Here is a 527,500-nt window from a genome sequence, read left to right as displayed (position 1 = left end):
CTCGGCCATGGAAACCCATTCCATTCCATGACTGACTCTGCAGGAAGTTGCCGACCTCTGTGCACTATGGGCCTCAGCATCCACTGACCCCACTCCGTCTTTTTACGTACCTACCACTTTGTGGCTGAGTTGCTGTCGTTCCCAATCAGTTCACTTGTTATAATACCACTGACAGCTGACTGTGGGATATTTAGGAGCGAGGAATTTTCACGACTGTGCTTGTTGCACAGGTGGCATCCTGTCACAGTACCATACTGGAATTAACTGAGCCCCACTGAGCGACCCATTCTTTCACAAATGTTTGTTGAAACAGTCTGCATCCTAGGTGCTTCCTTTTTTACACATGTTGACATGGAAGTGATTCACCTGATTTCAATTATTTGGATGGGTGAGTGAATACTTTTGGCAATATAATGTATGTTGGATTGGGTTTAAGTGTGTTGCTCCATGCATCTCCCATAGACTTCAATACAGCTCACACCACAGTCTGGCACCAAAGCAAGATGTGGTGACATAATAACCCCTCGTTTTCAGGCTCTTTGACATTAGTGAAGTGTAATAATGTTGGTATAGGCGTGTAGGAATTCAAGACAGAGCGTACCGTGGAGAACATTTCTACAGTAGCTGTAATGCTGGCCAGTGTGACGTCAGTTCAGTAGATGGGAAAACATTCCAAACCCACTCCAAATCTTTGATGGGTCAAGAATGAATCGTAGCATTGTACTGTTAAATGGAAGGGTCCATCTTGAGTGATTTTTGTTTGGCATTTTTTGAAGTTAGTCCTCCACTCAAAAATCTGTTTTTCTTCTACCAACTTCACTTGGATGTTTGACCTTCGCTATGCAGAATGAGGTATGTGAAGAGTTTGTTGACACATTGTTCTGCTGAAGGACGGTCGTTTCTCTGTGCTCATGTTAAATCTGAGGTGGGCATGTGCGAGCATGATTTCCACAAAACTAGTTTGGAAAGCCATTTTTCTGGTTGAATATGAAGCACACATAAGTGGCGTGAGGATGGTTGAAGCCTCAGTGAGAAGGGATTTTTCTTTTTGTTGAAGGTGAAACATTGACGATGATCAAAAATATATTAATTGATGAGTAAATAATAAGACATGAAAAAAAAAAAAAAACTATTTACGGTTTTCAGCTGAGGTGCAGAGGATGAATTCAGGTGTCTCACAGCCTGAGCAAAGAAACAAACAATATTTGCTTATTCAGATATTCTGGAGGAGAAGATGCGCTTATTAAAAGTTGTGAACTCATTAATTGAACTTAGAGCAAACAACACAGTTGTTATTCAATGCAAAGAAATTCCAAAGACCTCAAAAAAGTCTAAAGAGGATCTTTAATAAACTGAAACAGGTGAAAGGTTGAGTGAAACCTATTTCATTTATTGATTTTTATCACAATGTTTTATGCTCTTGCACAGCTGATAGAAGCAGCAACTGCAAACAACAGCAGCTCTGCTCAGCTGCTCTTCAGCTCTTCTATGTTTAGGACAGAGATATTCCAAGAGGAAGAGTCACAGCTGTAAGAGTACAGTGATCAAAGAGTGTAGTCATCTGGAGAATCTATCATTTCTGCATTTGGCATGCTTTTTCTGTAGGTGATTTACATGGTACATTCATTTTTCTTTTTTTTTATTGCCCTAACAAACTTTGCAGTCCGCTCTGCTACAATAAACAGTACAGCAGAAAGCTCGACTTTGTGTTTGTGCATCCTGATGAAGACATTAAGTCGCAGACAGTCACATTTGTTCAAGATGTGAAAGAGTTCTATTATTTTCTGCCCGCTGGTGGTTTTGCTGAGGTAGAATTGCTTTGAATCTATTTTCAGTGAAAGCACAATTCACTGGGTACAGTTTGACCAGTTCACCTTTGTCCAGCTGCAGCAACAGCAGTGCTTCTTTATCTGACTGCCTCCTAAGGTAATGAGTGACAAGAGCTTTTGTTACTGTGTGTGGTGCTCTGAGCCCATTATTTTCTGCCCTCATTTCCACTCACAAAACAGCCCAGATGCCTGACGCAGATGTCAGGTTGTTTTACCCTCCACGGCCATTGGGTGGCAACACAAACCCAGAAATCACGCTCCACCACCCAACCTCCCCCTGTCCTCTCTTCTCCCTCTCTGCCTGTCACTAACTTATGATTAATTTTTATTTTAGCAATACCCAATACACTGCATTGGCCTGTTTAGAATAACAAGTTTTTATCATTGCAGCATCTGCATCACACCAGAATGCACATTATTAAAATCGAACAGACACTAAATTCAGCAACGGAAATAAAATATGTCAGGGACGACCACGGTTCATATGACAGAAAGAATCTAACTTAAAACTACACATTTACAAATTGTTGGGATTCTTAAACATATTTATCATCAGTTTTATTTATGATAAGACAAAACATGTACTTGACTTTTGTGGCATCAGAAACAACATCTCCAGAGATTCAGATTGAAGAATATGAAATGCTGCATTTGGCTCCTACTGGTGACAACACTTCAGTGTTAAGCTGCGTTCAACCAACTGTACCTTTCTTTGGAGCCACTTGCTAAGATATCTTGCCCTCTCAGTATAGCAGCAGGGAGTCTGTGGCAGCACTGCACTCGGCCTATTAAGTGTCTCTGTCGAGCACCTCCGACGACAAGCATGCACCGTATGAAAACTGCACTGAAGACATCTAAATGGCACAGACTTCTAAACCGACATCTTTTGTTTCATTGGAATCTGTATTTTAAGTGCTTATTTTTCACCGCCTGCAGCTGTAATCTCAGTATCAAAATTTGAGGAATATTTTGATTGACAACTCTTGAGTGAATTACGCCTGCACAGTCCCACGCGCGATTTGCAAACACTCACACCTGACAAACCAAATCGGCATTATTCAGAGTCACACGCAGGCTGAATGAAAGGTAACTTCCACCTCAGGCAGCTTTGAATTATTAGGCAGAATTAACGTCTTGTATGACAGTAAACTAACCTGGACATGAAACAGGGATGTGCTTTACCAAGCTAGACGTGTTCTTGTATTCCATGGCAATGATAGAAGGCATTAGAGTTAACATCAAAAGGACTTAATGAGATAATTCAACAGGAGAGGCTCCTGCAAAAGACTGAAATAAAATTAATGTGGAATTTCACGCTTTATCTGTGTTGACAAGGTTTCAGTATTTTTTGCTGGTAGGATATTGGGGGGAAGGGATGGGAGCTGGAGTCGACTGCCTGAATGGAGCTACTCAGCATCAGTGGCATGTAGAGATTTTAGGGCAAATGGGCAATTGTTTTGAATTATGTTTCACACAGTCTGACTTGCATTCCAGCCAAAATTTGATGACAGAAAGTTGACATTTTCAACTTTTAACCTCCAAATGTTTCAGGTGCATGATGATGCCAAAAATAAAAAACAAACAAACAAACAAACAATAACTTAGCTGACTGTTTTCTTTTAACCGTCAAATTTGGCACATTGGCAAACGAGTGCAGCAACCTTACAGATATAAATGAACACATAGGGAGAAACGACACACGAGGTAACATATAGATGCATTTGTCCAGAGTTTACAAGTAGGAATTAAACTGGTTGTAGAGAAATCCTCTTCTGATGGACCACCATGGGATCTTATTCCAGAAATACATATGGCAGTGAATGAAGAGTCATATCATTCTTTGATCCCATTTAGATGCTGCCATGAATTAGACATATGATGTTTGAGTATGAAACAGTTATATTTTAAGTCACATTAAGCTGTTTGTCAGAAGAAATAAGGAAATATATGATTAAAAATAGATAAATGCGCAATTAGAAAAGCCAAAACCAAAACTCTTTAGAGTTGGTACTGTATATTAGCAAGCTGACTCTCCTATCACACGACTACAGCTGTCAACATGGCCGAATTTATTGTGATTTATACATTTTGTAATGCTTTTTCTGCCAACAGCCATGTTGGCGTCAGGGACGTACACTGAGCGAGGTGATGTAGTTCACTGAGTGGCTTAATCAATGTATCAATGTATTTGACTATCTTGTGATTTTGATTTGTAAAATGAGCTTTAAAATTAAAAATAAGTCATGAGTCATGGTATAATACAAACAGGATCAGACATAGATGTGTTTCTCCCCTTCTGACTATTGTACATATGTCTAAAATAAGGGCCCATGTGGCCACACCAGAAGGGACAGGACTACTTTCTGCTATCTCTGTATTACCGTTTTCGAAATCCCCTCTGCTCCAGAAAACAACGACAACAAACTCCGAGCTAGCAACCTACTCTCTGGAAAAGTCAAGTTACCCAAACTTACAACACTAACGGTATAAACTTAAGAAAGCTGCCTGCTGTTACACCTTCTCTTTTGTGGAGATTTAGCCATCGTAACGCTCAGCTCCCCACATGCAAAACAAGTTCCCCTTGCATTATTCTGCAGGTACAGCCTCACTGCATCCTGGGCTTCGCGCCTCCAAGGGGGATTGTGATTGCTTTAAAGACATAAAAACAAGAGCGTTTTCTTTCCTCTATACCAGCATGAAAATAGGTGCAGCCAGACCTAACAAGATGCCGTGCAAGGATGTATGGATATGCAAAACTATGATTTACAGTTAATGGATAGCTGCTGAATCAGAGCCAGGAGTCCACTAAGACTTGTTTCAGAGGGCACAAACTCCAATTTCAGTAAAAGACACGACACAACGTGGCTGTAAACCACTAGCTTGTTCGCTCTTTACTTTGGGCGTCCTTTGCTGCGGTCTTCCTTTATATTCAAGATGCTCTGGGGGACTCCACACTACCCTGCTCTGCTCCAACTGTGCCCACAAACACATGATCACCCCCGACAGGTGTGTTCACTTCATTTGCCTGATTAGTCTTCTCAGGACTGTCTCTCCTGGCACAGTTCTACCCAACTTTAATTTGAGCAGAGGTCTAATCAGGCAAAATAACTGTAAACACCTGTGTGGCTGTGCAGGGCCTGTAAAACCACACACTTAACCAGCGCAGACATGTGCTCAGCGATACTTTTGTCATTGAGACGTAACAGCGAAAGCACAGGTGTGACTGGTGGCGCTACTCCATTTGAGTGTGTCCCATTAAGCCAGTGTTTTTCAATCCCGGTCCCTGTGGCCGACTGCCATGCGTGTTTTAGACATTTCCCTGCCCGACGCGCCTGACTCAGAAGAACGGGTCTTTATCAGGGTTCAGCAGAGCTTGATGACAAAGATTTGAATCAGGTGTGTTGGAGCAGGGAACCATCTGGAACATGCATGGCAGAGGGCCACAGGGACCAGGGCTGAAATACACCGCATTAAGACGTACCAGTGAGCCAGGATGTACCACAACAGGGCCCAAGAACTAGAACACTTGAATGGGCTGCAACTATTATTCACGTTATTATATACACCTGTACTTTTACTGCTGTACTGCCGAGACAAAAGTGTCTGGTGTTGAGCTGTTTGTACAACAAACTACACAGATGAACTCCACACACAAGCAAAAAAACTGCTTGTGTGGACAAACACATACCGAATGTCGACATTCATAATCAAAATTGGATCCCAGTATTGAGCCATGAAGTACAATAGACAGAAAGTTGTGAAACAGGAACACCTGAGCAAACTGGAGCCATCATTAATGCTTCTGCTCATGTCATTTTAAACAGACTTAGAATAGTCAAAATTTTCCTGCCTTAGCAGGTGCAACAAAACCAGCATGAGCTGTAAAATATCTGTCAATCGATCACAAGTACACATCGCTCCCACAGTACACATCCAGTACTCTGCCCTGAAGACTAATCAGTCCAAAAAAAGTCAAAACACCTGTGAAGGTGCATGGTGGCCTGTACTGGTATGTAAGTAAAGCATATGCTGCAATCCATTGCAAGTTGGAAGTTGACATTTCTGAGTCGCTACTCTCGACTTCCAATTTAAATGCATCCCAGTGCATTTGCTTTGGAAAAAGGATGCCCGCAGCAAGCGGATGTTTGTGTGGCAAGTCTGTGAACTTCACAAGCAACTACAGCAGCTGATTTAACAGATTCAGGCACTAACAAGAAGACGAGCAGAAGAGGAGCAGGCTCATACTGCAAATTTGCAAAGACCTTCATCAAGTGTAAATCAACTAAATGAAAACGGAAGCCACACAGTAATTGTAACTGCAGTTTTTACAATGCAACATGAGGTTAAATGTGAGGAAAAGATAAAATGCAATTATTTACTTAGTGCACCTCGATACTGCTGTGATGTCATCTGTGAAGTCAGACTTGGTATTCTGACTTGGATGACTGAGTTCATTGCACTTTTTTGTGTGAGTGAGTTCTTTTCTTTTCTTTTCTTTTCTTTTCTTTTCTTTTCTTTTTTGTTTCAAATTCTTACAGTGGATTGCAGCAATATTATTAGGTGCTGACATTCGGGATTATCATAACGCATAATAACTTTTAGTTCTTTATACAAGAAAAACCAAGCTCTTTGATCAGCGAGGAAATGATGCATCTCCAACTATGCAGCTTCCAAGGCTGAACGCTTGTAATAATAAGTCTTAAAAAAAAGAGGTCGCCCCTGTTTGAAATGTTACATCTAACATTCAGAATAAAGGGAGAAAAAAACAAACACCACAGGATGTGCGGGGGAGGAGCAGTGGTGTAAAGTTGTGCGTCACCTCTCCATGCCTTTGCATGGTAGGACAGGTAAGACATATTTTCACTTACATGTACCAGCACCATTGTTACCAATCATGTACCCCAATCCCCGGCAGGGTGGCTTTTAATGAAGCTCACGGGTTCAGTGTTGTTACTTAACAAGCGCGCTAAAAGGCACATATTGAACTGTGCTGTGGGGAGGCATCCATAATGCTGTGGTTTTCACACTGTCAATAATATGGTCAATACACTGAAGCCCTATTATCACATTGCTTCCCCGGCTGTTTAATTAATCACTGAGACAAAAGAGCAGCCATGACTGCAGAGGTATCGAGACTGCAGTATACAGTATCATAGGTGTTCTCAGCTGACGCTAACAGAAGATGTTTAACACTAATTATGACTCTTATGTGCTATTCAATGTCCCAGAGAGACTAAACAGTGTGACAGTGAGCCAGCCAACACAGTAAGAGGCAGTGGTTGGAGAAGTGTTCAGATTGTGCTGTCGGACAAATGTACCGGAGTAAAGAGTACGATATTTCCCTCTGAGAAGTAGAGATGTATGATTATGAAGTTGCATGAAATTAAAATTCCAACACTGATGCCGGGTCCCTGAAACTGAAGCAGCTAAATGGGTTTCACCTGTAACCCATTTTATTGTCTACGCCAGTGCATCATCTAATGTGACATATCAAAATGTCTCCTATGAAAATTCAAACTTTTGTCATAAGAAGTTAAACAACATTTACTTTGCACTACATTAAATCACTATTTTCAATTTACAGTACATTGTGTTTTCACACTGCTGTTTAATAACAGTAACGGTATGTAACTAAGTACATTTACTTTAGTGTTTTTTTCAGGCACTTGCAATCAGTTTTGACTTTGTTTCTGTAGTTGCTAATTACTCTGCAGATTGGATGCATTAGAGCCAAAGTAGCCCATTTTTCACCTGTTAATATCATCAGCATTCAACCTTGAAAACCAAAAGCAGCTAGGAGGACAAAACAAAATATCTATTCTTATAATTGTACCGGCCAAAAATTGATGGATCCATACTATACGGTCCATACATACATGTAAATATATCTCTATATATATACTTTTACTTAAATAGGTTCATCAGCAGAAAATGACTTTAAGATACCTAATTACATTTGAGATCAGATACTTTAAGACTTTTTCTCACATGCTACTTGTATGAGTGGCATTCACTTCTACCAAAGTAATATTTCTTTTAATATCTTCACGTTTACTTCATGTTTGACATGTGGGTGCCTTTGATAACCTTTTTTTTTTTTTCCAACCGAAGTGTTGTACAGGTCGACATGACATCAGTTGTTGGATCTCGGTACTAAGTCTCTTGTCAGAAATGTTTCATGAAAAGCTGCAAAATGAGTGAGAAAGTGAGTGTGTGTGTCCCTCTCTCTCTCTCTCTCTGTTAACAATATTCATATGCAGTAAGTGTGTGCTTACATGCACCTGTAACTGTGCAAAAGATTGCTCTGTTTTTACATCTCTGGGGGCTGTTTTCATATAAACAGGCTCTTAATGCCTCACCAAACTCTGAGGCTGATAAAATGAGTGAACATGATAGTAGTCTATGTTTCCCTGTGTGTGTGTGACTGTGTGCAATGTAGTCTCGTTATCGCACTTTTGAAAAGAAAAACAAACTTTGAGACAATTTTGTTCGGTGGTTATCAAGCTGAAAACAATCCCCTTTATAAGAGCTCCTCGCTCTTGTGTTTGTTTGCACTCAACCATTTGAGAGCTTTCATATGTTCACATTTATATTATGTGTGTGCATGTGTGCAATTCTGGATCACTGTTACAAAGAGTCCACATTCGTCTGTGTCTGTGAGCTGTAGCACTGTATGTGTCAGAATGAAGACAGGTTTATTTGTTTTTTTGTCAGTAGATGGGGCACCAATTATTTCCATGTTGCATTGCAAGTGTGTTCTTAAGTGAATAATTTACGCTTGTTGTTCGTACTTTAAGTGAATACATGCTTGTGTGCTGTCATGCGAGTGTGCGTGAACAGAGCGCAGGGAACAAGAGAGACGAACAGAAAATGGGAGAGTGAGATGCAGAAGGATAAAAATGACAAGTGCCAAATGTCTTCATTAAATTCTCATTTCTGGATTGTTTCATTCTGTCAGCCTCTCTAAACTTTTAATAGCACTCGATGAGTCTCTGTATCTGTTTCTCTGTGTCAGCCTCTCTCATGTTCCCCATCTGTGCCTCCACTCACTTTCCCGACTGCTTTTGAACTTTGTGTCTTTTTGCGTAATTTTGTGGTCACACTGAGATGCAGCCAGTGATATTTTTCCACATTTGTTTTATTTTGTCACTTCAACAAAATAACCAAGCGGAAAAAGATTTCAGATTTTGGATTGGGCAAAAAAATAAATGTTTCAGTTACCAAGCAACCTATCCAAGGATGTTGGTTTAGTATTCACAAAATAGCAGTGGAAGGCCTAACCTAAACACTATCATCTGAATAAAATTGCAGTCTGCATATTTCTGTCCCATGGGTATCTATGCACATAGGATCTGCCCAACACACTCTCACTTCCAACTCCTCAAATATGACTTTTGTCTTGGTCAGTGGCCTTAAGATTTAAACTATGACGCTCCACTTGCTATGATACTCGACCTGATGTTTTAGCTTCAGTTTTGGACATGAGGGGCTCCATGGTCAAGTGAGCAGTAAATGCATAGTTCAGATAGTTCACACATTGTGGCATGTTATGACTTTTGGACTTCTAGTCACAGTTTGATTAGGTTTAGGCACAAAAAGAATATGTTGTTAGATTTAGGAAAAGATCATTATTTGGGGCAAATTAACTATTTTCAGTCTCATAACTTTGAGTGATGTGACGCATGTCACGTAACGCAATTTGCAGTGAGATGTAATTTGATTGTAATTCATTTGAACATTTGTCTGTGGCTTATGTGACGACTCAACATTTTAGGCAATATTCTGTTATCAAATATTTAGTCAGAGCTTACAGAAAAATCTAAGTACAAGTCAAAACTTGGAAATAAATAACCTCCAACGTGACCTGAACGTGAAATTCATTTGGAAAATTATTACAGAAATCCTGGATAGAGGGAATGGGACTGCCATTGTCCAGAGTTGTTATTTCAGCTTACAAAGATCATCATTTTGGCAAACTTCAGGATAAGGTGGAGCTGCCACCTGACTGGCATTTACGCTAACTAGGACTTATGTGACAAATCACAGGAATCAACTTGAATCGCAGTTTTTACTATTCTCACTTTATTTGCTTGTGGCAACAACAGTGTGGTTGAGGTTAGGGAAATATCATGGTTAAATACAGGATGTTGAACGCATGACTAGTGTTGGTTACGGTTGGGAAACAATTGCGGTTATGAATAATAGTACACAAACTTCTAGTAAATCTTGAGAAATGCAATATGGATAGAATATATATATATATATATATATATATATATATATATATATATATATATATATATATATATATATATATATATATATATATATATATACATACATATATATCCACAGGATTTCATCTCTGCTTTTCGCAGATGATGTTGTTTTGTTGGACCTCCAGGACCTCCAGCATGTACTGGGGCGGTTTGCAGCGTGCAGAGTGTGAAGCAGCAATCCTGATTTACAGAAATCCTGGATAGAGGGAATGGGACTGCCATTGTCCAGAGTTGTTATTTCAGCTTACAAAGATCATCATTTTGGCAAACTTCAGGATAAGGTGGAGCTGCCACCTGACTGGCATTTACGCTAACTAGGACTTATGTGACAAATCACAGGAATCAACTTGCGGCCAATCCAAGAACAGACTGACGCCTGACACATGTCGGCATTATCAAGGAAAAGCAACTCAACACAAGTCAAAACATATGTGGTATATTTCACAAAATCCCATAACCACTGCATGAGCAAATGATCCCTGGCCTCAGCCCTGAGGCGCATTTAGGTTGTGACAGGATTCTGCTGACAGGCTGACAGACAAAGTAAACAACAGTGATGAGACATGAACTCTTTGACTACCATAACAAACGAGCCGTGTTTCTCCAAAACAGAGCTAGATTTATTTAATAGGAATGTATATTACTGATCCAGATCCAGGCTAACTGAGTTATCAAGTCCGAGCAGACTGTCAGAGGCTGTCAGTCATTTTATATCTGCAACAGCTAAAAGCATAGCTAAATAGAGAAAGGCAGGCTGAGAGGGAAAAGAAAGCTAATGTGAAATATTCTCACCTCCCACCCATAGATCCAATCCAAGCGTGTATTTTAAGGCTGAGCAAAAAATCTAAGCATATATTTAAGCAGTATGCCACCCAATCTTGTGTTGCACAGTGATTTAAGGAGAGCTCAGACGTATTATTGAAGAGCACACAGAATAAAACTGTGAAAGCTTGGCTATGAATGGCTTATTGCTCTTTAAAAGGCAGTAAAACGCCACGGTTTGAAAACAGAGAGAACATAAATTTTGAATACATGTTTTATTTTTTAATGAACAATATCAAAAATGGTCACCAGGCAACGCAGACTGACATTGCCAGAACGATTCCAGAATATATGCGTCCCGATTCTGTCTTTGCCCTTTTCTCTTTCTATTTTTCTTTGCTTCTTCGAAAAAATGTGAAAAATAAAACATCACACTCTGAAATACACCAGCGGTGATGCTCATTCTCAATTATTTTCAACTTTTAAGTTTTCCTTTTGAACCTGTCTTTCCCTGCAAGGGTGTTAGGTGCTCGAACTCACTGAATATCACAGATATCTGAGAAGTGTCTGATATCTTTGTGTCTACAGTCCTCTGGTTCAAGTGAATAAAGAGACCGAGGAGAGAGAACTTAGGGGCAGGAGCAGTTTTGATGTCAGCAAACACTACCACCAGAAAGGAAAGTTGGTGTTGAAAAACTCTGGGTTATACTCAGTGGAAATTATTATCTCATCATAAAATCGCAGTTTTTACTATTCTCACTTTATTTGCTTGTGGCAACAACAGTGTGGTTGAGGTTAGGGAAACATCATGGTTAAATACAGGATGTTGAACGCATGACTAGTGTTGGTTACGGTTGGGAAACAATTGCGGTTATGAATAATAGTACACAAACTTCTAGTAAATCTTGAGAAATGCAATATGGATAGAATATATATATATATATATATATATATATATATATATATATATATATATATATATATATATATATATATCTATATATATATATATATATATATATATATCCACAGGATTTCATCTCTGCTTTTCGCAGATGATGTTGTTTTGTTGGACCTCCAGGACCTCCAGCATGTACTGGGGCGGTTTGCAGCGTGCAGAGTGTGAAGCAGCTGGGAAGAGAATCAGCAGCTCCAAGTCTGAAGCCATGGTACTCGACCAGAAAAAGGTGTCTTGCTCCCTCCGGGTTGGGGGAGAGCTCCTGCCTCAAGTGGAGGAGTTCAAGTATCTTGGGGTCTTGTTCACGAGTGAGCGAAGGATGGAGCACGAGATTGACTGGCAGACCGGTGCAGCTGCAGCCGTTGTATCGGTCTGTCGCGGCTCATCTCTCAATTTACCAGTTAATCTACACTCCTACCCTCACCTATGGTCATGAACTTTGGGTCATGACCGAAAGAATAAGATCCAGATCCAAGCGGCCGAAATGAGTTTCCTCCGCAGGGTGGCGGGGCGCTGCCTTAGAGATAGGGTGAGGAGCTCTGTTGCCTGGGAGGAGCTCGGAGTTGAGCCGCTGCTCCTCCACATCGAGAGGAGCAAGCTGAGATGGCTCGGGCATCTATATCGGATGCCCCCTGGACGCCTTCTCTGGGAGGTGTTCCTGGCCCCACCGGGAGGAGACCCCACGGCAGACCCAGGACACGCTGGAGTGACTATGTCACTCGGCTGGCCTGGGAATAACTTGGGATCCTCCCGGAGCTAGAGGAAATGTCCGGGGAGAGGAAAGTCTGGATGTCCCTGCTCAGACAGCTGCCCCTGCGACCCGGCCCCGGATAAGCAGAAGAAAATGGATGGATGGATGGTTATGTGATTCAGAGTTAGACAAGGGGTGGTATTATTTATCTTAATGGCATCTATTTATAGAGAATTCAAAGTATATCTATTGAAGTACAATAGTCAGCGTGCCACAGGGCTTGTTTATCATACATTTACATTCAGCAGCAACAGAGCCAGCTGAGCTGCGTAGTAGTATTGAATTCTACAAAGAGCAAAGTGACAAAACATTTTCCCACATCTAGCCTACAATTTTTTTCATTCACTTCATTCAGTATCTTGGCCAAGGACACTTTAACATGCAGACCAGGGGAATTGAACCAGTGACCTTCCAAAGACAAGATGCTGGCTCTTCCCCTGAGCCACAGCCACCCTAGCTAAAACATTAATGACAGTAATGATGGTATTGTAAGATCCATTTTGCAGTGACATGTATATACTACACATACTATATAATATGAAAATACTCCATTATAAATTCACTCAACCCCAAATTGATATCAACTGTTTATATGTGTGTGTGTCTGACTGGGTGAATTAGAGGTGAACTGCAAAACACTGTTGGAAAAAAACAACCCAATAAAAAGTTGGTCCATTTAAGCAGCTCCTGAGTGAGAGTTTTCTGTTTTCTGAGTTATATTTGAATCTTATTTCCAGTTTTTGCTGCAGTATTCAGTAAATCCACACTCACCTACACACGCATCACACATATTAGTGCGGACACAATGAACTCACCAAACTATTTCCAGGAATTTCTGGGTCCCTGCATTGAAACTGCATCCTCTATTCTATTTTCTTTTCTTTTTTATGCAAGTCAAATGCAAGTTGCTTATTAGATGTTGCCCCTTCTGCATAGACAAACAGGCAAAAAGCAAACACCTACACACACAGTCTCGTTGATTGACAGAAGCATAGTGACAGACACACACAACCGCCTCTGTCAGCGATCAATACACTAAATTAAACAGCATTCCAAGGGATTAGATGCTGCATGTAGGAAGAAGGGGAGATGAGAAGGGCACACACACACACACACACACACACACACACATATACACGCAGCAAAGATTTCCACACAGCAAAAAAACCTTTGAACAATTTGTAACTCCTACTCTCTCCTGCTCACACTGACACACACACACACGACACACACACACACGCTCACACACATCTGCATACATGTGTGCATGATTAACACCGTTAGTATTTTGTCCATCTAAGGCAGGAGGTGATGCAACAACCAGGGGAGACCATAAGGTTTTTAAACCGCACAGTTTTCTCTTTTACAGCTGCAAGCAAACATACACGCAGCACAAATGCACACGCACACAACCACAAGCACACAAAGATGGAATAAGATGCCTGTCTCCACAGACAGACACGGCTCTGTACAGTTTTGCTTCCCCTGTCTTTCAGGGGCTAACACGCATGCACACACACACACACACACACACACACACACACACACACACACACACACACACACACACACACACACACACACCCTAATGACCTAGTTTCAAACTGCTGAATTAAGGACTTCAGTGACTTATGGTCTCTTTGTGTTTTCTGAGAGACAGCTCTGGTGGGAGAACAGACAATCATCATTCTTCACCTGATCTAGCTGGTATTATTCTCCTGCTGCATGAAGACTGTGGAAGGCGGTGGATATGGCATCCTCTTCAGATCTGTTGGTTCTGAATGCGTACTGGTGGGGGTCTGGACGGAGGAGATGTTGCCTTAGTGCTGAAGAACCACTTTCTCAAAGCACTTCATCAGAATGGGGGTGAGTGCCACAGAGCAATAGTTGTTAATTTATTTTAGCGTTGAAAATGATTACAGTTGTTTCCTATTGCTAAAACACAATTTTGCAAACTAGGCTGGTTTTATCAAAATACTTAACACAATTCACAAAACCACACACCCAAACTGCAAATACCTCATATATTCTGCAAAATGAAGCACTGCAACCAAAACTACATGTAGCATTATCAAAATCAAACTTTTGCACCCAATGGCACACACTTCATTCGTATTACCAGATTTTTGTCTAACCAGCTACGCACTGTTGGGAATAATGAAAAGCACTCTCATCTTTAGTATGCTTTGCCATAATACTAAAATAGTTCAACTTGTGGAGAATTCTTCAGGTTGTTCATATGAACAGAAATATTTGCAGATATACAGACGTGCTGTTTGAAGCATTTATTTTTTTTAATTTTCACCAAACAAGTCAGTGCAACATATTTCACAGCAGAAGTATTTACATTAGAGTGAATAAAAATATGCTCACAAAACAGCAAACTGAAAAAGAAAATTGCAGAAAAAACATGTGACAACGCGACAATGCGAGAGGCTGCGCTCTCTGTCCAGCCTCTGTCGCAGTGTCAGCCTACGGTTGATGACATGATCAACTAAGGTTGCTCTGATTTCATTTGAAAGTTGTTGTCTTCTTTGGCCATGACCTCCTCTACCAGCTCTGCCTCTCACTCTTCCTCCCCCTCTCATTCTCCTCCTCCCTCTTCCTCTTCCTCTCTCTGCAACATCTTCCATTGTTGTTGGAAAGAAAGGTGCTCACCTGTGGTCTTTTAGTGCTCACTTTCTGATTGAATTGGTAACAATTATACTAACAATTGTTTGGCCATGTGGCGCATACAGCAGCCAATTAGCTCATGTAGTGTAATTTTGAATTGCAGTGTTCTGAAATGGCAAACATGTGACTTTATGTCAGATGAGTGTGTTTTATGCAGAGAACCACTTTTAGTGCATGTAAAAAGCGTCATTTTGAATTGCAAAATGTGTGTAAAGCAGAAAATGTGTAAAGTTTTAGGGGATATTTTGTTCTGTGTGTGTCAGTTTAAATATTTGTGCTATGCATGTCATTTTAGTGTGTTAGCAACTGGAAAAAACTGTAAGAGCATCGTGTCTACACGATTGCCATTTCTGCTATCTCTGCCTCTGTGAATCATCTTGTATATCTCCAGCTTTGTTGTTTGTTTGCATGTGCCTTGTATTCCTGCAGGCCTTAAGGTAGTGGGTTTTTAAAAGAGAGTGCTTTTAAGGGGTAAATGATGCCATTATGACTGGTCGTTTCTCTGAAAATTATCCATGACAGGTCGGGCATGCTGTTTTCCTGAGAGTAATATTTCTGAGGCTTCCTTCTCTTGTAGTGCACCTAAGTGCTTTATTCAGATATGGGTGGTTTCACTCTGCCAGTTTAGTTTGTTTGCGCAGATGCTACAGGTAAATGAGGCGCCGAATCAAAATACATAAAGGAAGATTTTCACATGTACAATCCAGTAAATGGACCAGACCTAAAAGATTTAAATTTCATACCATTTTAACAGCTTTGTTTATCAGACTGAGCCCACTGCTGCCCCAGCAGGTGATTTTGGATAACGTGTCATCATCGAGGAAGCAAAAGAGGCATGGCATGTAGCACAACAGCACGAGTAACACGCATCCTGTCCTGCTGTCTCATCCCACTGGCACAGATGGTAATTCGGCCCTGCATCTGCCTCTATAGTCGGCTTAAAGGCAGAACAACGATGCCGCTTTTATTCCATCTTCTGTATAACTTTTAAACACAATGATGAGGCGGAATAACAAGGCATCATACGTGCCTTGAACAAGCTGTGTAAAAAGGGCTAAAGAGAAGATGTGATTTCATCCGATCATTTTGCAAACCGGCAGCCATCCTCTTCACCGTTTCCCCCGTTTGATGCATATTCTTTGACAGGGGGCAGCCAGCAGCAAACGACCCTCTCAGCCTTTCAAATGACACTCTACAGTGTAACCCTGAAGGAGGCAGAGCCATCAAAGACTGTGACTGATGATGGGAAAGAGCTCTCTGTGATGGATCTGGATCAGGATCTGTTGTGACACACTGTGCAGGGCAGCTGACACAGGAGTCCCATTTCTTGACGCACACACATTTGTGACATACACCCGCTTGTATACATGGATACACACAACAAGGATGACAGAATCGTTTCATCTCTCTCTCTCTCTCTCTCTCTCTCTCTCTCTCTGGCTGCGCTTTTGCAAGTGTGTCTGCAAATGTGTGTGTGTGTGTGTGTGTGTGTGTGTGTGTGTTTCTCTACACATATATGTGCACACCTGCAAGCTTGCATGTGTCTCCTGTGTCCAATCTCACGCCATCAGGTTGTAACACCATCACCCACTTTAGGGAACACAACTGTCAGCTTCACAATAAAAGCCCCCTTCTGCCTTTTTGATTTGTTTGGATACCGCCTGAGCCTGTTATATAAAGCTCTCCTGGCGTTCTTTCTTTTCAGCCTCTGTCTTTTCACTCCCGCCTGCAGGTATTTTCTGAAGGAGTTTCCTCAAACAGAGAACAATGCTGAATGTAGAGGGAATAACCACTTCAGAAAGCTTTTGTTTCTGTTTCTTTAAGCAAAAGAAAACGAAAAAGGAAAAGGAAGTGAAAGGAAAAAAAACAACTTTGGGGGAGGTTTGCTTGATCTACCTTGTCATCTACATTGGGGAGGAGTGGAACAACCCCAAGGGTAACCCCCTCTCTTAGGTGAGAAAAATTAAGCACACCTTCGTTCGTCGCTGAAAACCAGTAAAACGTGTTTCAAGCTGAGCTTTCTGAATGTGTCAGATTTCCTTTTTTTTTTTATGTATGAATGTTTGGAATGTCATTTTTTTACAAAATAAGACTGGAAATTATTTTTCATTGGTAATGAATCCAGAGCAGAGACCAAATCCAACAATGAATCAATCCTATTCAAAAGTGTGTAGCCGAAACCTGATACAACATATTCCTCTGTTGCCACAGACCTTGATTGTAGTCTTAAAATGAAACAATTACATTTAATTAAAACATCAATGAGCCACACTGGTTTGATGTGTCCCTTGATTACCATGAGCTGTTATTCATGTTGAGTCATTCCCATAGACACTAGAATACAAAATGGTGCTGCTCTGCCACCCAAAATAGTCTCAAATAAATGTACTATTTACCCCTGTTCGTGTAAAAATACAGCAGCTTTCTTAAATTATTGACAAAATACAGAAACAAACAACCATCTATAAATCCTTTAAGAGATGTATTTTTCCAGTTGAAAGCAGTGTTTTGAGGGCTGAGTGCCACAGACATGGTTATGAAATCAGAAAGTGTTGAGATATGGACAGCCTTGGGATTTGTTAACAACAACAAGAAAGAGAAATAATGCCAGGTTTATTCGGACAGCTGAACCACAGAGTAAAAACACGGTTACGTATTTCCAGACATTTAATTTCCCACCTACTGTAATGTCACTGGCCCCTGTGTACAAACACAGAAAAATAGAGGAGGAGAAGAAATTACATGAAAAGAAAAGTATTTTCTCTAAGTATTTTGTGGACAGTTTAGTCACACCGTTCTCTCTTACAGTACTCTTCTCATCTGTTGAGTGTCTCATATCTGAAAACAAAACCGCAAGGCTGCGACTACAAGCAGTTTTTATCATAGCTGGGTTTTTCACTGGGCTCTGAAAATATTCTGGATGAATCTACGTCTTAACTCACTGCGTGTGTCATGCTGCCAACTCCCTGTGAAGTAGGTGTTCCAAATGAAACAGTGGGAGCTTCGAGATGAGATGAAACATTAATGATCCCCTCGGGCAAAGAACATGATACAGGCGAAAAACTGAGCAAATGGAGGGCTGCAGTTAAAGCAACAAGTTATTACAACACCAGGGTGTATCGATAATCAATAAAGACTGATTGTCTTTGTTAACAGATTTAAAGGTCGACATGGACTGACCAGTGTACAGCTTGCAATGTATGTGCAGGTTTTGAAAGTGAGCAATGGTGCTTCACATATGTGGGAGGATATGGACAGAAATGTGTCCACGTGCAAATGTATCTATCATCATCAGGCCACGTGCTGCCGCCTTGGTGGCCTCAAACAGGATAAACCACGTTAGCTGCAAATGTTCTCAGAAAAAAAGGTTTGAGAAATACCACTGTCCAATATACCATGTAATACTGTCATAAAAATATTTTATTTTCCCATCATTACACAGTCAAAATGTCTCAGGTACACTACTTCATTTAGAGTCATAAAAATTCCTTTCATCAGAGATTTGCAAAAGGACTGCACAGAGAATGATCGTAACCTTGGTCTTACAAGTCAAAAATCAATCCCACACAAGGAGATGTAATTTACCGGTGGTGTGCAACACAAACACAAATTAACGACGCAACAAAGACGAGCGCATTGCAACGCCTGTTTTTTGTGAGACAAGTCGGAGATCCGCAATAAGCAGCAAACTGGATAATGACATGGAGATAAAATCTTTTCTTAACAGAAAATTATCACTCTGCTGGAACCTTTGCCCCACGATATTCATTGCCTGTCTCAGCCTCGGTCAGACTTGCTAACTGCTGGTTTATTATTCCACAAAAAACTAAATGATGACTGTTGTGCACACAGTGTGCAATATCTTGTACAAGATTTAGATAAAACAGATCATACCAATGTATTGAACTCTTATTAGTATGTGTTTGCGTTAAGTCATTACAGCTGGCACCCTAGTATATCTTTCTACCTGTTCTCAGCAGCAGCACTTGCACTGTTTTGACATACTGTCACTCTGAGTGCACCCTTCAAGTTCACGGGGTTCAGGAAGTAGTGAGATATATGGTATAATTCAACCCTGACTTTGAAAAAAAAAAAAAAAAAATCAAGTTATGCGTTTACATACTTCTCATTTGTGATGGCAAATACATTTTTGTAAAAATAGTAACGCCGCCCAGATTTTTGTTAACAGAATCAGGAAACATATTTATTGGACATATACTGTGTCACAAGTTGCAAAACTTTGACACTGAACTGTGGAAAAGGTACATAAATAACATTCATTCATGTCCCCTACAGTTTCTGCATAAAAAACTGATGGCTACTCTATATGGTTATGTTTTGGCACTCACGGCACCTGGTTAAAGTATCATTATATCACTTTTTTACTTTACTTTTACTTTACTTTTTTATACCTTGAAAATAATTATTAAGTTACACCAACATGTAATAGGATTATTAAAGTCTCTTATTAACGTTTCAGTCACTTAATCTGAACAATTTTGGACAATGCCACTTCGGAGAATGTGTAGGGTCAAAGTACGTGAGACTTTGCAGCCGGATGTCACACACAGCACAAAATGTCACTGATTTTGTTGAACCTGGATCATTATTACTGAGAAAAAGTCTGTGAGTTCCCTAAAAGCAACCTTTAACTTCTGCGACCTGTAGTGCAAGTTAGCTCTCTTAACCATACAGCTAGCTGACTCTGTTATCAAAGGAGCTTTGGACCACTGGGAGGAGGACATTTTCAGGCCGGAGGCGGAGGAGGAAAAGGTGCCAGAAAGGGCAGAGCTGGCCAAGTGGGTCACAGAACTGGGCTTAGCAGCCTTTACCCATGTCATGACAGAGACAAAGACAGTAAGGGGATGCTGACAGAGGAAGCTAAGCATAAAAAAAGAGACACTGACTGAGCAAGAGGTTGGACAAAAAGTACATTTCAGTCTAGATTTAAATCGTTGACGACAGCATTGCTAAAGAAAAGTAAGTAACTGGGCTAATACTAGCAGGCTTTTTGGGTAATGAGTTGTGATTTTGTACTTGCTTTATCTATGGCTTTGTGCTGTCATTATTCTTTGACCCATAACAGACAAACTAAACACTATGTTAAAGGGGCACTTTGTAGTTTTGGAGAAGTAATTCAACTTTGAGTAAAAAAGCTGTTCTCAGAGGAAAATACAGTCCCCAGAACACTGTTTGAAGCTAGAAAGGTGGTGGATTCAGCCAAATATAAACAAAGTAAACAGTATGAAAATGTGTTGTCCTTTACGGTCAGTTTGCTAGTTATTTAGTCAATATGTCATGAAACTATGAAATGAGTCAGTGAAGATCTTTCTCTTCTGATTAAAATTCTTACTTCAAGGTTAGAGGAAGATTGCTGTCTTGGTTAATTATTGAAACGTGAATTGAAGCTCTGCTGGCTTGGAGGAGGTTTAAATTAATGAGTGCTTAAATCTTGTATTTTCTCTGGTTTAATATCAGAGGGTAGCAGGCAGGTGTGTGGAAAAAAAACTATTCTTTCATAGACACATCTAACCTAAGATAATAATATGTGTGAGATGCACCAATTGTACCATGGTAAGACAAGTTCTGCAGTTACAGCCATAGGACCTAATGTTTTCTTCCGCGGATTACCAAAGGATCCAGAACAGTGAACGTTTCAGTATCAGGGTGCAATTAGTGTCAAGAAATAGAGATTAGTGTCCTCAGCCATTGCTTGTATTAATTTCTGCTAACTCTGTTATGAGAAATTCTTTTAAATAAACCAAGGGCATTAAAATCCTCTAATCACATTACAGTGACAAAACTATTTGGCTTTCAGAATAGAAGCCATGCTCATGGATTCTCTTTTTATGTCTTCAATCAATTTCAAGTGCTTAGAGCAACTGTTAAGCGTTAGTGCCTTTAAAAGTCTGCCATGATCCATGGACAAGGACGATGCAGCAATGTCTCTTACCATTTATTATACTCATGTATTACACACGCACTCTGTTTGTGGATTCAAATGCCAAAATGCTGTCCTTCTGTCCTTATGCATGTCTGGCCTCTCGTCCGTTGTTTGCAAATAAAGCCGAAAGTTGCTTTTTGCGTGTCTGTGTTTACTCCAGTGCAAACGGGAAGTGTGTGTTTGTTTCCTAATCTTTACTGCCTGCAAACAATGTTTAGTGTGTGTGTGTGTGTGTGTGTGTGTGTGTGTGTGTGCGCGTGTGTGTACAAGGTTGTAATTAAAACCAAATCCACTGCGTTACTGTGGGGAGGGATTTGTGTCCGCAAAGGAGCCGCTTACACCTCATCCTTCAGTCAATTTTGATTTGAAAGATATGTTTATCCATTTTTTGCCATAAATTCCACATGATACATCCCTGGTGCTGGCACAAATGAAAACTGTAATTAAAAAGGACGCAGCAGGTTGACTACTCATGAAGCCGTCCTTGTGCATTTTGTTTCTCATACACCACCTGAGTCATAGATGACAATGGAAAAGAGAGGTCCTTGACACAGGCGAGACTCATTACAACAAGTATCTTACTTCTAAGCCTCTGATCTGTATGCATGGCTCAGACACATTATCATATTTACCTTGAAATAGGTTGCAACAGTGACATACAGGTTGAGACACTAATTAAAAAAAAGTATCAGCACTAACAGTTACAAGTACTGTGCACAAAACTGTAACAATGAAGTGAACAAGTCATTGTAGTCAGCAGAAAAGTGTTGATCAGATTTCATTTCCAGTTATCATATAATAAGGAAATTTAGTTACAGTAAATAATTAAGACCACCTCCCTGTGACTCCCTGGGTTTATAGTTCTAATTCCATTCAAAATTTTTATCTGAAATTGAAAATATGTCATAATCATGGCAAATTTCAATTTCAACACATTCCTTTAGTGCTTTTAAAAAAAAGACGACAGGAGTTGATTTGGTACCAAAACTAAGAAAGAGCTCCACATGAAACAAAAAAAAACAAAAACAAAAAAAACTCTCTGCTGACAGCAATGATACATTTTCTCGGGCAGTAACACAACTATGAATTACCTGAGGACATTTTTGTTACAGTTCAGCTGACACACTTGTTCTACATTCCAACACCAGCAAAACAAGTTGTTCTACCAAACTTTTCCGCAACTCTCCACGGTGGGTCGTCTAGACGTGAGGACAAAGGTCATTATTGTTATTAGTAGTCTGAACAGTAGTTAAAGTAGTAATATTAGTATAGGCTTGCTTCCCGCAACTCATCTCCATCATACTTATAGACAGCACGGTGGTGTACTGCTGTTTATTGAATTTCACCATCTGCCTAAATCCCCCCATGGCAATGCATTTGTGAACACTGTGGTCCTCTGCCATAATCCATCTTTAAAACTGTTCTCATCCATCTTATTTACAGCGTGATGCAACATCTCTTCAAAAAAAAAAAAGAAAAAATACCCATGCGGAGAAGAGAAAACAAAAACTGTGAAGTCAGAATGTATCTCTAACTCAGAGCGCTGTTGCAACTGTTGTGTTTTCTGGAGTACATCTCTTATTATTCATCTGTGCTACTGCTGTAATCTATCCTTGTTATGTCTGCCCGTGGTACTATGAAAAACAATATGCCAGATGCTCCTGCTCTCTGGTTCAGTCCTGAAATGTAAACCTTAAGCATTGCAACCAAAAGGGAAAAATGGGAAGAAAGAAAAGGAAAACCCCAGCAAAGAAATCATTTAGAAAACAGGCAAGTTCCAAACCTTAATAAGAAAGATTTCAGTGGCAGCAGCAAACGGAAGGTTATTCTTCATTCGCACTATTGATTATTGCTTTTCTTCCCCTTTAAGGTGACAAAGTAACTCCAGTTTGCTTTTCTTGTGCTAAATGGAGAGAAAAGACAGCAACATGGAGAACAAGTCAAGGTTGCGTTATCATTCCATTTGAAAGACGTGACTGGAAGCACTGACCTGTCGAGGTGACGGAAAGAAATGTGGTCTTGAAAATGCCTCTGAATGTGAGGATAAAGAGAGAAACGCCTACCTGGGTCTTGGAGGAGTCTGTTTGCCTTGCTGCTATTGTACACTGATGGCAGCCTATAGTAACGCTATGGTTTCCATAATTTGTACTCTTGCTTGCCTTTAAATGGACAAGCTACCACTGTTGATGTACACAGAACGGAATTCAGGGGAACGGGCAGTGTTTCATCTGAATATCTGCAGAGGGGAACATTTGCATTTCAAAGCAGATGAGGCCAAGGAATGACTCAGTACATTTACATGCACAGCTTAGTCGGATAACAGCCATAGTTTAGTGGCCGAAGCATGTCATACTTTGGTATGATAGGTGGAGCTGTACCCATTTCAACTGGCGGTAAGAGAGCCACCTGTGGCTGACCTCTTTACTTTGCCAGCAACAACCCTAACCCTTCTACTTCTGGCTCACAGCGCCAGGAAAAAAATCTCGAGCCTGCGCAGAACCCAAGATCCGATTCAATCTGATAGAATGTATACATGCATGAGTAATGAGACTATCAATCAAATAATCTAGGTGTTTTAATCCGATTATGAGAAATAAGATCTGGTCCGATTTTAGTCAGACTAAGGTGCATGCATCTTAAAAATCTGATCATAGTTGGACTAACCCAGTAATTCGGTTTTCCCGAGTGTCATGTAAACACACTGAGTGACAGATCGAGGAAAGCGCAACAGATTCAGATGACGAGTGGCAGCACAGACTAACATGGTGACGAAGATAATTGGCACATGTAGAAAAAGCTATTACTTTTAATGAATGGCCAGGGGATGAGCAAAGTAGCAAATTACATTGTAATCGGGGTAAGAACAGAAGATCTTCAAAATGAAGAGAGAGTTCTGCCTGCAACTGAAACAATAGACAGAGTTAACCAGGACTAAAGCCAATCTCCAAAACCAAAATTTAAACACCCTCCCTCCGAAGAAAAACATCAGCAGATCAAGAGCATGTATGCCAAAAAAGAGATTTCAGCCATCACTCAGCAGAACTCCTGCTGCTTGGCCCACTGGCACCTGTCTGAACTTCTATTTGGGTCTTAAAACGTCCAAGCCTAAATAGTGGGGGGGATCAGGTGTGAGCCATCACTCAGACACACACAGAGCTATGGCCCTAGCAGACACAATGTAACTTCACTGCATTGGTGAGATAAACACAACACATCACTGACTTTTGGTTTTTCACATTGGACACAACCAGCAGTTGAATTTAAGTATGTGCTTGTTAAACCAGAACACCAACCCCCAACCTCCTCCCTATGTGGAATTTTCGCTCTTCCTTTACTTCCTCCTTTACAGCTATGATATTGGCTACTGACATTAATCCAATCCTTTTTTCCCCAAGATTTGTTTTGGCCTCAGCGAAAGAGAGGGGCACAGCATGCAACAAAGGTCATAAGCTCCAAGACACCGAAAGATATTGCTATTCTAATAAATAATGGATCTGTAAGGTTAGTATGTCCTGGTTTGTATTATTGGTTTGGTCATTTCCTGTTTTATTTTGTAATTTACATTCTCATGTGTTTTGTTTTACTTTCCACATCCTGTCTTTGTCTGTTTTCCCACCCTTTTTCTGTATACACCTGTGTACCATTGGTTACTCATTCCTGTGTATTTAAGCCTATGTTTTACTCTTTGTTGTTTTGTCTGTGTGTCCTGGTTTGATCCTCGGTCCTCCTGTTTATTAGTTTTTTCTGGTATGTCCTCAGTTTTTGTATTTTTCTTAATTTTTTTCTTTGGACTTTTCTTTGCCTGTCCTCTTTTCACTTTTCTGAGTGTCTACCATTTGAGGGTCCCTTTTTACATAAACTGTAACACAGCATTTCTTATCACACACGTTTCAGCAATATTCAGCCGACACCCATCTACAGAACCCTCTACACTGTGTTTGAAATGACAAATGTACACAGGTGAGACTTGAGATAAGATAAGATGTTCCTTTATTGAGGCACCTTGAGAGAAATTTGCAGATAACACACAGTGTGAGAAGCACAAGTTAGTAAACAATTTACTACAAATGGAAAAAAAAAGAGACAATGAATAAAAATGATTTTTTGATTAAAGCTTATCTTTGACATGATTTGAAATGTTAAATCAAAATGCAACAGAATGACACTAAAGCTGTGGTGACATAAGTTCAATTATATGTCCAAACATACACACATGCTCTTATGAGAAACAGAACAAAACATGCACCTTGACGTGGATTTCATGCTTCCCGATTTCATTCATGCCCCTCAAATGGATTTTCTATGAACCGGTCAAAGCGGAGGGCCTCCTACGGTCTGAGATCAAGGGCTCAAGTATCTGTTGGCAGTTTACAAAGAGAAAAAAAAAACAGCACAGCAATTAGTCATAGAGTCAGGAGGCAGGAGGGCTGAACAGATCAAACTGGAGACGAGCAAAGGAGCACATGTAATCCTGCAACCTCTTCTCCTGTGAATGAGCCAGAAGAATCAGGATTATGACGCAACTGTCTGCCCGAAGCAATGAATCATACTGAGCATAAATCACATGTACAGTGAATAGCACATGGCTCAATAAAGGTACACACTGAGGTTTGAGTCTTTTTTGTCTTATATTCAATATGACTGTCAGTGACATCTCTTTCTATCGCGTGTTTTGTGCATTTTCAGGTATAAAACCCGTGTGGAAAAGTCCAAACGTATTTAAACTGAAATTACTGGAATGGCACTAAAAAGAAAATTCAGCAAGGGCAAAGGGATGTTTTTTTTTTCTCCAAAATAGATACCGATTCTGCTTCACCTGCCCTGCTTCTACCGCAGACAAATATCCCAATGTGTTGCAGCCACCCGCCGTCTGCCCAGGAAACACTTTATAAAAAGAGTTTAGGCATGAAAAAACACACGGTTTTCAGGATGTATAGAGTGCATAACCACTGTTTTCCGATTGCAGCCGTGGATGCTTGTCAGGTATCAGTCCCTTCTTTATCCCCCCAGCAGCTGATAAAAAACACCACACTGTATTTTTTCAAAGTTTTACAACCGTGATAAACAACAACTGCCAGCACTGGTGCAGCAGTCCACGTAGGAGACGGGGCGGTGAAGGAGAAAGAAAAAGTATGGACAAAAAAATGAAGACAGCGAGAAAGAGAGATGGTAAGAGTGAGAAGTGGGTCTTATCATCCTCTTCCAGCAGCTGACTGTCAATCATCTTCACTGATAATGAGTTCAGGTATATACACACACCAAATACACACAAATACACACATCCTCAACACAGATAGTGTCAATAAGAGACAGACAATATGGAAATTTTGTTATACCATACTTGCAGTATCTCTGCACATTCCCTTGCTGATGCGCGGCTCTGTCTTCAGTTCTTCACTTTCTGGACCTTCAGCAAAACTTGGAGGATAATTGTTTGCCCAACCCGTAGGGATATAATAGGGAGAGCTTTAAAGACAGGATGAGACGGTAACTTGTGGAATTTTTTAAATTCAATTCATGTCTGTAAAACTGTAAAAATGTCACATTCTACAAATAGAGTACACAGTTATTAATATAGGCTACTTTCGTCAGAATTGTTGCATTAGGAAAATGAATTAACTTTGTGAAACTTTGTCTATGATAAATTCTTAGTTATTCGGGCCCTCCTGTAAAATTGGCATATATTATACATTGAGTTATTATATTTCTGTGTAAAAAACAGTTAGTCTTTTTCTGTGTTTTAATTCAGGGGCTGCATCCCTCGGAAGCTGCATTTGAAGGTCAATTACATCACCATTAGAAAATGGTGACATCGCGTGGTGTAGATTGTCACTTTTGCACGCCTGGGCGGCAGAAATCGTGACGTAAGGTTAAAACATCTGGTGACGCAACCAGGAAATGCTCCAAAGGCTAGACGTCCCGTTTAACAACGGTTGACGCGGTTAACAAGGTCTCTTGAAAGGACTTGCCTTCAAATACCACAAAGGCTGGGTCCTTCGAAGGATGAAGACCCTGAATTGAGACACAGAAAATTTCTCCCATATAGGTTTTTATTTGCATATAGTGCAGGAAAGCGAGATCTGATCACTCGAGATGCATATCGAGTCACATTTTAATACCAGGTGTATAGTGTAAATGTGTGTCTGAATATTTTTGGATTTGTTCCATTTCCAGTCCCATACATCGATTTCCATTTAATTCATGTCCTCCAGAGCGATATCAGGCCACTGTAATTGAAAGGCTCTTCGTCAATACTCCGTCTCTGCGTCTCCTCCACTGAGAACTCTTCCTCTTACCTCGTTTTCTCCTGCCACCAGTTCTTCCTCCTTCTCTTCCACTCATTTGCTGTCTCTCACCTTACGTAACTCCGTCAAAAGACAGAGGGAGATGTGTGAATAAATCATGCATACAAGTGAACCTCACTATCAGCATGGGTCTGATTACAATTTACATTATTTAACACTCACTGAATCTTTTTGCGTACTGTCTGTGGATATATGTGTGTGTGTGGTTGTGTGTGTGTTTGTCAATCACAGCTGGGTCCCCTGATGCAGAGATTGCTTCCATAGAGTTAGAAGATGGTGACATCACATCCTTTATAACAAGACCTGTCATGCATGTCCTGCATTACAAAGTAGGAAAGTTGTATTTATCTGCTACTTGAATTGTTTGGGGTTTTTTTTGCCAAATTATACCTTTTTCCATGGTGGCACATACATCTAATCTCTGAGGTATACAGTGGTTAACCCATCTCAAGTTTGGTTGATATCATAGAAAGCATTGTGTTTCCCCCATTGGCATTCAACAAAGGCCCACCCTCTCTGCCTCTGGTTGGTTAATGTTCATTGCCTTTGTTGGCTTGGTTGGTTTGGGTTAGTCAATTAGAGGCAAAGTAGGGGTGGGTCAAGTCTTACCACTCAGCAGCCATCTTGAGCAGGATATGTGTCACTCAACCACCATCGCTGGTGCTACAGACTTTTCTGTTCAACATACCTTAAGCGGTCTGTATCTGTCTTACATTGTCTCTCATCTACACAGAACATGGGTTGGGAAAACAATTCAATGGAGACAGCTGTTATTGAATATTTGACACTAACAAGCCAGCTGTTTCATATCTAGCTATCTAGAAAGCCAGAAAGATACAACCCTGATTCCACGAAAGATGGGAAGCTGTGTTTTTAATCGCTTTGCATATTGCAAGAATTAAAAGTAATGGGTATATATTTCCAAAAAAAAAAAAAAAAGGTTTATCAGTGGCAGTTTATTGGTCAAAACTTAGAAAAAGATGACAGTGCACTAAATTGAAGTTGAATTGGCCAAATAAATAATATATTTGGGGATAAATGTACAAACTGCTGTGCTGTGTGACCATAGAAATCACAATAACTCGCAGGATTTAAACCAGTGCTTTCACAGCCCCTGCTGACAGTGTTAGGGAATGTTAACAGAGGATTATGGGAGTTCGAAGTATGCCGACATTGGGGAAATTGGTGCGTGACGAGGCCAAATTCTCTGCTGCCGTTGTTTGTTTATGCCATTTGCCAACACATATAAAAAAGATACGCTGGCACACACTCTTACGCACACAGGATACACTGTAATTCTCTCTCTCTCTCTCACACACATACACACACACACACACATTAACACAATGACACATATAAATGTGTACAAAAATGCTCTCTCACAGTGACAAAACACACACTCAAAGACAAACCCAAAGAGAGTCAACTTAGCAAGGTAAACATACACTCATCATTGCACATGCAGCTTGAAATGCACACACACCCACAGCCACAGCCACAGCCACACACACACACACACACACACACACACACACACACACACACACACACACACACACACACACACACACACACACACACACACACACACACACACACACACACACACACACACACACACATATACACATACACACACACACATACACACACACTGTCCCTCCACAGCCCCAAATCCTCTCTGGCTTGTTTAGAAAAACCCACTGCTTTCCAGTAAATCCTGAATATGATAATCCCAGAACATCAACAAATGCAATTTTCAGCTTAGCACGAACATATGCAAACTGAAGGCAACCTGTCTTCGCCCCTTAATATGAGAATGTGTGTGAGCATGTGGACGTGTGGGTTTAATAACTCTACAGGTGCAGTCAGGTAGAAATGAAGGAGTGTAGATGAGGAGGTGGATGGGGTTAAGGAGGTCATTCGTGTCAGTTTCAGAACTTGGAAAACTACCCTGGTGGAGAAAAACACAGTGCCAAGTTTAAATGGAAAATGACGAGTGTTCTCACTGTGTGTTGAAGGGTCCACGCTTCTCAAGCAGGTGGATGCTGCGGTGTGAATACAAAGAACATTTCCTTTTGAGGAAAATTTCAAGAGGTAGTGCAACAAAAAGCCTTAACAGCCAATAACTGGGGGCTGAATTAGAAACACCGACAGGTTGTTTCAGATGATTTGCTCACTGACTGCACTCCATATAAAAGAATAATATTCCTCTGGACCATCTAGTTTAACCTTTGTTGGAAATACCAGACTAAGCCCCTGATTCGATGCACCTCCATGCCATTCATTTATTAATTATCATCACACATGAATTCCTTTTCAAACTACCAAGGATGTATTGGATCCCTTCCCAGCACACAGTACATTCATGAGAAAGAAGCCTTGACACACTGCCAGTCATCACATAACTTAACAGTCGCAGTCCCATTCCCAAGTACAGGCTAATTAGAGTCTCTTGTCCGCCTCTTTAGTGTGTGTGAGGTGAAGGCAGGAACAAAAAGCAAACTCTGTACAGGAAACAAAGTGTGCCTGCTGGCTGTGGAGAATGTGATGAGGTGCCGGTACATAATGTGCAGGATAAACAAACTCCTGCAGTGGCTGCTGGTATAATCAAAGGTATTTCAAAATGTGGCGAATAACCCCTGACTTCTCCTTCGACAATGCGTTCTCGCCAGCAGTGCATCAACAGAAGAATGGCTCAGTACGACGGGGTTTTTGCATTTTTGTCCCCACAGTTTGGAGTCAGCATTTCACAAACTGAATGAAAGCACATTTCATGTGGGCTCGCTCGGCGCTGCAGGTGAAAGGGAATTCTTTGTGCATTTGTGTTCCTGAACACGTGCCTGTTCCAGGCGCTGAGGTTCAATGTCTGCTCGGGTTACATCTGCGTGTGCGTTCATACTTGCTGTGTGTGATAAACATTAATCATTAGCCTCACCATATGGTGTCCACGTTGATCCCCCAGACGGGCAGGGTGACTTACCTGGGAAAGAGGACACACACATCCGGGTGAGAGCGTGCACGTACACACACACACACACACACACACACACACACACACACACAGACACACAGGTGAAATCACACAATCCTAGAGCCCAACAGGAAAACTCAATCTGTAACACAAATTCCCCGTACTGCCACCTTTGGGTTAGAATTTGTCTGCACAGCTGCTGTTTCTGTTGCCAACACTTGTGAACAAGAGAGGAGACAAACCAGAGTTGATTATTCTTTTTCCTCACCGAGAACACTGTTTTTTTTTCTGCAGCACTCCCTCTCAAGGACTAATGCTAATAAAACAAAATAGTTTGAAAAGAAATAAAGAATAAGTAGCCAGGGTGAGAAATTTCAACATTATTCTCAAAAGTCATCCTCCAGTGAAAAATGTGTTTTTATTCTTCTTCCTACAGTCTGATGTTCGACCTTCACTCTGCAGAATTGAAAATGTGCAGAGTTTGACACGAAAAGGTTTTTTTTCACATCCTTCTGCTGAAAGTGTTAATTTTCTCTGTAGGTATTGAAAATGAGACGGGGTTATGTGCATGACATGTGACATCACATCTATTTGGAAGCCAATCCTGGTCCAGTGTTCGTCATACTCAGGTGCAATGTGGAAACTTTAAGGCCCCTAGCGCGTGTACACTATTAAAGGACTTCAAGTTGGAGCCATCTTGTGTCCAGCTGTTCAACTCGGAAAGGAACAAATACTCACATAATCAATTATTCTGTAGTTTTTGATGTCGTCTAGGAGTCGATACCATTTTAAGACACGCATTAAATAATTGTTATACATGCTTCAATAAATGTGTGGAGGGGAGCTTTTAGCAGGAACATATAATTGATAATATGATATGATATAAATGGTACAACCTATGATATAATACATTTGGATACCGGCCCTAATGCAATTTATAATAGTACTATAAATGTGTGCTACTGTATGCTGAAGATCCAAATTGACGGTATTTCCTTTGTTGCACACACATTTTCCTGTATTTAGAGCAGCAGTGCGGCTCCTTTTGTTCTGTCAGGCACGCAGATTATACATACGTATACAAATACAAGCACATGGAACTGGAAGCACACATTTTCACAGAGGGAATACTTTACCTTTAAGGCAACCATTTCACATATACAGCATGGAACAGACACATAAAAAAACAACAATAGATGACAATCACTCTCGTTCAGCCACATCACTGAAAGCCGAGCCACACAGTTGCAACTACATGTAAAAACCTCCCTCCTCTTTTCGACTCAACAGCATCACAAAATATGTCATCCAGGAACATCAACCGCCACTGACACTTATGTCTCTAAAGCCTGCTTTTATGTGTGTGTGTGTGTCTGTTGGTGTGTGTACTATTTTACACTGTGCTGAATAAATATGAGTGGATAGTTGATACTTTACATTTTTTGTTTTCTTATACTGAAAAAGTCTTCCTCCTGTGACACTCAAATGCTATTTTTCAGTTTCTTTACTCTCATGCTGTCAATAATAGCTTTGTGTATATATAATACTCGTAAGTGTCATGACAGTGTATTTTATGTGAGAAGCTCAATCAAAAGGCTGAAAATAAACCTGCTTTCAACAACGCGTTTGGCTGCACATATCGGCTGGCTCACATATCCTAAGTCGTTTGTTTCAGTCCCCAGAAAGTAATCAATTCTCTGCTATTAGCTTTATCATAATAAACACTGCTGGTGTTAAATAAAGTCTGAGTCAACTATTGTGTCCGTCCCGTATTTATCATGGCCGGAAAGCCGGGTTACGACAGGCCAGGTTCACAGGCGACAGCAGGTACGACAACTGAACAAAAAGCTATCGGTATCCTCTGTGTAGCACACAGGTAATTATGTGAACAACTACAATCACCGTGCAGCTTGTCCGTCTGCCTGAACTTGTGGTTCAATAGACAGTACATCTCCAGCCTCAGTCAGATGTGGCAGACATGGGTGTTAAATGCAAATCTGCGTATTATTGTCTCTGTCATATTCATAACCCAGCACTGCCTGATAACGAAACTAAATGAATTAGCTTGTATTTATTTGACAAGACGCTTGGGTCACAAGGGTGAGTTTGTCCTCCGAACTAGTTTGAAAACAATACATTGCTTCATTAAGTTAATTAGACTAATGCGGCAGAAGTTGTATTTGTGTTGTATGTGACTGACTGACTCAGCTGTAGGTGTTAAAGTTCTGATTAAGAGTGAACTTATTTCATTTGGATGAATGCTTCTTTATGCAAATACTGTGGATAATGCATTGTTAAAATAGGTAAGAAATAATGGATAATCTGACGATGTAGACGATGTAGAGGAAGTCACAGATTCACTCTAGCTGATAAATTAAAGATCAGAAAATTAATTAATGACCTGTTACTCTTTCATTTTGAAAAATGCTTTGCCATAAGCTTTTCCCATTCTTTTAAAAGAACAGAAAATCTAATTAAATGCTCACTGCTGGCAGGCTGTTTTTACATACACGTGTGCCAATGCATTTGTGTGATATTAAATGTATCTTTATCCAAATAAATATGCGTGTGTGTGTGCATGTGTGTTGGGCTTGTGCGTGTGTGTGAGGTTGACCCGGTCTGTGCCCGGACCTAGTTAAACAGAAATAGCAACAAGAGCAATAACATCCCCAGCTAAGCGGCAAGGGATTCAATTCCCAAGTCATTTTACAAAAGCGTGGTGTGATTGAGTCGGCCTGCCCATTGAATTCAGTATTTAATTTCCTCAAGGTCCCAAGAGCCGTGTCTCTGTTTCCAATTTCTCCTCCTCATGAGATCAGGATGAGGGACTAAATGAAGGGCTTTCTCTTTCTTTTCTTCCTTTTTTTTCAGCCCATCGTTTTGCTTCATCGTAAAATGCTGAATGCCCAGGCTTGGATAGGAGGGGACAGGTTAATGAGTGCTCTTGGTTTAGCAACGCTTTCCATTACCATCATTTCTCTATCACTTCCTGCCTCTGTTACAGCTTTTACCACCTTGGATCCCTTTTTCTCTTTGTCCTGTCATCTTGTGCTGTCACTCTTCTGTCACACCTTTCCAAAGAATCCTGATCTGCATTTGTATTTTTATTATCAGTTTTATTTATATCAATACATTCAATTTAACAGTCAGTTGAAAGAAACTTAATACAATATATTATATATTATAATATATATTTTAAAAACTGATTTGCTTGGTTTAATTTAGACAGATTTTTGGAGTCATCGGGTTTTGGACTGTAGGTTGGACAATGTGGCAATCAAAGACAGCAGAAACAAGACAATATTGACCTTTTAAGATGATATGGCAAACATGCAACCAATGGTTGCTTATTCACACATGTAGCAGTCTGTCCACCTTGGAAACAACGACTCTCCTTTCCCTCTGTGTTGGGGCTCTGGCTCTTTAGCAGCTATTTCTTCATGTTTTAGAGCTGTCTGCAGACAATAGTTGCTTTCTGCAGCCAAAAATGCTAAGAGAGTGGTAAAAGTGAACCAAAACACCCATGATGCAGGTCAGAAAGGTACAAACAAATGATAATAATGTAATGCATTCTTATTCTTAAAAATTCACAGTGGCAGTTTCAAAAAGGCCAGTGGATTTCCCTTCACACATCAAAACAAAAAAGAAAGAATAGGTGTAGGAAGAAAGGTGAGAGGCAGGTAAAACTCGACATGATTATGAAACGATAGCAGTGCAATACATATGTAAGACCAAAAACATTTAAAGGAAACTGCACTTTTAACTCACCACAGAATTAAAGTGATTCATCCAAACACCTGCAGCAGAATAAAAAACAACTTTAATCACCCCTCTCTCAATGAAAAATCTGGAGACTTTCGAGAGCAAGAAGTGTTTTAAAACCTGAACAGGCAAGATTTCCCATCTACGTAATTACCAAAACAGAAGATTAGCACTCATAAAATTACTCAAGCACATCAAGTGCATCTGAAAAAAAAAAAAACACTGGAACATTTGCTCAACTGCAGTGCCTAAAGTAGCTGTGACTATCCAGAATTGCATGCCGCTTTCTGGTTCAGGAATGTTGTCGCTGCCAAAAATGTAATCTGGATTTGAAATTCAGAGCAACAAATCTGAATGATTGAACACATTTTCAGGCATTCTCAAAACAAATAAATGAATAAAACACAAACATTCACTCATTTATTGTCCAGCAGAGACAAACAATGCTGGTGGACACAGCAGCTTGCATTTAAAATAATCCAACAGAGTTTTTTTTAGTGATAAGAACTCTTTCGACTGAAGCATGCCTTACAGGATTAAGGATGCACACGGATAAAGGCAAACATTTTCGTCTTTATTGGAGAGGATGTTCTCTGTGTGCCTCTGGTCGATAGTATTGACCGAAAGCAAGATGACTGCTAATGAAGCAAAGATGAAAACACAAATGGCTATTCAATCACCAGAGGATGTACTTGAAATGCATCACAAACCCTTTTACAGAGCCAACAAAATTGATTTAAACTCCACAGGATATACCTTAAAGTCATTACGCATCCATACGCGTGCTCACATAATTGGTATTCAATTGCAATAGGTAGTAAGTGAGTTTCAAGTGCCATGGAGCCAATTATAACTGCATTAAAGCCCATGAACAGAGGAACAAACAAACCCCATGGAAGGTGAGTAATTGAATAAGAAGAAACGGTTTTAATATCACCTTTTTTTCCGCTGCTGTGATACCTCAGACAAAGGAATGAAACTCCCACTAAAAGCAGGCACCCTGGGTGCTGTTTGCTTAACCAACAATCCTTATTTTGTCTTTTATGTGACCTCCCGGCGAGAGAAACGATGAAAGGGGGAAAAGTGAAGGTTGGTGTCATGATTTAACTTGTGACCCCTGGTGTGAGTCACGGGGCGAGCCCAGCACCGAGTCTGCGGATTGGAAAATGAAAGTGGCAGTACAGTGGAAGAGTGGACAGGTAATTCAATTTTCCAACCAAAATGACATTTTACCAGAGGGGTTAATGGTTTTAACTGGCTAAATTAGAAGAACACAACAGAGAATCAAAGCAAAAGGAAGCAGGACACGGCCCCCATGAGCCATGATCTGTTGTGTCGATTTATTTCTGTTTGCCTTTTCGTATTTCCAGCTGGGAAATATCAGTTTTAATACAAAAGAGCATATAGATCCAGAACAACATCCATGATGTAGTTGTCTTATGCTGGATAAAAAGAACTTCCGTGTGAATTTTATCATTTGTTGCACAGACTAAAACCAGCGTGACTAGTAACCGAGTAGATTAATCTAACAAATGACTGGAGTAACAGGATTTATTCATTCATTAAATAAGAATTAATGACAGGACCTTATGTGGCTTTTAACTTGAAGATATGGGGTGAATGGATACAAAGTGCTTATTAGTTAGGTCTTCATCTTCATCATCTGCAGGCTTCAAAAGCACAAAATTACATTGTATTTCTTTATTTTTGTTTTCAATCAGGGGAGACTTCCTGTTTTATAATGACAGTCTTTGTCGATTAGGCTCCATCGTGACGTCCTTTACATCTTAAGAGGGAGATGGAGCCCGGATAAGTGGCACATTGAAGGTCACTTACGTAAATGTACTCATGTGAACTTCTCTCCTTACTACCTGTATTCAAAGCCTATCACTTCTGTGCCAGCAAAATGTCCTCATCTGGCAGAGGATTGTGGGTCTGCAAAATGACACCAGATATAGTAGGACGCTGTGGCATTTGTGGCATACGGCATTTGAAATACTACAGCCTGCATTGTGCCATAATACATGTCTGCCCTATTAGATAGTATTGTGGTGTGGGTACTGTAATGCAGCAAGTGAGACAGGAGACACGAGGAAAGTGGGAAACATCGAGGAGCGTGGAAGGAATAACTGTAACTGCCACTGGTGGTCTACCCGCGCTCTTCATGCCTCCACATCGGCATTGCCACTAGCTTCTGATTGCATTTATTGACGTCATTTGATGGTGAAATTATAATTTCTTATCACATTTCACTCTAAAGCAACCTTGGATAAAATGTATAAAGGTAAATAAATCTCATGCCGTATGAGCAATGTCAATTCGCCCCAGGTAATTTCAGGCGAAGGTTTCTTTGGCAGTCGAGGTGTTAATGGAGTGTAACAACAGCTGTACATGCAAACATCTACATGGAGAACATCAGGCAGGATTTCATTTGTCAAAGTCTGGTAATGTCTTGGCTGATGTCGAATGCACTGAATGTTATATGCAAATGCACCTGAAGTTATCATATTAAAGCCGCCTTTGTATTTCTCTGTTGCTGTAGCATTAGTCCTTTATCTCAGCACAGCTTGTGTTGTGGGGATAATTCATTACTGCAAACAACACGTACAATTAAGAGGCAACAGTCCAAGTCATTAAAATGTAACTAACGCTCCATGAGTCTCGCATCCGTTATTGATCAATCCGTTCACAGTCACAGCAGGGTGCTGACAACATCGGCTGTTCACACAGTTTTTCTCACTTTTAGCATATACAGGCGGCTACTGAGCTTATTAGTTTTAGGGTTTGTGATTTTCTGCCTTTACCCTCTAGTCTGCCAGATATATGAACAGAAATATATGTAAAAGACAAACATCATTCACAAACACTTCAGCACTGCCTTCTCTCTCGAGTGCATTTATTTGGTATCCAAGCTTTAGAGGAACCCCTGCTGTTTCCTCTGATATCTCAGTACTTCTTCTGTCAGCATTTTTTTTTTCTTTTTTATATAGAAGCTTTTCTGGGAGTCATCACTTCAGAAACAGCCACAGATGAGCTGAAGAGGTAACTACTGACTTGTAAAAAAAAATTCTGTTCTGACAGTGATAAAGTAAAACACACTCATTTACCAATGACAGTTGTTAAGTGCATACTTTCCCTTGTCAGTAATAGCCAAGCACCAGAAAGTACATACTTATATATCATCTAAGGTCGGAAACAAGTACATATCACCAGCAATTATCTCTCCTCACTGGACAAATCTCTGTCTCAGCCACTCCGCCCTCATGTCACTTGTTTCTGCACTTTGTAACTTCAGTAGGAGGGTAGATCACAGAGTTTGAAGAGTGAAGAAGAGTACCGTAGATGAGTAACACGTTTTTCAACATGTAACATAGTTATGACATAATGAGTTTTGTATATAGTAATATGTTACGTCCGGCAGCTTGTTATAGACCTGGCATTTTTGACAGTGGTGTTGCACCCAGAAACAAAATGCCAATTTCACCATAGTTTAACCATGGTTTATCTGATATGTAATCTGACATGCACTGATGTGTCTGAACATGTTCATGTTGTGTCTTCAATTTTTAGTAGATATGTGTCATTTTTCAAGTCTTTTGTGACCAATTGCCTTTTGGTAACTGTCCCTGAACTTCAGTACGTCAATGTTTAAAAGGTCCCTATTTTTTTTTTTTTTTTGTTAATCAATATAGTGAACCAAAGTGGCCATTTGACAAAATGGACGTTGTTTGATTTTGAACACTTGCAGAATTGTCCATTGAAAACCTATACGCATGCCTTTGTCTTTTTGACCTGCTGCGCTGAACTCGCGCCAATCCATGACTCCTAAACTTCGGTACAAACCAAAAAGTGATTTCTCTGCACCACAACAACTTTAGTTTTAGGCATTTCACAAAGGTCATGGTATCACACACTTAGTTTGATGGTGGGTCAATGGCTCCAACACAGACACAAGTAACCTCAGTCTCTGAAACTCTCCCCATTGCTAATCCAGACACCTGAAAGCTTATGCAGCGCTGCGAGCAGCCATCTCTAGGTTATCATTATCTTGCTCCAGTGGAGGTGAGTAAGTGCCATATTATCATGAGAGAGTGCTGCACAGGGGCAGCTGTCGCCTCGGCTTGAGTTGGAGGGAACCACATTTGGGCTTTGATAGCGGCTAATAATAGGGTTTGGACTTCTGAAAAAAGACTGAGGGAGTGACATGTTTTCATGATGTCAATTCACAGATCCTGGCATTGTGCTAGTGCGTGTCAGAGAAACCCATTGTGTGGGATGTGTAATTGGCTAATGGGTCCACGGAATCCAGGGTGGCAAGGGAAGGTAATTGGATGATATAACTTTGAAAGTAGCCGTAATTGGCTAACATCAGAAGTGCAACCCAGGGCGACAGGATTGTAATTGTTAGCTTTGACTTTAGAGGCATGGGCAGGGGGTAAAAACTAATTAGCTTAAGGCACTTTAGAACCCTAGGTGTGCTCGTAACCTGGTCAATTTGATTTCCGAATAGAAATTGGAAAGGTTTTTAATTGGTTAAATTCCTATTCCATTGAAAGTATGCTACAATGGTATTGAGTATTCCTTTGTGATTAATGTAGATAGGAACCTTTCTGGTTCGTTATTAGCTCTATAGTGTGTCTCATTAGACTCAGCACAGTTGGCAATCCGACACAATCTTAGCTTCAGAGGAGGGTTTGCCTGTAATTTGCCCTAATTCTGTTACATGCAAATGTTGACTAAAATACACAAATGGCAGCATTATAGCTCGCAGAATGATAAAAGTAAAGATCTTACTGTACTTTCACTGATTAAAGGGAAAGTGTATCTCCTAAAGTTGACTGTTGTAAAGTCAGGTAGTCTGGCTTTGTCTCTTTTAAAAGCAAAATAAAGACTTTAAGTAAAGTGTTTATTTTTTGAGAAATAAAATTAATTTACTGAAGAAAAATTCAGACAGTCCTGCGGGTTACACAGTAAGTTATTTACTGAGAGTTCTGAACAGGACAACATTGCGGAATTATGTTCAACAGGGAAAGAAACACATGTAGTCAGACAGATGTGTGGGTTGTACGCACATCTGAACCGTATATTTATCTAAACCACTTTAACTGGAAAGTGAGCACACTTTTACATCAGTTTAAATGAAGAATAATGGAAGTGTTAACTACCAGCTGCGGTTGCATCACACATGCCTAATTGCTAATTGCTGCCTTGTCTATGCACTGTATTATGAAATCTCATTTTGTACTGACTGCTGCTATGTTGATGTGATGTTGTTGCTGTCTTTACGTGCCCTTGATATTTGGCCCTGTCTCACCTTTGTCTTAATTGTAAAAGAGCTTTTAACCTCAAAGTCACTTCTTAGTTAAATAAAGGTAATATATAAAGGCTCATAATGTTTCCCAAACGGCGTTATTGCGCTGGAAGACAGCGAATGTGCACAAACGGTTAGGGTTAAAGTATGGAGTTGAACTAGGCTGTGTGACGGATTGCTACTACGGATAGATTCGGTAATAAGTTTATCTAATATCATAAATTGGATTGTTAGGCTGCTCAGTCACAAACGTGTTGAAATATTCAACAACTGTGAGGACAATATTATCATGAGCAACAGCACAGATAGCTGGAGCAACCTAATTTTTTTTTTTTTTTGAAGTGACATTTTAATGTATTCAGGGATAATTTTAAACAATATAATTGGCAGATGCATACAGTTTGCAGTGTGGTTATATTTAGTCACCTCTTTTTTAGCATAGTAGCATATTTCAGCAGAATCTCATGAGCGAAGGATGGTAAGATCTGTCTGCCTCTGGGTTTGCCATTGATATTGACACACACTACTGATATAAAATCCTCACTCTCTCTTCTCATGGAAAGATGGAAAATCACAGTAACATTCAATAGCTGCCATGAGGTGGGGCTAAAGAACACTTTATACTTACAAATATAGATTATGGATTAATCCAATCGATATTACTAGTTATGAGGTAATAACATCACGCAAATGTCAAATGATTTTCTTCACTAGTGCCTGTGAGCCTGTGAGCTTTACATTTGATGCTACTACCAGAGCTCAGCACAAACACTGCAAGTTCTTGTCCAGTCTGTGATTATCTTAATGAAGCAAGCAGGAGTGCATCTCCCAGAATTCTGTATATAGCTTTCAACTTCAGGAGATATTTTCATCTTGTCACCAGTATGAAAACTTACTTTATATTACAAGACAGAGAGATTTGAAGAAAGGAAAATGCTTACAGAAACACGTGGATTTTAAGGTGCTTTTAAAAAAAACATGCTGACTTAAGACTGTGAGTTAAGCAGTTCCAAAGTTGAAGAGCAACGAGGGCAAAGTCAAGATCGCCCTTGGATTACAGTTTGGATCTCGAAGCAGCTAATAGCCTCTGCGGTGAGCACTGTGGAATAGTTGAGGTTGCAAATTAACAGAGAAAATCTTCTCCTGGTATATCCCTTATACCTCGTTACACAGAGGTCTTTGCATCCCCATTCCCAGAGGTCTAAGTAGCTAATGAACAGACATGTCAATCACGCATCAAACGCACCACTCAGGGAACAGCAATATTTCATTTGCAGTGTGGAGAAATTGACCACCTGCCACCAGCGTTTAAGCTGTTCAGACTTTAGAGCTGACTTTGAACCGCAGTGTCAACAAGTCTACCAATGTGGTGAGAAATGATGGTATGAAGTGTTGAAAATTTGAGACTATCCTCCATCCATCATTTGAAAAGGCTGAAGGGACGCAAAAATCCATTAAATCCTGTACACACCCACACAAGAGTTGTCACATATGTTGCCTGATTAGACCCTTTCTATCTGAGCTTGAACACACTGCACTTTATAGCCACCTCTCACACTCAACAGTTAATTCTGTTGCACTCATTAGGGCAGAAAACTTAAACCTTTAAGATTTGTATTAGATCCAGTTACTCTGGATATTCCCAGCATATACCTGATATGATATGATATGATATGATATGATATGATATGATATGATATGATATGATATGACATGATATGACATGATATGACATGATATGACATGATATGATATGATATGATATGATATGATATGACATGATATGGCATGATGTGACATGATGTGATATGATGTGATATGATGTGATATGACGTGATATGACGTGATATGACGTGATATGACATGATATGACATGATATGACATGATATGATATGATATGATATGATATGATATGACATGATATGACATGATATGATATGATATGATATGATATGATATGACATGATATGATATGATATGATATGATATGATATGATATGATATGATATGATATGATATGATATGATATGACGGAATTGTGGAACTACCTGTGTATACGTGTGTGTGCACATTCTGATCTGAGACCAGTACACAATAATACTGTTTGTCCACAAGCTGTCTCCATCTCTCTCTGTCCATCATTTGTCAGCTTTCCCATGTACTTCATACTACCTCTACGCTTTCTAGAAACTTTCTGCAAAACCAGTGCAGTGAAAGTATTTGTGTGAGTGCATGCGTGTGTGCATGCATGCGTGCGTGCGTGTGTGTGTGTGTGTGTGTGTGTGTGTGCGTGTGTGTGTGTGTGAGAGAGAGAGGGAGCGAGAGGGGGCTAGAGCGAGTTGGCTAATCCTTTTCACTTAGCAGCAGAGTGTCATTGACTGTCATTGACAACAGAGCAGATACCCCAGGCCTCTGCACTCTTCCCCTGGTGGCCGATGTACACTACAACAGTAACAACAATAACAACGGCATCAAGCTGCTCCCGCTCTCTGAGCCTGATGAGAACAGCGACTGGAGGGCATTCCCGCTGCCAAGGTGACTTCTGCTGTGTGTGTGTGTGTGTGTGTGCGTGTGTGTGTGTGACATATTGAATAGAGAGGATGCGGAACGAGAAAGTGAAAACGATATCATCAGAAAATGACAACAAAAATGTAATCACTTGCTCATTGCCTCCTTGTGTAGTAACACCACCAATTACTAATGTGATGACTAACGACACAGTGGGCCTTTTATTCTCTGAGTGAATGCTGGTGCTCTTACTCAGTAGAAATATATCATGAATATGCGATATTCTTATAGAAAAAAAAATGTGTCAGACGTCTGCTCTCTAACTACTTTTATTACCTTTTACGTGACCTTCCCATATTACATGTAATGCAATACAACATTATCAAAAGAGATTAAATTTAGCTTCTTCTTCAAGCAAATTTTGACTGAAACAATATGGAAGTGAATGCAACATCCAAATTTTATATTAACAAAATAGAATAGCAGCTTGTTGGGTTCCTAGACATAAACAACTGCTGGCACCAATTATGCAGTCAGATGGAAACAATGTAGATTCTGATGAAAATATGACATTTCTATTTGGTTCATGTTATTGACTGAATAATGTCACATATTTCACGGACATCATTATTTATTTGCCAAGTCCGTGTCCTTTGCACATTGCTGCATTCTGCTTTTGTCAAAAGACTAACTTTTCTACTACTGCCAGGCTCTGACTGAAATACATATTCAGTCCTTCTAACGTTCCACTCAGGCATTTTGCATGTAAATTTACAATGAGCATCAAGCATGTGGACAGAAATGTACCTAATGTCTTTGAATCTTTCTCTGACATTTTTTTTCTACTGATAATCCACCAGACACATTTCACCAGACCCATTTTAAGACTTCATAAAACTAGAAATGATGACAGGTTCTCTTTCAATGCTTAAATGAATTGTTATTTAGGGTTGCGATTGTGCCAATGATGACAAAAAGCATCACAGAATACATCAGGAAAGGTAGCTTGGCATAAGAAAGCATGTGATGAGCCTGTCTCCCTTGAACAACATTTTTGTTGACCAAGACAGTCCACAAACCATGACCAAAATATTTGCCTAAACCTAAGAAGTTGGACCAAAGTTACATTTTTAACCCAAGGTCAACATGCTGGACATTTTCCAGAGCCTTCGTCCAGATTCCCTGGCCTTCACAGATGGCATATGCTCAGTTTTTATGGAAATCATTCCGTTGTTGCATCATCCCAGCTGTAATTAGGTCATATGAAACAGGTGGTCATATTATTTAAATGTCAACAGATGGCAACAAATAGAAACATTTTGGACTAAACTAAAGGCAGCTTCACTTGCCAAAAGCGTTAGTACTCAGTTTTCATGAAATGTCTTCATGTCCGGAGCATGAACAACTATAAGATATCAGCTTTTCTGAGGAGTTATGATAACTGGCTGTGAGGCTGAAGGCTGCAACAGCTTACACAGCCATGATAGCATAGCAGGAGCATTCTGCTCCACACCGAGGCAAAGGAGAGTTTGATTTTCCCTGTCCAATAAGTATAAAATGTAAATCTTCGAAGTCAATATCCAACTTCACACTGAGTTAAATTGAGTTTGCCACAAAGCTAGGAAACCAGTAATGTATACTGCAAAAATAGCAAATGATGATATTAAATGCTAAAAGCTCACTGTGATTGGAATCACACAATTACACATGTAGTGGTAATGTTCACTCAGGTAAAAATATGACCTAGACAGACCTAAAAAAAATAATCAAGTAGATGTCCTCTATTCACCGAGAGCTCAGACTGGCAAATGTAGAGCTGCTCTTCTTCCTGCCAATACAGCATCTCCCTCAAAAACATTTACAAAAATGCATTAATATGCACCATATTCGTTGGAAACACTGTTGTGATGAAATGTTCTGTCTTCTGAGTCCACGATCCTTCATATTAGCTTGAGTCTCCTTGTTCTAGTTTTTTTCAACTCTCGGCTCTTCAGCTCTTTACACCCAAGGAAAATACTCTAAAGTAAACTGAGCTGGGCATGCTCTTTGATTTTTTTATACTACTACTACGACTACTGGCTGCTACTCAGGGTCTGTTTGTTTACCATCTATGAGAGATGTAGAGCATCCCCGTGAGAACAGACAAGTTACACTAAAACTCTACTATAAAAAAACTAAACTATGAAAGGAACCACATGTGTGGCAAACCCCACAAACCAGCAGAAATGAGTATCGTCAACGAAGTGCATTTCAGGAAGCTGGTTGCACTTTCAGTATTACTTTTACCATTTCCTGTCACAAACTCTCAGATATATGAGAGTGGCATCAATGTTCTCATCCAACCCTCTACAAGAAGTGTAGAATTAATGCAGGGAATTTACACTGAATTCTTTTTCATTTATTACAAACTGTAGGCCTCACTGATGTGCACAATGTGGATGATACAGAACATGACAGTGAGATCACAGCGCCCAGCTCAGATCGCTCTCAGATTTAATAAACGTTCGACCCAAATGAAAATTTTCATCAAGTATATAGATATATATGTTAAAAATGTTTAATATTCTTTGAAACAGTTATTTGATAAGTTTGTTTGTGTAGCACCTGTCATACAGAGATACAAACTACAGTTTCACAAACAGAGATTATAAAACAAAAGATGCAAAGAATCACTTTTAATTCCACATGTTTATGAACAAGAGTAACAGGTCACGTAGTCATAGTTGCAGCTCTCAGGGGATGCCAAAATAACTGTATCACGTGAACAAATCATGAAATAAAAAGACACCAGTTTAAGAAAGGGCCAACTCTTTTATGAGTAAAAGTTCATAGCAATACACAAACCTTTAAATGTACGTTAGAATACATCTTAGATACTGAAAAATCCGGTGCAACTCGTGAACATAGAACAGTTGTGGTCTGCACAGTGGCTCTTTGGGGAAGCAGGTCTGAGTGGTCTGATATGAAAGAAGCTCAGTCTGATCTACTTGATGCATGGTAGCCGAGGCAGAGAAACCACCTGAACGAGTGGTGGCAAGCTTTGTGTGTGTGTGTGTGTGTGTGTGTGTGTGTGTGTGTGTGTGTGTGTGTGTGTGTGTGTGTGTGTGTGTGTGTGTGTGTGTGTGTGTGTGTGTGTGTGTTTGGGCAAGCAATAGCAGCAGAGGGCACATTTAAGGAAGTAAACTGAAAAGAAGCTGTGCTGCTGTGTATAATTTGCTGAGGATGTACAGTAAAGTACTAGAAGAATAAGATTCAAAAAATAATATTCCAAGGACAAGTGCATAAGATGTTTCATTTTATAAAACACTATAAACTACTGTATTTTTCTCACAGCTTTATACAACAGACTGTATCACCGGCAGGGTCACGAGCAGATTTCAGCCTGTTAACTGAGATCATGGACAGTAAGAATGACTCTTTGTGCACTCTCTGTATGTCTGCAGCTAACATGATGCTAGTTTCACAATGCCATAGTGTCACAAAGCAAGCAATGGAAATAGCTGACGTCCTTTTAATCTAATGCCTCGTCTTTGTCTTTCCCAAAGATGCTTTGACAGACAGGCCTCAAATTTATGTCAGTAAGTTTCATACAGTAACAGGATTTTTACTAAGAAGCCATTTTGCTGAATCCTCTCTATACATTAAAATTAACCATAGAGGATGTGAGAGCATCTTATTTCCTTTTCAGGGTTTCAGCTTGTGAGATGACAGGAAACAGGGTGAGAGAGAGGGCAGATGACCCTCAGCAAAGGTCTGCAAGGTTAGACTCGAAGATTTTTTTGCTTAACTACACTGGTTACAATACTGTGTACTCATTCACAGCACAGTCCTCTATCAGTGAACGAGTGAGAGGGCCTGTTCAGTTCATAGAGCAAGTCATTTTATATTACCTTACATCTCTACATTTCCATTAAAATTAAATCAGTATGATCAAGAAAGTTCCTTTTCATCCATTTCGATCACAGCAGCCAAATTCAGCTTGCCTGTGGTAGCTGCGCCATGGAATAGAGACAGTCATTTTCATTGCTTTGATTTGATTCAGATTGCCCAGTGGGTTCAATTTGCTTGTTGGGTAGTTGAGCAACAGAGTACACCAAGTCACACTGGGGATCTGTGACTCTGCTCTCTGCACATGCCCCACGCTCAGCTGCTAACTCACTGACTTGATGGTAGTAATAATTAGCATAGACACTTTCTGCTTCTATAGAGTCGAAGAGGGTAGAGACCCCTGCAGGTCGGTTCCCAGTTTGTTGGTGTTCAGGTCTGATTTCATCATATTCAACATCCTGCAAATATATATATATATATATATATATATATATATATATATATATATATATATATATATATATATATATATATATATATATATATATATATATATATATATTAAACAGAGAGAAAAAAAATTGTAAGTTGAGAGTTAAACAGAATAGAAATAAGACAACAAAGGACATTAAAAAGATTTAAACATTATTATTGTATTTCATTTTTGTGGATGTTTTTCAAAATTCTGTTTAGTAAGTTATTGTTTGCTATGTTTACATGCATGCTTTCATATTTTGGATTTTTTTTTTACATGCATGATTTTACATACATTTATTTTTTATTATTTTTGTGATTGATTATTGCTGTGTTTTGTGTGGTTTTACTTTCTGCCTCGAGATTGCAACAGATTAATCCCAAATTACCTGCAGCTACAGAACCCTGCTTTCATTAACAGATGTTGTGTCCAACCAGTAAAAGAGGACCACAAGTGTCACAGAAATATTAATGAAGATTTTAACTAACTGTACAATGAATACAAGCAGAATTCAAATTCAATTTATGAATTCATTAATGTGTTTTTAAATGATGTACTTAACTATTTATTGATGGATTAATATTACACTTTTGAATTATATTCATATTCATATTTAAAATTCCATTAAAATATCAAATAATGAATTATTTTGTAAAGTATTTGTAAAGTAATCTATTAATGCCTATTTTTATTATTTTATGTATTAATCAGTTAAATGCTTTATTAGTATTTCTGTATTTTCATGAACAGCAGAGTGTGAACATTACACACGCTACAGGAATGTATTTGTTTGCACTTCATGTATGTAGTTGAGAGCCAACAGAAACCAAAACCCCTCCACATGGTTTCAGACCTAAATAAAAGGCGACTCACCTCTCGTGCGTCTTCTACTTCTAAAACATGCAAGAGGAACAACTGTCAGTAGGTCAAGAGGAGACTATTGATGTTGCAATAGTGTATATATGCAATGTGTGTGGTTGTTTGTATGTCTTACTCAGATGTTTCTTTCTCATCTTCCTCATGAGCATCAGTAGGAGCATCAGTATGGTCAGTGTAACAGTGGCACCGGTAATCAAATATGGCACACTTCCTGGCATGAAAAGGAGAAAAACAGTTAAATTGTGTCTTTTAGTAATCTGAAACTTGCTTTTCACAGAATCTGCAAAGACCATCCTCACTGATGCTCATATTTGTCGGCCCTGTTCTTATCTTTACTATGAACTACACGTTGAATTACAATATATCGTTGCTGTCCAGTCAAGTCACTCTCCTAAATGTCAACTTTTCATGAGCTAAGAACATGTTTTCAGCTTTGTGGCAACGCATGTTTCAGGTAATGAAATGACTTTGTAAATGGTTTGTTTGGCTTATAAAATAGGAGAATTGTCTTAACTCATATAGACATATTCCCTCCTTCCATTTTATATGAAAAAAAAAAAATGTACACCAAATTTGGATGTACATGGTTTAGACTGGACAGCAACGAAAATACATCAACATATCAGCACCATCTAGTTTTAAACTTAAGCTGAGTGCACATCATACCAGCTCCTTGTGTTGCTGATGTAGTAGTCATAGTAGAATGGATGGTGTACGGCACAGGCGTATCAGTAATAACATCTGAGCCGTCTGAAGACATAGTCGAGCTGTTTGTAACAGCAAATGACTGCGTCGAGTGAATGATGATTGTTTTTGCCGTTGTCTTGGGACCAGAAGACTCGGCTGAGAATAACAGACAGATTATCAATTTAGTCCATCAAGTTTTTTACGTTTGGAAAGGGAATTGTTTTTTATATTTTATTTTTTATGAAAGGCATTTACTTACCATCTGTAACTTTAAGATTCACCTTTATGAATGAATCAAGGCCAATTTTCTCAGCTCCACAATAATATATACCAGAGTCTGATTTTTGGAGATTAGTGAAGTTCACAAATAAACCGTCTGCAATGTTAATTAACTGTATTTGACCAGTAGAATTACTCTTTTCATATGCTGCTTTGATGATGACGTGTTTGTCTTCTGTGCATGGACTCTTACAGAGGTACTTATCATTATACTTTACATTAGACCAACGGCCCCACTCTGAGCATCTGACTTCCACACTTTCCCCAACACGTCCTCTTACGTTGAGAGGCTTCATCTCCACAATACTCAGAGCTGCAAGTGGAAATAAGGGAAACAGCGCTTGTCATTGTCATAATGTAACAAGTGTGTAATGTAATGCATGAACAAATACAAACATTTAAAAAAAAAGATCTTTTCTATTTGTGACGGCAAGAATTCCCTTTTTTCAAAAAGTACGAGACTAAATGACTCGAAGAAACTTTCTAACAGCAACAACATTTATAAATAAGCTACAGTGAGTAAAATTACAGAGAATTTAAAAATGACAGACCTACCTGAGAGAAGAGAAGTGTACACGTAGATTTTAATCATAGTTACAATGTGAGGCAAAGGACAAAATTGTAAGTGTAGAATTATCAGGTCAATCCAGTCACAGTCTTTACAGTCTATCTAACTTCCCCTTCCTCCTACTCTTTTAAAGGCTGAAGCTCCTCCTTTACTTTGAACACACACACACAGGCACACGCACACGTTACTTTTGGGGATTTATTATTCAGGCTTATTCAGAAATTATTTTCTGGAGACCTAACCTTTACCCTAGCCTGAACCACTGACCCTGAAATAAGTTTTTAAGTTGTGGACACATCAAGTCATTAACTGGTCTTGAGTGGGAAATGTTTCCTTTATGCCAATGCCATAAACACACACACGCACATGCACACATGCACACACACACAGCATACGGCATCATGTGCAAATCTCTATTGGTGCATACAAAATGACAAATCAAACACATTATATGGGAAGAGATTGTTTATTCTTATTTCAAACAGATTACAAAGCAAACCCTAATATATGATCAGAGACGACAAAGTGTGGGCGTGAACTTGTGAAACCACAACAGTACAACAACCCCGTGTGCTTCACTACATGCAACTGAAGTCTGTTACTGTAGCTTGTCTAGCATGCACCAACTTTATAAAATAAAATAAAATGCAGTCGCAGCTTAAAAAAATGTCACACTTGACTTCTTCTTCAAACTGAAAGCAAAATAATTTTTTTTGCTGCAGTTTTTTCAAATATTACAGGATTTTTAGAGTAAAACTAAACACAAGCAAGGATTAGATTGAAATTAATCTGACCAACCTTAATACTAAAACAATATGCTTTTAATGTTAAAATGTAATCAATTACATTTTTTGGCACCAACTGTCAGATAAGCCTCATAATTCCACTGTTTTGAATGTTTTTTGTCCTACAACATGAATTCAAATACATGAAATGAATCCATACTTATGAGTCTCTGCTTGTATCCACAGACATCAACTCCTTTTAATGTTATGAAATATACCGAGAATATTATGTATCGGATAAACATTCAGTGGCGATCATCAGATCAATATTTAATCGAATAATGTTGGATAGTTTAGACTAATCAAAGTAATCAGATAAATTGATCAAAGCTGCAGCACAGCTCTGGAGATTGGGGGAAGTGTTTCATACACTCCTCCAAGACTCGCTCTGTTAGGGCAAAACATTTGCTATATTTTAACAGGCAAGTATCAAATCGATTTTGTTTTTTTTGTTTTTTTGCATTTAGTTTTTGCCAAAATTGGTACTGGGGATATTAGCTGCAGCCAGAGAGGAAAATATATGATGATTTTCAATTCAGTAAAATGAGACAATAGCTTAAGTAATTTTTCATTGATGAACTTTTCAGCGTTCCTTTTTCTGATCATGGTACAATAGCGCCTGCTCCAGTGATCATTTGAAGTTGTGACATAGCTGTGTGGAGGGTTTCACCCTTCAGGCGGGTTTGAGAGTGTCGTAACCTTGGTTGTCATCCTTCATAAGTGGAGTGAGGGGTTGGTAGACTCCATCAGGAGTAGCACTCTGTGAGGACACTTTTTGTAAAAACACATGTACACAACATACTGTATATACAAAGTGGCCACAACCCTCTGTTAATAGAACCAAAAGTGTTAAGTTTAGTAGCTGCAGACCACAGTGAAATAAAGACATCATTTTCCATTTGGTGCAATAAAGCCATAAGGTTATGTCTTTTAACCATTCAAGTATTATTTCACATGGTTGTGTTACAGTAGCTCTTGCAGCAGTGATCATTTAAAGTTATAACAAAGCTGTGTGGAGTGATGTACCCTCCTGGTGGTTTCGAGAGTGCTGTAGACTTGTTCTTCATCCATTGTCAATGGGTGGAGCGATTGGTAGACTCCATCGGGATCTGCAGGGTTCTGTGGGGACATGTTTGATTTAGGTTATTTTACTTGTGCCAGATAAAACTGGGTAAAAGAAAATACATTCCAAGACAGTGCATCAGTTCAACATATATACAAAGGCTCCACATTTTCAAAGTGACCTGAATTGGCAGTAGGCTAATAGCTGGTGTGATGCAAAGGGAGACAAATGTCAAGGCTGATAGGGACTGAAAAGTAATTTAGGACACACATATTATGAGCGCTGTCGCAGGCCTAAGTTGTTTCCTCCAAAGTGGTTCAGTGCGAGCCCCAGCGTGAAAGCTTCAGCGTCAACAGGAACACATGTGGCTTTTTTTCCCCTCTGCAGAATTCAACATATCAGTGACTATAAATACTGCAAGCTGGTTAGAAACCTGCTATTCCTCCAGCCAGACAGCACAATCCAGTTGTAATTTAAAAAAAAACTAAATTGTTTACTCATTGAAGTTGTGCAGTGTGAATCTATTATATAAAGTTATACCAATTCTTGGTACAAAGGGTCAGGATTTTCAATATACACCAACACGCCACACTGCACTTCACAATTAACAGTTAATAATGATGATTTAGTTTACTTGTTTTACTTGAGACCTTCTCAGATACGACCTGGCTCCAGAAAATCCATGGTATAATAAAACTGCTGTGTCAGGTCACCATTTTTGCAGTTATAAATCAAATCTTTTTTAAGTCTTGGCGGTCTTGTCTGGACGACTGTTGTGTCCATAGGGGCATACATAGCTACATAGATTTTCTGGGCATCATATTCAATCATTATCTTACAGAAGGGGAACAGTGATGTTGTTTTTGTGCACCAAAAATCATTTTGAATGTGTGTGGTTTCAGACCTAGTTGAAAAGCAACTCACCTCTTGTATGTCTTCTTCTGCTCCTAAAACATATAGGAGAAACAATTTTTCGTAAGTCAAGTGGAGACTTTTGATGTTGCAATAGTGTATATATGAAATGTGTGTGGTGGCTTGTGTGTCTTACTCAGATGTTTCCTCCTCATTTTCCTCATGAGCATCAGTAGGACCATCAGTGAGGTCGGTATAACAATAACACCAGTAATCAAATACGGCACACTTCCTGGCAAGGAGAGCAGAAAGACAGATGAAAAAAGTGACATCACACTTTTATCCTCTGTGCTATAAATTGAACTTTTAGAAACCTGAAAACTGAAACTTGATGTGAACGCTGGATGCAAACGGAATTGAAGACAATGTCAAGAGTCTAAAAAAGCTTCAGGTGGCAGGAATGAAGCTGGTAAATGTAATACGAAAACTGGCTGTTTATCTGAACATACGTTTGTTGTATTAATATTAACCAATTTACGTGAATGATTTTTATATTCTTTCAAAATCTGAAGCTGTCTCTGCAGTTTGTAAGTTGAATATACTCATTCATCAACCTAACATTCACTGGTTTTAATCATATTCTATTTCAACACGACACTGATGTTACTGCTAAGCCCTTGACTCATTCATATGATGCACTGCAACTTGAATTGCCATTGCAGTGTATATTTGAACATGTGAGTAAAACATGCCGTATCTAGGTTAAGCTGAGTGCACATCATACCAGCTCCTTGTGTTGCTGATGTAGTAGTCATAGTAGAATGGATGGTGTACGGCACAGGCGTATCAGTAATAACATCTGAGCCGTCTGAAGACATAGTCAAGCTGTTTGTAACAGCAAATGACTGCGTTGAGTGAATGATGATTGTTTTTGCCGTTGTCTTGGGACCAGAAGACTCGGCTGAGAATAACAGACAGATTATCAATTTAGTCCATCAAGTTTTTTACGTTTGGAAAGGGAATTGTGTTTTATATTTTATTTTTTATGAAAGGCATTTACTTACCATCTGTAACTTTAAGATTCACCTCTATGAATGAATCAAGGCCAATCTCCTCAGCTCCACAATAATATATACCAGAGTCTGATTTTTGGAGATTAGTGAAGGTCACAAATAAACCTTCTGCAATGTTAAACAACTGTATTCGACCCTTATGAATATACTTTCTAAATGCTGCTTTGATGATGACGTGTTTGTCTTCTGTGCATGGACTCTTACAGAGGTACTTATCATTATACTTTACATTAGACCAACTGTCCCAGTCTGAGCATTTGACTTCCACACTTTCCCCAACACGTCCATTTATGTTGAGAGGCTTCATCTCCACAATACTCAGAGCTGCAAGTAGAGATAAGTGAAACATTGTTTGTCATTGTCATAATGTAATAAGGATGTAATGTAATGCATGAACACACACTAAAGAAAGTATTGATCTTTTTTATTTTGTTACGGCAAAAATGCCCCCCCCCCCCTTTTTTTTTTTTTACAAAGTATGAGACTAAATGACTCGAAGAAACTTTCTCGCAGCAACAACATTTGATAAACAACCTACAGTGAGTAAAAATAGCGAGAATTTAAAAATGACAGACTTACCTGAGAGAAGAGAAGAGTACACGTAGATCTGAATCATAGTGACAATGTGAGGCAAAGGACAAAAATGTAAGTGTAGAATTATCAGGTCATTTAAGCAACAGTCTTTACTTTGTAACTTCCCCTTCCTCTCACTCTTTTAAAGACTGAAGCCCCTCCTTTCCTTTGACCACACACACACACACACACACACACACACACACACAAACTCTTGTTAGATTATCAGACCTTTAAAAACAATAATGAGATTTCATTGTTGATAATAGCATTACAAAAACATTTATTGAACTCACTCATTATGTTGCTACATACAGTCATGGAAAAAATTATTAGACCACCCTTGTTTTCTTCAATTTCTTGTTCATTTTAATACCTGGTACCACTAAAGGTATAATACAATGAACATGACAAAAAATGCAGCTGATCACATAATACTTTATGTCCTATTTGACATTCTTAAGCTTAATTGTATTCCCAGGGTATATAAGAGGCCATTTCATGTCATAAGCAGCACTGCACATGCAAAGGCTTAGAGTGGTTTCCTGCTTACATTCAAGCCATAGCACAACTCAGAAGTTGTCAGCTCTCACATAATGCCTAAAACAAAAGAATTATGTGAAGCCACAAAGGCAGCCATCTTGGCACTGCTGGAAATTGGCATGAGTGAGAGACAGGTAGCAAAAAAACTAAAGATCTCCAAGACAGCTGTTCATTACAACAAGAAAAAAACAAGCCGAACACGGCACTACCAAATTGCTACCTGGCCGCGGCAGGAAACGTCTCTCTACCCCACGAGATGACCGTGCACTCGTCCGTTCCTGTGTCAGGAATCGTCGTCAGACCTCCAGGGACCTTCAAAATGAGTGGGCACTGTCGAGAAATGTGACTTGTTCGGCAAGGACAGTTCGAAACCGACTTGTTGAAGCTGGTCTGAAGTCACACAGAGCACGGAAGAAGCCCTTCATCAACGAAAGGCACAGGAAGGCCCGGTTACTCTCTGCTAGGGATCACAAGGATTGGACTGTTGATGATTGGGCTAAGGTTCTCTTCAGTGATGAATCCAATTTTGAGTTGATGCCCACTCCAGCTAACTTACTGGTTAGGAGGAGGCCTGGAGAAGCCTACAAACCAGACTGTCTTGCCCCTACAGTAAAACATGGGGGTGGATCAGTGATGATCTGGGGTTGTTTCAGTATGAGTGGAACAGGGCAAATGCAATTGTGTGAAGGGCGAATGAACCAGGTCATGTACAGGGCTACTCTTGAAAACAGTCTTCTTCCATCAGCTGGAAAACTCTTTCCTGCCTCGAATGACTGGATTTTCCAACAAGACAATGCCCCTTGCCACACAGCAAGGTCAGTTAAAGCCTGGATGGAGAACCACAACATTCGCACCATGCCTTGGCCTGCTCAATCACCAGATCTGAATCCAGTTGAAAACCTATGGAAAATCATCAAACTCAAAATGGAGAACCACAAGCCCAAAAACAAAGCAAATTTGTTTGAATTTGTGCAACAGGAATGGGCTGCTGTGACAGCAGAACAATGTCAGAAGCTGGTGGAGAGCATGCCAAGACGCATGGCTTCAGTCATCAAAAACAATGGTTACGCAATCAAGTACTAACTCCTGTGTGTATCATGTGTTTAAAGCAAACAGAAAAGAAAACATGGAATACTTAAAAGCAGTGTTTTTGGCAGTACAGTGCCATAGCTATCGATGTAAGAACTTAAGTGATTTTGGTTACTATCAAGAAAACCATGGAAAATGGCTAGATATCAGCTCTTAAATTAAACTCTTACGAGCTATTTTTGTTGTTATCATTATATTTGTCCAAACAAATGTACCTTTAGTTGAACCAGGCATTAAAATGAACAAGAAATTGAAGAAAACAAGGGTGGTCTAATAATTTTTTCCATGACTGTATTTTGCTGCTTTATTGAGATTAAGATACTGTATAACATATTTATTAGCAGTTAACTATGCCACTGTAACTAAAGCAAAAACAATGCCTTTGTGAGTTTTTCATATCTTTCATTGTGCATTCATCAACATTTAACTGCCTCTACCAGATTCAAAGCTTTTCAAATGAGTCAGTCGTAGTGGGCAGTGCCTTAAGATCTTTTACTGAAAAACTTTCCTGCCCAGATTCTTTCAGCTATTCCATGGAATCTAAACAATGTGATCCTCTAAAGCCTCTGTGTGGTCCATGTCCTTCCAGGAACCTGGAATTAGCAAGACATCAAACTCCATTTTACCATTGCTACATCTGTCAACATGACATATTCAACATATCTGGTGTCTGACCGTCCATCCAATCACTGAGTGTTACATGTGGTACAGATTGTCAAATAAAGGCTTTGATTTGTGATTTTGGGCTACAAATTGAGACTTTAAATTTACATGAACACCATCCTGTCTGTTCTGAGACTTGCTTGAAGACTGATGATTAAAGGCTTTGAGTTGCTATTCAACACCTGCATTACTTGGGACCACGTGCAGAACATGTGTGTTATCTTTGGATACCCTGCTGATAGTGAAGCAGTAACACATAAAAAGAAGAAGTAGGACAAAGAGTGATTTCACTGACTTGAGGTCTGCTCATGGACTTCCTGTGGGCATGGCAGTTGACTGTGTTTTCTTTATTTTCTCAGTCAGTGGGTACGAACAGATTCTACACAGTTTAGAGAGTTTATGGACTGCACGTCAGCAGTGAGTACAAGACCACGACTGTAACATCCCGGGGTTGTAGTAATAGATCACACAGATCACCAGGCCATTTTAAACTTTTATTTCCTCTCCACATCGCCGAACTCCCTCAGGACCGCCACACTTCACTCTCTACCATCTTCATCTCCGAGTTCAGGTTTCTGAAGCCACGACTAGATTTGATTTTTCATAACCAAAACTCAGATTTCCATCATTTTCTAGATCCTATCCGGTCATGTTAACAGTGTTATTTTGGAGGGTTAGGGTCAAACACAAAACTTAAACAAATAACTACCATGAGCCGAAACGTGACTAAGGCAGAGCAGCTGATGGATGTAGAGGACATGGCATAAATGCTTTTGTAAACCCCCCCGAAGAGTTTTCACTTTTAAAGGAACATAAGCAGGCCTACGACCCGGATCGCATCGGAGCAATATTTCCTCTACCTTTATATATCAAGTCAGCCGCTTATGCTAGGGCTATGGCAGGTAGGTATATTTATGAAGGCCGAGAGAAACTGATTGAAGCGGCCGTGACTGACGCCAGCCCTCACAACACCAACGGATAATTCAGTCCTCCCACCTCAACCCATTTCACAATTGTGCCTCTGGTTATGAAATGACCAAAATGTGTCGGCCATTCATGGAGACAGGGCGCCTTATCTCGCTTCCACCTCTCCACCGTCATTCCACCTCTTTCCATTTCATCCCCCTCTCTGCCCTCCTTTCTTCCCCCGTTCATTGTGATTAACCGAACCATTCTGCTCTCCTCGGTAATGTGTCTCAACGTGCGAGGAGGAAATGAGGGAATATTATCTCTGTCCTCTGCCGGCTTTGACAGTGCTTGTCGTTCAAATACACACTTTCATCATCCACTGACAATGCAGGGGCCTCTTCTTTGAATTTTGTGTGTGTCCAAGTGCAGTGGTGTCTTAGATAAAGCGACGTTTGTCAGGGCAGCTCAGATTTACTGCTGCCACTTGACACAGCAAGACAGTAAGTCAACCACTGTCACAATTTCATAGTAAAGTGGACAGTGTGTCTGATTGTAATGTTTCATTTATGTTGTATATACTGTTGTTCACAGTAAGAAAAGTGAAGGTGATAAGGGACCTGAGGGGCATATTTTCTGATAAGGCTCAGTGGCCAGGTAAACCCCTTGGTTGGCCAATCAGAGCTCTTTGCTTCCTTATTTATCTACTGATGTAATTTCATGAGCAGTAATTTTACCTTGCAAATGGAAAATAGATGAGAACTTAATTATAAGCACCAAAAATCATTGTGTTTCCATTTTAATCACCATCCCCCTGATCTTAACTGTTGATTGTTTAATCTCAGGGGAAGAAATCCATTTCATAGTGACGGTTGAGGAAGGCTTCACTCCAGCTCATCTTTTAGCTCTCACTTACTTGTTATGCCAAAGTCTGTCCCTGACTGAGTGATGCAATTACATCATTGGTCCATTGATTTTTGGAGTTTTAGGCTCGGGCAGTCCTCAATTATATCCTCAGGAGGCTTTTGAGCTTTGTGTAAGCTGGAGCGGGACATCACTGTGCATAAACAAAGTTTTACAACGACTTACGTAATTATGTTAATTATATCCTCGGGAGCACATTGAACCATATACCAGGGTTTGTTTCCTACACCTGTATATTACTATTGTAATATCTGATGGCTGTCAGCATTATAGCATAACGCTCTTCATATGAGAATATTTTATTAAGAATATGTGTTTTCTCCTCTTCAAGGCACAGTGTGTCGGATTTAGTTTCATCTAGAAGTGAAGTAGCAGATTGCAACCAACTGAATACCCCTCACCTTAACCTCTTTTTCCAAACATGTAGTAGAAGCAAAGCCCTTATAGACAGGCCTTGCCATTGGGCAGCTGTCTTGGCAACCCTTACGAAATTAAAACTACCCTTTTCCCTCAAGCTATGCTGCTGCTACTGAGCCTGCACATGGTTTTCAAGACACCAACTTCTTTTTAGAGCTCAATACAGAGTGTCGCCACATGATGTTGTCAGCTCATTCCACCAGAGGTTTAAACAAATGGCCACTAAAAATATGAAAGGCCTTCTTTAAAGACATTGTTGTGTTTGGCCATTCTGGGCTAGCGTAGAAAAGTGGCAGATGCTGTGGAAGACGATTTGCTTCCTGGGTTGATATTAAAGGTTCATTTTAAGGTAACGGAAGTTGTTATTTCAAGGTTATTATACACTAATGTAAACATAATCATGATCTTTTTTTGAACTAATGCTCTCCACTGTGCTGTCTTTCCGTTCAACTGTCCTATTTCAAATCAGATTTTGTGCTCAGGCTCGATTTCCTATATATTGCTCCTTTCCTGACACATCCATCTCCTCCATATTACTACCTGTTTCACTATCTTGTATTATTCACTGGGATGCTCTCTAAACGCACAGCCTGTTGCTCACATTGCTGGATTCCACTGACAAAAAGTGAAGTGAAAGTGAAGATGTTGATGGTGGCTGCTATATCTTCCAGTCAGAAGACTTGAGAGTTGAGTGTGGTGAGTGTCAAGGTTTTATCATATTGCTGTTCTGTATCACAACCAGTCTGTTTCCAACCTTCTGTACCACTTGAGATAGTATTACATAGTTGAAAAGTGTTTTTCACGAAAAATCAAGAATATGCTTCAGGTAGTCAATAAATATAACATGTAAAACTGGTAATTTGACATACAGCATTAATGTGTACAACTATCTTAACAGGGCATAAGAGCAGATAGACTTATTGATCTGATATGGCTATACAGGTTATCATTTATAATGTTATTTCTCCCAAATGAATATGTATAATGTTTGACATTAGGAAGTAACAGTTACTTTTGTTTAATATTTTCAGGTTTTAGTTCTCTGAGGTTTCTGCTTCCACCTCCTTACAATCAGCATGGTCCCAACATGGCCTGAGAAATAGGAAATAATAAACTTTTACCAATAAAAACTCAGGACAATACTATAAATACACAGCAGTCCTTCAATAAGCCATCCCACTTTTTCTGCAAATTCTCGTTAGCTACCTCTTTACCGTAAACCTTCCTGCCGCTCAAGTGGCTCTTAAGGGTTTGGAGTTTTTCTCCTGCATGTTAATATCATTACAGCCTCACGGTCCATCTTGCTAACTAAGAAATTAGACTGCATCATTGCAAAGTCACACAAGAGGCTGACAGATGAGCTCTCTATGGATTTTGCAGTAAAAACCTTTAAGATATTATAAATGGATGCTGTGTTTCTTATCCAATTTGCCAATTCATTGGTTTCAAAATTTGCAAGATTGAATGTGCAAATTAGAAGGTCCATATTCTCAGTGTTCTCTAGTTGCAATGGGAAATTTAATAGGTTTTACTTTATTATATGTGAGTAGAAGAGACTGGTCAGGTCAGTATCAGAATGAACGTGGCAGGCTCACACCAGAGTTTTATTTATGCTTATTCTCTCACACCTTTTGTGTTTGGGACACAAGGTGACCCTGGTGAAAAGTGATCCACACTCGAACAAAACAAACATTAGGATATTGTTTGTCACACAGAATGGCTTTAGCTGTGCATATTTTGTAGTTTTGATAAACAGTGCTCTATATCAGTCAGACTTTTTTCACAGGTGCACCTCAAAAGTAAACTGTACTAAACTCTTTCTGTAGATGAAGAGATCACTGTCGGCAAACTGCAGGAACTTGGAAGAAAAATGAGTTAGAACACTGAAAAAATAAAATGATGTGAAATTAAATAAGGACAAGTGCTGAGCACAGAGAAAGTTCACATGCTACAGCAAAGGGAGGAAATACAGCTGGTGCTCACTTTTATAAAGTTATCCCATTACTGTCAACGGGCTTCTGGGTCAATAGGCACATTTGAAATGACAATAAATAAAATGCTGGCTCCTGTGTGCTGCGCAGTACCCTTATGGGAAAGTATATGCACAATGGGTATTTTGGTCTGTCCCTTTGTGTGTGTGTGTGTGTGTTTATAAAGATGTTCCATTTCATGGCTAGTTACTGACCTTGCAAAGCTTCAACACTTCACTTCAAAACTAGTAAGAGGGGAAAATGTCAGCAGTGAGAGGAGATGGACAAGGAAATAAATGGCAGCATTTGTCACAGAAGCAAGAGGAGTAAAAGATAGGCAGGAAGAGAAAAACGGGAGAATGAAAAGTGGCTAAATCAACATAAACAGTGTTCAAAAGAGAGACTGATTAATACCAATTTAAACTCTTCCTCTAGAAGAAAAGGTATTGATTGTAATAGCAAATATGTCAATGTATTATCACCAGTAGAAGGAGAATAGAGAGTGCTGAAATGTGATGAAGATCCAAAGTCACGAGAAAGGAGAAACAGTGATGGGAAGGCAGCAGGAGGTTTTTGTGATGTGGTGAATCATCACGGATTCTTTTCCATCAGGTCAAATCTGCAGCAGACAACATCACTAGAGGCTGAGCTGAAACCTGTTATTAAGAATGCCTTGATGAGAGTAAAGCATTCTGATTCAGAGAGCAATAAAATAGGGGAGTTTCATAACATTGTATAATCCAAATAAAACTCTTGTACCACTCCTTCATACTATTTTCTATTTGGTAAATACTTATGTATGCTTGTCTTTAGTCATCCACCTGCTAAAGTCAAAGTTGTTTCATCTCTCCTCTCTATGGCCAGGGGTGATCTGTCATGCCAATCAATGCATGCATTCTGTGGTCTTTAGGGCAGATTTTTGTTAAGGTTAATGTTGCCGGCAGCGTTGCGATTATGGGGCAGCACATAGAGCTGATGTAGTTGGGTACATATCACTGAAACTGTACAGGAAGCAGTCACAGAAAAGCATCAGGGGCTAATAGTGACTGGTAAATGAATCAAAGGGAACTTGAAGGACTGACATTCCTGGCTCTGTCAACCACCCCTCTCACCCTGAAGTCATGTTTTTCAATATCATTATAATGTTCTGAAAGATGCACAATCCTTTATTTTCCACTTACCAAAAGGTCTTTTGACATCATATGCCATCAAAGAGGGCAATACAACACTGACATATGTCAAAATGCAAGACTGTAATGAAAAAATCAGCAATGTCAATGTAACTAGCTAGATAGCTATTTAGCTCAGAAAACTAGTAGTGATTGTTACATGCCGTTAGAAACATTAAAGTGATAGTTACAAAGACTCCGAAGATTATCTTTAAAAACAATATTATTTTATTTTGTATTTGATAGGTATTGTTATATACATGGCATAATTTGTGCTTTTTTATTATCAAGAATAAAACCATAGGGAACACATCAGAAAAATTAAACTTTAAACCAGGATTGAATTGTTCTTTTTTTTTCAGCTGGATATACTGAGAGTTCTACAAAACCAGGAGAGAGGGGGAGGAAAAAGACAGGAAACTAAATAGATAGATAGGTAGATTGATAAATACATAGTTTTTTCCAGAGACACTTGCAGATGGTCCACTGAGGGTAGTGTGAACGTTCAGACTGTGATGTGCTTTTACCAACAGCAGCAAAGGCACCTGTGTATCACTTTGTTTTAAAAAAGAAAGTACGCCTCAGGGCCTTTATCCAGTTGAGTCCATACACATATAACCAAAATCCATTCATCATTTTCCACCAGGGGGATCTCTGCCACGCAAATTTGCTGTTTTCCTATTATTTCCAGCCATGGCAGAGGTTGGGCGCTAGGTTAGCCAAGTGGAGGCCATTCACACTGATCCCCCCATCTGAGACTGATTGAATACATAAAAGACAACCCCCAAAATAATATTCTGGACTCTTTACTTTTCAGATGTAGGTTCCATGACTTTTGAAAGGGGGTATAGTGTGAGACTGAGGGAACATTTTTTCCTGATATTTGACTTTAGGATGGCCAAAGGAGATTAAAGAGTGAAGGTAAAACAAATAAGATGTCAACAGCTTTTGGTGAGTGATGGGTATGTGATGAAGCACAAGATAACAAAATAAGAAATGTTTAGAATTTTAACTATAGATAGATTATAGAGAGTGCTGAGCAGGCTGAGTAAGATATAATGAAAGTAAAAGTACTGCAGCAAAGAAGGTAGAATAAGGAGAGTGATAGCAAAGAGCAGAATCTTCTCTCAATGAAGGTCACACAAGAAAGGCTGCACAAAAAAAGTGACAAAGAAGAGTGACGACAGGGAACACAAGATAAGCATACATAATACTCCATAACAAGACCACATTTGGTCTGGCCATCATCTGAATGCGGCCTCTGCCTGGTTGAAGGTTTGGCTCTGTGTGTTTGCTATAGCACCCACCTGAACCCTCACTTATCTGAAAGACTTAACTCGCTGTTCTCTTCTTTTTTCTTATCTCACTTTCTTCTGTCTCTGACAAAATAAGGATCATATGCTGGGAAATAATGACCCCTGAAAAAAAAAAAGAAGAAAAGATGGACACCAAAAGGTGTGAGAACAGATGGTGAGAGATGCTGCGTCTGGTTCAGCTGTGATAGTTAGTAAAAGAGATTAAGAAAAAAAAAAAGGCCAGTGTTTTTTGAAACCAGACTGGTGGAAAGAGTGAATAGGCAGAGTAACCTTGTTGTTACCAGTCCAGTGTACGTAGATGCGCATACGGAACAAAATAATTAAATCATAAAGAAAAGATAAAGCTGCAAATTACAGACAGATACAGGTTTTCAGAGATGTTTAAATGAAAAACAACAAGATACCAGGAGATAACATGCAAAACATTTGATCTGAACTAAAATAAAATAAAAGCAGTTGTAAAAAATAAATGGGGAAAAAGATTGTGAATGCAAGGTGTTAGCACAATTATTTGCATTAGTCATCCTATGAAAAGTGGGGTCAGAGGGCATTTTCTCTATCAGGTGTAGATTAATGTGGGTCACATGTCAACGTTTGGGTTGAGAGACTAGAGGGGGAGGAGGGGGAAGGCCTTTCTGGTATAGATTGGTCCGTTAGCTAGCCTCAGCTTCCCATTAGACTAAACCATTGTCTGATTTACTTGCTAGTGACCCAAAGGGCAAAACCAGGGTGCACATTGATGTCTGTTAGCCAACTGACAGGTTAACCAGGGGTTCCTGCCTGTCTCCTTGCTGGGAGTCTGTAGTCCATGACCGTATCTGTTTATCCTAACAAAAGCAGAAGTATGTCTTCCAGGATATCTCGCTCATACAGTGAATACACAACCCACTTTTTTATTGTAAATGCGTTTGCTGTTCTCAGGACATCCCAAAATTAAATCCTTGTGACTTTCAGAAACCATCATGGCAGCAATTCAACAATGGCAAAGACAGCCAACGAGAGCCTCAGAGTGAGACTGTCCTTCGATGTTCATGAGCGGCCATAGCATCGTACCCACCAGCTAACCTTTGTCAGGCTTTTGCTTCCAAGTCATTCATCCTTTTGACTAGCATTGGCTACTGACCAATCCATATTAATTTGGTTGGTGAGCTGGCAATAGCTCTTTACCAAGCTGCGGTCCATGTTGAGTTGGTCCTTTAGCTGGCATTAGCCTCACACCAAGCCACAGTCCATGTTGATTTGGTCCGTTAGCAAGCACTAGCTTCCTGCCAGGCTGTAATCCATATGATACGATTGGTTAACAGACAAGAACTTCGTGCCATGCTACAATCCATGTTGTTTCGGTCTGTTAGCTGGCATTAGCTTTCCACAGAGCCATAATCGATGTTGATTCAGTATGTTGGCTAGCATTAGCTTCAAACTCTAGTAGTCCATATGTCCTGGGTGTTTGTCTGTCTCCCAATTTCAGCTCCAGAGACAAAAGTTACTGGTGGTTTGGCAGGTAGAGCCTTTCTCAGCCGGGGAAAGGTAGAGTTTGCCGTTAGCACAGGCACAAAGCTCGTACACAGTCTGTTTGGTGTAGGTGGTGCCTGCTGGTGCACCCTCCAGGGGGTCCACAGCACTGCCAAGGGGAATGTTACCCAGCCTGATGGTGTTGGCGTCTAGAAAGATCTGTGAACATAAAAGAGATATGATTTAGAAAACTTTGATTTGAGATCAATGGATGGAGAACAGAGGAGAGAACAAATAAGAAGAAAGGCAAGAGCAAAGACAATAAAACAATGCAATTTGACAGAAGACATGAAATTGGATACACATGGAGTGGATGCTAAAGCTGTAGGGGACTGAGCTCATATGGATTGTCTTGGCGCCTAAAATAACAGAAAAAAAAAAGGGGAGAAAGTTGTGTCTCAAAAAATGAGAAGAAACTGGGGTCGTGGATACAAAGAAAGAGAGAGTACACCGCCGTAGGGGATGAATATACACTCTGTGGTCGACTGGGGTTGTCATCAAGAAAGATCTACAGAGACAGAGTGGGAATTTCTATTTAGAACGGGTCTCCTTTGATGAAGAGGCAGAGTGGGAGTGAATGAGGCAGAGGGCAAGATAGGTGAGGAGAGAAGCAAGGGAGTCAGTGGGAGAGGAGTGAGGGGAAGACAAAGAGGCAGGGAACGACACAAGGGAAAGCAGGCAGACAGAAGAAGATTCACTGCAAACAAGTCTTACTCACCAACTAATTCAATGCAATATCATATTTGTTATCATGTTCTCAAACAACTGAAAAATCAGCCAACCAACTGAACTCACTCAAAGCTCTTACAAAGATTTTGGATAATTTCCTAGAAACAAGAGGCTTTATTTAAGAAGAAGGAGAAAATAAGACTTCATCCTCGAGATACAATCAAGCAGCTCATTAAGATAAAATGAGTACAAAGATAGAAATAACACTATTTATAAGACTTTATCTGCGCATACGCTTCGGTAATTTTGCAGTGCTCTGACTTCAATGTATGAGTGTACTTTTCACTGACTCGATGTTGCAATATTGGAGGAAACCTTCTGAAATGATTTCTGAAGCAACTAGACCTTTACGGCACTTAAACAGATTCTCAATCGGTTTGGGCGGACGGAGGGTCAAAGAGTTTGCTTTTTGATGGCGACCAATATATTTAACAGATCATCTGCCGAGTCAAGTTTATCACAAAAACAAAAGGTCATCCACTGAAGAAGATACACTCATTACCTTTATAAGAATAAGGACATATTGGAGGATGCAAGGCTAGATAAACAATGAGTGTGCAAGATTTACTTGATCTGTGTCAAATAATGTTCTTAAAACATTTATAATTTAATTTAACACTGCTCTTAACAGGGAGATTGATTTGTGTTTACATTAGCACCAAATTTAGATAACTTGATATGTTGCAAACCTGGGGCTGGATAGTATTCCATTATCGTGACACTGATCAATGCTGAGTTAAATATAACTTTGTGTACTGTACTTGATAGGCAAACAAAGGCAACAAAAAGTAATGATATTTATCAAAATGGCAAGTTGGGTTATTCCAGCCGTGGGAAGATGGAAAGCATTTAGAGAAGAGCAAACAAGAGAGAAGCTGAAACAGAAACAGTAGTAAACAACAACTTAACGTTGAGACAACTATCACTGACAATGAGGGAGTGTCCTGTAAAACATAGATTAAAGAGAGAGATGCGGAAAGATATGGACAGAAACCCTCTGAGACCGAAGGATTTTCTTGTTCTTCAAAGACAGGCAACTTCTATTTTCCTCTCACTCTCAATCTTCTCTCCTCCTTACCCCACATTCCTACCCCTCTTCAATCCCTCCTGACACTTACAGGACTTCTCCATGCATTCCTTCAGTCCACCCATCTCATCTTCAGACTGATACAAGCTCAGTATCAAGTGAGAATCATTACACAATCTTGCTTTCTTGCTTTCGATTGACTGCTCCGCCTGCTTACTTATTTGCTCCTCCGTCCTCAGTGTTCAAGAAAGCACCGCTCTCTTACTCTCCCTCTCTCCTCTCACACTTACAGTCACCCACACACCCCAAGGCCGGATGATAATCTCAGCAGACATCTGGATCCCCATTATTCATGCTCTTCATTTTAGAAACGAGGAGAGGACGTGAAAAAGTGTGTGGAAAATAGCTATGAGTGCAAAAGACTGAGGAGAAAGAGAGGGAGTCAGATGAAAGGATAAGAGAAGGACGAGAGAGAGAAAATGTCAAATCAGAAGTGGTTGGAGGAGACGTAAAGAGAGGGAGATAAGAAGAACGAAAGAAAAAAAGGAGAAGAGAGGAATGAGGGATTTATATACCCCAACAGCGAGGAACCAATTAGTATAACTAATGATATCACATTGGCTGACGGGGCACATCTCCATCTGTATAAACAATATCTTCTCTCTCTCTCTCTCTCTCTCTCTCTCTCTCTCTCTCTCTCTCTCTCTCTCTCTCTCTCTCTCTCTCTCTCTCTCTCTCTCTCTCTCTCTCTCTCTCTCTCTCTCTCTCTCTCTGCATGATGGAGCAGAGCAGAGGTGTGCTCATGTTACCATTAAATATCTGTGCAGGTAAAAGCAGTCCTTCTTATACAAATTAACCTGAAGGCAGAGAGGCAGGTAACCAGAGCAGTGAGAATTGACTGATGTATCCTTAAAGATGGTGTCATCCCTAATAGCTCAGAGGTTTTGACACAGTGAGATAGTCAAACTCAACAAACTCTCCTGTACTATTATTTTCCATTCTCATGTCTAGAGGTTCTTGACAGTTTTAGATATATTAGTGACCAGAGATTATGTCAATTAATTGATTGGCTTATTGATGGAAATTCACTGATATAGTTTTGATGTTTTTGATGGTTTTGACTTCATAATTATCATTAAATACGCTCTCCAGCGGAGATTAACGTCATCAGATGAGGATGGAGTGTTGAAATCACTGATTCTCTCCTCAGGAAATTGTTTCGATCCCAGTTTTTCATATTCTCTTGTTTCCTGTTTTGTTTTGAAATTGTGCCCTCATGTGTCGGGTCTTGCTCTCAGTTCATCCTTCTAGTGTTTTTCTGTTCCTTTTTCTCCCTCGTCCTCGTCCCTCATGTCTTTGTCAATTTGTTATATCTTCCTGCCTGATGTCATCCTGTGTCTCCCTGTTGGTATGTTTAAGATTTTTGTTCCTTGTGTTTTCATTGAGTTGTACTTTGCTTTTGTTGCACTTTGTTTAAGCTTTTTTTATTTGGTACTTTTTCTTTTGTCCTTGTGACTCACTTTTGTTTTTTTTTAGACCTCTTGGTTTTTGTATGTTTCAGCTTTGTTTAAATAAAGTTTGCCTTATGCTCCCCTATCCTGCATCCTGCATCCCGTGTGTTGTTTGCATTTAGATCCACACCTTGTTTGCCAGTTTGTAACAGGAATAAATCCTATTCACAGCGTCACCTTTGTCTTGAAAGGCACATTACATAACTTTTGTCCCTCGTGGTAAAAAAAGACAACTATCACCTCATGTCTTAATTGATAATTTTGGTGAATATTATAGTGGTGTTATGTGACAAGTCAGCACAACCAAGAGTCAGTTTAGCCAGCCACACTTGAGAATATGACAAAGTTGAACAACACTAGAATTTTCCTTTAAGCAAATCATAATATATTCGTCTGCCATATGTCTTAACCTACAAATTAATGATTCCTTCCAGACAAAAAAAAAAAAAAGAGATAATCCTTCAGTCCCTATAGGAATATTTTAATGATTATGGAGCTGCTCACTGATTAGTATAAATCCCACACAGCTCTTGTAACTACAAATATAAAACAGCTTGTGCGTTATGTTCATAACTGTCCTGTTCCTACATAAGACTCAGACACTAGAAGGTTTAGTTGAGGTTCTTCCATTATCAAAAAATAAATAGATTAAATCATCCAAACAAAAACAACAATAACAATCAAAAGCATGGTGAGCCTCCTTGAAACTAACTTGCATGGCTATCTCATTAGCCCACCGTGCACATGGCTTTTTTAATAAGGCGGACAGAAGTAATATTGACAACAAGACACTTACAGAGGTGCTAAAAAAGGAATATGTCTCACTTCTCACCCCCATGTGCTGGCCGAAGGAAAATACCACGCTACATCTCTAAATGTCAAGGTATGCCCTTAACAGGTCCCTGGTGCACACCTGTCATCTTCCCTTTGGCTCCCCAATAAAAGCTGCCAGGGTTCAGTTACAACCTTACAGAGGAAAGGACTCAGTCACGGTTGGCAACATACCCCCAATCTAATTCCAACAGCGGGCTTGCCATAGCAACGGGAAACCTAAAATGAACTTGGGCATGGCAATGGGATGGGAACATGAGGCGAGGTTAGAGCATGTTTATGTGAGGCAATGCCAATGAAATTACAGGTTTCTCTTCCACAACGCTGGAAACATCACTGCAGAGGGAGGAGCGGAGAGAATAACAATGGCGGCGGAGAGTTGGGATGGAGACAAACATGGAGGGAGGGAGAGGATGCTGATTATGAGATTAAAAACAGCAGCAGGAAGAGATGGTGATTTACAAGGAGGCATGGAGTGAGTAGGAGATTGATAGAAAGGAGCTGAGAGATGACAGGAAGGAGGATGAAAAGCGATAGAAATGGATGGACGCTCGGCAGCAGGCAGGGTGAAGTGAGGGAAAGTAGAGGAGAGGTGGATGGACTGAGGGAAGGGAAATAGAGGAAAGGGAGTGGAAGTCATTTGTTGTAGCTTAAGGTCGGATTAGTGCTGACATTCATCCCAAATTAAAGTGTCTGCGAGTATTAGGTCGGCCTGTTGTTATCGGCATGTGAGGGTCTCCACACATGTGAGTGTGTTTTCAAGAGTGACTCTGTGTGGAAGGACATGTGACATATGAATATACTGTATGTTGGAGAGGAAGTGCATTTGTGAAGAAGTGAATTGTATCTACACTTACCCAGCAGCATGCCTGCATTGTGTGTGTGTGTGTGTGCGCGTGTCTGCATGTGTTTGCATGATTCCCCTGTGACATGTCTTCTCCTCACTGTGTTAGGTAGGAAAGAGAAGCCTCTGATCTTACCTTTACATTACGTCTCACGGACGGGACAATGTATTGATGTTTTATTCATGTTACTTGCCGACTTCCTTCCCAGCTCTGATATATCATGTGGTGTTTTCTGTGTGAAGGCAGGCGATCAAAGATGTTTGCTTATATTTTAAAAATCAGTTTCCATCTTTCCTCCGATTGTAACTTGTAGCACTATCAAACAGTATTGTTAGCTAGGATGTGGTTGAATGCTAATTTAGCTGCCATCTTACTGTTAGAAATGGGTCATCAAATATGTTTTTTTCCCTTGAAATATGGCCTGATGGATTTTGACAAGCCATAATCTTTCCATTTGCTTTCTATGTTTGCATCACTGCTTCCCATCCTGAGCCTGACGTCACAGAAAAATGACTGCTGTGTGAATAAGGTCTATTGTATCTGTTATACTGCAATATGATATACTTTATTGTCCACATAGGGAAATTGATCTTTGACCCAAATGCTGTGCACATAAATGCCTCCGAGTTACAGTAAAATAAACTACAGAAAACAAACCAGCACCAGCTGTGTCAGTCAAAATGATAAATTGCACATCACAAATACTGCACCCACCCCCTGGCAAAACACATTGTACATAACATATGTGGCACACAAACCCATCACACCATTAAACCATTGCACTAGCCCTTCAGCCTCAAGCAGCTTTGTTTAAAAGTTTGATAGAGGTAGGCACAAATGAATGTTTAAAACGACTGAGTTTACAGTCAGGGACTGTATCGTCTGCAACTGGGCAAGAGCTCATATTCTGTGTAGAGTGTCAGGTTGGGGTAAAAAAGGGGAAAACTATGGAAGGGGAAGGAAACTATGGAAGGGGAAGGTAGACCTAAACGCAGTACACTTGAGGCAGAGATGGGGATGAACAAAAGGTGAGCTTTAATTATAGCCGTTACAAAAAACCAATAGCAGACAAAATCAGGGCAAAAAAGCAAAGTAACAACTTAAAGGGCAAGACAAAGTAGCAACAGAAAACAGCCAGACAAAGTACAAACCAAAAATTCAAAGTTCAACTTAAACATGGGAAAATCAAAATCAAAACATACCAAAACGGGACAGAAGCATGAACAGGATCAGGAGCAATGATCAGGAACATGGAACAAGGGAATTCGAGGACAGAAACAATGACCGGACAAAGAGTGAGGGGAAACACAGAGACTAAATACACAGACACTAATGACATGACGAGGAACAGGTGAGGAGAGAGGAGGAAGGAAGCCAGGTGAGATAATGAGGGGGGAGGAGCACAGAGGAACAGACCAGGAGGGAACAAGACAACAGACAGAGGGAGCCAGAGGGGAGAACATGAGAGAAACTTAAAGGACACATGAGGGCAAGGAAAATCAAACACATGACACACAAGACATGGAAAAAACACAACACAAGACATGATATCAAAACCAAAAACCAAAAACCAGATACAAGAACAAACAGAAACAAGAGTCATGACATAGAGGACATGTTACTATAAATGTGTATACAAATGCAGCAACGTGTTGATTTACAAATACTGTATAACAGGATCACCTGACAATATGATTATTGCAAACTCAAAAATGATTGTTCTGAATGAATTGATGAAATGAGTCCCAAGAGACTTGGATGTGTTCATATTGATTTGACCAAGCCCTGCATACATATGATGAGGATATCTGTGTGTCTGCCTGTGTCATATATGTCTGTCTCTGTGTGTCAATAATACATTTGTAGAAAAATTGTACAGGTCTGGGTGGGTGGCTGGGTGTGTGCATGCAGTATGAGGGCACGTGCGTCCGAGCCCATCCCCCTCTCACATCAGTATAGCAAGCACCTGGCTCAAGGAGATGGGAAACATGCGGGGAGCGGCAATTATGGAGGGTCAAAACATTTTTCATGGATGATTTCCTTTGGCACAGCTGAGGAACAGGCGAAAACGAGATGTGAGAGAGGAGGGGAAGGAAGATGGCGATGAAAGGACAAGCTTTTCCTGGGATGAAAGGAGGAGGGAGGTGGAGGAAAAAAGACAGCAGAGGAGATAAGAGGGTTAAAGTGTCTTTGGGGGGAGATCAAGAGGAAGAACAAGTGTTGTGGAGTGTGTTGAGAAGTAGTTTAGCAGGGGAACGGAGTGGATGAATGTGTTTAGGAGGAGCCCGGGAGGAGGAGGGAGTGTAGTCTGGGAGGACATGAGAGGAAGAGAGGTGAGCATGAAGGATAACGGGGGAGCAGGAATGCAGGTGGAAAAGTAAAAATGGTGCAGTTTCATTCTCAGCATTTTCACCGCAAGTATGGGGATCCAACTTTTTAGCCATATCCTATTAGTGAAAAATTATCCAGCAGACATTTTAGCTGTAGCTTTAACATAGATTTTCCACTACAATCCAACAAGATAAACTGACAATCACACATGCTGCACATGAGTATCAGCTACTGCCAAGGGGAAGGAGGTTTAGAGAACCATGCGTTTGCAACTGACTTGTATTTGGTGATATTAAGAGCTGTTTAAAAGGTGTGTATCTTTCTTTGCTTATTTTTGTATAATTGTCTTCATTAGATTATGTTTAAATATGTCTTACCCGATCATTTATGTAGACTGTTTCATTGCCAAGAGCCAACCTCGGCTGAAAAATAAAGCCATTGCAGAAATACCAGAAACAAGTTCCTCTGAGTGCCACTTGAGCCAGGCTCCAGGTAATCACCATGGGCCTTTTTTCACCATCACTTTTGGTCATGCTGAGTCAAACCAAGCCACGCTGATTTGCCCAGTTTTACTGAGCCACGTCTGCTGTGGACCTGCTCCAAAGTAGAGCCAAGCTGAACCTGTCCAACGATGGGTTTCATCAGGCTGGCTCTGTCAACTATTTTTTGAGTCACAGGGGGAAGGCCAGTCCAAGTTTCCTACAATGTAGGGCAATAAAGTTTCGCTAACTCTCAGCAGCTGATCCGGAAACAAAGTGAACTAACGAGTGTCAACTCTAAAGTCCCCGTCTGAGAAGAAGGAGGAGTAGCAAAGTGATGGGAGAGAGGCGTGAGAAAGGTTGAGAGGACAATAGCAGTACAATTTCACCGGTGCACGTACACACACTCTAACACAGAGCATTGTGCACACACGGACCACAGACACACACACAGTTCAACCTCATTGTTCACCCATTCCTCCCATTCCCCTTTTCTTTCCCTCTCTTGCTCCTTCTGCACACACACGCGCGCGCGCGCGCGCACACACACACACACACACACACACACACACACACACACACACACTCAACAACAATAGGTGGGAGGTTGTGAAGCTATCTGAGTGTATTACACAGACCATTAGGCATGTTGAATGGACAGACGCTGGAATGGGAGCTGACAATGGACTAAATGATAGAGACTGGAGAGATAGAGAGAGGGAGAGGGAGGGAGAGAGAGTAGTAACCCAGTTATACCAGGGACATAAAGCCATATCAGTCTGCTCTACTGTACCATATATTTACACACACACACACATGCACACACACAGACAGACAGACAGACACACACACACACACACACACACACACACACACACACACACACACACACACACACACACACACACAGACAAATGCATTCACACAAACAAGCATAGATAGACAGGAATAGATTCTCCCACAGCAACGCACTCATACACACCAACAACACACGGACAGAGTATACAAACACATGCTGTGACAGCTGTAACACAAATAAGAAAGAGAGACCAACAAACAAAACTCCCACACACATCGAAAGACTGAGACAGAGTTACATCAGACTGACAGCATGACAAACACACTCACACACACACAGATCTGTGATGATTGTCGAGGCAGTGTGAAGTGAAGGCTAATGAATTTTCAGACATTAATCACGCCTTTTGAAAGATATCCACTCAATCCTGCTATTGGCAGATATCTGTTAAACTGTTATCTCTCATTTATAAACACAGACACACACACGCATGCACGCACACACGCACGCACCCACACACACACACACACACACACACACACACACACACGCACGCACACACACACACACACACACACACACATCGATGGAGTTTCCCAAAGAATGAGATGATCTAGACACTGAGGGGAGGAGGGGACAGTGAAATAAGTGAATATACAAGTGTTTTTTCATGTGTCTGTGTTCTTTTGTTGTTGTTTGACTAGTGTATGCATGGGGCCAGACGCTTCATGTGTGTATTTACATCAATTGTGTGATGAGGTGAGTCAGTGCTGAAGTGTTGCATGTATGTGAGAGTCTGCATCTATATTACAGTACTTATTTACTTGTGTTTCCCTGTATATATGTGTGTGTGTGTGTGTGTGTGTATTTTATAGGCCTCCACAGCAGCAGCAGTGTGTACGACAGGGAGTTACCCCCTGCCAGCATTCTAATTCACTCACCATTCTGCATTACCTGCAGGTAAAACAACAAGCAGCGAAAAAAGGAGACAAAAAGCGGGTCCCAGTATATCAGCCCAATAACACCTCCAGGCAACAGCGTCTTAATAAACCCCAGCATTGTGTCAACAAACAATAACACTCCATGGTAACCCAACTTTGTTAAAAGTTTCTGTATTTAACCTCGTTTCACCTCCCAGCACTCAGCCCCACAGTTAAGTGAACTGTCATTATCACTTTTGTGCATAACATGAACAAATAGATTTAAAAGCACCATGTGGGGCCCTCAAGACTTCTTTAAATGTCTGAAAAGCATGTCTGAAATAAACATGACACTTTCCCATACAAGTCATAGGTTTTCGCCATGATGCTATTTGTATTTTCAGCTCGTGAATTACCATTGTTTACTTGCCAGATTTGCAACAAGAGCATTCCCTCTCACCAAGTTTAACATGTTTCCCTATTCGAAGCAAATACCTTACTTACTTCTTAATATGATGTCTGTTGTCTGCTTTGTTTAGTCTAAGTTGGCATATGCATGACTGTCTCCCTGGTTTTGACCCTTGCTCATGACACCTCTAACCAAAGTTGCTGTGAACTTCTAACTTATCTTGTGTTGGGCTTTTGGGTTCATGTTTGTCCATTTCTGTGCATGCAGCTTATCCCCAATCTATGAGCATGAGAAACTCTGTCCAACGTGCAAAGTTTTCTGTGAGCGATGATCATTCGTGAAATGTGACATTTACAATCTGCACATAAGCAGTGCTCACCATTTGCCTTTGTAAAACAATCTCAAAACGGTCAACGCAGGTTTCTGCAAAATATTTATATGTAGAATCTTTACAATTATTTATGTTGAAACTTTAATTTTGGTTTAGGTTATGGCGTGGTAGGTTTAGGCACAAAAAACACTTGATTAGGGTTTTGAAAATGTTTTTTTTTCTTAAAATATCAGTTTTTGTCACCACAAACATGGCTGGGGATGTCCCTTGGTCCACACATCCACCACCATCCCCTCCACCTCAAAATACAAAAGACAGGACATAAACATGTAATGAGTGACAAAAGTGACACTTGTTGAAGTGTCAATATTGTATCTAACCAATGACACGTACTAATGTCAAAGTACCAGTGGTTTGCCAAAATATCAGCTGCCAAAATGTTATCCTAGTTACTGGGCTTTTAAATGAAAACAAAACAACAAATCACATAAAAAACAAACAACAAAACAAAACATTTACAGTGGGAGAACACACTTGATAAAAGTAAATAAAGCCCTGAAATGTTCTTTGACTGGAAGCACCACCTTTAGTCTCAACTACAACATTTTGACGACGACTCTCCAGCCATGTACTGTCATCCTAAAAGGGAATGAATCATGTCTGGCCTGCATAAAAACTCCACAAACTACTACACATACTAACTTGTGACTAACATGTCTCCTCTCCAAGTGCATTAAGACAGAAGTATTTGCTTAATGTGTTGTAGTATCGCTTCCTGTGCTGTCTGCTTCTCAACAAACAGCAAACAAAGATAAAAACATGACCATTTGGCACACTAATTGGTGCTCTAGTGTGTCCCAGTGCACTGGACCTTTCCACTTGACTGCAAATGTAGCCTGTAAGTGTAATATGGAGGAGCATACGTATTTGACCAGTAACTCTATGACAGGAATTCTGTTTAATATCAAGGCCGTAATCCAACACATATTCTGAACTGTCAGTGGAAATAAAAGTTCACTTCAGTGATTTAGTCAGCCAACTTACAAACTTCCCTGTTTTGCTTCATCTGACAACTGGCGGTGAAAGAAAACCCGACCGATCTCAGCAAATGTAGGTTCCATGTTTCAGTTTGTGAAGAGTCTATTCTCTGAGGACTTGTCTGTTAAAATGAGTGGAGAGTGAGGTGAAACGACTCCTCCAAGATGAAGACAGAAAGAGGATATGAGTGAGTGATGCACAAAAGTTGCTGAAAAGAATGTTGGGCGCATAAAGTGTGTGTGATGAGACGAGCAGAGGAAGAGATTGATGAAAAGTTTAAGGAAAAAAGAATCAACAAATACAGATAACCCGAACATTACAAACAGGAGACAATGGACATTAAAGAAAGAGTGAATGAATGCAGGATAGAAAGAGAGATGGAAAGTGAGAAAGCGAGAGATAGAGAAAGGTAGTCTATAAAAAAAAAGGCCAGGAGGACTGCAGGAATCCTGAGAGGATCTGTCAGCTCTAGTTGGCTTTGATTTTAATGGAAGCCAGCGCTCCCCTACCTCTAACCCATTTGGCCCTAATTCCAGCGCTGCTTTCCAAACTTTTTAAACTTTAATGGCCCCTTCTTAAGTGCCAGCTGCTGACAACATTGATTTGGCTTTAAGCCTCGCTGTCCTGCACGCCTTTATTTTCTCCTGCAAAATCGACAGAAACATCTATTTTCTGCCATCCTCCCCCACCTCCTACTCATCCGATCCTCCCTCTATCCCCCTTTCATCCGCTCTTCTCCGTTCATTTGACGGTGTCAGCGGTCAGGGAAAGCTCGCATGAGAATGGATGAAAAGCAATGCTATTTGGATAAGCTGTTCTTTTTCGGTGAAGTATGTAGGTATTTATTTGGCTGGGTTGGCAGACAGAGAGGTGATACTTCCCTTGCAGACTGTGGGTGAGATGTTTTCAGTGATGTGCTGAACATAAATGTAATGGCATTGTGTTGCAGTGCTGCTGCCTGACATTAAACAACAAGAGAATGTAAGAAAAGTTGTAAAGGAAGGAGCAGTATTGTTCCATCTGCAGTCTGTCACGTCTTTAATTTCAGATTACCCAATAGTTAACAACTATAAGATACAAAAAAACACAAAGATACTTTGTTCAGAAGGTTATTGAAGTGTTAAAGGGTAGATATTTTGCACTTCTAAGTGACCTATACAGCATTTGGGTATTTGAAAAGTCAGAACACGCAACCCTGCTCGCTGTGTCTTTTAACGGGACAGTCCAACAGTTCTGAGGGGACTAACATGCACAACACAGAGAGAAGGTGTGACATGTGTGACTCTACCATATCTTTACATAGTAAAACGCTATTTCCTGACATCTAGTGAGGCCAAATGTTGTATGGACCTTTAAGGTGTTTATTACCAATCAGTTCAGCACAGTAATTGTCCTGCTTACTGAAAAGTGTAACCCTTCAGAGCAGACATTGTAGTTCCCCCTTTTGAGAAACCAAAACCTCAGTATTTTTGGCTACTTTTAACAAGGCAGTAATTTAAAAATCAACAGAAACCATCAGATGTCCTAGGCAATAAATAAATGTTCTGCAAATCGGCGAAAACAGCAATAGCTTCACAGTTAACAGCAGGATGCAGCTGATCGACAAAGACAAGCACCACTTGACAGTCCCTGTCGGCCCCGGGATCATCGTCTTGGACAACAGTCACACCAGACACTATAAATAATCCACTTGAGCTGTACAGGTAAGCAGGAGGATACTCTAGGCTGTATGATGTTCAATCAAGCGGGAAAAATTATTTTGGATCACAGATAGTCCCGCTGGAAAAATATTGTCTTTGAAAATGTGAACAGAGCTCTCATACAGCTTGAAACACGATGAAAAAAGTGTGTTCGTTATATAGATTTGATTTTATTGCGCTTTAGAAAAGATAACAAACACTTCAGTGAAATGTGCTGTGAAGTCAAAGTGACTAGCAAACTAAACTAACTACAGTGGGTTCATTTCTCTCGCTATTCAAGTTACAGTCAAGGCAAATCTTCACATTTGTCGAGGTCAGCTGAGCTGGACGGGTTTGACAGAGGGGACAGCTGCAGGAGGGGATGCAAAGCTTCCTTGAACTGTCTGCAATGATTCACCCATGCGTTATATCAAGCAGTAAGAGGGTATCAAAATTATATGTACACATTTATATGGAAATGTCACAGATTATTATAATCATTTTCATAAATGTCATAAGAGTTGCCGCAGAGTTGGATCTGTCAGCTCAGTGGCAATCAAATGTGTGCCTCTGAGCTCAAGGATAAAACATGTCCTCACATAAAATGGACCCTTATAAAATGGATTGCCTGGTCGTGCGGGACATTGCGTCATTGGGTACCACTGTCATAAAATGGTTTACAGATGTAGTGTGATCTCTAGAAGAGGAGCCAGAACAGGACATGCAGACAGATGGGACGAAACAAAAACATTATACGATAGTTATGATGTCCCATAGTATATCTGGCCATTGTGCGGACTCTTTTGACTATACAACAGTTTATATTTATTAAACTGATTTATCCGCCCTTCATGTTACTTGTCTCTTTACCTGTCTGACTGTCTCTGTCCAGTCTTCATACAGGATGTTTAAAAATGTTCCCTCTGATGGTTGAACTGTGTAGTTGTATAATTATAAGGCGAACATTTTTAGGACAGATGTACACAGTACATAATCATGGATACACCTTCATTCACACAAATATGTGTGATCACAACATAAAAAAACAAGGGCAAATTCATTAACATTGCAAATATAACATTATGTCTAAAAAAAAAGGCTCATTTAAGTCAAACGGTGCACAAGTTTTGAATAGTGAGGTAACCAACTTCAGTGATTAACAACTAAAGTTTTCTAAATTGAACTGAAGTGGGGTCAAACAAAGCCACATTATGTATTTGAGAATGTTTGTCTTTTTATTGGATGTTGCAGTTTGACAGAGCTCTCTCACTCTTTGCTGTTTAGAAGCCAGTTTCACAAAGGCTTTAATTTAATTTGACATTTTGAATATATTTAACTGATGTTAACTTGACATGTATCAAAAGCTGACACAGTATGTCTCTGTCTGTGCCAACCTGTCTGTCAATTCGTCTCAAGCTTACCCTGCAGGCAGACACACATTTCTTTTGCTCCTCTCTACAGGAAGGTCAGAGATCAAGGTCACTGCTGAGCTGATAGAGCTTCATTATAATTAAAAAATAATACGTACAGAGCGCTGCTGAAAGACAGACAGAGAATTGATTTATCATCATTATTTATTTATTCATTCACTTGTTTTTTCCTCTTAATAACTACAAGTGGAAAACTATTCTTAATTTTCTTATGGGGAGTAAGTGACTTAACTAAATCTACATCTACAAACATGTACTCTGATTAGAAGGAATAGGAAAGTTTAATGGGGAACTTCACTATCTTGGTGAAGTTGCAAATCAGCCTACAGACCTCATGAAGCTAATTTTTGTCATTCATCATAATTTTGAACTGGATGACAAAGAGTGATAAGCGAATGCCTGGGTTAGTCAAAGATAATTTTCTACTCTAGGGAAGAATTCTCTGTCGGGGGCTCTGTATTTCATATGCTATTTTATTTGGTATCAGTGCCTGAAGGACTTATACATGTGATTAGTAATTATTCCTAGCTAAACATATCTTTTGCCCTCAACCCTTTCCCTCCACTTCAACATGACACACGCTTTTCCATTCGGACACTGGAATCATTTGGTAAATTCCTTTCTGAACACATGCTGGTTCTGGTTGGGCTTAAGATGCTGTACCTGAGTGAACAGTTTTTTTTTTGTTTTTTTTTCATATGTCTGGCAAACTGCTGGTGCAGTGAACGATGACAAGGTTGGTCCGTTATTTTTTCAAGCCAAAGGCCCCAAACCACGATTCTTGTTGCACGCTTCTTCACGCTATTGTTCAGCATCAAAAGGGAGACATCTATTTATGCAGGGATGACAGTGAGAGAGAGACAGAGAGAGATAATGGATGAACAAAGAACAGAAAGAGACAAAAGAATACATGAAACACAGAGAGAGAGAGGGAGAGAGAGAGAGAGAGAGAGAGAGAGAGAGAGAGAGAGAGAGAGAGAGAGAGAGAGAGAGAATGAGATGACAGAAAAGAAGGTAAAAATTATAATCCCCCTCCCTTTCCCCAGAAAGTGACAGCCCCAGTGATGTATAACCCAGGCAGTGGAAAGTTAATTAGATAGGCTGGGTTACTTAGAGATGAAGGACTGAGAGGCTGAGAAGGAGAGGAGGAGGAGGAGGAGGAGGAGGAGAAGATGTAGAAGAGGAAAGGAAAAAAGAAAACAAAAACCAAAAGGGAATAATGGAGGGAGGATGGTGAGTGAGACAGGAGCAGAGGAGAGATACGTGACTGTGAAAAGACAAGAGGTAATAAGGAAACTGCGAGAGTAGGATGGAAGGGGTTGAGGAGAGGTTTAAATAATAGGGGAAAGGGCCTTGTTAAAATAATTTTTTGCTTTTACACTCAATTCAACTGTAAAATTATACGGCCATAAAACTATGATAGATGAAAGCTACATGGTGTAAGAAGGGTACCGCGGGTACAATCAACAATTAATTATTGCAACCGCCTCAGTCTCACTCTGGCACCCACTGTGCTTGGCTCAAGGACACTTTAACATGTCATGTGCACTGCTGGGCAGCTGATTGGATGTCTGCCCTCTGTCAGAGAAGTGCATGATACAGATCGCGAGAACAGGATCTGCACACACCTGCAACTAAAATGTCCCCAAAATGTTACACTGCAAGACCTATGCACTGGAACAAGCTAGCCCTGGGAATTCACCTCCTCCCACTGCTGCCACAGAGCCTGGAGGTGTCAGGGGCAAATCTCCCTGAAAAAGTAATCTGTTCCTTTAAATTATAAAGTTGCAGTAGCCATGAGCAAGAGTCTATACCAGCGTGCACGAGGTTAGAGGCAGGTCATAAATCTATCGCAGGGCAAATACAAATACCCACACGACACAGAGAACTCTGCAGACAAAGAACACAACATCATCCCTCAAATTACAAAGCTGTGCGCTCATATAGTGAGTAAATGATCTCCTACATATGCATCTCAAATTAATATTTCTTGTCTTTGTCACTGCCTCTGTCAAGAGGTTTTGACAAATTGCTTGGGGTGCAGGTACATTTTTTGATCTTAAACTGGAATATGCTCAAGAACTTTAACCTCTTGACAGTCTTTTACGTAAGTGCTGAGGGGGTTTTTTTCGTCAGACATTAAGGTTGATCATAAGGTGCCTTTTGTAAATCCTCATTTGGATAAACATGTTTTCTGTGCGGGGGATCAACATGTGGAATTCCTCACCTGCAGTGCTCAAACTGGGTCCTGACTGCGATCATTTAAAATCAGCTGGAAAAGTCTGAAACCAACTGACCAGGCTGCTGTTTTTCACATGAGGAGAGTGTAACTGTCAAACAATGATGTGTAATAATTTTATTTAGTATAACTACCTACACTGTATGCCACACTGCTTGGCTAAGAATATTAATGGTACATTTGAAAAGCCCACCATCTATTGTAAAGCTGACAATCTCCCTCATTAATTTGTTGCAAATATGCCAAAGCTGTCTCAAGAGTCTGATGACCTCTGTGTGCTTAATTCAACTCAAACTTTCTAGTGTCTGGTCACATCGATAACGCTTCCCGTTACTCAAAAGTAAGTCCATAAAGAAGATAAGGAAATAACAGAGCCATGAAGGGAGGAGAAAAGAGAAGCAGAAAGAGAAGAAAAAGGATCGTAGGAGAGGAAATGAGAAATGAGTTTAGAAGAAGAGCATCAAACTTTCACTGTTGTTTTCACAGACTTCTGTTATCTGTGTGTCGCTGTGTGTGTTTGTGTGGGATTGCTGGTGTATGAGGATGTGAGAGTGTGTGTATTTGTAATAGAAGACAGTGTGAAAGTGTGAGTGCATGTGTGTGTGTGTGTGAGACTGACAATGACAGTGAGTGCGACGAACGAGAGGGGGGCATTCTTCTGTTAATTACTGAGTTAATGACACACTATGCTCCAGCGGACATGTAACATGGCAGACTCTTGCAAACACTCACATACACCACACACACACACACACACACACACACACACACACACACACACACACACACACACACACACACACACACACACACACACACACACACACACACACACAAACGCACCCACACACAAACATGGATAATGGCTAAGTCTGCTTCGGTGCTCACGCATCGTGGCAGACTGCTATGCAAAGAGCTTGACAGTGAGATAGCAGGCTAACAATGATACACACACAGACAAAAACACACACATAGCAGCGGCATCTGACAGGGAACCTCATCAAACCAGCTTTAATGAAGTCACTTCTCTCAAATAGAAGAGGGGAAGAAAGGAGGGATGAGAAGAGGAGGGGAGAAAAGGAGGACAAGGTCGCCTGGATTGATGACGCTCATTAGCCTAATAAGGTACTTTAATGAAGCGGGCCCAACACTATAGAGTGCCACAGCACAGAGTCTAACACACACACACACACACACACACACACACACACACACACACACACACACACACACACACACACACACACACACTTGCATTCTCATATGAACTTAGCTATTTCTGTCAGTTTCTCTTCTATCTATTTTTCTCACAAACAAATAACCCCACCACACTCTCACACACACACACACACACACACACACACACACACACACACACACACACACACTGCAACACAAACACAAACACACATACATACTGATGCTTCATCCTCAATGCCATTTTCCCATACACACACAAATAAAGCAACAAATGGAAATACACTCACCTCTCCTTCTGAGGACTGCAGGAGAAGGTCTTTCCTACAGGATGCTGTAAAGTCTCCCACTCCAGCATTGACCTCCACCCCTCTGGGGGCCTCCAGTGTCAGGGTCCGAGTTGGCGACTCCAGCCTGAGAATCATACAGACAATTAAGTCACAAACATGGAGTAGAATCACACATCTGCAAAGACACTTAGTGTGAACCGACAGGGCAGTTTGAGCCTGATGCCTAAGCTCTTATTAGACAACAACTTCAGGATCAATAATGAGTTGACTGTGAACAAGGTTTTCAATCCCCCGCATGCTTGATCTAAAGCAGCAGAAAGCTGTGGTTGTACTGGTAAAGCTGATACAACAAACAGAAACTTAGCCAACACTTATTTCATGTTTAGGCTTGACTAAAGACCTCAGTGGAGTACAAATCCCCAAAGTTGAACATGCCATGGATACATAACATAAAAATTAAGAATAAATTGACTTGTTCTGTGTTTCCCTTGTTAAATCATACATTTAGTACACATACTACCTCAGTCCTGCTGGTTTTGGTTGGGTTATGTCAATATTACTGAAGCTTCTACAATGATCAGACCTCTTAAAATGACATATGCATTATTGTGCAATTACAATTTTAAAGAGATCCCCTGCAATATATCACCACTGACAGGCTTTTAACAAAGTGTTGGTCTTTTTGTTGTAGTTGCTGAAATTGAACTTATTCATACATGCCCAAATAATCAGATTATTTGGGCATTTATTGATAAGTTCAATTTACCTAAGGTTCTCAGTGACACCTATTTCTGTGTTCTGGGAATCAATATGTTGAACAACATGTCTAAGTATAAAGTAATGGGAGCATATGATTTGTAAGATAGTTGATTATTGAGTCTTGTTCCCATGCTGTTAAACACCAACTTTTTGGGTTGGTGGCCAGACCAGTGAACCCAAAGCATCAGTATTCGATGACCTGGGAATGAGACTCTATAATTAACTATCTACATATCACCTATGCTATTGTATAATATTAATTTCTATGTGTTGTATCGATCGTTCTATAAATGAAAGGGTATCATGAACAAGGTTTGTTGGCAATGGTCCATGCTATGAACTTGTCCCTTGTTAAAAAAAAAAAGAAAAAAAAGCATAATAAACTGTGATGGCCGGAGTATAGGACTGTGGTAGTAAAGTAAAGTTCTGAGGTGTACTTTGTTGGTTTTTGATGAAGCTATTTTTTGATTATATTTTACACATGAGGGTTCGGTTGCCATGGAGTGACCAAAGACATTTCTCCACTTTTTTAAAGAGTTGCTGAATGTTGGTGTAATTTGGACTCATCTTACTTTATAATAACTCTTTCATTTGTCTTTCAGAGAACCTATGAGAATGAATATGAAGAATGAAGAATTGTGTTACAGCACTTATTTAAAGTGCTCTAGCCATGGTTGGTGTCACTCCCCTTGTAGTGTGAAGGGTCAGTAGCAAAATCTGTGACTCAAAGTTGAAAGCAATATGAGATGATTAAACAGCTTGGTGGTGTTAGATAAGCCCAGTGCTTCGCTCAAGGGCATGTTAGCAAGTGAAATTAAATAACGAACGCTTTCGGCAAAGCTGACAGAATTACAATTTATGAAAAGGGAGTTTAACAAATTAAACAACATGCACACAACAAAGATCAAGTAAGAAATAAAATGCTTTGCAATAAGGGCACCTCTCCAGACAGGCTCTGCTCAAGGACACTTCAGAAGGTTGGTTTCCAAATCCCTACTGAGAGGTTGAAAGAATAAAGCATTCAAGCCAAGGGGTAGATTAACTGAACTCATGACGTGCGTCCAGTCTGTGGCCAAACACCAGAGAGGCGTAAACAAGCATCAGTGCCTTGGCCAAAGGCACTTTGGCTGGGAGTGATCGTACAGAGTTTCCTTTGTTAATGTCCTTTCCTTCACTAGAGTACCCTGGATGGAGAAAATTTAGCTTCTCCTCACAGGCCCTTTGGTGAGGAATAATTCTGCATTTCAGAGTTGCAATCTGAATAACTAAACATTAGCAGACGGGGAAAAGCTCTCTCAGCAGTGGTTTTTCATGTTTGGTTGCACACGAGTAATGAAAGCGCACTTTAAAAGATATTTCTGTTTCAACATTGCTTCTCTTCTGCTGCTTTTACTTTCAGGGTATTTAAGCTTTATTATTTGACCATTTAGTCTTAGTGGTCTACCTTGAGTGAAATACGCCTTTTTAGACAAAATAAAAAGATCAGCTAACTGAGGTAATTTCTACTTATTTCAAGTGGAGATTCAATGGATCCAGGCTTTTTTTCTTGATTAAGTTGTAATAAGCTGAAGTAGAACGGATCAGTGGTGTCAAGATAATGTCACTTGATTTAAGAAAATGCTTAAAGCTGACTGGTTTGCATCAGAGTTCAGTCATCTCGAGCCACTAAATTGATACTCTTGTTTTAATGGAAATTGGAGTTTATGAGTCTGAATCAGACTAAATGACTTGCTATGTGCTGCATGCTTTGTTCTGTGAAAAAGGAAAACTACATTAGAGGCACCTGCCTGTGTTTTAACATTTCCTTTGTTGTTTCAGTTTGATCAGGCTGTAACTGGCACCTAAAAACTCTTTCAGTGTGCCTCATAAAGAAGAACTCCAGCCTTTTATCTTTAACTTTGCATTTTTTAAAGACCTCTGCAAATCATGTCGGATTACGCTGTTTGTCAGCGCTAACTGTGGTATTTATTCTGGGTTGAAGGTAAAAGGACTGGAGATGTAGAGGAGTTGTGAGGTGGATTAAAGGCGAGGGAGGGTTTGCCGCTGTGCAGTGCTGAGCATCCAAGTGATATAATAAGTGTTGGAAGCAAACACTTCACATTGGGCCTGACTTATTGATCTGTAAAAAAACAGAGAGCATGCCGCAGTGCACAGAGGTTAAAAACAAGAAAAACAAAGAGAGAGACTGACAGACATCTAAACATACAGTTGTGTAGGAGATTAAAAGAGAGTTTGAGGGAGTGGCAATGAAAAAAAAAACATATCCTAAAGTTTTGCATGTGCAATGGAGAGCGAGAGACAGAGAGACAGAGAGCTCGCGGGTCTAGTCAACAGCAGTGACATGAGGATCTTTGGCGGGTTTGACAGTCGAGGCAATTACAGTGACGCTGCAGCAGGCTTAAACCAGCCCTGATGGGCAGGCACACACATACATACTGACTATCTATCACTCTTTGTCTCTGGACCCTGTCTCTCCGTCTCAACACAGCCCTCACTGTTCGCCATCGAGTCTGTTTTAACTCACCTGTCCGTTTCCTTCACCCACATGCCATCTATCCTTTTCTTCACTTCGTTTTTTCCACCATTTTTAAATTCCCCATAATGAGATGAAGAGTGGCATATCTGCACATTTTCCATGTGTAAGACTCGCACCCTCCAGGATGTCAACTCCTCAGCCACACAATTTGACCAACCAAACCCTTAAAAGATTTCATTTGGCATTAAATGGCATAATGTTGTTTACACTCGAGGGGCAAGCAGCATGTGGAGCCTGAGGGAAATGGAGGAGTGTCCGAGTGGAAAATAATCTAACTTGTATGATAATGTCTTGAATTCCTAAACTGCCATCAGGAGTTGGCAGCAAAAAAAAAAAAAAAATCCCAGAAAAAGCTGCTATGTGATGCATCATCATGAGTATGCCCAGGATGGATGGGCTTCACAATAAAATTGCCATGAACATCAATTAAGAGCTAAAAAATTGGGTTTGAGGCCTCATACAAGTCTCAACTTGATTAACTTTGGCTAATTTATGTGGTAGAGGATAGTCTAGAGGCCAGTGTTAGTGCTGTGTGTTTTATTGCTGTTCTCTGACTGATGATGTTCTTAATTTATGAATGTGTCTAGAGCTCATGTACTTGAGATTTCAGCAATCTCATATGATCTTTGGAAATACCCGTTAAGTTGGGAATTTGAGGAAAATAATGACTTTAAAACGTTATGATAAAGAATAGATGGTCATTTTTTTCAGAAATTTGCCTGGCTCCCCCGTCCCTCTCTTCATTCAAGAATCAATAATGATGACAAGCCTATGATGGAAATTTCTGTTCATACTACAGCAGATATAAAATTCAGCCTCTGCTGTACTTTCTGTTAAGTTTTAACAGTTTAGCACATATTGGAAGGCTAATGCACACACATCTAAGATGTGAACAAAGTAAACATAATTCCGGCTAAACACTTGCACTTTTGTCATTTTAGCATGCTCACTCTATTATTCTGCTCAAAGCATCACTGTGTCAATTAACAGCCTCACTTCAACACAGCTTTGTTACCACCAAAGTACTTTGGTATAATAACCTTTGAACCTGTACCTTAAATGTGATAAAAATAGCTAAATGCAGGATTTGTTTTTGTTCTAGTGTGGACAGTACTCTTTTACTGAGTGGGGTTGTTAACAGCCGAGCTTTGGAAGGTATCCCTTTCATTGGGAAACAACAGGGGAGCACTGAGAAGCTGCTTCATCTATTAACTGACAGACTGTGACCTGTACTGCAAGTCACCACACGACTGACAACATATACAAACAATCTCTTTTCTGCAACTCTCTGTCTTTTTACAACCAAGAAACAGACTTTGAGTGAGAAGATGCTGGACGCAGCAAAACAAAAGACTGTTGGCGACACTGATTGTCCCGACTGACTGATCAGTGGGGTGCTGTTGCTATGGATGGGGTGCAGACAAAATATATCATCGAAAGTCCCCTCTCTTCGTCTTTGTCTACACCTGAATGAGTTTAGTTGTTCTAACATGCTCTTCCCCAGTAAATACCAATGTTTATCCAAATAAATTCATTGGAATCAGAGACAACATAAGATGTGTAAGTTTTTCAATGAATGACGCCTAAAGCAATTTTTCTTAGCTATGCTGGTGGCATGGCTCAAGGGAAGGTTGAGTCTACCACTTCAGTTTAGATTGAAATATCTCAAAGGTTTTTGGAAAAACTGTCACGGAAATGTATACATTAAAAAAGAAATGAAATCCATCGTCCACAGGGAATGAATCATGGTTAACCTGGTGATGCCTTAACTTTTCCAATCTGGGTCACACTTTTGTTTTCAGAATGACAGTATATTGACACTCTCCTTCATTCATAGCACTGAACTGAGGATTATATCATGTCACTACTGACCATTAAACAAACACACATGATTCATCGCTGAAATAAACAGCCTGCTAATACTCTGCAGTCTAAGGCACTCCCACAGAAATCCACATAAAGTTTCTGGTCAGGCTGCTGTGAGGTTGTGTTTTTTCATGGTGCAGATAGCAGGAGTCTGCAGTCAAGCCGTTATCTCTGTAATTCATTATTATTAGAGAAAACTGTCTTCTCTCCCTCTCTGCTTGCATTTTTTACATTATTCCCTCCTTTCTCTCTCGCTCACTCACGCCAACAATCCCCTTGGTCTGTCTCATAGATCTGTTTTGACCTTCAGCTGCGACAAGGCCATTTTATACAGCGTCCATATTTGTCCAACCTGACAAGATAAGCAGGACAGAAATACATCAACATGGAATGGTTTTTATCTTAATTCATTTCTAGGGAAAAACAGAGGAACAAAGGAAGAGGGTGATCTAACATATTCAAAAAGTAACAGAAGAATAAAGGACAAAGACAAATGTTTGTACATTTTTAAGAATCATGATACTGAAGAATCCTCAGAAATATGAATAGAAATATGAAGAGTTTTATCGAAGCATTATCAACCGACATATTTGTATATTTCCATTTTAACATTTTTCTTTATAGTAGTTTGATCTTCACCTTCAATGATTTTGTCCCTTTTGCTACTCCCTGTATTCACTGACTATATACCTAATTTTCATTCTGCTTAAATACTGTGTGTCATACCATTTTGGGTCAGTTTGTAGAGCTCAAATAATTGCAGTGTTCAGACACTTGTGTCAAAAACTTGTGGAAGCCCTGAAATTGGCCTTAATCTTATCTAATCTTAAGAAAAAGCCTACCTAAATTTCACTCACTGGTTGCCTCAGCACAGAGCCAGCCCTAGGTATAGGCTGTACAGGCAAAAGCTAAGGGCACCATCATCCACGGGGGGCACTGCAAATAATAAAAAAATATATAATAATAAAATTAATACTATTACTATTACTACTATTATTTCCAAATATTATATATGCCCACAGCAACATAATTTCAGAGCAAAGCCTATTAGATAATGGAGAGGCCTTTTTTCTGGGTTCCTGACTCGTTGCACTGTAGCGTTATCACAGACTGAAGACTGAAACCATCTGGCGCCCAGTGACAGAAAAGAAGGAAAGAAGAGGGAGAAAAAACATGAAGAGAATAGAGGTACAGTAACGTCAATGTGATGGAGTGAAATTAATAGTTTTGGGAGCACGGTGTGAGCTTGTTTGCTTACTTTGGACAATAGTCCATCCAGTGTCTATAACTGCTTTATCCCTTTTATGGGGTCGCTGGGGTTTTTGCTGGAGCCAATACCAGCTGTCTCTGGGTGAAGGCAGGGTACACCCTGGACAAGTCGCCAGCTCATCGCAGGCCCGCAATTTGGGGTTCAGCATCTTGTTCAAGGACACTTGCTGGGATTTGAATTAGCAACCTTTGTCTATATTAGACTTATGTACAGCACACATCAACAGCATCAGGACTAAAGGCTGCACCAATAGACCTGCTGACTGTCCATCTCTTCTAACTGACAAAGTGAGATGAGAGCTAGTTCACAGAGGATCGTCTCAAATAAGAAAGCAGTTACACATTTCCCAGAAACAAAGATGGGACATGACTTTTGTAACAGAGTCTTAGTCAGTGGGGAAAAAAATCAAAAGAAGGTGGCTGATGTACTCAAACAAGAATGATAGCTTGTACTGCTTCTGCTGCTAAATATTTTCTCCAAAAGAATACAGACATAATAAGGAAGGACTACAGGACTGGAAAAATGCACTTGCTGAAGGTTCATGAGGATAGCCAGGAGCACAATACCCACATGGCAACATGGAAGGAGTTGGAGGTCATTTCGCAAAGCGGCTGATAAGTGAGAGATGTCACTTGCTGAGGCTGAGAGATAATATGTTTGTGCAATTACTTAATTATATTCTTTTTTTATCACTTTTTTCTTTCTTCAGTTTTTATTTGGTGTGATATTTTTGACTTAAAAGAAATAAAATTGATTGTCAAATTGACCGCGATGCTAGGGGGCGCCAGCTTAAATCTTGCCTAGGGCACCAAATTGCTCAGGGCCTACACTGCCTCAGCATGAGCATGATTTGTCAATATTTTTCAATTTTACAAGTTAATGTGAGAGGATTGCTAAAAATAAAAATATTGGCATGGATAGCAACAGCAGTCACTCAAATATGAGATTCATTTACTGCCACTAGACAACTGCTAAACTTTCCGTATGCTCCAATCACCAACAACGCTCAACCACACACTCCTTACACACTCTCCTATTTGTTAAAGAAGCCACGCTACTCTTTTAACACCATATACACTTGAGCCAATTGTTCACATTTTGGGAGACACTGATTGTGGCTCTACAGCTTCTCAAATTATCTTCTCAGTGTGCCTGTGCATGGTCGGAGGATGAAGTATGACTTCAAGACTCTACTATAGTCACTCATAATTGTTTTATTTCAGCAACAGCTTTAATCTTTTAGGTTTAAGAAAAGAATCAAGTTATTTGTCAAAATAACTTAATTTTTGGTGAACACTGTGGCTAATCACTATTGTATGGAAAGGCCTCACAGGAATATCATAAATGGTTGGGTTTATGAAAATATCATGGCTTTAAATGACTACATCCTTAAACAGCCACAACTGAGTTTTTCACTGGGGATTCGGACGCTGGGCTACCGGGTGAAAGTCCTGCTTGTACTTCACCTTTGCACACGCTGGTACTTTTTGCACTGAGGCCAGACAAACTTACATGTTATCCTTTAGTGGATCAGTGGGTCTACCATTTTCTTTGGCGTGACCCTGGGCTGGTTATAAAAATGTCATGTCTAGAGTTAAGTTCAACCAGCATAGAATAATCACAGAACCAGTTGTATAAACTGACCAGTATGGGTCTTTTTCATGGCAGACATTTTACTTTTCATGGTAAAGGTGTTAGGAATAACATTGGCTTTGTTCAATTCAAGTCTCCAGTAAGTCAAAGAAGTGATTTTTTTGTCATCCTGAATGATTAAGACTAGATTTTGAATAGAGGTTTAGAGAGAAACCATAACCATAATTGCACAAAAGCATACAAGAAGAACATTTACAGATTCTACATTTTTCTGTCTTATTGTATGTGGCAACCTGCATTATAGTTTGATACCGCCATCCACTGTGACAAAAAACAGTCAAGATTTAAAAGGTGATGTATTATTCACACATTATTATTGCATGTATCAATACAATATTGATATTATAACCTAAAACCAACTATTCAATAGAGAAATGCTAATGAATCAAATGAATCAAACAAACTATTGGTAAACATTTCATTTGAGTGTGAAGGCTCACTACTGGCTACAAGCTTGGTCATCATGCTTTGGGATGAAGCTACATTCTTTCAAGAGAAATTGTTTCTTTTGGCATATTTTTGAAAGCAGTGTGGGAAGTTATGCAGAAAATCTTGCTGAAAAATGTTCAGATTGGGTCTTTTTAGTGTGATTTATATTTCTCAGAAGACTTGGCTGACATTCATCCTGCCCTTTCCCTCCTCAGAACCACTGAAAGCCACACCACCTTATCGCCACCTTGCCATTTGGGACGCAAACCTTTAACCTTTTCACGCTAAATGCTCCATCATCTGCCTCAGTGCCCCTGCCACCAGCACGGTCCAACCCAACCCAGGAAAAGCTAAAAAACGTTATAAATTTTAAAAAGTGGAGCTGAGTGATGCACTGAGACAAGACAAAAGTGACAGCCTTTGACTTTAAGAGAGTTAAATCGAGACAGAATGCAGAGTTGTGGCATTTCTAAAGCCTTCTGACTTTTGCAGTGAGTCTGTGCCTGGGTGAGGGCGGGTGGTGCAGCGTCTTTAATTTGCCTCATGAATCCTGCAGGTGTAAAAAAAAAAAAAAAAAAAAGGTGAAAAGAGAAAGCCTTGGGCTGTTTTAAAAAGTTGTAAAAGTCCCCACTGAGTTACTGAGGTGGGACAGGAGAGAGTCAAGGTACATTAGAGGTTTGTCTTTGTGGAAAGAATGGGTGTATGTTTGAGTAAGTATGTTTGTGTGTGTCAGAAAGAAAAAGAGACAGAAATATTTGTGTTCGTGTGTGTGTGTGTGTGTGTGTGTGTGTGTGCGTGTGTGTGTGTGTGCACTCGTGTCCATGCAGGCGTTGGTATAAAAGAGGAGGTTAAGTCGGCTGGAGAGTAAATGTTGTACTTTAGCAACTCTGGGTCCTGAAATTTGAATTTCAATTAGGCTTGTGTGTGTGTGTGTGTGTGTGCTTGTGTGCGTATGTGTGTGATGTTCATGATGTTCAATGTCCTGTAGATCTGTCCACCTTTACACAATGCACTGCTTGACAAATCCTTAAGTTACTCCAAAACGACTTTCAGAGGCTCTTGCTGTCCTCCTTGCTGTGAAATGTAGCTGAGGAAATGGCTAATGGCAGAGTGCGTAAGGAGAAAAAATGTCAAGCAATTTCATGCCTTTGTGCCTCTGATGGGGCACCAAGCTGATAATTTAATCAGTAGTGAAAGACTAGCTTCACTCCTCCGCAAATTCAGCCATTCCATCCATTGTTCATTGACTTGTTTTTGCTGGAAAAGAAACAGAGTTGGAGACAAAAAGTTTGATAGCAAAAACAAAAGTATGAGAAAATGGAAGGTAGAGAATGGGTGGATGAGAGGAAAATAAGATAAGAAAATTGTGTCTAGAACGAAGGTGAATAACTTCACCTCCATCTGACCAGCAGATCCAATCACAAAGTAACCAGCTTGATCTGTTGTCTGTCACTCTTACGGCAATATTACAGCAACTTCTATTTCCTTCACTGCTCAGTAAAGATGTGACAGAAAATAGCATTTCAAGGGTACATCACTAGAAGCAAAGATGAGTTTTGATAATGTTATTTCTGACTGACTGATTTAATACCTCTGTATTAGTATCAACAACCCTGAGACCACACAAATGTAATTCTGCACAAAAGGAAAAATAAAACAAGACATGATCATTTGATAATCTCTTGGTAAATGATGTCATGAGCTATTTACTGAAATGTACTGAATGCGAAACATCAGGGGGAAAATAAATAAAAACTAAAGTGTCTCCATATAACTCTGTCTGTGCAGTGAAGTCGTTCCAATGTCCATCTCACTCTGAAAAAACTTTTAACAACTGAAGCTGGAAACATACTTTCCCTAACTGTCGCAGGATATCTACATCTTTTGAAGGCCATAAAATAATTTGCTCCTTGTGGAAAAGCGTTACTTGCTACTGAACTATTTCAACAGAGATGCTTTCTACTTTCAAAGAGAAGAAAAGACAGACTAGGAGTCTAGGAAAAAAAAAAAAAATCAAAACAAAATCTTGTTTTTCTTGATGCTTAAACACATGAACAAACACAGACAAACAAAGAAATGTATATATATATATTTTCTTTGCCACCAATTGTAGATGCGGGTCAGAAAAACAGCGGGACAATCTATGCTTCGGTTCATTAGCACCGTCTCAGTACTCCATACAGCAGAGCCCGACAGGAAACAGAGCCGAGGAACATTAGGGCTCCCTCTCCAAAGGCAATGAAAGTCCAATCCAACTCCAGTGCATTTTATTCTGTGCAGTGTGTGCATTGTCTTTACCGTTTTCCATTCATGCCTTCTGTAATCTAGCAGCTTTTTTGATGATGTAATCAGGAGTTAGCAGCGCCTCAGAAAGCTGAAAAACTCACCTTTTTCAGGCGTAAGTAGATATTCATTTGATAGAAATAATATTCAGCAAACGCAAAAGTACGCTTTTGAACAATTTCAGTTACGATCACTCCTGTTGGCGGCAAAGAGAGCTTAAGAGGCAGTTACAGAGCCTTGTTGCATTCCTTGTTATTTAATATGCCTGGCAAATGGTGTTGTATCCTGTATTTCTCTAAAGATTGGATGAAACTTTAATGATCCCTGTGGGGAAGTCGGGTGTTTGCCGCAGAATAGAGAAGGATATAGATAAGGAAAGCACAAATACACGGTACTGAAGATCGTTTGATAAGTAATTGCCACAGCAGAACATATTGGGATTAGAAAGAAGAAAAAAAAATGTACAGGTTAGAGGCATATCTGCAAATGTGCAACGTTAGCTGCTCACATTATTGGTTATACAGATGGAAGAACATATGTTGAGATTGTGAATGTCACTCTGCTCCCATAAAAACTGATAAAGTGCCCCTGGCAAAGGCACCGTTTCACTTTAATGTACAGGATTCACTGCTTTGCATCATTTTGTGCTGATAATGTCAAAAAAGTGGCACAAAGTTCAAACAAAAATTAAATAAAACATCTACACGCTGTAAATCAACAATATGAGATACCTTACATTCAGTGATCGTAAAAAAAAACAAACAAACAAACAAACAAAAAAAATTGCAACCGAGATTTGTGTTGAAAACTAATTTTAAGTCTGTTAAGATTTTTACTTTTTGAAGGGTGAAACATGCACATGAATAAATCTGTGATTTTTAGGGACAAGTGAGCACTGGCCCAAGTCTAATTAATGAGGAGAAAGTGTGTTTGAGGAAAGTGAAACTTCATCTTCTAAATCTTTCAAGAGGTGCAGAGAGACGTGACTATATATGCGACTGTAATTTTTAATTCTGAGCTTTGACTTCGGTGAATTTGAGAGGAAAGATGCATCATTCTTTTAGGTTTTATTCAGACCTGATCAAAGAAAGATACTGTGTGTGATGAAGAAATTAATGATTGTAAAAAAAAAAATAGAGCAGGAGAGGAAGGAAACAGTAGTCAAAAGAAAGTTCTCGAAGCGTGAGAAGGAAGAACAACACTAGACACATAGATGTAGGTAGATAAAACAGTGTGGGTCATACCCTCCCCCTAGTGGACAGGAAGAGAAGGGAAGAGAAAGAACATGGCAAAGAGAAAAGTTAGGAAGCAGAATGAGGGTGTGAAAAGAAAGCCTTAGCTCTTTTTCTCTGCCTCAATGCCTTAGTCATCACATCAGTGTGTCTTCCTCCTCCTCGCCTTGAGGCAGGATTCTCTCTATCTTTACTCTCTCACTCTGTAATCACATCCCTACAAAAATATGACCTTTGACAAGGTAACTTGGATCACTGAGCTGCAGAAAATTCTAACATGAACTCATACAATCTGCCAAAAAAATGTAATATGAATTGATCAAAACTAAAATGAGCCTTTTCAAATGATAAAAAATGAAAGAATAATATTGAAATGGGCAATGGGAAAGTCTTAGTAGGTCAGTAATTTTACTACATTTCTGTGGCTGGACTTGTGTTAATACTCTAGTCAGTTAATACAAGTTACAGTTGAGATTACAGTTGCCCTTAAGTGCAATTCAATCAAATGAAATGAACAAACAGAAAACAAAACAACAAATAGGATAGCACAACAGCAAATTATAAAACACAACAACAACTTACAGCACAACAGCAAACTGGAAATCAAATTAACAAAAAGAACAAGAGGAATACAAATTGGAAACTGTGATGATGGACAGCTGGAGCAGTTCACACTGTCAGAAATAAAGCAAGTTGGAGTCAAATCCACATAAACACACTGAGATCCAACGGAAAACACTGTCAGTTTGTCTTGGCGTAACATCCCATTGCATTGTTCATTGATTTTCATCATGTCTTCCAAAGAGCATCTAACCATCAAAACACATCCTCTCTGTGCACTTGTCACTGGTAACATCTTTAATTCCAATACTGGTCTTAAACCGGTGTCAGAAATATGGATATTTTCCATTGAACCATTGTTATTTTAATCTTTTTCATAATTAATCCCCTGATTATGATTTTGAGTTCATCCACATCACTACAGGGTATCCAGCAGGTCAAAACACTCAGGTGTCTTTACCTTATTCTGAGTCATTTGTTGTTTTTCTGAAGATTTAATTTGAAGCTTGTTTGATAAAAAAACAAAAAAAAAACAAAACAAAACAAAATGAAAGAATAACTAATTCAATAGTTACAATGCACACTGTTGCTCAAACTACAGAATTTCCTCAGGCCAGCAGGTGTATATACATTGCTCTGATGAACAACGCCATCCCTTAATCATTATTAGACAGACTAGCAACACAGAATATTAGAAATGTATTACCAAAAAAAGTTTTGGTGCATATTTGAATATTTGTACAGCTACCGGTCAGATGGAACTTACAGTTTCCAAATGTAGTTGACAGAGTGGTGCTGACTTTTTCGAGCAGAGAGCCAAAAGCCGTCCTTTGTCAGTGTGCTTTACTGCATATTCTCTATCTTTTCACTTTCCTGCCTTAAATTTATCCCACAGAGTCAGATTTTCTGCAGCACAATACCGCTGCGTGTTGCTTTGTGTGGATGAGGAGCGAGTGTGTGGATGCATACAAGGTGTTTGAATATCAGCGAGCATATGTGAGTGTGTGTATTCATGTGTATGTGAGTTTGGCGTTTTCTAACATTATTTATCTGCTGCGATTTCGGTGTCTAGCCAAAACAGCCTCCAGCCATTTGTAATAGTCTTTATCCACAGTGGAACATTTGGCTCTGTCGCAAAATCTGATATTAACAGCCGTCTATCTTTGCAACCCACACATGGAAATGCACAAGAGCTGAGCTTACGCGTATACACACACACACACTCATACACGCACAGACTCACACACACTGAAACCGACACAAGGAACAGATGCGTGGCAATATGGTGAGACTGTTGAATATTTAGTGGGCGTTGTTGTTTTCACATATTCCCCCTCAAGATGTGTACAACAGCATCCGGAGATAAACAGTAGTTGACAAACAATAACCAACAAAGATAAACAACAATCAACAAAGACAAACAACGACAGAACAACAACGTCTACAGTTTACTGAGGCGCTGCTCCATAGCTCTGTCAACTATTTAAATAAACAAAAATCACTCTTATAAGAAGCAATGACTTGTGGGAGCAGTTCGTTACATAGAAGAGGAGACGTCCACAGTCACATGATGAGTGCTGCACATGCTGACAACAGTGAGCGTTCTGCACTACAGCCCACTGACTTCAGTTAAAGTTAATACATTTTAGACCTCTGGCTGACGTCAATCCTCAAATCAAATTACACCTGAGAGGAACATGCATTAGGATCTCAAGGAAAATGTAACTTGTTTGTTGATTCTCATCCCAAGATCTTCCAGGACTATCCCCCCTTGTTACCACTAACATCTTCGCGACCTCATGTGTGCAGCACTGTTTTGTTCCGTCCTCCATGCGGCTACCTGCCTGGCTCCATCTGCTCTGCGCAGCTCGACACGGCTGCCGTCCGCTTCTGTCAAAAATAGACTCAGCATGTCTTCTCCGCGAGGCGGAGTGGAGAGTTGATTCTGGATCATAAACCTCGTGGAGAGCTCGGCACGTCTGCGTTGCGTTACGGCTGACGTGGCCGGACACTGCCGTCAGAGCCGATCGCAGCCGCAATGTGAGGCAGACGTGCTCCGTGGAAGCAGCCGGTGATGCTTTGGTTTGGAGTCTGACCCGAGCTGCTGATGTCAGTATTTGATGATCTGAGGATGAGACTCAACGATCGACCGTCTTTCTCCAGGGAGTTGCATTTTGTTGCTTCAAAAAATAGAAAAAGTCAACATGACATAAAAGCAAGAGCCAGGATGTGTTGGTGTTCAGTCAACACCATAATCCATTCAAGAGCTTAACTCAAGGTGCAAATCCTGATCTCCAAGCAAGTGGCCAACGGCAGATATCTCATTACACTTTTCATACAGATCTTTTCCAGATCATACACGTTAATATAAGGAGAACAAAACTTCCCCCAGGAGCAAGCACTTGGCAACAGAGGCGAGGAAAGAGGCGATCTGCCATCACCAGGTGAGTTATAGAATCAATGCACTGTGCTTTGTAAGCCCACCATCGACCTTAATCACCTACATATGACTTCCTTGTGTGTACAAAAAAGGTAGCATTTCCTGCTCAAGAAAAAAAAAAAAAAGTCTCATCAGGTAACGACTACGTTTCCCTCAAAGCATTCATTCATAAAACAAATCAGTAGTCCTTTTGACCGCTTCAACAATGTGTGGCTTTATGTTTTTGATTACAATCCAAAACTGAACTCTCTAACTAAAGTGCTCATTTGTAATACAATTGTAGTCCTTGGTGGTTTCTGATGTTCTTTGTCTAAGACACAGTCAGTTTGCCCCTTGCAGTGTTTCAAACTGAACTCTTTACAAACTTTTCCTGACAATCAACTGTTAAAAAAAAACAAAAAACTGAGAAGCAGGCAGTCATGTAGATATTAAATTGTCGAGGGTATCTAAACTCATTTGGATTGGATTTAATAATTTGTACCCCAGCTATGTAGAGCACAGCTGTATTTTATAGAAAAATATAGGTATCATATTGGGATGCTCAGGACATCCCCACAAGTCACATCATTATCATATCAGCTCGTCTCCCTAAAATCCAACGCACTTAATATCCAATGTCCACAGCTGGGAAAAAGCACTGCTTCCATTTGTAGAACATGACACTCTAACAAATACACAAAACACACACAGAAAGTCAGATACATTATGGATCGTTCCCATAACTGTGCTCGCTTGTTATTCGGCTTGCCATCCCTCTCTCTCTTTGTTCTCACTGATTTCCCTGTGTGTCTAATCAATAAGAGACAGAGCAGAGCAGGGCAGGGTCTGATTGTCCTTGTTGTACCAAGGAAAAGAGAGGTGTTGGATGCCTCCAAAAACCAATTGCAGGACAGCAAATTATAGAAAAGTGTATGAGCTTTGGTTTACCTGATGTCTGACAATTTCATTGTGTGATAGAAAATCACGGTCGACAAATAGCACTCTCCACATTTTCTTTAGAGATGGCACTGCCTGTGGTGATCACTGCTCAAAAACATGAAAGGTGTGAAGAGAGGCACACACAAGACAAAAACAGGTATTTATTCTGTCAAACTTGCAATCAATTCCTGTATCATTTCAAGTTGACCCTAAGCATAAAAACACAGGCATTGTTCAAGTGAACTGTGATTCTTTAATGGGAAATCTAGTGTGAAGACGAGCTCTTCCCGAAGGCACAGTTCAAAGAGATTGTGGCTCATTCTAAATTTTAATGATTTCCAATTACTTTGACACAAACCCCAACTTTTTAATCAAAAAACAGCTAGGGGCGGGCTCACTCTCTGCATTTTTTTCTTCTTCTTTTTAGCTAATTAGGTGGTGTACTTTGCTATCCCACGCCAGGCTCCTCCATCCGGCTGCTCGCACGAAAACCCAGTTAAATCAACTCCGCTCTGAGACTCTAAATTTTGCGTAGGAAGTGGGCCTAATTCAGATCACATTGTTGTTTCTACGAGGCATTTGAGGATTGTAACCTCAATTAAAATGTAAGTGTCAAGTGTACTCCTCTAAAACGAGGTTCAAGACACTGTGAGTTATTTGTTAAACCTCTGACTTTGGGTCATTTAAGTATTCAAGATAATGAGCATACCATGTGCTTAGAATCACTTATTATTATTTTTTTTTTTACTCGTCTTTGTCTGTGCCCACTGGTTTGTAGTCTGTTTAAGCGGAAATGCCGTGAAAATATTTTTTTCACGACAAGAAAATTAAGTAATTAAAGCTATTTTCTGACCTCAATGTCAACCCAAGTTGTTTCAAAAACTTGTTCAGAGTTGAGCAAACTGTTGGATGTGTGGGTGACAGAGGGGTGGGAGACAGGGGCCACAGGGTGAATCATTTCCCCAATCCTTACTTCAAGGACTCGTAAAATTTTACACTCTGTAATTGGGTTAAATTGCAAGTACCCCAAGGACTAAGGGCCATTAAGTCCCATTAGTGCTCTTGTCATTTATAACTGTACTACAGAAAAACACGTAAAACAACTTTTGGTCCCAACTTAAAATCATAAAACTACAGCTGCTCATTCATTATATAACAGGGCAGGAAGAAGAAGACAATGTACAGCAAGCTGGATGAAATGAATGGATCGTAGGCCAAATAAGAGCACAGTTCTCTTGGAAAGCTTTAATGTACACATAGAGGTCAGTCTTTTACTTGTTCGTATAAAGAGATAAATAGTAGGAATGAGGGCAGAGCAGATTGTCCTTTATTTTGTTTTAAGAAGTAGCTCTCTCTAAGTGTTGGCTCAATTCTGACAACTCAGTAAGTTGCTGTATGGAGACACCAGGTAAATGAGATTAATCAATTAATTACCTGCCAACTAACAAAAACCAGCTGCCTCCCTGAGGATAGGATTAAAACCCACCAGATTAGACAACTGTAGAGTGTGAGGCAGACAAAGTACAAATTCACCTTTGACTTTGTGAGGTTTTGAACTCCCTATGCAAAAGGTCTTGAGCACAGACAGTAAGAAAAAGCAGAGGGAAAAAAAACAAAACAAAACCAAAGCCATAAAAGTGAAATAAAAACACATTCTCATTAACAGAAACACCCTTGGGGAGCAGTTGTTGTGGAGAGGGAGGGTTAAACACTTTCTCAGCCTTATAAATTACTCTCATTGCTCTGCATTGGGTGTTTTCCACTTGGGAAAGGATGGATGGATAGAGCAGATCTCCCTAGCCAGTTATGGGGTTTGATCTAGTGTTTCTGAGGTAAACGGCAGTTTAGGGCCCATCAGCTGAAGCACTCCCTTTACCCCACTTTCACTTATAATGAAACTAAAACAGGTTTGCTAAAAGTACCCTGCATGATACACTGTGTAGTTGACAGGTTAAACAAGTCAGTATTTAATTAGACATATCTTTTTTATGACTACCTGTGGTTTACATCTTATGCAATGGCTGTGATGGGGAAACTCATATATTGGAAATATCAATGGCAGCAAACAACACCAAAACAAAAAATGGAAATCAACAATCTTTCATGGTGATGCTCAGAGAAGAACTTGCTGCTCAATGTACAAAAAAAATAAAGGTGCTTATGTTGATTTTGGGAAAAAAAGACACACACCTACAACTGTCTAGTTAAGTGAAGAAGTTTTTAGATCCTGGAAATCAACAAGGAGGAGGAGGTAGATCTGAAAATGCCTCACGTAACTTTAGACATATTTGCGATACTACTACTACTACTACTACTACTACTACTACAACTACAACTAATAATAATAATAATATTTGTTCTTGTTATTATTATAGTAACATCACAGAAATGTTCCTGCACTAAATTTTGACAATAAAATCCATTGTTCCATATCTTACTGTCCTTACTGTTAACCCAAGCCCACTTTTTTATCTGACTGTATTCTACCCTTTCAAGATAAAATCCTTTCCCATGCCCCTGAGTCTGACAGGGCTCTGTTCCTCTGCAGTCCCCTTTAACTTTCTCGGATGGAAGGATAGATACATGGAAATAGACCGAGGGCCAGGGGGAAGGGGCACAGAGCACAAATCCCTCTCCGATGCCCTTGCCTGTGTTAGGGCTGACTATCCCCGGGGAGCCTTCTCATGACCCCAGGACTTGGATAGAGGAGAAGAAGTCACAGTGGGAGGGATAAAAGGATGAAAGAGTGGACTGAAACGGGGAGATATTGACCGTGCAGCAGCTTGTTTCTCTCTGCTGTCGAGCCAAACATCAGATGAAGTTAGAGACCCGAGGTAACCCAATGTCCACTAGCATCAGTGTGGTGTTGCTGTGTCAGACTCCTCAAACTTTTTTGGTCAGTTAATTGTTGATTGATTTTTGTGACTCTGTCAAAATATTGCTTTCCCTTGCAGTTGTGTTTGGTAGCAGCACTTGGTAGCACCCTTAAGGCACAGACCACTTGCCTTGGATTATGCTGAATTATGCATGTCGTGGTCAAGGTGACTGCTATACTTTAACAGGAAAAAAGTAATGTGGACACACATGACTTGTTCCCTTTGACCTTTACATTTTCTTTTGGTGACCTAAGCATACAGTATGAGCATATGCATGAGATGACCTTCAGTCATACCTGTGTTGAAAAATATGAAAGTTACCAACTCAAACGGGAAGGAAAAAAGGATATACACATCATAAAAGGTCTATATATCTTGGGGTGTTCATAATAACTTTTTTGAACCCATGTAGCCACATCCTTTATACACCCATGTATTTCTCAAAGTGTTAAACCTTCAAAAAAGGATGAGTAAATTATTACATTTGGTTGTATTTATGTTTGACACAACAAACAACTTCATTAGGAGAAATATACTGCTCAGTCGCTCAATTCTCAGCAAACACAGTGCCAAAACACTAAATATGAGCAAAAGGAACAACTTTGGCGATTAAAACACTGACAGAACTGAAATGTGATTTATATTAAAGAATGCAGATTGCAGCACCATCAAGGCTGGTTCACTGCTCTAACTTTCCCTTTTGCTGTCAGTGTTTAATGAGTGATTTCAGGATTCATGTCACAAATTTTCCCACAAACACTGTAAATTCTAAACCATAACACATCCTCATTCCCTTTCAGTAGACTATCCCCCCCCCCCCAACACTCTTTTCTCAAAATGTGGGGACAAATAAAGACATCTGCCTAAACAAAAATGATATGATGTCAAACAGCAACAAAGACAGTTTTACTTTATCATCTCCATGGAATAGTCACATCCAAGTGAGAAGTTGTCAGAAAATCAAATCTAAGGATATGAAACCAACAAACGAATAAAAAAAGGTAGAGGTGCAAGCAATTTCAGTTAAATAATACTCTCAATCAAGGAGCAAATACAAGAAACAACTCAAATCAAAGTTTCTACATTATAAACATTGAGTCACAAAACTCACACACACACATACACACATGCACGCACACGCACACACACACACAATAATGGAAGTACTCAACAATCACAGGTTGGGATGCACCTCAAAGATAACTGCCATTTCTGACAGCGTCTTTAAGGCTCACTTTGCCTCTGATTTAGTCACAACATGGTCTTGATCTTCACTGATGTCACTCAGGACTGAGTGATGGTTTGATTAAGTCTGAGATCAGACCAACAATAACACAGCATGGAAAAACACTGGCAGCTCATTTATTTCATACAGCAAACTGCTTTGGCACAGCTCAAGCTTTATAATCCTACTTCATATGAGTAGAAACTACTGTGCGGTGTATTTGTACCAGCAGACCTTAAACACTGAAACTTGTCTGTTTAGTTTTGATCCTTCACCAGTATGCTGATGCCTGTTGTGTTGTTTTGCTGCCTGTTCTTTATCTACATGCAAAATAATTAACTGGTAATGAGATACAGATGTCACTGACGTGAGATACATGGTACAGAGAGGAAGAAATATGGCCCGCTTCATTTACTTGTTTACCAACTGCTATAATCACATTTTGAGCCAAGGCACTGGTTAACGGGCCACATAATCTGTGTGCTGAGTTTTGCAGATATCTGCTGTAAAGATTTCTGTCCTCTCTCCAATAAAATGAAAGTTGATTGCACTTAGCTTGTGGCGTTCAAATCACCCCAAAAGAAAATAGATATTCATTAATCAACCGATAGATAAACTAACAGAATGTTGATGTCTGGGTTTTTGCCAGTTCACAGTCATATCGTCCAAACCTAACTGAGACTGAAAATGAGGTAAAGTAATCTTCCTGGACAATCTGTATCCTGTTTTTGCATTTTATATGTCTGGTAAATATTGTGCTCTTTGCATTTCTCGTCTACCTAATGCTGCACTCAAACTCTTGTGGTTTTTGTAGTTAAAATGCTGCCTCAGCTGCATCGTGTGCTGATAGTAAAAAGGTGTTTTGTTATCACAGTGACTTGCTTCTTCTATCAGTAAACGGTACAAGCTACAACTAAGAAAAAAATTAAGAAACTCACGGCTTATGGGCTTCACAAACATCCACCACCAACTTTTCTACAGCTACTTCCTCCATTTTCCCTCTGTTTGTTGTGGTTGTTGTCGGCTGCCTATGTATCGTCAATCCCCGCTTCTTTTTTTCATGTGATTTTGTCAGCGACTGTCATGAATGCCTCTCTAAGATGTTGAACTGTGCCGTTCAAAAAGATGCCAGGCACAGCACTTTTTTTTTTCTTCCTCCAAAGCGACTGCTTTCTGTCTGCCTCCCGGCCGCTATCCGTACGCTTTAAAGTGGAAAAGCAGTTTGAAAACGGTAGAATAGTGTGAACACGGCTTACAGTGGCATCACACCAGCGGCTTTGAAAAGGCACAGTGTAACGTTCCTGGAGTGTTCTCTGGAAAGTAGACTGCTGAGCATTTTATTTCTGTGCTACTAGCATAACCCAGATTTAGCACCGTGTGTTGTGCATTCATGTCTCTTTAGCTTCAGTCACGTCTGCTATCCAGGACGAGACTCGTGAAGAATATTAAATGATACTGATAGAAATCTCAGCTGCACCCCACTGTGGTCACTGTGACTGACACATAACATGACTTCAAGACTGCTTATAGTTATTTCTACTTCGGCCCAGCCACACAGAGGGAATGCAAATAAAGATGCTGTCATATTTAATTGGGCTGAAGTTGGTAGTGCAGTACTCTTATTTTGATAGAGCTGAACAACAGAAATGTTTGATCCTCAAACTTGTCAGTTTAGTTTTGTTCCCCACATTGTTCATTTATGTCCAAAGTAAAAAATGAAGTCAAATGACTTACTACTGAAAATAAAATGTGAAGAAACAACTTTATTTTTATCATATTGTTTATATATTGTAGTGTATATGTGAGATGCAGATTGACCAGTGCAGTATCTTTCGTGACACGAATCTCTTGACCCGTCCTTTATCATGTAATGTGTGTACCATCTATCTCTCTTTGTTTCCCTCTTTTCCTCTCTCCCTCACTCACTGTTAGACTGTAAGATAGATCATTAGCTTTAAATGGACTTCAATCCGCTCATTACATGTCCCATTTACCTTCACTGCATAACGCTCTACTTTTCATAACGAGACGGAAAAAAGAGGGGGGAGACGGGGGCAGAGGGAAGGAATGCACATGCGGGAAGGTCTAGACAGAATGAGAACGAGAAAAGACGAAAAGCACGAGTGTGAATCGGTGCATTAGTCAGCGAGAGAGAGTTGGGAAGTGGAGAGATGGGGACAAAGATATCACGAGAAAAAAAGACAATACAACGATACAACTCGAAACTAGATTTAAATCTAGGGTGAAACAAGCGCATAATAACTTGCTTTTTCTTTTGATTTTGATACAATCCCTACTAGCAACGTGAAATATGTATTCATATTGAATATACCTCAATTGAAAACTAAAAAAAAAAAAAAAATAAAAAAAATCATTCTGATGATGACTACGCTTCAGTTTCTTTCCCTACCATTTAACAGCTAATGACTGATGACAGAGAGGGGGAAGTATTTCAAGCATGTAATCGCCTTTTTATCAGTGTTATTTTTCTATGGTTTTCATTAACCCTGCAGTCTGTGATGCAGTGGAGACATCAGTGCAATGTGTGTGATGGCTCCACTTTATGTGTGTCTCCTCCTGTTCGTGATATATTCGCACTGTTGCACGGACAATGTCGTGTGAGGATAAGTGGTCTCACTTCATGCATGCCATAAATTTGTGTTTTAATGTGCTTTTTAATACATAAGCTCTTTGTGTGTGTAATTGTGGGCACTCCAATGATGGAGATTTACCTAATGAGTGCTTGAAGTGTCTGTACTTTTATGCTATGTTTCACAGCTATGTTTAATTATACATGAATGCATGTGTTTATAGATGTATGATGTTTACATGGATGTATTTTCTGATGGTTGTTTATATTAATGTGAATATCAATTCTCTCTGCATTTTCATGTTGTTAAGAGGTGAATGTCTTGTTCGTGTCAGCAGGGTCAATTCAGGCGAAGTGATGCATGAAGTGGTTTTTAAACAGCAATAATTTGTTTGATTCCACTCCACAAACATGTGGTTAATTTTAAAATCTGTTAAAATGATGAACAAGTAATGAAGCAGGGTAATTTGAATTTGCTGTGTTGAATTTTTCAACAGTCACTGAGGTGCTTTTTCTGCTTCTCCTTAGGCCTTCACCACAGGTTTCATCGCCTTGCTTATCTGCACTGACCCGTCCATTGACCCAATGTTCTTACTCCTCCTACTCTCCGTATCTCTTCTTCCCAACCTAACCCCACGCCTCCCTCTATCATTTTGCACTTTCCTTCAACTAACTCTTTCCAGTTCACCCCACTCCTCAGTGTGCCTCCCCCCTCTTGTCTCCTTTGATCCCTCAGCATGCTATTCGTTTTTCCCTATACTCCTCACCTACTACTCATATTTGCTTTGCTGTCTTTTGTCTCTCTGTGTCCAAGTTACTTCGTTTTCTCCCAGTTTCTGAACCTCTTTTTTATGTCTGACACATTTTTTTCTTTTCGATTTCTTCAAAGGTGATTGCTTGGAATTATGAAGCCAGAAGAGAAAGGGATTATTGGGAAAGAGAGAATTGGACATTTGACAAAGACCCCACACGGTATTCAAACCCAGGATTTGGAGATCAATTTTTTGACAATCTAGGATCACTGAGCAACTGGGGCACCCCTCAGTCTTTCCCTTTTGAACTCATTGAACTGGCTCAATATATATATATATATATATATATATAAAAAAGGGGTAAAATGGATAAAATCAAAGATAATGTGAACTCAAGGAAACTGACAAAAAGGCATGTTTTGAAGAAGAGAGCCTCGGTTCAGACAATCCTAACTTAGACAAACAGCCACTTGAATGAGCTAAATTTCTGCATCAACTACAGCAAGCAATTTACTTACTGCAACAGAGGGAAAAGGATATTAGCTTCACAAGACTCTATTAAGGTGTCTGTGAATGCTTTAGAGAAAAAGAAGCCACCGATGGTGCAGCTGCCAAGCTTTAATGCAGAATGATTCAATTATTGAATGAAGAAATTAAAGGCTTAAGAAGAGCATTAAGCCCCCAGTATTGTTTTACAATGCCTCAGATTTAAAAAATTGATCATGGCTAGCATGCCGTGAGGCATCGTCAGCCTACCAAACATTATCTGACCACATTCACTGCTTCATTTTTAAGAAATAGTGCAACTTTTTGAGTTAAAGAAGTTTTTTCTCTGCCAGAAATATGGCCCTTGGATATAACTGGTCTGTCTATGCTGCAGAAAATAGAGGAAAAGGGCAGGGGTGTGTTTTACAGTTTGATTGGAGTTTGACGAGATGTTCATAACTCAATACTAGAGACACAGAGAGTACTGACTCTGTCTCAATCTAACTATACCCTTTGTGTCCATAGATGCATGTATATAAAATGAGAAACAACAATCTGCAGTTGATACAACAGCCCTAAAATCCGGCAGATGACACATTTTGTGACAGATGACACGTCTCATGTCATCCGTCAGATGTGGGGGAGCTGTGTGTGCCGGCTAAATGGAGAGAAGTTTACCATTTCCCATTTGCATATATAGCAAAACTATAGTGATACAAAGCTGGTTTTGGAAATTGGTAAAGTTCCACTTTAACAAATGGCCCTAAAGTTTTGTTCGATTTCTTGGACTTCATATTTTACAGTTGCCTCAATAGAAAGGAACATTAGCTATTTGCACACCCTGAGTGCATTCATATTTTTGGTGTGTGCTATTATCTGCTGCTGCTACAACTCAATCTCCCTGTAGGAGCCATTTCGATTTAATCTATTCGTATATACGCCAACTTCCGTCCCCTCCTCCTGAACATTTCCCCCCTGTCACCCTTCTCTGCCCCCTGTCTTCTTTTTTCTTCTGTCTTCTGATTGTCCTCATCATCACCCTTACCTCAGCCTTGCTTCTTCTCTCTCTATTCAGTCAGTTATATCAGTTTCTGTCTTCTCTACTTTTTCTCTTGTACAGAGCATTCCACACATCATGGTTTCCACCATGCCTCATCTCTTCTTCCACCCCCCCTCTGTTTCTCTCTCCAGCTCCATCTCATCCCCGTCATTCCTCTCTGCTTGTGTGCTCCTCCCTGGCCAAATGCCACTTCAGCTAAACACTGTCTGATAATCCCCAAATGAGGCTGAGGCATTAGTATGGCATATGTGCCTTCAGCAGAGGGGATGAGGAGAAGACATTTAGCGAGTGTGGTCCATCACTATCGGTGCCATTTATACATAGGGGTTTTCACTGCGAGAAATGTGTGTAGCCTGGTGTTAGATGACGTCATGTGTGTGAGGAGACTCTCTGCATGTTCCAACTGAGTTTGAGTGCAACTTTGCAGGAAGGGACAGATTAAATAGTCTCAACTTTTCAGCACAAAGCATAGTCACACCGCTTTTTCCATTAATTACATTCAACTGTCTGGCTGTGCACGCACTCCACAGGCACACCAAGCGGGTTTGTCCAAGCAGCTTTATCGCGGGTAGAGTAGATCTTCTAGGACTACAGCTTCCAGCCATAAACAGGGGATCTCTGATTATAACTTCAGCATGTCTTGTACCTGGAAACCACCCTTTAAGACTGAACAAACTCTGCTGTGAATAATGCAGGATGACACTGCAGTAATATTGCATGAAAACAGACATTTTTTCCTCCTCCTTTCTTCTCCAGACACTTCATAGCTGACTAAAGTACTCTCAGCACTTTTCTGTAACGTGCTGGTACTTCTCCCAAAATGCTACTCCCCAACTTCCCACAACAATGTGCTTGACTATATCATACATGAGGCTATCTACAAGGTTCAGCTTCTAATGCACAGATTCAGAGCATCAACCTGTGTGCTTCAACATTAATTCTTTAAATCAAGAATAATAATTAAGTATACTATATGCTTTAATAAACTAAGCTCTATCCTGGCCTGTACAGAACAGCCACATTTTACCACAGTGTTTCAAGATGAGTGAGGCGTCAAACACAGAGACGCTGCCAACATCCATCCTAATGCAGTAACAGGAGGATCAGCAGCCTGTGTGGCCACTTGACCACTTGGTCTGATGCAAACTGTCTCCTCATAGAATTCAAGTACATCCAAATGTAAATAGGAGAAACGGAGCAAACCTCCTGCACTACATGTGTTCCAACGCATGTGTCAGTGGTAACAGCGTCACCCTTGTACACTGTAGCTCAGAGGGGGCTTGTTCTCTAAGTTAGGCCTGTCCGGCAGCGTACATCTGTCTGTGGCGAACTGCACACTGTACCACAGGCCCAGCTAGTCAGCAAAGTCAGCAGCTTAAAGTTTTACATAACACGTTTTTCCCAAAATTGTTATTTGTGGTGTTACTGTCTTAGTAATTATTCACAAGAACACACACATCATAAATATTCTACCACAACTAAAATATTAACAAAAAATGGGAAGTTTTCGGGTGACAGGCGGCTGGGCTGCTTGTTCGATACACACACACACACACACACACACGCCAACACCAAATAATTTAGAGGACTTACTTTAGGTCCTGAAAAGGCTCTGCCCTCACATGTGAAGTCTCTACAGAATGGCTGAACACCACGCCTTCGTTCCCTGCAGAGGTGGATAAAAAGTAAGAACAGAAAACACTTTTTGTGTGAAAGCCTGCCAGCTCAGGCAAACACTTAAATTGCATAAAGCAGTGCTCAGATCTTCCATGTGTCATACAAATTATGATCAAAATCAACATTATTTCCAGTAGCCATATACATTTACTGTTAACATGTTGGGAGTAGTAGGAAAATGGGGAGGATGGGGAGCTGGGTTGTGTAAATGTTCAAAGGCGATATCTTCAAGTCACTTCAAGTAGTTGTGCTGATTCCTTATGTTCAGTGTCTGTTCCTGATACGTTCATAAAAATGTCACCCAGGTGGCAATACATTGCCCCGACACCATATGTTACTATGCAACATAGTTTACATAGAATTTAGAGCATAACTGTGCTATAGAAAATGTTGGCTCTGATTTAATGCTGTCTTTAACCCCCTGTAAACAGCAAGCACTTCCGCTTTAGCCTGCAGCCCCGAACAGATGCTTGGGGAAAGTGCTGGTCATGGCTCTAGCTGAGACTGAATAAAGCATGATGGAAGGTCAGAACTGCTGCAAATTTAATACTGCGCAAGGCAATTTTTCCCACTGGCAGGCCCAAAGATAACAAACAGCTAATTAAATCGTTGGAAACTGAAGCAGCACATGCCAAGTATGGGATGACCTGGGGGAGGATGAAGACTGTCTCTCCAAAAACAACACAATCTTCAGAATAAATGCTAGCTTTGTATGTTTCTAAAGAAACACAGATAAGTTCAATCTAAACATTTTGTTATATTGCAACTTTATGTCTGTCTATTTCTCTCTTGTCACAACACTGTGTTTATGCACTGTCTAGGTTTAGGCATAAAAGCTTGTAAGGGGAAGGAAAACATCATGGTTTGGCTTAAAATACCATGTTTTAGGGATTGAAATTGCTTGGATTCCTGTGAAAAATTGCAAGTGGTTGGGAATTTCCGCAGGTTTCATTAAAAATAAGGCTCAAAATATCTCCAGGTGTCCTTATCAACTAATATCTACTGGTGTGACCTTGGTGGCATGTAATACCGCCACCACCTCCCTGTCCACCTCCTGATGGGACAGCCAGCTATTTAGTATTTGATGTGAACACAAGATGCCACATTTGCGGTACAAATGTTGGACTTTATCTGCAGTTTAAAGATACCACAACTGCTAACATTATATCCTGGCAACTGGGCTGCCAGAAGGGTGCAAAACTTAAAGTTGGTTTATTCCATGGTCTTCTGAGCACTGCACATACCTGTGTCTGGGCAACTGCACTAAAGAAAAAATCTTCAAGTTCTGTCATCAGTGGTGAAGACGGCAGTATGTGATTGCAACGCTATACAATAATGTTCTCACTTTGGCAACACAGAGGCCATGTTTGCACCAGCTTCTGAATACTTTTGGTTTCATCTCTATAATTGCAGTGGTCTGTGTTAGTCTCACGAGTACTCTGCTGCGCATACTAAAAATGTTCATCAGCTTGTCAACTTGTTGGGTGGCACTTGTCGTGGTTCATAATACCCATGAAGTGTTTTCAAAACAGAGCCAGGACATTGGAACCAGCATAATTCACACCGGGTTTATATTTTCAGACATGGAAATCAAGCCGTCTAGTATCACCTCACTTGCTGCCATGGCACCGGCTGCCATTGGCTGATTCTCATAAACAGCACGCTCACATGCAAACTGCCACATTAGCTATCCAGTCTTTGCTGTACATGTCTCGCTACTGCAAAGGGCAGCAAATGTGTGAAGAGACTGTTTGTCCTAAATTAAAAAAATAACCCTGAAAAATTGACACAAGTATGGCACGACTCCACTGATTGTCAGTGCATGAGCTGAAGTGATTATGTTGCATTCTTTGCACTGTTCAGCCACTCGTCTGTCACCTCTGTCAAACACTTACTGATGGCAACATTCCCTCAGAGTGCCTCTAATGGGCACATCAATTATCCAGGCCTGTGTGTGTGTGTGTTTTACCTACAAAGTTGAAATTGTGTGTTTGTGTAAATGCACATTTTGTGTGTTTCTAAAAAATAAAATATCAGAGCCACTGACTTATTTATACAAGCAAATGGGATGCACACACACGCAGACACATGCACGCGCACACCGCCACTTGATTTTCTCTCTCTCATTTAATGAGACAGAATGAATAAATGCGCGAGAGAAATACAGTTCACCAAAGGATAATTTTCCCATCTCGCGCCTTCGTTTTTCTTCTTATTTCTTTGAAATTGCTTCTGCCTTTTTTCTCTGCAGTTACACTCACCTGGCTTTGCTCAGGCCACTCATTGATCAGTGTCTTTTTGCCCTTTCTTTGATACTGCCCTTTTAATTACAATTCAGGCAGAAACAAGTCAGGAAAATGTCAGTGTCATAATTATAGTATGTCAGATATGTGGACGCAAAATTAATTTCAGTTTAGGGCAGTATTCTGGGTATCAGACAATGAAGCTGTCACTCTTTGTCTTATGGTGCTCCTAATAAATTAATCTGGACTGGAAAAAAGGAGATTTATTAAACTTACTTAACATTAAAGGAGTCTTGTGGAGTTTTCTTGTGGACAAAGTTATATCTAAATGCAATATTCCTCACCAAAACACATTGAGTGTATCTTTGAGCTGTCATAAATATGTTGAATGTGTACTCGTAAAACATCTGCAATTATTTTAAATACACTATTTTAAATCTAGGATTGTTTATAAAAAATCACTTGTCTTTTTTCCTTCAACCTGTAGAGAAATGGAACAGTGTAATGTAAAGGATAAACAAAACGAGAACCCATTCATACAAAACCTGCCTCACAGAGGCTACTAAATGTTTAAAACTCCCACACAACCTGTGAAAACAGTGGAGAAAAAAAACAAAAAACAAAACATATTGGTGATTCTGTGTTAGCATACAGTATGTGTTATACTGTGTGTGCTGTACCTGTGACTCGGAGTTTCTCGGTGCCAATGCTGATCTCCTCTTCATCTGCAGAAAACAGAACTCTTTCTCCATCCGCACTCCTCACTTCAAACCTCTGACACTGAGCCTCGACCATTTCTGACCCTGAGAGATTTTGTGTGAGAGAAAGAGAGAAAAAGAGACACACGGTTAACGATTTCACCAGAACCTCAAATGTCACATCTGGTAGATTATTTTATCCAGAGCACCTTTCAGCTTCATCACTGCATAGAGGTTTAGCTTCAACTAACATTTAGATGTGAACTCTCTACCCCGACATCTGTACGCTTTGTCTTTTGACACCAGTGCAAAATCAGCACAGATATTTGAACAAGTCAGATGATGCGAGATAACATGTCAGCAGTAGGAACACATGCCAATATGAAAACCGTTGACAATGGGCTCTGTGGATTAGCCAACATATGGGAGCGACTGTTTCTGGAAAGAGATGACGCTGTGACATTGTTCAAATAAAGTGCTTCTTAACACTTTATGTGTTAAGTCCATTTGCTTCCTACATGTCAGAGGAAAGATTTAAAAAAAAGCCTTTTGCACAAAACATATTCTGCAGGGCTGCATGCTGCTAGCAGTGAGACAAGTGTTAACTAATCCTTTTGTAAAATAGTGTGTGGGCACGTTGTGAGCCCACATCATGACAGTAAAGATGAATAGTAAGCAGGGACCTCTGAGGTAAAATGTTACAAACACAAGAAAACAGTCAGACAGGACTGCCTTGTGTTTGGAGTTTGTAAAGTCTGTGTAAAACGTTTCCCTCTGTGACTATGCCTCCAGGACACAAATATCCTTTGCAGAGAAATGTAGAGTGTGACAAAGCAAATGTGGAACATGTTGAAGACTGTTGAAGACATGTATTTACACACACATATTGAACAATCTGTGTGCAGAGGAACAATAGACAGGGGAGAGAAAATGATTATTTCAAACTCCTTCCTGCTTGAAAAAAGTTGAGATGAGCTGCTTACAGTGACCGATGCATCAAGGTTACATTTCCACAAGGTAAAGTGCTCAGGTACCCTGCAGTATCACTGTAAAAAAAGAACATGGAGGATCTATGATTGTGGAATATCTTTTTTGCCCTATTTAAAGGTGCAGTGGGTGATTTTGGAGAAAGACAATTGATTGAGTTTCATTCCCAGCCCAACCCAAGCGTTAATATTTGACTACCTGCGAATGAGATTTACAATCAACTATCTTGTATCCAGTATCACCTACCGCAGCTACCTTAGAATTTGCTTTGATCTTTCTCTGGAACTAGTGTGCCATCCAACTAGAGCTATGTTTCATGTTGTCCTCACTGCAACTACAACGAGAACATGTTAAAACAATTTCTGGTCAACTGGTCGATATCCCCATCCTTTTGGTGGAGATATGTGGCTATTGACCACAGTTTATCGTGGCAACACACAAGATTTAGAAAATCTCAGTAGATTTGTTGTAGACCTTTTCAAGAGAAGGTCTGCAGAGAGGTCTGAAAAGTTGATCAATCTACTGACAAACTTGACAAATCACCGGCAGCGGTTTCAATGTCAGTTTGCCCTCAGTTCATTCTGTTCAACAATGTTTCCCTTCATTTTGTCATTTGGACTGTGATGTGCTGCTATTCCAACCCTGCTGAGCCTAAAGAAAAGCCTCTCTCCCTCTCTGCCTACCCCCTTACTTCACTGTCTGGGCTCCCAGGCTATTACAAGTGTCAATTAGAAACCCAGAGTGCCTTGTCAGTAATAATCAAACTTTATTAGCAGCCATCAATCTGGGATTAAGTTCTTTTTCTCATCTCTCCTTCTCTGTCTTTATCCTGTCTATCTCTCCCTCCTTAAGCCTCTCAGTCCTCAACCAACTACGTGAAAAAGCAATTGAGATTTGTGTTGTGAAAGGCTCACCCTAAAGCAAGGTGTGTGTACGTGTGGCACAAATGCATGCAAAGACTTAAGAGATGGAGGGGAGGTGGGGAGGGAGGGCTGACAGATACGGGAGAAGTTTGGTGAGAGGGAGATGAAAGAACAGAGAAGGAGAGGTTCACGCTTGAGAAGGAGGGATAAAGAGGAGGTGAAGCTGAAGTGAAGTTTCTGTCTCAGACATCTAGCTAGTCGTTTTTGGCTGTTCGGGTCTCGTCCTATAACACAGCCCGTAGTGTGGATTTCCAACATGGGTGCAAGTCAGTGCATTTCCGAAGATTAGTGTTTTATTCGCCGAGAAATGTCTTCTTGTCTTCTCAGGAGGAGCGTACAAAAGATTCTGAAACAGCAGGAGATCGGCGGATTCAATTCAACAGAGAGAACTATATAAAAAAAAATTTAAAAAAAAAAACTTAAGAGAAGTTCTTGTATAACACACACATTTCAAACAAACTGGAGAGGAGCAGTAGAATCAGACAATGATGTAATCTGTTGTCTGTTTTCAGCTATTGACAAATACCTCAACCAGTGTCAGGCTTGTCTGAAAATAACACAGAGGTATGACGGATTATTTTGTAAGGATCCGGTCTTTAGCTATCGTGTCACGACTCAGTCTTCTTTTTTTGCGCTGGAGCTGTAAAATGTAATTTCACAATAAATCTGCCTTAAAACAAAGCAATACGACATACAACATGAGACAAAATGGACAGAAGTTATTAGTCTGAAGTGATCGCGTTGAGAAAAGGCTGGCCGGTGGAAACATCTCCGCCAAGCTTTTTTACTTTATGCAAATGAACGGCGGTGGGGGTGTTGCAACAGGGAATTAAAGGTTTGATGCGTTCACTTTCTTTTTTTATGCTGTGAAACTTCTTTTGAGTTGCGTTCTAATTGATGTGTCAGTCAGTAATCCTCTAAACCGCGAAATGGAAGAAAGGCTTAATATAGCAATAGTCACTTGTGAAATGTTTGTTCTGGATGTCTGTTAACACCGACAGTCGTCAAAAGAATAAAGCTCAAAAAGCATGGAATATCAAGACTCTCCGCAGCGACGCTAATAAAATTTAGAGGCTTTGAAATTACATAACATCATTGTGTTAAATGTCTCTTGTCACTGTACACATTAGACACCATTGGGTGTTGAGAATGTGAGGGGTGGCTTGTCCAATAATACAGATCTGGTCCTTTTGTTTCATCTTGTTAGTGATCTACAGGTAGTTAATTTTAAATCTGATGTTTAAATTAAGTGCTTTTGGTCAATTAATTTGTGCCTGTAAATGTCTCTCCTACTGGTTACAACAAAGTAATTCTGCTGTCACCAATAACAACAGGACTCCTCGTTAGGCAGACATGTTAATTGATGCGCTGACTTAAATAACCACTTCCTGACAGGATCTCCTCTGTTGTCACGAGTGAATCCCTCAGCAGGAAACTTCAGTAATAATAAAGCTTTTGAAATAACCCACTGATGATGAGAGGAGCAGGAGAAGTAACTATGACAAAGAGAAGCACTACAGTACACTGCATGTGACTGAGGTCCTGAGTCAGATCTGAACTTTTCAACATCCTCACATCAGCTTCAGTCTGCTGAGCCATCAGGGTGCCTTACAGCCATTTTAATGTTTTAACCATGCTGCTAGAGCCCTGCGTTCAGTTTATTACCACTTAAAAACACTGCATTCAATTTAGGATAATGCATGCACGCTCAACTAAGTTTTGCCTATTCATGCCAGCCTGCTGTTACATGTTCATTTCTGGCTGTCACACAAAATCCCTGATGGCAAATGTAGTTCCAAATGTAAATTGGTATACAAACAAAATCCTTTCAGTATCACAGTTAATAATGAATGAAAACTTCTCTTTCCCACCTAAAACCAAAAATTTAATGTGGTGGTTGTGATTTTTAAGTCCCCTTTCCCTTTCTCCTTTCCCTTAACTGTACAAAGGGCCCTCAGAGATCCCAATGCCTCCTACAGCATTGTTTAATTATCCAACTTCTGTTTCTAATAATTAATTAATTAATTAATTAATTAATTAATGGTGTGTTAGGCAGTGTAATGTGGTGTGAGAAACACCTATCGGACAGTCAGGTGACTCCATGTAAGGTCACCCATAGTCATAGTGAACAGAAGTATCACCCAGCTCTGCAGTTTCCTTCAGTGCCTCAGAAGCTTTTTGTTTTGGCGTCACAGGCCACAACTGCACTATGTGATTCAATGTCACTGCTTCCATCCACTTTGTTTCAGATGCAGGTGAAATAGTTTTGCATTCACATTTAGGGCATTTAGCAGATGCCTTTGTACAAAGCCGCTCACAATAAATCATACATACATTCCTACACTGATGGCGGTGGCTGCTATGCAAGGTGCCACCCAGCACATCAGGAGCAATTTGGGGTTCAGTATCTTGCCCAACGATACTATAACATGCAGACCAAGGGACTCGAACCAGCGACCTAAGAAGACACTGGCTCTGCCCCTGATCCACCGCATGCTACCTGCCCATTTAGCAGCAAGACAAACATTTCTGTCACATATTTGCCCCAAGTCTTATTTGAGAGAGAATATTCTCGATATACATGTATACTAGTCAGTGCTTCGATGACTTGATGGAAAATAAATGACTTGAGACTCAACTTTGACTTGCGACTTGTAACTTGACCTGCTACATTGTAACTCAAAAAACTTGTCTGTTTCAGTTTTGTTTAATAGGTTTTTAGGTCTGGCTGTCAGTATTTCACCGTTTAAAAGTGATGAGGAGATGACTGAGAAGAAAACAAGAAATAAAAAAGCTTTTACAAAGTTATTTGTCATTTGTTTGATTACATTTGTTTCACTGAATAACACACACTATTCATTGCGACACTTTTTGAGCAGATTAGATAAACTGTGTGTATAAACTGTGAATGTGTAAACAGTTGATCTGGTGCATTCACACAGCAAAGGTTCTGCTATTACGCTCTTCTTCTGTTGAGGCTGTCAAAGTTGTCAAAACAACAGGGTTTTTATCACCAGTTCAAGGGCACATCAACAACACTCGGGACACTAAGGCTGGAGATGGTGCTCCAAAGTGACTCACTGTTACACTACAGAAGCATGGCTCCCTAAACTAGCTAGCGCCTGATGGTCAATTTTAAGCATTTATAGGTTCCTTTAATCACAACTTTAAATGAACTCTGCCTCTGTTAAAGAGGCCCTCCTCTTTTCCTTGCAACTCAAGTTCTGAACAGGGTAAAAATTAAATAAAGAATTTATTAAACTTTCCACATACTTCAATGGAATTCTTAGTTCTCCAATTTGTGTTCTGTAATTAATGAGCGGACATTAAAATGGTCCCTGTGTAACTTTTTTTACAGCAGCACATTAAAGCATTGAGGCCATAATAAAGTTATATGGGTTGGCTATCCTGGATTTTTAATTCAAGGCTTTAAATTAGGGCTTCTAGCAATGATGGGATGTGACGCAAGAGGACACTGTAAAAGGATTGCGGGATAGGTACAAAGGAGAGTGTGGATAAGCCAAGTAAACACTCTATGCATGGTTGATTTTCCCAAACAGGTCAAGATGAATTTTTAATTAAAGTCAGCTTCAATGTGCTTCGTGATTACGCCTCCCTACCACCCTCACCTCCCTTTCCCTCAGTATCCTTCTCTCACGCTCTTGCAGATTAGAGATCGCAGGAGTGCGTGAAACAGTATGTGACATTCATGTAATTATTTGTTCTCTAAGTGTGTGTGTCTGGTCTTGAATAGTTTTTGCATATATCCCTGTCGAAGCATATTTGCATACATGAATGCTAATACATTCTCCAGCCAAGGGAACACTTCTAAAATTAGGCAATATGTGTCCCTTGGCTTGTAGAGAAAGTCTGGTCTTGTTTAAATGACACTATAGTTTTTCTTAGGTCAAAATTCTGGCAATATGCTAAATGCAGCATTATGGCTCTTAAGTAAAAGATGAGGTTATATAACTCAAGCTTTAGTGTCCTTGCATTGGTTCAATGTGGATTTTATGACTGTTTTTAAGATTCCTCTGGCTGCTTTCAGTGCTTGGCTGGGTCTGGCCATTGGCTAAATCATTTTTCACCTTTTATGAATTAAAGTACAACGGATCTCCAGGCAGGGCCCATTCAACAGCTCCACAGTCTAGACTCTAAGGTTAGGGGGACTTCAGGCCTCTTCTGCAGGAGTATCAGAAAAATTGACTTTCTGGAGACATAATGGCTGACCTGAAATAATCTGTCTGATAATAGAAGGTGTAAGGGAATTTCTACGACTTCATCTTTACCTCTAAAAATAATTTGTGCCAGTGACATACTACACTGTCCCCTGGTTATGCACATTATGTTGCTTGTCCAGTGTTTCCACAAAAGGAAAACTAAAAGGCAATGTTTTTTCACTGTGTGCATACGTGTCATCAATTTGTAAAAATCAGGTCAATCAGGTCACGAACAGGTGCAATTACAGACATTTTAGCTCTGTGGAGCTTCTCTGTCTTGACGCACTCATGCACAAACCAAAAAGTGTCCTGACACCAAATCCACCAACTGAGACTTTGAGCAGGAACCAATCTACATTTGTCTCCTGGAAAAAAAATGAATAAATAAATTTAAAAAATACTGACAGTGTCTTGGACATTTTTGTCAACTCAACAGGAGCAGCAATCTCGCCCTAAGATTACATTGGCATTAAGCCTCCCATTGGCTATGCTCCAATGATCATCAACCCACGCATACATATGCAAACACACTTGCCAAATGTACTCACCCTCTAAGTGATGTGACCACAAGGCAGGTTTCTTATTCATGTATGCAAACTATTGTATGTCTATGTGCATATCCGTGTGTTTATTAATAATCATGCAAACAAAGAGCAATGAACCAGAGCAAACAGGACTGTGTGCTGTACAAGATGCAGGGATTGATGGATAACAAGCGGCCATGCTGCATCCTTCTTGCCAACAGTTTTATGAAGTAGTAAACGTAAATAGTGATACAACAACATGGACAGTGTGAACAGCAGAGACCCATTTTATTCTTTTGTGCTATATCTCCAGTTAAAAGTTACTAACAACACAAAATAACTTTCCCTGTCAGGTGAATCATTTTGGCTTTGACTGGATTTTACCCACTAAACTTCCTGATTAGTTATTCAAACATTGCAACGCTTATCGTGGATTAAGATGAGCATTCTGTTGAGTGAGTCGGGCTGATATGCTTGTCAGTTCCCCTCCTGTCTAGAATGTCAAATTTAATGAATATTCAAAAGCCCAATGGGCTCTTTTGTGTGTTCTGCGAGGGGAAATGTTCCTGAGGGGGGATTTGTGCAAACCACATTACGCAACGCATGGCACATATGTGGAAATACTTAATCAAATGTTGAGTGAAATGTTTCTCCATCTTCTTTGTGAAAATAATAACGCTTCGTTCCCACGAAGGAAATTACTTGATGCGTTTGGTTCCACATTATCAAATAAGCCCTCGTGGTTCTGAGCAAGGAGATGGACTGAATCTGCAGTTGAATGGCCATCAGAGCTGGTTAGGAAACACTCGAACCATGTCAGGAAGGACCACTTAATGTGTACAAAATTAATCTATTTCGGTTCACTCCTTTGAAAGCTTTCCCTTTTTGCTTGATGCACAAATGCACTTTGTGACTTTTGTGTTGCTTTACTTGTTATGGGCCCCTAGTTGCAAATATACTATAAAAAAAATAAAAAAAAAAAGAAGAGGAAAAAAGAAAAGAAAATTATATATTGTAATAGCTTTCAACCTCGTATGGTTCAGACAATAAAAGTTTGGATTTTGGATTTTTTGGTTAAACATAAAACCTTTCTTATTCATCATTTCCTTGCTGACTAATAATGGAGGTTTTTACACTTATAATCCTGACAGAATATTGTATTGTTGATGATCATCTGCCTTTTTTGCCTTTATTTTATACTGCATAGCACAAAACTGTAAACACACAAAGCAGTCACCCTGCTCAACTACAGTACTCATCACAAGATGATCTTCTATAAATGCTGGTATTAGTTTGCTTAGCTGTAGGACTCATTTTATACTCCAGAGATCACTTGATGAGCCATACTGCAGTTCCCTTAAAGTGTCTTTGCTTGCATTTGTTGTCACTTAAGTTAGGTTTGATTGAATATTACTATCACATCATCTCTCTCTTCTTAATGACCTGCAAAATGTCTGCCTTTTACCCCTGCACAAGGTACAAGGTTTAAAATGTTCAGTTGTGCTGAAAGCTGTTGTTACCAGGCACAGCAGCATTGGCTGGTAACGTTTTCACCATGTGAGTCTTTGTGTGTCTGTGTGTGTCATTATGGCAAAGGATGGAGACACCAACCACGTGTGATTGAGATCGAAGTTCGGTGCTCACGGCAAGTGAGACTGTTGACGGATGTCATGACTGGTGTGATTTCCTCTCTCATTCAGGCAGTAGGTGGTAGTGGTGCTGTGCTGAATTGTATCATACAAAGAAGTGTTTCTGTGATTCTTTGCCCTTAGATGTGTTGTAACGTCCGCCAATGTAATAATGTCCACGGACATTACATGTGTAATATAATGCAATAATTACCATACATTTTAATTTGGCTGCATAAGTTCTCATATCATATCATATCATATCACAGAGACCACCCACAGTCCTTAGCCACCGAAACTGCTTAAATGAAACACTTCAAACAGTCAGGAGTCAAGTTGTAAGCCAACTTGGTGCAAAATGAGTTGACTGAAGTTTACAAAGAGCTCTGTACTGTAAGTTAAGTGCTACATCGCACCAAAGTGAATGAATACAAGAGGGAAAGAAGAAGGGAACAGAGAAAGCAACTGTGTTATTTTGACCCTCGGAAAGTAAACATCATGCAACGCGGCCATGATGCAACAGTGGGAAAGAAGCTGGTCACCACATCATTGTGTTTCTAACACTCAAAGAGAGAGACAGGCCCTCTGCTGCACCACAGCACACCTTTAATCTCCTCAAGGTGTCTCTCAACAGAAACAGACAAAGATAAATGAGGACAAAGATCAGAAAGGGAGTAGAGGGAAATACTGGGGTGAAAGGAAAAAACTGCCTTGCAAAGCACTTTTTAATCCAACTTTTGAATTTTGCCACAGGTGGGAGGGAGAGATTCATGCACTGAGGGACACAAATTATTTATTTAGAGTTGATTACAGTCATTAATATAGTAAGGGAGGAGAGAAAGAGACAGAGGGAGAGATAAACGAGTGCCGTTTGTCATCTGCATTAATCAACCTGATCTCTGGAGCGGGGCTGTGGGATGGAGGGAAGATGAAATGGTTGAAGGTGCAGATGAAAAGACAGGCGAAGATTTTACCAAGCAGCTACATATTTCTATGGAGTTTAGGTCCCCAAACACAACCCAGCAACTACTGTATCTGTTAACACAATTAATGATATTGCTAGCCTGGGGCCTATACTTGAAATGAAAACAGGAAACCTTATTCAGTAGACTAAATTTGATTTCATTTAATTATCCTTCCCTTCCCTGAATTGAAGATTCTTCATAGAGTAGTTGATGTAAGTTAAATAAGTCATTTTTTGTGCACCCCATGTATAATTCCTCATTAAATCTTACACCATTCTTTTTCCCTTCCTTGTCTTTTTGATGTATTCTTCCTTTGTCTAGACAACAGAAATGTGACATACCCACAATGTTGAGTATGTCTGGAGGCAGACTACTGTTGGGGTTCTGATCAGGTTTTTGGAGTAATCTCTGTATATGTTTGCTCAAGAAATCCTGATGACTGAAACCAGCTAAATCCTTGACCATAGTTTTGAAACTATTTTGGGACAGGGTGTTTTATAATGGAGGGTTTGAAAAGCAGAGCTTAAATATTTTTCAAGACTTAATTAAGCAGACTGAAGCAGGTTTATCAGACAACTTAGGAGTGATTAGATCAAATTAAGTAACTATCTGATCTACCAATTCACAATAAGGTAGGCAAGAACATTAAGAGAGAGATAAGATGTTCATGAGTACAGAGCAGGACAAATTGAATATCTGGTATAGCAGTGGTGGCAGAAGTATTCAGATGCTTTACTTAAGTGAAAGCACTAATACTCCACTACAAGTATAATCAGCAAAATGTACACAATGTATCAAAAGTTGAAGCGCTCATCGTTCAGTAAAATGGTCCCAGCCAGCATTCTCTGCTTTGGGACTATGTGTTTCCTGGCTAATCCAGGAGGGTTTTCAAAAAGTTGATTTAGAGATTTTATTTTCAATGCATAAAAAAATGCTTCGTCATTCAGCGTATCAAGATTGATATTTAAAACATCTGCAGATACATGCACTTAAGTGAATGTACTCTTTCTGACGCTGCAGTACAGAATGAAGCGCAAGTCAGCTAAACGTAAGCTAAAGAGAAGCTTTGGCACATGTGTATCTATAGGAAGGGGTGCTCGCCATGCTGCTAAACTCAGAGGGAAATAGCTGCAGCCAGTGTCACACTATTTTGAATTGCTGTAGTTGTGTACTTTGCAGTGAACAAATTTGAAAGACTACTAAAAGGAAACTTAGCAAAAATGTTGCATTATGTTGCCAGGTTGTTACACTAACAAGCTAAGTTTAGGGTGATGCTAAACCTGAAACCAAACCTGAGTAGCATCAGGCTTGGAGGGGTGCATGCTAACTTCATGGTTAAACTCATGAAACATGCTTTATCTAAGAGATTTTTAAGTGAGAGAACTATCTAAATATTTTTATTTTATTATAAATTTGAAAGGAATACACCTCAGCCAACTAGCTATATCACAAATACAGGTATTGACACATTTGAATGGGAAAACAAACCTTATTTGCTCAATTCATTGTTAACTTATGTGCTGTGTGCAAAGGTGTGTCTTTGCAGGAGCACAGTAATTCTTTGGAAAAAAGGCAACAATCTGATGAAAAATATCACACACTATATGTATGTGTCGGCTTGAAACAACAACGTGCAAAAGTAGCTGTGCCGCCTGTCACTTTTGTCATCCATTACTTCAAACAAAAATTAAATATCGTAATGGATGAATGAGGGGAACAGCTGCTGGGCTTGAAACTTTTTTAAAGTTTTCATGCCAAGTTTGGATTTGACCAAAAACTTGGAGCAGGTTCAAATGTTTCTCGCTTTCTTTCCCGGTCAATGTGTGTGCCTTTCAAACCTGTAGACAAGCCCCAGGCCCAGACCCAAACTTATCACAAGACCTCAGAACAAGACATAAAAAATAGCAATAGTTTCCCATTTGCACGCTCCCCCTGTTGAAGTTGAAGAACTTGTGGCTCTGGGTAGATCTGATTTTACAGCTTTCTACTGACTTGACATGACTGTGTGAACATAATTACATTAATATCCTGATGTCATGGCAAATGCAAGCTGCAAGAGATAATAATCTTGCATTTAAATATGAGTTAGTGAGCCTTAACTGAGACATTTTATTAATTGACCTTTTAAATTTGCAATAAAAGCCTAGTGCCAACTTACAGTACCTACTTTTAGGCAGCGTGGTGCTTACATTAAATGGTTTTTGCAGAGAGTAGTTGGCATCTGACTTAATTCATATCAATGTTCTTTGCACTCTTTTATTACTCTGCAACACGCAGTTAGAAAGATTTATTCAACATCTTGCAGTTATTAAAATTCCACCTGGATAACAGTGCCAGTTTAGTGCTTAAAATGTAAACATGGCAATAGTGCCTAAGGGGATGTAGTGGTGTTCAAAATTGAACGTAAGTCTGGAAGGCAGCTTGGGCGATTTAGACTTTGATTCATAATAGGCAGAGTTATGAAATGTTTGCTTTCCAAACATGCCTAAAGGAATACGGAGTCATTGCTCTGACCTTGTGGCAGATTTTTCAAGCATGGAGCGTATTGCATTATTCATGTTTAAGCACAGACAATGCAGACAAAGACAATGCAGTTCCACATTATTAGTGTGGCCCACAGAACACATTTTGTCAGCTTGCACCATTGTTGGTTGTAAAACAAGCAGTTTTTTATCAGATGGTTGCAAATTTATGAATTACATGGAATTACATTGATGGCTTTACTGTCAGCTTTTCTACCTGACGAGGTGATTTTATGCAGATGTGCAGCTGGATTACTAAGAGAGACTGAAGGTACACTGTTGCTTTATGGCAAACAATTTCCTGCTGTCCTTGCAATAAACATTGCATGCTCATAAACACACATAAAGTCTTCTTTATTGCGCTAAGACGACAGAATTCTTTCTTGACTTGCGTCATGGAGCAGCATTTTTCTGATGTTTTAATTTCCTTTTATTAAACACGGAAAAAAAGCAGATGGTTATTGTTCACGGCCATATAACTCTTTCCAGTGTATAAACAGTAAAATAATGTTGTGGCTTTTACAATGCTCCGCTCAATACTTTAACCATAGATAAAACATTTCCCAGGTCCTATTATGTGATGAAGCTGCAAACTCTAGACAAAATAAACTACCACATCAAATAGGACTGCAAAATTGATTCAGTGCGTCTCAGATAAGGTCTAAAGACAAAGAAAAAAAAATCTTTACAAGCTTTCTGAAGGATTTATTCAAACATATTAAAGTGCACTCTATTGTCATAGCATTACTTTGTCTATGACTCCAGCCTGTTTCATCAAGTGTATGAAAAAGAGTAATGGAGTGTGTGAGATATCATTAAGGAACTTTCAGTGATGGACATTTGTGAGGCAGTTCAGTGTGTTTTGATCAGTAAGCTGCTTTATTAAAAGTAAAAAGAAAAAACAGTAACCACCATTTTATAAAACCTTCACGGCCTATTCCAAACATTCTTTTGCGACATATGCTTGCAATACCTGGGATGAGCAGAGCACTCTCATGCTTGAAGCACTATATATCTATCATTTCATTATTGTGTCCAACCACCAGCAACAGTATGAAGCCTATAGTTCACTGGTGCAGAAGGATGACCTCGTATGGTCCATTAAATCTGTTCCTTACGGCAAACAAAGCCACACATATGAACAAGTCGTGAAAACAATATTTGCCATATTGCAGCCAAAACAATACGCAGACAATTAGCCTTTGTGCAATTAAAGTGCAATCATAAGGATAAATGGCAACAGCGGCAATAAATCCATGTCTTTATTGAGTCCTTGATGGCCCTTTAAGTGTATTCCAGTTTGTTAATGCTTAGCTCTATGTATTTTTAATTGCCTCATTAGAACCATTGATTTGATCATAGAGAGGAAGTATAAAATGAGGAAGACGTGCTGTCTGAACTTGGCTGATTGGATGGGGGGGGGGGGGATAAAATTAGACTACTCAGTATCTCTGCGTTTCTCCGCCAGCAAAATCAAGCTGGAGAGATCTCACTGTAGCTGAAAATGTGATCACTGCAAAATATGATTGTTATGTACATCATTTGTTTCTCAGAGGGGGATTTGAAAAGATGTAGAGTCATAATTAGACTGTGTGTAATGGAACAATTGAATTTTATGCAAGGCTTTGCAAGTGCTCACTCCGCACACTAATCAGAAACCAATTTCAACTGACTTTCAAACTGCTCAAGCAATGGCATGTGTCTGAAAATAAGTGAAAACATAATCAATTTTATGTGTTCTTATATGACTACACTTAAAACTGTAGATCAACTCATTAGAGTCATAAGAACAGCAACACATGACAGAGTTCGGCAACACCTTCTGTTAGGGTAGCAACCATTAACTTGTTTATTAGCCTGCATATTAGTAGAATTTTGGCTCCCCATTGGCTCCCCATGCTGTCATCTAAAGCCCTATGACCGAGTCCCTATCAGGCTTTTTCGTAGCTGGATACAATTTGTTGCTTTTCAAAATATGAATGAGCATACGGATAGAGAAAAGGTCTGCATGCAAGTGAGTGGTTGAGCAAGTGGGAGAGAGAAATGGGCAGTGAATACTAGCGGAGCAAAGAAGAAATAGTAACACTGAAAATGTTTGCTTTTAAGGCTCGTGTCATACAGTCATGGCTGGTATTGTGTTAAGTCTTGCAATTTAGTGTTTTGTTACATAAGGACAGATGTTATCTATACTGTGTGGTAAGTGAAGGAAAATTACTTTTCTGTGGTGCTGCAGGCTTGTACAGCCGACACTGAGCAAAGTTTATAAAGATCACAGTTCATGTACAGCAACTTATTACTAACAATCAATAAGCAGTAATTATGAGGAACATTGCAGGGGAAAACAGTGGGAGTTAGCCCGTCTTAGCTTGACACAAGAGGGCTGATGGTGTCACATTTGATTCAGTTTGTCAAGATGCCAGTGGCTGACACACCAGACGATGGTCAGTCGGCATTGTCGAGGCTGTCAGTGAGCGTCTGTGGCTCTAGTTTGTTTTGGCAATGAACGACCCCTGTCAGCAGCTTTTTGTGCAATAGAGCATGTAGAATCAGTGCACACTTAGTGAGAGAAATCACTCTTAATGGCTGTTCATGTGCGCCCTCTACAGGTTTGTAAATCACACAGAGGTACTTCCACCCAGGCAGGGGCAGAATGTACTATGTTCTTTGCAGTAGGGGTGGGAGAAATAATCAATTCTTTGATGCATCGCGATACAGATGTGGACGATTTTGAATCAATTCAGAAATGTCAAAAATCAATTTTCTAAATGTTAATTGACAACGTGATGTCGATGGAACGCAAGAAGAGGAACTTGGAAGCGCGAAAGTGCAGCGCCTGGACAGCCGATGGCGTGTGTGGTTTCTGGGCTCTCTTCCACGAAAGGTGTCAGCGTGTAGTTTGATGATTAAAAAAAAAAATAATAATAAAAATTCTGCGGAGGCAAGGCTGGGTGGAATGATAGAGCAGTCTTTATTGAAACAGAACTCAAGCCAGCGTCCGAATCAGAATCGGCCACATTCTGATGTTCTCAAATCTACGGCAAAAGCAAGGCCAAAATGCTTCACCCTCTGCCCTATCAGAACTCCTATTGAGCCTTCGATCTTATGAGATCTACCAAGTGCCACCCACCTTTCTCCGGTGTGGGGGCCTTTTTTAAAGTCTATTTTCCATACCCACCTACTTCTCCTAATTGGTCACATTGATAGATTAAAGGTACATCTATCCAATGGGAGAAAGAAAGAAGGGTCTGCCTCACACCCCCTATGAAATAACTCTTGCGTGTGTTACTTAACTTTGCTGATGTCAGCTAAAGTGGACAGGATGGTCTCTCTATATTCAGATGACAATGTATACGTTGAGTCAGCTCCTTGAGTCAGCTCCAAACCTCTGGTGTGGGCCCCTTCCTGTAGCTTATCTCTGATGCCCACCTCAGAGCTGTTCAAGGCTCCTGGTCATGGGCACCTTTGCCCTCTCGCATTCCCACAGGGAGGCATCTGGTCCTGTCCCATCCTGTCTTCCCAGAATGTGTAAGAAAAACACAGACACTACACGTGCACACAACAAAAAAACACAAGTTGGCTGAGCGCATCATTCAACCAGCACCCTCTGCTTTAAAAGCAAGCGTGTGGAAGCATTTTGGCTTCTATGATATTGAAGGGAGAAAGGACCTGGACAAGAGCCACACAACATGCAAGTTGTGTCGAACTAAACCAAAATATTTTGGAAACATGAGAAACCACATTACACGTTTCCACCCAGAGGAGGAAGAAAAACAGTTGGTTGTAGTTGCTTCCAACCAGAGGACCATCGAGTAAGCGATATTAAATCTTCCACCCAACTCAGAAAGAGTGAAGCAAATTACAAACTCTATTGCAACTTGGTATTCAGCCATCAAGAACCCGGGCTTCCATGCTATGTTTGTGCATTTTGGAGCCGAGATACAACGTCCCATCTTGAAGGTATTTTACTGACACTGAGAACAAGACCAAAATCAAAGTCATGGAATATGATTAATCAATACCATTTAATTAAGGCCTTTTTCATATTCTTTGTATCAGAGCTGCTTTTTGTATTTTCTAGCTGTGACATAAATAAGCTGTAAACAGATTTGCAGGGTAACCGTGAGTCTGAGGTTTACTGTCCTGCCCTCCACAGGGTCTATCAGGTTTGACTTTCCTTTCTGCAGATGTTTAAGTGCCTTTTTTGTATGAAAACTGTTTTTGAATGTAGTATACAGCAAAATGTTTGTTTTTTGGTCTGAGGGATTCTATGCTCAGGATTTTGTTTATAGTGAGAAGTATTGGACTTTATGTTGTTAGTTATTTAGAAAATGTTGAAGTCCACAAACACTATTTTTGTGTTAGAGCTGCTTGTACAGGATTCTATATTTTTGAATGAAAAGTGATTTGGGTAGCAAATTGTTGTTTTTTTTGTCTGAATAATGATATTGCCCACTGGACATAACAGGAGGATTTGTTGGTTAGAGGTCAATTATTTTTTATGTTAGTGATTCAGAATATGCTGAAGCTGTATCAATTCACTACCTGTATGTTGCTACAGTCACACAGTGAGAAAAAAAAACAAAACAAAAAACGATGAATCAAGATGCATTAATAATCGCTTTATCGTCGTAGCCCTCAGAATCATAATCAAATTGAAGCGTGAGGTGCCTAGAGATTCCCACCCTTGAGAGTCAAATCTATCTGTGACAAAGAAAAGCCTTTTCGTTTAATAAAACATTAGAGAAAGTAATTAAGTGGTTGATTTTCTTTAATGATCATCACAAAAGTAGGAAGTGATGGGCAAACTCTGAGTAGCAAACTCGGATTTAATATTTATTTTATTTTTTTGAAATCATGAATGGAAATGTGGACAAAAAAAAATTGTTGCATTGAGATGCATAGAGATGCATCAATAATTGGTTTAGAATCGAATCACTGACCTCTGAATCAAAATCAGATTGAATCGTGAGGTGCCTAGAGATCCCCACCCCTACTTTGCACTGCAGCTTTTTAGCAGAAACACAAGAGACGTCAGGCAAAGCAAGAATTGGCCTTTGTCGCGGCCAGTTCTTCAATGTCAGTTTGGTGTTATCTGTTTCACTAGCTAATCAGTGCCACATGGCAAAGATAGCTGGTTAAGTCAGCTAAAAATTGTCCCCTGGTCAACATGGCGGTTTTAGCCGGAGGAATGAGAAAAGTACTTCATCAATTTATTAGAGTAACTTAACATGGCAGACATCACAGAGAGATGTTGCTATGAAAATGTCTTGTTGCATTGGTGTGGCAGGATTTTAGAACATTACAGGCCCACACATTGCAAGATTTAACTTATCTTGTGTCGATCTTTGGTCTGAACAGGGCTTTAAATAACGGCCATGTGGCTGTCGAATATGGTCATTCAGCATAAAATATAAATACCTGTTCTATAATGACTGATAAAGAGCTCATATGCATTCCAATAAGCAATAATAAGCAGTTAATGGTTAAGATGCCCAAACAGAAAAGTGTTGCTCAGAGTTTGACTTTCTCTTGGGAAATTCACCCCACGTTTACCACAAATATCTTTTTTTCTCTTTGTGGTCTTGGCCGTTCAGTCCACTTATTTCACTGCTTTGATAATCCACTTTTTAAGATATATCAGCGGAACGCCTAAGAATCGAGGTGTTCCCACCTAGATAAAAGAGAACATAATTAGTGTAAGAGGGTAAAGATAATGAAGAGATAAATGTAAGCCTGAGTTAAGGATAAGGTAACAAGGTCAGCGGGGAATTCATTTGTTTAATAAAAGATTAGGTCCATGCATGATTAAAAAAAAGGAGGGGAGTGAAAGGTAAAAGTGACAAAACAGAAAAGATGAAAAGAGGATGAGAAAGGTTGCAATGAGCAACGGAGGAAGGGAAGGGAAAAGACAAGGGGAAATGTGTGAGGTTGTAGAATGTAGGATGGAAAAGTGAGAGAGGGAAAACTTTAGTGCTGAAAGTCACTTTTAAAGTTTGTTTTTATGGCGGGCACTGTGAGATTGAATGACCGTCCCACTGTCCTAAGCGCAGTCACAAAAACACACACTCTCACTTCGCAAATTGAACTTTCCGAAACACACATGCAGATACACCCACAGATGTTTGTCCTTACTCCTCCAACGATACATTTGGCTTCCGTCGCAACACTTAAAAAATAAAAAATGCCCCGATAAAATCACGCACGCACGCATGCACCCACCCACACACACACACACACACACATACACACACAAGGGTAATGAGTGCTACCAAATAACTCTCCCGCTTGGGGAGAAAAAGCCTTCATTATCAGCAGCATGCACTTAGAAAAATGAAAAGTCAATAAGACAGCTGGAACATAAACACACAGCTCACACGGGCTGTAATGACAGCAAGCTTTGCCAAAAGGCAGACACACAGGTAAAGAGACTGGATATGGAAAGTAAATGGTAAATAATAGTGGAGCTGACCAGCTGAAGTCTTTAAATAGTCTGTTATTAGTACTGTGCATTTGCTTCCTTTACTAGAGGGCATTTGAGGATTTTCTCTGTGGATTTCTTGTACACAGCCACTGGTGTGTGCCGGGGCTCAGAATATGTGCTCCCGCAACTTCAGGCAAGGATATATAATAGTACTGCTTAGTCCTTTATTCCAACTTTTTCCAGTCATTCTGTTCATTCCTATCACCACAAATGTGATGTTTAAATGGCCACAAGCTGGATTTTGGTGGCACTGATTCCCACACTGGGGCCAAACATTATTTCTGATATCAGCCCCAAACCCCTAGAGGTATTTTTTTGCGGCACTGCTCCTGTGATTAAAAGATTCATGTCATTTTATATCAGTATTTAACATTTCAGAGACTCTTTCCGATGCTTTCATAGATGACAGTCCCACCGCCTGCTGTACTTTCATTCAGCGGAGGCCGTTGCGACAGAACTGCACTGCCTCTAATGCTGAGACATCATCACCTAGGCGGGTGAAAGGGTATGGCTTCAAAACTCCCAAGTTCACTCATCATCTTTATGGCGGGCTATTCAGAAGACAAAGATGACAGGTTCTCACTCACATTAACGAGCTGACAGTGACGGGGAGGATGGAAGAGGAAGAGTCGGGATGGGGGGATGACGGAAGGAGAGAGAGGGAGCAATAAAAACTGAGATGGGAAGCCCAAGGCCAACACATGTACTCAAACCCTCTCTATCGAAAGATGAGCTCTCAGGTGGGACACAAGGTAAATGTAGAGGAGTGTGTGTATGTCCCTCTTGGGATATTCAGTCGAGTATGGCGAGGATTGAGCACTCCTTAAACAAGTCGTTTTTATCATGACAATGGAGAGCAGAAGTTCTGGCAAATCAGCTACTCCTCTGGGTCTTTTTTTGAAAAGACTCCACTGACTGACCAGGCTTGAAAGTTTGATATTAATCTGAGTGGTTTCCTAACATTACCCTGCAGGATTTCTGGTGATCAAAAGATGAAAGACTCAACGTTGCATAAGAAATGTCAAGCATCTAACAAACTAGACCAACACTTAAGCTGATATTTTGGTGAAATAAATCTAATAACTTGACCTTCTACTAAACTTTAACAAAATATCAAATCAGCTGTTTATTCATTCTCTCTCCAGATACAGTGATTTACACACAGAATATAGAGTATTTCTCTTCTTCCTCCATTCTATTTTTGTGCAGCTCAAATTAGTACCTATTTTACCATCCAGTATGTAATAAGGTGTCAGTACACCTGTGACTCCGTATTTGATGTTAATGTTCTAGTCCAAATGACTGTGGGCATTTCACCTCTTCGTACCACTGACCATGATGATCCTGTCCCTTTTGTACAAGCTAGAGCGAGCTGTTCCTCTGCGAGTCTCAGTGATGAATACTAATGAGGAGTTTACTGAGGTGGAACTTTTCTGCTGCCACTGTTAAAGGGTCTGGCGAGGAGAAGTTACGATTGTACTTTCAGGATTTCTGGGTATCCCCGGGAGGATACAGAAGAAAGAGAGAGGGGAAGAGTGTGTGTTTTTTTGTTAGTGTGTGCTAAATATTTTGCTGAGTCAGCACAGAGGCAACAGGAGGCGGTGGCAGGAGGAGACCAGGGGATTTCCGGAGCCCAATAGAAGAAGCTCCTTGAGGGGATTCATTCTGTCCCATTGCATCCGATCAGCCAGCCACTGAGGTCTTTAGCGTGTGTGTGTGTGTGTGTGTGTGTGTGTGTGTGTGTGTGTGTGTTTGTATGTGACAAAGTGGATATTGATGGAACTTGTACTTGCTTGGCACGTTTCCCTGTGCCTGGGGAATCTCAGCCCAAAGTTGTGGCTGCTGCGTGGGTGAGTGAGAATGTGTGACCGAAAGTAAGAGTTTTTCGTGTAATTTGTGTTTCTGTGTGCGTGAGTGTGACAGACAGAGCATATCAGCATGATAATTCATCATTTATGTGCAAGTGTAAGTTCAAAAACAGTACAAGTAAGGTTAGATAGCAGTCTTTTTGTCACTCTGTAGCAGTTTGATGAAGTTAGCTTCGGCAGGCTGTCTGGCCGTCTTGTTTTAAAACAGACTGGTTTCACTGACTGCAAAGATAGCCACACTCACTCAGACATGCAGAAGCATTAAGGTGCTTTTCTTGGTGGGGAAAGCAGCTTTAGGGAGTTTTAACAGCAGGGGTTGAGCTGTCAGGGATCCCAAACCTTCCAAGTATCAGAAAAGAAAAGTCTGTGCATGTGCGTACAAAGACACTAGACCTTCCTGGCCAGCCTGCAGGAGATTAATATCTATATGCTGTGTTCACATCAAAGAGAGAGACAGTGCAGAGGAGCCTTCTGCCTGGAAATATCATTCACCTCACCTGTCACACTGTAAATGCTACTCAGCAATGATCCTATCTCTGAAACTTCCTAAATTCTAATATCAGCACCAAATACTTAGTCAGGTCTATGAGATGGTAGTTATTGTATTCAAGGATTTAGGTGGGAAGCAAATAAATAAATAATTCTGAATGTGCAAATGTTTTCAGGGATAAAGTAGCAAAAGGCTGAGATCCACTGAGAGGGAATGTTTAATGTTTAATGTTTAATTTAGGCAATTGTATTTTTAGTAGTACTAGTACTGATTTTTAGTCACAGAAGTTAAGATAGGTGGTAAGGTCAACTTGTTCAGAGAAAAAAATATTTTTGAATTATTTTATTTCAAAAGTTTATTTCCAGTGGGCAAAGAGTCAGAACAGAACACACTTTGTGGATTTACTTTGCGGTTAACTTTAGGGGTGGGAATCTCTAGGCACCCCACAATTTGATTAGATTCCGATTCAGAGGTCAATGATTTTATTCTAAACCGATTATTGATGCATCTTGATGCAACATTTTTTTTGTGTACATTTCCATGCATGATTTAAAACATAAATAAATACATATCAAATCTGTGTTTGCTACTCAGAGTCTGCTCATCACTTCCTATTTTTGAGATGATCATTAAAGAAAATCAACAGCTTAATTATCTCCTCTAATGTTTTATTAAAAGGCTTTTCTTTCTGGGGGGGAATCTCTAGGCACCTCAAGCTTCGATTCGATTATGATTCTGAGGGCTGCGATGCGATGATAAAATGCCAGATGCCAGCAAACATCCCAGCTTTGCAAAGAACCAACAGGAAAAGAAAAGTGTGACTGTAGCAGCATACATGTAGTGAATTAATACAGCTTCAGCTTATTCGGAATTACTTACATAAAAAACAATAGATGTCTAACCAACATATCCTCCTGTTATGTGCAATGAGCAATATCATTTTTCAGATAAAAAACCCCAAACAATTTGCTGTAAAAATCACAGCTTTCATTCGAGAATATAGAATCCTGTACGAGCAGCTTTAATACAAACATGATATTTGTGGAATTCAGCATTTTCTAAATAACTAACAACATAAAAAAGCTGCCCTTGTTCACAAATAAATAATAAAGAGTCCAATACTTCTCACTATAAACAGAATCCTGAGCACAGAATCCCTTAGACCAAAAAACAAACATTTTGCTGTATACCACATTCAAAAACAGTTTTCATACAAAAAAAGGTCTTAGGCACAACACAGGCACAACATCTGCAGAAAGGAAAGTCAAACCTGATAGACTCTGTGGAGGGCAGTACAGTAAACCTACTGAAGACTAAGGGTTACCCTGCAGATCTGTTTACAGCATATTTATGTCACAGCTAGACAATACAAAAAGCAGCTCTCATACAAAAAATATGAAAACGGCCTCAATTAAATGATGTAGATTAATCATATTCCATTCTGGTTTTGGGCTTGTTCTCTGTGTCAGTAAAACACGTTCGAGATTGGACGTTGCATCTCGGTTCCAAAGTGCACAACATAGCATGAAAGCCCTGGTTCTTGATGACTGAATACGGATGCAAGTCCTTGGCAATAGCGTTGCAATAGAGTTTGTAATTCTCTTCGCCCTTTTCAAGTTGGGTGGAAAATTTGATATCACTTACTTGATGGTCCTCTGGTTGAAGGCATCTACAACCAACTGTTTTTCTTCCTCCTTTGGGTGGAAATGTGTAACGTGGTTTATCATGTGTGTCATGTTTCCAAAATATTTTAGTTTAGTTTGACACAACTTGCATGTTGTGTGGCTCTTGTCCAGGTCCTTTTTCCCGTCAACATCATAGAAGCCAAAATGCTTCCACACGCTTGCTTTTAAAGCAGAGGGTGCCGGTTGAATGATGCGCTCAGCCATCTTGTGTTTTTTGTTTCGTTGCATGCCATTGACTGTCCAGACGCTGCATTTCCGCACTTACAAGTTCTGCCTCTTGCGTTCCACCAACATTACTTGTCAATTAACATTAAGAAAATTGATTTTTGACATTTGTGAATCAATTCAGAATCGTCCACATCTGCATCGCGATGCATCTAAGAATTGATTATTTCTCCCACCCCTAGTTAACATTACAGTGCTTGGTATGCTTGAAGTCTGATATTCTTAATACTATTTATTTTTACTCATCATCACCAAGCAAAGGTGTATGTAATGACATGACAGTGTTCCCATATCATGGGCACAGCAAAAATCCATAGTTCAAACAACTTACATCTCTAGAGTACAAATCCAATACGTGACACTCTTACTCACACTTACTGCTGCTATCACTCTGCCAAATGACAGACTGGCTCCGAGATGTCCAGAAGTGTTAATTAAAGTGCAGCGTGACTACTACGAGGTCCTTATTGTGATACTTGGCACCTAAAAAAATCATTGTGTCTCCTTGCACTCCAACTCTGAGTAAATGTTCATGGGGCCTTTTAGTGATGCCCGGTGGCTTTTGAATTTATGTAATGAAGAGACTAAAGAAGAGACAATATTAAATCCCAACAAGACAGGAACAAAGGTTTACAGCTAAATTTATTTCATATTTAACCTGCTCTGAACTCCAGTTATAGCCATCGTAATCTCCTGTCCGGAGTCCTTTGTCTTAGCAACTTAATTCACTGAGGGGCACCGATGATACTGTCCATCACTTTTGCCAAAGATGCTACATACACACACTGATAAGAACCAATTAGGAAGCAAACATAGTTGTCTGCATCATTATTTCCAAAAATCTCTGTTTCTACCCACTCAGACATAAACACAGAGTTTCTAAATATCTCCACTCTGGAAGGATTTTTCCAAAGGTCTATTTTCAGAAACCTAAAATGCTGTTGATGCCGGTACAGAAGGCCAAAATACACAAATATCTGTGCTCGTGTGGACAGGGCCGGAGTCTCATAATCAGCTCGACCATTAAGACTGCGCTTTACTACCTCTACACTGTAACCAGGCCAGCCATTACTTACTTACTTACTCTTTCCCAATGCCTAAAATTCTTACACCCACTTACACTTATTGCTACTATTGCTACTGTGATCATAAACATAAAAAATATACCCACTGATTGTGGGTACCTGTAGCTTATTTATCAAAAACTATTTCATTCATGCTCTTGGACTTTTCTTAATTTATCGAGTCCCATAAGAATATGTCAGAAAACATATCATATGTCCTCTAAATGACATCCTCTATAGGACACTGGGCCCTCACTAATCAAATAAGAGCAGGGGAAAATGATTTACTTGAGAAAACAGCACGGCTGTCAGCCTCAGTGAGATACACTAATGGAAACAGATAGCATTTAGTTTGGTAAACAGAGGGAGGTAAATTCATTTAGGAATTCAAGCAAAAACAAAACAATAAAACTGACTGTCTTGGAGAAATGATCCGGTTTGAAGGTTTTTTTTCCTTTCGAGAAAGGAAATGTTTACAGTCAATGTGGTCTGTGTGGTATTTGTGTGTCTTACCCACGGTTAGCTGACCAGTCAGTTGTCCCTGATCATTTCGAGCATTGACCGTCACATTTCTGTCTGACTGGAGGATCAACGGACTGTCCTGAAGAGGAAGAGAGAGGGAGAAAGGCGATTAAGACAACAGCAATTTGTATTTCTTGCAAACCAATCAATCCATACGGATATACCTTCAGTTTCCATACTCACACACTCTTCATCTCCCCAGTAGCCCTTGCCCTCACCCTTGTAGCTATAGTCAATACTGCATTAACCTGTATAACCAATACTGCCTAAGCCTGTATCAAGCATCTCAGTTCACACTTGATTGCCTCTCTTCTGCCAGTCTGACACACTGCATTCAATTTGCATAGTGAAAACAGCATACTGTCTGTGAGTGTGTCTGCTTGTTTTCCACAGTGTGTCTCTGTGCGTGGATGCTCGCAAAAAGGCAATTATTTTCAACCTAAATGAGCTAAATGCAACCATGACCCTGACCTCTGCTCCCCTCTTCAGAGTCTGATTAAGCCACACACTACACATATTAGTTGATGTGTGTTGCAATGAATGCAAAACTCCATGTCTGCCATTTTCATTAAGTTCTGAACTCCCACGCTCTCTCTAACTCCCCTGGCCCCCCATCTATCTCTTTTTTTTCTACTGTGTAAATCAGTCTGAGAAATCATCCTGTTCTAAAACAACACTTCCTTCTGTTCGCCTTCTTTCATTATATCTCTGCACTTAACATAATTTCCTTTTTTATTCTCTTTCCCTTCACTTCTCTCCCTTTCTCTCCTTCAAATTGCTTATTTGTTTTGGCGGCGTGAAATGAATAGCTCACAGGTGACCCAATTTCTCTGTTGATTTCCCCAAATTAATATCTTGCTGCATTCCTGTCTGAATTCCAAATGAGAATTGTGTTAAAATTGGAAAGTCGTTGATCCGTTGAAATGGAAAAATCCTCTTTTTTCCCCCTCTCTTTCCTTCCTCTTCACTCTCAATCTCCCTCTCTCACCCCTCTACCTCTCTGTTTTCCCATTTGATATGGATGGATATTCATTGTTTTGTGGTCTGCTTATGCGAGTCGGAACCAAATTTCTAATATGTCACCCCTGTCTGTGCTCTATTTTGGAGCGGCCAGAGACTCCCAGGATGAGCTGATCACGAACACAAACAACCGCACAAGCGTGAGGGACAAACACATAGTTATAGAACAAAGTGCGTTCACAAAGCAGTTGCAAACAGGACCGTATGGCAACATGTGGGTATGCACTATAGAGATTCTCCATGTGAACCATGGCACACAAACTTACATCCACATGAATGCTCAGGTGGAAGTTTACACACACCCCACCTCCATGCACGCACACACAGACACACACCACCCAATCATACAGAGTCAGGTAGCAAATTTGCCAAACAACAAATGAGCGATACACACGGTTTATTGTGCATTGCTTCTCTCATCTGTTTCCCAACGCATGTGTGCTGGATTAATTATTTTCAACGGGGCGTGTGATAGGCTTCACTATATTATCTTTCCACTCTGTTTAAGGCGATGGGCGCTTTGTAAAGCATGACAGATGTAATGTGCTTTGAATCATTCCAGCTCAATGGGCAGTGTGCATGAACAGGCCTGATCCCATTCACTTAGCGCAGGACTCTGTCAGAAGTGCGACCACAGATGGAAAATCTTATTCGATGAAGCACTCATATGCAAATGCATGGAAATACAGGCTATACATAATTGCTGCATATTAAACAGCTGCTAATGTCTATTTACACAACAGCTGATTGGAGCCAAACAATCTGATCGGCCATGCTTATGTGAAACGCAGGAGCAGGTAACAATAAGGGCTAGTCCTTACCGTTAGCCTGCCAACTATAACCACCATTCACAGCACCAATTGAGAATCAAATGGTTATAATTACCTTTGTTACCACTCAGATAATATAATGTATTCAGAGAATCATCACACAAAACTGTTGAATGGGTAGTTGCTGCACTTGTTTACGCTCACGTTGCCATGCAATATCCTGAAACCAGTCAGATGTTGCTCATATTTTTGGTAACTTGGTTGTAAAATAAATATTGCTCAAGTGAGCAGTCTTCAAAACTACTGTGGTAAACAAAGTGATGCGGAGTGTTTTTATGATACATTCTTTGGGCCAATTAACAGACACTGTGAACAAATCATGTCCTAATCACGTAGCTGGGTGCTATGGGATTAATTGATGAAGTTCACACAGTTTGCAAAATGCACATTTATCCCAACAGAAAGGCTTTTTTATTTAGTTTAGTTAAATGCGGTTATATTGCTAAAAATTGCTAAAAGTTACATAAACAACATTACTAAGGCGCTGATTAACTGACCACAATAAACTGCTGTGTCCCTTCACACACAATGTGTTGAGAACACACAGTAGGTGCTGGATGAAGCTGCAGATATATATGATGTTAATTTTATGATCAGGCCATCCAGAATATCCAGTGGATCTAACTGTGATGAGCACATTGCTTTATATGAGTAATAGTCTAGAGCAGTAAAATTAGGTAAGGCAAACCTTCATTATCTGCCGGCTCTGGTTGAGAACCACTTCAGCTAGCTTTCAGTGACATTAAAGGTTCACTTCTCTCCACGACAGTCATTCTTCAAAGCTCTGATCTCAAGGTTTTCATGATGTTTGATGATGGTTTGATGTGTTCTAATCTTAATGTTAGTTTGATGTTGGAGTTATAATGAGAAAGGTTTGTGCACTACAGAATTGTAATCTTTCCATTTCTTAGATATCAATCCATTGGGCGATGCATACATCATCTTCACATTGTTTGATGTTAGAAAACTAATCTGTGTTTGGGAGGTTTCCACTTGTGTGTATGGGCAAAGTTTATACAATGTGTCTAGTTTTCTTGCTGCTTGCAATGAGATTTACATATTCTGCTGTCAATAGACACGTGTTTACACCATCTGAAGACAGCAGCTGTCTTACATGGCAGGATGAACTCTTACAGATACACATTCACAAACTTGCCAGCAAATCTTGCTGTGGCAAATATTTAATAACCTCACAACGATTACAGATGAGTCAACCTCAGATAAGACTCAACACTGTGCAAAACCACATTTACACACAATAATTATTCAAGCACACTGATTAAACAACACAATATGAAAGTGCCCTACAGCATTTCCACTTATAACACATCACACATTTCTACATCAGCTACCCTGTGTTATATGCATTATAAAAATACAATTCAAGTCTACAGAGAGAAGATTCCTGGGGCAGTCACAGGGAGAAAAGCGTGCAGCATCACATATTTAAAAAAAGTTCATTTTGAAAGAAAACAATGTTCAATAATGACATCATGGTGTACAAGTCTAAGCTACATATATATATATATATATATATATATATATATATATATATATATATATATATATATATATATATATATATATATATATATATATATAACACCCAAACACTTTGTGTATATATACACACAGTATAACAGAGAGTTAATAATGCAATTAGATGTGAAAGCTTGTGAAGGCGTTTCTTTCTTAACATGTACCCCAAGAAGAATAGCTATTAAATTCTAACAGCTGATGGGGATCCAAATTATCATTATATAATATTTCAACACACATGATGAAAAATAAAAACCCCTAGGATGTTAATATATTCGATTTGATAGACATTGATATATCATATCATTGATAAAATATTTCCATTTCATAATGAATGGAAGGGGTATAGAGACAACAACAAATATGTCTGCAACTGTTCTGAAAGGCCACACACACATATCCAGGGTGAAAAGCTGGCTGTAATATATATGAAACTATTACCTATGAGGGCAACAGCTTAAACGGTTGTACATACATGACATGTAACAGGAATGGCTATACAAACCATGTTACAGCAGATCTCAAGAAGTAAGTTCAAACCGTGACTCTCCAGAGAAATCAATGATTTAACACACAGAGAAATCAATGATAAAAGCACAGGTAGCAGTGTCTCTTATGAACCATACATCATTTGTGATGTTTACTTTATGCTCAGTTCACTTCTCTGTTTATCTCCCTCTGCCGTTCTCGGCATTGTCCCTCTGGCTTTTGTGTTTAGTGTCTCGCTCATAAATCTCCCCTCATCGTGTGAAATGTGCACAGCAGCACAAATAACGGGACACACATAACACTCTCTCTTGTGAGCTGACACAACATATACCACAGCGCCATTAATTCAGTTAATAGTTTAATTTCACTTTGATTATAAATACAGGCGGAGGGATGCCAGCCTGAGGTAGCCCATGTAATTAGTCAGGTAATAATAAGCTGTGGCTCGTCATCACAGCCTCCAGCCACAAGTAAAGATGGATCCTAATAACAGCTTTCAGCCTGCCTGTCGCACTGACGGTCTCACTCCTATAACTGACTGCCTGTCTGACTGTCAGCCTAAACATGTCTGGACTGGAGGTTCATGAGTGATGTGATTGGTTATTTTTGTTGAATCATTGCTCTAACAGCTTTCAGCTCTCCTGTCTGTCTCCGACGGTCTGTCTCACTGCCTTCATACAGGATCCAGCTCAACAGCAATGTACTCAAGCCTCATGGAAGATACATTTGTTTGAGTCATCTTTGCCATCAGCCTAATAACAGCTTTTAGCTCTCCTGACTTTATCTCTGTGATTGTCTGTCTCACTGACTGTCTTGGAAAAAAAAAATGTATTTGTCAATCAAATAAAAAAGCTTTCAGCTCTTCCATCTCTGGTCTGTCTGATTCTCTTCCCGTCTCTCTGACTGTCAAAAATCTTGGCATCTCTTCAGCTAGTCAACCTGTCTGTTGGCCACTTAGTCGAATTTTGTGGGTATAGTTACATTTCTAGCAACTGAATAGGACAAAGCAGTTCAGAAGAAGAAGTGTCTCTCCATGTACAGTTATGGCAGGTGTGGCGGTAAGTACTGCCAAACTTTTGTACTTCCAAACCAATAGAATGTATTTTAAATTATGTAATAAACACATTTTTTAAAATTCTCTAAGGCACCTGAGTTTTCAAAATGCTCCTTGTTTTCAGGTCTATTACTTTTGCAGTATGTCTGAAAAATGAAGTTAAATAAGAAATAAAGGTGTTTAAAAGTTCTCAGTGATTGATTATCCAACTCTTTGCTCGAGTTTTGAACCTGTAATAGTTTTCTCTGGCCACTTGGAGGCAGTCTCTAAAGTTGATAAGCCAAACTTGCTTGCAGTTGTTTATTCCCAACAATCCAATATTCACTCTCTATTCATGTCTAAACAATTTGTATGTTAAGTTTTAAGACCTGTTTTATCGAGAACAACTGCCTGCTATGGTCAAAAACAACATTATGGAAGAGGTGAAAGTGAACTAAAATGGTAAAGATGCACAGCTATGTAATGAGCAGAAACTTCCTATAAACCTGCTCTGTAAAGCTAAGGAGAGCAGATTCAGATTCAGCACTGCAAGTGGCACCTTTTTATATCAGAAAATCTTGTTTGTAGACACTTTAAATCTACAGATTAACAGTCTACAGATCAACAATACCTAAGTGAAGAAAAAACATGGTCAACCTGGAAATAGGGAACTGTAGACTGTGTTGTCTTTAGCTTGCTGTTTATCTGCAAACAGACTTAAAACCTACAAGGCAAATATTGAGACTCAGCAAGACTGAGTGAGACAGGATTCAAATCCCAGCTTAAGAACAGTAGACAGTTGGACACTTAGAGTATGTTCATTCATGAAGAGCCCATTGTTATTTATTTAATTAGCCTGCCATTAGCTCAAAGAACACAACGGAGCGATAGTTATCAAAGATGTTGCAGGGAAAGTGGTGAATTAAATAAAAAATTCAAGACAGACAGAGGCAGTAAATTGTTAGGCTGTTTAAATGTATCAGTAAAGACAAGTACAAAGTATATAATCAAAGCTAAACTAGACTACCAATCAAACAGTGTGTGATAAAGTGCCTGCAGTGTCACCCCATTCCTCTTTCAACTTTAATTCAACTAATTAGCAGGGACTATTAAATAAGTGATGTGTTTGTTGGTGTGTGGTGCTAATTTGTTGTGTTCAGTCCCCACGGCCATGTAACAACAAAAAATAAACCAGGGTTGCTCACAAGCTTTCGCTCTGGGTACTTGGGTTTAATATGTTCAAGGGTCGTCACGTGCATTCGGGAGCCTTATCATTTATTTACCGTGTCATCAGTGTCCTGTACAAGCTTTGTGTTAAAAGCTCTGACATCAGTTTAACTAACATCTCAATCTGGCAGCTAGCAAGAGAATGGGCCAGTCAAGACCACTGATGGGAATATCAGCATTATAATAAATGGTGAGATTGTAAACCAATCAAAGGCAGTGTCAGTCTACACACAAACAACACACACACACAGCAGCCTCACTCACACAAACTAGCAGAGGTAAGCTTTAGCAATAGCGAGTCCGGAGGGAAAGTTTGCGTTTTCAAAGTGGAAGTAAAAGAATGTACATGTGAAGTGTTCATTATCTCTCAACGGCACACGCTTCTACAAAACTGGTGGCTGAAAACACAGTTGTTGACACTGTTGGTGATGATGACAGCAGACCAGGTGTGGCTAACGTGAGCTCCGCTGACAAAGAAGGACACAGAGCCGTCCAAGAGCTAAAGCTGGATGTTTCTGCTCCAGCTTCACAAAAACTTGTGACACAGTCTGAACTGATTGCAATGATAGGCAGGTATGTTGTTGAGAACATGCTCCCATTATCAACAGGTGACTCAGACTCCTTCAGAGCCCTCACTGGCAAAATACCAGGGAGAGCAGGTGCTGGTCTGCCATGCAGAAAACATTTTTCTAAATATATTGATGCCGAGTGGGCTAAAAAAAAATTCTGAGCTCAAAAGAGGGAAGAAAAAGAAAGTAAGTAACACAATAGTTAATTTCCCTGGTAATTAGTTACTTTTATATTGGAGTAATTTGGTTACAAACTCTTAGCCAGGGCAGCAAGCCACCAATTTCCCCGTCCTTTTGGTGACTCGGTCTGCGGTTTTAGACAGAGGGCAGCAAATTGGGGGTCTATTTCGGTCCGCTGTTTTGCCGCCTCAGAGAGTACACTTATTTCCACCTCACCTGCTGTCTAAATCCGAGGTGTCAATGTGCCGGCCCCTGCGTGAGATGGGCGTAGGTGTCAGTGACCTGCACTGTTGTGCGACCCATAGCCCACAGTTTTAAAACCAAGAAACAGCTGATCACAGCAGTCAGTCCATCACTTCATCCGCAGACATTAAGATGACCAACTGGGTAGCTGCTGAGATCCTGGAGATGCAGCGTCTCCTCGGTCTCTGTGGCTGTTTGGTTGTGTCCGCTTGTTGCTGGAGCGGCAAGCTAGGAACGGTCTCTACTTTCAAATTAAAAGCCCCCCGCTAAGAAACCAGTTCAATGTAAAGCTCTTAGTTTAAAGACAAATTCGTTGTCACTGTTCACAGCCCAACTGCGAGCTGCACATCACGTCACATGTTTACGTCTACCTCAGAGGTGGCTTTTGGAAAAGGAGGAATATTACACCTCCATTGCCGCCCTTTTGTGCTAACTGTTGTATCTAAAAAGGGCTCCAGTTACTTTTTGGGAAGGTTAGGTAACTAGCAACTATAGCTAATTACTTTTTAAAAGTAACATGTCCAACACTGGTCGTGACATGTTTGATCAGTGTGTCTGCATATGTCTGTGTGTGTGCGTGTGTGTGTGTGTGTGTGTCTCTTAACTTGCACTAACATTGGATTAAAGACAAATTAAACACCGCTCATGGTGATGCTTGATCAATTTTCTGACTAAAGTCCATTCATAGACTCTTTACAAAATCATTTGAAATGGATTTGTTCGGCGCTGTTAAATCATGTAATTAATATCCTGATTTAAAAGCGAGCTGAACAGCAAAATTACAATTAGTATTCCATGATCAAAATGTACAACATTGCTGTCTCCAAAGAATCACTGAGAGTAAAACCTTATCTAAAATTGAATTAATTAATCTATTTGAGCTGCACTGGCTCCCATTAGCTTATCTCAAGGCTTCTGCTGGAAACTGTGGTCACAACTCTGTAACTGAGGGCGGCTCTGGCTAGTTGGTGGAAAAAAAAAGAACGAGCTGAGACTGCTAATTTGGAGGCCCTTGTACAGTGGGGGCCCCTCCAGGACTGCAGGGTTAAAGATTTCGGGTGCCTGTTGGCTTCTCATCCTCTTGCCCAATTATGAGTTTGTGTCTCACATGTCCTTTTCTGGTTTTGGTGGGGCTCTGTTGGGTTCATTTGGGGATGCATAACAGATAGAGTAGACCTGATTTCACTTTGAATCAGACAGCTCGGTTGTGATGAAGGAATGCAAAGAAACATGGAAAAAAAAGGTGTGATGAAGCTAGACATGTTCATCACTCTTCTGATTAACTTGTCTTCAGGCATATTCAAGGTCAATTGAGTAGTTGCAGTTTTCAGTTATGTAGGAAGGTAAATGTAACAAAGTGGATCAAGCACATAAAATAATTACACATTGCTTTTTATATGGAAAACAGCACATTAGGCTATTACTTCACCACAACAAGCACAGAAGCATGCAAATCAACAGACAATAGCCTAAAACAATAGAAACTATTAATCCTTAAATATAAATTGCTTTCTTTTCACAAGCTTCAGGCAATGGCTTCATAATTTAAGATTCATAGCCTTGCACTGTAGCATTGGTAAAATCCTGCCAAAACCTGCTATCTCAAATGTTTTGTTTTATTGTAATTGATGGCACTTTTTACCAAAGAAAACAGCAGACCCCTTAAATAACGTATGTCATGTTAAGTTTTGATTGATTGATAGGATAAAATATTGCTGTAGTTCCTAATCCTGAAAGGTTTACTGAGTCAAGATGCAGGTTATTGGTTCGACACTGACAAATCTTTCAGTGGGTGTTCTAGCAGAGTTTTTGGGGGTTACAGGCTTCACTGTGCCACCAAGCCCCATTGCTCTTTCTGCCAGAGCGATTCCAAAAGAATGAAATGTTCTTTACCAGAGGGGGAGGAAGGTGAAAATGGATACAGAAAAATAGAATGGATGAGAGAGATGGATAGGCAGAGAAAGATGGATGAGCTGGGAGTGGTGGGCTTGGGGTAAAAAGAGGAGGAGTGAGGGGAAGGATGTGGGGGAAATGGGGGCACAAAAAAAAAAAAAAAAAGGAGGAGAGTTGGAGGGTGGGGAAGGAGAAGTCGGGGTAAGCAGGGACCTCCCGGCTTCAGGCTTGCAGGGCGATAAATCTTGAAATGAGGAGAGCGAAAAAAGGAGGGAGAGCAAGATAGAGATGGAAGGCAGAGGAGGGTAAACCGCAGAGCATTTGTTTTGGAGATAGACACACCAAATAGATCTATAAACAGAAGGCGCTACGTCAGCCCTCTTCTTGCTGCCTTTCCACGATAATGTATGGAGCTTAAGGGACCAGTCAAAAAAGTCACACAGCTCGAGGAAAAAATGCCAGCTGGAGAGAAAAACTGGTGGAGAGGGAGGCTAGATGAGCCACCATTGTGTGATAAAAAATTACAGTATATAGTATGTAGTCATTTTAATACTAGTATACATAATATTTATTTTAACAATGTGTAATTCCAACACATTCTCAACTCAGGTGGTCAACCACTGATGCACCTCTGCATCTTAGACAGTCACACAAGGTACTGTTCCCCTTAGCGTCCACGTGGCATGTGGTTAATATGAGACCGTGGTTACGTTTAGGTGCCAAAATAACTGTCAGGTTTAGAAAAATCTTACGATCTTCTCTGTATTCTATATTGGCTGCAGCAGCTGATGCTCTGATGGTATCATATTGCCGCGGATGGGTTTACAATGTTAGTTAGTATAAAGCCTGGAGCATCTCATACAGAGACTGAATGGTTTATTTCTGAATATATCTATGGTATATAAATAAGTTCTTTAAATACATTTATCTGTGGTAAAAGGCGTACAATGCTGCTCTGAGTTTCTACCCATGTATTTCGAAATCCACAAATTTGCAAAAACTATCCCGCAAGCAAGGTTCCACAAGGCAACTTCCAACCTGAGGGCTTCGAGATCGAGAACACATCTGAGGGATTTAAACATATTATTTCAGAGTAGAGCTGCAACACATTTTCATAATGGATCTTAAGCTCACCATGCGAGGATACCGTTAGTCCTGTTGTGGCAACATTTCAAGATATGATGGGGAAAAAGTGACCAAAAAAGGAGAGCGAATGAACTTTGCTATGAACTGCATACAACTCTCTTTACTTCTCGGCTGGTTGCCATTTCTCCTGCAGTGTCTGACTCATTCATTAAAGGATATTAACGACCTAATCTTGAATGTTTAGCAATTTTAAAATAAAAAAAGTTATATTACCAGAGACAAATATATTGTATGTTACAAACCTTGACATAAATCCATCCATCCATTTATGTTCCATATCCTCTCACTCGATGTACAGGAGAAGGCAGTTATATACTGTAACCTTGACAAGTCGACACTCCATCACAAGGTTAAAGCATAACACACTCACATTGAAAACTGTTAATGGCAGCTGTGGACCCGGAAGACACCCACACAAACACTGCAATATGCAGTCACACTTCGCACAGAAGGGATCCAGCCAGCAGGTTCAAACCTTTAGCAACTTTTTGGTGCTTACCACGGTGCCACTCACCCACCATGCTGACAACAAATTCAGCCCAGTCAAGAAAAAAAACCTGATGGCAGCTTACGTTTCTGCAAACCACTGACACCTTAACGTTTGTACCAAATTTACATCTCTACAACATGTGTGATACAGAGTTCACATTGTATGTTTGTGACCTGACTTGAGGTCATGGTGGTGGTGTTAAGTGACAAGTGAAAGAAGTTATTAGTGTGAAACCACGTGATATTTAAAGAAGCTATGGGGCTACATTCGTGATTAGGAAAATAGATACTATTGATGGGAAGATGGGAGAATCCAATGCTGAGTTTGTGGTGACCAAATCAGATATTCTAAGCCAAAACTCGATCTTCGCCTCGCCCTCAACAAGTCATTATTTTCCTGAAACAATCCAAACCAATTTATAACATATCTGTGGGTTACAGAAATTTACATTGCTAACATTAATTCTGGTGATTTGATTGATGCGTTAAACTAAAACAAAGTAACGTCATTGTTTACTCAGGCAGCCAAGACCAACTTCAATGCTCGTATAAGCAGACTTCTCAGGCGCTGATTGCATCCTTTGCTAAAGCCCATAATTTCTATTCACACAGAACAAATCCAGCAGTGAAAAATGTCAACAACACATGTATGTGACTCACTGTGTACACAGTAAATGTACACCATTAGCGTCATGTAGCTATGTGTTCTTTGTCTTTTTTCAACCTGCACGGAGGCAAATTGACATAATCTTTGTTGTTATGGCAGTGAGATGTTCACTCGTGATTCTGCTCTGTGGGACAACAGTACAAAGCAGCACGTATACCATACAATAAAACACATGTTTACACTGATACCGAGTATAACACATTCACTGGTGTGCATAGCACTCACACTTACTCAAGGTCATTATACTGTACTTGAACATACATCATTATTAAGTATGCAGCTTGTGCTCAAACACCCACCTTCGGGAAGTGGATACAGAAGTCTCATTAAGTGAACACACACAGAGCAACTAAATTGACATGGACACATGTCTGTGGCAACACATTTGTCTCTATAGAAGCAAATTTTCCCTCAAGTCCTGTGTCCTGTGGCATGCTTGAGGAGGGGAGAAGAGACAAGATAAGTGGAGAGGACAGAGGAGGGGAGCAGAGCAGAGCAGATAAAGTTGCAGTGCTCCATTTGCCATGAAATATTCCCCTGTGGTACAAATACTTTAGGTGAAAGAGGAATAAGTTAACTCGGGAGAAGTTTGTGTGTGTGTGTGTGTGTGTTAGTGTTTGTGTGCATGTGTGTGTGTGAAGAGATAGATGAACGATAGAGTTTTCATGTGGAAAGAGACTGCAGTGACTGTAATATGCTGTATGTGTGTATAACGATAGCTGTCCTTGTTCACCTGTGTGTCTAAATGCACGTGCTTTAGTGTGTGTGTGTGTGTGTGTACGTATTTATGCCTGCCCATGCGATCATGTCTTACTGCTAATAGATTATTGATCAGAGTCAGTTTCCGAGACCTGGACTGGCTGACACTCCCACACACACATGCATACGCATGCGCACATGCACGCACACAAACACAGACCTGCAGCCTACTGAATACTATAATTGAAAACAACTTGCGACAACTACTCCAAAAACTCTGTTCTTCTTTACATTTGCTCTAACCTGACTGGCACACTGGCAGGTGCTGCCGAGTCATGGTTTCCAGATAGCCATCTTTGGAACGATTTCAGGTATTTCAAAATTCTTTTAACATCTGATACCATTCCTTAGATATGTCTTATTGCTCTGGTAGCACTCTTTTCTTCCTGTAGTTCCCTTGCCGTCTGAGTTCCATTCAATTCCCCAGGGGATCACACACGATCCTTTTTCATTTGTACTGAACCCGTGGGTATATGGGTGCTTGTGTGTACGTGTGTGTGTGTGTTTAAAGCCCAGTTTTTTTCCATTAATGGCTACACAGACTCTTCTCTTTAACCCTGTCACCTCTACAATGTCGGGACTATCCATTCCATCAAAGCGACACAGATCAGATAGCTTTCATAGCTAGTAGATGCCACTTACATTACTGGTCTGTTACCAGCCTAAAGGCTGCCGGGTCCAATGCTAATCTATATCGCAGTTATCATTGCTGGTAATGGTGATGCACTCACATATCCTCCTCGAGGTCATCGGTTTCAAGCATGATCTAGAACACAAACAGTGTAAGTTGTACTTAAAAGAAGTGAAACAACCCAAACAGAAAGAGAGATGGAAATATAACCAGATTTAAAAACAATCTAGCTTTTAACACAAGCAGTTTTTGTTGTACCGGTTATTGATGTACAGAAGCTAGCGAGTATGACATGATGAGAACCTAAATGCATCAACATGCGTTGTGTTCCTAGGTGTCAATTAAATCTCGCTCTCTCTCCTCTCGACACTTACTCATGTGTCTTTTATCCAGCTCAACCTCACCAGCTCGTTATCCCATAGTCATAGCTGTTGAATAATGCATGCCAGGCCCTCTCTCTTCCCCCAAAGGAGCACTGTTGGAAGGGATGTGGCTGCTTCAAACTGAATACCCTGATTCACTGGGGGCTTCAGGCTGACGGGAGTTTTCATGTTCTTATTTTTCTATAAAGACCCAATCCTGTTAAATAGTACAAGAAAAAAAAAAAAAAAGTGCTGTGCAATTCTTTGTCTGCTAAGAAACACTTTGAAGAGCGAATTGGGCAGATTTTTCACAACTTGTAGACAGACTAAAAGTTTTAGAGTGTCTAACTGGATTCATGAGACTCTATGCCATGTTAAGAACCAATCAAGTGTAACAATTAGCTCTTTTGGAGACAAACTGTGACATTTGTGTCACTCTTTGCATCTGACAATCAAGGAAGGAAAAATTATCATCATTATTTCTTTTTACCTCATCTCTAACATTCCTTACTAGGACAACCTTTGTGTTTGCATTTGCTTTCTGAATTGAGTCTTTAATCACATCTCCTTGAGGCTTTTTGGCTCATTTTCGAGGAGTTCAATATGTCTTGAGGTTTGTTAGTGTCTCATTGCTGTGACAGGGATTTCCTGATGTTGGCATCTCTACAGAGCTCTCAGCCATGTGATGAAATCCCCAGCCGAGTAGCTGCTCCCATAATTACTGGGAATGGTTTACAAGGGTGGGACATGAGAGAGATGAAATGGATTCTCTTGATGGCAAAACACTGCATAAAATGGGACATGGGAATGGTTGATGATAAGATGAGAGTCTAAGAGGGACAACTGGGAATTTGTCTGAAGGATAAGACGTAACGAATACAAGGGACAGAGAACGGTTCCAACCCATAAAGCTAAATTAACCTGTTGGAATACAATCTTTCTCCATAATATGCAGTGAACATGGTGTCATTACTCGCCTGCGTGAAAAGATCGGTTGTGACTTAATTTATTCTCTGCATCGAACATCAGCAACCAAGGGACCAGAGGGATGAGAGAGATGACTGTGTCACCATCAGTCCACAATGACAGGTCATTATGAATGATGAAATGATATATACCAGGATCTGAGTGTGCATACACACATCACAAAATTACAATAGTGGGGATTTTCAAGACTTTCATTTTATCTGAAAAGACAAGGTAAAACCTAATACATTCTTTAAATAGTACATGAGACGCAGAAGACAAAAAGGGGGCAAGAGACAGAAGATTGAGGATGGATATCAGGGATAGGACAAAAGAGTAGGCCGACTTAAAGCATGAAAAAGAACACATCTTGGAAATCACTTTCAATAAAAAGATGAAATAAACTGATGGTATCTGAACTCGGAACAGCACGCTGCAGACCAGAGCTACATAAAATAGTTCACTTACTTATTCTCTTCCACTTTCTCCAAAGGACAATGCAAAGACTTTAAAACTGATCACACATGACCTTTAACCTGTGTTGGGCTGCATTTTTCGGGTCATCTGGGAGCAGTGGAAACAAGTTGTACAGAACACTGACATATTACCATTGTTTTCTTCGGTACGGTGAACTTATTGGCAAACAGTTGCTTAGTACACAATCCAGCAGTCATGGAGCAAGATTATAATTCATTAGGGGTCATACGGAAAATGTCAGTCCAATATTTACTCTCCTTTTAGCTTTGGTCTGTACCAACCCCTGAGGGAAATACCTGGCTCATTAGCTGGTAAATGCTCCACTACATTCATCAGCTAGTCACAAACTGTGTGTCTGCTGTTTGATGCTGACAAGGTATGACCAAAAATAGGTCACACATCAAGTTGTTAACTGACACAAACATCCAGATGTCTCACATATGCTACCATAAGGAGCAAATAAACAATAACAGTGAAGTGCAAGTACTGAAGCAGATAGCTGTTCACTCACTATACTGTTTCTCCAGTGTCAAAATAGTTCACTCAAGATATAAAAGTATTGCTAAAACATAAGATTCAAGCAGAGACTTCTTTCAGGCGGTGCTGAAGGCGAGGGCATATAAAACAACTAAAGAGTAGAGCGCACTATGGTATTAGTGACTGGTGCCCAGTGTTGGAACAAGGAAGAAATGGATGCATTGATAAAAAAGTAGAAGAAGAGCAGAAACATTACTCAAGATGAGGCTGTAAAAAAAAAGAAAGAAAAAAGCAATACACCAGCTTTACAAAAAGTAAAGAATGGGAATAAGGTGGAACAAGAAAAAGATTGTGGACACCAGACTTTTCAAAGGATAAATCACACTTCTTTCATGTCTCTTTTCTGTCTTTTTCCCCTTGATCTCTCATTCAACTGTCTCCTCTTCAATTAATTTTCAACGCTCAGTGTTCCAGGCAACTGAAGACCCTCAGCTTATTTACATTCTTGTTATATCTGGCTTTGATCTCCATCTAGTGCCTTGTCCTTAATCTTAGTTCCCTCTGCTGTTACTTACTTTCTTGCACCTTCTTGTACATACAAGTGCTCCCTCTGAAAGATGTGCGTGGGACAGACATTCAGTCATTTTTATATGATGATTTCAAACAACTCTCATCTCAAAGCAACGTCTGGATGGTGAATATTTGTACGAATTTAGTATTGTTTAGTACTCCTCAATGTGCCTTTCGTTTAGTGTGAGTTCTAACTCTGCAACAAGTTGCATTAGCTGTTAAAAGTTGGACTTGGGATTCCTTGTTTTCTTTCTCGCTATTTCTCACTTTCTCTGTTCTCAGTTTTGGTTTGTGGTCCCTGTCTGTGTTTCATCCACTCCACTTTGATCTGGGTCTTAATCCTCCTGGAAACCAAGCTGGTGTGTGTTCTGTCTTTGTTTCTCTGTCTTGTTTTTACAACGTTTGTTGTTAATGAGGAACTGTAGCACCCACATGCAGAATGATATATCACTGAGTTTGCCTCTTATATGTAGTGTATGTTTCTCCCCCTGCCAGGCCTGTGTTATAGAGATGGTTTTGATGTCATAGTCATACAGACCCCCTCCAGCATGGATGCTATTTTATTGAACCAGATTCTTCACTCCACTGACTTTTATACCTGCAGCTTAATATCTGTAACATTTTGCAGTAATAGGTATATTACTTTTTAATTTCTCAAAGAAGTCCTTGGTTGAAAATTCGTATTCAATCACTTTATAGTTTTTCTATTCTATAAATTTAAAGTTTTTGGTTGTTGGTTGTACTTCTTTGTCTTTAGATGAATACACTTCTGTTCATTGTTCTAGGTTTTTCAAATGTATTTGTTCTAACAGAGGGTCCTGTATGCTATGAATATTTTGTAGTTCCCTGGAACAGACTTGTGATTTGGAGCTACATGAATGAACTTGATTGACTTGGCTAAGTTTGGATATCCCAGATGTACCTAGTACCTAATTATTAATACAAAGACCAGTCATCAGTCAATTCAAATATGCTTCCTGCCTTCTGGTTTTGACAGGACACATTTGGCTATCAAGGGTTGTCATATTTATGGCTTTAAAGTTTGAGGGAGTCACTTTTCAGTCTCATGTGTAGTAAGTACACAGTAAGTAAGGCCACATCTTCCCAGTTTCATCTCTTGGCTGAGAGCAAAGCACCACAAAGGCTGCCCATTGTTATTTGTTTTTTATTTTTTTCATTTTTACGATAGCTGTCTTTTCTGTTCTAAAGTTGTGCCAGGCTCCAACATCTTAAGTGAGTAGAGGATCTTCAGTTATCACCTCAGCTGTGCCAAGGCTGACATCGGAGCCCAGTGCCAGGATTCTCTCAGTGGCAGATCTATTGTTATGTCACTGTGCCGTCCCTGGTGACTGTGGACCTATGTCAGGGCAACCATAGTCCTTCATAATTTTACCAGGAAGAATACCATGTGACATCAAGAAGGAACACATGTCAGAATGCTGCTGCTGTTGGCGCTTTACAGGAGGAAGGAGGGAGAGGCTTTGCAAGTGCTAGAGGCATTTTCCTTATATAGTACCTCCGTTTAAATGATGCCATACCCTGACAACAACAAGTGTTAAAGTCCTGTCTGCCAAATTGTATCTTCTATTAACAGCCATCCATTAGGAAGGGAAAGTCACCCACTTCACTTGAATATAAAACCAAGTTCCTAACTTAATTTAACACACTCAAAACCACCTAATCAGCAAACACTCCTAAAAAATATTTAAGGTGTTATACTGGAATTAATAATAAGAGCTAAAAAGTAGCTAAAGGTACTCACTACCACACTTTGTGTTTATAATGAAGCAAAGCAAATTCTTGAGTTCTGGAAAAACACATTATGAAATTCACCCTCATCAAGAGCACTGAAGCTGACAGGAAGGAAGAGGAAGACTGTAGCCAATCAAGAGAGCCTCGCTCAAAATCAGACATGTCTGCTTGGCCCATCCTTTCCCCATCCAACACTCAGCTCACTTTTATTTAACTATTTTTTGGAATTTCTTCTGATACAAGTAAAACACTGTTATAGTTGAATTAATCAAGGCTTAAGGTTAGATTTGTGTCAAGTTCACCCATCTGAAAGACTACGAGCTGAGCTGCTCACACTGCCTCATCTGCCAGCTGTAAGTACAGAAAGAAATTGGCTAAAACCAAACACTCCCGACACCGCAGTTCCACTGTTTTGGCAGATTCAGTGGAAAGAAGCCACATGTAAGCCAGAGTGGCAGAGTGTGCTACATAATCAACAAATCTGTGTGCTACTTAATCTCCCTGATGTCACACTACTTTCCTCAAATTATTCACCAGACTTGGAGTGCTTAACCAGGAGGTGTTGTCCCTCAAATTTACCTCAGGAGTTCTGCATTTATAATGCAGATTATAAATGAGTGAGGATGCTCAACCTGAGGCTGTTTTCAGAGGACTTGCAGCCTGTAATTCAAACGAGGCCTTGGCAAAATATGTCAACCACCTCCTGTCTCAGTTCTTAGTCTTTGTAATGAAAGATTGGACCACTGATTTTTAACAACTAAAAGGGTCTTTTGTTCATTTTGGCACTGTGGTGTGACCATGTGTTTCTTTTCTATTTGACTCTATACAATTATTATTTTTTTTTAGCACCACATATGGACATTAGGTTATAGTTAGATTGAACGATGGGTTGATTAGTTTTTACATACATTTTAATACTTTCCTTGCTGTGAAACCGGTTTTCAGGGGCCGTGTATCAGAGCTGCTGCTGTCTCCAGCAAACAACAAGCTTTTCAGTGCCAGTCTACAGGGTGAGCATTTTAAACTCAAAACGCAGGTGTTATGTAGAATCTCCCTTAAGGGAATTTGTGAGTGTCAGTAGAGACAAGTATTGCAACTGTGAAAGCTCTCCTTTCCAGCTGAGTTCGCATAAGACGTAATGCTTCACCCGAGCAGCAGAAAATGGAACATGCTTACTTTGCACTCACGTTCATGTAACTGAAATGCTACTGATCTACTTACTATTTTTTCTCTTACTGGCAATTCCTCTCATACACACACGCATAGAGAGGAAGAGTACAATATGTAATTAAGGCTGAACCACATTGTACCGATGATCTGCACACTGGTAATTAAATCTAATCTGTGTGTGTCTCCTCACTGCACGCATGTGTGTCTCTGCCAGCATGTGCGTATGAGCCAGAGTGTGTGTTTAATGTCATAAGGCCAGAGCAGTGTAATGCCATACTCCCGTCCAGTTAATTAATTCAAATGTCCACCCTTAATTAATTTCACACAGTGGATTGTGACCGTTCCCCTGGAAACAACCTGTGAATACATAATGCCAGCAGGGACAAGGTGTGTGCCGGGGTGGTTGTAAATGGACTGTCGATGTGTATTCTGGGGTGTAAGTGAGTGACTTTTCAGCTTGAGTTAGTCAGATTTCAAATCTCGTGTATGGATGTCAAACAAATATCTAAAGCGTATTTGTTTACACAGTATTTCTGTGTAATTGTGTTTAAGAAAGAGACAGAATCCACTGTACTCAAGATTTTTTTTTTTTGTGAATTTCACCTTGTTAAAGCATGACTGACTTTATGTTTACATTAACACAGAGATATTTATTAGATTATTACACATATCATGTTGCATTGTCAATTTAAGTGTTGGGTGTACAATTATATGAATAGTTAAATAGTCTATCCTCTGCCACGACTGCACTACACAAATTGTAGTAAAGTAATAAAACTGGCTAGGGAATTCAATGAATTGGCACCAAGCAAACTCTACAAAGAAGAGTTAAAATGTGGTATGAGCACCGATCATATTTGGAAGAATAATACATAATCTGATTTAAGTGTTTTTTTACCGGTCCTTTATTGTTTATGTGACATTTCTGTGTATGTAAAAGGTCTGCCAAGTCAAAAAGCTCAAAATCCATGCCAAAGGGAATTGCTCTCTCCTACAAAAAACACTGCTCCTTCACTGCCTGAGAAACCTGGTTTGGAGGGGAACCTTTACATTTGTAAATGATGTGCTTCATGATGTAACAGGTGTTATATAAATATAGAATTATTATTATTATATATCTACTATATAATATATACACTCCAGTCAGTCAGCATACATACAGTTGCTACTGCTATAGCAACGGTATTTTAGATCACACTACCTTGCTCAGCATGACCCGCCTTACTCTGCCTCCGACTGGCTACATCCTGCCCATTAAGTAATGTGCAACTCTCACCGAAGACTGAACCAAGGCAAGATTTCTATAACTAAAACAAGTGTTCAAGACACAGTGTGAAAAGTATCTTAACCTATTCTGCTTGGACCCCCACATAAAAGTATAAACCTGAAAGACTGAACTAGCATTAATATGACCTTTTTAAGAAAAAGTTGTAATATTATGAGAATTGATATGTCATATTTCTCAAATGAAGCTGAAAATGTTGAAGAGGAAGTCATTATTGTTTCAGATTGAGATTTGATTGAGATTATTTATGAACAGCTATTTCAAAGCAGCCACTATAGAAAAGCAAACAACTGTGACAAAAGTGCAGTCATGACATTTGAATGTCATTCAAGCTCAAGACGCTTCATAAAAATAATATGAAAAGCAGAATATACCTGTCATCTGACACTCACCTTGCCTGATCTGATCTTTTCAGAGGTGGAGAAGTTGATAATGTATTTGACAAACCCATCACTATGCCCACATCCTTGTAGCCTCTTGTCTCCTGAAACCATAACAAACTGTATGAAAGCAATTCTAATGTAGTATACATGTTGATATTGTTCATGTAATTATAACTGATAACTCGCCTTGTGTGTTGTCTTAGTTAATGTCAAGACACCTTCATGTTCAAGACCGATGATATTTAATGATAATGCTGGTGTCATATCAATCCCCCTCCCCCCCTACACAATAAAGCTTCACTCAGTGACAAATAAATCTCAATTAGATTACTAGAAAAGACTGTATGGTACAATACTGAGGCAGTAGGAGGGGTGTACCCAAATTAGGGTTTATTCTAACCAGCATAGGTAACATGAATCCCTTTCATGTTAGAGCATACATTCTGTGCACCTAATTTGACATGGTGATTACACTGAACAAATGCTTTAACACACTTCAGTAAATGTACAGTTCTGGCTGTGGAATGAAACATCTCTGTCTTTACTGTCCCATTACCTAATATAGGCCCCTCATTTTCCCACTGATGCTATCATTGAAACTAGCTGTGGGCTAAAAGATAAATTTGTCTGTACAAAGCTATCTGCTTGCCTGATCATTATGCCAATTACTGCACAGAAACCAGGATTGGAGGGGGGTTATTCAAACTTCAATATACAAAGGAAGTTTTGCCCTATATGCCTTAAAGCAAAGCGTCACGATACTTTTTGCTTTAAATTGTGGCGGTCATTTCAGAGTTGAAGCCATGGTTGTTACAGAGGGAGAGGACAAACACAGTGTTATGTAGAGCAAAAAGAATAAAGTAACTTTGAGTTTTGGTAATAAAGTCTAAAAATAAAATTGCACTCAAGAAGAAACCCAGCCAACTACCAATGACCCTGAGTGTGTGAGGTTCACTGAATCAAATGTTAAATGGAGTGCTGGCACACAGCTGATGGCCTTGTGCTCAATGGTTACTACTGTCTCTATGCCAGCAATGCAGCATTTATGGATGTGGAGGGATATGCTCCACAGAGCCAGGATTCATTACAAGGAAGGGAAAGCATTCAATTGCAGGCCATTTTTATTTATTTTTTTACAATTAATTTATTAAAGGAGGCATGTCATCCCATTGAGGTGGTGTAAGAACATAGGAGAAAAGGTCTTAAAAAAAAATCGTTACACCTTTTTTTTTCTGAGCACAGGTTTGAATAATAGAAGCTGAAGAGTGCAAAGCAAAGAAAACTCATTATTAAAGTGTTAAGTAATAAATCATGTCTTTTCTCTGACATGAAATTCATCCTGACAGCCTCTGTGGTTGAGAAAACAGCCCCAGTATAACATATTACCTCCTGTTCGAAGAGAGAGCTGTGTGCCGCACTTAGGAAACTTCTACGCTACGCTGCATCAACAACAAGGGGAATGAAGGGGTTTAATTTATTCTAATGATATTTTCACATCACATCTGCCATGCTCGTCAATGCATGTAGTATGTTCACATACAACAGGGAATTTTTATTGCTGTTTTGGTATTTCTATATTCAAGAAAACCTAAGAAATCAATTTCAGAGAAACACCTGTCAACATCTGGTTTGAATTTTCAGTGAGCAAAGATGCAATCAACATTCATTCCCAGTCCCATTTTATTGGCTCCAGCTCCGACTGCCTGCAATGGAAACATGACACATAGGTAGACATAAAAAATGTGCCCCTATGTTATGATGCTCACTGAAGTTCTTAAGGTTGGGATGTAACAGTTTTCATTCTGTCTTAATTTAAGCAATGCTTGGACATTATTCTGTCTGTGTTGAGTTGAAAAGAGAAACTGAAGTAAAAGATACCCAAACCAAGCCACTGTTAACATTTTCCTCCATACAGCGTTCCACTGTTCCCTCTTTTCCATTGTTTTTAAGATGTAAAAGAACAAGAAAAACAAAAACAAAAACAAAAACAAAAAAACAAAACAAAAACAGAATAAGGCAGAAAGGCAAACTTCACTAGCAATGGGAAACAGATCAATTGCCTATTGTAGCAGGTTTGTCTGCATTAAAGTATGTAAAGTATGGAGACACATTAAGAGGTCCTCTCTACGCTGGTGATTAAATACTTGGTTTTTAAGTATAGTGCCTGAAACTCTCAAAGGCTCCATGCAATTTAGTTCGATAAGGAAGCAACAAGAAAGCACATTTTGATGGAAGTTTGGTAGAGCAAAACCCATTTTAATGACAGAATCATCAAGATGCTTTACATGGTGCCTCATGATGTGCCCTTTTTCTTCAGTCAAGTTTTGTGATGAGGGGATTTGTTGTGGCTTTTTGATGACGTGACCTCTGAGACAGAAGCTGGAGGGATGAATGGAATGATCTTTCAGAGCAAGGGATTAATATTCCTATTCATTTTGTCTAGTTTCGTCTGTCCCCTCCGGTGCCAATGTGACTTTCATTCTCCTGACATTCTGAAAGATGCTGTTAAATGTTAATGGAGACTATTTTTACATGGGTCGTGACCATGTCTGGCACACACGTACATGCAGGACATTCACACCGGACACATGGGGATTTTGTACATTTGCCCATGCAGGTAGACAAATATGCAGACAGACGCACACCCACATAGACACTCAACTACATACCATCCTGAGTTTTGTCTTAAATAAAAAGAAAATAAACTATATTATACTCCTGCTTTTAGAAAATGTATCAAATGATCAAATGATCCCCACTCCCCCTGGCAGCACTAACCTCTTCAAACCTCTCTCAGTCAAAATTTTCTTTCTTCTTTCTTCTATTATCTTTAATTTAACTTCAGTGGCAGCATGGATGTCTTATTTAATATCTTTTTTAATGTTGTGGGGGACAGGAAAAAAAGCTTAGACATCTGACAAGAATGCTGCTGGTGGAGCTCTCATTTGGTGACGTCGACACTTATTATCACAGACAAGTCAAGAAATTCCTCTTTTTGCAGGCTGAGGGCAGGAGAAATCCTCATCTAACTAGCGCCACCCGCTACAGGTGACACGCTGTGTAAATCAAAAACACATTACATTTGTTGGACTTTGGAGATGCCACACATTGGGTGCTCAGTTATGATGGACTGGTTTGTTCACTTTTTATGGGACATAATGCAATTTAGTGAAAGAAAGTAGCAGCTCATTTTGTTTTAAAGCATTTAGAGCTGGTGAATGGACACTGGGTGAGATCATGTAATATGCATTATAAGTTAAGGAATACTTTCTCTTAAAAATGCATCAACATTTTAAAATATCAGCACTTTAGTTATTTTACTTATCTATCAAGTGCAGCTATGTCATGTTCTAGCTAAAAAAAAAGGGCATTACTCATGACCAGTGTGCCATAGAGCAAGCCAAATATTCCCCCCTACGTTGCATCATTTGTAATTAGCACAGTGGTGGAAAGACCCACTGGATTACAGTACAAGCATCAGTAAAGTACAGTGCAAGAAACATTCCCTACATCTTCAAAGCATTGTGTCAAATGCGTTACCATCAGTGCTCTGTTCTTGTTTTGGACAAACATTATTGATAATAATCAGGAAAAGTGCCACCAAATATACTAAACATGCACCAGTCATCTCAGTAGCACAACATTGTTGTTCTCCCTTAACTCACCACCCAAACTGGCATATTGACAGTATCTAATATCACTTAAATTGCTCTTGAGACAGACACCAGTAGAGACTTGCATTTGTCATATCACACCAGCTGAGGATGACATGCAATTTCAATCAAATGTTCCTGGCCCCTGGACTTCCTGTTGAGTGTCTGAATGATTGTTTGAGATTCAGATTGTTTCTACATGAAAGGCATCACTTTCAAAAAAGACAAAGACTGCTGTGGACATAAACAAAAACATGCCACTCTATCCAAGACAAAAGAAATAATACAACAAAAGCTATTATATTGAGAAGAAACTCGCATCATGCACCCCAAGTGACACACAATTAAAATCAAATGTGCTTGACGGTTGGACTCTGTGGCATCCATTTCTTTGTCACAAACACAAGGCATGAATAGATAGCCAAACAAACAAAAAAAGACGCTATTATTCTTCAGAGGAAGTTGCAGGCGCAGGCCACCCCCAGTAACATGCTATTAAAGTCAAACAAAATCACACTGTTACAGTTCCACTTGCCAGGGCGCAACAGTTCCACAGCAATGGTCCTAGAATTATAGCCTATACCAAGGTCTGCATCCGTTCAGTTACATTTACCCCGAATTGTTTACAATGCTGCAAAGTCAAAATCAATAGGGCCTGCCAAGACGGGAACAGCCTAATGTTCCATTAGAAGTCTCTGCTATTCAATTACTGCTCCAGAGTTGGAGAAGTTTCAGCTAGCTCAGGTCCCCAGAGGAGAACCACAGACAGAGTATGAGGCAGAGAGAAGGAGTAATAAATCTAAAACTGACAAACAGCAAAAATAAAGTTATGGCGTCCTCCCACCTTCACCTACCCCCCATATTCTTCAGTCTTCCTTGTAGCTGCAGTACAGGATATGGATGAGAGAACCGCTTCAATTATTGTTGCTTTCAACTTTTTCATTTTATTTCATGCGATCATTATTGTTTCTCACTTTTTTTTTTTGCAGCTTTAATTATCGTTTCACTGGGGTTCATTTCTTCTTTCATACTAACCGCCCTCCCTCTCTTTACCTGAATTCATATACACTAGCTCCACTGTCTGTGTGAGATTTTTTTTTTTTTTTTTCTCCCCAGGAAGCAAACCCCTTATCCAGGCAGTCTGCACATAACTAGGTCTGTCCCTGGAGAGCCAGTAGCACTACAGGGGTGGGAGAGGAAGACCGACATGGAGAGAAAGCAATAGAGAGAGGGAAAGAAATGTCACAGACAGGGGGTAGAGGAAGAAAAGGCCTAATAACAGGGAAAAGAGCCACATAAGAGGAAAAGTCAAATCATAAAGATAGAGGGGGATAGCAGGAGAGCAGTATAAATGAAGTTTTCTTTGTATCTCCTGTGGTGGTGATAGGTCTTCATGGGGTCCCTATGGGGACAATTATAGGGCCCGGTGGCAAGCGTCAGTGTTTGTGTGTGTATGTGGGCATGTGTGTGACACTAAAGACAGGCCTTTGTGGGGCTAGACTCAGAGGGAACACTGCATCTACTGTGTGCCTCTTAAAATACACCAACACACCTTGAAATACCCTACAAAACCTGCTGCTCTGTAGATAATCCCACTGCCAGTGGCTAACACTGACGCCATCTTCCGAGTAAAGGCATACTATTACATACAGTGCACTATCTATACTTTGTAAATACCCCATATATGCAAATGAATAAATAAGATCTCGCAACCATGCCTTCCCACCAGGTGGCATTCAGTTCTCCCTCCTTATTGAAAATCATCATCAACCATCTGATTACAAAGCAAATCTGCTGATTCTGTAATATTTACTCCATACCAATGCCAGCATCATCTTTCAGACAAATGCTGTATGTATATGCTCCATGAAGATATTTAAAGTTGGACAACGTGTGTCTGGTTCCTTCCACCATGCAAAAATGTAACGTAAAATGTCCTGGATACAGAGTCTGCACGGCAGTGAGCAGAGCTCAGCTGTCAAGTTTTCTCCCTTTTCATTTCATTAAATAAGTGATTTAAACAAATCAGAAAAAGTCTGGCTCATGTCCCATCTGCAAGCACAGAGGGGGAGGAGTTAATGACCTATATACCACAGCCTGCCACCAGGGGCATTTGAGATGTTGGATCCACTTTTGAGAAGCTATGACGTTGTCCATCACTATTAAAATTCAGTGGTATGTTCAGGTGAAAAAGCCTTCTGATGGTCATAGTCCACCAAAAAGACAGCTGCTCGATAGAGTATCGACTTTTTTACTTTCTAACTTTGTAGATGATCAGCCCTTGTTTTCCCAACTCTTCCTACCAACCAGGTGTCAGTATTTGACAGGTTGGGAATGAGCCTCAACAGTCAGCATTTTTTAATTCGATTTTCCAATCTAAAAACTACCTGTTCCCAAGCGTTTCCTGTTATTCATGCTGCCCTGTTATTTCCTTTTCCCTTCCTGAAACCTGTTCTGAATGCCTTCAACTTATCCTCCACTGTATGTTTGATTATCTTATTCAGACCTGCCTGCCTATTGATCAACCAGCCTGTCAGATCAATCAGTGAAGTATCTTTTGGACGTCAATTACGTCTGTGTCTACATCTTTCTGTTGATGCCCACCACATTTGTTACACTGATCTGTCCACAATGCGTACTATGGATTTTCCACAGTGAATGTGGCTGAGCTGTGCTGCACCATGTTGCTCTACACGTATTGTCAGAACGCATACAGTGTGCTGTGTGTGGTGTCTTCCAAGCGCTGGCTTGTGATGTTGCTCCCAGGGCTGGCAGAGATTTTGGCTGCTTACCAGCTTTATTCTGTGGCCACACAGTCACTGCTCCAGGTCCTGTGTCTCTCGCAGCTTCCCTGGTGCCTCCAAATTCCTGACAAGTACTTTTCTGTGCTTCTCCAGAGCCTTCCCATTCCTGCCTGCTGCCTTGCAGCATTTCCTTGCCAGACTGAGTGTGCTGCACTACTACCTGTTATGTGTTGGCTTAATGCATGCCTGCAACATGCCTTCCCATTTTTACAAGACATATCCAAATATGATCATATTCATTTTTGCACTAGTTTCTTCTGTTGCTTGGTTTTACTTGATAGATCTGACATGAAGTAAGCAGGGAAATGTTCACTGCCTTTTAAGAGCACTGAGATGGTCCATGGATGGTGCCAGATTTGCTGTGATTGTTAAACTACACATTTTATGAAAAACAAAAAAAAAAAAAGTATTTTTTGTTCAGTGTTCACTTTTTTAAATTTAATTCAATTTAATTTTCTTTATGTATCCATCAGCTATACCTTCTGAAAAAAGAAAGAGACCAATCAATTCTTTTGATTAAAATCTGCAAGCAACTACACACACAGCTAGGACGCATCGCCAAACGATACATCTCTGAGCACAGTATCAGAACTTGGTTCACAAAACAAAGGTTTATTTTGAGGTATTTGAACCCACTCTTAAACTGCACAGTAACATATATTATGATAAAACAAAACAAAACAATGACAGAATAAAACCATTTAATCTTTCCAGCAAATATGGAAATAAAGGCCACAAAGGAACATTATACTGACTCTAAGAAAATAAACACACCAAAATTTGCAGTATAAGTTGGACTGTTAAGTCTGCTGTTCCACCAATTAGTTTCTCTTCGTCTCTGTCTACCATCCCTCTTTGGTATTTATACCTTTTCTTCCACCCTCCTACATTTCTTTGCTTCCCTCTGATTTCTTACTTCCTTCTAACCTCCTTCTCCTTTTCTCTTCAGTTATCCTTTTTCCCTCCCACCCAGCCAATCTAATTTCTCAGTGTCGCTGTTAATGTGTGGTTTGTATGCAGTGTTCTGTATTTAGCTCTCTCTGGGAGTCACAATGTTCCTGTTACCTTTCCCACAATGCACTGATGTGGGATGGCCTCGATTATGCAAAATGTGTGCATATGGGGTTTTTGTACAAGGAATAATACAGCTGTGTGGGAGGGGTGCCATCTTCATCTTCATCTCTATCTACATGTCTTTACATCCTAGAATATATTTTCTCAAGAACCGTCAAGGCATACTATGTATAATCTGTCGATTGTTGTTTGTGAACATTTTAACAGGTTAACAGTGGTTGGTTGTTTAGTCTCATTCGCTTTGGGTTGGCGAAAGCATCAGTATTTGACAAGCTGCTGTGGGACACAACATCCAGCTATCTTCCCCAAGAATCACCGGTTCCCAGAAATACAACATACTAAGGGACACAAAAAAATAAAAAATAAAAAAATAAAAAAAACTATATAGGCAGAGGGCAGGGTATCTGCAGATAAAAACACTACCACCCCTTCTAATGGGTCATTAGTGAGTGATAATTTTGTAAAATCCCACATAGTATATCTTTGAATCTTTTCTACAACTCTGAGGTTTCCAGTTTGAATAAGTGCAAAAAACAAAGGCAACAAAATAAGTCAGGCCCAAAGTGCTGTGCATGCCCATAATGACGCCTCAAATGTGCATTAACATGATGTCAGCTGCCATTCCTCCTCTCTCTGTTCATTCATGTTTTTTGTCTCTCGCTTCCTGCCTTCCTTGGTTTCATTATTTTCTGTAACTATCTGTATTTCTACTTCAATATCACTCTCCATGCTCAAGTACTCTTATCTTATCCAGTTACCCAAACCCCAAGGGATCCTCTTTAGTTTGTGTCCCTCTGATTTTAGCATCGTCTCAGCTTATGACATTGTATCATTTCAATGAGGGGTTCTTGGTGTGTGTGGCCATGAAACTATCCTATATTTACTGGAGCAAACACAGCAAACTGTTTTGTTTTCTCTTGTGATATTATGCCTGAATGTGTGTACATCACTGCATGTGTTGTTTGAATAAGGGTGTTGGATGAGTTCAAACTAATGGCAAACCTGCGTAGTGTAATGTGTAAAAACATGACTTGCACTAACGTTAATGGGGTGCTTAAATGAAACCTAATAGTAAGGGATGAACGAGGACAACATTATCTGTAGCTGTAAATATTCCACAAAATAATCCATATCCGCATCTGTGTTTGAGTAGGTGGGACTTAACTCAAATGTGGATGGCGCTCAACCAGAAATGTTTGACAAGCTGTTGTTAATTCAACCCTGACAATGCTAAAGGTTGATCAGAATTTGCTTTATCTATTTTATGAATATGGATCTAACTTTATAAACTTAAATCGTAGTCAGCTACCTAATGAGGATTTTTCTTCCTCACAAGTACATATAATTAGGAATGTCCCGATCAGGTTTTTTTTACTCCGATCTGAGTCCTTTAATATTTAGTATCTGCAGATACTGAGTCCCAGTCCGATACTTAGCCTTAACTAATATTTTCCTGGATAATGCAGCTGCATTAACAAAAAAAGGACCTGCATCCTTAATAGTTTATATATATATATATATATATATATATATATATATATATATATATATATATATATATATATATATATATATATATATATATATATATATACATTTTAAAACAAAATATATACTTTCATATCACTCTTTCTTATTCTGCATATGCTAGTGCAACATTGGCCTGCCACCTTCCTTGTGTTAGCAGGTGAGTCTGTGATGCTGCACTGTGACAGCAGACTCTCATGTACAGCCAGCTGAAGTTTGTGCGAGACGCAGCCTACTGCTATTTTTCACATTCCTACGTTGTCACGTAAATTGACGTGAACGTGTTGCTTGTCTATTTCACACGTTCAGCATCTCCTCGATTGTTTTACATGATCTGCTGTATGAGTCCTGTAACTCGAAAGTAGAATCAATGTAATATAATGCTGAGATGGTAGGGATGTTTCTTATTCCTTTTGAGAGTCTGCGAGTGTTTGCTGCTTCGGTGCCTTTGCCCGTATTGCTTGAGTGAACTTGTTAACTCTGAGTGTTTTTGTTTTTTCATATGCTGTATCAAATGTGTAGTATTACATGCAGCGCTTTTGTTGGCCGTCTGTGCAGCACACCTCCGCAATGTTACATGTCGCCGTTGGACTGCTTTCACTTTCTAAATTAACCAGTTTCCACAATCAGACATTTTATCCACAGGTTTGCCAGAGTAACGTTACGTGCACATCTGCACTCTGCCACAAATTGTGCTCTGACGTAAAAATATAAAAAAAAAAACTAAAAAAAGGCCTTGGGTTCAAAATTGCCGATCCCCGATCAGTGGAAAAATGTCCATATCGGGCCTGATCCCAATTCTGCAGATAGGATCGAGATATCCCTACATATAATGCCATATTTTCCTCAAGGATAAAATGTGCATTATCTGTTCCATGTAATTCAGCCATCTACTTGCTTGACCCTATTAACAGAGCTAATTTAAAATCCAAGAAGATAAATATGATTCTTTGATTTGTAGTCTGGATTGTTAGGCAGCAGCTTTGCAGCAAAGGATCTCTGTCCTGAACTGTGAGTATCGCTCTCTCCCTCTGTCTTTTGTCTCCCCATCTCTCCACAGTTTGCCTCTTCACAAACCCAGCAGAAGACTGTTGTGTCCCCACAGAGCTTAGCGGATACTTTTGATTCAACAAGCTCCCCCAGTGCAACCACACTTCACTGTAAAAGCGTACTGACTGACAATACCAAAATAAGAGCGTTCCTGCGGTTTAGAAAATGTGAGGGTGACCTGCTGTTTGCTTTTATGTAAGAAGATAAGCTCAGCCTCAAACACACACTCAAATACACACATATAGTTGCACATACACATATGCACTGGCTGCCTCACAAAAGTAAAACAAAAAATAAATAAATACAGCTTTGAGTGTAAAAATTTCGATAGCTACTCAGAGGTGCATGCAACCATCACACACACATTGCACATTATCACACAGGCTTGCAAATATAACGGTTGACAATCATACACAGCTACAGGACAGAGAAAGACACACAGACACACACAGACAGGCTCTTATCACAGAGTGTAAAGATTCAAAGGAAACAAAACCATAGTGTATATACCCATTTCTTTATCTGCTTGTGTTGGCTTGCATATTTTTGTTTATATTGATGACTTAGAGAGATCTAGTACTATTCCAAAAATGGCGGGATGCTGTATAAAACAAATAAAGAAATGTGATCAATTGTGAATCTTTTTTTCTGACATTATGCTTATATACATCTGCTCCTTTTGATTTTATTTACATTTTACACAGTGCCCAATTTTTTATTTTTTATTTATATTTATTTTTATCTTTTATTTTATATTTATTTCTTGTTTTCACATAACTACAAAAAGGATATGTTTTGTGGTCATTTATAACTGCTACTAGAAATTATAAATACAGTACCTACAGGGCGTTCCTATTAGCATATTTAAAAAGACGGCATCTGTAATATTTTCGTACTGTAATTGATTCAAGCATTGGTTTTGAAGTGCACTAAAGTTTTTGAAGACAACGTGTGATATTCTGACATGCATGCACACAATCCCACCAATATGTCACACTGTTCTCAAATAAATCATTCCAAGGTTCAAAGTCATGCAGCAGTATATTACTCACTGCCATCTTGGAGGCAACAGACTGGGATGTAGCTGACTCATGTTGAATCATGTTGATGTGAACGTGATTCTGCATTCTACATGTCCCGTGGGCAATAACCTGTATAGTGAGAGCTGCATCCTACATGAAAATGCCATTAATGTCAGCTTTCAGATAATAAAGGGCTAGCAGAAGAGGATGGACTCCAATTTTTTTACCATATCTAAAAATGTGTTCTAGCACGTCTTGAAAAGGTTTCAATGACTGGAAATAGAGTTAATGATTTTCATACCATTATTAATTTTTTTTCAATCATCACTGTGCTCATTTCAAGTGCAATTTACGGACTGCTTATTAGATTTCAATTCATGTATTAAAGTTGCATTGGTTTAGGGTTGAGTGTGGTACAGATTGTAAAAAAAAAAAAAAAAAAAAACACCTTTCAGAAACAAATTTCAATGTGTGATTTTAAGTTGTATGATAAAAAAAACAGCAACAGCAATTCAGATTAAATGACATGTTGTAATTCCATGTCCACAAAACTTAAGGACATGTGTAGGACTGTCAATCAAATCCTTCAAATCAAATCAGACTTTCAAAACTAAAGCAACACATTTTACTTTTATTTCCCCTTACAGCTGTACCGTTATTTACTTGTGATTACTGAAGCTGACTTGTTATCTTCAATGTGAAGAAAATAACAAAGCACCCACAGCTGAAGTACCAAAAATCTGATTCATGAAGCACTTGAAAAGCACTTATCGTATTTCTGCTCTGCACAAGTGGTCTTGATAGCCCTCAAGGTTATCTTGCCATGTATTTGCAAGAGTCTTGGTAAAACGACTGCTAAAGACCTTTTGTGACATTCCGGCCTCTTCCTTTCTGTCCAGTTAAAAAGAGACATCAAATGAAAGCAACATTTTCAGAGAGTTGGAGGCAGATTTTTTTTCATCCATCTATTCCCCTCATAACCGTGTCAACACAAGCATTTGTTGATACTCATTTCATCTCTTCTTAAAACCTTCTCCTCTCGCCTCTCTTCGCTTCGCTAATTACTTTTCGCCACAGTCGTCCTCGCCTTCACTCGCTCTCCAGCACTTCTCGTCTCAGTTCATTCAATCTCCTCAGCATCATTCTTCACTTTTGATCAACTCCCTCCACTCTTACAATTATTTCCCTCATCCGTTTTGCTTTATTTTGACTTCTTTATTTTTAGCCTCAACATCTCCCTGTTCTTCACTTTAGTATATTCTTGCAGCGTTTGTCAGTCACATGTAGATATTAGTACATCTTTCATCTGAGCACCTCTATTCATCTTGGTAGCGTGACTTATCTTTTGTTTTTTAACTATTTCTTCTAGTTTTTTGTAGCTTTCTGTGTTTCCCTTCCTACAGCCATAAACCACATATCATGTACAGCATACCTTGTCACTATAGTACATAATATATATAATGCACTATGATCACTAGGTATACTGTACATGATATGTGTATACTGTATATGTTTTTTGCTTTAAGTGGAATACTCTGATTCCAACGTCTACTGTTAATATCTGTTAACAATATTGGTAATATTTGTTCATATTTTGTGGTTTCTTTATACCTCATTGCAACGTTGAGTGAATATCTTTGGGTTGTTGAGTCATTTGAGGGTGTCATCTTGTGCTTTGAGTGAATACAGGCATTTTTAAAAATCATTTTCAGCGATTTTATGCATCAAACAACTTATCAATTAACCAAAAATAATCAACATAAAAACCCAAAAATGAAAATCAGTTCCACCCCAATTATATTAAAGGAGTTTTTACATGACATTCATTCAATCGTGTTAAAACAATTTACGAGATTACGTCATAACTAAGCAACTTCCACTGGGAGAATACACGGTCCTTGACAAGCAAAATAAACAATAAACATTTCAAACTTACTTAAAGCCCTCAACAAGCTCAAGCTCAAAGTGTTTTTGTGCACACCTCTCAAGGATCATATCATGACATCAAATATCATGAACATCATTAGAATTACTAATAGAATAGAACTGCTTTAAGCTATGCCGGATGTTCATATAAGACACATTTACCTTCACAAACGTTTAGTTTTACAGTAATGAAGAACACCACAACCGTGTGGAGCATTACATCTTTCATACATTTCCTGCCTATCAATTGTCCTATATCTTTCTATCTGGCTCTATCACACCATAAATCACCTGCTCCGCTCCTCTCATCTACACACACACACACATACACACACACACACACACACACACACACACACACACACACACACACACACACACACACACACACACACAAACACTCACATATGTCTGTGACAGCATGCCACTATTGAAGTCAATCCTGCTGCTTACTATTCATATACATGAACACGCACACACGCTTGAGCACACATACACACAGTGTCACAATGATTGCCCTATATAGAGTGACATAGTGTTCATGTTGCCTCAGCTGATGGGATCGATGATGATACTGTGTGTGATGAATGGAGATATTGGAAAAGTGCTGGATCATATACAGTGCTATAATATGTCAAATGCATGACAAATAGACCCAGACTGCTGGGAACAGCATCTGATTTCTGTTCATTATCGGGGTGGAATGTGCACACACATTCACACACACGTACACCCCGACCACATAAATAAACATAGGACTGATTCTGTAAAAAATTCAGTGCAACATACACTGCAAAATATATCAAACTAATTGAACCTGAAAATATATTTGACTACATTTACACCAAAACACATGAAAGCACACACACTCACAGTTAAAAAAAAAAAATGCATAAAGTTTTGTCGTTGTACTCGTCTTACCCTGCGAGACTGGATCTCTTTGACGTATAAAGGCAATAAGAATTCGGAGACTCCCTCCAATCGGACGCCTTCCTTGGTCACCCGCAGATTCCCCATACCATCCTAAAAAGCCACAGATACATGCAGAGAGAGATAGAGAGAGGTTCAGTGGTTATTCAGAGAGCAAGTGACACGTCAATTTAAAATAACCTCAGTTCATATGCACACAATTTCCTCACAACCACGGAGTGATTTACTCTGCTCAGCCACACTCTGATGGGTGTTCCTTTAGTCATATATATATATATATAATGCAGGGATTTATCACTTAATAAGTCCCATTATGTTTTACATGGCGATACACAGGGACAAAGCAGAGAACAATGGTAAGACATTTTTTTTAAGCCAATGAATTATTCAAACAAGTAAAACGCGTAAGGTTAATTGGACTGGGGATATGTTATAGAAAAAGTTACATCTGTCTCGTTTGGTTACATTCCTCGAGTTTCAATTTCCACATCTACTGCTGTGTATCTGTGTTAAATGCCCAGACATCCCTATCAACTATAATAATAGTTATAATAATAACTATAAAGTTCCGTTTTAGGGGCAGAAGATTTATTCAGAAGATTTATTCAACATCAAAGAGCATCATACAATTACATCGCAAAAAACAGAAAGTAATGAGTTGCATAGTAAGAACAACATGTACATTCTATGTTCTCATTCAGCAACAATAGATCCCAGGAGTCTAAGTCTGTGGCACAATGAAAGCCACAGTTGTGAGCTAACACAATTGTTGTTTTATATTTGTCAAAATGACAAGGTGCAAAAGGTTTAGATCACGCTTTAGCTTACAGACACAAAAACCCCAGGAACATATTTCAGCATGTCAGAAAGACAGATGAAAGAAACCCCTGGTGAGAAAACCCATCGAGGTATGGAAGAGAGTGGAGGGGGAGAGGGAAGGACTTTGGCTCTCTTTGGGAAGTCTCTTCAAACAAAGGTCAACACACTAAACTCACAAATTACACATTTTGAGCTAAAGCTAAAGCCTGCTTATACCAGAATGATGACTTTAGACCTTTATCTTTACTTTGCAGTGACTCTAAACAATTAACACATAACATTAATTTTCATCCAAATTCTAGACATCCCATCCTCATGTGTAATAAAATTATCACAAGATTGCTGCATATACAAATACAGGCTCCATTACTTTTTGTTGTTGTTGTTGTTGTTGTTGTTTTGAAACACATTAAAGTTGTATGCTTTTCACAGCATCATTCCTGATTAGCTGACTGCCTCTTCGTGATAAAAATGGCTTTGTGCTTTGTGTGGGTTTATGATCAGTCATGCTGCATTTTACAGACTCTACACGTGTGAATGCTTAAAAGATTGTTGGATGAGACTTACATGGTAAGATTAAATTCCATTCACACAGTCGTGCAAGCTGTTAGGACAGCATGGGGCTGTTACAGAGTGAAAAGGCAGCGACTGTATCATGTCAAATCAGTGCACATTCTTATAAAAAAAACATCAATAGTAACAAGTGATGAGTATTAGAAGTTATTCTGAATCAACGTTTAACAGGGAAACATTTCCAGGCCTAAAAAGTTGTTGTCAGTTAAAAATAAAGCCCTTGTGAGGTTAAAATCCAAAACAAACAATGCAGATTGTACCAATTCAGCCTTCAATTTGAATCATTCTCTCACAGAACGTGTTGCTCGATGACAAACTAGTTTTGCTTCCCTGGTTCCCAGCTCCGTTTCTTGTTCACAAATATTGATGAAACTGTCCTTGAACACGGGAACTCTGTTCGGAGTACTGGAGCAAATTATCATTAATTGTTAGGTGCAACAAACCAACAAAGCCTTTCAAATCACAACTGCACTCGACAGAGAGAGAGGAGACAGTGGGGAGTAAATTAGGAGGATAGATAATGAGGAAAACAGGAGAGGAAATGGAAGTACAGCAGGGGGGGGAAAAAAAAAAAAAAAAACTTAAAGAGGAATCAATCACAAAGAAACAGAAAATATGGAATCAGTGTTATCTTTTCATGGACTTAATGGCTGCAGTACAGTAAATGCTGTCATTTTCTACACTTACCAGACTGTTCTATTGTTCTACCACCTAGTCATTACAGCCCGATTAATGAAGATAATTCTCAATGTCATTACATGTTAGTATTTCATGAAAGTACCAGTAGTAACCCAAATATTGTTGCAAAAGTAGGTCGAAGTAGGGCACATTTAATCAAAAATGTTTTTGTTTGATGCCATCGCCCAGTCTTCATATTTATGACATGCTTTTGAGAAGATTTAGATATGTGGGGGATCTCGTATATCGTACTGTGCCATATGGCCTAAAAATATTGTGATATTATATTAAGGCCATACCTCCCAGTCATAGGTTATGGCATGAACAACAATAAACGACACAAACCCTTGCCTTTGCTGGGAAAGTCCTTCATATGACCTGTCCAACTTTGTGCTAACTTGTGCAGTTGGCACTCTTTGTACGTCTGAAACACAGGGACGCCTCCAGATGTAATGCTGGAGAGGCACAGCGACAGACCAAGCTGCTGTATCTGATGTGTAGTGACAACGGGCTCGATACACATGTCTCCTCAACTCTTATGCCTCCCCTTTTTACCAGAAAACATATCATCTCGAGTAAACAGTTTAACATGAAAAAACAGGAACAAGTTTAATAACATTCTAAAAAAATGAGGTCCAGCATTTTCCTTCTGATCTCTGTGGATATTACATTGCACTTCGCAATATGATTAGTGTTGATTACACTTTTGTTTTTCTCCCTCTTTTATTGGAGGAAAAAAAAACTCCACCACATATATAATATACTTTTATTTTCAGGTTTCTCAAACAAACATCATCACGTCAGAGCCGTGGGACCTTCACAGTTGCAATTTTCAGCAAAGGATCACACACACATACATTCTTACAAATGGGAGAACAGAAAAAACGATAAGATTGTGTCTGATCGATAAGCTAAACCAGCCAGAGGTTTTCAGTGTTGTTCTTAGATCTATAGTCATTATGCTGAATATACAGTGGAGCATGGAGCTTATTCAATAAGCCATAACACAACAGGCCTGGGGAATCACAAACCTACTCTCTGGAAAACACACACACACACACACACACACACACACACACACACACACACACACACACACACACACACACACACACACACACAGAAGGAGATTGAACACACGTACAGAATTAGCTCAGTTTGAACAAATTCACACTCACAACATCCCCTGCATTGCCTCTCTAATCCTCCCTCTCTCTCAGTCACACTCTCTGTCTCTCAATTCCAAAAACATGAGGACGATGATGTTAAAATTAATCAGGTAGTTTTATTCCACCTCATCGCTCCACTGTCCAAGCCTCATCCTGATTGAACATGACAGCTCTCCCTCTTTCTCTGTGTCTCACACACTGCCCGTTTTTGTTTCATTTTCAATCCAGTATGCATCGTTGGCATGAATGGTACATGAACAATATTGCCAAAGCCCCCAATACAATGGGAATTCATCAACAAACAGAAGAAAATGAATAAATCTCTCCATTCATTCATTGTTTAGCTCCCTCTCTCTTACCCAAATCTGTTTGTGGAGGCTTTTCTTTGTCCAACTACTCTACCCCTCTCTTCGTCTGTCTCTCTGGTTCGGTGTTATGTTAATGTTAAATGATTTTGGAAAACAGATCATGGATTGTTGTTCACCTTTTAGCAGGGCTTTTTGAGTTAAAAGCACACTCTGGTAATCATGTGGAAAGGTATTTATAATTGAGCAAAAATTAGTTATAATCCTTTTAACCGTTGTTAAATTAAAAGTTACAAACTGACCTGAAGTTGCTTCATCCACCTCAACCCCATGGTAATTAAGGAAAAAAACACCTTGAATTAAAGTGTATTTTAAATACTTTCAATTTGCTAATGTGGTGACTACAACCTTTTTAATACTACCTTGTATGTTATTCCGCAAAAGACTTGACATAGACTTCTTGGGACACAGATTCCTCTGTAGTTTTATGGGGTTAAAACATGTCCATCCGTCCGTCCGTCCATCCATCCATCCATCCATCCATCCATCAGCTATACTGCCTGTCTTTTGGAGTGTCACAGTAGGCACTGATGCCAATCCCAGCTGACATGGGTTGAGAGGCGATGTACACCCTGGATATCCAACCAGTCAGTCACAGGGCTGACATATGACAGAGAATCATTCCTACTCACATTCACACCTACAGGCGATTCAGAGATGCCAATTAACCTAATGTGCAAGTCTTTGGACTGTATGAGGACACTGTAGCACCTGAACTGAACCAGTGTAGGCAACTAACCCAATGTCAGTGTTAAAATATTGTCTTGTCTAATGCCTAAAAGATGTAAATATCTACCTCATGTTTTAATTACATAAATATAATCTGGTCCATTTTCATATCTAATTTGAAGTTATTTAATTACATTGCTCATATATTTGCTGAGAGAGCAGAGACCTTGACAGTATTTCTACTTTTGTCTGTGCTTCTTAAGATCTTTTTAATTTTGATTTTGGTTCTTAAATCGTAGACTTACTGTCTCACACTCCATCTGGACTTCTCACTTTAAAATGTCAGCAGATGTTTTATCTAACTACACTCACTAACACCTCTGCACATGACTGCAGCCTAGTGGCCTTGAGGTCAGTCCCCATCTGTGCTCACATAAGGCTGGGGCTGCTAGGTTTGTTGCTGTGACGAGCTGTCTCACCTCATCTCATTCCCCTTGCACACTGAACAAAACAACAACTAACACTAACATCCTTTCTTCAGTGAGAAATAAGTGGGTGTTTATCAGTTACTGCACAAATCGCCAGTGAAGGAAACATGACACCCGATTGCACATGCACCTTTACAGGAGCGATGCAATGACTTGTGTCTCAGTTAAGGATGATGGTGAATAAATGGTGAATAAATTATTTCCCCTCTATCTACCTTTTTGAGCAGCACAACCATCAGTCTTGATCCTCTATTAACATTAAGATTAGGCTTTGATTTAGAGATGTTCACAGTCATAGAGGTATAGAACATACTTGTACTTTTATACACTGGTGATCTGGCAGCTCTTAAAAAATCCAGAGCTTTATTTGTCATATTAGCATGTGCTGTTATTGCACCTCCACTAATATTTTGTGTTTGATATTTCTTCAGTCTCCGATGACATCTGTCTTATCTTTGCTGGTGACTCCAAATTGTAAAATCATAATTGGCCTATTCCCAAATGTCATCCCTGTCTGAATTCTTGAATCCTTCTTATGTAAGCAAGCAAAAGCATTTTATGCTGTCGATACTCTTAATTTCCTTTCTGCTCCTACATAAATGAAGGCTCTCTCCCCGCTTTGTCATGTCTTTAACACTTAACTAACAATTTACTTTTTTTTTTTTTTTTTGATTTCTTGTACATGAGAAGTACATCCATATTGAACATGACCGCTCTCTTTATTTTCAGCCTTAAATCAACTTTTTATTCAAGAAACATCACTTGCACCACTATACCACTATGCAGCATTACTAGACATGTGAAACAAACACCACCAGAAGGAGACCCATTCAAACAATGTGCTCCTTTGGGCCTTTCTTTTTGCTTTACATAGCACTAAAAAGATGAAATACAAAAATTAGAATACAGGAATACACAAAGAGACCATCTTTCTCTTTTTCTGGGCCTTCACTCTTTTGGTTTGGCTTTGTTGGCATTGACGACTTATGTTTGGCAATACAGAAATACCAACAAATACAAATAATCAACATGGTGGCAGGAGAATCAGTCAGTCTGGCAACATTTACAGCACCTAATCAGAGAACAAACTATCCCCTGCTTGGCTCTGTTGGTATGTCTGTTTCTCTTTCTGGAGGCTTTATTGGTTTAAAATGTACAAGTGTTTGTTTGCCAAAGAAAAATCAACAACTCCCAGCACAATGATAATGACTGTAGACACAATAGTTCCCTTATCAAACAATAAACTGCATTCCCTTGCTCATTCTCTTTTCTCCTCTTGAATCAGTATAAAGGCATGGGTTTACATGCAGCACATTTTTGCCCGTCTTTTTAACCGTATAACTCTCTTTTTGGGCCCATGCGTGAAGATTGTCATGTTAAAATGATCAACAATACGCACTATTTTAACCCGTCCATGTCAGGTCCTCATCATGTAAAAACCCTGTGTCGTTTTATGCAATATATTTTTCACAAGAACAACACAATTAAAAAAGTGAGAAAAAATTCCCACATCTGTCCCTTTATATCCAGATCTCCACCAAAAGTCGATGGGGTCTCCTCTGGGCCGACAGCATCTATCCAACATTTGAGGAAATCTGGCCAGTAGTTATTGCATTATCTTGCAAACAAACTACCAACAAATTGACATGGGTGAAAACATCGCCTTCCTGGGAGATGTAATAATAGTGTTCATCTATACCACTCATGGAAACTACAAGACTGGTGTACAAGCTGCTCTATATGGGCTTGCACAAAAGTGCACAGTAACATATGAATTCCCATTTACAGTGGAATGGTCCATCATACACGTACAAACACTCGCAGTCCTGTTTTAGATACTGCATATAGCTGTCGAAGAATATTATTGACCAGAACTACTTCCATATGGTCTCAATTATAGACAATGTTCCTTGTTTCTTCGTACTGTAGGAGGTGGTCTTTTTCTTGATTCCTAATTTCTTCCTTATCATTGTATTCTGGGTAACACACCCATATCTCTTGGCACATTATCAAAAGCACCCAAGGTTAAGTTTGAAAGGATGGAGGGTAAAAGAAATACGACCACAGATAAAAACCCTTTCTGATAAATGTAAACACACTCTTTCTTGACAGTGCATTAGCTGTGTAATAAAGTCTCTTGTGAAATGCAAACACTCATGGAAAACTGGTTGCCTGGTAGCAATAACATTGCCTTTAATAATGAAAATACCATTTTGTTGGTCAGAAAAGAGAGTATGATTCCAATTTCTCATTATGGAAAAAAAAAATGTTAGTGAACAGCATTTGGTGTGTAGCAGTCAAAGCACTGAAAGCGTATTCAAATATTCCAGCCAATTTCCCCTGTGCTGCAAACTGCAAAATGTTGAGTGAAATACCATTTAAGCCATGCCCACTGTAAAATGAACACAGCTCCATCATATCTAGATCACAGTTATGACAAAGGGCCGAGTTTTGTATGTGCAAGGTGAACAGAGTGCGTGAGTTTGTGAACGTCCTTTTAGATGCAATAGTTGTGAAGATAATGATGGATTCTCTCATCATGGAGAGGTTAACTGGCTAACTGTCCCATTAGGTGAAAGCATACCATATGCAAGGTTATACACACAGAACATCCACACCAATCATGAACAGCATGGATGGCAGGTTGCTCGCCATGACTTTTAGGTGTCCATACACACATGCATACACACACACACACACACACACACGATAAACCCATGTGTCCCTGTGGTGATGGATTGGCTGGGAAAGTATTTCGCAGGCACTTCTAATATTCAGGACTGTTGTAATTTTTCATACAACCTTTTATGTCAGCAAGAGAGAGAGTAAGACAGAGAGAGAGAGAGAGAGAGAGAGAGAGAGAGAGAGTCACCTTTGCTTAGGGAAAACAGCTGAGTAAATGGCTGAAGGGGTGAACAAATTAGGAAACTCTGAAAGTGCTTTGGTCATCCTTTTTGATTATTTAGAGACGGTATCTGAGGGTCCTGGTTGAAATAAATGACCCTGTGTAGCTTTATTGGTGATGTTTCCTAAAGCTCATGCAGTAAACCTGGTCCCTGACAGAGCTTTCATCTTGGATTATTAGCTGATGATTTAAATGCAATTAACAACCCTTCTATCAGATAAAAAAAAAAAAAAAAAAAAAAAAAAAAAAATGTTTGAACTTGGAAAGGCTCCATGTAACCAAACCACACCTGCTGACATTAGAATAATTTGACAAAACATGAAGTAATTTGGAAATGAAGGACTTTTTAATTACAGGATCATTTTTGAAATAAATAGAACATGTTAAATTCCCATTCTAAGCGCTGTATAGTGGGCAACTCGTCTTGTATCAGTTTCCTGAAGACATTTCACCTCTCATCCAAGAGGCTTCTTCAGATCTAACTAACTAGAAAAGGAGTTGGCTGGCTTTTAAACTCTGTGTGGGAGTGTCCTTTCAGAGTTGTTAAGGTCATGTGTGAACTCTCAGTTTCAGAGTCATTAGGACCACTTGTGGGTCACTGATCCAACTGGCCTTCAGGTGTGTCGCTAAGCCTTAGCAACCCACACGAAGGCCAGCTGAAACAAGTCCAGTTGCCTATGATATAGCACTTACATTTACCATGACCCAGATGACTGAAAACCAACATAACTTTCCAGTACTTAAAAAATGGTGATATGGTATGATACATACTGTACATTGAAATGTTTGCTGCATCCCTGTTATTTTAGGCACATGTAGGTTGGGGAGTCACTCCAAGTACCACATTCGTGAAATTTCAACGTCATACTGCAAGTCCCCCGAAACTATTTCAGAGGCAACCACCTTATTGACAGCTTCACAGGAAGCAGAAAGTCAAGCTACCTTAACAGCTCCCTCAGGGCAGTGTGCCAACAGCCAGTGCATGCATAGCATCTTTTTCTTTATCTTTCTCCTCTCCTCTTTACCTCGCTGCTTCTTCCACTACACTTCTTATCTTTCGTCCTTCTACTTTCCTCAAATTGCACAACTTCCTCGATCTCCCAGTGCTCTGGCATGGCACTAACGCTGCCAGAGTTGGATTAAGGGAAGGATTCAGACCCCGTTAAACCATGTTTAAAATTGAAACAGGCATGGTATGCTGTGGCATGTCAGGTAGCCAAAGTCATTTCCTGTACCGAGAGTTTGAGGTGGGTTTAAAAAGTCGATTTCTGAGCTCAGATTAAGCAAGAGTAAAGCTGTTAACCTAAATTCTCAAATACCACCCAAGTAGAGAATAGGGTCTTGTATTAAAGTTTTGCTGGTTTTAGAGGTAGGTGTTGATCTGTTACAAAATGCTATCATAATTCTATGTTCCTGCCTTTTGCTGATAAGGCAAATGAGCTCCTCCTCCATCTGTTTAACACTAAAACACTTCTAGCAGTTCAGGGTGGGAGAATTCCTTCACCTGTCTAGAAGTTATTTTTTTTGTGAAACATCAAGAGGAAGTTTTCAGTTATATTAAAATAAGTATGACAGCAATGGAGACTAATACATCTGTTAAAAAAAAAAAGAAAAAAAAAAAACTTGACTCATTTGAGTTGGTAAACACTGACTATTTTCTAAATCTTTTCTTCATTCATTTAGAAATTTTCAGAAGTAAAAGTGAGAACAGCAATATACGTCTTACCCATTTAACACACACACACACACACACGCACACACACACACACACACACACACACACACACACACACACACACACACACACACACACACACACACACACACACACACACTACAACCTCTGTGGTTTCTCTTACATTATAATGCCTCAAAATAGGTGTATCAGCAGGGCTCCAACAGCTAGTAAAGAGAAGCAGGTACAGCATATGTTTTTGTAGCTACCTTTGAATTCTGGATGCATTTTATTCAATTAATCACCGCAGTGTGTAGGGTTAGGGTGAGGAAGAGAACTGACATAGAGTATAAGTATAACTGATGAGTTCAGCTGAACATATGAGAGAGTTTGAGAGGAGTGGGCAGGATGTCTTTGAGGCAAAAGGATAGAATGCTGGACTGAAAATGCAGTGGGAAAAAAACAAACAAACAAACAAAAAAAACACCAAAAACATACTTAATGTGAGAGCTACTGATCTTTCACCTAGACAGTACATGGAAGAGAAAGTTTTGCATTCAAGCTCCAGGCTCCAGATCAATACTCAATAGCATTTAAACTAATAGTGCTTGCATTTTGAGGCTTTACAGATATGAAGAGCTCAAAAAAGCAAATGTACCTGAGTTTTGCTGTCAAATAATAATAGAGCAAAAGACAGCAATAAGGGCTATATGCCAATTGATATGCTACAGCTTTTGTGTCTATATTTCATTTAGGATTTCTGAGTATTTTAGCCATAGCCAAGTGTTCATTCAACTTCTGCCTACAACTGAAATGGCAGGGAAAGATTATTTCAGCGATATCTCTATTTGTAAGTGAAGCTACAGGGGAGACACTACATGATGTGTCAGCTATCCCAGGAGGGTGGATATTAACCTTTCTAAAGTACTGGGCTGCGCTTTGTGTTTGACCGCAGCTATACACGGACAGACAGCCGTTAGCGTCCACAAAAACGGAGCACTCACTTGTCTCCGATGTGCGAGCCAGCAGCTGTGTCCTGAATCACCTCTGACTGACAAATGACAGCAGAGCGTTTCCTGCTGCTTCGCCCGCGCCACACAAACCGCTCACCCACAGAAATCGCACACAAAATCACAAAGGAACGACTTGACAAGTGCAGTTAACATCACCTTGCTTTCACCAACAGCTGTGTCCCAGTTCACCTCTGCAGCCTCCGAGACGGTCTGAGTGACAAATGACAGCAAAGGTCTAATGCCTCTTCACACATGCGTTGGTCTGCCTGCCTCACCGCTGCTGCACCCGCTCACATATTGTCATATCAGAAATCAAAATAAATCTGAAATGTTAGGTCAATGGGGAGAGACACACTCAGGGTTTTAGTGCTGATTCAGATTGATTTCATCATTTGATGCATTTTTGTATCATTCATCTTAATCCCTAATGTTTTACTAACTTAGAACTTAGAATGTGGATGTCCTCTGTGTATCTGTGTTGTAACTGAATGTAAAAGTGACTTGACAGCTTTAAGGATATAGTGACAGGTTTTCTGTCAGTACCTCTCTGTGTACTCGCTTCAGTGCTTCCTTTTCAGCCCCTATGAGCTGCGAAACATGCTCTAAGACACAGTCAGAAACAGGTTGAAATGCTGGCGTGTGATGGAGAAACAGGACATTTTTTATGCCTGTTGGGTCAAACTGTGCCCAGAAATACTTTGAAAATAGGGGTACGTTATCCTGCTTGAGCTGCTTATATAAGTAATACATCAGAAACAATGTTTGAAAATTGACAAAGTTGTGGATGGTAAGAACTGAAGCTCAACAACTATGATGTAAACATGAATGAAGTTTAGAACAAGATGTGTAGAGGAAGAGTGCACTTTTCAATTAGAGATAATCATACTGTGAGACAGATTTGAGTTGCACAAGCTGAATGATGCCAAAATGAAAAGAATAAGCTTACTATGTGTTAGTTTGTATTCAAAGTAATGCCCTGATATTTAAAGCACTCAAGTCGAGGAGTGTATTGACAGCTGACTGACAGTGTCATTGATTCCCACCATCATTTCGGCAGTGCTGTTTTGTTACCAAGTTTTAGCAAATTCAAATTTGAGTCCGTTTTATTCCCATTGATTTAGTTTCATAGTAAACACTTGGGGGGGGCGTGTCCACAATCTGGCAGCCTGAGAGAAATAATATGCTGAAGAAATGGCAGAAGCACGAACTGTTAGACGCCACAGAGAGTCGTCTACAGTTCCAAGGGTATACATTATGAAAGCAACGCACAACTCTCAACAGTAATTCAGCCCACACATTCGTATTCTGCATTAGCTAAACGGTATGAGCAGGGACACTTTAAGTGGTGACAAGTGAGAGTGCTAATATTGACATGCTGATATCCACTACAGCTGCACGCACTTATTTGCCCTCTCGACACAAAGATCACATGTAATCCATAATGCATTTGTGTTGCTGAGATCGTCTGCGTTTAATGTGCTTCATAAAGATTCTAAAGCATATGGATATTAATGATCAACGCACATGAAACATTTTTTATAGTTTCACAACATAAAATTTGACTCAGGTCAAATGTTTCCACCACACAAATATCAACCTTCAAATACCAAGATGAAATTATGTATGCAATGGACTATCACTGCAACCCATATTTAAATGTATACCACATACTCCTGTGCAAATCAATACATCAGCAACAAAATAATATATAAAGGCAATTTTATTGAACAAATTACTTTCCTCCTTGAACAATATATTCGCTGTGAACCAGTCCTAGCAGCGAGACATCTCTGACTTTTATTCAACAATCTTGAGGACCTAAATTAACTATAGTAACAGGTTTCTGGCACTGCCTACAAATAGCCCCTAAGTGATACATAAACCATTTTCAAACTGTGCTGAGAGAGCAAGGGTCTTTCTTTCTTAATTGCTTTCTTTTTGTCTCCCATTTCTTAAAACCAAACAACTGGATACTTATCTCCTCTTAGTGTTAGTCAAGGGTGCAATCTACAATGATGGGGTCAGGCAGGGGTGACGTCTACTCCTGGAATCTGCTGCCATGACCTCAATCCCTCACCACAGTCACCTGCAGAGACTAGTAATATTTTCAGCAGAGTTTTCCTAGGAGAAAATGCCTTCAGGCCAAAACACTGAAGGGAATACTTTTCAAAGACCCAAAATGAACAACATTAGGGCTTATGGTTTGAGCGCATCATATAACAGTGCAAACTACAGGCCTGTCTATAGCAGAGTAAATTCTCATGCAAAATCTTTTCTTTCAGACACTGTGTCAACATAAACTGGCACCAAAACCCTCAGTGGTACAGATGAGTCAAACCTATACACTACTGTAGATCAAGTTGTTTCATCTTATATCATCTGTATAAACACAAGGAAAATATTCATGTTACAGTTACAGTAGTGACTGACATAGGGAAACAGATAATGGATAACAGATGTATGGGCCTAACAGCTAATGACATTTCTCTTTTACAAACAACAAAAGTATGGCTTACATCTGGCCCATTCTCATTTGCAATGTTTCAAAGCATAGTATAAAGTGCAAAAATAAAGTCAGTGTCAGGGAGTGGTTGGGTGGAACAGTGACAAGACTTCACCTTATGTAAATTACACAATGTAAGTAACGTAAGTAACATGACCAAATGGCTGTTATTTTCACACAAAGCAGGGTGTTTTCTCAAAGTAGTTTTGTTTATCTTTTCCGACAAAGCCGGCAACGATATCAAATGTTTGATGCCTTGAAATATGTGCTGGGACCCTGTTTGTAATGTTGCTGAAGTTTGGTGCTGTTCTGAGCATTATTTGTGGCTTTTTGATGGTGATTTATACTTGGATCCATTTGCTGCATTGTATTGTTGTTGTGCGGTCGTTACTGAGGATGCTAAAACTACCTAAGCTAGCGGTCCGCAAACTTCATCTCTTGGGGAGGGGGGGTCATACTCGGTGTCAAGGTGTGTTAGACCACGTATTGAACTTACACCGGAATATCCCTTTAATTGGTGAGAAGCATTGCTAGCACACGACCACCACTGAGCAGACTATAAACGGAACAAAATATAATGTTGAAGCTTGAACTCACAACATAACTTTAATCAATTCAATCAATTCAACCACATTGTATTGCAAATGTAGTACTAAAACAAGAGCTGCATTATCTGCCCACCACCTTGAATGCATCATTAGAATCTGATATGTCATATGATACTTACATATCCAGATCCAGTCTGTCTGCATGGCTCATGCACAGAGCAGAAAAAATAAACCAGGTGACCCAGCATCCTCTCTATCCCTGCTACCTGTTATGAGACTGCTATAATGGGTTGTGGGTGACAGATCATCATTGCTGGATCCCGTGGCCACTAGCTCCCCTGTCTGCCAATCACTTGCCTCTGAGGAGAAGCCACACAGAGAGTATGTCTTCTTCTACTGTTGGGATTGTGTCTGAGTGACAAGCATAACAAAAATACATCTGCTTTCATCCATAGGGTCTTTATTGATCCATTGTTGGCAAACAGGCAGATAATAAAGGAATAAAGTTAACTTTTTTGAGGTATCTGTGAAGCCTCAGATTTTTGAGTGACACACTGAGTGAACATGTATGGCTTCATCCAACATGTATTTTTTTAAATTTCTGTCTCTGATTTCTGCTCACTGTTTCAAACTGCACAAATATGTATTTTTTCGTGTATAATAGAAGTTAAAACTGCACACTGTCACTGTTCTCCCTGATGTTATAGGTGATGAAAAATTGGATGAACAAGTGTGTGTGTTGTATAATTTTTAATTTTTTTCCGACAAATGTTTAGTAGAAATGTGTCCATAAAATGCTCCTGCTCTTAACTTAAAACCAATACATGATAACACAAATGTAATGTGACAGTGGCTTTCTTGAGGGAAAAGGGAGTGCTTATGTGGTTTAAAATCCCATGACAACCACTTGGTCACTTGTCTGTCTGGAACTGATATGACCTGAATACCAAACAGAGTGGAAAATATCATGACTGGCTACACAGCTGACGGACAAGTTAAGGTTGATGTTTTTGCGTGCCTGTCCATGTTAATATTAGGATGCATAATTTTTCTACGCACATGTCCTTCATCTTGTGTTATGGACAGATGAGAACCTGCCTGAAGTGACAACATTTTGTGGATGTGCTTGGTCAGGGATAAATATGTGGTCAAGATGGCCGATCCTATCCCCAAGAAACTGCCCTCATATACAAAATGCAAGAATAATTATGTTTTGAAGAAAACATAATCCTGTAAATATCTGTATTTGCAATATGATACATGCTTGTAGTTAATACAGCATTATAAAACCTTTGTATGGTTATGTTAAAGCACTTGAGGAAAGATCAAGGTCTCGCTGAAAAGTCAATTAATTGAAACACAAATTGTCAACTGACATCACACAAAGACCCCTCCGTCTTCCCTTCACCTTGGAAGGGTGTTCTAGTATTCACAACCTCGGCCTTGTAGTATTGGTGTGTAAATTATTCGTACTTATTAAAAGTTTTTAAACTGGCTGAGTAGATCACATCTTAAATTAAACCCCCTAAAAGTCCTTGTTTTCGCCACTGACAAGATGAGGTTGTTATATATAAGTGTCTGCCTCCAAATTGAATAGTCAAACTCTTTCTAGGCAGCAAGTTCATTTGTCACCACTGCAGAACAAACTTTAAGATGTCACTACTGTTAGTATGTGTAATTTGTTCTTCTTGTCATGGCAATTACTGGTAACAAAAGACAAATGATGAAATTGCCATCATCAGTTACTTTAAAAATCTTACTGTAATCTGACAGAATTAATTTAAGATTTTGATTGTATAACTTCAGATTAGATCTTCTGGCCAACATGTATTGTATCACAAGGTGGTTGGGCTGTCGTTTTTGAATGAGCAATGTTCAGATATCTGGTGCCAGAAAAAGAAAAAATAAATAAATAAATACGATGACCTTCGAAAGCAAGTTAAGCCTTGGAACAAGATAAGCTGAGTCGTTCAACATGCAGTACAAATGGTTAACAATGCAAGGCAGACAAGCAGCTGAAATGGAATTTCTCTATGATGCGTAATCTCTCTAAGTGTAATAAAGGAGTGCGCGCGCGTGTGTGTATGTGTGAATGAGCTTGCATGTTGAGCACTGAGTGACATCAGGTGATGAGGTTATCAGATCCATGTCTATCCATCAGCACAAGTGTATGTGGCAGCCCTATGTGCAGATAGGAAAAGTGTGTGTTTGTGTGTGTACCTGTCTGAATACAAAGTGTTTATGTGACTTATTCATGAGTCTCTTTTAGGTATTTTGTGGTCGTGTGTTTGTTTTTACGTTCGTGAATGCCTCTGGCCAATCCATCAGTGCACTGTGTCCATGGCAGCATACACACAAATGGGTAAATGTGTTTGTCTGTGTGTGGACGAGCTTTTGGCAATGCAAAGCACTGATGTGGTGTACTCTGCATGTGAACATAAGTGTCTGTGTGTGCATGTTTCCTATATAATCATCTTTGTAAGTGAGACTAAGTGAGATTGTGTGTGTGTGTGTGTGTGTGTGTGTGTGTGTGTGTGTGTGTGTGTGTGTGTGTGTGTGTGCGCCTCTGGCCTACAACCCAAGAGTCTTGTTTGTATGCTGTCAGTCACCACAGACTGCCATTGGCTAAACAACACAAGAGAGAGGAATTGAGAATGATGGAGAATGAAGTGGTAGGAAGGAAGAAGAGATGAAAGAAAATGGGGTGATGCACACATGGGACAGAGAGGGAAGAAAAAAATTAGACAAAGGAAGTTGGAGACAGATAGAGAGAGCTTCGGGGAGAGAGAAAGAAAGGGCAACAATGGCAAAGAACGAACTGAGAGAGAGGGAGGGAGAGAGAGAGGAAGAGACGGGGGGGGTGGAGTTCTCAAGGGTGCACGCTCCTTACATTATGAAGGATGAGTCAGACTATTGAAGGCGCATGCACATACAAACACATATATAGAGTCACCTTGGTGCTATAAGCCTCTTTCCCCAAGGTCTACATGTCTCTTTACACGAGGTGTGCTGCAGTGTAAAGCTGTCAGAAAAGCTGGTACAAGTCAGCCAGTAACTGAGAAAATAGAGCACCAAAGTCAAGGCTTGTGCACCTATATAGTATGAAAAGATAATCTAAGCCATCTAAACAGACCTTATGAATATAAAGAGGTCATGAAGTTTAATTGATTTCAGAGAGATTGGAATGCTCTTGAGTGTTTCCACTTCAAAACAAAAAGGTCAAAGAAATTCATGGACATATTTCATTCTGATACCTGATCGGCAGAAGAAGTAGTCAATTCAACCACATTGTTGAAGTATGCTTGAATTGCATACGTACGTACATCACATACTCTGCGTAACATTGAACAAAAAGTTAATACAACCTTCACATTCACAATTTTGTCGTGTTTTCTCATGGGCCAAGTTTGGCTTGCTTTAGCTGTGAAGACACCGCTGCCTCACAGCCGAGGACAGCCATGCCTGTGTGGCCTGGTAAGGTAAGAGGGCAAAGAAACCATGTGTCTGTTTCAGAGAAAGATCTGTCATGTAGCTCCAGCCCAATTCTCTGTGGATTGGTTTTACTGCTGTGTTCCTGTTTATACTTTCATATATCAGTCTCATATTGCAGTAAACTGAGAGCTTTCAGCTGTATTGCTCCCGTGTTAAGTTACTGCTGATGCAAACTGAATCTTTTGAGGAGTGGATGCTTCCCATCAAAAGCTTCCCACAGCCAAAGTGGTGGGATGCTTTCAGTATAAAGACGTTATAGGAAATGCAATGTGTTTGTCACCAGAGTTAGCAGAGCTTCATTAACTGTGCAACTGTTCAATAAAAACACCTCTTATCAACCAGATGTGAACAAATCCTGCACCATTCAGTCAGCGGATCCGTTTTAAACATTGGAGGGCTAAATAGTACAAACAGAAAGAGCCACAGCAGAGTTGTAGGCGACTGCTGTGCTGTGCAGTAGAAAACCAGAGCAGCTTGACTGCTAGTGGTCTAATGGCATGACTGCACCCCTCACTATGGAAAAAGCTGTTGAGCATCTAGAAACTACAGTAATTTTAGGGCAGATGATGATTTCAGTGCATTTTAGTACTTTTCTGAATCTAACTGGCACATGGAGCCTTAAATGGACCTGAAACACGCCTGATCCCTGCACTTTATAAGCACGAGCAGCAGAGAGGTCAAAGAATTCTCGACCAAAGCGATATCACTGCCAGGCCATCGCTAATGCGGTTGCTCTTCCTTCATGTGTAGAGTTGTCATGTTATCTCGCACGCCAGTTGCTGGCTTTATATTTGAAGTTGATATCCAAGACAGACCAACATTGGACATGTTTTTTTTTTCTACTAGAGCAACAGCTTCAGAAAAAAGGGAGTCATTTAACTGAAATACTTTAAATATTTCTCTGTATCATCAAAAAACACAGAAATGGCATATCAGACATAATATTACCTCCCTCAACAGCACTGACATTGTTGTTCTCCACGCCTGCTTGCTGACACCAAAAATCAATTACATTACTTGTCACAGAGAAAACAAAAGTCATCTTTTTCACCAGTAGACACAGATGGCAATAAAATGAATACTGTAGAATGAGTAAATCTATTGGAACAAACAGTCTTGTGGACAAAGAGATTCCTCTGACAGATGGAAAACAATTGGAGGATGGTATTACATGTCTAGCTATATCTATTTTGTCCCTCAGTGTGATTGTAAAACAAAACAGCGGCGGCATGTAATTTTGCTTATGGAGGCGGTGGGTGGTGTAATCCAGCCTTGAGTCTTTTCCAGAGACAATGAACCAACAAAACAACCAGGAAGACCTTTACTGCAATAATGAGTAGGTTGTTCATGGAGGAAGCGAGACATGCCACATTATCTCTCTACATCTCTTTCATTCACACACATGCAAGCTTACATACACATGCAGATTGAGCGCTGGCTGTAATCAGCATGCTTTGATCACAGGTATGAGTTTCGCCTGACCTGAACATGTTCAATTAACTTGCAGTAATCCCTCTAGACTGATGGAAGTGGCTGAAGGCCAGTTATCTATTATTATAAATGGAGAGGTTACCATGGCTGTCTGTCTATATTTTTGTGATTGGTGATTGTGATAGCCAGTGTTATTTTTTGTACTTAGACATCACTTCTTAGCAAAGCTTTTCTGACTGGAGCATATGATTTTAGCTGGCAAATCAGGTACCATTCACAGCTGTTGTACTAAAATATATATTTCCAGAGCCCCATCTCAGATTTACCCAACTGATAACTCCATTAACTAAAACAATAAAAATGACTGCAGCTGCCTAATTCAAGGAAATAATGTTGACATAATAAATGTGTCGCCTTCGGATAAGTCTGACGATTGCAAACAAGTATGAAATAAATATATAGAATCGATGCATTACTGGTTAAAATGCATGCTGTGTAAAAATGTGCAGCCTTGCAGGCCCAGCAGAATGTGCTGCCAGACTGAGCAAGATGGCTTTTTTTTTCCAATTCAGCTGCTGTGTCTTCCCTAAAAGGCACATAATACAGATTGATGACACCAAAGTTTATAAAGCGGCTCATGACTTCAGCAGCATAACATCCCTCCTTTCCTACTTTTCCTGTCACTCTTCAGTGGCTACTGAAGAATGGTTGTGAAAATAAAATGATACCAAGAAGATTCAGATTCAAACCCTACATAAAGAACTATGTGTGGCCGATGGAGATATCTAGTCTCTCATTTTGTCGGCCCAAAAATGGCTTTTGCTTTCTTTTTTTCCATGGGAATTCCTGCCCTTTGTATTTAAATGAGAATCTACTGCTTGTTTTCTGAAGGGATTCTCTCCAAGGTACTGATGGTATTAAACTGTGACTGCCCACACAGGAAGACAACAGGTGTCTGACATATAAATACCAAACAGAAGGTGTCAGTAACGCAGGTGTTCAGAACACCAGCCACCATCAAGGGACAGGGAAAATGGCAATATGTTCTACACCTGAACAGAAAGAAAAGTATCCAACTCATGCAGAGCAACAGCTGATTATTTACCAAAATTTTTGGACAGTAGTTTGTTTCCGCAACACTAACAGTATATGCAGTTTACTTGATGAGCAGGCTGTATTTAAGATACAGTGCCACAGATGTGTCGATAACTGTCTTTTCTTTCATCCATATCTTCTACCAAACTCTTACTATGTAGTCGGTATCCCTGTCTGACATAAAAGAAGGTAAATACGATGCCAGCTGGTGTCAAGAGGGATCATCCTTCCTCTCTTTCTCTCTCGCTCTGTCTGAAACGGTATGAAATTGGAATCCATTGGAACCCTGCTGGGTGTCAAAGGGGAATATTTTTATCATCTGTATCCGTCAAGTGTACATGCCTGGTCTCCAAGGTCCTTTCCAAATAGTGAATATGCTGCTTACCTTATATTGTATTGTTTTGCAGCAAAGTCAGACCAGTAGAGAGCACTTTAAAAGAAGGAACAGCTCAAAGACTTTACCCGCTGGATACTGCCATATTGGAGAATCCTGTCACAATGGGGCTGGGATGCTGTGACATGAAAAGGTAAGGCCCATGTCCATATAAGTTTTGTTTTATTTTTGTTTTGTTTTAAGTTTTCACGATTGAGGACTGAGTGTATACACCTTGACATAAGTCATAGCATCCAGTCTGCAACTATAAGAAAGACAGGAGAAAACAGGGCTAGGCAAGTTATACTACACAAGCAAGACAAGCAGGCCTCTTTTCTAAGACAGAACTAAAGAGAACCTGGTCTCCACAGATTTAGCAGGATCCTTTCTTTTTTTTTTTTGCCCAGTTATATGTAATAACTAGGCAACAGAAATGTGTCTGTCCGATGTGTAAGAACAGGGCTGTAGCCAAAAGAGCCAGACAGGTGTCACTTGAGGACACAGCTAACAAACCCCAAAAGAACAAAAGAAGATGAAAAGACTGGCTCCATTTCCATTAGGTAATCAAGAAGGGCTCATCTTTTCCCAATACAGGACAATACAAGAGCAGATCAGTCCCCAATATCAGATCAAAAATAAAGACTACTGATTAGGCTGGTTTATATTTCCCATTTCCATTTCAAAGAAGGCCATTTGGCCTCATTAGCCTGATTTTTCTGGTACTGACTCTAAAGTGCTTTCAGAGTCTGCTGTACAAAGTTTGCATTGTAATGGTTAGAGCGATTGTCCTTCTGAAATGTACCATGTAGCCTCTGTGAAAATTAGAGACACAGAGAGAAATTCCCCAGTTGGTGACATGAGCAGCTCCCCTCTAAACAGCCATCTTTAAACAGCATTCAGTATCACTTAAGACAGATGTGTCACCACACACTTGTGTTGTACTTGTGTTACACAACAGGTGGTTCCACCAAAGCCATTTGATTAGTGATAGTCATGCTCCAGTAACACTTCATGCATGGGTTGCTGTTTGCTGCTTGCTATGCCATGACACACATGAGATACTGTATGTGCTACATCACGTCCATACCCATAAACTTAGGTTGCACAATACTCTCTGCTGCAGTGTGATTAAGCTCACCCAAGATGAGTAACAGTAATGTCATTGTGACTCATTAAATGACTTCAATGCTCTAGTTATGTAAGGAACTGTGTGGAACACGTCCTATTAAATAAAAACTTTGATATGAAGGATTGGAGACTGGGTATTACCTGAAATGGAATAAATAAGGTTGGAAGACTGATGTGTTTGAATATGGTCCATGGGGCATAACCTCCCTCTCTCTTTATGTTGCAGCGACTGTGATTGAATACAGCTTCGCAACAAATGAAGGGAATCCCCATTAGATAGCAATACACAATAAAATGTCAACCTCCTATACGAAAAGACAAAAGAAGAGGAGAAATTCCCAATGATAACACCATCTTTCATTGTCTGTCATCAGTATCTAGACATCCTCTGTCTTCTGCATTTACACTGCTATTCTTTTGTCATACTCTCAAATGTCGTGTAGCATGGCTGGCTAAGTTGGAAGGGTGGTTCGTTCACAGGACTTTCATCCAGGAGACCAGAATTTTTATGTGAAGCCAACAGTCGATGGTGACTGCGTGCAAGGTGCTGTATGTGAGATTTTTACAGCAAAACAGTTTTGACGTTATAAAATCCTGAGGTTAGCATGTTGGCCAGCTATCAACAGCTCCTTCGCTAGCAGTGTCCATCTCCCAGTGCTCCACGATTACCGTTCAGGAACTAACTGAGCAAACTAGCTAATGACAGGCACAATTAGGATCACTAAATGGTTCCTCTTGTGATATGCTGCCTCCTATTTGTTTTCAGTATAAATTCTACAAGTGGCCAATTCTTAAATGTCTCACACATCTTAAAGGTAGAAGTTATTTTAGTTAGCTTTGTTAGTTTCTGTATTGTTTCCATGGGCAGGTGAGGGCAAACAGAACAGTGACATGGTGGACTGAAGGGTCTATTACATGGTTTGATGTAAAACTGGATAATTACAAACATAACATCCTGACTGGAAAAGCCTAAAGCACAAGTCTCTGCACAACATCTTCAACCTTCATCTTAAAATCCCTATACATTCCCCTCTCTTATATTTCTCTCTGCTATCTCCGTCTGGATCTTGTTTTGCCTCGCTTAAACACAATAATGTGAGAGACTGTTTGCAGTAGCCCCAATTATCAAAACTAGGGAAGGGTATGGTAACAGGAGGGATCTAAAAATAATGAAAATTAAAAATTAAAGTGCCAACATTTGAAGTGCAGGTCAGTGTTTGCGTCTGCTTTGGCAAGTGTCTGTAAGCTTATGTGTCTGAACTTGACAATTTTCCCAGTGATCTTTTAGCCTTTTTTTGAAAACGCTTTGAATTCTCTCCACCTTGAACAAAGCCTTAAAAAGTCTTGGCAATTTGATCAATTATTTATTAGAATAACACAGTGGCCCATACAGAACTTCCTTTTTAAAACTACTATCACACAATGTGGGAAATGCATGATAGCAATAACATGGTGCTGATCAGCAGTGCATGTGTGTGCGTGTGTGTGTTTTGTGAAGAAAACAAAGGAAGCACAGAGGAAATTGCTTACAGAGTCAGTTGAAATCAAATGCTTTGTTATCTTCTCACCAGGTTTGTTCCATTGATACAATAGATGCAATCAGATCATCACTTTTTATAACTTTTTTTCCTATTCCCTCATCAGTTCATCTTACATGTCTCTCTTTTTCATCTCCTCATCCACCAATTATCATTTGTTCTGTTCACTTCCTTGATTGTCTATTTTTTTTTTTCTGTATCACATTTCGCTGCCTTTAGTCCTCTCTTTCCTGTCTGTCTCATCTACCCTTCAATCATGTCATCTCTCTGATTCTTCATTTTCTGCCCTCACTCCTGTCATCCTGGTTCTATAATACTGCTCCTTTCTCAGTCACTTCTTTCCCCCGCATACATCTCCCCATTGCTTATATCGCCTCAGCTTCCAGTCTTCTCCTCCACCAGAAGAGGGCATATTGCAGGGAAACACTCACCTCTCCCTGCATAGAGAACAGAGAAACAGAGAAACTGATCTATTCTGATCCCCCCTGTTTTCAGGCAGGAAGTCTGGCAATCTACCCCATAACAAACACACAAAAAAAATACACACACACAAACGGAGGGTTTCCTCAGAGGAGGGGTAGCCTCCAAAGACAAGAATTTTAGTGAAGAGAAAAAGAAGAGGGATGAGCGATAAAAGACAAGACAAAGATTAAGTATGAAAGCAGAGGAGGGGAATCTGCCATAGGGGCCCTGGAAGGATGGAGGAAGTACGGGAAGAAGAGAAAGAGGGAAGAGAAGGGGAGGAAAGAGAGGAGGAGCGAAGAAAGGAAGAGAAGGGGGTGAGATGAGGCAAAAGAGCTGGGGGAGCAAAATTGTCGGGTGAGAGAGGAGCCATGAAGAATGCAATGGGAAGATAAAAGAGACAACAGACGGTGAAAGAATACAGTATAATTAAACTCAATATAAAATGATCATGACTGAAGCAGATGCTGTTGTCTTCCACAAGGAAGGGAAACACATCTTGGTCTCAGTTCTTCGCAGTGTTTTTTGTATATACTTTCATGTAAATATAAATTAAACAATGGTTGTTATCCCACGCATGGCAACAGCCTACGTTCTTTCCAATGTGATACGCCACAACAGTAATGTCAAGGCTGACCTCCATTGTGCAGAGCTAGATCAACTATTGTGTGCACTGAGTTTAGAATCAGTACAGTGTATCTTTACATCCATGTCACCCACAGCCATGCCTCTAATTATATTCTGTCAGCCAGCGCTTCTCGAGAACACAAGTCTTTAGTGTTGCTGACAGTATGTTCCCGCAATCTGTTTTGTTTTCTGAGATATTAAACTCAGAGTCCCTCAGTGAGAAATATGACCATATGGTGTGTACATCTTTGTCTTATTCTTGAAGGACCCAGCAAAAAATGCTAAAACAAGCTTTGTTAACATGGATGAGCACTGAATATTTGAGGGCATGTAAACAAAACCTGCCATCCTATTCACCTTAAATGTGTGTGTAAATCTTACGATGTTCCTTCAAAGTACAGATATTAACTTCAATAAACATTTTGTACAGGGCTGCGATTACAGATTTTTTTTTGTTTGTTTTGTATCAACACATTAGATGACTGAAGCCCATCACATTTTCCGAGAGTGCAAGATGAATTTTAAATTGATTTCACTAAATATATTAAATGTACTCTAATAAAAGAGCAACACCCAATATTCAATTTGAGAAGGTGATACAGCCACTTTTAGCATTCATGACAAACAAATTAACATGACATTATTAACAGCTGAGACATTATGTTAGCATCATATTATATCATTTTCTGTCTTGAGGGTTAGGGTTAGGGTTAGGGTTTCTTTGAAATTACTTTTTGGAAAATGAAATGACCCGCCTGGATGAAATACAACATACCAATACATGAATATATTTTTAAAACACGTAAAGATGGCTGAACTCAGAACACACACACACACATACACACACACCTCGGTGGGCCATTTGTGTGTCTGCAAGACATATACTCAGGCAGATGAACGTGCACATACTATATACAAGCATGAGCACATTTATATACACTTCTTTGTGCCGTCTTTGAAACGGCACAAGTCAGTGTTCATGCATCCACATGAACACAAACCCAACAACCCAGTGCCCTCTCCTCAAACACATTTCAGAGCAGTGAGCCGTGACTCAAAACCAGTTGAGATCATCAGGCCTGAGACTGAACTGGACCGACAGGCCATCGCTCATAAACACCACTGCTCTGTGGGTTTCACAAATATCAGTGCACTGTGAATGCTTGACATCAATGGGTGACCCTGTCCCCCGAGCCTGTTGCTGTAGTATCCATGATTTCACCCATTTAGTGAGGTTTCTCCTAACTATTTGCCTTTGCCTCTTCGCCAAGCCACCAAAGTTTATTCACATAGATATGATGTTGAATGCAAGCCAATCAATTACATTATTGTCATTATATGCAACTGTATCATGGTGTTATCTCCTGATGTATTTTTTATATAATCTGTTAACATAATTGTATTCTTATTCAAAATGCCTCTTCTTTGCTGTGACTTCATGGATTTGGTCATAGTGAATTTTTAATCATTATTCAGAGATAAGCGTACATGGGATAATTAAATATGATCTGAAATCTACCTCAATAGCACAACAATACAATAGAAATACATATTGTCTGCTTGTATAACCTCCAAAGTCATCATAAAACTTCACTGAAAGCTATTATGATTTCTAAAACTTCCTGCATTTAAATAAACAAGTCCTTTAAAAACACAGCAGACGCATCTCAAAGGTGCACTATTACTATGACTAACAGCACTACTGGGTATATCTGTTTATATCTATAGGCTGGCTCCACACATTTTCTACAGTTGGCCTTCATGTATCACAGCATTACAGTTTGACGCCAGCCAAGGTAAATAGGAGCCATCTTCTTCTCTTCCTTGAAAAAAATCACAGAGATTGGGACACAAAGGAATTAGCTAAGTGCAGAAGCTAGAAAGTGCTACAACTACAAATGCAGAAATCACATGCAAGTATATCACAGTACATTAAATAGAATAAACAAGGTTTCTAGACTATATGACAGAATATCAAATATCACTGATGACAATCCTCCCTCCGAGCACTGTTTCCATGTTTTGCTTGTATGGGCTTCAGGGTGAACAAATAATTCTATCAGCCTATTTTTATAAACAAGCTTTTCAGACTATAAGTAATAAGCTAACAACTCAACTTGATGGACTAATGAACATGGGAAATATTATATTTACAATAATCTTGTGGGAGAATGCAACTTCGGAAACTGACGTAACGTTATCAGCTAGAGAGAAGTACTGAAGCACAGACAGAGGCAGGGCTTGTGATGACATCTGTTGCACACAATTGTGTTTCCCATAGCGCACCTCTCCATGGGGTTAGGTCTTGGGGAGGTCATGGTTCAGAGGTAATCTGCTGGGGTTAGATTTAACATCCCATTAAATGACTGATCGGGGTGCAGCCTTGGACATGAAACTGGCTTGCAGAAACCACATAAAAACAGAAAAGTTTAATTGTAAAGAATGTATATATATATATATATATATATATATATATATATATATATATATATATATATATATATATATATATATATATATAGAGAGAGAGAGAGAGAGAGAGAGAGAGAGATCAGAGGATTCAGGATCAGCTCAGGACATCTCTTTTCTGTAGTAACCACATCTGATCTGAAAACATTAAAGAGTGCTCTCTCTCATCCATACAAATAAATCAACCACGCATGCACACATTCAAACCTGCACAACGTAATCTACATATTACTGAATGTCTTGGTCAGTCAGAAGTTAGATCCATGACATACACATCTTCTTTACTGGTAGTATGCAGTCTTAACATGTCACTGAAATTGAAACTGGTTTCACATTCAGAGCTTTGCACATAAAAACAATTACACCACACTATGCAGGCATCAGTGTTTCTGCTGTATAATGCACAATGACTAAGTGTGTAACATGACATCTGGAATGGCCACCTCTGGGCCCATACACTACTTCAACACCACCATTAGAGGACATGCAATTTTTATAGTATAGCAGCAATTCAGTGCACCAGATGACGGCTATTACAGTGAATGAGAACTGATTTGTAACAGTAAAGCTTGGTCCATCACTTCTGAATGAATGAATTATTTCATCGGTTAACTCCTAAATTCACATTATAATTATTCTGCAAAAAATATCATTCTTTCTTTTTTTCAGCAACTGGATATATATATATGTTTTTTTAATAGTGTATTCATGTTACACTCACCCAAGCCATCCTGTAATTCATATATTACTATACATATGACTGCGCTGAATATGCTGTAGTGTTATAATTGTCTGCTTTGTTATTGTTGAGATCACCTCATTTGCTCTGTTCTTATTTATAACCTGGTCTTTTCCATTGCTCTATCTTATTTGCCACTGCAGCTATCCAATTTCCCCACGGGGATCATTAGAGTTTCATCTCCTTTAGAAATCATTTAATGCACAATAGAACAGGGAATGCATCTTTTAACTCTTCGTGGAATAGACCGTGTAGGATCTGTAAAAGACTTGAGCTGACTGCAGGTTTCAGCGGGCTTACTCTCAAGCTGTAGAGACTTTATATATCTATAGTGTTTATGTACTGCATATTCTTAAAAAAAGACATGCAATGTTGGAATGGACTAGAGTTTAAAGAGCTCATTCTAGACAACAGGGTGCCAGAGTATACTGAGGAGGAAGTGGTGCTTGGGTGAGTAGAGCGAGAGGGCAAGAAGAGCGGACAGTGCCGGTACATCATCAGATATGAAGCGGACTTACAGTTGAATGCTTTGAAATAAGGATCATCACAAAGTGGCTATTTGAAAATGAGTTAGGTAGCTTTTCTCTTTAGTCAGTAGGTCAACACAGTGTGCATGTATCTGTCTGTTCAGACATGCCCGGCCTTCACTGCAATTACAATACACAGAGACATTTTCAGTGTGAGGGAGAAAAGAGAAAATCACCTCATCCTACTTTCTGTTCTCCAACACTCCAATGATTACAAAATAAGCACGTAAATGTGATATGTTTTACCTATTTACCATACATATTCTATGTATGAAAAACAGATATTTATGCAAACATGTTAAAATGTACTGTAAATGTGACTAACCATGCAACAAGATGCCCACACAGCAGGGATTGTGTTATTAGTAATTTAGCTTACTTTACGGCATTTTTTTTCTAATGAAACACACACACACACACACACACACACACACACACACACACACACACACACACACACACACACACACACACAAGTAAGCCTGTCAGCATAAAAGCAGCAGTATACCCCCACATGCCTCAAGACATTCACGTAAACAAATCTTCCATTGGATTGTCTAAACACACAGTATATAGTCTCTCATACGGCGGGTACACACACACACACACACACACACACACACACACACACACACACACACAGACTCCATTAAGATGAGTGTGTACATTATTTATCATTGTTTATATCTTTGATAGAGTGCCAGTGGAGATAACAAGGCTAAAACTGCTGACTGATGGATATTTTGCCTTCACATATATAGACGCATTTACACACTAAATGGAACACCCCATGCTAGACACACACACACACACACACACACACACACACACACACACACACAGCCACACACACACACACACACACACACACACACACACACACACACACCAGTGTGAACTTTTAAAGCTGTACAAGCATGGGGGTGACCTGTTTGTGTTTGTGTGTATACACCCAGACCCTTCTTGGTTGTCTCTCTCACACACACACACACACACACACACACACAACCCCCACACACACACTCCCACACACACAAATACCCTTGGGTCGATGCATAGACATACATATCAAAGTGATTTAATGTTACAGTTCTTGCCTCTCTCAGTGAGTTTTAACTGAAAATGTTGCTGACCTGAGAAAAAGCCATCTTTGTTTTGTGCAGACGCATATTTAAAGTGGTAATCACACCAACATCTCTTCATCTTTTCCCTCCTGTTTTATTATCTTTTGTTGTCGGGGACATACTGTACATTCATTATCATGGCATTTTTGGTGTGTATTCCTCCAAGATCCTCTGTCAGTCAGACAGTGTGGGTCGTGCTGTGATGTCTTGTTTGAATTTTAAGTTCGAGTGACACCCTTTGTCTGTTCTGCCTGATAGCTTGCCATAACTGCAAATGTAATCTCATTACTTGCATTTCACCAGGACATATAGAGAGCCTTTTATAAACGTTGTGCTTCTTTTATTTGACAGTAGCTGGAGATTAGGACAAGAATGGGGGGGGGGGGGGGGGGGTGTATGCAGATAGGGGCCGAGATAACATAATAGATTTCTAATTTTATGATTGATTTAATCATCATAGAATTAAAAGGAAAGCCTTACTGAAATCCCTAATGCCTTGTATTTGTTCAGTGGAGTGTGGTGTGGCTAACATTTGACCAGTCTCTAACGCCATTGAAAAAAAGGTGATTATTGCAGCCACAGCAGGATATGAACTGAGGAAGCTATAGATTCAAATGGTTGCTCGAGCTGTAATACAATTTACATTATATACATACATCCAGTATGAGGCAAATGAAACCTCACTGAGCTCAGTAGCTTACAGTAATGTGTGGAAAAAGGTGCTTTAAAGTGAAACTTACAATGACTTATGACGACTGGGAGCGGAACAAGCAACTGCCAAGGTGAGTTATTCAAAAACGTTCTTTTTAGCAAACTGTGTGTCCACAAACAATGTTCTCAATGCTCGTGTTCATGTGTAGAGACCCTGGTGATACTACAAGCAAAGTTTCATGTTGTGTCGAGCCTTCTTGGTGTTTTAAAAAGTGCGCCCCAAGCACTCCAGTGAAAATGACCTGAAAACGAAAATATTGTAAATCTTAAAAGCATCTCTTTCGTCGAAATGATGCTTTTACACGAAGGTTTGACTCATATACATTCACAAAAAAAGCATAGGTTGCATTTTGGCAAGAGTTTCACTTTAAGTAGGAATTCAGTGCTCCCACGAGTATCATAAACCATACTGTATGTTCTTATTGGAACATGATCAATTACTGTACCATATAATGATAATAATATCATAATTATGAACATGACAGTTTAGCAATAACTTACAACTGTGGCTTGGTATATAATAGAGTATCTGTTCCGGACCATGATATGGTCAACCCCATTAGGGAATAGTTGACATTTAATTGAAATATAAGCTGCTTAAGATACTTGTTACATGTTGAATCACTTACAGAATCTGATACTTCTTATCATCTGTTAACATATAACATATGGATTAGCCTATAAAAGGACTACTTAATGAACAGAGTTTTGTGTTTTGTCATGTTTTACAGCTCTCTATCAGTGAGAAAATACAACGTGACCACTGAATGGCTTAAATACGAAACATGTCTATTGTTCTTGTATTGTTCTGTTATTCTACATTTAATTTTCTGTGTGTGTGTGTGTGTGTACTGACCACTCAAGCGATTAACATCAGGCGTGTCAGCGCTCTAAGTCTGATGGATACGTCACATTAACCCCTCTCGACTGTGCGTGCATGGTTGTGTGTGTGTGCGTGTGCAGTTCTATGCATGTGGGTATGTGTGTTTGTGCGATTGTGTGTGTGATACAGGAGGACAGAGTATTTCACGCTGGAATCTCCCATTACCTGAGGTCAGCACTGTTACTGACAAAGTGAGAAAAATGTGTGTGTGTGTGTGTGTGTGTGTGTGTGTGTGTGTGTGTGTGTGAGAGCGATAAATTACACAGTGCAGGTGTGAACAGCCATAATGATGGTGGCTGGTCTAGACGACGAGCTGAGTACAGCAGGTTTGGGAGCTTATACTGCCTTCAACAGCACATCTGTCTCTCTCTCTCTCTCCCCCTCTCTCTCTCTCTCTCTCTCTCTCTCTCTCTCTCTCTAACACACACATACACACTTGACACAAGTCATGTGGACAAGCATAACATAATAGACATACACACTCACACATTATGACACTCATGGCCTTTAACCTCATGCAATGTAGTGGTAACATATTTGGTTTTGTTATGAAGCGATTCCCTTGTCACACAGTTATTGAGTTATGATTGTAATTATTATACTGGGTGAACCATTTTATGATACTTATATTACACTATGGACATTTAAATTACAACAGCTTTTTTCTGGCACTACTGCCCTCATATTAATCATTGACCTCACATCAAGTACAATGTGACGTAGAATACATAACTCCCTGTAGTATACATTAATTTAACATATGTTAAATGCCAAAAATGCCATATTTGTATTGCATGGGCTATATAGTTTCCATGTTTGTATTAATTTATGTCATTTATGGCACTGATGACAAGACTTTTAAAGTTGCAGAAGTCCTACTCTGTATCTTCCTGTGTAGTTTCTCTTGGTTGTTATGTTATGTTATGTTATGTTATGTTATGTTATGTTATGTTATGTTATGTTATGTTATGTTATGTTATTTAAACATTAATGAAGCCATGCAGACACACATCTACAACATCCACTCACACGCCTCAGGTGTGAAGGGGACCCTGAACTAGAAGATATTAGTGATACTAGATGGTGACAGTACCTTGATGAACCCAGTGTTGATAACACACACAAACACACGTCAAACTCCACACTCTGCCTGCTTCTGCTAGCCCATCATCCACTCACTTCCACTCCATAAGGCAGTGAAACAGACACCTCCCCAAGGACCCCAGAGGCAGAGGACAGGAGGGAGAAGCTCAGCTTAGATGATGGGACACTCTATTTAAACAGCACACACACACACACACACACACACACACACACACACACACACACACGCACACACACACACACACACATTTGCGTTCACCAGTCCCTCTCCCTCCCTTTTTCCTATCTGTCTTCTTCCTTGCATCATTTGCCATCCTCCCTGCTCGCCTCCCTCTCTCTGTTTTCTGTCTCTTTACCAAACTGATCTCAGATGAGTTTATTTGTAAAGAAACTTAAAGCTACACTGGGCAAGGTGTTTATGGAAAAATACACAGATCTCTTCAACATAAATCACAACAGCAGCTGTGACAGCGAAGAGCACTCTATCGGCTAATTGAGATCATGTACCTTTGTACCTTATTTGCCTGAAGGAAATGACAAATTCAAATCGACTGATAAACAGCAGTGACTAAATGGGGTCTTAGTATCTTTATTTACAGTTCAGTGAAGGACTTTTCTTTCCATCAGGAAACATTAAAATAATAACGAGTCTACTACCTTGACATTTTTATTTGATAACCGTAGGTTGCAGAGTAAAACATTTATTTCACATTATTTGTTTAGGCGTTCTCATCCTCATTACTAGCTGTATGTCCATTTCAAAAATTCATGTGGATTTCTGGATTGAAGAGCAACATTAAACTATTGTTTATTTGTATGGGACGGGCTTCACCTGAACCCTTGTTGTGGTGACACTGACCCACAGTATATTGTCATGAACGCTATGTCTGGCTCTCTTGCCTCAGTTTTATGAGCTGCTCATAAGCTAGACTTGTTTTTCTTGCTTTATTCCTGTTGCATTTCCCTGTTGTAACCTTATTTTATGCAGCCATAACACCATTCCTAATTAATGTTGGCTATTTTATTGATTTTCCAATTGTTGTTTCATCGGCTTTAAATCACCCTGTTAATCTGATCTGAAAAGTACCACAAGAATAAAGTTTTATTGTATGCCCCCACTGGTTGGCACTGAATCAGCATTTCAAAATAAAAAGGCACACTTCACGCACAGCCAGTAAATGTTTATCATCGCCATCTATGTGTAAGAATGCTGAAAGGAATTGCAGACAACTGGCAGTTTTATTGTTATTCTTCTACCATTAATCACTTTGATGTGGTATTTATAAATTTGATGTGGTCAAGGATTAAAAGTGCACAAAGTTGCTGCACAAAGTTAAACACATGAGTGACAGAGACAAAGAGTCTTTCTATAAACAGGCATACTGCTGTTACCATAAGCACAGAGGAATGCTTGGCACTCAGATTGTGTTAGTGGAGACAGAATTCATTATAGCTTAATGCAATTCTGAATATTGATGAATCACATTTGTTGTATGACTTCAGTGTGCAAGAGGGGCAGAATATGTATGCATGCACATATTGTATGAGGTCAGCACACTACAAACTATGTTATGAAGAGACAAAACATTATGGATTGAGCAGGTATTGATATGATACACACACACACACACACACACACACACACACACACACACACACACACACACACACACACACACACACACACACACACACACACACACACTCACACACACCATAGTGCCCTCCAGACCAAGAATTAGGCAGGCTGATTGGTGAGTGACAACTGAAATTGAATTTCTCTGCAGTGAAAGCCCAAAGGACTCAGAGAAGGACACACAAACACACGCACACACAATTGTCTGTATAGATGCACACAAGCATGAAAAGGCACACACACACCCACATCAGCATGAACTATTGCTGAATAATTGCTGGCACACACACCTATACTCTCTCTCTCTCTTTCTCTCTCTCTCTCTCTCTCACACACACACACATTCAGACACACACACACACACACACACACACACACACACACACACACACACACACACACACACACACACACACACACACACAAACTCTTTTTCCAACAAGTCCCTCCTCTCCAATTTATTGCCAAACCCGTCTCTTCAAAAGCAAATTTCTTTTTCTCCCCACACCATCACATCACGCATCTGGCAACTCCAAATAAAACAAAGTTTTAGAAAGGCCTCCATTATATGGCAGCTGGTTAGACGTGATTTGAATGGCGACAGTGAAAATGACAATCATAGAGCCATTGATGCAGCGCCTCCCTATAGACAGGTCTGAAATGAGAAATTATGATGAAAGGAAGTATAGCTCTGAATTTATGTTTGTGTGTATGATAGTTAACAATGAGCTCTTTGGAGTTTTCAAATATGTAACTGCACAGATTTGAAACTGTGAAGGTGCAAAGTGTCAAAAAAAAAACAAAAAACTGGCAACAATGGTAAATTGAGAAAAAAAAGAAAAGACTTTGAACTTTATGCAATGTTGCACTCAAGAGTAACACCTCAGATTAAACAATGGTGTGTTGTTATTTACATGTTAGTATGCTTCCAGGATCAACTGTGTTTAGATAACCTTGCTAGCATCAGAGCACACTGGTGGAACTAATGAAAATTAATGTTAGCTCTGTTCCAGCAATTCAATGCTGCAATTAATAATGTTTTAAGTTACACCGTGTTTCACGGGTCAAAAATGTCTGCTATAAAAAAGGTCCACACAACCAGTTGCACACCACATTGCCCCTCCTCGGTCCTGCATGCTCATTGCAATACGTTTAAGAGCTTTAAAATGTCTCTTCAAGAGGAAACATAACAGCTCCCTGCAAGCCCCTCAGATACCAAAATAAATTAATCTAGTAGCTGAGTGATATATTTGGAATTTGTCAATTGACATAAAGGTTATGTTTGTTTAAAAAAATGTTCCCATCACCAACACCCCTATCATGTAAACTGCTGATAACGAACACAACACTTTCACTAGGAAAAATCACTATTCTCACTTGCGATCTTCACAAGTCCATTTGACAGCTTAATGCAGTCAAACACAGCTGTCAACATTCTCTGAAATGCTAATTTGGTCTCTATTTGACATTTTTGATGAAACTTCACCCACAAACCAAGTGGGTGTAACGAGAATGCGCTGCACAGTCGTGTGACAAGTGCAAATGCCAGTGTTGGGTCACAGTGGGTTCAAAAGACAACAACATCAATTTAAACTGGCAATTGATGTATTGTTTAAGTTTAACATAATGGCTTTCGAACAATTAAATCATTATCAGTGTTTTTATTGGTTCCCAATTTCTGTCTGGCTTAAAATTCTGTTAGGAAAATGAAGGCTGACTGGCAATCCAGTCAAACTGACAGTATGGCACCATTTCCATCTGCTTTCTCATCCCCGTTATAGACTAAATTAATTAACAAACTCGCGTTTTTTTTTGTCTGTTTTTTTTGTTCTCCATCAAGGTTGTCTGTTTCCATTTTAAGCCTAAATAACCACTTGCTTCCATTTATCATTTGACACAATAGTTACAGTAATAGGGTTTAATATTGTTATATGAACGTTGGGATTTTATGAAACTGTGAGCTAGACAGGGATATTGTTTCCTTTGTGAATATGCTCATGCCCCTGTTGCCCTCTCCAACAGTATTCAGGTATAGGATTGGTCTCCAAGGATTCAGTGTCTGCCAGATTGAATAATAATGAACACTATGGTTTCTTTCTAAAATTAAACCAACCACCAAAGTGTTGTCTCTGTTAATCTTAACTGATCAAATACAAAACAGCTCATCCTCTGAGCTCTAACAGCTATAGTGGATGTATCTCCAGACTATCTCTGTCAGGTCATCATCCACTGTCTCTGTCAGGCAGTGGCACAGACAGCTCTCTAGGTCTTAAAGGACTCCGGAGGCACAGGACAGGAGATGGGGTGTGAGTGTTGGTGACACTATAGTTACTGTCAACCACATGTAGACAGATACTTGCTCAACCCTATCGTCCCTATGAATATTTTCATCATTCTCTTCTTCCACCCAACCTTCCCACTTCATGTCCTTCCTTCCTCCAGGCCTCAATAATAATCCAATTGTTCTCTGCCCGTCTCACTACTTTCTTTGTCTGGTTTTGTTTTCCCCTACCTTGCCAGTCATTCTGATCTCTACTCTGCCAGCAACCCTCTGTCAAACTCCACTCAATTTATAGCTGAAGGGGCGCTGATGCAGGATAACACACAGGACATTAATCTGCACAATATTTACCTCAAGATCAGTCTAAAGTCTGCCAGCAGATGGAAAACAGGACCCAAAAGTGAGGTCATGTGTGATTCTGAAATGTTTTTTTATTGCAGCATCACCATGTTTTCTACAGTATTGTTGTCTCTGAAAATAAAACAAAAAGCAATGTCTTTATTAAACTTCTATACTTCTCTTCCTGCGCTTCCATCTATTTTTAACTCACTCCCTGACTTTAAAACTCCTCCTGTCCTCCCTGGTCTCTTATACCATCTCTGTTTTTCACAAAATAGTGTACTGTAGCGTATGAAATATCTACTGCTCTTTCATGCTGCGTGCTGGCTGCCTTGCCTCAGGCATATTTAGCTGTATTTCTCCCCATCTTTCTTATATTTGAAGTCGTTTATTGAAACAAAAGGCATGATGTGGGCAGGCTTTAGCAGAGGTCTGCAGGGATCAAATTCTACCTCATTTACATATATACTATCACAGTGAAGTTCCTTAAGCCTCAAGGCAATAATGGGACATTAGATGTATGGAGGCTGTTACCCATTGATGACATGTTCAAAAAGTCTAGGTTGAAATAAGTCGAGAGGCAAGTATTTTACTAGCGATGTATGTTTGTATGTATGTGTGTGTGTGTGTGTGTGTGTGTGTGTGTGTGTGTGTGTGTGTGTGTGTGTGTGTGTATATATCGAGGTCATTTTATACCACATCTGCCATATTTTCTTTAATATAACCAAGAAGTAGTGGAGCATAATACTGTCAGTAGAAAACAGTAAGGGACTTCTTCACTCCAAATTTTGAAGCTGTACATCTGGTTTTTGTTTTTTGTTTTTTTTGGCTTTTGGAAGAAATTACATTGTTTTCCTGTCTGAAATAAATGTGCTGTAAAGCAGCAGGATGTGAGAGGAGGAGGGGAGAATGCCATGTTGCTTGACGTGTCTGAAAGCCAGGTGGGGCACATCCTCCATATGGGAGGATACAGAAATAGAGATAAGATGACATTTTACTGTCCCATCTAAAACATCAGAATGTCACTGTCCTGGGAAAGACAGGATACACCCAAACATCAAAGTGTCACTCTTATGGAAAGAAAAGGATTTATGTCTGTAGTAAATAAAGGAAACCTCCTCTGTTTCTGTACTTAAGTGGTAACATTTTAGAGGACGAGAGAGAACGCTTTTGCCTGCCTTCCATGCTGCATGTTATTAAAGACATCTGATTCATACACTGAAGTCTGAAGTTCTTTGGAATGAAGACCATCAGCAGAGCAAAGTGATCTGTCAGTATGAACAATGTGCAACATCCCTTTGTTAATAAAATAACTTTTGAGAGATATAATCATGTCATGCAAGTTTTAACTTAGACAAGACTCAAAATATCAAAGTTTTAACCATTCATAATTTAGAAATTACCAGTGTTTTCTTTGGTAACGCAGACTGACTGGGTGCACAAAAACCCCTCCAAAAGATTAATAACATGAAGAAGGACAATGTAGGCGAGAGACTCATAGCATTACATATTTGTGAACATACACACTGCTCAACAAAGATTTTATTTATCTTAATTAATTTACTCATCACTTATTTAAATCATTTCACTAACCAGTGAAGTGACAACTTTACAAATGATGACGACGTAGTATGAGTAGGACTGTTAAAACACACACACACACACACACACACACACACACACACACACACACACACACACACACACACACACACACACAAACACACACAAACACTTTCACGACCACACCCCTGTTGAATCCCCTTTGATTTTTATCATCCCTTTCATGTTGCGTTACATTACAGCGAAACCTGTTAAACCACAGCTTTCTCACATAAACTCCCACATAAACACAACACCATATAACACCCTGGCATTTTAATGACATCAACACATGCGGCTCTTACCGGAGTGAAGTTCATGACTTTGAGGATCCAGATGGTCAGCGCCAGGTTGACAATCATGGTGACGAGGAGGAGGAGGATGAAGAAGTACAAGCATCTCTTCCTCCAGCCGTAGATTCCCACTGCTGGGTAAACCTGTGCGCCACACACTGACGCCCCCCGCTGATGGAGCGGGTTGGGCTGCGCTGCGAGAATATACTGCTCCTGGGTCATCTGAGAGGGACACAAATATGAAAAGTATATAAGAATAAAAATCACTTATCTTTATGAAACATTTCTTTTAATGTATTTATATTTAAGGGAGGAAATATCTCTCTGTGCTCTGCACTGTAGAGCAACGTTTTAAAACCCAACACAGAGGCTATCTGTCACTATGTGAAACGCACCAAAAATATGTGTATGTACTTTCATAACCCTTATATCTATGTGAGTAAAACAATGCCTTTGTAATCTTGTAAACAGTAATCTTGAACATGCCTGTAATCAGGGTAAACAGACAAGTTGTAACTATAGTAACAACTGCCTAACAGGGAAACACAAACGCAGCGTTTCAGCCAGCATTAACTGCGTTGGATTGGGATTTAAAATAACAGCATGCCTGTTGAGTTTGGGTCAGGCTCACTTCTTAGTCTCTCCGATCGAAAAAATGCATCCCACCCTGAGATTTTGTGGTAATACCTAAAAGATTTTATCATTAATTCATGAGACAGAGGCCGATGTCACTAAAAATGCTGCCATTTGTCAGCTAAAGTTTCTTGTTTCATCAATTTAACATTTCTTTCTTTTTTTTTTTTTTAAGCTTAGTTTAATTTTTAGTTAGTTAATTAGTTTGTTTGAATTCTTGAGTGACAAGCTGCACCTCCTCAGCTCTGCACAAATGCTTGACAAGCATCTTCAGGAAAGGATAGTGAATTTGGGGGGTTTGGTTCCTTGTTGTGGGGAGGATGGAAACAGGGAAAAATAAAGAGATAAAACAGAACAACATAGAAAGGAAGAGCGGAAGATAGAGGCCCAGCGTGATAAAAATGAGATAGAGGTGGAGCAGTGAAGTGGAGAGATAGAATGGCATCGAGTAGTAAGAGATAGAAAGTAGCGAGGGAAAGAAAGAGAGAGAGAGGGGCCAGATAAGACAGCAGAGGAGGACAGAGTCCATTAGTTGTAGTGCAGCAGCAGAAGTCATTGGTGGCAAGAGATATGGACACTGGCTGCAAGGCAGTACTATCTCTGTCCATCTCTGACTCTCTAACTCTCTCTCATTCTCTTTACACTGCTCTCTCTACCTCAAATCCCCCCTCTCTCTCTCCCCTCTCGCTCCCTAATTCACTTCCTATCTCACTTCGGCACCTCTTTCTCCCTTTATCAGTCTCTCGCTCACACACACATTATGTCTTTATTTGCTGAGGCTGCATGACCTTAACACCTCACCGACTTGATTTCCTTCCCCCCTGCAATGCTTTTTCTCCATATAGTCTCACACGATGATACCAACAAGCCTTGATGCGAAACAAAAAATGCTGACTTTTGCTTTGCCTGCAGGAAGAATGAAAATGCAGACTTGGCCTGTTCAAGTTTTCTGGGGTGTTTTGGTTGAAAAGTCTGACAAGCAAATATCAACCTGTAATCTGTGGCTCCACATGGGTCCTGGTTCTCAGACACAACAAATTAAAGTTCAGTGTTTTACTGTTGTTTGCTCAATGAGTTATTGATGTTGCAACAACAAATAAACATCTTCTAAACTTACAAAACTGAAGTTTTGCTCAAAGTTTTGAGAACGTCTTATGGATATTGTGGGACTATATCATCTGACCACAGGTGTGCATATGTTCTCCAATCCTGATAAATGATTAAAAAAATGTACTGATGGTGATCAGTTTATGAGTCTCCTATCTTTCTGAAAAGCTTCACTACCTTTTCTTATATCGACAACATCTCATAGAAAATTGTAATAGACAAAATTAGGGTAAGCGATTTCATTTCCCTGTGAAAAGCCTAGGATGATAAACCAACAACACCAGTCTGACCAGTCTTGCACTGTGCTGTAATGCTATAAAAATCTGATGTGTTTTCCTTTACACTCGAGGAGCCATTTTCCACCTGAATTAACAGAGATACGAGGTGACTGAACTGTGATAAGACAGAGCAAAAACACATCAAATCCAGGCGGAAGTGCACCCAAGACGCAATGAAGACCCAATCAACCAAAACGTCCCAGGAGGTGCACAGAAATGTGTTTGGCTGCATCGACAACGGAGTCTGAGTCTATGAGAACAATGACTGAAATTTACACAGAGCAATATATATTTGTTAATATGGAGAACAAGAAAACGGCAGCATTTAACATCAGATTTAAAGGCGGCAATATTATATATATATATATATATATATATATATATATATATATATATATATATATATATATATATATATATATATATATATATATATATATATATATACACACACACACACACACACACACACACACACACACACACACATAGGACATATATCAGTCTCACAATACATTTTATTGGCAAATGTAAGATGAAGCTGATTTTGTGTGTTTTGAGTGCACCAAATATGCATGTCATTTTTGGTCTTAATGCAATCCATTTAATCTATATAAAAGGAGAGATATGAGACATATTAATGCAAGTGGAAAGGGCTTGATGTTTGTCAAGTGGGCTAATGAAATAATGATGATTTCCATCTTTACTGTGAAGAAATGATCCTGCAAAAATCTCAGCTGGTTCATCTATTTTGCTCTTTTAGTGCATCTGTTCAGCCTGTGCCGACACAATGCATACAATCAGTTGTGGGGTATTGCGGTGGAATAAGGCTTTGGAATGGGCTGCTGATCGTTTCATCTCAGTATTCAGCATCTACACAGAATCAGTGGCAGGGTGTGTACCTGTTTGCTCTTGTGTTTGCTGTGTGTGTATGTGCTAATATATGTATTTGTTTTTTCTTGCATGTATGAAGAGCAGGAATCAATAGGTGCACACATACTGTACATCTCTGTGTGTGTGTATGTGTCAGTTTATGCATGAGTGTTTCTAAAGGGCAAGAATGAATGAAGAAGAAGAATGAGCCAATAAACTAAATCGTTTCTTGACCCACTTTCCAATTCACAAGTGACATTGAGTTACACAACTTGGTGTCACTTCTGGATTGTGTGTGGTCAGTTTTCGTGACTTACTCATCCTCTGGGTGATTAGCTGAAGACTTCTGCACTTACATTCCGTCACTGACTCGCTCATTGTCTCGTGTGTGTATTTCTGCCTCACTTCTGTCACAGCTGTGCAGTAATCAAACCAACTCCTTTTCTCCTCCCCCATAGTTGCCAAATTTCAATAATGATATTTGTCATAGTTTTTCCACACAGCCTTCAGTCACTCCCTGCCCTTTGCAATTTGTTTTGTCCCTTGGCCCTCTCTCTTTTTTTTATATGTCATTCCCTACATTCTTCTTTCCCTCCAACTTTTCCAGTGATATCTCAAACTTACAGTTTGATTCCTTCCTTCTTAACCCTGAGATAAAGGTTATTTCTATCCTTGCCTAACTCTCTCTATTTTCCACCACTTTCTCCTCTCGCCTTCAACACTCACTGCATTTCTTTCTTCCTTTCTCCTCTCTGTTCTTGACCAATCCATTTGGTTCTCATCCTTTTCCTCCCCCCTTCTTCTGTCCTAACCTTATCCCTCCCTCCCTCCTTCCCTCACTCTTCCAGTGCATTTCTTAGATTGAACTGACAACAGAGTCATCAATCAATCCCATGGTGCACCAAAGCCCGGAGGCCCTGCACAGCATGACCTAACTTTATTAACATCATAATGTCCTGACAGCCATAAAAACAACACTTACTGGAGCCACGTCACCATGGTTACCATAACAGCATACCATCAAACATGATCTAACAGTGATCTCAGCAGAGCCAATACAGAGCCAATTAGATATGGACAGCAGGATTTTTTTTTTCTTTCATTTCTGATGATGTGGTAGCTCAAACAGAGGTAGTAGCTCCACAAAAGACATGTCTTACATGCTTCCAAAATTTTTGCAACGTTTTTTATGGTTATACCTCCAGCTAAAATTATCGGTTCAAGGTAACACATAACATATCAATATGATGAGGTGGTAAAAGGTCCAGGCCGTCTACACACACCTGTATTAAAAACCAAGATAAGAAGACACTAAAACACACTCCAACACTCTATCCCCACATGACACCAGAGTGAAGCTCAGCTCCTTACTTTGAGTGCTACTAGCAGATGAAGAGACGGGACAACAGGGACAACATTATAACAGAATGTAGAGAAAAATATGATCATGTTCCATATATGTGACTTATTAAAACGACTTTCAAGCAACTCCAATTCACACAAAAGAGGACACTCCAAATTCATCAGGACAAACAGGCAATCTCAATGTTTCCCTGATATAACAAGCCACAGGGGTTCTTTGCAGTGGATAAGACCTCATGGTTTGGTTCACGCTTGAAGCTATATGACTCAGGATTTCATTATAACGATGGCATATATTTGTCAATGGAGAACTTGATCATAAATTTTGTTTCAGTCTCCTGCCGTGATTGTACTTCCATGGATATTTCCTTTTCTGATGTAAAACGGAGCTTCTCAGCATGTCCGGTAGGAGACACTTCTGATGAAAAAGGAAACTCATGCAGAGTGTCATCCTCTCTCATTATGTACCTAAATGAATGTTAATGCGTGTGGGATGTGAAGTATGTGTCAAGTCAGATTCAGCTTGGTGGACGATGCAAATGAAGGCGAAGAGTGGGAGCAGATTCACACGTGTGCTGCCTGACAATGTATGTGAAAGCTAGATAAATTGACAGATGGGTGGATGTGGATGGATTCGCCATAGACACACAGGTGGATAATGAATGGAAGATGGACTGGGGGACTTGTAGACAGACAGTCAGACAGCTCAGGATCTGCTTTCATAGCTTGAATCCATATCAAAGTGTAATTAGTATGCGTAAATGGCCGACTGGTGCTGTTGCTATATGTGAAGTGCTGAGGGCGATCCAATGTATCTGTCAGCCTGCATCACACAGCCCGGCTCTCCTCTCATCTGCTTATACGCAATCAATACTGCTGCTTCAATATCACTCCACTTCTGATGGCCTTGACATTCTCTCTCTGTTTCTCTTTCTTCTAGTCTTTTTAATGCAAGCTTCCAAGGAGAGCATACTTAGGTGAGTGGTAAATATCAACTACTGTGTTTTGTTTCTTTTTAAGAGGGAACATGATATTTGTTGGAATTTGCACTGATGACCAATACTGTTTATTCAAATTCACCTTCTTCTATCATATAATAGTAAATGCAGGTACTGCTATGCTGTAATCATAGAATCCTACAGTTTTATTCATTCCTATGATTACGTGACACTACTTCAACATGTTGCAGACAGAATGCAGACAGCTATTGGCAAATTATTGTCAAAATGGTGTGAAAAATTACTTAAGCGGGTGTTCTGGTTATTAATAGCAACAACATCGCAATAACAATAGCAACAACAACATTTCAGTCCTCAATTCTAAACATATTAACTGGTTAGAAATAGTTTGCCTGAAAAAAAAAAATACACAGGCTTTATAAATTGCTCACATTTAGTTTAACTCTGTGTGTGATGACTAAAGGGCCCAATGATAAAGCAATAGATAAGCAATAAATAAATACATTATTTAAAAGGTCACAAATTCTCATCAGTTCATCACTGACCCTTGGCAATCTTTACAGATTGGTGGCATTAGCTACAAATGCTAACAACAAGTATTGTGTAGAATAATATTTGATTAAAGTGGTATCTATGTGGATTTGATGTTTCTGTTCTTAGCGCAAAATTATAATGTCCTAAAGATGCTAAAAGGACCAACTCTGGAGGAAGTTAGCTGATTGTTTAGTCTCATTCCCTGGTTGCAAAATACTAGAACTTGAGGTTGGTAGGTCTGGCTGCCCACCAACCTAAAGCGTATTTTGAAAAACAGGGACAGAGACTCAATAATCAGCTATCTCACAAATTGCACCTTTCAAGTCAACAGTTGCATTTGAGCATGATGGAGATCAGTTAAAATTTACTGAGGCTACAGGTTGTGTTTCTGTCTCTTTGTGTTGTTTTTGATAAATTATGTCAATCTCATCTGTGTCTCACACTTTCCATAGCCGTGTTCAAGTTTTTGTTTTTACCTCAGTCTGGTTTGCTTTATGTTTTGTTCTATTTCCTCAAATTGTTTGTATTCTTTGCTTTCACAAATATCTCTCAGATAAATACATAGTCCATCACTGTCACGTATCTATCCCTTTATATACTATTGTCTTTGCAAAAAAATCTGTAAGATTTTTCTAATAATAATTTGGGAAATTCCACAATCAAATCTAAGATGTTTTCACATTTCTACATGTAGAAGCAGGTTCTCTGGGGCTACTAAATGGTAAAATATGCTAATATAAACGGTTGTAACACGGCTGGGTTGCAGGTGTGTGAGCAGAAACTCAACAAGGGATTTCACGTCAAATACATGTGCATGCAACAAACTGTAGTTTTCATGCATGTACATTTGTTTGTCATGTGTGTGCGTTTGAGCCAGTGTGATAAAACACTAAGCCAACGGAATTGGGAGCGCTCTGTGTTGGCTGTAGGTTGTTGGTTTGGACAGGCTGCCATCCCTCTCTGTCACTGGGGGCACTCAGGTGTTCAGCTAGTGGATGGATCACACACGCTCTCACACACACACATAACCACACAACGGCACACCCAAACCGAGACAACTCGCACGCACACAAAAAGTCCACACAAACAACAAGCAAACACACGTATAGACAGACAAAATCACACTGCAGCTGCATGCACCGGCAAACACACAGGAACATGGGCAAACAAACCATGCGTACACACTTGAACACACACACACAGACGCACACACACACACAAACACAGCTCCTGTGCAGTGGGGCGTTCACTATTCCAACAGATTTACGAGGTTCTGCTGCAGGCCTAGTGTAAAAAGAGAAGACTTAAAAGGACAACTCTTGCTCTCTCTCTTTCTCCCTCTCGCTCTCGCTCACATACACACAAACGAAAGATAGAACTGAGCCAAAAGCACAACAGCTGTTGCCATATAAACAGCCTGTGACAGACAGAGGACAAAGGTATTACAGCATTAGAGAGAAGGACAGAAACTAAAAAAGAAAGAAGTAGAAAAAGTACAGGGAGGTTCGATACTGTAATAGATCTGTGGCAGATGGTGAAGTTAAGTTTATGACCCAGAGAGGCAATCACAAATAACTCACAATATCACACTATCATGGAATGCTGCCCATGATAATAGTGGTATCATGATACAGATGTTCTCTTAATCTGCTTGATACAATGCTGAACAAACATCTATGATACATTGTGATGTATAACTGGAGAGGTAGTACATACTTGGTTATGTTATACTAGGTTATAAATAATCTGACAAGTGACATGAAAGAATGTACAATAAACTGCACAGTCTTATAGCCTATAGCCTCTTTTACACAAACACACACACACTGACTGCAATATGTCCATGTCCATGTGTGCCTTGTGCTATTATTCTAATGCAGAATAGCCGTGAACTGGCTGACTTGTTAGAAGGCAGAACAGCTCTGAAGTTGCCTCACTAAAATCTGAGAAAGTTCACTCTGCTGTGTGTGAATGAAGTTTCCAGAAGTTTACATCACAAGGAGTCATGAAGAAGGGACTCTGGTGGGTAAAATTGTGAATATAAATATAAGATATAATGTAAATATTAATGTATTATCAAAAAAGAAAAGGAAGACAACAATAACATAGCATAAGCATTTGGATTTGGGTAAGGAAATGATCTTGTGTGTTTACTTGATGATGGTCAGAGTTATAATACACTGCAACTTTATGTTTCAGGAAACCGAGTTGACTGTGGGTCAGAGGCAGGATAGGACCCTTGGTCTCCCTCTCCCTCTCCTCCATGATATTAGTTCCACACTGTGGCACAACACTCTTTGTTTTAAGCTGTTCCAACAAACAAGCTGCACTGTGGTTGTTCTGAAGACTACAGTCTCCTTCATCAGTGTGTTCTCTGCTTCATGTGATGTTGCTATTTGTTGTAGCTCTCCTTTGGTGCTAAAGTGGCTGCTTTCTACTACCATCTCTATTTATAGAGGCTCCGGAGCGAAAAGTTGTTCTCATTTATCTCTGTCTGGATTTATCTCCATCCAATGATGTTTTTTTGTCTGGACCCATGAGACTAATTAGTGCATGATGGAAATGGAGAGGGAAAATGAGAGAGAGGCCGTGTGAGGAGCGATACAGTATAAAGAGAGGGAGGAAAAGAGGTAAAGCAAAGGAAAAGAGATGCTGATGTTGTTTGATTGGCAGGTTCACTGCACACACTGGTCCCCAGCCTGGTCAGTAGGGAAGTTTCCCCGCTATGGACCAGCTGTCATCTCCTGGAGATATCCAGTCACATCCTGCCTTTAAGGATATCTGGCTTGGCGAGTAAAGGATAAGGATTTATTAAATTGCTTTGTTACAAATTGATGGTTGAAAACTGTTATCCTTTGCCACTTCCCAACAGTATACTGGCTATCAGAGAAAGAAAAAAAAGTTGAGCAACAACACAGTAGAGCAGTGTTTTAGATTCAATTCATTACACAGCTAGGCAGGAAAACTGCAATCACATCTGGCAAATCTATGTGAGATTTGAGATATGATGTTCCAAAAATCAAAGCTAAGGTACCCACTAACTGAAAAGATACAAATGACGTCATACTTGGTGATATCATTACACCTACAGCCTAACAATCTGAGTTTATACAGTCACCTCAACAGTATCTGCTGTCACCTGCCTGTGAATTACTAAGCAATGACAGTTCTGTAATGCTAGCAGGAACAAAGTGAGACTGATGGCTGGACTCAGCAGCTGCACTACCTGGACGGGCTGTGGCTATGAATTCTACTTTAGCAGGCTTGACATTCATCATGCTTGTCTCTTGTTCATTTGTGTCTGGTAAAGACTCTGTGGTATTCCTACACACTCAAGAGAAGAAGTACAAATGTCATGGCATGTCATGATGAATATGCCTCCTTGAGTATTCATAAGAATATTTTTCTAGTATCTCCTTCTATTTCTGTAACCACCCCACAGTATAGTGCCAGGAAGAAAGCTATTGCATGGTGGCGTATTTAAAAAACAAAACAAATAAAAACACACTAAAACGACTATGTCCCATCTGAGAAGTTGAAATATTCATTGTGGTTACTCAGATTGCTTCCAAGAGTATTTATTTGTAGCATTTGTTGTTGAACAGTCCCAGAGATAAATGCTGTACAAAATAGCTAATGCTGGTTAAAGGCAGTATTTCAGCACCATGGACAGCTCCACAGTATACCAGTGCTGAACAAGAAGCTCTCAATAGTGCTGAAGCAGCATCTTCTGTTCTAACATTGTGAGGATCTGGTGGTTAACACCTTCCTGAACGTTAACAAATGGACAGGCCTGTGCAACGTAACTTGTTTATATGTGTCTTTAACGCTCAGGGCTGTATTGCACTTAGACCTATGTTGTATAGCATCTTTGTTGTTAGCCATGATCAAACCTGAGTCAGACTCCTGTTGCTGCTGAATGCTCTATTATAAATACTGATGACTTTCTAAATCTCTCTTCTGTCTCCCTCCAGTTGTCTGCCTTGTAAGAGTGCCAGCATGAAGAGGGCAGTTAGAGTTGGCTGGCTACACCTGCTACACACACTTACCACACACTCAACCAAGCATGAGCCTCACCAGTGATACCAACAATTCGTATGATTCATTGGTGTTGTGTTTGGTTTAATGAGTACTTGTTGTCCCCTTTCAGGTATATGTGGATTCTCTCATTTGAGCCAGATTTGCAACAAATGGGCAATCATCTTGGATCTGACCCAGGGACCTCTCTCACTACAAACTTGGCTAAAACTAGACTAAATGAAAGTCCAAACATAACTGAAAGGGGACATAAAGTGTTTATTAAACTAAACAACATGAACAAATTAAAAATGGAAAAACATGAATGGTTGAGTCTGTAGAAGAAGCTAAGAAACTAACCTAAAAACCAAACTAGCCTAAGGTGTAGGCCAAGATGGAGGCTGCTGTGAGCAGACCTAGGGAGTTAGCCCTCAAATCACTTTTGACCTCACCTTCTCTAGATGTAGTCAACCACCCATAATGGCGCTCTTCATGCGGGTACTCCTAGAAGACAGACAACTAAAGTGTTCCAGGACATAGTAACAATAAGCAAAACACACATAGAAACGAACACCACATACTGTTGTATTGGCACAATATCCACAGGGTGACATATGTTCCTACACATGCAGTGCAGTGTGATTCTGCAGTATAAAAGAACATTATGAGGTTGCCGTTCACTGCTGCCTCATACAGATGTAGAACCTTCCTGGGGTAAGCATTTCTTTCTCTTTCTGTTTCTCCCACTGTCATTATGTTTGTCTGTCTCACTCGCCTTGATTTCTCTTTCAGCCTCATTCTTGTTCTTCCAATATTGTTGACTTCTTTTTCTCAGCCTCCCTTCCTGCCTTTCCCTCTATCTGGCATGCTGCCTCCCGCTGAGTCAGTATCTGTCAATCAAAAAAGCACCACTGCTAAACAGCGGCAACAACAACAACAGGCTTAAGCTCTGGTTTTTCCTCCTCCTGAAGAGATAGATGGAAGGAGTCATGGGAAGAGAGTTTGCCTTTTACTCCTCTTTGAAACTCCCAACAAATGCTGATGAGTGACTGTGCCGTTTCCGGGGGTGGCGTGTCGGGAGATACCGCATGAAATTAGACAACATAAAGCTGGAGGTTCTACAGAAGGACGTGTCAATTGTGTACGATATATTAAAATTGTATTATTTCATAGAACTAAATCATGCTCAATTTCACAATCAAACATGCTGGATTCATTAACCAATCAGAAGTGTGCATGTTCATGTTTCACTGAGCATGTGATTAGTCACAATTACTGTAAATGGGAAAATAGGAAGTGTTAACGTCATTATCACTGTGAGATCTCAGTTATCACTGATTAGCATAATTGTACCTCCAATTAAAGGCCATAACACTCAATACCATGATGCTAAAGATAAAGAACAGCTTTGAAGGAACCTATAAAACAACTACACACACATAAATACGTGCATAAATCTCTTGAATAATCAGGCATGCCACCATTTCTGCTGTTCTGCATTCAAGACATGTAACCTGCTGGGCAATTTCCTTGAGAAAAATACAGGCCTTTTTATGCAACCCATTTCCAACCACAGAAACATGTCAACTCATGTCTCCACTGCCGCATACAATTAACTCTTATATTGAAAAGCCTATTACAAAACATTTGGCGCATAGAGGAAGTCTTTGCTCTGCTAAATCACTGCGTAAATAAAGTAAACAAATGTTAACGTCATCCTTGAGTTACAGTTTGGGATCATGATGATTGGCAGAAAGTGAGAGCGAGGACAGAAGTTGTACTGAGGATTTTGTGCATGTGGTTTGTTACTGTAGTGAAGATAAGCATCGTGACTTTGAGAAAAGGACGAGAAAATAAGTGTTTCTCTCTCCCACTGTTTTGTTTCTTAGGGGGTAGAACAATGGTATAGTCGGGTCCGTGTGTGTGTTTACGTGTGTGTTTGCGATAGTGACACTTAAGAGGGGGAACTACAGGGAGGAATCACGAGGAGAGGGGGGACACAGACAACTTCCAAGGGCAGGCAAGCTGTGAGAGATGTGATGGACGCCTGATGTAAGTGCGTCACATGATGGGAGTGTGTGTATGTGTGTGTGTGCGAGTGTGAGTAAATCTTAACTGGTGACAGAATCAGCACACAGGCTTTATGACCCTGCTCAGTGAGCTGGCCTCCTCCATCATCACCACCACCCTACAGCACCCAACACACACACACACACACACACACACACACACACACACACACACACACACACACACACACACACACACACACACACACACATTGTATGAGCCTTATTTTCCTTATTTTCATGCTTTCTCTCTTTCACTGTCTTTCAAGTAAATTCATGTGTGCTGTCAGCTTCACTATGTCCTTTTTTAATACCAAACAGAACATAAATAGTGGTTATTTTATCTGATTTCCAAACTATTACTTAACACTGAGAGTTAAAATAACTGGTAGTGGTTAAGAAAATCATAAAAATGCAGTGTCCCAGTCTTGTTGTATGTCATGGTTTTCTCCCTCCTCCAAAGTAGACTTACAAAAAATAAAAATAAAAACAAATAAATAAATCACAATGGAAAATGACTGCATGTGTTAAAAAATCTTGCAGCTGCATGCTACAAATGATCAGTCACCAAAAAACAAACAAACACTCTGGACATTGGCGCACATGCCACGCCACATTACCCTAGATTTTTTTATTATGATTATTTTTTGTTGCTCCTGGTTCATTTCATTGTCTTCTTTCTGCCCAAAACTCCTCTAATTATCCTCTTGTTTCATCTGAGCCCCCTCTAAAGAGTTTAAAGACATTAAACTGCTAAAAGCCAAGTTGGTGTGAAATATGTTCAATATGACGCCAGGCTGTTGACACTAAAATTTACACAAATGTCCATACTGACCATAGGCACATTTAAAGTCAGTGCAAAATGTGAATGAATCAATTGTGAGCCACAGTCACTAAGCAAACATATCAATCACCACAGTGTATGCTTGAGTAAAAGCAGGAATCATCATCCATCCAACCTTTTAGCTCTACTTTATCTTTGTCTTTAGCATTACCTACTCCCCTCCCCTTCCTCACACTCACTTTCCCCACCCCCTCCTCCATCCTCCTATCTCTGTTGCCATCGCTCACTCTCCTTACATTTCTTTCTGACTTCCATCCTAATTGAGTTGTGCATTGTCAGTCCAGCAGCCACTCTCAAAGCTCCCTTTCATGGCTTTGACCAAAGAGTGTATGTGTGAGTGATGTGTGTGATGTATGTCCAGCAGTCACTCATGTCCAAGTCCCCCTATGGAGCACTCATATATCAGCCACCAAGCCCTGCACAATATAATTGAATGAGCAGAGAGACTGGCTGACAAAGTGAGGGTTGAAAGAAAGAGAAAAATGCTGGGAGATGCCAAAATTAGCAACACAGGGACGCATTCAATTGACTGCATGTGACTAAAGGTATTTACACCTCCCACTCTTATCTCTTTATCTTTCTGTCATTGTAATCTTCAATATTCCACTAAAAAAATGCCCTGTTCTCTGTGAAATGATGTTGCTTTAGCTTTGCTGTCCTTGATCTACTCTTCAAAATACTATGAACCAGTGAAATATCATATACTATTTGTCATTACTCATTTTCTTTTTTTGACCCAGTGTCATTCTCTTTTCAGAAAATTTTTCTCTGTTTCTCTGTTCTGGGCTTACAGATAAACCCAGTGAATATAAAATAAGTTCCAGAGCTTGTCTCAGTCACTTAAGACACCTTATTCATTTTTGTTTTCTCAGAGAAAAACCTACACATACTATAAACTAACTCATATAACCTTAAGAATGAATTCCATGAATTCAAGGTGTAACATATACCAAATGGCAAGAATTTAATCGATATCTGCTGCTCACAGCAGTTAAGCTGTAGCAACAAGCTGCTGTTAGCAAGTAGCTCAGTTAGCCATGGAGCTAAGTGGCCAAACTAGCTGACAGTCAGTCTGCCTGCTCAGCAATCACAAATCACATGGGAGTAACTGCAACTGTCAAAGGCGCTCAGCTCAACTGGGCTCAGTAGCCCCCTCCTGTGAGAACAGCTGGACACCAGACTGTGAAATCAGCTTCTGCCAGTTTGAAGACAGGGGATTAACTACAGAGGTGATTTACAGCAGCTCTGATCAGGACTATGACTTTGGGAAAGAGAAAACATAGAAGGTTGGGGCATGGGCGCATGAAGTGGCAGAGGAGCATAACGTCGGGTGAGTTACGATGAATTTATGAAGCAATTCAGCTCATTTTACTTTAGTAAAAGAGAGAAACATGAATTCAGACAGTTTTATTTTTGCAAGAAGAAAAACACTTTTGGACATTTTGTGACATTTTGTACATTTAATTTGTTTACCTAGTGGACTAATTTGTGGAGTTGCTGCTTTTACATCCCCCAGCTGAAACTATGGAGGCTATCAAGTAGGTTACAAGAGAGGACGGACTGGGGTTAGTTGACTAGCATGCTAGCTCTCCAAATAAATATATTTGCTTTTAGCAGAGTAATGTACCACACAAAATCAAAATACTGAACCTACCACTAAAATGCAACATTTCACTTTACACAACCTTCGACATAACCTTTGAGCAAAAGCAAATAAAATGTAAGTGTAAATGCAGAAATATTTAAATACATGCATCTTTTAGAATGTCTGTGTTGCTACTCTCTCCGCATCTCTCATTTCCATTTTCCATCTGCTCAGTCAGTGTTGAGAAGCTGAAAAACTACCAGATCTTCTATGTTTTCTTTCTTCCTTCCTTCCTCTGTTTATTTGTTGGTTTGTTGTTGTCAATAAGTTAACAAACCGTTTTGCTGTGGCAGAGCTTGTGTGAAGCTTTGAGGATGTGTTTCATTGTGTTTTGGGTTTTTTACTGACAACATGTGTTTACACAGTGTGTCTGACACACACTATACAGTCTCCTTCAAGGACACCCTGGCTGTTCTGGGTTACTGGGTACTTTGAAAAGTGAAAAGCTTTTTTCACTGGATCCTGCATACTGACCGTACATGGGAAATGTACATCAGGTTGGAAGGACATAGATGTTAAATGAACACACACACACACACACACACACACACACACACACACACACACTGATGAATGGCATTGCTGAAAACTGATGCACTCATTACATGGGTTGCTAGTGTGTGCGTGTCAGCAAAGCAGTCAGAGCTGAGTTGCTAGTTTAAAAGCTGACGTGGGGCTATGGCCAGATGGATGGAAATAAATTAGCTAAAACAGAGGTCAGGAGAAGCCGAGTGTGGAGGGACGCTCGTTTACTGTGCCATCACCTTCAAACCTAAAGTTTTACACAGACAGACATAATAAGACACACAGCTAACTAAACCAAATGATTCAGAAATAATTTCACTTAAAACAACATTAAATGTCGAGATCACTGATCATCAGGTAAGTGGCTGATAGATACTGTAGATTGTTTTACAATATTTCATTTCATGTAGGAACAAAGGTCTACAGAAAGCAACTAATTGAACGTTTATACTGTACTGTATACAGTTTAGATTTGGCAAAGCTGAAAACACAAAGACCTCATTAACTCAATTTAATGGACATAGCTATACCAGATTTATGTAAGATGCACATCCACTTTGCAGCTTTATGCATCTGCTACTCAGTAATTAGCTGTGCTGACTCTCATCAACAGCTGCCCTTAAAATACTTCGCTGTTAAGATTTAAAATTAATCACTTATCACTTAGCTTCAAGGCTGCAATAACTTTGAACAATGGCAGTGCTTACTGTAGTAAGAGCTGCAACAAACAATTGTTTTCATAATCCATTAATCTGACAATAATTTGTTCAATTTATCCAAACATCAGATACCATCCATCAGTTTCCCAGTGCCTAAGTTGATGTTATTAAGTGTTTTGCTTGCCAGGCCAACAGTTAGAAACTCAAAGATACTCAGTTTACATTGATGTTAAGATAATAATAACAAATAATAATGTATTAAAAATGTTGCTCATAATAAAGCATACTGTGATTTATCCAAACTCGTATTATGAGCAGTTGGCTCGTAGCACTGGGCCCAATAATTGACAGAGAAATGTGTTTGTTTTGATATGAAACAAAACTTGACCTAAACTAAAGAAAATATTCCCAAATACACACACACACACACACACACACACGCACACACACACCTGTATTTAAAAACAACAAACAGATGCTTCTTTCCCAGCATGCAGCATTGACCTGTACCTGCTGTTACCGTGGTGATATGATTTATTAATCAGTCTGCTGTTTGATTGGCTTGATAAGGACAAATCTAATGAGGCACCTTTAGATAAGAGAGGTGGAAGTGATCTATCACTAACATTGCTTGCACAAAAATGTGTGCCTGCAGACATAGACACACATACACACACACACACACACATACACACACACACACACACACACACACACACCGTCACACATGCAATGCTGAGTTAAAATTCCCGTCCAACCATGCTGACCCTGAACATGGCCAAGGTGTTCCTGTTTCAGCTGTGGGGTCGCAGCAGGCGCCCCAGGTCTGTATCTACAACATGATCTGGCCCAGCCAGGGCAACGGTTTAGAATTATTAAACAGCAATGCTTGACTGAGGAAGACAGTGACCTGCATGGTATCAATACGATAAAACCCATTCATGAAGAACTTGCAAAAGATGACTTTCTTTCAAGCATTGCAGCCTGAATTCTGTTCAAAACTGTTCCACTGCACTGTATGATCACCGTGCTGTGATTCATTTTACTCCACATTTGCAATTTTTAATATTAAAATCAAGAATACTTTAATCCCATCAGTGTCATATAAAAGCACTGGAAAATACATAATCAGCTGATTTCATTTTCGAAGAAGCTGAAATAGGTCCACTCACAATAAGATCATATCATCTTTATGTGATATTCTACAAAAAGTATAACAATAATGATAATAATAATAATAATAATAATAATAATAATAATAATAATAATAATAATAATAATAATAATAATAATAATAATAGTACATTATCAATATTGTTTACTGGATTGGTACACTGACATAAAAAGAAATAAATGCAGAGATTGCAGATGAAAAATCTTTTCAATTTCTATTTCATTTTTGTGTTTGATTACAGAGTTTCAGGTCAATAAGGGTCAGTGGTGACTTTCAAACCACGTTACATTCTCCCTCATTGCCTTTTCTACTTGCCTCTTTGTAGTCTATCCACTTCTCCCTGTTTGAGATCACCAAACAGCAAAAGGGAAAAAAAAAACCCTCCATGCCACTCCTCATTCCGCTTTCTCTTACTTCTTTCTCACATACATAGGAGACATTCTCTCTGCCTCACACACATGCATAATACATACAGATACATTCACACACACAGCGGTACATGGATACACAAGCATACAAAGTGAATCCCCGTGCTGCCCTTTGAGTATCAAAAAGCCTGGGCAAAATGCTGATTTCAGCAAATGGCTGTTGAATCTTAATGTTTTGGGGGTTTTCTTCTCTCTTCTCCAGCGGCCAGAGAGACATGTTGGGATTTGACACAAATAAAAATAAAAACTAACCCATGACATGGTTTTGTTCACTCTCAGCCTCCCACTGCGGTTTGTGAGTGTGAATACATTCTTTGTTCCAGCCATTGACCAGCGAATTTTGGATGCATGTTTGTACACGTGCATCTCTCTATGTGACTTTACTGTGGGGGGTAAACGTGTGTGTGAGAGCATCATGTCTGTCTGGGATTTATTGTCAGTTCTTTTTCAAACTGGTCCCCAATTGAGAGGAGAAACACAGGAGGAGGAAGAGAGAAGACGAGAACAGCAGAGGACACATGAAAGGGCAGAAAGGAAACAGATACAAGGAAGAAAGAGAAGGAGGAAGCCAGGGAAGAGGGCAAAAAGAAACTGTGACATGCTGGAAAGTGACAGACAGACGGGTAAAGAAAGGGAGAAGGCAAGTGGCAGGTAGGGGGTGAACTGAAAGGGGGCAAAGGAAAAATATATATGGAGAGGAGAGGAGAGGAGAGGAGAGGAGAGGAGAGGAGAGGAGAGGAGGGGAGAGGAAGGAAAGGAAAGGAAAGGAAAGGAAAGGAAAGGAAAGGAAAGGAAAGGAAAGGAAAGGAAAGGAAAGGAAAGGAAAGTTAAAGAGCTGGAAGAGAAAACAAAACGGGGAAGAGACAAAAAACAAGATTGAGGACTGGAAAACAGAGTGCAGAATGAAAGATGAGTACAAACTTCAGCTCTGCTCCAGCACTGTCAGGACAGAAACTGTGTGTGTGTGTGTGTGTGTGTGTGTGTGTGTGTGTGTGTGTGTGTGTGTGTGTGTGTGTGTGTGTGTGTGTGTGACTGCCATGTGATCTAAGGTCTTCAATGTCACTACACTGCCTGTGCTGTGATAGCAACCCATTCATCATCTGAGCATCTGGTGCCCTTGCAACAACACACACACATGCACACACGCACACAATCGTGCATGCACGCAGACATACACACAAACATCAAGTACGTCCTGAATTTGTTATTTTTGCCTCTTTCATGGCCTCTATCCCCGCAACCTTTGTCTTGATCTATGTTTTTTTTTCTTTTTTTTTCTCTTCTTGTCTCTGCTTTTATTCTCTAATTTTTTAAGCTGTCCACACTCTTTTTCTACATCAAGCTCAACCTGTCCAAAATTGCCCATCCAGCCTTTCACTTCACCTCGCCTGCCTGCCTCTCACCTTCTCTTCATCAATAACCTTATGCAGAAAATGCGTTACCAGATAAATACATTCACACACCCTGACACAGATGCACACCTTCACCACGTAAATGTTGCACATTGGGAATAAGGAAAACCATTCAGCATGTTTGTTAAGCTGCTGGGAAATACAATACAAATACATATGTTTGGTTGACAAACATTGAATATAAACATTATCAAGCAAGATGGCCAAACCACAAGTGAGCATGATACCAGAAGTGAAACTCAGGAAAGTCCACACTGTTACAGACCACTAACAACGTGTGCTCAACTAAGCGGCACTAACTGACACATGCACCAATCTATGAATGAACTGAGAGAGAGTCATAAGACGTGAGCAAAAGGAGCCCTCAGTTGGTTCCACTGGGTTTGTTCTGATACCTCTACTGAGACTCCACTCCACTCCACTGAAAGTGACAGGCTGATTACTAAGTGTCAGCCCTGAGATGATGTAGCCACTTGCAGGAGGGCAAAACTGCATTCAGCCATTAACCAGCATGGCTTGATCCTACTATGGAAAGCATTATTATTATTATTATTATCATTATTATCATTATTATTATTATTATTATTATTATTATTATTATTATTATTATTATTATTATTATTATTATTATTATTATTTTATGGTGATTATTAATCTATAGAGCAATACAACTACATGACCAATACATATCATTTGGATTTTGAAATGATCACGTTGCATGGAATTACCCATTGTATTGTAGGAATGTGCTGCAGAACACCTAAATATATTTAATAGTGAACAGTGTTGTGTTTTGTTAAATAGGTGTGAAAGTCATTTGTCTTATTTAAAGATAAATATGAACACTGCAATAGAAATAAAGCATCTTTGCCTTTGCAGACTTGTTAGTGCTAGAATAAATAGGTTTTTAAGTAGATTCTCTCCTGTGTGTAGGTCAAAACCAAACACTCATTATACAATGCTAAGCATTCTTAATAAACCAGAGCCCCTTTCAAAACATTTAAGGCAAGTAAAACACTGGAGTGAACTTCTGAACCCAATGAAACAACTATAACACTTTTCTCATTCCTGCAAAATGTTTCTTCTTGAAGTATAAAATGTGTAGGAGATTAATAATGGAAATGGAAATTCATTGGTCTGTGTATGATTAAGGATGCAGCAACCCTACAATTTTAAAGACCTTTGAGCACCACCAATTGGAATGGAATAATTACATGCTCCTAATGTGCCATGTGGATGTATATAACAGCCACCTCTGTCCTTGTGCTAACCTGGTTTTATAGAAACACAATTCTATGAACAATTGTAACGGTTATGTCAGTTGTAGTATTGGTTACGTGGTTTTTACCACATGTTATTGATGACTGATGCAAGCATACAAACATGGACAGTACTGTTTATCACACCATGATACCTGCATTTTTTAACACAGTTTTATGAATTATTGGTATCACAATAATTATACTCACTTCATGTTCTAATGAAAACCGAATGTTACAACTTTAATCACAAATGAAAAATCCAGTAGGTTGGCACACTATCATATTTTAATTACACCATTAATTAAATGACATTTTTTTTTGAGTGGCAGTGAAAGAAGAATTTGTTGGGGTTACTTACTAATGTTTCTTTTGGAGATGAATTGGCATTGAATCATGGCAGAAAACATAGAAAGCCAGAGAGAAAAGACATTCTAAGACATTCCACCTATCAATGGAAAGTGAGACAGAGAAGATGTAGGCTGTCTTTCTTAAAACCACAGTTTTAAAGAAGAACAGAACCTCTTCAAAGACATATTTAGAAGGGTCCCTTCAGCCGGCAAGCCACTGAAGGGTTCAGCCTGCTGAACATGTTTGACTGACAGCAGAGCCAGCAGGGGTGTGGAGATACAACATAGAGAAACTCGCTCCAGTAAGTGTGGTATACATGACAAGCACAGACAGTGTAATGTAAGTAGTACTAAAGAAAAGACCACACCATTTTGCATCACATCTGTGTCATCTTGACATTTGCAGGCGAGTTAAGCTCTTCACCACCACAGACTGTGTTGACTTGCAAACTGGCCTGCAACATGACATCAGCTGGTGCTCTTACCCTCCTAAGTCAGTTCAATGTGCCGCGACAGGGGATATGTGTCCATGCGTACGGTTTTGGCCTTTTTGTGTGTGTCTGCCTGTCAGACTGTCAGTATGCAAAGAAGATGTCACGTCGATGTTAAAACAGTAGCATTTACAGCTTTATGCAAAGACAGAGGAAAAGTGTGTACAAGCAAATCTCCCTCTCTCCAGCTAGGAAGCTGGATACCTGCGTTGCACCCACATTTGCATAAGCTCAGACAGGGGGCACAGATCAAAGCAACGTTTTCTGCTTTTTGTTTACATATTGGAATCATGCATTGCATCTGGGTTAAACTCCACATTCAGCTCTCCCTCTTCTAGTCTGAATATCAAGGGGACTTGTCATGTGAGTTTCCTTCTCATAAATTAATCTCAAGATGAGTCACAGTGATTTCCTCCGATTAAAAGAAAGATGAAGGTTATAAGTTCAGTTGCCTTATAATTCAAGTCAGCAGGGGTTATCCTTGTTATGCACTCATTTATTAGGGATATTGATGTTAAAGTGCCTGACACTTAAAATTATGACAGCTAATGTATGTAATTGCTAGAAATATTGGTGAAGTTTGGAGGCTAAATGTAGCATGGCAAGCTCCATGAGACACCTTTACTGAAGGGACAGGTTTACTTAAAAGTTTGTAATATGCATGGCCTTGAATCCTGCAGCCAGAAGGCTATAATCATCCAAGTTATTGGCTTAATTAACATGGGTAAGATTGCGGTAATGAAAATCATTGTCTCTGCCAGTCCCTGGGATCAGTGAAGTGCCGAACTAATTCTGAAGAGCGTCTGAGCGTGCAAGGCAATACCAAACAGTTTGCATTCATTGTATGAATCCTTATCATCAGTCACTGTCAACAGAGCATCTCTCTCTGGTGATTAAAGTCCTCGATCTGGGATTTTTCTTACGCTGGAAGACAGGACTTCATAATCCCCAATATTAACAAACATGGTCGCATGAAAGAGGCTCTGCTTCGACAATCTGTACATGAGACAGAGCAAAGCTATTTTTTTTTTTCTTGAGCAGCATGTTTAAACCTAACATAATACAAACAGCTACTAGGTTGTGTTGCAATATTGTAGATAAGCCCTGCTTGGAGATACTTGACTAAACAGAAATACCCTCATTTAAATGATCAAACAAAAAGGTTTCTTGGCTGTAAATAAAAAAGATAATGTCCAGTCCCACTGCCCAAGTGCCCTGCTCCACATAAACTTTGTAATTAATGAGGCCAAACATGGTGCCATTGTAACAGTTTCTATCTGCCTGTGAAAAAACACCCTCTCTTTAAAACCCAAATGAATTATCAGTTTGGAGGAATAATGGCTGTATTCCAAACAAAGTGATGTGCTGGAGGATGCGTGAGCAGGTTATAGCTGGTCTCTGGTCAGATACAAGCATGGCAGAGGGACGCTGCTTTGAAATATGTGAGAATGTAAAATGAAAGCAGCGAGGGGAAGGGATGACGGCTGGCTCAGGACAGAGATGTAGAATGTGTGGCGCACACACACGCAGAGCAGTCCAATGTTCCAGCTCATTTCAGCACAACATCATCCGACAACAGAGAGGCTTCAGAAGTGTCTGGTCTCACACTGGTTTCACAGCCATGGGAAACAAAATCAAAAAGCCAATTTTCTTGCAACTCTGGCCCAAAACACAAACTTTTCTCTCTATGAGGGAGGCAAAGAGACAGCTAGGCCGTAATCAAAGCAATGACCTTGTACCAGGTCAGCAGAGACATGCACAGTCCATCAGCTCTAATTTGCTCCTAATGGTTTTTTTTGTGTATGTATACAATTTGTACACAACATTTCATGGATGCTTTTATACAAAGAAACTCCATGAGGGCCCATTTTCAACGAGGGTAGCTCCATTAGGGACAGCATCTGCACCCCTGGCTGTGTTGTTAAAGCTACAACATTTTGGGTGCAGGGTGAATTTGCTTGCTTACTTCAATAGTGTGCATTTTGGATACCTCAAAGCACCTGGCACCTATCTCCCAGGATTAGTCTAATTTCTGAACCTTACTCTCATTTCTCAGTTCCCTAATTTCATCAAACCAGTTCATGAAAGCGGCAGCTCAGAATCACGAATCACTAAAAAACTAACTTCAGACCCCTTTCTTCAGTTAAAGATGTCTGTCTGGTCTGGTCCAGTCTTAGCTTGTATTTGAGAAGTAAATTGTCCTTTGGGCTGCGTAGTTTCTCAGTTTTGAAGGTCAAATATAGTTTCTGCAACATTGTACTGTCAGTAAACTATTATGCTGTGGCATTAAGTTATTGTCCAAAAGCTAAAACATTTTAATGCCAAGATTTTTGAGAAAGTTAGATGCCACTGCCTGCAAATGCAGCCTCCTGCTGTAACTGCTTCAGTAAACTCACAAAAACAACATTTTTGGTAAAAATATATTTATATAATGATGCAGCATTTCACTTTCACTTATATTGCCTGCTAAAGTCTTCTTCTTATCTAACTTACAAAATAAATTGAATGTTTGTTTTGTACGGAATTAAAATGACTAAAAGGAAAAGGAGAGGTAATTGCTGCTTGCTTGTTAGGGTTTGTACCCTTAGTGACCAGCTTACAGTCAGGGTAACTTCAGGGTGTAGGTTGATAGCTTGGAGGCTGTTGTCATCTCTCCATAGAGACGGGTAGCACGGTAACACACTGATAGCAAAAGGGGAATGCCAACTGAAACCGTGGCCCATTGGCAGGCTTATACCAACAATCTTCATCCAGTGAGTCAGATTATCTGCAATGCAAAACTGACAATCTGGCAGTCTGTCAGCTGGTGTCAATCACACAGATTCACCCCTCCGGGCAGCTGAGACCAAGAGGAAGATTTCTCTTTCTCTTTAATAACAATATTTACAATACATTTAAAATATATGAGTACTAAAAGCATGAATAAATCTATTGAAAGTCTAAAATAAAACTAATATTCCAGTTGGAGCACTGCTCCATCCAGTGTTCAGATGTTGTCACAGAAGTATCCAGTGTCCCCAAATTGAAATGTAATCTCTGATTTATTTGCCTCCTCTCCCTTTTCAGCCATGCCTCATCTCTTCCTGCCCTTCCATCTCTCAATAGAAAAAAAAGAGCCAAAGCCTGGCAAAGAGGAGAGGAGGTAGGGCTGCAGGGGTCGCAGCTGGTACCCTGGATGAGGACCTGGCACAAGACAAAAAAGAGCAGAGAAAAGAGGAGATTGAGAAAGAACGGAAAATAGGAGATGGACAGATGGAGGGCAGAATGAAATAGAGGGCTGGAGGGACGGAGAGAAAGGGATAATGATGATGAGACTTCAGCTGGGCAGAATAGAGCTATTGGATGGATAGAAGTGAAACTGATTGGGCTGAGAGAGTTATGGAGGGTGAAAAGAGGTAGAGAGAAAGAGAGATGGATAAAGGGGATGGGCAGCAGATGGGTACACCCCTGGTACTCTCTGCTGACCACTCGTTTTTCATCAAAGAAGGATTCTTAGGCACAAAAGAGGCGCAGGGCTCCACAAAGTAAGGTGGAGGTGGCAGGAGGCAAGAATCTTGCACCTTCCTTTGTTGTTTGTCTCTTTCTTCATTTTGCTGGAGAAGCCCGAGAAGCCATCCAAACCTCTGCTATTCCTCATCCTTTCTGTATTCTCCTTTGTCTAGAGTTCAGTGCTCAGTAAACAACTACCAGTCATTTAAAAAAATAAAATAAAATCAGGCTCAAATTGGTCAAAAAACAGAATGCAATCATTTGAAAATGAACTTCGTGAACATTCTGAATAAAGTGTCCTGATGCCCGTGAAGTAATCCTTTTCATCATGATGAACCTCTCCCCATCTGAAATTTTGAGAATGCCAATTTCATACAGGGTGTATGAATGAATGACTGCCGAGCAGCATATCTGCAGTGCAATCGTGCTGTAAGACTGCTACTGAAAAGTGGAAGACTTCTGAAAGTCTTCTTTAGCTTTGTTAATGTTCTTTTCACCCAACAAACTCCAGGCATTAGGAGAGCACGAGCAGCCAATCACAACCTCCAACACACACACGCACGCATGCACGCATGCACGCACGCACACACACACACACACACACACACACACACACACACACACACACACCCAAGGACTTACGCACACTCTCTCCTATCAGATGTACATAGTTGGCAGTCTTCCTGGACATCTGTCTTTCTGTGGTCAAAATGTGCCAGACTGGACCAGCTCAGCCCAGTCCAGGGTCAGCAACATACAATACATCACAAACCTCTCTCGATCTCTCTCTCTCTGTGCTGTATCAGCCCTCGCTCTCCCTCCATCTGTCTTTCCCAGCCGCTGTCTCCTCCTTTCTGTATCTCTGACTACAAATGCAGCCAAGCTCAGGGTCAGCTGCGCGCTCTACATCTCTGCCTCGATCTCTCGCTTCATTCACGCTCCCAATCTTTACTCTTTAGTTTTTCTACCTTGCACCATCATCTCTTTTGGTTTGCCGTGTGTTTCTTGCCCTCTTGTTCTTTTCCTCACTCTACCTGAATTGGTTTCCCTCTCCCGTTCGCTTGTTTTGTTCCATCGCTCTCTCTCCCTCTCCTTCTGTTCTGTCTACTCGCCAGCAGAGCCCCAGGGTTAAAACATGCTGGCATCCACTAGCCTGGCAGGTGTGTGTGTGCGTGTATGAGTGTGTGTGTCATGTGGAGGAGGTTGCTTCATTACACGGCCAACATCCGTAATATATGTGTGTGCAATTCAGTCAGTTTCATATAAAATGTCCACGAGAGGTGCGAGCTAAGCAGCTCTATGCCCTTTGTATGGTAAGAAAACTGTTGGAACGTGGATGTAACCAATTAAGGTAATAAATGAATAAACTACTTCAGACTTTATGAATGTAAACTCTAAAGACTTGCCTTTCAGAAGAAACTGTGACTGTGACTGTAATCAAAAGGGTTCAGGAACAGAAATGATCATATTTGAGATGTGTCATTTTTCAGGCTTGTGCATTAAAAAGAGGGTGTTTGAAGCACAAATACTCATCAATCTTAAATGATACTGTTTATATGGTTTCAATGCATGGACTGTGGTTAGAGCAGTACAAGATGCACGAGCCGCATTCGATTTCTGGGTCTGCATGAGTGTGTTTGTGGGCTTAAGTAAATAAAAAAGGCTTAAACAAAGTACTGTGTGCGTGGTCTGTACAAGCAGAACTCACGGTAGCCCGGAAAGGGCTACAGCCTACTAGTGGTAGAGCAGGGTAAAATGTGTAGTTGGCTGATAGTTTTACTTCACCCACCAGCCTAAAGACACAACTGTAATATATCAGTTGTGGCAGGTAAATTCGAGAATTGCAACTGAACAATAAAGTCCATTTGCACCCTTGGTTCATTATATGTAAGCAACAAGGTAAGTAAATGTGTGCCGCAGGGTTTTTATGACCATCAACGGCCCATTTGTGCAACATTCACTTGCACTCTGTCACCCTTCAGCCTGCATGTCATACAAAACTATGTGGCTTATTTAGCTTGTTCTTCCAGGTCTTTCTGGGCTCTGCTGGGTTAGGGTTATGACAATCATCATAATGGATCACACATACTTTCACTGTCAAGGGGGCCATAAAATCCAGACACAATCAAACACACATTAAACTACTTATTGGATAATGGATTAGCTGTATTATATTAGACTCTAAACAACATAATGCAGCTGTTAAAACTGTCAGTCTCACTGCAGGTTTGTTATCAGAACGACTGCCTGCTAAAATGCCATTGTATGGGTTTATGGTCAAAGGCAGACACACGCAACCGCACAAACAATTAAAAGGAGATATAAAGATCACATCTTTTACAATCGCCATCCCGCCCTCTTCAACTGTTAACAGCTCTGTAGGTGCGGTTACTGGTGAAAAGGGATTCGGTTATGTCTTAAATGAAAACAACATAAAACCAAGTCCTGACACACAAACAGATGCTCTTAATTAGACTTTGTACCAAGGTAGACAGACACACACACACACACACACACACACACACACACACACACACACACACACACACACACACACACACACACACATACAGATACCAAGATGCTTTGGGCACACACTTGTACTTCTGACACAGTTTCACTCACTCACACACACACACACACACACACACACACACACACACACACACACCGTGATTAAAGACCAAGGCCATCTGGCGCTGTAAAGAGAGCGAGGGGAAAGCACCCTCATGGATGCTGATGCAAGCCTTGAGACATGTCCTTTATACCCTCCTTTCCTTCCTTAGTTCTTTGCTTCCTGTTTGCTTATTCGCATCCTCTATTCTTTGCCTCCTTCCTCCCTTTCCCCTGTATCTGTCTTCCCTCGCTCGCCCTTCACCAATTAAACGGCATATTAAAAAACAAATTGTCCATATTTCCTCATCTTTTGAAATGGATGTGGGAGAGAACCTGTGTACCCACCAGGTTCCTCTTTTCGGCCAGCAGCACTAAACAGATGCTGGGAGAAATTGCTGGTAGCAGCTCCTGCTGTTGCTATGAGACTAATGAAAATGTGTGTGAATCACAACAGTCTCTCACTTAAAGTTAGAGTATTATTCATACAAAACACTAAACACTGTTGGGATGTTACATTTAAAACCAGATGGAAAAGAAAGTCTAGGCAGAAAAGACAGGTTCCCAGTAGGAAAATATAAGGGTGTGTAAGAATCAGTCTTTACAGGCTAATATTATTAATATTAATTGTTATATCTGGTAATTGTCAGCATTTCAATGCTTTCAGCATTCAGTTCACTAGGTTTGGTAGGTTCCTCCACATCTTCTCTAGAGGTGGTTTTTAAAGGTCTGTGAATAGCTTTTTGCATTGCATTACATTCATAAAAACTACTTCAGCTTTGGACCTTGAGTGCTGTGTGAGGAAAATCAATGACTAGCTGTGCCAAACTATCTCTTTCGCCATTTAAACAAGACCAAGCTGAGAAACTGTTTTTGTTTGGAATAAAAAGGGGTTGAAAGTCATCCCTCAACTCAGTTCCCAAGGCCTGAGGAGATGAATAAAAATACCAACTAAAAATGTTGAAAATTAATAGTATATAGCATAAAAAGACAGACATTTAACCCAAAATAAATGCAAATAAATAAGCTAACATAAAGCTGTCAGTTAACACTGTCGAACACTGTCCATAAAGCCAAACCATAAAGTTTTACTTACTCATACTGTAAATAATCTATTTTTTGGTGCAGATGTATAGGTATTCATCAGCACTCCATGAGCAATCATTGTGTTACTTTTGTTACATACTCTAACCCTTTCAAAGTAAAAAAAATCTGTGTAAGGGAGAAATCTCTCCCTATAACCAAATGGCCTTGATCCACTGTTAACACCGCTCTACATGTTTTCAGAAGGAAAATACTGTATGAAGGCCATAGCAATCTACAGTTTGTTGCTGACAATGGTTATATGCACATGATAACCTCCCAACCAAATGTTTTAGTAAAGCATCAACACCATGAATGAAGAGGTAAAGAGAGGAAAATACCCAGCCACCTATAGATGTATGGTAGCTTTATTCTGTCTGAAGAGGGACACAGACTTTGTTATGAGTGTCTCGCACTGCATAATAGCAAAGCAACTGAATGACAGAATCTCTCTTTAGTTGACAGCACAGACAAAGTGCAAATTGTTGAGAGATTCCTTTGGTGAGCCTTTTTTTTTTGGATGTTGTTCTTACAAAACTGATGACATGAAACCACATAAAACATGCAGGCTAGACAATGAATATGTCAAGTTGAATGAAGAGAAAGGTAAAAGAAAAATCTGCCATTATGCATTGCTCGTATCTTCTATCTTTCTAGTTGGAAAGAAAAATAAAAATTAATTGAAAAATAAAGGGAATCCTATTTATCATAATTGCAGGATGCATTTAGGACCTTTTTCACTCAACTTTGAAGAATTATGTTAAGTTGTTCAAAATGTTATGCGTTAAATCATTATGAAGGCAGTGTCTCCTTGCCATATGTTCACTTCCATATGTTAACAGTTTGGAAGGAAACTCACTTTAGGCCAGAAAAGAAAAAGTGTGCAGTCAAAATATTTGGAATTTGTGCATGTTTTTTTTTTAGCAAAATTTTTGCTCATAACCATGCTTGTCATATATTGCATAACAAGTTGTATTTACATTTTTAATTAGTACTCTGCATGCAACCTTTGCGTCTCCAGCCCATGTCACGCTCCCGCATTGATACTCTTACTAGTCATACCTTTCTCGCCTGAGGTGAAAACACCACTGCAGAATTAAACCAACCTATGCTTGACTAATCTAGGGTACACTGTATTTTAATTTGCCAAGCTATATGCTAATCACAAGAAATGTGAGGCTGAACACCTTCTTAAATGCAAACATAGGACCTGCCATCTGTCCCCGGGGTGCGAGAAGAGGAGGTAATTTACATGATTAATTACCTATACCTAACAGCTCCGGCAGTGTTCAGGGCCTACAGGGCTACTCACATAGCATGTTGATGTGTGTGCCTGTGTGTGCCTGTGTGTGTGTGTGTGTGTGTGTGTGTGTGTGTGTGTGTGTGTGTGTGTGTGTGTGTGTAGTTCTACTGCAGACGGTCATAGTCTAGTCAGGTAATGATCTACAATTAATGACGCTGTCTGATTTTACAGTCTTATCATTCTTAGGTATAGCAAAAGTCGATTGCAATTTAATTTGAGCACATTGACTGAACTCCGCAGCTTAAACAGTACATGACAACCTACGGGGCAACACATAAATAACTCCCACCCTTTTCCTTTTTACTTTGACACAAGTGTTTCTAAAATTTGTTGTTTCATTTTCTGTAAACGTTAAACCATGTATTTTACCAGGTATGAAATGGAAATTTCTGGCAATTTAAAGTTTTGGGTTTCTTTGTTCGCAGGTGGTTGCTTGCCTAAACACTGAACTTTACAGCTAACCCACCCACTTGTTTTAGTAACCTCTGCATCACTTTGATATGCTGCAGATGCTCTTTGATGTAATTGCTGGTTTGAAGTCAAAGTCGGTGGAAAGCACGTAGCTGAGAGACCAAAGCCACTCACGTCAAATTGAGAAAAAAGCATGAGATTTAGCTCATCAGCTTTGAATGTGTGAGGAGGCAGCATTTGTCCAATAGTCCATGTGTATTTACTGCCCTGCAGACAGGAAATGCCTATATTATCACAGGAATTTGATGCATAGGATTAAAAAATGTAGTTAATTCAGAAAGTAGAAAAAGTAGCATAGCCTCGACCGAGCGACAGTAATGCTGCAGTGTAGCTCTCTTGCTCTCTGTTTATGTAACTCTCTCACTTTGAAACTGACTGGAGACATATGGACTGGTTCATTACCTGTAATATGGCATAATAACAGCTTCCACATGAGGCATATGTGTGTGGGCAAGTGCAGGACTGGGCAGGGTTGTCTGTGTCCAAGAGCATACAGCTGTGTATGAACGTGTGTGTGTCAGTGCCCATGTGTGCATAAGAGTGTGTTTCCATGTTTTGTCCATCAGCATGTCTTGTGTGTGTGTGCGTGTGTGTTTGTGTGTGTAACAGGCTGAGCCACAATGCCAGTGTTGTGATTAGGCAGCAATCAGAAGCTAACAAGCTTTAGATAGCAGACATCAACACACACACACGCACACACACACACACACACACACACACACACACACACACACACACACACACACACACACACACACACACACGCACACACACACACACACACACACACACACACTAACATGTATGCATGTACGCAGTGGATTCAATCTCAGTGTCCACAAAGTCAAGCAAAATAATGACCACATGCAGACACACTCAAGCATATCGGAAATGAACAGCAGTGTCTAGTCAGTGAATGGAAATCAGTTCTAACTAATTCATTTACTGAGGACTGTTGGGAAAGCAGAAACACCTTGATCCATGTTTAGACACATTACAACAGCGGCAATGATAATTTCAGGAGGTTTGGCAATGACTCAAACTGCACCCATGCTGCCTTAAAATGACAGATTAACATATTCAATGATTAGAACAATGACACTTTAAATCAAACACATGTCTCTGGTGAAATCAATGCCCGCTTTGATTCAGTTTAGGGGTGTTGTGATATACTGATTTGGATGATAACCTTGATGTTCAAGAGATGAAATATTCATACTGTGTTAATAATCGACATCGTAAGTAATCTTGAATGTTGTTTGTCATTTCATTCCTTTCATACCACTATTTGACACTAAGACACATACTGTACCAATGTGGATGTTCAGCCATATGCGTCTTTCTGAATCCTCGGGATCTACTGCATGAGGAGGAAACTTGAGCACTTCTTCAAAATCCTTCATAGCATATGTTGAAACACAACCTTTAAATTGCCTGCATATACACTATATTGCTAAATGTATTCACTCACCTGCCTTGACTCGCATATGACATCCCATTCTTAATCCGTGGGGTTTAACATGACATTGTTCCACCCTTTGCATTTTTAACAATCACCTCTTTTGGGAGGGCTTTCCACAAAGTTTAGGAGTGTTTTTAAGGGAATTTTTGACCAATGTTCCAGAGGCGCATTTGTGAGGTCACACACTGATGTTGGAGAGGAAGGCCTGGTTCTCAGCCTCCGCTCTAATTCATCCCAAAGGTATTCTATCAGGTTGAGGTCAGGACTCTGTACAGGCCAGTCAAGTTCATCCACACCAAACTCTCTCATCCATGTCCTTATGGACCTTGCTTTGTGCACCAGTACACAGTCATGTTGGAACAAGAAAGGGCCATCCCCAATCTGTTCCCTCAAAGTTGGGAGCGTGGAATTATCCAACATCTCTCGGTATGCTGAAGGATTCAGAGTTCCTTTCACTGGAAATAAGGGGCCAAGCCCAGCTCCTGAAAAACAACCCCACACCATAATCCCCCCTCCACCAAACTTTACACTTGGCACAATGCAGTCAGCCAAGCCCACTCGACTACACACCCGAGTGCTCTCACTGTAATCGCGGGTGACTTCAACCATGTCTCCATTAAAAAGACACTTCCAAAATGTGACCTGTAAAACCAGGGAGGAGAAACCCTGGACCTGCCAAATGCTAATGTAAAGGACGCATACACCTCCACGTCCCTTCCCCCACAGGGAAGATCAGATCACAACTTTGTGCTTCTCACCCCCTGCTATGTGCCTCTAGTGAAGAGGCTGCCTGTGACCACAAAGACAGTGAGGACATGGTCAGAGGACTGTTATGAGGCACTGCAGGGCTGTTTTGAGGTTACTGACAGGAATCTCAGTAACCTAACCCCCCCTCCCCCCATTCCTCCTGATAGCATCTCATCTCACACCTCCTCTGACTCCCATGCTACCTGCCCCCCTCTCACTATGGACTCCAACTCTCCCCCTCCTCAACCTTCACAGTTTACACCACTTCCTTACCCACTGGTATGTCTTCAACATGAGCCTGTGACAAACAGCTCTGTGGAGTGCTTCATCATGTCTTCACCATCGGCCTGACCCTCCAGAGGGTCCCTGTCATATGGAAGACACCGCACCCGAATGGTTTCTCGGACTACTGACCAGTGGCACCGACGTCACATATCATGAAGACCCTGAGAGACTTGTCCTGGAGCAGCTCAGGCCTATGGGCCGGCCGCACCTGGATCCTCTCCAGTTCGCCTACCAGCCCTGGATTGGAGTAGAAGATACCATCATTTACCTGCTGAACCGTGTCTTCACCCACCTGGACAAGCCGGGAGCACTGTAAGGGTCACGTTCTTTGACTTCCCCAGTGCTTTCAATACCATCAGGCCTGCTCTACTGTGTGACAAGCTGACGGCTATGCTGGTGGATTCCCCCCCTTGTGTCCTGGATAGTGGATTACCTCACTGGCCGACCACAGTACGTGCACTTGCAGCACTGTGTCAGCAGTGTCAGACAGGAGGATGCTGTCAAAGTTGCAGGCAGTACTGCAGTATGGCTCTCACCCTCTCCACAACGCTCTCGTCATACAGAGGAGCACCTTCAGCCAGAGACTAATTGCTTCTAAATGCACCACTGAGCACCACAGGAAATCATTCTTACCTGTGGCCATTAAACTGTACCACTCCTCCCTCTGACTATTGGACTCAAAGGGCTATTTATAAAAAAACAAAACAAACTATAATTACTTATTCTCATTAAATCTATAACACTAACTATTTCACTGTATACTGTATTTCCAGATTGTCTAATTTATTATTGTATCATTTTATTGTATATTTTATTTCATTTCATTGTATTGTCTATTTTACTGTTTTATTCATATCTTTAGCTCTTGTTTCCACTCACGCTGTATTTCTAGCCTACTTTTCACGGAGCATCTGGAACAAAAACAATTTCCCCTCATGGATTAATAAAGTATTCTGATTCGTATTCTGATTCTTGAGCTAATCTGAAGGCCACATGAAGTTCAGAGGTCTGTAGCAATTGACTCTTTGACTATTTAGGAGCGAGGAAATTTCACGACTGGACTTGTTGCACAATGTGGCATCCTATCACAGTACCACGCAGGAATGCACTGAGCTCCTGAGAGCAACCCATTCTTTCACAAATGTTTGTAGGAACAGTCTGCATGCCTAGGTGCTTTCTTTTATACACCTGTGGCCATGGAAGTGATTGCAACACACTTTGGATGGGTGAGTGAATACGTTTGGCAATACAGTGTCTATGCATAATTCATCCTAAGATTCACCTTCGAACGACTAATGAACCAAGAAGCTTTCATTGGAAGTACTTGGGGAAATTGAAAGGATATCCAAAGGAATATGTATTTGTCATTAAGTCAAAGAGTCATTAATAGCATCTGGTCTATTTGATGGTATTTAAAAATATCGGAAGCGACAGGCTGTTTGGAATAAACTATTAACTTCTGCTTACTAAAATGTCAGTCTTTTTTCTCAGTGCTTGCAACAATGTTACAGATCCAAACACTCGACCTACATGGTAGTGAAAAGTGTTCAGACTCTAATCACACCACTTCTGAGAAACTCACATGATATGACTAAGGACATCCTCACATTTCAACTGACAGACAACAATTGAACCTCCTACTCATTGTGCCATTTCAACAACCAGCATAATAATCACTCAAGGGCCAAACAACAAATACAATGTGCTGTTGTCCAGCCACCTTCGGAGCGCATGCCATGATTATTTTCTCTATGAATCATACACGACTGATACTGTAATCAAGTCATCTCTCAATGTTTCACTACTATAAAAAGGCAATGGCAGAGAGAGAGAGAGAGAGAGAGAGAGAGAGAGAGAGAGAGAGAGAGAGAGAGAGAGAGAGAGAGAATAAATAGGAGTCTCAAGTTGTTGTGTGGGAGTGTGCGCAGAGGAGATTGGAGCCATACATCATAGAAAATGCACAGGTAAGACAAACCTAATGCTGTCCCGATTCTACAAGGAGATTTATAGTCATTCTCTCTCTTCTCAGTCTAACTGAATATACAAACAGGAACACCAACCAATAACTTGGGCATGGTGAAAATTTGGAATTAAAAGTCTGAAGAATAAAGACAACATAATCTAAAATACAAAAGCCACTAAGATGTAACCAGCAGTAAGGAAGGGGTGTGTGTGGGCACGGCTCTGCCAGTGCAAGTGGATTTAAGAGCGTGCACTAAGGTGTGTTTATGTTTGCAAGTGGGCATTTTAGAAAACAGGGCGAGAAATGGTGCACCAATGATAGCGTGTAAATCAGTGTGTATTTGTGTTCTTTAAGAGGATGGTGAGTGCTTGGTACAGATTTCTCGAGCCCTGCCAACTGTTAAACCTTGTTTTTCTGCCAGTGCCTGCTGTCAGCTCCACCTGTGCCATGAAAAGACACACACAGCTTTGCAGCTGTCTCACCTCAGTGCAAACGCAGGTGGAGAGGACACGCTTCAGGAGATGAGATTCTTAAAAGATGACCAAGTTGAGCAAGTACAATATAGGTAAGAAGGTAACTTTGGAGATAAAGGGACTGGGTGTAAAATTAGAGTGTAGCTAAATGAATTGTTGGATGGTAGCTATAAGGAGGTTCAGGAGGATGGTAGAAACTTTTAGATTAAGGTCTTTAAAGCAAACTCTCCAAGCTTGTTGCTGTTGTTGAAAAGGACAAAATAACGTATTTGGATCACTTTTAAATCCACACTGCCCTCTCTTATCTCCCTCTGTCCTGCTTTCTGTCTTGTCACCATCTGCCTTAGTCTATTTTTCTTTCCCTGTAAGGAGCCCAGATATGCAGATATGTTTGAGTAACTGTGAAACCGTAGCAAAGAAAATGTACAAGTCTGAACATTTTTCAGCACTATCACTCCTTACTTAGTGACCCTATGTCTCACCCCATGCCTCTTCATTTCTCTTCTCCACCACAGCACTTATATTTGTCCTTAAATATTCCACCTCTTTATATCATGTAGATATGAATGAAGGTGAGCTGGCATTAAATACAAATATCCAGCAGAACAATCCATTAAATGGCACTGAATCTTAAAAGGATACATTGTTGCTGTTGTCCAGAAGTGAATTTGTGACTGTCATGTCACAATCTACTTCTAAAACTAATTGGTCAACTAAATTAGCCTATAATGAATTGTAGGAAGGATTAATCTTACATTGCCTCTGCCCCGCTTTGCAGCTTGTGTTGTGTCTCCCGGTAGTCAACAGTTCGGCTCATGGATTCATAGAAATAGGATTTGAGAGATGTAACTTGCACCACAAAAAATAAGTTTAACTTCTGGCAAGTTAACGACAGACCTTTGACTTGCAGGGAAAGTACTCTCACCTAAGATGCTCTTGAAATTATGAAAAGTGCCTTCAGTCACTTTTTTACATTAAAGAAAACAGGAAGATTCCCCAGAACCTGCACGGGCAGAAACTACAAATTACTGTGTCCATCTGTGTGCATGTAACTACGTATTTCTAGCACAAGTTGAGCTCTTGTGTGTTTGCATTCCCTCTTACTGTCAGTGCTGGTTTCAGAAAACTGTGTAAAAACATAAAAATAAAAACTTTGCCCTTAAAAGTATCCTCTGTGATTGGTTGTTGTTAGGAAACTGCAATCAAATTCATTACCATGATGATTCATTAGCTGAATCAGGACTGTAGACCAAACAAGCTACAGCAAAAGGTTACATAAAGAACTGTTCGGGAAGAACAACATGGAGGGACACAACCGAGGGAGACAGACAGAGAAATACCATATGTCTTTACATGTGGGTGGGTGGATATCTGTTTGCGTGTGTGTGTAAGTAGGCGAGAATCTGGAACAGACTTGATGAATAATAGTGTCCATTCCCTGGAGATGTTGAGTCAAGATGGCTGACTACAGCTGACCTGTTTTGGGGTTCACAAGAGTTTAACATGCCAGCAGAGAGAGTAGATCCCTTGGGAGGGGGAGAGAATAAGCACTGGCCTGGTTTTCATTGTAATGTTATGACTGTAAGAAAACAAACAAAACATAAAAATGTGTATTTCATATGTGTGAATGACTTTTCTGACTAATGCTTGACTGCTGTTGTGACACAAGTTTCATTAGGTTTGATACAAGATAATATACAGCGGTGTGTTAAATCCACTATGTTTGCTACAGTATATGCTTCTCAACCACAATGCTACACAGTATTATGGGGAATCTTTGTCAAAGGTATCATGTCTATTAGATATAAGTTAGTACACGCTGTACTTCACCTTGGTAACAAGAAGATTTCTGCAGTTACTTTTGCCAAGACAACAGAAACAAAAAATAGATCATTACTGCTCACAGCAGGAGATCATTAAATCATCTTTTAAATGTTTCTTGGCAACAAGCAGCTATTACGAGAAAACTCTGGGGACGTCTTGGACTGTGCTGAAGACAAGGGTTTGACTATAAGTTTACCACAGTATGGTTCCATTTTAGTCTAGTATGTTGTATGTTGTGGAGAGGCCACAGCCAATAAATCATTATAGCTCAGCCAAATCAGAATTTGTGATTACAATGTAGGAAGTTGAAGATACTAGCTCAGTTTGAGTTTTCTTCTAGCATTATTTGAAGGCACCTCATAGATTGTGCTACATTTTCAGTTTTGTCTCCACTGGTACGGTAAAACTAAATCAAAAGTTGCAATTACAAACTTGCAAAACTTCCAACTTGTATTTGCAAAAAAGTAACCAAACTACAGAGCAGTATCAGGAAAAAGTTCTTAAACGGAAACAGACTCTAGCTGTGCTATGTATCTCACAGGACAACATGAAAACATTATATTGAAAAAGAAGTGGTTCACTGAGTTAGAGGAAAGGAATCAACAGCCTAAGCAGAAAGGAAAGGAGACAGAAAGAAGAAAAGAGGTAGCCAAGACAGCTGGTATTTGGCCACATGCTTCTTTGTACTTGATGCTGTCTGTCAACATTATGAAGATCTATGCACACACTTAATGTGGCAGCAGGAGGTAAAGACGAATGAGAAAAGTTTTGAAGCATCTTGAAGATTGCTTTTCAAAGTTGCATAAACTTTCACACAAGCTTCTGGAGGGAAGACTTTTGAGTTGGATCTGATTTTCATTTGTGAACATGTTCAAAACACCAACTGGCAAAAATGCTGAACCCATTTTTCACTACACTGGAAGAGGCATTGTGTGAGAAGGAAGTAGTTTGTCTCAAGGTACCCCTGCTGAAGACTGCTTTCAACAGACACCACGTTTGAATTCTGACTGAGTTTTTATGCTTCCTAAGCGATTTAAGAAAATAAAGTTGCTAGGGCAGAAAGCAGGGACGCTCTCTAATATCTCCACAGCTTTCATGTGATGTCACACCTGAGTCATCCTGCTGTTTCCACACCAACAGTGTGGATATATTTATTCACAGTTTATTGATGAAAACACAACAAATACTTATATCCCCTTGGCTGGGAGTGCAGCGTAAAAATACCTAGGAGGGTGCTTTGATCTACTTGGATCAGGTAATAAGGGGATTGATATAATGGGTTGTGTGGTTAAAGCAAAAAACAACAAATACACTAATTAGGATTGGAGACAGACACTTTACTTGCCACAATTCTGATTGCTGTATGGAAACAGCTAACTGCACCCACTTGCATACTTACAGTTTCAAAGAAATGCTAAGAAGTAGGATGTTTGGTCCACACATGGCAGAGTCAGGCAGTTAATCCATCTGATGCTGGCAACTAGTAGAGTGGCAGGAAACAAGTGAAGGTGCAGAGAAATCTGAAAAACTGGGCGCTTGCTGATGATTATAAAATCATCAGCAATCTTTTCTGAATTACTGCAGTGGTACAGAAACCCTGTGTTGACAAAGTCTGGTTATTTACCTCCATATCTGACCATGTGGTACATGCTGCCATCAGACACATTGCTACACATCGACACTCATAAACATAAAGAAATAAAATAATTTTTGATATCATTTAGCTTTGCCTAGGACTTGTCACCTTGCCTACACTACCACAATTGACTTAAAATGTTTCAGATGATTTGTTGCATGTTTTAACTCACTTCCACTGAATCATTGATTGTCTCAACCAACCTCAAACATAGTCCAGGTTCTGCAGACTGCATCCAAATGATCGCACCTAAAAACAAAACTTTAAAGGGATAGTTCATGTTTGTTGAAGTGGGGTCATATAAAGTACATATCTATAGTCAGTCTGTTCCCTACGTAATCACCGAGCTTTGTACTGTGGTGAACAGGTTCCACGGTCTGTGTCTGGGTCTGAAATTGTTAAGTTTCGTTTTTATCGAACGTAAACGTCTCGTCCAGCAGCTGGGCCTCGCACTGTATTTTGCCACTTGCAGATCACCTGTTGCCCAGCTGCACTAATGTGTAGAGATACGGAGGTTCTACAGTTGATAAATGTGTGCCAAAAGAAAGGGCGGTCTGACGGCAATGTAAAGCGGTGTGAACTTTCCCTATACAATGTACACTTGAACTGTTATAGATTTTTTAGGTGAGCCTTGTTTTAGGTGCTTAAATTTCGCTTTTCCTCTGGACCCCGTTCACTGCAGTACAAAGCTGAGCATCTGGGCTGGAGCGGCTCTCTACTTCTCCAGACTGAGGTTGCGCTGACCGGTGATTATGGTAGGGAACAGATTGACTATAGATATGTAATTTATATGACCCCACTTCAAAAAACACAAACTATCCCTTTAAGGTTAAGTTTGCCTTACACCGTCAACAAATTGTTCCTCGCACAAGTTAAGGATATTAGGGTGGATCATGGCTGAAATATAAAGCTGACCATTGAGACAAACCACATCTGATAGTTTTCTGACTTTAACACATACACCTCTGTTCTTTCTCCCTAATATACATAACTACACATCTCTTACATGCCCATTCAGTAAAGCATGTTGTTGTTAACTTTCATTGGCAGCTACATATATATTTGTACTAATGTCTTTTTCATTTTAACAGTTCATTAAACTTGAAGGCACATTGAGATTCTCGATAACATTAAACAGAGATAAAACAACTTCACTTATTTGATTAAGGCAAATGGGGTCATCTATACCTCAGCATCATTGTTTACTTCCTGAATCCTGTGACCTTCAGGGAAAACTGTACAAGATGGTGGCAGCCTTTGGAAAACTGGACCAATAATAGAGTACATTGAAATGACTGAACAAAGTTAGAGTGAAGAGCATCTGATTTTATATTGGTGTCATCTCAAAATTCAAAACTTGATATAATCAAAAAGACTCCAAAAGATCCATGAATACCATATTTATAGAGTTTGACCTCATTGTTAAGCTGCGTAGCCCAGATCTTTACTATTTACTTCACACTCACCACTCTTGAAGCTACGTTCAGCATAAAAGCCTTAAAAACTGTAAATTACCTGTTCAGCGCCAAATGGCAGAGAGACACAGTTAGAGACTGATTGGGGCATTGAGCAGCTGACCAAAGAGAGAAAATATTAGCCCTACATTCATCATAGGCCACAAACAAAGATTCTAAATGGACAATATTTGTGCTCTGTCACTGCTGGATGTGTATTTGAGATGTTTTCCATCTACTTAAAACCAGTTTAACCTCAAATTCCTCACAATTCAGCATAGCATACCTTACGTGGGAGACTATAAAACAAATTGAGTCACTTTTAGAACAGCGATATTTGATTGTGTGGAATGAGCTGACAATGACGTATCTCATTGTTAACTTGAGAGGCTTTTCCATACTGACAGAGCAGAAGTCTCATGCTTAGAGTGGGAAAATGGATGATGTAGACATCATCATGACACTACAGAGAAATCATATGTCAGATGTTTCCTTTTCAAGAGCTTTTCTTTGGTTGTGCTCTACTCATTTCAAAGATTTAATGACTAAGTTCAATTAAGGAGAGCAGCAAGGAAAACGGGAAAGGAAAGGAAAAGAACGGTAATGTTTTTGTTTCACAACATTATACAGTGAACTTAAAGACACTCACATTGTGTACCATCTTAGCATGGATGAGAGAAAGCCAGACTCTTATCACCATGGTAACTGCTGGCTGCTGTAGTTGCCATCCTCCATCCTTCCTCTGGCTAACTTCACACTAACACTGTGCTTAAAGGGGCATTTCATTTACAACCGAATTTACATTCATCACTGTCCCCGAATGTCTCACTCTACTTTTTCAGTAGCAAACAGAAAATGCCCCCATATAAAGCAATCCGTTCCTGTCACATCCAAGTAATAATACTTGTCTCATAAAATTAAACATCCAGAGAAAGGAATCTCTCTACAATTGTAGTTGTTTTATTAGGAAAACACACAGTCCCGTTGTGATTGCCTTTCACTGTGATGTGATTTATATTTGCCAGTGCAGCAGCCTTGAATTTAGTGAGTTGCGCACCAATGTCCAGCATGATTTTGAAGGTCTGTACATTTTATTCTCACATCAAACAGCATCTTGGGTTGGCATAAAGCAATGGGCTGTGCCTGGTTAACTGACAGCACCTCAAAGAATATCTTGGCAATGAACTTAGCAAATCACATTGAATTCATTGTTCACTGACATCTATGGCCACTGCATAGAGCAGCTGTAATGTTTGCCTTATTGTGAGAGAAGGTGACGGATCTTTGAATGTTCCAGTTGAATACCTCCGGTTATAAAGGACATTTCCAATACTTATAATGTCTGCCATTTTTTCAAAAACCGATTCAAATACAAAGGGTCATTTCTACCACAGCACATGAATAAAAATGAATACATCGACACAAAGACAGAACACAGTTTTTTTGTTTACTACTCTCATCAGCTGAATTTTATACTAAATGTCCTATTAATCTGAAGCCTCCACTTCTTCGTTATTATCCATGGCCATTCCTGCCGATGCTAGATGATAATTCTCCCCTCTCAAAAGTGCTGATTACAGTCAGGGACTTCACAGGACATCTCATCAACCATAAATGGAGGCCCTATTTTTAGGCTAATGTCATGCTTTTTTGTAGCCTTTTTTGTATTATTCAATTGTAGCCCTTTTGTTCAGGCAGTTTCTGACAATGGGGTAACCCAGCTTGGGGCACAGGGTAATTAGACAGAAAGGGAGGAGGAAGACAGCAGGGTAGAAAGGGATAGGAGGGTCGGGATGAAAACATGCAGAGCTGAGAAGAAGAGAATACAAATAAATCTAACCCATGTGGAGGAAATGTTCAACATTTAGCTGGAAAGAATGGAGTCAAATAACCAATAAACACTCATGCAGGCACTCACACAGTCAGAGGATGTAATAACTGGGCACAAGTTCAACATGTAGAAACGTAACACACACACACACACACACACACACACACACACACACACACACACACACACACACACACATACACACACAAACACACACATAAAATCCCACCTGTGTCCCTGGCCTCAATCCACCACACCTATTTGTCAGATGATTATTGAAACCCCCTCGGTGAGAGTTAATCTGGTCAGAGAGAGGAAGAAAGATGGAGGGAGAGAAAACGAGCAAGAGAGGATTAATGGCAACTCCCTATTGCTAACTTGCTCTTTATCTCCTTCTATTGTTGCTTTGAGTGGCACTCAAGCTAGTAGACATATAACACACACATATACTAGCTAACACACATCCACTCACATACACACCTGTCAAACGAGACGATTCAGAAGGTAAGTGAGTCGGCTGCTGCCAAAATGGCTGCCTTTTGTTTACAAATCTCATTATCCTCTTCAGTTCACGGTGAGCACGATGAGTAATTACTCCACCAGTGTACAAGTCACATGGCTGGTGTAAAATTCACACTCTAGTAGGGTGGGTAATAGCTCTTGGTAAATACACACCGCTTGCTTCATGACTAGGCCATCGCTCACAACAGAAAGTAATATGGGTGTTGGGATCCATAATATTCAACTGAATGCATACAGTATGCTAAGAATGTGACAGCCACAATTCATGTCACTTTGTGATAACATCTTGCAATTAAACAAACTTAACACAGCAACGTTCAAAGTACAAGACACAATAAATACATATTGGGAATATTAATGTACTAGGAGAGCCCTGAATCATACACACACTGTTACACACATCTACAGTGGACATTCAGTACGCTCTTCAACAGCTGGTTGGATATAATTTCCAGCACCTGAAAAGATAAATTCAAGATGCGAGACTGATAGTCATTAATTTTCTCAAAATGTTTTTTTTTTTCCCAGCTGGCCTGAAGTCTCAAACTAGAAACTTTGTACAGCCGTAACCCTGTTCATTTATTGTATTGTCATTTGTATTCTAATAAATCATATATTTCAATATAGGTGGCTCCCAGCGGAAACTGACCTGCTTACACAGGCAGTGCTAATTCCTTGCTTTACTCAGAACAATCAATTTGCACAGAGAATATGAAATAGGATGTATTCACACTAGTTCATCTCCTGTTTGCAGAGTGATGATTCATAATGGACGTGGAGTCCTCAGTAAACATACGCCAGCCGATGGAAATGCTCTAGCTTTAACCCTAACCTTTACAGCAAGGCATAATAAAGTGTGTGTGTCAATTACACAGTATCTGTACCAGAAATAAATTACAATACGTGTAAAGCTGTGTCAGAAACATTAACCAAAGTCATGTGTCAGTGTTAGTCAGTGTGACAGAATAAATGACTGCCTCGAGGTGTAACGACAGGGTGTCACAGGTTGTGTGGTGTGGATAACAAAGGCAATGTGACAGTTTGTGTGGGATGTGTGTGTGTCATCAGAAAAGTATATCAGCATATGTTAGAATAATATTTACAGCACAATCAGCTCATTTTTACACTCAGGTAGAGGCATAAAATGACTCTCGATGGATGTTTCAGTGTATAATGTAATGATTTCCTTGTGTGCTGAAACTCATGCATACAGTATCTTAGTTACATCTGAGCATGTGCAGTTTTTATTACTTTTTTAACTTCCCACAGTAACTGTGTGCCTGTAATAGGTGAGAAAGGGTTTGTCAAGCTTTTAAGACGTCAAACCTGTGCGTCTGAAAGAACCACGCTCAAATTATGCCTTTTCAAGTGAGCTGGCATTATCTCATACATTATAAAAGATGTCTGATGATCATGAAAACCAAACCAGATTAGCGATTGCCAATTCTACACTCTGCTGTGTATTGAACATACATAAATGGTTAATGTGAAGTTCCAATCTCATAACTACCTTGACACAAACAAGAAGACTGCAACTTTGACAACTTCAGAGACACACAGAGAGAGCATACAAAACAGGTTTTATCTGGAGGTGGTGTGAGGAAAAGTGAAAAGCAAAAGAAATGATTGACAGAATAAAGAGGCCTCTCTGGATTTTGATTCAGGGCACTTTCTCTACTATCAGATGGAAATCTCACTTCTCTAAAGAATCCGTTTGAGGGGAACAAGGAACAGCTCTCATCTCAAGCCATGTAGCATGCATTTTTAATTATCACTGTAAAGTTTTAATGGAGTGAAGTGGTCATGGAAAGTGTGATTTACACACAGAGAAGTGAGCATGAACAAATTTGTTTGACCTTAACATCACTTTCATTTTGTCTGATCCAAAACATCAGTAAAGCACAGAGTCTGCGTAGATCCAACTTTGAATAGTATTTTAGCCACATTGGTGGTGGTGTGAGATGGGAGTGTCTGTCAGTCAGCCTCTGCACAACTTCGGTCCAGACGGAATGAGCTGAACTTGTGTTGGCTGGGCTCCCACAGAATTTTGTACAAATAATCGCAATGAAAGAGGATGATGGTGATCTTTTACTGTAGCGCCACCAGCAGGTCAAAATGTTTATGTCTCCAATACTTTGGTTTATGAACAAATACCTGCAAAGTCATGGTATTTCCGTTAGCCTTGTCTAAAGACTGGGTTAAGTTCTATTAATAAAATTTTGGTAAGCTAATATGCTAAACTGCAGTGGTTGACATAGTGACCATCACATGCTGTACATCAGTATTAGCATAGTAATATAGGTACCATACTAATATTAGCATCATCAGCAACATCATACTTATGAAAGAAGCATTAGACTCTTAAGTCTTACATGAGCACAGAGCGTTTATGTTTTGTGATTCTTATGTACAGCCTGCGTGTACAAATGTCAATGTTGTGGACTTCCTTTTATTTTGTCCTTCATGTTTGCTCAGTTCACCTATGTACAACATATAGTCATACATGTGCACAGGGATCAAATACATTGTCCTCGGTATATATATTCATCCATATAACAATGAAGACTTCTACCAACTACCTGGTTAGTTCCTGGTGAACGTTCTGCCTCTTTCACTTGATTCTGGTCCACACTTGTTAGTTAGCTTTTCTGACTATGGTCCCAAGACCAAAATATTCACTACTATTTAATGTTTTTCTAGGCTTGATCCAAATGCTACGAAGACTTCAAGCTTCCACTGTCGCCACGGTAATCGACATCCAAATTAATTTGAAAATAAGGAAAGTTACTTTGGCTGCACCCAAAAAAAGTGGCTAAACATGATAAAGAGAGAGAATTGAATATCCTCTGTGGTGTTTGAATAGAACCCACACATAAAAAACAGTGAGGGAGCATTACTGCTTTGCTTGCACAAATGTGCTTCCACAAGCAAAAAGCTGTGACTAGTGTGAGCTCGACCCTCCCTGCTCAACACTCCTGAAAAACACTGACGCTTTTCAAGTTGACCTTTGCGACTTTGGAGGCAGGGTCAGTGGCTGATGTACTTGTAATGACCACAAGTTTGACAGCCTAAAACAAGACGACTGTGAATATGTTCCAACCGCCGATAAATAAGTAAATGAAGACATAATTATAAAGAAGCCAAGTGTGGAAATGAACTGAGGTGAATTTGTGACTGACGACACTGAATATAAGAGGCAGCTGAGGCAACTGATAGAATCTACATGTCGTATTGTCAAGCTGTCAGGGGAAGTAATTAAAAAAGTGGCTGCCATCGATTCGGAGATGAGCTGGAAGGAAGGGAGCAGAAGAAGAGGAGAGAAAAGAGTGAAAGATAGTATGGAAGTGACCGAGTAGAAGGGCATTATTATGCACACATGTATTTGAAACGTACATTAATGCGCTACACATACTAAGTAAGTGTGTGTAATTTAATCTCATTATGTTTCATATACAGTGTGTGTACATGTGTGTGCATGAATCTATCTGTGTGAGTCTGTGTGTGCTTGTGTGTGTGTGTCTCTGCATGTTCCCCATGGGTGCATTCACCAACTCCCTATACTGGGTTGCATTATTGTATTGATTAATTGTCATTGATAACTGATGGCTGCAATGACTTGTTTTCTTGTTCTGTGTAGCGAGTGGAGATCTACTAGAAAATGAAATATGCCTTCAGTAATTGGTTTTAAATGGAAACGCTGACTTGGGGGGTTTGAGAAGTTTACTGCATTAGTGTCGAGGTTATTGTGTGTGCAGATGTTCCTGTGTGTCTGTGATTAGTGTGTGCGTGTGCGTCTGCACTTGTTTGTGTGTATGTGTGTGTTCTGTATTTCTCCATCTTAGGTGGAGTTAAGACACTCATTAATTGCCTGAGGACTCCATTAACCAGGCTGATTACCCCTGCATCAAACTGACAGGTTACGAGCACGCACGTAACCCGTCAGCACACGCACACATTTCGACACAAACACAAATACACACCCACACGTGGCAATCCAATGGGTAAAAATAACATCACAGAAAGCTGCTTGAGTTCTGATTGAAAGCCAAATTAAATGCACTGGGATTCAACCATATGCACTGCACCTGGCGGTTCATACAAAAACGATAAATTAGTTCTGGGAGCTGCCAGAACTTGATACAATCAAAAAGTTCAACTGTTCCCACAGGCACCCATGAAATGCTGAGAATGTCATTAATATCATTATTGTCTACATATGGACAGTGCCAGCTCAAGTGAAAAAGAAAGATGTGAGGAAGAATCAGTTCAACACTCCAGCTCCCAGAAAGGCTGCCAATAATTCCATCGAAGTTCGCACTGTCCATCAGGACCACCTGAATCTCCCTTGTCTGTGCTTTTCCTTCCCTCCCACCTCTTCACCCACTATTCCCCCTGAGCTGGACTTCAGGGGCTCCTTTTCACTCCCCTCTTGCACCTTCCTCGTCTTAAGGAGGACAGTTCTCTGTTCACAAAAGACAGAAAAGTGTTTGGGGTTGGAATGTTGAGACATGTTGGTAGATTGTGGCAGAAAATGGCAGAGAAGGCCACACAGAAGCAAAGGCGGATGGAGGCAGGGTTCAGAGAAAGAGCAGATATATAGAAACTGATAGATTTAAAGAGTAAGACATAAAGAGTACTGCCAGTGAGATATAAAGGATTGTCCTGGTCTTACTTTTTAAGGGGAGTAGCAGCAATTTTATGTGTCAGTGATCCAGTCAGAGGATCTTACATCAAACAAGAATGATTCACTTCTTGGTCATTTCTTAATCACCATCTCTGTAAGGCCTGGTCTGTCTAGTTCATTGATTTACTGTTTTCTCCTTTTTACACTTTCTATGGTGGCATTATATTTCAGGACCACTTAGTTTTCAAAGAACACCTCATAATCCAGCAAACAGGACTAATTTACTAAATAGTAATTTCAAGACCAAAGATGTCTTTTATTCTGCCTGTCCTCATGAGAACAAAAACATCCACATAGGCAGGCTCTGCAAGCAGCCTGTTAGGACCCATATTTACAGTTACTTATAGGCAGCAACCTCTAGTGGCCAGTGTAATAATCATGGCAGCAATGGAGGTCTGCATAGGGAAGAGGATGGCAGGACAGATAAAGAACACAAGACTTTCACCCAGAGGATTGCTGTTTGTGTACTTCAAGAAACCAAAATTCAACATTTCTAGCTATATAGATCACAACAATAGCATATAATGGTCATACATATGTTAAGTTATAAGTGACCTAACCAAGTAGTTTTGTTGCCTAACCAATCTGTGAAAGTATGCCAAAGGTCCGGTACACCGGTCAGTGGAACGCTACAACTGTCATTATGACAGCTATAAAAAATTATAAAATAATGAGAAGCCAGACTTTTGTGACCTCAATTTAGCATGACTTTGAGGAACATCAGTGGGGCAGGTTATGTAACTAGTAGGTTTATGATTGTCTGAGCATGTTGCTCACTTGCACACAAGTGATTGACAGCAGACTGATGGGTCACCTAGCAGCAGGATGCTTTGGGATGAGAGATACAAGGAACATGAGCAGAGAATGTGTCTCATTATTCCTTTAAGAGCACATGCACTGCACACTCAGCTCACCTGCCCACATCAACTACTGCTACAGCATCTCCATCTCATCTCATGAATGTCCTCATGAATGTCCTCCAACGTCCTTCTAACTTCACTATTCACATTGTAGCTACTAAGGTACAATGTGAATGGTGAATAGTGAATACTAGTACAAAAAGTACAAAAATGTACTTAAGGAATAAATAAGTCAAACTCATTGTTCAGCCTTCAACGAGCAACTGCCTTGACATGGCCTTTTTATAGCTATCATTAATAATTTAGTTATAAAAAAGCATATATTTTTCTGCTGCTAACGTGATGCTGTTTATTCAATAGTCAGTGGAATCCCAGAATTGACTCACAAATAGCCTGTTGCCTGTTTTTCAGAGGTCTGTCAATGAGGTCTGCCGAGAAGCAGAGTGTCTGCTGAGCATCAAAGTCTGCTCCCTCTGTATAAGAGAATGAGTCATGAAAAATTCTATCAGCAGGTGTATAAGCAGTTCACTAAAAAAGTGAAACTGTGATTAGGGAAGCATAAACAGAAGCCAGGTGGAACATCTTTCCCAACAGTGCCAGTCGATCCATTCATCCCTCCACCTTCAAAGTAAAGAGAATTCAGAGCAGCTGCAATTTCCTTCTATCTTTGTTTACCCATCTGTTTCTGAAAGAAAGACGGAGTGGAAGTCTTGGTTAGCTTCCTGACCCCCTCCTGCCCTTTGGAGGAAACCCTCCCTCAGTCTTCTACAGAGGAGAGAAAGAAGAAGATACTGAGAGCTGAAGATCATTAACTGCATGCTAATTAGCCACTAGATACAGCCTGAGAAATGACAGCCAATCAGCCTGAAACTGCACTGACACTAGCTGCTCATATGTGATGTGTGTGTGCTAACATTATATACATACACCATATTTATAAGTACATTTTATAATATTACATATAAAGGGAGACACATGAATGAACGAATGCATGAATGAATGGATGAATGTTGCAGTGTGTATGACTGTGAGGATGACAGACACATGAGGAGTGTGACGATCATCAGGACTGTTCGTGTGTGTGTGTGTGTGTGTGTGTGTGTGTGTGTGTGTGTGTGTGTGTGTGTGTGTGTGTGTGTGTCCATCTGCCAGCTACTAGCTCTGTATGGCCCATCAGGGATCAGCATCAATCATTCAGATACAGAGCCAGAGCCGTCTGTCTGTCTGTCTCTCTCTCTCTCTTCCTCCAGTGACTCTTAACTTTTCCCTCCTGTGCCACCTCTCTTTCTCTCTCTCCACAGGAGTTCATCAACTGCTAATAGGCAGTGTCAGCGCGACGGCCAGTGTGTGTGTGCCTGGTGGCACTGACCCAAGAGACCAACTCACCTGTGGAGCTATTAAGCACTAGCCTGGGCACTTTACATGTGAGAGAGTATCTGTGTGTGTGGCACATTCATGCCTAACACTCTATGCAGTGGTGGCTTCTGATTCTTTGTCACATGTGTGTACAGAGCTGGGACAAAGCAAGAACTTTATGTGACGCTCTTTGAAGTAAGCTTTTAGGTTATATTGGAATAGATGCTATATATCTTAATATTTTTAAATCTCTTCAAAAGCATGTGATAAATGTTACGACTGTGCGACAAAAACATATGTGAATATAATGATGTTTTTAATCAAATATCTTAATATCTATATTGCAAAACTATTGCAGCGTTGACTCTTGGTGCATCCCTGAAATATTAGCGCAGTATGATATTTGATCGACGATGATATGTAATATGGATATCATGACGGGAAAAAATAAGTATTAGAACAAGTACAACAAGTTTAGAAAATGACAGCGAAAATCTAAGATGTACAGTCGCATATCATGATAACAATATCATATTCATATATTGTCCAGCCCTACTAGAGTGTAGCTTAATGATATATATTTGCCTCAAGAGGCTTTTACAAGCTGGCATATTTACAGCAACCTACATTCCTAGATGCTCAGGCAATGCCTTCTCATGGAAAGACCTGCTTATAAATCAATTCAAGAAAATTTATATAAGGGCTGTATGATATTGTCAAAACAGAAACAACCTGTCATTGTCTTGAGAAGGTCTCTTCAGGACCACTTTTTGCCATGATGCCACATGTGCAGATTCTCAAAGAGAAAACATAATTTGCCAATGCTGTCACAGCTGGTACTGAAAGGACAAATGTGAGATGAGAGGTGGATTTCACCTTAAATGGTGACATTGAGGGTCATGGACAGGGAATCTACAGAATCAGCCTTTAATCATTCCAACCATTGTTGAACTGAAACTGTAAAATCCATTTATCCTTCAACCTACTCATACATGTGCTTACTATATAAAGTAAAGGCTAATTACGCTCAAATGTGAACATAACGCAGATGATTGCAGAATACATTTGTGTTTCTATAACGATGATGATACAAAGCTGAACTTTTCTTTAAAATTTCTAACTTTGTTTTCTTTGATGTCAGTGTTTGTTGGGCTCAAGTTTTTTTCTAATTAACTGCATCCACTTTAAAACCAAATCACCAGACCACAAAAGCATTCTTCTAAATCTGACTATAATAATTACTCATAACAACACATCCTTATTCGTTTCACTGGGTCTAATTTGATTTTTTTTTTTTTTAAGGAGAACAACAACAATCCACTGGTGAGTAGTCAAATCCACTGCAAGACCCACCTTGATCCTCGTTCAATCATTGCATCGTCTGAAAGTGCAAAGGCAATCAAAACACGCACAGACTCCAAATGCAATGAAAGCAGATAGATTGCATTGAGGTCATTTAAGCTACCCCACAGCCGCTGTAACTGCAACCTCAGACTGGGGATTTGTTGGAGCAACACAACTGCTTTTTTCGATTTTATTATCTCTGGACCTCGGCCACTCACCTCCTCTGAAATGAAGTGAAATGAAGACCCGTTTTGTTATGCGAGGTGTAAGACAAGTCACCCGATATATGAATATGAAGAGCAGCGGCATCTCATATCTTGTCCTTCAAAAGCAAACAGGCTCTGCTCCACCTTTGTTCATCCAGTGTTTTTAAAGCACAGTTTATAAAGCAGCACTTTGTTGAGATGTCATCTTGTATCCATCAGACTATTGAGAACATAACAAGACATCAGTGCCCAAAATCTTGTACAGCCATTAGTTTGGACGCCAGAAACAGTGGGAGAACACACTGTAACACAAGATCAGTGTAGCTGATGGATACAAAGAATGACAAGAGGAGAAAAGAGTCAAGGAAAGGCAGGGAGGGCAGAAGAGAAAGTTGAAAGAACTGCAAATGCCTTAAGGCAAGGCTGCAATTAGTAGGTTAAGTTCTTCATTTTTTTTTTATTCTGAGACCTGACTCTAATTAACACACACACACACACACATGTGCACACACACGCACACACACACACACACACACACACACACACACACACACACACACACACACACACACACACACACACACACACACACAGTATGAGCAGAAATTCACTCTTCTCCCTTTGATACTGTAAAACACCAGCACACAGGAGCATCCTGCTGCACTGCTGTCTAATTAATACTATCTTCAACCGGATACTGTACATGCTGATCTAGCTAACTAAAATATGTGCGCAATAGATGGATTCATGTTTTATCAATCCTTCTGTGCGTGTGCTTGCGTCCATACATGTGTGTGTGTGTGTGTGTGTGTGTGTGTGTGTGTGTGTAGCGACAAGTATTATGTTTTATTCATTGATGCACAAGAGGTGCTGAAGAGCAGTGACATTCCCTCAGTCCCCCAGTTACTGCAATCTATCTAACCATCCATGTGTGCCAGCATGGATAACCAATGCATGTCATCCCGTCTTACGCATATTTTATATATAGGTAATGTGTGTGTGGGTGTGTATGCATCTGTGATTGCAGTAGGTGAGCTTTGAAAAAATGGATGAGGAAACATATTTAGAATAATGTGAACTGTAAATTTAATAATTCACATTAGTAAAAGAGCATTATGTTAAAACATTAATCCCTCTCTAACTGCTGTGGGTGTGCATACATATATGCATATGGCTTTGAATTACTGTGATCGTTGAATTACTGGGATCTGTTTAAGCCTTCTCATTGAAGGTTTTAATGGAAGGTCTTTTATTTAAGATACGGGCATATTTTCATTAAAATTAAGTTTCAGATTCAGGGTTAGAGACATTACAGTAGTGTAGGTCCAAGCTTCAGATGGGCTCAATTCGTCAGCAATACCATGTGATTTTCTTTCATGAAGATTTTTGGGGAGGTTTTTGCCTCAGCATAAATGTTTTAGATTATTTTTAATAATTCAAAGGAACAAACACGAGCCACTGCTCTCATTAGCTGGCTGTAGTGGATGGTCCAGGGCCCTTATCAATAGCATCGTGAGTTCAGTGAGAGAGCAATCATCTACATATTGGATTTCAGAGATGGACAAATGTACTGGAAAAGTACCAGTTAATTTGTTGACATTGAAACCAAATTTAAATGACTTGTAGTTTGGTTATTTTCTGCATGTGTTTGTTGTGAAGTGATAACAATGATTTGTCAAATACTGCTGAGTGGGCAGTTAAGATTTAGTATGCACCTTTAAGCATTTGAATAGCAAATTAAAAGAATGAAATGATTGCCCCAGCAAATGTGTGCACGTTCATGCATTATGTAGACATGTGTACCACAGTACTGTGCCATGAATGACTGTGGAAAACTGAATATTCTGGAAAGATGCACAAATCATTAAAACAAAGCAGTTCCTCTGAGAAATCCCCCTCCAATTCTGTACCCGAGCCAAATCCCCAAAATACTTCAAACACTCACTAACTTTTTCTCTGTCTCTTTATGGCGCTGTTTCAGGCAATAGAGAAAATGTTTTGGAATATATTTATGCTAATTTCCCACAGCTGGAGTCACAAGAATTACGATCAATAGGAATATGTGAGAAACCTGATGGAGAACAAGCGGGCTCATCCTGATTTTAGGCACCACTGCCAACTATCTTGCTAAAGAATTGGACTGACAAAGCACTGTGCCAAAGGGTCGGAAGAGGAAGTTTAACTGTGTGGACCCATACTGATGAGGACTGGTCATGGGGTGATTTGTTCCAGTTTAACAAGGATAAAGCTGTTTGCCCTGCTTGTTAAAGCAAAGGCTACAGCATAAGAAGCTCTTTGCCTTCGACGACAACTTATATCGAGCAGGTGTGCGGACTAAAGCTGGGTGATGTAATAACATAATATCATTATCATCAAGTGTTGTTTTTTCCTGGTTTTAAAGGTTGCATTACAGTAACATGGTGTAATTTCCTTAACCCTCAGGACAGTTCCACTTATTCTAATACTTACCTTAGCCTATAGTGATTACATCCACATTACTGATAGTTATTCATCAAAAATGTCACTGAGTTAATATTTCATGAAAGTACCTACAGTGATCCCTACAATGTGGTCACAATATCGATATTTGAGGTTCGCCCAGTCTTAGCAGCAGAGGACGGTTAGCTCAACTCCCAGAGCCTTGTGCTGAATCACTGGAAACTGATTTAGGGACTGTCATTAAATTACTTAGCATAAATATATGAATACAAAATAATTGCAGTTTTTGCAAAATCTTCTATGTCATGTGGCCCAGTGACTCCAAATCAGCAGCAAATTGTATAAGTAAATTGGACGAACGAGACACAGCTCTTTTTATTGCACTTTAGCGCTTCCTCTATTTACTATGAATATTAATATGCAGAAATTATGATTTTTTCTCAATAATTTCCATGTCATGTGACCCAGTGACTCCAGACCAGCAGCAGATTGTATTACTATTGTGGAGAAATGAGACACACCATTTTTTATTGTACTTTAGTGCTTCCTCTATTTTCATGAATATTAATATGCATAAATTATGATTTTTTTTCTCAATAGTTTCCATGTCATGTGGCCCACTGAATTCTGAAACTGATATCACAAAGTCTGCCCGCCCTAATATAATTTCAATTCAATTCAGTTCAGTTCAATTCAGTTTAATTCAATTCAGTTTAATTCAATTCAATTCAATTCAATTCAATTCAGGTGCCTGCAATCAATGTGAAACCATATCATCAGCCTATTCAGCACTATTAGCCACAGAAATAGCTGCCACGTCTTCATTTCTGCTTTTGGGCATTAAAGGATAAAACAAACACATTAATAACTGTAAATAATTGTAACTGGCAGTTTACTTTAAACTCCACTGAACACAGAAAACATGGCTTAGTAACGAAAACACTCATCTAAAGCATAAACTGCAGATAAAAAAACAACTTTCTGTTGCCCTGAAATTTTCAAGATAGAAGCTGTCTTAAAGATGACGATATGGATTTGATGCTTTCACTCTGCATTCATGTATAGGATCCCTGATCTGTTATCAATACATTGAGTGTATGCATTGGTTTTAAATAGCAGTGCGTGGTAGCAATATCAGATGGGATATGCAGTAGTGTCATTCATGACTTTTGGACTTTCGGAGATCGTATATTCATTACGATGCAGTAATGTATTATTCTGCCAGCTGGTTTTAGACTGGCTCTGCAAATAACAACAGATCCTGGCAATGTTTACTTCGCAACAAGAGTGACAATCACTTGTAGCCAAATATTGGTACGAGTTGACCGGTAGGCTAAATTTGTTTTCTCCAACCACTAATTAAGAAAGACATCTGCTGTTTTGGAGGTGATCTCTGGGTTTACCAGTCATGATGCTCAGTTGCAGAGAATCAGACAGGCACTAATTATTTTCAGTGGCATTACTTTGCCCTAAAGTTTAAGACTGAGTGAATCAGAAATGACTAGACAAAAAGGAATGATTGCCTATCCAGTTATCAGCCCAGTTTACTAAAAAGACTTGCTGATAGCTTAGAGTGACATTCTGAGAAATTGTCAGAGAAGTGTGAGATGCCAGTGAAGACAGCTGGTAAAGGAGACTGGCATATTTCAGAGAGTTTAAACAGCTTCACAGTGTGAGCTCTACAAGTAAAGCTAATATTTTACGCCTCGTAAAATGCCTTGTAGTGCTTGTGTGTGTGTGTGTGTGTGTGTGTGTGTGTGTGTGTGTGTGTGTGTGTGTGTGTGTGTGTGTGTGTGTGTGTCTGTGCATGAGTATGAGTGAAAGTGTGAGTGGCTTGTCAAATTGGCAAAGGAGGAGTTGTAAACATGTAAACACTACATTTGTTTGTACACATATGTTAGTGGGAAAATAGTACGTGGATCACTCGGCAGTCTATCTGTGAACAGTGGCTTCAAGGTTACATGGTAAATAATTATATGTATCATGAATGGTTAGAAAGCATGTTATTACTATGAAAGCTGTGAAATACACACGGGGACACTGGAGGGAATGGCAAATATGTTAAAATATAGATATAAAAATTGACCTACAGAAATATAAAAGTAACAACTATGTTCATATGCATTACTGTCTTTTAAGTGCTCTTCTTATTGAAAAAGTATTCATTATCAGATATCTGGCAAGTGTAATAAAGAAATTAAACGGGTAGATGCTCCAATAAAGCAAGAAAGACCTATACCTTATTTAGACGGCCTATTTCAATGCATGTGTCTGTGCCCATATTGGTAGTTAAATGGCAGATAATCTTGGTTGCAAAGTGCAGCGCGCAGTGCAAATTCAATTTTAGAATTCTATTTATCTAAATAAATTGTATTTATTCATTTAGTGAATTAGTCATGGGTGTGTTTTGGACAGAATATAAACGAAATCAATCCGAGTCTCATCTCACATTCCCTTTAAGAGCCAGAATAATGAGATAGCTTCGAGACTTTGGATTTTTCCTCTAAGAGTCATTATTGGTGTGGACTCTAAAGTGTCGGTTAACACCTGAAATAATAATGATCTCATAATGTTTCCTTATATCCTTGTTATCTCCTTATCATTATGTTAATCAAATGCTCCCTCTCAACAACAGATGGATACATACTTCAGAGAGCATTGTAACATGTACTGTAAATGGAGACTTACAAATCTGTAAACACTTACAATCTTTTGCCCTCAGTGTTTTATCCACCACTATTCAAAACTGGATAATGTTGGTAAAGGAATTCATCTGAGAACCCAACGAGACCTACAAATGAAATGCCTCAGGTTAAAGACAAGTAAGGCTGCTGCTTCAGCCACAGTTGAGGTAAAAGCCTGCAAATAAATGAAGTGAATCCTGTGTCTCTCTCACTCTGTCTCTTAATCCTGTTGCAGCCAAATGAACGTGTTTTAACTTATAACTGACAGCACAATTTCAAAAACAAATTGCATCGCAAATATTCCATTCATTCCCCTCTCCCTCCTTCCCCTCTTTTCCCATCAGCATCTCAACAATTGTAAAATCAATAACTTAAGGAATGGGAGCATGGCTCGGCTGCTTTCACTGCTGTGTTAAACTTATGATAAAGATACGTTTACAGGTGTGTAAAAATCTGTTCACTGATCCGTCTGTGTGCTCTCTTACGCAATCAGCTGTAAGTAAAGTAGTAAACAGTAACTGAACAACACTTTGAGCTAATCTTTTTCAAAGTTAAGGTGGGAGGAGTCATATTTCTTGCTGGTTAGCATATACATTATTTCTGTGGGTGTATGTGCGTGCAGGGGTGTGTGTGCGTGAATGCGTGTGTGCGTGTGTGTGCGTGTGTATCTCACTTACAATGCCAGGTATCCAGCCTCGGAGACATGATACATTAATCTATTGTGCACTGTGCATCCTTTCATTTTATCCCCCAAAGGATCAAAATCCTCCTTTTTTTTGTTTATTCATCTTTGTAACGCTCCTCAGTATTTATTTCTTTCATACACTGTACCCTGCTGCAATGTTTCATCATGATTTAAAAGCCTTTAAATTCATCTTTCCTTATTTCCTTCCCTTTTATTAATCTTTCACCTCCGTTCTCCATCAATTCTTCCATTCCTTTCCTTCGTTTGTCTAAATGAATGTGGGAGCAGTCTGTAGACCCTTTCTCCCTAAGATGACATTTCTGACATTTCTTACTATGACAGTACAAATACTGGCAATGGTATAACAGCTATACTACGGTAAACACTTTCATCTTAATCAATAGAACAACAATGCATTCTGAAATGACCTCTGTTACATTAAAATAAGATTGAGAGTTTAAACTGCTGCTATTATTTTGTCCGCCACCTGTAAACGGCACAGTGCATTCATTAAGTACCATCCGTGCCGTATTGGCTGAGACCAACTGCTGCGGCTGTGATTCATTTTCACATTTTCACACTGACAGTCACACTGTATCACTTCATGTCGACACTTTGATAACAAATGCATCTGTGTTTTGACATTGCCGTCCCACTGTGCGGCTGCGCCTGCTTAGACGGGACAAATGATGCTCTGTCTAGATTTTGCTGGTAGGAGTGGAGGTTCAACAAACAACTCAATATGTTCCAAGCCTCTTTTTAAGTTACAATCCTATTCTGCAAACTGCCTGCCTGCAATGTTGTCATGTTGCATAATCACACATAAACCCACTGTGGGCTGCAGTCTTTCTAGTTCTTTGTATCGATATGTGATGTTTAAATGCGTTGAGATTTTGAGATTGTAGTGAACTTTACTTCCTTCATTCTTTACGATCATGGACATTTTTTTTTTAAGTTATTTATTCAAACCAGGGGGGCATTATTTAGTTCTAGTTGTTCTGGAGTATATCTAAACCACAGGACATCATATCATCCCTTTGTTTCAGAAAGGATACAGGGGTAACGTGCGGCTCCCCTCTGAAGGTTCAGCAGGAATATGAACCAATTTAACCCTTGTAGTGTGAAATACTGTTTTATTGCTGCTGCTGTTACTTTTAAAGTCATGATCCCCTAAATCTTGGTGCGGAGCTGCAGTGAAAGATAGATAGTATAGTCGCATGCTTTGCACCTCTGCAACACAATGACTGAAAAGCCCTCACTTTTGTCTTCCGTGAGTGAAATCCCATGAGATTTTTCAGTGGTCTAACTGGCAAACTGAGTATAGAAATATATCAAGAGATTACAATGTTTATTGCAACTTGGCTGCCTACTGCTTTTGACATGAATCCAATCAGATAGTGCTCTTGGCGGAACACTAAGTTAAAGTAGGGTTAGGTAGGTTTCCGGTTTGATTTCATGAAATTAGCTCAGTGCCACTCCCTATGTATGTTTGGATGTACTAGAGGTGAGAGTTGAGCACGCAGCATTGTTAAACTACCCTCACCAACAACCACAAGAAATAACTGATCGAGGGTGATATTTCTGCTGTTGCAAATGTTACAATACTTTAGTATGAAGCCTCGTTTTGATCTGCTTATAGTTGCTCTGTTAATACTACTGCATGGCATTGTTATTGCAAACTCAACCCTTTCTGTCCATTTCAAATTCAGTATTACTGTCTAATCTGGTAATTGGCTTAATATTAGACCATTTTGTTTTAAATTGGCCAAGCCCTACTACAGAGTTGTCACTACAATCAGAATGAGGCAGCTACTATAGGACCCAAGTGGTGCATCTTTTTCTTCATTTTCTTGAATCCTTGAATCAAAACCATAAAACGATTCAAACCGTGATTTTTTTGTGATCCGTTGCACCCGTAATTCTACATCACTCTGACACCATTCCAAGCAATACGCTGAGCGATGCAGTGTCTTTTTGTCCAGTCAAACACTTGGATTTTATGACATCTCAGCATATTCCCAACCTCTCTCACGTCGAATAGTCATAATATTCACTATGTGCCTCCAGCGAGTTAATAATGTATGCTCCGTCTTTGGCAGCCACCGCTGTAGCTTTCACGCACCGATTGATTTTAAATGTACAGTACATTAAATAGTACAATCATCTGCCCCACTGATGCTCATGTGGTTTTGTCAGTGTCTGTGGCTGGTATCTTATCACATGATTCTATACATGTCAGCCAGTGTCTGCCATCAAATACAATTTAAAAACACAAGACAGCAAATCCAAAATTGTATTTTGAGTCAGGATACTGACAATGCAGGAATAAGCTGTCATAGACTTATCATACACACACACACATATATATACATACATATATATTGAGTTACTTAGGCAGGGAAAGTTACATTTCAATGTTCGACCAGCATTTGTCATTTAGTTCATCACTTCATAGTGTCTTCAAAAGAACATTCTCTGGCTTTTCAGTGTGTTAGCACATCACTTAATATCACTGTCACTATATCTAGAGAAATCCCTCAACACAGATATGTGGTTCCGCAGATCTGTCTATCTGCACAACTATCCGTCCTGTTCAAACAGACAACCCATCCAGATGAACAGTTCAATATTTTATCACAACGCTGTCATATCAAGAATGTACTGTTTTGTGAAATTCTACAGAGAACTCGATGCATAAAAAAGTCAGCAGCTGCCCATACTTGTCAGTCCTCATGAAAAATAGATTTCAACATTTCATCACTTTGTTGCTCTCTGTATAGTCGATGTAGATTTATCTTACTTTTTACATAGCTCATGTGACATTATCCATACAGTAGTCATCCAAAGAGATATACAGTAGTAATTCAAAGGCATTATTTACAGTCTTTTGGTTCAAGTGAAGGATATACAGAATTTATGTTTTATGATCATGCAGATTACTTGAAATGTATTCACACAGGCTTCAACTTACATGCTTTCGGTATACAAATGTGTAAAACAGACTTCATAAATAGCCTTTATACATATTACGTTACAGGTCAGATATCATCGCAGCATTGCCTGTGTGTATCTGTTCAGATGGGCACGTCTTCACTGATGTAGAGACAGAAAGAGATAACTAATAGAAGAAGTACTGCTAGTGATGTCATATGCTGTAAGTAAACTTTCTTAAACAATTTTTTAACAGCAGGAACTGTAGTAGTTGGGTTGGACGACAATGTTCCTGCTAAACAAATGTTGTGTGCGCTAAGTTCAGCATTCCAGTGTTGGGATGACTTAGCTGACTTCGTGGACAGGACAGTTATACTTTACTGTGCCAGTTGCGATGGACAAAGAACCTTTCCTATTAGTGATATTATCACAAACATGAATGCATTTGGAATATAAATAGAATTAAACTTATGAGTGTGGGGACCAAAAGCCAACCTATGGAATAAAAGGAACGGGTTAAAATTGTGTTTATTATCTGGACTGATATGTTAGAGAATGACTCTTAGCTGGTGTACCTTTTTTGGCATACAAACCAGAGTGTTTGAAAACCATGGCCGTATAGTGTATGGCTGTACTGAACCTTTGGAGGATTGTGGAGGATACACTGTGTCTTTGTTTGTCTGTTATCTGCTGGAAAACAAAGCACCACCAGTGCTAATATAATTTATGTAACAGCAGAGTGAGAGAAAGACAAGACAGGTGAAAGCACAAACAGAGACAGACAGGCACTGACTCTGAGGCAGAGCAACGTCCTATTAAAATTAAGTTGGAGAAGCAAAAAATTAAAAGAGAACGGAGAAACAAAACAGTGCCCCCAGAAATCAAACGATAAACATGATAATTTTTGTCGCCATCTCCATTTCTAAAGCATCATTAATAAATCTCATTAATTGGGTTGTTCATCTTACACTGTCTTTTGAGCTCTTTTTTACATAATCTGTCGCCATTCGGGTGTGTATTTAGATCAAAAAGGGAACAAGGCACCAGCACACATTATGCATATACGCCCACACAAAGTGCAACTCCAGCTTATTATTTGGCAGCTTGTTGTTCTGTAGGATGAAGCTTTAACACAACTTATGTAACAACAGAATATGTTGTCCTGCATTATGATTTACTTATCAAGCTCAAACTATGAGCAAGTTCTAGAAGATTCTACAAACATACTGTACACAAAGTTGTTGACACAATGCAAGATAGGCTGGAAAATGTATGAGTGTACACCAAGTCTTTCATACAGACAAATAAACAGACCACTGCATCTTATAGCTGCAATGTGGGAATATGTATGAATGTGAAGCAGCTGCAAGAACTACTTGAAAAAGAAGTTCACCCAGTTGACTTTCCCTGGATAACCTTAAAGTTTAACAAGCATCACCTACTTCAACCTCAAAGGAATATTTCAAGAATATCAATTTTTCATCACCTTACACAAACAAGAAAAGGATCCAAGACAAACCCAGTGAAGACCAGCAATGGATTCAGTACTCCAGCTGTATCATTAAAGCTCTCAGACCTCATACCGCAGCCCCATAAAGTATCCGGGGCAATTACAGGGAGCTATTATTTCACGCCTATGCAGTGTAAAGTGGCAAGTGCTTCATCTAGACTTTTTTGGGACCCCCTCCAGCTTTTCATTACAGCCTCTCTCGCCACTAATGGCTACCCTGGGAGCGTTTCCCAGCTGAAGTCAAAAGTTAAGGAATTGGGACAGTGAGCTCAACTTAGTTTCTCTGGTTGACTCACTGGGCTGTGCCTGTAACAAGTGAATATGAACAAGAACATGTTGAGTTATATATTGTCCTCCGTGTTGAGTGATGATAAATATTTATATCAACAGGGCACATAAACTTCACCTCACTGATCCCAGACATGCTAACTGGGAATACTCTGGTCTGCTGAAGCAACACTGGAAATACAATGTAATATGCATGATTTAAATGTAAGGAATGACAGACTTATACCGTCTGGATCGGTTTCAAGGTTACAAACTGGGTCAGAAGTGAAGCATGCCTCATCACACACACACACATACACACACACACACACACACACACACACACACACACAGACACACACACGCACGCTGTATGTACCGTCAAGGTAGGACAAGGGCTGCATCCAGGGGAGACATATTTAAGTCGCCACACAGCACTCTCTGGTTATCTTTAGTGTTTAATTAGTGCATGATTGAGAGAAGAGGAAATTTCATTAACTGCACTCAGAGTAATCAGTAGCAGTAGGAGCCATTTCCACCCTCACACACAAAAAGGCATGCATTAATATATTTGCAAACACACACATATACAGTATATTACAATATGCTATAAATCTATATACAGAAAATGGCACGAGAGAGAGAGAGAGAGAGAGAGAGAGACATAGAGAGAGAGAGAGAGAGAGAGAGAGAGAGAGAGAGAGAGAGAGAGAGAGAGAGAGAGAGAGAGAGAGAGAGATATTTATGATGTGCCCTCTTCCTCCTGGCACTTGGATTAAAATTTGATATTGTGTGTGTGTGTGTGTGTGTGTGTGTGTGTGTGTGTGTGTGTGTGTGTGTGTGTGTGTGTGTGTGTGTGTGTGTGTGTGTGTGTGTGCGTGCGTGTGTGCGTGTGTGTGCATGCATGTGTGTGTCTTTGTACTGTAAGCACGTGTGTCTCCTAATCAGTGTAGCCCCATAAACCTCTCAGTGTCTCAGTGGGTGTATTCTAACACCAGATGTGCTTCCCTCTTCCATATCCCATCAACCATTCTGTCCCTCCCCCAGTGAACTCTGGGATATTACCCGTCGATCCTTTGTTGAAATTTAATAAGGAGGACAGGGAGGAGGTTAATTATCATTTCTGAATGCATTTTGGCTTAGACGGTCTAGAGTTAACAAGGAGCTTTATGTCTTTTTGGGGGGGGGTTATTTCTTTTATACTGAAAGGGATGCCATTCCCCACATGCTCTAAATCATTCACAGCAGTAGATAAAAGTTGTTTCTCTCCTCAAGTTCTTAATATTCATTCACGATGGCAATAACTCTCTTGGCTTGAAAATTAGCGTCAAGTGCTGTTAACAGTGGAGGCTTTGCTGGAATACAGTACAGCAAAAGTCTCTTAAATGTTTTCAATTAATTGCCAGTAAGACCTATGTATGCACATATAGAGAGGTCACAAATCAAAGGAAAGCTCGACGGGTTTCGAGTGGTCCCTGAATGGTTGGTTGAAAATGACATGGATCCCATGCTGCGGGTTAACCCCGAGATTCCACCAGATGCATGTCCACTGCATTACGGCTCCGATCCAGTTTTGCTCCGCCGTCCGACAAGCCCCACCGGTTGCGTGTTGAGTCCACCACGGCGTATACAGTCAACAGCTGGTGTCATGAGACAGAGGAGTTCCTGAGATAATCGCAAAATCGCTTGTGACTGCAGTTATAGGTATGTGTTATAAAAACAACAACACGAAATGTTCCCTACTGAAGGATTAGTAGAAGAGCTTGTGTTTGTCTCTTTTTAGAGATGTGTGTGCTGGTGTCAACACAGAGGGTTTTATTTTGAAAAGTAACCAGATGTTACATTGTTTCAATGCATGACTTCCTGTCTGCTCTTGCTAAATTCAGCGGATTGCTGCATCATGCTCCAGCATCCACCAGAAACAGAAGTCCTGCGTATCTATTCCAGACGGCTCCGGACTGCCAGAGCTGGGATGGAGCAGATACACAGCGCACAGGACTTGGTGGAAGTTAACACATAGACTGAAGTGAAACCTATCAGCTCCGCTGGTGTGGTGGAGACGTAATGCAGTGGACACATATCTGGTGGAATCTAGGGGTAAGAGATTAAAACGACATGTTAGACAGTGCTCTCTACCATCCTCAACACCAAATGACATGATAGATTCTGTGAAATTGATGTTGTTGCCTCGAGTAGAGTATAAAACACTTTTTGCTCAACAGATGTGAGCTATTCTTGAGGTACCAAATCTCAAACTCTAAATCACTGACTAGAACTCTAATCTGTAACTCACCTACATCTAAATTATTGTCAAACACAAACTTCTTATTCTTACGTCTAGAAAAACTGCTTCTGTACCACTCAAGATTTACTACTGCAAGCCACTGATGTACTTACAACAAATAGTGGCGGGAAAGACTGTTGGGCTAGAACTCACACAATTGCTTTCAAGTCCAAGGGATCAACAAATATATTTTCCCATAAATCCTGTTACATATCCTCATACCGTCACACCCCAAACGCTTCAGAATTTTCAATTCACCACCACCATCTGTCATCAACAACATCTTAAAAAACCTAAATGATATTTTTCCTTTTCTGTGCCCTAAAATAATCTCTATTTTGACCGTTAAGAAACCTTACAAGGAAGTATTATTACTTATTATTACTATTACTGTTGCCGTTAATTACTGTTTTCCACCTTACACAAATGCACATACACAAATGTCCGAAACAAGGAATGTTTTTTTAATTTGCACAGCAGTTGGCCTTTAATGCTGAATCTAGTGGACTGGCAGCTGTTCTATCACTTCATCAAATGGTAAGATTGGCTTACAGTACTGTGAAATATTACCCTGAGTCTGTGGTCTGGATTTCACTTACTTGAATAGATTTCATGACTGACAATACCAAACTGCAAAAATATGAATCAACACATGAAAATAATAATAAAATTACCAGAAGTAATTCATGAATTCAGTTTCTTTACTTAGTCAGGATACCAAGGATTGGGGGTGTATCCAAGAATGCACTGATGCGAAGTCACCCAGGAGGGGTCACCTGGCACCTGTCACTGCTAACACAAATGGACAGAAAAGGGCTTACACTCCTGGTTCACCTATAGGCAATTCATTTCCTTCAACCCACCTGACTTTCATGTCTTTGGATAGTGTGAGGAATCTCGATCACCCACAGGAAACTGCTGTGAACATGGACAGAATATAGAAACTCACTGAATCACAAGCCTTGTAGCTACAGTGGGAAGTGAGCCACAAGAGCCAAATTATTTTGTTAGAAAGCCAAATGTGGAGCCACTAGTGCACAGAACAAGATTAGCAATGAAACAGTCAGTTAAATTTGCTCAAGATCCCAAGGAGCCGCATTTTTCGTTGAATTGGGATCTGAATGCACATACAGACTTCAAACAGATGGCAGCTATAACATTCAAACTAGACTCCCACCACTGAATTAGTGGTCTGGAAGGACATAAGACACTGTATGTTGCCCAGGGCTTAGCTAATCCAGAGCCATGTGTACAAACACAGATGAGATGATGGCAAAAAAACCTCACACTCTGTGGACACTTACTCTTCATCCCTCTCTCCTGTCATCCTCTTCTTGCTCTTTAACCACCAGTGATGAAGAGGCCTAAGTACAGTCATCAGGGCAGACAGAGGAGAGGTTTGAGGCCATACAGTCGGTCCCAGATCTCTATTTGCACATTAAACGCACACAGGAGCCCAGTTATACTAAGGTAAACTGAGGAATAGGGATGTGTACTGAGGATATAGTGTGGCACTGATGAATCTTTATGCATTTGTATATTTGCATCAATGAAAATATGTTTATTATCTACATTTTGTGTTGTTGCATTGTATCTGCCTGTGTGTTGCTGTGCTTTATCATCTCCCATTATGGTTCCTAAGCTGCTCTGAGCCTGGTGTTTATTACAACTGAAAACCAAGTGTAATGGATTACTGCACTACTGTCAACTGTTTGTCTGGAGTCATGTATGCATTACGTCCCAAGGCTCATAACTTGGAAACAAACATCCATTTACATGAAAAGCAGAGGCACACTGTCACACTGTTGTGGGCACCAGCAAGGGCTGTGAAAAGCATAGGACCCGTGGACAAGCATGAACACACACACACAACAGGAAAAAATTAACAATTTACACCACACTTGTTTCCAATAATGGACACAATGTTGTTTAGACATTCAGCCACACATGAACAAACTTTGATTCCTGGAATAATTAATATACACATGCAAACAATCACACTGAATGACAACTTACAAAAGGTAAACATACAAACAAAAACACACTATAGGGCTCACATATGTGTTTCTCTGCTCCCTCTACACAGACACACACGCTCACACACACTCACACACACACACACCATCTGTGTTCAGCCCCTAACCAGCTCTTAAGTATCCGTGTCTTTCGAGGAGCACAACCCATTAGTTTCCGGAGAGACACAGCTTTAATGTGTAAATGTGTGATAGAGTGTGCGTGTGTTGTGAGAGTGTGAATAAGCAAGAGAGAGAATTAGCACTGTTACAGCGATAATGGCATTGTGTTACGGCCATAACGGTGCCTCGGTTGCATATAGTCATGCTATGTGCCAGCCACTGTTGGAAACTGTATTTAGTTCTGGGACATGAGGGGAGAAGCCATTACCGAATCCCCTTAGTCAAATATGGACAAGAAGCAGTACAGCAGAATGGCAGAAAGCGCCCCCAAGGCTCAATTTATTGTCTCTGACACATTCAGGAATTGGTTGAAAATAAGTTGAAGCTTAAAAAACAGCTCAGAGAAATAGACTGAAATAGAGCGAGTCCATATATTTAAGAATGTACCTTGTGGCTTTGGATTAAAATGTGTAATGCAAGTGTTGAATTGGATTTCAATGATTTCTGGCTCTGAGGTGCAAAGGCTCCCAGCGCCAAAATGAAAATGTTAAAGTTGCAGTTCCATTTTTATTTTATTTATTTTTTTCATCTGTTGCAAGCATCATATTGTTGTTTACTGCACTTAGGCAGACACATCTGTTTGATCAAAGAAAAATAAGAAGCTGTATGAATGTGCATGTAATCTGATTGTGTTACATAATTTATTTAAGTCTACTCAGTTTTTAACCTGTCAGTCATTCACTCCATTCTCACCTGTCTAATGAGGTACAATGACAGTCATCCTGTCAAACTAACTCAAATGCCATCCTCTTCGGACATGTCATCAAATGTCAGTGCACTCTTTCTCTGCCCTCAGACTTTTTCCAGCTGTCTCCTGTTGAACTCTTGCTGAGTCTGTTTGTCTCTCCGGGCTTGCTGCCTCCAGACACTCGCACCTTTCCTCCTGGCATATAGAAAACGTCTAAAAGTGATTTCTCTTTCCATTATGTTGACATACAGACCTCAGACAATAGCAGCGATGACAAAAAATGACACACACAAAGCCAAATTCCACATTTCCACCTTGCAAACTCATTGGGGGATTTGGAGGTATTTGGAGAACCACAGAAAAAGAAATATGATATTGTTTGACAAAGTTAGAGGTAACAGATAACAAATGTGTCCCAAGACTGCGGCCAGGGCAAAACATATATAGGCTGCACAAAGGATGGGGACCACAAAGCTAATATTTCTTACTCACTGTTCCTGCATTGGCCTGTCTGTTGTCGTTTATTTAAGTGTGTGTGGCTGTGTTGATATGACAGAGAGACAAAGTGAAAGAGAATGAAATGTTTACCCGCTTCCTAACCACTTTTTGTGCTATGTCCGAATATGGGTTAGATGGATTAAGGTGACCTAAGCAAGTAGTCTGGCTAAAAGGTATGGCACAAAAAACTAATACTTATTCTGCCTGCTTTTCAATGTATGTATTGTAGTAAAGTACAATATATTATATATATATATATATATATATATATATATATGTGTGTGTGTGTGTATATATATATATATATATGTGTGTGTGTGTGTGTGTGTGTGTGTGTATATATATATATATATATATATATATATATATATATATATATATATACACACACACACACACACACACACACACACACACACACACACACACACACACACACACACACATATATATGATACTTGCTCAAGGGTGACTATTAACTGCACTCAGCTATACATGTACACACAAACTCTGGAATCCTCTGATCTTGTATTAAACTTTTCAGCCTTGACTGTCCACAGCTTAATTGCTCAAAATGTGGCAATTAGCTGTAAGGTTTAAAGTAAAAGTGAGCTGGAAAGTGCATTTGTATCCGTCCTTTGCCTCTCTGATCTCTTCAATCACTATGAGATGTGAGGGACAGCTTGTCATATTTTTCTTTCTTCCGCTCTTTGATTATGTTTCACCTTTTTTTGTTCCCACTCCCTTCATCTTTTCTCTGTTTAGACAGGTCTTATGTGGCGGGTTTAATCAACTGGAGCTGATTTAAATAACGTGCGTGTGTGTGTATATGTGTGTGCTGCTTCATTAAAAGAAAGTGCGTGACTGAATATATATTACCTTGATGAAACTTTAATACGTGTAAGACTGAGTGATTTGTGTGATTCCTAATTTGTCTGCATGTGTATGTGTGTAAGAGCATTTCATTAGAATGACAGGAATGTGTTTGAGTTTTTGTGCATTTGTATCACTTGATGTATATGTATGCAGCATGCGTGTGCTTGTGTTGATTTGTATGCACAGGCTTATGAGGTGTATATGCAAGATATTTTCAGCTCAGCTGTTTGTGTAGTTTCAATCTGTATAACAGCAAACACACAACTGGTATTCATGTGGGTGCCACTTGACATTCACCACCCATCCCAATACTGTTGCTGACCAAGAGGTCGTATGACTCCGCCTCAACGGGTCAGAGAGGCTGCACAAGGGGAATCTGCACAATATTAGGCAGGTGGTTTTAAAGTTGTGTATGATCCGTTTATGTAGATCTTTGGTTTGTAGATGATCAAACAAAAGAAAGTATTGAAACCTAGTTCATTCAACATAGAATTCCAAAAATGGCCCAGAAAATATTACTGTTTTAGAAGTTGCAAGAAATACCTGGATTTCAAGCTGCTGAAATCCAGTTAGAACTCAAAAGTTATAATGGTTAAGTAACAGTTAGTACTTATTCTGCTGTTGTGTGTCACAGTTAGTGTATTAAAAAAAAAAATCTGAAGGCTACAAGTCCATCTACAGAGAACTTGATGTTTCTGTGAATGCCCTCCTTAACATTATCAAGAAATGTAAGGCCCTTGGGACTGTAGCCAACCTCCCTAAAAGAGGCAAAAGTTAACCCAAGACTGTACTGACGGATTCAACAGTGGAGAAAGGACCTTTCACAGGCAAAACAGACTAAAGCTGACCTTCAGACTCACTAAAAGGGGGCTCTAGAGGGTAGCACTCTGTGTTTACTGGAAAAGTAAACTGTATCAGAAAGTGTAAGAAAATAGCACCATACCAACAGTCACATGGAGGAGGTTAACCGTTGGTTTGGGGTTGCTTTGCTGCACCTGGTTGTTGGTACCTTGAAAATGTGCTTGGCATCATGAAATCAAAGATTGCCAAGGTGTCACAATCTCCATCAAAGATCATGGCCATGATCTTTTGACTCAATACACACATCATCAAGCACCCAGAATGGTTCAAAAGAAAACACTTGACTGAGTGGCCAGCATTGAGCACAAATGTAAATCTCATTGAAAACCTGTGTAGTGTGAAGAGATTTGAAAACAGCAGTTGAAAGAAAGCACACTCAAATCTGAGAGGACTGGAACAGCATCCAAAAGAAGAGTGGACCAAAGAGCCAGTAGAGAGGTGTGGGAATCTCATCGAGCACCTGACAGCAACTATTTTTCCACAGGTTGTGCTTCCAGTTATTATATCTGTAACTGTAATATTATCAGTGAAAAAAACAAAACATGGAGACAGAAACACAATTGTGAATTTGTCTTTAAATATGCAAAGGGGACAATGTATTTGGCCACGACTGCAGATTTCCATTGTGTTTTTTTGTGATTATTTCTTTGTAACAAGGATGAAGGATGACTGTTTTTTTTATCCCTAAAAGTTTTAAGCAACTGTAACAATCCATGTCTTTCAAATGTTTTCTAAGACTACAGGGCAATGCGTTTTTTTGATGCTCTGATCCTATATGTCTGTTAAATGTAAGGGTTAAAAAACAAATATAAAAGCCTTTGTCCTGTCCTGATGTGTGATGATAGTATAGCTGCGGGCACATTTTGTCCCAAAAAAATTAAAATACATAAAAACTGTACAATGAAGAGGATGAAGTGTGTAGATTTGTGTCTGTATATGGAGTTGTACTGTACTTGGTAGTTCAATATACAAAAAATACAACAATTTTCCCTCAATGTGTTGTCACAGAAAACAATGTCTAGTCAACAAAACAATCCCAACAGCCGAACATTTCCACAATCCTCCAATATAGAGAATGAGAAAGAATTCTATTAAAGTTCCACTATAGTTTGTGTTTTTAATAAAAGAAACATGGATTAGCAACTATTTTGACAATGTCTTATCTTGTTTCATCTTCTCAAAGGTGAGAATTTGCTGCATTCCCTCGTTTTACATAACAGTACCATGAATACCTCTGGGTTTTGGACGTATTTTAAAACACAAACAAGACACTTTTTGGCATCACCAAGAGCTCCAGATAGTGTTGAAGGGCATTTGGCTCCATAATATTCAAGAAAATAACTAGCAGATTAAGATCATAAGTTGAAGCCCTAAAGATATGAGTTTATTTTAACATCATATTAAGTCTAACAGCGCATCAGAGTCTTTGCAAGAAGGGGGATAGTTTAGGTCAGTAAACTGCCCAAGGTTCTATTATGACAAGTTAAACTGAAAAATATTAAAACACTCGACACTCAACAAGCACAAATGAGAAAATAGAATTATTTGTCAAAGGCCAAATTGGTCAAATCTATATACAAGACAAGTTTTGCCACCAGTCTCCGAACAGAAGATTAAGTCATTCTCCAGTCCATTTGGTGATAGTTGACGCATGACCAGAATATTTATCTCTGTATTACTGGATAAAAGGTTTGTGTAGTGACTCATCTATTATGAGTTAAAAGTCAAAACAAAAGTTTCTACAGTAAAGTCAGTAACATGGGTGAGGGGACACAAAACAGAGTGACACCCTCCTAACATTACAATGTACAGCCTGAAACAGAGAACAGAGACAAGGCAGCTAACAAAATGGGAACATATTGGAGAGGTAGAGAAAATTCAGGGAAAGAAAGAATTCAAACCCTGACATTAACCTCACCTAACCAGCAGGTTGCCACACAGGTATGGTATGTTATTGTCCTATTAAAAATGCTGTCTGTAGACTCTCCTCATTCATGAATCACTGTAAAAATGACAATGAGTGACACAATAAAGCAAAGGAAAACTGTTTACAGCGCTAGCCCTGAAGATCATTGGTGGATTCTTTGAGTTTCACTTTCACTATTCACTATTAAACATAGCCCTACTGTTGTATTTTTACGATTTGATTTCACAAAACGTTTGAGTGATCGCCGATCACGATCAGTTTTGTCAGACCACATTTCTTCCTCAAAGATGATGGTTCCCCACTATCCTTCCAGTTTTCAGTTATGCTTTGGACAGTTCTTAACCCAATTTTAGTAGTTTCCGCAATCTCTTTAGATTTTTTTTCTCTACTTGATGCATGCCAATGATTTGACCCTTCTCAAACAGACATCTTTTCCACAGCCACAGGATGTGTCTTAGGACATGGTTGTTTAAGAAGTGAGAAGCTACTTATTGCATCAGTCGGGGTTAAATAACTTGTTACAAGCTGAAAGATCATTACCCATGCAAAAATTATCCAATAGGAGGCTCTTACCTATTTGGTTAGTTAAAGCCAGGTGGCGACTTTTTTTTGGCCAGGCAGTATATATATATATATATATATATATATATATATATATATATATATATATATATATATATATATATATATATATATATATATATATATATGCATTTTGTTTTGTGTATGTGTGTGTATATATATATATATATATATATATATATATATATATACACACACATACACAAAACAAAATGCAAAATGTCCTTTTCATTCAAAACAAAATAGTTGAATAAAACAAAGTTTCTAAGTGAGCACTCTGTTATTTTTTGTTGTTGTGTCATAGATGTGACAAGAATCCTGCTTGCAGCTTGATATGACAATTTCAGTGCATTATTTTTTGTTGTTCTCTGAATTTTGAGGAAATGTCTCTTCAAAATTCCTATTAATGTCGTTTCAAATTGGAAATCTTCATCACAGCTATCGTCTCCTGGCATATTAAGCACGTGGGTCTTGTGCTGGTTGGAGGGAGAATGAATGCATATTTTTCAGACCATTCTTCTTCGAATTTCCACTGTCCACTTTTCTTTTAGCAGTGAACTTGGAATACAGCATTTTCATGCAATCTTGGCTCCCACAGCCATCAAAATGTCAACATGCGAACTGCTCAAAAAAACAAAAGTGAAAGTTAAAAATTGCGCTCGCAGCAGTGAGTGGTCCAGTAACACGTTGTCTGTGTATCGTTGGCACAGAGACACGTCCCGGTATACACGTGCCGACCCCACCAAAACACACGGTGAAGGAATAATAGTTCGGGGGCCACAAATAGGCAGCCGGCGGGCCAGATGCGGCCCAGGGGCCGCCTACTAAGGACCACTGGTGTAGAGGAAGAGACGTTAATCCCTGTTGATGGATTCAAACCTGCACATAATCCTCCATATTGTAAGGGCGAGTAGCCACAACTATGAGAGTAGTATCCTGTCACATAAACACACAACAATCAGATGATAAGAGCACATGAATATGAAAGGAAAGGATGAAAATGTCAAACAGGAGAAAAGCAACAGCGGTGAAAGTGGAAGTTAATTCTAGGAGATGGAGCTAAAGCCATATATTAGCCTTTCTAGTGGAAGGGTGAGTGAGCAGTGACAGGCGATGAATAGGAATCACAATAATTGTGCAATTGTGTTAGTACATATGAACTGAGAGATGCACTCGGAGCAAGGATGAGTAATAGGAGGAAGAAAGAGGTGGCTGGTGACTGTGTCAGAGGTTTAGTTATACAAACACTAATCTAAGGCAAAGCTGCGTCAAGGGCAACCAAAATCTTATGGTAGCATACGGCAGCAAGATGGGTTCATCCAAATTCATACAAAGCAAAAGCTATAGATCTTAGTGTTTTTGACTGCTTACCTGATAAAACAAGCAATTTGGATAAATCACCTTGTGCCCGTGGAATTTGTGACATTTTACAGACACTATCCACTTTGAGCCATTTTACTATTTTTTTATACAGGCTAAAATGTGATGCAGAAAATTGCTGCCCTTTTGTCATCATCTTAAGAGAGAGACACAGAGAGAAGAGAGTGCTGAGATGAAACACTTTATTTCTAGTGGAGTTGTTGGAATAACCAGCAAACAGGAGGTCAAAGGAGCTGCAGCGCAATGAATTATTTTGAATGCAGCTCATTTTCTGCATCAAGAGGCATTTTCAAATTAGGGTGTAGAGGAAGACTTCAGGCAGAGTAGTTTGCAAGATGGTAAGTTGTTTTCAAATGCAAACAAAAGGTCGGAGGAGAGGGCAGGTTTTTAATAAAAGTACCCGTGTCGACATCGATCATAACTTCACAAACAGGAACTGTCCACTCAGAGATATGGGGAAAAAATGAAAAGGGGAAGGAAACAACATAAAGTGCCATTGTTGTGTGAAAGAGATAAAACACAGCAAATGATTTAGGCAGCAGAAAAGAGATAGACAGGAGTGTGTGTGTGTGTGTGTGTGTATGTGTGTGTGTGTGTGTGTGTGTGTGTGTGTGTGTGTGTGTGTGTGTGTGTGTGTGTGTGTGTGTGTGTGTGTGTTGAGGTGGAGGGTGTGTAGAAGGAATTTGATGAGGGGATCAAATAAATAGCTGGAGAGAAAATTTCTGGTCAGCTGCTGTCATGAGATGCGGTCTAAAAGGGATTATAGGAAGTTTGACAACAAAGTGTGCATTAAGGCGTGTAGGAAACGAACACAGGCACTTAATTGGGCAGACAGACAGCAAGCAAGGCAGAGAGATACACATATTCATCTTAAATATACATTCACACACACACACATGCTCATAGCACCCTAGTATGCAGCAAATGCTGCTGTTCAAGCCTTTTTTCTCCATTCATTTAAAACATAAAAACATTAAGCTGACATCCAGCTGACTTTTCAGTAAAAGACACTGACAGGGGCTGTGAAAACACTAAGCACATTAATTTAGAAAACTAAACATCTAACTTAAAGGCGATGCAGCAGCATATTAAGTATCAGTCACACAAGCACATTACTTTCTTACCTTGAAGAAATACATCTAGTCTAAAGATTCTTGAATATAGTGACTCAGACACTCCATCAATCTATGAATAAAAAAACAATGGATTCTTAATAATGAAAGGAGGACAAGGTGTTCTTTGTGATTTGAAGTGATCAATAGTATTCTCCTTCGGCCGACTGATAAAAGCAAAGACAATTCATTCTATCAAGTGATTGCTGCTTGTTGTGACACCATTTATTTCTTTCTTTTTTGTCCCACGTGTTCCCCCTCTTCATATCATCCCTCCTGCTGTCCAACAGCATTCTGCCCCCCCCCCCTCTAGAGTTCAAGTACCCCAGGACCCCCAACTGTCTCATAAATAATAATAATAATAATAATAATAATAATGATAATAATAATAATAATAATAATAATAATAATAATAATAATAATAATAATAATAATAATAATAATAATAATAACCTGGCAACAGTAGAACAGTGGAAAATCAGTGTGTCTGTACAGTGATACCTACTGTATCAGCAGATCCATTAAAGACTTTTTTCTAACTTTTGCTTTCTTTTTGGGAGCAAAGACATGCAGTGCTCCTGAACTGCCCTGCCCACCTCAGTTACTGTTGCTAGGTCAAACTAGCTTGGCAGTAAGAAACATGGCGATGCTAGCTGCAGCAGTGTTAGAAAGTTTCTGGGGATGTGTTAATGAAGGTTCTCAGTCATCCAGGCCGTTGTAGTTCTAAGTGCTATAGTTCTGAAGAACTCAAGAAGCCTCTTGGATGAGGGGTAGAAAGGTCTTCAGGATACTGAAACAAGTCCAGTTGCCCCGGACATAGCACTTAGAATTTCTGGGCATTGATACAGATTTAAAAATTCAACAGTTACATTATTGTTATGAGCATGGCAAAACAATGCACATTGAGGCCAAGTCATTCTGAGCACAAGGAAAAAGAGAAGCCCAACATACTGCCGTAAGGGTCGAGGATGGTGTGATGATCCGTCAACATTGCTCTTGCACTGCTGGCTATGTCCCCTTTTCACCATCATGAAGTCCAGAAATTCCTTTATGCAATTAATAAAGTACCCTAAGTATTTACATGTAAACATACCTAGCCAGCAACTACGAGTACTACCATTTTCCGTGAGGGTCTTGGCATTAGTGCACTGGGACTGCACATTGTAATGTTGCCCTTCAACAAACAAGAGGTCTGAAACAAGCTTCTGATCCAATGATTGAACATTGGGGTCTGTGTTCTGGTTTGACTGAGTTATTCCACATAATTGCATTCTCCAGAAATACAATCTGAAGTAGAAATGTTCAAATGAAACACTGAAGCCACTCAATGCTATCTAATAAAAGAACATGTGTTATGTCTGTGTCTAAATGACCCGGTCAGTCCTCTTGCTTATCAGGTGATCAGTTTGTTATTGCAGTCAAATGACATTCCAGCAGGATACTGCAGACATCCTCCCTTTGGACTTCTTCCCTCATAACTCCCCATTTCTGTCTGAACCCATCCTCTTCATCATACTGATTAACCAGCCTGTCTTTGTCTCTTATGTTCTTCCATTTTTCTCCTTATTTGTGAACATCTTCCCTCCATCTTCCCCAGCCACACATTCTGGCAGAGCAGTGCAGGGTTCTTAGATGTTATACGCACTTATATAAGACTGCAGCTCAAACTGACTCATGCATACTGTACAACTTCTAGTGTGCAACTCATGTGCAACAGCTGATTTGATTATAGACACTAAAGCAACAACCGAACAGTTATAATTCTATCCTTTCAAGAACGAGGCCAGAAGGCTTAGGTTCATAATGTATGATTAATATCTGTGGCAGACATTTTTTAACAGTGATTCAATGTCTGTGCAATATGAAATTGCCTTTCTATATAATAGTTTCATTGGTACTTTGCCTGCCTTTTTCAGAGTTTCACCGGAACTAATACATAATTAGACATAATATATAAGACAACATGCAGTTCCAGGTATTGGAGAAGGGAAACATTGCTGTTGCCATATGTCTCCTTTCCATAGGAATTACTTGTATAGTGTTTATTTCTATATAGTGTACTGACTTGTACTTGCTATTTAGGTGTGATTAAATGATACATCTTGTTACTCAGTCTGTTTGTTTTCAATTATTAAAAATACTTCCAAACAGACAGGAAGTTGAATTTCACTTATTTAAACTGCCCAGTTGTCTACAAATTTATCTGAGAGAGAACATGAAAATACAACTCTGAAATTATGCTCGTAGAACAGTTACATCCTTCGCTGGAGTTAATGATTGGCTATGAGTCATAATCATGACTATCGATACTACCACCTAAAGAGCAGTTTTCCTGTTTCTCATCCAACCTGGCAGCACACAGAATTCAAAGGTTCCACCAACGCTGTGGTGCCAGACACCACCTGCCAGCCTGCCAAGTCCGACCCACTTTCTCCATGGATTAGACTTGTTCTGCCACGTTCCCCAAATGCTCAATCAGACTGAGATCAGGGGAATTTGGAGGCCTGATTGACAACTTGAAGACATCATATTCATCAAGCCATAAGGGAAGTGCAGTTGCAATGATATTACTTGGTCTGCAATGGTGTGTCGTGTCAAAAGATGTCCAGATGAATGCTAGCAGAGCATTCCGTTGTCACAAGATGATCAGTTATTCATTTTACCTTTTAGACTTTTAATGCTGTGGCTGATCTGTGTATGTCCAAGATTACCACTTAATTGGGAACTAACAGGGAAATAAAGTTTAGGAGGAACTCTGTGTCTGCTTGATCTAAAGTCCCATTCAGAGCTACCTCAAATTAGTGCCAAAATAAACCAGAGTCTGCCCTTTTTCATCCTTTGCAAAGGCATTAGCGTAGAGTAGTGTTGTATCTAAAACACACATACTGTATAGATCACCAGATAGCATCTGGGATCAGTATCATACTGCACGTACAACTGTTGTGGCCAAGACTGAGCATTGAAATGAGAACAGGAGAGAGATTGTCTTATTGAAAAAGTCAGTTCAGAGAATGTGGGCTATCTGTTGCATAATATGCTGCAGTAAAATCTGAAAATGGTTCACTTGAGGCAAGGCTTAAAGACACGCTCACAAAAACAGAAAAAAATTGAAGTTATGGTGTAGTTACTGTCAGACAGGCTTGTTAGGCGACTGAAGTGGTGAAGTCTTTGTATAAGCTCTAACAAAATACACATGAAATGATACTAAGCAATAAATTAGTAAAGAGACACATCAAGAAAAGTGTATGCAAGTACATCTACACATTTATGTCATTTTATGTTAATTCCAGCGCTTTAGTGAATATTTGATGATAAGCTGTGTTAGAAGTCAGGAGTTTGCTGCCTGAGTGCAGCAGCAAGTGGGAGATCAAGTGAACACAGTAAGAAGGAATAATCATTCTGAACGCAGCTCACATCCACACAGATCATGACATGGCACGCATTAATGATTCAGAGGCAGAGGGATGAAAAGAGTAAAGGAGAAAGATGCCAGGTGGGAGGGAAAGGAGGAGACAATGATGGGGTGAAAAGAGAAACTGGGGTATAGATGGAGAGAGTGGAGACAAGCAAGAGAACGAAGAATAAGCAGAGGGTGAACGGCTGATGGGGAATAAAGTAGCAGAGGAAAAGAGGAAGCCTCAGAGAATTTTTTTTTTCGTCTTCTTAGCTCAGAGCCATTTTGGATGGCTGTGCTATATTTTAGGAAACCGTGACAAGACAGAATGTGAGAGCAGAGAAAATGCAGTTTGACATTACCAGCTCCGGCATTTAACACATAATCTCCAATAGTTTCTGCTGCTGTGCCTTTTTTCTTTTCTTTTTTTTTTTTTTTTAAGGAATTTTGAGCAATTGTGGTCATTTCTACTGTACGAGTGCTGAAATCACTCAAAGCAGATGACTGCTCAATAGTAAAGTAAACTGAGGTGTGCCTACAGACAGAAAGACAGACAGACAGATAGATAGACAGATTGATTGATTGATTGATTGATTGATTGATTGATTGATTGATTGATTGATTGATTGATTGATTGATTGATTGATTGATAAACTAGCGCGCATATCAAGCTCAGATTTATCAAATGCAGCTTGAAAATAATCCAGTGGAAAAGGCTGAACCACACTGGCATACAGACAAGATGGCAAGGGCCTGCTGCCAGCCCTGTCAACCCGATTACACACACACACACTACACTTACACACATAGACACAGACAAACACACACACTTCTGATGTTTTTCCTAGTCTAGAGGGCACACAAGCACACACACTGGCACAGCATCAAGGTGGCATGGCAAGGCACCGCTAGTGGCCTTGTCAACTCAAGTAACCTCCCACAGGAAACACACAGACACACAGCCCCAAAAGCGCAAATCATATGCAAGACAGAGAAAGGAAGGGGGCCAAGTAAATTTTTAGGAAAAGATAGAGAGGAAGTAAAAGAGGAGGAGTAAAGGAGACAAGAGAGACAGAGACAATAAAGTGTGAGGCTGAACAAAAGCAAAGGACTGCAAAAAGATTGGTAGAGTGAGCAATAAAGCAACAGATGGACAAAGAGAGGAATCAGGAGAGAAAGAAAGACAAGAAAGAGATTGGTGGAGTGAGCAACAGAGAGCCATAGTGAGAGAGAGAGAGAGAGAGATAGAGAGAGAGAGAGAGAGAGAGAGAGAGAGAGAGAGAGAGAGAGAGAGAGATATGGTGGACCAAAAAGACCATCTGCTATCATTGGGAGACTCCAGGCAAACCTTTGTATGATGCTGCGTATGTGTGCATGTGTGGGTGGGTGAATCAGTGTCTCACTGTCTCTGCATGTGCATGTGTGGGTGTACTGTGTGCTAACAATCATATGTTTGTCACTGTCTCTCTATGAGACTCAACAGAAACCATGAATCCAGGCAGGCTCTTGACATTAGGGCTGCTCAAATACGGCAAAAATCTTAATCATGATTATTCTGGTCAATACTGAGATCAGGAGTATTTAAAACGATTAATCACCGACTTTGGGAGCACTTTGCATTTATTAAAATTGTTTTATTATCAGTGGATTTCCTTGAATACATACATCATAATTATATTACAATAATGTTAAACAAAATGTATAGATGTATTTAACATATGATGTGTTATACTGTCATCTTATTTGGCACAGATAGTGCTGTTTCTAGTCCAAGAAACAATGCTGTAACAGCAAGGATAAATAAGCATCAAAAATGGAAGAAAAGGGAAAGGAAATGTTGTAACGGTAAGGTATACATTAGATTTATAACACAAGGAAATAAGACAGCATCACTGCGAAACAGAGGGTGGCACAGTAATGATAAACTTGTTCACATAATTGTTGAAAAAGAAAATCGTAATTCAAAATGAAATTTAATTAATCATCCAGCCCTACGTGACATACATCAATACTTGTATGATCAAAATTTCCATTTGCTTCTCTCTAAACTATTAGACTGTCTGACCTTGATAATAATGAGTCTGACCTGTCTGACCCAATCTGTTTATTCTGACTGGCCCGAAACATCCCTTTCTGAACAGTATTTTATTGAAGGCCAGTAAATGGTCTCATAATGTCTGATATGGTGCATGGAAGAGTAGTACCCAAAACCTTCCTCACCCTCTCTGTATTTATCATTGGTGAGACTGTGAGACTAACACTTTTCATCCGACAACTTGTTTGAAAATCACCTGTACTTTGATTGATTCTATGACATTTGTTTGAGAACCAGAAATGACAGGAGAACTTAATTGCTTTACAACACAATGAAGGAACAGAGTGCTTTCCTCAAGGCACAAGCAGTGCTACAGTTTGTAAATGGCAGATGGCTGCATGAGTGCAAGATGTTGATGCGATGAGACGCCTCCTAAATAAAGCCAAAGATAAAAGCAAATAGACATACATTCATGAGACAAGCCAAAAGAATGCAACACAGGTTGTGGAAATATCTCCACTAACAACAGAACATTACACTTGTTTTTATTTTACATTAGTTTTTGTCTCACTTCAATCTGTGATGTTTTTGTTGGAGAACAGATTATTGCTGGCATTCCAGGTATGCTGCTGCCTATTACTGGCTTCCCTAGACCCAATAACAAAACATGTTAGAGGTACTATTCTGGGAAGAATGTAACTTCAATAAAAAATGTATCCAGATTTATGTTCACTTTGTCAGACTGCAACAATAAAGCAAGAGATGACTTCAAACTGAACAGAAATAAATGGAAACCAATTGATGCCTGCAACAGTATTAAATTTGTGATTTGGAAAAAATGTTGACACATGCAAAACTATTGGTATGGTTCCTTAATTTAAAGGAGAAGACAAGGAGAATTTAATGATAGATATAACCTTCATGCTGATGAGCTAAAAGGCTTTGAGGTGCAAACAACCTTACTGTTCTAATGCTGTTACTGTTACTAATAATTCTAGTTCTAATGCTATGAAGATGCCTCAGAAATGGCTGACTGTATGTTACTGGAGAAAAGAGCAATGTCATCAGAGTAAATTGCTGTTTTTTGTAATGATCATTGATGATCACAGTGATATGTTTATATCTTAAAGCATCTAGCAACTGTAGGTCCCATCCCTACATTTAAACATCATTACTTCTTTAAATATTCCCTGGTCAGTAATAGGAACACTGAACTATGACCTTCCCCATGAGGGGTCATTGATTTTAACCAGTGGACTTTAATTGCCACAGTCATTACTTAACCACACGCCAGGTAGATATCACACCTCCATGCTCATTGAATATAATCAATACAGTATAATCAGAAATAGTCAACGTTGTCAAGTTGCATACTTGTAGTTGGTAGCAGTTCACCGTGGGCTGCATCCACTCAAACACTCGAGGTCCCTGAAGAGCTCATAAACTATATTGACCACAGTCATTACTGAACATCTGAACATTGCAACAGAAATGCACAGCTAACATGCTCCTGTTTAAAACAGTCAAATGTCAGTATATGAATTCAGCACTTTGACTATCTGAAGTCAGTCTGCAGGTCCAACTGACCAACTTACCAATAAAAAACAAAAGCTTCTTAAGCTTTAATGTGCAGTCATGTTCTAAAAATAGGTACCCAAAGTTCTCACATTAATGATACGGACAAGACCTTTAGAGTGCTAGATTGCTCTGTAAGCTCCATTGATCTGGCTTTATTGGCTATTGATTAGCAGTGCTGCACCCACACATCTGAATTGTTGAAGAAGCCATAATGGCTTACGCAGGAGGATCTTAAGTCATTCCCAGGGGAACAACTTAAGGGAGACTTTATCAATAAGGAATGCTGTCTAACCAGCGATTAAGAAGTCACTGTTGACTATCAGACTGGTTTTTGTCCCCTGAAAAAGGTGCCTTATAATGTGCTTTTTGACACCACTGAACGACAAAATAAGAAGCTGGATTGGAGGTTTTTTCATTTCCAAAAGCACACTGCAGTTCAAAACATCATCGTCATCAAAACATTTTAAATTGCCTGCCTGCCTCCCTCTGTTATCAAATTCAGCATGTAGTTTCTCAGTGTATTAGAACCAAAATGAGCACAGGCTTTTTTTTCTGATGGGTACCCACTTGGGGACAAAGGTATTAGCATGATTTAAAGTGTGCGGGTCTCGGGAGAGGATTAATTTACTCAATTCCATTCCCTAGGCTGAAAAAAGAGAAAGTTTTAAGCGCTCCAGTTCAAATGTAGAATGAGATTAAATTCCTTGTGATGGTGACTTATTTGGTTTTTGTTATTTCTTTCTATGATATGACATAGCAAGGGGCACTTTTCCAAAGAGGAAAATAAAGTAAAATTCTCTTGATCTGACTTGAGTCAAGGAATTTGTGTTAATGTCTGAGGTCTGTAACACAATACAGTATTAGAACATTAACATAACCAAAATACTGGTTGAATTTGTGGTCATGGGAGGTTTATTACCAGATTACAGGAGGTATGTTGTTTTCATTGGTTATTCTCTAAAGACTCAAGAAAAAAAATAATTGATTTGAAAGGAGTTGCAGATCAAAACAGCAGAGTAAGTCCACAACTAGCACTACAGTGCAAGTCATCGTGAGTGATCATAAGTCACATTTCAACCTAGACCATTTAGGACCAGGTATGGATACTCCTGCAACTAATTCATCTGATGCTTATGCACAAATTTGAAAAATAATAAAAGAAAAAACAAAACAAAACACTAAGAACACAGTCAGAATTGAGCACAGTTTAACTGATAAGATTAAACTTTGTAAAAAACAATAGTGTATGTTACATGATCAGTTAACTGCCATTGTTAAAGCCTGGAGGGATGCCTGTTGTTTTTAAAGCAAAACTATTTGACTACAAAGACATTATGGTGAAAGTTATTTCAATACATAACTTAATGGGCTCATAAAATAATAGGACTGACTAACTAGTGTTTCTGGTGTAGACTACTGAAAGTAGCAAGATTTAAGTGACTAGTCAAATAACCATTAATTCGTCTCAGGAGCAATTATTCGAGAAAATAAAAGGTCATGTCAGCTTGTTTTCGTCAGTGTTTCCACCATGGGCTAAAGACGTGTGAAGAAAATTTCTGTTTTTACACATCATGAACAATAACAAACAGATTTGCTGCTGCAAATGTTTTAAAACTGTGGCAGAAGTAAAATGCTGCAGATACTTGAGCAGTAAGAAATCTTCAGCGCTGGATATCTCAATCAAGAAGTTGCTTTTATGTTGGAAAGTTACCCCATATCAGAGACTCTTTGGTCACCAGACATCCCAATTGCTACTCTAAATGTTGGCTATGTACGTTTCAACAAAGCACTGACAGTGTTAAGGCTTGACTTTTTTCATGTTGCAATTTTACTTTTCGGATGAATTTTAAATGTTATCTTGTTACAACACTGTGCTAAAGCTCTTGTTAGGTTCAAACACAAAAATCACTTGGTTAGTGCTAGGAAGACATTATTTTTGGCTTAAAATACCTGTTTTCATCACCACAAATATGGCTAATTAAAACACTATGGTTGGACATTGTCCCAAGCTCCTTAACAAAATCCAGTTGTGTCAGGCTTGCATTTGGTAAAACACAGTCTCAAACTGCAGTTGTTTGCTTGGAAGCCTCCTCAACTGTAACGCTAAGCACTCTGTAACCAAAATATATTCATGGTGTTGATGCTATTGTCATGGATATTTTCAAAAAATTAGAGGGTTAAGGCAAAAAGGATCAAAACTACAAAAATCTTGAGACAGAGAGAAAAAATAGGCATTATGAAACATCAGCGTTAAGAAAGCAAAAGCAAAACAGAGGCCATCTTACAGAACAAAAACACCAACAACAATATAAAACTAGTCAATCAAGTATATTCAATCAATTATGTGACATACACACTGCAGAATACCTCTAACCCTTGATTTCTTAAATGCACTGTAAATGCTGCAAACAAAGGCATAAATTCTCAAACCATAGAAACACTGTTGAGTATTAACTGCACTTAAGTAAATGAACAGCTGACAGACTGTAGAAAAACTTTTTTCACCCAAGATTGCACTTTAACACACCAAAGAGACACATCTAGGTCCCACGTGATGGTTACAACACTCCTTGTTTAGAGATTAAATCAGGTGCCGACAGGTTAAGAATTGTGCCTTTTAGAAGTGATTTTGCTGTCAGAGAAAAGTAGATATTACAGAGGAGCTGCAAAATACACAAATATAAGTGTTCATTTAGAGACCAAGATGTCTTTTAGTACAGAAGGTCAGAAGCACTAATGCTGTATCTGACACCAGGTGAAATGACAGGTCAATTGAGCAATTGTCACTTTTGAATAATGTACAACATTATTGATTCTTGTCAGAGTCAGCTTCACAGTGTAAGGAATCCGTTTTTGATCAAATACACTTCCGGACTGCGGAAAAGTCTGTAAGCAAATGATCTAAGTCTTAAGGAAAATATGGGTGCTTCATCAAGTTGTGCCTCTTTATCTGTTGGCTAAATCATAATCTAATATAATTTGTTAGCATTACATTTAGTTTTAGGCTTATGTGACATTCCATAATGGCCCAATTTATCTCTAGTCCATCAGTCTAGTCTGATGTGCTTTCACTGCTTCCCACACCAATGTAGGAGAGAACTGTAGAAGCACTGATGTGCATTTTAAATCATAAACAATGTATACTCTTAACCACAGGGGGAAATTATTTTTGCAAGGCCACAATTTGATCTCCATCTAGACAATTCCTAAGCATAAACTGAGTCATGCCAACATAGAAAAGATTTAATTCCCAACTGATGCAGAAATAGTAACTTTAAGTTTGTATATAAGGACCTCATAAATTCTACTCAAAACTTGAGCTGAAAAAATCATGTAGTCTTGAACAGTAGTCTCCATACTTGAGAATGACATCAGACCTAGGTCAATGCAAAAATCATTACTAACATGGACTGATCTCTTGGAATTACAAGAAGGCCAGCTTCTGTCTAATTCATCATCTGGCACCTGATTAAAATCTCCACTAGCGACTATGGGGCAGTTGTCAACATCTGCCACTTCCTGCAGTCTGTACTCCAAATTCAGTAAAGAAAGATGAATCATCTATATGAGGTGCACTGTATATTACCCAGGATTAAAGGAAATCCCTGAATATCAGGACAAATAATTAACAATCTGCTGCAGGGATCTTTAAATAGTTTATAAACCTTGAATATTGCAAGTGCCAATGTACCAAGATGACAACACCGTATTACGAGAATATGAAGAAACAAAAACGTGACTTTCCATGTCATGCCAAATTCAGAGACATCATTAACAGTGAGGGTGGTCTAGATATACCACATCTAATGTTTTTGAGCTGACCTCTTGGCAAGCAACAACCCCTCCACAAGACTTTTCCTATCAAAGTTCAGCGAATCTCCATCTTCCTGGCCTTGTGTTACCTTAAACTAGTTTACAAAAAGAGAATGAATAGAAAGAATAAGAAAGAATAGAGAAAGATTTCAAGTCAGTAATACGTATCCTGTGCGGTTACAGGGAGGAAGTAAAAAGCATTTCTTCTCCATGAGGATTTCCAGAACAGCAGGATAACCCACAGAACACCGGATTCCCCATTTGTGAAGATCGATGTTGCACTCTTTAAACTTTTGATGCTTCATCTCCATGGCCTCCTTAAATATATGTATATATGATGCTCTTTCAGGAGAAGCACCGTCTTTTCTGTGGCTGCATCCATGTCAAACAACATAGAACTCAAGAAAAGAGGTAATTATAGATCTTGGAGTGAGCTCTTCTCCCATCTAAGTCCAACCATGTGCACCTATGGAAACTACAGTGCGTTGCCTCCTAGCAGGGCCTCTGGGAATCCCCTGAAGCACAAGTTGTTCCTTAGCTTCTCTCCAGCTCAACCAGTTTGGCTCATCCAGGATCCAGCCCATCCAGGATTCACTTTTAGCATCTTCAGCACTATGTTCCAGAAAACTGTTACCTCAAACATTTAGATCAGCAGAAAGAAGGAAAGAGAAAAGCCCTTTGAGAGAGAAAAGGAATGAAACCTGAAAGACCCTGAAAATAACACAGTCAGATCAAACAGTTGATGGCGAGTCCTTTTTCTTTTGTCTAGTAAAATAGAAACTTTATGTTTTATCACCACAATCTGTCCTGGAATGTCAGTACCTTTGACTTCTCTGAATTTTTCATCCTTCCATGTGATATATGCATTCCCAGGGGATTGAGCTCTATCTTATTCAAAGAAGGAAACAACTGAGCCAACAAGCTGTGAGCCAGACGAATCAACCACCCTCCTCAGCAAAAAAAATGTGTATTCAAACCACAAGATTCAGCTTTTCATCATAGAAACCACCAACGATTCTCACTTAATTTCTGCTTAAATGTGAACATGTGGGTGATGTTCACTTATTCCAACTTGTCCATGTTGCCTGTAGCCAGACAGAGATTTCAACAGAGAAAGATGAGGTATTATTAACTTGACAATGATAATCATGTTTTCACACACCTCATTCACACACAAATACAGTACAGATGTTAAGCTATGGATGCAAAATCTCATCTTATCTTTCTGTTTTTCCACTCAACATATTGCTCTCCCGGTCTCTTTCACTCTCACTCTCTCCTGATCAGCCTGTAGGTCTACAAATTCACTCGTCTGCGTTTAACCTATTGAAATAAAATAGAGCACACACACAGATGCACCACATACATTTTAATCTTGTTTCACAACATTGGCATGCCAGTGATAAGGTAGCGAGGCATAACATTCAGAACTCTGACACACAGTGTCTTGGTAACGCCTCTGCAACGTTTAAAGCAGCATTCGCAAACCCTCATACATATGCATTCTCTGATTACCACTTCTGCTTTAGGTAAACATGCAGCCCCACAGTCAGAGACTGACACACTGCAGATGCAGATACACTCATCCATACACAAAAAACCTTGATGAAAAGAGAAGAAGCCAGGCATACACCTTTGCACATGCATTTTTAAATGTTGTTGAAAAGCTGCTTCTGTAAAAAGATAAGTTGCCTAAATGCTGCACGACTCAGTGTAGTGAATCATAGTGATAAATGTTGTCTGATGAAGCATAAATTTGGTCCTCCACGAAAGAATGCCTAAACAAATTAATAAATAAATCAATAATTAATGGTCCTGGTACAGGAAATATGTCTTGTCAACATTTAACAAGTGATAAATCTCTAGAACACCCAACTGACAAGAACACCTTTCTCCTTTGCCCTCCAGCCTCTGAACTCAATATTGATTAAGGTCTAACATCATCAAGGATGTTCAAATCTGCTAAATATATTTCATAGGAGACACAGTAAGTTTGGAGTAAGACATAACTGTGCAGACATCTTCCACAAAAAAACTTCAATAAAATATTTTGAAAATAAATAATATAATTTCAGAAAATCTTACTTTGCCAGTGTCATCAGATTTATACAGCTGGCACCTTTAACCTAACTTTATGATTTTGTATAAGCTGGGTTTAATACTAACTACAAATTGGTTATTATTCACCTACTTCTTTGCCACTTTAGATCTATGGCACACTGTTTATGCAACTGTTTTTCTTAACTCAACAGAAATATAAAAGCAACACCTTTGTTTTTACTCCAAATATTCACAAGTTAAAATAAAACCTCTTAGACTTTGTGCACACAAAAACATATTTCTTCAAAATTTTGAGGACAAATTTGTTAAAATATGTTAGTAAGCGCTTCTCTTTTGCCAAAGTAATCCATCCACCTGACAGGTGTGGCATATCACGATTTAACAACATTCCATTAACGGGCAACGGCGCTGGTGAATATTCCTGCAGTCAGCAGACCTATTGCATGCCCCTTCAAAAGATGCAACTGTGCCTGGCACAGTGATAAACCTGCACCTTGTAGAGTGGCCTTTTATTGTGGCCAGTGCTAAGCACACCTGTACACTAATCATGCTGTATAATCAGCATCCTGACACGCAGCAACTGTCAGGTGGATGGGATAATTTAGCGATAGGAGAGATCTTTACTAATGTGGATTTCAACAAATGTGTCCTCTAATTTTGGTAGAGTGATGGTGTGCACAGAGCAGGCTCAAATCTCAAATTTCAACTTGTAAGAAGTGGGAGAAAAAACACAATTGTTATGTTTATAATTTGTTTTGTTTATAATTTAAAAAGAACAACATGCATTATGTTCACATCTTACTTTTATACACACACTAGAACATGAATGAACCTGACTGAATCTGCTACTTGCAATCACTCTGTTACTCTTACATCCCAGCTGTCTGCAAGTGAGGGAAGCAAAGAAGTGGTTGCAGGGGTACAAACTTTACTGCTACTGCTTCATGCTCATCTGCACACAATCTTTTCAATTTTAAAGTTTTGCAAAGCCACACACACATATATAAACAAAGATATAATCTTCGACACACACAACTGCACCTAACTGCGCAAACATACAAACAAATAAAGCCACCTTCTGTTTCCCATACACACAAAGAGCCTAACCTCCATTCATATGCAGACAGAAACCACCATCATCCCCCGCTGTTATTTTCGGGTAAGTTTACAGGGCTCATAAACAGGTTTTATATAGTCAATATGGCTGACTGCGTCTGGTACACTGTGTCCTCTACTCACAACTCCAGATTGTCAATATGACAGTAAAAATCTCTGTAAACACCCTCTCCTCATACCAATCTGAATCAAGTTTAACTGCTGACTACACTTTAGGAGTTTCTTTCCAAGGTTAGGGTTGGCAATGACAGATAAACAAGCTAAGTCTTTAAAAATGCAGGAGATTATTTTTAGAATAATCCATGTTTGGTTTTAGGCATTCATGTTGTGATTTTTTTGACTAAAAGATATTAAATATTAAATAAATATAAAGATCACCACCCTTATCCTTTAATGCATACTAACTTCATCTCTCTTTCTCCTCCCAGACTTCATCTTAAACAATAGTCCTGAATAGGAACTTTTAACTTATAATTGCCTCAGCTGCCCCTTCCAGATACTACAGACCAAGACCCACACAAACACTAACACACGCGCAGCTCCCCATGCTGGTCTTTGAGTGGTCCCTAAGGAGAATCGAATGTTAGCAGATAATTCGTTTCCAACCTTCACAATTCTACTGTTCCTTCCCTCCCATTCCCATCTCTCTGGTAGTCTGGCAGTTTTAGCCTCCTTCTTATATCTTAGGCTGCATTTTATAGCAGATACGCTAATTGTATGCATTGGGGGTTTGTACATGTGTAAACAGAGACATAAAACATCACTTTACCACAGTTTACGGCTGTATAAGCCCACAGGTTATTCAGTTTTACAACTTTAACAGTATTTACCTGCTTTGGCATTAGAACTCATCCAACATTAATGCTAATAAAGGAGAGCGACTTCAGGAAAAGAGAGTGAGAGCCTTGACGGTCCATCTGTTCTGCCCCTGTAGCCCTGGCCCAGTTTCTGCACTGTCTTAACAGCATGATGGTGGGAAAGGGAGCTTCAGCAGAGCTACGGTTCATTTTCAGTCCTTCAGACCCAAAAAAGTGCATTGCGTTAAACTGATACCAAAATACAAAGATGTCAGCAAACTCAGGTGCATGTATAATTGAACACACACACACAAAACCAGGAGTTACTCATCGGTACCATCAATTACTCAGTCACCTGCTACAGCAGGCAAAAGTGTCTGGCTTGCACCTCTAAATATGGCATCTAGCTTCAAACATCCCATATGGGTCAGTTACCATGACAACCACTGCATGCCTGTCCAAGCAGCCTAATATTTACTCAGCAGATACATGTTTGCTGTCTGCCTCTGCAGTGGGCAGTGATACAGGCCAACCTGGTGTTTTCTATTTAACAGTCTCCATCTATAATATATGAACTAAATCCTCTCCTTCGCAGTATTCAGCTTGTGCAGCTGGTGTGACTGATTTTACATGTCAACTTTTTCTTTTCTTTTTCCATCATATTTTTAATCATCCTCACTCTGACATAGAGGTAAATATAAAAAAAAAGTTGTAGTAGACTGCAGCATACTGCATCTTAGCTGTTGTATGCCTCCTTAAAAATTAAACAAACTACTGTGTTATGGTGGGTCCAAGATGCCATTTTGGATCACAAAAACTGGTCAGTTGGCTGCTTGTGTGGTTCACTTCGAGATATCTACATTTATTTAGGTGATTATTACTTTGATTTTGATGTTCAGTGATTCAGATTTAATCATTGATTTATCTGTTCCTTGATTTAGATGATGGAACAAGGTAAGTATGCCACCTGAAGAGAATAATCCCATATTTAAAAATTAAACATGTAGGACCATCCCACCTATGTAAACACATTGTTACTGCGAGGAATATAATAACAGAATGATGGCCTGATAAAGTATGCTACAAATGTCTGGTGTTGTGGTGGGGCTGTTTTGGTGTTTACCTTTAAATCAGAACCCATCCTATAGGTACAATTTAAAGAACACTTCTATTGACTCTGCCATAAATCATGTGCATAAACACCGATGAATTTACATTTACAGAAGCTAACCTACTACATGTACACTACATATATGAGAAGGAAAAGACAAACATGTTTTTGTCACATTAGTGCTCAATTAAAAGTCAGTGAAGAAGGTATGAAGATAAAACTACAAAAATATGCCTGCATTTCAAAATGATAAGCATTTATATTTCATATGAGTTCATTCATGCATGCTTGCGCGCTCCCAGAACTCCCATTCCCCACGCTGGCTTACTTTCATTTTTAAAAATTGCAAATTTCCGTCTAATTTTCCTTCGGGTGCAGGTTGGGCGTTGGTAACAATATATAGCAGATTTGTGTTACTGTCAGAAAACGGGTCGGATTCTCTAGCTAATTATCAAACTAAATATCCAACATGCTAGTTAATGTCAAGGACAGCGGTGGAAGACGATGGTAAAATATGTCCTTTCTCTAACACTGGGTTTATTGATGCCAACGTTTTTACATGAAATCGGATTTTTTGTGAATATACAATAACAAACTAGATGTTTCTGACACTTTTCAACCCACCATAACAGTCAGTCATAGGCAACATTTTTGTCATTTTCTAACTAATTCATGGCTGCTTCGGAGCAACACACAGACCCACCATCTGTCACCGTGTGTGTGCGCGCGAGTGGACGAGCCTCCGAGGTCGTGAAGCACACTGCTCCAGGTTCGAAAACAGCTTCATATTATTATTTTTTTACTAATACAGCCCTGAATTAGCAGTACTGAAGTCATTAAAAGTAATGCAAACAAAAGAGACTGACTGAAACGTTGATATGCATTGGAAAGGCGGAAATATTTTTTTACATTCCATAATTACACTATGGCATGGCAAATTAGACTATGGCGGGCTGCCACAGTCTCGTCAATGTATGGGAAACACTGTACACACACCCAAGCAGACCACTACATAAGGCCTTCAATCATGTTCAAACCATTTGTGATGTCTAGACCGCGAAATGCAACAGGGAAGGCTGTTATCTGCTTCCCTCTCTGCCCTACTCCAACGCCCCCGCCACAACCCACCATGTCCCAAGTGTGTGTTGGCCTATTGGCGCCGTAGCATGAAGCAACTGAGGCGAGCAACACAGGCGCTCTGTGTCTAACATTAGCCCCTGTTGCCAGCTCACTCTCTCATTTGGGACAGCTCACCATGCTGGGCATTGTCTGTTTAGCCAAATGCGGCACACACACACTGTATACAGGGATTCACACATAGACTGCACAGCTAAATGCTGGCATAGTAGCACAGAAACAGGCAACAATGCACAAACAAGAGTAGGCAGGCAAAAATGAACTGACACATTCACAGTGTCTGTTGATATTGCTATACCTCAGGTTGGCCTCTAGGATATAGTATGGTTAACTGAGTTACTAAATGATTGAATGATTGAATAACTGAATGAATAAATCAGTAAATGAATTAATATATTCTGTCTTCATCATCTGTGACCAAGCAAACACTTAAGAGCATCTTTTGTCTACTCCCCAAATCATCTCATTGAATAATGCATGGCTTTTGATGGAGATGCTTGATCTGGTGATTCTAAATTATGAGTGATGCAGGGCTATTGAGCTTAATATGGGATTAGGTTTCATTGAATTAAACACAACTGTTGGGCCTCGGTTCAGGTGTGCACTCTACTGAGTGCCATTGTTGTTTTAAGTGTATTTCTATCCGTTCTAGATCCTTAATCAAATCTATGAAATGTTAAGCTTAAGTAGAGCTGCAACTAATCACTATTTGCATTAAGGAATGATGCAGATCATTTTCACAATCTATTTACTTTTTCATCTACAAAATACTTTTTTAAAAAGTGCTCACCTGATTTTACCAGAGCGAATTCAAATTCCCTCCTTTGTCTAACCAGCAGACCAAACCCAAAGACCTATTTACTATCATATATGACAAAGAAAGGCAGCAAATCCTAACATTTAAGAAGCTAGAACTACCATCAGTCTTTTTTAAGTCTTTTTTGATCGACTGATCATCTGATTGTCTAACTGTTGCAGCTCTGAGCCTAATATGACAGCAAGACATTTTGTCCAGTTCCATGAACTAAAAGAGATGCACTGAACACAAGCCCTGCTCTGATGAAACTGAATATTAAACCACTCAGCAACTGTGGCTGGAATTGTAATCCGAACTGTAAAGCGACTGAAATTGACATACTGATCCAGTAGATAAAAGACAATGTACAGAAACACAAGAGATACACAAGAGTAAGATCAAGGATCAGCGCTAAATTGCTATAGTTACAGTTGACTGTATTGGATTACTGTAGTCACCATCTCCATCAAAGACCTAATGTCATGGGAACCCAAGGATAAAAAACAGTACTGATGCATCACAGAGGAAATGCAGCGTGTGTGTGTGTGTGTGTGTGTGTGTGTGTGTGTGTGTGTGTGTGTGTGTGTGTGTGTGTGTGTGTGTGTGTGGGTGTGTGGGTGTGTGTAAATTCGAATGGATAGAAGCAGAAGGAGAGAGAGAAAGAGAGAGATATTGATAGATTGAATGAGAGAGAGGAAGAGGACAGAGAGAGAGGAGAGAGGGTAAGAAGAGGAACATCTAGTCATTAAGAAGAAGCTATACCAAGAAGCTTGAGGTCAATAGGCCAACACTTAGCTGCAAGTGTCAAGCAGTAGGCCATCACCACCTGCACCTTCACGGTAATTGTTCTGTGGTGTGTGTGTGTGTGTGTGTGTGTGTGTGTGTGTGTGTGTGTGTGTGTGTGTGTGTGTGGGTGTGTGTGTGTGTACATTGCAATTCATTCCTCCGCCATATGTTTTAAAGGGCTGCTGAGGATATTTAGCTAGTGCACATCCAGCAGTTGATAAACACATACTTCATAACCTCGATTGTGAAAGAAAGAGGACAAGGTGAGAGGGAGACATGGACAGGTAAGAGGGGAAGAAGGGTGAGAGAAGCAGGGATGGACAAAATGAAAGAGAGGGAGAGAACGTTTTGACGCTTTTAGAGCCCACATTTAAGTCCATCATATGACAACTATTGATTTTCCATTGACTCTAATGGACATTAGGATCCCTATATATTCATCGATAGCCATTAAACCATTAGCTACTCGACAACCTACACACACGCAGCATATAAACTTACCTCAATAAGGAGTGGAGTAACTTGAAACTTACTTTTAGTAAAAGGGAAAAAAAAGAAGATTTTATGATTGTCTATTGTGTGTGTGTGTGTGTGTGTGTGTGTGTGTGTGTGTGTGTGCGTGTGTGTGGGTGTATATCTCTGTAATTGAATATGTCTATATTGCATCTCTGTCAGTGTGTATGTATTATGAGTATGTTTGCAGCTACAAGGACAGCAAACGCAAATTCATTCTGTTCTTGTCAAGTGTAATAGAAGACATGGGGGAAAGACAACAGGATAATAGGATTATTATTCTCCACTAATCTCCATGAGTCAGCACTGCACAATTTGTGTATGTATGAGTGGTGTGTATCGGTCCTTGCTGTGTGTGTATCTATGTTTAACCAGTGTTTGTGTCTGTTTCTGTTCAAAACCCGCTGGTTTATTTAGTAATTATAATTTTGTTTCACCTTGAAATAACTGAAACAAAGAGAAAATAAATAATGATAGTGTTGTTTTGTGAATAATGAACACTTATAATAAGGTAATATGCATTTGTCAACAGGACACTGCAATGACTGACAATCGCATGGTCATTTTAATGAATGGGCGAATTCAGTCAAATTTTAAAAAACTGTGTGAGATTATATAGAGTTTTACAGTAGTTGTATGACATCTTTCCCAAGTATTTAGTTGTTACATTATTGATGAACTGGATGCTTCAAACAGTCCCTGTGCAAAATACATTATCAATTATGACTTTATTTATTCTATTGCTTGGCTTTGAGTTGTCAAAAATCAGTGCCCACTACATTCAACAAAATGACAGATCTCTTTAGGCTAAGGGACTACTGATATCTTAATGAAGAAGTACCATTTAGTTGAGGAAATAATATTTATGGCCAGGGAAACACTCAAGTCTAAACAAATTAGTCCTATTTTATCATGAAGAAACTCTAGCTAGGGGACTACTGAAGTCCTAATGAGATGCACTATTTCATCTCGAGAAGAACCAAGATTTATTTGACCAATGGACTGCTGAACACAAATTAGCACTACTGTGAGAAAACCCAGGTTTACTTTACCCAAGCGACTACTTACTTCCTGATTAATCAGTCTCAATTTAATTGGAAAGAGCCACACTGCCTATAATCTGAGGGACAATTGCACAAGGTCAAAAGAAGTTACTAATATTTGAGAGTGAGAAACAACTTGTGCTGGTGGAGAATGATATGTATGAGTCAGCATTTCAGAGTTGGCGTTAGAATGAGTCACAATGGATAATACTTTTATTAATAGAGCAGGTGTAGGAGGCGGCTGGTCACATACATATTCACACACATGCATATACAGTGATGCATACACGATTCAAAAATATCCAATTGCTAAATCACGCTCAGTGTTGTTAGTAATTCTGTATATTTCATATAACTCTGTACTTCTATGAATTCCCCTGCTGCATACAGAAGAGCACTGAGAGAACACTGCAGTGGCCATGATAACCTATCTAAACACTACACAGAGGATGAGAAGAGACAATGAAATTGATGTACAGATGTCATTCAAAGAAGTATGCAACAGAGCCAACAACCTGCCATGATGTGCATGACACCAACACCGAATGCTGCTTCTGCTTTTTGCTCAAGAACAAATTGACATTTAACCAGGACATACTGTACTTCACACTAATGGTCTATCATCAAGGTTGGAAAAAAACATGGCTATGGGATCTTTCGAGCAGTGATGAATAGAGCAGAAGGTAAGAAGCCAAGGGTTGTTCATGCCACTAGCCTGGAGAGGACATAGAGAGGACATATGTAATAGACCGCCCAGGAACTGTTAATTGTACCCCTTATAAAAGTCTGTGGACAAATTACATTTCATCCTTGTGGAGTTGGGCAAGGTACAGTTTGACATTTTCTACAATACTAATGCTGAAACACCAACTAAGGTGCAAGATCTACATACATGTGTTTTCACTAATATAAGGTCCTATTTGTAGGAGAAGTTCATTTTGAGTCTTACTTCCAACTCATCAAAAACACTTGGGATTGACCTGACTACAATCCCAAAGCGCCAGTGTTTCACTAGTTGGGAATGATACTCAAAAATCAACTTTTCTTAAATAGGACCTGTAACAACAAAAAAAAAATCCTTACAGGGCTCATCAATATAAATTGCCTGGGGCAAGTAAAATGCTACATCAGGCATTTAACAGCGACTCAGCTGAAAAGCAGTTGCTAGTTTTCAATTCTGGGTACAATGCTGTCAGCAGAGCAGAGAGGGTATTATTAAGATTTGTAGTTGGATGGTTCCATTTGGTTTTTAGATCCAAAGAATCTGAGACAGTCTGTGCTTTCCATCACTCACTCACTCACAGCTAACTAGTCTATTGTTGGGGAGAATGAAGAGGGTTTGTTATATGATTTTTCAATAGGAAAACCTTGTTCTGATTCATTAATTGAGGAAGTAGCTTTTGAATAACTTGCCTGACTGGGCACATGAACAAAAAAATCAAAGCAGCAAAAACTTTCTTGTAAATTGTTTTTTGAATTGTATGTGAGTATACTTAGAGTAACTTAAAACAGGAGTCAAACTGCCTAAATGTGTCCACATACTTGGCCAATAAAGCCAAGTCTGAATATGACATCATGGTATATCTGTGTAAAATCAGAAGAGGGCCCATTTAAATTTGATCAGCCAAATAATAACCGTGAATCAGACCACTCATTCACTACTAGCTTTTGGTATTCAACACTTTTTGATAGAAACTGCTATGGGCACTTTTCTGTTGGACACCCAGTCCTGCTACGTTCCCCTTTTGATGTTCATGAGAGTTCCCCAGAATATACATACACTTAACAAACCATACAAACATTAGATTTCTATCTGTGCCTTTCCTTCAGCAAATGAACAAATGTAGGACACACTCAGCAGCACATCAGTTTGCCTGTCTCTCTAGCTATTATTTGGGTATCTTGTCTATTATTCAGACCTTCTCGGTTTCATTCCTCAATCTCTCATCCTCTCTCACACTCTAGCTACAACCTCACTCACTGCTCTCTGCATTTCTCTCTCTCTCTCTCTCTCTCTCTCTCTCTCTCTCTCTCTCTCTCTCTCTCTCTCTCACACACACACACACACACACACACACACTCCATATCTCTTCGTCTTTTTTTCCTATCGCTCGCTCCCATTCTCTCTCTTGTGTGCTCGTCGTTATCTTCTGTAAAGTAGATAAGCATCGGTTTCCAGCAGCGGGCTGAGGGGGAGAATAATACACAACATGTTCATGAGAGGTGGAGGGTAGCAGCCAAAGTCAAGGTCGAACTGCGTGTGGTGTCAGTGCGTGTGTATATGTGCTAGTGTGTGGTTTGATTTACTACCCCATCTCCCCTGTCTTTATCTGTATCCTTATCCAAACCTTGGCACCATTTCCTCAGAGAGCAGACACAATATAAAGTGTTCGCACACTCTCACAAACACACACAAACACACACACACACACACTTGTCTCAGGCAGTGGTAGATCATGAGCTGGTGAATACAGGATGATGCAGAGCAGCCCGACTGACATGAATCACAGTCACTCTTTTCTTAGCTATTCCCTCTCGTTTATCTTCCTTCTTCCACTCCTGTCTTCCTGCTTATCACTGTCCTCCTCCTGTTCCCATCTTCCTCTTCTTCTGTCCTCCCCTTTACTATACTCTGCTTTCCTATTCCGTTATTCCACTCATTTCCACTCCCCAACCCTCTTCCTTATTCTTTCCTTTTGTTGTTTATCTTTATTCACTCTCCCCCATCTATATAGCTATTATGGTTCCTCTCGTCCTCAGTACTGACTAATAACTTCCTTTTACCCATTTAATAATTTTCCAAACACACTTTAATTAATTCAAAATAATCTTACACGCTGGATCATTTTACTAAATAACCAAGCAAATACATGGCACTATTATATAGGCCATCCTACAAGTTTATGTTGCCAACTTAACAGATGCATGCAACAGAATTGCATGCAATGTAGCAGAGTCCCTGCTCCATCAGTCTATCTTAGGGCTCTGGCTGCCACTTCCAGCCCCCGCTTCCTCTCTATCCACCATGCGACCTGATGTCAAAACTATAATATAATCCAAACCCTTATTTCTTCATTAGTTGTTTCACACTTATTTAAACAACATCTCCATATACAATTGCTCCATATACATATATATATACTCCATATACAACATTCTCCATTTGTTATCAGTGGCTCAATTTCAAATATTTCAGGAAGAAGTTTGAAGTAAAGTAATTGGTGTAACTAGTCTTACATAGACAAATTGCTGTTTGCACTTTTGTATAATCATGTTGAAAATGGAAATACAAAAAAATACATTTTTTGATTGCCAACAGTCACCCCACGATAACCTCAATGTCAGACCAGTGTCAGGTCTATCTGCTTATGGCCTTATGACGCCCCTGCCTTAAAGCATCTACACAACCTACATGACAACAGTATGCAAGTGACACAAAATCACTGTTATTGTTAAACAATAGAAATAATAATAATAAAAAATACATTTAGCTGCAATATTGACATTTTTTTAAAAAGTCTGCCTTTACTCACAACCGTCGCAAAGGTAAAACACACACATACACTCACACACAAGGAGGAACACTCACTCAGGCTATGTGACAGCCACTGCTTCAGTGGCATCAACCACAGATTAAGCACATATACCTGTTGTGTGCTAAGACAACCTGGAGACCACACACAAAGCCTGTGTGAAATGCATGCTGTTAAAAAGAAAAAGAAAACACAAATACTGTATATCTAGTCTGCTGCACGAAAGCACAAAGCTCCTGATACCACCTGTACGTTCACCTGTATGCTAACCAAGTTAAATTAGCTGCAGCTGTGGCATCGAAGGAGACCTGCTCTATATCCTCAGTCACAACACGTTTGTCAGATAACTCATGACAAAATACGGGTTTTGTCTATCCAAATTCATCAGTTTACCACCTGCACTCACACCAGAGTTAGCTAGCTAGGTCAGGCAGATTGCAACACTTGTTTAACCACATCTCATGCTATACATAAACGGATGTAGTTCTTACTGTATGTTAACACTTTAATTTTGCTAATGCTACACATTGATGATTCAGTGCTGCAAACGTCTTCAAAGCTAATTAAACGAGCTAAAACGTTAACTATATAGACAAGATAATACAGTGAGAGGTCTTACCTTAAATGAAGTGTGGCTCTGTAGTCTGTTGAGTTCCTCCATGCTGAAAAAGCTTTCATCCCTTTATATATATTGGTAGCACGGGAATGTATAGCTAGATAAGTTTGTATCCTCTAAAGCTGTCCCTGCATTTTAACCCTCCTCTTCAGTGCTGTCCCTTTACTAGTCGGTTTTGTTATTTTTCTTCTGCTTTAAAATAAACTTGTCCGTAGCTTGCTTCCACCAAACGCAAATTCAGTTAGCAAACAGTCATCTGAGATCTGCAGCATACAGTAAGGGTGGTGGCTAGCTAACTGTTCCAATTACTGCACCTGTGACAACACAACAAGTATGGGCATGTGGCTCTAATGATAAAGTCACCTCTAGTCAGTGTTGTTAAAAAAAAGAAAGAAAGAAAAAACTACCCTGAATACTACATACTGTGTGCCTCTGGTCAAATTTTTTTTTTTTTTTTTTACAGTGATAAAAGTGAAAGTCACCCATACAAGATGTACTTTAGTTAAAGTAAAAGTGTCTGATATAAAATGTACTGAAGTATCAAGTTAAAGTAATACTGTATATCCGATGGTTGAATTGGAATAAATAAATGGCTCTCATGCAGCATGCAGTCTGAAAAGTAACCAGTAATGATCAAATATGTGTAGCAGAGTGGAAGTATAAAGTAGCAGAAAATCGAAATACTCAAGTAAAGTACAAATACCTCAAAATTGTTGTTCCATTGCTGCCGACATACATAAAACCAATATTTATGATTTTTAAAAACTAAAGTAAAGGCTACTAAATGTGTATGTAGCATTCTCCTTTATCCCACATGTAAGCCTCTCATCTTAAATAAGACAAATGGAGTTTTTTTTTTTTTTTTTTGGGTTGGGCCCATATGTTAGAGATTACATCTACATACTGTGATCATTCTGTTGCCCTACTTGTGCATGCACTGTAGACTACATGCAGAGTAACTATGTGCAGAGGAACGCTTCAGTCTTAGGATGGTAGAGGTACTAGCTCTCCATTGCTTATATTTCTTCACCTTTATGGAAAAGAGGAAAAATCTGTGTTTTTTTGACCACATCTCATACAATGTAGTGAAACTGGTGCTCTCCATTTAACCCAGCCTGAGGCAGCAATGGGCAGTGTGTACGCACCAAGGGACCAACTCTGGATCTTACCGCACCGCCTAATGTGCCCCGATGTGCCTGATGTGCATGTTTTGACCAACCAGAGTATCCAGTGGGAACACACGCAAGCATGGTGGAGAACATGCAAACTCTACATAGGAAGGTCCATTAGGAAGAAGGAGACATCCGGCAACTGTAGTCAAAGGATGCACCATGGCTGTTCTAATACCTTATCCAACTATTATTTCATGTCAATATATTATTTCTGTTAAACTGCTTTATAATAGTGTTTAGGTGAGTACTTTATGATAGTGGACCATTTGTCTTAAAATCACTGTTTGGATTTCCAACCAGCCAGTCATATCACATTCACGAGGTCACATTTAAGTGTGTTTGAACAGAAAGATTGAATGTAAAAGCTTAGGGTTAAAACTCAGCCATGCAACATTATCTCATGATTACTCGACTTTTATTCCGACCATGGAAATTCCAATAAATGTCACTCATAAAGCATTAATCCCCTCAAGTGTTTAATCTTATATGTACTTGAGTAGACAAATATACTGCACTTGTGACAGCGAGACTTCAAACTCTTAATATTCAGACAAATGTATCTATAAATGTCAGCCAACTGAGAGCAAACTGTACTGTTTTCTCCCTCTTTGCACCTATGGTTCCGTTCATTACTTCTAACCACCAGGTTGCTCCGTGAAAGTGCTCTATTCGGTTTTATGGGAAAATCAGCGCACCAACATCACAATAGGTGAAAACAAGGGAGACACTTTTTATCTCTTTGTTGCAGGTGTGCATTGTGGAGTTGATGACCCAAATCCAAGTCCCCACCGTTCAGAGGCATTGCGTGTGTTTGTCAGGTGAACACAGCGCTTTAAAACTGAGGGGGAGAAAATTACGTTTTGCACAAAGAGAAAAAAAGGAAAAAAAAAAAAAAAAAGGTAATGAGCGTGCACGTGTGTTTTGTGGGTGTGTGCATGTGACTACAAACATCCGTGCCTGTATGTGTCAGTGTACCATGACTAACCACGCCACAAACCTGTGCATGTGCGGGCATCTGTGGTGTGTAGAAACCTCCCTGCGTGTTTTAGTACTTTCTTATGCAGCTGTGTGACTTTGACCAGGCACACACACACACACACACACACACACACACACAGTATCGGGGAACTACTTATTCAGTGATAAAAGGCAAGCCAGAGGGAACCCAGTAATTGAACTCCAGTAAGCGAAGCTTGGAAGCACCGTGCCGTATCCAGCGTAATAAGAAAAAAGTTATTATTCACCTCAAAGACACACACATACAAACACACACACACACACACACACACACACACACACACACACACACACACACACACACACACACACACACACTCACATGTACACACATGCATACAAAAAGACACAAGAACAACAACATACCATTCACACAACAAAACTCATGGGCCCACAGTCTGTAAGTTAATACTTTCCCACTGAGCCAAGTTTGAAGGATGATGAAGATCAGAGTATGGAGCTGTTGCATAAGCAAATAAACTTTGAAATTATTGACTTTCACAGGCTCTACCTCCTGCTGTTCCGCTGAATAAATCGCTGCTCTCCCTCGCTCTCTTCGGAGGTATTCATACGTTCGCAGGAAGAAATTCACAATGTGTTCAGCTATCTGTTGGGCTGCAGTACTGCAGTGCACCCACACACACTCAAACACACACACTGGCGGGAACACGCACAAAGTAAAACAGTATATAAGGGCTTGCTCAGGCTCAGCATGTGTAGAATGTAAAGACATTTAAATTCCAAATGTACAGTAATTATTGATTTCCTGTTCATACAGATGGAGCATTCGTCTGTTACTTCTCTCCTGAAGGTCAGGGTGCTGCCTTCACATCCCCATGCAAATATCTGTACTGACGTCCACATAAAGTGACGGAGAGGGGTCAGCGGATGCTGAAGCGCATAGTGCAAAGAGGTCGCCGACTTTCTGCACAGTCAATTGCTAGAGAGCTACAAACTTCATGTGACCTTCAGATTAGCCCAAGTACAGTACGCAGAGAGCTTCATGGAATGGGTTTCCATGGCCGAGCAGCTGCAGCCAAGCCACACATCACCAAGTGCAATGCAAGGCGTCGGATGCAATGGTGTAAAGCACGCCGTCACTGGCCTCTAGAGCAGTGGAGACGCGTTCTCTGGAGTGATGAATCACGCTTTTCCATCTGGCAATCTGATGGACGAGTCTGGGTTTGGAGGTTGCCAGGAGAACGGTACATTTCAGATTGCATTGTGCCAACTGTGAAATTTGGTGGAGGAGGAATTATGGTATGGGGTTGTTTTTCAGGAGCTGGGCTTGGCCCCTTAGTTCCAGTGAAAGGAACATTGAATGCTTCAGGATACCAAAAAATTTTGGACAATTCCATCACCAATGCAAATATCTGTACTGACGTATGTGCACACTTAGAGGGCCCTTCATTGTCACGACAACAGGTTGAACAACGTCCATTAAATCATTTTTTGGACTCCAAGCCAAGGGTTTTTGAGCTGTGACATTCTTATACTATAAAGAAATGAGTTGGACTTTGTGTATTCTTCTTTGTTAGTTATTATGTTTTTTAATTATTATTCAGTTTTTTGTTTAAGTGAGAAGTTTAGAAGTTTAAGTGAAGGTGGAGAAAGAAGGGAAGAAGTTTGTTTTTTAATCTACAGTGTCTCAGCTCTCCTGCCTTCCCATGAGCCCCTGTAGCACAGACACATGCACTTTAACACACACTGACATGTAACATGCCAATCGGGCAGAAATATAATCTTCGTCCCAAAATGCAATCACCCATAGGCCTATTTAATCTCAGTCCGACCTCACACACCGATACATAACCACCTCAGCTGTGATTATCTGTAGACTTATCGACCCTCTGATACAGAAACCTCCAAGATCTATTCCCTAAGATTGGTTGTCTGTGTGTGTGTGTGTGTGTGTGTGTGTGTGTGTGTGTGTGTGTGTGTGTGTGTGTGTGTGTGTGTCTGTGTGTGTTTGAGTCTGTGTTTGTGTCTGTGTCTGTGTCTGTGTGTGCGTCAGCAAAATAATAAAAGCGAGGCAGGTATCTGTACACATTCCCTGCTGTGTATGTTGACTTTCATCATGGAAGGCCTCACAAACCCTCATCAATGCACTGTGTGCTGTCCTTATGAATCAAAGCATACTGCATGAAAGGTCAACAAGTACAGGCCCCAACCCCCCACCACCACCACCCCTGTCTCACTCTCTCCATCCATTATGAGTCATGTCTCATGTCTGTTGGTTCCAGGACATGTACAGTTTTATCAACATGAACTGTTAAACGGCTTTCTAATCACACCAGATACCTGAACACTCTCTCTCTCTCCCATCTCCCTCTCGTTCTCTCTCACACACACACACACACATCCATGAACACACACAAATTCACACACATAATCATGCACACACCCATTCATTCAGGTCAGGGAGGATACAGATGGCATGGTCATATATCAGTAGAAAACAAAGACTCTAATTAATTGTGTGTGTGTGTGTGTGTGTGTGTGTGTGTGTTTATGAGAGTGAGAGAATATCACTGAGTGAAGGCACTCTTGATTAGGATTCAGAGGGTAACAGGTTCTCAATCAATATGCAGTGGGACACTTGATATGGAGGGAGCTGGAGGTGTGACATCACTTGTTGCTTAAATGTCAGCAAAAGCAGCATCAAACAATCTAATTATGGGCTGTGATAATGGTGTTGTGAGGCTCATCGTGAGCTTAAGGGCAGAGCTAACATTGGTGTGAATGTGCTGAAGCAGAATGTGTTCAAACAATCATCTCCAGTTCCAATTATATTAAAGACTTGTTCCACATCCATCCACCTCCTCTGATAACCAAGACAACAAGAACGTGACGTGATATTCTGTTGCCTGTAGCTCCTTCCTGTCACATCAAGGATGTTAGGAGATTGGCTTACCACTGAGTTATAATTAAGTCGATATTAGATTGCAATTTGAAACCAATTCTTAATCATTTTCAGTGTTCTTTATAGGCTGAGAAGTCTATTTAACATGTTTTGAAATGCAATATAAGACACTGTGGTTTTTTTGAAGAGCAGCAAGCCAGCCTTGAACAGGACCCAGAATATTTTCTGAATGTTGGATTTCGAGTGGCCAGGGCACCAGCACGCAAACAATACAACGTTGTTTCCAGGGTCAATGTGTATTTCTGCTCTTTTGGTGGGACTAGCTTCCTAACCAATCGCCATCACCCACCTCCAGTCACCGCTCTGTGCACAAGGTTGTATTTTGTCATCAGAAGCATATTACACATTCTGAGGTCACGATTGGGTTGGGAACCCAAAGCTGAGCTATTGAAAAAAAAATGAGGCAAAACAAAAGTGATACAAAATTTAAGTACGGTAACTGCTTTTGGCTCTGGAATGTCCACAAAATGCTTTGAAAATGTATTTCAGCATGTTTCACATCACAAATTCATGAATACCCTAACAGTGTGTGCTTTAACTGTACTCTGTTCATAATGCCATTAGCAAATTAAAGTCTGTGCATGTACTGCACAAAGTTTTCTGGTACAGGTCTCCAGGTGGCTCATTAATTATAGTAATATATATGTGGGAGTATATTAATGAGGTAATGCTGCACACTGAGACTGGATGAGCACACTGGATGTTTTAGATGGAACACCTGGAATAAAAATTACTCTTTACGGGAGTTAATATGCTTTCTTTCATTAAAGGGTAAAATGTCAAAGTCCAGGGATTGATGTCCTTGAACACGAATCACGTAGAAACAATCTCCCTAATCACTGGGCCCCCCAACGTCTTGTAGAGAACAGGGAAATCAAATCCCATTTAACACCAAAGATCTAATTTAATTCTATTCAGATTTAATTAAAACTGCTTAAAATGATATTTTCCTCAATTTCAGCCTTATCCATCAACCCTTTGTGTTTGCCGGCCCTCTTGGGTGATCCCACAGGGTTTTTTCTTCTCTATTTTTCTGTGACATTTCAGAGCAATTAAAAATTTGGCTTGCCTCAGAATTTTTTACGACTTACCATATTGTCACTGCTGTGAGCACATCAGAAAAAGTTGAGTATGGCTGTGAATAATGCGAGTCTGAACAGTGAGGTCTTCGATTTAAAAGTGGAAAGTCATCTAAACTGGAGTGAAATGACTGCATGTACCTGAATAGATGCGAATGGAGACTAAGACTGACTTGTTATTGACTGTGAGTTAAAGGCTGAAATTTTAAATGTATAGATGTTGAATTCTCTCCATCAGTGAAAACACCAGAGAAAGGCTATGCAAGTTACAGTGTCCATAGCCAAATCAATAGAAGAGAGCTCAATGCTGACAGCACAAAATGACAGAGACATTAAGAGGGCCAGGCATAAAAATGGATGAGCTGAAAATGAAATCAATGTTTAGATTTTTGGATGGGTGGCTGGATGATTGGAGGGCTTCGCAAGCAGAGAGACAAACTGACGGAAAGATTGAACAGGACATCGCTGATGTGGGTAACATAACAAGATTGAGCTATTTGTAGAAACAGGGATTTGGAAGTATTTGTTGTGCCTGGATACTGATGGAAAATGCTACCAGCAGCTGTTTTAACTCGCTTTTTTAGCGGCTATAGAGAGGATACATGTTCTGGATAAAGCCATGATATCACCCAGGCACTGATGGAGACAAATAGAGATGGATTAAATGATGGAAATATTACAGCCATATGTTGATACTTTGCTTTAGGTCTGCTGTCGGTTGATGCAACTGGTTGGAGAAGTGCTACACATTAATCCATCCTGTTGCTTAACCAAGATCTGTGTTCTGTTAACTGACATCCTGATTCCAGTGGATACAATGTGATGTGTATGCCCATGAATAGTGTTGTGTATCTGTACGATTCACCTTTCCAGAACGTGATTGGCCAAAAATACAAAGTTGTATATATACACTACCAGTCAAAAGTTTTGACACACCTTTTCATTTAATGTTTTTTTCTTTATTTTCATGTCTATTTACATGGTAGATTCTTACTGAAGGCATCAAAACTATGAATGAACACATATGGAACTATGTAGTAAACAAAAAGTGTGAAATAACATTCATATTTTAGATACCTCAAAGTAGTCACCATTTGCTTTGTTGACAGCACTGCAAACCCTTGACCTTCTCTCAATGACCTTCATGATGTAGTCACCTGAAATGGTTTTCACTTCACAGGTGTGCCTTGGAAGGGGTTCATTTGTGGAATTTCTTGCCTTCTTAATGGGGTTGGGACCATCCGTTGTGTTGTGCAGAAGTCAGGTTGGTACACAACTGACAGCCCTATTTGACAACTGTTAGAATTCATATTATGGCAAGAACCGATCAGCTAAGTAAAGAGAAATGACAGTCCATCATTACTTTAAGAACTGAAGGTCACTCAGTCTGGAAAATTGCTAAAACTTTGAATGTGTCCCCAAGTGCAGTCGCAAAAACCATCAAGCGCTAAGAAGGAAAGGAAGACCAAGAGTCACCTCTGCTGCTGAGGATAAGTTCATCCAAGTCACCAGCCTCAGGAATTGCAAGTTAACAGCACCTCAGATTAGAGCCCAGATGAATGCCACACAGAGTTCTAGTAGGAGACACACCTCTACATTTACTGTTCAAAGGAGACTGCGCAATTCAGGCCTTTATGGTCAAATAGCTGCTAAAAAACACAAAGGACAAGCAATAAGCAGAAGAGATTTAGACATTAGACCAGTGGAAATCTGTGCTTTGGTCTGATGAGTCCAAATTTGAGATCTTTGGTTCTACCTGCTGTGTCTTTGTGTGACGCAGAAAAGGTGAACGGATGGTCTCTACATGCATGGTTCCCACTGTGAAGCATGGAGGAGGAGGTTTGATGGTGTGGGGCTGCTTTGCTGGTGACACTGTTGGGAATTTATTAAAAACTGAAGGCACACTGAACCAGCATGGCTACCACAGCATCCTGCAGCAACATGCCAACCCATCCGGTTTGTGTTTAGTTGGACCATCATTTATTTTTCAATAGGACAATGACCCCAAACACACCTCCAGGCTGTTTAAGGGCTATTTGACCAAGAAGGAGAATAATGGAGTGCTGCGCCAGATGACCTGGCCTCCACAGTCACCTGACCTAAACCCAATGGAGATGGTTTGGGATGAGATGGACCACAGAGTGAAGGCAAAAGGGCCAACAAGTGCTAAGCATCTCTGGGAATTCCTTCAAGACTATTGGAAAACCATTTCAGGTGATGACCTCATGAAGCTCATCGAGAGAATGCCAAGAGTGTGCAAAGCAGTAATCCAAGGGTGGCTGCTTTGAAGAATCTAAAATATAAAACGTGTTTTGAGTTATTTCACACTTTTTGTTTACTACATAATTCCATATGTGTTCATTCATAGTTTTGTTGCCTCCAGTGAGAATCTACAATGTAAATAGTCATGAAAATAAAGAAAATCTGTTAAATGAGAAGGTGTATCAAAACTTTTGACGGGTAGTATATATAGATAGATAGATATATATATGTCATCTTCTTGTATCATATCATATTGTATCATATCATATCATCTTGTATTGTTTTGTATCATACCATATCATACCTTATCATGTCCTATTGTCCTGTACAATGCTGTATTGTATCCTATCATCATGTTGTCCTGTGGCATGTCCTACTACACTATATCTTATCTTCTCTTATCATATTGTAAAGTATTGTAATGTATTGTATCATTCCGTACTGTATAGGGGCCTCCCAAAATTGTATCCTATAGAGTTGAATGATATAGAATAAGTGCTCCATCACAGTAACAAGACAAAAAATATTTAATTGCATTGAGGCAAAAACCATGTACAAATCCAGTATTGCCGAAAATCAACTCAGTACCCCGAATAACTCGGGGTACAGTCTGTCTCACACTTCCCCAAGTTGTCTAATCTTGTCAACTTTGTTTGACTTTCCCCAAAAGCTGCCACATGCTGATAGTGCAAAAAGCACAGGCTTAATTCTTCTTTTCCTTTGTTCTTTACCTCCTCCACTTCTAGGCACTCATCCCCAGTGAAAGAAGTCTTAAGTAGTCATCTGAATACAAAGACTGTGGTTTCCACAGTGTAGCTCTAAGGTGTGACTCGTCATGTAACATGGAGTAGGTTACACTTATATGAAAAAGGAGCAATACTTACATGAAAAGGGAGCAGTAATAGTCAACACAATTTGGATGAGTACAGCACAGATTACAAAGATGAGGACACATTCCTGAAATTGTGCTCATACTATACACAAAAGGCTCTGTCTGGCTGTCCACAGCGATCCACTCTACCATCATCCTTTGATCTCTCCTCATCTCAGTGAGATGAGTCAGAGAGGATACATGAATCTGTGGCCACGGTGTACACAGAACAGAGACTGTGTGTCAGCTGAGGTCATATCCTATCTAAATGGTAAATGGCTCCATTTACAGTTCTATATGTAGCTTTTGCCCAGCGCCCTTAGTGATGAATAGGAATGCCTCACATCCACCCATTCACACATTAACCTACAATAGGATCAGTAGGACCAATTTTGGGGTTTAGTGTCTTGCCCGAAGTCACTTCAAGATGAGGAGGGCTTCGAACCTTGTGACCACAGCGAGGTCAAGCAGTTAAAGAAGTTAAAAAGGAAAAGAAAAAAAAGGATTTCGCAGCTTTAGCAAAGAAAAGCTTTAGTTGCCATTCATCAGCAAGTAGAACTGACTGAGGCTGTCAGCACTGAGAAAGTGCAGAAAAAAAGATAGTCCATATGGTCAGTTTCAAAAAGCAGTGCTCCAAGCAAAATAAAATGGACTGTAAAGTCACCTTCGAAAAGTACTTCTAAAAGAAGTCAAGTGCATAATGTGAAAAGTACTGTGTGTGTGCGTATCTTGACATCTCTTGCTGTGTCAGGGGCCTCTGCTCTGATCCCTCTCCTCCTCCTTCGAGGGAGTGAGGGATGGATCACTCCTTCTTCAAAGTCCCTCTTTCATCTCTACCCCATCACACCATCCTCTGGGGGGAGGGCGAGGGGGAGCGGCACAAGGAGACAGGACTGGCTTTTTATACATCCATCTCCTCCCTTGTTCCTCTCCTCCTCCTCATTCCCGTTTCCTCTGCATGTTTCCGGGGCACTGTTAGCCCTCTTTGACCTAAAACCTTATTTATTTATTTATTTTTTTTAATTTACTCCAGTTTTCTATGTTCTTCCCAAACTTTATACATTTACATTAACTGTGTTCTCCTGTCATTACTTCCCAGGTGCTTTTTCTTTAATTTCCCTCTCATTTCATCTAATAGTCTTGTAGAGAATAGACGCAGTCCTGTGCTTCAGGGACAAAAGGTACAATGTCTATTACTTATGCGCTGTATCATTTTCAACGTGGCTGGTCACCATAATTACTTTCATTATCCTCAGCAGCCATTTAGCATTCCTACCAGGAATGCATTGCTTTTCATTATTTATCATCTTCGACAGTATTTTAAGCAACAGCACTTATTTTGTTCATCAAGTTGTGGACCAGAAGACAATTTTGCATTGAAAAGACATCAATTAGCCATCTACACTGTATGTATAGTACACCTGACATCAAACACAGATACCTTAGAGCTGTCAATGAAAGTTGTAGTAGATGTCTATCCATAACACAGTTATAGTCAATCAGTGGGCTGCTTAATGACAACATATGCAGCATTAAGCCTCAGTTTCATTTTTTCAGCTCATTCACCTCACTGTACAAAGCTTCTACAGCATGTGCATGTGTTCGACAGTAAATGTATAGAATTGCTTGCATTACGATGTCCTGGAAGCTTCTTGTTGGCGGCACACAGCCTCCTTATTTGTATATTTCTTTATTTTTCCACCTACAATTTAAAAAATCATCAAAATGATTTCACTGATTTGTGTTTCATGACATGTTGACGTTGTAAACCGCATTATAACTGGTTGAAAGGAAGGGGAAAACTGGTCTAAGATGTTCTGTTTTCAGCTAGCCAATGAGCTATGGACGGTACATCTGGCTGCTAAATTGGTGCTTGAAACAAATTAAAATAATCACTTTGACCCTGCTTTCATGATGGAATATCAAACATCTCCCAGGCTAAGCTAAATCTAACCAATATTAAGATAATTTTGTCTGGAAGTGGGTTACACATTAGCCAGGCTAAATGTGAGCTACATCTGGCCAAGATGTGGTAATGACGTCTAATGCTTGCTGGGGGGGATGTTGACGTAAGCACCTATACTATGTTTTCATAAATTCCCACTCTGGATTAAATTACAGGTATTTTACACCACTTCTGTCTCAAGCCAACAGAGACAATGAAGGCACCCTGTTTCTAAAATGGCACAGTTTGGACTACAAAGTGTGGGTGGCAGGCTATTTTCTAGTGTCTCCTCACTTCAGAATTGAGCTATATGCTTTCAGAGGCTCACTAACCCCCGCCACATGCTCCTCCCTCCCTCACTTTCCTGCCTCTCCATCCCTGGGGGCAGACTAAATTTACTGCTTTTGGTTCCCAGGAGTTTGTGAAACACTGTTCCAACAGACTAACACAACCTCGGGGATGGTTAACACTCAACTCTGGGATTTACATCCTGCATGATCACTTTGCCACTTTATTCCACACAGACACACGCACACACACGCACGCATGCACACACACAGACGCACACGCACACATGGCTGTGTGATGGTGCCAGTCTCATTGCTTTCCAAAGGGATTTGACTGGGATTAGTGTGTTAAAGCCAGTATCCACTTGATAATGGTATATGCTTGTTTACGGGTATAGTCCTCTTAGTGTGTGTGTGTGTGTGTGTGTGTGTGTAAGAGAGTATGTGTGTGTGCCTTTGAGGCCCTTTTTATTTTGGCCACTGGTCAAAGAGGGCACTTCATTATCTGCAAGCTGCCTTTCATCCCATAGCAATCTCATTTAAATCTCTCTTTGACTCTCTCTACTTGAAGATATTGATGGTTTTTTTTTTTCCTTTCTTAGAAAAACTAACTGTAGTATTTTCTCTCTATATGGTTCTCATTCAAACCCAGACCTGGTTTCCCCCTCGGTTTCTCCACTGTCGGCTGAACGTGCAGAAGACCATTAGATTCAAAAGGGTGAGACATTGCTCTTTCTTTGAAATAATTAAAGAGTGAGTCACATATTAAGTCAAATATTTTCTATGAAATTCCAGGTCAGTCAAAGTTGTTAATGCATTTCTCCGTAACTTACATTACTCGGAGCACTTGGAACACTTTTTTCGACAAATCACCTCCAACATCAAACTAATTAAAGGCAGTAAAAGTTGAGCGATTGAAGAATCTTAATTTTTACATTTTCAAACCCTAACTGAAAAATTCACCCTCTCCAGCAATCCTCTCGCGGAATCTATTCAGCAAGAACTATAAACTGTCAACGTTAATGTAGCATGAGCCGAGTTTTTTGCTGGAGAGCCATTTGTCAGAGAGAGAAATTATGTCATTTCCAGAGTTATATCTCAATGGGTAGAACCATAGAAGACACATTAGTGCCTGCCCAACTCACTTACATACTGGAAAAAAATACAATTGTAAAAGAGAATTGCTGATATGTTACATATTCATGCTGTTGCCACTAACTACCCAGAAATAGTCTACGGGCTTTGGCTGTGCACATCATCTTGGTTGTCCGGTTAACCTGGGTGGACCTCGAGAAGAAAATCTTAGGCTCTGACTGACCGGTGAATTAGTTCAAAGGAGCTAGTGGATGTGCGGCAGCCCCTCCATCTTCAGCTACAGAGAATTTGTGCTGGAGGTTACCCGGGAGCTGATGAAAGCTGTAAAACAAACAGACCAGACTTTTCATCCTCCTCATTGTATATTCTGGCGTCCCCTTTGAGCGTCTCTCAGTGGCTTCCAACAACGACAGACTGGTTGCACAGGTCTTAAGTATCTAAGGTGAATACTGAATGTGAAAACCTCCACTCGCAAGCAGTTGCATCTCACTAATGGCCTCCCTCTGCAGTAGCACGCAGCTTCATTAAGCGGGGTGTACTGACGCTCAGTTGTTTGCCAAATATACACACATAGAGCTTTTATTACTTGAGTCCATTGCCCCCAAAAAATGTGTCTTTCACCAAAGATGTGTTGGTTTAGATGCAGTGTGCAGACGAAGTGTTTGATAGACTCAATTACTTGAGTTCCAGTTGTTAGATACGAGGGAAGCCTGTGGTAGGAACGGCTTCTCAGTGTTAATTCTGTATGCTCAGACGCAGCTGTTGTTAATAAACATGTCTTCTCAGTTTTACACACTTATCCTCTAAACCTCCCAGGAAAAATGTCAGGATGAGGTGTACATGGCTGTGGTATTTGCTTTGTTTCAGACATTCAGACGCAGCCAAAAAAGCACAGCAGCACAGTGATGACAAACCTGTACATCGCCGAACTGGATACAAGAGTCGATTGAAGCAAAATCAAACATATTTCTGCAAGTGCAACACACGGGACACAGGGGAAACAAATACTGAATACAAGGTGATTTGAAAGCCAACAACTAGCTGTGATTGAAATTGCTGGTAAAGGCTGTGCACAGTGTCACAGACCCCATGCAGCCACATAATCATGAGAGCACATTAAATGATCTGTTAGTCTCTTCATTAACAGAACTAGTCACAGCGTGCTTTTTTTTTTCTTTTCTTTTTTCCTTTGGCAACAAATTGGCCACTAGAATCAAGCCATGAATTTACAGATTTCCCTTCCATTCAACAAAACAGGGCTGCATATAACACACATTTTCATTATCGATGTATTCTTCTCCGATTATTTCCATTATCATTTATTTACTTGAAAATAAATAAATGTGAAAAATCCCATTTATCATCATAAATGACAAGAAAAGCAGAAGATCCTTACATTTGAGAAAGGGGAGTTTCCCAGCATGAGGGCAGGACTTCAAAATAAAATGGGAAATAAAAGAACCATAATAAGGAATATTGGCATTTTTGCTTAAAAAAACTAGTCAAGCGATTAAGTGGTTATCATAATAGTTGCCCTTTAACATTCTTCCAGTTGACTACTCAAATAATCAACTAACTATCGCAGCACATTTTGATAAATTCATCGCACTTTATTCTTCCCTGATTCTGCCTTACCAATGTGCCCCTACATCAGTCAAAAAATACAATGACTTCTTCACTGTTGCCTTTCATTGTGTGTTTGACAGATGATATTGTCTCACACATAAAGCCAGATCTCATTGTAAACTGTCAAAACACACACACATGCTGTTGATGCAGAAGTGAACCAGATATTGTGCATTCTAACCAAGCTGTCACTTTCCAAGATTCCAGGTTTCCGCAGGACGTCACTGAAAAGCAAATCTCATTCATTCCTCAGAGCACCTTGCAATGGAGAAAGGCTGCCTTTTATGAAACCTGCCAATTTACCCTCACACTACCACAAGTTATTTTCATTTCCGCTATGATGTCTTGCCAAGGCACATAGTGCCTGTCTGCCTCTTTCATCGTCTGGGATTGTGCTTTCCACAGGTATGCCAAAGCCAAGGGCCGTGCTTTAAATTCATTATCAGCTGTCTTAAAGATGAGAAGCCAATCTGTCTGAGAGGTGTCTGGAAGGCTCCGCAACGCCGTCATGACAGAATGAGCTGTAGTGAAATGCCAACACACTCCCCAGAGTGCGCTCTGTTTGTGTGTGTGTGTGTGTGTGTGTGTGTGTGTGTGTGTGTGTGTGTGTGTGTGTTTGAGTACAAGACAAGAGACAGCGGTATGAATAAGAGGGCAAGTGCTTATTGTGTGACAGTGCTTGTGTGTGTGTGTGTGTGTGTGTGTGTGTGTGTGTGTGTGTGTGTATGTGTGTGTGTAAGATGGGGTTTTAATGCCAATGTTATGGCTTTAACAATGCAGAGGAAAGCAATATTTTGGCTGCCAATAAACAATAAAATTGAATAAAACGAGGTAGCTAAGCACTAGATTACAGCAATTGTACTTCCTGTTATATACACACACTCGTTAATATGCAGGCTGGAAATGAAAAAGGCCTCCCCATTATGCTTTGGGAAAGTGTTTGCATTTGGAAAACAACCAAACCATAATAAGTGATTTATTGGAAATTGGATGTTAGCCCTTTACCTCTCATAGGATGGAGGCTCTCTGTTTGTTACACTAAAGAGTGGCTATGATGAGTAATTCCACATGATCAGTCTCATGACTGTTTGTATGTAAAATGGTTGTCTCCTGATCTGGACTTCTAGCGTGTGGGGTTTTGGTTGTTTCGCTGCAGTTTTTTTGTGTTGCTGTGGCTGCGGCTCTCTCTGATGGCTGGAGCAGCTCCCTCTCACACACCTGCAGCGTGTTTGGCAATCGGCACCTGCTCAAATACTCTGGTCTTCTCTACTCGCTGCCGGATTATTGTGATTTGGTAGATGGCATGAGAGCTGAAAGCATTTCCTGGTGTCGTCAAGGTTTTCTCGCGACTCAAGCAACTTTGCTTTTCTTCGGCTTCTCCAGCGGTCACCGCCTTAGCGTCCAGCTCTGTGGAGCTGCGGAAAAGTAGAGGGATAACAAGTGGCCGTGCGTGGAGAGAAGATCGCAGCCCCTCTCATTGAGGTTGGCGTTGGACGTGAGCGGCCTCCTTGATGTTCCTCTGGCCTTGTGCTGACTCCTTAATATAATCAACTGAAACCTGTGATGTGCTTTGAACTTATGCTTGTCTGCTACTTTTCCAGATTGATCTCAGCAGGAAATTGTATATTCAGTACGTTAGCATGGTGACTTTTAGTAACTCAATATGAATGCTAATGTCCATCAATGCAAAATACTGTATACTAGCCAAGCCCCACCGATGCTTTTGTGTCAAATTTTAACCATTGCTCTTTTTATTTTCACTCACTGTTTCACTTCAGGCACGACCCCGCCTTCCTTTCCCTGCTCACAGCTCACCTCCGCTTACCCTCCTTCTCTCGTTTTAGCCTTCCATCGCTCTGCATGCAGTCACTCATTAGTCCTTCAGCGGGGTAGCAACAAGAGAAAGAGGCTGAGGGAGGGAGGCAGAAGGCAAAATGACAACTGGCTGACAAAATGACATTCGCCGGGGACAAAGGGAGAGAGAGATAGAGGAGGACTGAGATGAGTAGAGAATGACAGGCAGGGTGTAATACGAGATTGACAGGACACAGAGGGTGGAGAGGAGCATTCGTTAAAATAGTAAGCGCTCGAGAGAAAGAGGGAGAGAAACAGAGGCAGAGTCTTGTCACCTAAGTAGTGCTGTATTTTGCTGTGTGTGTGCAGGGATACAAACAGCATTATGACACAGTAACAGCGTCCTGACAAAGGCCCTGCACAGCATGATAGCTGTGTGTCTGCTTCATACTGTGCCTGTGTGTGTGTATTTCAGGCTAGTTGCGTGATCCTGCTTCTCTCACTTACATGCCTATTCACTGAAAAGACACTTTTAGTACCATTATTGTACTTTTTTTTTGTGGAAGACGCCAGCCTGCAGGGGTGCTTCTGTTCGTGCGTGTGCGTCGCAGTGTGCATCCACTTCCTACAGTATATTTTGAGGGAGAAGGAGAGACTGTTACTATGGGAAGGATGAGTAATTATGAACTGCTATAGTCTGATTACTAAAATTAGAAGTACAAATCCCAACACCTTTAAACCGTCACCCTGTTTTCCATTAGCCTATTTCTCTGAAATTTTAATTAAGTGAGTGTACATCAGTGTGCCTGTAAAATGAAGAGGGTACGCTAAAATTAGAATCCAGAAGACTGTAATCAGATTAGACAAATTCATGATAATGAGATTAGTCAAGAAGACTCATCTTGCCAATAGAGCTGCAAAGAGGGAGGAGCTATTTTGGGTGTCCCTGGTTTAGGAAGTAAGAGTCCCATTCATTTTTCCCATTGACAAGGTGACTCACAGTTCAAGCACTTGTACAGATTGGACCAGTATGAAACTCTGCCATTTAAAGCAGACCTATTCTGCTTTTTGTTTCATCCCCCCCCTCAGTGTTTTATAGGTTCTTGTGCTCGTAAAAGATCTTGAAAGTTAAAAAGGTTAATGTCCACACCAACAGAAGCTCCTCTCTCCCTCAGAAACACTTCGTCAGTAATCCCGCCTTTAATTCAGTGACTTTGTGACATCACACTACGTCACCATGTCACACATTTGCATCATTTATGCCTGCATGATTTAGCACAACTGCTCTGTTGTTGCCAGCAGTGCCGGGTCAGGCATGTTCGGGCTGACCAATCCGAGGAGACAGCAATTACTTTTCTGTTGAAAATATTAACAATTGAGTTAAAACATATCAAGACAGATTTCTGGTAATAATCAACAGGAACAATCAACAATCAATCAAACAACAATCATTTTGCTTTAACTGGCAATCATTATGAAGTAAACACTGATTGCACAGTGTAATGAATATAGAATAATAAAACCATCAGCATTTGCACTGGGTCCCTTTAACCTTGCTTTCACTATAAATTCTTGCCTGCAAAGAAGCATGTGGTCACCCAGGAAAAGGAAGGTTCACAAATTGATTAATTGATCAGTTTCTACTAGACACTTAAAAAAAGAATAAACCTACGCTTTGTCCTGTGTCACTGTTATTTGCAACTCTGAGGAACACTGAAACGATCCAGTCTGTCTCTGCAAACAAATCGACAAATCTTTAATGTCAAAATGGTCAATTGTGATTAAGCACAGTGACTATGGTGCCCTGTTCTGTTAACAATTGCGATGAATCTGTTAACAAGAGCTATGAATTTGCTACCGTTCAGATCCCTGCGCTTGACAGTCATCTTTTCCATGGGATGACAATTGGTTGGTGATCATTAAATACAACTATTTGATCATAACATTATCTGGGAGAGACCTGTGTTTAGGTGTTAAGTAAAGCTGAGGACATTGTTGAAAGAAAAAAAAATCAAATTGTCATACAGAAGAGATAAAATCACTTATCAAACGTATTTTTAAGACATATTTAAATAGATGTGTGTGAGCCTGATGAAGTAACAATCCTACGAGACTTGCAACACTGAAACATGTGCTTATTACCTTAACCGGACTGGTCTCATCATGCAACATATTGCACATTAGGTGAAAAAAACATCATTATTGGATTGGGATTTATCCCTGGCAGATTATCAAACACTCTCTTAATACTCTACATTTAACTGAGCTTTTCTGCAAGGCCAAAACCTGCAACTTTATACTTGTTATATCTTTGATCAGTGGACTGGACGCCTCCTGCTGCCTGCTCACGCTGAGCATGGAACCCCCAGCCGGGTTTTGTTCGGTAACCAGGAAGTGTTATTTTATTCAATTCTACAATGAAAAGAGACAAAGAAGAAAAAAGGAAAATATGGAGCCTCATGTGGGCGGATGTGCAAAAAACATGGTGTCAGTTCTGCAGTAAAAATTCCATTTTACACCATCAGAAACCAGACAGTGGCCCTACTTAAACCTCAAGACAGCCAAGCGTGCCAGAAATCCATCCTATTGTCCAAAAGCCTGATTGTTGATCATCCATGTAATTAATCAGGCATTGTGATCAAAAGACAGCTAATCTGACAGAAGCGTGTCACGATTATGAAATTTCAGGGGCTGAAATCAGGCTTAATCTTTTCTTTTGGCTTGACAGTCATACATAAATCCACATCTGACTCACTGTCCTTTATTTTGCGTCTACTGCGCCACACATGATATCCTGGGAGTGTTTTTGTTTTTGAATGACGAATAAACACTTTGCCCAGCTTGTGCTTTATACCTAGCATAACAATGTGCCTTAATGAAGGCCACCTCTGTATTCACATTGAGGCCCGTGTTTAACCCACACCCATTATATTATGACACTTAATTGCCTTGTAGGGAAATTCCTTTTACCTCGTTCGCAAGGAGGTCAGAGGTCAGTTTCATTTCCAGAGCAGCTGGCAGCGAGTCAATGTCATACTTAAGGACATTTAGGAGAGCTGGACGGACGCTGCGCCGGGGGACTTGAAGCTGTCTTCTGTGGCGAAGAGGCGATTCCTTCATAACTGCACCAAGAGACAGTTCTCTAAAGGTTTCATATCAGGGACCTTTGATTTGTGATTCAAAACAAATAACCTCCTTAGCCGCTGCTAATGAAGCACCACTGCGGCTGCACTTTCAGCTCTTCAGAGCAATTCTCTGTTCTGTTGCATATGCTATCTTGTATTTATCTTGTCCAACTGATATAAAAGCCCCAGTGCACTGAGCAATTACTATAATAATGAGGAGCTGTTTACAAATGTCTGGTTCACTCTATTGTTAAGGAATTTCAAGGTTACTTGTTTTTTGGGTAGTGATTGCCTCTCACGCACTCTCAAGGTTAGGAGGCATTTTTTTCCAGTTAGTAACCCAAATTTCCTTGAATTTCAGCGAGCCTCCGCAGTCATGATGCCGGACAATCGGAGATGGAGCCCGATGGAATAATAAAGACACTGATAACACGTATTTAGACACGGCTGCGACACTTACTGAAGAGAACATCCACATGTACATACCAGACTTACGCGTCCTCTACTTTTCCAAATGCAGGGTGTGATACTGAAGGAGAAAGTGTACACCTCAGTCTCTTTCACCCTAAGGTGGAGGGGACACACTTATTCATACCTCCGCTTAGCTTCTCGTTCGCTAACGTACACACAAACACATGCACACACACGGGGTAGCCACACTTAAGGCTTAAAATGGAGCGAGAGGAGAGTCGAGAGAGACCCTGTAATGTCAGGTTTCTTTGCTGAGAAGATGAAAGAGGGAAGATCAAACAAGCGGTGGTATGTGATACAGGAAATGTCACCCCTCCCCAGACACACACGCACGCACGCATGCACGCACACACACATACACACACAATAAGAAAATGATGATGGTGAATGTGTGGATCCACTAGAGAGCAAACACGTGCAAGTGCCAGCATGTTTGCATGTTTGTGTGTGTGTGTGTGTGTGTGTGTGTGTGTGTGTGTGGTGGAGTGTGTAGTTTACACACCGGGTATAATGCCATCCATGTTGTCTTTGGCGTAATTAATCGCCAGCAGCTCAGAGCCGAAAAACAGCACGGCATCAGCAGTCTCATCATTTTTTAATGTACATATCAACCACCAGTCTGCACTGGGACTCAAAACAAGGTCACAGCAATATTGAAATGAGTTCCTTCATTATAGAGAACATCCATAATGAAAGTGAACCACTGCGACCTTTAGAAAATTTGACCCACTCTAATGCATAGTATAAATACAAGCCGCTGTAGTATATATTTAGATTCGATATGATCCTATTTGGCCCACTTTGCCTTTCAAATCGTGGATCGACACAGCAGTAGCCACTTCTGCCACAGAGGGGCTCAAGTGCGAGCAGTTTCATACAGATGTTGAACAGGTGTAAATGCAACCGTCGCAAGACACAGTGTGATTATGTAAGCAGTCTGTGAAACTAGCCACAGGCCAACAGGGTCTGTCCCATGTGATTACAGCTGCTCATATAACACTGACATTAGCCCTCAAATAATCCCTGTCTGTGTTGTGACCAAACACAATTTGTATTCCTCCTCGTGTTGCAGGTGCATTACCACCTACCCATTAGGCTGGAGTGCAGTATCACCCATCACGAAATCACTCAAATGTTTGAATAATTCATAAACAAATCATTAACACAAACTGCACCCACCAGGGACAGAAGAAAAATAATATTTAAGCTCTTTGAAATGCAGATATAACGGAACAGAATTATCCTCAAGTTTTTATGTTACTTTTGCTCCTCGTCAGCTGAGAGTTTGTCATCCCCTGCACATCAGATGGTGGTCTGATCCTACTGCACTTTGCCTGAATGGCCATTGCATTCTCTTAGTTAATCGCAGCCTAATTTATTGCAACGTACCGAACTGGCAATCTCTGTCATCTGCCATTGAACAATCACTAATTGGGATAAACAAATGAAAATTTCCCTTGTGATTTAGAAAACGGTTGCTGGGACACCTGGCATTTTGATTTGGCCCATGGAACCATAACTCGAGTAGGTAGCTTGGGGTAACCAAGACAGATTGCATGCAGATTTGTGTCGCCGAGACACACACAGTTTGTGAACCTGTAAACCTGAGCTTACTCTCATCAGCATCTTATATACTGGATACTTTAAACAACAGTGTAAATTGGTTCTATGCATGTTCCTGATAAACAACGTCCAGCCCCTGATGTTTGGCCAACACAACACAACCTTCCTTTTTTTAAATAAATGTAGCATACCTGTCTCATTTAGTGAATATAACCCGCCCATCCTGTTGCTGCATCATACCCAAAGGCTTTGTTAAGTGAATGTCACCCGCCTACTTTATTTGATGAGTGGATCGCATCTGCTTTGTTTCTCAAATGTTACCCGCCTGCTTTGTTTGGCGAATGTCTGAATCTAGACGGGCCCGTCACCATGTAATGTCCACTGGGTAATCACAAGATCACACTCAGGAATCTGTGATGAATGGCTCGGGTTGGGAGTGGGGGCAGGAGGGGAGTCCGGGGTGCTACATTTGAGCCCCCATAATCCTCTTTAATCTGATTCTGCACATCAACATAACTACTAAGGTAACACAGAGACATCACTCAACAGAATCCAGGCACTCTCTCAAGGTCAGAGACACTCACTGCTCAATATAGATCTTCCATTCGGTGTGTGTCAGTTGTGTGTGTGTGTGTGTGTGTGTGTGTGTGTGTGTGTGTGTGTGTGTGTGTGTGTGTGTGTGTGCCAATGGGTTGGTGTGTGCGTGCACAAATTGGATTGGCCTGACAGGACTCCATTTACAGGGTCAAGCAAACCCATTCAGCATATTCAATTTGTTTTCCCTGCTGACAGAGAGAGAGAGAGAGAGAGAGAGAGAGAGAGAGAGAGAGAGAGAGAGAGAGAGAGAGATGGCAGTCAAGAGCTGGAGAGTCTAGACTTTATCTTTCATCTGGTATCACTGTGGTGTGGCCAAGAATTGGTAGAATTTTCCAATTTGCCGTGAGACATTTTCTTTGGAACTGCATTCTACTGAAGAAAAAGGCCCTTTTAAAAACAGTGTCTTTTGTGGATGACCTCCATTGTATTGGGTTGAAGTCAGAAATCTTGGAGACAGAAATCTTAATGAAAACCAAAACCATGGTCACATATCAATAGGGATACAGTCACAGCCTCCAGCACCTCTGCCGCCAGCCTGATCATTCCTCCGTGTCTCCACCACCACAGCCTCGGCCAATGCCACGGCGACGCCACGCCTGCTGGACCACCTGGGCCACGCCTGAGTCCCCTTTCACAACCTCCTGCCTGTGTTTAACTAGTAAATTCCTTTATTTTGTCCCATCCAATGGACAACATGTGAAAAACCCCCCTAGGCTGCCTTTGCAGTTGAAAAAACTTCCAATAGTGCCCTCTAAGGTGCCCTTCCAGTGGACAAATCTTGATAAAGTGCCCTCTAGGGTGCCCCATCCAGTGGACGCAACATGATAAAGTGGTCTCTAGGATGCCCTTCCAGTGGAATAAATGTGATAAAGTGCCCTCTATGGTGCTCTTCCAGTGGACAAAATGTGATAAAGTGCCTTCTATGGTGCTCTTCCAGTGGACAAAATGTGATAAAGTGCCCTCTAGGGTGCCCTTCTAGTGGACAAAATGTGAAGTACAGGTCAACTTCCTTCTTTTCTTGGTGTCACTATATGTCCTTGGATCCAAAGAGCACCTGTACCTTTTAGTACTTGTATCTGTGAAGTACTCTCCAATCTACTGGCATTTGCCCTTTATACAGTAATAAGCTAATAAGAAGTAAGTTAATAAAATAAAAAAAAAAATTCCTACAGATATGAAGTGTCTGAGAGCAGAGGAGTAAGACATTACAAATGTGAAACTCAGCGGTACCCTTTCCCCGGCTGATGCTGATCCGTGTCATTTCAAAGTAGAGTCAGCAAAGTATGACAAATGAGCATTCAATGGCAGCGGAGTCACGGCGGTTTGAAAAGGTCGCGCCGTCTCTTCTACCTCAAGTACAGGGATTCGCTCTGCTCGTCTCCTGCTTGTGAATTCTGTCATTTAAATACCAAAGCCCCAACCATCTTCCATGACGTCTGCCCCAGATGAACAGGCTTGCTGATTCGTTCGCTCTGAATTAACAAGGCCTGTTTGTTGTGTAGCCATGCAAAGCATTAAATGCAAGCTGTGGATGCTGCTGGCTCATTTGTTCAAATCATCAGCAGGTTGTGATGACCTTTGATTCCGGAGCTACGCTGATCGGAACTGTTAGACTTGCTCACCTGTGTTTGCACGTGGATGTGCAAGAGATAGTTTGCTGGTATTACTTACAGCTGATTACTCAGTGAGCTACAGCTTAGCTCACCAGCATCGGAGCACACATGCAGAAACACAATCTCAGTCTTTTATTACAAGAGTATAGAGTGTAAACTGCTTCTGCTCGGCATGCCTAATGTGTTGAAGAGCTGGGCACAGCACACACGGTTAGTTTAGTACTGTAACGTTAAAGCAACTCAAACATTCACTGCAAGTCAGAGAAAGATTTTTCTCATGATTATCTGTTGAGGGAGTCTGTTGTTGACAGTTTGGCGTGTTATTGATAATATTAAGTTTTGGGCTACTTTCAGGGTTCTGGTGTCTGGCATGCTGGCTCACTGTCATAGCTTACTGGGACACCTGATGGACCAGTGCCATCCTTAGCAAAATCTGTTTTCACTGTGCTTTATCTGCTCTGACAAGTCAAGATCTGCCTGCAGGAGATGGGGCACAAACCCCTGTTACAAATGCAATCGGACACTGTTCCCTTTGTTCCAAAGTAGAAATGGTGTGATGTAGATTTGTTCAGACTCACTAGAGTCTTGACCTCCCTGATGCAGGTGCATTTATCGCACCTGCATCATGGAGGTTGAGGACAAATTGCACATATGTAACTGATTACGTGACCAGAAAAACTCCTTAGCTGCACCACTGATCATCTCATCACGCGTATACATGCATGCTTCTTACTACAAAGAGTTTGGTTATGAAACTGTCAAGTTTCTATATAGTTTTTAGTTATTTTCAACGTCTGTCACCGTGACAGATTCTGATGTATCAGGATTGGATAAGTCATTAAATGATTTTTCATGGTGGAGTGCTGAGGATGTGCCCGAGGACAGAAAGCTGCTCTACAGTGGTGATACTACAGTAAAAACCATCATCATATCAAAGTTAATGATCTTATATAGACTTCAACAGATTAATTAATTTGTTGCTATGTACCTTGCACATAGCTGAGTAAAAAAAAAAAGAAAAAGCACATTTGTTCACTGGGGCTGCCAGAATCAACAAACTGAAAGTTCCTTGTCGCTTCTTTAAAGGATGTGACAAGGGATGCTGCGGAGTAGCACTGCATTTGAAACAAAGTAGTATCAAGACTTTTGTAGCTCCAAAGGTAGCTGCATGTAATCTGATCAATTGCCTTTAGTGATGTCACTCAGTGGCTGTGTTGCATTGTGGGTAATGTAGGCACCAAGTTTTGAAAAGGAAGAAGATTGTGTGGAATCATAAAAAGGGCTATCCCTGTGTATCTTACATTTTTGATTCATTTGGATAACTTGTAGATCTGTTTGAACTTTGAAATTACGAGGTCCTTTTCCATCTATCAGTGCCTTGAAAAACACATTAAATTGCCTTTGATTCAGTGTTGTCAGAAAACAAAACTGTATGTTCCAGGAAACAATAGCCCAGACTTTTATCACACAAACGCTTCACAGTAGAGCAGAAAAAAGCCTCGGCATAGTATTGTGCCGCTGAAACACAAATCCGGTGTTGATGAAAAACTTTACGGGAGGCCGGGAAAATCCCAGCCTGTTTAGCAATTTGTTGTTTACTTCTCCTTCGACTGCATTCACGTTATTACATTCCTCTTTCATTATGCCCCTGTAGGAGGCCGTAGAGCTGCATCTAATTAACTGTCATTTTTGATTACTTATTACAATCTCGCTCTTATTTTTGCTTTTTTTGTTGCCACCTTTTATTAGCTTTCATTTGTATTTATGCCTCTGAAGGAGCCCCGCGTTGACAAATACTCTGATGGAGGCCTGAGTTAAAGTAAGGACATAGCTGTAGTGTCATTACATCACAGCTGGCATCCACTCGTAACAGCCATCCATCACTTGACATTGAGAGAGAGAGAGAGAGAGAGAGAGAGAGAGAGAGAGAGAGAGAGAGAGAGAGAGAGTGGAGGGGTGTGGGGGTTGTTTTATTAATTCTTCAGGCTGGTGGCTAAAAGGATTGCAGTGGTTGAAAAAAAAAAAATAAAGAAAAGAAACAACTGAGAAGTGACCGCGTGATGAGGTAGATTTATTCCAATGTAAATAGGCAGGCTTGGCCCGGTGGCAAGGACTTCTGGTAAAGGAGGGATGGAGAGAGGGGAGGAGGGAGAGGGAGGAGACAGGGAAGAAGAAGAAGCAAGGCGGGGGATAAATGCGGGGAAGATGAAGACGAGAGAGGGAGAGAGAGATGGGGGGGGTGACAAGGGGAGAGGAAGACAGAAAGGCTGACATTGAGAGAATGAAGAAATCAATGGATGGAAAGAAGGGAAGGGGACGGTGCAGGGAAAAGTGAGAGAGGACGAGGGAGGGCACAGGTAGCGGGCGGGGGGGGGGGCGGAAGGAAGGCTGATATGTGAGGCAAGCAGATGAAGCACGGGGGAGGGGGGCGAGAGAACAAGAGACACAAAGCTTTTAAACACCATGAGTTGGATGAATTTGGACTGTAAAGAATGATAAACCATGTGAGAATGGAGGAAGAGGGAAAACAAAGATTAAGCTGTAAAGCTTCAGCTGTCAAACATAATGAGTGGAAAAGAGGGCTGCGGCAAAGGGAGGGAAAGATGGAGAAGAAGGGAGGAAGAAGAGGATGGAACTCAGACTTTAAAGATACAGGAGATGAGGCAAAGACACCAGCAGCTGTAGAAGGAGAAGGTGCGGCAGGAAAAGGATGGCGTATAAACGCAGAGGAGGGGAAAGCAGGCAGGGAGGAGTCAATAGCATCCAAGCAAAGGAGGTGGAGGAGAGATGGACAACAACTGACAAACACACGCCAATTTACTTCTTACAGTGTGAAAACAGGCCTCATGTCCTCAGACACTAAATCCCAGTCTAGTAGAAAAGGGATTATCATGATCATCATTAATAAGCAAAATGCCAGGAACCCTAAGCCTTCCTCTATCTAATAAATCCGCCCTGATCCACACAGGAGCATAATTAATACAGACAGCGGGGGGGTGGGAGGTTAGCGCCGACCGAGCACAAGTTAACAAGGAGGGAGTGAAGGAGGTGTGAAAACCTCCTTCACTCCAAAATCATGTCTTTTCCAGTTTTTGGGAAAATTGAAGGTTTCCAAGGCATTGTCAGTGAAGCATTGTAACTCTGTGAAAATTCATTAACTGTACGTAATGGATATTCAACTTTCTGGATATTTTTTTTAAATTTTACTTCATTTTTTTTTCCGAGGCTTAGTTTTAGGTGACGGGAGAATTTCATCTCACACGAGGTCTGAGGGAATAGCGACTTGTCCTCAGCACAGCCGACTGGAATGAGCCGGAGTGCGGAACGGGGCCATCTCCAAATGTTAATTGCACAAACAAAAGTGGTGGGGTAAAAAAAAAAAAAAAGAATAGCACAGCTTGCAAATTATTCCTCTTGGCAACATCGATGGAAAAATAATTGTGTTTTGTGTATGTGTGTGCATATGTTTGGAGGGTTGTGTATGCCCAAGTGCACGAGAATTAGAAGAAAAAAAAAAAAAAAGTAATTTGTGTTAACTGGCATTTGATGCCATTTAGAAGACCATGCTGTTAGTTTTGCATTCATAGCCTTTTGATTGCTAATTGAATGTTCTGTACTTAAATCACTGCCAATCGTTACCATTTCCCGAAGCATTTATGTTTTTTTCAATTGATTTCAAAGTTATATGAACCACTTTGTTGAAGAGTGGAGCACTAATTTAGCTGTCGATAGAGGTAAAGTTTAGATTTATATAATGTCCTTTGTCAGAGCTTCAGTGCTGTTTTGTGGGAGAGCAGTTGTAAGCAGGGACCGTTAAAGCTGCTGTTAGCGCTGTCATCGTTTTAGCTGACTTCCTGTGCACTTTGCAGTCAGCAGTCCCCTCCCTATCTCTCGAGGTCACCACCCGAATGAGCAGCAGTAATCATCAGACAAACAGGACGATCCTGCTCTATGTGCACTCACAGGACCGCCTCTGTACGGAGTTCTCTGTCCTGATTGGATAAAGTGGGGCAGGGATACTGTATGAGCAAGGGGACCAGTAAATAAGTTTCAGTTTCCTTCCTTTAGACTCACTGGCTGTGTTTCTGTTTACATATTCTTTGGACGTATGTTGAAGCGTGGCATTAGACGAGGTTCGTGGAAATGGCATACATTTAAAAAAAAAAAAAAAAAAAAAAGCTTTGTCAACTTTGCAAAAAGTTTTCTACCCTCGCTTGATGTGGTTTGTGTTCTTTTTAAGAAAGTGAATAATTAATTAAAACACTTCCTGCGAGTTAGCTCTGACTTAGCAGAAATGTGGCTGACATGACTGATCAGCTGTTGCTGCTCTGGCAGGAGAAGAAGAAGAAGGAGCTCTGTCCGCTGTCAGCTTCTTCCCAGATATTCCCGTAAGACTTCTTGTTTTCCACATTCCCTCGTAGATGGCCAAGACAGCATGCCAAAAACTTATTTTGATGCTGCTTTGCAACTTCTTCTGATCTGTTTCTCAGAGCCATGTGTAACATAGCCCATACCATCATTTTCTGGAAAATGACATTTTTCATCATTCTAGTTTATTTGGTCCAAAACGGTTCTGCATAGAACTAACATTTTCTTTTTTGGCTACACTTTATAACAGGCATCATTATTAAATGGTAAATGTATTGTTACTTCACTGTTAACAAACAACAAAATGCTTTATGAATTGTTTATTAAGCTATCGTAAATCATCAGTTGCAGCTTTGTATTGGCCATCCAGATAATGTTTATAGATGAGCTACTCAGCACTTATTAACTGTTTACTGAATATTACAAACATTAGTTGTTTAATGAACTATAAATGTAATATTTGTTAATGACGGTTACTATAAAGTGTTAACTTTTCTTTCTATTTTGCTTTATTTCAGAAGTTTGCTTCGAAATCTCTTCACAGCTACCGCCGTAAATGGTAAGATGACTTGATGAGCACTCCACATTAAGACTTGAAGCCCTTCAGAAAAAGCACTTCTGTGCTCTACAACTCCCTGCAGGGAGATTTAAAAAGGCCTCAAATAAATCTTCTTAGTGGTGTTGACCTTGACACATTCTTTAATGATGATAGCAATGCTTTTTGGCTGAAATCTCTCCTTCTGTAAGTTGAAAGCCCCACATCAGTTGAGAGTCAGATAAAAGATGCAACAGAAGCACGGAGGTCAAGGTCAGCATCTTTATTGGAGCCGAACCGAGAGACACATGAAACACTAGGAAGTGCCCGCGGAGCTCGTGGATCCCCAACAATAATGGTAGGAGGTCAAAGGCCAGGACGTCTTTAGATATTCCAGAATACAGGATTCTGTGGTTCATCTTCATGCACGTTTTCACAAGTGCTGCAGGGGGGTTTGTACATCAGTCGGAAAACCAGTTTCCATTTGCCTGCTTCCAGTTTTCTGTCTCCTCATGCAATTTGTTTTACTCTTTGGAGCAATAAGAGCCAAACTTCTTCAGAAGTGTTGCTTTATGTTTGCTTGATAGTGGCTGTGGAGTGCACATAATGATATGCTGGCCTGTGCAAATCAGTAATGCAGGAGTCAGAGCCAGTGTGCCCTGACAATATGTCTGTTAAACTGAGAGATTTTTAAGAAGGAGAATTAAAGAGAGAGCAAAAGAGATTTTTTTTTTCCCCCCGCTAAACCGCGAGAGTTTTTTATCTCTAGGAAAGAATGAACATTCGGGAGAGCTCGTAAGACTAAAACTCGGTTGTGATCTACTGTGGTGGTCATGGCGGAAGTCCCCAAACATGCATATATCTTGTAACTATTAGTACTGAACCACAGCCACTGGAGTCTGTCTTTATTCCAACAAGAAGTCGCTCTGGGGGTCACACAGGACTATTTGCTTCTTTATCACTGGTGGGAGTAGTCTTAATGTTTCATCACAATACCCCTGACACAATTTCTAATATACCTTTCCGCGCCCGCCGCGTGCACAAACAAACACACGCACATGCACGCGCTCGCCTCCTCCACCAGCCCACCGGGCTCGCTGAGAGCCTTGATTAAAATTTCCTCCATGTTCTGCTTCAGCTGGTGGCACGGTGAATGATGTGTGTCCGCTCACAGATGGAGCTCTCTCTCACACACACAAACACACACACGCACACACACACGCACATACACACACACATGCAAACACACACCTGTCAGAAATCTTCAGGTGTGTCAAATTCCTCATCTGCATGAGAAAATGGGAAAACACCCCCAATAAATATGCCTTCCCCGTTGTCCACTGGACTGTAGAGCGAGACTATGGAAATCAGCTTTCCTCTTCACAGGCCAGGTAAACGGATAAAAGAAAGGTGACTTTTGTCTCTTGCATGTATGGATGAGGTCAGGAAGGCTTCGCGGTGCAGGCTGGGGAGCCTGGTGTGAAAAATATTTTTTTCCCATTCCTGCTGAAAGTCGCCCTGAATAAAAGCATCACCAGAATATATGCACGGCATTTTGCACTGCATGCGCGCAATGGAAAAATATATGACATTGATTAAACGAGGCATTTTGTTGCTGCTGCGGAGTCAAACCTCAGCATGTCACTGATAAAAATTACCCTCCTACAGTAAACATTACTGGGTGAATGTCATTACTCAACACAACAGACAGTTCCCCCGAGGGCTATCGATACTACTGTATATGATGCAGCAGCATCTCTGCTAGTTAGATCCTTAAAGGGTCATTTCAACAATCTTTACACATTAAAGTGCGTTTGCACCAGGTTTTGAAAAGAAAGAAGACTGTGTGGAATGATACAGGTGATATCTCTCATTCTGCAGTTGATTTAGTCCAATAGTGACTGGACTGCTTTTTTTTTTTTTTTTTTTAAAAACCAGGCACCTACATTCCCTATAATGCATCTTAGCCACCGAATAATATCGCTGGAGGCAGTCTATCAGATTACATGCAGCTTCTTACGGAGCCACAAAAGGCATATACTTCTTTTTTCACATCTGCAGTAGTACTCCCCCAAAACCTGTTAGGACACTTTTATGTGTGGATTTGGTGGGGCTACCCTTTACACAGATTTAATTCAACAAGAATTTCCAGCCTGACCAAATAGAAAGCCCCCAAAATTGCCACACTAAGTAGTCTGTGGTCAGACAAGAGAGTCTGCGGTGATGGACCGTGAAAATTACATCGGCAGGGAGGGGAAACTGCTGATTATGAGTTCATTAAATGAAAATTTAACTAGTCAAATGAAATAACTATTTGAGAGCCACCAATCTCACTTTTTACAATTAATTATTGGTGCCCTTCACTCGAGCTTTTGGTCTAGAACCACTCTAAAGAAGTGGAATCAGCAGATCACACACCCTGAGCTGGATTTTAATAGAATTTATTGACAATGAAAAAAGAAGATAGAAAAAAAAAAGAGAAAAGACATGAATGATTGGCTGAGAGGGAAGACTGTGAGGTTACGGATGAGCTTCTCTCCCTCCGTCTCTCTATCCGTCTCTGTCTACGTCCCCATCGGGAATGTTTCATGTGGAATTAATGGCAGCCGCTTCACTGCCCGTGTTGCAATTGCGTTGTACGACGTTGGGTGGGTTTCATTCATTTCTCTCAGCGCGCTGCCACGCAGCATAGTGCAACATTTAAGTCTGAAGAATACTGGAAATGCACTTACAGTACATGATTAACACAGTCAAGTGAGACTGTAATATCCTCAACAGCTAGGAGATAAGGCAGATAATATTCACCGCAGTAGATTCAATACAACTCATAACGTGCAGGAGAAGAAACCGCAGTCATTAGATAACATTTCTATTAATGGATTTCCTCCACTAAGCCTTCTTCTTCCTCTGTTGCTGTCTGTTGTTACTAAGGGCCCCATCCAACCTATCCCTCTGTCCCTTCACTCTGCTTTTTGTCTCTAGGATTATTACTATTCAAGTCACACCCAGTAGCTTCTGCATGCCTCTGATCTTCTCTCGGCTATTTCTTTTCGACTTAATATATTTTTTTTTCTGTGTTGCTTTCTCTTGCCTTTTGTTCTTCCAAGTCGCAGTTTTAACGCAGCTCGCCCGTCCATCTATCGGCGTTTGACCTTTAACAGTCTTAGTACAGTCACGTCCGTTTTTCGGCACGCAGGTGGTTTGTCTAGAGAGCTTACATTTAAAGATGGATTGACTTTGTTCAGCAAGACAGCAAATATTTTTAAAAACATAGAGTATGTTCAGTTGTTTCATGTTTAATGACCCGTTCACTCACGAAATAGCTTCTAGGGAGGGAAAACAAGAGATGAGCACAGCAGATTATGTAACATAGCTTCAAGTGAATCACTGGGACACATTAAAAAAACACTGGGTTAAGAACTGGCCCGGCGTGGGGTCTTTATAGCGTTGACGCAGCGCTGGGTTGACCCTGTGCAGCTGAAGCGATTTAATCCAGTGTTGGTGTTATTTTGCATCACAGCTGGATTCCTGGATCAAAATCAACATCTGTTTGGCCATTTTTTTTACCCACTGGTACAAGGTCAAATTCAGCCAACATTATGTCTGTGCAGCCCAGTGACCTGACTTTCATATCTGGAGATGAACTGGATGCTGCTGGATGACAACCGAGAAGGCGTGCTAGCCAGTGACTGCTGTCCATAACGTAAAAGAAAAACAAACAAACAAAAAAGTCACCATTCCACTCATATTCAGAATGGACATGTATGTAGTTTTGAGAGTCACTGGCAATCAGCGTGATCGATGCAATTTCCATCCTTTCATCCAGTCTCTTTCATACCTTTTTCTATTTCTGATTATGTGAGAAATCCTTCAAGGGCCAGACTTGCTTACAAGTCCTTACAATTCACTTCATCACATTTGTCTTCCATTTCATCTATCCTGTCATTTCGTTATTCTGTCTTATTGCTCTCTTTCCTCATTTAGTCTTTTGATTCTTCTGAGGAAAGACGTGAAATTGGTAACACACTGCTGCAGTAAACGCTGTTTCTACCCTTTCATTCCTCATCCCACCCATTCTGTTCTGTTACTCTGTCATCTCTCTGTCTCCTCCTCTCCTCTTTTGTCTCTTCATGTGGAGGTGGAGGTCAGGACCCTTTGTTCGCATGGTTTATTTTTTGCTGGCGAGATAAAACTACAGTTTATTTCTGACCCTTTAAGTATGCGTGATGGTAACGTTCTGCAGCCCACGTGTTGCACCGAACATAGCGCATACAATTGTGCTTGATTTGCCTTCATTAATGCAAAAGTACGACAAAGTACACACATACACACATACACACAAAAAAAAATCCTCATTAGCGTTGATGAAGACGGATAGTCGACAGTAGGAGATGAGCGAGCTCGTGTTTGGACGATATCCAGCTCAAAATCTCAACAGAGAAATAAGTGGCACCTGCTCCACCCTTATTAAAAAAAACTGTGTGGGTGCCCTTGAGCAAGACACTTACCTCCCCCCAGCTGTTTAGGGGCCAACAAGCAGAGGACTGCTGTTGTGTTGGGTTGCTTCAAGGTGAGTGGGTGTTGGGTTGTATAAATTTGAAGCAGCGCTGCTTAAAAAACTCTGGCATACTAAGTTGCTCTCTTGGCCTCCCTTGAGTTCAGAAACACAAGCATCCACATTATAAAAAGACTGTATTACCATCTTCCAAACCAACACGTCGACTAATTCGGTGTGAAAAATAAATACTATGGTCGGTGACAGTCTATGAGGGGCATATGCTCGTGATGGATGCAAAATGTAAGAGGTGTCTGCCAGGTGGGGTGACATGTGACCTTAATGAAGATGGAAGTTGACTGACTTCATTACTGTCATCGCTCCCCACTTTGTTACCCTCCAGTGAGCACTTAAGCACAAACACACACACAAACTGGTTTGCGATAAGTTCACCTTAACAGAGGCTGCCACTTATTGTTATCTCATGAAACACACACACACTCACAAAGTGTGAGTCACGGATTACAGCCTTACTGAGGCGTATAAAAACACATCTCTCTCCTCCCACCCAGCTAGCTGGCATACTGTTACACATCACAAGAGCCCCATGTCAAAACCACAGAAAGGCCTCGAGCTGCCTCACAGCGCGTGAATGTGTGTGTGTGTGTGTGTGTGTTCGCTGCTTGCTGATGCTTTAACTGTTTTTTACGGTGAGCACGACAGCTATCAGTGCTCATCTCAGTGTGTATCCCGTGCCCCCTGTGCGCGAGACGGTAATTGCACTTGAACTGAATGCTCAGTTTGGACCACCCCGTCAGGAGCTCCGGCCACCAAACGTAAATAAAGCTCATGCGGACTGCATTTTTCTTGTTTTTGGCACGTTGTGGCTCAGGTGTTATTTTAGCATCAACCCCGCTGAGAGACACTTCAGTGATAAATAGCTCTGAGAGTTTGTGTGTGTGTGTGTGCGTGTGTGTGTGTGCGTTTGCATCATGCAGGTTCAAGAGGATCCAGATTCAAGCTCATGTTTTGGCACAAATCCACATAGATAAACTATCCTTGAGCAAAACACAGAGGCAGTTGCAGCTCCTGGGGGCTGCTCTATGGTTTATCTCGACCTTTGACCTCCGTGCAGAGGAGTGCAAGAGAAAACAGAATGTGCTTAATATATCACCCGTGGGCTATAATAAAGAATCTCGCTCATTGCATAATCTAAATGTTGAATTCCGTCAGTGCAGAGTGGGCCCTCAGGAAACGATGAACACCTTCACAATCCCCCTCAGCAAATTAGACAGCAATAAAAGATACACACATGTTGTTCTGTGTGCGAACAGGTGCAGCCATTTTAGAGGTGAAACTTTTTACTGCACCCGGTGTGCACATCCGTAAATTTGGGCCACATCTGAGGGTTTTTATTTCATTTTTAATGGCCTCCTTTAAAATTCTTCAAGGGCACGTGCGGAACAGTTTAATAACCACAGGGATGGAACACACGACATACACTTTTCAAAAAAGATGTGGCTCGGTTGTCCATAAAGTGAATGGCCACAAAGCGGTCCAAGGTTATGGACGACAGCAACAGCACATTTCCTCCTGTTCCATTTTTCCGCTCTGTTTGTGGGGATGACACAAAGTATGTCTGAATCTGAGCAGGGGATTTTAAAGTTTGGAGAACCATTGCAGCCCGGGCGTTGCTTTTTATCCCTTTTTGTAAAGAAAGCATACATACATACAGAATGCCTGCCCTACTAAGTTAACAGTGATATCATACTGCAGATCTGATCAAGCTGTGATGCTGTCAAAGTCTCTGCGGGCTGTGGCCAAAATGAGGTCCGAGTTAAAAAAACATCCGCGACAGCTTTTTCGAGATCATGGCAGTCAATGAGTCATGTAACTGGCTTTCATTAAAAATATAACAGAGTTTCATTTGATTGAAAGATTGTAAGCCAAAAGACATGCTGCCAGAAATCTATTTGAACGTCCCTTTCAAAAAGCCACGCTCCTCTCTCAAAAGAGGAGTGTGTGAAGTGACCGAAAACCTAATAAAGGGATGCTCATTACCGGAGCTATTACCGTGCTGAAAGCCCTGGAAAATGGCAATGAGCTGAATTTACTTCAGAACGTCTTTGAGATTGTAATTGGGATCAGAAAGAAGACACTTTCAAAGGTGAGTATTTGTGTTACTTATTGTGTCTTGCAAATGCCACAAACACATTCTGCGTGTCTGCCCAGTTTGTTTGGTTCAAAGTTTTTCTTTTGTTCAGGAGGTCCCGATCAATGTGGTCTTCTGTTTGAACATGTGTGACAATCGATGGACTCCGTCCTTGACAGGCGTGAATGTGCCAGCGGACGGCAATGCCCTTGTGGTAAACATTAAAAATAAACTGACAGGGATCCTAAATGAGGCCAGGATCCAATCATGGCTCATCCTACATGAGTCAACATGTAGCGCCCGCAAATGAAGATTCGGTTTAATAGTTCATAGACCTTTCGGCCCGCCCTGCTGAGAGTCTTGCTGCCCGACAGCTTCTGAGTTGTCAGTGATTAGCACTGGCCGTGTTTGTTGCCAGCCACGGTGGCTGGCTACTATGGAATCCAACAGAGAGAGACATCTGGAGCCAGGCCGTCAGGGCACCATAGCAGTACGGGTCAGGATTGCAGGGGTAATGGCCTTGATCGCAGACATCCGAAGGAGGAGTGTGTTTGGCCAGTGTGACGTTGCAAGCCTTTTCTTTCACCGCCACTGCCCATCCATAGATGCCCAGCACCGGAACATAGGGGTCCATCATGTGGAGAATACTCATTAGTGTGTTCATCAAAACATCACTTGAGCTGAGTGAAGCTAATTGGTACTCAGGCCTTTAAATGGTGGAAAGTATCCTCTAGGCGTGTTTTAGGAAGAGCGGGAGAAAAACAGGGATGTGCAAGTGAGAGAGAAGAGCAGAGGAAGAGATAGAAAATGATAATGACAAATTCACTACACCTACCGCAAAGAGGAACTGAACATTTACTGCCCACAAATGGCCCATCCACCATTTACACCTTACCACATTCACTTCAGGCGCCACATTAAGACATCTGAACTGGCTTCTGGGAAGCTATATCTTAGGCTCCCTTCCAGTAAGTCTTGATGCATTGAAAACCAACATGAACACTTTCTGGAAGGCAAACCTGGAGGACAGTCAGAGCATTACCCCCAAATTCCACTACAGCCACCGAGGAAATGCTCACTGTGAAATCCATAAAAGCTGCTGCGCTGCCCGTCGCAGCGTGTCCGATGGAAGCTCAGACGGTGCCAGGTTTGGATTCCCGGTGGTTGACACAGATGCTCCTCCTCGTGTAGTGCATTTAATTAGGCTGGAGTTAGAAAGTGCTTAGAGAACACAAACCTCAGTAAACACTGAACAGGTCTCCAAGATGGTGTCGCACGGTGAGACATTATTCAAGAAATGTAGATTTTTGTAGGATGAACTGAATTACTTCCCCTGAGTACATCTCTTTTTAGATTTAGCATAAGGTCGCCAAAGTCGATGAGCATGACGATCTCAAATGTCAGAGTTAAAGTCTAATCCAACGTGTCTCTGATGAAAAGCTGTTTGTGTTGCAGATTGTATCCCAATCCATTTCTATTTTTTTTGAGACATCGTGCCGAGCCACAAAACATTAGCAAAGGTCATGTGAAAACATAACCCCCTTCGGCACGAATAATTAAAGTTATATTGGTTGTTCCCAAGCTTATTGGCTCGCGTAATCAATATCAACCCACGGAGGATGTGTTGTTTAATTAATTGGAACATTTCCTTTCAACGTTATTAAGCATTTTCTAAAAAAAATACATAATCACAGGAGACAACACAGGCTTTTGTCTGTCTGAGTGGAGCTTTTTGCTTACATTTGCTCACAATGGGACAAATATCAGCTTGTTAAACTAAGGAGGACACTCAGACTGCAGAAAAAGAAAGAAAAAAAAAACCCTAAAGGGGCCCATATGGAATGATAAATTACAGGGCCGTTATTTTCTTAAAAGTGAAAAACTCCGCTCTTTGTCCTGGGAACACCTATGGTAGTACTTAATAAATGAACCACTTGTGATGTACTTAAATTGGCTATCCAGACGCACAAAAGGAGCCTCTAAGGAGGGCATACGTCTCTCAACACAGGATAAAGCCATCTCTGATACTTTGCATTTGACATCTGCGGGTCAAACGAGAAGGAGGGAGCGTGGGGAGTGGAGAGAGAGCGGGGAGGACAGGGACAGGAAGGAGAGGAGGAGATTGAGAGTGAGGAGAGGAGGAGATTAGACAGCTTAAGGTCCTCAGACTGGAGTCTGGGGAGGTGAGGTCGTCTCGAGAGTCGCAGGGCGAGCGAGGAGAGGGGAGGGGAGCGGAGGGGGGGAGGGGGGAGTTGAGGGGGAGGAGGAGGAGTGTGAACAGGAATCCATTATGGCATCCAGTAAGCTCACTCTCTTCTCTCCTGCCTCCTGGACTCAATACACAGACACACTCCCACAGTGTAACTTTCCCAGAGGATTCGGTAGACCAATTCTCTGTATTGATTTTGATGGAGACCTGAGCAGCTGCTGAGAAAGACTCACTTCAGACTGAGTGGACCTAAGCTTTAACACAGAGAGACATGCCGAGCCACGCTGTGCGCGCGCGCGCGTGTGTGTGCGCGTGCGAGCGTACGTGTCAAGAAGAAAAAAGAGATCTGTGGCGTCTTCTGCTGCGGGTGTGTGTGCGTCAATACATTCGAGGGTGGGAAGACAATTGCACTAAAGTAGAAGTGGGACCAAGCAGTGCCTCTGTGTTAAGTGAAGTCAGTGCCATTTAAACAGGCAGATGTGACATTTGATACAGCGGAAGGAGGATGTGTGTTTGTGCGTGTGTGTGTTGGGGCGGGGGGCAAGTTGGCAAACAGGCACACACTCGCACGCTGACTGCAGCTCGCACCGCAGACAGGAGTATTTGCACATTTACAAATGTGATATTTGAGCTGAGGCTGAGGAATAAATGGAACCACTTACACACTACAAGTGAGGTGTTCCTACGCAAAAGGCGGCGTAAAAATAACCGCCACACAATCCAGATTTGTAGTAGATTGGCCTCTATTTTTGGATGCTTAAAAGACGAAACAAAGGCGTTAACAGCCGGGGAGAGCGGCGAATTCATCCTGCACACTGGGAGGCTGTGATGTGCTCAGACATGGGAGGTTTCTGACTAATGGGCTGGTAAATAATGCAAATGCAGAGTGTGTTCTTCGCGTTCCACGACAACCACCCTGAATATGTGAGGTCAGGTTAAGTCACTGCTTTTGTAGAATACAGCATTTCCAGAGGAGGACAACACTGAGGGTTGCGCCCAGCTGCATTATGGGTAAATGTGGCCCAGGAGGTTGAGTCTATTAATTACACAGTTGGTTCCGTGTTTTAAAATGTCCTTAAGCAACATACAGGAGCCTTATTGTGTGTGAAAGGGGTGAATTCAGGTAAAAAAAAACGGACCATTTAGAAATCATGTCATAAAATGTAATAAATGATAGCACTTTATTTTTAGGTACACGTGCATTAAGTCGTAGTTGCAGTAGTAGTCGTAGTTAGGTAGGATATTAAAGATGTTAGATGTTTACATACTCAGAGTTGTTTTTTATTAACAAAAGGTAGTCAAGTGGATGGATGTTCTTTCTGTTGATTATCGAGAGCTAAATGTCTGTTTATTCTTACAGATTCTCCAAATTGCCACCACAGCTATTATGAACATCTCTCATTAATGTTTTATTCATTTATTTATTTATTTTTACAAAAATTACCAGTTGCAGAGATTTACTGATTATCTCTCCTTGGCTTGATTAATCACGTACTTGAACTGCAAAAACAAATTAATTTAGTTTTTTTTTTAAGCTTTTGCCTTCCCCATTTCAGGTTACACATCTGATCTGTTTCCCTTGACTTATTTCCATGTTCAATTTAATCTTTCCAAATGAAGTCTTTCAGTCTTTCAGCATTTCTATTCAAGCTTTTTGCATTGAGAATTTACTTTTGCAATTTAACTTAACTTTGATCTTAATTAAAGCCCAAGAGGTGTCATTTTCTAATTGGACTTTCAATTGTTATTATGACCAAAATTTATGCAGAGGGCTCTGTCTGGAGAAACGGGGGCTGCGAATTTCTGAACAAACATTTCTGACTAAATTGATGATTTATGAACGTACGCACATTTCTATCTGCACAACACAAGCGACCCTGACAGTCACTTTGAATCGTCGACCCATGTTTGTATAGTTAACTCAGTGTGAAATCTGTGCTGCTGCCGTAAGTGGCACACATACCTGAGGAAATGAGACATGACCTATGAGCTATGCAGTCTTTTCATTTCTGCGGCTGTAAGTATGTCAGGCGCTCCGCACTAGATCCTCACGTTTCCGCCCTCACATGAGAAAGACTTGTTGCGCTAGTGGCAACGAGCATCTCTGTCATCAACTCTAGTGATCTTAATAACCAGACGTTTGATTGCATTGTCATCAGAGCAGGAGAGCTGCCCCGCCCAGGCTCGTGAGAAACAAAACACAGAATTTTTTTTTTAAATCCGAAGGGGAATGCAGTCCTTCCCAAATTGTACTACCCCCCCTTATTTCCACCTCTTATTACAATGGCATTAACATAAGGTTTTATAGAAAACAGTCAAACAGAATTCATTTAAATCAAGGTTAAACTGTATTTCATCCAAAGATTTAGAATAAAAAACGTCAACTCACTCAGCCCGGAGCGATCGCCAACATTAAGGCAGCATCCTAGAAGAGGCGTGCTCGGGACTGCTCATTAAAAGAAGGACCAACAAAGAAATACTTTCCCTTGGTGTAGATGTTTTCAAGCTGCTGCGAGACAGAAGATAAAATCTGCATGGGTGCACTGGCCCTCTTACTCCCCCCCCTCAGGGCCCGGCTGAGTCACACAGCACTAACCCTGAGATTTCAACAAATTTGCTGCTTGGCAAAACACTCCAGCTTACCTTCTCTCCGAGGGCAAGGCCGTCTCTTTACCTCATCTGCCAAAATGATAGTGAAGAAATGGATTTGTGTATGCTTTAACACATTTCTTCACACATAAACACACTCCCCTGACCTTTATTCCAGACTACATGGTGACAATTGTTTCAACACTGCACACTGTACATATTAAGTGGGGGGGTCTCACCATAAAAATTCAAGCATCAAGCACTTCATTTCCTGCACTCTGGTGATTTGTTTAGGCGTCAAGTTACTGAGTAACTCGTCTGCACACATTTTGGTTTTGGCATGGGTGAAATTGCATTACGTCACTCCCGCACACACACACACACACACACACACACACACACACACACACACACACACACACAGATACACACCTGAGTGCCATATGGAGGCGCAGTGGTTACAGTGAGTTACATCAGACAGGTAAGCCAAACCAGTGAGCCAGCTGGACTGCAAACAAACACTGACTTCATATCGTGGGCCTCTGCCAGACGATAAACTGAATTATACAATGAGTAATTTCAGCCCAGGAAGTGAATGGATTAAACAGCCAGCATTTAAGAAGCAGCGCAGACCAACATGCAGAGCAGTCGGTGCGGTGTTGAACATAAAGCTATTGTGATTATCAGCTTAATCAAGTGCAGCGGGTTTCAAACACGGATGCATAAAGGCAGCAGGTGAAGAGTGGGAGGAAACATCAGTGATCTGAAGTGCGTGAGAGAGGAAAATCGGTGTTTTGTCGTCTCACTGCGACACATTGCAGTCATTTGGTCCTTCAACACTCGAGGCTTGAACTGGAGGCATTAAAAGAAAACGGTGTGCCCTGAGCTTATTTTCCAACCCGAAATCTATCCAGCGACTTTATGTGACCCCTAAAGTGGTTCACTGACTTTTCAATGTCCTCTCCTAATATTCCTCGGCATGGTTCCATAATGATATCTATTTTCTTCTCCTTTCAACACCTGACCTGGCGGTGGCATTCCTGTGCAAATCAAAACCCTCTTCTCTTCCTCTCCAGCCTATTCTCGCACGTCGCAGGACATTTTACAGTAACCTTTACTTGTCCTGTCACACCGCGGAGCTCCCCGTCACAACAGAACGAGCGCAGTTGCCCGTGTGACAAGACTCTGGCAACAACACTAATCCAGTCCAATGAACATGCGATATGAGGCCGTTGTTAAACATGACAAACGATAACAAGTGAAGCCGTCGTGTTAATATAACATTAAAGACAATATGCCAAACTAAGATGGAGCTGACAACAGCTGGCAGTCATTAGGCATTTTAATCCCTCCAAAAGACGGTTTGGGGGAAAAAAAAGAGTTTTATGTCAGTTTAAAATAATAACACACTCACCCACCAGCATTTCATAAAACAGCTCAGTGATCATAGAATGAATTTAGCAGCGTGGTTATGTACTGCATGAGCGAGCACTGTAGACCAGTGGATCCCAAGCTATTCAAAACCACAGCATGCCATCGCAGGAATTTTTTGTTTTCCACCGTGCATGCTGATTTTTACTTCTTCTGGCAGGATCAGTCAAAACGCAAAGTGTGTTGTCACAATATGGCAACCGTGAGCTGATGTGTGGTTAGCCGGGGAAAAGCTGCATATTTAACAGGGTTTTAAACACTGCGCGTTAAAATGTGGGTTCAGATGAGAGTCACCTTGTTGGTAAGAAAACAAGGCTGCTATCTAAATGAATGGGTAGAGAGCCAGAGCTTCAACTTTGCCCTAAAATACGGTCTAAAAACGTCTTTTCCCCCGTGGGTTGCACTTCCACTGCGCATATGCACGGTTTCACAGCACAAACTGCTTTTATGGCTCTATACTGAGCGCCACCATCAGCTCATCCAACCAGAGAACTTGAAAAATGTAAGTTTAACATCTATCCTTTCATGTTAATCCTGTGCATTTGTGTGACGTCCTCCAATTCCAAGAGTCCTGCTACAAATGAAGCGAAAATGCTGCAAATCTCAACTGTGCACTCATGTCAGCGTAACGTCGCGATTGGCTGATAGCTTTCCCGGTTCGGCTGCGGTAAAGAACGCTGCTGGCTTCTGACGTCATACAACCACCACTTTGTGTGGCTTTGAACGATTTGTCTACTCTCTTATGATGTCCCTTTCACAGCACTCACGATGAGAATCACTGCTGAGGCCAGAGGGACTGGGGGAGTGTCACAGGGGGAGGCTCGGATGGATAGAATTAAACAAAGGACATTGTAAGTGTTTGCAAAAGACTTACACTGCCAGAGCTAGCTTGAAAGTCATAACAGACAAATGTGCATAAAGTTAAAAAGAAAATAGATAGAAAAAAATATGATATTTACAAAAAACAAACAAGTGAGTGGAAAATGATTGTTCAGGTAGTGCTTGAGTAGAAAAGTCTGACGGCTGTGGGGATAAATGATCTGAGGCAGCGCTCCTTCTGTGTAAGGTGTAAGAGTCTGCTGCTGAAAGAGCTGCTCAACAGTAAACACACTAGACCAGAACATTATACTGATCAGTGATGTGGATTAATAGCAAACAATGTGGCTTTATGATCGCTGTTTCTAAGATTCAGAAATCCCAAGCAGCTGGCTTTAAATGACCCTACATTATTATGTTTGTGCAGCTCACATCAGTTATTCACTCATGTATGTCGGGTGGGGAAAAAAACTGTTCAAAGTCAACAACAGCAAGAAAAAAAAAAAAAAAGATGTCTAATCTAAAGATTTTGGTGTTAAGAGGTAATTCGGGTTTCTGCCATTTAAAATGAACGCAGCCTCAAAGCGTCTGCAGACTCGATCCAGCCAGTGTGGCACGTTTTTAGCAAGCGCGCGGGAGTGATTTGACAGGTGAGGGCACTCATTCATTTTCTGAGACATCCTGCATTGATCATGACAGCCAATGGATGTCCACCTTCACCTCTGGGACAACCAATCATATGTTCTCACCTGAGTCACAAAGGGGGGCCAATGGGCTTCTAAAGAGCCGGGCATCAATAAAGTCATGCGGGGGCCTCTGGGTAAATGAGTTTAGCGGTGATTAATGAGATGGCGCCTTAATGGGATACTGACACACTATTGGCTGAACGTCAGACGGGAAAACACCAATCACATTGCAAGGATTGTGGGTACTCAGTCTCATCCCCTGCCCTGATAAGATGTGGGTGAGTCACAAAGATTGAGTGGGGGAGATAGAGAGAACAAAAGTGAAGCTTTTAGAGAGAAAATAAGAGGGGAGAGGAGGAAGTGGAAACAATGAGGGTTGGAGCTGTGAGTGTGGCACCGAGTTCCGTCGAACAATGCAGGAAATCAAAGATTTCGAGCGTACGTGAGCTGATGAGAGGCTTCCTATCTACGGCTTCACTTTGTCTCTTAATCACACACGCACACACACACACACGCATGAACGCACACATACACAGTGTTTTGAAACTCTCAAAATCAATTCATTTCTTTGCATACACTTCCTGCCTAACTCTTGCGTGTTTGTATTTGCACATAATTTCTTCATTTGATGTAAAAGGGAATGCTGGGTTCACATGTGCAGCCTATGTGTATTTGTGTGCGTGTGTGCCTCCATTCATGTATGTACATCTTTGAGTGTGCAGACAGTATGTGTGTGTGTGTGTGTGTGTGTGTGTGTGTGTGTGTGTGTGTGTGTGTGTTGTCCCAGTGTAACTGACTGTGGTGTTTTATTCCATTTGAAGCTGTTTATGCTGCCTGGTTAAAGTTTGATGAGACCTCTGCTAGTAAATGAACACAGTTAGGAATTTCGAGAGACGCATTGCGGAAAATATATCAAGTCTGTGTGAGTGTGTGTGAGTGTGTGTGTGTCTGCCTCACTGTCAAAATTTTGCTCCAACCAGAGCAAAACTGAATACAGTTTGTTTGTTAGCGTGCAACAGGGAGCACACATGTAGCCCTGGCTGTCTGAGATACAAGTGTGTATGCATGTGCTTGGTCGATGAACCTATAGGCTACATGGTGTGTTTGAGCGTGTTTGTGTGCGTCGATGGCGGAAATGAGAGTGTGTGAGATTGGCATGTAATTATCAGAGTGTCAGCTCAGTGATACTCTGCTGGGTCATTCATCCTCTGACTGTCATTGCAGCGCACCCCTCCAGGACTCCACTATCCTGAGAGTTAGTATAAGTGCATGTTTGCATGTGTGTGTGTGTGTGTGTGTGTGTGTGTGTGTGTGGTGGGGGGGGTCTGTGTGTGTATGTACAAATCTATATTGCTCCACTATAAAATTCCAAGTGTCCTTGAGGGAAAAAAATCGAAAGGTGATGTCCAGCATTACTTCGAAGTTGCTAACATCCTTGCTGGAAAGGATGAACTGGGACAAAAAACAAACTGTCCCTGGACCAGTCCACCACAGCCGGCCAAAAGACACTCGCTGTAGTCGCTCACAACTCGCATTTGTTGTTGAGTTTGACAAAGTCTCTAAAGTCACATCACACTGAATAATAAACTACGTGAGATCCCATGCCAATGTGCAGCGGCATAAAATTCAACAATGATGTTTTTGTGAACGCCTGCACACGTACCACGCCACAGACGTTTAACAAAGTCGATGCTGGGTATCCCACTTGGATCTTCATCGGCTCAAACTGATGGAAAATCTCACATTTATACATAATGCACACCAACAAGCTGACAGCTATATATGGGCAGGTATGGTTAATAATCATTTACATTCACATTAAAATGATGACATGGAATAATGAATTGTGAGGTTATTGAACTCTTACATTTGCCTGTAAAGAGTAAAAGAGAAACTGAGTCTTCATGGGTTTCATACACCCATGTGAAGTTCAAATCAGCCTACATCTCCTTAAGATAAACTTTGTCCATAACTCCAGTCCTTGCCTGTGTTTATCACTGTCAGAAAATGGGGAGTTTTTAAGGAGTTTCGAGTCCACTCGCTAAGACCGTCCCCATAAATTGTGCAACTAAAGTGGATGAAACTGGATGTAACCCAAAACTCCCAACATTTTAGACAAATGAAACCAAAACTGGCTGCCAGAAAGAATACCATCTTCTTTGATGCAGTGCTCCCACTTCCAAGAGGTTTCATTATTACTACTCTATTCCTAAAAGCAATCATCATTGCCATTATAATCAGGTCAAAAGGACACAGTCAGATTCAGTAGGGATCAGTGTTAGTTATGTGGTTTCATTGCTGAGGTTTTTGCCCCTGAAGGATGTTTCTCAGCATTTATAAATGCTTTAAGTGGATTGTCATAAGACACATGACCCTGCTATCGCTTCACTCATTCTTAGTCTCAATCTGTCCATGCAGTCAGAGTGGAAGTACAATTGATTTATGGTGTGCTACAGTAGTGATATTTACTAAAAGGATAAGTTCAACCAAAAACAAAAATTCTGTCATGCACTCAGCCTCATGCTGATGGAAGGTCGGGTGAAGCTCTATAGTCTACAAAACATTTCTGAAGCTTCCCAGCAAAACAGTGTTGAAGCATTTTCCTGAACAACTGAAGTTCTGATCCAAGTCCTAGGAAGCCCTGAGATCCAAAATCAGTTTGAAAAGACATCCTTTACACCCAGGACTCGCACTTCAGACTGGATGAGCAGCTACGGCGAAGATTTTCCATCGGCATCATCGGTGATGATGCTGAAATTTAATTTCTGTTAAACTCATTCTTAAATGTCTTATGTTGGAGTCGTTTCCCTTTAAGCATCTTCCTGGGCTTAAAAATCAACATACAATCCCTTCCCACATGTTTGAAAAATTCTGAATATTTAATTGGCGGTCATAAAGAGTGAATTTAGTGTTGCCTAAAGCCCTGAAAGCGTCTGATCCTGCAGTCTGTCTCGTAATAAAAACCTGTGCTATTGCTGTTCAGCACAATGCTACATAAAGCGCCCCTCAGCAACTCAACCGTCTCTAATTGTCAATACCAAGAATGCGAGATTGTCATAGAGCTGCATTAATAATTAAAACATATGGGGATGCATTAGACGGAATCAGCTCTTCTGCTGCTGACAGATGTGCAATAATGACAAAGTAATCATGATGAGTATGACTGCTGAGTAACCGTGTAGCAAACAATCACGATGATCAGCAAAAAACGCTGAGGAAAAAAGACAGAGGAAGTTGTTGGGTGCCAGACTTTATTTTGAACACGTTCCCAAATACATCATTACTGTTTTGTTTTCCTACAAACAAATTGCTATTAATCCTTTATAAAGAATCCAACACACTGGAGCTCTAAGCCACATGTATGAAGCAGCAGAGTAAGATCGCCAGGATCGCTGTGCCCGCTGCCGTGGACCTTTTATGCACCGAACAATCAACGAGCCTGTGTGCTATCAGGCTTTGTGAGCCATGAAGAAAAGTAATTACACAAAACTAAATAGAATCAGATCTTTATTGTTGACTCTGTAGCATCCCCGTGGTCACATTGGAAAGACGCATGCGTTTATTGACGTGTCAAACAAGTGTTATTAGATCAGTGGAAGCCCCATCAGGCATCATGAAAAATAAATACGGAGCAATTAACAGCCCTCTCATGTCGACGTCACAGCAGCATGCTATATCTGGGACTCTACAGCAGCCAGCGAGGCTTGTGTTTGTCTTTAAGTGAGCGCATTGTCACGCTCTGTGACAACAATCAAGCACAAATAATGTGAGACATGAGAAAAAAATGTGTTCTTTGACAGAAAACAGCAGCACTACGGGTGTGGTGGCTTTGCTGAATATCTTCATCAGCATACAGGATGTAAGGAAAAAAAAAGCATTTCATCAACAAATATACTCCTGTAGTTGTTCAACAATAGTGCACAATTAGGCAAAAAAAAGGCTTTCCCATTCATCATCATTTTTTTCAACTGGTGTTGCTAACGTCTCTTAGTCACACAGAGCCAGATTGTTATCATGCTTAATGAACAGTAAAGCACGACTAAGCAGATTTGCAGCAAAGGAAAGAGTCAGTTATTTAACTTCATGGTCCTGCAGCCTGATTAGCCTTTGGCAGGGATTCTGTATTTCAAATATGGCAATTATGATAAATGAAACAAACATCGCGGGATGAACACAGGCAGCTGCTGGTGTCACATCAACTGACAATTTCCCCAAATGCATTTTGGCAACATTTTCTCCCCATTCACAAATTTGTGAACTCAATAACACATTTTATCTAATTATACTTAAGAGTTGGTCAAACGGAGCCATGGGCGTGGCTTCTGATTGAACTGAAAATCACATTTGTTCAATTTCCTGAGCCTTCAACGTGTGCCTTCAAAGAAGCCTAATGTTTACTGATATCCCACCCCCAAAATGTCAGATTATAACTGCTGGGCCTCCTGTCTCCAGCTGTGAGTCAACATTAAATCCATCCCCTCACCTTAACAAAGTGGTTTAGGGCTGGGCAAAATATTGTGATATGACACTCTATACTACTACTGCTCTATACCAAATTCTCCCGCTGTTAATATTTTGTGAGGACACCAATATCATCCGTACAATATTGTTACAATATCAAAATCAAGGTTAAAATATTTAGTTATGGATTTCATTCATTTGAAGGACTATGAAGTGCTTTTGAAGAGATACTGAAATATTGAGAAATGCTGCTACATTATTTTAAGGCCTTATTGCGCAGCCCTGATGTTAACCCACACAACATTCCCTTAACCTTCAGAGTACTTGTGTTTACTCAAATCATGATGTCTAAACGTACCCAAACCTATAAGATGTATCACATTTTCTAACAGTGATTTGTCATGACTTTGAAAGCCTGTGTAAATGATCTACCTCCAACAAATCAGATCAGAAAGCGCAATGTGTTCTTCTGGAGGACATGGACCATCTGCCTTCTGATGTTTTGCTCCAGATGCCTCAATCTCAGAAACATACACCCACTGAAGCAGAACCCACAGAAAGGTGTTGAGATCCAATTTGTCTGTTGCTGGCTATTCATCGGGCAACTAGTACACGATATGTCTAAGAACTGGTCGAGCTCTTTTATTGCATTTTACAAAGGAGAGAGCCAGCTGGTCTCAGCACAGAGTTCAAGGGTGGACTAAGCCCCTCCAGCTTTTCATTTCGAACGAGGAATGATTGGAGATGGTGTAAGATTTTTCCCCCGACACTGATGCTTAAATGTGCTCACAGGCAACCTTCCCTGTCATTCTTCGCTTCATTGCTATTGGTAACAACCTTCAGGTGTTTTCAAAAGCTGTACAGTTGATCCCTGACCGGCTGAAGAAAGCTCCAGAGGAAGGGCACTCCCCTGGCTACTGTGTGCAGGAAATGTCCACTTTGAGAGAACTAGCAAATTGAACTATTTAACATTTCTCTGCGGGAGCTATATGAACACCGCTGAATGTAGACAGATTGTCGACACCGTGTGGTGTGTCTCTTAAATTTGGACACCACCGTATCTGAACTAATCAGACGTTACGTTCAGAAACGCTGTCGAAAGTCTGGTGAACGCATCCCGCGGTGCTGAATTCCTGGCATCCATAATACATTACTGAAGATTCGCCTCAGCCTCCCAGGGCGCAGAGGCATTCTGCAGACGTGACGCGCTTTACGTGAAATACATCTCGCAAAGTAAACAGACAGAAAATTGATACATAATGGACGGTAACGTTTCTCCGGCAGCAGCGTCATGAATTCACCCCGCACGCAGTTTTGTCTGACTGCGCACTCACAGTGCTGTCGAGGGCCAGTGAGTGGGAGCCAGTGAATAACAAATAGATCCTGTGCGTCCAGCGCTCTTCACGCGCATACACTTAACACTTATATACACACAATGAGAAGTGGATATACACAAGTTTGTGGCGCTGTTAGTTCTGATCTTTGTGAATATACTTCATTTGGCGGCCACTTTAGTATGAAGACCTCAGAGAGAGGGGGGTGTGAGGAAGGACAAAGAAAACAAGACCAGACGGCGAGACTATGAACAACTAAACAGTTCTGTGCTTAAATTTGAATTTGTGCTGGACTAACAAGGCACACAGTCAGTACAGTAATGCGATGTATTGAAAAGATGTTCTGGTTATAATCTTCACACAAAGCCTACCACAGCTGCATATATTCAAGTTAGGAATACACTGCACTGTGGCATTTTACTGAGGCACTGGAGATGATTGTGATCACTTTGTTTTCAATTTTAAATTTCTGTCAGCCATCTTTAAATTTCAGCTACAGAATGAGAGCAGACATGTACGTGTACAGTCTCAAACCCTACTTAACCCTCTCAAAGTCTGACACTTGACCCTAGAGATTAAATCGAGATGACTCTGCCCCCACAGCCCACCACCAGATTAAAATAATGCCTGTATGCATACTGCTTTTAATCGCACTGCAAATTTCTGTATATGAACTGGATATGAACGCCCATTGTTCGCCCATTGTTACCTTGGATGGACTCCTGCCCCTGAAAAGAGACTCAACAATCAAATATAGTTCTGTAGAAAGTTACACAATGGTGCTTTAACCTACAACTGGTGACCAGTAATTTTATTTTTTATTTATATTCTGGCGAACTTGCACTCTAAAGAGTATGCCATATATAATGTATGTGTTACCAGTTCACCATTTGAATTGTACTCATTGCTGTAAAGACAGCTATCATTGTGATACTGAACACAACTTACAAACATGATGATATTCAGACAAGTCCAGAGGCAAGAAGCCTCCACCTTCTAATCCTATCTCCTCCTTTCTCTTGTGTTTGTCCCTTCACCACTTCTTCCCCTCTGTCCTCATTTACATTAATGAAAGGACAGTGTAAAAGGCAAAATCCTGGATGACCTTTCATATACTTCATCAGGTCTGGCTTCCCCCTCCAAAAGTAAAAATAGAAGGGAAGGACAGGGATAGAGAACGAGAGGGAAGGACGTTATTACTCTTCTGCTATTATTTCCAGGGAAGTTGTGCAACGAGCCTCGTCAGCCTCAAAATGTCCTCCTGTCTCTTTCTTTCTTTCTCTGTCTCCTGTTTCCCTCCATCCTTGCGCTTGTTCAGCAACCCTCTCATCCAGGCTGCAGAATCAATAGAGGAGTTCTTACTGGACATCTTATTGACGTACTGAGACTCACTCTGCTCATCAATAGAAACAATGATCACTTGGAGAAAGGGAGATGGAGAAAGACAAAACTTAGAAGATGCTCTCTGCAATCAACATGTTTTCTTCAATACATTCTGTACTTGGTTTGGAGAAAACAAATAAATAAATGGTATGTAAAAGCTTAAATGTAATTTATTGCCTGCACTGCCCTGAGTTACAATGAATACAGTACTGACTGAAAGTGACACTGAGCCAAGATTGAAACCCAGGATGGCAGTTTCTAATTGGCTGCAACAGTCAGATGAGACAAATATAGTGTGCTCATTATGTGTCTCTGACGCTGGACTAATGGAGATGGTGTAGAAAGATGACCAAAGAGCTCTATAACATTAAGTGAGTGATAGAAACCAAATGGATAGAAATGTGACATAATATTAATTAAACAGATTTATATTCGACATTATAGCCCAGATCCTGGCAGGACAGGCTGCATGAGCCTTAAAGGGACAGTGTGTATTTGCATTAAGTATGGCCATCATCTGAATATTTTTGGGCTGGCACACATCTCTGTGAAGGATCTCAGTTTTTTTTTACAAATGTACTTTGTAGCATGTTTGGATGGCACATGATGTTTAATGTTGGATCAACAGGGAAAAGTGTACATCTGAGCTTGTTGTATTGTACTCTTACACACTCTGTGGCTCAGGAGGTATGGTGGTTTGACTCCCTGACCCTGCAGTTTACATGTTGTTTGACCTTGGGCAAGATACTGATACTGTATTGTGTGAGCGTATCTGAATGGTTATTACTTAATGGGCAGGACGTAGCCAATCACAGGCAGAGTAGGGTGGGTCATGCCGAGCGAGGTAGTGTGATCTAAAATATCGCAGCTACAGCAGTAGCAACTACATGTCTGCTGACACCTGCACCTATCTTACAAGACTGAATGTCTGTTAAAAAAAGTTACTCTAACCCTTAAATAGTTTTGGTGCCTAACACTAACCAAGTCAACTAAACCTACTACGTGACATTTTGTCTAACTGGACATTGCATACAACGTATGAGCGCTAACATGAAGAGCCCTTCATGTATAAAACTGAACAGTTCAAAAGTGCTGTCGGGCACGGGCCAAGCTGCCGAATTTGTTGAGTTGGAAGTCATGATATAACAAAGGGGCTTTCAGAAACATTTTCATTAGCACATCTCTCATTCTGTCTTTGTGAGCTTTGACAAATGAAAAATGAACTTGAGATGCATAAATAAAAAACTTAACCAAAGAAATTGCTGCCATTTTCACAAGATGAGTGAGATACACTGTCCTCATTCACTGTTTGACAACTGAAATTAATACAGTTGGAAATCCATTACCGCTCAAAGAGAAGTAAGATGCGCCCTCTTTAATTAATAACCGCTGCGTTGCTTCTGAACAAGTTGCTGGCTTTGAACATATCCACTCTGGAGTTACTGTCATGAGTGGTTTAATACATTTCTATTATACTGTCATCACGTGACATAGAGTGGGAAGACAGGGCTTCAAAGGGGAAAGAAAAATGTGAGAATTACATAAATTGGAGCCTCTTAAGTTGAGAAATGGATAAAAGTACATACAGAGCAAAAGACAAACAGCAGCGAGAAATCTGCAAATATGTTTGGGCAACCTGTTCCAAGCGTTTGTGGTGCCGCTTGAGGAGAAGCTCTGTGCTTACAAAATGTACCAGTTCTATTGGCTTCTCACTGTGTGTAAGCTGCAGCGAGTATTCTAATTTTCACAAGCTACATACCTCTGATGTTGTGAAATCCAATACTGTCACAATCTTCTACAGGAATTCAACAGGTTTTACAACCACACGTATATCCATGCACAGCTCTGCATGTGAGGGGATGTTTAACCAAGAGCACTTTCCCCAGTCTCTGGTGTACAAGGAGATAGAAAGCCGACATCAATACTAAGAGCCTTGGTGCTGAGTGCCACATCACACACACACACACACACACACACACACACACACACACACACACACACACACACACAAACAAGCTCCAGATCCGTGTACAGTGTAGTAAGCTGTCACCAGCAGACTGTAAATAATAGGCCGAAGATGAAACCGTTTCTAAACAAAAACGGCGTGTCTCTGCATATGCATGTGTGTGTGTGTGTGTGTGTGTGTGTGTGTGCGCGCATCCGTATGTTTGTGTACTCTACGTCAGAATACCCTGCAGAGGCCGAGGCATTTGCCCAGTCCGCTGCTCTTTCTTCCAGTCTGGCAGGCAGACAAGGGGAAGTGAAAGAGATAAGTTGAAAGGAGAAGTTCCTGGAGTCAGTGCGCAGGCAGGATATGGTCTGATTGAGATAGACACTGACTGATTGCTCTTTGGACCCCGCTTACATCATCGAGTCAGTGTCTGTCTCCACCAGGTCCGGGGTCAATTCCATCAATTCAAAATGAAAATCAATTTTAAAGTGCAACGAGGAGCTGATTACATTTGTAAATAGCGTGCCTTTATGCACTATTATACTGAGCATGAGTGTTGGAGAAGTGCGAGTTATGAGGTCATGTGAGTTCAGCAAACCATCGCTTCAGAGTGACTTCACAGAGTCTAATCTGATCATTTAAGCTCACGTTACCACACAGAGTCAGGTTTCTAGCTGCTTGTTGTGTCTGTTAAAAGTTGACTGGGTTGATAATGATGGCCCCCAAAAACAGCTTTGCTAATAAGTGTACATTCTTGACAGAGAGACGTCTTATCATCCATTTAACTGCACGTCCTCGTCTGCAGCACAGTAGTGAAGTTACACTGGCTTTTTCGGTGACATGAATTACTCCAGGGAGCCATGTCTCTTCATGGCCTTCACGTTCTGAATGTTAAAACCTTCAAAGGTTTTGGAGATGAATACAAACAAATTAGTCATCAGCCGCTGGATTTTATTGTGATCTCATAATTGGATGAACAGCCTTTATCCTGCGTCAGAACTATCAAAAAACATCTTTCAATCAGTGTATAATCTGTGGTCTCTTGGCATTGAAACTGGAAGGTCCGTGGTAATATTTCTGACCAAAGAGAGAACAGCTTGGCATTGGTTTAAAACCTTCGGACTGCTCTTGAATGTTGCTGTATGAACACGAAAAATGCAGAAAAAAATGTCTTGGAACCTTGTAAAGGACATCTCAAAGTGAGGCCTGACACCGTGGAAAAATGACTTGTTGATGTAGAGTTATAAAGCCAGGGCCCACGGTTGTGTTAGCCAGTACTAGCATAACACACCCCAATCTCAGAGCTGAAGCTGTCTACAGTCAAGTTGAATCGTGGGTCGACACCAGTTCTTGACAAGGAAGAAGAATGCATGCATATTTGAGACATATTTGTGAAAAATTCTCTTGTCGGTGACATATATCTTTGGAGTTTCCTGATACTGACCAACCTGCAAAATGAATGCATCTGTGAAAGTCTACGCTCTCAGCAATGTGTCGTTCACCTTCTAGTGTTTTCCTCATTTTCAGTGGAGTCTCGAGTTAACTTTTTTGTGAACAACCTCGTACTTGCATATTACTTTAAATATTTCCTTAGACCCTCAAAAAATTTCAACCCAAAACATATCTTTGATTTCACCGAGGGCTGATTGTCTGTTCGTTATTCAGCATCTCTCCAGTGACATCTATTGTGAATGGCTTTGTGCCTCGGCACTTAGTGTGCAGGTAGTGCTATGTTTCCTTTTTTTTGGATTGTTTGGAACCCATAAAAGAAAAGCTGGGTATTCACCAGCAATAGCCGCTGTGATTGAACAGACAAAGAAGCCACCTACGGCCGTCCGACATCATCAAAAGGCGAGACGAAAAGTAACCTAAAACGTGACTTGATTGACGGGGGATGTGAGTCGCAAAACTGTGCCGAGCTGTGCAGACACATAACACTAAAACTCTCCCTGTCCTTTACTTTAATTTCTTTCTTCAGCCTCCTCCTCCTCTTCTCTTTCTCCAAAAACATATGTGTGTGTGAAGGAGTGTGTAGGAGGATGGTCTTGCTACTATTTTCACAGGAAGAAGGCGAGCGGGACTGTGAGCCAGGCCAGAGAGTGGGATGGATGGAGAGATGGAAGATGGTGATGGTAGTGGAGGGAGAAGAGGGTGGAGAAAAAAATGGAGGCGCTCGGAAACAGTCTTGTGAGTCTGGTGACTTATTTTAATTTAGCCAAGCTTCACCGCATGCCTCCCCTCACCCACAACTTCTATGAAGTCTACCCCCTTCCTTCCAATATAGAGAGACGTCGTTTTAACGAGAGGAGGACTCCCTTTATCATCGGGAGCCATATCCTTCTTCACTGCCCCTGAGAAAGCACCTTGCCGGCAGTGTCGAGTCAGTTTTCACAAACAAATTGATCCTTTTGTCATCTAATGCTAGAAAATTAGTTTGACAAAGCAGAAAAAAAAGTGTCAGGGTCTGTGTTGCCTGACTTCCATTTTCTGTGACAAAACAGGACTTGATAAGATATAGCGTCCGGAAACAAAGGCATGCTGACACGCAGTTTGTACGGTTAATTAAAAAGAAAGCATTTCATTATAAATGTACTCACCTCCTCATGAACTACAGCTGAAGGAGTCTGAATTAATGTGTCTTCTAAAACTGCTTAGACCTTAGTCAGCAGCTGAGCAACAATGTTCCCCAGTGTCCCGTTTTACACCACGGACTCAGCTGTCCTAATCGGGCGAGGGCCAGAGAGGATGCAGCATCTGCCATGTCGACTCCCTAATGAACGTCAAGTTGGACCACATTTCCATGTCACTACTAAGTAGTTCACCACATCAAAATGAATAATATCTTTCTTGGCATTTTTTTTTTTCTTTTTTTTTTCTAAATGTGCATGTCCCACTTTGGAATCAGCAGTGAGACACGTTCTCACTATGAGGCCCAGGTTGTTCTAGAAATGGTCCAATCAGATCTACCTGTGTGGGCAACTAATTTATTTATTTATTTATTTATTTATTTTCAAAAACTGGTTGTGTTACTCACATTCATTAACAACTAGACACTGTGTTCCCAAAGTGTATGTGTGATGGAGATAAAATATGACAGCCATGCAGTCCTAAATACAGATCTGTTCCAGAAGTGCGAAAAACCTCATTAAATCATTAAACATCCAGCTCATGGTTTTCACTCACTTTGTCATGACATAGATGATCATTTAAGTTAACTAAATGTTGGAATACTGTTTAATGAGTTCTTTTTTTGTGTGGGGGATGTTCAGCAAAACATCAAGGACCAGGTCCTTTGTAGGTTCAATATTACCTTGACAGAGTGAGGTGAGTTGCACTGTATCTGCTACAGAAGCCGTGGCAGAACAGAGACGGACCGGATACGGATCTGGTGGATTTTGGGGTAATGGTAACTAATAGGTTGTCAAATGTATTGTTTTTCCTTTAAATATGGCATGATATCCCTCCAGAATTTCACTGACCACTCATCATGTCAGTTGTTGGTTGGACACCTTATGATGATGATGATATGGTCTATAGCAGGACACAGAGAGAAAAAATGTGGGGTTTTATTTTTTAGAGAGCAGTCATTTGTAGCCTCTAGGCTAGTAGTTTAGCAGCTAGCCCAGAACCATCAGACAGGAAGTGGTTTCAGGACCAGCTCTTTCAGTAGACAGTTACAGGTTTCTCCCTAAAACATTCATCCTGACTTGTGCTTCATTGTGTTCAAACAACATTTTTTTTTTTTTGCATTTTCTTTACTTGTTAGCTGCTAACCTGTGGTCAGAGAATAAGCTTGTAATATAGCTTGTTCCAATGCAGCCGGCTAGTTGGGCTTGTTGGTGGTTTGAAAAGTGTATATTGTGAGTGGAGGTTACTGGGTGTGTTTCTAGGCTGAAGTGAGCAGAATATTAATCAGAGTAGAGGAATGGAAACAACATCGAGATGACGGATAGTCCTGGATTCATTACTTCAATGATTCTGCTGGATGTTTTTGTAGTTCTTGTAAAGGAGCACTCCATATCCTAAAGCCCAAAGGCACAGAAAGACACGCAAAACCTGGAGATATTTTTATATGAGACAGAAATATAATATTTAAAATGCAAACACCTCAATGTATGTAGACTGCGCCTTTTCCATAGTGGCTAATCAGTGGTTGAATGATTGCCTAATTGAAATTAATTTTTTTTTTTAATTAAAAAACGAGAAAAATACATCAACTGAACATCTTTGAGAGACAATTTCTTCATGTTGCATGCATTACTAATAAATTGAGAAAATATTGCTTGGGGCTTAATGGAATTAAAAAAAAAAAAAAAAAAGCATACACAAGCTGTCCTTCAGGAACATGAAGAGAGAGAAGAGCAACGGCATAGGAGGGAGATGAAGGGGTGTCAGGTGTGTGCATGTGATTGTGAGCATGTGTATATTACAGAGACGCTCCTGTGAGATTCTCAGAGCATGGAGTGAAATAATCACTATCATAGAGTCAGGGAGAGAGACAGGAGGAGAGAGAGGACCAGAGGGTGGGGGTGCTGAGGGAGAGAAAGTGCCTCGGGCTGATCTTTGAATCTTCCTCCGACAAAAAGAAAAGAGAGGATTTGACACGTGAGAGTGTATGCGCCAGCCATCAGTGATTTGGGTTGTCATGTCTTATCCAAATAAATTCTTTGATCAAACATCTTTTTTTTTTTCACTCTTTCCTCAAAAGCATTTTAAATGGAGGACAGCAACAAATGAGAGCGGAAGGAGGGACGGAGAGAGCGAATGAGGTGAACACAGCAGAGGGAGTAGTATGCAAGGTTTTCTACGAGGGTTGATAAGTGCTCTGCTGAAACAAGTGTCTGGTGTAGATAATGCTCTCTTTATGATAATAAGTAGCCTCCCAGTAAAATGTGTCAATACCTGTCCTCGTAAAAATCCTTATTGGATAAATGAATAAGTTACTATTTGAAGTTTATTAAAAAAAAAACAACTACGTGTCCTGAAGCTCAGTTTGTATGCTGTTCCGTGAATAGTTTTCTATTAAGTAATAAATATTGCAACTTATCGTCAACCCATATCAATTTCAGGCTTAAATGAACAACTTCAGGTGTGCCTACATTAGCTTTACGTGTCTCCATCTTCCTGTTTAAGCCCCACCCATCCTGAGCATGGATGAAGATAATGTAGTTGATTGACCAGATACATATTACAGTGTAATCACTCACCTCAGTTTTCTATAGTGTAAAGTCCATTGTGCATAAAACAACAATAACATAATACATTTCTAAAAATATATTAATGGCATATGTGTGATTATATATAATTCTATATTATTCTGATATCTTTTGGTGACCTCGTGATAAAGTGACCCTAATGATGTCACTCTGCTGCCAAAACTTAAAAAGAACGCGTGCAGGGTGTTCAATTTTGATCATTTGTTTTTAAACAGTACGTGATGAGTCTCGCGGCGGTATAGGATCGCAGTGCAGACCAGTGGGACTGCTTTTCAAAACCTGGCACCTACATTACCCACAATGCAGTTTAGCCATTGAGTAGACATCGCTCGAGGTGATTTATCAGATTACATGCAGCTTCCTCTGGAGCAACAAAAGGCTTAAAATTAACTTTTTTTTTTTTTCAGGTCTGCAGTCGTACTCTGGCCTGTTATCTGGTTGTTACATTCTGTGTGACTTTATTCTCCTGCATTTATGTCTCTTTTTTTTTTCTTTTAATGTAATTGGTCTCATCTGTTTTTTTTGTTGTTTTTTTCTGTTCAAGAGAACATGTTCATCCTTTTCACTGACACTTTTCATATTGTGTTTCTATGAGGGGTCCAATCTACAGTCTGTCTGGTCACATCCTGTCCATGACAGTTTCATGCTGTTTGTATGATTGAAAAAGTAATTGAAAAAAAAAAAGAAACTGAGGAAGAGAAGGCCACTGTTGACCTATTCTTCTAACCCGACCATGGCAGGCTTTAAGGCAGTAAGGGCTAAGACATCATCGCACTGTGTTTGACTTCGCTTCTGATCGCACTGAAGTTATAACATCGGCGTTTATAGTCATTTGAAAAAGCAGCTGATGCTATTGCTTTTTTCTGTCAAGGGAGGTCAGTCTTGAGGAGGAGCTCGGAAATGCCACAGCTATTATCTCTCACCATAAACACCTACGTGAGGACGACAGACACATCAGTCCCTATAGAAACGCTATAGGAATACATTAGTGACACTGTTGCACCATTTAATTAAGAAGCGAGAGAAGGAGACGGGGAGAGGAACAGAACGTTTGTTTGCATTCGCGTCCTTCTCACTAAATACCGGCTCTGCTAACAGCCACGCGGATGAGGCGATAGAAATAAACTAAAAGAGAGAAAGAGAGAGGGAGAAAAGGAGAATATGTCTTTTTGTTGGAGGGCGGCAATGACAGATTGGTAATGCACAGAAATAGACTCCCGCCTTCGAAAGAGACAGAGAGAAAGGGAGGGAGGGGGGAGGAGGAGGAGGAGGAGGAGGAGAAAAGAGGGAGACTGGCTATCTCAGAAGAAGGAGGGAGAGATGCAGGATGGCGAGAAGTGATGAAGACAAAGATTTAGAGTGAGGAAAAATAGATTTACCGAATGGCAAGTGGCCATGGGAGGGGAATGTGGGGAAGGAAGCTGGCACCAAGGAAAGATAAGTAAAAGGGGGTGGAGGAAAAGCAGGAGAGGGGGGGGATTGATTTACAGAGACGGAGAGAGCAGGATTTGAAATATGGATGGAGAGAGAGAGAGAGAGAGAGAGAGAGGAAGAACAGAAAGAGAGAGAAGGGGGAGAAGAGAGAGAATTCAAATGAGGGGGATAGGTGGGACGTGGTGAAGGAAAGATGGCGACGGAGAGAGAAAAAGGTGGGATGAGGTGGCGGTGACGGGAGGAGAGAGAGAGAGACAGACGGGGAACAACTGTGCACTGCTGACATATTGATCCGTACGGTGACCACCTTCCCACTCCATCCTCCAGCCCCCAGCCTGGATTACTGCTACAGGCCTCAAACCACATAGGTCACTGGTCACACAACACACACACACACACACACTCAAAAAAAGAAGAAAAAAAAAACACCACGGCAATTCTAACTACCGCAGTGTTGACAGCAAATATGGTAGATATTCTTGTTTGGGGAGTACGATCCAAAGACGCAATCACACACACACACACACACACACACACACACACACACACACACACACACACTCACACACATACACACACAGATTCCTTGGGGCTGTGTGGGACACCGTTCTTTGTGTTCATTGATCCAGAGCAAGAAAAGTCAGACCACTCAAGCTGTGACAGAATCTTGGCTCACACACACTTCCACCTACACACAAACACAAACACGCGCTCTTGGCCTTTTCGTCACGTCGGCGCGCGTGCGTGTGGTTGGAGTGCAGGGTGGGTGGAGGGGTGGTGGGGGAAGACAAATTGACGACAGGAAAGCAAAAAGGTGGTGGAAAGAGAAGATGAAGGAGAAGAGATTAGATGAAAAAAGAGGAAGGGGTTGAAGAGAAGGTGGAGACGGCATGGACCGAAATGGGTGGAGTGAGAGAAAAAAAAAAAAAAACGACAAAGGATGAGGGGTGCTGGGGGGGTTGTGAGGCGGAGAGCTGGGATAGACAGAAAAGTAAATGAGAGAAAGGAAAGAGAGAGGGAGAAGTGCTGGCTGACATATTTACAGGACAAGACAAAATCGTCTGTCTCGTCTAAATGCAGGCTAGATTAAAGCGGGACCTTCTGTTTGTGTGTGTGTGTGTGTGTGTGTGTGTGTGTGTGTGTCTTGTGTGTGTGCATGGACTAACCAGACAGCAATCCCTGCTCAAGGCCAATGCTATATAGATCATATCCCAATCATCATTTTATTGCCTTCAGCTGAAGATGGAAGAGCGAGGGAGATATGAACACAACAGTTTAAATGCAAACACACACACACAAACACACACACACACACACACACTCACACACAAACACACATGCACTCTCTCTCCCTCTCTTCCTTAAATCCTCAGATTCACTTCCCTTTTGCTTCGATCCCTCCATCTTCAGCTCTCTCCTCCCTTCTCATCTTTTCTGGGCTTTTATATTTCTGTCTCCCTCTGCTGCTTTCCTCACTTGTTTATCGCCCGCTTTTAATCTGGACTTTTTTTTGTTTTGGGGCAGTGGGGGATCAACCGGTCCCACCGAAGTACAGTAACAGCAGCCGATGACAGTGGGCCCTGACGGAGGCAGGCGCACATGTGATGCTTTCACAGTGGGTGGCGCAGGAGTGAGAAGAACAAAGGAACTGAAAAAAAAAAATAAATAAATAAATAAATAACATAAAATACTTCAAAGGAAGATGCAGCGTTAGTTTCACAGGAATAAGGTTGTGAAAACATTTATGGATTATTTTACGCTCACTAATACTTGATAATACTTCATTGTAATTGGTGCTGATTAAGTCAAACCACAGTAATCTCCTTTATTATAGATTATCCCAGTTTGTGATGTTGTGTTTTTGTTCATTTCCTCCAGATGCTCCTCACTACTCCCTGTACGTTAAAGGTGCTAATTTTGTAGTTCATTTCTATTCTTCATTTCTTAAAAATGTTGGGTAACTACTAGGTTACATGCCTCAATGCTCAAAAAACACATCACTTTCCTCATACGCTCTGTTTTAGCTCCTGTCCCTTCATGGCTTCCCCTCCTGAATACCCAGTCTTCTCTGATTGGTCGGCTCACACATGCCTGAGCCAATATTGGGCCATAGTACAAAGCATATACAGTACATGTCAGCATGTAAATGGTGTTGGAATCCAGAACTAAACTGACAGTGACTTTAGCAACAAAAAAAAGACATGTTTGTGTCACAGTGCTGCAGCAAATATGTCAGTTTTCAGTCAGCTGCTGAAAAGATCCTGTTTGTTCTCTGGATCTGTCAGCCTCCAAACGCAGCGCTTTAATCTCCGTGTTTACTCAGCGCTAACTGCTAAAAGTTAGCCTCTGAAGAACATCAGGCAGAGGGGCTCTGAAAGTGAACAGCGCTGGTCCTGCCAACTCTCCCTCTCTTTCTCTTTCTCTCTCTTTCTCTCGCCTCCTCTGGTGAGACCAGCTGTCTCATAGCAACAGGATGACACTGTTCCTGCCGGACCACCTCCACCTCCACACACACACACACACACTCACACACACTGACACATCGACGTATACTTTATGTATATCCCTGAGGGATTTGTGACTGTTTCATGGTTTGCATGCATCGCTCCCCTGGTTCGTGCATTGCATTCTCCTTAACCTGTACTTTATATCTCTTCATCTCAGATTCTTCTCTTGAAATCATGTTTTTTTCCTCAGTATCATCATTATGAGAAAGCCTGGTGTTATAGAGAAGTTCTGATTCTGTTTCAGGCGTTTTCACTCAAACGTTTCACTTTTTCTCTATTTTACCTACACCCAGAGCCCCACAAACTCATCAGGGCCACTGATATTATCAGCATTGTTGTTACTATTCTGCATCTTGCTTGTGGTGCATCCTGAAGACGCAACGAGTATAGCTGAATTTCATATCGAATCAGGGCCGTCTCACCAAACTGCGATCCAGCTGTCTAAACTAGACCGTGCTGATGAACTATAAATCAACATTCTGTTGCTGCGATGCTTTCAGGAACATAGCATACTGCTCAGCTGCCATAGACAATAATTGTGAACCAGAAAGCAGCCAAGTCGCCACATTGTTCCTGTACTGTGAAAAAATAGGCTGAGTAATCAAACTATAAACCAGGCAGAGCTGAATATCAACCACCTCCCCACTCTCTGCTATTTCTCACATGAAAGGGTTCTCAGAGACATATTTTAGTGGGACTGTTTAGCTAAGATACGAGATTGTTTTTTAGTGCCTTGTCATGCTGTCTCCGGTTCAAGAGCCGATTGGTCTGGCGCAGCAGAGTGCATTGTGGTTGTTGTAGGTTTTCCACCTTTTGAGCAAACGGGAAGACCACTGCCCTTTTTTCTCTGTTTTCACTGGTCATGTAACAAAAAATTTCAAGATGATTTGTTTCTTTCAGTTTAATGCGAGGCAGTGAAATGCAATTATATCTTAAATAAAATTCCTTAAGTGCAGTGAACCTCGCTGCATCAATGTATTATATTCCCTACAGTTCTTGTGCGTGTGGGTGTACTGTTTGCTTACTGTTACTGTTTTGCACGTGAACGCTCAACACGGTAGTCTGATTGCACAAGTCTACGGTGCCATTAGCCTTATTTGACTTTGTGACATGTATAAGGGTTTCCATGTATGTTTGACTGAGGGTTTAATGCACGTGTATGTTAGCTAGTGGGTATACTAACCTCCACATGTGCAGAATGTAGTGCCTGAGGTATATGTGTCTTCACGTGTGTGTTGTTTTTGTGTGCGTGCTTTCTGCTGTCACAAAAACAGATCGATAAACACAGTAAAAAAACAACAAAACAAAACACAAGTTCCTCCAGTACAAGCAGGGCAGAGCAGTCCAGCGTTCTGCTTTTATTTTTGCTCCCCTCCCGCCACTGTCTTCCAAGACACGTCTAGTCATCAGCACTGTTTTGTTCCCAGACATCAGTCCTCTGAGAGGCAAGTAAAGCACACCTGTCGTGAGTTCCCCTTCATGAATGCAAAGGTTAAAAAAAAATAATAATAAAAGAAACCTCTTTAGGTTCTTTTCAAAGGGGCCCCTTCCTTTCTTGTGGCATCACTTTCAAACGGAAGGGAGACAGTAAAGACAGGCTCTCCTTGGTAAAATTACTCAGGTTGTATGCATAATGTCCTTGAAAGGGATCTGGCGGAAGTGGAGGGATACACACACACACATACACACGCGCGCACACACACACACACACACACACACACACACACACACACACACACACACACACACACACGGATGCAAACTAAAAGTCAATGGCGCACACACATCAAAACCATCCAATGTCGACGCTCTGCCCACCCTTTTTCATGTCTGAGGAAAAATCAATACGGACAAAAAGTATGCAAGGGGAGAAGGAAAGAAAGGAAGAGTGGAAAAAGCACAATTTCTGTGGAGGTACCCCTCAAAAGGAATAAAAGAGTATCTATTACACATCAAAGCCATTTCACACTCTTTTTTTTTTTTTTTTTTTTTTTTACTTCCCGACTTCGCTCTGTTTGCCTCCACTAAAGAGAATAGGTTTGGAACTGGCAACGAGAGGAATAAAAAGTGGAGGGAAATACATGGCGGAAAGTCACGGTAGGACCAGAGAGAGACACGCTGGGGCACTTACAACTCTGATGCATTATTTCTCTGGCCTGTTAAGTCTGACAAGAATAGGCTCCAACATTTATACTTAGTGGACATCATTAACACACACACACACACAAGCACACTTGCAAACCTTACATGCTATTGGCGTTTTACAAAACTTGCGAACTCTGATTGCAGATTCAAAATAATGGCACAGATGAAAATAACAGCTTCTCGAAGAATGTGGCACTGTTCGAAAAGAGCACCTTGACTGAGCCCGTATTTACGTGCACATTCTGTACTGAGAGAGCATACTCCATTGCTTCCAGCCAACACTTATTTCTTTTCTTTTCTGTATTCAGGCCAGCCTTGCAGAAAATTGTCATCGTTAGACAGATTTGGGAAGCAACGTAATGAGGATGATGTGGAGATGGACGACCGACAATTTGCCTATGCGCAATCCATAAGCTCCATCCCACGCTCATTTCTGTGTGACGGTCGGTAATTGGAAGAAAAAACTAGCAGAATATAATGTGTGTGTGTATATATATATATATATATATATATATATATATATATATATATATTATATATATATTTCCTGCAATTGTGTCTGCGTCCTGTGTAAAGCAGGCTTGATGCCTCTTGAGTCAGTTGAGTCAGCACCACCACTGTTCAGTCAGTCTCAACTTGCAACAGGATGTATTGTTCAAACGTAAATCTTGATAGTGGCTTGTTATTCCAAGTGGCTGTCGTTTTGTTGCTGACAGGGAAAAAAAAAAATCACCGCGTTAAGGTGCTTTGTGAGAGACGTCGGGGTGACTTTGGGACAAAGGCAGGCTGCGGCGCTGCACGACGCTCAGAGATGACACCGGAGATTTCCATTTGAGAACGCCCGCAGTCTTTACAAGTTCACATTTGTTTGCGGCATGCTGGGAAGAGATGGGAGGGTAGAGAGGATAGAATAAGCTCAGCCGGTACAAACAGAACAAACAACTGACATCAAACCACTCAGATACAGGCATATGCCCGCAAATCCGTGAACACGCACACACGCTGACACACACACACACACACACACTGCGCACAAATCATCAAAAGCAGGTATAAGGACAGGATCAAGAGAATCTCCACATGAAAAAAAAGGAACAACATCAATAACACAATTTCAAAATAAGTTTCTTTCATGTCAAGAAGAAAAAGGAATAAGTTATTTTCCCACAATGTACTTTTCAATTTCAGGAATGAAAGGTGTACACATTGGCTATCTCCTTCTGTGGCCACAGACAATGTGTACAACTGTTTCACCACAAACAATTGCAGGAGTGGGAACCTCAAGGAACAGGGATGTGGATCAGGCACGTTTACCAAACATCTCAGAGCGCACCGGTGGCTCAGCCTGTGTGCCTCCCACTTTGTTCAATTTTTTTTTCCGTCGTACTTGATCTCTGAGGGGAAAATTAATCCTCCTGCTGTGCGCACACAGCGCACAATGACAAAATGGGAGCAACTTGAAGGCATTGTCAAATACTGATTCTTTGAACTGACAGTCGGCGCGAGGTGCCAACCCAAAGCGCCACACACTTTCTTCATGAAGTTACAATTTGTTGCTTTAAGTTAAGGAAATTATCTGATACTTTCGATGATCTATTCCGACTTTCTCCACTGCTGATTCTCACTCACATCCACTGAACCCCACTGATGTCACATTGTTGAGGGATTACTTGCCCGTTCAAATGAGGCCGAGGATTAATCGTGGGAGTAGGACACAAAAATAAATATTTTTCTTAAAAAAGCTAATCAATGTTGTTGTTTGCATTTCACGGGATGAGTGTGTAGGATAAAATGATATGTTTACAAACCCAAAACAAATGGAGATGACTAAAATGTTATTGCGCCATATTTTATATATTTTCATGTCATGTGCCATTTGCACACCCACGCCCTCCGAACACGCAAATCAAATGTCCAGAATGTGCGTGTGGTTATCTTAGATTGTAAAGGAAAACACGTGTAGCACAAGGTGTCAACGCACAGCTCCATTTACAATCAAAATGCAGAGGGATGTGATGCCAGACCACCTCTGTGGGTGGTCAGATCTCAGCCAGGAGTGCGTGTGCACTCAGTACTCTGTGTTCTCATTTGTGAGAGAGTCCTGCCTTCTGGGTAGAAGCCTCACTCTGAAGTTCGCCACTCGCTGAAGAACTCCTGCACAATCTGTTCCCCTCAGTCATCACTCCTTCCCCTCGTCCTCAGCGAGGAAAATGTTGCTGTGTTCGTTATTTTGTCTCCTTCAAAAGAGTGATGCAACACGACTCCGTCCATTTCAAATAAAGACTTTATCCACGCTTCTGTCTCTGTGCCCTACACCTGCCATGTTTGTTACAGCTGATAGTGCCTCCATTCGACCTGTTTCCTGGAAAACACACACACACACACACACACACACACACACACACACACACACAAATTAAGCCAGATCACAGCAAAGGAAATGTATACATGCAATAAATACCAGCTGCCAAAGGTAATGATCAGACTGATCATTATCCAAATAACATATGTAGGAGCAGATTGCATTTTCATAACCGTAATAAATAGGGCATCAAACGAGACACGAGACACATGCTTCTAGTCCGTTTACAATGTCAATTTGCCTGATAAAATCAGGACAAAATTTGGCAAGCAGCCCAGCGAGATTTTACAGACCTCCAGGGGTCGGGTCCAGGATGATGATGATTACTGTCATTTTTGGTGCAATTTTACTTTTACTTCACTTTTGGCCTACCTTGAACTCTCTTTTTTGTCGGCCTCAACTCTGCCTTTCCGTCTGCGTTATCTAAACCACTCGTTGTGCGCTGATCTTGCCTCCTTCTCTCCTTCTCCTCCTTCTCCTCCTCTCGATGTCCTCTGTCTACGGCTGCATTATCATCACTCTCCATCTGTGGCTCTCTGAGGCGAAACACAGTCCTCTGTCCTCCTCTCCATCACTCCATCTCTCTCTATCCTTCACTTTCTCGCTTCAGAGTGACGAGGACAGGCGGCGGCAAGGACCTTGTCCCAATCTACCTGTTTCACTTACACATACAATTTTAAAAAAATTTTTTTTCTGCTTTTATTTTTTCAGTTCCTTCACCTCCGTGTGGAACTCGAGTGAACAAAATGCAAGTTCAAATGCTTTGAAAATGCCTTTAAATGATCTAACTATTCTGGATGTATCACAGGTGCATCTGACCTCATTAAGAGCCAAGGCCATGTGTGGCTGGCGTGATTAAATATCAGTCTCCCTGCGATGCTTTCAATCAATTCACCAGTGCGCTTCAGTCAGGCGGCTCCCTTGTCAGAATGGACTGTGGTGAGCACGCACGGTCGAGATGAGATGTGTTCATTGTCACTTCTACAGGGAGCTTAATATGTAACACAGGAAGTGACATCTGCATTTTAGCACAGCAAAGCGAAATCCAATCTGAATGTGTGTACAAGAGGGATGTCATAGTGTCAGGTGTGAATGTAATCCAAGTGAATTAAAGAGGAAGTGTGGCGTGGAAAGCATATTGATAGGAGCTGAAAGACGACCAACTCCTCTTTTTGTGGCTCTCCCATTTTATTCGCCGTTTTCATTTTTCCGTCTGCTCTCTCTCTGTCTGAATTAAAGTCAATTATATTTTGGGCAGCGTGGAATACTCACCACGCCACTAATGTCACAAATGTCTGCCAAAGCAATAACAGCGGCGAAAACAAATGACGGATGACTAAACCCAGCAGACAGCAACTATGACATATTATTAATAAAATAGTCAAAGAATGTCACTCTAATTCATCATTTAATCAATTGCTGTTTACTGACCGGCACGCCTAATGCATCTCCATGTGCCCGTGTTATTATTAGCCAAGTTGATACTTTGGCCTGTATCAATACTGAGCACCTGCACACACGCAATCATTAACTACCTGACAGCTGAGTTGATGTCTATCTTTCAAAAGTACTTAATTAATCACACAATCTGAAAGTGCTTCCCGGGGTTGACCTCGCTAATTGCCATAGTTGCGTGTTTGGTTTCAGTATTTTAAACAGACAGGTTGCTAACTGCACCACTGTTATGATATACGGCAGAAGGTCTATGAAGGTATTTGAAGGTCCTTGCATTTAGAGTGAGTTAATAGATAATGAGGCCCTTACACGTCCTTAGAAAATGCAATAATATCATGTTGTGTTATTTTTCAATTAGACTATATTCCAGTGGCCCCCAAAGTTCCAAACACAAAAACATTACAGGAAACACAACAGCATTTCATAAAACATGATTTTTTTTTTTAGATTTAAGATTTACCTATGTGGTAGTTCAGGGTACCCAAATGTTGTTGTCATTTTTTTCTCTGTTTTGTCAAACATTGTGTTTTTGTGTAAAGTTATCATGTTTTCTAAAATGCTGTGTCTTTGGAAAGTGGCTGTGTTTTCTGCAATACTGTGTGTTGCCTTTTAGGGCCACCCTACTTTATAGTGTTAATAATTGCATCATAAAGATGTATATGTATATTAGCTCATAAGACATTTTGAAGCCCTATAGGAAACTCATTAAAAAGTTATGACTACTTAAGACTGTTAGTCAAAAGCCTTATGAGTTCCTTTGAATCGATTAAAAAAGCTTCTGAAACACATTAAATATATGTCTTTTCAATCTTTTCAATCATTGTTTAAGATTTTTTAAGATTGATAATATATCAATAACAAGTAATTGGTCCTTTATAACACAGTTAACTTTGGACTAATTAATGAGTTAATTTGGACTAATTAACAGTTAATCTAACAATTAACTCCCTGACAGCTACCATCTCTAAATTATTATTGGTGATCCCTTTATTAACACTTCTATAGTCCCACAGGCCTGAGGGTTCTATTAACTATTGACTAACACTTAAGACAAAGACCTTTACAAAAAGTTACCAAATATACCTGTAACATTCTTGTTACATATTTGAGAAAAGTTCTGTTTTGTGGTCTATTATTTAGAATTTACAATTAGTTGTGTTTCATTCTTTACTTTTTATCACAGCACACCCATCCCAACTCCACACCCTCACTTTATCTCCACCTCCCTGTCCGTCCCTCCATGTTTCCCAGAGCTTATTTCATGCTCTGAAATCTGGCGCCTAGCATCGGTCCCCCTCGCTGGCATATAGCTCCACTCGTCCCCCTCCATATTGCTCCATCGTTCCGCTCTATCCATCCCCCCCCCTTCTCCTCCTCCTCCTCCTCCTCCTCCTCCTCTCCTTGCCATTCTTGCTTCATTTGGCTCATGATGAGGTGTCACCGCTCTGCCCTTGAGTGGGCGAGAATCCCCTCTGACAAAAAGTGTTTGTGTGTACGTGCCGTGTCGGCGTGTGTGTAATGTGATTGCCTGTTCCTGTGTGGTGCTGTATGTATGCGTGTTTAGTGTGTGTGGGGCCCGGCTTTGCCTGTAGAAGTGACAGACGTCAGGATAGTGCTGTCACAGCAGGAGAAGAGATGATTTACTTGTCAGGGGGCTGAGGGACAGGGAGGCAGATACAGTGCACAGATAAATGCACTGTGCTGCCGGTGGGATAATGTAAAGATGCTAGACTGCACTGCTGGGACATATATAGTACAGTTTGACCAATGAGGCAGAGTGAGCAAGGGCACGTCTGCCTGCAACGGTGCACGTTTGTTCCAAATCAAGACTCACAGCATGTCATCCCCTGTCTCAGACTGTACTTCACTCTCCACCTGGACTCTATCGTGTGATATGATACTGCTGAACATACACAGGCACCTTTAACTAAACTCACCTGGACTGTTAAATGACCTAAAATGGCCTGGCCTTCAGTAACCTTGACTGGACATTACAGAGATTTTACCAAACCAAATGAAATGAGAATGGAACAGCTTAACTTGAGCATGTCTACAGTCGACTGAATCACTCTGAATTCTGCACTACACTGAATAAAATAAGCAGAACTGGTCCAAACTAGACTAGAACTGGACTGGACTGGACTAGACTGGACTGGCTTGTCCACTTGGTTGACAGTGTAGATAAACAGTTAATTATCATCATGGCAATACAATCCTCCCACCCTGACATCTCCTTTGACTGTGATGCCGAGATGAGTTCATATCGAGTGTCAGCAGAGGCGGTGGTTTGGGAGGTGACAGACAGGACAAGATGGCGGCTGAAAAGACGAATATTAGCCTGTCATTCCCGTGTCACTTCCTCAGTCTCTGTAAATGATAGCCAGGCTGGGGCACACGATAGCTGGCATGCTGCAGGGAAATGACAGACTAAATGTTATCGGGGAATAAAGGTTACGCCACATGTGTGCGCTGGAGGGCGAGGAGACGGGGAGTGAGAGTGGTACAACTAGCCCCCTTTGTGCACTGAATTATGTATGTCTCACGTGGCATTAAAAAAGAAATATCATGTTCATTTTTTCTTTCATAATGTTACAGAACATGATTTAATGCTCAACAAACACATAAGTTTTCTCACACTGTCCTGTGCTGCAGCTCTCTGAAAGCCCTGGTTGGTCCGCTCACACGTGCCTGACCCATCGCCACTAGCAACAGCAGAGAAGTTTGATGAATACATTTTTAACTGCCAAACTAGCCGATAGAGGTTAATCATGGGCAACATTAGTATTTTGGACAATTTCTGTCTTTTCTTTCTTTGGTTGTAAATGAGTGAAATACAGCACACAGTCTGTATACAAGATTGTTGAACTGGCAAGTTTTTACTTCAAGCTCTGCAAACTAGTCATTACCAACCTTAATTTTAAGTGTGCATTGGAGACAGTACACATTAATGAACAGAAAGGCAATTGTGCCCATGCAGCCAAAAAATAAATCAACCTTCCTCTATAATCCCCCCCAACAAATAACAATAATAATAATTGCTAAATCAACCTCTGTGTTTACACTACAGCAACAATAAAGAGGCATTGATTTGTGTAAGTGACATGAACGCAGGTGATCATTAGCCTGCCATAGTAGGATCAGGTAACAATTACCAGATCATGATTACCTTGTCATCGTGGCATAATTCAATATTACATTTATAATGTTGTTGACAAATTGAGTCATATTGCAAAAATGATCACGGCAATTTGGGGAGAATTAAATGACTGAGATTAATAATGGATCCGAGTCCCTGTTTAGCCCCACGGCGCAGAGCAGTCTATTAACTTGTCATTGCTGGACAGGGGGACACAGCCTGCAGCAGTGCACGTAATGACAAATGTAAATGTCCGTTCATGGTGGGATACACCTCATATTACAATCTAAAACTCTATATGTAGTTAGCGGACTTGTCGCAGGGATTTAAGCTGCAGATGAATTGAAACCAAATCATTTCAATCTTGTGGATAGGACCATGATCATCAGCTTGTCCCCGAAGGACTTAAAGAGGCCGTGGGAGGAAAGGCACATGCCGGTGACACCTGAAGCAATAAGTGCAGTGCAGCTGAAATATTTAGCAAGTTATGGAAATTTTAAATAGAAGGTATGCACAGATTGTTAGTAAATGTGGCTTAAAGTTGCAATATTAACATTGATTTACGGAGCATGCCAGAGGCAGACCAGCTGTTTTGACTGTCAATGCCAGAGTCGGAGCAATAGATCATACAGTTGTTAAATCTGGGCCAAGCAATCAACCAATTTGACATATCAAGGATGACTGTTGCCATGAGCCTTGATCCCTATGCTAATTTCTCTGCTAAAATCTCATTTATGCAGCATTCCAGTGTAGACTGCCTGCTTTAGCACACAAAATAAAAAGCATAAAAATATCCCACTATCTATGATCAAAGAGGATTTTCTACTGTCATATTTGTCAGTGTATCAGTATCAACAGATGTATTGAGTGTAGCAGGTGAATAGAAGGTGTGTTTTTAGTCATGCTCCCGGCATGACACTATGATCGTGTCTGTTGGTCGATCCAACACTTTGGTCCAGATTGAAACGTCTCAACCGGGGGGGAAACACACAGTTTTTCAAATGGAGAAGTTCAGAAGTTTATTAATTAATAATTCTTCAGTGTCATCGGTGTATCAGTCGATGAGTGAAAGATTGTGATCGATGTAGAGTGTTGCTGAGTGTAAAACTGAACTCAAAAGCAAGGCGAGGCAAAGCCCTGGTGCCTTGGGGATAATGGGGGACAGCGAGTGTGCTGTGAGCAGCAGATCTTGAAAGCTCCTGAGACACAGGTCAGCTGCTCCAAGCTCAGTTAACACTTTAAGCCCCAAGCCAGTTTTCTAGGGTTAGGGGTTAGGGTTGGGGTGATTTCCGAAGTTTGATGTTTAGTTGTCTATTTGACTAGTGTTTGGGCTGTGTTTGGGTCATATAAACATGTTTTTTACACATTGTAGACAATTTGATATAAAATATGACTATATTTTTTCATAATTAGTGTAGTAGTGACTCTGTGGTTGTTCTGCATGTCTTAAGGGTTAGGGTTAAAAACCCCAAGGGGACTAACCCTGCTGACCAGGGGCCTGCAAGGCAAGAAGGACGCAAAAAAACCCCCACCACAACAGAGATTCACGATCCCCATGGGATGATTCCATGACTTTTCCTCTAGTGTCATCAGCAGGTTTATTAAATACCATGCAAATATGATAAATAGCTCACCCAGTTAAGTGCACGCCTCATGCAGGCTACTGAGGTTGAAGCTCGGGGTTTGAATCCACTCTGTAGTTTTGCTGCATGGAGTAAAATTTGTCATAAAAGCTTTATTTTTTTATTATTATGTATTTTTCAACAAAACTGAAGTGCTAAACTAATGACTATCCATCTTGTGATGCTATGCTGGTGCTAGCATTTAGGTCACTCCCAGTTGTACCTTCTGCATTCTTAGTTGTGAGCTTTTAATAAGCAGCACAGCACATCAAGCCAATACTGTTCTTCTTCTGTCAACATGATAACATGATTTGTAGTGAATAATATCAAAAATATGAATGATACCGTGCGTAAGCTGTCTCTGGATTTCAACTGATTAACTTCAAGCTGTTTGTTGGAGGTTCCAAATGGCAGCAAGGCTTGTGTAATTATGTGAAACTACCCTGGAGTCCTGTTTGATCCCAGTAAACTGCACCCGACCCAGAACACCAAAGAATTGAGGGAATCAGAGCAAGTGTTGCTGAGCCATGCTTTCTCTGTTTGGAGTGCTCACTCGCTGCTGTGAGCACTGTGGCAGTTTGTATTTTACTTCAAGTTTTTATTCATTCAGCTATCCTCTGTTGCAGCACCACATTGTGATTTAGGCCAGTAAGTAGGCTGTAACTGTATCTCAAATTCTCGCCTACTGCAGCTTTAACCATAGGCCAGCTTCATCCACATTTCCTCAAAGTGCCAAGCTAAAATGACATATTTGGGTAACTGGTTTATTAAAGCGATGATGCACACACCTCCAGTCGGCATTCAGCAGACATTCCACCCGGGCTGTGGAGAGAAACTCTGAATCTTGTTAAAGCTATTTTGCTTCTACTTGGACAGGGAAAAAGGAAATGGCTTTTAAAGGGTTGGGGCTAAGCCCGGCCACGTAAACACACTGTCTGAACTGGAAATATTAACATACTGAGTGACAGCAGTGCAAGTCAAAACGGGGCAGAGTCGCAGATAACAAATAGAAAAGTCAACATGGGAAAATATGTCAGATGTAACAAGAGCCTCTAGTGCAACAGTCGACGCATCAAATTTGGCTTTAATTTGCTGCAGAGAAAGTGTAATACTATATGATTTGCATTTGAATTACTGTACATCCGCAGAGACACACATTTGCTCGCTCTCATGCACACACACACACACACACACACACGCACGCGCGCGCACACACACACACACACACACACACACACACACACACACACACACACACACACACACACACACACACACACACACACAGAGGCAAGTGTCAAAATGCCTCCAGCCCAAGAGGGACTATAAGTAAAACTGCAACAGAATGTCAGAAAGTGAAACGGACAAAGTGTTTTCTGGCATTGGGGTCGACTAACATGGGAAACAAAAGTCATACATACATAGAAAACACACACACTCACACACCCTGAGGCTTACAGAGGAAAAGTTGAGTGGCAGCTAGTAAGGATAAGCGTAAGTGTCTGTTAAGGCAAGGGACGTGTGTGTGTGTGTGTGTGTGTGTGTGTGTGTGTGTGTGTGTGTGTGTGTGTGTGTGTGTGTGTGTGTGTGTGTGTGTGTGTGTGTGTGTGTGTGTGTGTGTGTGTGTGTGTGTGATCACTGCTATTAGTGGAGATCTGGGGCCAAGGTGCATGGTAAATATGCCTGAGGCAAACATGTGTTTGTGTTTGTTTCTGTATCTGTATGTGAAAGCAGGAAGCCTATATGTTAATGCATCCACACACGCTGCTGCCCATAAGCTATTATTAGCAGTAAGTGATGGTTTGCAGGGCTATGTGTGTGTGTGTGTGTGTGTGTGTGTGTGTGTGTGTGTGTGTGTGTGTGTGTGTGTGTGTGTGTGTGTGTGTGTGTGTGTGTGCATGGGTGTGTGTGCAATTATTACAACCGTACAGTGCTGTGGACCCCAGAGCCTCCCTAGGGCCAAGTTCAACACCATCATGTTTTCTCTCAGCTTACAAAACACCTCTGCAGTCCACTCTGCCTTCACCTCCCCAGGTACACATCTACTGTGGACCAGTGAATCTCCACTCACACCTTCCCTGTCTATAATTTCCTCCCTGAGGGTTTGAAAATGCCTCCGTATTGGTAATTGCGACTCTGAGGATGCCGCCTGTGTCCCTGAAACATCTCGGATGCTTGAGTAAATTCTACTTGAATGTAGCCGATGTTCATCCTGTAATTTCATGCAAAGTGTGTTTAGCTTCCAAGACTATTTACTTGCAGGGCACACAGCCTCACTGGCAGCACTTGCTAGTTTCTGTATAACACTGGCTTGGCAGTGCCAGGATTTCTTTAAAATAATTAAATTTGCCCCATTCAGCCCACAGCTCATTAACTTTCTGTTTGACCCCCAAAATCTTTTGGACGTTATACTAATAATGGTAATAGATGATGTGTAGGTTATTGGTCTGCACAGGTCGGTCTTTACAGCATCCTACTTTATGCGCCCATAGGACTTTCCCAGCACCAATCTGGTCCATAATTCATTCTACCAAGCCATTTTTCTTAGCTAGGAATCTAATTTCTGAGCCAGTCACGATCAGATTTGACCGTATACATTTTGACTGTCAGAATTTTTTAAAATGCATTGACATGGGATGATAAATGCTGTTATAGACTAAGCTCGTTGATGCTCACTTGGTATTTGTCTTGTGTGTGGTGGGATATGGCACGCAAACTGTAGGCAATCTGTTAGCCTCCCAACAGCTAAGGTCCTAATTAAACACAGATACTATAAATAAAACATTAAGTGCACCCCGAAACCAATAGACTCAGTGACTCACATTTAATGTAGTCTATGGCCTCAGGTGAGGTGTAAGAAATGGAGCCCATGGATATGCATGTCCACAAAACACAGAAAAATAATTGGAAATGCTCTTTGTGAGTTTGCGCTAATTACTTCTAATGTGTTGCATGACTCATGGAAGGAAGTTTATGCATCAGTTTAACAATGAAATGCTTTACATTTATCTGCCTGTACACAGGCTGTACAGCAGGTCCAGGCCATGTTTGGGCTTAGAAATGGTAGAAAAGCTTTATTCCAACAGAGAAATTGTCTGAAAAAGTTTTATTGTTAAATTATTATTGTGTTTGTTGGCGAGCTAGCCAAAAATGCATCGAATAATCACTTGTGTGCATTCCAGTAGAAGGTCAGGACTTCTTAAGCTGCATGAATTCACTAGGCCCATCCATCAGGCACTTACAATAACTGCTTATCAAAGCACTGTCTCATTTCTACTAATAATGGAACAAGAGGGACATGTTGGATGTGAAGTTGCAGATGACAGGTTGCACACTTCCAACTTCTCATTGGGATAACTGACTCCTTTTCCCGAACTACATTTTCCAGGTTTCCTGTCAACATTGAGTAAATATTGCCAAATGGGCACTTTTGATTTTCGCTATGACAACAAATCCTCCACCATCAGACTCTGCGGGACTAACCCGCGGTCAAAGTAAATACCAAAAGAAAAAGACAGGTGGTTAGGCTAGCTGTTTTTCCACCGTTTCAATTGTTTGTGCTAAGCTAAGCTAGACACGGAGAACACACCAAGAGGTTATTGATCTCAAACAGCTGATCTCAAACATCTCCTCTAACTTCCATGACGAAAGTGAATAAATGTACTTGACAAAGTGATGTTGGATATTCCTTAAGTTCCTTTATGATGTGAAGTGGTGGGAAATTCACAGATGGACAGAAAGAATGTACAAGCAATACTGAGGTTGAGGGTTCCTCAGTGTGAATTACTTCACTCTGCTGCTTAGGAAACATAACAAAATTGCTATCATGCACATTAATATGTAGGCGCACAAACACACACACTCAGATTAAATACTGTAAGTTAACCTTTAGAAGGCCAACGGTAGCCCGCTAGCTGTTAGACCTTTAAACAATGCAACTCAAGCAGCAAATGTAACACACACATGCATGCACACACACACACACACATACGCACGGAACCATACTCTTTATTTTAATCAAATACAGGAACACAAATACACACACACACACACACACACACACACACACACACACACACACACACACACACACACACACTACTGAGTAAAGGAAGGAACTTTCTTCGAAGAACAGCTAATTACCTGTAAAATGAACTGATGTGGACGAAAAAGGTGAATGACTATTGGAATTGGCAAATTACAAGTAGTGTATGCTTGTGCTCTCCAGGCTCTAAGTGTGTGTGTGTGTGTGTGTGTGCGTGTGTGTGTGTGTGTGTGGATAGAGTGAATGGAATGGTTGAGAGAGTGTGGGAGAGTATAAGAAAGCCTTGAGGAAACTGAAAGGCGTCCTATTCAATCCCTTACCTTCCAAACATTCCATCGCTCTACATCGTGCAAAAGTTTCAACATAACGTAATAATATACTTCAAAACAATACTTAGTCAGACCTTAACCTATTCACAATCAAGTTTAGGCCATTCTTCACCCTCCACGCCACCCAGTCTTCGTCTGTGATGAACAAGATCAGAAGAGCCAAACCGCATAGTTATCCAGACAATGATGTACTTCTGCGTGACATTGATCTAAGCATTCTAGTTTCAGATGCCAGGAAATCTTTTTAGTTTTTTAGTTTTATTTTTAAGAATAGAAAGACAAGGATTTTGAGTGATTTGTATAATTAATAGAAATGGAGAAGGCTGTTTGGTGAAAGCAAATGAGATTGTGTCACAGGGATTCAAATTTGCTGTCACCTCAATTGAAAACATAGAGCTATGTAATGATGTCCTGTCACTGTACGTCAGTGAATGACATAAGACACGGTCTTGGTCTTAGTGTTGTAGCACTAGTGATGTCTTCGTCTCAAGACCACATTTTGAGGGTCTTGGTCTGAGCTTGGACTCAGCCATGGTTTTACTTGGTCTTTCCTCAGTCTCAGATTTCAAGACAATTTATTTTATCTTATTTCAAGACTAGCCAAGACCATTACTTCAAGGCTACAGTATACAGATTAGAACCCAACAGATACACCATTTTTCAGGCCAATACCAGTGCCAGTGGTTTGCAGGTGCCACATTTTATTGTGTGTCTATCAGTGTGGGACTGGCACTGCACTTGGTCTTGACTCACTCTCAACCCCTCAAAGTCTTGGTCTCTTCTGGGTCTTGATAGACTGTGGTCTTGTTCATGACTTGGTCTCAGTTCAAGTGGTCTGGACTACAACATTAATTCTTGCTATACTGATGGCAAGTGCACTGAGGGTTAGATATATATTGGTACATTGGTTTTCTTCAGTCTATTTGCATATTAGATGATCCCATGTCCTTTGTTCATGACAAATGTTGAGAAAACGCCAGGTTGAAGGTTATTTAGGCAACCTGGAGGCTTTGTTATAAATAACATGTCACCCTCAGTATACGTATATATTATAGCCTATCTGCCATAGTTTTAAAAATGGAGAGAGCCTGTGTGCAGATGTTCAGAAAGGGTCCACTATATCGCGAATGAAGTCTGTTTGGCTTGGAGTGAGGCACCCACTTTTCAATGTGTGCAGCTGTTACACTGGCAGCATCAACAAACTGGTAACAAAACTGTCACCAAAATATGATGCATTTCACATGGCAGCCCATTATGTCATCGGTTCACACCTGGTGTATGTTTGTGCTTGTAACATGGTGAAACTGAACCAGTGCTTGCAAATACACAGATGAGGAATCGTGCTTTCCTGAAGGTTAGAGAGGAAGGCTTGGGGCTGGCTGGCTTAACTGAATGAGTAATGTTCTCCCATCCCTCAGCAGCTACAGTTGAAGTGCCCTTGGAAGAGGCACTGAACCCCCAATTGCTCCAATTGAGTTGCTCAGTGGCCAGAAATGCAAAACTGTGGCTGCACTGGGTGCCTACCAAATGGGGTTGTGTGAAAGAGTGCGACCAGGGTGGGAAAGCAGCCACCATGCAAATGCTGGTTCATTCTGGCTGACGACTGTACCATAAGTTGGTTTACTTTGCCATCTACTTTGGCAGGTAACTAACCATCATTTGGTTATTCAGTTCTATTCTGAAATGAAATCTAGTTGGCATGAGTATTAGTTTAAGTACCTGATAAGTATGTCGACACTAGCAGCCACATAACCATCTAGCCGTCCATTAAACAGTGGTCGTACTGTAAACTGAGGGCTTTCATTTCAGATGGATGGATGAAAGTGGCTCACATGTGGTGATATGTCTTATCACAGTGACCAGTGAACACACTTTTAACGTTGGTGCCATTACAAACAGGATTATTCTTGCCTGGTTACACAAGGGTTAAACAATAATTTTGATCTGGCACTCCTGAAATTAAACTATTCTTTGGTCTTTGCAATACTTGTTCTTGTAACAAGTTGAAAGCCTCTGATCTAGAGGGTCAAATTCAATCTGACTGCCTTTATTATACTGCATATAATTTATGGTACAGCTATTACTAAAGATCAATAGCACTTAAACTGCTCCATTGATATTGAAACCTGCACTGATTTACAAGCAGATCGGCCTTTGGTCAAATCAAGAAACACACGCGCGCGCACACACACACACACACACACACACACACACACACGTGCACGCACATACACACACACATGCACACACACAGAAATACAAACACAAACATACACCACTTGTACATTTGATATACATGTGACTTCCAGTGTCACAATGTTGTCCTTGCCTGTCGTTCATTTCCTGACTGCGCTTTGAGGAACACACTGACACTCACGTACACACACGCACACAAAAACTGGCTTTTAGATTAGATTGGATTGCTCAGAGTGTGTGTGTGTGTGTGTCCAGTTTACTTTCGTTTGAACAGCCAGCTGGCCAGCAAACCTGTATGCACTCACACACACACACACACACACACACACACAGTTTTGCTACCCCTGAGAGGACACTGTATTGATTTACATTAATTCCCAAAAATATTTTGAAGTATGGTGACAAACACGCACATGCGCACATCTGGGACCTTCACACCAAACACAGCAGAAGTGTGTCGGTGTGTTGGTGTTTGTGTGTGTGTATGTGTATGCTTGAGTGCCAACTACCAATGCATGAGGACTCAGGGATTGTCAGCACTGCCAAGGATATGACACAAGCCCTGCAGAAAACAACCAGCAGATGGATGAGTAGATGGACTGGTGGAAGTTGATGGAAATCTTTTAAACTCAACAGGCAGAGTGTTGTGCGAACACTGCCATGGGTGAGATTTAATTGGTGGCCACCCAATGCTGTCACACCAGGGGTGTGTGTGTGTGTGCGTGTATGTGTGTGTGTGTGTGTGTGTGTGTGTGTGTGTGTGTGTGTGTGTGTGTGTGTGTGTGTGTGTGTGTGTGTGTGTGTGTGTGTGTGTGAGAGGAACCCTTCTCTGTGCCAACAACAGGAGATTTCGCACAGACAGGATAATTACTTATTAAAAGGAAGTAGCTATGGTGATATTCTTTGAATGTGGAGCTACAACACTGATGCAAATGACACGATACCCAATCGCTCATCAAACTGTAATGTGCGTAAATTACATGTTAAAAGACAATCATGGTACTTTCCAACTTAGGTGTTATTTCTCATAATGGTGGCTGTTGTGACTATGGAAGAACTTGAGTTCTCAAACACCAACTCTAATGCAGAAATTCTGGAAAACAGGTTGTTAAGCAGTAAGCTCAATAGCTGAACGCACCCAAAAGACCTGAAAATATAGAGTTTTTTTTTTAAAACAAAGTTTTGTAAAGGGGGCCTATGCATAACATATCAGAACATATCATATGATGTTTTTGGAGTTTTCCGGTTTTGTATGGGAATGCCGCACTGAGATATTAAGCATTAGAGATAAAGCATACTAGTTAGCAAAACTACTGTATGTGTTAACATAAAGAGCTTTCAAAGATGACAGATGGGCAAAAACAAGTCCGATAGAGCCTAATCTAAAGCTCACATTACACTGCCAGGAGATAAATTAAGTTGCTCTGCCTGTAACACATTCACCCTCTTCAGACTCTCATTTCTGAGCAAGTTTCGTGCCCTGACACAGTTTAGATTTCAGTCACCTGGAATGAATTTGCTAAATGCCACTGACAGGTTGTGCTGAACTTGAGCTAACAGCCGAAACGTGTGACAAAGACAACGAGAGAACCCACACAACTGTGCAGCTCAAGTTCATTGGCCAAACAGTTAAGGTCATTTTTGAATCAGAATGTCAATTTCCATCTTTGGAATCTGCGATCAGCCAGCTGAGTCAAAGTCAATTTGGAGCACTGCGTCCGAGCAGTATGGAGGCCCCCTTCTCAGAAATGTGATCACATAAAATGCTACTTGAAATGTCAAACTCCTGGGGAATCTCATCGATTTAGTGATTTAGCCAATCACTGCTATCAGAAATGGCACCGGCACATGGAAAGTGGACATTTCCACCCACTATTCCTTCCTCTTCACATTCCTTGATGAGAAGTCTGACATTACAGCATGTGCATGTGGCATTTAATGTCTGTTGCGACCGTGACCTGACTGAACCGTCTCATGACTCCCAGTGGTATCATTAAAATACTTCCATTTCTCCAACAACGAGCTTGTACTCCTTTGGGGACCAATAGCTTTGGCTATTGAAAACCGTTTTCCTCACTCGAATGTTAAGTCTATCCAGGTTTTTGGATGCCTTCGGGTGAGCACGCAAAACACCTCCACACCAAAACGTCCAAATGATTTCATTTGGCAGTAAAATTCTGAGGGGGGGGATGAGGGATGGACTACTGGTACGGAGGGAGCAGTTGCTGAGTGCTCCCCTGGTGCACCTGCTTTCCAAGCGGGTTTTCTGTGATAGTTCTGCATGATTGCGATCTGTAGGGAGTGCAGGATAAACCACGCCATGCACACACAGCCTAAAGAGCTTTACCTTGACATCATCTAGATATGCTATGTGTTGAAATTTAAGTTCTAACAAACCTGCACTCATCTTACATGGCATCCACGTGAACACATCTAGTGGGGGGGCCACAACTCAGGGGAGAGGTGTTAGAGCAGAGACCCCCACACACGGCGGGCACGGGCGCGCAAAGCGCACACTGTTTTCACTTTTAAGCAGAACTGCGTGAATTCGATGGAGGGGTGATAGCGTGGCCATCCCCCCTCCTCCATCCCCCTCTCTCCCCTTCTATCCGTCTATATCTATGCCGCCCCTTCGATCGAGCGTCCCACCGACGCCCACAGCAGCTCTCCGCAACTATCCTCTCGGTGCAAGCGAAGCATATTGAAATTCACCCCACGCACCCAACACTGACATGCTCTCTCTCTCTCTCTCTCTCTCTCTCTCTCTCTCTCTCTCTCTCTCTCTCTGTCTCTTTATTCCCTCGCCAACACAGAAAGAGTGAGGGGTTTGTGCGTGTTTGTCAGAGCGGGTGTTGCAACAACCAGTGCTCCGACCCTGGCGACCCGCCACAATTTGTCTATCACAGCTCAAGACGTCCCCAGCGTCCGGGGGTCACCCATCTAGCCCAAACTCAGCCGTTCACCCTGCGCATCAGCTTCACCCTTCACCATCAGCCGATCAACCAGCCACCCAGTGATAACAGCCACCCGACCGGCCACCCCGTCATGGCCCGTCACCCTCCGAGCCACCCGCTCCACCCGCCCAGCGGAGGATCGCAACTCTCCTCCGGGCGGACAGGCGCGCGCCGCCAGGCTGCGAGCGTCTTACCTTGAGCGCTTCTATATCCAAAGACGTCGACCGGTCCATGATAGAGAAGCGAAGTGCTGCAAATCAGTCACGAAAATAGAAGTCCCATGGGCGAGGAAGAGGAGAGGGAAAGAGATTAAAAACGCAGACGAGTAACAGAAAAAAAAAAAGAAAAAAAAAAAGTTTGAATGATCTCTAGAGTCCCAAACTCTGCTGCAACATCCTCTGGTTTTATTGTGAGGAGCGGGTTATTAATATTCCACCACAGCGACGGATTTTCTCAGTTTCATTCCTCCTGGTGGGTCGCTTGGTAAATTCAGGACTCCATGCCGTGGAAGTCTTCTCTCTCCCCCCCCCACCCCCAACCGCCGGTCCCCGGTTAGTCCGCGCTGGGGACGGAGGGAATAGAAGATAAAGGGAGAGATGGAATCAGACGAGCCGTGCGTAATGTTTCAAGATGCGGCTTTTGCGCACTTGACGATCCGGTGCGTCTTGTTTGGTTGTTGTTACATTTGAGTAAGAAATATCAGCCCCCCCTCCTCCTCCTCCTCCTCCCCTCCCACTGCAGGAATGGAGACGGGATTCAGACTCTCCTGTCAGCGGCGGTCGGTCAGCGGATAGACGCCGTTATATCCCGTTGAATCCCGGGAAAATGTGAGTGTGATGGGGTGTCTGCTCGTGCAGTGGTCGGCGACTGGAGAGAAGGAGTCCGGATCAGACAGATGATATTCTGCTCTGCCTGGGCGACTTCCATGCGGCAAACCGCCAGAGATATCAGCTCTCCCTGAAAGAAAAGGGAGAGAGGGAGGGAGGGAGAGAGAGAGAGAGAGAGAGAGAGAGAGAGAGAGAGAGAGAGAGAGAGCCGGTCGGAGAAATGCTGAAGAGAGGAGATGAGGAGAGCTGCGAGAGTTGAGACGAGAGGGGAGAAGGAAGGAAGGTTTATGCTGTATATTATTCCAATGACTGACACACCGGTGTGTGTGTGTGTTTGTTTGTGTGTGTGTGAGAGAGAGAGAGAGAGAGAGAGAGAGAGAGAGAGAGAGAGAGGGAGGAAGAGAAGGAGAGTGTAAAGGCTCGCTCTAATCAACTAGATGAGTCGAAAATGCTGCTTTGCCGCTGAAGACATTGAGGAGATTTAAATGCAGAGGCTGTTGGAGGGCTGTTGCATAAAGTCTGGGGGTGCTGCCTGTGTGTGTGTGTGTGTGTGTGTGTGTGTGTGTGTGTGTGTGTGTGTGTGTTTGTGTGTGTTCTGTACACAAACACAATGTGGAGTCAATGAATTACAGCATGTCTCTCTATGAATATTACAGAAATATAATTAGATTGTGCCTATATGGACAAAATTATAGCCTATATTTATTTGATTAGGCAAAAACAAACTTTCTTTCTTTCTTTCTTTCTTTCTTTCTTTCTTTCTTTCTCTCTTTCTTTTTTTCCTTCCTTCCTTCCTTCCTTCCTTCCCATGATGCAAATTGCCCTCATCCCTCTCCTGCATTACATGGTGTCGCCGCCTGCCGACCACCACAGCATTTTATTATCTGTCACACACCTTTTGAATAAGGCGAAGAGGAGTGCAGAGAAGGGGCTGAGAGGAGAGAAGAAGAAGAAGAAGAAGAAGAAGAAGAAGAAGAAGAGGGAAAATGAGAGGCAAGGAGGCTCGGTGGTAAAAGAGGAAAGTGAGGAAAAGAGAGGAGTTGTGGTGACCAAAGAAGGAGGGGAGAAGAAGGGAGATATCTGTCTGTCTCATGTCCATGGTAAAACTGTACAGTGCAAATTTGTGATACGCGCTGCCAAAAGCAACAAAAAACTGCTTATCATGTGAAAGAAAAAACTCGTTGAAGTTCCCTGTTGGAGGCGGTATTTTTATTGTCCTCAGATCTTTGGGAAACACACCATTTGCAAGACAGAAAACAAGATTTTTTTTTTTCATAAATGACCAACTGTGGTTTTCAAATCCGCAGACCTCTGCTTTCTCCGGCAGTAACATTTCACTCAAAGGCATTTTCACTACCGTCCTCCCGACCTGTAGTATAGGATATGATGACTGCAGACAAGGCAAGACAGGCAGGATATGCTGAATAATGTTCTCTCGCAGACCCAGGCCTCTGCCGGCCAAGCGGAAAACACCTTGCCATGCTGTAACAAGAAGGGATATGATTATAGTTTCACCCAATCATACTCTGCTGAGGGTTTAAAGCACAACAGTTATCGTCCATTTTTGAAATGTATCAATGTCCTGTGCGTCTGCAAAGCTCCAAAGATGTGTGTTTGGCTGCTGCATCATCATCACTATTATTCAGCTTTATAAAGTCATTAATGTGGTGTAGCATCTGCTCTTCAACATCCGGCATTCACACTGCAGTTGCTTCAAAAATAGCGATCAGGTATAGCTGTTGGCTAGATTTGGTTTATCTCTTTGTCTTGCTTGTCCAGCAACACAGTACTAGAAAATAAAAGAGAAGAAGAAACGTCACCTAGGTCCGAACACCAATGTTTAACTAAATGTTAATGCAATTGACTTGTTAAATTCATCCTCAAAACAAATAGGGAGGAATGTACCACCGGAGTACCTGCTAACTGCCGCTAACATTTGTGACTTGGCTCATTTAGCTGCACGACTAGCGATGCCGACTGGGACACTGGAGCTTTGGACCAGGAAAAGTTGAGGTTAGCTGGTTAGCATGCCTACTTAAGTAAATATCACACTGACAAGATAATATTGTACATTACAGTCTGTCGATAAATTAACATATTTTTGAAACGTCTTCAACTACGATGCTTACACGTTGGTGACGTAGCCCAGATAGAAGACGATACCCTGAAACTGAAGGATGTAGTATGTATGTGTGTGCGAGACGGAATAACACGTCGAAGCCAAACATACCATTCTGGACCGTTTCTTTGGCTTAGCCATTAGCTTGATGAAGCCAAACAACTCCTTTCAGAATGGTGTCACGTGCATCTGCTGCAACTTCAAAGCTTACATTTCGAGCACCATTTCACGTCCTTCCACTTCACACTGTTGTGACTTCCTGTGAGCTTCGAGTGCGATAGGCAATTTAATAGACCTGCCTGAGAGAGCATAGGCACACGGCTGCATTCACACATTTGTGCTGTACAGAGCTCAGACACTTCATGAACGCATGCATACAGGGGAATACACACATACGCACACACACGCACGTGCATGCACACACACACACCCACACAGCTATGGGCCTATTGAATAGCACACTAGAGAACACAGAGGAACATTTGTTGAGGGAGTCGGTCAGAGATAACGAACATCATATTAATGAATGCCTCACTCATTCTCTCCGCACCTCCCTCTCTGTTTGTCTGACTCTCTCCTTTGCTACTTTTTCCTTCCTCACTCTCTATACCCTCTTTCTCTCTCTTTCTCTCTCTCGCTCTCTCTCTCTCTCTCTCTCCATCCCTCTCTCTGCCTCTGCTTCGCCTCCAATCTCTCTCCACCCCAACACCTTTCTTGCTCGCTCTCTCTCTCTGCCTCTCTTTTGATGTCGCTCTCCCTCAACCTCCCTCTCTCTCTCTCTCTCTCACTCCTTTGCTATTTTCTGCTCCTCTGTAACTCGGGGACCCCCACCACCACTTCCACCTCCCCTCCACCATCCCTCTTTTTTTTCCCTTTTCTATAAACTTTGTGCTGTCGGGCAATTAATCATTTTGCCGAGGACTCGTTATTTTTTACAAGGGAGCGGCTGATATCGGGTACGGTCACCCGGTCCTGTGCCAGCTGGAAATGACATCACCCATCGCTTCCCCCTCTCCCTCTGCCTCCCTTGCATTTCCGCTGCTTTTTAACACCATAAACAGTTTTTTCCTCTCCTTCCACGCTGTCCCTCGTATGCTTGGCTTTATATCTCTGCTGCTTGCCCAGAAATGCAAATGTACAGAATCCCTCTGAGTAACTTCGGTGCTTACTTCACTGACTTTATTGCCACAACTCAATCAAAACAAGGATGGCTATAAGCACTAGACTAAATGTCTTTTCCCGTACAAGAGTACACTGATTTATCACATGTAAATTTCCCTTGGGCAGTGGTTTTCACATTTCACATTTCACAATTGCTCTTCATTTTAGATATATCTCTCCGACTCCCTTATTACAGTATAATGAAGTATCCATCCTGACTATGTAGTGCATAATTTTACCTGCCCCGCGACTCTAATGACCCATGATGCAGCTGTGAAGTGGCAGCGACTGACTTTAACAGGCTTCTCTGTCTCTCTCTCTCTCTGTCCCTCTGCTCTCTCTCCCTCTTACAGCACTCTGTGAGGCTGCGATCAGATAGGAGCTTTATTCTTCGGCTTGGATGCAAAGTGCAGCCTTTTGCTCTACTAGCTGGAGGAGAGAGCAAACGCCTGCGGGAGAGTTGCATTATTATTGTTGTTGCCATGCAGCACAAGGCAACCTGAAAGTTACCTGTTAGCATTAGCTAACTAAGGGGATACATTACAAACGGGAGCGAAAAACGATTGTGATTGCACAGAATGATATAAAGAAAAAAAATCACAGGTTTTAAAGACAACATTATGTAGGAATTAGCATTTTGTGTGATGCCCCCGTGCCTCTGCGTCACATCTTAAAATAGATGTGCATTGGGTCAAATGGTGGATAAATGATGCAGTTTAAGTAAATCTCAACATCACTACTTGAGGGGAAATACATGATGTCTCCATATTGATATCTCTCCATCACAGCAAATTTTATTTGAAACTATAAGTATATTATGTGATTAGCTGTGATTAGCTAAGTTAATCTGCAACAATTCTAAAAATAATAGTACATTTTTAAGTTATTATATTTTATTTTTTTGTTGCTAAAACTGCCAAATATTCACTGGCTCCAGCTGCTTGATTATGAGGCTTTTTCTGCTTTATTAGTACTCTACTATTATGAATATCATTGGGTTTTGGACAAAACAAGCAATTTGAATACATTACTTTGGACTTTGAGGGGAAATGGTGTTGGGCATTTTTAATTATTTTCTCACTTAGACCAAATACTCAACAGCAGATTATTCTTTCAGTCAGTTAATTGAGGAAGTAATCTGTAGATGAATCGATAAAGTTTTCATTAAAGATTATTTTCTCTCTGTCATTAGTTGTTGCTTGAATAAATGTCCCTCAGATAAAATGGTTTACCAGAAGCTATCTGCAGTACAGCTTATTAACTTCTATGACCTTTCTGTTAAAAAGTTCAGAAACTTCAGTTCTAGTGTAATAACCACAGAGGCAATTCCGAGGGAACCATTTGACAAATTTGGCAACCAAGCTCGGCAAGTCTGGGATTGTTTCCATGATTGAGCTGCTACAGAGCGAATGAGCTGTGGTTTAACAAGACTGCAACACGTAGTGATTGTTTCACGGTGCATTGGCTTTAATATTCCAACATGCGTTTCTCAGCTGTGTTTGTGTATGCGTGCTTGAAATACTCACTTCATTCATCCCATGTTAATTTATGAGTTTTGTGTTCATTTGGGTGCTTGTCTTATTAAAATGCCATTCAGTTTCATTTCAAAAGTAGTGCTCTTGCTACCACTTAGCAGAAGATTGCATTGGTTTCTTCCAGCAGGTCATTAGAACTTACACAAGCCACTTACATGTCTATTACTGGGCCATTACCACCCCACCCCACCCATCCCTATAGTGGAGGGATGCGTTCTTTCTGACATATCAGCATATCAGTGCACATATTGCTATCTACCTCAATTTCCTATTACATTGTTTCTCTTAACCAGTGTCTGTTTTTCTCAATTCTTTGGGTATACATTAGCCAGCCTGCATCGGTGGAATTGTCCTGCAGGATTTGTTTTGTAATGCTTTTTGCATTGTTATATTGTACTGCAACATTATTTACTCACAAAATAAGTTCAGAGAAGATAAACAGGGTCTGTCAGTACATTTCCAACATGTTATACCTCCTGACAGTAATATTATGTCGCTAAGAGCTGAAGTGAGTCAATAGAGAGTGTACCACCTGAGGAGGCCTGCAATCTGAAAGACGGACAGAAAGCTTTTTTCTGCACCACAGAGAGCGAATGCAACAAAGTAAACTAGATTAGCCACTTCCTCTCTCTTGCCTCTGGGTCAGAGCCAGGGAAGTAAACCAAGTGGCCGAAAAAAAGGAGAAAGCCATATCCACTTTAATGCAACTAAGTACATTGTCCTTTGTGATACTTCCAGGCCTAATGGTATCTTTTTGCTGATAGAGTGCAGACATATCTGAAATATCACATAGCAAATCTTAACACCCCCTCAAAAAGTCAGAACTGCTCTGAATGTTAAAAGTTTTACACAGTGATTAAGTAAGTTACTGCAAGACTAATGTGCTGCGTTACATTAGTCACAAACTGCTTAGATGTAATTTCATAGGTAGAGAGGGACAAATGTCATCCCCCAGTGATTTCTCATTAATCATTTGGCCCCCCCAATTAACTTGAGGGGGGGCTGCAACAATCTCACCCTTCCAAGAACATTTGAGAAAGGGAGCGAGCAACAGAGACAAATTCTGCAGTCCTCAAGTTCAGACATAACATTCCCTTAATGTGACGTCTGACAAATAGCAGGCCCAGCTGCAGACCAGTAAATCGAGGACATTTTCACTCAACCATCTGACTTTTTCAAGTGTTCTCAAACTGAAACACATTCTCAATGGATTCATAATGATGAAGTCAACTAAAAAAATGGCAGCAAGTCAAACCAATGTTGTGGGTTCAAATGATATCTATCTGCCTTTCTATTGCAGCCTCTATCCTGTGACCTGTACACACACACACACACACACACACACACACACACACATGTATGTGTGTGTATATATATATATATATATATATATATATATATATATATATATATATATATATATATATATATATAGCCTTTTGGTTATAATTCTAATGGCTTCAACTTCAATAGTTGCCAATCCCCTAGCTGAAATGACAAGTTTTACCTCTAGATATTAATGTAAAAGCAGTAAAGCCACTTTAATCTTAAAAAAACTACAAAACCCAGAGGCTACCGCTTTACAGGTACTTCCCGTTGATTGGTCAACGCAGGATCCAATCACTTGTCGGAGACGTGTCTCGCTGTCAGAGCATCCTTCCGTCATGGCGTCTGTTTGGGTGAAATCCATCGCTAACCTGCCGGTCCTATCTGTTTTCCTACTGCTGGTGCTATGTCTGCCACCCGGAGGAGGACAAAAGAAGAAGGAGGTAACGCGTAGACCGCGTAAATGTATATTTCAGCGAATACTGTAGTATTTATCAATGAAAATTACGTGCAAATTGAGTCTGCCGGTGAGCGTTAAGCTAGGGACGTTCAGTTACGAAGGACAGGAAGTGTTTTAGAGAAACGGAACAATAAACGCTTTTCGTATGATGTCAATGGAAGGGACACTACTTACGAGTTGTCTCTACGTTTTGTCTCCCTTGTGATTGAGCTTTGCCATCTTGCTGGATAATATGACAAGCGTGCAAGCTTGAGGCATACGAAGCTAATGTAGCTAAGCTAATATGTATTGTACAGCATCCGGTGGAAGGTCGATTTGGTCGGGAAGCACTACTGAAATATCATAAGTGTTTCTATTGAAACTCATGTAATACTTTAATTTGATTAAGTTCATTGCTGCATTGTCGACTGTGTGGTTTTTATTTTGAAAATCGTAAGTGCAGGACGTGCTGTGTCTCACTTCTCGGTAGCTTAACCGTGACGCCTGATGCTGGCGAAAATATCAAAGTAACCACAATAGATGGCTGCAGACAAGCTGCATTAAGTTGTTGTAATGCACCAGAACAGTCTTTTCGACTGCTGCTGGTTTAGTGCACAAAACTTTCATGCGGTTCCTCCACTGAAGTGAAGGCAGGTCTGTTTAACCTGAAACGGAAGTGAGCAGGAAGCTCTTGTGGATTGCTAGCTCGAGCTGTCAGTTAACCCTAGAGTGGTCTGTTCACCTTTGTGTTGAATCTACTGATATGGCTTAATAATATTCTGTTGGTAACATAACTATATGTTATACTTTAATAATAGTAATAGAGCTGGATGCACTGTGGCAGTAGGATTGCTTCTTGTCTTTATACCAACACACTGTTAAATAGTGTTTGGTGGGAGAAGGAGAATTCTCCCTAAAGGAGAATGAAATCTGTAACCCGCCTCAAATTGCAATTTGCTTCATGTAAACAGAGTTAACCCTGATTATCACTCTGATTTGTTCATCTGTGTATGTGGAATGTACAAACCCACTATATACTTTCTCGTAAAGTAGTACTTAATCACTTATGTGTGTTAATTCCTGCCTTTTGTTATATTCCTTATTTAGTATGACTTCTTAGCAAGAATAATGAGAAATACTATGCTATTCATTTGGGGGTAAAAATCAAGTTTTGACCCTGGGAGTAAGTGTTTAACTCTAACTCTTGATCCACAAGATATTAGCTTTTCTGTAGCTTTCAACCATCTCACGTAGCCTGGGATTAGTTTGCCAAATGTAATTATTCATGGCCCCTGTCCAGTTACATGCAGATGCAGTCCAGCTAATCTGCAGAGGAGCTTTCTCACATTGAGAAGCTTGCCTGACAGCCTGATGTTTTATCTGTGTGATTCATGTTTTGAGGCATTTACTGGCACAGTACATGAGAATCATGATTTTCAAACTGTAAAAAGTGTGTGTCTTAACAGACTATGGGCAACCTGTCCCCCATGGCTCGCGACAGCACTGTGAGCAGGGATTCAGATTGAAAACAGCTGTAATGCGGCTTGGCTACATATGGCTTAACTTTAGGCTGGACAACCCTACATTGTTTTGAACCTATGCGCTCAGGGCTTGAGTCTGTCTGAACATGGCCTTGGCTGAAGTGGCCATTGGCAATACAGGAAGCTGTACACCTGGTTCTGGAGTAGTAAAGTCTAACTTATTACACTAGCATTCACTACCAGAGAGCTGAAAGCATCAGACTGCCCAGAGAAGAATGAAGAAACAATGTGTACATCTATTCTTCTCTTCCATCATCTTTCTCCATACGTGTTTGGAGGGTTGCAACGAATAATTATTGAAATAATTTAGCTTCAGAATTACCCAGAGTAGGGGTGGGGATTGATAAGGTTTTATCAGTATCTGTGACATTGTCGATTCTGCCTATCAGTCCAATTCCTTATCAAGTCCTTATCAATTCTCTATGCAGCCTTCTGCACGAAAAGCAACCATTTTTCCCCCCAAAATTATGTCTGCACAAGACTGTAAACATGACCATATTCAACTCAAACAGACTGAACAACACCTTGACAAGATATAGTATAGAAAGAAAATATAGTCTAAATAAATTAAATTAGTTCGACCGCCTGCATACGAGTGCTAACTAAGCACTGGTACGCAGGCGGTCGAACACATTCTTGGTACTTAATCCCATGCTGGGTAGACAGATTAGTTTTAGCACCTTGCTGGTATATGCACCCTTACACGATATTACAGCATTGCACTGATTACACATGGCAGAATCCTCATCTTGTTTGGTGAATTGCAGCCAGGCTTTAGATTGCATCCTCCTCTCCATGATGCTGCCTTGCAATTGAAGGTCTGAGTCGTCGCAATTGTACCGCAATGCAAAATTTCAGGAAAACCAGAAATCCACGTACAGGCAGGAAAATGAGAGAATCGTTAAGAAGAATCAATAATGTTGTAGGCGTACAATTCCGATGCAATTGGTCAGTCGGAACCGGTTCTGAGTTCCTGATTCCCACCCTTAACCCAGAGCCCAAAGTGATGACTTGAAATCGCTTCTTTTGTCCGACCAACAGTCTAAAACACAAGACACTCATTTACTGACTGACAAAAAAGCAGCAAATCCTGACATTTAAAGGTCCACTATGTAATTTGGGGAAATGCATTTTAGTCAGAAAAAAAGATCCTCATTGACTAATGCCTTGACAAACTAAATAAACAAATGATCTTTGTTTGCATGACTGAATAAACTGATTAAGCAAACTGACCTTAAAGGGCAAATTTCATGCATTTTTATTTTGTTTATATTTTGTATACCCTGCCAACTTTCTAGCTTCAAACTGTGTTCTGGGGACCTTATTTACAGCTTGTTTTTTCACTTATGGGAAAGATGAGCGTTTTTACCGTTTCCTCATTGATATTGTAGAAATTAAAATTCTGACTTTGAATATCGTCTCCAAAACTATATAATTCCCCTTTTAGAAGATGAACGTTCATTTTTTAGATTTTTGCATGAAAAATGGCTCAAATTATCAGTTATCAAAAGTTAGTTGACAGAAAGAATTGTCTTGATTGATATTAATATGATAATTGATTAATTGACTAAATAGTTACCACTCAAACCATTTGTAAGTTGTGTAGGCTACAATACTACTTTCCATTGGTTAGCCAAAGAAACAATCTAATAGCTGTCACCATGAGATTCACGTCTGTGACTGATATCAATCATCAGTGTTCACTTTTATTAATATCAAGTCAGTGCCTTTGTGACTCTACTCCCGCACCACCTCATCTGCACATTTCCTCTCAGCTGACTTAGCATATTTAGCATATGAATAGAAAACTGAGTGGACAGATTGAAGAATGCATGGACAAATACATGACAGGTGCACAAATATTTGAACAAATGAAAAAAAAAAAATATGCTAACAAATGGACATAGAAAGAGCTGACTGAGTGGAAGAATCAGCAGATGAATAAATGGACAGATTAGCCCCTGATGAAATGGCGTTCGAATGAGGGAGACGCCGTGAATGAATAATTGAGTGTGACATATTTGCTCTCCAGTTTCTACCACTCATGTTGATGGCTTGCAAGGTGTATGTGTCATAAGCACAGGAGTTGCCGATGTGCAAGAAATAGCGCATATTTCTCACTTTTTGTAATTTTACATTTAGGAAAGGTGACTTTCTGAAACAGTGGCATCTTTAGCCACATTCCTTTTTGTAGTGACAGTTTAAGTGATTATTTTGAGTCAAGACAAATTTGAATTACTTAATTTATGAAGGGGTAACGTGTATGTATATATATATATATATATATATATATATATATATATATATATATATATATATATATATATATATATATATATATATATATATATATATATATATATATATATATATAATATATATATATATATATATATATATATATATATATATATATATATATATATATATATATATATATATATATGCTGTTATGTCTTGCAGTTTAGTTTTAAACAAAGCATGCTGATGGACGTGATGCAACTAACGGTCATTATGCAGTATCTACAAGGTTAAATCAAGCAGATTGATTAACTTGGACTCTTGATCTGTCAGTACTTTTGGTCAAGATCTGCTAATATTTACATGCTGAAGAAGATCTCTGTCTCATTCATTTTCAGTCTGTCAAAGCTTTGTGGGAAAAGCTTACAGTTGTCTGTATTGTTTTGATGAATAAATGAAACCAAATTGTAATATCGCTCACAGTTGTAATTAGAAGTTTAAAATTCCAGTTTTACAGTTAATGACAAATGCTGTCTTAAATTGCTATTTTTACCTTTTTTTAGCCAGCAGCAGTCTACTGGCATCAGTGCTTATTTTCAGCGATGCCTTGCTTCACGTTCACAAAATTACACCAAGAATCTGCCCCACAATCTGCTGTTGGACACTGACCGGCTCAAGGACACCTCTACATTACCTAATTAGTGACAGGAAAGCATTTCTCTATCACGTACCCAGCTGAAATGCATCCAGCTATTATTAGTTTGCTTCCTTGCATTGACATTGCAGCTATCTTTAACTATCCCTTGAGTTAAGAATTTAGTCCACAAGCATTTAACTTTGGACCATTCTGACTGGAAAATCTGAGTGTGACTCTGCACCAGGTAGCAGTACCAGAGCTGGCCACACAGACACACACATACACACACATACACACCCAGACATGCAAACTTCCAATGAGCCACAGGAGAGATATTGAGGGGTTATAATGTGAGAAATGTTCTTTCCCAGTTGCCTGCCTGGGGCCATGGCAGAGAAGGTGGAGGAGGCAGAGGCGGAGGAAGATCTTATTTGGCTGGAAATGGACAAAATGGTGAAGCAGCATTGTGTATTCATCGCACCAGCTTCTGTTCTCCCTCTCTGCCCTCCTTGCTGTCCTGGCCATCCTAAGCTTTAACTCTAAATTCTGGGGTTGGGTAAGGTTAAGAGGAAATTAAAACTTTACTTAAGCATTCAAGCATTCACATATTTTTTATAGCGATATTCGAATCTTTAGTCAGTAGTCAATGCATTATTATTTGTTTGTTTGCCATTGTCTCTTTCCTGTGCTTGGTTGTGTACTTACTCATTAGAATCACAGCTATATGGCAGACTTTATCATGATTGTCATGATCATTTCACTGCTGCACTCGATTTATTTTTTAGCCAGTCTGCCTTTGCAGTCTTGAGAGAGAGAAAAGGGGAAAGGGCTGCAAGAGAAAACAGATTGATGTCAGGCTTTGGGTTCAACTTGGATATAATGTAGGAATTGCTGTTGTTTGGCATTTTAGCTAGCAAATAGGAGCCCAACTGTGTTTTTATCTCTCTTCCTATTATCTACACTTTTATGGAACAGAATTTAATACAGACTTCTATCAAGCAAATAGTTAGCCCTTGGTGGCTAATTCAACATTGTCAGCATGTGCTTCACAATAAGGGGTATTGTAGGGCTTACAATTGCTTTTATAAACCCTCTTGGTTGTGTAATGTAAATTGACTCCATAATGTTGATTCACTATTCCTTTGTTTTACAACAAAATCAAACGAGACCATAACACTGCAGGGAATCTTAATGAAACCAGCATAGTTATGAAGTAAGGTGGCACTACCATAAATTCACTGCAGCAAGGAGCAGTAGGAAATTTTGAGTTTGAGGTGTGAGGAAGTAAGTGGACTACAAACTTACTGCTACAAATATGATTATAGTTTTGTTTCAGCCTGATCACTTATGATCAGGGTTAAATCAATCAAATGCTGAACTATAAATTTAAACCTACATTATAGTCATGTATGATAGAAATCTTTCCGTTAAGTGTAAATTTGATGTCTGATGTCTGAAATATCTTCTTGTCTGCATGGATTCACTTCTGTGGCAAATCATTTGACTCACAGTAAAGTTCAGTTGAGGATGGGCACAATCATACTTTTGCTGTGCTTCGAGGGCAGAGCAGGTCAGCTTGGTAATCTTGCTTTATGAGTTTGCTGTGAAATTTCCGATCGGCAGAGAGTAGCACACTTTGCAGGAAAAGTGTGCTGTATCATGCCAATGGAAAATGGCATTACAGTCAAAGCCAGACCCCAGAGCGCTGATAGTGTCGGCTTTTGGCCACTGATGTTTGTGCCTTAGAAAGTTTAATGTGTAAGAAAGGATCAGGAAGTATTCCTTTTCGTATTTTTTTCTGTATAGCAACTCAGGATAGATGGAAAATCAAGGAATACATAAGGTATCAAAACAGTGACAGATATGGGGAAATAGATAAATAAATAAATGAATAAATAAATAAATAAAATAAAATAAAAGATGTTTGGGCAGCAGTGGTGGACCTCTCCCTTTTTAAATCCAACTATATGCCCCTCAGGGAGTGGAAGAAATAGTCACAGAGAAAGAAAGAATATTTATATCCCTTCAATACCCCCTCGTTCATCACCCCAGCTCCGCTAGATATTATATCTAGCCTGTGTTGTGTTTCTGTCTTAAGGCTGACTACAGCACAAAGAAAGAACCAATGTAAGCACTTCCTATACCTAGGCATATGGAGTCAGGGGATGTAAGGAGAGAAAAAACGGTCCAGGGCAGCGCGTCTGAGGCAAGGAGAATTATATATCTGGAGAGTTATATATATCTACAGAGGGATAGAGATTGCAAAGTAGTGGGCTTGCCACCGCACCATGGGACCAGTCTAATAAGTGGATCGGAATAATAAGAGCCTGCTACCTCTGCACACAGAGGTGCAATAAACTACCAGGTAGGCCCTTCAGGGCACAACCTAAGCCACTTGCTGAGTTTAGACTGGGGCTTATGAAGCTTAACACTGTGTAAGCACTATCGACTCTTGGTTTCCTGTCTGACCTGCTCATCTGAGGCAAAAAATGGCCCTCTGTTTACGCATTCTGCGCTGTGTCTTTCTGCTAGTGGATTTTACAGTAGAAAAAGGCACAGTGTGAGAAAGGATAGCTTTTCCCTCACAAAAAATGAATATTACGTTTTTTACATATTATGTTTAAATGTGTGTATTAGATTCAAATTCAAACTTCTTTTCCTTTTAGTTTCGAGAGGTTTCCCCTTGCTAGAGTTTTAGTTCTATTCTGTGAAACAAACAAAGAAAAAAAAAGGTGTACCAACTGTTTACGGTTGTATGATGTCATTTGCAAGTGCCCTCATCATTTGAAGTGCGATTTCTACCACAGAAGAAAGAGTATTTACAATTTTTCCTTCGACCCCTACTCATTACAAGCAAATCATCGTTAAAGACACACCTTCAAGTGGGTAGAAGTGACAATCCCTGCCATGCTTGGCTGGCGTGTCAAAAAGAGTCAAGCCTAGCCAGCGCATGGTAATGAAAAGCCCCAAGAATAAAGCAGTAATGATGCTGTCCTCAGTCCGTCCTCTGAGTTTGTGTTTAGACTGGTCGTCCAGACTGGAGCTAACATAGTGTGACAATTTTTAACTTTGTGATTATCAAACAATCTGTACTATATTCTACTTGAGTTACTTTACTGTAGCTTGCATGTAAAGCCCGACATTAACGTCCAATTTAATAACAACATTGTATAAATGGATACCTGATATCAAATGTGCGGGAAGTGGGTTGTAGTTTCAATATTGTCCCATGCTTTGTAGGTGCTGCTGGGAGGCAAGGAGATATTTACTTTGGGTGCCTGTGTGTGTGTACCATACTGGTACTAGTGTAGTTTGATTAAATTGTCTCAGTTTGTCTTTATGTTTCTATATGTCGGCTGCACTCTAGCCTTTTTCACTGCTTTCACAGAGACAACAAACTCCTTTCTTTTGGATCTACTTTATCAGTCTTTTTTATTTCTGCTTTTATTTTAGTCTTTTGTCAAATGGATCTTTTCCCTTGATTTTAAACTTTTATGCATGCATGCCAATGCTCATTCTCGGTTGACTCCCCCTGTCCTCTTTTTCTCATGAAAATAAATGTGAACGTTTCAAGGGTTCAAGAATGATGAATATTGTATCCAACCACTTTCCCTTGTGTGTTGCCAATACAGCCCAAACTACAGCTAAAAAGCAACCATAATGGTGCCATATTTCGTGCAGTGAAATGTTTCAATGTTCTCTCAGTGAATTCAGGGGTGATTTGTTTGGATCTCGCTCATTAACCGTAGTCATCTGAATTATTGATGCAGTAGTGTCAAGCCTGCTTTCCCAATGACTGATGGCCTGTGTTCCCAAGTCATTTTCTCCCTCTGTTATTCCTCCCTCTCCTCCTCCTCCTCATTTTCCCTCCCCTTTCAAGCACTTCTATAGCAAATTTTCGGAGTGGCAAAAGGATTTCCATCTCCAGCTTTCCATCCCCTTACACACCCCTTTCCCGTCCCCTGTCACCTCTCCTGTGTCTTTTTGCTTCAACCACCCATCTCTGTGCACTTCTTTGACATATCTATAATTATGTGGTGTCATGAAATGATTTCTCTCTTTTCTTATTCTTTGTTTCACATTTTTTTCCTCTACTGCTTTCCTAGTCTCCTTTGCTGTCTTTATACCCATGTGTCCCTCCCTCCCAACTCAACAACTGACATTTCCAAGGCTAATTTCTGAGCCAGCCCTGTTAAATTTGGGGGAGTGTAGGGTGTTGCCTTTCTGTTGTGAACATGAATTTCTCAATGCCATTCATCAGCAAGATAGACTTGCTCCTTTGAAAACGTCTTTCTTTCTTTTGCTCAGTTAGCCTTCAGAGACCCTCTATGTCTCCACACAGAGACACAGAAATGTTTATATCTACATAGATTATACTCTGGCTAACCTGTGGATAAAATGTCTGCAGTGTGGAAACATTTTGAATTAGAAAGCGAAAGCAGACCAGTCCAATGGCGACATGTAACTTCTGCAATACGACCGTTTCATGAGGGGGTAACAAACGAGCTGCACTTAATACTACAAACTTGGTGCAATAAAATATTACAGAGAAGGTAAATGAATTCATTGCTCTGGATAACCAGCTCATCTCCGTGGTGGAGGATCAGGGAGTTTTTGAATCCTCAGTATGCTCAACCATCCTGGCATGACATTACATTAACTCCACTTTCTTTTTATATGTGGTTTCAACAAAATAAAAATAAAAACTTATTAAGGAACAGCTTGGATGCAGGTGCTTTTTTCTTAATGCAGCTATATTATTCAGGAAAATATAAGTTAAGGCAAAGTATCGGATGGGGACTTGGTATTGGCTTTTATTTATTGGCATTTTATTTAAATATTAAAAGACTCAGATCGGGATTGGGGTAAAAAAAACCTGATCGTGACATCCCTAATTGAGACCATGGATGTTTGTGTCGTGGCTTCAGTCTCTTTTCAGGAAGCCATCAGCCATTGAATCAGTCATTTACTTAACCTTAGGTAAGCAGTCACCCACTCACTCAATTAACCACCATACAGTCAATAAATCATTTACTGTGACATAAGCCCTCAAAGTCACTTTATTCATTTCTTTATTCATATCATATTAAAGTTTCCAGGATTACCTGCTTTTGACTTGTATAAAGCATTCACATCATCAAGTTTCTATTCACTTTGCAGTTATGACTGGGGTCCAATCTGGTGCTACCAGTTCCAAAAATCTAATATACGTAGATGCCACAAGATATTCAGCTAGTCGTAATTAAGTAATCACACTCATGTATACTGCCATCACTTAAACATTTCTACACACATCTTGAGTTGTCAACATGGTAAGCTTTCTAATTTCTGTTATCCAGCTAATATGACACCAGCACCAGCACATTGGTCTATTCGTCAGTCATTGACTCACTCATTGATTTCTGTATGGCTGCTTTTTTAAATGTTATTTTGCCCAGCAAACGTGTATAATTTGAGAAGTGTTGATAAAAGTAAGCATAATATGTCAGTTCCAGTACAGAGTTAATCTCTTCGGTAATGAGATTAAAAAAACCTTTTGAGATGTTGGTTTTGGTATTGACAATTGGCCAAAATAAGGTGGAACATATCAGTATACCCGATATCAGCAAAAATCCAATATGGTGCATCCCTAGTTGAACTAGCTTTCTGGACAGTCTAACTGCTAATGTCCAGCATACTTCTCTGATCATTCATCCCTGCCCTTTCCTCATCACTTCTTATCTCCACAGGGAAATGTTGCCATAATAGTACTGTCTCCTTTGCCCCCTTTCTCATCTTTCTCTCTTCTGTCACTTCTCCCTCCTCATCCCTCTTTCCATCTTCTTTATTCCTCAACTTCCCCCTTCGTCCTCCATGCCTCTACTGTTTTCCTTCCACACTCCCAGTTGCCCTCCCCCCCCATGTGACAGGTCTTGCTGTATAGCTGATATGAGGTGGTGTATTATCCCACTGTGTGTGTGTCTTAGAATGTGTGTTTGGGTGTCTGTCTGGCTTGCGGCTGATAAGACGTCTCACTCTTATCCTCCCAGACAGACCTGTGTCGCTGTGACGGTTCGCGGGCCATACATAAGCTCACATACAACAGACAAGTGCACATAGAAATACACAAGTATACTCCTTAACACATATGCACATACATACACACAGCCTTGACGACGTTGTTGGATTGAAAACTTTATAGTGGAGGTCCTCGCAATTCTGTGTATGTGTAGGTATGTGTGTGTCTGTCACAGATATCTGATGTTTGTCTCTTATTAAACTCTTAGTCTTTCTGCTTCACTGGCAGAAGGCCTGTTAACACTCTGCATAGGGCTAAAGACTGTGAATGTGTGTGCACGCGTGCTTGTCTGTGTGTTCCTCTGTCTTTGTCTTTAAGGTAGAGAGGCTGTCAAAAGACTGCCTTATTGAAAATACTTGTCATGAGAGGGTAACTGTGACGGGGCAGATTTCCTAGAGATCTTTCTTACCCCATTTGACCTGAGAACAGTGCTCATGTGGCCAGAGTGAGACCTTGTTAGGTAATGCTACACCTAGAAATAATCGAATGAGTTATGAATTATTGATTTATGTTAACATAGCCTTTTGAAAGCATTTATTTGTCCAGGGAATGTCAAGTACTCACCATGGTCTCTCTGGCTCTTCTCCTGCTTCTCATTCACTTTCAGTCAAACACAATAAAACCTGGGAGACCATGGAGCTGTATTACAGATGCAGTTGGAGGTGTGGTGGTGGTGAGGAGCTGGGATCTCAAACCTCTAGGCTCAGCTGATTATTAGGGTTGAAAAAAATCCCCTGAATGCAAAAGTTCTAGAAGGAGCTCATTAGGGATGCACCGATCCACATTTTTTCACTTCCAATCCGATCCCGATACCGGAATTTGGATATTTACCAATACCAATACTTTTCCGATACTAGAGCTCTGTTTGCTTTAATATTGTTATTATTATCATCATTTTATATGAGGCTGAAATAAACTCCTCTCTACAGGCAAATATGACATTGGGCACACATCTGAAGTCCAAATGACTGTAGTAAAGCTCAGGGCTCAGCTAACTTGGTTTACACTCAGTTGTATAGTTCAGATAGCGCAGTCTCTAATAAGTATCTCCTGGTTGGTAAACTATACCGTAGCTGCAAGTGTTCAATCAGGCTGCGACATCTTGCGTTTTCCTCTACTGATATCGGTTGGTTATCGAGTACGATTAAGTTGAGCAACTTCTCGGTAATCCCTTTAGCTTTCACGTCGTCTGCTTGGAGTTTATCTTGCTTTTGGATTGACTCCAGAAGTGATTCCTAATGGCTCCTTCCATCTTTCTACCCCCTGGGTAAAATTTTCTTGTGCTCTTTCACATGGTGCTTTTTTAGATGTCTGTTGCATTAGTGGTGTTTTACGTCGCGAGGGAGCTTCCACCTCTCTGAATAATGCCTTTGCAAACATTGCATTTTGATGTCTTGCTTTGTGGTTTTTGCAGTGTAAAATATGTCCACACAGAAGACATGTGCTGCTCAATGCTAACCTGCTAGCTGGCTGCAAACTGTGGGATAGATTTCCTGAACAGTGACGTGTCTCATAATGTTGTGTCTCATTGAGCCACGCCTCCATTCCACAGTTTGTGGCCAGCTAGCAGACTAGCCGGCAGGAATCACTTGTGGAGTCATTTCAGCAGAAAACGTTAAAGCACAGACATGGCTCATGGACTGGAAATCTCAGCAGGTTGGACCCGATACCGATACTTGATTGGATCGGCCCCATCCCTAGAGCTCATGCTCCTCCTTTTTGCATTAGGAATTGGTAGGAAGTACAATTCTGTCCAACAGAGAAGTTATTTATAGCCCCAAAATATCTTATTCAACACACATTCATACACACACACACACACACACACACACACACACACACACACGGTGAATACGGTAATGTAACATGATGAACTGAAGCTGTTTAGCATACAGCTGTAGTCAGTATAAATGCTAAATGCCATCTCGTGTCAGACTTTGTCTGTTTCCTTCTCCTTCTCAGTTTCTCACTTTGTCTCCCACTGTTTCTCACAACTCTTCAGTTCTTATTAAAAGTAACTTGATGTCATTGGAGCGATAGTAACCACAACTGAGAGGGCAGAATTAATTATTTTTACACGGGTAATGATTTGTAGGCATTTTAAGGCTACTCATTCAATGCACTTAGTATTCTATAAACAGACATCTGGTGACATTTTGGATTTTATGAACATATTGGGAAGCATAAACTGGTCAAGATGCACGCTGTGTGTAAATTGGCTTCGCAACAACTTCTAACCACATTGGCACTTTTCAGGAAAAGAATACAGCAAGCTCAACTAACTAGCCAGGAATTGAGGGGATCAGCTTTGTCATCAAACTTTGAGATTGTGCATCAGTCACGTTTGTGATGTTTGCAACCTCAAAAGTGCCATATCTTATGGCATTTGTGTATTTTGTTCCTTTCAAGATCAGAGTGAATAATGTGTGACACTTGTGAAGTCGTGTGTGTACAGGTGCATGGATACAAACAGAAGTGGAAAGAGTTCTAAAAATTTGTACTCAAGTACTGTTACATTGCTTAAATTGCACTCAATTACAAGTAAAAGTACTGGTGTTAAAAAAACCACTCAGAGTATTTATTACTTTTTAACTGATGGATATCATGTTGCGTCATCAACAGCAGGCATTTGATTCGATTTACCCATATAAAATATCTGTTTTCAAAGCACGTTTCTCAGACGAGCAATTTAGACAAATTGCACTGAGGCAATTTGTTTTGTAAACAAATGGAGATATAATGCCGGGAATTTGTTTGTTAAAAGAATGACAAAAATGTTTTTGAAATTGCATAAAACTGTTTAAACTTTTCCCAATACACTGCAAACAACAGGCAGGTAATTGTCTTAAACTCTTAGACATACTAGCATTTCTGTCACACTTCACTTTCTGAACCTTCTGTTCAGTTTCAGCAGGAGCTGGTTTTCTAAGTTAACAGAGTCTATCCGGCTTCGTTCGGCTGTGAAGATTTGACCAGCACAGCTAAAAAGTCATTCACATGCAGCAGAGGCAGGCAGAGCTGTGTTCAGCTTGAGAGAGAGCATCTTAATGGTTGAGAAGGAGAGCAGCAGCTCCATGGTGTCTGTGGCACAAGCAAGATAACCATCAAGCTCAACTGGACTTCGCAGCCTTCTAGAGATTGGTCTGTAGAAGAAATCCTCTTCATCAGAGGACTCCGTTTGCTGATCGTCTCTCTCATGCGCCATCGTTTCAAGATGTTGTTTGATGTATGTCAAGGCTGTAATTGCAAATAGATAACGCAATTTTGTTATTTAAATTTCAGTGAGTATTCCTGAACACACAAACTTAAATCAGCTAATCCTCAAAAAGGATTATTTGGTATTAAGTACAGATCATCAATAACTGACAACCTATTAGGTGAGCCATGACTGAGATGTTATTAAGTATATTCACTTTTCCATTTGTTCAAACATAACAATACACACAAATGGTATCATAGGAATCTTTGAAAAAAAAATCTGGCCTTACCAGCCTCTATTAAATCTGCTCTGTCAGTCCAGGAGGTCTTGAACTTTGGTAAGAGGACTGCAGCTGCAGCCAGCTCTGAATCCTGGAGAGCAAAATATATGTATATACCAAAACCAAATTAAGAAAATGAAGAACATACACACAAAATGCTGCTCATAGAGCTAACAAATAGAAAAAAAAACAATTACATTACATTCCACATTAAATTTATATCAGGCAACATATAAGCCAATACTGATTAAGATCCATGTCACTGTGATAGACAATGAAAAAGATCAAAAACAGCTCACCTGACAGTGAAATTACTGCAATGATATGACTACTATGAGGTAGTGAGTGTAAACAGATGGCACACACATGAATACATTGGGTTCACTGACTCTACAAGAATCACAGCATTCCGGTCAGCCCCAATTTATCCAACTGTAATAATGTTTAAGGACTCCAATATGCAGGAATAATAAGATAGAATAGGCAAAATTACATAAATACTGCACACAAAATATCCACATGGGTTTTGCACAAAACTGCAGGGGATTAGAGTGAAGTGGATGTGTCTGTAAAGGGGTAATACTTATCATACAAAAACATTTTCATTCAGGTGTCTTTAAGTTGGAGAACAGCCCCCTTGCTCGTGCCCTGTTTTCCATGCTAAACTAGCCTACATTTGGAGCAATATTTACCCCCCTTACCAACAAGCTAACATGACATGGTTAATTGTGAATGGATGCAATTTGTGTTCTAGTTTCATATAACATAGCGTCACTGTAGCACAAAATATAGGCCTGCTGAATTTAGGCATGTGAGTATTAAATGATTAATTTAAGATTTCATTTATTGTAATGACAGTGGTTGTCTAAATATTAAGATAAAACATTTTTAAGAATTGTAGCACAATTATGCATGCACGCACACGTTAGCTAGTTCTGTCTCATTTTAATATCAGGCTAACCAATGGCAGTGACAATGTCTTTGCAGACATATCTTAGCCAAACTAATAACCATAACACACAGGAAAAATAAGAAAGCAATATCATACAAGTACAGTTGTAAAACCTCTTCATCGCAATGTGTTTTTTGAGATTAGATGCTGAAATCTTGTAAGCTGACATAACCGTAGAGGTCAAACAAAGTTTGCACTGCATCTGGATGCTGTCTCCGTTTCTCCCCCTGTACATGAAAAATTCCTCCAGGTACGGCCACGGGCACTCGTCCTCCGTCTTTTCTTCATAATTTTCACTGTTGACAGTGTTGTCTTCTCTCGCTATTTTGGCTTTTTTGTCTCCAAATCTTCAATCCATAAATTACTCCCTACTCCACTGTGTTGGTATGTTACCTCCAGAAACCTTGGCGTGCTGCTGCAGCAGAGTGTTGTCATTTGTTACTTTCACCCCTAGATACAGGCTAGTATATTGTTCTTTTTATTTTTTGTTTTTGGGCCTTTATTGATAGGACAGTTTAAGAGATAACCAGAAACAGGTTGAGGGAGGGGGGGGGGGTGACATGCAGCAAGCCCCTGTACATGGGATGTTTGCTCTACCAATTATGTAAGCCCCAAAGTATATCGTTCTTCATTTAAAAATGTAATCCTGTTAGTAATCCCTTTCCTTTACCAGATGTATATGTAATCTAATTAGATATTTTGCTGTAACTGTAGTGTAATGTAGTTACATTATGTTTGTATCTTAATTATGCAATCCTGTTACATGCATGTTATGCCCCAAACCTGACTACAGATGGATATATGTATTCTTTTTCCAATATTTATGTACTGAGATGGATCACACAGATACTGGTAATATAAGATGCAGCTTTTTATAGTGTAGGCTTTTGTTGTCTGATTTTCAGACTTTATAAACCAAAAGGGATTGTAGATTTATCTAAAAGTAGTGCGTGCGGAAATACAAAATTGAAGATGCATGACAGAAGAATCATTTTAAATGTGAAGATTCACACCTCTAATCTGTGATCATGTTGGAGTTGATCAGTGCCAAGACTCCCCTTGTCTTTTGGACTTTGTAGTAATTGATCAGTAATTATGCACTCAGATTTTTCAGGCAAAAAAGGTGGTGCATCTTCTGGTCTCTTCACATGCTACACCCCACTGCTGCCTTTGCAATCACTCATGATGTTTAAACTTAGTTTGATATACACAGTGGTTAAATGGTAAATATTAAAACAGAAACAGAATTGCTAAAAGCCATCGCTTTACCTGCCAACCAGAGTCTTTATTTGTTTCTTTGAGCCCTGTAATGATTGAATGTTTGTGATTTCAGACTGAGTCTAAAACAGCGATGAAATCGGCAGCCTTGTTATCACTGTAAACTCTTCAACAACATCAACAGATAAACACTCACTCATTACCGCAGTAAGCAATCTTAAAGCATCAAATTGGGTGGTAAAATTGTTTCTCAACACCTTCAACAAGCCAATCATAATTTCACTTATCACTCAAGCAGTGGGGCAAGTTAAGTCATAAAAGGAAGTGAGTCATTTTGTGTTGACGCACAGGAACAAATAGATTGATAATTTTAAATGCCAGCATTTTCAATCATTGTGCTTTGGGAATGTCATCTTGTTTCAAACTGGTAAAACCCACGTGTAGTGACTACCTGTCATCTCAGTCCAAGTGATGTTGCATTTCTTTTTTGATTTACTCAAATTGATTTATTGGAGAGGTAACCTGAATCCACATCCCGATACTGTATGATGTTTAACAGTTTTGGGGGGACTATGGTACATAATAATAATAAAATTCCTTCATTTTCTATCATTGAAGCCATTCTCCTCTGTCTTTCCTGCAAAATATGTAAATTTACTGTAAAACCATGGCAAGGCTTTATTTAAAAAGATGTTTTTTCTCAGTTGATACCCACACATGGTATGCCATTAAATCATAGTCTGATTCTTACTGTAGGTAGAAATAAATAAAGCAGAGTGAGAGAAGGCTCTTGAACTAGGAGCCTGATTTGCAATGATTGTTACAACCCTTATTTCAACTGAGCAACCATTGGTCACTCCCCTTCCCAGCTGTTCAGATTATTGACCTGCCAATTAGTCTCACCAGCCGAGCTCAGAGCATGGTATGATTAGTGCAACCAGCTCACCATCTCCCCTGTGAGACTGACACCACTTTGCAGTTGGCGGTAAGACAGCTGTAGCTTTGCTGGGCTAGAAGAAGTAACATTGCTGTTATCACAGCCCATAAGGCTGCATTCAGAGTACTTGGACAGGGGGTAAAGCTTTAATGCATGCATTTCTTTCCAGGCAATAAAACAAGAAAGGTTTTGGACAGCAGCTTTTCTCTAGTGGCTTTATTGCCAGCTCATTCTGAAATGAGCTCTTTAGTCAGTGTGCCAGCCCATTCAAGTCTAACTGCTTATCAAACCAAGGTTGTGCTGTGATAAAATGTCAGTGCAAGTGTCTGGTGGTCATTACATAAGGTGTTTACTGGATGTCATGTTGTACAGTGTCTATGTATGAACAGAAATCCTAACAAATGTGTGTGCAATGTGAATTCCATAGATCAGCCTTCACAAAGCAGCAGTATTCAAATTATTCTCCTATGTTAAATGTAGCAATTTATTGCTCATCAAATATAACTTTTATAACTGTTGTCGGCCCTACTTTTTCGCAACAAATTGCACACCACTCATAGTTTTGGAAGCACATTTACCTGAGGTAAAATTCTAATTTTAGGCAACAGTATGAGTAATCAGTGTTTCCTTTGCATATGTTAGTAATATCTTCTCTCTGTGGGGGAGAGAACACTCTACTGTGTGAGTCATCAAACTAATGTAGCACTTTGCATCAGACCAAAAGCTTCAGACTTGGACATTAAGTTGTAGCTTCCATTAAACATTATATATCATGTATAAAAATGATAAAGTACAATTATTAGGCATGGTAGTTGCCATAAAGTGCCATTTAATCTTTAGATCCTGTGTTAAAGTTTCCATGACAATAAATGTAAAATTCTCTGTAGTATTTACAAAGCAGCTGTCCTCCTGTTTTCCCTTTAAACCTTTAAACACTGTAACATATTGTTTTTTAAGATATAGCTAATCCCACTAAAAACTCTGCTCATGGTTGTATGTATTATATTTACCTGGGTTGAATTTCTATTTTAAGATAACCCATGTGGGTAGTTAGTGTTTTCTTTGAATGATTAAGTCAGCTATATATGCTGTATTTTTGGAGATATTTATTAAAAGTGCCTTGAAAAGCTGCTGTTCTTCTCCGTGTAATAGGTCTAGTGAGACTGAATGCTCACCTAAGCAGAAGCGAATAACAAATGTGAATGGCTTATAAGGCTAATTAGGAGCACATTAAGCTCACAGTTATTAGGCACTAATACTAGTGTTAGCTTCCAAAGGCTAATGAGGTAGCATACTAGGCCAATTACACTTGTATTTCTAATATGCTTCTACGTGCATTGTGCGCTTGGCCCTGACTTTGACCATTAAAAATAATGACTGCGGACAGATCGGCTCAGTCTGCATGCCAGGCAGGTGTGTAAAGTTAAAGGAATAAGGGGACTAAATTGAGGGCTTAGAGCTAAAGGTCACTTAATAGTGACACGAACACACCTGGGAAGCAGAAAAGAGGAGGTCATCTGACCTGGTAGTGCGACAGGCTTGTGCATTCTTGACCTTGAGTCAGTCCAGACCCATCACTTACATGTTCTCCCTATCATTTCTTTTACACATAAGCTGTTGCCACCCTCGTGTCTCTTTGTTTCTTCTCACCAAGTATTGTTGATATTACAGTACTGGCAGAAGAAGTGAATTCAGGTCAGTACACCCTGTTCTCTGTACCCAGAAACAAGGATGCGACAATACAGGCTATTTTGAATTTAGTTTTTGATTGGAGAGGGGTCCCCGGTGGTAAGTATGATTATTATTATCAAAAATGAGAAGGTAGTGGTTTGGAAATGTGTTTGCTGTTTTGACAAAATGTATTTTCTAAAGTGAGCCTTTCATATGTGAAATTTTTGTTACGTTTGGATACCTGCAACATAGCGTTCACGAAAGCAACTGTGATGGGAGTCTGTGAATCGGAGAAGGGCTTTTTTTTGTAAACGGGGATGATGGTGTACATGATGTCACTGACAATAAAACCCCCAGTTTTTGCTTAGATTGTCTTGACTACCAAGTCATTGGCATCGATGATCGGCTGTTTGGTTACAATGAGACGGGAAAGAAACACAAACTGCTAGTGTTCTAAGGGTAATAAGCTCAGTCAGGCAATATGTGTTGAATTACTGCAATATTGAGGTAATGCTTGCCCGAGTCTAACCTCAAAACTCATATTTCATTCATCACTCGAGAGAGTGATTTTCAATTCTCTGTCAAGTCTCAAGTTTCAACTCTCTCAAGTATCAAGTCTCTTATAATTGTAAAATGGAAGAGGACAGCAGAGGATATTACTGGGAAATGACTGCAAGATGTATTATTATATTTAGGAGAAAATACACTTCATAGCATGATGGATTTAGAGATGAAGCCCAGTGGTGGCCATCTTAGAGGGGTGTCGTCTTCTTCTTTTCCCTCTTACTGGTTGCTACTTCCACTTCCATTTTTACTATGTGGTCTTTGACTTGACTAAATGTGAACTTTGAACTTGTTGATATGATTTAACTTTCTTGCTTGTCATTGCTTATGCATTGTTGGCCTTATTAATCTCTCCAGCTTGTACTTATTTCTAGGCCTGCACAATAACTAATTTTTGTTGGACGATAAAGTGTCAGAGAAATTATATTATTGTCATTTTATGACCAATTTATTTAGTGAGCGAGCGTGTGTACGTGGAGATACTCGTGAATGAATGGGAGAAGAAGGAGAAGCAGCAGCAGTAGTGGCAACAGCAATAAGTGTACATTACAGGCTGCAGTTTGGCTGTGAGTAAAGCTGACGGCCCCTCAAGATACAGCAAAGCTCCCTGTTAGTATTTCCTGACCAGCTTAACACGTGAAAGGGGTTCACCCCGAAGGTAAACATAAACGTGGTGGAAATCATCTCTGCTGTGCTCCCCAACCACGGTCTAGGAGCCAGGAATGGTGTAACACCATGCTATCGTTTGACTAGCTGTAGCTAATCGCTACAGGCTTCGCTAGTTGCAAAGTTAGAGGTGGTTGACTCGCAGCACTTCAACACGTGTCTTTTTTTCCACTTGGCAAGCCAACTGGACATGACATGAGGGTGTGGCAGCATAGACAATTCCATTTTTTAATGCGAAGTTCAAGATTGTGACTTAATTTAGGTCAATTTCGATTTAAAATTGAAGTCATGACACCCTTAGTAATTGACTATTCTAGCTGGAAGCGGCTGATTTTAATTGAATATCTACATGGATGTACAGAGGTCCATTTCCAGCAACCATTACTCCTGTGTTGTAATGGTACATTGTGTTAGCTAATCATGTTAAAAGGCTAATTGATGATTACAAAACCCTTGTGCAAATATGTTAGCACAGCTGAAAACTGTTGTGCTGATTAGAGAAGCTATAAAACTGGCCTTTCTTTGAGCTAGTTAAGTATCTGGAGCATCAGAATTTGTGGGTTCGATTATACTCTCAAAATGGCCAGAAAAAGAGAACTTTCTTCTGAAACTCATGAGTCAGTTCTTGTTCTGAGAAATGAAGGCCAGTCCATGCAAGAAATTGCCAAGACGTTGAAGATTTCCTACAATGGTGTAAAGTACTCCCTTCAGAAAACCTTGAGTACACTTCTTCTCCCTAATTTAATGTGAAATGGATGAAGAAAATTGTGAAGATGCGCGAAAAGCTGTAGCTGTACCACTTGTTCTGGTTTCTCTACAGTGCATAATTAAACCTTGAGACCACCCACTGCTGACCCATGCTACCTAAGCCACTAAGTGGAATCTAAAATTTTGACTCTTTATGCCTGAACCATTTGATTACGTCACACACACACACAGGTTCGACCCTAAACATGCAAAGTCTTGAATTTGTGTGATGACTCAAGCCCAGAGTGGCAAGTTGATAAAAGTTTGTTCTTTTACTTAAGCACACTTCAGAGTAAGACAGTGAGTGAGCTGAAATATAGAGAATAAGGCACTGAAAGACTCAATAGTACCATGTCACCTACATCATGATGAATTAGCTGAGGAATGTGTCGGAGATGAAGGAGCCCACATATGCGCTTTGTGTTCCCTTCAAATTCAAGAAAAAGGCTCTTTGCTGCAAGCGACTCATCTCCAGGGCTTCACTTATGTCCTTTTCTTTTTTTTTTTACAGATACCCACTAGCAGTCTGATTGGTTCCAAAGGCATTTTAATTTATTTCTAAAGTTGGTTTTGACTGTTTTGTTCCATCCTTTTTCCAAGGACAGAAAAGTGTGATGCTGGTTATGCTATGTGCGCTTTCTAAAGAGATTGTTAGTTTTGATCTGAATTAGAAAGGTTTGTCTTTATAGTCAGCCAACTTTCCACGTGTTTTATTTTATGTCCTTTTCTGGGGTTAAAGTCCATAAATTGTGTTTCCATTGCAAGAACCATGTGGAGTAGTTTGAAGGCTTTCCTAGATTCTTGCTCCCTTTGAACTATAGATGGTGCTGTTCGTGACAGAAAGAAGCCTAATTTACATTCCTACCATGCAAAGATTTTACCTGGCCAGCCCCTAAAGGAGTTTGAAACACTTTTTCTTTTAATTCCTGGGATGCAGTCCTTTTTTAAATTTTAAAATAAAAAAAACAAAAAAAACAAAAAAAACAAATGCAAATCCTAGAGGAAACTAATTTAAATACAGATTTGTTAAGCCAGATAATCATTTGTTCCCTTTATAACATGCTTTTGGCAACTAGAAAAAGTAATCGAATTATTTTTTTGTTTGTTTGTTTTGGGGTTATTACTGAAATGTAATAGGGATGCTTGTCCAGTTGTTGGTGCCAAGGCAAACATTGGGTATGTGACAGCGCTGAGGCTGTAGACACACTGCACACTGTGTATTGTGCTAATCAACCCTCACTACAACAGGCATAAAGACTTGTCCACATTTGTGCATTGATAAACGTCTTTGAAATGCTATACGGTATTGATTTTGAACTTGAATTAAATTATGGAAATTCAAGTCATAAACTGTCACACACTAATGTAATCTTTGCCCAGTAGCCACCAGCAAAAGCATTAACCCTGTGTTGATATGATTTGATAGAAATTTGCAGCCATCATCAGGTTTAGTCATGTACGATATTGCCTGCCTAAAATATTGTTTGGTTTACTCACAATCCCCAGTCTGAAACAATAAGACTAACTGCGTCTCAGTGTTGCATCACCAAATTCTGTCCTCCTCTGTCTCAATTGCTGCGTCTTCATTTATTATTCAGCAACAGTCTTTTTTTATTTTGTTTTTGGTACCCTTTTCCCTCTTTTGATACTTTCTGTATTGCCTCCGGTTTCTCTCTTGCCCTCTCTCTCTCTTACTTTTTACTTGCCCAGGTGATTTTCCTCCTTTCTTCATCCCTCCTCACCCCCTGTCATCCTCCTATTTTTTCATTTTCTTTCCTCTCCTCCCTCCGTCCCCCCATCTCTTGGCTTTATTGCGGGGAGCAGTACAGTGACCATATGCTCCCTGAGTGCTTGCGTTGCCTCCCTATTGTTTTTACAGTAGGACTGGCCCCTTGCCCTGTGTCCACCCCCAGTTTTTATTGGGATGCTTTTATAACAAAATCAAACTGCACAGATGCCCCATAAACCCAATTGGAGCTTTCTGCTTCCCCTGAGAAATGATATCTGCAAGATCGGGAAAAGAAAAATAATAAAGGGGAAAGGGGGGTTAGTGGAGGTCAAGCAGAGTCACTAAACAATTAGCCTTGGCACTGTGCTTATGTTTTGTGACAGATACAAAGTGTAACTTGAATATATTACACTCCTGGTTCAAACATCTGGGATAACTGGTATGATAGTGCATTGTTGAAATATTCTACCATATGGCTGGAGAACGTCAATGTGCACTTTATTTACAGAAAAAAATGGATCTTTCTCTGGCTCTGCAAATTAGGATTATTATCGCAACTTTTACTATAGAGATGATCACCATTTCCGAGAGCCCAAAGTGACATCTTCATCCCACCGAAAAAGGTAGTTTTACCTGATTTTTTAAGTTAGAGCTCAAAACCATCCTCAGTGTAGATAATTCTGTAGTCTTAATTCAGCCTTCATGGTCTTAAATGAGTTTTCCTACACTATAATGTGATGTCATTGTCATAAGGATGAAACCTAGCCACCCATAGCCACATGCATATTGTGTTTTTATCAATTTCACACATCATTTCAGCTTCAGAACTATCGCAAGCGGTCCTCCTAACTGTATTAATGCATCTGAAAAAGTGTAAAAGTTAACTTAATGAAACTTGCAGACATCCTGAACTTACAAACACAAAAGACTTAGACAGGCACCCTCGGGAAAGGAAATGACAGAAGATTTAAAATGTCACACCGTGTGCCTGCAAGGTTTAGATAGAAGCTATAATCTGTAAGCAAAAGAGAAAAAAAAAAGCAAATCTTTAGATATTCTGTAAGCATCACCAAGAGAGACACAACCGCTGGCACTAATGGGGGGAAAGATATAAACTAAAATCAAATCGTTGGAGGTTGATGGATGTGAAGACACGTGGACAAAGGCAGGGGAAAAATACATTTATTTCAGTAATTGTTATTAGACAGATAAGCTGACAAATCCTCCTCCCCCAACCCCGCCGCTGACAAGTCACGGTATTTTTGGGAATCGCAGATTATGGGCTGACAAATACAGAGCTGCAGTATGAAAGTATATTGGTTTGATACGGCGGAGGTGAGAAATGAAAACAATGGCACTGACAGGCAAACTGACTCAAACAGATACACTATCAAAATGTGTGATGGTATATATGTTCAGCATCACACAGAATAGTGTTCTTTTCCTTCCTTTATTCACAGGATTTTGCATATTTTCTCCAGTGGTCTGTGTGTATGTGTACTTGCAAACAAAGAAATGACAGCCAAAAGCATGTTTCTGCTACAACAGTTGGTGGTGGAGGGCACTATGTTACTCCTTGTGCTGCTCTGCTCACTTGTCCAACCTCTTTGCTGCTCCGTCACCTTTCGTGCCCCCTTCCTCTCATGAACCCCTTCTTTCCTGATGTATCGCTTCTCTTCCTCTGCCTCATTTGGTTTCCTCCTCATGGACTCCTCAGTTCCTTCTCATCCTATTCATTGCCATATCTGGAGCTGGTTTTGCTTCAACCAATACATTTATTTATCCTCAATTCTAACTGCACAGTCCCCCCCCCCCCTTTGAGTCTTCCCTTCTGTCTGTAATAATGATATTATTAATGATAATAATGATAATAATACATTTAAAAACGAGGCTTACGAGACTTACAAGGCATGTTGCTTCTCCTTTTCTTTCATTTGTCCCTCCTGAGTTCCCTTTGAGCATGTGTTCGTGTATGTAAGTATTTTCAATTTAACTCCACACAGGCAGTCCCAAAGTCATCATAAGGACACTATGATTAGCATAAATTGACTTGCAATTTTTTGTTACTTTTTACAAAGGGCCGTGTACTTCTTTGTGTCTGTGTGCTTGCGTGTGTGTGAGTTTGGGTGTGAGTGAACGTGTGTGAGAGAGTGGGTGAGAGATGAGTCTTTGTTCGATGTTATACGAAGCCAATTTCTAGTAATCCTGCTTTCAATGGGAGAATTGGAGGAAGCTTGATGGCCAAAGCCGAGGCCCATTCGCTTACAATAGACCTCTGTTTAGACCGCTCAGAGCAAGGGATTGTGGATTGAACAAATGCTATTGGCTTTTCATGACGAAGGTTCACAGATCAAACCCCTCGCTGGCTGGCGAAATCATGGCTGTCCCCATCCAGCCACTACAAACCTCTTGAAGGTACAATGTGGGGGGGTTTCTACACTAATCTCACTGAAGAGCAATGTTACAATCAGTGCTCCAGGCTGATGCCCGTTTTACCGACACAGTCTTGATACACAATGTAAACCGAAATGTAAACTTCCCCAAATCGAAATGTTTTTTCTTTACTTTCTTGTTTTCAGTTATCGAAAGTACTATTACCTCCAAGCTTTACTCGGGTGAAGCATTTCAGTGCATTTATTCCTTGTAAACTTTTTGTGTTTTCACAGTTAATTGCAGTTCAGATTCTAAGTCCTGCTTTGTGTATAGTTTTCAGCTTTATTGGCTCTGTTAGCTCTACGCTATTAGCTCTGTAGCTGTGAGCTCCATGAGCCAAAAGAAACTGCTGTCCGCCAGCTGCTATGAGATAACTGCTAACTAGCTGTATTCCTTACAATTTAGGCATAGATTTGATGTTCACAATGCGGCGTCGTCAGGAAAAAAAAATACATGAGCCCCCTGTCAATAAAGAGTTTACTACATTTATTCAGATTTGAATGCATCATGCTTTTGGGTAAGGTCTTGTGCTATGTAGCCAGCCACTTCATGAAACTAACACTGTGGAGAGATGGATATCCATGATAACAGCCTAAGACGACTCGCTCTGCTGCAGTCAGCGCTCGGTTGGGTTTGTCACTTTCAAATCGACAGTTATACACACTCATACTCCCAGAGGTGTCGCAGTAAAGGTCTTTGTTCGTCACAAACACATTTTCTATCATCCACATGATATAAGAAGAAAGTTCTGAGCATATTATGTCACAGTTTATTTTTGAAAAGGACCTCTTGGACGGGGAGCACCGTGAACCTCCCCTCCTCTTGTTATGCCCTTATTATGGGAGGCCTTAACATGGAATGATCACCAAATATTCATAAAACAGTATCTTCAGCATTACCTGTCAAAAAACTTTTTTAAAGAGGAAAATGAATGACCGATTGCTCTTCAGTATACTTGAGATGACAAAGAGTTTCATTGGCAGTATTTTCTTTCATACAGACAGTGAAAATCAAATGGCACAATACAGATTTAGACCTGGTAGTTTCTCTAAAGTGAAGATCACATAGTTTGGACTGAGAGGTCAAGCACCCACATTCAAAACATCTTGAAATTGGACTGGTGATTTCACCCGCTCTGTCATGCTGCCTGGCTGCTGCAGACTAAATCGCCTCGTCTCTGTACAAATACTACAAGAATTTCTTTAATTCCAAGCAGTCCTCTTCTTCCTTTGCAGCACTTTTTTCATAGTCCAAAGGGTCATCTAGTTTTGGCCTTTCTTGCTCTGTTGGCTTATGAGATTTTATGCCTTTTTTTTTTTCATTTTTAGATTAAAAGTGAAACAGGATTAAGTTAGGGAGAGGACTAGGATGTATCAGGATTGGCCTTTTTTGTCTGCTGTGGTTGCAGGACTGGTCAGCTTTTAAAATACTAAGTTACTTATTTGGTTGAGCAACTCACCTGAAAGACAAACCAGCTAATCACATGGCTTCCTGCTTAACTCACCAAGTGAGTCTTTGAGTGAGTGACAGGCAGGAACTCACCGATCTACCAATTAGCTAATTTGTTAGCTAAATAATTAATTTACTGACTGACCGGTTAGCCAACTGGCTGAGTGTGTGATCATTAATCTGACAGTTTTCAGGCAGATTGACAGGCTAGCAGAGTAACGGTTAGATTAAAAAACTGTCTGGTTGATGAACTAACTGTCCCCTATCATGCCCCCCATAACCTCTGACTGTGTGGCCATCAGTGCATGAGTGAGCGTTGCCTTAAACTGTTTGTGTCATCTTTCAATCTCTTTTCTCTCCTGTCATTATTTCCATTTCTTCTCTTTGCTTGTTGGCCTTCTCCCTATCAGTTATATTTTTCTTTTCTCCTCCTTCTCCCTGGAGAGTTGGTGTAAGAACTCTTAATATCAGTTTGTGGATGCTCTGCGTGAGAATTTTTTTTCTTTGAAAGCCACTTAATTTATTTAGTCCTTTATTCTTTATTTAGCCACCTTATCCTGCTCTTAGCTTGCAGTAATGACTTGGCATTGCTGCCTGAAATTGAGCTGGTGAAAAGAAGATAATATGAAAATTAAAACGAAAATAGGAGAAACAACAAATGACAATTGGGTAGAAAAGTGGACATAATGAAAAAACTGAATAAGGGAACTAGATAGAGATTTAGACCTGATTTCAGTGCTACTGACATAGTCTGCTGCTTACCCTCTGGCCTATTTTGTGAGAGAGACGGAGAGAGAAAGACAGAGAGAGACGGACAGAGAGACGGAGAGAGAGACAGAGAGAGGTTATGACATTCACAGAGTGAGTAACAGAAAATCAGATGGAAAGCAGGATATCTGCAAACCATTTGTGCATTTTATTCTCACACACACACACACACACACACACACACACACACACACACACACACACACACACACACACACACACACACACACACACACACACATAAATGCAGACACACAGGCAGGTACACAAACATGTATGCACATACACACACCCTAGTTGTGATTCATTTTAATGCCCTCTGTGCTCAGTGGGGTAGAAAATAAATGTTTTTAATGGTCCTGGGCTGTTTGGAGTGCTTATGTGTTATACATGTTTGTGTGGTGGGTCAGGTAAAGCAGGGAGCCATAACATTGATGTGTGGGAGTCACTTGAAGGTCTAACATAAGGTATTTAAATAGCTCTGTGCAGACAGTGCTCCTTAAAGAGTTTTTACCTACTTTGTAGTTTAGAGGCATCATTTTGTCTGAATACAGACAGCAATGATTCCTGTGAACTCTCAAATAGTGGCTGTGTTTAGCTCAACTGAAGCGTGAACAAGGCCTTTAATTTGAGGTAGTCTTTTATTATCATTGGCAGGTCTTTTATTTCTAATTCTCTGTTTATTTTTCTTCTTTTTTTTAAGTCAAATTAAAAGAAGCCTTCTTTTCCTCATGTTTACCTGTTGTAATGGTAAAACCAGCATAATGTCTGTAGTGTCTTGTGGCTAATTTTTTATTGGTCATAACACATTATTGTAAACATTGTTGATAGGACTTTACATTTTGAGCCCCCTCAAATGACAGCATTTACTTCAAAATATACACTAGATAAAATCCAGTACACTCTCCAGTTGCTCTTCTCTCCATTGTTTTTCTAGCACTTCGACATCATCTATTACACTTTGCTCGTACTTCTTTATGTTTTCAAAACTGCTGTTTGTGTGTGTGTGTGTGAGAGAGAGAGAGAGAGAGAGAGAGAGAGAGAGAGAGAGAGAGAGAGAGAGAGAGAGAGAGAGAGAGAGAGAGAGAGAGAGAGAGAGAGAGAGAGAGAGAGAGAGAGAGAGAGAGAGCGAGAGAGAGAGAGAGAGAGAGAGAGCATCATTACAGCCAGTATGATTGGCATCCAGGACTGACAACTCTCCTTTTGAGGGCGAGTGCACACGGGCAAAAACTTGGTAAATAAATTAAAGACAAAAAAAGAAAAGAATAGGTGTACAAATAGCTCTTTGTACCTGTGTGCACGCCCTTCTCCGTGGGTTGTACCCTTTATGTTGTGTTGCTTAGTGAATCTCCAGCCTCATTATACATGGCCCATTAGTGCGGGAATGTGTGTTGTCAGAAGTGAACAAGCAACACAGCAGAAACACATGCCATTCCACGGTCCATCTTTCTCTGTCTGTCTCACTCTCATCTTCCAATTTTACCTTTTTGTCCCCTCAGATCTTGTCTACAGCCTGTTTACTACAGAGCTTTCATTTACAGCTCTTTGTTTCTGCAGCCAAGCCCATGACCTAAAATGTGTGTTTCTATGTGTGTGAGAGAGACAGATTTTGTATCTGATTAGCAGTAGCAGTGAGACTCAGTACTTAATTATTTAGCTACTGTCTAGAATTCGATCCAGTACTCGCACACTACTGGGGAGAAAGAGGGATGGAGTGGGAGAGACAGAAAGTTACTGTTTACATTGAGAGGCCTTGGGTGCATGCAGTGTAAGCATGCGCTAACACTCATAGATGTAAACTGACTGCAGATTTTTGAAAAATTTCAACCACAAAAGCCTACCACTCCGCACTGCTACATTTTAGCCCTGCATCAAATCCCCTCTGCCCAGAGACCTGCAAGCATATATGGGCTGAGAGAGAGAATGATGTACAATAGTTGGTTAAGTCAGCAGGCTCCGCTGGCTATACATGGTGATAATACATTTAAAAATAAACAATAAAATGGGCACAGCTTTATTTGTCAGTTGTCCTGAAAAATAGAGCGTGCTCAGCATCCAAGCCTTAATTTAAATATTTAATGTTGGATTTTGTGATTCAAGGAAAAGACTTGCAGGACATGCATGGATAATATGCTTTGACAAACCATTAGGCAAAGTTATTCCTATTAGACATTTTCTAAACTGTGTTTTTACGTGGGTACTCCAAACAGCAGTTGCATGCCTACTGCATTAATTCTGATTCAGCAAGGGGTGTATCTGTTTTTGTATAACCTGTTCCCATTCGCAGCGAGGCCGTGGTTAAAAGAGGGCAATTAAAAAGAAAAAAAAAAAAAAAAGAAAGCTTTAATCAATTTTTATTTACATTTATGTGTTTTAAAGATGCATACATGGTGGACTAAAAGCCTTTAATGAAAAATTCATGACAAATCCTTAGCATAAATTTAATGCAGTCTATTTCACACACACACTCACACACACACAAAAAAAAAACAGTTCTATAGTGTAAATTGAAACATGCTTCCCATACAGATTTTTTCCTGTATAGAGGTTGGAAAACAACTAGTGTTTCATCAGCAGTCTGAGTATTTCATCACTCATCAGTTCAGAGCTCAGGTTTGGCAGAGATGATGCTGGTAGAAACGAAGCAGCGTCCTGCTGCGAACAGAGACGGATATGGTCTTACTGTAGATTTACAGCCAAACACAACCACACACAGCACAAGGAGACTAATGCATACGCACACACTCTTGCATAAAGCTACACTGAAACATTGTTGTACTCCATCATATGAGTTTGCTAATATAAGCATTTCAGCTTTATGAACCTTGCAAAGGCACTAGCTTGTGTGTTTGTGTACACGTGTATGCTGTGTGTTGTTTATCTTTAGCGTTCCTACGCCAACTCTGTTGTGACCTTTTCGCTAAGTCGGACCAGATTTAATCAACAGCAGACTCCTGCAATTCACACTGGCTTTTCTGTGCGCACACACACACACACACGCACACACACACACACACACACACACACACACACACACACACACACACACACACACACACACACACACACACACACACACACACACCTCAACTGCCTAGTCAGGGCTCATATTCTGTAAATAACGGTTAGGTTTGCTGTATTCCAGATTCTTTGCATCCCATTAGTCAAAGCAGCCCGGGAGTCAAACTATTAAAATTTAGATTTAGCAACTAGCATCCAGCAACACCCGGCTGTGTATCAGCATCAGACTTTCAAGTATATACTGTAAGGCTCCTGACTGGTCAAGGAATCGCTGGAATGTCAGACAGCTTTAGAGATTAAGATTTTCATATATTCTGTTTAGAAGCTGGATGATACCAGGGGATTGTACAAATAGATTATTGCATGCAGGAGTTGGTCAGAATGTCTTTGCAACTTTTCTGTACTGTCACTTTACTCTTTATGCTTTATTCCCCCCAAAGACATTAAATCTGTGTTTGTGTAACTGTTGTGATCTGTTTATTTAAAAGTAGTATAAAGCCTTTTTGTGGTTCCAGAGGAAGCTCCATATAATCTGATACATTTCCTACAGTGATGTAACTCATTTTTTCTTCCTAGCCACTTAGTGACATCACTAGAGGCACTTTTTTGATTATGCCATAGTACTCCCCATGACCTGTAAACACACTTTAATACGTGTGTGTTTAAGTGGTGGAGTCAGCCTTTAAGTAAAAAGTATATCAAGTAGAGATTAAAGTTTCTGTTTGAATGTAAATAACCTAATGGGATGCATTGTCCTCTCTCTGCCCTTCTCCTTGACTGTGTGCTCAGAATCTGCTGTCAGAGAAGGTTGACCAGATGATGGAGTGGTCCTCTCGGCGTTCGGTCGTCCGGATGAACGGGGACAAGTTCCGTCGCTTTGTCAAGGCCCCACCCAGGAACTACTCTGTCATCGTCATGTTCACTGCCCTGCAGCCTCAAAGGCAGTGTTCCGTCTGCAGGTATGTGCGCACAATGACACACTCAAGACCAGTGCACCTGGTGTGGGTCGCAATGTGGAATAACTCTGTTTTTTTTTCCCTCTGTTGCCTCTCATGTCCTCAAGTTAATGCGCTGCATGGAAGTTCACCCACAGTGAAAAAGTCTGTGAGCAGTCAAGTCAGATGCACACACACAAACAGCCTCACACAGGCCTAAATGTCCTCAACTGATATTTCAGCCTCCTTCCACATATAGACCTGCCCACCTTAAGAAACACGGAAAACAGCATTATATAACAAGAACCTGTGGGTCACACTGACATTTGTATCAAAGGGACTCCGGCCAGATATGCTACCAAAGGGGAATGAATAAATTCCACAGATAAGGACAACAAGACCTAGTTACCTACTTGCAACGTAAAATCCATTAATGCACAAGGACACTTTCCCAAAAATCTCAAAAGTGAGCTTTAAATGTGATTTTTCTTTGACAAAATCTGACTCCTAGAAGCAATTGCATTGCAGCAATATCAAGCACTACACCAAAATGCTAATATAAGATTAGAAGTTAATTTATTTGTTCAGAATTTTAAATGAATTTGCATTTGAATCTAATAATTTTAACTCCCTGACAAGCATTGTTTCAGGACCATGGACAGCTCTCCACACTACACTGGCTTTCTAAAGAGAGTGGACTCCTGGCACTGTCCATATCTCTGAAAGCTGCTTTGGATCAGTCAGAACAATCATGATAAACAATGAAACATAACTACACTGCTTTCCTTTTAATCTAAGTAATACCAACAAGGCTAAACATGGGTTTCCAACAAGGTAAAACTACTGATTAGACTACTGCAGTATGATGAGCAGACATAAGAATAGGAATACCTGCAAAAATGTACTGTCATATACACACTCCACATACTACACTTATTTTATTAGTAGTTTTATTAGTATTAGTTGTATAATCGCAATATTACCCTCGACGGTGTGCTTTAACGTAATTTGAGCATGGCAGTGATGCAGTAAGCGCCTCAGTCCACAAACAGCACTGAAATATAATTAAAAAAATATAATATTGCTTAATTATTAGTTTTGGAATGCTTTTTCTCAGGTTTATCTGAATTGCGGTCATGTTTTTTTGTTCCATTTTCCTTGCTTTGCTTTAATTATATGTCTCTTCATTTTTGCTGTTGATATGTTGATATCTATATGTTTGTAAGCTTGAATGGGTGAAAGGAAGACAAAAGAGGGTGCCAAAAAAGGGCATTTGTCCTGGAGTCAGTGTTATCTAGCATAAGTCTCGCCAGACACGACAGACAGACACTAGATATAGTGTTTGTTTAATCCTGTATCAAAAAAAGGGGGAAAGCAGGCATGTGACTCATTTGAAAAATTATGCCATGTTGCCTGATTGGCAGTCTAATTTTGAGGAATTTATAATTACTTCATTTTGTCCGGTACATCTACACCTTTTGTCTGGGTGGTATAAACCTGGTGGTTGACTTATGTCCCTGTGTCTTAGGGGACTTCCAGCGAGTTGATGAAATCAACAATGACCTTCTCCGTCCTGACCCTGTAACTCTAATCAGCCACTATCCTACTTCATCAGTCACTTGATTGAATAACGTATTCATCACTCATATCAGCAGCCCTCATCCTCTCTCTCGCTCTCTCTCTCTCTCACTCTCTCTCGCGCTCTCGCTCTCTCTCTCTCTCTCTGTCTCTCTCTGTCTCTGTCTCTTGCTCTTTTTCTTGTCTTTTTCTCTCTTAAAATATATTTTTCATTTCTTTTAGTAGTAACACAGCAAACATACAAATATACTTATTTTTTTGTTCCCTTTCATTACTATGCTCTTAAATTCACATTCAAATGTTGCTTTAATTTCATAATTACATAAATGAATGCCAAAACAGTTTATGTAAGGTTCACTTATACACACACTCTTACCTCCTCTCACCATTTGCTGTGGGTTGACCCTAGAAATATGTATACACACACAAGAACAAAATCACAATGAAAAAACTAGACTGATTATTTCTATTAAATTGCCAGATGCTTGCATTGGACATTAATCAGCTCTCATTCACTCTTGCTTTAGTATTGTTATAGCTTCTTCTGCTCTGTTTGTTTCTTTTGTTGCATTTCCCCTGGAATTTTCTTATTAAGATAGTTAAAGAGAATCACATCATTAGAAAACCGAGTGAGAGAGGGATTTAGAGTAAGAGTGGGTGACCTGAGCGCCTGTGTTTAGAAGACTGTCAGGCAGTGAAAAAGACAGCTAATCGCTAGGGTCCTCACTCCCACATACTATATAGTATTTTTAAGTGGGCTTTTAAGTAATCACTGCTTTCACACTAGATAAGATACAAAATTAACCATTATCAAAGATGTCCGTCTTAGTACTCGGCCTATAGTCGCTCAATTTTTAAGCCTGGTGATGGTCTGAATTTTCACACAATGCACTGAGGCGCAAATGATAGTAAAGCGATGCAGGGCTGTAAGGAATGACTGACAGTAGCCCTTTATCGACTCCACACAGAGAAGGCTCGCCATTTCACCACTTGTTTTTTTTTTTTTTTTTTCAATACAAGTTGCCAGAGACACTAGCAGTTACCAAATTATTGGTTTTTGGTCCTGTAACATTGCTTTGTGGGTTGATGTGTGGGACATTTCTCTTTTATTCAATGACTATGGCACGCTGGCTCGCTTCTGCTGCGGCTCTGTTACAACCTCTGGAGGCACATCAGAGCTGCAGCGAAACTGTCCCCCCTCTGATGCGGAGAATCAGCGTATGATTCCCACACTGAAAGGGCAGTGTGAATGGGGCAAGGGATTCAACAGTTCATACACAGCTCAGGCTTTACTCCCAGAAGGAAAATACAGTTTTATGTTGAATGAAACTAAATTGACTTCTCTTTTTTAGGAATGATACATTCTCTACACATTTCTTTACTTAGTTTACACTTGGTAGATTTGTCAGTGGCCATAACTGATTTATTTATTTTTTTTTCATTTTGAAAGAATACGGCTCTGGTCCAGCTTAATAATTCTTGTGTTTAGGTTTGCCAGCAAACATTTTTAACTGTTGGAAAAAAAATAAAAAAATAACTACAGCTGTAGTATTTCCATTGATTATGTCAGATGTACAGATTCTGCTTTTCTTTGCTGACATAAAAAATAACATGAATCACATACAGGTGAATTTGCTAAATACATACCATCAGGCAAACATGTGCATATGTACATAATTACACAGATACTGTAGGCATATTAATTGAACGAACACTGAAGGAAAGTTTAAAAACTTCAACTTAAAAGGTATATATGATTGAAGTGTCTTATGAAAAAAAACATGATTTCACTAATTAGTTTAACATCTTAGCATAATTTCTTTATTTTGTTTCATCAATTGAATGTTTTTGCAATGTGATATTTCTTAATACAAGAAGAAATATAGTTATCATTTGGAGAGCTGCCAGATGCTAAGTAAACAATAAATAAATAACAGACTATCAGAATAGTTATTACCACATCTCAGTGACACCTTGACAACTACTGCAAAGTGGTGTTCGCAAACATAAATGAGCACCTCTGTAATCCCTGACAGTCTGCTGGCCCGAGTTTCAACTTCATCTGTGCTGACTGTTTGAAATGGTAGACACTTCAAAGGGACCATCCTAACATTAGCTGCAAAGATAACAATGTAACATCCCTGTGCATAACACATCTTGACAGACAATTTGCCATTAATTAAAGCCAACACAAGGAGCAGTTGACGTAAGACACAATGTCAAATTGAAGACGAGCAGCAGGAAATGACATTTAGCTAAAGTCAGAAACAATAGACAGGGAGGAGAGAAAATAGACTGCTTCTTGGCTTTTAGTGTTTATCTTGTCATGTAGGAGGGGGATAAGGTGAGAGACTGGTTAAAATTACACCTTCATCAGGCTACGCTTTAAGGAAATTGAAATAAAACAAATGAGGTTCTAAAAAGAGAGAAATTAAAATGCATCATCTTCTCCATTATGGAGACGGTGCCGAGGATCTAGAGTATTTTATTTTCTCCTGCCTTCATCTTCTCTCTTTCTCCCTTTTCTGACTCTGCATCCTTTTAGAGTCTGTTGCAGTCTCTTTTACGTTGGACCTTTGCATACTTCCTCTATTTTTAACCCTATCTTTTTCTCTGCCTTCTGTTTTTGAGGTCACTGGTTGTGTTTCTTGTGTGCTGTTGTTCTTTTTTTGCCCCCTTATTTGGTCTTCATGAATAAATTCATTATTTTCATCCTCTGTGCTGTGCCTCTACCCATAGCTTGTCAGAATCAAAATAATGCCTTCTAGGGGATAAGAGCAGATTAATAATTGGAGAAAAACTGAAAAGTCAAAGTAAACCAAGTATTTGTAAAAACAGACTCAGAAGGAATTATTGACAACAAATTAAACAAAACATTGTGTTTGCACAAAACAGTTTCTCTTTCAGCTCTTCCCTTATGATAACAATACTTGTCACCAGCATTTAGGTTTGTAAAACATGATATAAAAAGAATTAGTGACTGTAAACAAGAACTCAGTGCGATCTTAAAGAACCTTCTGCTAAAGTAATGAAAATTATATAAGTGAAAATCTGAAGTTTTTCAGAAGGCAGATCAGTTATTTTTATCGATCTATTGATTTTTCACTAAACTATTCGTCATGCGGAAATGAAAATCCACATTCTTTCACTGATGAAGGAAACCAGTTCCAGTTAGGGGACTTAAAAAGTTGTTAATAATGTTTACACTTGTTCAGGTTTTTGTCCTCTGGGAAAACAGTCCTCATTAACACAATTGCAGCAATATAGATCTAAGATTATGTTTAATTATTTGTGACCTTTGACTTTAGTGATATCTGCTGTACCTTGGGTAATTGAGTATGCACATTTGAGACAAAGCAAGTGTCTTACAGTTTTCTACATGTTTATATCTGACATTTTCTGTCTGTGGTTCATTCCTTAAAATCTTTTTCATTACTGTCTTACAGGCAAGCGAATGAGGAGTACCAGGTCCTGGCTAACTCGTGGCGTTACTCATCTGCATTTTCAAATAAGCTCTTCTTCACGGTAGTGGACTACGATGAGGGAGCCGATGTTTTCCAACAGGTATTATAACTAGTCATTTCCTGTACTATCAATACTAAATGGATTCACCCTAGTGCAAGTCGCACCATGTATGCTTTACCTTTTCCTCCTCTGTCCCTTCCCCATCCCTCTGCTTGGATAACACCCTCTTTTCTCTATGGGATTATGTCCCTCATCATAACCCAAACCAAGAGTGTGAGAAAACACACTAACACAATAGTGTTGAATATACAGCAACACTACTACTACTACAACACTAGTGCATCTCGTTGCACGTGTGGTAGCTTGACTGCAAAATTGGTGGGCTTCTAATTTCATACATAATTCAGGTGTTACAAGGAAGATTCATATGACATAAGACAGATTAAATAAAGAAGTAAATAGAACTAGAAAATAAAAAAATAATGGGTACCAACAGCTAATTGCTGATTTTCTTGTTTTGGATTCCGCCTTCAGTAAAGTAAAAACATACTATGTTGGTTGCTTTGGCTCAATAAAAATACAAAGAAAAACTTGATATAAAATGAAGGTGTTATTGTGGGTCAAAGATTCTGATTTAAATCAATTCCTTGCAAATTCTTTCCTTTATACCATATTCACCTTCAACCCTTTCTCCTCCTGTTGCTCTTCTCTCTTCTACATCTATTCGTTCTTTATTCTGTTCAATACGCCCACCAGGTGATTTCTATTAGAAAGTCATGGCCTGGAACTTCAACAGTAGCTCAGCAGATAAATCTACCGAAAAACCTTAGATAAAAAGTAAACACAGCAAAATGCAATGACGCAAAACATTATGCAGTAGCACAAAAGCAAAAAAGGTACAGGTACAAAAATATGTACATATGTACATGGACACTTTTCCAAGGACAAACATGCAACCTTACAAGCAAAAAGGTAATAGAATTATAAAATGACTCATGCAGACAGTACGCAAGCCACTCACAAGCAGCAACACTCATAAGTCATGTAATGGGAAGAAAAGCCACAAGTACGTGAAATATCCACAGCACTCCGTATAAATATCCTAATATTCTTTACGGTTAAGTGATTTGATCAGGTACCTCCTGCTTTTTTTGATCATTATTTTCTCAGTTATTGGTTTAGTCTATAAATGTCTGAAAATGGTGAAAAATCTGAGCCAAAGTAATATATTGTTTTATCCAACCAACAGTCCAAACCAAAATAATATTATGCCATACAAGACAATAGAAATAACAAATATTCCTGATTTTTTTATTTATTTATTTATTTTTAAGAAATGTGATGTGTGAATTTTACTGTTAAAATGATTTAAGCCATTATGTAGATTATCACAATTATTGCCTAATAATTAACTGGAAAAAAAATCTGTCCATTAGGTTGTCATCAGACATAAAAAAGGAAAGGCTACACAGGTGAACTTCAGTTTGGGCAGTGGGAATTATTGTAAAGACATAGACGTCAACATGAACAACAACAACATAGACATGGATTTCAACGTAAACATCTACCTGCCTGTCGCTGACTCCTTTTAGAAACAAAACCAGCCAAATTGATATGCAGTACATTATTATTCCCTTAAACATAATCTATTCTAACATAATAATCTACCTAAGGTCAAATGACTGGCTTCTAATGGTGGTCAAGCATACACAGATTACAGTGAAGTTATTGGTGTACAGGAGGTTTTTACTTGGAAGCACAGTGGTTGTGACTTTGTGACTATACACACATTTGTATTGTATCCTACCTGCGACATCAGAATTGAGACAATGAATGGGCTCTCCAACAAACCAGAAACACAAACAAACACTCTCAAGAGAATCTAATGTTAAACTCAGGTATCATAGCGTTATTCACTATTGTTTAGTCAGATATGTTTTTATAACTAGATAAACTTATTCCTTTTCTCTGATGTGGCTTCTATGACATCTGACTTACTTGATAAGTATACAACTCTCCAACTCAGGGCAACACCCACATCTCTCTGCTGTCTCCGTACCTTCCAGAATACAGAAAAAGATTCTGATACAGAGGTTGACTCCCTGTTGTCCTTTTTTAGTCTACATTTTATACTCTTAGAACTTTAAATAACTGTGCTCAGGCAGAAATAGCCTGGCTTTTTTCTTTATCTTAATTTCTTTTAGACTGATTAAATCCAGTAAAGATGAAATTAATGCATGCTCCTTAAGTCTTTAATATTTCTTCTTTTCTTCCTCTTCTCACTGCAGTTTTGCCTGTCGTTGCTGCTGGCCATTTTTTGTTTTTTTATTTTTTAATTTAATTGTGATGTCTTTGCCCTCCTGCCTGTGACTCCTTTTGTACTTTTCCTTTAGGCCTTTTGTTTTTCATAACTCTACCCACAGCTGTCTATCTCATAGATTATAGATTTTATATGTGGGTTGATTTGTCCATGCATGAATACATATTTTTTATGTTGTTAAAGGGCATTTATATATCTATGTATGTCCCTTGATTTGTATGCATATTTATGCATGCACACATGCATCTAATCCATAATTCACCTCAATGACTTAAAGAAACAGGTGGCTGCATGTATAACATAGATAAGTAATCCGCACAACTCTCCTCTCTTTTTTTCTTCCATCTCCTTTTCCTCTGCTCTTTTCCCTCCACTGTCCCTCCTCTTTATTTGTCCATGGGTCTTGGGGAAAAAAGCAGGAGAGAGCAAACCAGTTGACTTTATTGTTGTTGATAATTGTAGGGAGTCCTGGGATTTGGAGTTAAGTAGGTGTGAAACATGGAGGGAGGGAGAGAGGAAGGAAGTAGAAAGTACTACCAATTCTCTTTATTCAGCTGTGTGTGTGTGTGTGTGTGTGTGTGTGTGTGTGTGTGTGTGTGTGTGTGTGTGTGTGTGTGTGTGTGTGTGTGTAATGGAATATATTTACGCAAGGACTGAATTATTGGAGATGTTCTCTCCATCCAATTATTAGCTGTGATAGCCAACACACACCCACTTATTGTCCTGTAATCAAATCATCACACAAAAGCACAGACGCAGAGAAGCATATAACCTGATATAAATACAATGCACTGATGCAGTTTCTTACATCTAATGATCTTTGATAGCTTTTGTTTGTCATCACAGTGAGTTGCTGGTTCCTACATTAATGGCAGTGTTGGCATACGCGCTATTATAACATGCATGTCACAGTAATGATATACTTTTATTTATTGTAGCATTTGCTGGCTGCTGAATGTTCAAACAAGTTATGAAAATTTAAAGAAGGCTGTGTTAGGTAGGCAGAAAGAGAATTATATTATGCCAAGCAAAAAATATTAAAGGCATTATTTACTGTCTACTGCACCAGTTCTTTCATGCAATAATTAAATGTAAATTAAAAATCCAGAAGAAAATTGAAATTCTTGCTGCATACATGGATAAACAGAGCCTAGAGTATTATGTGAGGGATTTTTGATTAAAGGACATTTTTGCCTTTCGCCATCTAATGTTTAGAATATGTTAAGATAACTTATATTTGGAGTCAACAAATCAGAATTAGAATTCCTTTATTAGTCCAACAGAGGGATAAAACATTACCCATTGAAGACAGGCCAGCAAGTCTAGCAAGCGACTAAGTCTAAACCTGTGATACTGCATCAATCTGTTGATGTTATAATTGATGATGTAATTTATCTTTGGATTGGTTTATATATTCAGTGTGTATGGCGAATCAGAGATTACAGTAACTTGACATCCCGTCATCTTTTCCTTTCTCTCTAGTTGAACATGAACAGCGCTCCAACCTTCATGCATTTCCCAGCGAAGGGAAAGCCAAAGAGAGCTGATACATTTGACCTGCAAAGAATCGGATTTGCTTCAGAACAGCTGGCTAAGTGGATTGCGGACCGCACAGACGTTCAGGTACTACATACAGAAATATTCCCATTCAAACATACAAATTTGCAAGAGACGCACGGTTGCTCACATGTATCATTGTGGCACAATATTGCATTTCTTTAGACAACTGTATAATGTTCGCCAATATCACAAAGTGTGCCTCGATACTACTGATTCAGCTGAGGGGCTTAAAGCTACATTGGCTACTACATACATAACACACTTGTATCTCTGTCTGAAGTTTTGCCATTCATGTTGCATTTTGGTTAATGTGGGCATCAAATTTGGGTTTTTTAAAACTGCCCATCGTCCAACAAAGTTCTAGGACTGCAAACCAATTTTTCACCATCAGCTCCGCAACAGGTTTGAAGGCTCTTATAGCCTTATATGCCATGTTGACAATGTCATGACCTCATAAACCTCCAGGGATCAGGGTTATGCAGGTGGGTGTTAGATGCCCTAGCTTGGAGGCACTTAAGATGTTGGCTCGAGAGAGATCAAACCGTCGACCGTCGGACTACAGTCTCATCTTTCCTGAAAAAACTGTCTGCCAAGTACCAGTAGATGTAGTCCAAGCATGCTGCTGACATCCTGTTGATGGATCTGGATTCAAAAGGCTGCCTTTCAGAGAAGACGATGGGGAGCACTTACACTAAGTGCTAGCTTTCAGGCACTTCAATGTGACTTTACCTCATGAAATACAGAACGGAACAGAAGGAAAAATGAAAGGATAGATATATGATCAAAAAATGGTTAGATGAATATATTTGTTTGATGGAGGAACTGGAATGAAAGTCGGCTGGAGAAGTCCTTGTTTGGATTAAGAGCCTATAGTGTTCCAGAATGAAAATAAGGGTTGATGGCGAATGTATTAGAGCTAGTACTGTTGTGCAAACAGCTACTATTCCTCCTTTTCTTCTCTGTTCTTTGTTGCATAGTTCACAGCTTTACAAAAATGATAGAAATAGTGTAATGGATCGTAATATACCATATTTTTTTAGGTTTAAACATTACAGTATGTGCATTATGTTACACATCATTAGAGCTCACTGTATCTTTACTTTATTAAGTCAATAAAAAAAGGTAAGTTTACCTAAATCACCATGGCTACTGTGTGATGCTACTTTTTATGTTGGAAGATTGTTGGAAGATCTTGCAGTCATTCCTTAAGTTTAATCTCATAACACACGGGTACACACATTTCCACTGGTGACACATAACTGATTGTCACACATGCTGTACATGGTCTTCCTTTTGGAACATTTCACTCTTGCACTTACTCATAGCATACAACATGTTTGGCTGGGATATTGGCTTCATGGTCGCAGACAGAATTTTGCAGAGCTATTCTTATTCTTATTAAAAATAGCTGCATCCATGCTTTTTATTGTATTTTAATTGAAATGACCTTCTTCAGAATAGTCATGATGAACTGTTTCAGGGTTCAGTTTGTGCATAAAGGCATGACCAAAATAAACCTTCATTTTCATTTATTGTACTTGTTTTATAACTGTGCAGTGGGATTTCACTACCTGACACTACACTCAATACTCACAAAAAGGTGTAGTACAAATTTGAATAATCTTTTCTTTGAAGGAAAAGTTTTCATTTACTTGTTCACACATTCCTACATATTCATAATTTGACCTGCCATACTTAACTATAACAAGGTTTTTTGAAATGATTTTACAGATTCAAGGTTGGTCCCTTTGTTGAACATCTAGTATTGTGAGTTGGAATTTTGTAACTGGTTTCATTTTTCATTCATTTTCATTTTAAAACCTCTGTATGAGCTTCCTCAACAGTCAATAAAGGAAATATGAAACTAAACATTTGAAATGAAATGGATACTGAAACCTAAACACATTCTCTTTTAAAAAAGGCTCAGTAGTAAGGCATTGTGGAAATCAGTCAGTATATGAATGTAATTATTCATATTATTCATATTATAAATATTATAAATATATAATCAATAATTAAGTTACCTGTGCTTCATCCCTTTCTCTCTCCATCCCTACAGATCCGTGTCTTCCGTCCTCCTAATTACTCAGGGACTATTGCTTTGGCTCTGTTGGTGTCTCTGGTCGGAGGTCTGCTGTATCTGAGGAGGAACAACTTGGAATTCATATACAATAAGACTGGATGGGCCATGGCTGCACTAGTATGACGCACACACACACACACTCTTTCTTTGGGTTTAAAGTTGGAACCTTCAAATGGACTGTGAGAAGTCATACATGCTTGGCATAAAATATCCACACTCACAAGTCAGTGACATAAGTCAAGTGGAAGTGCACCGGAAACACGTTGAGTGGACTAACCTCACCTTATTAGTACAATTTTCTGCCTGTTTGAAAAAAAAAAAAAAGACTTAAGATTTTGTTTAGAGTCATATGTTAAGTTGGATACATTTTATATTGTCTCAGTTAAAAATCACAATAATACTGTTATAGATATTTCTGCACTTACAATGTTTCATTATTGTGTTTCTCTCTCTCTCTCTGTGATAGTGTGTAGTTTTTGCGATGACTTCCGGCCAGATGTGGAACCACATCAGAGGTCCTCCCTACGCCCACAAAAATCCCCAGAATGGACAAGTGGTATGAATCACATTATCTTTTCTTCTATCTCTATACGGTACATCCATTCATTCATCCAATCATCCAATTTTGTGTCAGTTTTTTTTCATATAATCCTTCCACTTTTGTTCTGTCATTCAACTGTCCATCTCTTATTGGCCTCTTTTTGTCCTTCATCTTTCTTCTCTTTGGTCCTTGGTTACTGTCCTCCTACCTTCTTTCTTGCTATCTATCTTTTTTCACAAATGGTTTGTGTTTTCAGGAGAAACAGTATTTTGAGAGTTATTATATATTTTTTTTATCATGTAGTGAGGGAAGTTGTATTAGATCAGCATAGAAAGATCTGCAAGGGATGTTTGCCCCATGTAAGATGTACACGTCTGTATCAAAGTCACTGCTGAGATGGTATATATGTTACTGGACAGCTGGGAGCAGCCATTTTTTGTTAATATCACTATGTTTTTATCATCTATTTATCCATTATCCCCCTCCTCTGTTTTATACACTTTCTCTGTTTTGTTTTTTTTGACAGTTGCCACTTATTACCAGCATGTGTGCAAACACAGACACAAGTAGCATTTGCAGTTGTAGTTTTGCTGGCCATCATTTAAGTTTGTTCATCCAAGTGTGAAATTAAAATAAAAATATGACACACTGAGAAAATGAGGGAGGCTGGGGAGAAGGGGGAAGGAATAGGGAGGCAGGAAAGGAGATAGAAAAGAGAGAGGGGGAGAGAGAGAGAGCGAGAGAGAGAGAGAGAGAGAGAGAGAGATGAATAGAAAGAAGGAAATCTACTTAAAAGCATGTCATGTGATGTGTGCTATGTATGCATTTAACAAACATGAACAGAAACCTTTCTACAGTGTCATACATGCACTGTGGATGTTGTAGGAAAAGGCAATTCTGTACATGCAGAGACCGAAGTCACAGGTGCACAAACAAACTCATACTGTAAAGTCAAAGGAAAAAGTATATAGAAAAGCATCACATCTTCCATCTTGTCCCTTCCTGTGTCATACAGTACAGCCCCTCTCACTTGTTCTGTGTAAAAGACACTCTATCAGTCTAGTTCTGTTTGCCTTGACTTGACAACAAATAAGTTTACTCCTCATCCCATGTAGCGCTCAGCTGTAGTCCCCAGCCATCACCCCTTTTTATCATTTTGCCATGTTATATCCATCCACCCAGCTGTATCCAAACTGCTTTAGGACAATGTGGTTATCAATATCACAACTTTAGCCTTAGTGTTGACTCTTTTCATTGGTTATGGTAATTTTTAATCAACTCAGGGTCCGTCTTCATGACTTATATAAGTGCAGAGTTAAACATATCAAAATAGTATTATCGGCCCAATTATATGATGATGTATTTTAGATGTTAGGGCAGCCTGCTCTCTGGTTTTTACATTTACTTATCACTTCACTTTTTCACTTTATTTGATTATTTTCAATCTCAGCTCTTTTTACTCAATGCAACCCTTCCTGCATTCATAACAACCCCTCTTTCACCCTTTTAAGTACTTCTACCCTTGCTCTGTACTTCTTCTCTCTACATCAGTTCTTTCTCCCTTTCCACCCCTCTGCCTGCTTCCCTTTCCTCTGCATGCCCGCTCTTCTCTTTCACTTTCACATATCTGTCTGTCCTCCTACACATCATGGTTTTCCTAAGAAAGAAGTACAGTCAGCTAGTTTGAAACACTCTCACCTGCATGCCGCCTTTGTCTGCTGTCTTCCTTTCTTGTTCTTGGCTTTGTATGAGCTGAGCAACATTAAGGCAGTGACATAGTAAAATGTTGAAACAGCATTTCAGATAAAGACACAAATTCTCTAACTATAGGGTGCAATAGCCATCTGATTCAAATGCAAAGGTGAGCAGGTCATAAAAGATGTGGTACTGAGCATGTAGAACAGCTACTTGCCCAGAAAGTTAAAGGAACAGGTCACCCAAAAAAAATCAGTCATTATCTACTCAGCTTCATGCAGATGGAAAATCCGGTGAAGTTATGTAGTCTACAAAATATTTATTGGAGCTTCAACATAAATCAGGGTTGTAGCAAAGTACAAATCTTCACGCTGCTGCTGGGCCAAAATTGCACCCAATCTGAAGTAAAAGCATTATCTCCATTGCTTGTTCATGATTTAATTTGCATCTTTTCAAATTAATTTGGGAGCTCCAGGCTTTGAGGGACTTGGATTAGGCCGCCTGAGTTCTATGGCGCCATTTTTTTTCCTCTGCGTTCCGAATACTCTGCTGCCAACATGTATGTAAATATTTTAGGACAAAATGTATTCCCATTTTCCACTGTTGTGTTGGATTGCATTCAATTGTATAGCTGTGTATTGTGTTTAGTATGTGGCCCTATCGTGCGAAATTATGTGGACCTATTGAGGTCTGCCTCTATTATGCTATAACTTGCTGTTAAGCCCCCCACAGGCTTAGCTTCCTAGGCCTCATAGCCTAACTTTAATCAGTCCTCTCCCTCTTCCATTTCCTCTAAAGCAGTAGCCTCATTGACCTACATGCTTTAACCCAACTACATTTTCTTGAGCTTCCAGGCCAGATTGCTTTTTGTAGCCATTCAACCAAAATAGCAGCAGGGATAGCTACATTAGATCCTGTGTAAATGGCCCTCATCTCTTACTTATTTCCTCCTTCTCTTTACACCATTTCTACGATCATCTGTATCCCTATGCTCTCTTTAAATCCTTCTTTTCCTCTCTCTGTCCTCTGACAGTGAATAGCTTGAACTGGGCAGACAATATTGAAAGATACCTGTCTTATCTTTCCTGTTCTACTTTTGCCTCTTTCCATGTTACTTCCTCTCACCTCTCTCTCTAATCTCCCACTCTCCTCTCTCACCTTCTCTCCCCAGACAGTGTAATTCCTTTAAAATGATGAGCGAGCGAGGCCAGGTAGACTATATTGAAAGGATTTGTCAACTGACGAATGGCACGACCAAGCAGATGAAATTGTAGTGAGCGTCTTACTGTGCAGCCAAGAAAATACTGCTAGCTCATTTTCGCTCAGACACACACGCACACATATGCCAAAATGGAATGTGGAGGTTATAAGGGTTGTATAGTTCCAGTATTAAAAATACGGTAACTGAGTGACATCACTGGCCATAGCTAAAACCAACATATCTTAATTACCTGACTAAAAATAAGCTTTTATGGAAAAGGATCTAGTAGGGAGATTGAGGCTGCATGTTATCTCCATTTATTCAAAATTTACAGGGCTGTTATGCTGCCTAGAGGCTCTTTGCCTATAAATGCAGTGTTTTCTTATTTTGTTGACACGGTATCTCTGTGTCCAGTTGTGCACACAGTGCACCAAATAATCCTCTATCAACCTGTGAATGTAAAGAGATGGGAAAAAAAGATCCTCGCAGAACAATTACAGATTCTCAGGACAGGCAAGGCCATTTATCGGAAATGTGATGCGTCATCAATAACACCTTGAACAGAACAACAAAATAAGTGGTAATCTCCAGCATGTTATGGTTTCTGTCATTTTATATGTGCAGTTTTGACCGCATCAGCAGCAGGATGTGGGTTTATTCTGATGCATATTCCTGCATGCATGACACAGCCACTTAAAATACTACATGCACATGTGCTTGCAAAAGAAACAAAACCACATCTCGCACACAGCTGTGCAACTTCTGAGTCATGTGAGAGAGAAGATTGGTTAAAAGAGGAAAGAAAATAAAAGGAAAGAGAGTAGTAGATGTATTGAACATTACAAATTAGAATAATAACAAAGTGTAACATGTGCATCTCAGCCTGGAAGGCAGGGACTCTCAGAGAAGACAAAGGTTTCTTTGTGAAGCATTTCAGTCATTGTTTCTCTCTTGGCTTCTACTCTGACCAACCACTTCCTTATCCTGATGACTTTTCCATATTACCAGCTGATTTCACATGATTGGTTGATGGCTTTTGGCAGCTGTTAGTGGGAGGCCTCCTACATTTACTGCTAACCTTTCATTTTTTCAAGAAACACTGCTGTCACTTGAATTAGCTGTTTGCAAATATTTGACTATTGGCTTGGAGAGGACATCAGTGTGTAGTGTAAGCGACATTCAAACCATCGGCTCAACTCCGGTGTTGAAAGTGGAGGTGCTTTGAACACCGACACAAACAAACACACACACACACCAGGGTTATTATAGTTAAATTAAATTCCTAGATAAAAAACTAAACTAAAAACTAATGAAAACTATAAAAACCCTTAACACATGCGCTCACTCCATTTTTCATTGTTTGAGTTGCTCTGTGAATGGCAATACATTTGGTAAATAATTCTGGATCTGCATTTTTCCTTACTTTTTCGTACTTTGTGTAGGTTTTACATTTAGTTCAAAATGGTCTTGAAAAGGTCTTAAATTTGACTTGGTCAAACCTGCAGAAACCCAGGCTTGTACATGTCGGGGACATAATCACTTGGTCATCTTGTTACATAATCCTCTGCATGCAATGTCTTTCCAAGTGAAACTGCAAAACCGAATACATTGGAATTGATAGATCTCACTGTAAAAGTTATGTTTTAAATGCTGGAGTCATTCCAGCTTTAAACTGCAGGACATCTGAGTCACTGTCTCCCACTTACTCTCATAACTGTTAAATACCTAGTACTGCTTGAGCTGTTGGCTATTGAAAAGTTTCAATGGAGCAATTGGGGATAAGCTGCTTTGCTCTAAGGCACCTCAGTTGTAGTAAAAACAATTGTTGTTTTCACTTCTCTGCTGTCCAGTTTTATCTGAACAGTCTGGATTGAGACAGCAATTATTTATGTATGTCTTAAACTCCTTTCTTACATCTCATTGCCACCGGATGAAATTCCCCATATGTCGCAGAAAAACAAAAACACAAAAAAAAAACTTGCTTGTCTGCTGAGGGAATAAAAATTCACCTCCATTTACTGATTGACATGTTTTCAGAAGAAAAAGAAAACAGGTTTTAAATGGCTTTAATTGACTCTTGGGTAATTATACTGAACTCTCCGTGGAGTATGGAAACATTGAACTGCATAAACAGTGAGTAGATAATAAGATTTTAAAGCATCACCTGAATCCCTAAAATAGACTTCAATATTTGTTCAAATGAAGGATTCAGTGAACGTACCCATAGTCCCTCTGCTGTTCCAAATGAGTCACCCCACCCATATGCTCTCAGATAGTTAGACATTAAATCCTTGATCGGTGCGGCATATTTCTCTTTTAACTGAGAAATACTTAATTTCTATTCATCTGTCAATCAAAAATAATGCCTTGCCACTTTACCCCCACTATAAGTATTTACTAGATACTACACTGAACAAAAATATAAAACGCAACACTTTTGTTTTTGCTCCCATCTTTCATGAGCTGAACTCAAAGATCTAAAACATTTTCTTTATACACAAAAGAACCATTTCTCTCACATATTGTTCACAAATCTGTCTAAACGTGTGTTAGTGAGCACTTCTCCTTTGCCAAGATAATCCGTCCCACGTCACAGGTGTGGCATATCAAAATGTAGATTAGATGGCATGATTACTGCACAGGTGTGCCTTAGGCTGGCCACAATAAAAGGCCACACTGAAATGTGCAGTTTTGCTTAGTTGGGGGGGGGGTCAGAAAACCAGTCAGTAAAAGTGGGAGCAAAAACAAAAGTGTTGCATTTATATTTTTGTTCAGTGTAGTTTCAACATTTTCAGTTGACTTAAAACTGAGCTCACATCAGCGCTCGCATCAGTGCTTGTTGTGTCATGTTTATATTAAACTGGTCCCACAACCGTCCTCTACCTTGGTTTTCTCTTTCATACTACTTAGGTATTTACTTGACTCTTTTTACCCAGTGTACCTTGCAAGGTTCACTTCCTGTCATTATACCCAGTCACGACAATACACACGGTCAAATCTAAATTAAGCACATACTGTATTTCCACCCCATCTCGCTTTCTGTTACTTACTCTTTCTCCTCTCTGCTCTTTCTGCTTTGTTGACTTTTCATTTATCCCTCTTCCTGTCTGAGTGCCTCCTGACCTTTATAGAACAAAACACACACAAACACACATTCACACTCACAGTACACAAACACATGATACAGGGTGGAAAAGGATGAATATAGCTATTTGTAAAGGTTAACTGGCCCACAGCTATTAACAGATTACAATACAATAGTCTGGTTTTAGAGCAAGAATACGCAAGGGAAGGAAGGAAGGACAAAGTATACTCTTGGCTCATATACATATCTGTCTTGACATAACTTGCTATTGATTCCAAGTACTAATTTAATCTTACACTCCTGTTGTGATTTCTGTGAGATGTAGCACACTTAGATGTGGCACATTAAGGAAATCACTGACAGCCACTTTGTCAAAGTGTGTTTTCAACCTCATTTTAATACAGTAATAAACATATGAGATGCCTATAGTCTTCATCTGTGTCTGTATGTAAATGCTTATTACACTCCTGCATTGGTGCAGACACCCAATTTGCCACAAAGTCTGACAAATGGGCTGCTTCATGCAGCTCTTATATAAACAAGGCTTTTTAATGCCAGTGTATTCAAATGAGTGCATGAACACAGACACTCAGTGCTGTTCACATCTTAGTTCTTGTATTAGAAAGAATGTAAACACGTACATTCCTGAGATCTTGATCCTAAGAGCATGCTAATGAAAAATGACATAGGAAATGATCCTCAGGGGATCCTCAGTGTTTGGTAAAGGTCTATACATATTTGAGAGTTTTAACGTTGATATTTGGATTTTTAATTGAGCTAACCTTTTCCCATCTATTTCCTTGAGACACTCTAAGGTATAAGTTCTTCATTGAGTTTAGATTTTGTACTGACTTCCTTTTGTGTTAAAGTTATTCAGTGCATTTTAGATATTTATTACACCCATGTGGTAAATAAAAAGTGGATAGAATACTAACGGCTTTCTCGATTGCCCTAGACAACCCACTGTAAAACATCACTGCTTTTAAAAAGTGTTTGAACAATGATCAATGCTGAAAAATACATAGCACAATAATGTTATCCTTAACAAGAGGTAACATTTCTCATTACAATGTTGGGTTGACTGACTTTGCCTATTTTAGCTCAACTATAGTAGACAATTTTCTTTTGTTAATCCCAATGTTTCAACCTCATTCACAGACGTGGGTCTCTTAAAAAACTCATCCATCACACTAATCAGAGTAGTTGCAGATTAAAGTTGCACTGGACAGCTCAACAGTGTGAACCTGCCTAAATTTATGAAGGTCGAGCCATGAAGAGTCTTATCCTTAAACCTTTTGTTTTTAATAGAATTTCGGACTAATAAAGTTGATAGCACTTTTTAACAGACTGGGTAAATACAACTGTCTTCAAGGTTTGTCAGATTGTTTTGCATTTTATTTCCACCCAAGCAGCTTGTTTGAAGCAGTGGTGCAGTGAAAGTTTTCTTTATAGTCTACAACCTTTTTTGAATGGAGTTATCTTAAAATATTAAATGTTATGAGTATGTAGTGGTTATTTGGTGGTTGAAGCACTTGAAACTTTCCTCATTTATATATTATTTGGAAATCTAAAAAGATTAATTTGTCTCAGTCCATTGCCATTTAAATGAATATAAAATGTGTCATTTTTTTCACAATGTTTGGCTAAATAGGGCACCAAACCACATTTCAGAGACAACATTGGTCTTTACACACATACATAAGTTAGACTGTGTAGGTAACAGAAATAGAAGGATTTATAGAGTTAGCTCTTCCATTCATCTCCATGTTAGCTCTGCAAGCTGTGGCTTTTATCCCCAGACCACCTCAATGTCTTACATCTTTCTAATGAACACACAGTTTGTTTCATACAAATAAATTCTCCTGAAACAGTCTTCACAAAGACGCATTTACTTTGAGCATACACATGCAGAGCTCCATACACGGAAACACATGCACACTGGGCTCAGTGCACTAATGAATTGAACTCCTACATTCTAATCTATCAGATTAATTGGAAGTGCCTGGCCATGGATTGAGGATTTTTTTTTATCCCCCAGCACCACTCTTGCTCATTGCCTCTATCTGCAGGTTCTGTTTATGTTGAGGAGGTAACATAAGGAAAGCGAGCTGTTTCTTGAAACATAGTGTGAAGTAATGTTTGTTTAGTTTTACCAATGACAGAAAAATTCTACCCGCTTTTATTCTTTTGTTTCTTTTTCTTTTCTTTTCTTTTTGTGGGAATTTGGGCAATTTGAATGCAAGGGCTCTCCTCCCTTTATGCAAAACAAGTTCCCCAAACACTATCTTGTAGGGGTTTATGTCCTAGGATTTTTGTGCTTGGGTTTAAAAAATATAAACAAGCCAGAACATTTCTTCTGCTGTCCCAGGAAGAGAATGTGTGCAGCCAGACCTTTCTTCAATACAAGCTGCCTATAGGCTATTCTAGGATGTTCAAGACATTTTAAACATATCATCCTATCTCTAGTATCCTTGTGTAAAAATATCACCATATGTTTTCTCCAAAATCTGAGAATATTGTCTCATTAGAAATTGCACAAATGTGTTACCATTAATCAGTAGTTTATTTTAAGAAGTTGCCGATTATATTGTCTTTATAGAGGAAAGTTGATTGAACTATTATTATTATTGTGTCACACTGTATCAAGGTTGTACTTGTGTTTATATCTTTATTAATGACAGCAGTTTGTGTTGCTGTTGACTTGTACTGCGTTATATGGAAGGGTGTTTCTAAGATTTTGTCCACCCCATAATGTATTACAAATGCAGGATTGATTGCTGAGCTGTTGTATTGAAGTACATTGGCTGTGGATTGGTGCTTATAAAGTGGTAGCTCAGTGAATGTCAGTGTTGGGCAAGCTACTTGGATCTACATTAAGCTTCACTACACCAAAGTTACCCTCCAGAGAAATGTAGCAAGCTAAGCTACAGCATAGTTATAGTTTTTGTTAAGGTTCTCTTAACATTGCAGTTTTGTTGTACCCTTGGCTGGTTAAAAATCACAAAAGTAATTCTGTAAACTTTTCAAATGTTTTTCTGTTCCCTCATTTCCCCACTTCTTACCTCCTATATGTAACATTACTGTATTTGTTTATTAATTAAGTTTGTCTTTTTGTCTCTGTATCAGTTTGTCTCTGTCCTCCTCACCCTCTGCCATCTTTCCATCAAGTAACATAATTCAATCAAGCTAAGCTACTGAAAAGCTATTGATTGAAAAAAAGTGTTGCTACCACCATGCTACTGAGAAATGTAGTTGAACTAGTAGTGTTTTTGTAGCTACTTACTACGTTTTTGCCACTACTTGTAGCAATGTTACTGCCCAACACTGGTGAATGTGTAAGCTTGGATAAGGGTAGGAAAGGCTACCAGAGGCTAAAGGGAGGACCTGACAAACACCTGCCAGGTTCCATTTTCAGTTTTTTCAACGGACATGGCAATCATAATGCAAAACCACACCTCATTTCAGTGAACAATTCTAGTTAATCAGCACCCAAGTCACTCCCCTAAATTTCATGTGCATGCTTGTGCAGAGGCCAAATGTCATGAAGAATGTTGTGCGAGCTAAGCCAAAACACAAGATGTTGCTTTGCTTTTAGTGTCCTAACACTTGTGTTTGTACCTTTTATCTTTAAATAATCTGGAATATAACTAACTAAATATAATTTAATATAATTCATGACACTATTGAGTTGCACTTGGAGTTTCATATATAGTGATTAAGAATGCAAAAGGCAATCTTCAACCAACCTTGAAATAAAACTTTTTTTTCAAAGTAGTTGTAATCAGCTAATACAGAGAAACAGGTTTGACTTGAAGACAAAAGGATCTGTTTCAATCTTGAGTCTTTGTTGGCTTTATGTCGGCTTTCAAGTGCAAAAATTCTTCATTTCTCTCCACTGAAGCAAGAAAAAGCTGTCCACCCTTTACTCCTCCTCTTTTGTCATCTTCTATTCATCGTTCAGTCCTTATTCCTGTCTGATACGGAAAGAAATGAACACTGGGGCAGTCAAGTGGAAAAGCAGACCCCAGATGTGGCGTAAACCTAGATGCTAATAATCTGTGGGGATTCAACAATGAGAAACACACTGAAACACTTCCTTCTATTTGTCTTATTTCCATAAGACTTCAACTTTATCTTCCTTTGTCTGTCTCTCTGCTTCTCATAACAGACAGATGCAATTCAAATTAGGCTTTTGACATCTTATCAGCTTGTGCAGGGTTTGAGTCTTTGTCATTGTGCTGGGGTGGGAAACTTTCTTCCGTAGTTGAGACGATAGGTTCTAAATGAAAAAGATGGCGATCTACACAGATGAAACTGACACATTAAAGTTACGCAGCAGACTGGTTGGCTACTTGGAATGTATTTACAGACAAATATCTTGTAAGAGTCAAGCATCACTAGTGGATGTACAGACTTTACATTGCTGTCCTTACCCTAAGTGTTACCAGTCACTTATTCTAAGCATAATTTTAACTCTCAAACAACCCTCAAAACAATAGGAACTGGTCAAAATAGCCCATTTTGCAAAGATGTCTGACCACCTGACACCCTTAATTATACAAGTCAATACTTAGACAATCATCTAATGGTAAACTATATTATAGGGCTAGGATAATGACTCTCACCCTCTACAATGGCTATATCATCACTACACCCAGGGACCATAATTATAGCTGCATTACCTCAACGAAGGCAACCTTAAAACATTGTTATTTTCTAGGGCTAATAAAAACATTGAACACTAGCAACTGACAGTGATGAGGACAGCTGAGGACAGCCTGTAACCTAGGGGTGGGACCCTTTTGACACCTCGAAATTCAACTCTGATACAGAGGGCTACAGTACAATTGCAAAACAATTATCTATGCATCTTGATGTTTAATTTCTACATGATTGTTTTTTTTCACTATGTGACCATTTGCTACTTTCAAAACAAAGTATGTTTTTAATGTTTTACGAATGAAATAAGCAGATACACTTATTTCTATCCTCACTAAAACTTAAATAAGTAGCCATGCTTAGAGCATAGACACGACGCATGTTCACAGTGGATATATTTCATCATCTAGTTGGTTAAGCCATATGAAATATACAGCCCAGTCTCAACTGTTTCAGGGGATCATAATGTTGAGTAATGGGGTTCACATTTCTTCTTTTAATTACATTTCTCTGTCAAGACAGTCTTTTGGTGATGCGTCTAAGAATCAGTCTTCACCCCCATCCCCCAACCTCTTCTGTGACCAGACATACAGCCACAAATGTAACAGAACAAGTCTCCATTTAGAAGGGAGTTAATGTGACCTCATACAATCTTGCTTGTGTCTGAATGAATGGGTGTTCTTGTTGGGTTAGATTGACCTCCCTGCCCACTCAGTAAAGAGATAGCACCTCTATACACCAATGCGCCATATGAGAGAAATCTTTATGACTCACAACAGGCAACACACACGCACGCGCACACACACACACACACACACACACACACAGCTATGAACAGGATGCCATCTTGACTACAGCCATGACCAGGTTGGCTTATATTGGGGAGATGTCCAGAAGCTATTAGAAATTTCTCTCTTGGGATGGTCCCAGATGTTTACTTTTTCTGTAACTTCATGTACAAGATTTTTTTTTTTTCACTTAGGGTTATGATCCCTTCATTTGTTGTTTTTCTTTCTGCCGTCTATGTATTTTTCTGAGGATGTTGGGTAGAATGAACTTTTTGTCAGTTGGAACGAACAATGGGTAACCCTTTTATCCATCTCTCTTCCTTTATTTCTCTCCTCCACAGAGTTATATCCATGGCAGCAGTCAGGCTCAGTTTGTGGCCGAGTCTCACATCATCCTCCTGCTGAGTATCCTTTCACCAGTGTGTTTGTGACTGCAAGTTTCATATGTGGACATTAATTCAAACAAGGTGCTGACAAATGCAAATATCCAGAGCAATGAACTCTGCAAAAGCTTATCCTGGCAACAGATTCCTTTAATTCTCCATTTGCTTTCACAAAAGCAACCTTTTCATATGTCTGAAACGGCATCCAATTTTACTGTCAGCTACATTTATTTTCCCAACACGAAAGCTTTGTCATCTGTGTGCATTCTCCATAGGGGAGGCTGCCTGTTGGAATGAACAAACAGACATTACAAAGACAAGAGATTGTCCTGTTTTAACTCCACCTCCTTGCCTGATTTGTTTCAAATTCAACCCCTGATGATAGTCTGTGTGTGTGTGTGTGTGTGTGTGTGTGTGTGTGTGTGTGTGTGTGTGTGTGTGTGTGTGTGTGTGTGTGTGTGTGTGTGTGTGTTTACTTGTTTGGCAGGGGAGATGTTTCTGTTTGTGTTTGTCTGCTTGTGCAGCAGCGTGTACTTGCACTGGTGCTTTTATATGTGTGTGGGTAATAATACCGTTCATTCCTGGCTGTTGTGTTTGTCCCCATGGGAAATAGCAGGTCCAAGGTCGCACCTGCTGCAGAGCAATATTTGTTTGTCCATGCTCACACAGTTTATTTTTTTTTATTTTCTGCCCATCTGATCACATCTAAATGAAACACACACACATTCACACCTGCTGAAATGCGAACTCAACTACCCTTGTTGTCTGTGCAGGTGGTGTAAACACATTTTATGACTGTCATAGATGCAGTTTCCCCATGGATGTACCTTGTATAATTTCTTGTACACGTGTGCACACATTCATCATTGTACCATGTGCAGCTGCATAACAGGATCATTTCAGGATGACATAGAAACACAGATTTATTTCATTCTGACATATAGACAGACAGATGTAGGCATATCTTCTGTGTATATGTGTATACCAACATATGGATTTAGTGTGAATGAGTGGGGTGTACCATGTCAGATGCAAATACATGCAGATGGCAGAACTGGCAGTAGGAAGGCAAGATTGGACACCTACTGTAGGAGTACACAGTGGTATGCTCTACGACTTCCTGCTGTGTTGCCATGGACAGGTCTTTGTGCATATACCTGCAGTCAGGCAACAAAAAGTCTGTATTTGTAGTAACATTTCAATTCAGTCTTATTCCATACATTGTGTTTCCATCTGTTATCATGACTTCATTATCACACAGTGGCAAAGCTTCCCAAATGCCATCATCTATGGTTCAGTTCTGTTACCATATGTGGAGATACCTTTTGCGTCCATGTCACACCAGCATATGATCAATCACCATATCATCAAGCGGATGCCTCACTTCCTGCTCTGTATCTCCCCATGTGGCAGCCTTTGTTTTTTTGCACACTCACACTGTCAGGTTTTCTTCACTTGTATGCAGAACATGTAGAAGAAAACAATCTGCAATTACAAGCCACCTGAGGCTTAGAGCGGGCAACTCCATTCAACACTTGAATGGAGCAGTTCATCAGTTCAGCAACATTCAAGTGTTGAATGGAGCAGTGCTTGCTAAATGAGAAATGTTCATAATATTGTAGGAATTATTAATAATTAAATGTTTGTCTTTACCTTTACCTAAATTGTACAAGTACAGAGCACCAATGGTGGTCAACCAGTTTGGAAAATTAAAAAAAATCAAATAAAGAAAAAAAAAATCAGTGAAACCAATAATACAGAATATACCTTAATTAATATACCTTAATTGGCTTTACAGGTTCCCTACCAAGTCCCATGCTTTTTAAAAAGATACTCTGTGATAATTGCCACATAGAGAGAAAAGAAAATACAAACATTTGTATACATTGGCAGGTAAAAGATGATTCAAAATCAGCAGATCAAAAAAAGATATCATCTGCACACAGCCACAGTGACTTTTTGTCATTGAATCCTGGCTGATTGGCACAACATGTTCAGCCTTGCAGTAATTAATTTCTTGTTAACAAGATACAGAACCAAGTTGTTGGCATTAAATTGTTTTACCTTTTTACAACTGTGTGCTTTTGTAATTCATCAGATGTAATACTACTTGGAAACATACTTTGCAGAAGCCAAGGCTACAACTTCGAAATGTGTACACTGTCCACTTGTTATTCTGTTTTATTTTCCGAGTTAACATCACTGTAATGTGTGGGCTTAAAAAACAAACAAAACAGAAAAAAAACAGCAGCTTTGAATAGGGAATCCATTTTGATGTTTTCCTTCCATGCCTAAGGTGCTTCTACTTCAGATGTAATTTAATAGATTAATGTTTTTTTGTCTTGCCACATGAACACTTACTGTCTCGCAAACATAAAATAACACAAGTACTTGTGACTCATTCGAACAAACCTTTTATCCCATTTCAAACATTTGGGTGACATTTTGCTGATGGGTTACTTTCCCCTTTTCTGTTTGAATATACATTTTTTGTGCTGTTATCAAACATGTGACAGATTGTCTTGCTAGTCTGCATGAGTGCTTCAGTGCACATGTATGTACAGTACATGTGCAAATCTGTAAGTGCATATGTGGGTCCAGTAGTTCTTCCTGGGGCAGTGTGTGCACTCCCATCTTCTTCCTCTCCTCTACTGCGAATGTGTTGTTTCCTTGACAACCTTGTCCCAGATGCTGCAATCACCATGGGGATGGTGCTGCTAAATGAAGCTGCCACCTCCAAGGGAGACGTTGGCAAGAGGAGAAGTAAGTAGACAAGATTGTTTTCATTTTTTTTATTTGTCCATTTTCTTTCATTTTTCAAGCATCTGTTCCTCAGTTTTGGAGTTTTGTGAGTTGAGCAAGTGTAAGCAAGGTATGTGTTTACACTGACTGGCATACTGTTAGAGCCTCCTTATAACTACCAAGTAGGTGAGTTATCCTAGCAACACTCTGTGTGTACATGTCCTTGAGAGGTTAAAATTCTTGCAGACCAAATACAACCTGTAAAGCATTTATTCTTGGTGGAGCAATCTTTATTTTGTCAAACGTGATTGTAGAGACCCCTGCAGTGTTTGACTTTATTTGAGTCTATGACCATTATTTGAATAGAGCACTTATACGAATGAATGAATTAATGAATGAATGAATGAATGAATGAATGAATGAATGAATGAATGAATGAATAGGGCCACAGTTTATAGTCATACGTAGTTATTACCATCGCAACCACAGTACAGTTCTTGCAAGATTAAAAACAATTGGATGGATTAGCAATAGCATCAATATTGGCAGGGATAGTCATCAAACGAAACTACTGATCTGTACTGTGCATATACAGCTCTCATCAGAGATAAGACAGACGACAAATATCAGCTATGAAAAAAAAACCTGTCTAATTCAGATTGTTATTAAGACGAATCAATTACCGAGTGCAGTGGAGTTCCGTCGCTCAGTGAATATCATTACTGCGGGACTCTACTGCACTCAGTAATCGACTCACAGGGCCACAGCCCCACAACAAGGAGGCTTCTCCGGTGGTGAGTTTTGTTTAACTTTTCCAACAAAGCCGGCAACGATATCAAATGTTTGATGCCTCGAAATATGTCCTGGGACCCTGTTTCTAATGTTTCTGATGTTTGGTGCTGTTCTGAGCATTATTTGTGGTTTTTTGATGGCGATTTATACATGGACCCATTTGCTGCGGTGTATTGTTGTGCGGTAGTTTCTGAGGATGCTAAAACTATGTAAGCTAGTGGTCCGCAAACTTCATCTCTCGGGGGGGGTCGCACTCGGTGTCAAGGTGTGTTAGAACATGGATTAAACTTACACCGGAATATCCCTTTAAGTGGCATGTGACTCACCAGACCGAAAAAAACTAAGAAAAAGCAAATAGTGTTGCCGGGGTCTTCCACCTGTCTATTCAAGAATTTCAAGCAAGTCCAGTTTCCTTTGTCCAGCACTAGATATACCATGACCTGGATGACTGAGAATCTTCAGACTTATTGCTAACTCATTTAAATGTTGAAAGCAGGTCATAGGTTCAGGTAATATCAATAAATTCTTCTGGTTGCATTTTACAGTTTGGTTTCCTAGATTTCTTAAAAGGTCATCTTCTGACTGCAACATCAAGATTCTATCTGTCAGACAGACCCTGAGAGCTAAGAGGATTTCCCTTCTATAAGACTTGACTTGCACTCACTAACTTCATAAGCATGTATTTTTATTTTATTTTTTTTTACGAGGCCACCTGCTGCCACTATCTACAACCACAAAATAACATTTCATTACGTGACTTCCAAATCTCTTCAGGTTACGCTGAATATGACAAGTGTCTTTTGAGCCTCCTCTTGTGCTTTGTGCTTGCTAGCCCATGTTTTGTCAGAATAGGTGCTCTACCTCTTCAGTTTACTGTAGTTTACACCTTCAAAAACATGTTGTATGAAGTTATACCATACAGTTTCTTTGTGCTTTGTGCTGCTCCGTTCTGCTAGTAGAAGATACAACTCAACAGGCTATCTTTGATTTTTTTTTCTTAAAGCACTTACTTCTGTGTAAACAGCAGATACAATTTCAGAAGGCATTCAATCACAATAACAGGACTGTATTCACTTAAGAAAATAGTCCCTGTGAAAACGCTTTACAGCAAGGTCAGATGTAGCAAACAAACTTCTGATACTTCTGATATGTTTCAGAAAAGAAGCCCATTTGTCAACTTTTAATCTTTGTGATTGAAATCTTCACCAACTCATAAGACGAACAGCTTTGAGAAAGACATATCTGTCAGGCATCTTTTCTGCTGAATCATGCTCTTGATGAGATTGATTGATTTCTCCAATGTAAATCTAGAAGTAAATTGAATGTGTTCGTATGTATCTATAGGTATGATGGATTTAAACAAAATATATATATTTACCAAGAAATGGTTTTCAAGAGAAAAGAACTGTACTAAAACTGTATTTGAAAAGTACTGTATTTAACAGCTAGACATACAGACTTAGCTGTGAGACTTCTGTACACACATACTCACACGTAGACACACTCCATTATCACAGTACTTTAATTAGTGTGATGTGTATTTGCATAAATGTCAATTAGCTGGAGCAGCTATCTGAAAATGAGAAGCACTTGTTACACTTTCCAGTTAATCACTAAGATGACCCTTCACCTGGATGATAACTGCCTCTGAATACCCACTTATTGTATTTAAATATATCTGGGGAATGCTTGATTGACTTGGCTTACAAAGACCCCTTTTTTTATGTACTTGATTTGTGGCTGATAAACCTTGACTAGCAGGTTGATTGATGTTGCGTTATCAAAATGAACCTGATTTGGTTCAACAAGAAAATTAGTGTATTAATTACTAAAATTGATCTTGAGACACTTGAAATATAGTTATTGCTTACTGTGCTTTCAAAGTACAGGCAGTTAAAATTTTTGGCCAAACTATTGGATAGGTTTTTATCTTAACATTCTTGTAAGAGACAAGGTTTACTGGTACAGAAAAAACTCAGTGCAAACACATTCTTTTCATCAGAATTATAAAGCCTGAGTATGTAGTAGTAAAGTATGCCTGATTCTGTTTTATAAAGTTATTGTGGGAATGAGCGCAGAAAGGGATTTAAAGATGCCCAGAATCCTCTGCTTGTATATCGATACTTGCACCTGCTCCACCATTTATTTGACCTGTCGGTGAGATGAATGGTAAGTGAAAAAAAGTAGACCTGATTGTATTTCATCAATAAGGTTCTCCAACAGCATCAGAACAGCTGTCATAAAACGTGGCTGTTGATAGTTATAGCACTGTGCAGGTGCCATTCCATATTGAAAATCTCTAACATTGTTTCTGGAAATTGGAAATAATCAGAAAGTTTGAGGTTCAGAAACTAAATGAAAGTGTTGGAAGTCAAATTGTTCTTCTAACCAAAAAAAAAGCCCTAAATCATGGCAAGACGAAAGGTTTCTAAGGGGGCATAGTATGGTACCCTAAAGCACTTAACAGTAACCATATCAGTAACATCTAAATCACTACAAGGCTGACCCAAAGTGACCACACCATCAGATGATCAATACAACAAGCTGAGTTCCCTCAGAGATAGAAAAGCTACTTCAATACAGATACAGAAATTACTAAATCAATAACATAAGACCCCAATCAGCAAAAGACCTGTTGTGTAGTGGTCTCAGGGGACAAGTTGCAGTTCTTTAACCACTTATCAGGATGGAAAAGAGGTTGGCTAAGAAATGCCAACATTTTACAATGGATGACTGGAAAAAAATTCCTATTTACTGATGGGTCTAAGTTTGACATTTATTGCCGTAGTAAGGGTGCAGAAGAGTGTACGAAAAGAGACTGAGCAGCAGAGAGAATGATACCGCAGGGTTTCAAACCAACGGTGAAACATGGTGGGAATATCTACCTCTGCACAGAATTGACCCTGGCCAAGGAGAAGTACCTCTCCATTCTTGAGAGACATGCTACGCCCCATTTAACATTTATGGGGCCACCGAAGACTGCGAAAGCCAAGCATTCTGTGACATCACAAGACATTTTGTGGAAGACTGTCAAATCATGCCTGGAGAACATAAGTCATCATGTTTTGCAGAAACTTGTGGAGTCCATGCCAGCTCGAAAGACTGCTGTCATTAAGCAAAAGGGAGACATACCAAAGACATTCTGAAACATATGTATCTTTTTTGAAGATTCAACTTATCACTCAAATTGTTAAGCATATATTATCCTTTTTTAATACAAGAGTAACTATATTTAGTATTGTAATATATAAAAAATAAGCAATATATTTGAAACAAACGTAGAATTAAATTGCATATCTAGTGGTCATAGACTCATTGACCCTACTTTACTTGCAAACCATCACTGTAGTAATATCTCATGACTAACCATCACAAGGAAGATCAGTGATTGGTCTATAGAGTTCATATTGTGACAGACTTGAAATGAAAATGTAATTAACAGGGGCATGGTGGCTGTTATCTAAGTCTGAGCTAGCTGTACACAGTAGAAAACAGCAGAGTTCACAGGGGGTGTGATTAATTGATGTCAAAGGCTTAAACGTTCAAAACTCAAAACTCCACATTTTTCGATTGTAGTGGCCTCACGCTGTGGATTTTATTACATGAAATTACATAGTCGGAAATAGAAATTACAGCGACCACGTAGGACCACTGATATGCTGTCATTTTACATCAAAAGAAAACAGAAATGATTTTTTTCACATTGACATTGATCTCTTGATTGAAGTGCAGATGGTCACCTGACACCTCCCGGTGAGTCATGATTGGAAATGTTTAGAGTGAAACGGCTCCTGACCACACAAACGGTATACTGGCTTTCAGTTTTTCTCTTAATGTCCAATTTCTGCATAATCTGTTGATTATAAAAAGGAGCGTTAGATATCGGATGGCCCATACTGGTAATTATTAGACACAGTTATACACAAGGGGAACTTAATTAGAGTCAGTGTGATGAAAAAGCAACTTGAGAAGCCTTTTAGTCGCCTCTGTGAGGCCACTCCCCTCCCCCAAATAAATTGTAAAATGTAATATAGATGTTAAAGCTTTGCAATTTAAACGATAATGACTGTATAACTACTTCAAGACTTCGTTTTCCTGCATCAGACTGAAGAAGGACATACTGACAATCTCTACTTACATACAGATACACTTGCATATGTGCTCACATAACAATTACCTGTGTAATGCTGACATATCACGAGTACAGCACAGACTCATTTATGACTTCTCTCTGTGCTCAATCACTTCCACCAGGTTAACTTCTTCGTCCATCATTTCATTGTCCGTCTCACTCTTTCTCGCTCTTCCTTCTTTCCTCTTATGTGCAGAATCGTACATTTTATTACAGCGAAACCATACTAATGCTTACAGAAACCTGTTACATAAACCACGCAGAAGGACAAAACAAGCTTGTATAGAGTCAACAGTTTTATATTCCACGCACAGCTGTCATTGAATTGAAACACATGTGGACACACAAATTAGATAAGTGCATTATAAAGCAGCGTAGAGAATAGTCGTCTGTCAGTAATGGAGAGAAGATTTGGTTTGAATGGGAGTGTAATCAGTGGATGTGGGTGTTAAATCCCTGGCATATACCTTCGAAACTGCTGAGTCAAAAATCACAGCGCACACACCGTTTTTCAGCAAGTGTGGTGCAGAACACGTAAATGGATTTACAAAATGAGATAGACAGAGAGAAGGTGAAAGTGAAGCAGCCTCAAGTGTGACACATTAAGGATGGGGTGGGGGCGTTTAACAGTCAGGAAAAGTGTGACGGTCTGTGAAAGAACAAAATAGTAGAGACAACTAAAAAGCAGGGCCCAACCCGAAAATTACCATAGCTCTTGGGTAAAATGCCAACATTCTGCATAGCAGTGCACATTCACAACAGCTGAAACTTGACAGGCAGACATGATCCAAAAATACAAAGTCTTATTGTCTATTTATAATAGATATTCATTTTGTGAAAAAAAGAATAATGCTTGCAGACCTGTGAAGAACCAAAGTGTAAAAAAAAAAAGTATAGTGACATATTTTGGGGCAATCAACAATGTTTTGACAAAACAGGGAACAGGGAAAATCCCAGTTTGAGATCACGGTAACTTTCATTCTCTTTATAGAGAGAACTTAAGAGGCGATGATATGTAAATGCTTCACCTTTAGAACGTAGAGATGAGGGCAGCAGCTAATGAATATTTTCATTATTGATTAATCTGCCATTGATTTCACACTCAGCCTGTAAAATGTCAAAACAATTGTGAGAAATGCTCATCACAAATTCACTGAGCCCATAGAGACGTCCTCACATTGTTTCTTTTGTCCAACCAACAATCCAAAAACCAAATAATCTTTATGTACTGTCATTAATGACAAAGACAGCAGTAAATCTGTACATTTATGAGGCTGGAACCAGTCAAATGTTTGACATTTGTACTTGCAAAATGACTGAATTGATTATTAAAATAGCTGGCAATTCATTTTCTTTCAAATGACTAGAGGCCTAGTCGTTGCCCTACTACATTTACACAAAAACCAGAGGTCACCTTTGCATATATTGTATAGATGCAGACTGTTGGACATGGTTGGTATTTAAAGAATAATTTTGCTATTTGTACTTACTACCTGGAAGCCCTACTTCACTTGTAACTGTGGTTACGAGAACATTGACAAGCCAAACAAAGAATGGTAACAGCTTTTTTCCGCTACAGTTTGACATAAAAAACAAAAACAATTTTCAGAGGTTGTACCCCTGTGGTTGAGTCACTTCATGTCTATTGAAGCCTGATGCTAATCAGAGAATACATTGTGAAGAGGCATTTAGCATCACAATATCCATTCATATTTGTCTTCCTAATGCGATGGGCTTAGCTTAATATGTTTATTGGCCTCCTCGTGCTGGGAAAACGTACATTTATTTTCCCATGCCAATATATCATGATTTGAACCGAGCCAAGTCATACAGTCAAAAGAGGGATTACCACCTTTGTCATTGAGGGAAATCATTCGGCTTAAACAACTTGTCATTTGGCCAAGGTCATAAATCACTCAGCGTATTAGCATGCTTAGTGCGTGTACATACGGGAGTGTCATTATCCACGGAAGCATACTAAGATACCGCTCAGTCATAATTGATGAGCTATGGGAAATACATCCCACCATACTTAATGAAGATACACAGACGTTCTGTCGCTCACACACTCGCAGGCACATACGTAGATGTGGCAGCCCAGGGAGCGCCAGGGCAGAGGAGCCCTCCTTGGAGACGTACGCTCAAATATTCAGTGCTTTCAATCAAGAGACTCAGTCAATGTCTCACACACACACACACAGTTTTGTATTACAATACTTCTCTGCATTTTCTTGAATTAGATATCAGTGTAACCTTTGTTCAAACTCAGATCTGTCCTTCATCTGTCAAAAAAAGTATTTTTAAGTAAAGCATAATACATTGATTTCAAGAATGTACCTATGTGGCTGATGACTTTGGTCCTCACAAGAATAGGAGTATGATAACCCACACCCACACATACAATAAGTGGGTGTCATGTGTATTGTAAGTGTGTGTGTGTGCGTGTGTGTGTGTGTGCGTGTGCGCACGTGCAGTGAGTCTTATGTTGAATTGCAATTGTACAATATGTGTGTAAACCGAAAGAAAGAACAGAGTTTTAGTTTTATTGGACCTGACACTGAGCAATAGCAGCGGGTCTAAGTAACAGAACACACACACACGCACACACACATTCTCTCACACACACACAACACTCCAACCACTGGAGTCCAAAAGATGATTGACAGCACATACACACAAATTGACACTTAAAAATAACTTGAAACATTTTCACAGCCAAGTCTTTTGTTCTGACTCACTCTCCCTCTGTCATACACACGAGTACACACACACACACACACACACACACATACACTCTCTCACGCACTCACACGCACACACACACACACACACATGCACACACACAGTGAGAGCAGGCGCGTATCTCACTGTTTAGTCTCCAGGAGAGGTCCTCATCCTAATCCCTGATTAACAATATCAGTCGGTGGTGACAGTTTAATTTAACACAGTGCTTTTCAAGGATTAGCCTCTACATGAGGGTGTGTGCACACACTCATACACCCACACATGCAGACACACACAATTCCTCCTGCAGATTAAAGATCATGCTTATGTATATTACACTTTGAATAGCCACTGAGGAAATAAGATGATAATAGCTGCAAACACAATTTTGTGCAGCACAGCATGGTTGATGATGAGAAGGAGGAAGTGGCACACACAAGTTGAAGGATTGCTTAAATAAAGGTAAATATTAAAAGGCTTTGGCATGATGAGGAGCACCAGGTAATGTGTTAAAGTCTCCTAGCAGTTTAGCAAATATCTTTTCTGTTTTGTTTTGTTTGTTTTTTTTCTCAGCAGCATTTGGCTCCCAGTGTGTTGGCCTGTGTAGTTGCCTTCGTGTGTGTGTGTTATGTGTTAGCCATCAACATGAAGAGAAGAGGATGCTTTTCATGTGTACCATGTCTAAACCCTGCAAGCACATTCAATTTGAACAGAGATCAAACAGAGAGTTACATCAGCGGTTCTAATGTGCGTGAAATGATTTTAAATGGTTGCCTTTAGCTAGGAATCAAATATCCTCACAGGCCCCGGTAATTATTATCATGCATACATCCTGGTATCTGTAGGACCTGCAGAAAGTTGGGAATATATGGAAACTCAAAGGTGTCTAGTGGAGTTATCATAACATTAGTAAGAGAGACCACGCTGGAGGATCCCCATGTACTTTTCTTTTTTGATACTGAATGTTTAAAGTTGCTTACATGTCTTTGTCTTGGTCTTGAATTGTTGTGTTGTGAGCCATACCCACTCCAGCCAATGTCGTTTCATTTATCAAACATGTAGTAGTTAATAATGTAGTTAATAATCACACACCATTCACTGTCCTATTCCTTACTATCGCAACAAGACTGCTGTTGTAGAAAGATCAATATTAGCAAGGTCAGCAATTAGAGTCACTCATATCATCTTATGTGATCAAATGGAGATTCTACTTCTTCATATACATACACACACACACACACTGGAGTGGGGCTCTTCTTTCCTTGAGAATACATTTTGACTGATCCTCACAATTTCACCTGTTTCAGGGTTAAAACTTTGTTACAATTATTTTTATTTGAGAGAAAGGGTAAAAGCTGGGGTTAAGAATTTAGTTCTGATAGACTTTGGGTAAGAGGCCAGAGAATGAATTATGTCACTAATGTCCCTCACTGTGGGTGGTGTGTGTGTTTCTTTCTCTCTTTCCAGTCATCTGCCTGGTTGGCCTTGGCCTGGTGGTGTTTTTCTTTAGCTTCCTGCTCTCCATTTTCAGGTCCAAGTACCATGGATACCCCTACAGGTAACCATAGCAACTGTACAGTGTCACAGCCCAGATGCTTGCACAAGTTTCATCGAGCTTACTCAACAGTTATTCAAACACAATATACAAGTGTACAATGAATCTTAAAATCACTGAAGCTGACGTAAAATCACTAAAAACTTATTGCAGACATAGTGCAAAAATCCAGGCCAAAACAGGATCCATCCATTCCCATTATTTCATTGATCCTAAGACAGCTGTTCGATTGAAAACACTCCCTTGAAGAAAGCCACAGCGCCAAGCTTTTTGTCTCTGGAGGCCAATCTCACAGCTAAAACTTCAGTAGAGATTTGCAGTCTTGACTTTGGTGACACAAATGGTTCTTTGAGGTTTTGCAGTACACTCAGTTCACAATGTATTCCCACATCTTTCTTTCCCTGGATGTAAGACCTACAGAAAACATGGAAGTCGTCTGTAGATCGTCATATAGTGAATGCATTGGGACACTAAAACCCTTCAGCTTAGTGAGCCAGAACAGCAGCGATTTGGACCCACTTCAAGCTAAAGGTCGCCACTACATAAAAGAGATTTAATGTGCGACAGAAAACACTCCACATGTCTGCGTTCACTTCTCTGCCACTGGAGCAGCTCTAGGATATTATAGCAGCTACAAAACATCTCCAGCTGCAAAAAGTCCCCTCTGGAACAAGAACAAAAAAAAATCAAGATGTTGAAGGCAACTCAACAGTGCAGGTTATTTACTGTCGTGTGGGCTCATCTTGGGAGCTGTTGTGTGAAATAATACCGGATTGCTTGTGCCAGTTCAGTGATTGTTGTCTAGTGACTTAAATCCATTGATGGAGAGTTTAGCCACAGTATGAACCTGGCGATGCTTCATTTTAAAGGTCCATCATTCTTGGATACTTTCCTAAATTTCCAAGAGGTTTCCTGGAGAAAAATCAATAATTTTCAGGACAAGAAGGATGTTATTCAAAGAAAACTTTATTATAATATATTATATTATAAACTTTATTTATCATTCTTTTAATATTGTAAACATAATTCGTCATACACAGTGAACTGTATGGGTGCCTGAACACTCGTAACTAAAAAGATTCTGGCACTGGGAATTAATTGGAAGATATAAGTGGGAAGTGTACCACATGAAGACCTTGTTTTTTTTTTTCAGGATTTTTTTTTTTCAACATTATTCTAAAGTTACAGGCCCATGAACTGAAGCATGAAACATACTTTATCCAAGGTTAAATAGAGCCTATGCTGTTCCTGCTGATCTTCAATCAATTCAACTTTTATATTGACATGTACTTTATCTACCACATGTTGTACCGATGGATATCGGTTAAAGTAGATATATAAACCTGGTAATGTAAACAGCTCTCCAACACAGCAGGTATTAGTATGCTTCTCTAAGAATGGTTTACATTTGTCGATAAACACAGAGAGGAAGAAGAAGCAGTGCAGCAGGCTGTTGTTGCATTCATGATTTCCATCTGCTGCACCTACGTAGAGACGCGGCATGTAGACTAGAGCGCAAGACAATATTAAATCATCCGTTTTTGCTCACCCTATCTTACCCTCAGGTGTTCATAAAAAACAGGTTTATCAACTTCTTTTTAAGGTACGAAAAAAGCTGAAATCATGGCTTATCTTGTCAGTATCGGCTATGAGAAGCAGGTAATAATCAGTTGTCGGTAACAGCTGAAAAAACAATCCATGTCATGCATCTCCACTGTTAAGCAACAAAAACAAACCAAGGTTGCATTCAGAAGCATCTCAGAAGAGGCAGTGGAGAGAGCAGCTGTGTACTGTTTTTAGTGTGACGAGCAGCTTTCACTTAACTGCTGCTTATGCTTGAGCTGCAAGAAGTAGTATTTTAATTTGCTGTTGCGTGTGACCTTGACTTCCCATTAATTATTGAAGTGCATGTTTTGAATTTTTAATTGCATATGTTTTAAAGGCAAGCGCTCCTCAATTTCCTTTCCTGTTTGACAGATTTATGCACCGTTTTTTTCCCTGATTACATGCTTCGAGAAACAGTTTGAACCTGCAGTAAGCATTTTCAGAAAAAATAATCATGAAAAGGCGCAGGCTTTTAGTTTTATCTTTTGGCCTCTGCTAAAAATATGTGTTGTTGTTGTGCAACAACAAAACAATTTATTTATATCCCATCCTGTTTCTCTTTCCCCTCTTTGTGTATCTCTTTTCCCCTTCTCTACACCGTTTAATCCTCTGCTGTGTCTCAGCTTCCTTATTAAGTGAAAAGAGACAGACGAGGAGGTCAGAGGACAGCAAAGAGGCAGTAGGTGAGAGGAAGAGGAGTCGAGAAGATACTTGAAGAGGAGGTGGCAGCATCTAGAGTGGAGTGGCGAGGTTTCTTTTTTTGTGTGTTGTTTTTTTTTATCGACTGCAGTCATAAACTGAAAAGAAAATAAATTAATCCTTCTTACACTGGAAAATAAAGGTGTTTGGCATGTCTCTGTATTTTTGTCATTTCTTTCTGGTTGCTTTGTGTATTGAATAGTGTGGGTAGATGCACTGACCTGTGACTGCTCTGTTTTCCGTCCATGTATTGGATCCTATTTATGGAAACTGTGACACAGCAGGTTAGAAAGATGGTTAATGTGGCAAACGTTGAACACAGAAAGCACAGAGCAAGTTTTATGTGTAAAATGAGTTGGAAAATCTCCACAGATTCAATCTTTTCAAGTGCTTGTCACATCTTTGTCTGTTATGGTGACAACACATGCAGCATTTCAGAGAAACATTGATAAAGATACTCATCTCTTCCTGGTACATTTCTGCTACAGCTGTAGATTTGAAACTCAGTCACACTCTGTTTCCTGGGGCGAACAGTTTTGAATTATTATAGCTGGAATATGAATGGCTCAAACAATGAACACTGCAGATTTATAGAGACGCATATGGAACAAATCCAGTCATTTATCACAGGCTGTAGGGCTTTCTCACTCAGTAATTCAGTACCTAAGTAAGAACTTTGTGTCTAATGTTCAGGCTTAGACAGGGTTTACTCTGAATCCAAGTGTGGTTGTGATAGATTTTCTTGGACTAGGACCAAAATTTGTTATTTTCCTGACTCAAACACTATAAGCTCACAGCATTCGAGTTAAATGTGTCTGTAAAATGTTCACTTCAAGAGTAACTTTTCATTCTGTATTTTAAACTGACAACTGTAGGAAACTATACTTAATGTTTTGTTAAAGAAGACGTATCATGCTTTTTCATTTTGTTCCTCTCTTTGGTGTGTTATAAAGCTTTTTGTGCATGTAAAAGATCTTGAAAGTTTAAAAAAAAAGGTGAAGTCCGCAACAAATGAAGCTCCCCTCTCCCACAGAAAACACTGCTCCTGAAACGCCTCGTCAGTAGTCCTGCCTTTAATTTTGTAACTTTGTGACATCACACTATGTCACAGAGTCACACATGTGCATCATGTATGCCTCGCGACTGGTTTGTCACGTATGAATTGAGATTGGACAGCTGCTGAGCTGACCAATCAGTGAACACTGGGTAATTTTGGAGGAGGGGGGGACTTTAAAGAGACAGGAGCTAAAACAGAACGTTTCATACAGAGGGGGAATATAGTTCTGCACCACTGGACAGTATGAGAAATCTGATGATTTTTGAGCACTAAAGCATGTGAAACTATTATAGTGGTAGCAAAAAATTATGAACCTGAAAATGAGCATAATATGTCTCCTTTGAGCAAAGATTGGTGTTAAATTTTAATTATTATCTGTGAGATTGAAGAAATCCCAAGAGTGTGAGTGAGTGTTTATCGACAACACTTCAAATTCCCAGGCTTACTTTTCGCTGCACTCCATTAGAATTCACTTCTCACTGCACCGGCGCCAAACTTTAATCACTGATGCAAAATAGTAGCACATGAACTGAGTTCACAGAAGACTGGCTGCGAGTGCTGTAACTTTTTTCCTAGCTGAATGTGAGAAGCATACGGAGGTCATTTGGAGAATACATACATTTCTAATTTGTTCACTTGTGGACTGCCCACTGAAACACTGAGTGGGCTGGAGCACTGAAACCATTTATGTAACCTGCTGTGCGTGGGCGGACAGAGGAACGGTACTGCACATACACCAGCTTTGACAAATGTAACAAAAATATTCCCTCTCAGACTTCCCATTCTTGTCTATTTTTGTTCCCAAACATTTGAAGAGTCAACCATTGTCCGCCCGTGCGTGTGCATGCAAGCTGATCTCGCCAAAACACAAATATGCATTGAGCTAAAGACTTTAAACTGTAAACTGAGCGACTCGCTGTATTCTCTGCTTTTCCTTCCCTTTTTTTATAGCCAGGAAGTGCAATATATTTACCTTTTGTGAAAATGATACAGGTGGCTCTTGACTTGTTGAATAGTGTATTTCAATTTGCCAGTAAATGGTCTGACTCAATGTACTTGAAGCCATTTCTTTTCACGGCAATGGTATTAATAGAATAATTACTTTAAGCAAGATGGGAACATACACAGCCAACTTGTAAGAGGTGAGAGATCATTATAACAAGTAACACCTGGTCATTTGGACTGGTACATAACTTCCTTCCCTACAGTGAGTGTATTTATAGTAATAACCAACGGCATGCCATGCCACAGTCGGCTGATTGTTGGACAGATACAGAGTAAGATTATTTCTGTGTTGAGGATGTATCAGTGGCAGTTAGGGGTAAAACTGAATTTAAATACATTTGAATGAACCAGCAGAACTGTGCTGATTGCCATCACCGAGAGCAGACTTTCCCATCTGTTTCTCCTCAACTCTTGGCCTTTACCGTGTAGTGGAAATAAGCAGAACAAATGTCACCTTCGGGGGGGATAAGTATTTGCAAATGGAGTGAAATCATTGAGGACATTGGATAGAGGGCAGTTGTGGATCAAAAGACATAATTACATACAGAATAATCTCCCACTGATTCAAAAAGTCGTACTTTACATGCTGAAATTAGTCACAAGTCTTTTGGAATTAGTGTGTTTTCATTAAAAGATTTAGACTCAGCAGGTTCTCTACTAATGTGCAAATTATATCCCAGCTAAAACATGTTAAGTCGATGAAAACACACTATTGGAATCCATTTTAGGCCAGTGTTGCATAATAGTCTCTGTGTATATGTGTGTGTATGAGTGTGTGTTCTTTGTGTGTTGTTTGTGTGTGGAAGAGAGAGAGATCAGTTGTTTACTGCAATAATTCCAAACAAAATTGTATTTCACTTGGGGGAGTTATTATTAAAAAAAAATACATAAACTAATAGTAAACATAATATATAATCCAAACATGGATATGAATACAATGAAGAACTCTAACACACCAGAGACAGATACAATCACTATTAATGTAAATACACCCAGAAAAGCCTGCCAACCCAGCTTGCTCACATGAATATGATGACATCACTCCTGGTTTGGTCTGTTAGACCTCCTGTGAAAAACTATGATGGCAGAACTCCAGATAGACTTTGGGGATTTTAGGGATTTGAGGGGTGTAGTGTCGTTGAAAGCTTACTATCAAACCTACTCACAGATGTAAAGTATATGAAAATCCTGTTACTTCAGTATGAAGCTGATGAAAGAATATTGATTATGTTTAATGACTGGTTAAAGAGGACATGGGCCGCCGAGAACCCCCAAGGAGTACATTAGGTTCAAGTGTTCCACCAGACTTTATAAAACAATAGACTATTGTCACCATGTACCAATTCAATAGGCTGACAGAGGAAAGTAATAACTGGTAGACTGGTGACATTCAGATAGCAGTGATATTAAGGAAATAGATAATCAGGTGGATTTGTCAACCTATGTGAGTATGATCTGTCCCTGTGATGTAGAAGCCTGTTCAGTGTGCCTTCAGTCCAATGCTTCCCGGAATAGGCTACACAGCACATTCGTAAAATTAATGGAAATCTGCTGCACAATCCGAAGGCATTACTTGTTCCCCGGTACGGGCGCTAGAGCTGGTCCAAAATGAAATGACCTGGGTTAAATAAAAAGAGGCAGGCTTTCTGAACAACAGAGGAACACATTCACAGGAAAAGAAACCTTTGGAAAATACATTAGCACAGTGCGACAACGTCTTATCGTCCTTTTGTGCCCGCAAATGTTTATTTCTTTGCCTCCATCGGAAGAAGAAAACATCTAAGAGATGCAATTGGCATTTAGATGATGACAGCAGGATTGACATTTGTGGAGGTCACGGTGGACATATTTTACAGATAGCAAATCAGAGGATGTTTCCACTTTTCCGGGAGCCTTTTCTCCTCTCTGACATCCTGTTAAAGAGCTGCTTGTTTACCACCTGACTTTACACACCGCAATCAAGCTCTCCCTGCTGTCACTGACTACAGTCAAGAGTTAACCACAGGTTGGTCATCACTTTCTCCATCTGCTTTTTTGAACCTTTGAACAGGCGCTTCCGGTCTGTGTACCCATCCAGTGCCCCCTCGTTGTAACTGGTGTAATGTATACTATTGGTGTGTGCATAGGGAATCACTTTGACCTTGACAAGCGCTGTAACCATTTGGCAGAGCCATTCATGAACTGCTGTGCAATGAGGTGGCACTAATCATTGGGCCAAGCCTTGTGTAACTTGTGAAAAAAAAAAAAAAAAAAACCTTCTCAGCTTTGAGGAACCTTGAAAATGTCTTTTGCAGCTTATTGAACTTTTCAATTTCCGTTCAGCTTCTTGAACTTAATATATTACAATGAATCTTGAATAAATTCACAGCCACCGGTGTGTCGTTTCTCAGCAGTGTTGCTTTGATCTGCTGCCTTGTTTGAGGGCAACTGTGGCTCAGGGGTAAAGCCCAGCGTCTTGTTATCGGATGGTCACTGGTTCCACTCCCCTCGTCTCTATGTTGAAGTGTCCTTGGGCAAGATATTGAACCCCAAACTGCTCCCGATGTGCTGGTTGGCCTTGCATGGCAGTCACCGCCATCAGTGTATGAATGAACTTTGGACAAAAGCATCTGCTAAATGCCCTAAATGTTAATGTTAAATGGTTCTACTCCAGTGTTTGATGTCCCTGTCTTGCTTGGCCTCTGTGTCAGCGTCATGCTGCGTCACCATAAACTTTGAAGAAGCTCCTCGGCCATCATGTTCACGGGCATGATGCCACCTCACTGTGCAACAGCCTCTCCTCTCATCTGCAGTCCACAAACACTTTCTTCAGGCAGCCACACCACAGCTACAGTAATTAGCATCAGAGCGCTGCACCGGTTGTTGCTGTTTTGTTGCATCAGTGTCTGTGTTTGCGTGTGTGTGTTTGTGGCTGTGTCTGTGCGCACGGGCATGTGGATCAAAGTGTGTGCAAGTGTTTATGAGTGTACATGCATTTTTTTTTTTTTTTTTTTGTTATCTGTCGTGCATGTTTGAATGAGGACAAGTGATTTTAGAGGAAACCGTTGTATTCCATATGAGACAGTTGTACCACGTGGTTGCATCTCTGTGACTCATCTCTCTTGAACAGCTGTTTTCCAGAAAACTCCCCCTTGTCAGAGGAACTTTCCAAAAAAATGATCCTTAATGATGTTTCAAGACAGATGATTCCAAATGTCAGAGTAAATCTTGGCAACACGTGTTTCTGGAATCGACACATAGTTTGAAAATGTTCATTTGGTTGTTGAAGCTTTACGTTGTTATGTGTCGCAGCTTTATGGTTCTTTATTTCAGTTTTAAAGTTCACACTGCTTATGGTCTGATTAGGTCTAGGCTAAAAAAACCACTTGGTTAGGGTGAGGTAAAAGGTCATTTTTTTGTTGCCACTAACATGGGCTTGTTAAAAATATCCAGTGGTTTCATGCTTAGAAATGTTGAAATGGCATCTCCAACAGTGGTCTCTCACACCTGTTGTAGTTTTTTTTTGTCACTAACAAGGTTTTGTCACTATTAACTCAGCTGGAAAATGTCCCAAACACTTCATAGAAATATCCGGTGGTTTCACGCTTACAGATGTTAAAACAGCATCTCCAACTGTGGTATCTCCCTTGGCAACTGTCTCTGTTTTGTTGCCACTAACACAGCAGGAAAATGTCCAGACTCTTGCTAAAACATAAAGTGGTCCCACGCTTATAGATGTAAAGACTCGCCATTTCCAACAGTGGTCTCTCACTTGGCGATAGTCCCTCTCAGCTGCCACACCACCACCTCTTTCTTGTAACTGACATGAAATTAAGCTCATTCAACACATGCAAACTGAACATGTTTTGACAATTATTGTAGAAATGTCGATATAAAATGAAACAAATTGAATGTATATGTGGTTTGCAGAAACTGGTGAGTTTTTTTGTGTGCTGGTTTTTCGTGTGTGAGTCAAGGACAGGGTGACAAATCCTCACAAACAGAATTTGTAAAAAGTGTCATCATTTTCTCGAAGTTGCATAATTACATTAATATTTAAATTAAATATGATATTGATTTAATAATTATAATGTGTAGGGATTCCAGCTGTAGGAATCTCATCACACACCTTAAACAAATGAACAGCTGTATTTGTTTCAAAGTGTGCAAGGCTATGCGTTAACTTCTGGAAGCATTGACATGCGTCATGTGCGCCATCAATCCCCGATGTGTGTGAAAACTCATTTATTTTCATTTGACTCAATCTTGGAAACATGTTCTAGGGCCCTCTATAACTTCCTGCAGTAATCACGCCACTGATGAGAAAAGATACTTCAGGAGACGCATTGCGGGGAGGAAGATTCAGCGGAGTATTTCCATGATTGCATCCCCAACTCTACGCCCACCGCCGCCACCACCTTCACCCTTCCCACCAGATCCTGCCTGCGGATAAGCAGGGATCTGCCCTTAAATATAATGACTAAGATTTACAGCAATCACAGCAGCATTACCTGTAAGAGAGAGAGATGGAGATGGTAAAGCACAGAGAGTGTGTTAAGGCAACGAAAAAAAACAAAACAAAAATAAAAAGGTAAGTCTACAGATGATACTGATAACGCAGTGGCCTGACAGCTTCCGAGGTGCGAGATTCAGAAGTACCATCTACCACATTTGATATTACCACTTTTATTTGCAGGGGGAACTCATTTCGAGGAGACATTTCAGCTCAGATCTATTTTTCTGATGGAAGATTGATAATCACAAACAGTAAGGAAGAAACCTGCGAGTGTGGGTGTGAAACTCGAGGGGAGAGGAGATGCAACGTTATCTAATTGTGAAACTTTCATTACTTTTTTTTTGCAAAACATCTATGTGTTGCATTGAAACTTCTTAAAACTTTCCACTTCTCAAAACTTCTTTCAGCTCGAGTTCCACCTTTATCGGGTGTCTGCTACATGTACAAAATTTCCAAAGAAGAAACAACATTACATTTATCAAACAAGTATTTTTGCGGATATCTGCCATAAGTTGATGTAGCTGGGGCTAAATGTAAGTTTTGTATGATAATCGACACAGATGTGCTGGAGAAAAATATTTATTTAGAGATGTGTCTTGTTTAAAAAGAATGGTAACCAGTGTCCACTGGTAAGGTCTTCACTTTGAGAGCCCGTTATGCCCTGGAGACTGGAGACACTTAATGTGGCATCTACCACAGAAGTGATTTGGAATACTTGTCAAGGTGTTTGTATGTCTATCTGTCTGTCTGTCTTGTCTGTATATCTGTCTGTCTGTCTTGTCTGTCTGGACAGATTTTGTCTGCCAGCAGACAAAACGAAGGCCACAGCCAAAGATGATTGTGCTCTAATGTAGTAATATAGCAATCACTATTGAGTAGTCATGGGTCAGAGAATGAACATGTTGACAGGCTGGTCTGATGCCATCGCAAGAAAGGTCTCCAGTTTGAAGATATTCTTAAATGTCAACATACCCTGTGAATGGACCAAAACCAGTGTGTTACTCCATCTGTAATGCCATCATCCCATATACGCTGCAGATGATGGTGCTTATCAGCAGAATGTTGATGACACAGGCTGATATGTTATTGACAAAGCTTACTGAAACACAGGCTATTTTAACAGAAGTAAATTAAGCTGAAGCAATAAAGAACAACACCAAAAATAAGAGAAGCTGCAGCCTCACGTCAGACTGCCAGCTCCTTCCTCCCCCTCACTCCAGTGAATGGCAGATTACCCTCTCAGCCTCGGGGGAAGACGACACTGGATGGTTCACCCAGAGGCAAAGCAGACAGAAATTTGGCCCCTGATGGCCGCTCATATTGGCACATTTTTTCAATGGCATGTATAAACCCACTGAGAGCTCTCTCAAATGCAGTTAATTGTGCATCTCTACGTTCATTATTACTTAACATTGGAATTTAAAAATGGTTTGGATTTCATACATGTTTCATTGGTGTCAGATTATATATAACATAGAGGTGCTGAACACTGAGGGGCTCCTCTGGGAATTTTTGGCCCCATCAGACTCTAGAATTGCCACTGGGCTCAACACTTTGTCCAAATTTAAATGTCTCAACAACAATTAGATGGATTGACATAAGTAATTGCACAGATATTCATGGTCCTTAGAGAATAAAACACAATAATGTCAAAGATTCCCTGACATTACCTCTTTGCACTACCAGCAGTTTTCTAAAAATGTTTTGAGGGATATAGGAAAGACTGACATGAAGTTTGGTTCAGATATCCTCAAAGGGTGAACCCTAATGTCGTTGGTGACCACCTTGCCTTTCATGGAGCAACACCATGATGTTCACATGTGGTTTTTACTCAACTATTGCATGGATTGCTAAAACATTTGGTAGAGACATTCATGCAACCTTCAGGAACTGCCATTTGATCCATTTAATGTTTCATCTTGTGCCAAACGTCTTTGGGTCTTTAGTGTTTTAATGTTAGTTAGAACATCTTAGCATGTTGAAATTAGCATCAAGCTAAAATGCATCTTGTGCTGAGTCGCATACTGTGAAGAACAATCAGATAACCCACTGAAATTTTGGGATTGTATGTACTCACAGACTCTACAAGCTTTTTTTAGACACCTTTTCCCCCTCAAAACAATTGACCAGATTAGAAATACAACTCTCCTGATGACTTCATGTTTCCTATGATATAATAAAATATACGTAATCAATGGGATAAAATGCAGTGTTCCACCTAATATTTCTGACAGGCCATGAAAATACGGATGCGTGTCACTGCACAGTCCACAGTCGAGTAATTTCCCAACAACAACACTTGAACGTAATAAAACTGCCGCTGTTTGGAGACTATTTTCAGTGGTGGAGTCATTCTGATTTATGGCAGAAGGACAGCTTGAGGAATCAAATGACATTAACATAAGGATGATGTGATTACACAGCCAGAGGAAGCAAAAAAGATCAATTAAAATGCAACAGTATAACAGGAGAAGGGTCAAACACAATTTTTAAGCTGGTCTGTTAGAAACAGGTGAGTATTGCGTGGTCTGATGTGCAGTTGTACAGAAATATATTCTTAATTGCATCCCCATGATAGAGAGGGCTGCAAAGTCAATTGGATTGAGTGCAGTTACTTGCGGGAGTGTGATTGCTTGCCGAGTAACAAAGACTTACTGTAGCATGAACACCTGAAGGGCTTTTTAATTCTGAAACTGACAATTATTCGTACCATAACTATGCATTCTCTATATATACTGCACATACAGTTGACCATAACAGAATATACAGAATGTGAGTTATCGATTCACTCCAAGATTTCTGAAAACCGACTTGACTCTTCACTTCTCTTCACAAAACACCATCCTGAACCCTTGGAGAGACAGCAGTCAACTTCCTCAGCAAGTCTGAAAGTTTCCTCTGGCAGAGATCTGAGCTCTGCTGTCAGTCGAGACCTTCCACCCAATAACACCACATCACTGTCTCCAGGGCATCAACCATGCCCTCAGACGTATAGGAAGTGCACTCATACCACTTCACTTTATCACTTATATCTTAGTCAACCTTTTTAAGCGATGTGTACGTGAGAGGCGTCGGAGGAGAAACGGTAGTTACAGAAGCTGCCTGTGCAAAACAACATTTGCATTTTCTTCTCATGTTTTGCTAAATATAACTTGTACAGCTTTTAATTACTTTGTGTTTAAACAGGATATCTTGACAAGTTGTTTTTTTTTTTGCATATGCTTTTTTTTTTTTTCTTAACAGCTAATTTTCTGTAGTCTCAGACTTTCCCAGGGGTTAGTCAAGATTTTTCCTGTGGTGTTCAAGCTTCTAATTGCACTTTGTAACGCTCACACACATGTCCTGACACCTACACAGTCACGCACATGCAGACTGCACCATGCGACTGTAATGAGGTGTTGGCACAGTGACACCCTTAGGATCGGTCAGGCTACAGTTTGTTCCAATATCATATGTAGGTACACAGCTATCACCCAGAAATACAGTCCTTCTCTCTCTGTCTCTCTCTCTCTCTCTCTCTCTCTCTCTCACACACACACACACAATCCCAGCTGATGCAGTAGTTAGGCAAGTAAGTTCAGTTTTGCTCTGTTTGCTCTTGACAGGCCCAATTCATTTTCTGTGAAGTGTGCTTGTCGGACAGCAACATGTAATACACAGTAATTGTCCCTCTCTAACTCACACACTTCCCTCTTTCTCCCCATATTATCACTGTCTCTCAATCTCTCCCTCCCCGCCTCCCCTCAGGACGGCGCACGAAGGCAACAATGACAACTCATCAAATCACCATCAGCTCCTAATTAACGGTATAATTGTGGTAATTAATAAATTGATTCAAGTGCCGAGGCAGGAACCAAACAGTCCCCACCCTCGGGTTCCCAGAGGGATGACAGCGAGTGAAGCACCCCCCCCTTCACCCTGAGCACAAACAAACGCCTCTCCCCACGACTTCAAAGGAGGAATTAGATAAGTCAGCGGCCTTCCTGCGAGGGAGCAACAGAGCTAATTTTCCTCCGCAAACAAACCGTCAAAACACACGTTTCAGACGACGACTGGAGGGGTCTGAGATCATCATCAACGTTACGACTTTAAAGAGAAGTGCTTTTTTAGCCGCACATTGGCTGGGTGTTGAGAAAAGAGCCCTTCAAAGGGTAGCCTTCAAAGAAGGTTTTAATTATTACTCTCAGTCTCTGTTGTCGTCTCTCCCCTTCCCTCGCTCTTTCTTTATCTCTTTCTGTCTCTCTTGCTCTATACATAAATATTTATATATATATATTTTTTTTTTTTTCACGTCTCCCTCGGCAACAACCTGCCAGATTTAGATGGAATCAGGTGAAAAAGTAATAACCCTCAAAATTTGTTTTTAATTATATCAACACTTTATATCTCTTGTCACCCACCACCACCTCCTCCTCCTCCTCCTCCTCCTCCTCCCACACCTGCCAGATCCACTAACAAGGTGGAAAAAGTATAGTGACACTCGAACGCATATCAAGAGACACACACACGCACACACACACACACACACGTCTATATTGTTCACTTGCCTTCAGCGAACCTGATTTTGAAGGTTTATGACTTTTATATACTTAATGATCAATTATCATATATATACAGTATATATTTACATCCCAACAAGTATCTCTTAAAATACAGTATTTAGTGAAATGTAGTATTTCAAACAATTATCAGTCAGTTGAGATAGATGTGTTTGTGTTTCAACATTAAGAAAAGGGCTGTGTTTTTACCAATCCTCTGCACTTTGTTTGTACTTCATTTACCCGCAGGCCATTTTTCACAATACATTTTTTTAGATAATCTATCTCTTTCTTTTTTTTTTTTAAAGCTTATGCCAGTACATTATTAAAAAGAAACTTTCAGAGACTCTGCTTATGAGAAAGTACATACATCTCAGTGACTTTTCTTCACAGGAGCAAAAAAAGCACCATGACTTTTACCAGGAAACAACTCACACAATTTAACAATTAACAATTAACAGTGGCGGCTGATTGTGTGTTTGGGCTGAACAACCATGGTCACAATCCAGTGCACACAAATACACAAAGCGTTCCCCCGGACACTTTTAAGTTACACTTATAGGCTTAAACGACAACAGCGTCACATTTGTTTTCCTGCACCTGACCATGACTCTAATAAGAGTTGTGTCAAAATGTACTAATCAATGTGAACCTAAATAACAAAATAGTTACTAATTACCTGTAAAGAATGTAGTCAGTAACGTAATCCAGGTATCAAAAATCTCAACTTGTTAACTTTCTGTTTATTTTGTATAACTTCAAAAACAAACATATTCAAATAAAGAAATGTGTGTGTTTTTGTGCGAACACACACTTGTGTGTTTGTCTTAACTGAAGACCAGAGTGATGTTGAATGAGACTTGTGAAGTGTTGTCATGTGTGCCCATGTGCACATTCACAGACTAATATATCATTCTTTATTTCAATTGTTAAACCCCTTTTTTATTGAATGTACCTGGATCTAATTACATTTGATAGTAACTTGATTGGGAAACAGTTGCCTTGTTTTTTGTATCCTGTCTACATAATCCCATTACATGTAGTCTGTTAGTCCCAAGCCTGCCTCTAATCAAGGGAATGGACAGAACTGTGCCACAGCCCTCGAGGTGCGAGTCCCCCACCGATAAGAAACGGTTTTGACTGTGTTACCATGCAGTGATAACATAACGTTGACAAAGTGAATAAAGTACATGGATAAACTGACATTAAGTCTGTGATAGATCGGCCTTTTGCAGGACTGCTGTAGGTGTTTCGCTGTTTTTGAGACAATGACAATAAAAATCTATTCTATTCTATTGTATTCTACTAAATTGACCTCAAAGCAGTTGTGCTGCCTGAGAGAAAAAACGTATTGAATCTATTATGACAATTGTGTTTATGCATTTATTTAATTCCATAAGTGCAAAACATAAACAAGTACACACCACCTCTGTGTGCAGCGCAGACATATCGTTCTAACACAGTTTTAGTATCTCCTCCATGTATTTTTGTCACTCTTCAGTAGCTATTTATAAACAATGTCTCCTGTCTGCCTCTCCAGTGTCTTCCCTGGCTCGCCTACACCTCCACTCCACTTTCGGAAAATATTTCTGAACTCTCGGAGACCCAGCTCCTTCCCCCGATCCCTCCTCTGTTTCCCCTGGAGGTGCTTCCTTAACCGCCCCCAGAGGTTTTGGCTGCGGTTGAGACAGCGCAGGGACAGCTGCCGAGCACCTTCAACGAGATGCTGAGCAAAAATAGCTCCGATGCCAAGATTGGTGTCGAACATCCATACACACACGCACACACACACACACACACATAGTGTAAGAACAGCCATGGTGTGTGCCCGGGGTACAGGAAGCCCTGGGTAAAACACGGGCCTCATTTGCATATGAGTCATTTGCATAGCACCTTTGTCATTTGTTTTGACGCTGATGAGTATGAAACTGTCTGCGTGGCCTTTCAGTTGCTTTACACACACACACACACACACACACACACACACAGTCATTATGTTACCCAGCCGATGTAGGAATGTTAGATTTCACCCTGTGGGATCGTTGTAGAACACATGAACAGACTGTATAGAACAGACTAGAACTGTCCACATTACCAGATTTTAGACCTTGAAGCTTCGGTGTGAATCACACACATCCTGTCAAAGCTGTGGCCGTTATTAACCTACTGAGTCATTAGTGTAATTATGAGTGTCATAAGATGGAACAAAGTGTTGAGCAGTTGAAATTGTACAGGGAGGTTCGAGCTTGAGATTCTTCCTTAAAATACTGATTTGGACATTGCTTGCCATTACAGTTCAAGAAGCTTTGAATCTTCAAAGTGTCTTGGTCAGCCCGGCAAAAGACACACACACAGACAGACACACAAACCAGCGCCAAGCTGGCAGAAAAATCACCGTATGAACACACATTCACAAACACTGGCAGCCTCTGCTTCATCAGTCATGTTCAAACATGATGCACTGTAAACTACGTTTACAGAGCGGTTTCATTGGGGTTGCTGCTAAAACTACATGTCTTACTTAATTTTGCCATTTTCTGTCACTTTCATGTATTTTAAATAATTCAGCCTTTCTCATGACAACTGAATGCAAAACAATTGCGTGTTGCATGAACTCGTTTGGCTTTGATATGCGCCCCTGCAGAGCTGTGCAGGGGATAATGCATCTATCATTCCTGTTATAATTAGCCTGCCTGCATTATTCTGCAACCCTGAATCATGGGTCGCAGAATATGCTGTTCAGTGTCAGTAGAGTCAATATATTTAAAGGAAGATGCACATCCTCTGGACAATTCTCAAAGAATCGCAACAGGGTTTTCATTGTTTACTGAGATTTCTCAGTAGGTAATGTAAAAAGCATTACTGTAATGTAATGAGTTACTTTCAAAAGTAAAACATATGGTCAACATGTTGAATCCAGTGTTATTGTTACTTTTCTGTACCAAGACATTTATTTGTTTCTGCGGAGGACATCGTACCGACTCATTGAGGCTTACCCACGCAAGCCTAAACCTATATAACTGAGTAGTCACCTAGTTTACCACCAATACAATCTATGTACAACAGGACCGAAGCTCTGCGCTTGGATTCCAGCTCAAGACTTGCCTTAATGGTGCATGTATATTTTATGTTGTGAGAACAACATGCATGGGTGTGCGCACTGGTTTAAAGCTGATTGCATATGCCACACATCCCGTTATCTGCGCTCTACAGTAACAAACTCAATCTCACCACAGTAGCTGTCACTCAAGTAAATTGCTGCCATTCCAGAAAAATCAGACTGCTGTGGAGAAAAACCTGACATTCTGTTTTAATCGTTAAGGGACTTTTCTTTGAGTGAGGGTTAATAATACCCAGTGAAAAAAAAAAAAGAAAAAGAAAAAAAGAAAAATTCAATGACTATAACGCATTCACACATTTTAAGCCATATCCATTAACATAGGACTGGCCAGGCTCTCTGTTTGTTTGACAGACAGCAGAGACAGCCAAAAGAAAGTGACACATGGAAACGAGAGGAGACAAGAAATCGCAGACATACCAGGTTCATCTGCCCACACACAAACATACAGTACACTCATCTATGTGCACAGGCCAAGAACATCCCACTGAATCGAAACCGGAGATGTGAAATGAATTTTTAAAAAAACACACACACGCTGTAGATATGCTAATGTTGACACAGGCCACGAACTTACAAAGACACGCACTTACATGACAACCGCAACATGCACAAAACCCCCACAAGGTGCACAGATTTCCCTCTTTCTCACACGCACACATTCACTTGCAGACTCATTATAAAGTGAATACAGCCTCATCTTCTGACTTTATATCGTTCTCATTAGTTCAAATATCAGTTCAGTGGACAGAATGGTAATGGAGGATCGAGCGAGAAGGTGAATGTCAGATGAGAGGGAAGAAAGAGTGAGGATAAAAAAAAGTAAAGGGTGAAGGAGCCTCAAGAGGGAAGAGGGGGGCCAGGAAATGGCCACAGGAGGTGTTTTAACACCTGCTGGCGGCCATACTGTAATTCTCAGTCAGGAATATGGAGTTGGGCTAAAGAAAAGGCTGTGAGACATTGCCAGCAAAGACACGCTTTAATGCGTGATTTGAGAAAATACCAGGTTGTCATCACATGTGATCTGGGCAGTGTTTTGATTATTATATTCACTATGCATGTGTACGACAGCAGAAGCATGAATTGTTGACAGTCGTGTCTAGAGACGACCATACTCCACAGCTCATTGGAATCAGATGGATTCAGGATCATTCAGATACGCACAATGATGATTCAAATGCTTTCTGACAACAATGAAAACGAGTGCTGATGCTTTGATCTTAATTGGATAAGAATGCCAATAAAAAAAACATTTTTTTTTTATTTTTCTGTAGTCTGATGGTCTGGCGCTAAAGCAAAGTTTGCCACTTGGTTCCACCATCATCAAATTCAGATATTAATCCTCTTGATCCAAAAAATAGGTATGTTACCTCGCTGGTAGGCATCCTGCAAACAGATGTGTTTAAATAGAAAAATATATATTTTTACTATATTACCTCTTTCATTCACTCACATTCGAAACAGCTGGCAGCTGTGCAAGTCACATCGAGGTCGTTACCGCAGGCTCATACTGCTTTTTTCCACAAAGGCCGGCAGAATCAACAGTTCCTTGTAGTAGCTTTAACGTTTAACTTGTGCAATGCAATAGATCTATTTCACTTTTTCATATGGAAACAACCTCATCTTAATGTGAAGAAGTTCACATTCATTTGGCGGAACTCATTTGAGTTTTGGGACACTTGTTTGCAAATTCCATGCAGATGTTTTGACAGCAAACCATTCATCCTGTTCAAGACAAAAGAGCAAGTATATTTTGGCAGGAACATGAGCATTGACTATTCCTGGGTTTGAGTCATTTGCATCAGTAAATTACAGACTAAATTATATGGCTTGCTTAGCTAGCACAGCCAAACCTCAGCAACCTCACTGATTCATGAAATGATTTAGTACAAAATGTTTGACAGAACAGCTCCTGTAAATGTCTCTCTGCCGCATGTAATGTTATCACATCTGTGCTCCAACTAGTAAAGAGAGTAAAGTCACATTTTGAGATTCAGCCTCTTCAGCTTAGATAAGCAATGACGGAGAGTAAAGTAGTGATTCGTCAGACAATTGAACCTCAGTGTTGTATCTGGAGCACCAGTTCTACCATTCTTGTTTATGAATATCATGCTTGAGTGTTTGTGACCATTTAAACTTAGAGACAGAGGAAAACATTAAAAAGCAAAGATGTCTCGGTACGTATGCCATTAGAGTGTGTTTTCACATTAGTGAAGGAAGCCATCTTGTAAACAGCATGCACTCTTTCTCAACACCTCTTAACTTACTTCATGCAATGAAGAACAATTACCCAGTGGCAACAAATGGCCCTATTTTAAATGTGTTTACTAAAGCCTGCTACTCAATGTTCGAGAGAAAAGAGAAACAAGACAACATCTATCTATCTTGTTACGACCCTCTAAAAGCAGCTCATCCACAGAAGGCCCAACATAATTAACCAGTCAGGATATTTCAATGATTAATCAATGTATTAAGAAAGACAACAATACTTACTAACAAAAGCTGGTGAGCCGGCCAAAAGAAACAAAAAAGAAGAGGAGACAACCAGAGCAACCCACAATGGGCCGTAGGATCTGGGCTCTCCCCTCTAACCTAAATCCACAACAAACTAAAGTACTAAGTACATTTACATCATATAACTAATCGCACAGTAAACTAATCGTGTTTTCAACATGACTTCTATACGGTATCTAAAAATGAGGTAATTATTCAGAGAAGTGTTTACTTCATGGCAAACTCTGTTTTCCAGAAACTATCCAATTATCGGTGTAGTGTCTCATTAAGTTTTCCCAAATTAGTGTATTTTGTTTTCAGTGCATCTCTGGCCTCAATAAGAATCTCTGAAGCTGTGGTGAATCTCTTTGAAATGCTCTTTGGAAGCCTGAAGCACGCTACACTGTCTGGCATTTGAATGAGTAAAGGGATTTTCTGGTATAATCAGATTTAGTAGGTATTCTCTCTGGTGTTCCCAGGACAACACTGTTAATTTGGGACTGAGCACAAACGGTCTATATGACACAATGTTAAACACGGCACTCATTTCAATAATAATGATCGATACTCTGACAAGGACTTTTTTCAACAGTGAGAAAAGGAAGCCTGAGGAAAAATGGTCAAGATTGCAGCATATTTTTGTTGTATGCTTAATTCTACAAGAGACCAATATTTCTTTTAAAGGATTAAGAAAACAGCATGGCGGTGCTTAGTGCTGTTGCCCTACAGCAAGAAGGTCCTTGGTTCGAGACACCGTTGGTCCCATAATCGAAAGACATGTTAATTGGTTACTCTAAATTCTGAGTGTGAGTCGTTGTTTGTCCTTATATGTGATGATAACACGATTTATCCAGGGTATACCCTGCCGTCGCCCAATGTCAGCTGGGATTGGCTCCAGCCCCCCATGACCCTGAAAAGGATAAGCGGTCTCCGATAATGGATGGATGGATTAGGAGTACCTGTGTCCTCACTGGGCCACTCTTACCTTTTTAGTAAAAAGGAACCACATGTCTTACCCCTACAGCAGCGCCTTCATTTTTCACGTTAATGTTTAACCGGTCTGAATACATTTCCTCAGGAAATAATTGAACTTTCAGACTGACATTTGCTGTAAATTGTTTTGTCGACTGTGCTGTTGAAAGGTAGAGATGTTCTTGTGAAGCACTGGTTAAGTAACATGCCCATTACATGAACATCATCTTATATTATGTGTGTTTAGTTCTTTAATGGAATGGTTTAAAAAGGAAACTTAGTCGCTTGTTGTGAACCAAATCATCGCTGCCATTTCCCATTGCACGTTTACACAATATTTCAATTTTATTTAAAGCGGTCATACTATTCTAATTTTGTGGTCCATACTTATGTATGGGGTCCAAGTGGAAGAGTTTTACATACTTTTAACTTTATTTTTAGATTTTTAAAAAACACACTATTTTTCTCATATTGCTGCAGTATCCCTTTTAACATTGTGACAATCAGTTTTAGGTACAGAGTGAGACATCTCAGCTCACAGAAATGTTACATAACACAATAAAGGAAAGGCAAAACCTCAAAAGGCACAATATGACTTTTTTAAAGGTGAACTTTTTATATATTTGCAGGACCCTTCTACATAACCACCTTCTAGCTTCATACAGTGAATATGGCTTCTTTATTAAGTTATGGAAGTAAATAAATAGTTCTGAGATGTAACTCTTTTGAGCATAACCTTTGTGAGTTTGAATTTATTTTCCAAAACTTAACAGTGCTCCTTTAACTGCAGTACTACAAATTTCCACCTCTATACATGTGGTATAGCATCACTTACTGTTTCCTTATGGAGACACTCAAGCACATCATGTTGGTTAGAAAAGGTTAAGTAAAGTAAAACCATATCACAGAGACCTCATTCTTACCCAAACGCTAACCATTTTAGAGATTCAAACTCATCCAATCAAATGTTTTTGGTTTTCCCAAAACCATTTCCACTATATTCTTGTCTTGCCACACTTCATAAAGCCTGGCAAGAGAGCACATAAATGGGTTTGTGTTTTTATGAACTACTGACACATACAAGGGAATTTCTTACCTCATACAATTGTTCCTGCTTAGTGAGGATTTCATTGTCAAATTGTGGAATATAAGTGTAAAAAAAAACAAAACCATGTTAATGGAAAAATGTTCTGTAATTGTGACAGCTCAACCTAAAATAAAAGCCCAAAACAAAACAAAATGTGTGTTTATTGCTAATTAGTGGAATGCATGTATTCTGAAAACACTATGGTTTCCATTTATTGTGACATATATTTTAGCTTGATCTGGTTTTGGTTTACGCTCATGATTTAGAGAGATTTATGATGGTGATCTTTCCCCTGAGCTGAATATGATGCCATAGCCAACCTTGCTCTCACATCACCTCTGACCTCTAATGATAATGCACCGCCTAGTTTTTAAGTGTATTTTTCTTTAACGTATTCTTCTTTGTATTTCTTTCTATCGTTCACTTTTTCTTTCGTTTAGTCTTCCTCACCTCTCGTCCAGCCCCATGGCCTCTCATCTTTGTTAATATTCTGAGGATCCGTCAGGTTTGACCTCGGGGCCAGCCTCTGAAAAAGATCTCATTGTGAATGGAAGGCACCAATAATGTTTAATATAGTTATAAAATAGGTCCAATAATAAAACACTTGTATTGCAATACATACAATGCAAGCAAGCTTGTTTTCACACATACATATTGCATGTGAAGATATCACCACTTCAACCGCTGGAGCCTGAGAGTGAATGTGGTAAATCTCTGGAACATCAGAGACAATAAACTGAGCTCTTTACAGTAAATGCAATGTGTGGTTGCTGGCACATGATAGAATTTATTAAACAATAAAGCCGGGAATATTGCAGCAGATCATTTTCAAGAAAGCTGGAACCATTATCCATTACTGTTGCCCGCTACCGTGGTTTGGCCTGCATGAGGAATGAGGAACAATGGCTTCAAACAAGATGAATGTTTCCCTCAGAGATCCTGTTGTTGTTGCTCTCCACGCACGCCTCTGTTGCTGCATGAGAAGAAAAACAGGACGACGCTTGTTATTTTCTCAGATCGCACTGTATAAACGTATAGAACGTACCTTTAAAAAAAATCCGATATGATTTAACTGTCACTGAATGTGCTGGACCTTTGCAGAAGAAACTGTGTATGTAATTACTTCAGGGACAAGTTACAATCAATTATGATGTGTGCGTTGTCAGTATGTGTCCGTGATGATACAGTAAGTGGGTGGGTGGACGGTGGTGTGTTGCAAGAAATGACTTGTCTGGATAATCGTTGTATTTCTTGACAGCTCTTCACTATCAGGCTGTTGCCAGGTTACTAAGCCTGACTTCATAGTCTTCAGGCGTCATGACTCCGAAACTAAACACCTAGGAATAATTCATATGCTGTCACATACACAGTAATTCCAGTTTACCTCCGACATAAGGCTGTATGTGGACAGGTGCAGGCTCATGAAGCTATCATAACTTGCCTCAAGTGTTTGGACCGTTTTTAATGAGGTGTGGGGCACTGTGTGAAGTCATATCAAATGTGTGCAATTTTTTTTTTTATAAAAGTGCATTATGTACAAATTCTAAACATTCAAAAAATGAACTAAGATCATCAACAGAAAGTAAATTTGCATTGCACACACTGAGATGCAGTGCAGTGCTTCTCCTCCTTCTCCAGTTAAATAGAGCATTTTGCTCATATACAGTGGAACAGAGTTGCTGTTCATCATCTTTATTGATTATTGATCATGATCAGAGGCAAACTCCATGTAGAAAGACAGGACTGTAAGTAGCTGTGCTGAGTTGTTTGTATCCATGGTGCGTAGAGTTTCCAAAACTGTTCCCACCAATGTCTACACCCAGTTTATTTATTAAATTTTTCTACCATGTGACCTTAGAGCTGCTCCGTAAGATTTTGCTGATAGGTGTATTAGCTGCGTGGCTAACTGAGCTAACTAGCTAATAGCAGCTGCATTTAGCAGCAGAGTGTGCTTACTTTGGAAATATGTTGCTCCATATTTGTCTGGAGTACAAATCCAGCAAGTACTGTACTTTGAATCTACAAGCCTTACTCAGGGAATGACGAGTCGGATTGCTGGGAATTTCAACTCGGGATTCCAAACAAATGTGGTAACTGCGATAATTGATAATTTGCAGCCATCAGTTGTTGCTTGACACCACGTCAGAGTCAAAATGTATATACACAAATAATCACATACAATATATAGTCAGCCTAGAATAGCTGTACAGTTGTAATCTGATGCTTTGGTTAAACAGGCCAGAGGTCTCCGCTGTTTTAAGAGTGTGAATTCAACATTGCTCTCTGCACAGCAGGGACTCAAATCATGCTGCAAAGCCATGGTTGAGTATAAATATAACTGAGTATAAACAATTTTAGTTTACCGCAAGGTGTGTTTCAGCACACAACGTGTTACTGCCATTAGTGATGGATGTTATAGTGTTTTTTTCTACCAGTACAGTACGTGGATGTGTTTCAAGATAACGCACAGTGGCCCCAGAGAGAACAATGTGGGTTAATTAGACAGCCAGAAGACAGTGTTTGGTGTTTTTTTGTGCATCAGAATGAACCTGAATCTGTCTTTCAGATTGCGAGAACATTTAATCGTGATCAAGGGAGGCTGGAAGCTGGCAGAGATTTATCACTGTGAGGGCATTGCGATGTTTAAGGATAATGTTTTTGGCCACGGGAGAATATTCAATGGCGAGAGTGATCCATGAGGAGGTAGTGGTATCTCTGGTTTTCTCAACTGTATACAGGGCCCTGTGATAGGCAGGAGAGATAAATGGCGTGGATAAACCCCTGTGCCAGAAACACTCTTTAAATTTGACAGTTTTAGACTGGAACTCTGTAAAAGTGCTGCAGTTACGCGCAGTCTAAAAGCTGACACTTGAGATGTTTTGAGCGATTACTCTCAGCTTTTAGAAGTGTGTTTCTGCTGAAGGATTGACAACAAGTTGTAGTCTGAGTTGTGCTGTTTTTCCCCTTGTTAAGTGTGATGTCTAGAAACTGAACAAAGGTTTCATGCTGGTGCATAGACATACACATCTCACGGCAGCGTAGAGTAAAGGGAGAGCACAGCACCATGAGTAATAAATAGCGTACACATTCATAGGACTGTAACATATTCAACATAGTCATGGCGAGCAACATTCCACAGTACTCAGTTTGATCGCAGTCCAACTAATCCACAACATATCATCATCTAATCAATTCACAGTGACAGTCAGGAACAATGTTCATTAAAAAGACTGAAGCATGACTCTATTACCTCTCTGTGTAACCACAAAATTGTCAACATGTCTTTTCCACAAAGCAGTCTTGGACAAAAATGTGTTTTGGACTTGGTTATGAATGAATTTCTCTTCTTCCTGACCCATAGAAAGACAGGCACAGGATGAGGCAAGCATGCTGCCCATAGCTGTGACATGACCTTAATAGTAATAGCAGTCCGAATTCTTAAAGAAGTTCAAGGTGAGAATCATCTCTAACAGTGGAAATTCGCCAGGAGGCTACATGTCTTCCTTTTGTTGACTTAATAGGTGAAAGCATTTCAACTTGTTTCATGAGGTATGCTTGTGTGCAGGCTCTCAAAAAATCTCTGTCATCGCTGCTGGATGGCATGACAAAAGTCAGCTCCTGACATATCCTCTATAAAATGGGCTGAGCAAGAACACCTCATTTGGACTGTACATGAGTTAATGTGGACTTCAAACGGGACTGACTCTCCAATTTAGAACAGCACGAGTACAGAGTGCAGATTTAGAAAGGCCTTAGTAAGGCCAATAAAAAAAGACAACTGGAATACACTTTGGCTGTAACAGTGAAGTATATTTCAACAGCTACAAAAATGTTAATACAAAAAGTTTATGTGACCCTTCATCAGCAATGAGGTTGACTAGTTGATTTTTCATGTTCAACTGAACTGGAGCCAGCGCAAGAAACTGTGAACACAGGACTGACATATGGTGCCTTTGTAACTTTTTAAAGGGGAACTATTATACTAGGTCAAGTTTGCACCAACAGAAGCTCTTCTCTCCCACAAAAACACTGCTCCTCTCCTACGTCACCTACGTCACAGAGTTACACATTTGCGTAACTTATGCCTAACAGCTAGTTTGGTATGTAAAAGCGAATATAGTACTGCAGCTCAGTTGTTAGCTGTGTTGGCTCAGACTTCAGTGAGCAAACCAATCAGAGCAGACTGGATATTTGGGAGGTGGGGGTCTTAAAGAAACAAGAGATAAAACAGAGCATTTCGGACAGAGCGGGAGTACAATACTTAAGCACTGGACAGTCTGAGAAAATGAATTTCTTCTTTGAGAACCAAAGCATGTAAACCTATTCAAATAGATACCCAAAATAAATGTATGAACCAAAAAATGAGCACAATTTGTCTCCCTCAAAGTTGTTATGGCGAATCAGTTAGCAGACAATAGCTTATTTAAACATTAGTCATGCTTCTGGCCACTGGAGTGGTGTTTGGGACCATAATAGGATCCAGTGTTCATGCAAAAATATTGTGCAGACAAAAGAATTCCTTGAAATTAAAAAAGACATCTGTTATTTGCACCTTCCATCACATGTCCGTCCAATCATTTCCACACCCTCCTGTATTTTTCCAGGTTTTTCATGTTTCATATACTGAGAAATTCACAGACAGTCAACAATGGCTACTTGTCGAAAAAGAAAAGAAAAAAAACAAGTCCTCAATCCTAGCTAAGAAGATATTCCCATTAAGTCAGCAGTGTATTGGTCGGCGATGCGATGGGAAGAGAGAGTGTGTGTGTGTGTGTGTGTGTGTGTGTGTGTGTGTGTGCGTCTGTGTGTGTATGTGGGCGTTGAGATGGGTATCACTGTAGGCCATGAAGGCCTGGGCCGTTTATTTAAAGAGCCACTATAAATGTTGAAGCAGTGATAATGGCTGCGGGGCCAAGGGATGACATTTTGACAAACACGGCTTATTATAGAAATGGCTTTATCAATGTGTTTATAGCGCCATCCAAGTTGCAGTGTGTGTGTGCGCTGCGTGTACGGATGTGTATGAGGGGTTGTGTATATGTGAAAATGTATGTGCTGAAGTGTGACAGAGTGCCTCTGTGTGTGTGTGTGTGTGTGTGTGTGTGTGTGTGTGTGTGTGTGTGTGTGTGTGTGTGTGCATGCATGCGCGTGTGTGTTTTGCCGCTAGCCCGTAGAATTGCCAGAACTGGAGAGTAAGAAAGACAATAACCACTAAATGTGCTTGTTTTCTCTCATTTATTTTGTGATGTGGGAAGATGGAGGGGGAGGAGACGGAGAGAATAATCTAACAGCTAAAAGGAAAAAAAAAAAGTAAAATAAAAGGAGGGAGGGGTGGGGAGGGATGGAGGAGGAGGACAGCCAACTGAAGCGGAATAACTTTTATACGTCTTGTTTTTCTTTCTGTCGGCAACTTTTCCACTCTTGGTATCTGGAAGAAGGAGGCATCGATTGTTCAGGCACAGTCCCACATACACACACGCATGCACACACAACACACACATGCACGCACGCACACACACACGCACACACGATCTCAATAACTGCTGTGGCAACTTGACTACAGAACCATTGCAGGCAGCTTTGGTTGTGAGAGTGTCAAGTCATTTTAATGTTTTTTCCATTGTGTGTGTGTGTTTACGGGAGGTGAGGAAGCATGAGTATTATCATAGTCTCATTACTGAAGCATCGTAACCAGTTATAACACCGCCATGTCCGGGGCTCTACATAGCATTTGTGGGTGCACACACATGAATTAGCCTCCCATCTCTGTGGAAAAGCTGATGATTCATTTGTGTTGTGTACTGTCACGATTTCCCCCGTCGGGCTGTCAAATGACGTCGGACACCGTCAGTCACAGGTGTTTGGGTTCCGAACGTTGACAGTGTTTTGCGTCGGGCCTTTTGCGGGCCATTAATCTGTCTACATCTCTGCCTATCTTTCTCTTTCTGCCTGTCACCGTTGCTCCTCCACTGCCGTTCACTCCCTCTGCATCCCTACAAACAAGGTGTGTCAGCCTTAGTAAACACTCATTAGATCGGTTCATTTCCGGATCAGTGGCGGCAGACAGACCCGTTGCAGCGTATCAGAAACGACCATTCCGCGGCGTGTGGGGTTTAATGAGAACAACCCAAACATATCTGCACAGACGCAGTCCTCGCAGGCATCAGCAGAGGTCAGAAGAGGGTGGACGGACGCGGCACGAGTGAACAGGTGGCCCACAAGTATGCAAATAACCGCTTTATATGCTGCACTGAAGGGCGTCTTACACAACACGGCTCACTCAGCCTTGAAGGGGAGGGGATACAGGAGCAGCTACAAATCACGAGAAGAACACAAAGATGATGCTTAACTGGATGACTGAAGAGAGGGATTTGGTTTTTTTTTGTTTAGCTGAGCGAGCAGTTGGGATAAACATGAATTTGCAGAGCCATCCTGTCTGGCGATATGATGATTTTTCTCTGCACACAATAGGTCTACAAATGCATTACCTCCTGGCCACCATCTGTTGTTTGGAGTTCAGACTCCTAAGTGTGCCATGTAACAAAATAACAAACAAACACAACACATTGATATTGTTTCCTTTCTTCCTGTGCATTGTGTTCCCGCGATCCTTCCCATGCGCTGGTCTTTGAAATGTAGTTTCACAACAAATTGTTTGAATTTTGCTTTACATGTGTTTCATTTTGAGCTGTTGATATTGCAGATAAAGTGGAGTGGCAGGGTGGGGTTCATGCTCTGGGGACCACGAACATTTCTCATTTAACTCTTTCCTTTGCAGAGGTAGAATTGTTAGCCTGATGGTGGTGTTCAGGGAAAGGGTGCCGCTAAGGTGTTCAAGATCCGATGAAGAACATTTTCAAGCATTTAATTTTTTAAAGTATAACCAGCAAATTTGTTTTCATCAAGAAAAACACGTGACCTGACAGTGACCTCGGGGAAAAGCTCACTGAACTGGAAAAGCGATCGTTCTCTTGGTACTTCGATCCACGACCAAATCTGATGACAGTTCTGAAATTTTCCTCCCCAGGACCTAAAAGTTTTGATGAACAAGCAGATCAACATCATTATCCCTCAGCCGTGCTGCTAACATAGCTAAAACGGGGACACTTTCATGCAAGCTGGATGCATAGTGGGCGACTCATGTAGAACTGGCTGCTTTTAAAACCGGAGGGAAAGAGAGTGATGAGTGAGATTTACAGGACACAGCACTGAGAAGATCAGAAGTTTAATCTCCCATTCAAGTTGTAACATGAAAGACTTTATAAAAATGATTGATGAAAAAAGGGCCAGGACCCATAAAAACACAGAGAAAGTCTGTAGTGCTCTCTCTCTTTTGCTCTCACACTCTTTGTCATACACACACGAGCGCATGTAGCACACGCACACACACGCACAGGCACACAATACAGATGGACTGCTGAGCTGTCAATTCTTCTTCTCCCATAAGATTATCAGAAACGCATTTGCCTCTCCCTGCAGACCACTTCCAGTCCCAGAACAGTATCCAGGCACAGGTTTTGGATTTGAATCTAGCGTAGCTTGTGTGGCTCCTTTTGTGCATGACATCGGAGCGTCACACTTTTGTTTGACGTGTTTTTGAAGTCTGTTTTTCTGTTTCGGGTCACACCTCATCAACAATTGTGTGGGGGCCTCCAGTGTCTCTGCCAGATGCTTCAGGTGCAATATCCCGAGAGCTGCGAAATCACAGGACAGGTTTAGCCAATACATTTTCCACTGCTGGAGGCTCCAATGCCGTTTGATTAGCAGCTAGAAAATATACCACCTGTTGGGGGAAATAATTTGCTTCCCGACGCCATGAAAAAAATAAATAAATCGCATTTGTCTATAGCGCAAGCACACACACACACACACACACACACTCACATTTCCATGAAGCCTGACACTATCATGCAATGTTAAAGAGCTGCTGATGATGACAGAAAACCCATGGAAAACATACATTCAACTGAAGAAAACAGTATGTGTTATTGAGCTAATTATAAACAAGCAGAGGAAACACTGAGTACTACGAGGAAAAAAAAAACACAGCAACCACAATGAAGTTGTCAGAATTTACACAGTTTTTTCCAATTGCTGAAACACAATTTTGCAAACTAGGCTGGTTTTATTAAAACATTTAACACAATTCACAAAACCACACACCCAAACTCCAAAATACCTCATATATCCTGCAAAATGAAGCACTGCAACCAAAACTACATATAGCATTATCAAAATTAAACTTTTGCACAGAGAACTGTGTTCAGTGCATTTACAGTTTTTTCCAGTTGCTAACACACTAAAATGGCATGCATAGCACAAACATTTAAACCAACACACACAGAGCAAAACCTCTTCTCAGGTCTCCAAAACTTTAAACACATTTTCTGCTTTACACACATTTTGCAATTCAAAATGACACTTTTCTCTGCATAAGACACACCAATCTGACATAAGGTCACATGTTTGCCATTTCAGAACACTGCAATTCAAAATTACACTACATGAGCTAATTGGCTGCTGTATGCGCCACATGGCCAAACAATTGTTACTATAATTGCTACCACTCAATCAGAAAGTAAGCACTAAAAGACCACAGGTGAGCACCTTTTTTTCCAACAACAATGAAAGACGTTGCAGAGAGAGGAAGAGGAAGAGGGAGGAGGAGAATGAGAGGGGGAGGAAGAGTGAGAGGCAGAGCTGGTAGAGGAGGTCATGGCCAAAGAAGACAACAACTTTCAAATGAAATCAGAGCAACCTTAGTTGATCATGTCATCAACCGTAGGCTGACACTACGACAGAGGCTGGACAGAGAGCGCAGCCTCTCGCATTGTCGTATTTTTTTTTTCTGCAATTTTCTTTTTCAGTTTGCTGTTTTGTTAGCATATTTTTATTCACTCTAATGTAAATACTTCTGCTGTGAAATATGTTGCACTGACTTGTTTGGTAAAAAATTTAAAAATAAATGCTTCAACAGCACGTCTGTATATCTGCAAATATTTCTGTGCATATGAACAACCTGAAGAATTCTCCACAAGTTGAACTATTTTAGTATTATGGCAAAGCATACTAAAGATGAGAGTGTTTTTCATTACTCCCAACAGTGTGTAGCTGGTTAGACAAAAATCTGGTAATATGAATGAAGTGTGTGCCATTGGGTGCAAAAGTTTGATTTTGATAATGCTACATGTAGTTTTGGTTGCAGTGCTTCATTTTGCAGGATATATGAGGTATTTGCAGTTTGGGTGTGTGGTTTTGTAAATTGTGTTATGTACTTTGATAAAACGAGCCTAGTTTGCAAAATTGTGTTTTAGCAATAGGAAAAAAACTATAAAAAGAATGAGAACCTTTGTGATTTCTTCCAACCGATTGCCGTAACACAGGCAGTAATCCAGCAGTAGTAGAAGAATCGTAGCATAAAGCCTGACGTCATTATGTGAATGCAAATCATGTATCGGCAGCTACCATGAGATTCTCAGGTACTGGAAAGATTTTCTTGGGGAGTGGGACATTGTAAACAAACTGTTACACAGCAAAGCTACAGGATTTACATAGTGAGCACAGACGAACCATATAAATAAAAATCAGAAATGAATTTATCCCATTTTTATCAATATTCTGAGAAATTGTGTACTTTGTATTTGTTTGTGTTTTCATTTTACTGGCTAGAGGCTGCACCCTGTTAAAGCTCATATTATATCAGTGTGCTTCAGATCTCATCCAACCAGATCCTTCTGTGCCTCAGTTGTCCTGTCTGTTGAGGCACCGGTTTAAGCTTTAAGTTAGCTGATGCATGGAGACTCCTTCACCTTTAGCCTGCAGAGCTCTATCATAGTAATCTGCTTGGATAAAACTAAGACAGCTGTATCCAAGTTTCCGATCTTTTATTGTATTTTCAAGCAGACAAAAGCCTTTGTTGGTTGCTAAAGGGTTTGGGGCATTACTGTTGAGTGTGAGCATTTTTATCCTTTTGTGTTGCTGCAAACCTTCCTGCACGGGTGCCGAATTTTCAGTCTAATTTGGAGCGAGAGTCAGTATCGAAGTCAGGGCATTTCATGAGTTGGCCTCCTGTGACAATATGTGCCGCAGGGGTGAATGTCATCACTACTCAATCCCTCCCTGAACAATTTTTGGTTTAAAAAGTTCGGCAGCAATATTCACAATTTCAATTCACGGTGGCTGTGGCTCAGGGGTAGAGCCAGGGTCTTGTTATTGGAAGGTTGCTGGTTCAGTTCCCTTTGTCTGCATGTCTTGGGCAAGATCATGAAGCCCAAAACTGCTCCTGATGTGCCTGTCATGCATGGCAGTCACTACTTTATAGATGAAAAGACTAATCAGTAATAGTCAATTGATCCATCAGCATACTTGCAACTCTACAGCCATCTGAGCAACTGGAGGTACAGTATCTGTCTGTCCCAGTTATCTGTTTATTTCACTAAACTGGTTTCCTGTATAGTTATGTATGTAGTAGTTTTGTTGCTGAAATGTGGAGTTGAGTCTGGAGGGTTGCCAAGTAATTAAATCCTGCAGGATAATTCTGTCCAGAAAACAAGCCATGTTTTATTGAACTAATAAAGCCAGCACAGAAATAGAGGAGAGGCAAAGAGGTGAACTTCTCTGTTTGGATTTGTCTTTTTTTTGTTGTTGTTGTTGATTATGTCAAAGGTGCTTTCATACATATTTATTGAAACAAGCACCGAGGCAGTTCATCTTCTGACACCTCGGCAGCTCAATTAGGTCTTTGCTAAAACTGTCTGATAAATAAGAGCAAGGATAAATACTGATGGGTGATGATGATTTGATTTCCAAATGTGTAATGATCATGTCCAGGGACAGTCTTGATTAATCTAACCTGACCAGTCTCAATCCTGAAACTTGAATTTTTATGAACATTTCAGTTTGTAGTATATGTGAAAATGGAAAACTCTGCAAACATGAATGTGTTTTTATTGTTATTGTTTTAGAGCTGTATGTGTGTGTCTGTGTCAGACCTCAGGACTACTCGTCTCATGAAGAGAGGCAGCTGTGTTAGAAATGTAAGTGTTCATATACTGTTGTTCCACATACATGTCCCACATGTATTAATGGAGGATTCTTACAGAAGGCACACCAGGTAACTCAGACAGTGTAGATGTTCTGGAGCATGATATAAACAATTGGTGACACTCAGTGGCGCAGCACTAGATGGTCCCTAGATACACACATTGTGATAACGGTGAGCCTCTGGTTGCTAACTGGAGACTCTGTGTATCCGCTTTTTAAACGTTGTCACTTCTGACCCATGGACTGCTTGGTCACATCACCATACTGACCCTACACTGCCCCTGCTGTGCATGTGTGTATTGGATCTTGCGGACACGTTGCTTTCGCTTCTGATGACATGCACAAACAAATCAACTCCAAATGGGCTCAAGATGCACGAGGCAGCAATCTCGAGCACGCGAAAGCTTGGTTGAAAGCATTGAGCTGTGTGAGCAGACAGCCTAACATTTATTTCTTAGAGAAATTCGCTTTAAGAGTTCCTTTCATTTGGCTTAATATTTGCTGGAGCAGCACAAGAGCGTTTTCTGGCAACCCTGTCTAATCAAAAGCCAAAGTGTCGCTGCATGACTAGATTTCGGCATTGTGGTACAATCATCTAAAAACAAATGTCTTTTTTATGGTCTTCGTTTACCTTGCTTCTTTTTCATCCATCAATCACTTTCTTCCCTCTGCTACTGACTATTGAACTGCTTTGATGATTGAATTTCCCCCTTGCAGGATCAATAAGGTCTAATTATTATCTCACATTCTTGATTTTGTGCTAAACTTACCTTGAAATCTATTCAGAATCGAATCATGAGTCACGAGAGTGTTTCAGAGCGGCAAAGAAACAGAGTTGTAACCATAGTAACAAACTGTCACTCCTGCTCATAAGAAGAGAGGAGGGGACGCTGATCTGCCGGCAGAGGAGCATGAATTACGATATGGAACACTTCTGTATATTTCTCACTCTCACTGATGGTCTGAACAACATGCTGCTGCACAGTGCTGCTGTGAGTGTCCTCTTCACATGCTGTTATCAGTTATGAATTTGTGTGTGAGAAGACGTGTGGTGTGAGAGCATATGCAAAGTGTCAACTGTGTGAGTGTAATGGTTTGAGTTTATGGCTAATATGCAAATGTTAGCATACATGGTCAAAATTGTAAAAAACAAAACAAAAAAAAAAAACCTGCTGAACATGTGAGCGCTGCCTTTTTAATCATGTTAGCCTCCTGATGTTAGCATTTAGCTGAAAGGAACACAGAGCTAACGCGGCTTTAGACCTCGGAACTTAAAATGTGTTGTTTTTTTTCACTAGAAAAAGTACAACTGAACACCAGTTAAAGTTCTTACTTGTTACTAGTACAATCTTCTTTTCTTGGCAAATCCTTCTCCCTCACTTCCAGAAGAAGTATTTGTCACACAGCAATGGCAACACCTATAGGTACGGAGGATCGACAAGTAAAGATTTTGTATTGGGGTAATGAATGGAATACTTTGATTTGTTTCCAAGTATCAAAGTGCCTGTTTTCCCTCAGGCATCATTAATTCTCCTCTGTTTCATTTATATATGCATGGCTGCTGCTTTACGGGGGGTTCAGTTGTGTGTACACTTGCCAAAGAAACAGTTGTTTGTCACAGTCAGCCATGTTTCTTGTTGATGTTTGGCATCCTACACAGGGCGGTGTCAAAATGGACAGATTACTGTTGGCTTTTTTGACAACACATTTGGATAATTTGATTTAGTAAATAAACTAAATACCTTAAATAACACACAAATATTATTATACTCATTTAGTTAGATATGTATTTTATAAGTCATATAAGAAAAGACCAGAGATTCTTTAAGATTTTTTTTATATATATATAAACATACATTTTAATGTTGAATGTGCATGTATATAAGTATGTTCAACATTATCAACCAGTTCCTTTCAACCACGTCTGCAGCCCCTTTCGTAGCATGTGTCTGGAATGCCTATGCCTGGATCCTGCCCTAGCTGCGAGCCCAGAATGCTTAGAGATCGGAAGTTGGAAATTTTGGAACTGGAAGGCAGCATTAGTCTTGTTGTACAATAACTTTCCTTGATGTTTCTTATGCATGTAAATGAGAAATGTTTTAATGGGACACAAAACCCCTTTTTGACAGTTATTCATCAATTTCAAACACCACAGTCATGTTAATTACCATATCAAGACTATCAAAACAGGCCAATTGGAAGCCCATCTGAAGAACACTAATTGCTCTTTGAATTTTTAAACTAGCGTAGCTGGCAGTGGAAAAATCATCCAAAAGATCCATCTAAATAAAATGTATTTTAAAAAATGACAGCAATATTACGACTGATTGACTAATTAAGCATTTGTTGGTTTGTCTGCGATTGCCTTTGCCATTTATTTAACCTGTGCTTCCTAATCTCAGACAAGGCAATGGATCACTGTCTTTAGCGAAATAGCAGCGAGGCAGAGAAACAGAAAGCAAGGCAGAGAAAATGTCTGTTTTGTTTTACGGGTGACTGCAATTCCCCTTTTGTTTCCTGCTTAACGCCTGGTGGATTGGAAACACATTTTCACCCAAAGTCTGCACCTCATCCCTGAAGGCCCACGAGCAAGCACACACACACAGTCGCTCACATGCACAGGTGGAGACCCCCACACACACAGACACAAAACAAAAAAAACCGCACAAAGATTCACTTGACTCTCATCTTCACACACACACACACACACACACACACACACACACACACACACACACACACACACACACACACACACACGTACTACCTCTGTTTCAAACAAACAGCCAAAGGCCAGTGGTAAACAGCCATTTGCTTTAGCCCGCCGTCCTGATAATCAACCTCTAATCAAGGGCTTATAGGATCGTTAAGACTCGTTTGGGCTCGTTAAGCACTGATTTATAATCTGTGTATGGATGGTTCCAACCCACTGCCTCATATTCATGGGGACATTAGGAGATGGACATTGGCATTTGCATTGATATATTGCTCTCACATCCTCTTACCCCCTTCATTGGGTCTGCGTTGGTATACCCGAGTGTATATGCGCGTGTGTGTGTGTGTTCCTGTCTTTTCCCACAGCAGCTGTGTGTGGAATAATAATCTTGATCTTATCCTGTAATTTGCTTATTACCATAATCGCGCATGACATTGTCAGGGTAATCACACATACACACACACACATACACACACACACACACACACTCACAAATACATACACAGTAGCATATGAACACTTTTATTGAGGTATAATTGCCTCCGGCCAGCTGATAGGTGTCATCTCGACTTATTATCCTTTTGTCTGAGATTACACACTCACGGTGTTTTTTCACGCTGTATAAAATAGTTAGTGTGTGAGTGGTGTCCCTACAGGTGAAAGTAGATTACACCTCAAAGTCAAAAGTTCTCCAGGGCAAACTTTTAATTTGACAGTGGCAGCAACAAATGTTTTCAGCAGAGCGAATGTTGTCGATGCAGGGCAGTGGTATCAGTATTGCTAAAGGGCTGAAAAGACAAATTAGAAAAGTTGTCCAGGTGTCAAGTGTGTATCAGCCACATATGTATGAATACCTGAGGCTTAATGACAGTGTTTCCTTTCTTTTCCATGATAATTTTTCCATTTACTCCAAGCATAAAAAATAAGCACAAGGATATATTTCACTTCACTTTACTTAAAGGGGCATTATGTTGTTTTAGAAAAGAAATTCAAACTCAGACATATTTACAATAGCGATGAGGTCTTTAGTTGTAATAAAGCCTAACGAATGCATTATAATTTACTATGAATGTCTCCTAACCCATGCACTATAGATGTAGGTTTCATAGAATGTGTGAGCATAATAATGATGATGTGCAGTAAAGTCTGTTACAGATTTATTATATTTAAGCTGTTTATAATGTCAGTGTTGTGTAAAGACATCTTCTGATTTTTAACTCAGCTTTGGACTCCACCACTTTTTGAGGGAAATATTTGGTTCTTTAGCTGTTACATGCTCTGCTGTGTTCACTGCCGTAGCTAACTCTGTCTGTCAGTGGGATGCTAGGCAGGTACATGTAATGTGCGGTGAATTTATCAGGCCCTTTTTATTTTTCAACCAAAAGTAGAAGCCTGCAGCAGCTTGAAATGAAACTGATGAGAACAGTGAGGCTGAACCACGACAGAGAATGTTGAGAACCAAAACATTAGCTCAAAAAAGAAAAAAAAAAAACTTCTGTAGCATTGAAGGAAACTGGAGAGTTGATAATGCTGGATGAGTTTGTCACTATAAACAACTCTTTCATTAGTACATAGTCACTTGATCCTTTTTCGGTAACAAAAATGCAGCTCTAAGGGCAAACATGATATCATAAAAGTAAAACACTGAGGTTTCATTCATCCTTGTGCTCTATGCAAAACAACCTGACAAGCTGCTTTCAAGGATTGACTTGGACACAGTTTATATGCATGACAAAACGGGAGTGTGCCACTGTCACTGAAGTACACAGAAATTAATATAAACGAGCACTGGCATACACAAGGCAAAGTGAAAGCAAGCATCACTACATGCTTTAGTTCCAGTCCAGTACATTTCTTCATTCACTTACAGTACGCTGCAGCACGCTGACCTGAAATTAAGCCTCCGATTGCACTTACCTTGTGTTTACAGCTAACGCCAGTAGCAGTGATTCAGACAAGTGCCACCACGCAGACTCTCGCTCTGTAACAGAACTGATTTGTCAATTCAATCAGGCAGTGATTCTGGGGCAATTGTTACGCTAATTAAAATTGCATCTCAGAAATGCATTGTGTCTCAGTGAAAAGACATTTTAAACAAGAAGAAGCGAGAAGACCACAGACTATTTGACACATTTATAAAATGTTCACATTTACACCATATTTCACCAGGATTTACTGGCTTGTGTGGATGTGGTTTCTTAGTAAAGCTCCAGTATCACAATAGGCTCTTATTCGCACATTGTAGAGGATGAAAATGTCTCTTTGAGAATCCTGCAATAACCCATTCTTAACAACATTTCACAGTAGGGGTCAGGCAAACCCAAACTACTACTTCCCTGCTAAAGGGGGGTACACACATAAGGATTTTATAAATCTTAAGAGATCTTTTATCTGTAGAGCCCCCACACATGGAGATTAAAAAATCAGCTTGGTCGTACTGTGTGTGGTGTGCTCCGATATTCTCAGCACAGGACACCACACACATAAAGATTATCTGTCTCACAGCCGATCTAAAATCTAGCCCTCCAAGCCAGAAATATTGCATGATCAAATGTGATCTACAGTAACCAATAGCAACAACCTCAGTGTCACCGGGCTCTTCATGAACGGAAAAGAGCATAGACTGTATATAAAAAAAGAGTAAATGAACGTTTTAAAACATGAAAGACATGGAAGACATAAAAAAGGGAATGTGAGCTTTTCTGACAACACACAGTACTTGCATTAACCACCAGTATGATGGAATAGTGGACCATGTCATGCATTTAAAGAATCTATTTAGTTTAAGAAGTTTCACATTGTTTGTTGTTCCAATTGGGTGTAGTGTGGTTTTCACTGGACAGGAAAGGTTTGGAATTGTAATCTGAAAAGTAACAAGTGATTTTATCTGTCAGACAAATAAAGTGCAGTAAAAAATATAATATTCATCTGAGATATAGTGGAGTGTAAGTATACTTTGGATGAAATGGAACAAACACCTTGAATTTGTCCTTTAAGTAAACATATTCAAATACCGTCCACCACAGCCTGCGTGTCTCCCGCGTGTGTGCTCTCAAACAGTCCAATTTTCAGTTTATAGAACAAGAACAAGGCAATTCTTCATTAAAACATGATAACGAACAAAAAAGAGCAGCAGGTGCAATGTGTTTACTATTGCTGAGAGAAAAAAACACAGAGTGATCATGCAGTTTGTTGCTAGGAGATTTAACTTCTGGCGTTTGAGTCTGTTTTCGATCTGCATGTTTTATTGGACGGTGACGCTTCAGGTGATAAACTCTTGTCTCTGTTGGCACAGACTTTTGGCAGAGTTAACATTATCTGTAACGAACCTGTTTGTTGTTACCTCCTCCTACTCTGAGTCTATGTTTTATTCCTAATAAAACGTACAGGAAACAAAATGTATATTTAATATATGAGGAACCTGACCCATTGATTTAATCTCTTACAATTATCAGAATAATTGGCTGGCTCAAGAAAACAGCACTGCAGCCACCAATCTGATTAGTGGGTGATTCTATAGATGAGGAACTATGCTTTATAATAATTAGTATAATTATAAGTGTAACCTTAACATGATGCCAAGTGCTTTTATGAACTTCCCTGTTAGCTTTTCTGTGAGGAGTAAGCGACCAAAACTTCACACTAACTGATGTGTATCGCGCGGAAGCCTGACCAGTGCACTCAGGGGCGCTCGACTAATGGCCTTTTAAGCTTAATGACCTCAGCTGAGCATAACTGAATGTTTATAAAGCCCTCATTTATCAGTGGAGTTTATTCAGGCCATCCTAATGGATGTCTCTTAAAGACATTCTAAATGAGGTGGTTGTTCTTTAAATATGCTGGTTAAATGGTATGCACATCTTCGATTAAATGCAAAGTGATGGAAAATTTGTTTTACTCGTTTCTTCTGTTTGTTTTCACTCCCATTTGGTTTAACAGCAAGAAGTTTCCGCGTGTAAGGAGGCTATAGAGGCAGGTGAGGAAAGTGCACCGTAGGCAGAAGGAAGAGGACGTTGTACGGTGTAACATGGCTGCGAGCTGACGACCTAGAGTCAACAATAAAAATAAACTTTCCAGGAGTGAAAGGACCCCAGCTGAGCAATCCTAACATCAGCGTCAGGAGTGGGCGTCGCATTGGTCCTGGGGTCATAAATTGTACCCAGCACCACTTCACTCCCTGAGGACTCCATAACCTTTTAATTCATCACGAAAAATAAAACGACTGAGCTTTCACAAAGCATAAGGGAATAAGAGAGATGTATGTCTGCGAGAATGTAGAAACCCACAGAGAAGAACAGCCTTTTTTTCCCTCCGACGCTTCACGGTGAGAGACTTAACAGGATTGCATTGATTTTAAGCCACTCTCTGCGAGGCACAGTCACAGCAATGAGCTACGAACAAGTACATTTCTTTTTCGTTTTCCTTTTCATGGAGTTTCAAAGGGTAAACAGGCAAATCAAAGACAAGACAATGTTGGCGAGAAAAAAAAAAAGTTATGGAATAAATAAAGCATTTGGGGGGAAAAAAAATATCAAGCTTAATTGGCTGGATGATTCATTGTTGTTATCAGCACTTTTGGACACAGATATTTCACTTTTTGTTTCTCTATGTTTCTGACTGTCTTCCAAACAAGATACACATAAACAGAGCAACAGAGCAACAGAGACACAGACAGGGAGTTACATAAGAATCTCCAGGACTCCTGTAATGAGCTGTAAAAGCTCCCTGGCTGTGTCGTCTCTGTCTCCATCCCTGCCTCTGCCTGAGCGTTCCAGTAAATCAGTCGCTGTATGAGTTTGCTCTCTTCGCTTCGTGCGAGGGGTCAGACCGAGAGGCCGGGACCGATTCGCGATGAAGAAAATAATTTAGCTCCAGTTGCAGAGCATTAGGATGGAGGCTGCTTCAAAACAATGCGCTGTCGTTGAAAACCCAAGAGGTGGGGCGTTCTGTCCATTTTATAAAATGTATTTCCAGTTGATTCCACGGTCCTGTTCAGTTGAGGTAACACACTGGGATCTATCTGGTGAGACAGAGTTTTTAAAGACCTAATGCGGGTACCAGTGTTAAGTTGCTGGGGTGATATTTTGCTCTGATAAGCTTTAAATCTTTGACAAAGTATGCTTTCAATATTGTTTCCTAGATCACCAACTCAAAGAAAGTTTATGGTGTTATTAAATTCAGGGATTTCTGAAATATGACAGGTATAAGTGAGGTTGTAGTGTTGTGTGGCGCTGAGGCACTTCAAAGCCTCTGCTTGTTCGGCTGCCTTTCCTCTGATGTTGACTGGTAAGTGTGCTCTGTGTAGGTGTGCTAATGATGAGGTTTTGAGGTCAAGTCTGGACTGCACCCGGATGAAGTGGGTAATGGTAGAGGTCTTGTTTTCTATCAGGGAGAGCTGAAAATCGCACTGTTTTTTGAGAAACGTGTCAGTCTCTCAATGTTATTAGCAAAGAGCATAAACAAGTAGTTTAGTTTGACTATGAGATGTCACGTATAATACAGCATCATGTTACCGCAGAGGACTCAACTTTTTTTTTAGTGTGATCCCTTAAAATGAAGGAATATCTTCTTGTGACCCATCATATTTGGCTCCATACATCCATGGGTTATGGAAATGATTTAAATGTTCTCCCCTCTTTCACCTGGCTATTGTGTATCATTATTTTAACACTCTGTCGAATGCCTAACCCTAACCCCCCCAGAGGTAAAGAAAATAATTCACATGAAAAAAAAGCAAAGAGTTGAGAGAAAGAGTTTCAGAGAGCTCAGAAACATCTATGAATAAAGATAATGGTATTGTGTAGTATAAATTTCTATTAATATCACTACTTTTGGCTTTTGCTGCAATAATCCTCCTGCAATGCCACACAATAATACATTGTCATAAACTATTAATGCATGTTTGCTATCCAACATTATCCGTTATTGCAATATGCTTTATATGAATTATATCTGACCCACTTGTTGTTGTTGATCAGTGCTTTCACTGCTACATATTGCTCTTATGTCAGTGCAGTGAAGATGCTAACAGATTGAACGACAGCACCAGTAAACCAGTTCCATGGGCTACATTCTGACCATCGAAAAATAAGTTAGATGAGACACAAAAAATAAAAACCATTTTAGTTTATTTAATGCATATAGTTGACATGTATTAATGAAAAAATGTCTGGTATGTTTCTATTTAGGTCCTTTGATTTCAGTAGCAATTTTGATGCAGTAAGAACACACAGCAGAGTTTGAATATTTTTTTCTAAAGTTTCTTTAAAATGTGAATGTAACCATTTTCTACTTCACAGGTTCACTAAACGTATTGCAAAGCAATTTTCCATGTGATCATGTGAGCACAAGGCTGCGATACCAGTTTTGGTCCTAAGTCCTCTGAAAATTGTCCTTGAGGTGCTCGGTTGATTCTGACTTTAAACAAAGAGTTGAAAATGACCTCTTCATATGCTATTGAAAAAAATATTTCACATAATTCAGTAATCCAAGCTACAGTTTACTATCGGACTATCACTTATTGAGGTATAAAGCTACTTCCTACATTCTGAAATTATATGAAAGTTATTTTTTGAGTGTTTTAAAAATTAAATTCATACATACTGCATCTGTAATGGAAATTTAAATATACAAATGACCCAAGGCACTCCTTTGTCAGTCTAGTATTATAAAACTTTTTTGTCAATATTGCCTCTGCAGCTGCATCATTGATCTTGTGTTGACGAGTGAAAGCGGTTGCACTTGAAAAGCGTTTGAAAAGAAAATGCTATGTTCCAGCGAACCAGTTGGTTCAGTCTTTTTTTCTGAATTCCAGGCCACACAGTGCCTTCCGTTATTGAATTCTTTGGAAACAGCAACTTGCTGGGAGCAAATTAAGCTTTTTTCATCAAATACAATCAAGTGCAACCTAACTACCACATCTCCTTTCAAGGGTTTTCTTCTGTCTGTCATAAAATAGAGACATAAACTTACTAAATATTTGCTTGTATAGTCTCATACTGTTGGCATAGTTGAAAGTGCAACCATGTTGATGAAAAGGGTCTGCGCTGAGCCCCAGTGAAACTAGGATGAATATCTAGAAGATGAACATTTAGCTGCACATTTTAAGACACATGACAAATGACTGTATTTAACTCTTTAGCCTGCTGGTTGAACAAAACATTTGAGCCACATATAGTATGTCTGTATCTACTATGACATAGAGGAGAACCACGTATCCCTCTTACGTGATCAAAATGTCTGGGATGAAGACACCAAGGAAGCCCTAACTGTCCTGTGAGACTGAGTGTAGGTCTTTAAATAACACTGTTGTTAATGTGATTAGTGCTAATGACTGCAGGAAACACAGCCAAGGCAGAGAGTCTGTCACCCTGAGGGAACAGCGGACACGCCTTATCCCCAGCTGTAACCCTGAGGGGGTAAGGGGGGCTGACTGTGAGAGAAAAGAAGGGCAAGGCAGATGAACACATGCATAAAATATTTTCTGTTCACCTCAGACGGCCTTTCTCTATTGCACACGCTCACTCTCAGCACCTCATTCATCCTCATCCTTAAAAATCTATCAAATCAGAAGCTATAACATCCAAGCACTTGAGATAATACTGCAAAAATGATCTGCATGGCTTACCATCACCCCAGGTATCAGCTACCAACCAGCTCTGAGCAATCCATTCACGGCGTGGCGTTTGAGGCAGACAATGAGCAGGATTGCCTTTCCTTCAGAAGGATTTGTCATCATTTGATAGCCTGGAATCCCTTGATTGTAATAGCAACTGTGAGTTTGTTGTGTGTGTGAAACGTTTTCACACATGACTGTGGAGCATTCCTGTGCAAACGCACGGCCTCAAAACCTCATCGAATTCTCAGGCATCTGTCTTTCTGTGGTTTAAAACATGGCAACATGCGGTCAAAGATTTTGCTTTACAGCGCGCTGCTGATCTGCCTGCAACTCGATGCTCAGACATCAGCGCTCAAACTGTAAGGCTGGAAAGCAAACGGTCTGATGCAACATGCTCTGAAAGGCACCAGTGCTTTTCATGTTCAGCTTGGAATCAATGTTGACGTCCCTCAGCAGGTTGAAATGGGATCTGGCTCCTCAAGCACAGCTCTCACCTGACACCGTCCACTGCCTTTCTGTTGTTTTTTGGGATGTAGCTGTAAATGTATTTAAACTAATAGTAAAGCCAAACTGATCCAAATTTTACGATACATAATTGATCAAAATATTATGTGTTCGCTCTTGAGACAAACCAACAGACAAACTCCCTAACCTTCTGCTAAGCTCTACCTTAATCCCAGCATGTTCCACCCACAACCCACAACATGGGTTTTAGTTCAGTTTCACCACTCTCAACAATATTTTCTGCTACAGCAGGCTGCTATTCAGCAAATAGGCTCTGATGAACAGTGCAGTAGCTGCACAACCCTCAGCACATCCTCTGTAATATTGGCATTTTATGTTTCTGCAAACTATGGATACACCATTACAATTTCCAAACATGTCTGTGGCAACAGGACAGGTAACAGGTAACAGGTAAGCCAAAACATGATCTTTTTCTAACCCTAACCAAGTGGTTTATGTGCCTAAACCTTACCAAGACCATAAGTACAACATTGCCACATAACATAAAATTTAAACTTAAACATAAAGAACGGTAAAGTTTGAACACAGAAAACTGGAAAGTCTCAAAATAACAAGCATAGTCTCAGTGTATGCATGGTTGGCAGAAATGTGTTCAGGCAATTGGGCTCTAATGTTAAACAACAGACAGTTGATGAATAGCTAGTCAATGTAGGCATTGGCAAGACGTCAGAGAGCTGTGCCCGAGCTCCTGTTCAAACAGTTCACACATACTGATCATCCTTCACTGAAGCATATGCCAATCTGCCTCTAAACTGAGGCATTTTGTCAGCAATCTCGATAAAAAAATCAGTGAATGGAAGGTCATGGCTAAAATCTTGAAGTGTGAGCTTAAGTTTATCGATCAAATCAAAGGTACTCTGAAACACCAACAGAGCTACCAGAGAGAAAAATGGGGATGTGCTATTGTTGTCAATGGGGATGTGAATGTGGGTTTGATTAAAGTAACCCTAAAGCAGAATGAACAAATGGAGGATGTGGCAGGCATGCAAACCGAGGTAGAGAGGTGTCTGGTTGGTGATGTGTGAAGAGGAATCATGAGGTGATGGAATGTGACCTACCAGGGCAGAGAAAAGGATAGTGAACATGTTAAAGTCATCCCTCTTTACAGTGTGGAAGTGCCTTAAATCTCCATCTTTCCAATGGCCAGGGGTGACTCTATTGGTTTCTTGAGCAGAAGTCTACCTTAAGTCTCTACCACAGCATGTCCTCAGGCTCTCAGTCAAATCCACTCATGATATCCTCCTGAGCTTAACCCTCTTGTACAAAAACTGCCAAACTGTGCCAAAATGATAGTCAACAAACCAATGGGTCTCACTGGATTTTCCCAGGTTTACAGTCAGTACAAGAAAACACTGCACAGTGATGCAATTGATTCACACATACACATTTTGCCATATTGTATTGAGTCTGCAGAAAACACTGTTAAACACATTTTCCTTTATCATTGATGAGTAATGGTAAAACCTTACATACTGTGGGCCTGACACGCCGGATAAATGACTGCACGTCCAATGCATAGACACACTTGTTTCTATGCACACAAGCAAACACATGAGCATCTGGGAATGCACTCCCACATATATATGCTTTGACAGCTACAGGAAGTCCCTGAGCTAAAGCCGAGAGCCTCTGTTTCAAGTCGTACATCAAATGACGATGGATTTATTGTGAAACCATGCAAATGTGAAAGTGTGTCTATGTATTCATACACAAACCAACACAACACAAACATGAAACCACGCCACATATCCACTGTGATCAATCACCATATTGTGGCACTCTACTCTACCTACCAATATTGCACATAGTCACATGGTCTTGAACGGAATGCTCTGATAGGTTAAGAGTGTTATTTCTTAGGTTGCCTGTTGTATCATGTTGAGATATTACCTCAGGCCCTGGCTGTACTTGCATGATCACAGAGTCATTTACTTTATTCCCCAAGCCAATATAAAAAAAAAAAAAAATAAGGTTTGGTATACTGAAGCATATCAGTAAGAAGTGATTAGAAGGGGGGTGAAAGAGCTGACATTTGCTCAGCTAAACTTTAATTAAGAGGATGCACTGCCCATGGTGACTGAGAATTTAGGAGAAAATTGGAGAGAAATTACCTGCACTCCATTTCAGATGCTACATTTGAACAAATTGCCCATAGAGTATGAATGATATGGCCATTTGGATAATGATGGGCATATTTTAGGCCTCATTAAAGGCTGGGCAGGGTGGCCTAGTGTTTAAAGATACCAACCTTCAACCCAAGGACCCACATGTAACAGCCAGTATCCACCATCTTTCAGCACTGCCAGATGATGGCCACAGATGGGAGGTGTGACATCAAGTTATTGTAAATTGTTTGAGTAGGTTGGAGTGTCACGAGAGCTGCGTGAATCTTCTGAGAATCATTCACCCCCCCAACGGACAATGACGAGCCAAAAGACTGGAAACGGTCCGCTGATGAAAGAGGGAAAAAGGAAGCTGGCACAAATCGTGCCAAGCAACAGATGTCAGCTGGCAGACCACCGCAACACTGGTTATAAAACAGCCATGAAGTATTCTGCGGCTTGTTGTGCCCTGACAGAAATGTGGTAGGCAGCCAGGAGTCTTGCAGAAATTCATTTTCACTCAGCAGAAAAAAAAAACCACGACTATTGTAAGCACGGGAATGAAGAGTGAAGCGTGAATGTAGGATCGTGACAAAGTGTATCAGAGGTTTTCCTGTTGTATTCATAGCCAGAAGGGAGTATGGTGTGTGAGACCCTGCAGGTAGTGTGGCACGTATTTCTGTAAGTCACAGCTCCGGGTGACACTATCTTTCTAGTACTATCTTTCAGCTCGTTGATTGTGTTTTAGTGCCAGCCGTTTTACTGTTTGGATTCACGGTCACTGCTCTCAATCAAGAAACTGTTGGCAGCAGTTTCAAAGGCCCAATTTGTATGATAGTTGGCTGTTCAGCCTCATTCCCAACTCATCAAATAATGCCGCAGTGGTTTGGTCCGTCGGGATGGCCACCAACCCAAAACGCCAGTAATTGATGAGATGGGAATGCGACTCAATAATCAACTATCTTGCTACCTATATAAAAACTGGATGTATAAGCCAAAAACATTCATTTATAGTTAAGTTCATCATGCTATAGTTTGGTGTCATCAGAAATTCAGAGGCGGCTGTGTTTTGCTTGGTTACCTCTCAGCTTGTTGATAAATCTGACTGGATGGACAGGCATATTGAAAGACAAGAACAATAAAGGACGCCACTTATTACTCTGTGCTTGAATAATTCTGTAATAATACATGCTTTTCTGGCATTTTCTAAATGGTACATCTTAACCCTGCTGTTGCTGTTCTCTTCCAATTAATTCACATTCTGAAATCAAACTATAATGTGTGCTTTTTGGTCTTTTTGTGCATAGCTGTGTACAATATGGTGACTATGTTTGTGACTGCGTCCTAATATCTGCAGCATCTGTAGTAAGGCATACTACAATAGACTCTGACTCTGGCCTTTTCTCCCCTCCCCGCCTCTCGAGAGGATTTGTCAAATGGTGTCATCAACAGTGGCATCTTGGCTCTGTGTTCACCCGCGTGTTTGTGTGTGTCTCAGACATGTTTACTTTCCCCCAGGCAGACAGAGCAGAACCCCTGCAGACCCATATGGCCTGGCATATGGCTCACCCTCCGCCCACACACACACACGCGCACACACACACACACACACACACACACACACACACACACACACACACACACACACACACACACACACACACAGCAACATGCTGAAGAAATAATGTAGTGTAGCCAGGCGGGACACCATGGCATGATGCAAACAGGTAGACAGAACAACTCGTCCTGCCCTGAATCCAGCAGCACTATCTGGACTTGGTGGGTGTTCAGGACTGAATCACACAAGTTCATTCCCTCTCTTTCTCTCTTTTTTTTCTTTCAACAGAGATGAAACGTTTCATTTCATCTCGCTCATTGATTCAGGTGGATCTATCACTGACTTTGGATCTCTCTCTCTCTCTCTCTCTCCAGTTTGATCTCCGCAGCTGCCTCTTCGTGCTGGTTCTGCATAACCAGGGTGTCCACTGGGCTTTGATGAATCTTTGGCTGCCTTTTGGGCACAGTAACTGCTGCTAGGAGAAGTTTCCCTGCACAGAATTTGAGGGGAGGCTAAATACTGCTGCGTAGTTGCGTACGAAAACAAATGCAAACATTCACGTGTACAGAGGCACATACATGCAAAATACGTGAACATCATTTCCAGCTTTGATTCATTACTCTTCAGGATGTTAAGCTTTACTTTGATTGATATATTAAATATTTAGCAAACTCCCCCACGTGTGTGTGTGTGTGTGTGTGTGTGTGTGTGTGTGTGTGTGTGTGTGTGTGTGTGTGTGTGTGTGTGTGTGTGTGTGTGCTTCTTTTCTGAAGTCCTGGTTATGGTTAGGGCCAAGGATTGATAATAAGTTGAGATTAATGTTAGGGTTGGGGTAAGGCATAATTTGGTTATAGTGAAGCTGAGGGTAAGGGTTTGGATTTAGGTACTTGATTCGAGTGATAGTCAGTGTAAAGTGGTAACAAGAATAGCTGAGTAAACGTGTGTGTGTGTGTGTGTGTGCGCGAGTATGTGTTTGTGTGGGGTCCTCCACGTACACATGTGACCTCCCCATGCATCTCACAGGTATTTCTTATTCATCATAAATAACATACTTCACCCAGCCCTTGCAGCCCATCAGCTGAGCACTATCAGATGACTCTCACCGCCACTAATTATATTGAAAAGATGTCAACGATGTGTTCTTTATTATCTCTTTCACCCATCTGATCCTTCATGTCACTGCTGCAGCTGCTGCTGCTGTTACTGATCATCCTAATGTGTCCCCAGATCACAGATTCCTCTCAATGTGGTTTCTTATTAATCATGATCATGATCACTTGGAGGCATCTCTTGCCTTAGCATGATGTATTTGTCATAAAAGGCTAATACATGTCAGCTGATTTCCATTCTCCATACTACTCTCTGATATCCTCAGGGTTGCAGAGCCTATTCTGATATATCCAGCTGTGCAGTGTTTTCTTTGAACATTTTGATCTCTTTTTAATGCTCAGTAAGACTTGATAATTACTGATGTCTTATTTGGATTCTTTAATAAAATTACACTTACAGTGAACTTGCATGGTATCTGGTCTGAATCTGGCTTAAATACATTTTATTGAGAACCCTTTTAGCTCACAGGCCTGCTATTCCAAGAGACCTTTATTGAGTTTAACTAACCTTTGTTTTATTCAGCCACTGAAGTGTTTGTTTCTTGGTTTTCAATTTTGAAAAAAATACTGCAAGCAATAGCTTTTCTCATTCAATGTGATCACGCTGAGCTGTCAAAAAGCAAATAAACTGAAAGTTTCTTTCTTTGAAGGGGGAAGAACAGCAATGACAAGACTCTTTATTTTGCACCATGCTGCAGATATTTTGTGGAATGCGCTGGAGACACTAGAAATTGACTTAAATATACTGCAGTGAGGTATGCTGTCAGTCTTCTAGGAAATATTTCTCTTTCTATACAGAAATCTAATGGAAGTTAGGTCTTGGGTATGAAGAGGCAATATTTTATTGATTATACAGTAACACACATGAGACGTAAACAAATTAGCTCTCATTGGCCTTTTATGCAAACATTTGAATAATGGCATTCATATCCTCTCAAGGTAAAACACCCCAGTTGCCAAATTAAATATGCTGCACAAGTGCAAAGCTGTATTTTGTATGCATACAGACACGTTTACCTTGAATAATAAGCAGAGGCAATGGGCCTGAACTGTTACATTTCCGTTGTGTGATCACCTTTATTCTAAATAAGTTTACACAGCTATTAACACAACACTCCTCTGTTGCAAATTAAAGTTGTCCTACAGTAAATTTGATGTTTGGTCAATGTCACTTCAGCATTGTATGAGCTATAATCCATCCAGATTACAGAGTGGACATTATCTCGTTGTGTCAATGAGCTACTTTATTTGAACATTTAAAAAAATGTAACTTAATTGGGCACTGAAAAGTTACAGTACTAGATTGTATCTAATCAAACAGGTGCCAACTGTTGAGGTTCAAGTATTTACCGTATGGTCATTCATATTATAAACTCATCTTGGTCAGGGAGTTGGCACACACTACCCGTTAAAGGTGTGTGATCACCCTATTACTGTGATTAATGGCATTTTAAAAATGTGCATTGAAGATACCGTATGATGTGAGCATGGCAACGATAAAGGCAACACTAGCCTGCCCTTACCTACTGTACGTGTGACTCTAAAAGATGTCAAAGTAAAGGTTAGCTCGAGAAGAGTGAATAGTGATGTCATGCAGTTTGTGGAGAAAGGAGGTGAAGGGGACTCTCATACACTTTCAATACCATCACTTACTTAAGGTTTGACTCAACATTATTTTATTACTCTGTAGAGTTAAATGCAAAATATGTAACTTCTGCAGCTAGGAGATGCTAGAACAAAAGATGTTTGCCGAGTGTTGTGGGCCAGGTGGAGTAGGTGGAAAAAGCCACTGCTGAGCTGCTTAGAACTGGCCACAAACTGTTGATTGAAGCACTGAAGCTCTGATTTGGAACAGTTTACCAACAAGAGGAGAGCATTTGGCCCTGTTTATCAGCCTGACTGCAGCAGCCATCCATGGAGCAGATCTCTGTTTTTCGGGTGTTTATTTAGGCGTCCTGTAATGTTGACTGCCAAATGGAGCTGAAGGGGAAATTTTTTTTTTTTTTACTTTGTGAGAGTAATGTTATAGAGAGGAAAGAGGGAAAGAAGAGAGAGTACCAGAGCCTCCCATGAGAATTGAATTCACCAAGAGTATGTTTTGACTTGTTCGCCCACTTCCCTATCCCGGAAGTAGCAGTATTGAACACATGAAACGCACATAAAATGTATATGATGCGTCAAAAGTAAATGTTTTTTAATGCAGAAAAACTCCAGTGACTGGTAATTAGTTTCATGTTATGGCTGGTTGAGGAGAGGCCAGTACTTAGTAGTAAATACTGTGAGTTAGATCAAAAGATAGATCAAAAGATACATCTTTGATGTAAAAAGAGATGAGAAAGAAAACAAGAAAATCGAACTTTTGCTTGACACATTTTTAAGTATTCTTTTGACACATGACATGAAGGTAAAACACGTCACCACTGACAGAGCATGACGTTGAATACAATAAATGTATAATCTATTATAATAATCTAATACACAGTATAAAAATATTGTACATGTAAAAGTATCACATGCAAGAATAATAAATGGAATTCTAAAAGAAAAAAAGGGGGGGGGGGGCAACCAACATAATAAACATCCCATCTAAGAAATGTTCCATCTCTTCAAATAATGTCTCATTAATCACACCTGTGGACAGAGAGAGGGAGTGTGTGGATGAGAAGGAGTGAACAAAGGAGAGGAATAGTAATTGGTGAGAAATTGAGTTAGGCAAGTGAGCGTCTGTCATGCATGTCATTATTTGGACCTGGAGTTTTTGTTGACGTAGATGAATTGGTCCCCGTGTGTTTGACTCGTTATAATGATTGTGAGAAAACGGATATGAGAGAGCAGTGTGTGGTTGAGAGAAAGAAAGAGATGGACTGAGAATAACAGCAGAGGGGAAACTTCAAATTAGCCTCAGTGAGTGAGTCACATACAGAGTTTGCAACCAGAAGCAGTCGGCTTTCAAACATTTTGCATCCCCAAGTAATCCTTCCTTATGAATAGGTGTTTGGAGTATATTGTATTTGCTTTCACATACAAACATTATATGTAAATATATACCCCAATATATTTAAATCATTGCTAATCAATATGAGAAACTGAGGAACTGAATTTACACACCCAAGAAAATCTTCTACCAGAGATTCAGAGTCTTGATATTTCCTGCCTATCACCCAATCTGATTCTCAGGCAAATGAGTTTCATGTGAAAATCATGAAAATGGATGAAGCAGGAATCAGTCATTTTTGATGCATTCCCTGGTGAAGCATTTGCTAAAAACAGATTTCACACACATTATATGAGAAAAGGCAGACATGGCTGAGGGGAAGGCCCTCTTTTGAGTGCATTATTTCTCTGAGAACACTTCTGAGTGTATTACTGCACTTATACCATGGCCGCTTACTGCAGACAAAAAATTGAGTGGAAACCATTCATGTATTCAAAGTTGTTTTAAATGGTTTAATCCTTATTTTGTTGGTGCCAATTGAAAAGTACTTTTGTAAAGATATTATCTGGCTTAAAATATTGATGGTTAAAGTTTAGAAGTTAATTTAATTCATATTTAATTCATTTTTAGTTAATTTATTTAAAAATGTGTTAATGTTTACACAGGTAACTGTTTACTTATTTACGTTTACAGTTGTTATTTACATATTTTCATGTTTACATCTTTTCAGTAGCACAGATAAGACAGCTACAATAAATGTGTTGAATCTACCTTTTGGGTTGCCGTGCATTTACCTCAGTCCTTCCAGCTCTGATTGTTTTGTTCTGTCACGTGTGAGTCAGAAGTTCCTGTGAAGCCAGGAAGTGTTGCTGTTGTTGTGAAGCTGAAGTGCAGTCAAAAAGTAAAGTGCTGCGAAGGAAATTATCCGTATCTATTCTGCTCTTCTTCATCCTTAAGAGTGCTCAAACCACAGACCGAACAATCACGTTACAATACTTTCTGCAAAGGCTTAGAACGGTGGATAAAAACCGTTCAAGGGAACTATGTTTAGAATTCCTTACATATTGAACAGACGCGGGCCATCCAGTCAGGAATTCACAACACGGAGTGCAAAGAAAAAGACTATGGACAAATACTAAACAATAAAGTGCTTTTTGAAGCAGCTATGTGGAACTTTCACGTCATGAATTCTAGTTACCCCTGTGGACAAAAGCCGTTTGAGTATGTCTGGCTTTCTGCATTTGTTTTGTATACGTATATGCTAATTAAAATAGATTGATCAGTATTACATTGAGACTGGTCATAACTAATTCAAAGTTCCTTGCAGTACGGTGAATTCTAGAAAAACAATACTTTTACTTGTTTAGCCATTCTTTCTAGATATATGTGATCTTTTCAGATTACCTTCTAGACAAACCCTCCTAGTGATGAATATTCAGGGTTTGCTGATGATCACAAACAACATGACAATGGTGCACTGATACAACTCATTTGCTGCAGTTGTCTCAGATTGTAATTGCCTCCTGAATTACAATAATCTTTTTTATTAGGGTTAAAATTATGATCTATCTTTGTTATCATGCATCATCTATGTTGCAATTAAAACGGTCACAATCAGCTATTAAAATCAGCCCCTTACTGGATTATAATGACCTGTTGTGAGATTACAATTACTTATTAGATTATCAACCACTATAGATTGATATACCAGGCAGTGATTGCAATTATTGTCATTCTCTAACTGTTTTAATTAGCAAAACAAGCAACTCAAACCAGTAATGTGATGAACAGGAAAGAGGAGGAGATCGGCACATTCATTAGAGATTTGAGGACCTTGAAAAGGCCTTTCATCCAAATTAGATGGGAAGACAGAGGTGTCTTGGCAGGGCTTCCTCCTGAGGAAGATGCTTATCACCCTTCTCCGAGCCAGAACAGCAAAGAAGATAGAAGAGAGAGAGAGAGAGAGAGAGAGAGAGAGAGAGAGAGAGAGAGAGAGAGAGAGAGAGACAGAGAGAGAATGAAAGCTACTGCATAATGAAACATGACTTTGTTGAAAATGATTTCTCCTTCACCTGTAAGGAGGGTCGGATGAAAACAAGAAGCGTACAATAGCAGCTGTACATCTCTTCAGGGGTTTTGAAGTGAGCAGAATGGATTTGAAGCTAACACCAAAGCCTACAGCTACCAAAGCACCATAGAAGTAGAATTTCTTCATGATGCTTTCACTACTGCAGCATGAATAACATAGAATTACCTGAGAAGATTTGCAATGGAAAAGATCTTGTACATGCACGTGACACTATATAGCCTGCTGTTTGTACCACAAATCATATTGTAATTGGGCTCAAAAAGCTCCATGTAAGAGTATGTTATCCCTCCTCACTACATAAATGGTTGAATACATATATATATATATAGACAAGGCACAACCCTTACAGAAGTACTTCTACTACTTGACAGCCACTACAGGACCCATACCTATATTCACTTCAGAAAACCTGGTTGGTGAGAAAATGCTCTCACAGGATGAATTTAAGAGGTGCCATGAACTTGTGCAGCACTATGACTACCTACTGACCCTTTTAAAGCTTAGAGAGACCTCATCAGGGGTTAACACCACCTGCCTTCTGTCCTCCATTCTAGTCATATTTATTTGACTCAGTCAAGGTTCCACTCTGAATCGCCACATCTCGAAATCTGAAGATGTGTTCTTGTTTTTCACTGGCAATTCTGCTACATTCAGAGTTTTGAAATAATCCTGGTTTTCATGTAGAAAATTTGAGTGACTCATAACTCAACATTACTCTGTATGAACAAGTTGTGTCTTGCCAGAGAGTTTGAATTATGCTGCTCTCTGGAAGTTTCATTGTATATTTCTTACGACCAGGGCCTAAGGGAAACCCTGGCGCAACATGAGTGTGAGACTCCCCTCCCTTCCCATCCTCCAAGCACCAGCAGCAATAGCATTTTTAAATGGTTTTATTAACAAACAGTTTGAACACAAACATGCATGCAGTCTGGGACAACGGAGGAGAGCCCAACAGGAACTGGGAGGAGCCGGCCTTTAAACCCTTGTCTTCAAGGCTGGAACCAGTCAGCTCCCGGGGACAACCTACAACCACTCAAACACACCTGCAACCAATCACATGCACACATACTCTCACTCAGGTGAAAAGAGGGATAATAAAAACAGACAAACATTTATGACCTCTAGGGTCATAACATATTGAATCTGCCACTGACTCATTTTACGAGCCTAAAATTATAGTATAATTTAGTTGTAATAGTATAATTGTGCTATTGGAAGCCATATGCACTAACGCCTACTACCAGTCAAATATATTGTATTTTCATCAAGCTTTCATGACAAAATAGTCAGATATGGCAGTTTGTCCATGCCCACTCAGCTTCAAACTATGACACTCTACTTTCCCCTGTGGCGTCAGTTGTGCACGTGCATGGATGTGTGGTCAAGCTAGCAATCTAAAATATGCAACTTCAAGTTAGACTTTCAAAATAGTGCATGCAGATCACATATTGTAATATTATGAGTTTTGGACTGGTAATGATGGAATTTGTAAGAATTAGCCTGCCAAATTCAAACAGAAAAGGGGAGCATATCGAGAAAATAACCACAACAGCTGTTGCTACTCTTAGCGAGTTAGCTCAGTTAGCCATGCAGTTAGCGATATTAGCTCTATCAGTGCTCCCCAATGCTCAGCGCACTGGCATAGCATAGGAGGATTGGACTGTCAGGAGAAGGGTTTGGTCACAGGTACAGTACAGAGGTGATTTACAAGTGCTCTAACCAGACTCCAGTGATGACAAAGACATGACAGGTTACGTTCAGGTTCAGAGTTCAGGTTAGGAAGGGAGAGGCAAAAAGCAGGAGAGGAGTAAACGGAGGTCAGGCATGAGTCAATACCAAAACTCCAGAGACCAAAATCTAAAATACTGGAGTTGAAGTAGTAGAACATGTGTATCTACAACACAACAAATCAGTAAATCAGTCATTTAAAAATTACAGTGGATAGCTGTAATTTAACCGCATGAAACAGTATTTGTAATGCATTGGTGTAAATTTATGGTAGAGTAAAACAGTATCTTACTGTATTTCAAAATAAAAATAATTGTAAAATACTGTTAAATATTCATCCCTTACATGTAAATTAACATTTAAATCAGTCATTTAAGAATGATAGTAGATAACTGTAATTTAACAGCATAAACAGCATTTGTAATGCATTGCTGCACATTTACAGTGGATTACAACAGTATCTTACTGTATTCTAAAATAATTGTAAAACAATGTTAAATATTCATCCCTTACATGTAAATTAACAGTTAAATCAGTCATTTAACAATGACAGTAGATAACTGTAATTTAACAGCATAAACAGCATCTGTAATGCATTGCTGCACATTTACAGTGGATTACAACAGTATCTTACTGTATTTTAAAATAATTGTAAAATACTGTTAAATATTCATCCCTTACATGTAAATTAACATTTAAATCAGTCATTTAACAATGATAGTAGATAACTGTAATTTAACAGCATAAACAGCATTTGTAATGCATTGCTGCACATTTACAGTGGATTACAACAGTATCTTACTGTATTCTAAAATAAGTGTTAAACAATGTTAGATATTCATCCCTCACATGTAAATTAACAGTTAAATCAGTCATTTAACAATTACAGGAGATATCTGTAATTTAACAGCATAAACCAGTATTTGCAATGCATTGCTGTAAATTTAACTTCATTAACTTCATTGTACACTAGTTTTCCAGAGGTAACCCTCCCTAAAGTATAACTAACCACCCTCTCTCCTTTCTGCCTCTTGCTTTTCTCTTCTTTGCACTTTTCGTCCTGTCTTTAACCATTTTCTCTCTCCCTTGAATAGTTTATTGGCCCATTTCTCCCCCCTCATTTTTATGTTTCTTTCTCTCCCTCCAGTAGCCTTTCATATTTTTATATTTTACCAGAGATGTTATGTCGCTAATTTTATTTATTTATTTATTTATTCATTTACAGGTACTTGTCATCGGTGAGTGAGGAGACCAGCCAAACGCTGCTGTCAAGTACTCACTGTTCACTCTTTCTTTCTCCCCCTCTTTCCCTTCTCCACATCCACTTTCTATTGTTCACATGCAAAAGACTTGTTTTCAAGCCAGACTGTTACACAGTTCTTGATGGCATTTCAAATCAGTGTTACACTGTTTTTGATGGCATTTTAAATCAGTGTTACACTGTTCTTGATGCTATTTTAATTCAGCGTCTGAGGTTATACTCATGAGTTCAGTAAAACCTGTCACTAATGATTTTATTGGAGACAGTTTCTTCCAAATGTGGTAATGCAATACCTTGTCATTTTTGAAGTACAAATGTTCTCAATGTTACTAATCTTACAAAGTCTGCTGGACAAATGAGCACTTGATAATAAACTACAGCAATGTTATGGCATGTATGTTCTCTTGTGTTCTATACCAGGGTTCTCAAACTTATTACTGATTATTACATCTGATTTTTACTCAAGGTCAGAGGTTAGGAATGATTGGCAACAAAATGTAATCAATTCAGTTATGATTATGTCTCTTCATTGAGCCGGCATGCATAGAAACTCTATGTTGATGATAGAAACTGACAGACACAGCGCAGACAGTTTGGTAGACGATATTAAGTTCAATAAGTGTTAACAGTATCAGAGTGCTCTGCTCTGTGATTTCTGGTTCTTGGTTCTGTCCACTCTTTGCTACTCTCTTCCTCCGTGTCCTCCGCTAGCTTATCCTGCTACTTTTCTTCAGCTGAGTACAGACAGATGAACAGTGATGAATGCATGTTGTTGCTGAATGTGTTTCTGATGCACTCTAAGCACTAGGATGCAAGACATTAGTAAAATAGGTAAGTCAAGCTGTGTGTTTATTGTAGGACTTTTGGATGTTGACCGGCCGTTGGAATGTATGTGGTAGCCTAGGGCTGGGTATTTGAGAAGCCCTGCATACTTTGTTTTTAAATTGGTGAGGATTTATAAAAATGCAAAAATAATGGATTTTATAACACACTGGCATATAGTGTAAAATTACCATAACCCAGTTATCCTACCATCATGTACTGTAATCCAAAAAACGATTTTATACTGTTAGATAAATTACAGTAGATGTGCTGTAAAATAACCACAACACCCACCGTTATTCTACAGTCATATACTGTAAAAAATGGTAATATATTGTTAAAATAAACAACAGTAGTTGCACTGTAAAATGACAGTAAAATACTGGCATCCCTGCTGCCAGTATTTTACTCTTTTTTTACAGTGAAATTCTTTACAGTGTTGCTTATGTAATGAAAGTCAATAAGTCAACACTGACCCCTAGTCTATTCAGTAGACATCATGTCTTTGACCCACTCAACCACTCCTAGTACTACACAACGTGGACTACTAACTGACTCTTTCTATTACTTCTCTATAATAGTGTCTTTACAAATGATGCTGGAAGGGTACATACAGTGTTATAGCTATAGGTGTTGAATGATTGAGTGTTTCTAAAAGGAAGCTTCTTAATTAGACAACTGCATAAATTAGATGACAGAACAATTACTGGCTTGAGGGGGATGAGGGCAGATTGAGACTTAATTTGCCTTAAACCCTCTTTCTTAAACTTTGTTGATAATCTTTTGGTCCCCAACCTGACCACATGTCACAGAAACCTTTCAACCATTATTTCAGTGTAGATTTAAAAACTTTTGAAAAATGAATGCAAGGCCAATATCATTTCAGAGCCCTAACTGCTTGAGAGGTTTTCAAAATTGATATCAATTTGATGAATACTTGACAGAGAAAATGTAATGCATATGAAATGAATTGATCAAGGACCAAAGAACATTCAAAGTAAAATCACTGACTTTATCCTTGATAGGAAAAAGAATTTATTCAGGTCATATATTATGCAGATTGCTTTGTAATTTATATGAAAATTTCCACAAAATATTGGACTCAGTTAATGGCACTTGAATGCCATGAGCCTTATTTCCTAATTTGTAATTTCTGAAATGTAAGAGTTATTTCTTTAATTAATGATCAGCCCATTTCGAGAAGGCTGTTGATGGGCTGCTCTATTTTGCTCGATGTCAAGCATTTCTTAAATTCTTCATTTCTGCTTGTCTCTCCGCCCTTAAATTTCCCTCTTTTCTTGCAGTTCTTTCACCTGTAAATTAATGCAATTCTTATAAGCAAGGTAATAAAAATGTATTATGAATGGCTTGCACTTTTGAACCTTACAGTGTGTGAAAATGCATTAAACTTAGCAAGAAGAGAGGAAGACGGACCAGAAGGGTAACAAAGTATGGGAGGGGGGGGCACAAATGAGGAGAAAAGTTCCTAATGATGCGTCGTCAGCAGAAGGACGGTCGCAGTATTTCATACCGATGTGTGTGTGAGGCCTGTATGTCAGGCATGATACAAGGTTGACTACAGTGGAGAGGATGATGAGAGGAAACAAATGCAGCAAGTAATAATATTCATCACATCACAACACGAGAGCTGCACTGTAGGTGTCAGTGTGTGTGTGTGTGTGTGTGTGTGTGTGTGTGTGTGTGTGTGTGTGTGTGTGTGTGTGTGTGTGTGTGTGTTTGTGCGCATCCATGCAATATAGAGAGCGAGAGAGGCAGCATATAGCACACACACAAGCACCTCTGATATTGTAATATTGCACTATTGGGTGTGCATACTTATCTGGAATGAACAGGCACAATAAACACATTTATATCGGATGACACACACACACACACACACACCCAGTGTTACTATTAACAAGACTCATAGATGATGTTGGTCATCACTTCAGTGCTGTCTCCATTACACTTATCCAATGAATAGCTACTTCATCCCGGGCCCTTTATCCCTCTCCCCCATTCTCTCCCACATCAAATGTTCCTCATCGATTCCCCACTTCTTTCATAGAGTCGCTCTCTCTAAAATGTTTAATCATGTTCTTGCTGCTACCCTTCACTTTGTTTTTTTCCCGGATCTCTATCTAACGCTAACTATGCTAACCAGTACTTTGTTTTTAAATGTTTTTATTAACTGATTTAAAAGTCTCATTCGTGTTAAGGAAATCATCTTCTCGGCTCAAGGTCCACTTGTTCACCTTTTCAGCGACAACGGGTGCTGCTTAGATGGTTTTGCCATTAAGTACTTTTTATTTTCTATTTCGCTCAATTGATTTTATTTAATTATTTGTGTTATTGTTGAACTTTCTCATCTCACAGTGTAACTACATTTGAAAAGCCCACACTTGATTTTGCAAGTCTGCTTCCCTGATTTTTGTTACAAAGTATAGGGTGTTTAAAGTGTAAGCAGTTAATGACTGAAAATATGCTTCATGTGAAAAACAAAACTGTATTAGCCAGTCCTCCTTAAAATGAACACATTATTTTATTTATTTTATTTATTTTACTTTTAACAGCTTGGTCAGTGGCCTTGAAGTCCCCATGAAATGGCAATGAGAATACAAGTCAGCTTGCAACTGTCTTTCACTACAGAACACTGACCTAAATTACCTACAGTTCTGTATCACCAGCAATTGATTACATACATTAGATATGATTTGTTTGTTTGTGTGTGTGTGTGTGTGTGTGTGTGTGTGTGTGTGTGTGTGTGTGTAAGCTTCTCAAATGAATTCTCAAATAAATTAAATGTTGATGAATTGCTGGCTAACACTAGTCCGTAGCTAGCGAGCTTAAATTTAATCATTTCATATTAGTTTTTACCTATTTTGGGGCGGCCCTATCAGTCAGGGACCCTTGGAATTGTCCTAACTTTTCCCCCCTATTCACCCCTTTCTTCAGAAGCTTATGGGTGCCATGACAGATAACTACTTCCGCCAGTGGTTTTCTGTTTCCGGGTGCATTGCAACTGCATGACTGACCGCCGCCACCAAGCTAGCCCAAAACAACTTGCCTTATGTCACAAATGCTAAATTGCGTTTAAAATGAGCTCACGTATAACATGTGCCATTGTTGGTTGCCACAACAATTCAAGAAAATTGAAGGTTTTTTCAGAAACTTCTTGTGTAGAACATCAACAACCTCGACCAACGTGTCCGTGACCTGCGCCATATGCTGAGGAAAGAGGGACGGAGTCTAGCATGGCTCGCGGCTTTGAGACTAAAATAAATATTTGGGTTTATGAATACCTTCCAAAGAATAGCTGCTGCATGACTATATGACTTTTCTAACCCAGCAATGCACGAGCAGCCGCCTGTCTCAATGACTCCACTGTCCCTCAGAATTATCCATGCTGTATGTTTAACTTGACTGACACTCTGGCTGGGCTCTACTTCTGCCTTCAGAAATATAAACTTGCTGTGTTTCTTCAACAGTACTTTCCCTATTCTGTTACTGTGCAGGTAGTTGTATGCTTCTGTGCTTTTGTAATTGCGTAATTCTTTGCCGTCAACACCTTCAGATAGTACAAGATACTTTAACTATGTTGATGTAGTTAACGTCAGGCCGTTGCTTCATGTCATCTACCCAGTCCATGAGAACTGACATGTGAAGCACTGTTACAGAACTGTCCTCGCGACTTTTTACTGCCATGACAGCTACACTAGAGTAAACACAGAGTTCAACCAGTTCAACTGGAAGACCATAACCGACTACCACCATGCACCATGGGTAAACCATGGATAAAGTCAGGAATAAGGTTGCTATGGTGCCCCTGTGTAGAGGTGACATATGGAGCAACACATATGTGATTAAAAAACACTTGCAACATGTTTACGGTTACACTTTCAAAATAAAGCATGCTTCAAATGTTATTCACATTGTTGTACACGTGTGGTTTGGGAAAGTTTACACAAAAATCTACTTAATTAGGAGTCATACTTTCTTATGTCCGTACTTACTTATGCTACCTCAATTGAAAAACAAATCACTCTTAAGTTATTCAAAAATGAGATGTGGACCCCGTCTCGGAGGGAAATTCTTTTTAATAATGTATCCACTCACCCCATCCACCTCTAAACTCAGACATTTTTGCTCTTTAAATTACTGCACTAGAGCTCTACTTCCAGAAGTGAAGCTAGCGGCATCAAACTCTGAAGTATAGGGCTATTGACATATATATATATATATATTTTTATATATATATATATTTTTATTTATATATATATATATATGCTTTCTCTTTTATTGTCCTCATCTCCAGTAAAAAAAAAAAGAAAAAAAAGAACATGATGCTCTATAATATCACTGAACAAATATTAATCAGCATTCCATCACATATAAATAGCATGAATACACATTTTGTCTGTGAATGTGTGCAATGTTTATATGAGCTGGCTTGAATGCATTATGAGAATAGGTTTGTGTGTGGGTGGGTGTGCAAGGGCATTTGTGGGTGATTGCCGGTGAATGTGCTCTGTGAAAAAAAAAAAAAAGCACTCATGTGTGAGTGTTGCTTTTCAAATGTGCAGCCCCATAATCATCATTCATCCTAGCAGAGATTTGAGCACGGAGTGGCAGAGTCATCTCAAAGACAATTAGAGAGAGAGTGAGTCTGTGCTCAAGCCTGTGCATTAATGTTTGTTACTGTGTGCTGTTGTCTCCCTGTTGCTGTGTACGAGCGAGGGTATTGAGTGTGTATCTGTGAATGGATGCTTAGCCATGAAGGCAACATGAGCCGGCAGATTGGTAGAGGCTTTCTAGTTTCTTAACATTTATCTGCGGCTTTGAGGGAAATGATCTCTTCAGACCGGCTTCTCCAAAGAAAGAGTCATGCAGCATGCCCCTTCCCTTCTATGAAAATCAATGCCACTCCATTTTCTGAAATGTGTAATTCCGAGTGCTATTTCACACAAGCTACACCTTCTAATAGGCTCTTGCCCGCTCTTCTCTGTGGATCAACTTGCTGAATAATTCATGCACTACTTGTTCAGTCAATCAGGACCTACCCACCAGTTCTTTCTGATGACTAACTGTATACAGTAACAAAATGTCTAAAATATGCGTGGTTTAGCCAAGGTTTTCAGTTGAATTGCTTTTGACTGAACACAGTCAATTGAGCCAATTCACCATTTGCACTACTGAATTGACAGGGTGTGTCTGTGTGCTTGGGAGTTAAGGGTAAGATAAATATACTTGTCATTTCTCCAATGTTACTATCCAATAAAGAGGAAAAATGCTCAAAAAGCAGTGTAACACAGATGCGACAAGACAAGAAATTGGGTACTTCTGTAAAATCCATGGTGCATAAGCAGTCCTGGCACTTGGAGCAGGAGAAATGACTGTGAATCACGATGATGATGGTTGGTTTATCCCCCCTAGGTGTAGTCACAGTTGTATGAGGCAACATTTAGCTGAGCAGCACCTCCCTTCAGGGTGATGATTGGAAGGTTGGTCGCCCTGTTTGTTACCAACATGCTGCACTTTCACCTTTATGTTGACAGAGCACCTTGTTTCATTGACACCCAGTGAGTAAATCTGAGCCCCCTGTGGCAACACCATTTCCACTGTAAGAAAAATATTACAAAGCCACCTTTGACATGTCCCTCTGTTGCAGAGCCAAGAGTACTGGTCCAAAGATGAGCCTCAATCAATGACATAAAAGCTTTCTCAGCTCTAACAGCAGGTGGTGGTTGGGCAGATGTAACTGTGAAGTGTGACTCTGTGACCCTGTAAAGTGTGACCCATTCCTGGTCACGCCTTCCCTGGTTCCTGCACTGTTTCTCATGAATCATCTTCTCCCTGGAATTGCTTCTAACACCACAAGCCTAGTTCCAGTAAACACATCAAAACAGTACTTGGTCTCAAAAGATCCTTCCCTGAAAAGATGTCTTGCATGTAATTGGTACTGGCCAATGAGGGCTTAAAAATGTAACATCAGTAGCAGTCAAAAGTGAATATTTCAGTCGATAACGGGGGCCGATGAGATTCGCTTTTACACACAATGTGAACCTTTAAGTAGCTTTCTTATTTTGCCAAGTAACATGTACAATTTGAAAAGCACTGTATGTGTGTGCCTGACCGTGGGCGATAACAATAAGAGTAGGCAAAGTTGTTATCTTTATTCCATTATGGGAGATACTTGATGTTCTGTCCAATAAGGTGGAAAGATATGTACTTCAACTTCAACTTTATTTGTCTCCAAAAGGCAGACAAAAAAGACAAATCACAAATACACATCGACAATCAGCCAAAATGAGTTGGAAGTTATTGGATATCAGCAAAAATCCAATAGTGTGCATCCCTGGTTTCTTTTCCTGAAATTATTTTTTTTTCACTGTTCGTAACACCTTATGGGACATCTGAGGCTTGCCTTCTGTTCTTCAGAGTTACATGAGCTGTTCTGCTCAGCGCATTCATCTTCAGCAATTGGACCTTTGCACTCCCTCGACTGTGGTAGCCCAAGGAGCATCCACACTTGGCTTGTGAAGGAAGCTAATTTCTTATCCCATTATTTACCCAAACATGTTATCTCCAGAAATGCTTACTCCGATTCAGCTCACTCAAATTTTGTCCAGTGAACCTTTAGTTCCAGTGAAAGTTTTGTCTTAACTCGATGGACAGTTCCAACTCTTGCTCTTCAATTCCAGCAGCACATACTTTTCATAATTATTTTTCCATCTCTCCCTCTGTTCTTCTTACTAAACAATGTCGATGCAGCGCTCACATTTATTTTCTGTTTAAGCAAATACAATCAAAATTGAATGTTAAACAGTTCAGAGGAAAGTTGGGGACTCGGCCATTGTCGGTTACAGACATGTCCTTTTAATTAAACTTACACCCTTGTCTACTTCGGAGCATCTGTGAGCCATTTCCCTGTTCCAAGAGAGCAGCCTTGCTGTTAGTGAAATGTGTATTCCAGCCATAAATACATAAATGGCAAGTGGTGAGTGCTCTCTGTTATGAACACAATGTCCTCTACAGTCTTTATGTGTTCGTGTGAGTCATTCCATAACGTGACAGGTAGCAGGGCAGTGAATACATCCCTTCTGAGTAAGTGCTCTTGTCATTTAATCCTGTGGCTGTGTTCTTGAATGCATGCTGGTGTCTGTGTAGGAATGTGTGGTCTGGCACCCCTTCATCTCAGTGACCACTGTTGCCAAGTACTGCTCAGTTGACTGCAGCTGCACCTCAGTAATGTGGAGTCAAGCATGAACATAGTACAGCATGTCTGGTGAGACAGAAGAGCTGACTGTTACACTTTAATTTTAGTTATCAGAACTAAAAAGTAGTATTACATTCCATTATAATACAGCCTGTAAACCTCAGATATGTATTAATTCCCGGGGCAAGACGCATACTTTTATTGTGTGGGTTCAAAATTAAAACTCTCTATATGCACAAAGACAAACTTGCTCATGCACACTTTGCATAAAGCTGTGTGGACAAGAGCCTTTTTTCTGCTCCTTGAGTTAACCAACGATGAATGCAGACCTGCCGTGAACGAACTGTTGGATGTTAACATCTCCGTGTGCACCGATAGACGGCAAAAAAGAGAGCAGTGTCACAAACGGGCTGTGTCACCTTGGCAAAGTTCTCCAATAGTGCCAGAGCTGTTGTCCTACTGCTCAGCTGTTGACGAATGTTGCGCTCAATAGCACCAGTATTATCGTAATGCATCACATTGGGTGATAACCATCATCCCCACTGATGTCTGCAGTCACCATCATACATCAGAAAGTCTCTAACTAAACAACTGTTTAGTTAATTTGCAAATGTTAAAAAAAACAGAATATATCTTAATAATCGATAGAAATACAATGTCAATAAAATGATGAATTCACTGTAACTGAAAAAAAATAAAGTTAATTGAATAATGTGCATTTTATTGGCATATCATAAACCGAATGTCATCAAATGGATACTGATACCTCCACTGTAACAGCAGTGACAACATCGACTGTTTCTAAATAGTTATTATAGTTATTCTTAATGCCTGACACCCGGTAGGATTCCAGCGTATCAAGGTTTGATCAGTCTTAAGAGCTTTAAGCGCTGAGGAGGGGTGGTATGTAGTCTGGTGGTATGTTAAGGCACTTAAAAGAAAGTTTACTTTGCTTCGTTTTTCCTCCACAGTGGCTGCAGGAATCAGCATAAAATGATAGTTCCTTCAAGCAACTTTGAATTGGAAAATTAGAGTTCCCCTGTCGCCTCATTTTGAATTTCACTTCATCGTATCCTCACTCGGTTTGCTCGAGAAAATCATGTGCATACAAATATGAGGTGCCTTGGCAAGCTATGAAATTAAGTGGACCAACATAACTTCTCTGATATGACAGCCCTCTGCACAACAGGCAGAATGTTGCGCTGTGACCAACCAGGTCAAATGTGTGTTGACGTGTACATGTATGCGGTCATTCTGTAGCAGTGTGGCTTCATTAGCCTGTGATCTAATGAAGGTAAACACACGGATTGGTAGTGTTTAATGATACTGCACTCTGGTGCGCCATGTCTGAAATCATATTATTCATGGCCACCTATTTGGCAGCGTGTCTGTCCTGCTGCCTTCAGATGGCTGAAGACATTTAATGAACTGAAGGTTATCAGCAGCTTACAGACACTGTAAGAATCACCCATATAGAGCACAGCATACTGAGTACTGACTAGTTTGTGCTTTTAACCACATAAAGGTATTTTTGATGCTGATTTAAACACATCTACAGCCATGAGAGTGTTTGATTGTACTAGTTTATTTAAATTTTATTTGGATTTTAAGCATTATCCCATTACCTCCCACCTGTTTGGCCTTTCCTCCCACCTGTGCACTCTATGTTGGGCAACTAGATGCCACATGCACGGGCATAGCAGGATTCAAAGTCATGAAAAATGACCAAGCCATTAGAGCGCTTGCTTGTCCTGGTTGTTCTCCAAGCCTCCTAAACAGCACGAATTATGAATAAGAGTACACTGCTATTGCTGCCTGAACTTGCGTGTGTATTGAAATGCCAAATACCACTTTACATGCTGTTTGCATGATTTTGATGTGCACATTTGTACATTTGGTCCATCCTTCATGTGGACTGGAATGCTGTTATTCACACACTGTTAGAGGATGGTTAGGCATGTACAGGTAAAAGAATATCCACACTGGCTGGATTTAACAGCCTGAACTGAGACCTCAGCAAAGTGTTTAAGAATGTCCAGTCAATACTTGTGTCCCTCAATGGTGCCATCATCTCAGAGTGAGACCAAGGTGTTCATTCCCCCATCTGTTCAGCTGGCCGTGAACCACAGCACTGTTTTCGCACACTTCCGAACCCACAATTTTCCTAATTTTAAAGTGTTCATCCAACAACGACTGAGAGAAACTATAACTATAAACGTTAAACTGTAAAGGACATGGCGAAGTCAATTATGTTGTCAGCATCCGTCTCTCCTCCGCAATGAAATCCCGCCACACTACTGTACTTTACAACACCCAACAACTCTGAGGTAGCCCACAGCGATAAAAGACACTCCAAGGTTGTCACAGAGAGGCAGACAGTTAATAAGAGGGAACGAGGGAGAGGAGGACATTGACAGGAAAAGAGAGGGAAGGGCAGATGTCCACAATGCTGGAGCCACTCAGCAGTGGCTCTCATTAACTCACAGTCAAGCTGAAAACAGGGCACATATGGGCGCGCGCACACACACACACACACACACACTCCCTCACACCCTGCGTCCCGCTCACCTCGAGCTGCGATGCTTGCTGGTCACAACATCCATGTTATTGTGTAATTACACTTAGGTTTAGTAATTAAAGCCTCATTTTCCAAGTACTTAAGTACCTTTCTAATTAAGCACTAATTAACTCTGTGATGATAGATCCTTAACATCTATAAATCACAATCAAATCACATTATGATGAATGTTTCTAAACGTACAATACAACTTGCTGACCTTTTTTTTTTTTTTTCAAAACAATGATCCATCCAGGGAAGGAGCGATAATTAAACTTTTGATTCCCTGGGAAAAAATTACAAATCCGGTGAATGATGAACTATGCTAAACATCTGAGCCACATTTACTCATAATTTACAAAGGATCTCTTTCACTTTCTTCTTCACTCGACCAGGTGCAATGAAGGCACAACCTAATTAACTCAATGAGGAGCGTGCTGAGGGGCAATGAGGGAACAAGGGATCAGGTAAACGAGCATACCGTACAAATGAGCATGTGTGAATGTGTGTTTTTTAACCACACTCGGGTGTTACGTATGATTTAATGGTCTCATTTGGCTTTAATGGGCAGGTCCATCATTACGTGCATCAGAAAACTTAGTTAGAAGTGTGCACTTTCGCTTCCCCTGGACATACCTCCCTCCAGTCCCTGACTCCCACACAGAAAAAAAATCTGGGGCAGAGAAAACCACCAGCTCTAATGTTATTATAATGTGATAAGCATTGACTAGTAAAGAAAAAGAAAAAGTAAAAGTAAAAAAAAAAAAAAAAAAAGAGAGAGAGAGAGAGAGAGAGAGAGAAGAATTACTTCTGGGGGTGTTCAGGAATGCAGCTCACCCTAAGGTTCCCCAAGGAGATGATGCAGGTCGAAGGTTTTGCAGAAAGTTTACCTGTTGGAAAATTTGCGCTCAAAAAGAAAAAGACCCAAATCACTTCTTCAACCGATGGTAAATGTACTGTGAAGTTCTGATGTGATGTGCTCCACTGCTCGTCAGCTTGCAAAACCCCTGCCTATTTCCTTTTCATCAGGTCCACTTGTCATAAAGTCAGCTCCAATCTCCATTTCATGGGTTCTTTAACAAGCCACATTGTTTTGACTTCTTTTCGAGCCATTGGAAAGTCACTTTTTATTCAGGTGTTCCCAACTTAATTTAAAACTCAATTTCAGTCTCTTAACATTTTTCAAGTATCAAGATGCATTATGGTTTGGAATAGACAGCCTATTATGTAATTAACATTCTAACGTTAAATCTGAAGATTGGATTAGTGTACAGACAGAATGGGACTGTACAGTTTGTGTTGCTACATAAGATAATTTTATACGTTCATCCTTGAACGTGTTTGGTTTTTTTTTGTTTTTTTTCTATGGTTGCAAGTGGGTGTCCTGGAGGCCTCTTGGTTGACACATATCATATACTGGGATTGCAACTTCCCCAGGGACATTTCATGCATGTCACACCCCCCTGCCAAGGGCCTATTAATACTCTAATCCAGTGGTTCTCAATTATTTTCTGTTAGGCCCCCCTTAGGAAGAAGAAAATGTTGCAGGCCCCCCCGCCACGATTACAATTAGTATCATTTGTCCAAAACTTGTTATATGTACAGAGAAAAGGAAAAAAAGACATATAGATCAACTTGCAACAAGGAATAACTTTATTAACATTGTTTCTTAGTCTCTTACAGGATAGTTTTTAGTTTTGCAGCACTTGCATCATCCAGCATGACAAAGACCATGTCTACTGCTGCAGCCAGTATCAGCTCCGCTGCGATGGTGTGGGGTTTCTTGCACTGAGCAATTTGGTGCGCTACCTTATATGATGCTAACAGTGCTCGTTGGTTAACTGACGTAGCAGTCAAAAAACGGGATGATTGCTGGCAATATTCGGCGTGTTTTCTCTG

General features: G+C 40.1%; 4 protein-coding genes and 1 long non-coding RNA gene across 13 annotated transcripts; 1 reads left to right on the top strand and 4 right to left on the bottom strand.

Annotated features, from left to right (window-relative positions):
- Nucleotides 1-44,610: 44,610 nt before the first annotated feature.
- LOC119025077 lies at nucleotides 44,611-48,516 on the bottom strand. 2 transcript variants are annotated; one of them, XM_037108415.1, is made up of 5 exons: nucleotides 48,186-48,516; nucleotides 47,906-48,082; nucleotides 47,355-47,450; nucleotides 47,234-47,253; nucleotides 44,611-44,808 (listed from the first exon to the last, which is right to left on the bottom strand). In XM_037108415.1, the coding sequence occupies exons 1-5, from the start codon at nucleotides 48,499-48,501 to the stop codon at nucleotides 44,767-44,769; spliced, it is 651 nt and encodes a 216-aa protein (XP_036964310.1). In that variant the 5' UTR covers nucleotides 48,502-48,516; the 3' UTR covers nucleotides 44,611-44,766. The 2 variants fall into 2 exon arrangements, with proteins under 2 accessions (XP_036964310.1, XP_036964300.1); XM_037108405.1 differs by lacking the exon at nucleotides 44,611-44,808 and adding an exon at nucleotides 46,032-46,343.
- Nucleotides 48,517-50,545: 2,029 nt separating this feature from the next.
- Nucleotides 50,546-52,796, bottom strand: LOC119031621 (the record flags this gene model as incomplete). Its single annotated transcript, XM_037120232.1, has 5 exons — nucleotides 50,546-50,677; nucleotides 51,546-51,568; nucleotides 51,670-51,765; nucleotides 52,258-52,434; nucleotides 52,538-52,796. Coding segments are annotated over 5 exons (687 nt in total), but the record flags the coding sequence as incomplete, so codon positions are not given.
- An 8,174-nt stretch (nucleotides 52,797-60,970) lies between these two features.
- On the bottom strand, nucleotides 60,971-386,002 carry LOC119028631 (zeta-sarcoglycan). 8 transcript variants are annotated; one of them, XM_037114843.1, is made up of 11 exons: nucleotides 304,250-304,630; nucleotides 271,103-271,225; nucleotides 270,662-270,716; nucleotides 248,256-248,327; nucleotides 206,786-206,995; nucleotides 169,506-169,607; nucleotides 135,363-135,450; nucleotides 111,250-111,372; nucleotides 108,243-108,315; nucleotides 81,714-81,837; nucleotides 60,971-63,787 (listed from the first exon to the last, which is right to left on the bottom strand). In XM_037114843.1, the coding sequence occupies exons 1-11, from the start codon at nucleotides 304,306-304,308 to the stop codon at nucleotides 63,581-63,583; spliced, it is 1,236 nt and encodes a 411-aa protein (XP_036970738.1). In that variant the 5' UTR covers nucleotides 304,309-304,630; the 3' UTR covers nucleotides 60,971-63,580. The 8 variants fall into 8 exon arrangements, with proteins under 8 accessions (XP_036970738.1, XP_036970745.1, XP_036970754.1 ...); XM_037114850.1 differs by having other exon boundaries at nucleotides 60,972-63,787; nucleotides 271,103-271,162; nucleotides 304,250-304,629; XM_037114859.1 differs by having other exon boundaries at nucleotides 60,972-63,787; nucleotides 270,662-270,713; nucleotides 271,103-271,162; nucleotides 304,250-304,629.
- Nucleotides 284,925-286,909, bottom strand: LOC119028670. The gene is made up of 3 exons (XR_005077780.1): nucleotides 286,721-286,909; nucleotides 285,918-285,994; nucleotides 284,925-285,778 (listed from the first exon to the last, which is right to left on the bottom strand). It is a non-coding gene; the product is annotated as an uncharacterized LOC119028670 (long non-coding RNA).
- A 6,757-nt stretch (nucleotides 386,003-392,759) lies between the features above and the next one.
- Nucleotides 392,760-461,719, top strand: LOC119026272 (tumor suppressor candidate 3). Its single transcript, XM_037110519.1, has 10 exons — nucleotides 392,760-392,908; nucleotides 423,805-423,974; nucleotides 428,975-429,092; nucleotides 432,796-432,936; nucleotides 434,933-435,073; nucleotides 435,423-435,512; nucleotides 447,267-447,330; nucleotides 449,997-450,071; nucleotides 459,166-459,256; nucleotides 461,482-461,719. The coding sequence occupies exons 1-10, from the start codon at nucleotides 392,804-392,806 to the stop codon at nucleotides 461,495-461,497; spliced, it is 1,011 nt and encodes a 336-aa protein (XP_036966414.1). The 5' UTR covers nucleotides 392,760-392,803; the 3' UTR covers nucleotides 461,498-461,719.
- The last annotated feature ends 65,781 nt before the right edge of the window (nucleotides 461,720-527,500 follow it).

Source organism: Acanthopagrus latus, chromosome 1 (assembly GCF_904848185.1).
Source record: "Acanthopagrus latus isolate v.2019 chromosome 1, fAcaLat1.1, whole genome shotgun sequence".
NCBI classification, from domain to species: Eukaryota; Metazoa; Chordata; class Actinopteri; order Spariformes; family Sparidae; genus Acanthopagrus; species Acanthopagrus latus.
This window is presented reverse-complemented; position numbering and strand designations above follow the sequence as displayed.

Coding starts and splice junctions, on each gene's coding strand:
- LOC119028631 (XM_037114843.1), bottom strand. CDS start 304,308: ATGAAAGCTTTTTCAGCATGGAGGAACTCAACAGACTACAGAGCCACA. Junction 206,996..248,255: donor GATTGAGGCCAGGGACACAG/GTGGGATTTTAT, acceptor TGTCCCTCTCAG/ATGACCCAGGAGCAGTATAT. Junction 169,608..206,785: donor AAGTCATGAACTTCACTCCG/GTAAGAGCCGCA, acceptor GTGGCTTTTTAG/GATGGTATGGGGAATCTGCG.
- LOC119025077 (XM_037108405.1), bottom strand. CDS start 48,501: ATGAAGCCTCTCAACGTAAGAGGACGTGTTGGGGAAAGTGTGGAAGTC. Junction 47,254..47,354: donor GATGAGAAAGAAACATCTGA/GTAAGACATACA, acceptor TGCATGTTTTAG/AAGTAGAAGACGCACGAGAG. Junction 46,344..47,233: donor AAGTAGAAGACGCACGAGAG/GTGAGTCGCCTT, acceptor ATATATTTGCAG/GATGTTGAATATGATGAAAT.
- LOC119026272 (XM_037110519.1), top strand. CDS start 392,804: ATGGCGTCTGTTTGGGTGAAATCCATCGCTAACCTGCCGGTCCTATCT. Junction 429,093..432,795: donor GAGCCGATGTTTTCCAACAG/GTATTATAACTA, acceptor CTTTCTCTCTAG/TTGAACATGAACAGCGCTCC. Junction 435,513..447,266: donor ATCCCCAGAATGGACAAGTG/GTATGAATCACA, acceptor TCTCCTCCACAG/AGTTATATCCATGGCAGCAG.